This window comes from Periplaneta americana, chromosome 14 (assembly GCF_040183065.1).
Source record: "Periplaneta americana isolate PAMFEO1 chromosome 14, P.americana_PAMFEO1_priV1, whole genome shotgun sequence".
NCBI lineage: Eukaryota > Metazoa > Arthropoda > Insecta > Blattodea > Blattidae > Periplaneta > Periplaneta americana.
In genome coordinates this window covers 93,658,938-94,232,260 of record NC_091130.1, presented here as the reverse complement: position 1 = coordinate 94,232,260, position 573,323 = coordinate 93,658,938, and the positions used below count along the sequence as shown (strand labels likewise).

At 35.2% G+C, this 573,323-nt stretch overlaps 2 protein-coding genes, 2 long non-coding RNA genes and 1 other non-coding gene across 9 annotated transcripts; 1 reads left to right on the top strand and 4 right to left on the bottom strand.

The window, feature by feature from the left end:
- Positions 1-122,845: 122,845 nt before the first annotated feature.
- Positions 122,846-234,822, bottom strand: LOC138713583 (uncharacterized). Its single transcript, XM_069845771.1, has 13 exons — positions 234,554-234,822; positions 233,349-233,455; positions 217,514-217,591; positions 217,347-217,415; positions 208,561-208,638; positions 188,429-189,571; positions 175,839-176,039; positions 160,399-160,599; positions 157,800-157,991; positions 152,666-152,788; positions 145,655-145,715; positions 139,666-139,774; positions 122,846-123,002 (listed from the first exon to the last, which is right to left on the bottom strand). Exons 1-13 carry the CDS (start codon positions 234,572-234,574, stop codon positions 122,857-122,859), a joined length of 2,529 nt encoding a protein of 842 aa, XP_069701872.1. The 5' UTR covers positions 234,575-234,822; the 3' UTR covers positions 122,846-122,856.
- Positions 234,823-248,721: 13,899 nt separating this feature from the next.
- Positions 248,722-257,928, top strand: LOC138713582 (uncharacterized). Its single transcript, XR_011335929.1, has 3 exons — positions 248,722-248,953; positions 249,410-249,568; positions 257,769-257,928. It is a non-coding gene; the product is annotated as an uncharacterized lncRNA (long non-coding RNA).
- Ttd14 (TRPL translocation defect 14) lies at positions 254,192-569,230 on the bottom strand. 5 transcript variants are annotated; one of them, XR_011335927.1, is made up of 13 exons: positions 568,993-569,226; positions 568,817-568,884; positions 515,494-515,531; positions 515,150-515,187; positions 432,334-432,408; positions 387,735-387,863; positions 349,181-349,317; positions 337,282-337,422; positions 297,897-298,092; positions 286,668-286,875; positions 275,737-275,918; positions 256,787-256,904; positions 254,192-254,689 (listed from the first exon to the last, which is right to left on the bottom strand). XR_011335927.1 is itself a non-coding variant. In XM_069845769.1 (13 exons), exons 6-13 carry the CDS (start codon positions 432,404-432,406, stop codon positions 275,059-275,061), a joined length of 1,140 nt encoding a protein of 379 aa, XP_069701870.1. In that variant the 5' UTR covers positions 432,407-432,408; positions 515,150-515,187; positions 515,494-515,531; positions 567,758-567,940; positions 568,817-568,884; positions 568,993-569,230; the 3' UTR covers positions 263,247-275,058. The 5 variants fall into 5 exon arrangements, 4 of the variants coding, with proteins under 4 accessions (XP_069701870.1, XP_069701867.1, XP_069701869.1 ...); XM_069845769.1 differs by lacking the exons at positions 254,192-254,689; positions 256,787-256,904 and adding exons at positions 263,247-275,132; positions 567,758-567,940 and having other exon boundaries at positions 568,993-569,230; XM_069845766.1 differs by lacking the exons at positions 254,192-254,689; positions 256,787-256,904 and adding an exon at positions 263,247-275,132 and having other exon boundaries at positions 568,993-569,225.
- Positions 435,319-435,390, bottom strand: TRNAY-AUA (transfer RNA tyrosine (anticodon AUA)). Its single transcript has one exon. It is a non-coding gene; the product is annotated as a tRNA-Tyr (tRNA).
- LOC138713581 (uncharacterized) lies at positions 477,069-486,432 on the bottom strand. The gene is made up of 2 exons (XR_011335928.1): positions 484,020-486,432; positions 477,069-477,510 (listed from the first exon to the last, which is right to left on the bottom strand). It is a non-coding gene; the product is annotated as an uncharacterized lncRNA (long non-coding RNA).
- Positions 569,231-573,323: the final 4,093 nt, after the last annotated feature.

The window sequence follows — 573,323 nt, the reverse complement described above, 5'->3', positions numbered from 1 at the left end:
ACATAGATGTTGCAGCAGAGAGAGATGTGACTTCTTCAGATGAGGCTAGTGACGTAATGGACAGCGACTAAGGCTGAATTTCATTTAAAAATAAAAATTTTCTTAACCTTCTTCTTTCGGATTACTAAAAACCACATCAACTGTTGCCCTAGAAATTGAATGAAATATTCAACCAATCAGACCTATGTATTAAGAAGGATCTAAAAGTACATTTAAAATTGCAAGCCTCATCCAGATCTCAGATGTTCTTCAAACTGTCAGATAATATCCTGTGTAATTTGTACAAAATAAACAAAGAAGAAATATCAGTCTATATCACAGACACACTCATTGATAAAATTCCAGTTGTGAACGAAATTCCTCTATGGAAATGGGTAATTCCTGAACATAGCATGCAAATTCCAGGAAATCATTCCAAAATGATCCTCCATACATTCTTAAGATAGATGCCATGTAAATAATCTGCAGCACATATATCGATCACCTTCATATTTCGCGGGTGCTCGTGTAAAGGGGGTTAAGTCCGAAATTGGCTAAAATGAGATAAGTACAGATTTCAACTTCCCACGATTACTTCTACCTTGTGTTAAAGGGGTTATGTGATTCTTCCATCGATGACGGAGTTGTAGTGCTCCATATTTTGTGACAAAGGGATTATGTTCTGTGCCAAATGAGACAAGTTTACATATCTCATTTTGCAAGTCAGACGTTAATGTGTGAAGGGGATTAAATTCACTTGACTCTGTTCGTACCGCGGAATTTTATTTGCATGGGAGGTTGTGTTGACTTATCCCCTTTAACTGATTGACATGTCCACATAATGCACAGAGATATGATTGGCGACAGGAGAAAATTAAAACTGTAGTAAATGCTACAATATGTTTGCAATGTAGTTAGGTATTACCAAGGTTTTCTCCTCCTGTAAAGCGAATGTTGGACAATCCATGGCATTTCATCGGACTTACTACGCCAAACATCATGGCGTAATAAAAATTACATCGAAGTTAAATAATCTCGTAGTTGATGCCGCGTCCTTAAATAACCAATTAAAAAGTAATGAATATTGTTCTCTTTCAAGTAACAACTCCCATTTGTTAACCTTTCCACATTCAGGTAGCAGCCCTCCACCTGATGTACCCGAAGAATTTCTAGATTCGAATATTGATCCTGATTTTATACCACAAGACTGATATGGACATGTCTTCTAGTGACTCAGAAGAAGCTCCATCAGTACGTGGTAATATTTCACATGTGCCAGTAGTTTGTAATGACGAACGCATAGATGGAAATAAACAATCTGACGACTTGAGTGAGGAAACTGTAGTCCAGCTTGCCCGGATGAAACGAAAAGCTCCTAAAGAAATACTAGAAAAACAAGAGAAGATAGTAAGAGAAAAGGGAACACGGGTGTAGAATATGTTATAGAGAAATGGAAAATTGTTCCTTCGAGGGAATGCAAATCTTTGAGTGAATGTAGAATGAAGTGTTCGTCTCGTTTTAAGGACGATACAAGGAAGAAAATGTTCCGAGAGTACAGGGATTGCAGTTCTATGATAAAAGGGTCGAATATGTGTGTGGACTTGTACGATTCAAAGAACCAATCACTGCAAAGAGAAGACTCTATCTCCAAATAAACAAAAGTTTAGGTATGTGACTTATGATTAGGCCCACCACCTGCAAATAGATAATAAATTAGAGCCTATCTGCAAAACGTGTTCCTAAAAATTTAGGGGAGTCTAAAAAGTTCTTGGAAATGAATCTTCATAAAATGGGAGCCTCAATATCTGGAATAACTTCTCCTAACTACAGAGTACTACACCCTCCTTCAAATAAGTGGTCTGAGGGTGCTATTGCGAGAGTTTATCAGCATATTTACTCTGTTACAAAATATGAGAGTCATTACACAAGGAGGGATTCAGAGAAGAAATTTCTACCTTCCTACTATACATTGAAGAAACTGTGCGAGGAATATCAAGGACAACCAAAAATCAATCCTGTTGGTCATCCCAACTATGAAGAAATATTTCACCCACAGAATATCGCAATAAAAATACCAAATGAAGATATGCGTGCCAAGTGTGGCAAGTTTCAAATGCAGCTGGTGGTAGCTCCAGAAGATCAAAAGCTCATAATCAAAGATCCTCTGAGAATACATCAAGAAGATTCTATCAAAACGTACCTATCCAAAGCAGCTGACAAAGAGAAATCAAGAAAAGAGAGTCAAAACAAGGAAACTGTAGTTTTCAACCTGCAGCAATGCCTGTTGAGAGTCAAGTAAAAGGCAATTATGAACATATCATTTGACATTTCATGATTGTAACATAGGTTAGCCTCACTGTTTTATGTGGCACGAAGCTGTAGCCAGAAGAGGGTGCAAATCAAATTGCCTCATGTTTATACAAATATTTGTCTTCAAATGAAAGCAACAGATTAGAAAGGCCGTTCTCTATTCCGATAAAGCAGGAAGTCAAAATAAAAACGGATATGGTGGCTATGGTTTTTTGCACTCATAACAATGGAAACCAGCAAAATAAACCAGATTGACCACAAATTTCTGGTTCTGAGTCACACCCACTTGGGATGTGACTCAGACCACTCAGTTATTGAGGGAAAAAAGAAGACAAGTATGTTCCAAATATACCACTGTCATGGCTGGTATCAGCTAGATAGAATGTGCGGAAAGAACACACCATTCAAAGTGACAGAGATGCAACAATCGCATTTCTATGATTTTGTAGCCCTCCATGATACAGTGCTACAGGCAGGAAAGAAGAATTCTGAAGGTGAAAAATTTGTGTGGAAAGAGGTACGTTGGTTTCGTTATTAACACGGGAGGAACTACCTGGTGAAAAAAAAAAACAGATTTGAATGAAGAGACTCCTTTTAAGGAAGTGAGCTACTGCCTTAGAGGCCATGAAATCACTGAACCCATACGATTTCCATACATGATGGGCCTCCGAGCAAAAGTAAAGAGAAGAAAGAGGATTTCCAAGATCTTCTTTCTTACATCCTCAAGATATTTTGGGGATATTATCAAAATCTCAAAACACAAGATTTACCAGATGTCCTTCCGGATGAAGATGAAACACAAGAATCCTAAATGTTGTAACGTTAGTATTGTTGACATGTTCTACTTTATAATTAAATTGTTGTATTATTCTTAATCATCATTCATTCCATCAAAGAAAAAGAACACATTTTTCGTGAAAATATCAAAATGAACTATTGAAATATTTTCAGTAATTGTCAAATTAATTATTATTATTATTGGCACTTTTACTTAATATTTATATTGTTGTAGCATTCAGTCAGTTTAAATAATTCAAACATTGATCTCTCGTTATTCTATATTGCTAATTTTCTCAATAAAATGGTTGAACCAAATGGATTAAGTTACAGCTTTTTTGTGCTAAAGGGGTTATGTCGGTGATTACACAATAATATTAATTAATTACCTCGCACCATTTGATGAACACCATGAATGAATGTTTCATAAGCCAAGTAAACATATATTTGGACATTTACAGCCAGTCTTCGTGTAGAAATATTTATATCCTGATTTATGAGATAGGTTCAAACTTTGTTTTTGCTCTCCTGAAAAGTGAGTAATATTGACTTAACCCCCTTTACACGAGCACCCGCGATTTATACAGATGGATCTCTAAATCCTGATGATGGGACATCAGGAGCAGGGTATTATATTCCAAAATATCAAGAAAGTTACTTCATACCATGTTCATCCTCCTCCAGTCTTGACACTGAACAGCTAGCTATTGATGCTGCTCTTCAGTGTGTTACTCAAATTTCTGAAAAATCTATTTGAATACTTGCCAACTCCAAGGGCTATATTTAACATAATTAAATATGTACCAAACGTATACGCACATACAATTATTCCAATTCGGAACTAAGTAAAACTAAAAAAACTCCAAAAGTAAATAACATTTCAATGGATACCTAGTCATTGTGGTATACCTGGAAACGAGAAAGTCAATAACGTTGTGAAATAGGCAACATATTTGCAACCAAGACCTCTTCAAATGATATCTCTATCCAATGCCTTTGCCTCAGTAAAGTTTCATTTTATATACTTATGGATCAACAACTGGTTCTCTTCTGAAAAAGTAAAAATTTTACAGTCCGTTCAAAAGAAACCAAATGACCTGGAAATGTACAAAAGCTTGCCCAGACATGTTCAAACATTTTTAACAAGAGCCAGAACAGGTCACATTGTCACACAATTGTACCTATACTGATTTCACCTTTCTGATAATCCTACTTGTCTGTGGTGTAATAATCATGATGAAGATCTGGAACACATTCTTGTATACTGTCCATGCATAAACCATGAAATAAGTAAATTAAAATCATCAGTACCAGTTGCAGAAGACACAGCCCTGCAGTATCTATTGACTACACCCCAACTCTAGCTATGTACTAGCAACAGGCATCTATAATGAACACCGTTCAAAATACACCTCATTTCTCATGAAAAACAAAAACTGAATAGACTATAGTGGACTTTATGTTGTCAGCAAATGGCTGGATACATTAAGAAGATTGATTGAGTGATTCTTTCGGTTATACAGACATATTTTGTGTTATAATATGATAACCAGAAAGCTCAAATGCTGTTAAGACAGAAATATTTCAGTGTAATAAGCAATGTTCTTGTTCTTGTTTTAAATAATATACAAATACTGAAAACCGTTGCACTTATATTACTTCTCCACAGAAATATTTTCGTTGAAAAATAATACAAGTGACTTTAGGACCCTATTTTACCTAAACTGTTTTAGAATAGATAATTTCTATTTAGAAGTTAAAAAATATAGGTACCAACATATACAACTGTAAATTTGCAGCAACATAGTCCTGTAACAGATTTATTAATTTCCTTTTCAACTTCAAAGTCATTTATCTCAAAACTTACTAAATGTCACTTGTATCACTTTGCTTCTGAGTGCCTCATATATGCTACATTTTTATCAAATAATGATATAGGTAGCACAGTCTTATAATATAGTTCAAGGCGTTTCAATCATAATACTATAAAGGACTAACATCAGAGACTTATTAATAACTTTACATTTGGCAGAATGTGTCATCTACATTAAATTATGTTTTCTTATTTTATCTCATGTCTTTTTATTTAATTTATTAGTTCTTATGTTTTATTTTAAGTAATTCATATTAATTAACATAAAGATGTGACGATGTGAACATTTTTCTTATTTACGTGCAATGTATGTTGTGAACTTACTTTCTTTATACAGGATGTTTCCGAACTCTACAGACAAACTTCAAAACGATGTTCGGAGAAGGTATTTGAATATTTTGAGAGTTTTGAAACCAGGAATAAATGGCCATATGAGCTCCAATTTAGACATACAGGGTTCATTTTTTGGTAAACAAAACCTTGTCTGACAACTACATATTCGTTATCCCTCCCCCTCTTTGGTATTCTGGGTATGATAGCACATGTTCTGGTTCGTAGTTGAAGGTGTGATTCTATCTCTTGGCTGGTCAAATCACCAGATCTTATGTCAATGAACTTTTTTGGGGGGAAAATTTCAGTATACGGATTCCTCACTGACAATTATATCTTAAAATACTAAAAAGAGCAGGTTTGTCTGCGTTTGTCAAATGCGCATCATCATGCTTACAAAAAGGTTCTTTTCAGTGCCAATAATTTATTTTGTGTGCACAAGGTTGGAATTTTGAAGTAAAAGGGAAAGGAAGAAATCCGTGTTCTGAAATTTATCCTATTTTTTGTGGGGAAAGTGTAGTGTATACGACGCCTAGAAAATGAATTCGACCCAATTGTTCGTTTTATTGCCGCCTGTGATGAACTGTACACTACTACTGGAATGGTAGCGCTGGTATGTCAGTCAATGGTGAAAAATTCGACTTTTTATGGTGATATTCATTGACGAAATTTTGAACATATCCCGTGATTAATATGCCTAATTATAATTAAATGTATCCTACAATTACATTGTCTTTTTATCTTTCTACATGAACCAGAATGTGTGTTTTTCTATAACTTACAAACGAGGTTTTATTTTCCAAGTGTCCTCTACGTAAAACATACACATTCGTCCTCCAAACATCCACTTAAGGACTGTCGGTAGAGTCCGAAAACACCCTGCATTAGTGGAGTTAACTTATTTCTGTGTTTTCTTCCATGCCAAGTTTATAATTTTAAAATTACAATTAAAGAATTTTCAACACTCTTTAATAGTTTTTGTGACTTTACTTAATGGTTTATATAAATCAGATAGATCTGTCCACTTGTTTCGTTCCCAGATTTAAGTCTGAATGTAACGAAAAATATATTCTTACGGTTCTAGAAAAGATAAGTTGTTTTTTTTAATGATAGTAATATCTCCTGAAGATCCGATATTTGTGATTGTCACTTTTGAGATTAGTTTGTGTCACTCTATATAAAGAAATTAGAAACATCAACTTGTTGACTGAGACAATTAATGAGGTGCATAGCATTGAGAAAAAAATTCATTCACTCGCAAAGTAGAACCTATTAAACAGAAATTTAAACATGTATTTGAATGTAATTCTATTATGAATTTTATACTCTGTGTAAAGTTGCCAAGTTTTTAAGGGCAAGAAGACGTTTGTGAGATTGACAGTTTGTGTATCAATGACAATCCTTTGATAAATTATGCAGGACTAACTTCCTGTGACTTTAAACGGTCCTTCTACCGAGAAAACCATCAGCTTGTGATGGAAAACATGGAGAAAGTCTTCATTGTTCACTGCAACAGCGAGCTATTTGAACCCACCACCGTCTCAATATGATTAGTAATTGATAGGCCTACATACTTACAATTCTGTAATATTGAAACAAAATATTTTTACTGTTTCTATACATATTTTCCATTCCTTATACACATTTTACAATTTTACATAAGAAAGTAAAGCAATATATTCAAGTATTTCAGCACATAAAATCTGTACCCTAGTAATCATATTGTTTTCTGCTACCTTTCAATCTACCATTCAAATATGACGAGCGTTGAAGTGTAACTCCTTACATTGTACAATGCCTCTTTTAAACAAAATCATATCGATTGGATGATATAAATGAAGGAAAGTCATGACGATTCAGTACTTAGACCAAAGTTGGGCACTGCGTACACTAAGTGAATTTATTCGTGTTAATCGTTCTGAAGATTGTTTTCTTGTCTCTTTAGTCTAAACTCAGTGATAGACAGACATCGTTTGCAGTACTTAATAGAGCACTAAAACATAATTTAATCAATATATAAACAGTACTTATGCGAATCAGTTACAATATGGCTAGCACGAGTATTATAATACACCTGTGGGAAAGTAATTATATATTTTTGAAAGTATAAATTGGACACAGTGTTCAGTTTGTGTAAATATTATTACCACTGTTAGAAAATCCCATTCAGAACGACATTATGAAACATACTATATTAGATAGTATACCTCTGATTGAGGTATATCTATTGTCAGGCAGTAGGGTGGTTGCACCAATGAATGACCGGATCCAGTAAATGACCATCTTGTAAAAAATTTGTTTAAAATAAGAGCCAGGGCTGCAAAAACCATCTGAAACTACAAATTACAGAAGATCAACTATGTTTTGAAATATTCTCTCTCAGTGGTCACTCAGAATCACGTAACTGTGTATAAAATATGACAGTTTTCTTCAGGTGTGCATCAAATGTGCAATCCTGCTTGCACTCCTACTAAGGTAAGACTAATGACAACGATTCATATGGCAGCCTTTTAATGCAATTATTTGTTATTTTTCGTAGATATGAAGCAATGAATTAATTATATAGGTATTTAAATAATGATTTCAATAAAAAAGTTAATTCTAACAACAAAGCTGCATAAATAACGTGGGTGGTCATTCACTGAATCTGAATAATGGGTCTTCTCCAATAAATGACTACTTTGGTCATTTACTGGTGATATCGTCATATGAGTTTTTTTTTTTATTTCTGAGCACGAAATTCAAAATCTCTGACTGTTGTTTCATATGTATGTGGTAGTGAATGACCGAAAAACGAACTTGTATCAGTAAATGACCATGGTCCAAAGTTGAGTGGTCATTCACTGGAGGCTAGAGACATTTACTAGTTCATATTCAAATGAGTTTAAATTAACAATTAAAATCCTTTAAATTTATTTTTCTGCAAATCAGCCCAAAATGGCGCATGAAGGAAATGAAGAGAAGAAAAAATACGGACGTTTTCAATATAGCGAAGGAGATCTCTATGCAGCTGTAGAAGCAACACGTAGAAATCAAATCAGTACCAATACGGCTAGCAAAGAATATTACAATTCCAAAAGCTACTTTAATAAATAAATTACATGGAAAAGTACCATTGGAGCGAAAAATGGGTTCCACAGCTACATTAACGAAAGAAGAGGAAGGCCGGTTCGAAAATTGGATTACTGCTGAAGCCAAATTGGATTTTCCCATGCATCCCGACAAGTTAAAGATTCAGCTCAGAAGGTTATGAAAGACATTACACGAAATAACCCATTTAATGGTGGTCGCCCAGGGCAAAAATGGCTGGAATTTTTTCTAAAAAGACATCCTTTCATGACAATAAAGAATACAGAAGCTATATTGAGAGCTTTGGATATCATCCAGAGCACTCCTCTGGTTCCAAATAATCATATATTTGTAAATATTCAGAGAAATATTGCAATAGTAGAAGATACTTATGTCAATTTTTTGGTTCCTAATAATAGTGAATGTGTAGAAGTATTATTAATGATATGATTCTTGCAGAACTATCTGAGATTGGAAATGTTGAAAGTAATATGGAGATTAGAAATGGGATCCAAAGTATCAGTCCAAGCAATAATGTTTATGGAAGTTGTATTAATAAACTAAATGCTATAGGACCATCAAATAATGTGACACCAGAAAATGTCTGAAAAAGTAATTTGAATTGGCTAAAAATAGAAGAAAATAATGATAATGAAATGATATAAAAAGAACTCCCCCTGATGCTCCATTTGCTCTAAATTCTAAAGAGTGGAAAGAGTATCATGATAAAAGAAAAATAAAAGAAGAGAAGTAAAACGTGAAGAAACAAAGTAAAGAAGAAAGATAAGCAAAGACAAAAAGAGAAAGAAACTACAAAGAAGAGAACTCTGAGACAAAGAAAAAAGAAAAAAAAAACTATCTGAGAGCGAAACAGAAATTGACTCAGGTGTAATGTCACTTGTATCTGACACTGATTCAGAAAACATTGACTTTTTGAAAGTAAAGTATGGGCCTAGTTCTTAACCTAGTGCTATCACCACATTACAAGAAGTTATCTATCGCAAAAACTAGTACGTTATTGTAAAATATAAAGCAACATATTTTGCAGGGGTAGTGATGAAAACGGATAAAACAGAATCAGAAGTGAAAGTTGTGGAAAGATGTGCACTGGATACTTGAAAGTGGCCAAATGAAATTGACCAAATATAGTAGAAACATCGTAACATTATCGCAAAAATTACTACGCTTACAGTAGCATAACAATATATATTATTTATTCAGTGCTTGAAATAAATTTCTACATTAAAACTAGGACAAATTGAACAGCTTAATTTTGATATATTCAGCCTATCAAAAGCAATTATTTGTATACATTTTACTACATAATTCTTACAATGTAGCCTCTTGCGAGTAATTATAAATCAAATTTGTACTGGTAATGGAAAATCAAACCAGTAAAAAGGCCTAGTTATACATTTATATAAAATATTCTTGAATATTAAACAATTTCTCAAGAAATTTATATTTTTATTCTAGTTCTTTAATATTATTGGACCGAAAACCATAATAGTAACCATATAATATATAATACACAATGATATATCATTGCATATAGAGCCCCAAAACATAGTCTATTCCAATTATTCATCATTTTCCATTTGCAGTCATTCACTAGTGCTCATTTGGTCAACTACTAGAACAATATGGTCATTCACTATCATGACCATGATTTTTAAATCATAAAAATATGATGCCATAAATTTGATCAATATGAGAGAAAAATTAAAATGCGCTCATTAAATGAGTAGTGCGAGTCTTCAGGAATCAGCGAAGCCTCTTACTTATGTCGAATGACTATTTTATAAGTGGTTATATACAAATATTCTTATCAAGGTGCTTAATTGGTCATTCACTAGTGTAACTACCCTACATCTCACTTGACGGTATGTGTTAGAGGAAGAACAATTTGTTTGTATACATCTGCAGTCTGATTAGTGCAATATGTAGCTAGTAGACGATGCATGCAATGGAGAGGGAAAAGAACTGGTTACTCTACCCCATTATCTCCTGGCTTAGTTGTCTCATAAGTTATACCTTTTAGGTGTCATTGTGAGATTCAGACCTGTCTTCAGACAATTAACTAAACAACATTAGTCAGCACGAAGATGTATGAATGGATCGTGAAGTCCTTTCGAATGATCTTCGTTATGATTTACTTCGGACAGAGGTAAGTTATTTAATCCTGCTGCACACTATTCACACGTTATTAATAATTATAGATCTTTCTTATAGAAATATTAGTTTTTTTTATTTTAATTTCTCTTTCGAAGAAGCATTTCTTTATTTCGTGTTATGTTTAAATGTGCTGATATTTATAGGTCCACATCAGATATTATAAATTAAATAAAAATGACTGTAGTATAAATAACTTCATTGCTAAAACTCTTAAAGCGGCTAATTATATTTGTTTACAACACCGAAACAACTCACTAGTCCTTCACCCATCCTTACTTGTAATTGTACCGCTTCCTTTAAAAATGGGTTCTGCGTACATGAAGTAGGTATTAGTGTCGTGAATTTCAAACGCTATGTTCGATTCAAATTTGTCGAGCATGACAAGAACCGAAGTCTGCTTAGAAGAAGTGGATCTATCAAGCTCGCTCGAACTTGCTCCTTCAACCAACCAACCAACCAACCAACCAACCAACCAACCAACCAACCAACCAACCAACCAACCAACCAACTAACCAACCAACCAACCAACCAACCAACCAACATCTTGTTGCACTGAAAGTCTATATGAACGGAGATCAAGCTGACTTGCTTTTGACTCCTCCTTTAATTTATAATCACTTTGAAATTGTTCAGTCTAGTTCTTCAGTCCTGATGTTAATCCATGATGAATATATTAAAGATATGGCTAGTATAGCTTGGGTTTTATTCTTTATGCTTGATGATTAAACTTCTGTAGCAGAGGATTTGGATGATTTTTCAATGTTTGTATAAATTTTAACTTTAAATTTTCCGAAAACTCTTCAATTGATGCTATGTCCAAAACTTCATGTAACAATTTATTGGATGTTGTGTAATCAGCACCCCTTCAAGTTTGCTGGCATCTCTATCTCCCTCTCATATCGTCACGCTTTTAGCTGCATATGGATTTTAGAACAAGTCTTATGAAATTTTATTTAGATGTACGTAAGACGAGATAACACCGGTCAGCATGGGTTTTGCTGACAATAAACTAAACAGTGTATTTTGTCAAAATTTCCGCGCTGATTACGAATATGAAATTACTTTTTACTTATCACGTTTGAATTTTCCGCAAATATTAGAGCAAACCTGGGTAATTTCGCAGATTTAAGGTTTCAGTCCTCTAAAATATAATGAATAACGTACCGGTATTAAAATTTCCATTTTAGGAAAAGTCTTAATTATGATTATTTCTACACGATACACACTAATATTTACGTACGACAGAAATTAAAAACGTGTTGTAAATTACAATCGTTTCAACAGCTCGGTTAATTTCGCAGTACTACTCTGGTAATTTCGCACTAATATTTATAAAATAAATTTCTACATGTTTGGTGCAAAAATAACTTCAATTGTATTACCAAAACATATGCAATGATATATTTGTCTTACAAGAATTTTCTTTTACTCAGATTTATGTTCTCTGCAAAATGACACAAGTCCTTGCGGTAGGTTACAAGTACCTGACATTTTTCATGGAACCACTTTTGCACTGCAAACACTATATTCAGGCCTCTCCGTTTGCATTATTTTCGTACCGCCTAGAGCATGTAGCACGTATTTTCAACAAACAAAGATTGTGCATGTTTTTTTGTTTGGTTTTGGTACCATATTGAAACCTGTCTCATCCAGATTCCAAATACGGCTGGGCTTGTCCAGTCCCGAGTTATCTAGAGCCGGAACCCTCTCTAGAGCATTATAGATGTCATTGAGGTTTTCTCGTGTTGCAGCAGCAGCCCTGTTGTAGGAGAGGTTTTCAGGCTGGCACATGCACAAACCAAGACGTTTCTTGACAGAAATCCACCAGTCCCAACCAATCCTCTTATCCTCATTGCTGAAAGGATTCTTGCCATTTTCATATGCAAATCAAACTGCAAATTCTCGAACTTTAGTTGCAGTAAGCCCATAGCCAAATTCTTGCATCTCGACCATATAGAACACAATTCAGCTTATTTTTTCCTAGATAAGACAATAGGAATCCCTTTCTTCACGAATGGAATTTTGGAAGGGTCAAATGTGATGTTTAGACGGTCCTTCAGTGTATTGTAAACAATATTAAATTCCTCGCTGCTCTTGTAAACAGACGAGCCAAAATTCAAAATTTTACTGAGGGCTCCTTTCACATTACTTTCGTCATATTTCTGACTATATTTATCTCTAGCGGGAGACATCTGTAATAAATGATACTGTAAGTGTATTAAATTTGATTGTTATTCGTTTTCATTTAATTAAAACTGATTTTTGAGATTGAAACCCAGACCTTTATTATGGACTATTAATATTAGATATATACATTTTATCTCTTCAATAAATAAATAACTATTAATTTTATCTTCCTTTTTCAGTATTGTTTCTTGTACCCCTATTACTCAGCACTAAATGTAATTAATCACTATCAATCAATTTAGTAAAGAAAATTATCATTAAACAGCGATAATAATGCACCGTGTACTTAAAAGAATTAATTATAGCAGTTTATAGTCGTTATATTATCACTCAGATGAAGTGTAGAAACTTGTTTGTAGGGTCAAATGAAAGAGGAAGCAAGACAGTTTTAGTTGTATGCATGCACAGATAGCTTTCCTTAGTTTTGTTTCTTTGGGAGCAATAATAAAGATTGCGACTCCTCAAGAGAAAGCATTTTGTGTTTTGAAGTTTGAGAGTTGTAAATTGGTTATAACAGTTCAATCACGGCAATTTAATCGTGATCCTCCAAGATGGCATAACAATTTGGCAACTGGAATTACATCCCTGGATATGCTCCAAGAATGGCTCTTTCCTTAACTGTAGATTGGGATTACCTTGTACGAGATTGGTTGAATGATATCACTGACCACTGCATTGGTCGCCATGCACCTGATGACAGGGCTTATCTCCAGTGACCTCCAAGATCACCGGATCTCACCCCAGACATTTTTTCCATTGGGGTTTTGTAAAGGACCAAGTCTACGTGCCTCCATTCGAAAAGCTGTTGCTGCCATCACTCTAGACATGCTGATTAAAGTATGGGAGGAATTAGCCTATAGGTTAGATATGTATCATGTAACGAATGGGGCTCACATTGAACACTTATGACCTTATAATATAAACTAGAGATGTTACTCTTTCATTTAACATGAGTTTTGTTATTGTCATAGTTAAAGTATTATTAAACACCTTTAAAATCGCTATATTCTTTATGTACATCCTGTACTTTCATATTCAATAGGCCTACTTCCTTCCTTTCACTGCTGTAGTAACATCTACCGCCATTTTAACAACCAGAATTGAATAAAAAAAGCTTCACCGGTAAAAACACATTTCTCTGCAACCACTTGTTGGATATTTTTCACTTACCACTCAAAAAAATCTCCATCTTTAAAGAAAATAAGTACTGTTATGAAATACTTACATTTCTTCAATTATGAAAATAATTCAGACAAAACTTCCGCAACGTTTCACAAGCACCTCTTCTCACAGACTTTTGACTACAGAATGGTAAATTAGTTTTCAGTCCTGTTGAAGCTCGACAGAGCCGCTACTTACAGTGCAGACGGATCTAGGTAGTGCTGCCATGTACTAGGATTTTTACAGCATCAAATTTACTTGGTCAACTTCGGAATGTTAAATATAAAAACTACTGCGAAATTGTACGTGTTATGAAATTACCCGGGTTTGCCCTATATTTTCATTTCATGTATAAAATATAATTAATTTGTAAGTGTTTTTAAATTTTAGAACTTTGTATAACTTTTATAGGCACAAAATATTTTTCTTTAGTCTTTTAGTCATAACAGAAAGAATAACACCTTGAAAAGTTTCAATGACTCTCACCTGTATACCTGGGATGTGACTTCTTTTGTTGCATTTCTCCTTATTTTAGACTTATTGAAAACACTCAGTGACGGACGTTTGAGTTTCTGTTGTCTTTAAATATCACGTATAGATATCACAAAAAGTGCTAAATTACTGTTTGAGCCGGATTATATTGGGTATGCATATGCATTAATTTATAAGACCCAAAATATTTTGCTAGAAAAATAAATTTTTCGCGAGAAGTTGTGGGAATAGTATGACCCCTCCCTAAAAATAAATTTGGCTAATAGAATTCCAGTTTTTAGATAAGATTATTGTGGGACTTGTTTTAGTCATCCAATCATAAGTAGTACTTTGTTTATTTAGTTTACACCCTAAGCTCCTACAACCTACTTTCTTTCAGTTGTGTGTGCGACTCATGTTGTGAGCTTCGCTTATAGTTTATAGTTTGATTAGTGTTATTCTTTAATAATATCACATCGTGAGGGTATTAATGATCCAGACCCGTTCTGTTATATATGTGGTTTGTATACAGTGGCAAAGCAAAAAAAGAAAATAAGTGCTTTAAAAAAAACACGCGTACTTTGCGTATTTTGGTATTAAATTAAGTGACTATGACAACCCACGGGCTACACATAAAGTATGTACAAGGAATAAGGCATCCCCAAACCAACGCGAAATATTTGCAGCTGTGGCGTCGACGAATATTTCGCGTATACAGCGGCAACGAAATTCGCACGTTTTCCCCACACCAACGCGAAATATTCGAAGCGCTGGCGGAGTCCAGAATTTCGCGTATGCAGCGGTATAGCATGTCGTAGCTCCTATGATAGTTAATCAATCGCACTGTTATTTCTATGATTGGCAGGTCAATGGCTGAGGAAATCATAGAACAAGTATTGAATTCAAAATTGTTTTTAAAACGCGGGGGAAAAAATAATACTAACTTCGAAGTGATCCGTTCAAAATAGACATTTACACCTTCAAAAGTGGCTAGCGGCAAACTTTTTTATTTTCCACGTTAGATGGGGGTCAAAACGAATGAAATGTTGAGAAATAATGGACATTACTTTTAAAAGTTGCCGCTATTCGAAATCTTTTCTGGTTTTCAAGTTACGGCGAGTTAAAAAAAAATAATAATATTTTCACTTGTTGAAGAACTCAAGACAACCTCTTGTCTGTTAACACAGAAATCTTCGCTCTGATTTCAAATCCGCTTACAAAATACTTACATAGCTTAAATTGTTTTAATTATGTGTTTTGAAATGTAATAATAAATATTAAAACAAATCTAATTAAAATATAAATAATACAATTAAATATTAAAATAAATATAATCACAATATTAATATAAATGTAATTACAATATTAAAATAAATGTAACTGAAATACTAGAATACATTTAATCAAATTATTAAAAGAAAAGAATCAAAATGGCGAACGATGATACCTAGTATTTAAACAACCTTAGACGTAGTGCTTGCGGTTACAAACGTTGTCAAAGAATTTTTGGCTCTAGAGAAGAGGACACATAGAAAAAAGAAAGAAGTGTGGATGAGAAAGTAAAGTCCACGTAGAAAAAACCATAAGTGCATCAGAAACAAGAAGTTAAAGATCTCTGAAAAGATAAATTACCTATGAAACGAATATTCAGACAATCCCTTATAACATGAATTATCATCCCAGCACAAATAAATAATTGAAAATAGTGAAATGAAAATAAAAGATCCTTTATTGGTAATATATATTTTTTTATTCCTACTCAGAGAGATGACATTGGAAGATTTTCGGTCATTTAGCAATTTTCTAGGAATTGATGAGAGTACGTTCAACGAACTCCTAAATCATTTTAGTGCCGTGAAATCAATGCATTCGCATTTGGAAACAATTATTTTACTTTAATTGTCCGCATTTCTATTGTAATGTAATACGTCTAAATCCCTTCAATAACATATTTTTCATTTTTTTCATCATTAGATACAAAAAAAAAAACCATACTGACTTTTGTTAAACTTTTTAGCAAACGAATACTCCGTTCAATGTATAATGATTGGCTACATTCACTAAAATGCGTTCTCAATGCAGAAAGAATCATAAAATTCATACAGTATTTGCAGTTCTAAATTTGAGGAGCATTCAAAAAGAAACGAGCCGGAGGCCTAGGAACAGAAACCAGTACCTGTATGTCAGAAGTATTGACCCTGGCTGTTCAGGCACTTGTCCCTCTGCGACAAAAGGCGGTGAATGGCTGTCTCGTAAAATTCTCAGGGCTGCGTTGTAAACCAGTTCCGCTGGTATTGCTCAACGTCGTCGTCCGAGGTGAATCGTTTTCCCGTCAGAGCCTTTTTTAGGGGACCAAAAATGGCGTAATCGTAGGGAAAGAGGTCTGGACTGTATGGAGAGTGACCGAGAACCTCCCACTTGAATGTCTGCGATAGTGGCTTGATTGTGTTGGCCGTATGAAGCCTTGCATTGTCTTTTGCCATTAGAGCCTTTTTTAGAGGACCAAAAATGGCGTAATCGCAGGGAGAGAGGTCTGGACTGTATGGAGGATGACCGAGAACCTCCCACTTGAATTTCTGCAAGAGTGCCTTGATTGTGTTGGCCGTATGAGGCCTTGCATTGTCGTTTTTGCCCCTCACAGCCTTTTTTATGGGACCAAAAATGACGTAATCGCAGGGAAAGAGGTCTGGACTGTACGGAGGATGACCGAGAAGCTCCCACTTGAATTTCTGCAATAATGCCGTGATTGTGTTGGCCGTATGAAGCCTTGCATTGTCTTTTGCCATTAGAGCCTTTTTAGGGGACAAAAAAATGGCGTAATCGCAGGGAGAGAGGTGTGAACTGTATGGAGGGTGATCGAGAACCTCCCAATTTAATTTCTGCAATAGTGCCGTGATTGTGCGGGCCATATTAAGCTTTGCATTGTCGTGGAGCAGAATGATCCCTCGGGTGATCTTGTCTGGTCGTTTTGATTTCCTCGCTTGTCGAAGAGTGGTCAAGGTTTGCGAGTAACGCTGGGCATTCACTGTTGTCACGTGCTGCATGCAGGATGTCTTGTTGTCATCACTTCGAACCAGAATCGAAACGAAAAAGTCTGCAATGGAAGCATCCAGGGTCACCACCACCAAAAAAAAATCCGACGCCATCCACACAAGTGCAGGAAAGGTTATGTTGATGTTCTTCTTTGACCAAGACGGCCCCTTCTGATAGACTTCCTGCAGCACAAGACGACAGTGAATGCCCAACGTTACTCGCAAACCTTGATCACACTTCGCCAAGCGATCAAATCGAAACGAACAGGCAAGCTCACCTGTGGGGTCATTCTTCTTCACGACAATGCAAGGCCTCATACGGCCAACACAATCACGGCACTCTTGCAGAAATTCAAGTGGGAGGTTCTCTGTCAAACTTCATACAGTCCAAACCTCTCTCCCTGCGATTACGCCATTTCTGGTCCCCTAAAAAAAGGGCTGTGAGGGGCAAAAACGACAATGCAAGGCCTCATACGACCAACACAATCAAGGCACTATTGCAGAAATTCAAGTGGGAGGTTCTCGCTCACCGTACATACAGTCCAGAACTCTCTCCTTGCGATAACGCCATTTTTGGTCCCCTAAAAAAGTGTCTAATGGCAAAAGACAATGCAAAGCCTCATACGGCCAACATAATCATGGCACTATTGCAGACATTCAAGTGGGAGCTTCTCGGTCATCCTCCGTACAGGCCAGACCTCTTTCCCTGCGATTACGCCATTTTTGGTCCCATAAAAAAGGCTGTGAGGGGCAAAAACGACAATGCAAGGCCTCATACGGCCAACACAATTAAGGCACTCTTGCAGAAATTCAAGTGGGAGATTTTGGTCACCTTCCAAACAGTCCAGACATCACTCCCTGCGATTACGCCATTTTTAGTCCCCTAAAAAAGGCTCTAATGGCAAAAGACAATGCAATGCCTCATACGGCCAACACAATCACGGCACTATTTCAGAAATTCAAGTGGGAGGTTCTCGGTCCTCCTCCTTACAGTCCAGATGTCTCTCCCTGTGATTACGCCATTTTTGGTCCCCTAAAAAGGCTGTGAGTGGCAAACGACAATGCAAGGCCTCATACGGCCAACACAATCAAGGCACTATTGCAGAAATTCAAGTGGGAGATTCTCGTCATCCTCCATACAGTCCAGACCACTCTCCCTGCGATTACGCCATTTTTGGTCCTCTAAAAAGGCTCTGAGGGGCATACGATTCACTTCGGACGACGACGTCAAGCAATACTTGCGGAACTGGTTTACAACGCAGGCCCGGGAATTTTACGAGACAGCCATTCACCGCCTTGTGTCGCAGAGGGACAAGTGCCTCAACAGCCAGGACCAATACTTCTGACATACAGGTACTGGTTTCTGTTCCTAGGCCTCCGGCTCGTTTCTTTTTGAATGCTCCTTATATATTATCGTGCAAAAATAGTATACAATACATAAGGGAATTCGGGGGAATATGGGCACGTGAGGAATATGGGCAATATTAAGTTTTCATGTCAAAACTCTTGCAAAGAATTATGTTTCTTCGCTAATAACGGTTAGTATAAAGTGTGATTATCATAATGGTTGCTGTACGATGCGCGCTATGCAGTACTGTAGTAGTAGTAGTATTTATTTATTTAACCTGGTAGAGATAAGGCCGTCAGGCCTTCTCTGCCCCTCTACCAGGACATTCCAACTATAATATCAACAATAAAATTACAATTAGTATTAAATTTACAATTACAATTACAAATAATATTACAGTTAGTATTAAATTTACAATTACAATAAAATCAAAGTACGAAAAGATTACCTGAATAATTAAAGCTAGATAATTTATCATAGAGAAACAAAGAATATTTTATATTTACTGAATTACAAATTAAATCTAGAATAACAAAATTGTATAGTGATGAAATTACTGGATATTGAAATATTTTGTGATAGATTAAAGAAACTATTTACAAGTAATCAATTACTGACCAAGTGCCTAGTAAGTTTTCGTTTGAATTCAATTTTATTTCGACAGTCCCTGATGCTAGCAGGTAGCGAATTCCAGAGTCTTGGCAGGGCTATTGTGAAAGAAGATGAGTATGAGGAGGTGCGATGGGATGGTATTGTTAGTATTGTTTCATGACGAGAGCGTGTGTTCAGATTATGGTGGGAAGAAAGGTAAGTGAAGCGAGACGACAGGTACGAAGGAATAGAAGAGTTCAAGATTTCGAAGAGAAAGAGAAGTGAATGTAAATTTCTTTTCTTATCTAGTTTAAGCCAACCTATTGCTTCCAGGGATGGGGTAATATTATCATATTTACGAACATTGCTTACAAAACGTACACACAAATTATGAGCACGTTGAAGTTTCGTTTTGTTGTCGCTGGAGAGGTCAGTCAGTAAAATGTCCGCATAGTCGAAATAGGGAAATGCAAGTGTCTGCACAAGGGACTTTTTTAAGCAAGAGGGGAGATGAACATTTATCCTTTTTAGCACATGGATAATAGAATATATTTTTCTGCAGGTTTCTGTGATTTGCATGTCCCAGTTGAGATTATTATCCATGTGAATGCCAAGATTTTTTACTGAAGAACTGAAAGGGATATGCACTGCACTTACTTTAACAGGGGAAATGTCGAGGTGTTTTACAGCGTCGGTTTGCCGTTTGTGTCCTAATATAATTGCTTGTGTCTTTCCAGGATTTATTTTAAGACGGAGTTTCTTTGTCCATGTCACAATCGAGTCAATGTCTTCGTTCAATTTATCTATAGCGTCATTTACTCGGTCTAAGCGGGAAGAGATGTAGCATTGAAGGTCGTCAGCATACAAGTGATAGTTACAATGCCTTACAAGAGATGTAATATCATTGACATATATTATGAACAACAATGGTCCGAGTACCGACCCCTGTGGTATACCTGATGTTATGTCAAGCCAGGAGGAGCTTCGATTCCCGGATACAACACATTGTTGTCTTTCCCGTAAGTAGGATTCGAACCAACTCACAGCAGTCTCTGACAAATACATATTTCTCAATTTATGGGTGAGCAGGTCAAAATTTACAGAGTTGAAAGCTTTGCTAAGGTCAAGAAGTGTTAGTATTGTTACTTTATTAGAGTCGATTGCTTCACGAATGTCTTCGGTCACTTTAAGTAGAGCAGTGCTTGTGTTGTGTCCAGCTCTGAAACCTGACTGATACTCGTCGAATAGTTTGTGTTCGTTCATGTAGTTAGTAATTTGTCTGTGTACGATTCTTTCCAGTGCTTTTGAAATGGCTGGCAGGATACTGATTGGTCTATAGTCGTTCGGGTCGGTGGGAACTTTGACTTTTGGAAGAGGAAGAACGAAAGCTTGCTTCCATATTTTAGGGAAAGTTGAAGTGATTAAGGAACTATTGAATATATGTGCAATCGTAGGTATTACTATCTCTTGTATTTTCTGTATAAGTATTATGCTAATGTTGTCTGGCCCTTGGGCTTTTGTCTTGATGCGTCGGATGGCTTTCTTACGTCAATGGGAGTGACGTCGGTAAAATAGAATTTGTCTCGAGTTGGGGGAACTGAGTCAGGCAAACCTGTGTCTTGTTTCGTTGTGTCGTTCAAGCTCGGGTCCTTTACAAAGTGTTCGTTCAAGCGGTCAAGTGGGATGGGAATGTCTGCTTGTTCACTAGCCCTTCCAAGTCCAATAACCTTCAGATTTTTCCATAATTCGGAAGGGGTTGTGTTGGGTTCTATAAGTTTGTAGGAGTATTTCAGTTTAGCGTTTCTTATTAGTTGAGTCGTTCTATTTCTTAGGTGTTTATAGGAGTTAAAATATTCGTCGTTTTTGTTGCGGGTGTATTTTCTATAAGCTAAGTCGCGTTCGGACATCAGGCTACGTATTTCAGTCGTCATCCAAGGGGCTGGGTTTCTTCTGGTACGTTTGGTCTTTAATGGTGCGTGTTTGTCATAAAGTTGAAGTATTAACGTATTGAATAAGTCTACTTTCTCGTCTACAGTTCGTAATGTCCAGATCATGTGCCATGGAAGTTGTGCAGCGTCTTCTTTCAGTGCAATATCATCTATTCTTTTAATATCCCTGTAAGTAATTACTTTGGGAGCCGATTTAGGACACTGCAGATTAAATGATAAATAAATGATATCATGCCCTGATAGTCCTGGTGCAGGCAACTGTCCATGCGTCAGTATTTTGTCGGCATTGTTAGTAATTATCAAGTCCAGTAATGTGTCTGTACTTTCCGTATGATGTGTGGGAGCTAGGGGTAGGATTACCATATCAAGGCACTGAAAGAATGATTGAAGTCTTTTAGTCGTACTAGAGTGTGAGTCAAGTAAGTTTGAATTGAAGCGTTTAGTAAGGCGGTTTCGAAATCATCTACGTCATATATATGTGGGGGTTTATATACGACACACACTAGACATTTTGTGAATAAGGTACAAATTTCAATGAACATGAACTCGGGTTTGGCAGAGTACTGGCTTGGAGAATTATGAATAATTTTAGGTCGCAAATCGGATCTAATATAACCAGCCACCCCTCCGCTTCTCTTGCCCTCTCTGTCATTACGGCAAAGCGTATAGCCAGGAAGGTTTACGAGAGTGGAAGGAAGATTAGGATGTAACCAAGATTCGGAGATAAGAATAACGTGAATATCTAAAGGTGAGAAGATAGAAGAAAATTCGTCAAAATGACACAACAGACTTTGTGCATTCACGTGAACAACATTAAGTGACAAAGGAGAGAAAGAAAGCGCAGCCTTGAGTATGTCTGCGGTACAGGGCAGTGGGCAGGTAGGGTTGCTATTGTTCGTGTTAATAGAGGGCACCGGGCTCTGTACACTGACCTGAGGGACTGTCGGGTGAACATGCTGCTTTTGGTTCTCAATGGTACCAACCTAAATGCAGTTGAAGTTTTTAAATTATTTCCTAGCAATAATAACTTAAGATTACAGTGCTAAATGCTAAAGAAATAAGAAGAAAAAAAGTTAATTATTAAATTAATAAAGTTAATAATATAGTAAAAGTTATAGTAAATAAGTTAATATAAGTATAACACTAGACTAAATCAATTAGAATAATACTAAAGTAATTATAACACTAAATCAAAGGAAATACAGTAAATAAAATCAGAAATAATCTGTGAGTGCAGGCGAGTCGCATAACAGAACTAGTGAATGTCAGACGCACGATAAATCTGCCTCTTGACCTCTCCAGTTTTGACAAAGATGTTGCCATCAATTGTCCAGACACTAGTGACGCCATACTTGTCAATACATTGTCTTAACAGTTTGTGCCTGGCTTGAGTCAAGTCTTCTCTAATCGTAATTGGTTTACCTTTAAGTTTTTTCTTGTTCAGGAAGACTTCCCTTCTTTTCCTGTAACTCACGAACTTAACGATCACCGGTCGTGGGCGTTCTCCTCTCCTCCCCACACGATGGCTCCTGTCGATGTCGTGCACCTCCAATTCCACACCGATTTGGGCTGCGAAATCAACTGCTATCGCGTCAGTATCCTCACCTTCAGACTCTGGCACCCCGAAGATACGCAGACACTGACGGCGTTGATACTGCTCCAAGCAGTCGTGCTTTTCTTCCAACTTCGCTTCTAGAACAGAAATTTTCTCGTCCTTTTCTTTTAAGGCCGTTTCCAATTTCTCGATAAGAGCACTGTTTCTGTCGAGTGCGGCCTTTAACTCCGACACTATCGCGTCCCGCACCGAGTCCTTTATTAGGTTGGCAAGTTCACTCAACATGGCGGGATCCCTCCACGCTTCCTGTACACTGCGCCTAACACCATCGTCAGCAGCTGGAACCTCTTGCATTTGGTTTCTCCTTCCCATTTTCAGGCAAGCAGGAACTGAGTGCTAAATACACTGATTTGACCCAAAACTAGCGTACACAACTTACAAACACCTCCGAAAAAGTAAGCGAACTCACGAGCCGATACAAGCGTCACACTCTACAATCCGCCATGACAGTATCTCAATACTGTCTCGTATTGTTGTTAAAACAGCCATCTAAATCGTGAGTATTGACTTCCAAGTATACTAAAATTTCACAATTTTTATTTTAGATATGTTATATGCAGTAGATTACAGATGAACTTTAGAAAATAGTTTAAACCTAATAGTATACATACAAAATACACATCTTTAATTGCCGTTTTATTGCGTCAGAAGTTGTTTTGTGAATAGTTTACGGTAGTGCCAACTGTTCAAAGTAAACCCTACATGTCGGGGTAATGTTCTGGGGAATATGGGCAAGCATTACAGTTCATGAAAATGACTCTTCAATCTTGATGAAAATGGCCTACAAATGATTACAAGAGCGAAAGATGTCATTGCACCCAAAGCACACAAAGTGGTGCATTGCATTTACTCTAAAGAAAAGGGAAAAACTATTACCCTTGTGGCCTGCTTCAATGCAGCAGGGAACTACTTTTCTCCAAGTATCATTATAAATCGAGTGAGGACAATAATGACTGAAAGAAGAGCTGCCTGCTGCCAGTAAGTTGTACTCCAACAAGCAGTCTGCCTACATTAACGGAGATACGAGGTATAATCATTAAATTCCGAGACCTGTCCCATAAGCGGAAATAAAACTACCTCATTTAAATGTGGCTGCCATCACGTTCAAGGTAGTCATCTTGGGCAGCTATATACTAATCTCAGCGTGTCTGCCATTTTTGGAATGCCTCCTGGAAGTCGCGTTCTTGAAGCCTGTCAAGCACCTTCTGCGATTCGCGTTGGATCTCCTCCACAGTGCTAAAACGGTGACCCTTTAGCTTGAATTTCATCTTCGGAAACAAAACAAAAAAAGTCGCAGGTGGCCAAATCTGGTGAATACGGGGGTGAGGAACGACGGCTATCTCATTAAGAGTGCAAGACTGGAGTGTTGCGAGAGCTCTGTGAGCTGGAGCAGTGTCATCATGGAGCATCCATTTGTTCTTTGTCCAGAGCTATAGTCATTCATATTCAAAATGGACGTGAGGATCATTATGCACAATTTGTCGAATTTTTTCGACATTTTCGCCAGTGTTCCACGTGCGTGGTCGACCTGGCATCTCGTCGTCCTTCAGCGATGTTTTGCCATTTCTGAAGCACGAATGCCACTCGAAACAACTCGCCTGAATCACTGCTTCATTCCCGTAGGCTTGCTTCAACATTCCATGGGTTACGGTTGCCGATTTCCCAAAGAATTTGACGTTGGCTCTCTGCTTCAGTTCCAGTCCATCGCCTTTCGCAAGTGCGCGGATGCACGTGCTAACAAAACCTTGTGTAACACAGGTTTCAATGAAGAGAGCGCTTCGAAACTTCGTGTCACGTCTTTTCAAGGTCGTCTAGTGTCACTGCTGCGCACGCGTGTCAATCACATGATCCCTTCGCGCAAAGCAGACACAATCTCGGAATTTAATGATCACACCTCGTATATTTTTCTTAATAATTAAGAACTTCGTTGTTTATTTCAACATCAGTAAGCATGCACCTGCAATTTTGATAGTTTAAGCACGTGATTCATATAGTTGTAATCCTGACACTCTTAACTTTGCAGTAGAAAATGGATTATGCATGTTTTGTCTTCCTCCACACACCACAGCCTGGCTTCAATCAGCAGATAGTGGTCTGTTTGTTCCTCTGAAGAAAGCTTACAACAGTAGTGGTACAGTTTTCTTCAGGCAACATAGGAGACATTTTACGAAGGTCGAGTTTGCTTCCATTGTCAAAGAAGCATGGAACAGATGTGTCAGTGTATGTCTGCTGTAAATGCCTTCCGAGCTTCAGGCCCTTTTTCACTGCACATGAGTGTCATTCCTGATTATGCTTTACATTGGCACTGCAGCATCAGGTGACAAACCTACAATTCATACAATTCCTTCAACTGATTCAAATGTATTAGAATCTCCAAACGCCATTCATCGCCAAAGAGTCACATCATCTGCCAAAGGCGTTACGCAATAACCATCACAAATTGCATATACAATATATAATATAGTTAATACAGTTATATTTTCAAGTATTTTAAGTGTTTTTCACTTCTTTCAGTTGAATATGATTCACATCATTAATGCCCATTTTACCCCCACACTCGGAGGAATATGGGCAAAGCACATTAACTTGCATTTTCCAGTTTTACTTGTATACAATTAGGAGTAAGCAGTTAGGATTCTTATATAATATAGCTAAATAGTTAAGAAACATATCCCAGCTGTAAAATTATTTATTAGAAAAACCCGAGAGATATTGCACCCGAAATAGTACTAAGGTGCCCATATTCCCCCGACTTCCCTTATGTGTTAAGTGCGTAACAAAATCTCGAAAGCAGAAAAGACACTATTTCGTCTCGTCTTTTCTAACGTTTCTTTGATTCTGTTATAATGCGTCCTTCAAGCGAAGAAACACAAGAGATGATGCTAAGTCTGAAATCTGGGAGGAGTTTGTCCCACAAATAGTGATATTCGCATATGATTAATAAAATTATCCTGTTTATGTGTAAGTGTATTCTCTAAGTGTGCATGGGTAACAAAGACGACTTCATGAAACAGTATTTGCTAGGTGTCGATTTTTGCTATTTTTTTTTCGGCGATGTATGTAATGGAGGGGGAAAGGAACTGGCCACCCTACTCCATTATCTCCTGGCCTAGTTGCGTCATAAGTGGTGCCTTCTTGCTATCATTTGTGAGGTTCAGATCTGTCTTCGGACAGTTGACTAAACAACAATCCTATAATAATTTACTGTATTTAATATTTAAAAATTAATTGCAAGTTGGTTATTTTAACATTATGTATGTATGTATGTATTTATTTACACTGCAAGTGGGCAAGCACCCGGTGGCAGTGGTATATACAATATTAACAATACACAATAAAATGATAACCAATACACAATAAAATTTACAATACACAATACAATTTTACAACACATATACAATTTTACACACAATACAATAATAATACACTATACAATTTAACACAATAATAATAAAACATAAAATAAAATACCTAATTTTACAATACAACCTACATAATTATCTATAGGTCCTACATAAGTTTCAATAGTCTTTCACTTTACTCTCATCTCATTCCCTGTAGTGGCACTATGACGCATTTCACTGACACTTTAGCACACATTTCACTGACACTCTGTAACACATTTCACTGACACTATAGAACACATTTCATTGACGCTATAAATTATCACTGATCGGAACTGTTCACTGCACTGTAAAACCATAACTTCACTGACTCACCTCGCTTCACTGATACAACAGTTCAAATAAGTCAAATAATTACACCCTTATGCATACTTATAAACAGAACTACATTTAAACTAAACATTTCTAGTCTAAGGCCCTCTTACACGCTAGTTTTAAATAATTTACAATTCAAACCAAGGAAGTAAACTCGTCAGCCTAGTATATAATAATAATAATAATAATAATAATAATAATAATAATAATAATAATAATAATAATAATAATAATAAGTCCAACACAATTATTATTGAATAAGTTGTAGTGACACCAATCGCGAAAACTAATGTTAGGAAATACTGCGCGAATCCGTGAGGATTAATGAAAACAATTAATAGGTCTATTTATGTTTATTGAAACAACTCTTCTATGCTAGTTAATATAAAAGTTCCTAGAGTGTTTCATATGAATGAGATTAGTTTTGACAAAAAATTGCTATTCAATGTAGGCTTATATATTAAATTTGCTTTTAAAATCAAATCTTTCCTAATTTAAGAAAATTATTAACTTTGAACTATTAAACCTTAGTATCATGTTATATGACACAACGTTCATATAGGTAGATTCTCTAGAAATACATTCTGTACTAAGCAATGCTATGATATTCTGAACGACTGATAAAAGGCAACAAAGATGCGAATATGAAATTATTCCTTATAGACAGGCCGTATGTAGGCTTGAATTTTTCTCGTAAGATATGTTAAAGATATGAATAACTTAACACTGTCATTTAATTTCAATTGGATTGCATCTCATATTGCCCTTTTTCCTTACTTATTTGTAATCTTCTAGAATAAATCGTCTAAAACTGGATACTTCCTTACAATTTCTCACAGAACGCCATCATAAAATTAGCGGCGGCAGCGAAAAAAACCGCGCAGGTGGTGAATCTAAATTTCAACGCTGCAGATTCGCAGACGTCCGGCGATACTTTCGCGTCGGTGTGGGCACACTCATATACCGCAGTGTACACTGAGATAGTGGCAACTTTGCGAAGCGAAACATTCGCCACCGCTGCGAATATTTCGCGTCGGTGTGGGGAGGCCTTTAAGGTATTGGAAGAGTGGTAAGAAAAAAGCTTGTCGTGCGCCGTCCTCCGTTGACGTCCCTCTGCTGATGACTGTTGTCACAGGTGTAGAGAGGGGAAACGGGAGTGACGTGACAAGGGGAGCTGAAGTGTGTGGCGAAGGGTGATGTTACGATATAGGTGTTGTGCTTCGGTCTGCGTAGACGTTCTTCTGCTTGCTGTGATATCAGGTGATGAGAGGGGAAACGGGAGTGGACAGGTGGTGACGAACTTTGTGGGGGGGTTTATATGATGACGTAGGAAGAAAATACGTTGATACAGATATAGTTGTTTATTTGAAATAATCAGTGTCCTTCTCCTGTTCATGGACAAGGGAAACGGGAGTGTCTGAGAAAATCTGGAATATTGTCGTTTTTTGGCCCTGTGACTCTGGCCGAAGCAAACTTGAAGGCGTGCTGTTGTCATGACTTAGAATATTGGAGAGGGGTAACGGGAGTGCCTGGGGAGAAACGAAGACAAGACGAGGGAGAGAGAGTAGTGAGGGGCTGGTATGAAGTGAACGGGTTAGGAACGTAGCAAAGAGGAGAGAGGAGAAACGGGAGTGCTGGGAAAAGCTGAAAAGCGAGTTTGCTAGAAAGGGGGTGCGAATTCGGTGGGAAGGAGAACTGGGTGATGGGAAGTAGGGGTGGGGGAGGTGTAGGGGTTACTCTCTGCTAACGAGCTCCGCTGACAAATGGCCGGCGATGGGCGTCCACAGAGAGGGAAGTCAAAGATAGAAAACACAATGTTTTCTAAAAGGGTTCGAGCACGGTGAAGTAAAGACCTCTCTGCTAACGAGCTCCGCTGACAAATGGCCTGCGATGGGCGTCCACAGAGAGGGAAGTCAAGGATAGAAAACACAATGTTTTCTAAAAGGGTTCGAGCACGGTGAAGTAAAGACCTCTCTGCTAACGAGCTCCGCTGACAAATGGCCGGCGATGGGCGTCCACAGAGAGGGAAGTCAAGGATAAAAAACATAATGTTTTCTAAAAGGGTTCGAGCACGTGAAATCAAGACAATGTGATATACGGGGAGGGGGGGAGGTGGTCAAGAAGAGCGATACTAGGATAGATTGGTTAGGGCGATTAGAACGGGGAAGCGGAGACAGAGCCGGCAAGGCGTTTCTTTCCGGGGAAAGTGTCGGCAGTGAAAATCCGGTCCCACGAAGTACAGCACGCTGGATCGGAGAAAGAGATGTTGTCGGTGGCGGAGGGAGCATGCCGGCAATGAATGACCCTATGTTTTTTTTTTTTTTTTTTTTTTTTTACCTTGGGGATTTAGTGAAGTGAATTTTTAATGGCAGGCAGAGTAACTATCTCATGCTCCCATGTTTTAGATTGCTACCAGTGCACTTCATTAGAACCAGGTACCCAGCTTCGAAGCCGTTAGCCCTGTGAACTTACAATATATTTATGTTCCCCTATTATCATAATTCAGGGTTGGTATCTATGGCAATTGAGTCCGCCTTATATACACACTCAGGCTTCACGCCATTTCTCCCCCTCTTTGGCGTGGGTTTGAGCGTTATGACGCAATGACGTCAGAACGCCCTCGAAAACTTTGTGTCTTGTGGAAAGACACGCGCTTTATTGCCTATGTGGTCACTCGACTGCTAGGCGTCAGGATCTCACCTTCTTCTGCACGGAGAGTGCGTGCATACGGCTTTAACATGAGGGAGATGGCTGCTAGGAAACTGCGTTGACGATTTTCAACTAACTTGAAAATACGAGACCTAAAGAATCCGCACGGGCACGAAAGAAATGACATACACACAACAAGCTATGCCATTTGGAATCCCTATGGTATGGTGGTAACCAAGCAATTGAGTTTTGTTACTACCATTGCACATTAAACTAGCCTTATGAAGTAGTTTACTAAAACTTGAACAAAACAGCGGTTGTTTTAGGTATCTTTGTGATAAATTTCCTCCGTTTACTGATGAAAAACCAAAAGCTGGAATTTTTGTAGGTCTCCAAATATGCAAGTTAATGCTAGACAGTGAATTTCTAAATGTGGTGAGCGATCTGGAGAAAAACGCTTGGAATGGTTTCAAAATGGCAGTTCATAATTTCTTAGGAAATTATCAAGAAATTGTAAAAAATATGATGGAAAGTTTCAGAATTGTGGGCTACTCATTTCTTGCATGACCATTTGGATTATTTCCCTGAAAATCTAGGCGCTTTTAGTGAAGAATATGGCAAAAGGTTTCACCAGAACATAAAGCAAATGGAAACTAGATACCAAAGGAAATGGAATGCAAGTATGATGGCTAATTACTGCTGGATACTTAAGAGAGACTGTTCTTCAGAAACCACTTCCAGAAAGTCAAGAAAACGGAAATTTCAAGCAGAGTGAGCTACAAATATTGTCAAGGTAAGTTACACAAGAGTAAATATTATGCTACTAGCTTTATTATTCAGTTATTAGTTCCAATTTTATCACCAACTATCATTTATGCATGCTTAACAAATATAAACATGATATAGGCCTATTTATCTGTAAAATAAAACTTTATCACATTTTCATTTTTTGTGATTTGTGAAAAATTCTGACATGATTGGGCAATTTTGGAGATCAGTTTCGAATTCATAATGAAAAATCTGACAAGTATCACCTATCAGATCTGAGTAAGCAGAAAAAAGTTTCAAAATGCAGGACTGTGTAACTTTTATTACAAAATTATCATTAAAATCCATAGAAATATACGTATTTACATATAATATAAATAACATTTTGTTTTAAAAATATATTACAGTTTTTACTATACCAGTTACCGAAGAAAGTAGCCATAATTACATTTTTCATACAGTGCATTTCAAAAGTCACGCACATTTTCTACTACAGCTAAATGGAAATATTTTTCGAAAAACGCTCGGACAAGTCAAACAGTATATTTTAAAAGACACTTTTTCACAAAAGAAACCATTTTTATATATTTGTTGTGCGAGTTGTGACGTCATCGGAAGGACACTCTGTATTTCTCAGTATACCACCTGAAAGATTTTATTATTCTCCATGATTACACAAGCTATCAATTGTTTTATACAACAAACGTTTCAATAATATATAAATAGTTGGATTTCTTAGTGCTAGGGAAGCAGTTTATTTGTAGACATTGACAGAAAATAACGATGTTATTAAGTGAAAATGAAAGAATTGAGATTTTAACGATGATTGGATATCGTGAAAGGAAACTTACCGTACACAAGATGAAGTGTGTGCACTTTTCATGAAACACATCCAGATTGACCTCATATTTATTAACCTACTGTGAGTAGAATCAAAACAAATTCAATGAAAATGGATATGTGACAGATGTCTAAAGATTTGGTAGATCATCATCAACTACTGAAGAATTTTTAGCTAGACATTTCGATAACAGTAAAAGATAATTCACATTATTCAATTACTGAATTACAATCTGTTTGATATATCGATAACAACCATCTGGTGACTGCTGCGTCGTAATAAATATCAGCCTTATAAAGTGCAGCCCTTGCAGGAGACAATGGAAGATGACGGAGACAGACGATTGCAATTCTGCGAGGCAATGACCAATCTCTGCGATAGAGACTCAATTTTGTATCAAGCTTGCTTTTCTCTGACGAAATCTACATTTTTTTCTGAATGGAGAAATGAATAGACAAAATTGCAGGTACTGGTCACAAACTAATCCGCGCTGGATGGTAGAAACTCACACGAAATTTTCCCAGAAGGTAAATTTATGGGCAGGGATTTTAGGATGCAGAGTTGGGGCCCTTACTTTTTTGATGATGTACTTAATGGAGAGCGATATTTAGAATGTTTGCGTGAAGAGTTAACACCAACCCTTGCCGTTCTTCACCCAAATCTCCGGGTCCAGACTTACCTAATGATTCTATCTGGTACCAGCAAGATGGGGCTCCTCCTCATTATCTTGCTCTTGTACGGCAGTATCTGAATGAAGTGTTTCCTAATAGATGGATCGGAAGAAGAGGATTTGTAGAGTGGGCTGCAAAATCGCCTGATCTTTCCCTTCTTGATTACTTTCTATGCGGTATTTCTACGAAGCCTGCTAATTACGGCTGGGGATGGAGCGGTTCGGTTCGGAGCAGTTACTGTGACGTCATTACTCGTTTGATCCGAGTACAGTACAGAGTACAAATTTGTGGCGGCAGATTTAAAATTTAGATAGATTGAGTTGATTTTAGAACGTACTTTGAAAGTGAACCAAGCGTGTTTTAAAAGCGTTGTAGTAAAGCGCTTTCGCTTTGCCAATTGACGAGAAAAAAGTGCTTCTCTTCATTGCAACATGGCGGGTGCAAATTTTATTTGCGTGATTACAACTATTTGCGGAGTTATTTTATACCAAAGACCTATTTAACTTTCAGTGTTGTTATATATGACAGACGAAATAAAATTGATGAAATAATTTATCATACTAACAGCTAATAAATTAACATGTGAGGTAAACGTTAAACGCTGCAGTTAAGTAAAAAAAGAAGATAGAAAGAAACGGGCTCCATGAAGCGCTGCCTAAAACACTTAAAAATAACACACAGAATTATTTACTATTACGGAAAGTGGATAAAATAATCAATAAAACGTGGAATCTTAAACTGAAGAACATAATGTTTATTTATATTATAACATTAATAGCCTTCCATACAACCATGTTCTCTTTAGTAAGAGTCACATTATTGATAAATTAAAGTAATTAGGTAACATAATTCGTACAAATAAATACAAATAAAATGATGACTGATGAGGTAACACACATCCAATAAACACAAATAGAAGAAAAATATAATGCACTTCCTTTTTTAACATATTTTAATATTAATAAAACACTCTAATATGATGATGTTGATAATGATAATAATAATAATAATAATAATAATAATAATAATAATAATAATAATAATAATAGATTCATTTCCGCCCTCACATAAACCCGCTATCGGTCCCTATCCTGAGCAAGGTTAATCCAGTCTCTACAATTATATCCCACCTCCCTCAAATACATTTCAATATTATCCTCCCATCTACGTCTCGGCCTCCCCAAAGGTCTTATTCCCTCCGGCCTCTCAACTAACACTCTATATGCATTTCTGGATACGCCCATACGTGCTACATGCCCTGCCTATCTCAAACGTCTGGATTTAATGTTGCTAATTATGTCAGCTGAGGAATAAAATGCATGCAGTTCTGCGTTGTGTAAGTTTCTCCATTCTCCTATAACTTCATCCCTCTTAGTCTCAAATATTTTCCTAAGCATCTTATTCTCAAACATCCTTAACCTCTGTTCCTCTCTCAAAGTGAGAGTCCAAGTTTCACAACCATATAGAAGAACCGGTAATATAATTGTTTTATAGGCCTAAATTCTAATTTCAGCTTTTTCGAGAGCAGACTGGATAAAAGCTTCTCAACCGAATAATAAAAAGCATTTCCCATACTTATTCTGCGTTTAATTTTCTCCCGAGTGTCATTTATATTTGTTACTGTTGCTTCAAGATATTTGAATTTTTCCACCTCTTCAAAGGATAAATTTCCAACTTTTATATTTACATTTCATACAATATTCTCGTCACGAGACATAATCATATACTTTGTCTTTTCGGGATTTACTTTCACACCTGTCTCTTTACTTGCTTCATGTAAAATTCCTGTGTTTTCCCTAATAGTTTGTGGATTTTCTCCTAATACTCGTATAGTCACGTCATCCTCATAAATAAGGAGCTGATGTAACCCGTTCAATTCCATACTTTCTCTGTTTTTTTGGGGGGTTATTTTACGACGCTGTATCAACATCTAGGTTATTTAGCGTTTGAATGAAGTGAAGGTGATAATGCCGGTGAAATGAGTCCGGGGTCCAGCACCGAAAGTTACCCAGCATTTGCTCGTATTGGGTTGAGGAAAAACCCCGGAAAAATCTCAACCAGGTGACTTGCCCCGACCGGGATTGGAACCCGGGCCACCTGGTCTTTCTCTGTTATCCTGGATTTTAATATTATTATTATTATTATTATTATTATTATTATTATTATTATTATTATTATTATTATTATTATTATTAATATGTTCAGATTGTCAGTGTTTATTAAGCCCACTGACAGATCATATAATAGGATGAACTCCTCTTCAATACTAGAGGCCTTTCAGCCCGCCTTGGGGATAAGGAAATAATTTGTCCTGCAGCAGAAAATATTTAAATATAACAGTACCTACGTTGTTGTCTGCTAGAATTAAGTAAAACACGTGAACTCTGTTTGAACGTTTGAACTGACCGGTAACGGCTACGGGTACCGAGTTACTTCGGTGCTCCGCTGCCAAGCACATAAACCGATAGAACAGTGTAACTCAACAGTTCTACTCGCTCCGTCCCCAGCTCTACTGCTGATATTGATTGAATGTACGTAAGGCGACTGAAAATAACACTGTATTAATTTTAAAATATACGTCTCTCAAAATATTGTTGTTCATGTCCGAAAATGTGTTACTGCGAAATTCTAACTGTATAATCAAGTTACCAATGTAGTATGTTATGCGTTGTGGAAATAACGATCTCTTAATGTCTAAAAACAAAAACCGGTACACGTCTGTCAAAATATTAGTCGTTACGTTAAAAAATAACTTATTACGAGTTTATATTGTATCTAGCCTATATTCTGTGTATAAAATAAGAATTAATATAATATGTTCTGAATTTGTGAGATATAATTTCTAAAGTCATATTAAAAAAATAAGCGTACAGCGGTCAACGGGTAAAAAATCTTCCAATATAAATTAAATTATGTACTAATATATTGGTACGGCCGAAAGAGAAATATATATTGGCTCTCCATGACACCCCAACGAGTTCAGACTGGGAACAAGGGAATTCCCTGTTTATCGTCAGCTGTCTCTGAAATTCAAGTGAAAGCACACACAGACATAAAATTACGTGAAATGCACAACTTCAGATCAATGTACAAATCTTATAATTATTTTATCTCTGCCTCTGTGCAAGGTCACATTTGCGGGGGGAGAAAAGGTTGTAATGCTTTTTAATACGTTAATTCTCATGACTAAGATAAGCCACTTGAAATTTAACAATCACTGACCGGCAGAGATAAAATGTAAGATAATTTAACAGTCGATGACTGGCGAGATAAAATGTAAGATCTGTAATGCTAAGTGGGCCTATAGGGACCGAGGGGTGTATTTTTGTTTTGCTGAGGTTCAAAACAATGCTAATTCGTTTAATGTTTGTGTGACTGTAGCCTAAATATATGTTCGTTTAGTTTTACTTTATTTATAGTTAGATTTTTTATGATTTTATTTGTATTTCTGGTGATATGAAAGAGAAGGCCTGATGACATTAACTTCGCCAGAATAAATAAATAAACACATATATGTATACAGTATATATATAGATATAAATTAAAACACATTTGAAAGTAAGGCACGTGATGAAATGTTTTTATTTTTCGTTGTCTGATCTGCATTTGTTTTAAATTGAGTTAATCCTTTCAAGCATTTGGCTAAGAAGTTCATTAATTCATGTAAGTGATGCTATGTAAAGATTCATCTTTATGGACGAGGAAAGCTTATTAAAGACAATTCGTTTGGTTGTCTGTAGTTGAGTTTCTAAGATTTCAGAAAAGTCTAACAAGCAGTTTAATTTTAAAAAAATGCAAAAAGGACAACTCGAGCAACGCCGGGTACTTTCAGCTAGTATTTAAATAAATCACAGTTGCTCGGTAATAATAGATGTGTGACTACATGACTGATGAAAGTATTATAACATTAACAGATAATATAAAATAAATTGTGTAAATCCATAAAAGTAAAATTTTGGTTTTATTTTCATACTACACATCATTATAACTTATGCAACCTGTTAATAAATAAGAGAAATTAATTCATTTTCATTCATTGTAGCTTACAATATTTAACCTGAGAACAAATAAGATTATTTCATTTTCATATTATTTACACCATAATAAACTTAGAGTACCCTGCCTGTTAATAAATAAATAAAAAAAATCATTTTCATACTATACATAATTACAACTTACACTATTCACTCTGTTATTAATGAAATAAAGACTATCCAACCTGTTAAATAAATGTTTTCATTTTCATAATATTATGCATAATTATAACATACTTCCCAACCTGTTAAATAAATGTTTCCATTTTCATAATATTATACATAATTATTATAACATACTACCCAACCTATTAAATAAAATAAACTATTTCATTTTCATACTGTAACGTGTTGGGGTCCCACTGCCAAAAGTAAAGGTTCCTAAACTATGGATAATGGTCAGAAAACCTCGTTTGATAATAGATGAATAAATAAAAGGTATCCTAAACAATAACAATTTGTTAATATAAATATAAATTATTATTTTTTAAAGTAATACAGATTATTTGCCTTTAGGCTTACTTGCCCACCTTACGTCTTGTATCTTTTTCTTTCAGGCGTATAAAACACTGATAATTTTAATTTTATTTGTAGACCTGCATTAATATTACACCCTGTTCACTTCATTTTGAAGAGTGTTGGCTTATGTTAATGGATGCTGAAAGCAAGAAACTTCTGTGGAATGTTACACATACGTTATTTGGCTAGGATAACCAGATTCACATCAATGAAAAAGAGGACACAAAGCTTAAAAAAGGAGGACATTGATCGAAAAAAGAGGACAGAAATACTTATTTAGATTTAGGCTTAGGCCTATATTATACTTTACATTATGTCAATATCTATTTTGTTACAAAATATTTACAGTACAAATTTAGGCTTATATCATACTTAAAGTACGTTAGTATATCTATATTATTACAAAATAAGTATGAAAAAACTTAATAGTAATGATTTTATAGTTAGCTACATATGAAAGTCAAGGGAACTATAATTATTAAATTATTATTAAAATTTATTTAAATTTACATTCGCACCTCGATCTCTCGATTTTCTAGCTACCTGTGGGCAACGACCATAACAAGAAGGAGTAAAGAGAGTTATGATCGTTGGTAAAGAGTATATTCCGTCGATGCTGCTAGCACCGAGCCCCTACAGCCGAGGATGCGCAGAAGTTCAGAGTAGGGACAAATATTGAAGCTTGCGTCCGCCGCCATGCTTTGAGAGAAGCATCGGATAGCAGACGGCTGTACTATGCAATGTGGAATGTTTAATATATATGTTTGGTGTCATTATAAATTAATCTGAATGGTTAAATGAAAAAAAAAATCCTATTAACATTTAATGCGACCACGTTATGGACATAATCAAGCTTAGTTACCGTTAGTTTGGCACGAAATAAAAGAAGACTGGAACAATTTTATACCGTAACCAAAGACGTTGTGTAGTTAGTTATTTGACAATATATAGAACGAACAGAAATACAAATGCATATTGTAGTAACAGGTCAGATGAAACGGAAATTATTAGTATTAACTATTATTAACAGAACACTGCTAGATGTGTAAGGCATTACATTAGGTCTATATTGTAAACACAAGTTTGCTTTGATGTGGACAAGAAACGAACAATTATTATTTATCCGCTTCCATATCACATAATATACACCAGTAAAATAATAGTACATTATGCAACGAGCCAATAATGAAGGTAATTAAGAAGTGAGTATGGATATTTATGAAACGAGCGCAAGCGAGTTTCATAATTATCATACGAGCTTCTTAATTGCCATTATAGGCGAGTTTCATACGACTTTTTATGCTCGACCATACTTCTAACTTGATATTATTAATTTTAATTGTATCTGACCTTCAGAAATGTTCCGTATGTTGTGAGATGTGCGCAGACGCGAAAGTATTGATTTTTTCCGAGGAACAGATATCCACATTGACCTTGCTAGGCCATAAGAACCTACAGAGATAACATTGAAATTAAATTAGACATTGAAAAACGAGATGACAAATTGAATTTATTTGAATATTATTTACAATTAACGCTAATTATTATAGTAACAGAACATAACCTTCTGCGAAAGTATTGGATTTCCTGCCTCCGTGACTTTTCGCTAATTCTCTTTCGATTGCGTATCCGAGGATAATCGATACTTGCGGTTTTATAACGGTAGAAAGCTGACCTGTCATTGGCTGAACAGTTGTAACCTGAGTCGTCATTGGCTGAAAGACCTGACCTTTAATGAGTAGGTGTACTTTAATGACATGCATTAAAGGTCTGCTACCAGGTGTATAATTACTACGTTTCGGCATGGTCGAGCATAAAAACATATATCTAATGTTTTAGTTTGAAATATAAGTAGGGCCACCATGCATTAGCTTATTATCACAGCTGTAATATAAAATAAACGTCACATGCATGAATTAGTCATATAATAGAACTCAGGCCTAGTGTACATAACATCTTGCCTATTGATTCATTATTATTATTATTATTATTATTATTATTATTATTATTATTATTATTAAATCATACATGTAAGGTCAATTAAACAGTGTTCATGGGTTAGATAAGAAACATACAATATATATATATATATATATATATATATATATATATATATATATATCACAGTTGTATGAACACTTTAAAAATGATGATAATTAAAATTGATAAAATTCAGACATGTTTCGGAGGCTGCCCCTCCATTCTCAGGAGACTCTCCTTCAAGCCACGCTACATCTCGGTCGAATACCTGAACCAGCGTCGTGGTAATGTCACTGAGGATGGAGGGGCAGCCTCCGAAACATGTCTGAATTTTATCAATTAAATTATCATCATTTTTAAAGCGTTCATACAACTGTGATATATATTGTATGTTTCTTATTATTATTATTATTATTATTATTATTATTATTATTATTATTATTATTGACTCCATTAAATATTGTCTTATAACATTTTTATGTAAAGTCGTGTTGCTCTGGTAACTTTAAGTTGTGTGCTAACATCTGCTCTTTATGTAGTACTTTCTTTTAGTTGATTATTTAACGACCCTGTATCAACTACCGGTACTAGATTATTTAGCATCGATGGTATTGATGATAGCGAGATGGTATTTGGCGAAACGAGGCCAAGAATTCGCCATAGATTATCCTGACATTCGCCTTACTGTTGGGGATATCGGAAAAAAACCCAACCAGGTAATCAGCCCAAGTAGGAATCGAACCCCCACCCGAGCGCGACTCCGGATCGGCAGGCCTTAGCCCATTGAGCTACGCTAGTAGATCTTTATGTACTTCTATGTCAGTTTAACAAGTTTAAAATATGATTCTCGGGAGGAATCCGGGATCCATTTTCAAAAATATGTTCCTATAAGTGTAGAAAGATTGTACAAGTGTTCTATTGTTAGATCACATTGTTTTGACACGATGTAAGAATGAGTGGTAATGCTATTGAACTGTCAACATCTGTATAATCGTTCTTTCACTTAAGCGGCGTATTTCTATATTGTCAGATGACGGTATGGCAAAACTCCCATTATTCTTTCGTTAAAAAAAAATAAAAGAGATTTTGTTTACTACTGGTACGTACCATAAATAGAGTCTTTAGATTTATTACACCATATTTTCTTAATGATTTAACAACTAAGCCAGCAATGCATGCAATCATATTTTCACAATATTCAGTCATTGAGAATGATGTAAGAATGAGGGAATTGCAATCAATGTCTGCAATTGGAAGTTCTAAAGAGTCATATCGCCTCTGATTGTCAAAATACTGAGGAATATTATTACAGTGCATTAGGTGTTTGGAAAATACCATTGGGTATATAGGCAATTTTTAGCGAACATTCCTCCCTTAGTAATATAATTTAAATAAATTATTTAGGTATTTGAATAATTTCAAGGGAAAAATTGTTCCGGGGCCGGGTATCGATCCCGGGACCTCTGGTTGAACGTACCAGCGCTCTTACCAACTGAGCTACCCGGGAACTCCACCCGACACCGTCTCAACTTTTCCCTTTATATCCACACAACTCGCGTGGGCTGACGAAACGCCAGAGACCCACATCGAGTGCACACAAACTCTGTGTGACTTGGAATTGTGGTTTTCTGTTAACGTACACAGTGACATATATATTATGCAAATCTAGTCTTTCAGGTAAGGCTCCCTGTAAAGCAGATTTGAATAATTTCAAGGGAAAAATTTTTCCGGGGCCGGGTATCGATCCCGGGATCTCTGGTTGAACGTACCAGCGCTCTTTCCAACTGAGCTACCCTGGAACTCCACCCGACACCGTCTCAACCGGCCCCGGAACAATTTTTCCCTTGAAATTATTCAAATCTGCTTTACAGGGAGCCTTACCTGAAAGACTAGATTTGCACACTATTTACGTATTTTCTAACGTATATAAAATAACATAAGTAAAAATATTCCATGTATTCGGTCATAGGAAATAGAAATAAACTAATAAGTCTATGAGCAATATAAGGCGTTTGTATTTAAATCAATGCTTAGTTACAGTATATAGATTTACTTCTGTTAATCTATATTGCACGTTAGAAAATACGTAAATAAGTTTAGTTATATTACTTTGAAGGGAGATGTCCGCTAAAAAAAAAAAAACGCCTATATACCCAATGCTATTTTCTAAACTCTGAATGCTTATACTGCGTGTTCTGTTCAAAGCGTGCCATGGCTCACTGTATGCCGTGATGTAGCTAGCCGATGAGCCTAGAGAATTCAATCTTCCTTCATTTCCGCAGAGATGTATTACCTGTGTGCCAGAGAAGTTGCTTAGCAAGTACGGCGTTCATTCTGAAGAGTACATACCGATGTGTACGGTAACGCCGGTAGTGGCAGGAATGTGAACTGTTTGGAAACACGTACTGAGGTGAGTTTTTTCCTTACTATCGGGATATGGGAAGAGGGTTAAGACGATTACTTACGTATTTGTTGACATTAATTTCGACGGTCAACATGGACACAGAGCATTTGATTTGTGTTGTGGAATGTTGCCGTACGCAACCGTTGATAACAAATATCCTGCGTACGACTTGCCCGCGCAAAACACAGTTCGAAATAGACCCTACACATTCTCAAGTTCAGATTGAACGCCTTGATTAATAGGCAACTTCTCTGACATAAAGGCTGAAACTCGCTTCAAATCGCTGACTCACAAAAGTGACGTCATGACATACTTTGAAATGAACATCCAGTAGAAACAATAATTCCTGCTCCCCAAACATGGCGTCGCGCGAACCTGCGCGAGAGGTTTCAAATTTGTACACGACACCAGCGCCAATTGTGTGTCTAGATAGGGTATAACTACAATGTCTTTGGCTAGCACTTACAGGCGAATTACTTGAAAAAGGCGTCAACTCAGATAATTTCAAAATATCAGACATACAAGTTACGAAAAGGAGGACATTTCTTAATATTTAAAAAATCCGCCCGGACCCCGGACAAAGGTCTAAAAAGGAGGACATGTCTGGACAAAAAAGGATGTCTGGTCATCCTATATTTGGCATGCCATATCAGTGATCTCATCATTATAAACTGCATACACAACTCCTGCAGAGAAATGCTGAAAAAAAAGTGACGTGTAACTTCCGTACTATTGGCACATCTAAGCGTATCTTTCTCTCTTTCTAACGCACATGGGAAATGGTTGTTTTGTTGAAAGAAGTATATATATATATATATATATATATATATATATATATTAATTATATTTTTTTTAATTTTGCCGTCATAATGGTGAAATATTGTGCAGTTTACGGCTGTACCATAAGACTGAGTAACAAAGAAGTGACATATAGGCCTACTTTATTTTTCCAAACAAGCTTGGACATAGAGACCCAGAGAGCCTAGGCAGATAACAGAGTATGATTTATTTAACGTAATTTGAACTTAGAAAATAGACAAGCAGACTTAGAAATGAAGTAGACAAGTACCAATTATACTTTTTTATATTTATAATTACAAGATTACCTTCTGATTGAGGTTCTGATTGATATTTATATGTATCTATTAATAAACAGTAGTACATCACTTACAGTATATGTCAGAGGAAGAACAATTTGTTTGTATACGTCTGGTTAGTGAAATATGTTACTAGTCATCGATGAATGCAATGGTGGAGGAAATGAGATGGCAACCATATCAAATTATCTCCTAGCTTAGTTGCTTCATGAGTGATGCCTCATTGGTGTCACTGTCTTCGGACAGTTGACTAAACAACAATTTATAACAAGATTTATTGCCACGCGAAAGTTTGCCAGTAAATAGCACTATTATTATTATTATTATTATTATTATTATTATTATTATTACTATTATTATTATTACTATTATTATCATTCCTGGCCGGGATCACCTCGAAGTTAGAGCCCTAGGCAGCTGCCTAGTTTGCTTAGGCAGAAGTTCACCGCTGTTCCTATATAATGTTTATATATTTCATATTTAACTATTGATCTTTTGGTATGATGTAATATTTTGTGTGTATTGTTATTTTGATAAATTAATGTAATAAATTTTTCTTCTGGTGTTTATGTACTGTTATTTAGTATTTATTATGCTTATACTTGGCTTTCTTACTTTAGTGTATTTCTGTTAACAAGAGAATAAATTTTAAAGGAAACTCAGCTCTTATATCACATACAATTAAGTATAACAAGTTTTTATATTCTGAGGTCAAAGTATAGATACCGGTACCCATAAAAATCGGTAAATTTAGTTACATTATTAATTGGGTGTAAGGTAATTAAACTTGTGACAAAACCAAAAATTATACAATTTTAATGGCAAATAAATCTTTATAGTTCAAAATATATGTTTCGGTTTACTACCAGTGCTACATTACAGTATACGTTTAAAACTCTGTGAATATAATTGTGTACTTTTCTTATAATGTATTTAACTTTTATTTTAATTTAGTCTTTACTAATCCTAACCCGAATAAATATGGGAAATGCGTGTTATTATTCGGTTGAGAAGCTCTTATCATCCAGTCTGCTGTCCAAAAATCTGAAAGTTAGAATTTATAAAACAGTTATATTACCGGTTCTTCTGTATGGTTGTGAAACTTGGACTCTCACTCTGAGAGAGGAACATAGGTTCAGGGTGTTTGAGAATAAGGTGCTTAGGAAAATATTTGGGGCTAAACGGGATGAAGTTACAGGAGAATGGAGAAAGTTACACAACACAGAACTGCACGCATTGTATTCTTCACCTGACATAATTAGGAACATTAAATCCAGACGTTTGAGATGGGCAGGGCATGTAGCACGTATGGGCGAATCCAGAAATGCATATAGAGTGTTAGTTGGGAGACCGGAGGGAAAAAGACCTTTAGGGAGGCCGAGACGTAGATGGGAGGATAATATTAAAATGGATTTGAGGGAGGTGGGGTATGATGATAGAGACTGGATTAATCTTGCACAGGATAGGGACCGCTGGCGGGCTTATGTGAGGGCGGCAATGAACCTTCGGGTTCCTTAAAAGCCATTTGTAAGTAAGTAACCCATATTTATCCTGATCGAGAGTAATGCATATAAATATGTATGGCCTAGATAAAGCAAGAGATTTCTTTTATATACTGCATTTGTCTTTGGTTTTCATATTTTTACATTGGTACGGTATGTATTTTTTAAGTTAGAAAATGTAGAGCATATTATATACTTAATTTCATTTATGATGTTTACGTACAAGTTTAGAGAATTCAGAACACATAGGCCTATTAAATTGAAAGAGATAGTTCAAGATAACCCACAATATAAATAATTTCAATATGCAAACACGGACTTGGGAGGTAACATCAATGTAGCAACTGTGTTAGAAAGAGATAGAGATCCCCTCAACATCATTCTGTTCTGAATTTATCTGAAAACATAATGAGAGATTCCATGTGACATTGGTGTTGATTTTACAACTCCAATTAAAGTACATTTTATTTGTTAATTGAAATTAAAATTTCTTCATCAAACCTGTACATTCATTTGTTCGCACGTACCGGTACGTCATATTAGCAGTAAGTGCTTGTAAATGCATCGTATAAGTAGGATAAGTTAAAGATAGACCTATGTGTGGAAACTGGACATGTATTGCAAATTGCTGTAAACTTACCATAAAAAAGCCATAACGCCGCTTTTGTGACTTAAGGCTATGGTTCGGTGAAAATAACGAAAAAAGCAATTTAAAAAATGAAATTCTGTTATTATGTCTAAATAATAAAATAATGTTTCAGTTTTCTAAATCTGTTCTTATTTTTGTCCTACGGCAATTTAAAGCACCTCAGGACGAATTTATAGGGACCAGTGTGTGCGTGGAGTTGCACCTCTTTAAACTGTCACTCTGTCATTCTGACACTTTTTTAAATTCTAACTAGTTTTGCTTTTCATTCAATTCATATTTTACATTGTTATGTAGGAGAAAAATGTGTGTGGTAGATCTGTATAGGAAGGAACGATATCGATAGTATATATATATATATATATATATATATATATATATATATACTATATACTATATATATATATATATATATATATATATATATATATATATATATATATATATAGGCCTACATACTGTACTTTGATACTCATTTTCTCAATTTTTCAATTTTCAACATTTTTTTAACATTCAAAATGCTAATGAATGCAGTTTTTCTCCAATCTTAGTGAAATTTTGCACAGATGTCCACAAAAGCATGTGAAGTAAATTGTGTTTTCTTCTGCTATTGAAAGTATTCAAGTCACCGTGTGTTGAAGATGTGATAAGTTTTAAAAAATTTTAAAAATTAACAACTAAAAGGATAAATATTTTCTTCTCAAAAAGGAAATGGGAAATTATGAAAAGAATGTGTCATATTTTACATATATCTCTCAGGAATAAATTAGATATCAATTTGAAGAAAAATTACGTAAATTTTCAAAATTTGGGTAATTATAATTCAGTATTAAAAATACAACAAAAATTAATTATAAGCAAACTATTTGGAATATCAAAGTGAAAATTTGTGTGCTTCATGTCCAAATAGTAAAAATAAAAGTTTGAGATTAATTGGTGTAAAAATGTATAAGTTAGAAATTTCACAGTTCCGTTGCCTTAAATCAGTTTTGTGAACTCTCATAATAGTGTGATACACTTCACATCATATTTCTTTACTAACCTCCTTGCTATCATTGGAGCAAATGGTCCTTGTATCTTACGTCTTCCTTAATTAATTGTAACCAGCTGGGGGTTGTTATGGAGTAGAGTCCCAATTATCCGGATTATACTGGCCGAAGGCAATCCGAATAATATGGAGGGTGAGAACGCTATGTGGTTTTTGATCCTGTAATTTTAAAGGGACAAAGTTCGAATATTCTATTCATTTTATTTATTTATTTAACTAGCTAGCTAGTGAGTACAAATTAAATTTATAAAACAAAAATGTTTCTAGCCACCACCGTAAGAGCCAGGCTCGTGTACGGTGTGGTCTTAGTCAATAATATAACATAAAATTTACAAGGACAGTTTACTAAATACAATAAAAAACTTAATTCAAACCAATAAAAAACACACAAGAGCAAAAAAAAAAAGAAGAAAAAGAAAAAGAGAGAAAAAACACATTTAATATAAATTGACACTCAGACAGAAGCCAACAATAAAAATATGAATATAGTTGAAATAAATAAAAGGCTAAATACACACATTTGTTAGTATTATATATCATGAATAATTTTATAAATTTCTTTTTTAAAAACTTCAAATTTAAAATATTTCAAATTTGGAAAATGGTTTGTAATTTTATTATAAAGTCTTGGGCCGAAACTAGCACCATGTTTAATAGACTTTCGCTTATGGCGAGGTGACCTATATTGTAAAGAAATTCAATGATAAGAAATCTCTGGGTGTGTGGAATTTTGTACGTTTTCTGACTTGTGGAAATTTGCCTTTGTAAAAACAATTTCAAAATAACATTCCAAGAACACCGTAGGAAATGCATACCGGTTTATCTGTATTTTACCTGTTTCCGATAAGATATTGCAGAAACTGTCATTACTTTCCTTTCCAGTTTTAGACTCTGATCAGTGATCACCAGGGAAAGGGATTTGGAGTATTATAAAGAATGGTGAAACGTAGTATAGATATTCGTAGCTCAGTGACTGTCAAGCGAGCTGCGTCACGGCGCATGGAAGAGTACAGTCCACTTCATACAAACTTACACGCAAAGTCTGTAAATATATTGCAGAATAAACAAATGGAATAGTTTAATGACATATAGTGACCTACATACATAATCTGCATTTCTTTTTGAACTACATGTGCTTTTCTTCGCAACGCACAAGACACCAATAAACAACATTACAAATATACATAGTAAAATATGAACCTCTGCATCTTCGCGTGTCAGTGGACATATTGATGTTGATAGACAGTTGTCTTCTGTATGGAACTCGCCTCTGAATATGTAGATCCAAACGAAATGGCATTTTCAATTAATGCTATGTCTTGTTATGCCTTGTTATAATAAATTGTAAATATTATTTTCAAATTTTCAAAATACAACTTTGCTCTGTTGCAAGGAAGGAAATTTTGTAACATAGAAACACTCCGCTCTCCATCTGCAGAGACAATTAGAGAGTACTTGAAACAAGATACGTCAATTAAATTCACATGTTGAATGACGTCATTGGGAAACGTCTTTGTTAGTACATCTGAAATCCGACTAAGAATATCGTATCCATCATTTTTAATCAAAACTCTGTTCATTTTTTCACCAACACGTTTTCCTATTTCACCTTCTACTGCACTCAGTTTATTTACAATAGTCCTCATAATATTTATTTGCTCAACTAGTTCTACTCCTGACTTTCCTAATTGAATAATGGCATCCGGTAAATATCCAAAATTTCACTTAATATCCGTGTCTTCTTTCTCGATTGTTTCATCATTTAGCAGTTCCTGGCTTATTTGAATCGCAGCCGCGTCATCGGTATCGAAAGACTGGACCACTTTCTTCACAGATTGGAGGTGATGTGCGTAATAATTGCAAACTTCTAACCATGACCCCCATCTCGTAGGAACTGGACATGGGGGAAGCGACAATTTAGGGAATTGTTTCCTGAATTTTGATACTTGATCTGGAGGTTTTACAAATATAGTCTTTCAATACTGTATTGTTAGTTGGTTTCACTTTCGGCATTGTACCTGCACTTCACTACTCTGAACTGCAAATCTGCACGTTGAAGTTCTTATGCGACAACTGTCCCGTTCACCTGTTGTTGACGTGTAGAGACCTGCGAGTATGTCATGGAGGGGAGGACTTGGTATAAAGGGTTGTAAACAAATGACTGTGTAGATGCCAATACTAGCTTTTACTACTCCAAATTCCGTTCCCTAGTGATCACATATACAGAATAAACCGTAATTGATCCGAACAAATGTACCATTTAAAATTCGTTTTCACAACGAAAACTTACATCTTTTGGATCAAATATCGGCACATTTAAAGGACAAAACTAAAATTCAATCATTTATTATCCTAAAACACTGCTCTCTAAAACTGATTGAGCATATTGGGAATTACATTAACGGCTTCCCCAAAAAACGCCATGAAATATTTCAAATAAAACAATTTTTATCTCGAAAAGGAAGCAAAAACGAGCGAAACTGTATTAAATTTTTCGTTTGAAATATTTCAAAGAATAACCCCTGGAATTAATTACATTACTTACGGTTCACTCAGTACATCAGATAGACCATTCCTATGTTACGTATAGCAACATAAAAAAAGAGAACAAATGTCGAGAACGAATTTTCTGGTAACGATCACTAGTTGGAAATACTACTGCAAATTATTACTCCATGCAATTCCATCAGTGCTATAACGTGACTTCTTTTGCAGTCGCTACATGCCAGCATGGTGAAAATGATAAAAGTTGTTGTCTTGATAGTGCATTAGGCTGATCAGTCCGTGATTGTTATCTCTAATGAAGGCGTGCGCTGTAGCTTATAGTAGGAACCTTGTGGCGGGGCTAAGTGAGCTACCAAGCTAGAAGTGGAAGCGTAGCAAGTGAGAGAAGCTTTTCAGAGAACTTTCTTCTTCCCCTCACGCGTAAGTAGGTTTCATGAGATAACGAATGGTCTATACCATATTACGGTCTCCCGCCATCTTTTTGGTGGTCTTCCAAGAAATTGTTTCCTGTGAGGGTATAGTGGAGAAATGTTCTAGATATCCTGGTCCTTTCTATTCTGTTGACAAGCTGTAGCCAATTCGTCGTATAATGATTAAATTTGCCTGTTATTGCAGTAACTTTTAGTTTTACAATATCTGAATTTCTCTTCCTGTCTAGCGATGTGTAGCCTTAACTTCTTTTCAGGACCTTCAACTCGACTGAAATAAGTGGTTGGACATCCTGTTTCCTAATTGACCATGCTTCATTACTCCTTCATGAGTACCGATCTTCCCATAATTTTATAAGCTTTCATTCTGATGTCCTTTTAAAAGTTCGTAGGACTGAAAGCAGGACTGACTATTTGTAGTGCTCGGCTATAATTTTGTAGTTTAATTGAATATCTTTGTCTTTTATTATAATGTAGATTGTAGCTTAAATATTTTTATTTATTTAATCTAACTTGTTCCAATATTGTTTTTTCGATCTACAATTTTCTGCGAATTTGTGTCTTTATACTGAAAGGCCACAATTTTAGTTTTATCATTTATTTGTATATTAAATTGTTCTGCGTCAGTCTCCGTTGACGTCCCTCTGCTTGCTGTGGTCACGGATTGAGAGAGGGGAAACTGGAGTGACGGACAAGATGGACCGAAGCTTGTGGAGGGGGGGGGCTGATGTGATGACGTAATTTTCGTGCGCCCGTCTCCGTTAACGTTCTTTTACTTGCCGTGGTCATAAGTGGAGAGAGGGGAAACAGGAGTGACGAACAAGTTGTGTCGAAGCTTGTGGGGGGTGACGCTGCTACAATTGAGAAAGAAAATACTCGGGTACAGACATAGCTATTTATTTAAGCAATTAGCGTTGTTCACTAGTTCATGGGCAAGGGAAACGGGAGTGCCGTTGAGAAAATATAGAAAATTGAAATTGTTGGTCCTATGACTCTTATTGAAGGTAACTCGACGATGTACTGATGCCAGGACTAAAGATACAGTGTGTTCGTAGCTCGGCCGGACCGTTCCGCGGCACTACAGTATATAACACAACAATAAGAATTTATTACAGTTCAGAAATCGGTCTGATACAGACTTGATTACATTCTTGTTAGTTTTTACACGACTTGCATGAATGGTGGAAGTGTCTATAAAATTTCTCGTCAATTGACGACCTGTGCCTGTATAAAAGAGGAGTAACGGGAGTGCCTGGGGAGAAGTGAAGACAAGACAAAGGGAAGGGTAGCGATGGGACTATGCTATAGTCCCGTCGCTCCTCTTTTCAGCAACCAATCACGTTGCAGGTCGGCTACATTTAAACGTGTGCGTCTTGTGATTCGCTGCTGATGATGTTATGCATTTCTTAAGGCTCGATAAATAGTTAATATAATCGCCCGCCATTTTGGCTCTTTCGTTGGGCGTTCGCAGAAAGCACACGAGAACGTTATTCGCCGCTCAATTATTTGCTCAATTACAGTGTGTTTGATTTATTATCATAGGAGCTACGACATGATAATGTTTAACGGTGTGGCAATTAGATTCCTCGTCTGGTAGCTGGGCAACGAAAGAACAAAAATGGCAAACGATACTACCTACCTATACTTTATAGAGCCTTCCCTTCCTAAGGCATGAGCAAAGAGGAGGAGCCACGCCGGGAATAACAGCGTCGCGACTATAGTTTCCATGTTTTAAAGCGAACCCCTACCACGCCGTAGCGGAGAAGTGAGAAATGTGTTCCCAAATTGAAGCAGCAGAAAGCCGCCATTTGTTTGGAAGAAAACGCGCGGGATTTGGAAACCGTTATTTGAATACGTGTTGTATTGCGTATCCGGAAGCTAAATGTTTTTGTTTAAAGGAACAATACTTTCTTTGCGAGATACCTTTAATACCGTGTTTATGCTGTCAGCAGAGTTACTATGTTTTCTCCGGGGAAATCGGGATATCAAAAGCTAACCTAAGACATTAGACTTATCAACAATATAGCCTATCATAAGATTTATACCAGTTTTCTGCAAAGTAGTGTTCACGTGTATTTTAATATAATAGGCCTATTCACCTCCGTGAAAAACACTAAAATACGGAGGACACACAGTACAGTGAACACTATATAATTTTTTCTTTTACTAACCACGAATAGCCTATGTTTTAACAATTTGCTAATAAATTAATTTTGGAACCGGTACTGCAACAGTTTCACTATCTGACGATGAATCCATGTTTAAAAATAGTTCCCTAAACTATAAAACACAGCAATTTTATGTGTCTGTTATTAGTGTAAAATATTATATCAAAACGCTGTCTTTCTTGCTACTCAACGCACTTAAAATGCACAATGTTTACTAATTGCGAGAACAGAGACTAGGGACCGAAACGGAATAATCAACAATGCATTAGAACTAGAAGTTTATTTTGCGAGTTTAGTTGCCTTACGGCAATCAGCTGGGCTACCTCATAGACTTACTAATATCCGCGGGGTATCTCTATATTTACAATGTTACCATTGGAGTCAATATATAAATAAAAATATCGGATAATAGGAAATACAGACTAATTTGTTTAAATGTGTTCAAGGCTAATATCTGTCAAATCTGGATTTTTGTCAATCCCGACTCGCTTTAATCGAGACTCAACCAGGAAATTGGGAGAGCAGGTAGTCGTCGAGAACAGGTTGTCGCTCACTGGCACGAACCGACCGGAACGAAACGAACCGGAAATATTCTGCGAGAGACGTATGCATGTATTTTAAACGGTAAACGCTCACTTGTCCGAACGGAAGCAACCGGCTGCCGGTCCGGACGGACAGGGTTCTCGCGACACGACCCTAGCGGAATTTCCGATGACGATCGGCTGCATTCGTATGTCTTCGCTGGTCTTCGGAGAAAAGTGTGTTGGCTGTTCTCAGTACTTTCCCACTCAACATGTGCTGGTGCGTTGTCCAGACAGATTATTCTTAAAATGGGTGATGAAAAGTTAATTTTAACAGTGCTAATCGCGCTTCTGTGCTGATTGGCCTTCGAAATGTGATGTTTCCCTTCGTTATTTGAGATGCTAATAACAGATGAAATTTTAAACATTTTTCTTCGCTCATACGAAAGTACTAAAAAAAACCATTACTCGATCTTTACACAAATGTGGGCAAAGATGGTTAAATTAATCAAAACACTTTTTTATATTGTTATGACTAGAGCCCGGATTTTATGTAATTACATATTCCGTTCCTACATATGTAGCTATAAGGAAAGCTAAAAGTCCGCGAATCGTATTAAATTTAAATTTAAATTTAAATATACAGAATAAAGAATATAATTACAAACAAACAAGACAAATAGAAATAAAATAATACCATCAATATAAAAAGGAGATACAGTAGTATTAACAAAATTTGAGACCGAATGAGCAGCGCTCGTGTTCGATCGCAGTTAAGATATAATATTAATAGGCCTGTAAGAGAATATAAAATAAAATAGGAAATAAAATTAAAATTACAGTTACAGAAATTATATAATACAATATTAATATAAGAGAAATACAGAAAAAAAAATAAAAATAAATAAGTAAAATAAAATAGGAACTAAAATTTAAATTATAGCGGCAATGGAATTATATAATATAATATTAACACTAGAGAAGAATAATATCGCACGTGAAAAGTAGGACAATATGTGTGTATATATATATATATATATATATATATATATATATATATATATATATATATATATCAAAATTATAGAATACAAATATAATATAGGTTGATTAATTCATACACATAGGCTATAAATTTATTTAATCAAATTGAAGATATTAACACGTTTCCAATTTTCTTGTTATATGTTAGTGGGTTACATGTTAGAAGTTCTGGGTGTAATTTAGTTAAAGCATTGTACAACCGAGGGCCAAAATTAATGCTATGCTTTAGACCAGCAGATGTGAGACATTTAGGTTCTATTAATGTTGAATTAATATTTCGTCTTGTGTCATAATTATGTGTCTGTAATACAAACTTATTACGATTTTTATGATAAAATTTTAACAGCGTATACTTATAAATTTGTTCAATATTAAATACATTAAATTCAGAATAAATTAATTTAGTTGGATAATCGAAACGTTTCTTCAAACAAATTTTAATTATTCGTTCTTGTAGTAAATTTAACGAACTAAGATTAATGTTGGTACTTCCACCCCAAACAATTATACCATATTGAATGGTAGACTGAATAATGGCCAAATAAACATTTCGTAGAATTCTAATGGGTAAGTAGCATCGAAGATTAACGAAAGGGATCATTATTTCGAAGTTTTAAATGTTTTTACATATTTTGGTGCATAATAAATATTTTGGCATATATTATATATTTTAAAATATTTTGAAGGATATTGCATATTTTGAAAGAATATATACATTTTTTCACTAATTTTCTCTCTACGTAATGATTAAGTTATTTTTAAAATTGTTTATAAAGCTTATCCCTTCGTCTCTAGTGCATAAATATAATTTGATGATTGAAAATAATAACGTATTCTGTCAAAAAATGGACATCTCTTTGCAATGCTAATAGTTTGTATCCCTTGAGAAGTAACGGTAAAGTAGGTACAAATACCAATGCGAATGGTAGTAGTGAAGGAAAGAATGAATCAGTTGCTCTAAAAGAAAACAATAGTTTTTTCTGTTTTTTTTAAGAAACTTATTTTGACGTCAGGTAATACAAGTAGCAAGCCTACTGCCATTCGCATCCAAGTTAAAAGACTGGATTTCAATTGAAGATTCCTTTACTAAAATGGTAAAATCGTGCAGTCCAAAGTGTGTGACAAACGCATTGGGTGCTCCATGAAGTCACAATTAGAATAGCATTTAAAAATTGAACTTCATGTGAGAAATAAAAAACGTGCTCCGTCGAAAAGAAAAAGTTCTTCTTACACAAGTGGTGCTGAAACATTCGTCTTCTACAAGTGAATTTAATAAAAATTCGTGCATGGCAATGGTTGCTGCAAACATATACAGTGGTATAAACTTGGAGTTCCAAAGTTCCAAGCATTCCTACGCAAATACTGCAACTTCAATATTTCGCATGAATCAATACTCCGGGAAAAAAATATTTGAACTCCTGCTACACTGACACAATGGAAACATTAGAGATGGACTTGATGATTCCTACGTATGGGTTGCCGTTGACGAGACGATCAATAACCGTAGAAAATATGTAAAAATATTCAATTATTAATTGCGCCTCCAAACAATGAGGTTCAATCACATGTGCACCTGTAATTTTTTATTAGTGTGCACAAATACATCTAATAAAGCTTAGATTTTAAATTACCAACTTTTTTTTTTATTTATTACATATTTATCTACATACTTTTTTAGCTTCATATTTATGTAGTCTACATAGTTCTCATTTTCACATTACATAAAATCCGGGCTCTAGTTATGGACCCATATTTTCTTTTTTCTTTTCTTTTTTCCTTCCTCATCAGCTAAAGACTCAGTAAAATAAAATAATCTTCGGAACTACTATCCCACTCCATGTTTAAAACAGACTACCTGTCGACTGTACCGGAATATTCCGAGCAGTGAGCGTCAGAGCTTCCGCGGAAGACGGACTGCTGTAGATTTCCGTTCCGGTCGGTTCGTGCCAGTGAGCGTCAACCTTAAAGGTAGAATGGGTTGTGAACTAGCAATGTACCGGGCGAGGATCGGTACCTGTGCGGCGCGGGCGGTGAAGTGGATCCCGGCAGCTTCGGGCCAGGGGAGTGCGGAACCGACCCTGAGCAGTTTTGTGATCCTGATACTAGCCATGCTGTTGGTGATTGGAGGAGTGGAACTGAATCCAGGACCTGTGGAATCTGTGAAGTGCGGGGTATGCAGAAACAATTTGAGGACTGGCCTTCTGTGCATCACCTGTTCGACGTGGTTTCACTTCAGCTGCCAAAAACCAGCATATTGAGGAGAACTGGCGGTGTAAGGAATGTATGAGGAACCCAGCTGTTGAGACTACGGACACAGAAATTGAGTCGCTGAAGAAAGAGGTGGCGGAACTGAAAGAAAAGCTGCAACAGACGGAAGAACGACTGAAAGAGATGGAAGCAGAGAACAGGCGACTACGCGAGGAACGACACGGGGAGGCGAGCGAGGAGAAGCAGATATTGGTGATCGGTGATTCCATGGTGCGACATGTGGGACAGGAAAATAAGGACCTCGACGTGCTGTGCTACCCGGGGATACGAGTCGACGAAATGAAACTCAAATTGGAGCAACAGGAGAAAATGGACATAAAAACTGTAATATTACATGTGGGGACCAATGACCTGAGGCGACGATTTGAATACGTTATGGGAGATATGTACGACTTGGCAGTAAGGACGAAGGAGCTGTACCCCCAGGCAAAGATAATTATCAGCGGTATAGTGCGGCGACGAGATTATCATTGGACTCGAATTGGGCGACTCAATGAGGCATTCGACTGGGTGGCAGATAGAACGGGAGCAACATTCGTGGACCCAAATTCGTGGATCGGTGACGGGGACCTGGGACGTGACGGAGTCCATCTGAATCGAAGAGGAGCGACGGGACTAGGATCGCTGTTCTCGAAGGCGGCGGCAACGGAGAGGAGCAACAACCGGGAATGACGGCGGCAAATAGTATGTACGAGTACTATTACAACGGCGGAGGAAGCAGCGACGGCGGCGGCAACGGGAGAGACGGAGGCGGTAGCGGCGGCCACAGCGGAAACAACAGGGATCAGAAATATTATGTCATGTAATGGTAAGTCTTTAGTAGTGCTGCAGGTCAATTGTAGAGGTATTTATAATAAATCAGTTGAATTCTGGAACATAGTAGATTCGCATAATCCTGACGTCATAATAGGAACGGAATCATGGCTTTCCAGCGAAGTAACGGACTCAGAAGTATTTAGAAACGATTATGTAACATACAGACGAGACCGTGTAGGAACAGGGGGAGGAGTTTTTATATGTGTAAAAGAGTGCCTGCAGAGCGCTGAAAATTTTAAAGACTTGGATTTCGAAATGTTGCGTGTAGACATAGCGGATGATTATTCACGAAACATATTACACATCATCGGTTTATACAGGGCTCCGAAAGAAGGCATGAACGTACTATGTAAAATAAGAGCTATGTTGGAAAACAGACAAATCCGCGGACAATATGTTATCATTGCCGGAGACCTGAACTTGCCCCAGGTAAACTGGCAGGGCACAATAGAGGGAGGGATGAGTCAAGCCCAGTCATTAGTAAACTCACTCATCTGGAAACATAACTTAATACAAGTAACAGACAGGCCGACAAGAGGAGATTCCTTACTAGACATATTTCTTTTAAGACCCTCAGAAATAGTCGTAGGTATTGAAGTGATTCCAGGTAATATTATGGAATGCTAAGTACAAGCAAAGCGGAAAAAAGAACAAAAATATCTTGCAATATAACAAAGCGGACAGAGAAGGCTTCCAAAATTATCTTAGAGAAAAGTTATGGGTAGTAAAGGGCAGTAGTGTAGAAGAATACTGGGCGGAGTTCAAGCAGATTATATTAACAGGAATACAGAAATTTATCCCGGTTAAACGCTTATTAAACAATCCCGATCCGGAATATTATAATAAATACATACGGAAACTGAAAAGAAAACTAAGGAAATCCTACAGACAGCGCAAAGAAAGCTTTGCAAAACAAACAAAATTCACACAACTATCGAAGGAACTGCTTAATGCGAAGAAGATAGCGCAGGAAAATTACCTAAATAAACTTTTCAATTGTGAACAAAACGGGTGGGGGGAATTTTAGAAATATGTGAAGAGACGACGCAAGGAAAACTATTCGAGCTTCCCCCTAAAAAATGACCGCAATCAATTTATCGTACAGGACAGCGGAAAAGCAGAAAAATTAAATTACTATTATGCCACTGTTTTTGGGATGAGCACAATAATACCACACTTACTTCTGTGGAAAATACGGGTCAGTTTTCTATCAAGCCTAGGGACATAAGGAGAAGGGTCTCTAAATTGAAAGCTCATAAATCAATAGGACCTGATGGTATCGCCGGAGACGTACTAAAATTGGGAGGGGAAGCCATGATTCCCTATCTAGTGCGTATATTTGAAATATCAATTAACAATGGTACTGTCCCGCGAGATTGGAAAGATGCAATAGTGGTGCCAATTTATAAGTCAGGGTCTCGCTCAGATACAAAAAATTACAGACCGGTCAGCCTTACCTCTGTGGTTTGCAAACAGATGGAACACTTGATTTCAGCTTATCTAAGGCAGCATTGGGATGACTCAAATTGGTTACATAACTGTCAGCATGGATTTCGGGGGGGGGGAGGGGGCTATTCATGTGAGAATCAATTAGTAACTATGTCAGGATTTAGAAGACGGAATAGATTCCAGTAGCCAAGTAGATGCAGTGATTATTGACTTTTCACGCGCATTCGATGTAGTCCCACACGATATATTGTTGGTTAAACTACAATCAACGGGGATTGACTCAAGAGTACTCCAGTGGCTCAAGGAATTTTTAACTTGCACTCAGAGAGTACGGGTGGGGGAGGAATTATCGAACCCAATTGAAATTACTTCCGGAGTCCCACAGGGGAGTGTCTTGGGGCCGCTTCTATTCCTGGCTTTTGTAAATGATCTGCCAGTTAATATCTTGTCTAGGGTTCGCTTATTCGCGGATGATTGTATGGTATACAGGGAAATAAAAAGCCATGAAGATACTACTCTTCTCCAGAATGACCTCAATAGAATAAACGATTGGGCAATAGCCAACAAAATGAAAATAAATTCCCTAAAGAGCAAAGCCATCAGCTTTACAAGGAAAAGAAATAAAATAGTCGCATCGTATACGTTAGGGGGTGAAACCATTCCGGAAGTTAACAAATGTAAATACCTCGGAATAACATTTAGCAGCGATCTCGGCTGGGGGGAACACGTTACAGACACAGCGGGAAAGGCATGGAGAGCGTTACACTTTGTGATGAGGGTACTAAGAAAATAAATAAATCCAAAGAGATTGCATATAAATCACTAGTACGTCCAGTAATGGAATATGGTGCTGCATGTTGGGATCCTTACAGATTAGAACATATTAAGACACTGGAAAAGATTAAAAAACGGGCTCTCAAGTGTTGTCGGAAAAATTCACCATTAAAATGGGACACACTCACGGACAGGAGAATGCGAATTCGATTATGCGCACTGTTCAAAACATACAGAGGTGAGCCTGCCTGGAGAGAAATAAAAAAATAGGTTGCAGCCGCCAAATTACTCTTCAAGGAACGACCATTCATATAAATTGAGGGAAAGAAGGCAGAGGACGGACACTGGAAAGTTTTCTTTTCTCAATCGTACTATCAGGGACTGGAATGCTTTACCTGCAGACTTACTAAAGGCTTTACCAACAACCAAAAATGCATTTAAAAATAGGCTTAAGGACCTTACTAATAGACGGTAATTATACACAGTATGTAAAGGGTGTAAATGATATGTTGTTATTGAAGTATTGTATCAGTGAAGAATTATGTTGTGTCAGTGAAGTGTGTTGAGTAAGTGAAACGTGTTGCTGTCAGTAAAGCTTTATAGTTTATAGTGGCAGTGCAAAGTATTTGAACAGTGAAATGTTTTTGAAGTGTTAGTGAAATCAGGATAGAATCAGTGAAATGTGTCGTAGTTCCAGTGCAGTGAGTGAGTTGACAGCGAAATGAGTGTAGTGTTGAAAGGTACTTGTGCAGATATGAACATATCATACTCGTGGGTTTTAGTTCGAACATAGGTTTAAGGTACAAATTATATTTACTTTAAATGTTATTTTAACCGATCGTGCTTCATTTAATTTAGGATGTTCCCTGTTATTATTATTATTATTATTATTATTATTATTATTATTATTAATTATTGTTAGTATTAATTATTAGTATTATTATTAATTGTATTTTTTATTAATTGTGTTTATTATTGTCTTTGAGTGTAATTAGTTACCACTGCCACCGGGTATATACCCATTGCAGTGTGACTAAATACATACATACAATTGGGATACCCGGAAACTCTGGCTATCAGACATAGGTACTGTGGTCTAGAGATGGGGGAAATAATTTAAATACCGATATATTGATATTGCAATATATTGCAAACCTAATTTCGATAAACGATATATATTGCAGAAAATATATCGGTATATCGAAACAATTCGATATATCGCTATCCCGTAAGCAAATTAATAGATAGGCCTACTAATGCATTTACATTTGTGGACGTACATTTACTACAATAAACTTAAATTTTAATAGCCTATTCCTTATTAGAAGTGAAATTAACATAATAACAATCAAAAGATTAAATGTAAAATTGCAACGATAAACAATACATTTTCAATATCATAATTTTATTATTATGTAGTTCCTAACCTAAATCAAAATTATGGTGGAGGTAAGATGAGCTTAAATGATACAATGGGAAAGTGTTAAGTGAACTCTATATGGGTCAGAATTTGACAATGAAACATTCATTCATAGTGCTCTGCCCGAAGGCAGGTATTTCACTGCAAACAGAGCATTCTCCACTCTTTCCTACAGTATTTTCTGCCTTCCTCTTTGTCTCCTCATATGATCCATATATCTTAATGTCGTTTATCGTCTGATATCTTCTTCTGCCCCGAACTCTTCTCCCGTTACCATTCTTTCTATTACATCCTTCAGTAGGTAGTTTCTTCTCAGCGAATTCCTTTTCCTCCTCCTGATCAATTTCAGCATCATTTTTTCTTCATCCACTCTTTCCAACACAGCTTCGTTTCTTACTCTGTCTGTCCATTTCACACGTTCCAGCCTTCTCCATATCCACATTCCAAATGCTTCTATTTGCTTCTTAGTAATGTCCATGTTTCCGCCCCATACAATGCTACACTCCACACAAAGCACTTCACTAGTCTCTTCCTTAGTTCTTTCTCCAGAGGTCCGCAGAAGATGCTCCTTTTTCTATTAAAAGCTTCCTTTGCCATTGCTATTCTCCTTTTGATTTCTTGGCAGCAGTTCATGTTACTGCTTATAGTACATCCCGAGTATCTGAAGCTGTCCACTTGCTCTACTGCTTCATTTAGAATTCACAAGTCCACCTTCTTTACTTTTCTTCCTATGGAAATTATCTTCATTCCATATTGCTCACAGCTGTCATTGAGCTCCAGTAGCTTATCCTTTAGTATTATCTAACAACGCCATATTAGCAAATCTTAAACACTTTATTCTTCTTCCTCCTACTATCACTCCTCCCACGTTCTGAAAACAATTCTTCACTATATCCTCCAAGTAGATGTTGAACAGAGTACGTGATAAAGGGCATCCTCGTAGTACTCTTCTCCCTATTTCACTTGCTTCTGACATTTCTTCTCCTTTGACTCGTTTCATTTTGTAGGTTACTGAAAAACCTTCTCTCTTTCCAATCCACTCCAATTTTCTTTAGGATCCCCATCAGTTTTTTTCCAATCCACGATTCAATTATTCTAATTTTATATAGGATTCAATCCAGGATACAAATGTAATTCTCTTTTCTAGATAACAACGTAATCATTTTTAAATCTAAGTAAACACAATTGATTTGATACATACCTTCTATAGTAAGTTCTCATTGCAGGTTATTTTTACACTCCAACATTCAAAATCTCAATGGTGGTGGTGGTGATGATGATAATGATGATGGTGATTATGGGGATAACATTTTTATGTAGTACTAAAATATAGGCTATAATAAGAAAACAGTTTCAGTACTAGGTTGTGCATAGAAATCCTAGCTGTAAACAAATCTCAAACCAGTATTACATTCTTTGTTTCTCTTTCCATTTAAAAACACAGAAATAAAAGTTTTGAAGTCAAACGATTCCTTTTCAGAGTGGCAGTTGCTCCTGCCTTGGAGAAATTAATACTGAAACAGTAGTAGATAAAGCTCCCGTTTCAGCCTCACGTTCCCACACGGTGGATTTTGAATTTGGTACAGTTCTGCATATTAAATAGTTTGAATTCGAATTCTAGACCAGCCAATCAGAGAAAGGCATTGACTGGATTGGATATTTCAAGATTGCACAATTATGTAACTACCCACTTTCATTAACGCCATCTCTCAGGGAATTATCGGAGTTAACTAGTGTGGATTTTGTTGTTCATAATAATTCCATATAAACAAAAACAAATATAAAAAACCGATAAATTTATGAGAAAACCGATATATATTACGATATATTGAATCAAAATTTCGATATCGATATATCGTTCCCATCTCTACTGTGGTCAGACTTGCATCATTTTCATAGGAACTCTGAATGTGAACATTCATAACCACGGTTAATAAAAGAATTAATATGTCAACTTTTTAATTCAATCTGTAGGTTAAACTGCTGTACGAAGTCAATAAAGTAGTAGCAGTAGCAGCAGCAGCAGGAGTAGTAGTATTAGTAATAATAGCAGTAGCAGCAGCAATATCATAAGAAAATGTTTCATTAATCCGCAACTAAGACAAGAATTACTTTCAATCAGTTGTATTAAAAAATTAACTTTTCATAATTTATGCAGTTTCTGTATCTTTACGTTCGGCGAATAATTTTATTATTCATGTATGCACTGAAACAACAGCTGTTTGAAGACAATGAATGATATGGACAGTGACGAAGCTGAAGGATAATCTGTGAGCCTTAGAATAACCATTGGATTTTCAAGAAATAAGCGCATTTACATTTTCCTGTTTTCATTAGTATAGGTAAATGAAATCTCTCTAGTATTAAGCTCTCTAGTTACGGAAGGATTGACGCCAGCTCCTCGGCGCGGAACCAGAGTGATACTGTTTCAACCAGGCTCGCTACAGCAGATAGAGAAAGCATATGCGCATGCGCCAACCGAAGTGCTCGCATACGTCACTAATGCTAGACAGCTCTGTGAAGAGCCTAGACTCTGATCGTGTTGCCGACCTGGATGGCTGAAGCCGTAGGGCCACGGCATGTCTCTATCGCTTGGTCCGAAAGGTTATGGGTTCGAGTCCCGCCTTGGGCATGGGTGTTGTGTACGTACTGGTTTAAGAAAGCTGAAAAAAAGAAAAAGAGAAAAGAAAAGAGTACTAGAGAGGATCACGAAAAAAAAACGTGTTATTCAGCGTTACCAACCTCAATACGAGCGAGTCTGCTACAAACGTCCCGAAATTCAGCTACAAATACCAAAATGAAACCATACACATTCAGAAACACAATCCATGACCTATGCCATAGTTACAATGTTGGAAGGCGGATGTGTTGGATATGTCATTCATTAATTTAGGGCCAGTTCATTTTTGTTGCATAGGCGACTCCCAATAAAGACACTGTCAGGTGTCGGCGAATTCACGAATCCAGGAATTGACCGTTAAACATGGGCGCAATTCGCAGAACAGGAAAAGAAAACTGAAAATAATAAAGTTTTCCTTGCCATAAATAATGGTCGCAGCGTCCGGAATTCAGTCCTACCTTAAATTTTCTATTATGTTTTCGTAATTTTTGTGGGGAAGCGAGAAACTTCTTATGGCTATTATAGTGTGAGAAAATAAAATTTGATAGAAGAACGTGTTTACACATAAAATTGAGTATTCACAAATGGTCATTCGATCGAATTTCATTCGGCTACACTTTGCCATTCGACTACGACCATTCTGCTAAGAGCTACGTTTAGCCGAATTCGGCCACGGTTGGCAACGCTGCAATCTGTCAGTGTGTGAGAAATTATGGCATTAAAAAAAAGTATCGCAGATCTTTTTGGCCCCTGAAATTTTAAATGTTAAGCAAAGAAGCGAGTCACTATCCAACTTGTATGTCTCTCAACCAGCTGCAGCCCCATACAGACACCATCCTGCCAAACGCCGTGACAGTAGAAGTACACTCAGAACTCGTGTAAATAGACCTATAATGCCGATAAGTTAAGAAAACCAAATCTAATAAAACGTTACAGACTGTGTGTTTATTGTTATTGTTAGAAAATAATTTGTTATTATTATGATCTCCATCCTATCTAGCCTCTTATCATTTTGACTTCTATGTACATAGTTATCTTCCCCGTAGAAAATTAAATTATGATTTATTTAACGACGCTCGCAACTGCGGAAAATATTATTTGTTTACATTGACTATTTATACATTGTGTTGCAAATAAAGTGTACAAGTGTACAACAAATATCAGCATTTGCAATCATGAAGCAAAACTTGCTGTAACAAATGTAAAATATCTTAGAAATTGTTGAGGAGTGCATCAAAGATGCCAAGGCACTCAAGCAGGATCAGGATAATTTATGACATTACAAGTCCCAGCTTTTGAAATAATTGATACCATAGTGATACAGATGGAATCGAGATTTGATCTTATAAAAACTTTAATTTTGTTGAATTACTCGATGAAAAACAGTTCCCTGCTTATAGATCAGTGTTTCTGTCACTTAAGTTGAGTGCATTGGTAAAAAAAAAAGTATCCATACTTTGACAGTGAACAGCTTCAAAATGAACTAACGAACGTTTATTTTGACCAAACAAAGCATTTGCCTGCAGATTTGTTGCTGAAATATTTTTTGAACAATGGCCTATCTATCAAGAAACAGTGCGGCTCATAAGATTGATTCTCACCTTCCCTGTACCTACTGCGTCGAGTGAACGAAGTATGAGTGCACTGAAGAGAGTTAAGACATTTTTAAGGAACTCCATGTCAGATTCTAGACTGAGCAATTTGAGTACTCTGGCTATTGAGAAGGGTTTGTTAAAACAGTCTTTCCAGGGAAAGAAAGCATCATTGACATCTTTGCAGAGCGAAAACACACCGACTAGAATTTATCTACAAAAAATATAAGGTATGAACTTTAGAATACCCAGTTGCATGAATGTAGCTTCGCCACTGGATATGGAGTGAGTGAAGGACAATAACAACGTTAATAACGTAGTTTGAACTATCTTCGAAATGAGTTGAATAAACTAAATGATTCATTGTAGGGTAGAAATTTTCTCTGCGGATTGCACCTATCCACTTTCGGTTAAGGGAATCTTTACTCAGAGGAAACTTGAAGCATGAAGAGTCACATTGCAAGTACAATAGTTTGTCTTCTGTAACATAAAATGGAGAAAAAATCGTCGTAGAAATTAAGGATTAACTAACCAGTGAAATATAACATTCCTTCCTTCTTTATCTTTACATCCGTGTGCATTGCTGCAATTAAAAGCAGCACACGAAAGAACCATACTTATTCAGCTCTACCAAACAAATGGCCGCACGTCGGCTGTTCAATTTAAGACCATGACACTAGCGCCAGTGAGCGGTCTAGCGGTTATTTAGTAAGTCTATGTTTTAAAGCGACGAAACAGGAAGTAGTTCTATAGGCAAGGAGTGAGTGCGGACTGGAGGGAAAGCTTGTACAGCGTTGTCACATTGAGTGAGAACGTAACTCTTCACTAGCATTCACAATAGAAAAATTCGTCTGCTAGGAACAAACTGGCAATGCGATGCCAACCGAGCGCGATGCTATATTCTCTTGTTCACCGGGACAATGTTTCCAAACTTATGGCGCCAGGCCACGTGTGTTATATGCAGTTGCTTTCGTGTACTGTATCATTGCCGCTGTTATTGCGAGTGTGAAAGTGTTACAAACACTGTGATTGAAAGAAACATGGAATCTCCTGAGTGCTACAACATAAAAAGGAAGCAAAGAATATAACACGGTGGAAACAGAAATTATCTATGTGGCAACCGAGCCTCTACTGACAACAACATGTCACTTACTGTCTAGTCGCTTCATAACAAGAGGAGTATTCTACTTCTCTTGCTTCATAAGGTGGAAACTAGTGTGGTATGTAAAAAGAGGGAATGGAGTGGACGGGATGAAAACGTAGCAAATAGGAGAGAGGAGGAACGGGAGTGCCTGGGGAGAACTGAAGAGAGTTTGCTCGAAAGGGGTGCGAATTCAGTGAGTAGGAGAACAGGAAGACGGGAAACAGGGGTAGGGGAAGCTCTGCAAACAAATGACCCACGATTCGACGACCACTAGTAATGAACTCCGCTGACAAATGGCCGGCGATGGGCGTCCACAGAGAGGGAAGTCAAGGATAGAAAACCAAGTTTTCTAAGAGGAGCCAAGTACGGTGAAATAAGGACAAGGTGATAAACGGGGGGGGGAGGTAGTCAGGAAGAACGATTGTGTCTTCTAGCGAGTCCAGCTCTACCTTAGTTTTGGTCATGTGATCATCAGATTGCTAGACTAGTGATCCCACCCTCCTTCAAGCTGATAAAGCAGAAGGGTGATAATCCGGCCTCAACACGAGTGGAGACGGCTGTTGGTGAAATGCGTTGGCGTATTTTAACTTTTAACTCGAAAATAGAAATCTAAGGAGATCGCACGTGCTCAAAAGAAATGATATATACACAACAAAATTTTGTTGCTTTGACCAAGGATGTGTACACTGACGTTCAAAGATAATCTGACCTACGATTTTATGATCGTGTAAACAAACTTTCTAACCACAGATTAAGTCAGAATCGAAGATATAAAAATTGATAAACTTTGAAAAATTTCCGCTAGTTCTCAATAGATGACACTATTATTGGAACGTATAAAATATTAGATTGGTGCATAAGTTTATAGCGTTTTTGTTTCGCGTGTTCGTACTCCGGTTGCTATGGGTTTATTTATCGATTGTCACTTTTTATTTGAAGTTCAATTGTGCTTGAGTTTACATATTGAAGTTTTCATTTTTGCAGATAGTGAGTGGAGCCGTGGACGCTAGAAAATGGAGTGTCAAGTGGAGAAAGTGGAACATTTCCGACATGTTCTTCTTTTTTAGTTATCCTTCCGAAAGATCCAGGAAGGTGAGTTTATAAAATATAATATATACTTTATGACAATAATATATAAACCTTATGTATTTCGTATTTCAATAGTGGAAGGAAGGTGTTAATTTTTCTAAAGAACACGATATCAAAAGTACAATACATTTTATCGTCTGCTAGGGAAAAAGTCTGTGATGAGGCGATAGTAGCGATCCTGGTGGCAAGCAACTATCTATGGATGCATATTTCAACTGTCTATGTTTGCATATTTAGTACGTATTGAGCTTCGCAACTGTATATGCTAAACTGTGCCAATACACCGCAGTTGACGACCACTGCTCTAGATCGTCTATCTCTATACAGTACAATGTTTGGTCAGGACGAGTTTGTCTATATTGGGATGAATTCTATTACTACATAAACGTAAAACAGTTACGAGATTAAAACCATTTTCTTGCCGTGCTCTCTCCGATAGCATTGTCCCCATACACGGCGCAAATGTTTTTGGCCGCCTCCGCTGCTTTCGCCCCCCCCCCTAATTGAACAAATGCTGGGTAACTTTCGGTGCTGGATCCCGGACTCATATCACCGGCATTATCACCTTCATCTCATTCAGACACTAAATAACCTAAGATGTTGATAAAGCGTCGTAAAATAACCTACTAAAATAAAAAATAAAAAATACTATCGATTAGTAGACTCAGGTATCTTTGAATGTCAGTGTGCAACAGAATAGCCTTGTGCAAGCCTGGGCACTATGTTCCTGCATGGGCACTGTATACATGACCTCCTTTCTCCTTCCAACACAAATATTCTACCTGTTTGCGTGTAAGTATATACAATAAGCAGAGGTTGAACTCGGCACACTAACGTGTATCATTATGCATTAATGCGTTTAAACGGTCTTCATCAAACCCCGAAGGTTATTAGCAAAGCTCGGAACTTGGGGACTTGTGTGTCGTGCGCTGACCAAACATTGTACCGTATAGAGATAGACGATCTAGAGCAATGGTCGTCAACTGCGGTGTATTGGCACAGTTTAGTATATACAGTTGCGAAGCTCAATACGTACTAAATATGCAAACATAGACAGTTGAAATATGCATCCATAGATAGTTGCTAGCCACCAGGATCGCTACTATCGCCTCATCACAGACTTTTTCCCTAGCAGACGATAAAATGTATTGTACTTTTGATATCTTGTTCTTTAGAAAAATTAACACCTTCCTTCCACTATTGAAATACGAAATAGATAAGGTTTATATATTATTTTCATAAAGTATATATTATATTTTATGCTCGACCATGCCGAAATGTAGTAATTATACACCTGGTAGCAGACCTTTAATGCATGTCATTAAAGTACACCTACTCATTAAAGGTCAGGTCTTTCAGCCAATGACGACTCAGGTTACAACTGTTCAGCCAATGACAGGTCAGCTTTCTACCGTTATAAAACCGCAATTATCGATTATTCTCGGTATGCAATCGAAACAGAATTAGCGAAAAGTCACGGAGGCTGGAAATCCAATACTGTCGCAGAAGGTTATGTTCTGTTACTATAATAATTAGCGTTGATTGTAAATAATATTCAAATAAATTCAATTTGTCATCTCGTTTTTCAATGTCGAATTCAATAATCAAGGTTAAACCAAGTTTAACGGGATTACACAAGGTCAATGACATTATTGTTCCTCGGAAAAAATCAATACTTTCGCGTCTGCGCACATCTCACAATTCACAACCTAGAACAAGGTCACTTCGGATCTTGTCAGTTACAAATAAAATGTATACATCTGAATACCGGTAATTTGAAGTTAGAAATATGGTCGAGCATAAAAAGTCGTATGAAACTCGCCTATAATGGTAATTAAGAAGCTCGTATGAAAATTATGAAACTCGCTTGCGCTAATTTCATAAATATCCATACTCGATTCTTAATTACTATCATTATAGGCTCGTTGCATAATGTACTATTATAAACTCACCTTCCTGGATCTTTCGGAAGGATAACTCTGACCTCTTTTTCTTAGAATTTATAGTGCAACAAACGTTTCCTTGTCCCATATTATTACTCAAATTATTGTATTTTAGCCATTTACAGTTATTACAACCGATAACGAACATTTCACAGTTTACACAACTTTTCACAACAATGCGAAATACGGCACAGTCAATGCATTTTCGATCTAGACCAGGCCTTAATAATATATGTTCGGGTTTTCTATTTCAGTGTATGGAGCTCAGTGAATTATTATATTATAGCTTTATTGCGTATCATAGCTAAGTTTTATTTAGTGTAATGTGTCCATAAGTTCCTTTTACTTCTTGCTGCATAATATGTTGCAGAAATATTACAAAACTGTGTTATTTTAATGTGAAGAGAATTTTACATGTTAACATAATCTTTTCGCATCAACATTTTAAGTTTAGAATCGAAGCTATTTTGAGGTTTAATAAAAAAGAATTTATATTGTGATTTTAATATACCACATCTACAGTACCTTCCTTGACAAAGACAGACAATTTATCATACCACTCTTATGAAATTAGTGTACGTACGATTGTTACTTCGTCTCTTAGGTAGTAGATAAATACAATAATTCAATACTCAATTGTAGTATTAAAATACAGACAAATTGAATGTGCGGAGTATCATACATGACATTATCCTTAATTATAATGTATAATTGCGAATTTAGGAATACAAGATATAGTTATTATTATTATTTGTAGGCTATTTTACGACGCTTTATCAACATCTAGGTTATTTAGCGTCTGAATGAGATGAAGGTGATAATGCCGGTGAAATGAGTCCGGGGTCCAACACCGAAAGTTACCCAGCATTTGCTCATATTGGGTTGAGGGAAAACCCCGGAAAAACCTCAACCTGGTAACTTGCCCCGACCGGGAATCGAACCCGGGCCACCTGGTTTCACGGCCAGACGCGCTAACCGTTACTCCACAGGTGTGGACTATAAGATATAGTAAACATAACCTATAATATTTCCATATGAATGGCAGGGCATTGGAGACCACTAAAATTAGACAGAAAGGAGCAACTGGGACAGTAAACATAACCTATAATTTCAACATATCTAAATATTCGTGCGGTGCAACTGAACATTATTGAATCGTGCATAAATGAATGTACAATAATTTCGCAATATTTAATCGAAATAAAGGCAGGTAGGTCTACACACACGAACAACGTAATTTTCACATCAAAAATAATATTAGAGAAATATATGTTACTTTTTATGCAGTCCAATTAATTTATATGGTTGAAACGCCGCCCTTCGTGATCAGGTTAAGGGAGTCACACGGTCTGCCTTACGGCCTGCATTAGATCACGATGCCAGTGACACAGTCTATTGTTCCTAGTACACACAGCGCTCCAAGCGGCTAGCAACTATCGCGAGAAATGCAAAAAATCACCCCAAGCTTCGCGACTGTATATACTAGACTATGGTATTGGTGCGCGGGCAGAGTTCCAGGGCAAGTGCATTGCAGGAGCGAGCAGCACAGCAGTATAATACGCGCCGAGATCTTCTGAGTGACGGTGGCGGCTCGACGGTTTCATAAACTACAAACAAATCAGGTGTCGTGGCACTTTGCTGGATCGGTTTTTTTATTTTAGTACGTTATTTTACGACGCTTTATCAACACCTTATGTTATTTAGTGTATGAATGAGATGAAGGTGAAAATGTCGGTGAAATGAGTCCGGGGTCCAGCATCGAAAGTTACTCAGCATTTGCTCATAATGGGTTGAGGGAAAACCTCGGAAAAACCTCAACCAGGTAACATTCCTCGACCGAGAATCGAACCCGGGCCACCTGGTTTCGCGGCCAGACGCGTTAACCGTTACTCCACAGGTGTGGACTGGATCGGTTTCTTTAACTACGAGAAGAGATAGCTTTATTCATGGAACAACTGAATAAACCTATTCCGGAACTGAGAATAATGTAAAATGGACTTGTGACTTAGCATTTCTAACTGATTTAAAGGGGCATTTGAATGTTTTGAACTTCTCTCTTCAAGGTAAAAGTCAAATAGTCACTCAAATGTATGACAGAATCAAAGTCTTTACATTATCACTTTGAGAACGTTAGTTAAAGGATAAGAACCTCGAGCACTTCTCCAAACTAAGGACGGTTCACACTTCTGTAAGGACCACAGACTTGCAAGAATATGCGCAAATACTAGGAGAACTAAAACAGGAATTGCACTCAAGATTCCAGGATTTTGAAAGTCTTTAATGTAATTTATAAATATTCGCGAATCCATATTCCATGGAGGTTGATCGTGCTTCAATTGAATTGCAGTTGGAACTCTTGGCTCTACAATGTAATCGCGAATTGAAGAAGAAATTTGCAACCAAGAAACGTTCGTGTGACGTTTATAACAATCTTTCACATGCCCGAGTTCCACGATTGCACGAACATGCTGTTCGAATCTTGTGCTTATTTGGATCATCATACATTAACGAGCAGATTTTTTCTCTGATGAAAATTAACAAATCTCGACATAAAAATCAACTGCCAGATCACAATTTAAAAAGTGCACTGAGACTGTGCACCATTCAAACTGTGTTTCCAAACATTGAGACGTTTATGGGTGAAAAGAGGATAAAAAATTCCGAAAAATCGCTGCCATTGTTGAGTAAACTTCTATTCGTGTTACACAAATAGCAGCAATATTTATGTTTACTCTGTTCCCTTCATAAACAATTTATTATTTCTCATTTCAATTATTTAGCTCCTTTCAAATCTAAAATAGTACCATTCATTATGTTCATGGTTTAGTTAATGCATATTGGCAATCAGTGTTTAATTTACAAATACATACACGGTTTTTATTAATTTGAATACCGTATTAAGTATTTAATAACAATTGTGCTGCCGCTATTTAATACTTTATTCCGTTTCCATAAGTTAAATATTCGAATGCAATAATAAAGTTAATGTTCATTTATTCAAATCATGTCCGATGTCTTGCTCATTAAAATACAGAGACACCGCCACTGCACCTCTGGTGCGTTACCGCACACTCGGTTGTTCAGGGCAAGCGAGCGAGCTAGGGAGGTGCATAGTGCAAATCAGTTGATGACCACTGATCTAGAGCAGTGATCATATGAAGGCCTATATTACATATTTGACACGATTTGAAATGTATAATGTAATGGCGTGCCCCATTGGGAGTCATTACACACACACATATTTCGTATAATTTGCAGATATATTACTATTGATTAAAATTTTCGGATATTTTATTGGAATATTTAGCATTTTCAATCACAACATTCGGAATTGCAAATACAGATTACCTTTGTATAATGCATAATATATTTTCTCAATAAGTAATGTTTACTTGTGCATATTTAATCACGTAAACACTTGGCAGAAATTGTGACAAACTTCTACAATAAAGATCTAGAATATTTCATATTCACACAAGACATTGTAACAATCTTATTAAAATAAAAATTAAAACTTTCGATGTAGATATTCTTTCATTTCAAATACCAATATTCTTTAAGTTAAACATTTAGGAGGTAAGAGATGTAACTATAAAAATGCCACCTTGGCTTTAATCATTTGAAATATTTAGAAAATTAAAATAAAAGAAATAATTTTCATATCAATTCTAGACAAACATCATGACTGACATGTTAATCCTGTAACAATGAGGAATTTTCCATTAAGGCAAAGGCAACCCCACGACAGGCCAGAACGGCACAGAGGTTAAGCTCCCATCTTTGCAGACAATCGGCAAGATAATGGTAGTAGGGATGTCAGTTCTACATGCTCGCCGCCTTTATCCCCAAGGAAATACCCCTGGTATACCTTGTTTTATTTCAAGGAGTGCAGTTCGGTGGCTTATTTGAACACCGAACTGCACTCCTTGAAATAAATAAGGTATACTCATTGCTGTTAGAGGCTGAGTAGACCCCAGGGCCACAGTGTGGCTGGAAGGATTAGATTAACGGAAAAATCCATAACTCCATCGGGAATCGAACCCGCGAGCTTTCGGCGACGCCACCGCGCGTTCCCATTTTCCATGAAGCGTAGACATTACGCCTCCTCTGATCTTGTGAGATCGTAAAGATTCTGGGACTTTCATAGAATTATCAACGGAAGTAGAAATAATATTGCATATATTGTTATCGAATCTGCAGATACATGCATTCCAATGTTGAATCCAGGGCGGGGTACCGGGAGGGGTCCCCCCACCCGGCAATCATAGAGTCAACCCCTGGGCTCTGTTTATAGGGATATCTTATGCGAAGTTTTACCGCTAGATGGCAGGAGCGTTCCATGCGGCGCAACATGTTCTAGGGCTATGTTATGTTATATGCTACAGTTGATTACGTTTTCCCGCTTATTGGTTTTCTGTGCGTGTCAAAATTATATTTACAATTATTTTGTATAACCTAGTATAATTTAATATAATTCAAGGTCCACACTTGTGCAGTAACGGTCAGCGCGTCTGGCCGCAAAACCAGGTGGCCCGGGTTCGAATCCCGGTCGGGGCAAGTTACCTGGTTGAGGTTTTTTCCGGGGTTTTCCCTCAACCCAATACGAGCAAATGCTGGGTAACTTTCGGTGCTGGACCCCGGACTCATTTCACCTGCATTATCATCTTCATAATTTCATTCAGACGCTAAATAACCTAGATGTTGATACAGCGTCGTAAAATAACCCAATAAAATAAAAATATAATTCAATATTTTCTTACCTCATAATTTAATTTAATTTACAATAAATAATAACGTAAACCTGTATAATATTGAGCGATTCCCCGAGATGGGTGGGGAAATCTGCAGTATGCAGAATATAGATACGAGTATATTGAATGTTCATGAACCTAAACCAGAACTTTGAGAACGAGATTCACGAATAAAAAAATAGGAACTATGTCGAAGGTGAATATTGCCCTCTTTAATCATTAATATTTAAGAACCGTACGCTAAAAACAGGATATGCAGCCACCAATGTGGTTTTCTTTTTATAGGGAAGGGACTATCGATATTGAATTCCCTGTATTTTTTTTCTGTAGTTGCAGAAAGATCAAATGCATTTTTTAATAGGATGATATAATATGATCGCAGTAGTATCACGATTAGTCGTGCGATTTGTAGGTTAAGGATATACAGTTTTGAATACTATGAAGGATGATTTTGAAAATTTGAAGTTAAAACATGGTTTTAATAATTAGGGTACAGTACATTAAAACATTATTCACGAAATGGATTTCACTACGGATCGTCCTGGATAATAAACATCCTAGTTTATCGAGAGTTTACTGCAGGCGTGAACTTCGGAGACTCCTACAACTACTGCATATAATGTAAGCTAACATAGCTCGTTGTCGAGGTTGCATATGTTTTTATTAATTTTTCTTTTTCCTCTTCCAAAATGAAACTGTAGTCAACAATTCCTTACTTGAAGTACCGGTAGTTACTTTTATTTAATACTTTCGAGGCGCAATTTAATTACTTATATTTTTTAAAGTTTAAAGCATATATTCAGAATATTTTGGGACCTGATTGAAGACAAAAAGCTTTCCCTGGTTTTTACTTATAGGAACATAACAAAAATTTTCCATTTTTAGTTGTTTTTAAGAGTATTTAATATACTAATACACAACGTATATCCTCAATGTTTATATACCGAAAAACAAATGCACACGCAAAGCGCATCTCTCAAAGTACACGTGCACTATCTGTTGGTACTAGTTCAGGATATCCCTATTGTATTCCTATCAAAATCGAATGATGCCTGATGTCTCTAATCTAATTGGATTTTTTTTTTAATTTTGCACTAGATTTAGTTAGAAAATACTAATTAGTATGCCAATTCTGACTTTGCCGTGTCATTTTAAAAATGCGACAACAATCGAAATATTGGTTGTTATACGAGTAATTTGTAACCGCGATTCTCCGATCTCCGGACTCCTACCATTAACAGTTGAACTAGAGAAAGCTGAAAGATTTCTTGTGATATGTCAGATCCGGGGAAAAACGGAAGTGTATTTCGGACTTTTTCCGTAAGGGACGAAAATAGTCAAAATGATAAAAGTAATTCAGAAGAGAAAAGCAACAACGTGGCTGAAGACAGTGTGACTCTTGATGAAGTAAATTGGTTGTAAATTCAGAGGAGAAAAGTGATAATGTAAGTTGTGGAAACGTTTCTATTGGTGAAAAAGTGATTAATTAGACTGCAAAAGTGAATAAAAATGAATGTGAAAGTGACATATCGGAGAAAAGGAAAACGGTAAATGTGAAATACAATAATAAATGGGAGGCGAAATATGACTGACTTTATTATGACGGAAATTGAGGCTGCTTGTTCTGTAACCTGATAGATAACCTTGTATTTTATATTCTTCAATCTAACGTTGGGTACGAACATCTGAAACAACTTTATATTCGTTTGTGGTGCTTGCCAGCTTGTACAGCCACAGCTGAACGATTTTCAGCGCAATGAATCACGTTTGCACAAGACTCAGAAATCGAATAGGACAAGAGGCACTTAATGCGTGCATGAACATTTGTATTGTATTACACACCAATTTCATCGAGGATGTGATGGACTTGTATGCTAGGCAAAAATCTCAGCGGATAAAAATATTGTAAAGGTAAAATACAAGCTTCAAATTCATTACTTATTATTTGCGTGAATATTTGTGTAGTCATTGGAACTTTTTATTTCAGAGTCCTAAAATACTGCTTAAAAACCTTTCATAGTGAACAAAAGAGAGACATGCGAACGTCAACAATAATTTTTTATGATATAAAATTTTAAACTTACCGTACATAAAATAACTCTCCGCAATAAATGTTTTTACAATTGGACGGAGTTACGCAATAAGAGGCCAATCGAGATCCTAACCATTGAAATAAATCTAGTTTTTATTGAACATTTTATGCAAGAAGTATTGTAACATTCATCCTTTTTGCAAAAAATAGAACAAACAAAACTAAAAAAAAAGGCTAACCGATTTTAATAACAGACCAGCAGTTGATTTAATATTGCAAAGCAAAATAAATAAACGAATTTTGCTTACACTGTAAATAGCATAAAAATTCTGATATCACATTCTTGATTTTTTTCCGAGTTAAATAATTCAGCTAACAACAGATTTGTGCAAATAATCTCAACTTTGTCAAATTTTCGGTTGGTCAATTGTTGCGTAATTCCGTCCAATTGCTCTTCAAAATTTTAAATCTCTCCTGAGGAATATTTTCCCTTCCGAAGCAAAGTGGCTGGATTTAACACTACATATAGCCTAAGTTATTATTAGACAGTGGATGCGGGATGACTTATCGTTGAATGTAAGTGCACATTTACTATATGGTCCACACCTGTGGCGTAACGGTCAGAGCGTCTGGCTGCGAAACCAGGTGGCCCGGGTTCGAATCCCGGTCGGGGCAAGTTACCTGGTTGAGGGTTTTTCCGGGGTTTTCCCTCAACCCAATACGATCAAATGCTGAGTAACTTTCGGTGCTAGACCCCGGACTCATTTCACCGGCATTATCACCTTCATATCACTCAGACGCTAAATAACCTAGATGTTGATACAGCGTCGTAAAATAATAAAATAAAATTTACTATATGTTACATTTTTTTTTCATTCAGACCATTGGCTAAACAGGTTTTAAACGTAATCAGACGACGTCAACATGCTACTGTATCTCCGTACAGTCAGAAGGAAAAGAAAAATAACGTACTGTAGTACATACCTTGCAAGGTTCAGTCCTCGTCATCATTGATGCAATTACCAGCGTTGCAGTAAACGACGATATATTCTCGTAAGTTGTCGAAGCTGAATCGTCTTCGCCTATTGCTTAAACAGTTTTTGTATCGAGAGAAATTCTGAAGAAAACCTCTAAAATGGGGATCACTCAATTTCTTTAGAGAAATATTTGTACTGAGCATCATGTTGCACGTGTCGTTAGCCCCGCACAACTAAATGACGATGATGATGATGATGACGATGATGATGATGATGTAGATGGTTCTTCAGATTTCATTTCAACGCATTTCCTGTGCGATGTACTGTTGCAATGTTTCTCTATATGCTGAGTTGTTTTGGTTTTTATTTCAATTTTACATACATTACACGCGATATTGTCTTCGTTAGTACATAAAATGTCACTCTCATAATTCTTAATTGCATTTCGTATCTCTGAGCGAATTTAATGTTTTGCCATTATGAATGGATCAGCACAACATATGCAACGCGTACTAAATACTTGAACAGGATAACACAACTGCACACATTGCATTGCAATGTTACTATAAACATATCGGGGTTCATTCGTTTTGTACGCTGCTGTACTCGCCAGGTACACAAAAGACGGACGGCGCGGTACGTGCTATATACTCTGATACGAAACAACTTCACTTTTCCTTAAGTCATCCCGCATCCACTGTCTAGGCCTAGTTGTTATGTTAGGCTTGTGGTATGATACACAGTTAAAGCATACGTATGCATATATCTAGCATAAATAGTACTTTATGAGAATAATATATACAATATCAATTCTAGAAACACTTATTTTATCTGCAAATATTGTTGTTTAGTCAACTGTACGAAGACAGGTCTGAAACTCACAAGTGATACCAAGAAGGCACCACTTATGAGGCGACTAGGCCAGGAGATAATGGGGTAGGTTGGCCAGTTCCTTTCCCACTCCATTTGATACATCGCTGAGTAGCTACATATTACACTAGTCAGACTTCAGATGTAGGCCCTATACAAACAATTGTTCTTCCTCTGACACATATCGTCAAGTGAGATGTTCTGCCTGATTTTATATATATATATACAGAGACATCATTTTATTTTTACTAGCATTTCCAATATTAACCTGGCTATACATTTGCTACCCCTTCCACGACTGGCGTTCGATGATACTGGCGTAAAATACAAACAAATCACGTTACTAGGTATAGGAGGGGAGAAAAGTAGTTCATCCATTTACGTAAACTAGGAAATATCGCGATTTTGAGTTTGATCATTTTCATTGGGTTTTTGTTTAATCAAAATATAGTACAGTGTTAACAATAAGTGTTTTTACTCACGAACTGAGCTATTCATGCGGACGTATTCATTATGTAGTGTATATTGTACTGTCTACAGCACATTAGCGTACAATCTAGAGAATGAAGTTAAATTGAAAAATAATCATAATATGGATATTTAAACACATTTTTGAAAATGGTGGCCGTTCATTTCGACACAGGCTTCAGTTCTTTTGTGCATATTATCGCACTATAGACTATTGTACCTAATTCCAATTAGCAGTTTCGTCCTTCTTACTAGTAACTCATGTGGAAATAATTCTGCACCTAATCTATAAAAGATTACCTGACGTGCTGTAAATTCACTCTTCACTTCTGCCCGATCCGAAAAGATAAAAGTACTTAGACATGCTATCTATTTTCCATCCAAGTAGTTTCGTCGCAGGATCGTAGAAAGGAAGGAGGTCCTTTTATTTTAAGTTATTTTAAACAGTTGTATAATATTACGTAGACGCTCAATTACTGACAGAAATTAATGTTTTCAGAAAAGAGCTAAGACAGTCCAGCCATTAGCCTTTACAGAAGGGCGAACAGAAGTAGGTGGGGAAAATCGGGATGCGACGTAGGCAAACGGACGACAGTACCTGTACGAAAATATAATTCAATATTGAAAACTCTTTCGTCATTGAAAAACGCGAATATATTTATGGAACGTACTATACTGTTTAGTATCACCGTAAGGCACTTTGACTGCATACGCGGCCTTGGTTCTGTGTGGAGAACGGTTGGAAGTTTTCTAGTAGAAGGGGTGGGAGTGAAGTACATTAAAAAACTCAGGTACAATAAAAATTGAAGTAATATATATATATATATATATATATATATATATATATAGGCTACATATCAGCCAGAACCTCTATCAGGGGTTCTACACATATTAATTAATATGATATACAAATGTCTAAAGCAGATCTGCAGAACTGTAGCTCCTCTGAGCGACTGCTTATTACCCCTCCTTACCCCACCAACCTTTTCTACCAGTGCGGTCATACGTTCTAGTTACGCTTGGCTGCATCATCATTTATTCTCGCGGCGGCAGGTGTACAATACGCTATCAAGAATAAAATTACAAATGAACAGATAATGCAGCGTTGTCAGGCAGAGACTAAACGGAGCGGAGCTCTCCACTAGACTGGTTGCGTGCTCCGGTGTTTCCACAGACATAAGCAAGTTCACGCTCCGATCTAGCTCCACAACCAGTTTTGGAGCTTACAACTCTGGCACTACTGAGATAATGAAATCCTTAGGAACATACCTTCAGGAAATAAGAGAAAAATGAATGAGGGAAATAAATAAGTTAAAAGACATGTAAAATAAATTTTAAAATGTATGTGTGCATATAATGTATGAAGGTCTACCTATTTATATATAGTCCTATTACTAGTAAAGCCGATTAAATCCACTTTTTGTGTGAAATAAATTAAGTACAGTCCCCGACTTGTATTTCGTGCTCTGTATTCTACTAAAATGAAATGAATCCAAAAAGTTGCATACAAGCAACAAACCAATTACTTTATTTGAAGAATTTATTATGATTTTTCTTGCATTAATAAAGTTTTAATTCCTGTTTTTACAAAACTTGAATTACTGTTCTAAACTGGGTTTACTAGTAAATAGGACGATAAATAAATTGTACAGTTCCCTGAAAAAGGATGAGACGATTGAATATTCCTAAGTCTCAGATGTGAGACACTGCGCATGATCGGAGACCAGAGCACTGATACACAAGATAACGAATATTGAGTTACTTAAATTCAGACTATTTGGTTTGTTACTAGCATCGTTCCGAAATTCACTTCAAAAACTGCAAAAAATATGATAATATTACGTAAATGAAAGATAAATATATACATAAATCGTGTAGTTAAATCGACAATGGACCTTCATGACTAGATCGACACTCCACACAGAAAGGAAAGCTTTCATGTCGTTTCAATGGCTCAGACGGTAAGACTTCTGCGTGTTGTGTAGAAGAGTGCGAGTTCGATTCTTAGTCTACACAACGATTTTTTTTGTCTAAATAATGTTGAAATAGCTAAGTAACGTTGAAACAGAGTTTTACAAAGTCCTGAGATTAAGTGTTAATGATCGCAAACAATACAAAATTACAAGTTATAATATTATAAACGTTAATCTAATGAATGCATTTATACACACACATATACAATGTAAATGCATATATATTAAAAACTAACAATTAAAATGAAATTATAAAAATATATATAATAATAGACAAACCTTTCCAAAGGTTTAGAGTCCTTAGGCTATGTAATTTGTTGAGTAATTATTACAATATTTTATTAATGGCTTTCCCATATGTATAAGAAATGCACTCGCACAAAACAATTTTTGTTAAAAGTATGGCTTTAGATTATTTCATTCTCACACCTTCAGTTAATTTTAACTATTTTATCTACGTGTTTGCAATAGTGTTTAATTTAGTATGCATTCAATTTTATTCATGTTATGATTGAATGGAAAAGCACTGTTGCAGTTATTGACTAATTACATATATTAATACTAATTATTAAATGCATCTGTTAAGTAACCAATTGCAGTATCTTTTGCAAAATCTTGAATGTTTAAGTTGTCAATAATATTTCTGTACTATATACTATAATATGTTAAAAGAATTTGCAATAGATTTGGGATCCTCTACTTTATAATCATTGGTTTTAGTGAAAAAATATTTTCTTTCTTAGGATATCTACAAGTTTAAATTCAATAATATTCCGAATAGATTTAATTGCATTATCTGAATTTTGTACTTTTCTATTCAAATATACTCTAGTTCCCTCTTTCATAATTTTTGATAAATTACACTGTACTCCTTGCAGTATTTAAGAACATGAGGATCATTACATTGCAACTCATTACATTAGATTCTTCTTTTTAATACATGAGATTTTGAAGTCCCTGCGTTATCTACATGTTTTTACTTTTGAATTTTTTCACAACATTGAGTGGAGAAAATCCACTGAAGTGATTATGAAATTAAGTGAAAAATGCAATACATTAACTCTTAATATCAGTAGTACCAGTATCATATACGTTTTTCCAAGATTCATTTTGTAGACATAAATGTAAATAATCATTAGATACAACATTTACGATCCTTTCTTAGTTTTTAAATTAATATTTTGAAATTGTTCACTGACATCGGAAACACTTAGGATTTGTTTATCATGTTCAGATAAGCCATTGATTATAGGTTCTGTCGAATAGGAATTTAGTCTAATTCTGTGTACAAAACATTTATCAATGGCTGTGCTACTTCAGCTTAGATTTAATTTGATTAGTTTCGCAACAGTTGGACTTCCTGTTATATCCTGTTATTTAGATATTTAATTTAGGGCTGATTTATTAACTCTTACTATGCAAGATGCCTCTTATTTCAATAATTCTATATCACGTTAAATAGTCATTGTCTATACTAAAGTATTATCGTCATCCCTCATTTCTCATTGTAATGGCGAACCGACGTGACATGAGACAGCGAGTTATAGCTCTAGTTGAGGCTGGAATGAGGCTAGATCTGCTGGCCGTTTGGTCGGTGTTCCTGGAAGTAGGCCTACAGCCGCGAGGTGGGTTAGCGTTACCAAAATTTAGGGGAGGTCGAAAATCGCCCTATTCCTGGGCGTCCGCGGATTTCTTCATTGGAAGAGGATGCTCTCTTATTCGAGACAGTTCGACAGGACCCCTTTCTGACTGCTAACGAAATAAGAGCAGTATCTAACTTTCCCGGCTCTTCACAGAATGTGATCAGCAGGTTGAGGAACCGCGGTATTAGGAGCCGGAGGGCTGCACAAATGGAAATATTGGGGGAAGCACAAGCTGTCGACCGTCTTGCCTTCGCTACCAATCGAGTGGATTTCGATTGGAGAAATGTAATTTTCTCCGACGAAACAACCATCTCGAGTGATTACGAAGGTCCTGTCCGTGTCTATCGTGAGGATGGTCTCCGACATGACCAGCGCTATGTGCACCGACGTGAAAGATCGGGGCGCTTTAGCATATCATGTTGGGGTGGATGTCTTACGATGGACCTGGAGTTATAGAAGCATCTATGGCCGGTTTAATGCGGGAACTTACGAGCACATTCTGGAAAATATATTCCTTCCCTCCGCCCGAGAACGTTTTCCCGAAGGGACATTGCTCTTCCAGCAGGATAGCCATCCCGTGCACTATGCTGCAAGCATTCAAAGATGGTTTCAAAGGAGACCCGAGATCGAAATCATTAATTGGCCTCCGAAGTCACCTGATTTGAATGTCATCGAAAATTTATGGGTGGAATTGAAAAAGAGAAGGATAGTCCCTATGCCCACCGACGCTCTCGAAATCGAGACGGATTGTGGGATCAAGTTGTTGACACCTGGGAAGATCTCGCCGGGGATCAGAACTTATTTCACAATCTCGTGACATCCATGCCGGATCGACTTAGATCTGTAATAGAAGCTGATGGCATGTGGACAAGATTTTAAGTTAACAGGTCTCTTTTTGTTTCTTATGATTTTTGTCTGAGGAAGAATACTTTTAACTTCCAAGTAAGTTTTATTTTTTTTTTTTGACGAGGTTCAGCCAACTTGTAAAACCCAGAAACTGGGCATAAATTATTCCATATTTTTCGACAAATTAGACAGTCGAGGAACTCTAAACAAATTAATTACACCTCAATAAAAAAAAGTTTTACCCGGGATCGAACACGAGACGTTTCGGCTATACAGCGGAACCAACTCGCTACTATATGAGCTACCGAGACAAGACAGTGACAGCAGAAGTCCAGAATGTAGATCTCTTAGCAGGCATTTGCCATTCGGTACAGTGAAGCAATGATATTTTGTGACTCGAGCTATGTTGTGAAATCCTGGCCTTAAATGGCAGTCTTCTTCGTGATCCTTATTCTGGTCCTTGTCCTTGTTGTGGTCCTTGTAACAATTCTTGTACTATTTCTCATGTTATGCATCGTTACGTCGATATCGAGTGAACCGCGCTGTAGAACTTTAACTTCCGACGACCAAGAATCGTCTCATTCTTTTTAAGGGTAACTGTACGTTGATAAGTGAATGATAGCTATATGACCGGGTATCAATGCTGTCATTCAACATTGTAACGCATTCCAGCTATATATATATATATATATATATATATATATATATATATATATATATATATATATATATATAATACAAAATACGCGTACTGCAGTTTAAAGAGAACTGGAACTTGACAAAATCTAAACCCGTGAAAAAATACAGTGCTTCCGCAAACTCACTCCGCAGCGAGGAGACTGCGATGTATAAGCTAGGGGCTGCAGTTATGTTGCTAGGTGAGATTCACCGCTAGCGGCTGCAGTTATGTTGGGAGGTGGGATTCACTCCACTCAAAGGTCAGCACTGAACACATGTGAATGATTTTGCTGGCAACTTAAAACTTCCCGCTCGGAGATCGAGCGTCTCTCCTCGCTGCGGAGTGAGTTTGCGGACACATTGTACTACTTCCAAAGGAAATGGGAATATGATTATTTTGTTGTTAAAGAAGACGAAAGAATTGTTTGTTAGCTGTGTCCCATCTAATTTATTTCTACTCGTCATTTCAATATTAAACCACATTTCAACAAAGTCTATATTAAGAATTATGGAATGCACAAACTTTCGGGTAAGTTCATTATTACGAACTGTATATTGATTATTTATTTATATACTGTTAAATTAAGGACGTCATTCGTTGTGTTCATTTTGAATTGAAATTAATAGTGACTTTCAAGGTTCATTACTTAAATGCTATAAATTTATGTTTCCGTAGGTGATGATAGGAGGAAAGTTTTCGAAAATCTGAAGTAGGTCAGGTGGAAAGAAATCTCAAAGAAACTACCGACAGGAAATCTAGCATAATTGTAAACCTTGAAACGAGATAACTCATTATAAATATAATTAATTTATTACAATCCTTTTTGAAAATTACAGTGCCGCAACAGGCAGAGAATGTAAGCAACTCTACGCGGAAGTCGATCATCCCTAATAGAAGTGAAGTGAGGTTGACGTCATATTTCCCCTACTTACGGGTTCTGCAGGCCTGGTCTGAATTATTACAGAAATTAACTTAAAAAATTAACGAACTCTTTATAGTACCATTCTTTGCAAAATAATTGTGACAAGACAGGCATAAACAATGTGATGTAAAGCAAATGTTCTGCGTTTAAACACTTGGCAGAAGGTGTTCCACTGTTTGTATTGTTTCTTAGTACTCGTATACCACAGTCTAGACTGTGCGTATACTATACACACAGATGTTCTTTCTCGGTTATAATTCGAAGTCTTAGAAAATAGCTTCCGAACTTTCCATGCTCCAATAAAAGATGCGTTCTTGTGAAATCAAGTGATAATTTATTCTTGTCGAGTCGGTGAAATACAATTGCATGGTTAGGGATTCATACCTTATAATAATAATAATAATAATAATAATAATAATAATAATAATAATAATAATAATAGTCTAATAATAATAATAATAATAATAAAATATTAATAGTCTACTGCATATCATAATTGAAGAGTATGATTCGAAAGCGCGTTCAGTCCATTTTTTATCCACCGTTCTACGGTCTGAGCGAGTTTTCAAGTGACATGCACAATAACATAAAATTTTAGACAAGGCTTGGCGTTGTTTTGGAAGAAAAGACGCTTAGAATATGATAGAAATCTCACAGGCTGTGTGTATAAGTAATAAAAATGGACAAATAGACTGAGCCAGTTTAGGGATGAGACTCTTCAATTAATTTTTTAGAAACATGTGGATCTGCGAACATAAGGACAGCTTATTGCATGTATCTCTTCATTCTTTACAAAAATACATTAAAAGAAAAATCATTGCAGTCCCTTTTAAGTTTAATGCTATTTTCGTTTTTAATTTGAAATAACTTTCAATTTGTGTTCACGAAAAAAATGATGGGGTTTCAAAGCCATGTATTGCCTGTATTATACATTCATAATAAAACTCAATTATAAGTGTAACTATTCAAGTTTGTTGTACATCACTCAAAGTCGCTCAAAGTGCGTATCTTCAATCACCCGACACACATCTAAGCAATAGTAAAATCCCTGCCAGTTCTGATAGAGCACGTCCGATGTAGTGGTCTCCACAGCACGAGTGATAATCCAGGAGATTTTTTAAGGATACGTAAACTCTGCCTTTCACATGCCAACACAGGAAGAAAGCACATTGTGTTAACTCCGGGGAAAGTGGCGGCTATCGGACAAGCTGGTTATCTGCATCCGTAACACGTCCAATCTAGCGCTGTATAAGAACAGAATCATAATGGGAATGAGGAGGTCCATACAGTTGGAAGATGTAGTATCTGTAACACATCCAATCTAGAACTGTGTAAAAACACGATCATAATGGGACAGAGGAGGCCCATCCAGTTGGAAAATGTAGTTGTAATCAGTAGTTAATTGTGGAAATAACTGTTCTTCTAACATATCCTGGTAGATGGTACCTGTTATTGTTCCTTTACCAAAGAAGAATGGCCGTACACTTTCCCATGTAAGACTATACAAAAGATGTAGATCTTCAGGAAATTACGCTCGTACTCGATCACTTCATGTGCAAGTTCTGTCCCAAAGATACGGCTGTTATGCCTATCAACTTTTTCACTTAGACGGAATGTGCCTTCGTCACTGAAGATGACATGTTCGAGAAAACCATTTTCCTGAGAAAATACAGTTCTCTTTCTGTTGTCTTCTGTTTTCAGTAGCTTACTTGCACAAATCACAGAACAGTTTCATTATTTACAGATTAGGCAACACTTTTCGTAATGTCGTTTTTGGTACTTCCAACTCTCTACTGCCTTTGGCCAGTGACTTCTTCGGACTTCACTGAAAAGTCTCTCTCACTCTATCAACATTGATACTGGACAAGCTTGCATGGTCCATACTCTTGCCGTTTAACCCTTTGAGACACAGAACTCTTAATTAAAAATTTTGAGGTGAATATTGGTCAAATGAAATAAAATACATAAAATAGAGATGAAATTTGCAAACAATTTGCATTTTCATAAATTTATAAACAAATTAGGAGGTGGCACAATTTCACACATTAAAACAAACTAGATAGTGTGGCGGTTAAAAAAAGAATGACCCGTCTGACCGATCTGCACAAGTAGTGAGTCAACAAAAACTCTTCATAATTTGTTTATTCCGTAATTAGTTTATAGAGTATTATAGTACAGACCACGGAGGCAGTCAATCCGGGGATGTGCCACCTTATTTGAAATTTGACTACATACTGTATATGGCTGAGAAGAAACTGCCTACTGAAGGATGTACCGGAAGGAATGGTGAGCGGGAGAAGAGTTTGGGGTAGAAAAGATATTAGATGATAAACGGCATTAAGGTAGGTATATGGATCATAATAGGAAGGATTGGAGAAAGCTGGGTTTGCAGTGAAAGACGGTCTCTTGGGCAGAACACTATGAATATAATATACATAAGATTGAAAGTTGGCTGTAAAGGAATGAATGTAGCAGAATTCTACAAATACCCTGCTTCATGTCTCTTTTCGGAAATATCTAAATTTTCGGCCAATAACATTCGAAAATTTGGCTGCACTTACTATCCGTCCGAATTGTTATATCGCAGGATAGCCGAAAGGAAGTCACGTGACAGTTACTTACTTTACAGGGCCATTTTCTTTAAATTATTTTAAAAAGATGTATAATATTACGTAGATATCCAATTCCGAAAATCAAATTCTTTCAGGGAAGAACTAAGACTGGCCTAACAGTCCAAACTCTAGTCTTTGCCAACAGAAATGGATAAGAGAAACCGGGGTGCGACATAAACGGACGCCCAGCATCTTGTGATTATTTTTCGCTCTACTATGAAACAGAATAAGCCAACATTAAGAGTCAGTATGACATATACAGTGTGAGAGTTGGTGATGCTTCAACACTTCTTATTGGAAGCATTTATTAATAACAAAAAGGAAATTTGTTAATAGCTAAGATTCAGATTTAGCAAATTCTGTATTTCAGTGCAAAATGATGTAATTATATTGACAGCCAGCGGAGGCGAGCAATGACGGCCGGCGTAGGTGATCAATGACGGCTGGCGAAGGTGATCAATGACGGCTGGCGAAGGTGATCAATGACGGTCGGCGAATGCGATCAATGACGACCGGCGGAGGCTGCAATTTAAGTTTCCGTCAGATGCTGTTAAAGCATTACAAGTATCTAGTGCAGAGCTCGCTACTAAAATAGCACTGATTAGAAATATGGTTCACAATCTGAATCATGCTGAAGATATAATAAAGAAAACATATCTGCAATTACGAAAATTATGTTATCTTTCTTTAGTGATACTATATAAATAATATTCGAGATATTTATATTGTTATCGTTCTTTAGCGATATAAATAATATTCAAGTTATAATTTATTTTATATTCAGTTATCGTTATTTAGCGATATAAATAACATGAATTTAATATTAGGTTTGGAACAATACAGTTGCATTATACTGGTGTTAGTTTTTTTCTTTTTATATTGTTACATTATACTATCTTAAAACACAATAAAATGGAAAAGAGTGGCGAGGAATTGAAAGTGAGACGTTACATCTAAATTTCGACGTTCTTCCGACTGAGTTTGAGAGCACAAGTATAAAAACATTTGCGGAAAAATTGGCCCAATCCCCCTCCAAGATTTTCTAATGATTTGTAGAAGCTAGTCCAGGATGCGGGGGGCAAAGGCTAATTGGGATTTCCCGGTCTCTGATCGGGTCAAAAATCCTGATAGAACTAATATTTAACCCTTGCGGTGAATTTCGGTGAAGACCGGAGGGCCCAAATAGTCAAATCCACTTTCCTCATGTCCACGCTTGGGCACCCTGGGGTCTAATAAGATGCGAAAGAGACAGTGGTGTGCGGAAAACACGGGAAGTTACCACATTTATCCTTCCCAAGAAAAACTGCAAACATGAGCAAAGGAAACTTTTAATAGAAAAAGGACCATCTTCTGCGGACCTCTGGAAAAAGAACCAAGGAAGAGACTAGTGACGTGCTTTGTGTGGAGTGTGTATTTTATGGAAAGAAACATGGACATTACGACGAAACGAAGAGAAACGAATAGAAGCATTTGAAATGTGGATGTGGAGAAAAGCGGAGCGTGTGAAGTGGACAGACAGAATAAGAAATGAAGTTGTGTTGGAAAAAGTGGGTGAAGAAAGAATGATGCTGAATCTGATTAGAAAGAGAAATAGGAATTGGTTGGGTCACTGGTTGAGAAGAATAATGGACGACATTAAGATATGTGGATCATATGCGGAGACTAAGAGATGTCAGAAAATAGGAAAGATTGGAGAACGCTGGATTTGCAGTGAAAGACCTGCCCATGGGCAGAACACTTATGAATGTACTATGTCCAGGATGCCTGGAATGTCATATCTGAGAACAGTCGATATTTGCAAAGATTAGTCGATTCCATGCCCACTCGACAGCAAGATGTGTTCGAGGTATGGGGAAGATAGACTAAATATTGAATTGTGGCTCTTTGTTTTGCTTTTTTAACGCCTAATTGTTTGAATGTTCTAAGGCAGACGCCAGTAAATTTGTTTTGTTTATACCACTAAAGATATTTCTGTTGAAAATAAAATATTTTTTTCTTTCCATTTGCAGCCATAATGTCATAATAAATAATGATAAAGTCATGGCATAGTACATTCACCTTATATTAATTAATTACTAAAATAGTCATAAAAGAGACAGGAGCAATTATGTGTATTTTTTTTCTCTCTCTTAAAAACAAAAACAAAAAATATATATAAAAAGCACTAGTTTGTGTTCGAACACAGAAACTCACCAATACGAGGCCGGAACGCTATCATTACGCTATAAAGCAACACACAGAATACTTTCATTATAACTGTAGATATCAGGCAACATGGTCCAACAACATGTAACATCGCCTGTCTCAGAATTTTAGCGAAGATATCCAAAGGGAACTTTGCTTCTAGAGAACGGCCACTTTTTCTTTTGACAACTGTACAGTACATGTTTTTAAGAACATGAGAAACAATTGGATTAACCTAGAAAAAAACCCTTCTAAGATATTTTATGTCCCTTTTTGGGCCGATCTTGAATCCTGTAGCAACGAAGTTATTGATGTTAATAACTATGATTTCAACAGAACTACTCAAGCAAAATTTACAGACATTATAGAATTGTACAAAAGAGAGTCAAATTTACTAATAAAGGCAGCTTCGAAGTTAAGTCACAAGACTTTGTATCCAAACACTTTTGAACGTCAAAAAGTGTCTCTTTAGCTAATGTATTTCATGAAACTACAGTTTCAGCACTTCATAAATACGAATGTACAGGTAGAGCTTATTTTGTAAAAATCATATTAATGTGGAGGTATATCGTTAACACCAAGCGCCACCTAACTCATATTTTGAAACTCAATGAACTGCAACAATCATTCAGGACAAAAGGCTAATTTATTCAACTAATTTCCTCTCCTGGCTTACACGATGGAAAGAGCTTGCTGATGAAAACTCTCTATCAGGCTGTATAACATCTGATACTTACAATGCACTGTACCATTGTACCTTTGTTTCAAAGGTAATAACAGTTTATGCTCTTAGGGAGTTTAATGTATCTTATGTGTTACCAGGGAAATTTGAACGCACCCTCACAGGAAACAGAACAAGAGGCGCCAAGACCAAGAACGACCAGTTCTGAAGATGACCCATAAATAGGTCGAAACATGTAAACGAGGTAAGTTGAAATTTAACACAGGAAAGTCTTATCATATATATTCCGAAATTTGAAAGTGATAACTTGAAATTGAGATTTGAACAGTATAGGCAACTTGCTGGAGGCAATTACAATATATCAAATTCTCGAAGCTGAAAAAAAAAAAATGAAACATGTTCTTGGTCTTCGTTCCGCGAGATATGAGGCTGTTACCTTCTCAAAGAACTTCATAGAACTTAGTGAACGTAATGATAATGATACAGAGTGTAAAACTATTGCTGTACCACAACATGAAATGCTTCTTGAGATTCTAGAAGATAATTATCTTGTAAATATTCAGTTTGATGACTCTGGCTTTTTGTACATATGTGGTTACGTAAGTTTCAACTTGCTGCAAATGTAAATTGTACTTACTGTACTGAGCTTTTAGTTAATAATGGTGACTGCCAAGATGAGTATTTCCAAATACTGGACAGGGGTCTGCTTTCGGTGCCGTCTGACATAATTTTGTCTATAGGGGAGCATGTAGTGGGGATTGCACAAACTCTTGTATCAGTTAAGTATGAAAGCAGGTTTTTGACTGTGTGTGATCAGACAGATATTATTCGCCATTTAAGTGAAATTACAGTCCAGAATGACGTCGTAATATTCAATGTAATGAAAGAATCATGCCCCTGTGGCAGCGATCGTTTGAAGTTTGTGAAGAACACTAAAAACAATTAGCTATATAGTTCTAAGTAATTATTATAAGAAAAGAACTCAATCTGTTGAGACAAACAACAAAAGAAAACTTAATATTCTGTCTTAAATATCTCCGTCCAGGCGTTAGAACATGTTAAAGATTTAATATGTGAATTGTATTCATTGTATTTGTTCCGTTTAGGGATTTATCGACCCTTGAATGCCAATAAAATGCATTGTAAATGATTATGCATTATTGATTTTATTAGGTCTAAACATATTCTATAATTAGAACACAATCTGAAGAAATGCGATATTCAATATAATATTTCGGTATCATGAAATGTGATATTTAAATCGCTAAAGACTTCAGCTTCGTTCAGTCCATCGTGTTTAGGTAAGACTCTCTCTAATAAGGTGCGTACACACTTAGCGAACGAACAACTAACGAATGATGAAGCGAAACTTCGTTGTTCTTTTACTGTTTGGAGCAACGTACAAATCATCAGCAAATGGTCAGAAAACATTCACGTTCGCTGATTATCCGCAATTAATGGCAGACGAAAATATAATTATAGCATATGCAGCCGTTGTTATAATAGGCAGCTTAACAAAAAGAAAGTTAAAAACCAAAAGGCGATGGTGGCAGACGCCACTTTACGAAAGTCGCAATCAATATAGAGGCACTGACTTGCTTCATGATTTACGTCGAATGGAATCGGGACAGTTTTACAACTTCAGTGACATTTCAGAAACAGACTTCGAAATATTATCATGCAAAATTAGAGCCAAAAATTTCCAAGAAAGACACAGGCTGGCGAGAAGCAATACCTATTCAGGAAACGCTAGCATTACCACTTCGATATCTCGCTACAGGAGATTCGTATACAAGTTTAATGTATTTATTGAAAGTGTCGAAACAGCTAATTACCAGGATTATTCCAGAAGTATGTACAGCTATAATTGAGGAACTGGCGGATTTTATTAAGGTACGACTGCAAGACAGGGGAAAGTTTCAATATACGGATACCTCACTGACAATAATTATCATAAAATACTAAAAAGAGCAGATTTGTCTGTGTTTGTGGAATGCGCATCATGCTTACGAAAAGGCATTTTTCAGTGCGAATAATTTATTTTGTGTGCACAAGGTTGCAACTTTGTTTTTTTTTTTCTGGGCGTGAATTTGTCCAGAAGGGACGACATATGTTTATACGCGAACCAAGTTCCCCTTCATCACTTCCCATTCCAGACCTTTTTTTGGACTTCTGTCTTTCCCTCCGGAATGATGTCAGTAGGGACTCAATTTTCTTTCAGAATTCTGCTCCCACAATAAACAACAAATATGCATCCACTGAAAATAAATAAACAAAAATAATTTTCAAATTTTGCATGTGTTTGACTCGCCTACCTTGCAGCTGAACATCTTTGCAATAGCTTCCCAAACATCATATTTTCTTACTTTATTGTGGTAAATAGGATGCTTGTGATTCCATAAAGTTTCCTGCTCCCTATATGCATTAGTAAGATTTATAACAGCGTAATCCATGTTGAATCTTTCGTACACTACTTTTAACACTTGAATATAAATAATTGATTGAATGGCGATCTTACTCGTGTTGTGTAAGCATGTGCGGCTTACAACTGTTTCGGCGCTTCTTCACACCATCCTCAGAGCCTACTAGATCTCGGCGTCATCTCGAACTTCGCTGCCTGTTGTGTGGGTGCGTTCGATTGTTGAAAAGTGTTGAAATGTGGTGTCAAATAGTGTGTGTGTTCTGAAATTGATCTGTGTGTTGAGAATTTAATCAGGGTGTGTTTTAGTGTGTCTATATATTTCATATTGTTCTAATGTGTTGAGTTTTTGGTTTTTTGGTTGTGTGTGTAGGATTTCCATGCCTGTATTTATGTTATTGTATGTGTGGTTAGCATTAGTTATATGTTCGGCATATGTATTTGTATTGTGTCCTCTGGTTATTGCTTTAATGTATTCTTTGTATCGAGTTTGGAATGATCTGCCTGTCTGTCCAATGTAGAAACTGTCGCAACTATTGCATGTGAGTTTATATACGCCTGTGTGGTTGTATTTATTTGCTTGTGTTGTTTGTGTGTTGAGATGTCTTTGTAGTGAGTTTTCTGTTCTGCATGCTGTGTTGTATTTCTGTTTTCTGAATGAGGATGCGATCTTGTGTGTGTTTTTGTTTTCGTATGTAAGTGTGATGTATTTCTTGTGTTATTGTGTTTGTGTGTTTTGTGCTTGTTGAGTTTTTGTTTTGTCTTCCTTATGATGTTGTCTATTATGTTTGGGTTGTAACCATTTTCTTGTGCTACCTGTATGTATTTGATTGTGTTCAGCGCGCATCAAGACTATCATAGCCTCACACAACATCAGATTCAACCACATATGTTTCAACCAACAGATCACACCAAAATACGTACAAATACACAAAAAAACACCTCACACATAGCTCAAAAAACCAAAACCCAAGCACAGAAATTACACATACATAACAACATCAAACACCTACATTACATGAAAAACAAACATAACACAAACGCATACAAAACATATCTACATCTAGCACACATCACTCACCATACAGAACTAGAAGAAATAATAACACGCACCAACGAAATAATATCCAACATGAGCCACAAAATAAAGAAACGACACAATACAAAGATAGCAAAACTAAAAACACAACAAACAAAAACACACAAATCAGAACACAAATTCCACCCAAAAATACACAACACAACAAACATAACCTTCAACCGCAACGAAATCATTCTACTGGAAAAAGGATTAAAACATAACATACCACACAACAACACAGGACCAAAACAAAAAACACAATCATCAACACGGAAACAGCAATACAAAACACAAAAACAGAACACCAAGAATACATCAGACAAGATATCATAAGACACATAAACAAAATACACGAACCCAACACAAACAAAAGAGAACATATAACAATAAAAACACTAAAACCAAAATAACAACAACAACATAACCTCATTTTCACCAAAGCAGATAAAGGCAATTGTACAGTAATACTACACAAACAATACCTACACAACAAAATAGAAACATACTTTAAACAAAACAACATCACAGAACTTGAAAAAGATCCCACCACACAATAAGAAACACAATCAACAAAAGCAAACACATATTACCGCACATGAAACAACAACTCAAACCTATCAAACCAGCAGCACCTAAACTCAATGCACTACCAAAGATACATAAAGAAAACATACCAATCAGACCTCTAATCAACTACAAATAAGCACCAGCTCACAAACTAGCCACACACATGGACAAAATCATCAGAAACAACATAAAATTCAGAAAACAGACAACAATAAAAAACACTATAGACCTAGTCAACAAAACAAAACAACAACACATTCCACACAGTGCAACACTAGCATCTTTCGATATCACTAACTTATACACTAACATTCCGATACAAGACACATTACAGATACTAAAACAAATGCTCATAGACAACAACACACCACAAGAACACATTAAAGAAATCATCCAAATCACAGACATCATAACAAAGCAAAATTATTTCACACACAACAAAAAAATACTACACCCAAACAGAAGGATTGCCAATGGGATCACCCATTTCTAGCATAGGCTACTAGCAGAGATATTTTTACACAACATAGAACAAACATACATACTCAACAATGAACACAACAAATATGCAGACAACATACAAAGGAAACAAACGACAAATACACAAACTACACCAATACATAAGCAAAATACACCCAAAACTCCAATACACACTGGAACTCGAAAACAATAACTCCATAAATTTCCTAGACATCACCATAACAAAAGTTGACAACAAACACACCTCAAAATATACAGAAAACCAACCACCACCGTCACACACATACACAACACATTTAATCACCTCATACAACACAAACATGCTGCATTCAGGTCAATGGTACACAGATTACTCAACATACCCATGAGCCAACAATACTACAATGAAGAAGTGAACACAATCAAATACATAGTACAAGAAAATGGTTACAACCCAAACATAATAGACAACATCATAAGGAAGACAAAACAAAAACTCAACAAACACCAAACACAAGAACACAAGAAATACATCACACTAACATACGAAAACAAAAACACACACAGATCTCAACCTCATTCAGAAAACAGAAATACAACACAGCATACAGAACAGAAAACTCTCTACAAAGACATCTCAACACACAAACAACACAAACAAATAAATACAACCACACAGGCGTATACAAACTCACATGCAATAGTTGCGACAGTTTCTACATTGGACAGACAGGCAGATCATTCCAAACTCGATACAAAGAACACATTAAAGCAATAACCAGAGGACGCAATACATATACATATGCCGAACATATAACTAATGCTAACCACACATACAATAACATAAATACAGGCATGGAAATCCTACACATACAACCCAAAAACCAAAAACTCATCACACTAGAACAATATGAAATATACAGACACACTAAAACACACCCTGATGATCAGGTCCTGATCAAATTCTCAACACACAGATCAATTTCAGAACACACACTATTTGACACCACATTTCAACACTTTTCAACAATCGAACGCACCCACACAACAGGCAGCGAAGTTCGAGATGACGCCGAGATCTAGTAGGCTCTGAGGATGGTGTGAAGAAGCACCGAAACAGCTGTAAGCCGCACATGCTTACACAACACGAGTAAGATCGCCATTCAATCAATTATTTATAACAGCGTCTTCCGTCCACTCCAGTTTCGACACCCTATTGGTGAAATTGAACTAAGTGCTGCGTTCTGCTACGAACTACAAACTAGTGCCAAATCCCGTCCATAACAAATACCAACTTCCTTTGATGTACCGACAAGCGACGAATCACTTCCGAAGGCAAACCAAACGATCGGTTTGCCTTTGCTGCGACGTACACACGTTCCGATTTCAATCAGCGAATGCATTTGTTTGTCGTTCGTTCGCTAAGTGTGTACGCACCTTAAGAACAGCACGTCGGCCGACCGCGAAAGTGGCGTTGCCAAGTCTAAGGCTTCAGCACAGTCTAGTATATACAGTCACGAAGCTCAATACGTAGTAAATATGCAAACATTAGATAGTTGCTCACCACTAGGATCGCTAATATCGCCTCATTACAGGCAATGCAAAATAGTACCGTCACAGTCTATTGTTTCTAGCACCCTCAAAACTCAAGCTTCGTGACTGTATATAGTAGACTGTGGCTTCAGTCTTTACTACAGATAGCCTTGGTGTTACACTATCTTATTTAAGGTGAGTCACAAAGTTTATACATCTTTTAAATTCGAATTGAATTTGTATTTCAGCAAGACTACTGTTTTAATGTGAGTTAAGAGAAAAAAAATATACTAGAGCTGTGATACAGTGCGCGCAAGAAGCGGTGTAAGTAGCATCGATTTTCAAGTCATTATATTTCGTAAACTAGGAAAAAACGAAACGAATCATTATCACCACGTTTTTTAACGAACGAAAATTAGCTTAAATATGCATTTTCATTAAATTCAAGGTACACGACGTGAGACAATTCCCTTGTAAAATTTTCGCTTAGCTATAATTTTCTGAAATCCAGATCAGATGATACAAGGTCATAACATATAATAAGTAACTTGTTAAGTTTGAGCAAGGCAATGAACCTTGTGTTGTCTGTTAGGTAAAGTGAGACTTGGCGTAGGACTAACGCGATGGGTGCTTATTCTGGTTACATGTTTATCTTGAAGCCATAAATGCATAACACTAACAAAGATATTTGTTAAAATAAGAGTGTTTAGAAACAAACAGCGGCACACCCACTGGGAAACTATTCGGGCTCAAGCTTCCTAAATGATGATGATTATGATGATGATAGTAGTAGTAGTAGTAATAATAATAATAATAATAATAATAATAATAATAATAATAATAATAAAACAGAGAAAGAAAGAAAAAAAAGAAAGGCGAAAGGTTTTAATGCTTGACGAGTCTGTATCTACAAGTATTATTGTGGGAAATGTGTGATGTTTGAAACAGTTTATTTTTAATAGGCTTCTATGTGGATAGATTTTTAGATTTTGGAAAGCTCAAACTTTCGATAATGTTCGAAGTTATGTAAATTTTGTTTGGACAATATTTAGTAGCGGTAAACATTCCCAGCCAGCCAATCACATACAGTGACGCTGTCTGTGCTTCTGAGTCCATCTACGCTTTGCGTGCAGCTTTAGTGTTCGACTGAATATGAATAGCTTCCCATGGTTATATTTTTGGGTGTTCCACTGGAAACAAGTAAAAATAGTAAATATGAACTCAACAAAAATGTTAAAGACCAGTATGTCTCTTGTCCTCCTTTCTGTAAAGGAAAGAAATGACAATCTGTATTACAATTCAGGGGCGTATTTTGCGGACTACCGGGGCTATCGGCGGTAGCCCAAGGAAATTACAAAAGAAAAAGTTTATAATATAACATAATGTAATAATTTTGTATTATTAGTTTCACCATAGTAATTAAAATTAAAGTAATTGTTAGATTTATATGCGCTCTCTGCTCTCGAAAAGAAATAAGTTGTCAAGGCGGCATTGCTGGAGAAACCGCTTGCTACGTGAGGTAGCCTGTGGCCGTTCCGCGCACGCTGACCTGTCGCACAACTGCCCGTCCCCCGCTACCTTCTGTTTCCATCGTGCAGTGTAGGCCGGGCGAGTTGCAGCTCTCGTGATCGGTTTCTTCGCAGGCGCGAAGCAACAATACGCTTAGTACGCTAGCTCATGAATGTGATTGTGTTCTTGCAGTGCATTATTTTAAATCTGTGATTTGTTCGAGTGTCTAAGAGTTATATTAATTGTGAATTATTAAGTTTTTAATTTCCCAATTAAGTGATATTGTGAAAAATATGGCAGAACAAGTTTCTGGAGAGGTTTGTGTTGAAAATGACTGTGTAATAGAAGTTTATTAAAAGTGTCTTTTAACCGTCGTACATAACAACGAGAAAGTTGAAATTGTGAAAATGGAAAGACCAACTCCTGAGTTAAATTTGTCTATGAACGTAAAAGAAAAACAGCGTGAGTACACACGCCATTTCACTTCAACATCATATGGTAAGTGGAATTGGTTGTGTGGTACTTCTAAACTGTCTAAACTATTTTGCTGGCCATGTTTGTTATTTAGCCGCGAAACTAATGTGTGGTCAAAAGAGGGGTTTTCTAATATGACCTCCCTTCGAACGGCAGTCCTAGAATACGACAAATCAAAAGCTCATATTTGTAGTAGCATGAACTTTGCAAACTTTGGGAACACAAGAATTGATTTACAGCTAGATAAGCAAAAAGCTCTACACATCAACCAACACAATGCTCTTGTGAAAAAAAAAAATCGGGAGATTTTACTGCGTCTTATTAACGCAGTCTGCTTTCTAGGAAAACAAGAATTGGCTTTTCGGGGTCATAACGAGAGTGTGGAATCAGACAATATAGGAAATTATATTGAATATTTAAGTTCCTTAAGTGAATTTGACCATTTACTGGCCAATCATCTTGAGAGTTCAACAGTATTTCGTGGTACTTCTCCCGCAATTCAGAATGACTTAATATTTGCTATAAGTGGGGTTATGATAAAGAACATAAAACCTTTTGTGGCCATTGTTGTTGATGAAACAAGTGACTGCTCTAATCAGAGTCAATTGTGCACTGTTTTAAGATACGTCGACAGTACTGCCAATGTTCAAGAACGGTTTATAGGATCACAAATGTCAGTTCGGACAAAACTGCTGCTGCTTTGTTTCAGCATGTGGAAGGTGTTACAGCAGAATACAATGTCGGCAATAAGTTAATTGCACAGACATACGATGGTGCTTCAGTTATGGCGGGAAATATTAATGGCTTAAAAACAAAAGTTCAAGAAAAGTATCCTCAAGCACTATTTGTCCATTGTGACAGCCATGTTCTCAATTTAGTTTTGCAACAAACTACTTCATCCATTCCAGAATGCCGCATTTTTTCAAAACACTGTCGGGTTTAGCTGCATTTTTCTCATCATCTCCTAAAAGATCAGAAAACTCAAGGAATTTATGAACAAGAAACTCCCAAAAGTAGCACCAACTAGATTGAATTTTACATCTCGGCTTGTAAATACAGTAAAGGAATACAGAGAAAAACGGACTGCTTTCTTTAAAAATATCATTTGTAATGACTCTGAAGAAAACTGGGATGATGCTGCAATTGTGCAGGCTCAAGGATATTTGAATTTTTTCACACAGTTTCAGAATTATTTCTTCTTGAAGTCTATGCTAGAATGTTCGCACATACAGATGTGCTCTACAATATTCTTCAGACAAAAAGTCTAGACATAGCATACTACTTGCAAGAGGTATCAAAGTTAAAAAATACTATATTCGAGTTCAGACGTAGTGGGTTTCCGTCCATATGGAGTAATATGGAAAATGAAAATTCTTCAGCCAATACAATGGAACCACCATTAAAGCGAAGAAAAGGAGATGATGAATTGAAATACAGGCAGCTGTACTACAGCATACTAGATCGTATGCACATGGAAATTATTGACAGATTTTCTAATTATGGAAAGCTTCAGTTCACACATCTTCTAGATTCTCAAAAATTTTCTGCTTATAGAGAAAACTTCCCGAATGAGGCACTAAACAAATTATTTCAGTCCTATAACAGTCACTTTGATCAAGTACGTTTGAAAAATGAATTAAGTGTAATATATTCAGCAGAAGTCTTTGATTTTTCGAACAAACCTATCCATGAAATATTATCTGCCATATATGAAAACCAGCTGAACCAAGTTATTCCTGAAGTCCTTAAATTGGCAACATTAATTGTGACAATACCAGCTACGTCAGCATCGGTAGAAAGAACATTTTCTGCGTTGAAGAGAATAAAATCCTACTGTAGATCAACTCATACTCAAGAACGTTTATCCGGCTTGGCACTAATATCCATTGAAAAGTCATTTCTACAGAAACTTTGCAAGTGGCCCAACTGTAATTTCAATGACGAAGTCATCAACGTATTTTCGTCCCAATCAAGACGTCTGGAATTCACATAAATATGTAAGGAATTTTATTATAGGGATTTTAAAATATATTTTGTGTAATAATAGGGTCAGTGGTAGCCCAAACCCTTTAACCAGTATACACCACTGTTACAATTCAAGTCATTATATCATTTGTTTAAAGCCAGTCAAATAACACTAGTTAGGTGGGATGTCTTTGATGAGGTGTTAGGCCGGGTGCACACAGAATCAGACGCGGCGCGGCGCGACGCGACATTTTGTCTCGTGGTACTTGTCTCCCATTGATTTCTCATAATGTGGTGCACACAGAAACAGATGCGGAGCGACGGTCGCGAGCAGACACAAGGCGACACGAAGAGACAACATCGAATGACTGCTAGAAGTTCGTCGCGAGGAGACTGTCTGATAGCTGCAGTGTACTGCGCATGCGTTAGTAGTGGCTATGATTGCACGCTTTCATTACCTACATAAAATACTATTGTTGTGTAGTGCACATTATTCATAATGGAGCTCGATGCGGATAAATTAGTTGATTTAGTACAGGAAAGATACATTCTGTACAGTCTTTGAAACAATATCACGAGAATAATGTGGTTTCTGAAAATATGTGAAAAATTGCAAATGAGATGAAAGCACCAGGTGAATAATAATTTATAATAATAACACTGCGTAACAAATGTTAACATTTTTATTTTTTTCTACATAATTTGAGCCTCCTGAATACGAATATCACAATAAAAACAGTTGTTGGTTACCGGTATGGTTTTTGAGAAATTTTGGAATTTATATCTATTCAAAATATTGTTTTATATAATGACAATAAGGCAAAATATTCATTGTTCAGAAGATTACAGCTTTCTTTTTCTGCATTTTCTTTTACACTGGGCATCAGGTACATCACGAGCTAAAGTCCAACAATAGTCTGCTAGCATATTGGTACTCCATTGTCCTTGGTATCTTTTTTCCATAGTTGAAATTTCTTGATAGAAGCGCTCATCATGCTCATCACTGAAATCGCACAATTCTCAGGAAAAAAAGTCAAGATGTGAGTGAAGGAAGTGAAATTTCAGGGAAATTTACAACCCCTAGTTTAATACGCCAACATAAAATTTTTCACTAGTTCTTCATAGTTCTCTACTTCTACAGTTATCCAGAAAATTAATTCAACCTCCTTGAATGCAATCCAGATGGCTGTCTCTTTTCCTTCCAGCAAAGATTCGAAGTGATTGTCCATTATTTCTCTAATTTGTGGTCCATTGAGAACTCCCTCTTTTATTTTTGAATCACTAATAGCAGGAAATGTTAAGGAATGCGCGCTGATCCGAGTCCTCTTGGGGGAAGAAATTTTCTCATGAAATTTCGGCCAGTGTATGGGACCGGTGCCCACCTAGCATCGTGATGCACTTGGGGAGCTACGATAGGTAGCGAAAGCCGGTTGCGAAAGCCAGATATAACGACTGGGGAGATCATCGTACTAACTACACCATACCTCCATTCTAGTTGGATGATCGTCCACCTCTGTTTTTGCATGTGGACGTGAGGCTAGCAGCCGGCTGGTCGGTCTGGGCTCTTCACGGAGTGTAGCGCCACGGATTATTAATAGCAGGAAGTTTTCCTGGATATTTTAAAATACTTCAGTTTTATAATTTATCCCTTTAACAAAATTCTTCATTAACCCTAACTTATTGTGTAAAAGGTGTAAAATTACTTCGCTTTGAGGTACAAGGGATTGATGTATAATATTTTTCTCCTTTGGCTCTAGTGATTGTCGTTTTATTTTATAATGCTTATCTCGAGCGCCAGTCCACACCTGTGGAGTAACGGTCAGCGCGTCTGGCCGCGAAACCAGGTGGCTCGGGTTCGAATCCCGGTTGGGGCAAGTTACCTGGTTGAGGTTTTTTCCTGGGTTTTCCCTCAACCCAATACGAGAAAATCCTGGGTAACTTTCGGTGCTGGACCCCGGACTCATTTCACCGGCATTATCACCTTCATTTCATTCAGACATTAAATAACCTAGATGGTGAAAAAGCGTCGTAAAATAACCCAATAAAATAAAATAAAAATAAATTATCTGGAGCGCGACTGTCCAATTCGTACAGAAAGCAGCAAAATTTTGTGTAGCCTAATTGCATTCCAAAAAGCAATGCTACAACCTTCAAATACGCACATATAAACCATTCGTACTTTGAATATTATCATTAAACCACACTTTAAAGAAATAGCTACACGTCCTACACAGAATACTAACACCACAGAAATATCCTGGTAAACTGAAGCGTTTTCATACGGCGAACCTGTTTCTTCCCCTCCAAATGGAACCGAAAAGGCCAATAAAACAATTTCCGCTTCTAGAAGTGGTTTTGACATGGTGATATATTGCAAAATATAAACTACAGTAATGTAATTAAGCTCACCGTGAAAGAAATGCACATCTCAAGTAAAATCAGGTAAACTCAAGTGAATTTATGCCGCGAACCTGTTTCACTCCCTCGAAATAGACTCATAGAAGGGCAATAAAATAATTTCCCTTTCTACAAGTGCTTCTAACATGGTGCCCTACATATACTACATTTGTTTTCACATAATGGGTCTTCACATTTGTAAAACAAAATAGTTACACACGAAATACGGTGATTTTTAAATAAAATGCATAGAAAATTAATTATATTGTGCATCTCGAAAAACCGAAGTGATGGAACATTTTGATTGTTATTTTTTAATTCAGGAGGTCGAAATTAGTAAGAATTTGTTAGTTTTATATCTGGCGCAAAATGACTGTTGACCAGTGTAATTTGTAGTAAGCCTAATTCTCTGCTCTAAACTATCACTCATTATTGAATTAATATATTATTTTTCTTTATTGTGAGTTGTGAAGTAGTCATAACATAAAAAATGACGTTTGTGCAGTACATTTTAATTTTAAGACTCTTTCAATCGTATAGATTTTTAGGAGCTTGCGTCCTTAGGAAATAATAAGCAAATGCAATAGAATTTTTCATATAGACAGTCCTCTATTATTGATGCCATTTTCTAGCCTAGGCCAGTTTTCCAAACCCACACAGCCACCAAATCAGTTGTCGCGAGCAGACAGTTTTAAGCTGTCGCGAGGCGTTGTAAAGCAAAACGTAGCGTCGCGCCGCATCGCGTCGCGTCTGATTCTGTGTGCATCCGGCCTTAGGTGTCATATCCAGGTATAATCATCTCCTCTTGTGCTTTTGTAAAGACATAAAGTGGCAATCTGTAACATAATTTGTTTAAAGCCAGGTAAGTGACATTAATTACGTGAAATGTCTTTGTTTAGTTGTTTAGATTAGAGTCCTGCAAAGCCGGTTTTAATAGAAGAAACTTACATAGTGCTACTGAACGCCTGGCGTTATAGGCAGTATGCGAAGTACATCTGCTTGCGTAATGCCTCAGTATTCGGTTTAACGAGTATTCGAGTTGATTCAATCTCTCTGTGGGTGGACGGCTCTGGCGTATAAAATGAAGATCACAGTGAACCATCCAGATATTATAGCTGCGGATCATCAAGAGGAACAAACAGCATGCAGCGTGAAACTACAGATGTCGTAAAGCGTAAATTGCAGAAAAAAACTTTCGGTATCCACAAATTACCAACGTTCTAATTTTTGCTTACACTAGAAAACTGAATTATAATATTACAATAATGACACAGTAAACAGTAAACTCATCAATAGTAAAACTAAAACAAAAAAAAAACTGTATATCTTCTGAAACATATTACAACCAATGCTTTTATTATGTTTACTATGACAAGAGTTAGCAACTAATTTTCGAGCAATTGAACTCTCAATGAGTGTCAATCATCTGGCCACTGCAGAAAAGTCGAACCACACTGTACACGTGGTACAGTCATTAAGTTCTGACACTGACGCCTGAAGGGTAGGCACCCACAAGAATCTGGATGTCTCAGAAGATGCCGCGTGATACGGCGTACACTTAAACAGATCCACATCCTCCCTCAATATAGTCGCCGTTGGCCGCTATGCACGTCTGCCAACGTTGGTGTAGCTGCTGGAAGCACTGCTGAAAGATGTTGGCAGGAAGATGCCGAATGGCTTCTCTTGTGGCAGTCATGACCTTTTCGGCCGCATAAAAATTACGCCCACGTAGGATTGATTTCATGAGGGGAAAGAGAAAAAAATCGCATGGTGGGAGATCAGGTGAGCACGGAGGATGTGGCAAAACAGCGACCTGTTGCCTTGCAAGTTCCTCTTGGACAAGGATGGAGCGATGTGCAGGGGCGTTGTCGTGTAGCAACAGCCAATTCTTCCTATGCCAAAGCTCAGGACGCTTACGACGAATTGAATTGCGTAAACGGCCAAGAATCTCTTTGTAGAGGATCTTGTCTACAGTTGCACCTTGTGGGATGAATTCTATGTGAACAATTCCATTTGAATAAAAAAAACTGTTAAAGCATCACCTTGCCTTTTGACCTGTCTTGTTGCGGATTTTTCTGTCGTGGAAATAATGGCGTTTTCCAGGTGGCAGATTGTCGCTTCAGTTGCGGATCGTAAAGGAAACACCATGTTTCGTCTCCAGTTATGATCGGTTATAGCAGTTTCGCCTAATTTCTGACAGAACGTGACGTTTGCTCGTTGCTCAAACTGCAACATACTCGAGTTCCGACGCGCGCATTCAAATCACCGTCACAACAATGACCGTAGTTCTGCTTACACTATATGCACGTAACTGTATGATGCTGGGACGAGAGACTAACTGACAAGGTACCATATCACGGCGCCACCTATCCGTTCTAGTGCACCACACCGCCACTATGCCCTCAGTCTCAGAACTTAATGAATGTACCACGTATATTATATTATTAGTCCTCTTGAACCACAGCTATGACAAATATTATCTATGGCCCACTTTGACATGCTTGACCCAGGGAGATAGACCTGAGTTTGTTGACGTCTTACATCTGTATTACAAGAAGAAAAAGCAGTGTGCAAGTATACCGGGGACAGAACAACTAGAGCATATCTGCACAAACGGCGCTCAACGAGCGCGCGCGCTCTTTCGGAGCGGGAGAGCTGTGTTTTCCGCTCGCCGAATCGGAGAGGAAGATACGTCAGAATGACAAGACTTGCTATAGGTAGAGGAGAGGGAAACGACCACTCAGCTATCTAGTGGAGTGCAGCGCGTATTCTCAGTAACTGTTTCACATTGTTCTACTGCTACAGTACGGTATGGAGGAATCTAAAAGGCGGAAAAGTAATGATCAGGCAAATTCTTTCAAAGTTATATGGGAAAATGCTTATTTTTTCATAGCTGCTAGAGTAAATACTCAGTGATTCATCTGCCACAACATTTTGAAAGGTGAAACATAACATAATGCGTCATTACGAGTCCAGACATAAAGATACTAAAGATATTAATCTTCAACAATTTAAATATCTCTCTTCAGGGAAAAGGCCAGGTCAGTATTGATATGTTGAATAAATTACGGGATTTCAGTCGTAAACTTACACTTTTCGTAAGTCAGTTTCGGGAATATGGCTTACTTTCGAACGATAGAAACTGCTCGTGATGAAGCCATGTTAAACGATTATGTGCAAATATTAATTGAAATTCAAAATGAATTTAATTCTAGGTTCCAAGATCTTGTCTTAAGGTCCACACCTGTCGAGTAACGGTTAGTGCGTCTAGCCGCGAAACCAGGTGGCCCGGGTTCGATTCCCGGTCAGGTCAAGTTACCTGGTTGAGGTTTTTCCGGAGTTTTCCCTCAACTCAGTATGAGCAAACGCTGAGTAACTTTCGGTGTTAGACCCCGGACTCATTTCACCGGCATTATCACCTTCTTCTCATTCAGACGCTAAATAACATAAGTTGTTTATAAAGCGTCGTAAAATAACCTACTAAAAATCTTGTCTTAATTGGAAAGAAGTTTAAAGTTATCATAATAAATTCTTCAACATCAGTTGAAACAATGTCATATAAGTTACAGGTGGGCCTGGTTGGCGCAGTTGGTATAGCACTGGCCTTCTATACCCGAGGTTGCGGGTTCGATTCCGGGCCAGGTCGATTGCATTTAAATGTGCTCATATAACCTCGGCAGTTGCGAGCGTCGTTAAATAAAACATAACATTTAACAATTTACAGCTCGGATTTATTGATCTTCAATGTGGCCTAAGGGCTAAAGATAGTTTGAATAATACTACTAGCCTGGTTGAGTTTTACAAGACTAAACATTAGCAATAATATCCACGACTACACAGGCTGGCTGTGAAAATGATGATTGCTACGTTTGGCTCAACATTTATATTTGTGAGCAACTGTTTTCTATAATCAACTTTAATAAAGGCAGACATCGAACATCTGTAACTGATGTTTCATTACGATCAGTAGGCTACTGCTCCTTTCAGCTGCCAACAGCATAAAACCTCGTTTTCATGTACTGATAAATAAAAATATAACAAAATGATATTGTACATTTAAGTAGGTATAAAATTTCTATTATTTCTGTAAAATAAATATTTCTGTATTAATTAATAATAGTCCAAGATAGTTTTGCAAACACTGAACGGGAATTCATTTCATAAACACTCGTACTAGTACTTCCTTTTGTGTATATTTTGTACGAGATCACCCCTTCTTCCAGTCCACCCTATACTGAGCGCAGAAAATATCTGCATTCCGCTCATGAGCTGTGAGCCGGCTCGGAGAGCGCAAACTTTGTGCAGGCCTGAGACCGGTTACACACTATACCGAGAGATGTGTAATGTGAAATGTGCGCCGAGAAATGCGTCAGATCGAAAGCATTGTTTTAAATGGAACGTGACACACTACAACCTCGCGCGAGGTAAACACATTTCTCGCTCTGATCGCTAGCCCAGCAAATTTTTCAAGACACATTCGACCTCTGTCAACGATTACGATTACACACAGATATCGGGAAAACATTTTTCAGCTGTTTTAAATTCAGAAAACAGCAAAGTTGTTCTAATATGTCAGACCAGCCATTGAAATTTTTCGGTGTCGTACAAATAAGTATGATACACGAGACGATAACTATAATAATACTAAATTGAAGACGTCGTCGGAAAAAGAAATGTAACATCACATTATTAAAATATGTGATGTATGCAGGAAAAGAAATTTTAAAACATTTATTTATAACAAATTATTGAACTCAATAGCTGAATAAATGTTTATCCCTGTTTAGTGAAATGATTGTGATAGTAAATAAAGCATTAATAAAATATGCTCCTGAAATAATTTTCCTTTCTATTGAAACATGAATTTACAGTTTTGTTCGTTATGTCCAAATTCGGGGAAGGTTTTCAAATAAAAGAAGAAAATAAATATGGAAGAAGATAACCGATTCAATCAGACATTAATTAGGTTAGGTTTCTAATTTGCAATGCCAGTCAACATAATATTGGCTACGAATGAAATTATGACTTCATGATCACATAATACTTAACAATGAAAAGATATGATTTTATATTAGATATTACTGTATGTATTACTTGCTAGTCAACACGATAATTTATTAAGGATTCAGTTTTCTTCATCGTAGGCCTACTCGTGATGAAGGGGTTGCATTATTGGACTGAAGAAAATGCTGTTCCTGGGCATGAAAAAGTGAACAGTATCATTCCGTTTCGCGATAAAGTGAAATACAATTTCCTAAATGCCATTTAATATAGTGAGGGAATAATGGTATTTCTCCATAAAAATTACACCAAAGAAAGGCACAATTTTCTTTCGTTTCACTGGCTTCTGCGAGTTCTATAATATGATAAAAACATGGCTTTGGTTTGCAGCCACAAGTATTGTACTTTCAGGATAAAAAATCTTTTGATACTTGTGTATTCTAATGCGATTTTGTAGCCCACACTTATTAAAATTATACAAATTTGATTCTTCTGTATTTTAATGTATTGTTGCAGCCCCCCTCACTTGTTACAAATATAATACTCGTTAGGTCCAAGATGCAATACTATGAAAACTGGTCATTTCCCTAGTAATCCGTGCTGGAACTATTGCGTCTGATGTTGATAATTTTTCCAAATATTTTATATAATTGGGTGCAATGAAAAAAGCTCCAACACCTCCTCTATTATGACCACATTGTCATAGTTACTGAAGGCCGGGGGAAAAAATTGAAAACGTATAGTTCCAGAGCCACTTTCGCATCTAAGAGTCTGTCAAATACACTTATTGCAGTTTTATGCAATATAAATCTCTTTCTTTTCATGGTAACGGAGTAACAACCAAAATTTAACTTCTCAAAGAAAATAAACAAAAGTTATATTTCATTAATTTATATTTTGCACCACGAAATTATGTAAACTACTTACCTTTTTAGTATTATTAAACTGTTGGTTGTTGGTTTGATCCACTGCTATATTTTTATTAAGGAATTGGATGATTTATAAGGTTCAAACTATAAGCTACAACGTAATAAACATAGAAAAAACACATTTAGTTGTATATTAACATTTTATTCATATTATGCTAAGAATATGAATATATCATTTATCTGTACAATGAACTGCATTTACGATACTTTACCATTTGTATAGAGTCCGAGATTAGGAAGAGCTGTATCAAATTCTTTTTTGTTAGGGGAAAGAAAATTAATTGTTACCGGTAGGTACGTTTCCATCGCACTGTTTCTTTTGCTTTTTACCATTAACCTTTCATATGTTTCTTGAGAAGAGATACAAAAGTCTTTGAAATGGAACGTGGCATATCACAAAACTCGTATTCAAACAAGATTTTCTGTTTCACAGTTTCCAACACATCTTTCAAGTCACCCACTGATTTCACCACTCGCCATTTATACTGTTGCAATGTCTTATTCTCTTTTTGTACACAAAACTATCCTTTCCTTAACTTCCTTATTCTTCTTCGATAGAACCCGAATTTAATTTTCAGTATCAGCTTCCAATGACATAATGGAGGTCCCAACTTCGTCTACAACTGTCACAGTAGAGAGAGGGAGAGAAAGATTTCAGCAAACTTCCGTTTTAGTCTCCTTCTTTCCTGAAAACAATAATTCATATAACATAACGAGCCTACTTTATACACAGTAGTGAATAGATATACCAATATTACTATGGTTAACTATCAGTGTAAAGTTCATCTAATTAATCTTTGGTTCTTCAGGGTGCAAATATATACTTCACAGTCCCCTTTCTGAAACATATATGATAAGGTCGTGCGATCCATATCCTCCTCCCTGAAGTAACTGGAACAAATTGTGCTGCAACGACAACACGATGTGTCCTAATATCTTTAACCTCAGGATCCTTTGGAAAACTGTAAACACAAGTTAAATTTAAATATTAATAAACTACAGACGATAACAACTCCGGATATTTACGTATATAATGTCTTTAGTCTCTCATACATACCCACGATAGATTATTCCAGGTAAGTTCTTGGACTCTTTATTTCACTCTGTCATACAGCACACTGGATCGACATATTTAAATTTATCAAAATATTACTCAAAAAATTTAAAACAACACAACTAGGCCATGAAAATACAATGATAGATTAAATTAAGATGGCTACCGCGCGACACTGGCAACTATTTTCTATTCTGTACTCTTTGGTTCGATTACACATTTCTCGGCGCTGTGTGTGGACAAAGCTGTCTCGTCTCGCTCGCGCATTTCTCGGCACACATTTCACATTACACATCTCTCGGTATAGTGTGTAACCGGCCTGAACTAGAGGCTTCAGTGACGTCACTACAGAAGAGCTCACACACAGCAGAATTGTTCGTTGCACTATTAACTGAAAACGTTGACCACTTACTTTCACTGATCCAGCTGCGCTCTCACAATACAATAACTTCCTTTCAGAAAATGTTTTACAGCTGAATGGTACCATACCTGCTAGTGCGGGAGGAGGGGGTGGTCGGACCGCTTGAAAGTAACGGTCTGCAAGCTTCTAGAGTCTGTGTGATGTATCTTGTCTCACTGTGAAAAGAGAGAGAAAGGAGATATGTCTTACTTCGTCTGTATTGTTATGGGATTCTCTAGCAACACTTGTGAAACGAATTTTGGCCATTCCATGAATAAGTGTTTCCACCGAGCGTAACTTTAGTAAAACAGATTTATTAATAAATAAACACAAGAAGTCAATTCTGACTATGTAGTCTATGATAATAGGTCCTAATAATAATTAAAATAGTTCATATTAGCACGTGTGTACATAAAATAGTTCTTTGAATGCCACTTGTTTTCTCTGAAGTAGATCCTTTCTTTGCAGACTGATTTGTTTCTAAAACTGGCTATTCTTTTGTTATTCGTAGTTTATAAATGTGTAAATATACTTATTTTGTATAGAACAACAACCATTAGCAGCCAAAGTAACATTACTGTTTATCTTTTTAAATTGATTTCTTAATAAATAATATTGCAACTGCTTAGAATAATTAAAAAAACATGCAACTATTGTTTTAGAGGTAGGCCTATATATATTTTTTTTAGTTTAAAGTACAAACGTCATAATGGACTGTATGTACCGTAGTTTCCCCTAACTATGGTCCACATTTGTCACATTTTTCTTTGTATATTCAATACTATTCATCCAGATTAAGTGAAATTTTGGCTTCGGACTCTTGTAAGTGTATATTAAATAAATATTGACATATGTGTTTGAAATTATTTAATTACAAGTGTTAAAAAAATAATAAGCATTGGTACATAGTTGTATTCTGAGTTGCCCAACTATGGTCCACTCATATATTCATGCTTGAAAGCATGAATGGACTATAGCTGGAGTTGTAATTATTCGTAAATGAATACATTGAGTTTCTAATTTAAGGACAGAAACATAATCTAGCACAGAAATATTAAAAATAAATTAAAAGTACATGGATTCTCTTTATTAGTACACATTGCATAAATACACAATAAACAAGTGAAATCTGAAAGTCATTTTCCTGCAATAATGAACAACTACACTTACCGGCAAAAATACTGGGCCACCTAAAGTTTCTCAATTTTTTTAAAGAGGTAAGAATCAGAAAACCCATTATGAAATGAAGAAAACATTGCTTCCCAGAAAAAAAAACTTTTTTATTATCACTTGCGCTATTATTTTCAACGCCAAACAATGGATATAATTAAAAGATGTAAAAACTTACAAATTGTTTCAATTTTCTTCCAACTGTTCAACGATGTTGCTGGAGCAATTCTGGGCCTTTAGCTGGTTCTTCTGGAATTCAGCCCACATTCATCCAAACGTCTGCTTACAGTTCTCTCACTCACGTTAACTTGTCTTATTTTCTGGAAGGCTCTTCTGGTCCCAAGAACTGTAGCCACATAACGCTGACTATTTCCATCTTATATCAATGCAACCATTTTGCTGAATCGGTAGGACTTAGTGACATTTGTATACAATGAAGTACTCCAATAATGCCTCAAGAGAGCTTACCAGTCTGTAGACTTCTTCAGCATAGCTTGAAATGAGGCCGAGAAGTTTAGACACAATATTGCAAGAACGAATCTCCTTTTCAGTTCATTGTTGGCTATTACGTATTCAGTATTACATTGTTACGTATCACAAAATAAATGAATAACTAAATGAACCTCAGCACACATACAATTATTTAAAAAATCCTACAATTTTCAAAAAATTTAAATAAAATGTAGTTGGCCCGATTTTTTTGCCAGTGAGTGTATATTAAAGAACAAAAGTACGATATAAAAATAAACTAACACATTCTTAGCAAAATATTATGCAAATAAATTCACTGATAAATTTTATTTACCATACTGAGAACTATATTCAGTAGGCTTATTTCTATCCTTTGAATCTCCACTTCTCTTTTAATTCTGACATTGAAAATAGATCTCTCTTTTTCGAGACGCATATGGAGTCTTCAATTTGTTTTATTATGTTTTCCTTTCTATAGAATAAAATGTCTTCCATTTCTCGCCACCTCAGTAATTGTCGCTTCTTACTATGCATGAAACAACAGCTCCATTGTTCTTCACTTCCAAAACTTTCCCTGGCCACAATTCCTCTTCATAAGTAACTACCATATAACTATGTGCCTTTAGCATTATTTTAACAGATTTCGTCTTCTTTTCCACATCTGACTCACTGTTTGTAAATATGGAGAGTACACCGGAAACATCATAATCTGTATCCAATTCAATTTCATCGCTCTCATAGTCACTTACAGGGACGGTTGTGATCCTTCTACCCTGAAGTTTTCGTTTTACCGGACCATTATTAATGCTGGTACCATTGATGCTGGAACAGGCTGTTTCTTTATTTACTGGACTATAATGTTAAATGTGTTTTAGAATATACTGAGATACCGTATTTGCAGAAGTGAATAATCAAATTGTTCACATTTCATTAAAACAAATATTTCAAAATGAAATACAACTATGGTCCACGAAAAATTGTGGTACATAGTTGAGGACTGACTTCTAGCCTTGAGGTTAAACATTTTTCACGCAGAGTCCTTAACATATGCCAGTCTAATTATTACGTGAAAGTAAACACTATATTGCCAGGTTTAATTGTACAAACATCACATATCTATAATTTACCAGTTCTACAGAGGAGAGCTTAATAAAATAGACAAACACAAACTGAATGATTTCGTGTCTTCACACATTCAATAGAACGATGCACACTGACCTTGTTAAGCATCCATATCATTGCCACGTGTAATGGTAGATAGAAGCATCTATGGGGAACATAATTCCATCACAGTGGCGCCTTAAATGGCAAACACCGAACTCTTGGGGGACTAAGTAGTACATAATGCGTTTTGGACCATAGTTGGGTGCCTGGACCATAGTTATGGGAAATTACGGTACAGTACTTATTTCCTATTTTGTTTTATAATGAATTGTAATTATATTTTTGAATATGTTTACATTATGATATTTCACATTATACATTACGTCTATTTCCTTCGATGACACTGTGTCCATTATTCATTTATTTGTTACTAGTCAAATTACTGCAAGTTCGAAATACAAAAATAAATGTATTAAAGTGTCAAACTATTTGTATTCCAATTTGAAGCAAACATATTTTTGTAATTAAACAAAATAAATATCCTTCAATATTATTACTCTGTTTGTATACTGAGAAAATGTTAAAGAGTTATTGTATGATGAAATGCACCCGGTGTTATTTGGAGATCGTATTTTCTTCCTCCTTCCCATTTCTTTCTGTGTGAGATTTGTATTCTAAAGAATTCGCGATCTTACATGAACTTATGTAATATCGATTATTGGGTTATACAAATCGAACAAGATTCAGTCAATACATGACGAGAAAGAGTTACGACGTAATCAAATGATGAAGTTTTGACGTATACTGTTTAACACTGGTATAGAAAAACGCCAGCTATAAAGCGTTTATTGGTGAGAAAAATATACATGGCTTGTGCTGGGTAACTTTCGGTGCTGGACCCCGGACTCATTTCACCGGCATTATCACCTTCATCTCATTCAGACGCTAAATAACCTAAGCTGTTGATAAAGCGTCGTAAAATAACCTAATAAAATAAAATAAATACATGGCTTGTGTGCGTCTTGTTCTGTGTAAAACTATAACATTGTTTAAAATATATCTATAAGCAACTTTTATTAGTAAAACTCTAAGGGTGCTATTCATAGACGTTTCGCTAGCCCGCACTACGAGCGTGCTAAACTAGCCCCGGCTATCGACTGGTTACTTGTACGAGATCCATATCATATCATATCATATCATATCATATCATATCATATCATATCATATCATATCATATCATATCATATCGTATCATATCGCTAACACTGGTTTATGAATACGGAAAACGTTAGTTCGCTGATCATCCACCGGAAACCCGCGCTAAAGTTTAAAATATAAACGATACTTATAAAGTTACTGCAAGTTCAGAATAATAAAGAAAATATATGTGTTATAGTGTCGAATCAACTGTAAGAGTACTTGCAAACACTTTTTTTTTTTTCAATAAGACAACGTCAATTTCCTTCACTTGTTACTCCGGTTGTGTACTCGAAAAACGTCAGTTTCATGTAAGTGAGCCTGGTGTTCTGTCTACTCTGCAATACATCAGGCGTAACTGTTCGACAACAGAGTATCCGGTCCGATGTTCATTCTAGCCGGTTGTAGCTCCGACTGGTCGAATCTAAACCAGGGTAAGTGCTGTTTTGCAGATCTCTAGTATGTGTGTATGTATGTGTGTATGTATGTATGTATGTATGTATGTATGTATGTATGTATGTGTGTATGCGTGTATGCGTGTATTCGTGTATGCATGTGTGCATTTGTACATGTATGTTATGTTATGTTATGTTATGTTATGTTATGTTATGTTATGTTATGTTATGTTATGTTATGTTATGTACAGGGCGGAAGTGAAATAATCCTGCAGATTGAATGGGTTGATAGGGTACACTTAAAAAATAGAAAACCTATATAACGTTTTGTCATTAAATGCACGGTTAATTATCAATTAAGTTGGAAGCTTCACCTGTCTGCAACATCACTGCTAACACAGTCTTATTTGTTCTCGTAATACAGATGTAAAAGGACAATGACCTCAGATCTGTCTCCGTATGTAATCCACCTCGCGCCTCAGTCTCTGGCTACAACGTTGTAATCTGGTTGCATCATTCAGCAGCTTGAAATGAGTGGTTTTTAAATTAAATTTACACGAAAACCGTCCACGCTATTTAAATACACCAGAGGGATAAATGATTTTTATGATGTTTTCTATCGATATGGACAAAATCACGATTCTACTCTGAGTAATTATCGAATATGAGGGTGTTAAAACGTTTGGGAAAAAACTTTTTTTTTTTAGAAAACTATGAAGTTTCCACGCGATATGGTATTACATATTTTGTTATATATATATATATATATATATATATATATATATATATATATATATATATATATATATGCCCCATGGCTTAAGAACGCCCTATAGCATGATTTCCTGTGAGGTATATATATATATATATATATATATATATATATATATGCCCCATGGCTTAAGAACGCCCTGTAGCATGATTTCCTGTGAGGTATTAAATTTGAAACTGTCCAGGAAAAGTGTCAGCAGAATACATGGCCTTAAAAGCAGAAATGTAATACAATTCCAGTTTGTGAAAGTAAACAGATGCTTAGCCAGCGTTAAAGAGTTATTTCGCGCGTGCTATAAATCACTGCCTACGATAAAGTATTCTTATGCCACGAATCACTGCTGGACTAATCGCATTGGTCCAGTGGAACAAAGCATGCATTTTAATTGGTTAAATTAAATCACGCATTGTTCGAACTCTTTTCTTACGCGTAGTCTCATTAAAGCGACTTATCAATGTATTGCACTGAATCGAATTAATTGTAACAGATTTTGATTAAGACATCTATAAGCACGTACAATCAAAAGGGGTTTAAAGCTCATCCCACCTGGTGGATATCGTCGGTGGTACCCCATCCGGGAAACCGAAAAGAGAACATAAAAAGTGATTGTGAAAAGATTTGGGTAGACAGTGATACAGTCAGTGATAGTCAGGATCGAAGGAAGAAATAAGTCGATGGCAGGATTGCAATGGCGTCAGCTCCGACATGTAAGTAACTCGTTGTGTATACATTTTGTATATATTTAATAAATCAGGTATAGTTTCATTCACAACTAATTCAGTCTAGAACCAAAGTTCAGTAACCATGTAGTTTTCCTATAATATCCTGAGAGCTCCAGCTCTTTCAGTGAAATCGTTTCTTTTTCGTTATAAATATGTATAGGCTAATGGCGGTGTCATAAATCCTGATAAGTGTGAGTTGAAGTCGAAAGCAGTATCATCCGTTCAGCAAGTCAATCCGACCTAAGTTGATGACCAAAAGGCAAATGCCAGGTAATCTTTTGGCGAATCCTCGGACCTCACCTCATCATTGTAGAAAATTACTACATTGTAAAACTGTAAAAATTGTAAAATATTGTAAAAATTTGTAAAAATGTAATTGTAATATTGTAAAATTTTGACTTGTTCCACACCTTAAAGCTTCATTGCTCATGTAAGATCTATGGAAGATAATGAATGAATGAATCTCGTGACCAGAATATTGTACGAAATGGAAATGTCAAAATTGGAAATTTTTCCTTCGAAGAGGTGGAAAAATTCAAATAACTTGGAGCAACAATGACAAATATAATGACACTCGGGAGGAAATAATATGGGAAATGCGTGTTATTATTCGGTTAAGAAGCTTCTGTCATCTAGTCTGCTGTCAAAAAAGCTTAAAGTTAGAGTTTATAAAATAGTTATTCTGTATGGTTGGACTCTGTATGGTTAAGAATGTCTGAGAATAAGGTGGTTAGGAAAATATTTGGGGCTAAGAGGGATGAAATTACAGCAGAATGGAGAAAGTTACACAACACAGAACTGGACGCATTGTATTCTTCACCTGACATAATTACGAACATTAAATCCAGACAATTGAGATGGACAGAGCGTATAGCACATATGGGAGAATCCAGAAATGCATATAGAGTGTTAGTTGGGAGATGCTGAGACGTAGATGAGAGGATAATATTCAAATAGATTTGAGGAAGGAGGGATTTTATGGTAGAGGCTGGATTAATTTTGCTCAGGATAGGGACCGATGACGGGCTTATGTGAGGGCAAGAATGAACCTGCGGGTTCCTTAAAAGCCGTAAGTAAGTAAGTAAGTAAGTAAGTAAGTAAGTAAATAAGTAAGTAAGTGAGTAAGTAAGTAAGTGAGTGAGTAAGTAAGTAAATATATTTTGTACGTGAGCAGCATGCTCATTGTTCAGTATCTGTACTGCCCTATACGAATAAGTAGATGTAACACACGAAACGGAGCGGAAAGACGAATCAGAGCCCTATACCAAATACCTTATTACAGTGATGTCAACGAGAGCGCAAGCATGCCTCATTGCCCATATGCGCTGTTCAGAGCATATACAGCACACAGGTAGAAGTTACTGATAAACTCTAGGGTTGTGCATTACACATTGAGAAAGAAGTCGTTCAGTAAGTTTTAGGCTGACTGGACTCCTGAATTCTTATGAGTGAAAGAGGCGATAATGTTCTTTGTCTGATATATGGAAAGCATTTAGTTACGAAGAGGAGCAATGTGAAACGCCTGAAATTATTAATCGATGTACATAATGATGTATTGAAATTTTGTTGTTTTATTGACATTATACAGTAATAAATATACGTTTAGATGTACTGTAGAGGTTCTTCCTCGCTGCATTGGATTTAAGTTTACAGAATAAAGTACAAAAAGTATGGATGCTAATAGCGTAGACTTGTTATGAATTCTGTGTAAAAAAATGTGAAGATATGTCGTCCATAGATTTTCAGTTTGACAATGATCCTTACCATTGTGATGTCCTTTGGTTAAACCAAGGAAAAGTTCTCTCCAGATTCTTTGAATTGCGTGAACAGAGTCAAGTTGGAAGTTCGCTTTGCCTGGTAATATATCCAGGATACGAATATCGTCATCTTCCTAACAAGTATTAGGCTGAGTGGCCTGTTACGTTCTCAAACTAAAATTTTCAGTCCATCTCTTCTTCAGACGACCTAGAGATCTATTGCCATGCGGATGGTAATTAAACAGTGCTTTTGGAATTCTGCATCGATCCATTCGTTCGAGATGACCCTTCCACTGAAGTTGATACTTGCTGATGAACTGCATAATGGGTTCTACTTGAAGTTCTTGCATTATGTCTTCATTTTTTATGATCCCAGCGAGTATATCCAGCTGTTGCTCTCATAAACCTCATCTCACTTGCTGTTATTCTACTGACATCTTTATTCTTCACAGTCCACGCTTCACTACCATAGCTTAATACTGGCTGTGCTAAGGTTTTATACAAGCCTATTCTTATGTGTCTTTGTACTAGTGAAGGTTTCATGATTTTATTAATGATCCCCCATTGTTTTATTATATTTACAAATTTTTTCAGCAATATCTACTTCATCCTAAGGTGATAGTATATAGCCAAGGTAAGTGAAAGTATTTACTCTTTCTATTATTTTATTATTCAAACAGATTTTACTTGGTACAGAGAATTTCCCACAAAATGACATGATTTTTGTTTTTTCAATATTAATTTCCATGTTATATTTTTAACTGATCATATTTAAATTGTGTACTGAATATTGTAAATCATCTTCAGTTGATGCTATGAGAACCAGATCATCAGCGAAAAGTAAAGCATCAAGCTGCAAATTTCGATTAATTTGAATAAATCCATGGCGTGTCTGTCGCCAATCTTGAACGATTCTGTTTATATATATAATGAACAGAAGTGGTGAAAGACCACAGTCTTGTCGTACTCCACTATAAATGGGTCGCCATTGTGAAAATCTATTGTTGCTTCGAATTGCTATGATGGTTGTTTGTTGTATATATGTTATAAATATTTTGTATAATCTGTTAAGGTACTTGATCATCTGCCAAAATCTGAAGTAATTTATTCCGATTAACTTTATCAAAAGCCTTTTTAAAGTAATGAATGCCATATGTGTTTCTAGATTAAATTCTCTGTTTCTCAACCAGTAATTTCAATGCAAAATATCCATCACAACATTATCTTCCTCGACGAAAACCATTTTGTTCTTCACTGATAATATTGTCGTAATGCTCACTGATAATATTGTCGTAATGCTCATTGAGTTTATGTTGCAAAATATTTGCATAAATTTTATATCCTGTGTTCAGTAAACTTATTCTTCTATAATTATCCGTAATTTTAAAATCTTCTCTTTTAAGTATAGGGATTACAATAGATTTAGTCCAACTTTCTGGAATTCCGTGTCCTTCCCATATCAAATTTTAAAATCTCAAAAATCTTTGTCGAAATTTATGGCTAACATATTTGAATAATTCACTATTTATTAAATCTTCTCCTGGAGATTTGTTGTTTTTCAATTTAGCCAAGACCCTTTGTAGTTCATCCATAGAAATTAACTCCATTAAAGGATTAGGAGAAAATGGAAGCGTGACAGCTTGTGTTGATGTGGACCATAGTTGTTGAAAATACTATAACCAAGTGTCCTGTGAAATAACATTTATTCTTAGATTATCTTTAACTTCACAATTTAATTTCTTAAGAATTTTATAAGTCTGTGATTGAGGCCGAGTAATATCATTTTCTAAGTATGCCACAAAGTTTATCCAGTTTTGTCTATGTTTTTTTCGAACTTCTCTCTTTGCAATTGCCGTTTCTTACGATAATCAATTTGATACGAATATTTGGGGCGCAAATTATTTCTATATTTAGCAGTAAGCACGTATGTGAGAAATTTTCCTCACTTATGAACCTCACAAAACCAAGACTAATACCAAGATTATCAGAAGATAATAACCGTGCTTTGCTACGTCATGCTGCAGGAAACATAATTTCGCCGGACATAAGAAGGTTGGTGTCGGATCGAACAAGAAAAAACACTTCTGTATTAAACGAGAAGTCAGGAATTTAAATTTGTTTCTAGAAATGTGCTGTTCATGTAATAAGTACATTATTAAGTGTGTAACAGTTACATAGCAATTAATTAGATAGGCCTCATTATCTAAAACCTCTAAGATAAAAGATATACTATGTTTATTATTCGTTGCAAACCTATTATTTCATTTTTCCGTATGCACAATGTCCTGTAATTTCTTTCACTTTTGTATTGATAAGTTTAAAACAGGAAAACAGTGTTTTTATATTAGTTGGTTTATTAGATAATTATATAAAAATTAACTACATTCTAGCTATTATCTGAAACTAGGTAAGTTAAGGAGAAGCTATGTTTATTATTTATTGTAGCCTACTATTTTATAATTCCTTGCATTTATTAGAGAGGTACACTCTACAAAACATGTTCTGATTTGTTGTTGTCTTGTATGAATGTAACACGTTATCTATTATTTAAAAACAGTTTAATTCATCTTGCAGTGACAGGCCAATAGACTTCACTTTGCTCACCCCTTCTTATTCTTTCTGCTCCTTGCAGAATAGATTCATTGCAAGCAATGAGCACTTGATCGCACGAAGAACCGTCTACGTGCCCTTAACCTTGACATCGTTGCCTTAGTCGACCTGGTTGGAAAGTTGATATAGCGCTGGCCTTCTATGCCCAAGATTGCGGGTTCGATCCCGGCCAGGTCGATGGCATTTAAGTGTGCTTAAATGCGACAGGCTCATGTCAGTAGATTTACTGGCATGTAAAAGAACTCCTGCGAGACAAAATTCCAGCACATCCGGCGATGCTGATATAACCTCTGCAGATGTGAGCGTCGTTAAATAATACATAACACATAACTCGTTGCCTTATTATAACAACACCGGACAGCTCGCAGTTCGCAGGTGCTGCTACCTAAGCCACAGGGTGTGGTGAAACCGCGAAGCAAGCTGTAATCAACTAACTGAGGAGATTGATCCTGGACTTGTAAATACAGTTTTATTAATTCGAGCTCTGTAAAATTTCAGAGTGTGTGTATATATACTGTTTATAATTGTTACAATTACAGCATTACAAACTGCTTCAAATCGTATTTTAGATTTCCGAGAGATCATAAAACATGAGTCAACAAAATTCTTTAGTATACCTAATGCCTTCATCTTGTGTTGCTAGAAAAATAAAAATCGTTTTTTTTTTTTATTTAGGCCTAGTAAATGAATAGAAACTAAAATGTATTGAACATTTTTAAGATTTTATCATATAACTATAGGTTTCACTTAGATAAAATTAAATACTGTTCACAATGTATTCTGAAAATATTTAATGTATTAATTTAATTATTTTAATTTAATTTACCCGTAATCAATGTACATGTACATAAGTAGGCCTATCTGCACACTCAAATGATCAGAGATCATGTTCGGGGACGTTATAATATCTACAATATTTCAGAAGAAAGAAGGAAGAAAATTATAAAAAATGAAATAAATGAATAGGAAGAAAAGAAAAACGTAGTTACAGAAATACATAAATTGTAGTATATAAGAAAAATAAACATTATATATTAAAATGTATTCAATAATAAACATATATGAATATGTATACTTGAAATAAATGTGTTTATGGTTTAATAAAGTTTCTGTTTTTTTAATATAGGTCTGATATATGTGGATGCAATTTAATAATGGAACTGTAATTTTGAACTATAGATTCCTGCTGTTTAACTGTGTAACGTGACATAAAGCCTTACTGTAAAATGCCAGAATTAATTTTGTCTCACTAAAACAAAGAAAAAAATATCAACTTAAAAATTAAATAACTAAAATAATACGAAGTATGCAATATTTCTCATAATATGCAGATTCGATATAAAAAAATAATGTTATATTAAATAATATTCAACATTTAAGTGCCTCGTACAAATTAGTTCGAACTTTAAGAACAATACATCATGTGGTTTTGATATGTTTAATGCAAAGTTAATAAAAATGCTAATAATTTATATTGCTAAACCGCTTGTACATATATTTCATTTGTATTTTTTGCATGGCAAATTTCCTGACAAATTAAAAATTGCTATCATAAAACCAATTTTTAAATATGGTGATAAAATGAATATGAATAATTATAAACCTATATCTTTGCTTTATTGTTTTTCTAAATTATTTGAAAAATGCACTCAAAATAGAATTTTGATTGTTCTCATATAAATTACAATTGTTCAGTTATTAATGAAGTTAAGGAGGTTAAATACTTAGGTATAATTATTGGTAATCATTTAAACTGGAATAATCATATTCATTATATTTGTAATGAACTACGTAAAACATTATATTACTTTGTTGTTGTAAGAAATCTTTTTTCAATTAACTGTTTACGTATAATTATTTATTTAGCATTATTTCAATCTATATTTATGTATGGTACTATAAGTTGGGGTGGAACTTATAAATCCAACCTATATCCATTAATTTTACTACAGAAGAAAGTATTAAAAATTTGTTTAACAAACCAGAAAGATTACTCAACTTGAATGGTTGTTTAAACATTTCAAAGTTTTCAACATTAAACAAATTTATTATTTTATTTTATTAACTTATTTTTACAGAAATCTTAATAACTTTGAAAAGTATGTTGTTGTTGTTTTCTAATGCCAGGCGTTTGACAATAAAGTCATTTGACCTCTTGCACTCCAATATTTTTCAAAGATATTATCATGGCCAGCCACTGAAGCACAGATTTTGAGGTGTTCCGAATCCATTTCTTGGTTTGAGTTGCACAATGGACAGTTTAATAAATCTCTTCACAGAGTAATACGTAGATTTAGTAACAGGTCTGTAAGTAGCAGTGCTGCTCTTCTTTGCTAAAGCATCCGCATTCTCGTTTCCCAGGATTCCACAATGGGATGGTATCCATTGGAATACAATTCTTTTATTGAGTGATATTAATTGAGAGAGCATTTTAGTTATTTCTGCTGTATGAGATGAAGGTGTGTGTTCAGAGACTATTGACAGAATAGCTGCTTTGGAGTCTGACAATATAACTGCATTTTTAAATTTATTGATGTGGCATAGAAGATTCCTGAGACTTTCACTTATTGCAATGATTTCTCCATCAAAACTTGTTGTTCCATACCCAAGAGGTCTATAAAGTGAGAAGAGACAGCACGTAACACCTGCACCGGCACCTTGTTCTCTGGAGATCAAGGATCCGTCAGTGTATAAATGAAGCCAGTTTTGTGGAGGGTACCTAATATTAATTGTGTCATTTCAAAATTATGCCTGTTTACTAAGGAACTGTTAATGAAGCTGTTGGTACTTCAAGTATATACGCTACATAAATATAGAACTAAAAATACGAATTCTCTGCATTTGTCTGAACCTAACTGTAAAACCAATGCAGCTTTTTATCATAGCATGAGTCAAGGTCCCAGATTATTAAACAAATTTTATTTTAATATTATTTTAACCACGAATCCTCTCCAAATTAATAATAATAAAAAAATCATTGTATTGGATTTATAGTTTGCGTTTAAACATATTAAACACTTTTTAATCACAAAATGATCCAACAACTTCAAAAACTACAGAAAAGAATTCAATTGCAATGGATACCTGCACATTGCGGAATTTCTGGAAATGAAACTGCTGACTTTCTTGCCAAAAAAGGATCCACTTTAATTCAGAATACAAATACAAGCCTACCTTTTACATCCATCAAAAGACTAATTAAAAATAAATATAAAATCAAGCAAAACTATGTACCAAAGCCAAAGATAAAAAATGGAGCATTTTAATAAAAAAACCAGAAATTATTCCAGAAATCCCACGTAAATCTGCAGTAGCAAAATTCAGACTGCTTACAGAACACGATTATTTGGCCAAACACTTGAATAAAATAGGAATTTACACAAATCCAAATTGTCCTCTATGCAACAAAGAAGAAGAAATGACTGAAGATCAACTACAAACCTGTGAAGTTCTACCTGATGGATCCACCACAGACAAATATTGGAGAGCAAGAACGCTAATGGCTTCTTTGCCAAAGCCCGGCATTAGATAACAACAACACTTTTTAATCTGTATTCACTCTCAATTTTAATTTTATTTTTGTCTGTATTGGAATCCCCTCCTGAGCACGAGTCTTACTCATTTAGGAGTGGGCTAGTTCATCATCATCATCATCATCATCATCATCATCATCATCATCATCATCATCATCATCATCAGCCTTCAAGTATTAGACCCCAGTGGATCTGTTACAGTCCCTTGCCAGCTTTTCCCAGGTCTTCCTAAATTTCTTCGACCTCTTGGGACATACATCAAAATCTGCCTGGGCCATCTAGAGCAATCCAACCTCTTGACATGTGTCTGCCACTGAAGCCTGTATTGCTGCAGATAATGGACAATAGAGTCAATTTTTAATTCCTTCAGAATAACTACATTCCGATGATGGTCGAGAAGAGAGTATCCAGCAGTTTTTCACATGATTCTCATTTCGGCAGTTGTTAGCCGTCTTTCGTCGCATTTTCTTAGTATCCATGCTGCTAGTTTATCTTACATTGTATTAACTTGTATTCATTTCAAACTTGCAATAAAACGAACGAACGAACGAACAAACAAACAAACAGACAGACAGACAGACAAACAAATAAACAAAAATAAATAAATAAATGTCGACTTTATTTTGTAGTATATTTCCTCTAGAATACTTATTATCAAAAACGTTCAATAACGTAAAAAACTTTATGTAAGGAAAGTGAATATACGAGGTGCATCCAGAAAGTAAGTTTCCCGATTTTTTCCCCTTGAAAGTAAACGTAATTAGCCGAGTCAATTGCGCATGCGTAACAGATCTATGACGTATCAATCATATGCCAGCCGGAGAGGTCCCGCCTGGTGCCAGTAGCGTGGCAGCAGTGGTCCGAAATGGAAGCTCTTATTCCTTCTCCCGCCGCCTGCGAGGTTCGGTCGGTGATAAAGTTCTTTAATGCACAAAGCATTGCGCCAATTGAAATTCATCGGCAGCTCTGTCAGGTCTATGGGCCGAACATCATGAGTAAGCAGATGGTGTGTCGCTGGTGTAGGCAATTTTCCGAAGGTCGTCAAAGTTTCCATGATGAAGAGCGCAGTGGGTGACCGTCCCTCATCAATGATGATCGTGTTGAGCTGGTGCGGCAGTGCATCATGGAGAACCGTCGCTTCACGATTTCGGAGCTAAGCAGCCATTTTCCGCAGATATCGAGATCCTTGTTGCATGTTATTGTCACTCAGCACCTGCCGTTCAAAAAAATGTGTGCCAGGTGGGTGCCAAAAAACCTGACACCCGAACACAAAATGCAACGTTTAGGAGCAGCACTGACATTTCTGCAACAGTATCACGATGACGGCGACGAGTTCGACAGGATCATCATGGCAATGAGACTTTGATTTCGCACTTCACCCCGGAAACCAAGCAGCAGTCAATGCATTGGCAGCATAGTGGTTCTCCGGTCAGGACGAAATTCAAACAGATGCTGTCGGTATGGAAAGTGATGTGCACAGTGTTCCGGGACAGAAAGGGCATTCTGCTCATTGACTTCCTTCCAAGAGGTGAAATAGTGAACACTGACTGTTATTGTGAAAAACTGCGAAAATTGCGACGTGCCATTCAAAACAAGAGGTGTGGAATGCTTACTGCAGGTGTTGTGCTTCTCCATGACAATGCTCGTCCACATACGGCTCGGCGCACAATAGCTGTTTTGACGGAATTTGGCTGGGAGTTGTTTGATTATCCACCCTACAGTCCTGATCTTGCTCCCAGCGATTTTCACGTTTTCTTGCACCTCAAGAAATTCCTGTCCCCCGGTGAGCGTTTTGGCAACAACGAAGAGCTGAAGACGTCTGTCACACGCTGATTCCATTCACAGGCGGCAGAGTTCTACGACAGAGGGATACAAAAGTTGATCCCACGATACGACAAGTGTCTCAATTCTGATGGTGGCTATGTTGAAAAATAGCTGAAACATTGCTGTATCTGTTGCCAATAAATGTTTTCCTGAAAGTGTGTGTTATTTTTTTTTAAATAGGGAAACTTACTTTCTGGATGCGTCTCGTACAAACCTAAAAATGTTTCAGTAAAAGTCCGCCCTTTAATCCATAGGTTTCATTCATGTATTGACTCTTACAAGTTGCTAGCTAAGGCAGTGACAGGAATGATCCAAGAAACAAAAAAAGATATTCTAGTACCAAAAGATTTATTTGTAAATATACACAAAAGCATATCCATTTCTCTGTTGTGTAGAGCTGGTCACAGCTTCTTCTGTTACCTCAGTTACAACTTCATCATTGTAGTATCTCCATTTGCTGCTAACAGTATCATAAACATGTGCTGTATAATGGCCTGAAAATAAAGAAATAACTATTACTTGCTTAAAAATTTGTTAATACCTACATAACTTAGCCTAATTTCAAAACCTCGTAACTCGTTCACATCAGATGTCGTTTTTCACTTTTTGCGCGTTTTTGAAAATATATCCACTGAGGAAAAAGTTAAGTGGTTTCGTAACAACTCAATATTAACGTTAGTATTCTAAATTGAGTTTCACTGCTTTGTAAGTAGATAGATCTGTGGATATACTTTCAAAAACGTGAAAAAAAACTGAATATTTACATCTGAACGAGTTGCGAGGTTTTCGAATTAAGATAACGATATATACACATATATACACACACACACACACACACACACACATATATATATATATATATATACACACACATATATATATATATATATACATATACACATATATATACACACATACATACACACACACATATATATATATATATATATATATATATATATATATATATATATATATATATATATCCTCTAGAATACTTATATAATACTTGTATATAATCCCTTTGTCTGAAGAAGGGACCCGAAGACTTGCACTGCAGCCTCTAAAGAGTTTTTCACTGAAGCACAGCTTTCTTTGTGACTCGGTGGGTATGTTGTGTCATCTGTCGATTCAGCTGCATAGGCTCAGAGTCTGATGAAGTCCCACTAGTGCTCTTTCTTTCTCGAGAGTGAACTAGACATCCTCAGACATACTGTCTGTACATCAGTCACAATATTACATTACAGAGCGAGTTGGTTCAGACAGTAGTGTTTGAAACTCGCATTCGGGAGTTTCCAGGTTCAAACCCCATAGTTGGTCAATCTAACTGGGTTTTTTCTTGCTTTCCCTCGGTCACAAAGGCAAATGCCAGATTGGAAATTTACATACCATGATTCATCATAACCTCAATCATCAATATCATAAATAGTAATCAAAATCTAAAATCAACTACACACACAATAGAAACAGAAACTCAACAATAGTAACAACGGCCTACTGGTATATTGACAGATCCTAATCATGCGATATGACTATAGATGTTAAAGCGTGTTTAAATAAACAACAACAAAAATATATCGTGCTACACTGTTTTGGGTAGATACAAGTGAAATAATTATAATGAATATTAAAATGGAGAGTGATGGTGAAATGATTCTCAGGAACCTTGGTTTTGTCCACCATAAATATTACTCCGACATTACTAAGACTCGAACACAGGTCAGCAGTCATCATAAGCCAATGCTCTCTCAACTGCGCTACCAAGGCAGCATAGGATGTATATATGCATTATAAATAAGCTTACTGTAATTTTTTCATGCAATAATTTATGCGAATACATACAAAAACAATATTATTTCACATCTCATGAGAGAAACTTTAAACATTTATAAACATGTTCAATTTCATTCAGATAACATTGCTATTACTACAGCTGCTGCTATTATTACATCATTGCCAGGTGCTTAATCCATTTTCTTTTGCTTCTCTGATTATATGGCTTTCTGGTATCTTGTCATTTATGCTATCTAGTGTATCTTCCATGGCTGCCTCTTTAGCAAGCTTATCCGTCATTTCATTACCATGAAGTCCTATGCGTGCATGCATATATGTGTGTGTGTGTGTGTGTATGTGTGGGGGGGGGGGGGAGAAATAAGTCATTGAAGTATGTACCTACTGATGGAATGTTGAAATTAGACTTTTTTTTTCGGAGAGCATAGACCAGTTTTGTATCAAGAGAATACATCGAGCTTGAAAAAGAAGATCGTAAATTTTGTATAAAATTTGCAATCTCGTATTTATGCAAAATGAATTTCTCGTTTATGATTGTCATCAAAACAAAAGTGAGAAATCCCCTTGAAATTGAAAATGATACCGGTATCACTGTGTGTATCGAATGCTTAGTCCAGATTTGAGATGCTACTTTCTGAAGAAAAAACAGGCACATTTATTGCATTAAATATTCTTTGCTTTGTAACTATTTAAATAGGCCATTTTTTTATTTTTATGTCCAGCATTGCTTATGTTTCTAAATGAAAAACAAATGCATGTTAATAAGGCATCTTTCTTTATTTTGTAAATCAACTCGCAACCCCCACTTTGGGAACCACAGGTTTAGGAGGCGTCGCTATATACCTCTATACAAACAGTCTGATAGCATGCCAAAAACCATAACTCTCGCTATGATGAACACAAAGGAACAGAAGATAGGATATTTTCTTAAAAACCTAGAAAATGATTACCTGTAGATCACAATACTTTGTCTATATATCTGGAAAGTTCAGAAGGGAAGTTTCGATTGTTATCAAGTTTTTATTACGTCAATAATAACATTTTTTCTGTATAAACAAACACGACTTATTAACTCACTTTCCTACATACACACTATTTTTGTTCAGATATAGTTCTATCTTGTCACAAGGCTGTTGATAACGTATGAAAGAAATGTGGATTCAATGATGAGAATCACGTAAGCACGGATGTTTTCAGATCCTCATGATTGTTTTTACTTTCATCACTTTCTTTTATGGAGACATCCTTAAGTCTATGCCGCACATTTCTGCAAAACACAAAGTTAAACTGCTCTTCAAGGAAGAATCAATACAGATGTTAGATGTCAGAACATCCCAAAAATACTGGAAGATCTTGGTTCAGAACATACCCTGCAAGCCAAGGTGAGAGAGAGGCAGTGGCTACTTTCCATCTTAGCACTGGATACAAGATACTGGCAAAGCACCTCTACCACATCGGGATTATGCAAGCTCCAATCTACACACTGTGTCACATCAATGAAGATATGGACCGACAAGATCTCAAGATGTGTCCAAGCCTTCACTGCTTATCAGAAACCAATCGTTACTGGGAAGCAAGACAGAAGTTGGCTTTTCTCTAGTTGTGTTGTTTGTTGTTCAGTTAATGTTCATTAATAGATTAGGAGCCATTAGAATAAATAAATCTTTTATGGACTCAAAGAGGTAGGAGGATCATCATCATCATCATCATCATCATCAGCAGCAGCAGCAGCAGCTGCTGCTGCTGCTTCAAGGATTTGGACTATGTTGGTCTATTCCGACTCCATTAAAAAACTAGTCATTCCATCGTCATCTAGGGCATCCAATTTGTCTGCGTCCTTTAGGGCGATAGGTTTCTACGACTCTTGTATGCCCTCAGTGCGAAATTCTGTCACAGTGTTCACTATATAATGATAAAATTAGATTTATTGAATTTAAATACTATTATAGTCACAATCATGCCATGGTATGAAACAAAAATTTCACAACCTCGAGCGGGAATCGAACCTGCGACTTCCTGTTCTCCGGTCAGGCGCTCTACCACTGAGCTATCGAGTTCGTCTCATGCCAAAGGCTTGGAATTATCCTTTCATACTGGCGACTCTGTTATAGAGTACTGTCCATAGCGTCTGATCTAGTCAGCACTGCTTATGGGTTGAAAGAAACTTTACAAATGTAATCTTCATCTTACGATGTTTGGTGACGTATACACGTTTCATTAATATGTCACATCAACGGACGTGTAAACGTCACCAAACATCGTAAGATGAAGATTACATTTGTAAAATTAGATTTATTAAAAAAATTGGGTCACCATTTCAACATATTACAAACGCTGAAAACTGTAAACCTCAAACAACTTGTATATTAATTTCAAACGCCACATGGTCTTTTCTTCCCCTTTCCCCTTCCTCCCCAACCAAAAAATACGAACGACTGCACGCAACAAATCAACTTTCCAAATATGTCACCATTCAAATCACCTAATAGACTGAACTTCACTCAACATTATTATCCAATGCATGTCATGTCTTTAGACATGACACATCGACTGTCACACCCTCTTTGGCAGCAAGAAAATTAAAATAGGTTTCTGTAATACAGCGTGTATAAAAAATGGACCCAATTTCAAAGCCCTATATATCTACAATCACGAGTCGCCCATGAATGACATGCATCACTTGAAACGGAACGTCATAGAGTTTCTAATGACCTATGCTAGATGTCTCTCCCAATGCAACAATAGCCGAATGCAACAATAGCCCCTAAATTTACTGACTGCAGTTATAAATACAGAAATTTTCATTAAATTGAGACTAAATGCTTTTAATGAGTAAAAGTAAAGGTGTTCTGTCCTGTTTATGTAAGAAAGGTTTATGCCCCTTTCCTTTTCGAGGTAAACACAGTTAATGGGCATATCTACCTCGAAATGCTGGAAAACTGGCTTTTCCCACAACTTCATGAAGACTTCAATGACTTCATTTTCCAGCAAGACAGAGCACCATTACATTGGCACTGGCAAGTTTAACAGTTTCTAAATGACATACTATCTCAACATTGGATAGGTAGCATGTGACCAGAAGACTTAGCACTACACTCTTGGCCCCAAGTTCCTCAGACATTAGGCCTACTCTATGTGACTTCCTCTTGTGGGATTACGTCAAAGACTATATCAACTAACATGAATGATCTCAGAAATAGAATCATAGCAGTAGTGAATTCAGTGGAAGAAGGCATCTGAGAAGAGTTTGGAACGAATTCAGCTATCGCCACAATGTTGTTCGAGCAGCAGGTGAAGTACACATAGAGCAAAACTTAGTGACTCACTATACTATTTGCAATTTGTTATGTAATTGTTTATAATTTATTGCATTTCCAGATATAGGGCTTTGAAATTGGGTCCATTTTTTTATACACGATGTATTTTACATATAGTACATATTCAAAATTTATTGTCTGAACGATCTATTATTTCGTATATTTCGTAGTGAGAAAGTAAAAGGAAACAATCTTATTATTCAGATTATTAACAAATTTGGTATATTCAGAAAACACAAATTTCTGTTTAAACATAAAAAAATATATAAATAATTTTATTGTATATAAAACGAAAGTAAATCGATATTGTTAATTTGTGAAAAAGTGCTGCCAAATACAGAGCCATTATTATCAATGGTATCAGAAGACAGTGGTCGGCTGGCTGCGTCCTGCATGGTTTCCAGCTCACGCGTAACCATTTCTCCCACACAATCGACCTCCAGTAGCCATACGGCATTCAGTGCTCTTAGAAGTCGTGTTCTGGAACTCTCAATTCTTCAAGTGTACAACATTAGTGTATGAAGTTTAGTGATTATTGTGTATTTAGGCAATGACTAGCAACAAATTCTCATTGCGTGAACATGTGTATAAGTACAATACATATACATAAAAGGCAGAGGGGTCATGTGCGAAAACAAGACGAAAAACAATTAGATGATACGCTAAAAGACTAAAAGAAACAGGCTCAGTGAAGAATCGAAAATGAAGTATAAAACGTAGTGTTCTTATAGAAAAAAAATTAGATAAGATTGGTGAAAAATTAGAACATACCCCTCAAAAATATCTAAAGCAATTAGGATAGGAAACTGGAATATCTCAGTCCTCTGCAAGAAATGCAACAAAACTATTGAAACTGAAGCTATACAAAATTCCAGTAGTGCAAGCATTAAGTCAGACAAACCCTGATAGGAGAGCGCAATTTTGTAACTGGATGTTAGAAAAAGTGAATTCAGAGAAATTGATCCAAAATTAATTTTATTTCTGATGAAACATGGTTCCATTTAAATGGAAACGTGTGTTCTTAAAATAACCGATTTAGTGATTGAAATGTCCTTGCATGGTGAGAAGATAGGGGGCTGGTGTGCAATTAATGGAGGCTATAATTAACAGCAAAATGTATCTTTGACGAACTTACGTATGTGGAACGATTGTCAGTCTATTTCCAACAAGATACTGCCACTACTCATACAGCAGCCGTGCCAATGAGAGAATTGAGGCGTATTTTCGGTACGAGACTAATCAGTAATATAATTTGAGACCTCCACGAAGCCCAGATATAACACACTGTGACTTTTATTTATGGGGAACACTAAAAGGTAGGGTTTATAGGAAAAATCCTCATTCTATAGATGAACTAAAAGACTATATACGAGAAGAAATCACAGCTATCAATGCTGTGGAACTTCAGAGTGTTGTTCATTCGTTCGTCAGAAGATTTCAGTTGTATGTAGCAGCAAATGGGGGCCATATTCAGCAACGACTGTGAGTATGGTAAGTCCAAATTATTGAACATTAAATTTATTGTTAGTACTGTTATATAATGGAGAAGTGCTGAAGAAATGGGTACACGCTTGACAGAAATCATGCAGGGCACAGCGTTTTCTGGGACCATTGATAATAATGGCTCTGTATAACAATATTAATCATTTTTCGTATACGTGTTAATGAAGTGTAACAGGAGCACAAACAATTTCAAAAACTAAATAACATCGACAGTAATGCTGCAGTAGTTTGTGATGTTGTAATACCCCTAAAATGCAGGAATAGCAGAAATTGTGTCAGTGAAGGATAGGAAGCAAGCACAGTCAGATGATGGAATCTTTCGAAACAGTACCGGTACAGATAACCCGATATACTAATATCAATCGAGGAATTAAATGAGTGTGTAATGAGAGAATTTAATATTCTAAAAAAGAAATGCCTAGAATAATGAAGTAATACAAATGGAAAGTAGGATGGAACGAAAATTACATAGGTTGTTGTTGTTGTTTTCTAATGCCAGGCGTTTGACAATAAAGTCATTTGACCTCTTGCACTCCAATATTTTTCAAAGATATTATCATGACCAGCCACTGAAGCACAGATTTTGAGGTGTTCCGAATCCATTTCTTGGTTTGAGTTGCACAATGGACAGTTAGGGAACTGATATATTCCAATTCTATGCTGGTGTTTGGCCAAACAATCACGGCCTGTTGCCAATCTAAATGCAGCTACAGACGATTTTCGTGGTAAATCGGGAATTGACTGTGGATTTTGATGCAGAGAGTTCCATTTTTTCCCTTGGGATTGTGTTATCAAATTTTGTTTGTTGAAGTCTAAGTATGTAGATTTAATAAATATTTTCACAGAGTAATATGTAGATTTAGTAATAGGTCTGTAAGTAGCAGTGCTGCCCTTCTTTGCTAAAGCATCCGCATTCTCGTTTCCCAGGATTCCACAATGGGATGGTATCCATTGGAATACAATTCTTTTATTGAGTGATATTAATTGAGAGAGCATTTTAGTTATTTCTGCTGTTTCAGATGAAGGTGTGTGTTTAGAGACTATTCATAGAATAGCTGCTTTGGAGTCTGACAATATAACTGCATTTTTAAATTTACTGATGTGGCATAGAAGATTCCCGAGACTTTCACTTATTGCAATGATTTCTCCATCAAAACTTGTTGTTCCATACCCAAGAGATCTATAAAGTGAGAAGAGACAGCACGTAACACCTGCACCGGCACCTTGTTCTCTGGAGATCAAGGATCCGTCAGTGTATAAATGAAGCCAGTTTTGTGGAGGGTATCTAATATTAATTGTCTCTAAAGACAATTGTTTTAGTATTTCAGTGTTTACTTCTGATTTCAGTATTTCTTCTGTTAAATTTAGATTATATTCCATATTTAATAGAGTTAAAGGGTTCGGTTTAATTTGTAGGTTTTCTTTTAAATTCGGGATATTGATTTTCAGTTTTAATTCTTGAACAATGGATATGAAACTTTTTTGAGTTTTCAATCTACAGAGAGGACTGTATGAATGCCAATTGTTTCCTGGTAATCTAATAAGTTTTTCATATTGAATCAGTGCTTTTTCTTCTATTGTCATTTTGATGCTGTTAATATTAGTGAGGAATCTCATAGAATCTATTGGAGTTGTTTTGATTCCACCAGTAATGAGTCTGAGAGCTTGGTTTTGAAGATATTGTACGTCGTTTATGAAAGGTGAAGTAATTAAAATTTCTCCGCAGTATGTCAGCACTGGCTGTATAAACATTTTGTATGTAGTGTTCAAAGTATTCCTAGAGCATCCCCATTTCTTTCCTGCTAGTCTTTTTAGAAGGGAGAATCTTTTACGAGCTTTTTCAGAAATGTATTTCAAATGGTTGCTCCATGTTAACTTACTATCGAAAATAACTCCAAGATATTTGGATTCATAAGTCCTAGGAAGGCCATATATTGTGGGTCCCTATCACCACGGCATGGCGCGTCCTCAGGTTGCGGATAGAGGAGACGGCCTCCAGATATGGAGGGTAGCTGCGAATATATTGAATAAGCAGTCGTGGACAGCTGATAAGGGGTGGTCCTCCAGCTTGGGGGTTGGGCGAAGGGCTAACAACCCATCACCGTAAAAAACAGCTTGTTACGTATCCCTATAATAAGCCTCGGAATAGGACTGATTCTCTGGCACGACCACAGCAAAGGAATAAGGATTTGAGATTTGGCACTTGGAACGTAACTAGTCTTTATAGAACAGGAGGGGTAACATTAGTAGCAAAAGAACTAGCTAGATATAGAATAGACTTCGTGGGAGTACAAGAGGTTAGGTTAGATGGGAATGGCATATCACAAATAGGAGATTACTTGTTGTATTATGGGGAAGGAAACAATAATCACCAATTAGGAACAGGATTCTTTGTTCATAAACGAATAAAATCAGCAGTAAAAAGGTCGAATTTATCAGTGACAGGTTATCATATTTAGTACTTAAGGGTAGATGGTGCGACATCATAGTTATAAATGCTCACGTCCCTACAGAAGAGAAAGACGACCATATAAAGAATAGCTTCTATGAGGAATTGGAACATACTTTTGATCAGTTCCCTACATATCACATGAAAATTTTATTGGGGGATTTCAATGCTAAAGTAGGACGGGAGGATATTTTTAGACCAACTATTGGAAAAGAGAGCCTACACGCAATTAGTAGTGACAATGGAGTTAGATTAGTCAACTTTGCCACATCGAAAAATTTAATTGTCAAAAGTACAACATTCCCCCATAAGGATATACATAAATATACTTGGACTTCTCCAGATGGATTGACACACAACCAAATAGATCACATCTTGATAGATAAACGGAGACATACTAGTATAGTAGATATTCGAACTTTCAGGGGTGCAGACTGTAATTCTGACCATTATTTGGTGATTGGAGAATTAAGAGAAAGATTATCAGTAGCCAAGCGAGTAGAGCAACAAGTTAATATTACCAAATTCAATATTTTGAAATTAAAGGACGAGGAAGCTAAGCAAAATTATCAGGTCGAAATTTCGAATAGGTTTGCCACTTTAGAAAGTTCCGACGAAGTTGAGAAAGAATTAGATGTTAATAGCTTGTGGGAAAATATCAGAGATAGTATCAAAATTGCAGCTGAGCAGAGCATAGGTTATTATGAAACTAAGAAAAAGAAACCGTGGTTTGATGAAGATTGTTGCATGGTAGTAGAAAGAAGGAAACAGGAAAAATTGAAATTCTTACAGGATCCAGTTGAGGAGAAGAGAGATAATTATTTCAATGAAAGACGGGAAGCAAGTCGTACACTTAGGAATAAGAAGAGAGGTTACTTGAAGGAAAAACTGAATGAGGTAGAAACAAATAGTAAGAATAAAAACATTCGAGATTTATATAAGGGTATAAAGGAATTTAAGAAAGGATATCAGCCAAGGGTAAACGTGATCAAGGATGAGAATGGTGACTTACTTGCAGACTCTCCATCAATCCTAAACAGATGGAAAAACTATTTTGCGCAACTACTAAATGTACATAGGCCAAATAGAAATGATCGGGACGAAATTGAAATACAAACTGCTGAGCCATTTATACCCGAACCCACGCTTTCAGAAGTCGAAATTGCGATAGAAAATCTGAAAAAGTACAAGTCTCCAGGTATCGATCAAATTCCAGCAGAATTAATACAAGAGGGTGGGAGTGCATTATATAGCGAAATTTATAAACTTGTACTTGCAATTTGGGAAAAGGAAATTGTACCAGAACAATGGAAGGAGTCCATAATTGTACCTATTTTTAAAAAGGGGGACAAAACCAACTGTGGTAACTTTCGAGGAATATCACTTTTGTTGACGTCGTACAAAATTTTGTCCAATATTCTTTTGAGAAGATTAACTCCGTACGTAGATGAAATTATTGAGGATCATCAGTGCGGTTTTCGGCGTAATAGATCGTCTATTGATCAGATTTTTTGTATTCGACAGATAATGGAGAAAAAATGGGAGTATAAGGGTACAGTACATCAGTTATTCATAGATTTCAAAAAGGCTTATGACTCGGTTAAGAGGGAAGTATTATATGATATTCTTATTGAATTTGGTATTCCCAAGAAACTAGTTCGATTAATTAAAATGTGTCTCAGTGAAACATACAGCAGAGTCCGTATAGGTCAGTTTCTATCTGATGCTTTTCCAATTCACTGCGGGCTAAAGCAGGGAGATGCACTATCACCTTTACTTTTTAACTTCGCTCTAGAATATGCCATTAGGAAAGTTCAGGATAACAGGCAGGGTTTGGAATTGAACGGGTTACATCAGCTTCTTGTCTATGCGGATGACGTGAATATGTTAGGAAAAAATACACAAACGATTAGGGAAAACACGGAAATTTTACTTGAAGCAAGTAAAGCGGTCGGTTTGGAAGTAAATCCCGAAAAGACAAAGTATATGATTATGTCTCGTGACCAGAATATTGTACGAAATGGAAATATAAAAATTGGAGATATATCCTTCGAAGAGGTGGAAAAATTCAAATATCTTGGAGCAACAGTAACAAATATAAATGACACTCGGGAGGAAATTAAACGCAGAATAAATATGGGAAATGCATGTTATTATTCGGTTGAGAAGCTCTTATCATCCAGTCTGCTGTCCAAAAATCTGAAAGTTAGAATTTATAAAAGTTATATTACCGGTTCTTCTGTATGGTTGTGAAACTTGGACTCTCACTCTGAGAGAGGAACATAGGTTCAGGGTGTTTGAGAATAAGGTGCTAAGGAAAATATTTGGGGCTAAGCGGGATGAAGTTACAGGAGAATGGAGAAAGTTACACAACACAGAACTGCACACATTGTATTCTTCACCTGACATAATTAGGAACATTAAATCCAGACGTTTGAGATGGGCAGGGCATGTAGCACGTATGGGCGAATCCAGAAATGCATATAGAGTGTTAGTTGGGAGACCGGAGGGAAAAAGACCTTTAGGGAGGCCGAGACGTAGATGGGAGGATAATATTAAAATGGATTTGAGGGAGGTGGGGTATGATGATAGAGACTGGATTAATCTTGCACAGGATAGGGACTGCTGGCGGGCTTATGTGAGGGCGGCAATGAACCCTCGGGTTCCTTAAAAGCCATTTGTAAGTAAGTATGTAAGTAAGTCCTAGGAAGGTGTTGGCCATTGTATTGGATATTGAATTCTCTTTCTTTTTTACCAAGTGAAAATATTTGGTAGTTACTTTTGCTAAATTACATAGGTAAATAAGAGAATCGATCAATAATCTGTGGAAAGAGTGAAGGGGAACAGTATAAACAGAAGACAGAATAGACAAAGAGACTTGATATGAGAGTGAAATATGTGGGGTGAGATTAGGAAGTGTAAACAGTGAAGAGCAAATGTGCGGACATTGAACTACAGTAATTGAAAAATCAGGAATAATAGTGTAAATGACAATATTGTAACTAAAATGAAGCTGTGGTTAGTGATAAGCATAAAAATAGACATAGAAAGAGCGATAAAGTGGTACTGGGAGGAAGATTGAGGAGATAATGGGAAAATTTTACAATTTAGAAGTAGTAATTATAAATATTTGGTAAATTAAGGATGGTACTAGAGCAAACCGTTGAGAACCGATAGTGCTAAAACATATACATTTCTGAATAATATTTCTAATACACAGGAAAATACTAGCCAACCTATTATTCATAATAACAAAACACTAATAGATAGCAGAGATACAGCAAATGCATTTAATAAACACTACTCAAACTGTCACAGATTACATCCCAATATCAAAAAAACTGACAAATTTATCAGAAGAGAATTACATAAAAATAATAAAAACAGTATTACTAGTAATATCACAAAAACCTGAAATATTTCATCAAAATTTTACTTTAAAAGAATTAACTATAGCTATACAAAATTTAAAAACCAAGAAATCTCCTGGTGCTGACAACATTCATTCAGAATTTTTTAAACATCTGGGGGGAAAAGCTGAGTCTGTACTTTTATCCATACTCAATTTATTATGGCACACTTCAATTCCTGCAGCTTGGAAAAAAGCAATCATTGTACCAATTCACAAAAAAAGGGAAACCTGTTCATGATGTTAATAGTTATCGACCAATAGCACTATGAACCACAACAGCAAAAACTATGGAGTCAATGATCTCCAACAGATTAACTTGGTATTTAGAATCCCAAAATCTTTTATCACCAAGTCAAGCTGGCTTTCGACAACTACACTCTACTAATGAACAAGTCATATGCCTCGGCCAAGAAATAAAAGATAGTTTTAACAAGAAAGAAGATACCTTGGCAATATTTATTGACTTTCAATTAGCATATGACTCTGTTTTGAGAAGTAAATTATTACTAATACTCCAGGAATTAAGTATCTCCAGCAATATGTTCGGATAGATATCAGAATTCCTCAGTCAAAGATTCATTGCCACTAAATTCAGTAACTCACTTTCTAGTTACAGACAAACATATCGAGGTCTACCCCAGGGCGCTGTCATCAGCACAACTTTATTCAATATTTATATAAATGACTTACCCTCCCTATTAGAGGAATCAAACATGAAAACAGCACTATTTGCAGATGATATAGTTTTGTGGACTTCCGGACCTCACAGACATAGAGACAAAATTCTGCTCTTAAAGCTTTAAATCAACTACATGAATGGAACACATCATTTGATGACACTCAATTTAAGCAAATGTAACTACCAAATATTTTCACTTGATAAAAAAGAAAGAGAATTCAATATCCTTCCTAGGACTTATGAATCCAAATATCTTGGAGTTATTTTCGACAGTAAGTTAACATGGAGCAACCATTTGAAATATATTTCTGAAAAAGCTCGTAAAAGATTCTCCCTTCTGAAAAGACTAGCAGGAAAGAAATGGGGATGCTCTAGAAATAATTTGAACATTATATACAAAATGTTTATCAGCCAGTGCTGACATACTGCGGAGAAATTTTAATTACTTCACCTTTCATAAACGAAATAGAACATGTTCAAAACCAAGCTCTGAGGCTCATTATTGATGGAATCAAAACAACTCCAATAGATTCTATGAGATTCCTCACTAATATTAACAGCATCAAAATGACAATAGAAGAAAAAGTACTGATTCAATATGAAAAACTTGTCAGATTACCAGGAAACAATTGGCATTCATACAATCCTCTCTGTAGATTAAAAACTCAAAAAAGTTTTCATATACATGGTTCAAGAATTAAAACAGAAAATCAACATCCCGAATTTAGAAGAAACTTACAAATTAAATCAAACCCTTTAACTCTATTAAATATAGACTATAATCTAAACTTAACAGAAGAAATACTGAAATCAGAAGTAAAACAATTGTCTTTAAAGACAATTAATATTAGGTACCCTCCACAAAACTGGTTTCATTTATACACCGATGGATCCATGATTTCACTGGTCAACAGTCATTTTGCGCCAGACATAAAACTAACAAATTCTTACTAATTTCGACCTCCTGAATTAAAAAATGACAAGCAAAATGTTCCATCAGTTCGGGTTTTCAGGATGCACAATATAATTAATTTTCTATGCATTTTATTAAAAAAATCATCGTTTTTCGTTTGCAACTATTTTGTTTTACAAATGTTACGGCCCATTATGTGAAAACAACAGTAATATAAGTAGGCCAACATGTTAGAAGCACTTGAAGAAACTGAAATTATTTTATTCCTTTTTTACGAGTCTATTTGAAGGGGGTGAAACAGGTTCGCGATATGAATTCGCTTGAGTTTACCTGACTTTATTTGAGATGTGTATTTTTTTCAGTGTGAGCTTTAATAACATTACTGTAGTTTATATTTAGCAATAGACCACCCTGTCAAAACCATTTCTGGAAGTGGAAATTGTTTTGTTGCCCTTTTCAGTTCCATTTGGAGGGGGAGAAATAGGTTCGCCATATGAAATAGCTTCAGTTTACCAGGAGATTTCCGTGGTGTTAGTATTCTGTGTAAGACGTGTATTTCTTTAAAGTATCCTTTAATGATAATATTCAAAGTACGAATGGTTTGAAGGTTGTAGCATTGCTTCTTGGAATGCAATTAGGGTACACAAAATGTTGCTGCTTTCTGCGCGAATGGGACAGTCGCACTCGAGATAAGCATTATAAAATAAAAGTATGGCGAACACGTTAATCACTAAAGCCAGGAAGAAAAATATTATACATCAACCCCTTGTACCGCAAAGTAAAGTAATTTTACCCCCTTTACACTTTAAGTTAGGGTTAATGAAGAATTTTGTTAAAAGGATGAATCATGAAACTGAAGCATTGAAACATATCCAGGAAAAATTCCTGCTATTAGTGACTCAAAAATAAAAGAGAGAGTTTTCGATGGACCACAAATTAGAGAAATGATGAAGGACAATCACTCCGAATCTTTATTGGAAGGAAAATAGAGAACCGCCTGGATTGCATTCAAGGAGGTTGTATTAAATTTTCTGGGTAACTGTAGAGATGAGAACTATGAAGAACTAGTGGAAAATTTACTGTTGGTGTATGAAACTATGGGTTGTAATATGGCCCTGAAAATTCACTTCCTTCACTCCCATCTTGACTTTTTTCCCCTAGAATTGTGATGATTCAGTGATGAACATGGTGAGCGCTTTCATCAAGAAATTTCAATCACTGAAAAAAAGATACCAAGGACAGTGGAGTACAAATATGCTAGCAGATTATTGTTGGACTTTAGCTCGTGATGTACCTGATGCCCTCTATAATAGAACATGCAGAAAAAGAAAGCTATAATCTTCTAAACAGTGAATATTTAACCTTATTGCCATTATATAAAGCAGTATATTGAATAGATATAAATTCGACAATTTCTCAAAAACCATAACTGTTTTTTATTGTCACATTCGTTTTCAGGAGGTTCAGATTATATAGAAAACATTTATCACATGCCCAGCGCAAAAAAAAAGTTAAAATTTGTTATGCAGTGTTTCCAGGGAACAAGGGGCCAGTGCAGGTGTTACATGCTGTCTCTTCTCAATTTATATATCTCTTGGATATGGAACAACAAGTTTTGATGGAGAAATCATTGCAATATGTGAAAGTCTCAGGAATCTTCCATGCCACATCAATAAATTTAAGAATCCAGTTATATTGTCAGACTCCAAAGCAGCTATTCTATCAACGGTCTCAAACAGCAGAAATAACTAAAATGCTCTCTCAATTAATAACACTTAATAAAAGAATTATATTCCAATGGATACCATCCCGTTGTGGAATCCTGGGAAACGAGAATGTGGATGCTTTAGCAGAGAAGGGCAGCACTGCTACTTACAGACCTGTTACTAAATCTACGTATTCCTCTGAAAGAAGACTTATTAAATCTACATACTTAGACTTCAACAAACGAAATTTGATAACACAATCTCAAGGGAAAAAATGGAACTCTCTGCATCATAATCCACAGGTGATTCCCTATTTACCACGAAAATCGTCTGTAGCTGCATTTAGATTGGCCATGCCTGTTTGGCCAAACACCTGCATAGAATTGAAATATATCAGTCCCCTAACTACCCATTGTGCAACTCAAATCAAGAAATGGATTCGGAACACCTCAAAATCTGTGCTTCAGTGACTGACCATGACAATATCTTTGAAAAATATTGGAGTGCAAGAGGTCAAATGACTTTATTGTCAAATGCCTGGCATTAGAAAACAACAACAACAGTTGAGGTGGATAAAGTAGGATATAGCGAAGAGTATAACTTGTAGTGTTAACAGGTGTAATGAAACTAAAGGCACCTATGAAATAATGAATAGTAATAAGTATAAGAGTAAGCAAAAATAGAATGATAAAGGGGAAAAATATTGTGAAGTGATACCGAAATTGTACAATTTAAAGTAGTAGATTATTGATACTGCAAAAATAAAGGGTGGTTCTAGCAATAGAAAAAGTAAGATAGAAATAATAATTAAAGAAGGATAGAATGAGGTACCGGTAGTCAGGATTGTAGATAGCAATTAGAAAGGACTAATATTAGGATTACTTCCTAAATAGTGAGGAAGCTAAAAAGAAAGTAGAATAAGTACAGAATAGTAGGAGAGAACAAGCAATAGGAGGGTATATAGGTAGTGATGATATAGTAATTATAAGGTGTGTACTGCAAGTATCATTGTAAGAAATGGTAGTGGTGGCACCGTATATGAATATGTGAGGTCCACCATTACATGTAAAAAAGTGCTAGACGAAAATATATCATATGTCATATATCGTCAAATGAAACAGTAGAAATCCATGTAAGAATCATAACAAAAACTAATTATTTCGCAGCAGAAACTAATTTTACAGAGAATGTCACAGAGAACAATTTAGGCTATCTTTCGTTTTAGTACTTATTTTTTTCCTACTTTTAGAATTCTCCAGACATCTCCTACTATAATCCAATTATCAATGTACTGACTACCTGTTCTAGCACTCAGCAAGAGCTTTAGTTATCACTACTAGCCTAAATTTCTATGTAGTTACAAAGGTAATAGAATGGGAGCACACACCTGAGTTTAAGCTAACACCTTCATGTGAAATGATGGCTAAAAGTCTGTAATCTGTTGTATTATTTATAACATTATGATCATTCACTCCGTCATGCAATCTAGATTGAACCTGCAAAGAAATGATGGAACAGAAAGTTAGTTTGGAGCACGACAATTTTTCACAGTGATCAAATTAAATGTTTAGAACACAATGGATAATGAACAGCATGACAAAATAACCTACACGATTCAAACGTTTCGTAAAGCAGTCAGAGTTACATTTAAGACTGTTACCAAAATTCTTGTTTGTAAGATTATTTTTATCACAAAATTAATTTACATAACGAAACATAAATACTATCGGTGTAATTAGTTCCACTGCTACGAGGTATATACCCTTTTGCAGTGTGAATAAATACATACACACATTGCATGGATATGAATACAACAGTAATCATATTAACATGGTGGTAATGATAGCAAGACAATAGGTTTATAAAATAACAATGCTCAATAATTATTACGATTATACTTGATTATACAGTGCATACATTTTACATTTTATCTTTCCTCGCTCACATGTGTGCTGTGCACTGTGCATTGCTACATTTGCTCCACATCAGCAAGCGTGAAAAGATAAAATGTATGCACTATATAACACACACACACACACATATGAATATGTTTCAGATCTACACCAAAATATCTGGGTGTAAGTGAATACATATTTTCTGTTCCGATTTACTGCACAAAAAGAAAGAGAGAGAGAGAGATACATTTGTTGTCACTTAAATAACTGTAATTAAAATATATGGTACAAGTACCTAATTAATGTAGGCCTACACTTGGCTCTAAAAGCTGTGGAAATAACAGGTCTCTAATCTTTCGTTAGAAAGTTAAGATTTTACAGCTTCAATGGAATTTAACCTCTAAAGTCATTAGCTTTCACTTGTGATTGATCTACTGTATCCATTAATTTCAACTCATTTCAATGTACTGGGTGATCCAGAAGTCCATTAAAAAATTTTAGTAGGTAGCAGAAGGGGCACAACGATTTTTTTAAGGCAACATTGAGCCTGGAGAAGATTTCCTTCGCAGTAAGGCAACATAATTATGTTATTTCGACATGACATTCCACATGCCGTAAAGCGGGGTGACTTTGAATGCCGAGGTGACTTTGAACAGTAATTTAGCGCCCTTCTAAATTAAATACTGTACCCTATTGCGAAAAAACTGAACTAATTTATTGACAACTTAAACAGTTTTTTCGCAATTGGCTACAGCATTTAATTTAGAAAGGAGCTAAATTACTGTTCAAAGTCACCTCAGCGTTCAAAGTCACTTTACGGTGCCTAGTTCGTGAGGTCTTGCACAAGATTTTTCTACACAGGTGAACTGGGCGTGGCAAGCTTGTTGTTTAGCTATCAAGATCACCAGATCTATCCACCTTGAAATTTTGGGGCCATTTGAGTGCCATTAGTATATGCCACACTGCTGAATGACAAGGAGCAACTGAAGAACAGGATTGTGGCCACGATGGACACATTCGTGCTATTCCTGGGAACTTTGCAAGAGTCTGACAATGCTGACAATGAGTGGTTCGCCATTCTGATCTCTGTTCAGTGATGGTCACTTCGAGCACCATCTACAATAGTGTGTTACTGGAGGAGGGGGACCGAAATTCAAAACATAAGGGTGTACAAAAGTTGCCTTGTAGTTTTTCTTATAAGCAGTAAAAAGAGTCTCTAATTGAAGTGTCGGCTGGAACAACGTTATAAGCAGGGCTGGGCAAAATACTGACATCCAAGTATTTCAAATACAAATACAAAATACTTTTAAAAAATTAACCAAATTACATTTGTATTTCAAATACAGTACTCAAAATACATTTGTATTTCAAATACTCGATACAATATATAGGCCTAAAGAAATAAGAATATTACTGAAAATCTAAAATATCATACTAACATTAAAAGTATTTTTATCTCGAAGTTTTATATAAACACTGTAACTGAACATTCTTCCTTTACCCAGTCAGCAATGAAATTATGCTACATGTGAATAATTACTGCTTCCTTTCAAAAAACCAGTTTCTCAAGACAAGGATCCCCTTGCTGTGAATGAATAAATCCTGCAAAACAGAACAGTCTTTCTACAGGCGCAGAGGAACACAAACTTGTATTATACTTTATAAAAGCTTGTTTCACTGTTGGGTAATTCTCTGGAGTGCACAGGGTTGTCCCTTTGCCATTGAAGAATTTTATGAGCTCATACTCCACAGTAGACAAGTTCTTTTCTTTTTGCTTTTCAAAGTCTGTTGTACTTGAGTTGAAAACATAAAAATTGTTTTCATCGTCTGAACTGACCAAAGGTGTAGCAGAGAACTGCTCAGCTGATTTCACGCCCATATTCTGTATTCTCTTCTTATCATTTGATGAGGCAGTGTCAGGGAGCCATCTCATCTTCAATGATGGGTGAAAGGAAGCTGCCAAAATAGCTCAATTTGCTTCTGGGGTCAGATCAAACATCACTTCAAATCTTGAGGAAAGCGAACTTATTAGGATTGGAGTTACTTGGAATAGATGGCGTAGATTGCTAGATAACAGAATATGTAATCTATTTTTGAGGGAAATTAATGTGGACAAAAGCTGGTCGTAATAGCACGTCTTCTCATTTTGCATTAAATCAAGGGCTATGGCAGTGGGTTTCAGAACTGCACAATATTCTTCAAGGACTGAAACTCAACATCTTTGAAGGTTGGCAATCCCAGTTTTTCACATATATTGTTTATATCATGTTTGGATTGCAGTATTTGAGAGATTGAGTCATAAAGAGAATTCCATCGAGTTGGGCAAGGAAACTTTAATGAATATTTGAAGACATCTGATCTAATTTCTGAGGATTTGGGTCCCCTAGACGCATTCCATAATGCTGAACATTTAGCGAGTGTTGGGTGATGGATTCTTGATGCTGTTGGAGATTTTTTTATGGCATTAAGGAAATCAGTTGTGGCATGAAAACTAAGTGTATGGCTAGCACATCTGAAATGGGTAGGCAAATAAGACAAAAGGTCATTCTTCAAATCCAGATCCAAAACTTGAAGGACAAGAAGAAGAAAAAAGTATTTTGAGTATTTGAAATACAAAATACATCAATTTTATGTATTTAAATACAAAATACAAAATATTTTCGAAAATCCTTACAATTTACAAATTACAAATGTATTTCAAATACATGTATTTAAAATACTGCCCAGCCCTGGTTATAAGTTACATTTAGTAAAATTTACAGGAGCTGCAAAAATGTGTACACGTACAACGTTGTTCTTATAGGGTAGCAAACTTTTGAGTGGACAAATTTCACGTACTGCATTGATGGACAATTGCAAGCCAAAGAGTATAGCATGGTAACATGACATACAACATTATTACACGGAAACACGCCAAATGAAAATTTTGTAACTTACAACGTTGTTCCAGCCAATGCTTCAATTATATTTTTTACAGAGCCGCAGAAGGCCTAAAGATTAGCGTATGTATGAAGCATTGGTAGGAAACAATAACAGATCCAATACTTGATCTGCAAACAATGATATTTTCATAATTCTTCAGTGTATGGTCAATGGGCCTTAAGTCACCTTCTTTTTTTTTAATAAGCTATTAAAAAAACTTCGTTTTCAATTGTTATTACAGACTTCTGTCTGGATGTAATACAAGCCATAATACAGTAAAATGATCAGTTTGACTAAGTCTTATTTTCTATTATTTTGCCGGTATTAACGGTTATGTCAACATAAGCCCTTAGTATCACTACTATAACCGGAGAAATTTTATGTTTACCACTTAAGATTTTTATATCCCTGTACTGAAACTAAGAGGCGCCAAAACTGTATTAATGAAGAAGCTTGTAAGATTTATATTTCCACTATTGTTACATTCTAGAATATGAAAGAATAGGTTTAACAGCTTATTGAAAGGGTTGCAAGATGTTTTCTTGTAGAAAGAAAATAGTTCCTCTAGTACAAAACAAACTCACATTGAAAAGGTAAGTAAATGTTTTTAATAGCAGTATTTTTTGCAGATATTTATATTTTTAATATATAATAGCCATACTAACTCGCTCTTAGATTAGAGATTAGAATCAAATTAAAATCATGATTTTAGTGATTGATATTTATTTACTACATATAATTAGGTTATTTTTTGTCTGCTACAATTATTGTTGTCGCCGCCAGTCAAATTAGGGAAAATTGCCAGATAATATAATATTATAGGAAAACGGTAATTCTGCAGGCTGCCCACTGCACGATTTTCGAACTTTTTTTTTTTTTCACAAACGACGATTTTATGCTCCATCTTCGAAAGGTAATAGAAACAAATTTCGGAAACTCATAATTTCAATTGTTACCTAACATAACCTACTACAACCTAAACTAACCCTAACTAACCCAAGCAAAACTAAGCTAATCTAACCTAAGCTAACCTGGTAATTATAAGTATGTATATTATATTAAGGCTGTCTGTTTGCTTATCAAAGTAGAATATAGTGTTAATAATTATAGTACATTTTATTAAGTGATTAATGTGGCATTATGCTAAGCGTGACATTACTTTCTGTCGGAAGAATTGTATAACATCTCACTATGTAAGAAGCTTGTAGTCACGTCTTTGTATATTATTTTTGAACAATTTATATTTTAAGTAACTGATTAACTAGCGGACTTACTCGTGTTAATTATGTAAGTTTGTGCGGCTTACAGCTGTTTCGATGCTTCATCGCACCATCTGAATATAAGTAATTGATTAACTAGCGGACTTACTCGTGTTAATTATGTAAGCCGCACAAACTTACATAATTAACACGAGTAAGTCCACTAGTTAATCAATTACTTATATTCAAGTGTTAAAAGCAGTGTACGCAAGATTCAAAATGGATTATATTTTAACTTCAATTATATTGTACATTTTACATGACACTTATTAATTCTCAAACAAATTATGCATTTGCTTGGTCAATATTGTGTGTAGGCCTATTCATAAATTTGAAGACAGCATAATGCTAATAACCATGTCTCTGTACCATTGAACAATTTACTTCTTGATTTTATTTATATTGTACATTCCTGCATATTACTTTTGTTTCCATGTATTTAGCATGTTCCTTTGTACGCAACTATCGACCTGAAGATGGCATCTTAATGCCGAAAACGTTAATCACTTAATAAAATGTACTACCAGTATAGTAATTAACACTATATTATACTTTGATAAGCAAACAGATGGCTCAAATATAATATATACTTATAATTATTCCTGCTTGTCGGCCACTATTACTATCATTATGAAAATTGAAAAAATAACCTGGTAATATTATGTTAGCTTAGGTTAATTTAGTTTAGGTTAGGTCAGATTAGGTTAGCTTAGTTTCGCTTGAGTTAGTTACGGTTACAGTCGAAATTCTGTGTTCCTGAAATTTTTATCTATTACCTTTTGAAAACGGGACATAAAATCGTCTTTGTGGGGGGGGGGGGAGTTTGAAAATCGAGAAGTGGTCGTCCTCCAGAATTACTGAGGAAAACAGCTGATAAAAGATCAGAAAATAACCCAAGATTCTTACTGTCGGATCTTATGGACTACAATAAGGACAGCAATTGGAACAAAACATATACCCCAAGATCAAAAAGTGAAAGCAGCATGGAGGAATTAATATATAAGACAAGAAAAAAAAAACAGCTATTACTAATACTAAAGTCTCCCGTAATGGTTCAGATCTGCAACAAGAGTACATTTTGAAAAATATTCCTCCCAAACTGTAGTGGACACATCTCCTTCGAAAAATAAAGTTGGATTTTCTTTTACAAGCGCACATTCTCACTATGCATGTTTTTTCATTCCAGATTCCATCGTTTTCAAATTAAATTTGATTTTTCATTATTAAACCCCATCATGACTAAACATCACGAGTTGCCACGGAACTACAAACTTCTTTATCTTTAACTACTTTTCCTTACCTTGGAAATTTCATCATTGGTTAGTGAAGCATCACCATCGCTGTCTTCTGATTGAAATAATCTGATGAAAAAAAAAATAATAATAATTTGCGTTAAAACTTGAATATAGAATGTGTTAAAGAACTTGGTTAACTAATTTTTACTAGTCATGGCTCACTTAAAACTTATAAAGAGCAATAGTGCGTGTGTATGTGTTTTTTACGAGAGTTCAACCAATTACTTCAAGATCCAATGTCTTTTTCTTTTTTTTTTTTTTTTCATTGTTGGCTGCACTCTTTTAACACTTGATTAATCACTGATTAACGTTAAAACTTCTGTACTGTTTTGACGTGGTGTCGTGTTCATGATTGTGTCGAAAAGAGTACTGAATTTCAAAACACACACCTTTATCACACCCCACCACAACAGGAAACCAGAAAATAGCGCTGAACCTCACTAGGCTTCAGACAATGACGAACACCATGTCGAAACTATTCAGCCAGATAATTTTTATAATATTAACACAGTAAAAAAGTTAACGTTAATCAGTGAATGTCTTTGCTTGAATTTTGTGACTGGATATGAGAAAATTTCATTCATGAATAGTTATATTGAATTATTCTGTACTTTTTACTTTTAAACAGCGATTTATTTCATTCCTATTTCTTGTGTGCATCTCTTCAGAAGAAAATTATTTTTAATTTCGTTACAATAAACACCTTCAGTATGATTAGTGAAATATCCTACTAGTCAACAATATATGCAATGGAGGGGAAAGAAACTGGCCACCCTTCGCTATTACCTCTTGGCTTAGCTGCCTCATGAGTGTTTGGTCACATTTAACCTAAGTATCGTGAGGTAAACAGTGACTATAAGTCCAAGAGAGATACGAAAGGTGTGCCTTATCTTAAATACTTTAGTGTGTCTTGTGTATGTGCAGGTACAGTCGGTTGATACAATAAATTGTATGCAAGTGTAAACACTGCTTTCAGTAGGTCTAAAAATGTTTGACACAAAATATCATATAGCCTATAAAACGGGATATTATTGTAAGAAAAAAGCTTCAAGAAAATGATGTAACAAATACGAAACTTAAAATTAACAGGAAACTCTGTAACAACGAAATTATATATTATACTCAGTGGTCATGTTGAAAGGCACTGCTATACTATACAACCACATAATCTCAGTGTTTCGAATTAAACATTTTTCCTTCTCTTTATTAGGCAATGCTAGTATCTAGAAAAACTTCATCCAACCTCCAAGAAGTTACAAACTGAAAATATGAAATACCAGAGATATCTGCAGCATCATACTATAATTAGGTGGCAATGTTCCTACGGTAACATGATCTATGAATCTTCCAATTACATCTGTCGTTTCATCTGGCAAGAACCATATTTTCCTATCTGCCATAACGTCTCTTATGTGAGTTAAAACATTTTCATAGCAGGCGTAAAATGATGTTCACGCACTATTATTGCACAAGGAAGTTTTTTTAGTGTACTTTTCTATAAAAAAAAATCTTAAAATGATGGTTTTCGACTTCAAACAAGATATTAGCCAAGAACATCAAGTTACACTAATCATAATAGAACAGTGACTGAGCAGGAGCAACGAAATTTGATGTGGATGAAAGTAAGTTTTGAGTTTTCTTGAGAAATACTTCTACATTTTTATTGTTTGAGTTGGTGTTTCTGTACAAAACATCGTTTGTCTGCTCTGATTACAGAATAGCATAACTGATATTTAACCCATTCAAATCGAAGTATTCACTCCAAATTTTATTCTTCTATCAGCAGATAATCTCCAAACACTTAGGATTCCTTTCTTTCTTCATAGTCACTACCTTATTCTGTGAAATGCAATAGTGAATTAAATGTGAAGTGGGTGGGTGGAGAGTTGTTTATGAAGTAATAGTACCAGTATGATTAAATTTGTCATAGAGGAGCTTCAATCAGCCTAAGAATCGGTTAGCATTAGCATAAACGAAACTCACTAAGAATGCAATCAGCTGTCAAGATCTCTCTTACTTCACCACATTAATAAAAAACTGCAGTATGCTATGCGCTATACTCTGTTTCCAGTGGGTCTGTATTGTATTATATCTATTTACATTCCATAGTATCCGTATATCGCTTCACAGCTAGAATATGAAACATGTCAAAAAAATCTTAATAGTAGGCCTACGTAGGTGAATTTACGACATTCAACAACGCTCATGAATATTAATATCAATACTAACTCCTTGTGTTGTACTAATATATTGTAAAACCCTTCTGTATATATTTCAACTAGTCTATGACTATAATAATTATAGTCTTAATTATTAAGACCTTGTAAGTTTAGTACTTACTTACTTACTGGCTTTTAAGAAACCCAGAGGTTCATTGCCGCCCCCACATAAGCCCGCCATTGGTCCCTATCCTGAGCAAGATTAATCCAGTCTCTACCATCATATCCCACCTCCCTCAAATCCATATAGTTCTGAAAAAAGCAATGACTTTTAGTTTGTGTTGCATTTGTTATCCCTACTTTGCTGTATAGTTCTGAAAAAAGCAATGACTTTTAGTTTGTGTTGCTTTATTATCCCTACTTTGCTGCATAGTTCTGAAAAAAGCAAAGACTTTCAGTTTGTGTTGCTTTGTTATCCCTACTTTGCTGTATAGTTCTGAAAAAAGCAAAGACTTTTAGTTTGTGCTGCTTTGTTATCCCTACTTTGCTGAATAGTTCTGAAAAAATCAACGCTGGGAGAATGACTTTTAGTTTGTGTTGGATTTGTTATCCCTACTTTACTGCATAGTTCTGAAAAAAGCAATGATTTTTAGTTTGTGTTGCATTTGTTATCCCTACTTTGCTGCATACTGTAGCTCTGAAAAAAAACAACTCTGGAACAAATGACTTTTAGTTTTGTTGAATTTGTTAATCTTATTTTGTTGCATAATTCAGGAAGAAAGCAATATCTGAAAAAGCGTCAAAGGACGTTTTATCTTATTTGTACCTCTACATTACACCAACAAAGTATTTACATGTACTCATGCTGTTTAGCCTGTCAAGGTATTACATTATGTATTGCATCTTAACTCAGAAATTAAGGATTTTCAGAAAAAGTTCTATAGAATAGACCATTTTAATCTTATTTTTACCTCTACATTACACCCAGAAAGTATTTACAAGTACTTACGAAACACCTATATACTTCTGAACAAAGAATTTTTACGATGTTTTATGAATCGTGCATTGGGAGAAATATCCCAAAGACAATTTTTGACCAAGCATCCGAATTACACAACAGTACGTATATATATGAGGGGTTGAGAAGCCAAGGGATACAAGTGACATTTCTAAGAACATGAGTTAAGTGCATCCCAGACATGCTAAAGCATCTCAAATTTTAGTGGCAAAGAGCTATATCTTTAACCACATCACACACTAGAATTGAAATAAAAAATTTCACTGAATTTACGAAGGCTTAAGTAACTTACTTTCAACCACATTTTCTCAGATATACCCCTTGATTTCTGACCCCTTCATATCTACAATTTACAAATTCGTGGCAAAATTTCATGCAACGGCATCATTGATGAATTATAAGAAAACTAGAAAGTGGCATGCTCTCACTGAAGGAAAACTGATGAGAGAGATGTCCCATAACAAGTTAGTCTAAAAAAGCTAATAAGCTTACTAGTGAAACAATAAGGAATGTCGAAGTCAACTACATACAGAACTGTTAAAATTGAAGCAGCATAAGAGAACATGGCCCAACAACTGTCGTTACAAGTTGTATCTAACAGTTGAATTACTGAAAATGAAATTGTTACACCAGAACTAGTGCTTATGCTAACGAAGCCTCATTTCATTTTAGCAGCTACGTTAACAACTAAACAATTACTACTGGAGTTAAAAAAATCTACATGTCATAATAAGCTTCTATTATAATGATGTGAAATGCGAGGCTTGGCTTGGAATAATCAGTGGACTTCAAATAATTAGTGTTTCATGAGGAGAAACTTCTGAAAGTCATGTAAATGACATACTGACTTCATTCTTTAGTGAACCAATAAGACATGGGTGGGACTCCTATTTATGCAGAAAAACGCAACTAAGCACATTTAAAACATTTCAGTGAATGACAATAGAAAAATATTCGATGATTCTATAACTAATCGAGAATTCTGGTCTCCCCCAATTCACAGATTAGGTCTTTGAATTTCTATATATGGAGAGACCGAAAGATAATGTATGTTAAAAATCATTACAAGAACAATTTTAAGAGATGGAGGGCATACATCTAAGCTGATTACCTCTCCAAGTTTCCATTATAAGTTAAAAAATAATTTAGAATAATATGATCTTTATGTCTAAAAGACAGCCCAACAGTTTTATTGAGCATATCTCTTTACAGCACTAAGCTTAAAGCCACTGCACAATCCAGAGTAAGACTCCTCGTAACAAGGACAATCCATAGTAGAGGTGGGGTGTGACAGCATTTTGTCTCACAGCTCCGAACTGTGACAGCTCCAGTAAAATCGCTGTGGTAGATAATAGGGATTTTGTCATAGTATGATTTTTGTGTTCGGATGGTTCTTGGCAATTGAAAATGTTGTAACGTCCTGGCATTCACAGAATCATTCATTAAAGATAATAGCAAGCAATACATGCTACTCTCCAATGGTAATGTCATCATCAGTTGTAATGTAGAAGTTTCTTGTTGCTTTAAGTCCAAGCTTCCAGCTTGTCTGGGTTCTTCAAGTCTTCAATTCGTGGTCTTTTACAATATTGAGGAATATAACTGTTCTTTGCAAGGGAAATGTATGTCAGAACAAAACCGGATTGAATCTGAACATTACAATCAAAAGGCATAGTACAGCCCGTAATGTACTGAACACAAATCTTCATTTTGAGATTCAAAACATTATTTCTAACTGGTGACCAGTGATGTTTTCGGTCTTTTCTTTCACACATTCCATAACATTCGGTTATTTGAGATGTTATAGAAATCAGTAATATTGTTAAATTGTTCAATTCTTCTAAATTAATGGTCTTTAGCAATCTGGACTACATAAATTAGCAATATATTTAATCATAACATTTCAGTGTTTCCCATCTCGAGTCAACAGTTGTTTATGTTGAACTCTCTTCTGCGAATTGAATTGATATACCACTACCATGTCTTGAATGAACAATAGTGATTAGTGCCCTTGTTGATCTCTAGAGTGGGATGATAACTAATTAGATCTCAAGTTAATCTTCTGAATTGCAGTGGAACTAACATGTACGTACATCAGGCATTAGACCTATGAATTACGTATCAGTCTGTGACCTTGAAACTATAGCCACAGTCGGAACCAGTGACAAACCTATCACAGATCTGAAAATAACATCCCATCATTAAACTATAGTAAGGAACAAATATTCCGCAGCCACTTTGCCATCATTAATTTGATACGATGTGTGTCCCTTTACTGAGAGTTACTTGATTAGATACTACAAATCAGGCTCTATGCTTCAGATTACAATTAACAAAAATACTATGGAGGCTTATAATAAGAGCATAAATTTATAAACTAATCAAAGCGCAAAATAATTTTGAAGAAAGTATTGATCTGTTGTACAAAGCAAGGTAATATCTATTTTGGGATCACAAAAAAGAAAATAATTGCATCATGCATCACACAAGCTAACCACTGTGGCAATACTTTTCTTCATCAACTCATGCAGCAAGTACCAGAAAATTAAACTTATTGAAACTGGTTCATTTTTATAACCACAAATACGTACAAACAAATTTCACATGAATTACTGCTTTGCCAATATTCCTGTAAAGAATTCAAGGTACTTAAGCGAATTCATAATCGCCAACAACTTCATAAAACATTATCCAGGTTGAAAATCAGTCAAACAGACAATGGATGATCCATACAAATATAGAGTACTGGTATATGCATATTCTCCCGAGTCCTGAGACATTTGTTGTTCTATTATTAAAGTTCAATTAATTCTACACTTCAAAAAAAAGTCACTGACATAGAAAAAAATTCTGCAGGTTACAGTTAGGGAACAAATACAGGTACTATATTATTATACTACGGGTCTCTGCAAATACATCTTATATCATAAATATGTATGAAGTATGTTATAGTATATTATACTCTCAGGATTGAGGAGGGTATCACATTTCGCCCAGGACCTATTACATCTTCATAACCACTCTACCCCATTATCTCCTGGTCTAGTTGCCTCATAAGTGATGCCATGTTGGTATCATTTGTGAGGTTCAGATCTGTTGACTAAACAACAAGCATCATTCATGGACAAATTGACCCTCAGATACTGAATATGAACAAAATTAATTCAATAATTTAGATAAAGTCTCTGTACATATAATATGCACAAAAACATTTTTTCGGTATCGATACCAGGAATGCTGAAAACATGCACTCTTGTGAAAATCTTGAAATCGATTTTTGTGGCATTGTAATACCTTCTTTTCATATCAATTTATATAATGAAAAAGCCACCTTACATTGAGTCTGACAAGCTATGAGTAGTCTTGTTGGTCTCCAAATTATGGATGCAGGCAAATCACGCCTATGAGCCCACCCCTTTTTTTTAGACACGAGGAAGTCGTTTAAGTATATTATAAACAATATACTAAGAACTAATAGAGTTGTCTAACTCCACTTCCGGTTAAAATTGATTTATAAACCTATGGTTGTGTCTATAGTCTATTCAGATATCTTAGTATTCTCTGGAATCAACAATATTAGTATTTCATTTTGCCCCTTCAAGCCTAGTTTTCAGTTTGCTTCATTTCAGAAGAGATATTGCAAAGTAGATTGCAAATATAACCTAACTAGTAAAGTATTAAATAGAAATATTCATAAAAATCAAATGGCTTTACAGTGAATTATGAATTTTGTGCTGCATGTAGTAACAAGGTAGTACAGTACCGGTACATTACATTATTATCACACAACGTTACATAGCTAATGTAAACATGCTTCATGCAAGCTGATACCCAAAACTTACTTTTTTAAGTTTGTTGCATCTATACTTGTCACTTTAAGAGTTGGAGGTATCTTCATGCTGTCGCATTTTTTCTTAATAACACCATTTTCCATTATAAACCTGCTCAACTCTAAGATGAAAAATCTGAAAGAGAAAGAAACTTCATGAAAACTCGTAAAAGTATAAATTATAACAATCAGATTCTACTTTGTTTAGACCAGTGCTTTGATAACCGCCATCAATTCATTCCACAAAACTTTAACAGTTATCAAAAAGATGATAATGGAATCATAAATCAATGTTATGGAAGCAATTTGTTCCAAAAATGAAACTAACACAAAAACATCTTTGATTTATAACAAAGCCCATTTTTGTTACCATCAATGCATCGTTTTAATTTAATAAATTTAATTATCAAACTTCTTATATGGGTTTTAACAAGAAAGCTTAATAAATATTGCAAAATTCAACGAACATGAAATAGCACATTTCGAAGAGACACTTTGACATTGAAAATAATTCTATTGTTAAATCAAGGGCATTAGATACCTACCTACCTACAATGAGATTAAAAACGACACTTTCGACAGGTACAAACACCTTCACCTTCACGACAAGGACAGTGGACCTAAGAAATGAAATTTTCTCGCCTGTCACTAGATACCGGTACTTTAAATTGTACGAATGTTGAGGTAGCGTTATTCGTCCACGATGCAACTTAAATTGCTTACAATCTCTGGTTGCACAAGAAAAGTTGATTTGCTCAATGTGGGGTTACACAACCGTGTATCTTAAAATGACATATGCCACTCACACACGCGTGCAAATTTTAAGTTGCATGCAATTTCAAAAGTACAAGATGTGAAAAAGACTAGGCCTACTTTAAATCTTAAATTTTTCTCGATTTTTTTAATATAAAGACTTTGTTTGAACAAATCAAATAAAATGTAAACAAAACTAAAACGAATTACTATAGTTTCTGTTATGACATCATAGTGTTTATCTTCTACTTGTTAAAGAATTAGTATTTAAGGTGCATTTCAATTTGAGTTATACCAAATCAAAATATTTTTTCTAGAACTGTCACTGTCCCACAGTCTTTTATATAGTGTTGGTACAATAAACATAAATTGAAAACTGGTTTCAAACAAGCCAGTAACAATTGTAAAGAGTCAATGATTTAATTCTCTGTAATACTGAGCATTGGCAAGCAACCAACCTATTTAGTAAATAGCAAATGAAAGTAAAAAAAGACGTAACATCACTAAAAACACAATACTAGGCCTAAATTGGCATTTACTTATGAGATGCGTTTGAAAAGTTCGTGGCCTGACACATACTGGAGATGATATTGAAAATGTGTCAACAATTTCTCCATTGTTAGCGGCCATTTTACATTAGTTGAAGCACGAAACATCATAATTTTCTGTCACTACATTTATGTAGTTTCATTTTTAAGTTAGTGCGCCGAACAGATTGGCAAAAATGGAAAATATCCAGCTTCATGCTGTCATTAAATATTTCGTAAAAAAGAAAACGAATCCAACAGAACGTGAAATTTTTCAGTTTTACTTGGGAAAGGTAAATGTGGTTGCTTTCCACACACCATTCCATGGCGTTGTTAACAGAAGAGGAGATGGTACTAAAGGATATGCTACTGAAGCTATATGCCAGCTGTGAGCAGTAGGCCTATGGAATGAAGATAAATGCCAACAAGATGAAGACCATGGTCATGGGAAGAAAAGTGAAGAAGGTAAACTTGCGAATTCTAAATGAGGCAGTAGAGCAAGTTGACAGCTTCAAATACTTGGGGTGTACTATAAGAGAGATTACTTGAAGGAAAAACTCAATGAGGTAGAAACAAGTAGTAAGAATAAAAACATTAGAGATTTATAAGAGAGCATAAAGGAACTTCAGAATGCATATCAGGCAAGGGTAAATGTGGTCAAAGATGAGAATGGTGACTTGCTTGCAGATTCTCATTCAATCCTGAACAGATGGAAAAACTATTTTGGGCAACTACTAAATATACATAGGCCAAATACAAATGATCGAGACGAAATTCAAATATAAACTGCTGAGCCATTTATACTCGAACCCACACTTTCTGAAGTCGAAATTGCGATAACAAAGCTGAAAAAGTACAAGTCTCCAGGTATCTATCAAATTCCAGCAAAATTAATACAAGAGGGTGGAAGCGCATTATCTAGCGAAATTTATAAACTTGTACTTGCTATTTGGGAAAAGGAAATTGTACCAGAACAATGGAAGGAGTCCATAACTGTACTTATTTTTAAGAAGGGGGACAAGACTAACTGCGGTAACTTTCGAGGAATATCACTTTTGTTGACACCGTACAAAATTTTGTCCAATATTATTTTGAGAAGATTAACTCCGTACATAGATGAAATTACTGGGAATCATTAGTGTGGTTTTAGGCGTAATAGATTGACTTGATCAGATTTTTTGTATTCGACAGATATTGAAGAAAAAATGGGAGTATAAGGATACAGTACATAGGTTATTCATAGATTTTAAAAAGGCATATAACTCCGTTAAGAGATAAGTTTTATATAATATTCTTATTGAATTTGGTATTCCCAAAAAACTAGTTCGATTAATTGAAATGTGTCTCAGTGAAACGTACAGCAAAGTCAGTTTTGGTCAGTTTCTATCAGATGCTTTTACAATTCACTGCGGGCTAAAGCAAGGAGAAGCACTGTCACCTTTACCTTTCAACTTTGCTGTAGAATATGCCATTAGGAAAGTCCAAGATAACACAGAGGGTTTGGAATTGAATGGGTTACATCAGCTCTTTGTTTATGTGGGTGACATGACTATGTTTGGAGAAAATCCACAAACTATTAAGGAAAACACGAAAATTTTACTTGAAGCTAGTAAAGAGATAGGTTTGGAAGTAAATCCCGAAAGTATATGATTATGTCTCGCCACCAGAATATTGTACGAAATGGAAATATAAATTCAAATATCTTTGAGCAACAGTAACAAATATAAATGCTACTCGGGAGGAAATTAAATGCAGATGTATATATATATGGGAAATGCGTGTTATTATTCAGTTGAGAAGCTTTTATCATCCAGTGTACTCTCGAAAAAGCTGAAAGTTAGAATTTATAAAACAATTATATTACCGGTTCTTTTGTATGGTTGTGAAACTTGGACTCTCACTTTGAAAGAGGAACAGAGGTTAAGGGTGTTTGAGAATAAGGTTCTTAGGAAAATATTTGGGGCTAAGATGATGAAGTTACAGGAGAATGGAGAAAGTTACACAACACAGAACTGCAAGCATTTTATTCTTCACTTGACTTAATTAGGAACATTAAATCCAGACGTTTGTGATGGGCAGGGCATATAGCACATATGGGTGAATCCAGAAATGCATACAGAGTGTTAGTTGGGAGACCGGAAGGAATAAGACCTTTGGGGAGGCCGTAACATAGATGGGAGGATAATATTAATATGGATTTGAGGGAGACAGGTTATGATGGTAGAGACTGGATTAATCTTGCACAGGACAGGGACCGATGGTGGGCTTTTGTGAGGGCAGCAATGAACATCTGGGTTCCTTAAAAGCCATAAGTACTATAAGCAGTAACATGGGTTGCTGTCAAGAAGTCAAAAGGAGAATAGCGTTCGCAAAGGAAGCTTTTAATAGAAAAAGGAACATCTTCTGCAGATCTCTAGAGAAAGAACTAAGGAAAGACTAGTGAAGTGTTTTGTATGGGGCAGAAACATGGACATTACGACATAGTGAAGACAAGCGACTAGAAGCATTCGAAATGTGGATAAGGAGAAGAATGGAGAGTGTGAAGGGGACAGACAGACAGAATAAGAAATGAAGCTGTGTTGGAAAGAGTGGATGAAGAAAGAATGAAATGAAAGTGATCGGAAATAGAAAAAGGAATAGGTTGGGTCACTAGTTGAGAAGAAACTGCCTTCTGAAGGATGCACTGGAAAGAATGGTGAATGGGAGAACAGTTCGAGGCATAAGAAGATATCAGATAATGAACGACATTAAAATATATGGATCATATGAGGAGACATAGAGGAAGGCAGAAAATAGAAAAGACTGGAGAATGCTGGGTTTGCAGTGAAAGACCTGCCCTTGGGCAGAACACTATGAATGAATGAATGGCTAATACTGGGGGAATCCACTCCATCGTTTTCGACTGTGAAAAAATAGGCAGCACTATTTAAACATACGTACTGTAGTCGAGAGAGTGTGAAGACATCGTAGAAAAAATCCATGTTGAATGACTGTCGACTGAAAGTGCGGGAAATTAGCGAGGTTATCTGTATCTCAACTAAATGGGTGCGCCACATCTTAGTAAATGTCTTGGGCATGTCCAAGGTTTCTGCAAAATGAGTTCCGCGTTTTTTTAACACCGAAACAAAAGCATGTCCAATGTCAAATTTCGATGGATTGTCTGGTTCGATTCGTGAAAAATACGCCCGATTTTTTTAGACGGTTTGTGACCACTGACGAAACCTGGATCCACTACTACATACCAGATACAAAACAGCTGTCAGTCGAAACAATGGAAGCACAGTGATTCTCCACTTCCATAGAGAGCACAAGCTTTTCAATCGACTGGAAACGTCATGGCATCCATGTTCTGTAATAAAGGAAATAATCATGATTGACTATCTAGCAAAGGGGAGACCAATAACCGGAGAATATTATTAAAATCTCCTGCAGCAACTGAAGGGGGAAATTCGCAATAAGAGGCCAGGTATGGCCAAAAAGAAAGTGTTGTTTCATCATAACAATGCTCACATGTCTGCAATTGCGGTCGCTAAACTGTACGAACTACGTTTCGAATTGTTGCCGCACCCCCACCCCCACTCACCAGATCTCGCACCATCATACTTATTCCCCCCACCCCGCCCCACAAAGCTGAAAACTCACTTGCCTGGGAAGAAATATTCGTCAAATGACGAGGTTATGGCTTCAACAGAAGGCTTTCTTTTGCAGACCTCGAGGAAACTGTGTACAAGGAGGATATAGCAGCAATGCAGCACCAGTGGACCAAGTGTGTGAAATAAAGATTATTTCAGAGTAATCCTATTAGTTTAATTTCTTTTTCAGGCTATGAACTTTTCAAACAACTCTCGTATTTAACAATAATTCCACCTTGGAAGATGAGACAACATGGTCGTCACCTTACAGTGACGACTATCGCATTGCTCACACTCCAATGCTCTCACTTCCACCATCATTGTCTTCTCCAAGGCATCTTGAAGTGACGGCTGTCCACTATATGTCGAAGGAATGTTTAAAACCATGGTCAGATGTTCTGTCTCTTGCACGTCATATTTCATACACCTGAAAACAATCCAATTCTAATAGCACTGCAAACAGTCTACGCGAAAATCTGCAAGGCACTTGGAGCTCCCTGAGGTCATTTTCAGTATAAGTGAAATTCATATGAATATAGTTCAATTCCAAATACTGTAGTTACACAGTTGTTTCCCTTATCAAGAACTTAATCACTACAAGTCATGGAAGGTTGCCTAGATGGATTGTGTGTGTCAAACTACACTTTAAGTGGGAAAGTAGGCTACTTTAAATAAGCTAGGAGAACGAAGTCAGCTAGATACAAGCATACTGTCCATACAGTAATGAGTATTCTGTTGTGCTCAGTGAAATAAAATAAAAGTCCTCAAACTAACATACCGGTATGTAACTTCAAGGAAAGAGCTTTCATTGCTCTATAATGTGTGCAGGCACTAATGGTGGAATGAAATAATACTTTTGTAAGAATTTATTTCAATACTTTCCATATTTTTATTCATCACTCCTACTGATATGTACAGACCCAGAAACAAAATTTGGGCCATGCGCAGTATGTTATAACTGGAACTTGGAAAATTCAGGTGGCTCAAATTTTGTTTCTGGGTCTGTACATCTAATATCAGGCAGTACATCTCACTTGATATGTATCAGAGGAAGAACAATTGTTTGCATACATCTTAAGGCTGGTTAGTGAAATATGTTACTAGTCACCAATGGAGGGGAAAAGGAACTGGCCACCCTACTCCACTATCACATGGTTTAGTTGCCTCATGAATGATCCTTACTGGCATCACATTATGAGGCTCCAACCTGTTTTCAAACAGTTGACTAAACAATAACATTTAATACATTTGTTTGCTCTCGCCAACAGAATTCAGTATTTGTGTGGATGATATTCTAAACAACTGGGTGGAACTGAATAATGGAGAAATTCAAATTGCCAGAGCGAACAAAATGTCAACTATAATCAGCTCATAATATCAGATTCAGATGTTATATAGCAAGTTTACTTTCATGTGTAAATGAAAAAGACAGTAACAGTAAAATTTCAAAGATTTTAAGAGAATCAAGAATGAATTATAATATTTTCAAACCCAACAAAATAATAAGAGTACAAGAATATAAATATAGGTCCAACACTCTAGCCCTTCCGGTGCTGTTGTTATACAGTAGCACCTACTAGTAAAATTTGAACTACTGTATTATAGAAGAAGACAAAGTCGCACAGAAATCTGTATAAAGGGAATTTATGAAAAAAAAAAAAAAAAAAAAAAAAAAACAGCACAGAACAGTTATTAAAATTTAAAACCAGAAGACAAAATTTCGCAAAAACTTGAAAGTAACCACTATTTGGAGGGGGAAGCAACATACACATCGAATTGCACTGAATATGTAAACCCAATGTCCAGACGAAGTTCGGCAAAATTAATAATCAAATATAGCCTACTAAAAAGGAAGACGAGAGCAGGGCCGAACAATGAAGAAAGTGATGGATGAATTCTAGGGTCAAAACAGTCAATAACTGCCTATATTAATGGAAGGATGATGATGATGTAGATGATACATGTAAAAATCTTTCTTTCAAGATTCAAATTTGTTATAGTACTGTCATTGAGGTTTGGACCCATGATCACATGACCATTTTACGTACCTACTCAAAATGATATCAGATGTAAGTTTTGCAAGTTTAATTCCATTAAATACTATGAAGATCATAATTATGGGAAGTAATTATAAAAAGTACATTATGAATATATACCGGTACACATATTTTTCAATATTGTAGTACTCAAAAGTATTTCTGGTGTGTTCTTTTTAGTTATGTGTAAATCTTCAAGCATGACTGCCTGTTTATATATTGTACAGCCAATGTAACAGACAGACTTGGACAGAAAAAAACTGTTATTAAATGGACTTATAATTTAATATTACCAGTTCAAAAAATATATTCGACTGTTGTGTTTATACTAGGTGAGCGGATTATCTGTGAACATAAGCACAGCAGAACTCCAGCAGAAGGTTAGTCGAAATTTCAGGTAGAGACTAACTCTGTCTAATGGGACATATGAAGCTGTGAAGCGGTGAGGAAGCATATTCTACAAGAGTGGATATTAAGCGTACGTGTTTGCTGGTGATTGTACACAGTCTGCTGGGAAAGGGTGGTTGAAATGTAAAATAATAAGCCTAATTATTCTATTCCTCAACGACAGTGTGACAAACATAGACATAATTATATGCAACAAGTGTTCCTTAAAGAATTAAATCGTCTTTTAAATACATGCCTAAAAGTCTAATTGGAGTTTTTCTTGTTTTTTAATTTGGATCTATTCATAATACCAGTACCACTAAAAATAAAGTAACGATTATTGACATCCAGTTAGCAGTTTCGAAGAAGTCAGACAATTATAACAGAGAAAAGTTTCTTCAGTATACTTACTTCACACATGTGTGCACTTCAGCAAGTTTAAAAACTATGTTGTTTGTCACGGGATTTTTTATCCAACTATACTCGTCTGCAGCATCTTGATCAAATTCTTCACGTAAAGCAGAAATAAACAGAGTAAGAAATTCAACAGCATCTTGCTGCTTGTGTTTGGGAAAATCAGCATTCAAAATACCTAGAGACACGTAGAATATCCTGAAATAAAGTGAAAGCCTTTACTTCATTCAACTTAAAAGAAGATTAATTATCTGTGTTAGGCTGGTGTTGTAGTGCACATTGAAAACAACTTATTCTTGGTTTTATATAAGACGAAGAATGGTGACAATGGTGGTGGTGGTGGTGGTGGTGGTGGTGGTGGTGGTGGTGGTGGTGGTGGTGGTGGTGGTGGTGGTGGCGGCGGCGGTAGCGGCAGTGATAAGGGTGACATTTTCAAACATGGATTCATTGTTAAGAGCTTTTGCCTGAACCCAATCTATTATCTCACGAAGTTTGTCAGCAAACTTTCCCATACCCTGTAATTGTGTTACAATACCAAACAATATAAATAAAGACGAAATTAATAAATACAAAGAAATATCACAAGAATAAAACGTTTTGGGAAGTGAATGAAGTTTAAGTAGCCTAATATGGAGCATTCCACAATAAAGAAATAAGGTTATGAGATTTGGTACCGGTATTTGGAATGTTACAAGTCTACATAGAATAGGAGGGGTAACATCAGTAGCAAAAGAACTAGCTATATATAGAATAGACTTTGTGGGAGTATAGGAGGTTAGGTTAGATGGGAATGGCATATCACAAATAGGAGATTACTTGTTATATTATGGGAAAAGAAACAATAATCGCCAATTAGCAACAGGTTTCTTTGTTCACAAAAGAATAAAATCAGCAGTAAAAAAGGTCAATTTATCAGTGACAGGTTATCGCATTCAGTACTTAGGGATAGATGGTGTGATATCGTAGTTATAAATGCTCACGACCCATATAAAGGGTAGCTTCTATGAGGAATTGGAACACACTTTTGATCAGTTATCTAGATATCACATGAAAATTTTATTGCAGAATTTCAATGCTAAAGTAGGACAGGAGGATATTTTTAAACCGATTATTGGAAAAGAGAACCTACACATGACTAATAATGATAATGGCGTTAAGTTAGTCAACTTTGCCACATCAAAAAATTTAATTGTCAAAAGTACAACATTTCCCCATAAGAACATACATAAATATACTTATATTAATACAAAAATAGACAAATCATTATTTACAGTAAAATCTTAAAGAAATTAATATCTAATATACTTGGACTTCTCCAGATGGATTGACACACAACCAAATAGATCACATCTTGATAGATAAACATCTTGATAGTAGACATTCGAACCTTCAGAGGGGCAGACTGTAATTCTGACCATTATTTGGTCATTAGAGATTTGAGAGAAAGACTATTAGTAGCCAAGCAAGTAAAGCAACAAGTTAATATTAGGAGATTCAATATTCCGAAATGAAAGAACGAGAAAACTAAGCAACATTTGTTGTTTAGTCAACTGTCCGAAGACAGGTTTGAACCTCATAAGTAACACCAATAAGTCATCACTCATGAAGTAACTAGGCCAGGAGATAATGGGGTAGGGTGGCCAGTTCCTTTCCCCCTCCAATCCATACATTGTACATAGACCAAATACAAATGATCGGGGCGAAATTCAAATACAAACTACTGAGCCATTTATACCCGAACCCACACTTTCTGAATTCAAAATTGCGATAGAAAAGATGAAAAATTATAAGTCTCCAGATATCTATCAAATTCCAGCAGAATTAATACAAGAGGGTGGAAGTGCATTATCTAGGAAAATTTATAAACTTGTACTTACTATTTGGGAAAATGAAATTGTACCAGAACAATGGAAGGAGTCCATAATTGTACCTATCTTTAAAAAGGGGGACAAGACTAACTGTAGTAACTTTCGCGAGAATATCACTTTTGTTGACGTCGTACAAAATTTTGTCCAATATTCTTTTGAGAAGATTATTGACTTGAATTTAAGAGGGGAAGGGCCATAACAGCCCTAGCATCGCGACTTGAAAGGTCTATTGTGCATCCCTGTCAAAATATCCGATCAGTCAAATAGTTTGATGTACCTAATGAACTGGATCAAACTACAGACTGCGACAGTTGATAGCTCATCAAGGTTTGGAAAATGTTTTCAAAGATGAGAGCTCTTTGATGAGTAAGTGCATTGCATTTGCACAACAGATGAGGTACAGACTCATCTCCCTGTGAACAATGAGTACAGGTTGGGTTAATATTATGTCCTATCCTGTACAAGTTGTTCTTGAGGGCACAGTGTCCTGTAAGGAATCCAACTGTCCAGCAGAGCTGTTTTTTTGCCCAATTTTAACAGGTCACTTGACCTGTTTTTATTAAAATCTCTTATGAGGCACTTTGAGTGCTGAGAAGATTAACTCCATATGTAGATGAAATTATTGGGGATCATCAGTGTGGTTTTAGGCGTAATAGATCAACTACTGATCAGATTTTTTATATTCGACAGATATTGGAGAAAAAATGGGAGTATAAGGATACAGTACATCAGTTATTCATAGATTTCAAAAAGGCATATGACTCCGTTAAGAGAGAAGTTTTGTATAATATTCTTATTGAATTTGTTATTCCCAAGAAACTAGTTCGATTAATTAAAATGTGTCTCAGTGAAACGTACAGCAGAGTATGTATAGGCCAGTTTCTATCTGATGCTTTTCCAATTCACTGTGGGCGAAAGCAAGGAGATGCACTATCACCTTTACTTTTTAACTTTGCTCTAGAATATGCCATTAGGAAAGTTCAAGATAACACAGAGGGTTTGGAATTGAATAGGTTACATCAGCTCCTTGTTTATGCAGATGAGATGACTATGTTAAGAGAAAATCCACAAACTATTAGTAGCTAAACACGGAAATTTTACTCGAAGCAAGTAAAGAGATAGGTTTGGAAGTAGGGGAGAGTCGGGTAGTATCGGACATCGGGTAATATCGGACAGTGCGTTTCTTATATCTACCACCATATGGTAGTACCTGAATGACATGGTTACGTTTCTCTATGCGACATCACAGAAACGTAAGCATGTCAATCAGGTACTATCATCGTGTGGTAGATGAAAGAAACTCACTGTCCGATATTACCCGATGTCTGATACTACCCGACTCTCCCCTAAATCCCGAAAAGACAGGAGTATATGATTATATCTCCGTGACCAGAATATTGTACGAAATGGAAATATAAAAAAAAGGAAATTTATCCTTTAAAGAGGTGAAAAATTTCAAATATCTTGGCGGAACAGTAAGAAATGACACTCGGGAGGAAATTAAACGCAGAATAAATATAGGAAATATGTGTTAATATTCGGTTGAGAAGCTGCTCTAAAAAAAGCTGAAAGTTAGAATTTATAAAATAATTATTATATTACCGGTTCTTCTAGTATGGTTGTGAAACTAGGGTATACTACAGACACTACAACAGATGCTCAAAAACAACAACACACCACAAGAATACATTGAAGAAATCATCCACATGACGGATACCATAACAAAACAAAACTACTTCATATACCGTAAAGTGGGGTGACTTTGAACAGTAATTTAGCGCCTTTCTAAATTAAATGCTGTACCCAATTGCGATAAAACTGTTTAAGTTGTCAATAAACTAGTTCAGTTCTTTCGCAATAGGGTACAGCATTTAATTTAGAAAGGCGCTAAATTACTGTCCAAAGTCACCTCGGCGTTCAAAGTCACCCCACTTTACGGTACAATAATAATATTACACTCAAACCGAAGGCTTACTCATGGGATCACCTCATTTTCAGCATACTAGCAGAAATATTCCTACACAACATAGAACAGATACATGTATATATATATATATATATATATATATATATATATATATATATATATATATACTAAACAAAGACAACAAATATGCAGACAACATCATATATTGGCACAGATACGTAGACGACATACGGTACTAATACTATACAAAGGAAACAAAAGACAGATCCAAAACCTGCATCAACACATAAACAAAGTACACCCAACACTATTTGGAGTTAAGAGGGATGAAGTTACAGGAGAATAGAGAAAGTTTCATAATGCAGATCTCCATACATTTTATTCTTCACCTGACATAATTAGGAATATTAAATCCAGACGTTTGAGATGGGCAGGGCATGTAACACGTATGGGCGAATTCAGAAATGCATATAGTGTGTTAATCGGAAGACTGGAGAGAATAAGACCTTTGGAGAGGCCGAGTTGATGATGGGAGGATAATATTAAAATGGATTTGAGAGAGGTGGGATATGATGGTAGAGACTGAATTAATCTTACTCAGGATAGGGACCAATGGCGGGCTTATGTGAGGGTGTCAATGAACCTCCGGGTTCGTTAAAAGTCATAAGTAAGTAAATATGGAGCATTATCTCAGTGACAGGCACTATATCAAAGTTACTTGAAACATATCTGAAAATGTTGAATATTAATAGAAACTTGCCAGGATACAAAACAAAAATTCTCAGTGCGTATCATATTGTACATAAGTTCCTTAATTACTGCAGGAGTCTCGCTGTAAAACACAATATCTATACTGTACTGTTTATTATTGTATTTATTATTATTTTATTTCTCTAATGGAAAATTAACAAAAAATCATCAATTGTTCATCTGATTCATCATCTTGACGCTGGCCTCCCAATATTTTCTGGTCTCCAGTGTATGCAAAGAGCCAGGCAGTGCATTAAGTGGTCCCTGTCCATATCTTCATCCAGATTACAGAGCTTGCAGATGGTCGTTTGAAGTAATCCAAAGTGATACAGGTATTTGGCAAGAATGTCGTGTCCAGTTTGGAGCCGGAACTTCGCAACAGTCTTGGCCAGTCAGGTTGCTATGTAAGAAAGTCTTCCAGGGCTTGGTTATGTTGTTGGATTCTAAACTCATGAGGTATTGTTCTTTCATTTGCGTCTTTATGTAGAGTTTAGAAGAGTGGTATGATGTTTCTGATTTGAAGCAACTAGTGAGCATGGCAGCTTTCTTCGCTAATGCAGTATCATCATCATCATCATCATCATCATCATCATCATCATCATCATACTTGTGCTAAACTGTAATTGGCCTTTGTGCTGCTGTTAGCACGTTAATATTCTAAATAAATAAATTATTATTATTATTATTTACATATAAAATCATATTATAATCAAAATGTTAGGAATAATACAGTCAGTAACTCATTCTCTCTCTACGAGGCCCGATTCTCTTCTAATAGGCTACTATACTTAGTTCGAAACTCAAATAAGCATCTGTAGTCTGGAATTCTGTTACAACAGCTGATGCGGCTAAATTAGAAAGTATCCTAACAAAATTCGTATCCTTATGTTCATATAGATTTATGCCTAGTGACTCTGGGTACAGCTATGAGAAAAAATATGATTACTTTCATTGTCGAAGTTCATATTCCAGAATCCATAAACTCGATTATCTATTTTATTCAAGGTTCTTAAGGTGATACAACAACAGATTCTTCATAAACAATGTTAGCTTTCGCATTCCTGTGAAAGGTATGAGAGCTCACAAACATTTTAAAATAGAAATATTCTAAATCTTTTTTCCTGGTCTTCAGATACATTAAAAATGCCAACATGCACAGCAATGAATTCAATCCATTTAATGTACAGACTTGGTTTTTTAAATTATAGATTTATTTCTTTAAACGTCTAAATATTGACCAGTTATATCGTTGTTAAACATTAATGTTGTTATTATTATTGTTATGTTACTTTTGTATCTATCAACATTATATTTTTAGATCCATCAATATAATGTATAGATTTAGTTTTGTACAGCTACTTGTATAAAATTTGCCACTATTATCATTGCAATCATTGATTCCTCGCCTCACCTCACTTCAACCCTGTTTGGTCTGATTACGTGGTTGGGTTTTTTTCCGAGGTTCTCCCCAACCATAAGGCAAATGCCAGGTAATCTGTTGGCGAATCTTCGGCCTCATCTTACATTTCGCCATAAAATTGTAATCTTGTAAAATTTTGACTTGTTCCACATCTTGAAGCTCATTGCTAATGCTATGGAATACAATAAATGAAATGAAAAAATATATATTTGTGCGAGATCGTGCGTATTTCCTTGTTTTCCGCACAGAACCAATACGTGGTAAGTGTGAAATACCACATTCAGTATTCCCAACGTAACACACATAACAATTTCCCTCTTCTTACCACTTAAGCGTGACATTCATTTTACTGTTTTAGGCTTTTAACATTTTATTTTTAGAGACGTTTAACATAGTAATAATTATAAATTGGAAACTTACCACTGCAATTTCACCTAAATTGCAATGTTAATTATTGTTTATAAATATTTGCAAAAATTAAGTAAAGTCTACTACTCCACGAAACTTATTGCATTCCTGATACAAGTAACATTAAGGAAGCCATGAAAAAATCAACAAGATTCCAGATGCCGATGTTATTACTGCAATATGTTATATAAATAATATTGTTAAAATATTAAAATGAAAAATAAATCATTACATAACCTTACCGTTTGTTTTAAGTTCGCATTTATAAACTGGGGGAAAAAAAAGACAGACGTATATCATGGCCTGCTGGAGTATAGGAAACACAGAAAACATTTTATAGCAACAATGTTGAAGAAAGATATTTTGGTTTTCCGAAGTTGCCGTCATTAAACAGAAACCAACATGGAGATTTCATTGCAACTAATTAAAAATTCGTCTTTCAGGTATGTAATAAACGATCTTCGCACAAAATAATATACGATACACGAGCGGTATGTTTGTTTTCATGTTCTCGGAAATTAAAAAAGCTCAACTACGTTTCGCTTTTTCAATGTTTTCCTCGAACATGAAAACGTCAACATACCGTTCTTGTAACGTATATTACTATTATTGTTTTCATTTTTATTGTTGTATTATTATTATTGTATTTATTATGTTAAGACAATTATTGCCTAACAGATGTTGGCTAGCATATTAATATTAATAATACTACTTACTCACTTACTATTTACTGGCTTTTAAGATACCCGGAGGTTCATTGCCGCTCTCACATAAGCCCGCCATAGCCCCTATCCTGAGCAAGACCTATCTAGTCTCTATCATCATATCCCACCTCCCTCAAATCCACTTTAATATTATCCTCCCATCTACATCTCGGCCTCCCCAAAAGTCTTTTTCCTTCCGGCCTCCCAACTAACACTCTATATGCATTTCTGGATTCGCCCATACGTGCTACATGCCCTGCCCATCTTAAACGTCTGGATTTAATGTTCCTAATTATGTCTGGTGAAGAATACAATGCGTGCAATTCTGTGTTGTGTAACTTTCTCCATTCTCCTGTAACTTCATCCCTCTTAGCCCCAAATATTTTCCTAAGAACCTTATTCTCAAACACCCTTAACCTATGTTCCTCTCTCAAAGTGAGAGTCCAAGTTTCACAACCATAAAGAACAACCGGTAATATAACTGTTTTATAAATTTTAACTTTCAAATTTTTTGACAGCAGACTGGATGATAGAAGCTTCTCAACCGAATAATAACAGGCATTTCCGATATTTATTCTGTTTAATTTCCTCCCAAGTATAATTTATATTTGTTACTGTTATAATAATATTAATTACTTACTTACTTACAAATGGCTTTTAAGGAACCCGAAGGTTCATTGCCGCCCTCACATAAGCCCACCATCGGTCCCTATCCTGTGCAAGATTAATACAGTCTCTATCATCATACCCCACCTCCCTCAAATCCACTTTAATATTATCCTCCCATCTATGTCTCGGCCTCCCTAAAGGTCTTTTTCCCTCCGGTTTCCCAACTAACACTCTATATGCATTTCTGGATTCGCCCATACGTGCTACATGCCCTGCCCATCTCAAACGTCTAGATTTTAAGTTCCTAATTATGTCAGGTGAAGAATGCAATGTGTGCAGTTCTGTGTTGTGTAACTTTCTCCATTCTCCTGTAACTTCATCACGCTTAGCCCCAAATATTTTCCTAAGCACCTTATTCTCAAACACCCTCAGAGTGAGAGTCCAAGTTTCACAACCATACAGAAGAACGGTAATATAATTGTTTTATAAATTCTAACTTTCAGATTTTTGGACAGCAGACTGGATGATAAGAGCTTCTCAACCGAATAATAACACGCATTTCCCATATTTATTCTGCGTTTAATTTCCTCCCGAGTGTCATTTATATTTGTTACTGTTGCTCCAAGATATTTCAATTTTTCCACCTCTTCGAAGGATAAATCTCCAATTTTTATATTTCCATTTCGTACAATATTCTGATCACGAGACATAATCATATACTTTGTCTTTTCGGGATTTACTTCCAAATCGATCGCTTTACTTGCTTCAAGTAAAATTTCCGTGTTTTCCCTAATCGTTTGTGGATTTTCTCCTAGCATTTTCACGTCATCCGCATAGACAAGAAGCTGATGTAACCCATTCAATTCCAAACCCTGCCTGTTATCCTGAACTTTCCTAATGGCATATTCTAAAGCGAAGTTAAAAAGTAAAGGTGATAGTGCATCTCCCTGCTTTAGCCCGCAGTGAATTGGAAAAGCATCAGATAGAAACTGACCTATACGGACTCTACTGTATGTTTCACTGAGACACATTTTAATTAATCGAACTAGTTTCTTGGGAATACCAAATTCAATAAGAATATCATATAATACTTCCCTCTTAACCGAGTCATATGCCTTTTTGAAATCTATGAATAACTGATGTACTGTACCCTTATACTCCCATTTTTTCTCCATTATCTGTCGAATACAAAAAATCTCAACAATAGTCGATCTATTACGCCGAAAACCGCACTGATGATCCCCAATAATTTCATCTACGTACGGAGTTAATCTTCTCAAAAGAATATTGGACAACATTTTGTACGACGTCAACAAAAGTGATAGTCCTCGAAAGTTACCACAGTTGGTTTTGTCCCCCTTTTTAAAAGTAGGTACAATTATGGACTCCTTCCATTGTTCTGGTACAATTTCATTTTCCCAAATAGCAACTACAAGTTTATAAATTTCGCTATATAATGCACTTCCACCCTCTTGTATTAATTCTGCTGGAATTTGATTTATACCTGGAGACTTGTACTTTTTCAGATTTTCTATCGCAATTTCGACTTCTGAAAGCGTGGGTTCGGGTATAAATGGCTCAGCAGTTTGTATTTCAATTTCGTCCCGATCATTTCTATTTGGCCTATGTACATTTAGTAGTTGCGCAAAATAGTTTTTCCATCTGTTTAGGATTGATGGAGAGTCTGCAAGCAAGTCACCATTCTCATCCTTGATCACGTTTACCCTTGGCTGATATCCGTTCTTAAATTCCTTTATACCCTTATATAAATCTCGAATGTTTTTATTCTTACTATTTGTTTCTACCTCATTCAGTTTTTCCTTCAAGTAACCTCTCTTTTTATTCCTAAATGTACGACTTGCTTCCCGTCTTTCATTGAAATAATTATCTCTCTTCTCCTCAACTGGATCCTGTAAGAATTTCAATTTTGCCTGTTTCCTTCGTTCTACTACCATGCAACAATCTTCATCAGACCACGGTTTCTTTTCCTTAGTTTCATAATAAGTAATAACCTATGCTCTGCTCAGCTGCAATTTTGATACTATCTCTGATATTTTCCCACACGCTACTATCATCTAATTCTTTTTCAACTTCGTAGGAACTTTCTTAAGTGGCAAACCTATTCGAAATTTCGACCTGATAATTTTGCTTAGCTTCCTCGTCCTTTAATTTCAAAATATTGAATTTAGTAATATTAACTTGTTGCTCTACTCGCTTGGCTACTGATAATCTTTCTCTTAATTCTCCAATCACCAAATAATGGTCAGAATTACAGTCTGCATCCCTGAAAGTTCGAATGTCTACTATACTAGTATGTCTCCGTTTATCTATCAAGATGTGATCTATTTGGTTGTGTGTCAATCCATCTGGAGAAGTCCAAGTATATTTATGTATATCCTTATAGGGGAATGTTGTACTTTTGACAATTAAATTTTTCGATGTGGCAAAGTTGATTAATCTAACTCCACTGTCACTACTAATTGCGTGTAGGCTCTCTTTTCCAATAGTTGGTCTAAAAATATCCTCCCGTCCTACTTTAGCATTGAAATCCCCCAATAAAATCTTCATGTGATATGTAGGGAACTGATCAAAGGTATGTTCCAATTCCTCATAGAAGCTATCCTTTATATGGTCGTCTTTCTCTTCTGTACGGACGTGAGCATTTATAACTATGATGTCGCACCATCTACCCTTAAGTACTAAATATGATAACCTGTCACTGATAAATTCGACCTTTTTTACTGCTGATTTTATTCTTTTATGAACAAAGAATCCTGTTCCTAATTGGTGATTATTGTTTCCTTCCCCATAATACAACAAGTAATCTCCTATTTGTGATATGCCATTCCCATCTAACCTAACCTCTTGTACTCCCACGAAGTCTATTCTATATCTAGCTAGTTCTTTTGCTACTAATGTTACCCCTCCTGTTCTATAAAGACTAGTTACGTTCCAAGTGCCAAATCTCAAAACCTTATTCCTTTGCTGTGGTCGTGCCAGAGAATCAGTCCTATTCCGAGGCTTATTGTAGGGATTCGTAACAAGCTGTGTTTTACGGTGATGGGTTGTTAGCCCTTCGCCCAACCACCAAGCTGGAGGACCACCCCTTATCGGCTGTCCACGACTGCTTATTCAATATATTCGCAGCTACCCTCCATATCTGGAGGCCGTCTCCTCTATCCGCAACCTGAGGACGCGCCATGCCGTGGTGATAGGGACCCACCATACATGGATATTAATATTAATATTAAAAAATAAAATTATTAATAGAATAATAACAAGAAGAGCGAAGATGCTGATGCTGCTGCTGCTGATGATGGCGATGATGCAAATCAAGCTTTCAGGTATAACTCCCTGTAAAGTTGATTTGAATAATTTTGAGGGAAAAATTGTTCCGGGGCCGGGCATCGAACCCGGGACCTTTGGTTTAACGTACCAACGCTCTACCAACTGAGCTACCCGGAAACTCTACCAGACACCGATCCAATTTTTCTCTCTATATCCACAGACCTCAAAGTGGGCTGACAGCTGTCAAGCAACCAAAGTTGAGTTCACACTAACTCTGTGTGACTTAAATTGTGGCTTTCTGATGGCGATGATGATGATGATGATGCTGCTGATGATGATAATGACGACGACGACATACAGAGAATTCTAGTCAGGTATCTGCTGGTCCCACACATGGGCCAACTAACTCCTAGCATTCTTGGTCTGTTATATTTCCAGTCAAGGCTACAGTATGCATAATGTCAGTTTAATCAGTCATGTGTGTTTAGCTTACAATGCGTTAACATCAGCTCTTCACGTGTAGGTGTCTTTAATATTAATGTGCGAGATTGAACTCTCTTAATGTAAAAGTGTCTTTAATGTAATTGTATGTGAATGAAATTTAGTTTATTGAAATACCACTCCACAAGTTAACACTAAAACAGAGAAGTTTTGTGTATGACTCTTGTGTGAAAACAGAGTCTTGTAGAAAAGTGTGTAGGCAATTTGAAGAGAAATTCCCTGGTGTTCTGGTTCAGAGATACTGTAAGAAAACTTCTTAGATTTAGGGCAACATGACCGATGAATGACAGAATTTCTAGGCAAAAATGATGTGCTCTACAGGACAATAAATTATTAGAGCATTCTCCTAAGAAAACTCTACATTGTGTTTCACAGGAAGTAGGAGTTTAAAAAATTTCTGTATTTCGATACTGCAGAATATTGCTGATGGTCTTGTTGATCCGCATTCATTCACTAAAGGCACTGGAGCATAGAAAATCTCTGATTAATTCATGAAGTTCCCCTTCACGATGAAAGAATTGATGTATGTTGGTGAGCTGTAACAACAACTTGAATAATAGGGCCTATATTTTATGAAAATACAGTAAATGGATTGATGTGTTACGCAGAAATACACATTTTTTCAGTTGTTGACAAATGACGAGAGGCAATATGGGTATTTTCGATAAGATACTGCCACACCCCACACTGTTGGTGAGTCATAGACCAATAGGAGTAGTATTTCTGATGAGAATTTATAGAGGATTATGGCCTGTATATTCATTAGATCTTATCACGTGTGACAGAGTCCACAGAAATAATCCTCACACTACAGACGAATTGAAGAACAGAAATTAGAAGAATTTCAGAAGCAGAATTTCTGTGTGTCAATGATAATTTTATCAGAAGATGTCAGGAATGCAGGAATGCAGACAAAGATCACTTTGAAAAATTCTTGTAACACAGGTTAATACTTATTATAGAATAAAAATGAAATAAAATAAAACTATGTACATTCTGTTATTATTTATGTTGCACGAGTGTTAAATATATTGGAAGATAACAAACAGAGAATGCAGGGTATAATAGTACCAGGTAAACAGATTATAAGTGTCCCACACACGCGCGGTCAGTCAGTCCTAGTGTGTTAAGAAAGGTATGGCTAATAATAGGTCAAAATATTCTATTCCACAACGAATGTTTATTTACTATTCGTTTGTGCGTAAAAAATCAGCTCATGCTGTCAGGAGATTATTCCAAGAAAATTTCCCTGATGACTACGTTCCAAGTCATGCTGCAATTCATACATTAGTTAACAAATTTCGGGAAACGGGGAGTGTTTTAGATAAGAAGCGAATACAACAACGCACAGTGCTCACTGAAGAAGTTTTCGACGACATCGAATATTACCTAAAAAAATTCCCTTAGAAAATCTCTTCGGCATCTTGCTCAGCAAATAAGAATTTCTTACAACTCTGGAAAAATGGCCACAAAATGTTTGGAATATGAAAAAATGAATTGCAATATCTCCTTGGATAACATGGATGAGTACATGTCTCTTTAAATTATTCCTTTTTGTAATATTAACAGCCAATATCTTCAGTATTGAAGTTGTAGTATGTTCAAGTGCAGACTTGTGTTGTCATAAGGCCATGAGTACAGGCTGCACAGCCCATGTAGCCCGTGCGTAGCATAGAAAACTCATAATCTGTACACCTAGTAGTTTAAATAATAACAAATGAACAAAAGTTATGGTTATATTATAACTTGTGGCCAGTCAGAGTTGATCTCTGGTTGAGAAAGTCAATGATGCTAAATTTTGTAGACGGAGTAGGCTATATGATGGTTTGTTAATGAGGAGAGTTCAAGCTACTTTTTTCAAGGAAGGTTTGAAGTTTGGTTGCAATTTACTTTATGTTAGTAATGCCAGTATATTTTGATGTCGAATTTAAAGATCTAGAAAAGACTCAGCATTTGTTCTTGAATTAATCCCGTCTCATTTGCTATCACAGGTTGCAATGGATTCGGGGTCTGGACTATTTTTATATAGAAATAAAAAAATAATATTTGCACTAATGAAAGCATGGAAGCTAAATGATCTCAATAGATATTTGTATCACCCATAACCACAGCTGTTCAAAATGCTGCCTTTCCACATGTAGTTTTTTTTTACATCATTTTAAGAAGCCATCACCGACTCTCCAAAACTCTTGTGTAAAAATCTTTGCAATTTCGTCCTTATATTAGTTTTTAATTTCTTTGATGTGCGCTATAAAGCAAAATACGTTACGGAATTTTCTACGTTAACTCTCAATCCTGTTAAGTTGTTGTTCAATGGACACACGTATTTTCCTGTTTAGTATGGTGTCTTGTCAAACTTGCACCAAGTTTCTCTCATCTGTCTTGCAAATTTGTTGTAAGAGATGTGGAAAATGAGTATCTGGATACTTCGTAGAAAGCATTAGTTCTCTTGTAGATTCTGTTTTAATGCAGTGTACATTATGCAAAAACATTTTATAACATAATAAATTTCCAATTTAACATTAACTAACATAAAATGCATTAGATAGTAAATCCGAATTTAAACTGCAGCCCAATTATTTAAAGTAAACTGCAGTGTCACATTCTATTCTGTGATATGGAATCTTAAAATATCAGGTAGAGGAGTCGAAGGCAGCTCATAGTTCAAATGCTGAACCTTCACTAGTTCTTTAAGTCCACTGTACAAAGATAACAATAAGACCTATTCTTTATATTAAGATGTACATAAAATTAAAAAACGTATAAAATTGTTATGATATTTAAATAAATTAAGGAAGCTCGAGAAACTTTTGGTTTATATGGCACATAATGTGTCTTAAAATAGTGTTGATTTTATTTCTGTAGAGTTAAGTGTATGACGATAATTCAAGGGAAACATTTTGTACAAAATTAAAGAATCAGCTAAAAGGAAATCGTGGAAATATCTTGTTCAGTATTCGAACTGCATTCCAAAAGAACAAAAATATTCGGCTATAGTTGTGTTCGTTTTCTTACCGGACAAGATTCCCTTGAGACAAACTGCTCAAGATCAGCATCCTTCTTTTTCCAAACTGTGTTCTATACAGAAGGATGAAATTACGGACCAGAATCACCTGCGCATTCTGTGACATACTGGAAAAATACTGGACTGCAAGAAGACTAATAGATTCACTGTCAAAGCTCATCATAGGCAATGGCAACAACGTTTTCACTTTTAGTGATGATAATTTTAAAACTGCTCTCCAGGATCCAAGCAAGAGCACCTACTACATACTACAACTTATTGTTTTTGTCACAGGAGCAAGTCTCCCCTTCGAAGTAGAGCGTTTTATCGTTAACAATGTTCTTGAATACCTATATCGTATTTACAATAACAATATTATATAATATTATGTAGTATACCAATATACGAAACAATGATATTTATTTCTAAAGATTTAGTAGATTGATGTTTATTTATACTAGAGATTCGTAACATTTAAAGGTAGGCTACTATTAAACTATTCAAAATAAGCTATAAAATCCTATTAATAAGCTTACTCTATATTTGATGTTTCACTTTAACTGGTTTCAGTAACATCAACTTGAAAAGCGCAAAAGTAAGTTGTCTGGTAGTAGAGACAAACGAAAATATAATTTTTTTAGAGCATTGGTAGTTCATGTGGTTCATCTTTTCGAACAATACTGACAGACAGAAAAGCAAATAATACCAATTATAAATGTTGATACCAGAGTACATTGCTATGAAAACAAAAACAGATACGAAGGTTGACAGTTCATGACCTGTAATCTTTTACAACCACGTGCTCAGGAACAAACTCTGACTAGCCCACTTTAAATTATGTTCAGAAAACATTCAAACTACAAATGTAGGAAGTCGCAGGGACCAACTGGTTGAAAGAGAGGGAAAGAAATACTAAACTAGAAATACTCTACACTCCAAATTCCAAAGAATAACGTACTGCAATTTTATGTTTAGTTGTAGTCCACTTTGTATTATATTAACAACATCAATAAAGTTTTTCAAAAGTTTTGAGTACTTTCCATTTTTTTCTTCTTCTGTTTTATAACTTTTAACTTCCTCCACAAATCTCCTCATTCCTATAATGACTTGCAGTGTGGAATTCATCCAGCACTTATTTGTTCCTGCAGGATTTGGAAACCTGAAATTAAAGATTATCAACATTAAACTGGACAACAAAAATTGTTAAATATCTGAAACAACATGTTAGTTTACTACATCTGTTAATTTCGTTGGCAATGTTTCAATGAAAAACTAAGTTACAAGACTTTACTATGCATTGTGGCTACTGACATAAAGGTTTGGACATTCACTTCTCAATTGTCTCTAAATGACTACATAGTAGCTTTCATATCACAAATGACTTCACATTCAATACAGTATTCCATATAAATCATATGTTACGAATCAAATGATCTAAAACAACAACACTAGCAGAGAACAAAATCATAATGTGCAAATTCAATACAGCAATAAAGTTCATCAAATTGAAAAAGTGTGGAGCACAAATGGCTTTCCCGGGTAGTTAAAAAGTTTATATACATTGGATTAACTTAAAATGTTCATTTTGCATTTTCTCTTTTAAAACGGTTGACATGAAATACGCTCATTTAAAAACCTGTTACATACAATAAAGCGTGACAACTAAATGAACAAAACTGAAAACTTAAATTCTAAAATTTTGGAGCATCAGAATTTTTAGAGTAACACTGGCTACTTCAGATAGAAAACTATTTTTTTCTTAATATACAATCACGCACAGTATGTACCCTGGTTTTATTCTAAAGTAGTTTCTGATTGTGTCACTAAAAATTTGGAGCATATAATTGTGCTGCAATATAATTGTGTTCACAATAAAGTTCAGAAACAGTGAAACATGTAAAGTACTGGTATTATTAGATTGCCTATTTCGTGAATATAAAATATATTTCTCATGGGTGCATCTTTCATAAAGAAAATTTCATGTACATTTTCCCGCAGTGCAAGTTCCAAGGCATGTTTCAATTATACCGTACTGGTACTGAATAAATTCAAAACCATAGGTTCAGTTCTGAATGAAATATTACGAAAAAATTCAGCAATATTATTGCGTCAAAAACTTCAGAGAATTTTTAAATGTCTCACAACATCTCCTAGAAAATCCTTAAACAAAATGTGCACCGCAAACTGCTTCTCCTCAAAAAATGTAAAATGTATACCTTACAAAGTACAGCCTCTGACAAGAAAATTGGTCGCTGTTCAGAGACTAAGTCCCACCTCAGAATAGCTCGGGAATCATCGTGTACGCTGTGTTTACACACGTTTATTTTACATAGGCAGATTCAAAGCCAGGTCTTTGTAACGAGAAGAAAGAGTTCTATTGCTAAGCCATAAAAGCTTCGTAGAAAACATATCGTTTCGAGACATACAGATACGTTGCTGCTACGACTTGTTGTTAACCTCGAACCTCGTTGCTTAATATTTCCCCATGTGAATCTTGCATTAACCCAAACAGTACTTAGACAAATTCACAATACAGGAGAGCGACCATTTTCCGTGTCAAAGGGTGTACATATTTCAGTTACAGAAATGGATGCTGAAAATCAGTAGGAAAATCAAGGAGACAAAGAAATGTTATGAATAATGACACTCGCAACTGCTGAGGTTATATCAGCATCGCTGGTGTGCCGGAATTTTGTCCCGCAAGAGTTCTTTTACATGCCAGTAAATCTACATACTTAAATGCCATCGACCAGGCCCGGGATCGAACCCGCAACCTCGGGCATAGAAGGCCAGCGCTATACCAACTACGCCAACCAGCTCGACAGGAGAGAAAGAATAAAAAAATGAGCATATAAGGAAAATCATGGGAGGAGAGGAGAAGCCAGATATCATGCAGAAGAAAAGGCTACAGACGATGTTAAAATGATATCAGAGAAGAGAATATCACAATTAACAAAATTATGGAATGGGTCCCACAGACAGAAGAAAAAGGAGTTGTTCAAAGATGAATTGAATTGCGGTATAATCATCCATAACAGCAAGAAATTTGGAGTCAGATCAATGGATGAATGGATAGACAATAGGCATTTGGTTTCAAGAAGACAATGGTAGCTATTGTGACAAAGAATGTACAGCTGTCAAAAGAAAAAGTGGCCACTCTCCTGAAACAAAGTTCCCTTCGGGTATCTTCGCTACAATTCGGAGACACGCGATGTTACATGTTGTTGGACCACGTTGCCTGATATCTACAGTTATAATTGAAGTATTCTGTGTGTTATTCGATAGCGTAATGGTAGCGTTCAGGCCTCTTATTCATGAGGTCCTGCGTTCGACTACAACCTCGTGCTTTTTATGTTCTTTTTTGTTCTGTTTTTGAGAGAGACAAACTATACATAAAGGCTCCTTTCTCTTTTACGATTATTTTAGTAATTAACATCAGGTTCATTAATATATTATGCCATGACTTTATCATTATGATATTGTGGCTGCAAATGGAAAGAAAAAAGATTTTATTCTCAATAAAAATATCTTTCGTGGCATAAACAAAACAAATTTACTGGCGTCGGCCTTAAAACATTCAAACAATTAAGCGTTCAAAAAACAAAACAAAAAGCCACAATTCAATATTTAGTCTATCTTCCTCTTATCTCGATCATCTTGCAGTCGAGTGGGCATGGAATTGACTAGTCTTTGCAAATAGCGACTGTCCTTAGACACGATATTCCAGGCATTCTGAACATACATACATAAGTGTTCTGTCCATGGGCAGGTCTTTCATTGCAAACCCAGCAATCTCCAATCTTCCCTATTTTCTGCCTTCCTCTTAGTCTCCGCATATGATCCACATATCCTAATGTCGTCTATTATTCTTTTCAACCAGAGACCCAACCAATTCCTTTTTCTCTTTCTAATCAATTTCAGCATCATTCTTTCTTCACTCACTTTTTCAAACACAATTTTATTTCTTATTCTGTCTGTCCACTTCACACGCACCGTTCTTCTCCACATCCACATTTCAAATGCTTCAATTCGTTTCTCTTCATTTCATCGTAATGTCCATGTTCCTTCCCCATACAAAGCCACACTCCACACAAAGCACTTCACTAGTCTCTTCCTTAGTTCTTTTTCCATAGGCCCGCAGAAGATCCTTCTTCTTCTATTAAAAGCTTCCTTTGTTCATGTTTGCAGTTTTTCTTGTGAAGGATAGGCCTAAATGCGGTAACATCCCGTTGCTTTCCGCACACCACTACCTCTTTCGCATCTTATTAAATTCCAGGGGGCCCAAGCTTGGAGATGAGAAGAGTGGATTTGATTAATTGGGCCCTCTGGACTTCACCGAAAGTCACAGCAAGGGTTAAATATTAATTCTATCAGGATGTTTGACCCAATCAGAGATCGGGAAATCTCAATTAGCCTTTGCCCCCCGCATCCTGGACTAGCTTCTACGAATCATCAGAAAATCTTAGAGTGTGATTGGGCCAATTTTTCCGAAAATGTTTCCACACTTTTGCCCGTGTAGCTCAGTGGACGAACGTCGGAATTTAGATGTCAACGTCTCAGGTTCAATTCCTCATTACTCCTTTTCATTTTATTGTGGTTCAAGATAGTATAATGTAATAATACAAAAAGAAAAACTAATACCAGTATTATGTAACTGGATTTTTCCAAACCTAATATTAAATTTATGTTATTTATATCACTAAAGAACGATTACAATATAAATAACTTGAATATTATTTATACAGTATCACTAAAGAACGATAACAGAATATGAATGATAAATATCGGTTTGTTTAATTAATATAAGATATTATATAATACGTATTTAATTATCTAAATAAAATAACCTATTTTACAAGGAAAGATGGTTATTTGTGTTATAATAATTACTTACATAAAATACAGATTATTTATAACTTATTGCGAAAGAACAATAACAATATAAATAACTTGAATATTATTTTATAATGCTAATGAAGGAAAACAGAATATAAATGATAACTTGAATATTATTTATATCGCTAAAGAACGATAACAATATAAAAAACGTGAATATTATTCATATCGGAATTTCACAGATTTATTACAGATGTATTTAAGAAATTGTAGAAGAATAGTAATTAGTAACAGTGTCCTATTTATTCTTCTTGGAGCCAAATTTGTAACTTTTAAAAGTGTGGTTACTATGTTGAAGTATATGTGTTGCAACGGATGCTTGATTTGTTATGCATGTGAGTCAGTTATGGGATGCTTGATGTCGTCGCAATGTCGTAATTATAGTTTGATTGCGTTTGTGTGACTATTGTGTATTAATTTATGATGTATGGTACGGAAAGCTGCATATTTGTGTTATAGAAGTGTTACGTATGTGTGTTGTTAATGTTTTTGTATGTTTCAAATTGATAACTGATATTTGTTTTGCAATCGCAATGCCTAATTTACGGATTCTTTAGGTTTTGTTTACATTGCGTAAGCTAATTTAATTTTCTTTTCCATTTCTCTTTATGCTTATCTTTTTTGTGCATAAAACTATAGCCCTAACATACATATGTAAAATAGGGTTAACCCCCATTGGAGATACAATAATAATAATTATTATTCATAACGTTATAAAACAATAACAGAATACAAATGATGACTTGAATTTTATTCATATCTCTAAAGAACGATAACAAAATATAAATAACGTGATATCCATAAAGAACGATAACTGGATATAAATGATAATTTGAATATCATTTACATTGCTAAAGAACGATTAAAAAATAAAATGAAAACTTGAAGAAGGCCCGAACCCACAACCTTTGAATCATTAAACAAGCACTCTACCACTGGTCTACGAGGCGCAGATATGGAACACTTTCATAGTTCCGGAACTGCTTGTACAAGCACATGCATCGTGTAACATCGCCGCGACCCGAAGTGGACTTTGAAAATATTCGCTGTTCACGAGTGCGGCCACTTTTTTTTTTGACAACTGTACAGTGAGTTCCTCCCACTCCAACCTCTGTTGGCAGGTGATGAGTGGTTGTATGCCAGCATATAGAGAAGTCTGTACACACTTCCCTATGCAGACCGGCCTCACTCCACTCTTTATAAGGGCAAGTGGCATGAAGGTTCCAGACCAAAGTGGCAGTTGTCAGTAGCAAATGTTTTTTTTTTTTTGCTTATTTTTCAGTTCTCAATATATCTTCTGACGATGATTTCATATAATTATTGCTTTGACTACTGTTGTGAATACCAGAAGACGTAAGAGGAGGTATTGGGTACATCCATATCTGAGAGAGTGTGTAGGTATGCACAGCACTTACGTAGTCTCAAGACAACTAGAGATGCATTTAAAGAAATTTCAGAAGTTGTACAATGGACTTCAGTGTTTGATCTCACCGCTTCAATTTGTATCAAAATTACATTGCCTCACTCTATATTATTCTTGGTATTTGTGGAGGAAAATTATTGAGTCACATGGTTTCATGCCCTGCCCTGCTCAGCCTTCATGCTGTAATTTGGTGACATAGTATCATATAAACACTGATGATTCAATAACTTCAACAAAATTAATGTTGAAGGCATCACATTCTGGAAGAGGCATTTGTTGAGATACGTTAACAACAGATAAAACACCGCACACCAGCAGAAACTGAACTCGTCAGATCCTCTCTGCAGTCTGATTGAAACTTGGATCATTCACTGCACATGTGCGACTCAGGTGACAAATGGCACTCTCGAAAGAAAACAATCCAGTCCGATATGAGAGTGGCTTCAAAGAGACACATGGCAGATGTAACGAATCATGCCACTCCTGTATGAAAGATTTAATTTGTTTCTGATTTGTTCTTTTTCAAGTGACATGCCACTGCAGTGCGAAAAAAGGTCCCTGCTGCTTAGCTTCGTTGGAACATGCACTCTGCATTACAGTCATTAAGCCAACAGAATATTACTATCTAGGACTGGTCTGTATATGAACTCTCTGTATATATGGTTGGTTCCAAATGCACTATAATTTACTAGCAGGTCATGTAACAGAAGTTCAAACTCTAAGTCTAGAGATGCCACTACCAAAACCGCATAGTACAATTTGGTTTCTTCAGTCAGTCAATTAGTTTATATTATTTTCTTATGAGGTGTGAATTATTATTTGCATAGACTAGTTAATTCACAAAACAATCAGCACTGGCCAAATAGAAACCCAAGGCTAAGTCATTCTCTACTGACTATTTTTGCAGATTTGTACTTGAAGAATGTGCAGCATACAACAATATCCTGTTCAGTAAGTAGACATGAAGCTATTTCTCGTAACACAAATACTTTTATCTAACTGTATTTTATCTGCTGTCTCTCTCCGTAATACAGACCTGCTTGGCAGGTTGATGGCCTGAACCCCATGCAAACACTGACATTTCCCTCCATGAGAGCATGGTGCTCTTTCCAGCTGCAGTCAGTCGTGAGTGAGATTTCATCGGAGTAGGACAGTTTTGTTCTGCAGTTGTGAGTGAGATTTCATTGGAGAGAACAGAAGTGTTTTGCAATGGTAAGTATTCACTCTGTCGTATATTTATCTTGAAGACGTACATCAAGAACAAAAAGTTGTGTGGCAGAATAAGACAAGCATTTAGATGTAAATTTCTTGGCAATCCATGACATCTTCGGTTTCTTTTCTGGTCAGTCACAAAACCTGTTTTATTAACTTATCCACGAACTTTAATATTGCTTTTTGTGTTGGAGCTGGGCTACCAGGAAATTTATATCTAAATCAAGCTTTAAGATATTAAATATTGTATCAAAAATGCACAAACGAAAATGTTCATTTGTGCAAAATGTTACGGTGTTCTAGGAACTTTAAAAATTAATTACACATGTCATTTGTATGTACTAAATTTAACATCTTGCAAATACAAAAAATAACATTATTACGAGTACTGTCACTATCAGTTAGGACTACATGAGAATTCGTCTGTTCATTTTAACACATCGTAACTAGTATGCATCTTGAAAATCAAAGCCTTTACATCCTGGGCCTTCAATATTAATCATTGCTGCCAGTCTTCAGTATGATTATGGCAAGTGTGATAATAAAATTCCTGTTGTAATTGGTCATAGGGCTTGTCCTTTTTTAGGGTAAATAAAAAAAAGTCAAAATAATAATAATGACGATAATAATAATAATAATAATAATAATAATAATAATAATAATAATAATAATAATAATAAGCAGAATCATCAAATCTTAATGCAAACATCATTCAGTGTATTCCATCAGAATATCAAAAGTATAAGAAATAAAACTGATGAACTCCTTGCATTCAGCACGTTTTGCTATTAGATCTATGCAAGACATAGTAAATATCAATACCTTAAAAATAAGATTTCTGCATACTTCCACTCGGTAATGAGTTTTGGAATAATAATCTGGGGAAATTCCACAGATAGTAACAGTATATTCCTATTACAAAAAAGAGTAATTAGAATAACAGTCGGTGCCAAATCTAGGGAATCGTGTAGGACCATTTTAAAAAAACTACAAATAATGACCATGACTTGTCAGTATATTTTTTCATTAATAATCTTCCTAGTATGTAATCGTGGAAACTTTGTAACTACTGTAATTCAACAAAAAATGACTTTCATACTCCATCAACAAGTCTATTGTGCTGTCAAAAAGGATTGTGTTATATGGCAGTAAAAATTTTTAATAGCCCCCCTATGTATATAAAAAATGAAACTCAAAATGTAAGATTATTTAGAGACAAATTAAAGAAGTACCTAATTTCTCACGCCTTCTATTCTGTAGGTGAATTCATAACATTCAACAATGCTCCTGAATATTTCTGTGTTGTATTAAGTATTGATAGGAAATGATGCAGTAACTACCAGAAGAAACCTGAAATGAGTTGGGCAGGCCGCATCATGAGGCTAAACCCCAGCAGATTGACTCACAAGGCGAGTCTGGGACCCCAGTTCAAATTCTGACATCAGCTTTTAATACTTTTTTTTTAAACAATGATTACTCCATTGACATTTAATTCACATTACTATATTCTGCCGATTTTAATAATTCATGTATTTTCTTAATTTCATCCTCACCATAATTTCTATTATCAGTGACATTTTGGGGGAAAATAAGGTATTAAAAATTGCAACCTTATTTAATTCCCCCAGTCTCTCATTTATGTTGCCAATAAAATTTTATGGACTTTTAAATTGTTAATTTTACATCATTTCTTTGTATCAATGAGTCAATAACCACTTGATTATCAAATTCTAACAATTCACGACCATTAAATTCCTCAGGAATTCTTGACAAAAAATTTGTATAATATGGGCCAGATTTAAATTTCAACATCTCAAGCTACAATAAATATAAAATTAATTTAAAAATCAACAATTTGTGTAGCATTTTTGCACAAATGTATTAACTTCTTGTCGCATTATTTTAGATTAGCCGCAAAATGCGACAAATGCAACTGCAAGTTAAACACTGATCTAAATGCTTCTGCCACACAACTTTCTACATCTTGATGTACGTCTTCAAGATGAATATATGATGCTGCAGTGAATATCTCACCATTGCACAACACTACTGTACTCTCTAATGAAATCTCTCTTAGGACTGCACAACACAGCTATCTTACTCCGAAGCAATCTCACTCATGACTAACTGCAGGCAAGAAGAGCGTCGCAATTTCATGGAGGAGAATGCCAGCTATTGCTCGGGACTCAAGCCACCAACTGGCCAAGTAATATTTCGGGACTTTTAAAATGTCTGCACTGTATATTAATGTCCTTTTCACTCATTATTGGACTTCCCAGTACAATGTGTCTAAGTTAACCTTTTGGCTTTTATTGGTTCATTTCGGTGCACTGGAGGAAAAGTTTCTTAACTATGGTTGTTTTATGTCATTACTCGTCACAGATGATGTAGCTGGAGGAAATTATTAGTGAAATTTTATGTTCAGATATGCTACTAAGCAACCATAACAGTAACAGACCAAACTGTCTCCATATGTACGCAGATTATTTTTAGACAAATAAAAAGACACCAGAAGAAACACGATTATATTGTCTTAATTCTACCACATCACATTTTCTTCACAAGTACTTTCGAACCACGACTATCTAAGAACAGGAAAATAATAAGATGCGAGACAATAACAAGAAATTGTCGGAACCTCGAAAATAATACATTCAGTGGATCCCAGCACAATGCGGCATCAGAGGAAACAAAATAGTAGATACTCTAGTCAAGAAAACATCTACTGATATATGAAAAACCATATATCTGTTCTACCAGTCAGCATACATTATAATCAGACATCGGATTCTAGGGCAAATGCCTATTTTGTTTCTTTAGGAGAAAAGTAAAAATAATTATTAATATTTGTGTTTCATGGAAATTGAAAGGTATTCAAAGAGTTTTATAGTGCCCTAAAACGGTTATTAGAGCCTAATTTGTTAATATTCGCCTAAAAATGCCTAACTCACTGTAAAGTTTCGCATTTTACTCTTACTTTTTATAATTTATACATGCATTCACTGCGAAATTTAAGGCATTTAAAAAGTGGAAAGTTTGCTTCACACCGGCCATGAAACCATTGATAAAGGAAACAAAATGTTTTGAATCTCACGACACTCGCAATAGATTTCACCGAATTTAACATGTTTGGAGGCATAAATGCCGACAAAGAACCAACCTTAGTTTTGAAGCAGGCAACAATCACAACATGTGCTGCTACCGATTCAGAGATATACTATACTATAAAAATGACTGTTTTCGGTCTGAAACCGATTAGCTGTATTGCCCTTCAGAGTGTCATAAAATCACAATTTTTGGAGAAAGAGTGTTTTGAAATATTTATGAAAAGTCGTAAAACTGCGAATTAGTAGGGTAAACCGTTACAAAATATTTAAAAGAATGGCCCTCCTAGTGTTAACACTACCAGGAAATGCAACAATAAGTGGAACTTTGTATTTTTGTCCAATTGAATCTCAATAACAACGGTTCATTTGAATGCTCGTTAACAGTTGCTCTTTCCCTCACCTTATTTGTGTTGAGAAGTTTTGAGCGGTAGGACGTTTTCCTGTGAAGTTTAACGCGATAATGCCGAAAAATATAAGTGCAAAATCTACATTGATCCGGCAATGGCTAACAGAATATTCAGAATTCACTTATGATGGAAAAATAATATTCTGCAAGATTTGTAGCAAACAGGTATGTAACAATAGTTGAAATATATAAATTCTATTAATTTTAATGAGTAGGCCTATAATATTTATACATTGACTGAGCTATCCTGAGGTATAATTCTTTTTAAGACCACTACACTTTAACCTTTTAAATTCCGATAGTTAAAGTATTTGCAGGTCATTAAAATTTTGATTGTTCGAACCCACTAACTTTGTGATAGAAATAAGGCAACACAACAATTAGGATTTTATTTTAATTCAGTTTACTTTACATTTTTAGATTTCGCAAGAAAAGAAGTGCCACCTAAAGCAGCATGTGCAAGGAGCGGCTCATAAGGCTAAAGCTCAGCAGAAAAACCAACTGCAACAAACTTTACTAACACAGCCTACTTCATCCAATCTCAGCAGCAATTTCTATGCTGATTTAACCAGAGCGTTTGTTGCTGCTAACATTCCCTGGAATGCAATTGAAAATCCGGTTTTAAGACACTTTTTACAAAAATACTGCAAACAAAATATCCCATCTAAGTCGACCCTAAGAAAAAATTACTTAGACAGAATATACAATGAAACTTTAGCTTCCATTCGGGAGGATATAGGTGATTCTTACATATGGGTCTCTGTGGATGAAACCTCAGATCCTATGAATAGGTATATAGCAAATATGGTAGTAGGAAAACTTAGTCCTGATGGACCTTCGATTCCACACCTCGTATGTGTTAAGGAACTTTCGAAAGTGAATAGCCAAGCCATTGCTTATTTTGTAAATAAAGGCCTACGGTCTTTATACTCAGGTAATATAGACGATTCTAAAGTTCTGTTGTTTTGTACTGATGCTGCCTCATACATGGTTGCTGCAGCTCCACTTCTTAAAACATTTTATCCTAACCTCACGCATGTAACCTGTCTAGCACATGGCCTTCACAGGGTTTCTGAAACAATCCGGAATGAATTTCCTCTTGTCAATTCGTTTATTTCTAACACAAAAAAATGTTTTTGTAAAGCCCCATCCAGGATTTCAATATTCAGAGAGAACTTTCCAGATATCCCACTCCCACCTCAGCCAGTTGTTACACGATGGGGAACCTGGATTCAGTCAGTGGTGTATTATTCTAAGTATTTTAAAGAAGTGGTCACAGTTATTGATAAATTACCTGAAACTGATAGTGCAGCGTGTGTGAAAGCAGTGAAAGATTGTCTGAATGACTCACGAGTGAAAAACGATATTGCCTACATAACATCAAACTTTTCTTTCATACCTACAAGCATTGAACAATTAGAACGTGAAAAACAATCTCTTTGTAGCCAAATAGCAATAGTAAAGGAAGCTCAACTGAACATACATTCTGCTTTGGGCGAAACTGGGAAAAAAGTTAAAAATAAGTGGGACAACGTATTAAATAAGAATGTAGGATTTTCATTGTTGGAAAAAGTATCAAGAGTGATATCGGGGGAAAGTGTAAATGTTCCAGTAAGTATTGATGTTTCTATTGTACCTAATTTAAAATTTGCGCCTCTCACATCAGTTTCGGTTGAAAGAAGTTTTTCTGCTTTCAAAATGATTCTCAGTGACAAAAGGCAAAGGTTAACTGTGGAGAATTTAGAAAAAATTCTGGTGGTGTACTGTGCAGATAATTATAATAAAGTCTGAGCATGGAACTGAATTTCAATAACTTAAAATGAGTAATCTTGATATCAATACGGTAATCATCATTTCATTAGTTTCAATATATTAAATTTGTGCAGCTCTGTTTATAAATATAATATAGTATTCTTTTTTAATGTTTAAACATACTTTTTTGTGCGTATTTTAGTGTATAACTAAAAATTTCAGTGAAAGAAATAAGTATGATACCTTGATGTGCCTAAAATGCCTATTTTCATTAAAATAGAGCCTAATTTTACAAATTTTGAGCTTATTTTAGGCGCCTAAAACTGCAATTTTTAGTGCCTAAAAATCCGATGTCTAATTATAATCAGAAAAATACGCATGTCGCCATTAGAACACACTTTCATAACGAGGTAGGGACCAGAGGAAATTGATTTTATAAACCTTGGAACATACTAGAATTCAACGGGAAAAATGCTTACAGCTATTTTTAAATTGGAAGTTGAATACCGTTTCTTAGCTGCACATCTGCATATAATTTCAATACCAGTACTAATTTTCGTTACACAATCCGTAATGACTTATAAAACAACCGTGGTGAAGAAACATTTCTTCCAGAGAAATAAATTAAAAATTAACTTAGAAATGTTCTACTAGAAATCCCAAAAGTGAGTGACATTAAGTCAAGAGTTGTAGCTACCATTGTTGCTATATTAACATAATCAATGTCCGTACAATTATGTTTAAATACATACCCTCTGAAGGACGAAGAATTTGCACGTGACATAAGTACTGGTGAAAATGGCTCCTGCAATACAGTACTTATACTCGAAGTGTGTGACATTCTGTCAAACATATCATCGAAATCTTCTGGTTTGTTTTCAGATTCTGCGAATGGATGTGCATTATCATTTTCGTCTGCAAGTTCGAATGTATGCAAGGCTTTTTGTTTACTATTCAAAGGCAAACTTGTATTCGATCTTAAAGTACTGGTACTTAATAATATAATTTCTTCATTATTATTTTCCATTGTAAATTTTCTCAATTTCGAAGCTGTATTTAATGGCGTGATACCAATGGCTGTCCTTGATTTTATTGAACTTAAAGGTGTTTCTACCTTTTTATTTTCCACTGCACTATTCGATTTTGAGGTATTTGATAATGTAATTTCTTTATTATTATTTTCCATTGTAACTTTTCTGAATTTGGAAGGCATATTTGATGATAAACTACCAATAACTGTCCTTGATATTGTTGAACTTAATGTTGTTTCTGCCTTTTTATTTTCCACTGCTTTATTCGACCTTGAAGTATTTGGTAATGTAATTTCTTCATTACTATTTTCCATTGTGACTTTTCTCAATCTGGAAGGCATTGTTAATGGCAAACTACCGACTACTGTCCTTGATTTTATTGAACTTAATGATGTTTCTGCCTTTTTATTTTCCACTGCATTATTCGATCTTGAAGTATTTGATAATATAATTTCTTTATTATTATTTTTTATTGTAACTTTCCTTAATTTCGAAGATGTATTGAATGACGAGGTGCCAATAACTGTTCTCAATTTTACTGAAGTTAATGGTGTTTCTACTCTTTTATTTTCCACTACACTTTTCCTTACACTCGGAAATCTTTGTCTTTTATTTATGAGATAACTTTTTCTTTTCTGTTCAGAAGCATTCGAAAAGAACTTCCTTGATGCATTAGAAATTGTCATTTGCTGCCCATGCTCCTGTTTACGTTCAGAACTCGCACATGTCTTCTTGGAAACTAAATCACGATGGCGTGGTGGTTTCTCATAAGGAAACTCTTGCTGAGTCTGCCAGCTGTCACTATCAGATGATGCTTGTGAGGGAAAAAAGTCATACTCGTCCTTGGTACTTTTCTTCCAACTTCTGCAATAAAGTTAAAAAGCAAACATATTATACTTTTCTGAGACAACGTAACAAATTGATAGCATGAGCAATATTCCATCATATTAAAATTAAATTCTTTCTAGATAATGTATTCTTAAGTTTACTTAAAAGATATTACTCTGTATTCTGAAAATTAATAAAAAAAAGATCTATACAAGTTTATAAAAGAGAAATAGATACTTGTACGAGATGAACGAATAAACACAAAATCAACTTACTTACTTACAAATGGCTTTTAGAGAACTCAAATGCTCATTGCTGCTCTCACGTAAGTCTGCCATCGGTCCCTATCCTGAACAAGATCAATCCAGTTCCTACCATCATATCCAACCTTCAAATTCATTTTAATATTATCCTCCCATCTATGTCTCAGTTCCCCAAAGGTTTTTTTCCCCTCAGGCCTTCCAACTAACACACTATATGCACTTCCAGATTCATCCATATGTGCTACATACCCTGCCCATCTCAAATGTCAGGATTTAATGTTCCTAATTATGTTAGGTGAAACATACAGTGCTTGCAGTTCTGTGTTGTGTAACTTTCTCCAGTCTCCTGTAACTTCATCCCTCTTAGCCCCAAATATTTTCCTAAGCATCTTATTCTCTAACACTCTTAATCTCTGTTCCTCTTTCAAAATGAGAGTCCAAGTTTCACAACCATACAGAACAACTGGTAATATAACTGTTTTATAAATTCTAATTTTCAGTTTTTTGGAAGCAAACTGGATAACTAAAGTTTCTCAACCGAATAATAGCAGACTTTTCTCGTATTTATTCTGTGTTTAATTTCCTCTCAAGTGTCATTTATATTTGTTACTGTTAATTTTTCCACCTTTTCAAAGGATAAATTTCCAATTTGTACATTTCCATTTCGTACTATGTTCTGATCACGAGACATAATCATATACCGGTACTCTGTCTTCTCGGGATTTACTTCCAAATCTATCTCATTACTTGCTTCAAGTAAAATTCCTATGTTTACGCTAATAGTTTGTGGATTTTCTTCTAGCATATTCACGGCATCTGCATTAAGAAGCAGCTGATGTAACCCAATCAATTCCAAACCCTTTAGACGGACTCTGGCTACCATGAAAGAAGATATTTTACCATACCACGTGTACTATACAGCAATAAAATTACAGTAAACACCATGTTAAATAAAAACACATTAAATATTTCACAATCTCATGTGTGTATGTGTGCATAAAATGTAAGTAAATCTATGAAGCCTATGTATGTTGATAAAGGGATAATAGCTATATAACCGAAGGTCAATGCTGTCATTCAACATTGAAATGCACTGCAACCAAAAAAATAAAATTTAAAAATTCTAACAGATCTTTTTTTTTTAACAGATTTTTTTTTTTTTTTTTTTTTTTTTTTTTACTGTCTCAAAATTCTCCTTCCAGAGTTCTCTAGTCCCAAGAATCTACAACACAATAAGTGTTCCAGATCTTCAAGCTTGTTGATAATGCAATCCAAATATTTAAATCACAAAAGAGAGCTATCACAGCCATAGTTCAAGCACCTCAAACTACCAGCTGTAGGCCATTCTTAAAAAAATTACATATCCTGCCATTATATCCTGTATTTATATTTATGAAACTTCAAATTTTATCAAATATAATTTGTATAAAAAACCACGCACGCACACACGCATACACTCTCTCCCCCCTCCGCTCCCCCCCTCCCTCCCCAAGAAATAAAGACACCGTAATATTTTTATTGAAAGTTTTAAGACAACTCCATATAAAATAATTTCATTCATGCTGGTCTTGTTATGTGTAATAGCCTACCAAATTATCTTAAAGAAATATCTGCACATCAAAAATTTAAAAAGCCCTTTACAAGGGTTGCTTGATGTGGAAGGAGTGTCTATCGTCAATGAGCAGGTTTTTTGTGAGTGGAAGGTGCAGCTAATAGAGCACATACTAATGGTACAGTGAAAATTCATATTCCAGTCTGGTTTAAGAGCTTCTGTGCGAGTATACGTCCTAGTTTGTATAATGCTCATTTCGAGTATGCTCCATCATTCGGGTATTGACTGGGGAAGAATTTAGCATGAGTGATAAAGAAGAGCTTAACATCCAGCAATTTAGTTCAATTTGTTCCAATTACATCTCTATATGTTGGAAGGAGCTTTCAATGTAAAGAACATGCTGGCTAATAATCTTCTTTCTTTTCCTTCGAGAACCTACACATAGTCACTTTTCGACTTAGGGATTACATAACCTCCTAATGACAGAATATCTACAGTAAGCCTATTATCAGGCTGCAGATCTCACTTGACGACATGTGTCAGAGAAAGAACAATTTATTGTTTGTATACATCTGAACTCTTATTGTAAGATTAAGTACAATAATTCCCCATAAGGATATACATAAATATACTTGGACTTCTCCAAATGGATTGACACACAACCAAACAGATCACATCTTGATAGATAAACCAAGACATACTAGTATAGGAGACATTCGAACTTTCAGGGGGGCAGACTGTAATTCTGACCATTATTTGGTAATTGGAGAATTAAGAGAATGACTATCAGTAGCCAAGCGAGTAGAGCAACAGGTTAATATTAGTAGATTCAAAAAATATCCTGAAATTAAAGGACGAAAAAACTAAGCAACATTATCAAAATTTCAAATAGGTTTGCCACTTTAGAAAGCTCCGACGAAGTTGGGAAAGAGTTAGATGTCAATAATGTGTGGGAAAATATCAGAAATAATAACAAAATTGCAGCTGAGGACAGCATAGGTTATTAAGGTTCTTAGAAAAATATTTGGGGGTAAAAGGAATGAAGTTACAGGAGAATGGAGAAAGTTACACAACGTGGAACTGCATGTATTGTATTCTTCACCTGACTTAATTAGGAACATTAAATCCAAAGATTTGAGATGGGCAGGGCATGTAGCACATATGGGCGAATTCAGAAATGCATATAGAGTGTTAGTTGGGAGACCAGAGGGGAAAAAAGATCTTTGGGGAGGCCAAGATGTCGGCAGGATCGAAGCTGAAGGGTAATCTGTGAGCCTTAGAATACCCATTGGATTTTCAAGAAATAAGCGCATTTACTTTTTCCTGTTTAATCATTGTACCAATTCACAAAAAAGGGAAACCTGTTCATGATGTTAATAGTTATCGACCAATAGCACTATTAAGCATGATAGCAAAAACTATGGAGTCCATGATCTCCAACAGATTAACTTGGTATTTAGAATCCCAAAATCTTTTATCACCAAGACAAGCCGGCTTTCGACAACTACACTCTACCATCGAACAAGTCATACGCCTCGGCCAAGAAATAAAAAACAGTTTTAACAAGAAAGAAGATACCTTGGCAATATTTATTGACTTTCAGTTAGCATATGACTCTGTTTGGAGAAATAAATTATTACTAAAACTCCAGAAATTAGGTATCTCCAGCAATATGTTCAGATGGATATCAGAATTCCTTAGTCAAAGATTCATTGCCACTAAATTCAATAATTCACTTTCTAGTTACAGACAAACATATCGAGGTCTACCTCAGGGTGCTGTCCTCAGCACAACTTTATTCAATATTTATATAAATGACTTACCCTCCCTATTAGAGGAATCAAACATGAAAACAGCACTATTTGCAGATGATCTTACAGACATAGAGACAAAATTCAAAATTCTGCTCTTAAAGCTCTAAATCAACTACATGAATGGAATACATCAAATTTGATGACACTCAATTTAAGCAAAAGTGACTACCAAATATTTTCACTCGGTAAAAAAGAAAGAGAATTCAATATCCAATACAATGGCCAACACCTTCCTAGGACTTATGAATCCAAATATCTTGGAGTTGTTTTCGATAGTAAGTTAACATGGAGCAACCATTTGAAATACATTTCTGAAAAAGCTCGTAAAAGATTCTCCCTTCTAAAAAGACTAGCAGGAAAGAAATGGGGATGCTCTAGGAATACTTTGAACACTACATACAAAATGTTTATACAGCCAGTGCTGACATACTGCAGAGAAATTTTAATTACTTCACCTTTCATAAACGACATACAATATCTTCAAAACCAAGCTCTCAGACTCATTACTGGTGGAATCAAAACAACTCCAATAGATTCTATGAGGTTCCTCACTAATATTAAAAGTATCAAAATGACAATAGAAGAAAAAGCACTGATTCAATATGAAAAACTTATTAGATTACCAGGAAACAATTGGCATTCATACAGTCCTCTCTGTAGATTGAAAACTCAAAATAAGTTTCATATCCATTGTTCAAGAATTAAAACAGAAAATCAATATCCCGAATTTAAAAGAAAAACTTACAAATTAAACCAAACCCTTTAACTCTATTAAATATAGAATATAATCTAAATTTAACAGAAGAAATACTGAAATCAGAAGTAACACTGAAATACTGAAACAATTGTCTTTAGAGACAATTAATATTAGGTACCCTCCACAAAACTGGCTTCATTTATACATCGACAGATCCTTGATCTCCAAAGAACAAGGTGCTGGTGCAGGTGTTACGTGCTGTCTCTTCTCACTTTATAGATCACTTGGATATGGAACAACAAGTTTTGATGGTGAAATCATTGCAATAAGTGAATGTCTCAGGAATCTTCTATGCCACATCAATAAATTTAGGAATGCAGTTATATTGTCAGACTCCAAAGCAGCTATTCTATCAATCGTCTCTAAACACAAACCTTCATCTCAAACAGCAGAAATAACTAAAATGCTCTCTAAATTAATATCACTCAATAAAAGAATTGTATTCCAATGGATACCATCCCATTGTGGAATCCTGGGAAACGAGAATGCGGATGCTTTAGCAAAAAAGGGCAGCACTGCTACTTACAGACCTGTTACTAAATCTAAGTATTACTCTGTGAAGAGATTTATTAAATCTACATACTTAGACTTCAACAAACAAAATTTGATAACACAATCCCAAGGGTAAAAATGGAACTCTCTGCATCAAAATCCACAGTTAATTCCCGATTTACCATGAAAATCGTCTGTAGCTGCATTTAGATTGGCAACAGGCCATGATTGTTTGGCCAAACACCTGCATAGAATTGGAATATATCAGTCCCCTAACTGCCCATTGTGCAACTCAAACCAAGAAATGGATTCGGAACACCTCAAAATCTGTGCTTCATTGGCTGGTCATGATAATATCTTTGAAAAATATTGGAGTGCAAGAGGTCAAATGACTTTATTGTCAAACGCCGGGCATTAGAAAACAACAACAACTTTTTCCTGTTTTCATTGGTATAGGTAAATGAAATCTCTCTAGTTTTATGCTCTCTACACCACCTCATTCTAGTGCCGAGGTCATGGAAAGGGGGGGGGGGCTCTACCTCCATGCCCCCCCCCAAGTGCCTTCATGGCATGTTACGGGGATACCTTTACCTTTTTACCTTTCTTATGCTCTCTAGTAATGGAAGGATTGACGCCAGCTCTTCAGCGTGGAACCAGCGCTACTCACTGAATGATACTGTTTCAAACCAGGCTCGCTGCAGCAGATAGAGAAAGCATATGTGCATGCGCCAACTGGAGTGCTTGCATACGTCACTAATGCTAGACAGCTCTGTGAAGAGCCTAGACTCTGAATGTGTTGCCGACTTGGATGGCTCAAGCGGTAGGGGCACAGCATGTCTCTATCGCTTGGTCTGAAAGGTTGTGGGTTCGAGTCCAGCCTTGGGCATGGGTGTTGTGTACGCACTAGTTTAAGAAAGCTGAAAAACAGAAAAAGAAAAAAAGAAAAAGGTAATAGAAAGAGTCACGAAAAAAAAAAAAGTGTCATTCAGTGTTAGCAACCTCAATACTAGCGAGTCTGTTACAAATGTCCCAAAATTCAGCTACAAATACCAAAATGAAGCCACACAAATTCAGAAACAGACTCCATGACCTATACTGTAGTTACAATGTTCGAAGGCAGATGTGTTGGATATGTCATTCATTAATTTAGGGCCAGGTCATTTTTGTTGCATAGACGACTCCCACTAAAGACAGTCAGGTGTCGGCAAATTCACAAATCCAGGAATTGACAGTTAAACAATGGGCGCAATTCACACAACAGGAAAAGAAAACTGAAAATAGCAAAGTTTTCCTTGCCATAAATAATGGTCGCAGTGTCCGGAATTCAGTCCTACCTTAAATTTTCTATTATGTTTTCGTAATTTTTTTGAGGAAGCGAGAAACTTCTTATGTCTATTAGAGTGAGAAAACAAAATTTGATAGAAGAACGTGTTTACACATAAAATTCAGTATTCACAAATGGTCATTCGATCGAATCTCATTCAGCTACACTTTGCCATTCAACTACGACCATTCTGCTAAAAGCTATGTTTAGCCGAATTCGGCCACGGTTGGCAACGCTGCAATCTGTCAGTGTGTGAGAAATTATGGTATTAAAAAAAAAGTATCGCAGATCTTTTTGGCCCCTGAAATTTTAAATGTTAAGCAAAGAAGTGAGTCACTATCCAACTTGTATGTCTCCCAACCAGCTGCAGTCCCCTACAGATACCATCCTGCCAAACGCCGTGACAGTAGAAGTACACTCAGAACTCGTGTAAATAGACCTATTATGCCGATTACTTGCTTACTTACAAAAGGCTTTTAAGGAACCCGAAGGTTCATTGCCGCCCTCACATAAGCCCACCATCGGTCCCTATCCTGTGCAAGATTAATCCAGTCCCTATCATCATATCCCACCTCCCTCAATTCCATTTTAATACTATCCTTCCATCTACGTCTCGGCCTCCCTAAAGGTCTTTTTCCCTCCGGTCTCCCAACTAACACTCTATATGCATTTCTGGATTCGCCCATACGTGCTATTCGCCCTGCCCATCTCAAACGTCTGGATTTAATGTTCCTAATTATGTCAGGTGAAGAATACAATGCGTGCAGTTCTGCGTTGTGTAACTTTCTCCATTCTCCTGTAACTTCATCCTGCTTAGCCCCAAATATTTTCCTAAGCACCTTATTCTCAAACACCCTTAACCTATATTCCTCTCTCAGAGTGAAAGTCCAAGTTTCACAACCATACAGAAGAACCAGTAATATAACTGTTTTATAAATTCTAACTTTCAGATTTTTTGACAGCAGACTGAATGATAAGAGCTTCTCAACCGAATAATAACACGCATTTCCCATATTTATTCTGCGCTTAAATTCTTCCCGAGTGTCATTTATATTTGTTACTGTTGCTCCAAGATATTTCAATTTTTCCACCTCTTCGAAGGATAAATCTCCAATTTTTATATTTCCATTTCGTACAATATTCTGGTCACAAGACATAATCATATACTTTGTCTTTTCGGGATTTACTTCCAAACCGATCGCTTTACTTGCTTCAAGTAAAATTTGCGTGTTTTTCCCTAATCATTTGTGTATTTTCTCCTAACATATTCACGTCATCCGCATAGACAAGAAGCTGATGTAACCCATTCAATTCCATACCCTGCCTGTTATCCTGAACTTTCCTAATGGCATATTCTAAAGCGAAGTTAAAAAGTAAAGGTGATAGTGCATCTCCCTGCTTTAGCCCACAGTGAATTGGAAAAGCATCAGATAGAAACTGACCTATACAGACTCTGCTGTATGTTTCACTGAGACACATTTTAATTAATCGAACTAGTTTCTTGGGAATACCAAATTCAATAAGAATATCATATAATACTTCCCTCTTAACCGAGTCATATGCCTTTTTGAAATCTATGAATAACTGATGTACTGTACCCTTATACTCCCATTTTTTTCCATTATCTATCGAATACAAAAAATCTCATCAATAGTCGATCTATTACGCCGAAAACCGCACTGATGATCCCCAATAATTTCATCTACGTACGGACTTAGTCTTCTCAAAAGAATATTGGGCAAAATTTTGTTCGACGTCAACAAAAGTGATATTCCTCGAAAGTTACCACAGTTGGTTTTATCCCCCTCTTTAAAAATAGGTACAATTATGGACTTCTTCCATTGTTCTGGTACAATTTCCTTTTCCCAAATAGCAAGTACAAGTTTATTTCAATTTCGTCCCGATCGTTTCTATTTGGCCTATGTACATTTAGTAGTTGCGCAAAATAGTTTTTCCATCTGTTTAGGATTGATGGAGAGTCTGCAAGCAAGTCACCATTCTCATCCTTGATAACGTTTACCCTTGCCTGATATCCGTTCTTAAATTCCTTTATACCCTTATATAAATCTCGAATGTTTTTATTCTTACTATTTGTTTCTACCTCATTCAGTTTTTCCTTGAAGTAACCTCAGTTTTTCCTTGAAGTAACCTCTGTTATTATTCCTAAATGTACGACTTGCTTCCCGTCTTTCATTGAAATAATTATCTCTCTTCTCCTCAACTGGATCCTGTAAGAATTTCAATTTTGCCTGTTTCCTTCTTTCTACTACCATGCAACAATCTTCATCAAACCACGGTTTCTTTTTCTTAGTTTCATAATAACCTATGCTCTGCTCAGTTGCAATTTTGATACTATCTCTGATATTTTCCCACACGCTATTATCATCTAATTCTTTCTCAACTTCGTCGGAACTTTCTAAAGTGGCAAACCTATTCGAAATTTCGACCTGATAATTTTGCTTAGCTTCCTCGTCCCTTAATTTCAAAATATTGAATTTAGTAATATTAACTTGTTGCTCTACTCGCTTGGCTACTGATAATCTTTCTCTTAATTCTCCAATTACCAAATAATGATCAGAATTACAGTCTGCACCCCTGAAAGTTCGAATGTCTACTATACTAGTATGTCTCCGTTTATCTATCAAGATGTGGTCTATTTGGTTGTGTGTCAATCCATCTGGAGAAGTCCAAGTACATTTATGTATATCCTTATGGGGGAATGTTGTACTTTTGACAATTAAATTTTTCGATGTGGCAAAGTTGACTAATCTAACTCCATTGTCACTACTAGTTACGTATAGGCTCTCTTTTCCAATAGTTGGTCTAAAAATATCCTCCCGTCCTACTTTAGCATTGAAATCCCCCAATAAAATTTTCATGTGATATCTAGGTAACTGATCAAAGGTATGTTCCAATTCCTCATAGAAGCTATCCTTTATATGGTCGTCTTTCTCTTCTGTACGGACGTGAGCATTTATAACTATGATGTCGCACCATCTACCCTTAAGTACTAAATATGATAACCTGTCACTGATAAATTCGACCTTTTTTACTGCTGATTTTATTCTTTTATGAACAAAGAATCCTGTTCCTAATTGGTGATTATTGTTTCCTTCCCCATAATACAACAAGTAATCTATTTGTGATAAGCCATTCCCATCTAACCTAACCTCTTGTACTCCCACGAAGTCTATTCTATATCTAGCTAGTTCATTTGCTACTAATGTTACCCCTCCTGTTCTATAAAGACTAGTTACGTTCCAAGTGCCAAATCTCAAAACCTTATTCCTTTGCTGTGGTCGTGCCAGAGAATCAATCCTATTCCGAGGCTTATTGTAGGGATTCATAACAAGCTGTTTTTTTACGGTGATGGGTTGTTAGCCCTTCGCCCAACCCCCAAGCTGGAGGACCACCCCTTATCTGCTGTCCACGACTGCTTATTCAATATATTCGCAGCTACCCTCCATATCTGGAGGCCGTCTCCTCTATCCGCAACCTGAGGACGCGCCATGCCATGGTGATAGCCTATAATGCTGATAAGTTACGAAAACCAAATCTAATAAAACGTTACAGACTGTGCGTTTATTGTTATTGTTAGAAAATTTTGCCACTATACTATCACTACTGCTTTCATTGTAATTTGTTATTATTATGATCTCCATCCTATCTATCCTCTTATCATTGTGACTTCTATATTGTATATAGTTATCTTCCCCATAGAAAATTTAATTATGGTTTATTTAACGACGCTCGCAACTGCGGAAAATTTTATTTGTTTACATTGACCACTTATACAGTGTGCTGCAAATAAAGTGTACATCAAATATAAGCATTTGCAATCATGAAGTGAAACTTGCTGTAACAAATGTAAAATCTCTTAGAAATCAGGAAACTGTTGAGGAGTGCATCAAAGATGCCAAGGCACTCAGGCAGGATCAGGATAATTTGTGACACTACAAGTCCTAGCTTTTAAAATAATTGATACCATAATGATATAGATGGAATCGAGATTTGAAGATCTTAAAAACTTTAATTTTGTTGAATTACTCGATGAAAAACAGTTCCCTGCTTAAAGATCAGTGTTTCTGTCACTTACGTTGAGTGCATTGGTAAAAAAAAAAAAAAGTATCCATACTTTGACAGTGAACAGCTTCAAAATGAACTAACGAACGTTTATTCTGACCAAACAAAACATTTGCCTGCAGGTTTGTTGCTGAAATATTTTTTGAACAATGGCCTATCTATCAAGAAACAATGCGGCTCATAAGATTGATTCTCACCTTCCCTGTATCTAGTGCGTCGAGTGAACGATGTATGAGTGCACTGAAGAGAGTTAAGACATTTTTAAGGAACTCCATGTCAGATTCTAGACTAAGCAATTTGAGTACTCTGAGAAGGTTTGTTAAACAGTCTTTCCAGGGACATCTTCAAAGAACACATCATCGACATCTTTGCAGAGCAAAAAACATGCTGACTGGAATTTATCTACAAAAAAATATAAGGTATGAACTTTAGAATACCCAGTTGCATGAATGTAGCTTCGCCACTGGACATAGGTGGGAGGATAATATTAAAATGGATTTGAGGGAGGTGGGAAATGATAGAGACTGGATTAATCTTGCACAGGCTAGGGACCAATGGCAGGCTTATGTGAGGGTGGCAATGAACCTACAAGTTCCTTAAAAGCCATTTGTAAGTAAGAAAGTATACATCTGCAGTCTGATTAGTGTAACATGTAGCTAATCAGCGATGTACACAATGGAAGGGGGAAAGGAACTGGCCACCTTACCCCATTATCACCTGGCCTAGTTGCCTCATAATTGGTGCCTTGTTATCACTTATCTGTCTTTGGACAGTTGACTAAACAACAACAATAACAGAATGCAGTTATTCAATTACTTTGTTTGTATGGATAGCAAATGTAAATTGTTTTTACATACCGGTAATTGTGCGTAGATTACGTGGACAAACTAAATTTTTACTATTCAAATGAGTAAATGTATTTAATATCTTTGTTCTTTTTTCAGGTCTTACTGGTTTTTTTTTGTCATTTTATAGATAATCAAAATCCAGGCCCCATTGATAGCGAGATGGTATTTAGCGAGATAAGGCAGAGAATTCGCCATATGATTACCTGACATTCGCCTTACAATTTGGGAAAACTTCGGGGGGAAAAAACCAACCGAGTAATCAGACCAAGTGGGAATCGAACACTTGGCTGAGAGCAGGTCCAAATCAACACCTAAAATTTAAGAAAAGTGTGTCTACATCTTGTGAAGTCCAAAAATGTTGTCTGATGATAGTATTGATTGGAGCCATAATTCTGTATAAATAATTAGTTTTTGCTAATTAAAAAGTATTTGGAACTGATAGTAAACTGCCATGTTCTGTTGTTTCGTTTTAAACACACTTTAAGTCTGAAAATGGTATACCCATCAGACATCTCATCCTCTGATGCAAGCCATGTGTCCAATATACGGTATATTCACTTGACTAGTAGTTCTCATAGAGATAACTGATAGATTGAACAGGTAACGACTAAAGCTGAGAATAGAAATGAAGATTTAGAAATAGCATAAATTCTAAAACTAGTTCTTTGGAACGTTAGAGGACTATTGAATAAGAAAATGTATCTGGAATAGGAAATTGAGGGTATGAAAATAAGTAGATAGTACAGTAATTATTTCTGAAACAAAGAAAACATTAAAAGACTCAAATTACATCATTATACAATATGATTATAAACAGTGAAATTAGTGGAGTACCATAAAGTAAAAGAACAGTAGCAAGTGTAATAATACCTATTAAATATTGATAATAAATTTTATTACAAATTGTGGAATTTTCAGTTATGAATTCATAAACGAATGCAGTTGTCCTCGATGGTCTCATAGTCACCATGCTAGCTGTTGGGTTGGAGATTCATGGGTTCCAGCCAAAGGCGGCGGATTTTAAAGTGTAATAAAATCCTTAGCATGGCTGCATCCTGTTCGTAGATCTGTAGCACATAAAAGAACTCTGTCCCTGTCTGATATTGGGTTCCAAGCAAACTTTGTCGGCCATTTCTCGCTCACACTGAATTTCGACACTGAATAACCTCTGTAGTTCAAAGTGTTGTTAAAGTGCTTCTGCATCTAAAATATGAGCAAGGATATCAATAGGATACAGGCCAGAAGAGGAATGAACAGAGTTTTACCAAAACCTGCAAGCAGCAATAACTAAGAGGCCTTGTTCCGATTGTATATACTGCATAAGTTACTGTCATCTAAAATTAATTAAAAACACAGGCAATTAACATTATACATCTTGATTACACAACTTTTAACACTATATCACTCCGGAATATAACATTTCTTTCTTTCACGTGTTAAAACTAGGTTACCTTGTTGACTAGTTTCAGTCTGTTGTAAACTATCCTCAGAACTGGGTGGTCTTGGTTTTCGCCTTCTGATTGTGCTTCCTGTGGGAGTGTGTTTGACTCCACATTACACTACACAAACACACTCCCACAGAAAGAACAATCAGAAGGCGCGAAAACCAAGACCAACCAGGTCTGAGGATAGCCTACAACAGCCTGAAACTAGTCAACAAGGTAACCTAGTTTTAACACGTGAAAAAAATAAATTATATATTTCGAAATTAACATTAGTTTAATTCATAACACTTTATAGATTGTGTAAAGACATCTGACAGAGTCAGAAAATACAAATTATGGAAAATATTACATAAAGAAATTGTGCAAAACGTAGAACAATACAGAGTTTTTACATGAATAAAAATCATTATACAAATACAAATGACAGTCAGAAAGAAATTAAACGCAGAATAAATATGGGCAATACCTGTTATTATTCGGTTAAGAAGCTTTTGTCATCCAGTCTGCCCTCAAAAACCTGAATGTTAGAAGTTATATTACCGGTTGTTCTGTATGATTGTGAAACTTGGACTCTCAATTTGAGAGAGGAACAGAGATTAAGAGTGTTTGAGAATAAGGTGCTTAGGAAAATATAGGGGGCTAAGAGGGATGAAGTTACAGGAGAATGGAGAAAGTCACACAATTCAGAACTGCACGCATTGTATTCTTCACCTAACATAATTAGGAACATTAAATCTAGACGTTTGAGATGGGCAGGGCATGTAGCACGTATGGGGGAATCTAGAAATGCATATAGTGTGTTGGTTGGGAGGCGAGAGGGGAAAAGACCTTTGGGGAGGCCGAGACATAGATGGAAGGATAATATTAAAATGGATTTGAGGGAGGTGGGATATGATTGTAGAGATTGGATTAATCTTGATCAGGATAGGGACCGAGGGCGGGCTTATGTGAGGGTGGCAATGAACCTTCGGGTTCCTTAAAAGCCACAAGTAAGTAAGTATAAAAATCATTATAGATATAGCAAAAAAGACCACGTAAATATTACTATGGAGTCAGACTACAACATCCACTTCTTAATTTGTATATTAATGACTTTGTCCAAAATCACTAAATGGAATTGAAACATTTTATATTTAATGATTCCAAGACAATTTTATTTCCAGATGATCAGACCATATCACTTCCTTAGAAGATGACCTGTAATAAGTTATTTTAAATTACATGTAAGGTAATGCTCGCTAATCCGGTAACTAATTATGACTTCAGTGAAATCAGCTGAGGTGGTTATTATGTAAATCAAATTATATCCGGAATTAATATTGTAGTGAGAAGAAGTTAGTAAATCTAAGTACATAAGAATTTAACGTAAAATGGGCAGAAATGTTAGAAACTGATTTTACAGTATATCTATAATTAGTTACCGGTTTGGCAAACATTACCAACAAATAATCTGCGGATTTTCAAACCACCAATATCACGCTCTCTGTAGCCTGCATGTGGTAGTACATCGGCTGACAGTCAAATTACCACTTCTTGGTAAGGAAATAATCTACTCACCCAGTATATTTCTTTGACACTGCTCTTAGGTATTATTTGGATAAGTTAACAGATTAAATGGGCAGGCAATCAACGACCAATATCTCTTAACTGAAAATAGAATGAAACATTGTTGCTAAGTGCAAATGTATAAGTAAAATATGTTGATTTTATTATTTGATCAAAAAGGCGACATATATTTTTTCTAATAAAGAAATGATTGCTTTCTGGAATCAAAATACATACAAATAGGTGCAAACACTTTCACTAACACTTCATATGTTCAAAACAAAGGTTTCTGTTAGTAAATCAATGTCTCTATCATGTTCTAATGTCACTGTTCAAAATGCATTTTCTTTCTTGACAACTGATAAATTCGGACAACAGTTTTTTTAGTTGGTTATTTAACGACGCTGTATAAACTACTGTATTATGTAGCATCAATGGAACTGGTTATAGTGAGATGGTATTTGGCGAGATGAGGCTGAGAATTCCCCATAGATTACGTGACATTCGCCTTACAGTTGGGGAAAATCTCGGAAAAACCCAATCAGTCCAACCGGGAGTTGAACCCATGCCGGAGCGCAACTTCAGATCAGCAGGTAAGCATCTCAGCCGACTCAGCTGTGCCGGTGGCTGACAATAGTTAGACAAGACTTGGCAAATAATATTTTAGTCTCTCCCTCAGGTTTCCTGCTTTTAATTCAAATGAAATATGGTCATCTTAATAGGCTTATATATATTTTTTTTCCAAAGACAAAGAGGAAGGAAGGGACAGAAGAATAGACAGTATGCACAGTTACTACAGAGTACAAAATTGGTTAATTGATGAATGGATCAATGGATGATTGATTGAATGTAGTGAGAGAGAAAGAATTAATTAAATAATAGGCCTACATGATGATAATCGCGTTCTTGCAAGGAGTCTTGGAACTCCTGCATGGCTCAATGTGGTTTGCCTTTGCCATCCATCCACAAATAATGAGAAACAACTCCAATATTCGTTAAACTGAACACTGATACACTTCACGAGATGGAAGAGCTTTGTATACTGAGTAGAGCGCAAGATGTTCAATAGCAATATATAATTTATATTTTTCGTAATTGGTTGTGCACGACTCTAGTACTGAATTCAAAATCTTCATCTAATTTTAAAATTTCCCTAAAATACAACACACCCAGGAAGGCACAAACCTCCTCCAGAAGCAGTCTCAATTCAGGTCTATTATTCTTCGAAGTATATGATACAATTTATTTATCTTACAACCCTTTAATTAAAGTTGTGTATGCAGAAGTTTCGATAAAATGATAAAAATATAGCTCCAAGGCCATGAGAAAGTCCTGGGATCATGGATTTTTTTTTTTTTTTTTTTTTTTTTTGGAAGTTTCCAGTGCTTTCATTGAAATTTTTTTCAGTAACATAATGAAAAAAATTTACTTCTCTGATAAGGACCCTGATAAGGACCCTTGTTCGAGATTTTCGCCTTAATTTTAAGAAACTATGTCAGGATTTTCTCCTTTGCCCCGTAGAATCTCAGAATAAAGGACAGAGCATCTTTTTCACTTTTATGCTTTGCTCCTTGCTAAGTCAAACTCTCACAACATATTGGTAAGAGTCTCTATGATCTTCATAAATTTTAGAGTTCTTTCCACACTTGGTTAAAACAAAACATTTATTTTTTTCTGTTGTTTTCTTATTTGGATTCACGATTTAATTTATGTTAGTCTTTTGAATGCTAGTTCGAACTACAAATAAGAAAACATTGGTAACAAGAAAAAGAACTGAATTTTTATGAAACTCGTAAAACATAACGAGAAAATATGCTATGATTTTTTATTAGATTTTGTGAATATCCATCACTCAGAGCCATTTATCTAAATTGAGACATCACTGTTCATGTAATTTCAATTGCGTCTCTACCCTTAACTTACCTTAATCTTTAAGTTAAAGACTTTAGCTATCTGTTAATTCGGAATATGTATGATAAGAACTTTCTTGTGTTAAATATTATTAACGTACCTTGTTAACATGTTTCGACCTATTTTCGGTCATCTTCGGAACTGGTCGTTGTTGGTCTTGGTGCCTCGTTTCCTGTGTGGGTGCGTTCGTAGTGTAGAGTCAAAGATCACCCATTTCCAGCATACTAGCAGAAATATTTTTACACCACATAGAACAGACATACATACTAAACAAAGATAACAACAAACACGCAGATAACATCATATATTGGCATAGATACGTAGATGACATACTAATACTATACAAAGGAAACAAAAGACAGATCCAAAACATGCATCAACACATAAACAAAATACACCCAAAGCTACACTACACATTAGAAATTGAAAACAACAAATCCATACATTTTCTAGACATCACAATAACAAAAGTAGACAACAAACACACATTCAAAGTATACAGAAAACCTACAACAACACACATACACAACATATCCAACCACCCCACACAACACAAACAAGCTGCATTCCGAACAATGCTACACAGACTAATCAACATACCAATGAACCAACAGGATTACAACGAAGAGCTAAACACAATCAAATACATAGCACAAGAAAACGGATACAACCCCAACATAATAAACAACATAATACGTAAGACAAAACAAAACCACAAAAAAAGAAGAATACAACACAAACACAAGAACACAAAAAAATACATCAAACTAACATACGAAAACAAAAACACACATAAAATTGCAACCTCATTCAAGAAATTAAACTACAACATCGCATACAGAACAAATAACACTCTACAAAAACATCTCAACACACAAACAACACAAACAAACAAATACAACCATACAGGCGTATACAAATTCAAATGTAACACCTGCAACAACTTCTACATAGGACCGACAGGCAGATCATTTCAAACACATTACAAAGAACACATCATAGCCATAACAAAATTACAAAACACCTCAACATATGCAGAACACATCACAAATGCCAACCACACCTACAGAGACATCAACACAGACATGGAAATACTGCACATCCAACCAAAAAGCCAGAAACTCAACACACTAGAACAATATGAAATATACAGACACACGAAAACACACCCCAACGATATTCTCAACATACAACTTAATTTCAAAACACATACACTCTTTGACTCTACACTACGAACGCACCCACACAAGAAACAAGAGGCGCCAAGACCAACAACGACCAGTTCCGAAGATGACCGAAAATAGGTCGAAACATGTTAACAAGGTACGTTAATAATATTTAACACAAGAAAGTTCTTATCATACATATTCCGAAGTGATACAGTGTTAAAAGTTGTGTAATCAAGATGTATATATCTGTTAATGTTTCATTTTATTCTTTTTATATCTAGATCTCTCATTAAAGATATTTTGGATACTACTCATAGACATTCTTAGCGTAGGCTTCCGGTGGATGATCAGCAAACTAACGTTTTTCGTATTCATAAACCAGTGTTAGCGATATGATATAATATGAACCCTGTACAAGTAACCAGTCGACAGCCGGGGCTAGTTTAGCACGCTCATAGCACGGGCTAGCGAAATGTCTATGAATAGCGGAGTTACTTATTTAATTATATATGAGTCTTATTTCTGATATTGTATGTAGCATCCCAATAGAAGACAATGTTTCGGTTTTTAATACTGATATTGTTAAATTATAACTCCTTGATATGTTTTATGATCTATACAGAGTGGATGTGACATAACTGTGAAGATTAAAGAAGGCAATTGAATATATTAAAATAATAAAAAAAACCTATGCATAGTTAATTAGAAAATCAGGCTGAAAGTCTGCTAGTTTGGCAACAGCACATCACCAGCTCAGGCACAAAAGCACACACGCATTCGGTTTGAACAGCTGAGTTCTGTCCTTTAGTCACTCCAGTAGGTTTGCTAGACTTCCTAATGGCAGGAAATAATGATACCGGTACGTGCTTTTATTTAATTAGCAAGAAAACCATTCATTTTATTGAAAAAATTCAAAAGGATAAATTATTCCTTATCATTTTCTCTAATGATAAAGTAAAAATCAGAATTGTATGGATAGTGTACTTATCGAGTAAAACAATGTTAACATTCAGGGGAAAATTATTTTTTTTCTGAGAAAAGTATTCATTTGGGACTAATATGGTATTACAATTTTTTTGTACTCTATCCAAGGAATAAGCTGTTAAAATCTGCACAGTTATATTACTTTCGCTTTGTATATGCAATCATTTGCAATCTGTTGGTCCAACTTTCTTTGTTGTAACAATTTGTCATTGGCAACTAAAAATCAGTTCATTCTGATGTCGTCAATAACGAAGTCTATCTAAAATATTCAGTCGTTCAACAATAAAATGAATTACAGTGGATATTCTGGTCTGATTTCTGTATTAACTTAGTAAGGTACCTGGCATCAAATTTAATTGTAACTGCAGATTTGTGTATTTTGGTATGAACTCTTCATAAAATAATTACAAGATACTGTAATTGTGTTATCTTTTAAACAGTAGCGTTACAGACCAAAACAAATACCCAAACTTTCTTTACACCCTAGTTTTAATATGCTGTAGGCGTAAATATGCTCAAAAAGAAAATATCAACATATAATTAATTTTCGAACAACCACAATTCATAAACAAAGGCGCTCTGATGAGACAGACACATTCCTACAACATTTTAAAAATATTTTCATTGTTATCATTGCTCTAAAATTGTATGTATTTTTGCTCTGTCTGATATTGGTGTTTTCAATTTTTGACTTGACTGCTAAATGTGAACATGTTCTTGAGAAGTGTAACAGTTTATGCACTCCTTGCAAGACAGGTATTGCGAAATACTAGTTTCAGTATCTAAGGAGTTGAGAAGAGTGAAGGGTGTCACTACATAATTAGAATGTCAAAATTACCTTCGTCCAGGTGCAGAAATTTTTTCTGTTGTTGAATGCCACAAAGAAGCTTGCGAACCATAACTCTTCGTTGGGTTCCTGAATAAGAAATGAATTCCAAGATTACATATAAATACAGGGCCATTCAAATTTCATTTACGGCTCTAAACATAACAACTTCTGAATAAGAATCCATGTCGTCATATTCTACCTGAGGTACCAGTACTGTGAGCCCATAAATACTATTAGGGGAGAGTTGGGTAGTATCGGACATCGGGTAATATGGGACAGTGAGTTTCTTTCATTTACCACCAGATGATATTACCTGAATGACATGGTTACGTTTCTGTGCTGTCGCATAGAGAAACGTAATCATGTTATTCAGGTGCTACCATCTGGTGGTAGATGAAAGAAACGCACTTTCCGATATTACCTGATGTCCGATACTACCCAACTCTCCCCTACACCTAAACTACTTAGCGAACTCGACACAATAACCTCTGCAGTTGATGACATCGTTAAATAAACACTACCACTACAGCCACCATCCTTCCACTGCAACTGCCAAGTCCACAGTCATTACTATTTTGTGGACTCTAATGATTGCGCATACTTACTTACAAATGGCTTTTACAGAACCCGGAGGTTCATTGCCACCCTCACATAATCCTACCATCGGCCCCTATCCTGAACAAGATTAATTCAGTCCCTAGCAGTATATCCCAATTTCCTCAAATTCATTTTAATATTATCCTCCCATCTACCTCTCGACCTCCCCAAAGGTCTTTTTCCCTCAGGTTTTCCAACTAGCACTCTATACATATTTCTGGTTTCACCCATATGTGCTACATGCCGTGCCCAACTCAAATGTCTGGATTTAATGTTCCTAATTATGTCAGGTGAAGAATACAATGCGTGTAGTTCTGCATTGTGTAACTTTCTCCACTCTCCTGTAATTTCATCCCTCTTAGCCCCAAATATTTTCATAAGCACTTTATTCTCGAATACCCTTAACCTCTGTTCCTCTCTCACTAATGATTGTGCATAGCTGAAATAATTTAGAATATCCTTCTTGACTTGCATGTTCATAATTATTCTGCATAAGATTAAATTGTATTCACAACAATATCAAAGTAGAGTGTGTTTGCATTTGAAATTCATCACACTTTAAACACATTTGATGCTACTGGGTGAATGAATTATCTCCCGGCTGGAACAGAACAACATTGCTATTGGTAAGCATTTATGTAGCATACATAGATCTATCACTTGTAGTCTCAGCAAAGGTCTGTGAGTCTGAGTGAAACCCACGATGATACTAGTTGTAGTCTGTTTTAGCTTAAAATATCACACAGATATAGTACTGCACAACAACAATTTATGAACAATAACTATACGTTAATAAATTTGGCCTGTGAAGTTCAAAGATGATATAAAGAAAGAATGTTCCAAATCGTTCAATGTTCCATGACCTTGTGAATAAATTCCGGGAGAGAGAAAGTGTTCCAGACAAGAAATGCAAAAGGAGGCGTACTGTCCTCACTTACCAAAGGGAAGTGCGGATGATACTCAACATCACTTGGAAAATTAAAAAATATATATGTATTGTTCCATCATCTTTCACTGGAAACAGGTATGTCTTACAGTTCTACAAAACTACTGAGGTTAAAACCATACACACTTACAGTGGTGCAAAAACTACGATTCAGTGATCCTGTAATCAGAATCAGGCGTAGATTTTGTGTGTGGATTTTAAGTGGAATGCACAATGGCGAAATTGATCTTAATCTCTCTCTGTTTTCGCATGAGGATCAGTTTCATTTCCATGAATATGATGATGTTTACTAATGCTAAGTTCTTGCCAATAAAGATCTCCACTGCTTCCAATATTTCTCACACACAATTGGTTTAAAGGAAAGGGCTGGACATCACTGAAGATGATTCTGATTAATTTCTTTCTGAAGACTGCAAACCGGACAAAGTGGTGAAGAAAAAATTCCAATTTTATTCAATTGTTTTGACGAACAATCATGTCCTGTAAGTAATCGGAAGAATACAACTGCACTTTTCCTTGGATAGGCCTACTCAGGAATTATACTTTTGTTGTACACTGAGACATTCCCAGATTTCATTAGGTATTTGAAATTTCAAGGAAATGGTGTGAAATGTATCTTGATATTTTGAGTTGATTAATCTTTCAACTGTTGAAAATGATAAAGTTGGCATGAGGTTTTTGAAAGATTTTACTTCCCTTCTTAGCAAGACAGTCAGCAGCTTCTTTACCAGATAATCCACAATGTATCAGTACCCATAGCAAAAATCTATCTTTTGTTATGCTTCATCAGATGATGTACAATTTTCCAACAATCAGTTATATTTATTTTACTTTAAGGTGAGAGACTGGTTGTTATAACAGTAATAGCTGCTTCAGAATCATTAAATATAACAACTTGTTCAAAATAAGAGCTGCAGTACAACAGATTTTTAAGTGTCGAATAGATGGCTTCAACTTCTCAATAAAAATGTGTAGTTTCATAACCTACAGATTTATAAAATGAGAAAAGTGAACATGTAGCACCGGCACATGTTCCATTTTGGTTGGATAGTAGGGATTCACCCAAAACAACATGTATTGGAGCTCCGAAAAATTCAACTTCCTTCGTTTAGAGTCACCCATGATGTGAAAATAGGAGTGTGGTGCACTACGAGTGATGAGAAGATAATAGCTCCATTTCTTAACAAACTACTAATGCCCGAACACATGTGAATATAGTTTTGCGCCCCTTTTTTTGTGAGTTAAGGAGAGGAAGCGTACTTTTGCCACTTCTCCAACAGGATTTTGCAATATCACATGAAGCTGACTATTCTATGAACGAACTTCATACAATATCTGAGGGTAGAATTATCAGTAGGAATGTATGGCACCCTTGATCTCCCGACCTAACCCCCATGACCTTTATTTCTAGGGAACTTTGAAACAAAGTGTATACAAAAAATACAAATACCGGTAATCTATAGGTAAATGCCAGTATTCTGGTAGAATTGAAAAATAGCATCTTGAAAAACTTTGCCTCTATTTCCAAAAGAAACTATAGCGAGTGATGCGTCATCTGTTAAGCAGGTGCCACAAATGTTTGAACAAGATGGTTGATGTAGGCTACATAGGTGAGTAATGAAGTTTTATGTATAGCAGTATCTAGGGGTCTAAAAGGCCTCAAAATGACTCTGGTTGTTATGAATTTCCACTCAAAAGTTGTCCCCTTAGAAGCCATATACTTGGTCCCAAAGTTTTGACCGAATCTTTTAATCAAATCTAGGTCTATTTATAGAATTTTTCTGATGAATAAGATGCCGAATTTTTTTATCTTCAAAATAAGCATAAGAATATATATAGTCCACGTATTCTATAACGAAAGTTCTCATGATAGTAATACCCATATTTAGGATTCATTGTCATATACCTGCAACTATTCTTATTGTTATTTAAAAAGAAAACAGTGGTTTAAAAACAACAATGAAATTACATGTCACTGGACAAGATTCACAAGAACAACATTGTGAAAGCATTCAAAAGGTATGATGGCATCAGTAACACGTTACGCACAAGCAAAGATCACTTCCTGTGTGAAGACGATTCAACTACATACCGTACTTGTATTCTAATACTGAGTGCAATGATGAGAGAGGAAGTTCTTGACAATGGTAGTGACTTGGAAGAATTTTGAAGTTAAGTAAGTAACAAATGGAGTTTTCTTAATTATTTCTTAAAATTGCTCTATTTTAAGAGAGTGTCTTATTCAAAGGTAAATACAGTAAAGATTTCTAAGCAATGGAAATTTAAGAGTAGGCTTAGAAGTCAACATACAAAAAAAACTTTCGTCTCTTGTTCAATAAATTCTTAAAACCATTTACAACTTCTAAGGTACAGTATATATGCTGAATGGAGGAAAATAACCATGTGATGAGTAGGTACAATTTGAAGTAATTTAAATTTCGGCGAAGTTCAATGGTGAGAGCACTTAGTACGTAGAACCAAGGACCCGGGTTCGATCCTCAGTGCCAGAGCGAATTTTTCTCCTCTAACATTAATATTAATTTAAATTGGTGTAAATTATATTTGGGCCAATTCTAGATTAATCTACTTAGTGCTCCCCAAATGCTTATATCTCCTTTCCCCTCCCTTCTCTCTCTCTCTCTGTTTGCACGTGCATTTCAAACTTCTATTGCCACCTTTAGAAATGTATACTCGTCTAGGTAGAATCTAAATTGTGACAGTGGCTATTTTGTTCGGCTAATGCAAATTAGTCATTGGACAATTGGATGCTCAAAAACAGTTAAGGTTATGTGTGGTTGCTTTATTTTAGTTCAGGAAGTTTTCTCTTTCTTCCCACGTTCATTTCTCAACTTGTAATTTAATCAGTAATTTAGTATATTACAGTAATATTTTGATCTCCGTGAAAATCACTTTTACAATTACAAAAGATTTTCTTCACGTGTTTTAATCAGGGCTTGAGTATTTAGCTGCAAAATAAAAACAACCAGTATGCCCACCTGACACAAAAATACAACCAGTATACCCACCTAACACTTAAAAATTTTCCACATGGACAAGGGTGGTATAGCTCTGTTATCATTTTTATTTTATGAGAGTTGGGATCTTTTGCTGATCGTCTACCAGAGCAGAACTAGGATTTTAAGTAGAGCAGAGGAGAAAATTCATGCAGTGGGGATTCGATTAAATTATTAAGCAGTACGTCCGTAATATGTTCCACTAAACGAGCACTTCTAATTGGAATTACAATTTCGTTCACTGAGCAGAGGACCATATCACACTAAGCTGTGAATATTACTATCGTATTATCAGAAAATAAAAGAGAAAGAAAATCATTTGGTTTATTTTCAACATTTCTAACCCATTATGTTTCCAGAGTAGATTTACCACCATTTAGGTGCCCAAGGAATAAATAACAAGGTAAAGAAAAAACAATCTTTCTTACACGTAACTGTAATAAATTCTATTTTAAAATATTTAAATTAATATTGAATGTTGCAATACTTTTAGAGTTTAAGGAAAATGAGTAACCGTGCCACTTTAGGAAAGTTGGAAACTTTCAGTACTAGTACCTCCCCCAACTTATTTTATAAACTACGAATACTGAATACTAGAGAGACCAGCCCAATTACAGTACTGGTTTTAATGTAAGACCAGCAAGGTCAGCGCAAGTGAACATCAGTTAATAAGAATGTCACAGGCTGTTGGTAGTCCAGGGTGCTCAAGAGGAAGAGCTACAATATGGAGGAGCCTTGCAAGACCAAATGATGAAGTAGAAGAAGGTGACGAACATTTAATAAGAGGTAAAATGACAAATAGAAACTGTAACAGAAATAAAGTAAATTCAATCAAGGATATAGATACTGAACGAAACTACCTACTAAGAGATAGGCATCAACAAAGATTAAATTTTCCTAAAATTAGAAAAACTAATTATTAACTAAATAAGATAAGAAGACAGGTTTTGAAAATAAGATAGAATAACGTCAAGTTTTTAAAATAAAAAATTGAAAACAGAGAATTAATACAGTTATCAATGTATTCTGATAGCTGTATTAATTAGTAAATGTTCAAAAGATAACTGACTTTATAAATTGGTAAATTATTATATTTTTAATTCAATAAGAATGCATTTATAATAAATTTATTAGTCATCATAATAGCAATGAATCGAAAATGAGTGCATGCGATACAATGATGAAACTGAATTGAGGTTGATTATGTAAGCAACTTGTCAAACGATTCTGCTGACAAGAAAGTATTGCAAGAGTAAAGATTACCCTACATAGTGAATGTACCGATTCAGCTATTTCAGGCTGATGACTTTACAATATGTCGACATCTGTCACCTATTTGTATTTGAAATAATAAGTTATTACGTAAAATAAGACCTGAAAATTGAACATAAATATTCGATAAATAGAGCAACAGGAAAGACTGATGTACACTTGTTTATTGTAGAGTTTAAATGTAATATGTAAATAAGCTTTAAGGCCTTTTTTGTTTTAAATAAACGCGCTTGGTTGAAACTTGCACTAAAAACTAGACGTAAGGATAAGTTAAAGCCAACATAAATTGAAATAGATATAGGATGGAAAATGAGGTATTAAATGTATATTTATTGCTATAATTGCTATTCGTGTACCTATATGTTAATTGTAATTTATTAAGTTTATTGACTTTTTGTGAACCATTATTAATAAATATCCATATCCATACATTAATTCTATTTGTGTCACTAAATGTATGAAAGTTAGATAAAATTATCATTATGCAACTGTACAATCTATACAATAATTTTTTTACATACTATTTTTAGGGGAGACCGTTGTACCTTTGAACAATTTTGTTTATTTTGAACACAAATCATTTATATTTATTTATTTCAAGTTAAAAATACATACAATAGGACAAAAAGCATGTTCTTTATCAAACCATGTCTCTAATATGCATGTTAAACAGCACATTTTCAAATTTCAAAGAAAAACAAAAATTTGAAAATTTGTTCACAGGTACATGATGATCATGTACCATTGAACACACCCTCGTGTACCTTTGAACACATCGTTACTAAAGTGAATTTTTAAGGAAACTTAAGAAAAATTGTTTATCACATATCATAATACAAGTTTATATTAATGGAAAAGTTCTAGAAAGCATCAGTCTGTCTATTGTCATCGTAATCTAATTTGAAAAATGAAATGAAAAAATTAATAACATTTCCAGTGTCATATAATCACTTTAAATTAAATTCAGGGCTGTTCCAGATATCAACTTCAAAAATAAGTTGTCCATCCTTTCGTCAGGAAGTACCGTATTTCACTGGTTTTGGTAGTTTCATAACGACGTCTACTTCATTAACATCAAAAATGCCCTCACTGCCATAGATAAATTTATTTCCTTTATCCTTTTCAAATATTTCACCTGATATTCAGTATCCACATTATCAGATTCTAATATTTCTCCTACGTGATGATCAGGGATATTCTTTTCTTTAAAAACTGGACTAACACAAGGTCACCAACCTCGTAATTATAACTTTGAAATCCCCCTTTCGTTTTCAAATTCATTTACATCTTGCAAAATGTCAGCCACCATTTCATCATCTCCATCGTTGCTATTTTGTAAAACCATAACTCCTAAATTGTCATTTTCTGAATCACTCTGTAGAACCTTTTCGTAACTTTCTTACTTTTTTTTTTGGTTTGTTGACTTTGCTTTTGTTTTAAGTTGTTGTTGCTCACACCTCATTCTTATTTCTTCATTTCAGGACTATTTATCTTAATCCTTGTTCTTCATGGTTTTCTTCCTCTATTACTAGAACTTCTTGGGGCAGCTTTGGGGTAGGACCGAATTTCCACTGAAGAAATAGAGCTAGTTTGCCTATTTAATGCCTCTCCCACTGGTTTTGATGGATGTGTGAGGTATAATTCAACTTGCAATAACGAATTAGTCGTCTAGTGTGTTTATAGTGTTGACTAAACAGACAGAGTAGCTTCTGATGTGTTAGGCATACTTTCATTTGGCATTGCATTAACTGGGAGTGGACGGTCTGTTACAAAACATCCTCTGGTTTTGTTAAAAAGATTTTATTTTTGTGTCGCTTCATGAATAGACACATCCACTCCTTCTCAGCTATCTCATTAACATCCCACTGACATGCAGCCTTCTTTTTATTTGCAATTGTATGGCAATTCTCTAGCAGATTTCTTACTCAAGCCAAAATTCATTTTAGAACAGGTTTTTTAAATAACCAACCAATACTTCCTCCTCCTCTACAGAGAAAACTTTCTTTGTATCACAGCGAAAATTGTATGAAAGTGGTTGACCTCGAGTTTTTGTAATTTTTAACATGTTTATCAAGAGTCCCCAATTTAACTTTATGAACTTTGCAGGCTTTGCGCAATGATATTCGTCTGCTTGGTAATTGCAGCAATTACAGCATTCATTGTATCTGTATCAATATGATCCCTCGTTTTGCCAGTTTTACTTCTTGGCATTGTTGAAGTGGAATACACAATAATAAAAATAACTTAAAATTTGGTAAAAATTCAAGTGACGAATAATTACGCGTATTACTTTTTCAGCTAAGAACTTATCATGATAGGATGGTACAGTCTATATAATTATTTACTAAATCTTGTACCGGTACCTATGAACAGTATTCAGAGGTACATTACGTAATAGTGTTCAAAGGTACAAGACTATGCCTGCTTTAGAAAAAAGCATACTGCTAGGTTTAGGTTAGGTTCAACAAGAATACTTATTACAATATATTGCTCACAATATTGTAGACAACCAAGCTGTGATATCAAATATTTGAAGTTAAACAAAGCATGGACACAAATAAATAAAAACTGAGGCAACAAAATGTTCGTTTTCAGTGCTCAAAACATAAACTTGATGACGAAGACAAAATGGCTGTGAGGAAAAACCTCTAACTACAACACTAGTACACTCTGGAATTTACTTGACAAACTAGTATCAACGGCAACCACAGAATGGCATTGTTAGTACAAAAAAGTTCCAAGTGTTCAAAGGTACACTATGTCAAAGGTACAACAGTCTCCCTATACCACTAAATTTATTAGCTTATTACCATTCCTCCCCATTCATGTATAATTTCCACTTAAAATCTCACAAGCTTCAGAACTGCCTGTACTATGTCAAACTGAAATATTAATCTTCAAGAAGGTTTTAGAAGTACATTCCTTATAAGGAATTTTTTATTATCTATCAAATTTGATTCATTTACCTTTCCAAAGACATCTTGTCAGGCAAGGAACTTTCTTTCCTCCATGATGCTGTTGAGGACTTTGGATTACTGTAAAAATAAAATGAATTCACAACAGACAAATAAACTGGAATACTTGGTTATTATACATATTTAAACACATATTAAACACAAATGAGCTGTTTTACCTTTCTTGGAGGAAACTCTCAGCAAAATCATCTGAAACGTCCTCATCTGAAGGATATATTTCAGGTATGTGAGCAGATCTATTAGAATAAAATGAAACTACAATCAGTGTCTCGTGATATTAATTTCTAGGCGGTTTTGTTAAGATTGAGATTCCGATTTTCAGGGACAAATCCTAATATGAAACTTCCGTCCCAGAGTTTGTTTCAATACACTAATCTACTTTAAAACTCTTATAGATTAAATGTAGCCTATTTCATAACAACCAGATTATATACCAAACTTCTGTTTATTTTCCATCTATAAAATATTCATAGACCATGTTTTACATATTTTCTAAGTAGAATTTGATATTGCACATGATAGGCCTATATCAAAATGTAAAACTATGTGACACTGTAATGAGAACATGAAGAGACAATACTAGGGAAGAAACAAAACTGATGTTTTAAAAAGTGATAGAGCTGTCTTGCTTCCTATACTATAATGAAACACTACAATAAAAAATACAACAAAGCTCACTAACAGCAAAAATAAAATTCCTAACTTTTGCAAAGACCGCTCTAAACATTACAAATTTCTTATAGGGAATATAAAAGATGGTAAACCACCACCACCACATTCAGTTTTTACGGTAATATATAGAGTGGAAATGATCTAACTGCACAGACTGAAGGAGGCAATAAATTAAAATAAATAAAAAAACTTATTATGCGTTTTGCCTTTAAACAGAAGCTGAACAAAGCAGCTTGAGTACATATATCTCAGACCTCTACTAACATTCGTCATATCTCTGGAGCTAGAAGGTTGTCGCTGATTTGTTGTCCAAGATTGACACTATCGACATTCTGTCCAAGATTGATTTCTGTCATTCAGGCTCAAGATAACAACGAGAAACTTCAATTACTTCTTCAAAATGACTTCTCAGGATTTATTGGAGTGATCAGTCATTGTACTGTGACATGGGAAACATAACTTGCCCACATTATGTCCCCTCTCAGCTATGACCAGCAAGTTTCCAATGCCCTTCATAACATCATTCAGATGTGTGTGCATCAGAAAGCTTCTCAATAAAAGATATTTATGGCCTGGAATGAGAAAAGATTGTCATGTGGACCTACTCATGTATACCGTGCCAACGTCTGAAGATACAGATACACATCCAGCTTTCAATTAATTAGTCAATCAGTACTTCAAGCACATTGGACCTCTACCAATATCTCAGGAGAATATATCGTTAGCTTACTTTTAAAACCTCGTAACTGTATTTGAGGAAATTATACAAGAGAGCAAAATAACTCCTTATTCTTTTTAGATTCCAGCTAACAACTGTTATGTCTTTGTTATTTATAAAATATACATAGAAACATTTGCATACTAACGAGATGTTATCAACAGATGCACTTTGAAAATATACATAATTTTCGACATTCCAGAAAAACTGGATATACAGGGTTTTAGAAGTAAGCTGACGACATACAGCTTGATGTGTATTACTCACGTTGGCCAGAGGTTTTTAGAATTTCCAATGCTACAGCAGAAGCTGTGGCCCAAGATTGAATCATCCCTTGTCTGTAAATTCGCTTTTCTTCTGGGCGTAAAGCACCTCACTCTTAATTGAATGGTGCCATTAGACACTTTGAGACCTCACTGATGTCTCAGTAACCACAGAAGACCACTCAGATTCTGCCTCATGCTTTATTAGGACTATGATCATCCTTCAAGGAAGATCTAGGAACAACACCTGCAGAATTTCTGTATGGACAATCACTATGTCTTCTAGCAGACTTTTTTGGTGGGACACCTGCCAAGCATCCTCTAGATCAGTGGTCGTTAGCACTCGCTGAAATGTGCAACCGGTACGCAGTGCCGTCCCCCTGCTCTAGATCCTACATTTCTACACTTTGTGACCAGTCTGACTAAAGGATCACCCTATTATTTTAGATATAAATTATTTTTAACTTGAGTAGTACCAGTTAGGGTCTTGAAACTTAAAGAATTTGGCGGTATTTTTATTCAATTCTAACTTTAACAATCATTACAATTGTTAGATCACATCAAATTTCATTTATTAACCAAACATTTTTAATCGAAAACCTTAAATATTTGTACCCAAAGACCTAAAAACTTGGCTCATATGCTTTTGTTTGTCATGATGTCTTTCGTTGTCCTCTTCAACTTCTATACGATGGACCATATCCAGTTATTGAATGCAGAGACAAAACATTTAAACTTCGAGTTAATAGGAAGAATGTTCAGATCTCAATTAATAGACAAACCAGAACTCCTTGATGCTTCTACAGATGAGAGTAATTTGTTAAATCGACCACTGCACTCAGCAAAGAATACAATTTTATTGTAACACGTTCTGGACATAGAGTTACTTTTTTATCACATTTGTAGAGAAATTTTTTGTGCATATCTACAGGTATTATCGAACTATGTCTTTTATAAATTTAAATGTTGAAATGCATCAGTCACAATATGCAAAAAGAATATTTTATTTTATATATAATTACTTTATAAAATGTCACAAGATAGCAAAAATGAAGAAACAGCATGCTGCCTAATTTGCAAAAAATTATGTACATCCAATGCATGAATAAATATACATATCGTCTGTGAAGAAACAATACCGCATAACTGACTTTTTGACGATTTTTTGTTTTTTGGTGCGTTGGCATCCCTGACACTGCAAGCACCATTTGATAGCACGGGAAAGTGTAATTTCACCATGTAAATGTGAGAAAAAGGAGTTGAAACAATACCGCATAATTGAATTCCTGAAAATATTACTGGAATTCCGCGTAACTACACTACATGCAATACCGCCTAACTGCATTCAGGGTACATTTGTTGGAAATACTGCGTAACTGAATAAGAAAACTTCAACACGGAAGAATAAAATAATGCTGTAGGCTATTTTATGGACAAAGTGTGCGAGCTGTGTACCTCCAATTAGATAATTTCTTACAGTAATGTGTACAGTGGAAAATAGTTTAATATAACCAAACTGAATTAAAGGAGTTTTACATTTCTTTCAGTAACAAATTGAAATGTAATACACGCTCATTTAATATGGATGAGTTGATATGGGTCATCGAGGGAAAAGACTGAATTTAATATTTCTGAACAATGCTACGGGAACACGCACGTCAATCTGTGTGCCGCAAAGCATAGTTTTTCCCACCAATTCGAGCTGTATACAGTTATCTGACACATCAATACTTCTGTACCTATTAGATACTGAGTTTCGTTGTAATAAGTGTACACAATATTCTATGAAAACTGCAAGAAAGGGAGAGCCTAAGTTGGGTATAAAAGGCTGAAAACTGGAAAAGTAACGCATGACACACGCAGGGATGCAAGGAAACTAGGGGCATCATGTAATTCCAAAATGTGTTAGAAATCAAAATTCAGACAATTCAATGTATTTGGGAATGCTGAAAGACAAGAGATTTTATATATTTCTTGGAATAAAATGACCTGGGATCAGAGAAAACAATACGTGAATGGTCTTGTGGATGTAATCCCGACAAAACATCCTGGAAAGAGTACTAGTGAGTCAAGAAGAAAAGATACTTTGTTGTATCATTTCCATGTGGGCAATGAAAAGTTTCAAGTGTGCAAGAAACTGTTCTTGAATATTCTTGCAATAAGAGATTGGAGTATCAGGTATTGGTTAGAAAATTCAAAGCATGGAATGTCCTCTTGTTCTACTGTTTTCCACACTCATGCCAAAAAGGACAAAAAGGAAGAAGGTACACAATTTCTCTGGACATTTTTTGACAGTCTCCCTAAACTACCTTCCCATTATTGTCGACAGTCATCAAGCAAACTTTATTTAGAGCCTACAGTTCATTCCAAAATTCAGTACATTATTTGTATAAACAGAGATGTGCACATGAAAATACTGACCCTCTGAGCAGAGATATTTCAACCTGCTTTTCCAGGAAAGTAACATCAGCATTTATAGCCCGAAGAAAGATCAATGTGACATCTGATGTAGTTACAAAACCGGGAAAATAAGTGAAGCTGTATGGCTGCAACATGATGGAAAGAAGAAGGAACCTCGAAAAGAAAAAGAAAAGGATAAAGAGGATGCTGAAATGGAACTGGGCAATGTATCCACCATGGATCTCCAGGCAGTCAAAATAGTTCCATACATACAGGCAAGTTCTGTGTATTATAAGACTAAGTCATGTGTGCAAAACTTTACAATTTACAACTTGAAAAATCATGATGTCGTATGTTACTGGTTCAACGAAACGCAGGCAGAACTGGTGGCATTGGTTTTCGCCACTTGTGTAATAGATGCATTGACTGACTGCATAAAAGAAAATCCTCTGCCAGTAATTTTGTACTCTGATGGATGTACATACCAAAATAGAAATGCAGTCATGTTTAATGCCCTCCTTGGTCTAGCAATTTCTGTGTTGATTACCCAAAAATATCTAGAGAAGGGTCGCACTCAGATGGAGTGTGATTCAGTTCACAGTGCAATTGAATGCAAGTTAAAATGTTTCAATAACAAGAGAAGCAAGAAAGAAACCCACACCTTACTATGTTAAGCATTTAGATTATTCTTTCTTCAGAAATTATGCCGACAAAATATTTTGATTTATTATTCAATTCGCCCAGGAAGAGGAACTAATGAACCCACTGTAACTGATCTGAGGGCAATACAATATCGTCCTGATGGTACAATTTTTTTTTTTTTTTTTTTTTTTTCAAGTTTCGTTTCACTTTAGACTGGCAAGTAATGCCAAGGCATCCCAGAAAACAAAGTACTTAAGTGACTACAAGAAATTATATTCTCAACCACTGAGAATAAAAAAAGTCAAAGTGAAATCACTTGCAGCAACTAAAAATTGTTTTGCCAAAGTACTGTCATGCATTCTATGATAACATTGGTTATGTGTAATTTTGTTTATAAGCAAGGTGTATTTCCTTATGTCATAAATGACAATCTTAAAAGCAACACTATAATTCATTAACACGTCTCACAAAATAATAAACATAATTATAGTTACATCATATTGATCTTTTTCAAGGTGATTGTTTTACAGGAAACCTTTCCAAATATTGTTTAACAAGTACAATATTTTTCTGTAAAAAACTTAAGTAATATCACAAATAAAATCAAGAGTACCAAAACATTACTTACTTATTTTAATTATAACACTTCTTCACTTTAAAAATGTTCTATCATTGAAAATTAAGTGAAAACTAATTTAGTGCAATACCACTTAACTGACATAAATCTTCACAGCTAGCCTTCTAATACCACGTAACTAACATAAATAACTTAAAATTGGAATATAGTTTCATTTTCGGATACCGTACACATTTCTAGCGTTATTTACTAATGCCATGCCGAATTTCACATTACGGAAGTGATTAGTTTTTTTTTTTAATTACGTTTTTTGTTTGCCCTGTAAAATTTGCATTTTGTTACTTACGCGGTATTGTTTCTTCACCGACGATATGGGTAAAGCCCATCCAGAAGAGAGAAGAAAAAAACTGGTACACAGGTATACTATAGCATCTTCTCATTAATCAGATTTTAATAACGCAAGCAATATTTTACCCAACAAAAACATTACTGACACCTCAGCTACATATCAACAGTTTCCAAAAACTCTTTGAAACAACAAATCAAACTTCTGAAGTTAACAGCCACGATCCTGTTCAAGTTTTCCAACTGAATGAAGATGTAACATCTAATCCAGAAAGCACTCAAAATAATCCTACAAGTTTTCATCCAATGAAAGAGTGGGAAGAAAAGCTATGCCACATCCAGTCTGTAGGAACAAGTAAAGATTTTGAAGCTCTAATGGAAGATGTTAGGCATTTTTTTCACACAGCAAAGGACTAAATTGTCAGGACCCTAACACCCAGCTGTGAAGCATTATTAAGCTCGTAAAGTAAGTAAAATTAACAGTAAATATAATTATAAAACAACATCCAATCCACAAAGGAAATCTAAGAGACAGCGAACAGTGGCGAAGCATCCATAGATGTGCTGGAAGCGGCGCTTCCTCTTCTGCTTTGTAATACTGACTATTTTATTTTATGTTTTGTCCAATAACTAATTCTCTCATTGTGGAATTGTGTTTATTTCCGTTAAAGATGAATTTCGTTTGCGGAATGGAATCTAGTGTGAGACTGGTAAGTTAGCTGGCCACACTCCACTGGCTGCGTCTCCCTACATTTCCACTATTCGCCACTGCTAACCAACCTCACTTCTCCAATGCCTGTGTTTGCCTGCTTGGTGCCTTGGAAACACTACACAAAGCACAGGTCCCCATTCGCAGTGGCCAGTTCACGTGTTGGTGCTATGTAAAGTATTATTTTTCGTGGTTATTTAGATGTCTGCGTGTTGAAGTTAAGAACTTTGTATTAATATGATTTCACTGGTTCCATCCATATCGTAGTATTGACTGAAGTTCTTCTGAATTCATGTTGTGAGTGATCATAGTGTTGTTTGATATGGAGGCAGGAAGCTTAGATGTTGGCCGTGTGCTTCCAGCATGTAACAGTAACTCACTTCCCCCTCTCACTTCGCCTTCCACTCTCTGCTGTTCAGTTGACCATCTTATTGAGCAGAAGAGTTTCAGTTCATTATATTACCAAGATAAAATGAATATTATTCAAAGTGGTAGACCCTGGTAATCTTAAGCTAGAAATTCAACAAAAAGGATGTAAAGTGTTTACGCGCCACTTTAATATGAAAATGTACGATTCAACATCATAGTTATGTGGTTGTAGTAAATTACGAAAGTTATTTTGTTGGCCTTGTCTATTGTTTTTCATTGAGAAAAATGTTTGGTCTAAAGCAGGTTTTGATGACCTGACTAATTTTCATGAAACTCAAGAAAGGCATATACTTTCTCAAAGTCATATAAAAGCTCAAATCCAGATAAAACAGTTCAGAAAAGTACGAATAGAATGTAGCTTGAATGAACACTTACGTTTGTCAATTGAGGCCCATAATGAAAGTGTTAGAAAAACAGGAGATTAGTTATTCATTTTATTAAAGTTGCGTGTTTCTTGGGGAAACAAGAACTAGCTTTTCGCGGCCACGATGAGTCAGCAAACTCTACAAATAGGGGATATTATGTTGAATTATTACACGAAAGGGCAGAGATGGATCCCGAACTACAACCTCATTTAAATAATTCAACAGTAATTTCTGGATTGTCAAGTAATAGTCAAAATTACATCATATCGTCTATTTCAGAATACATGTATCAAGAAATTAAGAAAGATGGAAGTCAAGCCCCCTTTGTCATTGTTAACTGTCGACCGTAATTCAGTATGTGAACATTGACGGTAGTATTGAGGAAAGACTTCTAGGTTTTAGGAACATAAGGACTATTCTGCGAATGCCCTAGCTCAGCATGTTTTCAATACTTTGATCGATTTTGATTGCGAGAAAAAGTTAGTTACTCAGACTTACGATGGAGCAGTCGTTATGGCAGATCAACATAGCGGGCTTCAAGTTCAGGTGCATGAAAAAGTCCCCAAGCAATTTTTGTTCATTGCTACACCCATAGATTGAACTTGGTTCTATCACAAGCTGATAGTTACATCACAGAGTGTAAAATATTTTTCATCGCTCTCACAGGTTTCAGGACATTCTTTTCCAAATCTATAAAGAGGACAGAAGCACTAGATACTGAAATAAAACGATTCCCCAGTTTAGCTCCCACAATATGGAACTATAACAGCAGGCTGCTAGAAACAGTGTATGAATACAAAATGGAATTACGCGATTTATTTATGTCCATAAATGAAAATTCCGACAAATGGGATTCTGATATGATTATTTCAGCTGCAGGCCTGCTTTCAAAATTGCAAGATTTTGATTTCAACTTCCTTCTTGTAGTATTCGCTTCAATTTTCCCCCCACTCTGATGCACTCTTTCAAGTTCTTAAAAAGAAATTCTTGATATTAGTTTCTGATTAAAGAGTATTGATAACTTCACTGCTCATCTTACACGGCTCAGAGAAGATTTCGACTCTATATGGTGTAAAACTGAAATTGTCACCTCTCAGTTAGAAAGTGACTTGCTGCCCACAAACCGCACAAAGAGAGCTAGACTAGAAAATGTTTCAGGCGATGATAGGAAATCTTCATACAGAAGATTGTTTTTCGAAATAATTGATGTTATGAATGCTAACATTAACCACAGATTCAGTGACATTTCCAAGCTAAAATTCCTCCCTCTTTTAGAGGTCAGAAATTTTCACAATTTTCAAAAAAAGTTCTCGGAAGATGAACTTTCAAATCTAAAAGAGAGTTATGGTAACTTCTTTGACTTCCCTAAATTGGGAAGTGAGCTATCTGTACTGTATAAAGAACCACATATGCACAAAGAGAGTATATCGTTGAATTGTATAGGTACTTAATAAATTCTGATCTTACAGACGTACTCCCTGAGGTATACAGGCTTGCCCAACTCATTATAACGATCTCAGCATCTAGCGCTTCTGCTGAAAGATTTTTTTCAACACTGAAGCGCATAAGGGTGAATATTCTGAAATGGGTAAATGTATGTCCTGGCTGATTTAAGGAGTTTCTTGAAAATGTTAACTGATTACTTTTGCGTTTAATTAACTAACTCTCACATGTTTTAGTTGGAAACAAAGCACAAAAGGATTACTTTTAAAATTTATAATTAAAAAATAATGTTCAAACGTCAAAATGTAACTACGGTCCCTATGTTCCCAACTACATTTTACTCTGTTTTACTAAGTTTTTCTCGGAATGTTTCGATTTGATTTTATTTCCTCGGCCAAGATTATAAAAATAAATAGTTAAAATACTTATGAAAGACACGAATTGTTATTTGTTTAATTCTCAAAGGACACAACTTTAACGTAAAGTTTGTCCCCAGAAATTTCGTAACGCTGGTCCCTTGAAATAAAAGAGCTACACAAAAGACAATTTTGCTTCATGTGGTAAATTTTAACGGATGGTAATGATGAGAGGTCAACATGGCACCAGTTAAAACACTTTTCGTCCATTGTCGTAATTTATTTTATTGAAAAATACAAAAATCATCACTGATGACTGAATGTTATGTTTTCTATTGGTAACACCAGTCCCAGGTGGCATTAAATATAGTTTGTATATATTAAACTTTCGTAGTATATGCAAAACATTACAATGTTTGTCAACTAAAAAATCTAACCTCCATGATATTTTTAACGATTTATTTTGTCAGAACTATTGCGGAAATTATACTAATTTGTAACAACGATCCCTTTATTGTGGAACCGAGGTTTCATTTAACATACAATTATTAAATACAGGTGGATAAAGTAACTTCGAATATTATTTCATGTGATTGTTTATAGGAAAGAAAAAAAGTCTGATGATGAAAGTAGGCAATATAAAAGGGAGAAGATACATAGGCAGAGGGCAAATATGACTGAAGAGGAGTTGCAGAAAAAAAAGGGACTATGGCAAAGAATATAAAAAAAAAGAAAGAAAATAGCAGATATGACTATCGTGAAAAAAGAAATGTTCGAAGATAAGTGAAATCTGAAGTACAGAAGTTTAGAAGATACCTTAAACAATGGGCTATAAGGGAAAGATGACAACAATCCCTTGATTTTTTTTAAATTAGAAAATCTCACATAAAATTTTTTTTAAGCTCAACTGATACCAGAATCTTCAATAATAGGAGGAAATGTAACCAATGTGAGAAAAAAGTACACAATTTAATATAATATATTTTTTTTCCAGTTTTGTTATTCATATTTGCCCATTTCAGAATATTCACCCATAAAGACATATCTTTCAAGGTCAAGATAGATTGTCGTCACTTGCTCTTCTTAGCATAGAGAAGCCTTTGCTTGCAAAACTACGGAGAATACCGACATTTAAAGATGACGTCATAGATATCTTCACCAACAAAAGTCGGAGGATTGAACTCAACTTCAAAAAATATGGTAAAGATTTTCAGGTTTTATAAAAATGTTAACATAAATCAGAAAGCAATTAAATTTATGGCAAAAGTTGGAAAAGACCCTTCTAAAGACAAGCTTCCCCTACTCTTGGACCCACGCCTCGCCACTGACAGCGAATGAAAAACAGGCAAAAATATGAGTATGAATAAGCCCAGTATCAATTTTACAATGAAAGACGTAAAGTAACAAGAAAAGTTTTACATAATTTAAATCACAAAGTTACGTGCAAAATCTCGACGCGTCTGATAACTGAACATTTTGAGCATGTTTTTAGTATGATAAATAATAGCTCCCCTCTTTCTGATGAGGATGAAAATTCCATACAATTTTCTGAAGATATAGTGATTACCGAGGATAATATTCATAAAGAGTTATTTGGTATTAAAGTTGACACTCCCCTGAACCAGATACACGTTTTAAGGCATCTCAAAGCTAGGTACCAAATTTCTTACGCTACTTGCAAACACTATGCTTCATTTTAATCATGTTCCAAAATTCATGAAATTAGCGCGTAAATAAAGGAGGCAACGCAAATGATTTAAAACACTGGAGGCAATTACTATTTACTCTGCCATCTGAAGAGTCATTGAAAGAGCCCTTGACATTAAGCTTCGATCTTATATTGCATTAAATGCTCATCAAAGAGGTTTTATTATATAACTGGAACTCATATCAATGCATCCTTAATAAATGGCTATCTTCAATCATCTAAGCTTAACAAGAAGGACTGTTGTGTCGTGTTTCAAGACGTGTCAAAAGCCTTTGATTCTGTTGACCATGAACATATTATTAGAGCCCTTAAATCATCTGGCATTCCAGAACCTGTTCAGACTTATTAGTTCCAGTGGCGTAGCATGAAATTTTGAGCAGGGGAAGCTAACTCAAGTTGTCTTTCATGCAATATGAGAAAATGTATTACAAAAATACAGTCTTAAAATAAATAGTAGTCAATTTCAAGTCAGCAGTCGAAGATTGGTTGGAACATCGTAAGTAACACCAATAAGGCATGACCTCAAATGAGACGTAATAAAATACGATTTCACGGTTTACACATATCTCTAACAAATAGACACGTATACGTATAACATTAGCTCACTCCCTGTCATACTTAGAGAAATCACAATATTAGTATCATTACGTAAGTATGCGTCTGTCTTTTGGTTGTGTCCTTCATTGACAGCAAGGGAGTCGGTCATTTGTTTTTTAAATCACACTTTTGTTCGTAAGTCAGTCTTGATAATACAATTGTCCTAAAAAATTCAAGTAAATTAGTGTCAGGAACTGTTATTTCGCTCGTTATTTATTATATCAGCCACAATGCACACTAACACTTCAACTGAACACAACTGACGAATAGGGATAACTCGGAAACTACTTATTTTAAATGTTAAAGCTAGCTTCTTTTCAAGCCTTGCGACTAGGGTAGTTTAAAAGGGATGGAAAATCTGCGGGGTGGATTACACAGAAGAAACCGGTCTGCTTGGAAGCTGGTGTGTGCAGGCTTCTTGTTTGCTGCTGCATCACAAATAATCCTGAGCTGCCGCATCACAATATTTAACGCGTAAATATAAATTCTATTAAAATTAATAAATAATTTTCTCCATAAACTGCAGGTTTATTATGAAATTATTATTAACTGGGGAAGCTAAGCTTTTTAGCTTACATTGACGCTACGCCACTGATTAGTTCCTTAGTTCCTTATTAACTAATAATACAATTCAAATAGAAACTAACCACATAAAAACCAAACCGATAAGTGAAAATGAGGCGTTACTCAAGGATCTTCATTGTCTCCAATAATTTTCAATTTGGTACTGAATTTCATTCTAGAAAATTTAACAGATTATGAAATTAGCAAACAATATGGTTTTACACTTTCCAATGATCTTCAAAACCTAAGTGCTTTCGCATTTGCAAATGATTTGGCTCTCGTTGGAAAAGATGAAAAGTCCGCAACAGCTCCCATTGATTTGGCTGAAAGCAAATTAGATAAACTAGGTCTTGAAATTAACGCTATTAAAAGCAAGTGTATAATTCTCGAAAGAGGTACTTTAACTAAAACTAAAGAAGCTCTCATTTCACTTCATGGATCAGCTACATAGTACTGATGATAAATCTGAAACAATTAGATATCTGGGAGTTGATTTTCGCGACAAAATATACTTAGATAAAAGAAAATTGTAAAGAATTTAACACGTGATCTTAACAATCTTACACAAACTCCATTACTGAACCCTGATCAGAAACTGATGACTGTGAATGAATATAATGGGCTCTTCTATACTTTGCAATGTGCTGATAATTTCCTTAAAGATCTAGACAAAATAATTAGAAGTGCTGTCAAAGAAATTATATCTCTTCCTGATGACACACCTAATGACATGCTATATGCTTCTAAAAAAGTACTTGGCCTGAGACTTACTAAGGCAGAATGGGAAGTTAATATTCAGCACTTTAATATCTATACTCGACTCTCACAAGTCAGTGATGATCATCTTCTCCTTGACAGGAATCTTGAAAAGAAGAAGAAAACTGCTCTCAAGTGCCAGAATAACACTCGAACTACTGGAAGACATCTATGTGATGAATTGCGAAAGAGATGTTTGAATCCTGGTGTCAGTTACCTCATAAGGGGAAAGGTGTAATCATCTACAAAGAATATCCAAGAGCCAATTCATGGGTCAGTACTAAAAATAATTTGTCATCTTCGAAATATATTAATGCAATCAAGGAGTCCTGCAACCTTACTGCAGTGCGCTCTGTTCCTGGCAGAGTTTCAGTATGACCCGTTGCCATCAATCTGGCTGCAATGAGACAGAAACTCGCCATGTATTGGGTTTTTGTCGGAAAGGAGAGTTATTGCATAACAACAGGCATCATAGAGTCCGTGGAGCCAATACCTGTCTTCTTTGGAATAAGGGTTGGGAAGTTCATGAAAAGGTCCACTGTATTTCTGAAGATGACTCTCACAGAGGAGCAAATATAATAGCAATAAACAAGCAACAACAAAAGGCTATTATCATAGATCCAACTATATGCATGGAGAGAGATCTAAACCAAGCTCATCAGGTTGATCATGAGAAGAGGGCCATTTATGAGTCTTGTATTCTCTACCTTAGTGCCAGGTATAACATTCCTCTCTTCAATTGGTCAGTGACAGGCTTATTTTTTGGTGCTCAGGGTTCTTTATCAAAATTTACATATAATTTTTTTAAACAATTATCAATACTACCTTTTGAAATTCAAAAAATCATCTCCCAAATTCTTAAAGATTCCCTGCAGATTATACAATTTAATTTATACCACTCAGAAGGTCTTAATCAAGTATATGCTAATTTTAAATAAAATCTTTTATTTATCAGTCTTAAGCAAAGTTGCAGAGGAAGTCGGTTCGCTTTGTGCAAGTCAGGGGATAGTAACATGTAGTAAAGGCGTTGACCTGTGTTAAACCGGTGAATAAGAGCACATAATAGTGAAATGGAGGACAGTACAGTGAAACAAGACATAATGGAAATGAAGGAAAGCTTGTCAGAACTAAGAAAGAAGATGGAAAAAATTCAACTGGAAAACGAAATTCTGAAAAGCAAATGGGATCAATTTGAGGAGAAAAAAAACTTGTTATTTTTCGGGATAGAAGAAAAAGATAGAGAACAGAGTATCGATACATATGAGAAGATATTATGAGTATGTTGGGAATGTTTTGGTATGGACGTGAGTGATGGACAAGTACAGGATGCATTTAGAGTAGGAAAGAAGCAAATATAAAATTCAGAACAAGTTAGGCCAATATTAGTAAAATTTATGACTGTGGTTACGAAGGATAGGATTATGAAGAATAGAAGGATGCTAGGGAACACAACAGTCAGAATAGATAATGACTGGAGCTACAAAGTGAGAAGAAGAAGAAGAAGAAGAAGAGGAGTTTTAATTCCTTTTCTTAAAGCAGCACGAAAAAATGGACAATTCGCGAAACTTATCAAGGACAAAATTAAGATAAACAATTTGGTTTTTAGTGTAGAGGAGTGCTTAGTAACGTTAAAGAAACCAATTGTACACTCAGAAGAAAAGGAAAGAAACAGAAAAATTTTGAAAGATAAAATCAAGAATATCATATCTAAATGCGAGATTAGTGACACAAGTGTGCTGAATGTACGCGAGACAAATGCAAATGTGTCAAACTCAGCGAAAATTTCCGGAAAGCAGGCAGTAACGTCAACTGAAGAAGAATCAGGAGTGACGCAAAGCAAGCACAGCAGAACAAAACAAGGTGAAAAAACAGTATGACTTAAGGAAATGGTGTGGAGGGTTTAATAAAGCGTGAGATAAGAAAACTAAGACCTAAAAAGTAGCAATGTGGAAAAGTGAGTACTGAAAAGTGCAAATAGAGATGGAGAGTGAGGGGAAATGTGTCATGCAGGAGGGGGGTATAGTATTTTTGATATAATAATGGGTTAGGAGTAAAGTAGTGGAAGAATTGATGACAGACAAGAAAATACTAGAGGAAGAATTGCAATAATAAATTAAAAATAAGTAATGTCCTAAATGGCTTGTACGAAAGGCGCTGTAAAACAGTGAGATGGCACTGCATACTAATAATGTGAAGTGCCGCCTCACCATAAGGTATATTGCTTAAAGACAAATATATACATTCATTCATTCATACATTCATTCAAATAAAATCTTTTATTTATAAGTTTAATTTTAAGGTAATCTCTAAGATTTTATTTTTATAACAATATCTATATTTAATTCAATATATTTATTGCTATTAATTTCCAGATTAAGGACGGACGATTTATTTTTCTTTAAATCTCTCTCTCTACTGTATTGTTGGAACTGGGAATTTGTAATGAGCTCTATCAAGTAGGCCTAGCGGCCCTTGGCAGTGCCAAGACACTATCTTTTGAGGCTGAGTGGCACCAGGGCACTTTTATTATTATATTATCATCAAATTTTTCATTAATAAAAAGTCATAACAGGTAAAGGTATCCCCGTAACATGCCATGAAGGCACTTGGGGGGCATGGAGGTAGAGCCCCATGCTTTCGATGACCTCGGCACTAGAATGAGGTGGTGTGGTTGGCACCATGCTCTGACCGCCTTTTACCCCTGGGAAAGACCCGGTATTCAATTTTATAGGAGGCTGAGTGAATCTCGGGGCTGTTCTGAAAGTTTGGCAACGAGAAAAAATCCTGTCACCACCTGGGATCGAACCCCGGACCTTCCAGTCTGTAGCCAGCTGATCTACCAACCGAGCTACCCGGCCACCAATAAAAAGTCATACTGTATTTTATTCACATATAAACAATTTCATAGTGAGGTCTAGTTCATAAACTTAACAACCTCTATATCTAAATTCGAACCCATGTATTTTCGTCTGACATTCCATAAGCATTCCTGTAGAAATGATGACGATGACGACGACGATGGTGACGACAATGAAGACAACTAACTTACTACCAGTACTACCGAAATTCCAGAGCCAGGGCACTTCTGTTTAAAAATACATCACTGCTTTTAAGTGTCAATAAATTGATGAGATTTCTAAAGTATATACAGTAGGCTATACATACGAGTACATTGTTAGAGTCTAAGTTTAATGTATGAAATTTATGTAAATCTGGCTTAAGGCTTTATGTTTTCTACATAAAATACCTATAACAGTTTCCTACTTAATAATTACAGTTTTCATGAAGAATTTCATTTTCATCAGATTTCTTTTGCTTTCATAGCAAAAGTTCAGAGATAGATCGGTTAAGACAAAAAGGATTAAAAAGAATTTTGTTTGAGGTGGCACAAATACATATTTCGAACTTCAACTTCCTAATCAGTTAACTTAGGCCTAGACACTGCTTACATTCTACTTCCTCGAGAAACTTCTTTAAGATAGGAAGCCAGCAAACTGTCAAATATCTTGTTATTCTCCTTCTCACAGTTGCTGAGTTCCTTCCTTTTCATAAGATCCTGCAATTTAAAAAATATGCATTAGGCCTAATAAACATAATTTTAATGGAATTAGTAGTTCAAAGTTGGGTTGTTTCATTTTTCTGCAAAATAAAGTAGGCAGGCCTAATTACATAGTCTTGTTTATATACTTAGGTATATTACTTCACAATACAGTTACACAGAGTATATGCGTTTTAATCTTTCATTGTGACTGTGATAATAATTAGGCTTTTGGGTATTCTACCATGTCCCGAAACTTGACTGTTCCAACGTTTCAGAACTACATAGCCTATGTACAGGTTCCATCATTAGGACCAATAGGTAAGACCAAAGGGATCACCTACTCCATTGGGCTTGCTATGCTATGGCTAGTCCAGACAACTGAGTATGGCATATATTTGGTAATGTATGTGCCCTGGACCTCTACTATAAGATGATGGCCTGACCAATGCTTAGATCTACTACATAATTACGTACCTTATTTTCAATCAAGTTGTAACTTTTTAAGACCACACTTTTGAAAGAAAAATGTTTCGAACAAAATTTTCTATTACTCAAAGTATTAGAGCTGTCCCTCCCTCCCCCCCCCCCCCTGTGCCCCATGAATGGAACCCAATGGAATCCTGCCCATGACAATCTGAAAGATACCCCCCCCCCCCACCTCTAATGAGACTTTTAAAAAATTAACATTTAACTTATAGTTTTATTGGTCCATTTAAGAGAAACCAACTTGTAACAGTTTATGTGGATCACCCTGTGCATTGTGTATGTCTGTATGGCATTGCAATTTGATAAACTGATCTAACACTAAACATTAATATTTTGCAACATAATGTTAACTAAATTAGCTAACAAAATTGAAATTAATATTAAACTACAAAAGTAACCACCTATCATTAGCAGTTATTACTGTTATTGTATCTACGTTATATTTCACCAGTGCTCATAAAATTACTCAATTATTGTCTGATCTATCATTTTCATTCAGTTTATTCTTATACTGAAACGAGTTCTTATCTTTAGAATTTACGATAAAATAATTTAGGCGTTCTACGTTATTATTTTGTACTGTATCCACATAGCAAAACCAAAATGTATTTCGAAAAACAAACATACCAGTTCGTATCTCCTCAACATCTTGAAAAAAAAACAGAGTTGACGTATATATATATATATATATTACGAACATTAATCTTGAGTTGATTTATAATCGTTATAATAAAGGTAAAAAAATATATGAAATGTTGCCATCAACACGTAGCACAATCTGACACATGCAGACATGATCAGACAAATGACAAATTACCACTGCTCTAAAGATTACCACAACACAGTGGTCGAAACGTCAGCCACGAGCACCAAGACAATGCGGTATTTAAGCCCGGAAGTTTCTCCACTTCCCCATTTGCCAGCTGTACCGGTGCATTATTGGTTCGTTGGTTGGTTTTAATTTAGAGACGTCCTAATCAACCAATACCGTTTGTATAATAACGTCTTTGTTAATTCATATTAAGAAAACAAGGATTATGTAAGTAGGCCTAAATATAAATATGTCAATATTACTAATAATCCAATAATTATACAATTAATGGCAAATAGAAAGTATTGTTCCAGTGCAGACGACCGCACTTAATCGAAACGGACGTCGTAATCGGTAGGTATTTATAAGTACCAATATACAAATTTTCCCTACGTATGTCTTCATTTTAAGTAAGAGTCGTAAAAATACTTGGGACAATAAAAAAGAAACTCTACTGCATGTTGTAGCAGTACAGTCGTTAGTTAAAATAATTATGAATTAGAAATGAAAAACGGCAACATACCTATTAAATAAGATTAACATTTTTGTCGAATTACAGTTCGAAAGTGAGTCCATTATACGAAAAATTTTTTTCAGAAGTTTTCAGACCGATTAAAGTTCGCGGAATTTTTTGCAGGGACTATGTCATTAAAATTGAAATGAAATATTTTCTTAAAGATTGCTATTAAGATATAAATATTTAAGTTACAATCGGACTATTATTTTTTGGTCTAGAAATAGGTACCTACCCGAAGTTACATAGACTCTCAAGGAGCATCCACACGGTTCAATTTTCCATGCGTTTACGCATCTGGAGAGAACATTGAAAGAATCAAGTTGAAAACGAAAGTTCAATCACGTTCAATTAAGATGCATCCAGATTTTGTATCTACATGGTGCGCTGTTTTGAACGTCATCTTCACTACGTGTAAATATAGGCTATTATTTAATATTAAATATCAATCCTGCATGCATTGCTTAAAGTTGAAAGAAAAGTTGAACCATGTAGATGCACCTTAAGGACGCGGGAAAGTTTAGGAAATTATGTCATTTTAATATAATTTGAAGATTTTCTCGACGACTGCAAAAACTTATTTCGCGGAAATACCGTACACGTTTTCAGCATGCCTGACACCGAAAAATTATGTTCTTGTGCAGCATTTCTCGTAACTAATGGACGGATTCTGTTTACATTCAGTAGGTAGGCCCACAGGTAGGCTACTAGTGCGTACCAGTTAATTCAATCGGAAATGCACAGGAAATATGATTTCGGTAAAAAAAATAATAATGACGTCATTATTTCAAATCAAATACATTTAATACTTAATAGTGACTTAGTAGAACTAGATGGCAATGAAACAAAATATGCTTACATTGCTTAAAATAACCACAGTGCCCAGTACAGCGTCAATTGAAAACTTCAGATAAAAACTATAGAGCCTGAAGATACTGCACGATTTAATTTTCAAGATTAACGTAAACCTAGGGGACCCTGATTCGAATCCTGACGATGGCGGAGTCGTATTTGTGATTAACAAAGCCAAAATTCCTGAGGATTTTTAACAGAATTCTTCTGTTTCCATCATTCCACCATTATCCTCCATTTCCCCAAAATGGTGTGGCATGATGTAGTGTTGTGTTGCATACAGAAGGCATCCATATGAGACGTACAGTACGACTACGTTAACATTCAAGCGCCACGCGCAGAATGGTCGGAGGCGACCTGGGTTGGCGAGGAATGAAGGACAGAAGACCGTACAGTCAAGTTTACAGTACTGTCATGGGATAGCAGAAAGAGTGCAAGTGGCTCTGACGCAGTGTCTGAAGAGATTCTGATTGCAGACTTCCAGAAGGCATACCAAGTGTGGCAGAAGCGCTGGTAACTTTGTACTGGCGCAGAAGGATCTTATTTTAAAGACCTTTACCCCAATGTATATACCATATATCTGCAATAATTTTTTTTTTTTCGTAAATATAGTCCCGATACATTTTAGCAGGCGCGGCTCCTTAAGGTTGTAGCAAGTTTGCGCTACACCTAAAAAAATTTACGGATATTTTGGTTTAAAATACAAGTTAAATTATTGTGGTCTAAGTACACGATTGGTATGATCAGCTGTAGTAAGTTTCTCATCCAACTAAATCGTTTGTAGGAGCCTCATTGTTGACTTGCCAAAGTAAACGACCATACTTCTTATGGAGACTGGCTTGATCTTGGGTATCTCTTCGGGGCAAGGGAATGAGAGGGGTATTGTCCAGCGTGGATTTTAAGTTGTTGATAAACGAATAGGGAGGTAAACGAGCTTTGAAAATGGAAACAGATGGCAGTAGCTCACAGAGCTACTGATGAGTGACAATGGATGAGTCAGAGACAGAACATGCCCTACCTGCGACTGCAGTTAGGCGCGAAAACAAGTTTTTTTTAGGGTAGAGGGTGAGCTTGTATTTTATTGGTGTTTTCGCTTTCCATTTCACTACAGTTACTCGAGTCCAGTTGGTTGAGAGCACGTGGTGGCGCGTAAGAAGCTGTTTTAATAAATTGTGTTGTTTGTGTTATTCTAATATATTAAATAGATCCTAGTTAAGATGAATACAATTCAACCTTTAATAGAATATCCATTTTCATCGCGCAGTTTAGAAGAAAAGTGTGAGATTAAGCGTCTTGGTAGATCGACTCCGAACCTTAAATTTCGCAGTGCGTGAAAAACAAAACCAGGTCGTTTAACAGAAAATTCAGTTCTGACGCGTACGAGAAGTTCCAGTGGTTATGTGGCTGTTAAATAAGAAAAATCATTGTCCTGTTTTCCTTGTGTTTTATTCGGAGGAGAGTAGGAAAACACTTTTCAGCCTCTGAAGTCGTCATAGGGATTGTTAGTAAAATTTCTAGTAATTTTGTACACTCGCCGAAAGTTGAACATAAATTGTGGTCACTGAAAAATTCCATTAGAGAGAGACAGCCTGAAATGTTTCTGAACTTGTCAGTGCCATAAATAACCGAAAGTTCAGTGCGAATATTCATTTCATTTATGAACGGATACGCTCTAATGACACTACGAAGAGATTCTTCTGGGAAAACATTGTGGAAATAAATAGGTGAGTTTTTGCAAATTTTTACGACTGTAGCATGATAGGCCTAATATGTTTAGTAAGAAAGTAAACGAACAAAATTTTGAAGCACCAGCCGCCACTGCATTTTAGACAAGCTTCTATACAATTACCACAGTATCAATATTTTTTAAAATTAAAATAACACTATATGATAATATAGGCTAACATTGTTGATATGAAACATTTAATATATGCTAACATTGGTGATGTTAGGTTTACTGTTAGGTTTCGTAACAAGCTGTTTTTTTACGGTGATGGGTTGTTAGCCCTTCGCCCAACCACCAAGCTGGAGGACCACCCCTTATCGGCTGTCCACGATTGCTTATTCAATATATTCGCAGCTACCCTCCATATCTGGAGGCCGTCTCCTCTATCCGCAACCTGAGGACGCGCCATGCCGAGGGTGGAAGGGCATTATCTAGCGAAATTTATAAACTTGTACTTGCAATTTGGGAAAAGGAAATTGTACCAGAACAATGGAAGGAGTCCATAATCGTACCTATTTTTAAGAAGGGGGACAAGACTAACTGTAGTAACTTTCGAGGAATACCACTTTTGTTGACGTCGTACAAAATTTTGTCGAATATCCTTTTGAGAAGATTAACTCCATATGTTGATGAAATTATTGGGGATCATCAGTGTGTTTTAGGTGTAATAGATCGACTATTGATCAGATTTTTTGTATTCGACAGATATTGGAGAAAAAATGGGAGTATAAGGGTACAGTACATCAGTTATTCATAGATTTAAAAAAGGCGTATGACTCGGTTAAGAGAGAAGTTTTATATAATATTCTTATTGAATTTGGTATTCCCAAGAAACTAGTTCGATTAATTAAAATGTGTCTTAGTGAAACTTACAGCAGAGTCCGTATAGGCCAGTTTCTATCTGATGCTTTTCCAATTCACTGCGGGCTAAAGCAGGGAGACGCATTATCACCTTTACTTTTTAACTTCGCTCTAGAATATGCCATTAGGAAAGTTCAGGATAACAGACAGGGTTTGGAGTTGAATGGGTTACATCAGCTTCTTGTCTTCTGCGGACGACGTGAATATGCTAGGAGAAAATCCACAAACGATTAGGGAAAACGCGGAAATTCTAGTTGAAGCAAGTAAAGAGATAGGGTTGGAAGTACATCCCGAAAAGACTAAGTATATGATTATGTCTCGTGACCAGAATATTGTACGAAATGGAACTATAAAAATTGGAGATTTATCTTTCGAAGAGGTGGAAAAATTCAAATATCTTGGAGCAACAGTAACAAATATAAATGACACTCGGGAGGAAATTAAACGCAGAATAAATATGGGAAATGCGTGTTATTATTCGGTTGAGAAGCTTTTGTCATCTAGTCTTCTGTCAAAAAATCTGAAAGTTAGAATTTATAAAACAGTTATATTACCGGTTGTTCTGTATGGTTGTGAAACTTGGACTCTCACTTTGAGAGAGGAACAGAGATTAAGGGTGTTTGAGAATAAGGTTCTTAGGAAAATATTTGGGGTTAAGAGGGATGAAGTTAAAGGAGAATGGAGAAAGTTATACAACGCAGAGCTGCATGCATTGTATTCTTCACCTGACATAATTAGGAACATAAAATCCAGACGTTTGAGATAGGCAGGGCATGTAGCACATATGGCCGAATCCAGAAATGCATATAGAGTGTTAGTTGGGAGGCTGGAGGGCAAAAGACCTTTGGGGAAGCCGAGACGTAGATGAGAAGATAATATTAAAATGGATTTGAGGGAGGTGGGATATGATGGTAGAGACTGGATTAATCTTGCTCAGGATAGGGACCAATGGCGGGCTTATGTGAGGGCGGCAATGAACCTCCGGTTTCCTTAAAAGCCACTAAGTAAGAAAGTAAGTAAGTAACATTGGTGATGTGAAACATTTATGGCATCACACATGCATGGCATCTCAGAAGACTTTCTTCCCTTAAGCATCATCTTCTAGGAAATTACCTTAGTAAGTTTTGTTCAATATGAATACATGAACATGGGGATACAGTTAAGGAAAAAGGTCATTTTTATAGGAACATGTGCACAATAAATCTGGGGCTTCCTTCGATGCTCTGGATGATTTAACCTGGGCTAATAACACTGTACTGCATGTATAATCCCAGTTTTGCTATACGGCTGCCAAACTTGGACACTGTCCGAGAGACAACGTTCAAATATACAAACCAGTGGCTGATTGACTGAGGCAAGTGAGGCTGGGCCTCAGTCACTTGGCTTAACTGAAATCAAATTTTGTGTTTCTATATAATGTATTAGTTATTTGAATGAAGCATATATCGCTGTAGAAGCATTTGAAAACTTTGTGAAGTATATAGACCTGTTTTGCAGTAAAATTTGTTCCTGAGGCCAGGATCGCTCGTGCCGGGTCTGGCTTGTGATGTATATAGACCTGTTTTGCAGTAAAATTTGTTCCTGAGGCCAGAATCGCTCGTGCCGGGTCTGGCTTATGCATTTCATGTCCTTTCGCGGGCTTTTAGTTTGCGCTTAAAACATTGTAGCTGAGGCACAATTCGTCTGGCCTGGTCAGGTTTCACTTCTCCCATCCGTGGGCCGGCCTCAAGGGTAGAGTGGGGTGAGAATAGCAGTGGTGACTTGTCTTCCTAAATAGGCCATAAATAACAAAATTCCAGCTCTTTGGCAAGCAGAGACCCACTCTATTCTCTCCCCTTATGTCTTAGTTTATGACATAAGCGAGGGTGTTCTATTATTGTACTTCGTAGTACAGTATAAATCTGGGCCAATGTTATATATTTCGGGAAAATATAAACAGAAACAAATAAGAGAAATAATGCTGGTGCAGTTAATTCATTGTTAGAGTATCCTTTTTCGAGAAGAAATAATACTGAAATAAAGGAAGTTTTAAATAAAGAGAGAGACTACCAAGATACCTACGACATCGCTGACAATTTTTCTGACAGAAAATCTTAAAACGCGAGTTTCTATTGCATCCTGGTATGGGCCACATAAATGGTTAAGTGGTAATGTGATGCAAAATAAACTTCTCTTGGCCTTGTTTGTTGCTGTCAAAGGAAAAAAATAAAAAGAAAAGAAAGAAAGGGGAATTTCAATACATATGGGTTGCTTCATCACACTGAGACAATCACTGAAACTCAGAGCACAACAGCTTATTTGGTGAGTGAAATTATTATTTTTCATTAATAGTAATAATAATAACTACTACTACTACTACTACTACTAATAATAATAATAATAATAATAATACAGAAATAATGATATTAATAATATAATAACAATAATAATTAATATCATAAACATTTCCTATCGGAGGCACTTAAACTAGTTGCATCTGGCCTCACCAAGAATTTCGATCACCGGCCGCTACTGATACAAACATGCCAGAGGAAGATGCAAAGAAAAATACTGGGCACCACGCTATGAGACAGAATGACAAACGAAACACTACAAAGACTGACGAACACTACTGATGCAGCAGAACGAACCACGGCAATGAAGTGGACCTGGGGGGGACATGTGGCGAGATTACATCAGAGAAGATGGACCCATGCAGTCACGATGTGGGACCCCTAAGTCGGAAAGAGAGGACAGGGAAGACCACGGCTCAGATGGTCTGACATGTTTACCAGAGAGGTGGGAAACAATGGTCGAGGAAAGCAAAGAACAGAGTTTTGTGGAAAGAACTAGGGAAGGTCATTGCAAATAGATAATGTAATCAGTGTTAAGATATTGTAAATAGTGAAGTCAATATTAGTGAAAATGTAAGATAAGTTTTTTAAATAGTTAAGTCAGTGTTGAGAAAGTTTCGGGTAAATAGTGTAAATAGCAATCAGTGTTTGTCAAAGTGCCAGTGTCAGTATAATGTGTGTAGTGCAAGAAAAAAAATGAACAAAGAACAGAGTGCTGAAACTAGTTAAAGTTGAATAGGGTTATTAACCATGTCACAAAAATAATATACACGACAAACTCGCTTGGATTGGCTCACCAAGAGAGTACACTTGAGCCATCCCTGTCGAGGGGGTTCTAACCCCATCACAGGAGGCCTGTGCCCAACATGGGGCATCATGGCTAACATTCATTCGTTCAATAACACTGACTGGAAAAAATGTGTAGGACTTACCATTGATGAAGGTCGCTCTTATCACTTATGTCAGAGATGTAGCACCTAAAAATTAAGTGGACTCATTGCTTTATTCTCAGAAAAGATTTATCACTGATAACAATGCCAGAAAATCTAAAAATGACATTGGATGAAGTTACTGAAAGTGAGCACAGCTTTCATGATATAAAAATACAGTGGTGTAGCATGAATTTTGAGCAGGGGAAGCTAATTCAAGTTGTCTTTTAAAATAAATAGTAGTCAATGTCAAGTCAGCAGTCCGAAGATTGGTTGGAACCTCAGAAAGTAACACCAATAGCGCATCACCTCAAATGGTAGTAAAATATGATTCCATGGTTTACACATATCTCTAAGAAATGGACACATACAGTACGTATAATTTAAGATTAGCTCACTCCCTGTCATATTTAGAAAAACCACAATATTAACAGTCAATAGATAGTGTTAGTAAAATTACATCAATCAACGTTAAAAGTCACCGGCGTAGCTCTGTCGGCTAAGGCACTTGCCTGCCGATGCGGAGTTGCGTTCGGGCGTGGGTTCGATTCCCGCTTGGGCTGATTACCTGGTTTGGTTTCTTCCGAGGTTTTTCCCAAACGTAAGGCAAATGTCAGGTAATCTATGTCGAATCCTCGGCCTCATCTCGCCAAATACCATCTTGCTATCACCAATCCCATCGACCTTAAATAACCTCGTAGTTGATACAGCGTCGTTAAATAACCAAGTAAAAAAATCAACGTTAAAATCTTTATCAGAAGATTATTTTTGACTACAATAATTAGTCTCAGGAACTGTTATTTCACTCACTATTTATTATATCAGCCACAGTGCACACTAACACTTCAACTGAACACAACTCACGAAAGGCATAACTCGGAAGCTAATTCTTTCCAATGCTAAAGCTAGCTTCTTGCGAGCCTTGTGACCAGGGTAGTTTAGTTAGAAAGGGATGGAAAATCTGCGGTGTGTTACACAGAAGAATGTGTGAAAGAAACGAGTCTGTGGAGAGGATTGGAAGCTGGTGTGTGCAGGCTTCAGGTTTACTGCTGCATCACAAATCATCCTGAGCTGCCGCATCACATCATTTAAGGTGTACATATAAATTGTATTAAAATTAATAAATAATTTTGTTCATAAACTGCAGTTTATTATGGAGTTATTAACTGGGGAAGCTGAGCTTTTTAGCTTACATTGTCGCTACGCCACTGTAAAAATATATGATAGCTGTCTATGGGTAAAGTCCTCTCAAGATTTTTTGACCTTCGAGATGAGATATGCTTCTTGCTTCTAATTTATGAAAACATTGAGTATTCTAGGCTAAGTTATAAACTGTGACTTTTCCTGGTTACGCAAAGTAGCATACTTAGCAGACATATTTTCCTGGTTAACAAACTTAAAATGTATAGCCAATAATATAATTGAAGCAGCAACTAAGAAATTGCATTTGTAGACAAACACTTTTTTTCTTAAATTTATTTCTTCCTCAGAAAAGGATCCCTCTGGAGATAGATAACTGCACATCATTGAAAGCTCCTCCTCCTCCTTCTATAAGGGTGAATATTACATCTTTAGCACTTAAGCACAAATGGCCCATTGTGCATCCAATGAGCTGAAAATCAATCCAGGAGACTGCAATGTGACACCTGTCTTGAGATGCTACTGGGTTTAATTTCCTGAAATTCCTCAGGAGGCAATAAATGTTTCCTGAGATAATAATGCCTGATTTGGCTTAGACCTAGAAAAATCCAGCAAAATGTGAAGTAATGACTAAATTTCCATTCCACATTAATTTCCTAAAAGTTGGGTCATTGCTAAATCTCAATATGACATAGGTGCTTATTTAGATGACAATGACCAGTCATAAGTCCAGTTACCCATCTTAGAACTCTCCTTTTCAAGGCCAGGAGTTGAATCAGGTTTTGGTTCTCCAATAAGAAGTTTAGTCTGTCTCATTGCTGTTGCAGATCTCCAGGCTTCTAATAATCCTTTCATCAGATTCTTCTTTAGAGCTTGTCTGATTATACACTTAGAGATGCCAACATAAGGATCTGGGCCATAACATTGGATTGAACATTTGAAAGGTTTGGCAGCAACACACAGAGACTACTTTCCTGCTCTCGATTCTGACAACAGTTACATACAGAAGAATGTGGAGGTTAGCAATATAGTAAATCTCACCAAAGAGGGAAAAGATGATCTTGCTGAGTTAACATGCAACAATTCCTGGAAAAATGTTGCTGTTTCCCACGACATAATTGTGTCAGCAGATTAAGACTGATGGTAAGTCAAACAGAACCTAAATCCAAAGACATTTTAAGCACATTAAAACGTTTCATCATTCACAATGAGGAAGTTAACAATCTACACTGTAAAATGCTTGATTGGTCATAAATCTATCTAAATTGATAAGGATTATTTTATAACATAATATACATACCGGTACCATGTTAAATAATATTTACATTTTTTTAAAATTAAATAACATTTATAATAAATAGTACATTAAGGGTACACTCATTATTATCATTCCAATTTGCACTTAGTAGAAACACACAGCATACGAATAATATGCACAATTTTCTTTTCTTACTTTTAACATATTTTATTTTCAAAAAATAAATAACTAAAGTATAATGATTGGTATCAATCTGAATATAGCCTCCTTATGCAGAAATCTGGAGAGATCCAAAAAATAGGTGGAATATGAGTCCACATTATATTATAATTATTATTTACATTTTTATTTCCAACAAATAAACTGATGGTAATTCACTGGCTGCCAAAAAGTCATGTCTTCTTTGTTTGTGGGGAATCTGAGGGGACTTCTGTTTCATTTCATAACAGGTGTATATCCAGCTTTCATCACCCACATCACCTATAATGGTGTTAAGGTGGGGTCATCGGCAAGTTGCTGTTTGATGTCAGTGCATACATCAAGATGTTACTGGTTTTGGTCAGCAGTCAAGAGCCTGGGCACAAACTATGCTGCATTCCACCACAAGCTCAATTGTAGGTTACAATTTTGTGAAAGATTCTATGACTGATTCCCACTATTGCACTGATAACAGGTCCTTGCAGATAATCTGTTGAACTCTTTTGATACTGAGTGATAAAGAACAATTTGTTGGTCAACAGGATGCTTGTTGTCCATCAACTGATGTCATTCTCCTTTTAAACTAAAAAAACTAAAAGTTTGGGTACGGCCCATATGTGATATTTATTTGTCAATCAACTTTACAATTCACAGTTATGGTGGACCTTTACATTTCTGCTTTTTGATCCACCATCCCTTTAATATATACCCACATATCACCCTTTTATGTTAATATTATACTTATTTGCAGTGGCGTGTGGTGATAAATAATCCTGGTGGTGCACAAATATTTATTATGATTATGATTATCGTATTATTATTATTATTATTATTATTATTATTATTATTATTATTATTATTATTATTATAGGTACTAACGACGACATAACTACTAATATATGTTATATAGATGTAGATAGCAAAGTAAAGTGTTCAATTTCTATTGCAGCATACCGTAAATAATATTGTTTTCGCTATATTGCGTTTTATAACACAGTTCACACGTTCACAAGCATTCGATACGTGTGTCGTCTCATCAGCCTTAACTACTAAAAGTCAGTAGCTTTCTTTATTTCTTTGAAATCTCATCATGGCATACATCAAAATGGCTTGAAGGACTTCGTTCTGTATATTGTTTGATGTGCTCTTAAACATTGTTCCTCTTTCCAAATGTTCCTTAAGAGTGCGTCTAATTCAGAACTAAAATTGATCAGGCCAAGAAAAATACTAGCGTTTAAAGATGAGTTTCCCTCTTCGTGACCTCTTAAAGCAACAAAACCGCACGCACATATCTGTTCTTGGTAACTTTGTCATTGTGAAGTGCAACAAACCAATTGTGTCTGTATGTTTGTTTGACCCAACACTGCTAATTTAACATTATTGTTGAATGTGCAGCTGAAGAATCGTGTTTTTATTTCTTTCATTCATGTGCTTCAAATCAATCATACCTACAGAACGATAATCAAAATTATTTAGTTACTACGCACAGTCCTACATTCAAACAGAAGAATAAATACAATTCATAACACGTAGCCTACTTGTTTTTGTCAATGAATGTTCGCCGCCGAACAATAGGCAAGGAAAACAAAATACAGCGTCTTTTATATTGCAGCCACATATTGTATTTTTCGTAAGTCCGAATGTTGAATTTTCTTGTCACTTCTCTATTACTATTCTTCGTCACTTATAATTTTAATTCCTGTGTACGTCTACCCATCTTCTTTATTTTTATCTTTTCGTGTAAAGTTCTTACAGAAAATTACATATTTAAAAGATTTTGCACACTATTCATTGCAATATTTATGATAGAACGGGCCAAACAGCGACTGCAGAACACATCTGAAAGTGCTCCTAACCCCTCTTACGCACATTGTACTGGCTCCCTAACATGCTCCAAAGCCTGCCAGTGAAACTCTACTACTGCGCATGCTCGAACGGAACAGTGTGCCGCAAGTGTCGAGTGGTAAACCTAAGTCCCAGGCGTCAACAAGACCAGTACACGCGCAGCGTTATTTTTACATAGTACCGTATTATAATAAAGAATTATGTCGCTCACATAGTCTACTGCAGCTCATTGATATACAGTAAATTTAAAAACATGTGTTATTTGAAGAGGTGGTGCACTGCTCCTGTGCTCCTTAAGAGAAATCGCCACTGCTTATTTGTCAAGTATATCCTGGTTACTTCTTATTCTTCTGTTTTAACTGAATTGCTATCTATCCTTCCCTATCTATCTTCTTCTATTCTCTCTCAAGCCTAGACTGTCTCCCTTCCATTCCTTGCTTTCCTATTAAATATTGTACATTCCTTTCCTTAATAATTTGCATTATTTTTATTCTCTATTCTCACATCTACCTCCTCTTAATCATTCTGTTATGCCCCGCTAATTTAAGGGATAAATTACGGTGGTCAAACATAGCAACTGTCATGAATTTCATAGCAAGTTTTACGGACAGCGTATGTGCAAGTCCTTGATGAACAGTACGGGTTAGCAAGAAAGACGTGAGCATGTGGACTCGCATTGTCGAGCTAGTGGAGAGAGCAAAGTCAGCGTTTCCCAGCTTTATTTTCCACGCACTAGGACGCGTGCATGATTAGATTGTTCCATAGCCCTCTCTTGTTTTGTAACCCATATTGAAATCAGCTGATAGCAGGAAAACCCATGATTTTTCTGTATGTTAAATTAAGGCAAATCCAGCATTTGCATTGAGAGTAAGACTGGCATATACAAAGTACATCTCAGTAGTACTCTTGCTTTTTCTCGCGGCCCGGATAACGTCATGACGCAACCAAACTCATAAAAACCAAAGGCCTCCACGGGCAGCCCCTCCCTCTTTCGAGTGCTCACTTTGAACAGATCAGTCTGTTTTGTGGTCGCAAGTCAGAAGACGGTGAGAAGCATGTAAGTCAACCAACAGAAGCCGGGACCATGATGTCCACCATCATCAACACTACTTTCGTCTTGTGTACTGTAAGTTATAACATTTCATCTTATACCAATTGCTACTATTGTCGAGAAAGATATACTAAATTCTTCTAGTGTCGGATTATTATACCACATAGAATATAATAAGGAAATATCAGTGCTTGAAATTCAGTGAACTGTGTATACTTCAAAGTTCTACACTGAACACATTTATTTAAGACATAATGGATTTTTCCGAGGTTTTTGAATGGTACTACCTCACGAGATATTTTGATGGGCAATATTATTATCAGTATTCGGAAATCCAAGGCGAATGGCACCTGAGTCAACAAACGCCTTTGTAGGTAAATTCTTTAAATGAATTTGCATTGTTTCCGAAGTTTGTTCGACTAATTGCACCTTACATAACCAAGTTAACGCACTGAAGTTTCCATATTATTTCGCTGTTTAATCAACTGCATTCAAATATAATCAATGATTTATTTTACCATTTTGTTTTCATTTAAACTCAGGTAACTGAATAGGTATACCAAGTAGGTATATCCTAGATTCTCTTTTATTGGTTAAGTAAAGTAAAGTCAAGTAAAGTAACACGAAATATATATAACTTACTAGACCTGTTAAACATTTTGCAACTATTCATAACATAGCTAAATAGCTAAATGTGTAACTCATATATATAAGAAAGTTTTACAATACATTATAATATAACTAGTGAAGTGACTTATTTGATTTGATTTGATTAAGCTGATATTCTTCGAGCCTGATCCAACCTATGATCCTGTTCTTGAATATGCAGTACCTAGTTAAGATAATAGCTCGACCATTACTATCCTGAAATATCCTGACGTAAACAATAACAAACTGGTGTCAGAAATACCTTGACAAAAGTAATGCTCGGTAGGGCAGAACCACAACATAATATTGCAGGAATGGGTACAGGAAAAAATGAACTGCAATGGAAACGATAAGAAAGCTCATCGAAGTTTGAGAAAATAAATTCGTGAACACAAACTAAGTAAATCACACACATATAGTGAGGATCACGTAACAGTCGTTCCTAAAAGGCTAATTTGGCCGTCTCCTCAGTGTTGCCAATTAATACCAGATACCACAAAAGAGGGTAAAGTCACAATGTCATATACTGAAATATCAGAGAGAGAAAGGGAGAGGAGGGAGGGGTAGGGGAGAGGGATATATATATATATATATATATATATATATATAAAATCCGCTGATCAGTCGATAGTTAATAGATTAAATAAGGAAGACTGTTTAAAAAGAAATTACAATATACCTTTACAAACAATATGAAAATAGCATTTTATATCTCTTTGCTCAAATTTAGAGAGAGAGAGAGAGGCCAAAGTATCAGCTGTACATGAGGTCAGACGAAAAGCAGTAGTCTGTATAATATCTAGTGTGACTGAATATGATAATGACTCTGAAGAGGAACTCTGGTGTAAAGTGAAGTTTGCTGTAAGTATTAAATTTGTTTTATTCAATTAATATTGCCATTGTCATTATTCTGACATCTCTGAATAATATCTGTTTTCGAAAAGGGACTTTAAAATAAGAATTACCTATCATATAAAAAATGTAACAGGAAACTTATTTAAAGATTTTCTATATAAATACCAGAGTGGAAAAACATTGCGACTTTTTTTCCTAATACAATATTTTAACAGAAACACGTTTCACGTACTCTGTTTTATACTGTAGCGAAGTCTGTTGTTTGAAAATGGAAGTACAACCTTCAATATAGGCAATAGAATCTAGGAGGTTGTTGATAAAATGCATAAAGTGCTTTTTCTGTTCCTGTAAAACTTTAAATTTGATGCTTGCAAGTTTTTTCCACTCAGCTGTTCATATGTAATTCTTAGATAATAATGTAAATTTTATTTCAGCCAACTGTAATGAGTTTATTCTTCGCAGTTACCTGTGAAATACAAAAGAACTGATTTAACAAACCTGTTGACTGCAGTTGCTGAGAAGTCAGTCATATGGGAAGTGCCCCTAATTAAGCGTGCAATTACATATGTCAACCAAGAAACTCAACGGCTTTCTTTGAAGACTGAGGGAATAAATTTTCAGGTACTGTAAAAATTGTAGTGATGTTTATGAGATATGATTAGATTAGGAAATGTGTGTTTTTCAAATGACATACTGAGTTAAAGATAGAATTTACATTGTACTTTCCTTTAATAATCGTGTTTTACTGATTGTTGTGTGTCCGACTTCCTCCCCCTTCCAGCTATGCAGTAAAGAGCATTCAAATGCTTCTCTTTCTCTAGAGCTTTCATGAATTCTTGGGGTACAAGAGGCCTTATCGTTGTTTAGATGTCTTATTGTATAACATCACGAGACTGGAGATCAATCCATTCTTCTCGAAATATAACATCAAAGGTTCATACGTTTTATAACAGGCACTAAATTCTTCGAATTTATCATTATTTGTATTCATATACGATTTATTGTAGACACCTTGACACTTGTTTTATTCACTTATTTAATTTATTTTTTTTATATTGTAAATTCTTCGTTAACTTTCTTCTTTTATTCCTTTAATTGTCTTCACATCCTGGCATTGTTTTGTAGATCACTTGATGTCCGTCCTGCTTCAAGATCTATGTGATAGTGCTTTTTCATTGTTCTTCTTAGTGTATTTTTTTTTTGTTTTACATGAAACAACCACTATTCTTATATTGAATTCTCTTTCAGGAAAAGAATACAAGTAAAAATAAATAATATTTTAGATGCTGCAATGAAATAATACTAACAACATCAGACAACACATTTTGCACACACTTGACAAAATAGTACCGGTACTGAAATACAAATTTAAAATCTCAACTGAAAAACAAATGTAATAGTTTTCTGTAGCAATTATCTAGTTAGTAGTAATAAATTATGACATAGTGAAACAAGTAGCAAATTTAAATTCCTTGGAAAAAAGAAATACTTTAATTATTATGAGCATAATTTAAAAAAAGAATTGGCCCTCCAGGTTGGGGATTGACGAGATAGGCCAGCTTCCTATTCATTATAAAATAATGTTCCGCTAAAAAGCTCAAAGTGAGTATACAGTGGAACTCCACAAATAGACACTCACTCTCGTATACATCACGATACAAGGTAAGTCAACGCACCCTCCCCCATGCTGCACAGGACTAACCAGTTGAACCAGTGCAGTACTGTGCAGATACTCGTACACGTTGGCAGCATGGCAGGGAACAAAAAATGTGTACTTATGTTGCAGCAGAAGTTACAAATATTGGAACGGTTTGAAAAAGGTGAATCAATCAGAGCCATTGCTCAAGAATGTGACATTTCGGTCAGAACAGTGCATGGGATAAAACAAAATTCATCTCAATACCAGGCATTTTGTAGTGATTATAAGCAGCGTTGTTATCATCAGTTGATTGTAGGATGAAAACACAGCTTATTTTGTGTAATTTCCTAAATTTAACCAATAAGGATGATTTATGTTCTCTCTTGACGGGTATACACCATTTTCAAATAATTTAATACACAAACACAACTATTACATGAGATGCTCAATATGTTTTTGTAGCTTTATTCTCTTCAGCTCTAATCAACAATAACAATAATCCAGGTTGCCAGGCAACGATAGAAAACAAAAGATGCGAAAAAAATGAATGTGGTGTATAAACAATTGAATGCTCTTTCATATTTAAGTATAAACAATATAGGGGTGGCATTTGAAATTTCAAAGTGGGGGTGGCTGGGGGTGAAATCTAAAATACAATTAAGCTTCCTCCTCAATATCTAAATTTACGTGTTTTTTATTTAAATTGAATTCCATTTAATTAACTAGTTATTTAGAGTGCGAAGTTTTGAAATGAAAGCCCTGTATGTAGATACATTTAGAGAGTCTTTACTCCAGAAGTTTGTTTTGTTTCAGATGTATCATGTATATATTATACTTAATCACGGATTTGTTTTGTCATATATTTTGAATATCATCACGTTCCTTCAATAACTCCTATGTGACATATTTATCGATTTTCAGATTTTTGCCTCTATTAAAAACTGAAATAGTGATACAACAAATAATAAAATCTCCTATATGTAATTATATTTCTTTGTTTCGAAAACGTAAGAATTTACAATTCCATATATATGGCTTTCATAAGATGAATAAATGTATTTTTTCCACCTACTGAAAAATTGTATTTTTTGCACACACGAGTTATTGCAGGAACAATGATGATATACTACAATATATTATTTAAAGTTATGTATGTTAATTATTTATGTTTCGATCCGCACGCCATAAAAACATTGTACAGCCCTTATGTTTACCAATGTCCGCAGTACTCTGTAGAAAGACAGAGTTCGTACCTCATCTCACACACGGACCATTGCTGTGTCTATTTGTGGAGTTCCACTGTAATTACTTATGGAGCAGAAGTTTGGCCACTAAAGGAAAGAACAAAATTAAAATTACTTGCTACAGAGCATTAGAGCAGTTCGTTTAGCCAGAAGAGATAAAATTAGAAGTACAATCATCAAACAAAAAAATGAATATAGATAGTACAATTTTGGACTACATTAAAATGAAACAATTACAATGGTATGTCCACCTAAAACGTATGAAAGAGCAACAACTACAGAGAAGCATACTGGAATGGATAACTCAAGGAAAGCACAAGAGACAAAGACCAAAAACAACTTGGAGGGATGGTATATGGCAACGTTTCTCAAAATGTGGGTCACGACCCCCTGTAGGGTCGTGTAAAGAGCTGAGGGGGGTCGCGAGATGTTTTATAAAATACAACAAAAAATGCCTTATTAACACATTTATGTTGTATTCAGTAACAGAAACAAAATGAACATAAAAATAAAATAAAAAAAACGTTTCAATAGTTAAGTATAGCTAAAGTAAAAAATAATTAATGCTATAAATGTGTCTGTTTTTGAGAAAGTAGCTTCTCAAATCTTCACTCTGTATTCAATATGCACCCAATTGTATCATTTCCAATTTCAAGAAGATTTCTCGCTTTTGTTTTGATGGAAATCATAGATGGAAACTTATTGTGCATAAATACAAGTTTGCAAATCTATCAAAAAATTATACTTTAACTTTCCATCAATAAGCACATATTTTAATAAGTTTTTTTTTTTTTTTTTTTTTTTTCCAGCTAGTTGAATGCAACTGTTAGAAACGGATTCAGTATCTATCTATCACTGTCATGATTGTTTTGAGTTTCTTCCGGAAGATGTTAAAAAAACTGTTGTTTAAAATTGTGCAAAGTCAATTGTATGTCCACAAAAACTAACTAAGAATTTGTCATGTCATACAATACATAGATAAGTTTTCCGCGAGTTCTTTTCTTTAATGCACTGGAATGAATAAATGTTCTTTTTGTCGAGTAATGTCTACCAGAAAACAAGTTTCCTTATAAATCCGTCGATTTTATCTCTGGCTGTTATGCTAACATCTTGCCTTTGCAAACTATAATTTCAAGTGTTCTAAGTGTATCAGAAAAGAAGGCCAGTCTCAGAAGCTAAAAGAATTAAATAGTATATTACGATACAAGTTTGGGAAGTGCTTTTATAAAATCGAGGAAAAATCTGAAAAAAAAAACGAGCAGATTTTTAAAATTGCAAATACAATATATTTATATTTTGCATTGAAAATTTAGAGCAATATTATTCCAAAGTCTTCACAAAACTGCACTGTAATTGCAACTAAGTAACAATAAGTGCATTGTAATGGGTTTATTTCAGTATAGTTTTGTCATGAAGAATGGTTCCTCTAGCAGCAAGTTTCTGTGTGAGAATTCCAACAATAGCTGTAAATACAGCAAAAAATACGGTGGTGCAAAAAATAGATTTGCATATTGCAATTTCTCATCTTGTATGTATCGACACATTAAAAGTTGAGTGGTATCTCTGGTTTTGAGTAAAATTATCGTTGTTCACGATCTTACAGGCATTTGTATTTTTCAAATGGATTAACTATTAGTATGATAAAGGGGAGAGTGGGGTTGCAAATGTCTTACCCAAAAGTAGGTCGCACCTTTAAAAAGTTTGGGAACCACTGGTATAAAGTGTGCTATGCTAGAACTATATCTGGAGGAGGATCAGTGGAACAACAGAGAAGAATGAAGATAGGTTATCGAAATATGAGATTAACATTGTAACAACTGGTATATGTGAGTATATATAATTTTGAAAATAAACTCTCAGAATTCCAGTTCATCTGTGGAACAATAAAAGCATTATCTAAGAAAATACAAAAACAGACTTTATTAAAATGTTATAAAATGACAACTATACTAGTTCTACATTGCATCTGTGATAGCTGGGTATTGAGAAATAAAGGTTGAAAACAACTACAATCAGCAGAAAAGAAGTTGAAAGATGTATCTACATTGCTGGACTGAATATTAAAAAAATAAATAACTGGGGACTTTCAATAACTGTCCTTCAAAATCAAGTACAGAGCTACATAAAAGAATGGAATGATCACATCTTAAAGATGAACAAGACAAGAATCCCAAGAGCAATCTTGGACTACATAAAAAAAAAGGTCATCTCAACTGTTCTAAATCTGGACAGATATATTGTCTGTTCTGTGTACATGATGATGGTTATAAATAGAGCTGGGATTTTTATGTAGCATCACTTAGCAAAATATGTACGTAAATATGTAGTGAAAAAGAGTGAAATATGTAAAATGAGAAAAACGTGTAATATCACGTATTTAATACAAACTAATTATTTTGTTAGTTACAACACTCAAAACACGTTTATACATTAAATTTTGTAGCATAGTGAACAATAATGTATTTTTCTATGTTCTCTGGGGTCATTGAAAGACGTTTATCACTCAGAATGTTCTTATATGCAGAGAAAGATCTTTCTACGTCACATGATGTAGCTGGGGCAAATTTTAGGAGAGGAATTTTACCTGGAGAAATGTCCATGGGTGGATCAACATCATCTCCATTTAGAATTCGGCACACACTGTGAAATGTTGAATACGTGGGATTTCTTTTCAAAACTTTCTGCAATTTACTCAATACACTTGCAACATGCACAGCACTTAGTTTTTCAATAGCATCCTCTATGACACCAATATAATCTTGCAGAGTAAGTCCTGATGTTTATAGACGTTTTATGCTTTCTGGAAGCCAGCTGAAGTTGGCTCTGATGGAGGCAATTGAGGAGACCACTTTGGAGTCACTAAAAGCAGTAATAATAAATCTTGGTCAGTATTGCTTACTGAGAAAGAACATATACCTGATTCTCCTCAACATGATATAGTAGCAAAATTTCGAATGCTAACTGGCCATGACTGTTTAGCAGCACAGCTGTTTAAAATTGGAATTTTTGTTCACCAAAATGCATTCTCTGTAACTTAAAAGACTCTTTGATGAATCAAGAACATTTACGAAAATGTCCAGCTTTGACATAAAATCTTTTGGATTCAGACTCTAAATTATACTGGGAAGCTAGAAGGCGAATGGAGAAGTTCCAAGTGCCTGGGCAACAGATACCACCACCACTGCTGCTCCTACCACCGCTGCTGCTGCCGCCACCACCACTGCCACCACCACCACCACCACCGGGTTCGATTCCGGCCCAGGTTGATGGAATTTAAGTGTGTTTAAATGCGACAGGCTCATGTCATTAGATTTAGTGGCATGTAAAAGAACTACTACGGGACAAAATTCCAGCACACCAGTGTTGCTGATATAACCTTGGAAGTTGCAAGTGTCGTTAAATGAACCATAATTTAATTTAATTCAAAACAAACAGATTATTTAGTGCAGATAGAAGAATGAAACTAATCAACTAACCCAGTAACTAACATATATCTAACTCAAAACATAACCAGAAAGATGCACTAAAACTGGAGGGGAAAACGTGAAAAATGAAGAGAGAAACATGTAACATCACAAAATTGCTTGCACTCTTTCTCACAATGTCTAACATATTTCTTCGGAGCTATTCTGAGTCTTTCTTTGCAAGAGAATTAATTTTCTCGTTACTCTGTCTCCTGTAATGTGATGGAATGCATTGCAAATGAATGATCTTTTAAAGGCCATCTAGTTGTTTTATGGATTTGATGAGAAAGAAGCTCCACTGCAGCTATTTGTAAGCAAGTAGAAAAAGTAATTACCAGTAATAATACTTGCTATTTATTTTGAACACTTCAACTCATTTAGACTCACTACAGTTTCTCAATAATACAGCAAAACGTCTATATGTTTCGCACTTCTGCTTTTTTCACACTTATATGTTTCCTTATGAAATCCTGGCAAAATTCGTATACTTTCTATGTTAATATACTGTAGTTCGGTTATACATTTTTGTTTATGCGTTTTTTACACGATCATATTTTAAATCTCAAGAGATACGGAACTTGATTTATATGTTCTAAATCAATTTTGCTCAAAATTAGATTTGCTGTGAAAATGTAAGAATGTGAAAATACAGCAACCCACTTTGAAATTCATGAAAACTCGAAGCTGCCCATGCTTGCCTCCGCCAATCTCGTGTCTTTTGATGATGCTGTTACTGTTTTAGAAACAGTGAAACATTTCATAATGCACTATGACGTAGTCATTTCCAATTGGCTAATTCGTGATGTCAGAGTGCGTTTCCCCTCTTTGAGCAGAGGTGGTAGAGGGAAGGTAATGTTGTGTCTCCGCTATTTAAACATCTGCATCCCTTCCACTGCCACTCCTCTTACTTTGCTCTTTTACCTGCACTTCCCCTCCTAAGATGCTCGAGAGCAGAGACATGTGATGTCACAGAGCTAGCATAGAAATGCATGATGTTATGGAACAGTTATCACAATTTGAGGGCATGGATTATTCCCTGTGGGCAATGAGTCTAAAAACAATTAACTTTTTTATTGGTAAAATAATCATATGGGAAGAACAAGGTAAATAAATTTCGTAAAATTTTCTGGACTGCAGTTAGAAATGTAATATATCAGCCAGTTTTGGCTCTAATCAGCTAAAATTTTCTACAAATAACCTTACATTCTTCACTTACATTCTTCAAGAACATGTGTAATAATTTGAGTAGGCCTATAATAGACTCAAAGATGGCGTAGCTCTAAAATTATAAATTTGTCTTGTGAAAATTTTGCTAAATTGATTTAACTCGTTTTGCCCATATAGTCTTCAAATGCTATTTCAGTTGTTATTAAATATAATTTCATTTATAGTTTTTCTTACTTATGTGTTTTTTTTTCAAAACATTCCCTCCACCCCCATAAAAACGTATAAATGAAATCTGTATTGAGTTTTTGAAAAATGAGAAACTAACCATCTCCTTCTTCTTCTGGTTCTTCATACTCTTGATTTTCTGTATGTCTCTGTCTAGTGCGAGCCATTGTTGCATCATCATCATCATCACCATCACCATCACCACCACCACCACCACCCTGAAAAAAATTAGAACACATCTTTATGTTAATCACTCAGCAGGTATGATGTATTCATTCAACTGCTTCATTAACATTACAGCACTGTGATTTAGAAATATAAGAAGATGATATTCTTATAGACTCATTTTAGGAAAAGAAAGGTGTTTAAAAACTTGGTGTACTTAAAGAAATGAAACAGTACTAAATACTCTGGAAGGAATGCTTTGTGCGAACCATTATCTTTCAGGAAATGCTGACTAATGCAAGAAATCAAATATTAACTACTGGTCACAATATTAGCTATCAAATATTTTAAGTGAGTGATTTATGTGAACTTCTATTTACATCTCGTGCACTAGACATGATTGCATTAGATATGATATGATAACTAGAGTCTAAAGATCTATCCAAAAAGATCCAAAACTTTTCAAAAGCAAATTAACATGCCTACACAGCAGTGTCTAGCAAGTGGTACATTCTAGCAATGACTTTCATGAGCTGCTGTATTATGTACCATAATTTCCCACAACTATGGTCCACAATACAATCCTTCAAATTTTGCAACCAAAACATAGTACCTCGTTTATCAACATTTTTGCTGTACTGAAGTTTGAAGTTAAGTCACTGCATCATCTATGAATGGTCTACGATACTTCTACAATGATCTTTGAATGGTTGTATCGTGGATCATAGTTGTGAGAAATTACGGTAAATATCTTTCTTTGTTTTTATGCCAAGCCATTTTAGTGAGTGCAGATTTAACATATAGTGACTTTTCTGCTATTTAAAAATGTCTGAAGTAGGGTAGTGCGTGAATGTGATTTTTTTTTTCTGGCTGGTACTTGACTGTTCATCATTGCCAGTTGTGTAAACCATTTACAGAGAGAATCATTGCCCAGAGTGTGCTATAAGAGGCTGTTCTACACTACACCAGTGATGAGATGAGATGATGATTTGTTGGCATGCCACAAGAGGAACTGGAGCTCCCAGAGAATACTTCTCCATTACCTCGAACACAGGTTTGACCAACATAAGTTATAAATCAGTGGGTACACTGGGGATCGAACCCAGGTCCACAGGATTATAAGTCCAGCACTTTAGGCACTAGATCACCATGGTGGTGACTAAATGTGAAATGTTTAACTAAGTGTTTAGTGTTGCATCAATGAGTTGAAATCAGATGTATCAGTGCTACAAATGTTTCAAAGATGGCCAAATGTGGATAGAAGACAACCCATGGTTAGGACGACCTTCCTTGTTAAATAGCTGACGAGATACCGAAATCTAAATTCAAATTAGAGAGACTATCAAAGCAATTATTTAGTCACAGCCAGGACACTCTCTCAGGAAGGAAAGAGGTTGGCATCTCAAAAATGTTTTTTCATGAGATTTCAACAAAAAATTTGGAAATGCATTATGTTGCAACAAAATATGAGTAACATATTTTGAATAATAACAGCAGCAGAACTGTGCTATGCTGATGTCAGGCAACAATTTCTTATTGAAGGGGTTATATTTTACAAGGACAAGTTCAATGACATCCTAAGAAACATACTTCATGTTTGTTCTATGTTTCCAATTAACTCTTAACATGGATTACGATTTTCTTCAAATTTAAACTTCGAAATCTCATGGTAACATTAATAAGTTTATTCGAAACTATTAATAACTGTGACCGCCATTTTGTTACTGATATAGTAGATTAAGAAGTCTCAAATGTCTGGTCAGTGGCAAAGCGTGAACTAAATAAGGGGGTAGGGAGATATTTATTCTTTTATTTAACCGATTTTAATCATATTATTATGTATGGAATTTTTCTTTTCAATGTATACAGATGTGTTAAATATTATATTAATGGCTCCTGCTTCATGAAAGATTCCACCAAAGCCAGTAAATCAAGAGTAGCCAAGTAGTTCCCTTTATTACATGAACATTGACTGCTGGTGACTGGAACAGGAATCCTCTTTGTGTTAAAAGTGTATGATAGTGATCTTGGATTAGATTTAATACTTAGTGCTGTGTGAGAGAATGCTAATATAAATATGAGTGAAAACAAGCAAAAATTAATAAAAGCTTAAAGCTATTATATGCGATAGCTGATTATCACATCAGTAGAAATGCATATAACATCCGATAACTCATACATTCCTACCTGCCCTGTGCTTAAAATCAAAAGTCGGCGTCTACAGTTCCAAGGAAGTTCGGATCTCTCTCAAGTTCACGAAGTAGCCAATGACATGTCATGTGGTGAGAACGATAGGCAAGCAGAAGGCAGCGGACTTTAATGTAGTGACAGAGATGCAAGTTGTCATGGTGGAGACATTGAGTACAATGCATTGGTGGACCTCCAAGTGCCAACAATCTGTCGAATGCTAAGGCTGAAATCCTCAGCAAGCATGACCAAGATCCTCTCTTCCAACTGCGGAATGCTGCCAATTGGTGGTCATCCTCAATCTATAACAACAGGTAACACGACCATCCCTGTCTCCCGCATCTGTTGATAAATGTGTATGAGGGTGGCAAAGCTGTGGGTAGTGTTCAATGTACCAATGAGCAGCAACAACAGGACGTTTTTCGAAGCCAAATGCATGTTGCAAGATTCAGCTTTGCTGTAAGCCATAGATGTTTTGTCTTCAAGCACCGATACTCTACTGTAAGTTCTCCATGCACTATCACAGTTCAAAGTTATATCAGAATATGTATCTGTTTCGAATTGTGAAGCAATGTAAACACGTGATGTTCACAATATATATGTCAAGCAACTGCCAGCTGTGTGATCCAGCCACTGTCCGATCTTTAACTTTAATCCTGGCAAACCTGTATGCATGGTGACGAAACAGCAATTTAGAAGTGTGAAATGTTCCACGAAGACAATGTGGGAGTTACAGTCTGAACTTAAACTTGTGCATAAAGAAATAATATTTGTCCCATTTGATATTAGGGAAAAATTGCAATATAGAATATGGGTTCCTAGCCTCCTATGCATGCTTTGACGTGGTCTATTATGCCTTCGTCTTTGAAGATGACATTTGGTATTCAACCCATATAATTTCAGAAACTTATTTTTCATGTATATATATCATAAAAATAATTGGTCAGAGTGACCCCGAGCAAAACACTAATTGAAATACAAAATATCCTGGTTCTCCTTAAACTTTCTAGTTCATATGGGCCATTACTTGCCATAATGTTCTTGAATAAGATTTTTCATTTATATATGAGTCGTTCAGAGCAGAAGTGATGTAAGTAAAAAATGGGTAATAGAGTTAAAGTAAACATTCTGTAAAATACAGCGCAAAGTAGCAATTAATATTCAATTTATTTAAACTATTAGTAATCAGTGGATAGCAAGAAGGACATATTAATTGCACTGTATTTTACAGAAATGTTACTTTAAATCTCATTACCCAATTCTGACTTACACTACTTTTGCTCTGAACGGCTCATAAAATATCATAAAAATAACACTATAATATTAGCTGAGTGATTTGTGGCATCAGTAGTCACGTTGGGGTCAGAGTGACCTCCAAGCAAAAACACTATGCAGGCAATGAATACTACTGACACATTACACAAAAATTTACAAATATTTTTCATTTGAATGACCCTTTGCTAGCATTTTTTAGTACCTTTTGATAAAAATCAGTGCAAGTTTCATTATAACTGAAATACGTGAAGAATTCATGCTTTATCAAGTTAACTGACTTTATGTTTCTTTCATCTCTCCATTTGATATTCATTAGAGAAAAAATTCGGTAAAAACATTGGAGGGGAGAATACTAAGTATGGATTTAATTAGGACTAAGATATTGCTTAATTTTGTTGTACCTAACAAAACTACAACATATACCCACCTATCTGATACAGACATTGAAGTCATTTTCTCATTTGAACTTAAATCTATATCCCCAGAAAACAAACTAGAAATTACAATCAATTCTGAGTACAGATCATCTTTGTTTAAGTTATTTATAAGTTCTAATGCAGCGGTCATCAGTACAAAGCACCCTCGGGCTAGCATCTCTTACCCACGGATAAGAGAGACTGCACTATTGTGCATCTGTAGCTGCTGGAGGGTATGCTCTCTGCTTCTCCGCCTGCTGCACAACGGGGCATATCATTACCTGAATGCAAGAACTAGGTAACTCAATTTTTCCTATTTTGAGATATTACCTATTTACCTATTTATTGCACTAAGGAATATGTCTCGTTTTCTTTTACCTATTTTTCATACTGGAAAGTAGATGTCACTGGTATCGTTTGGTCAGTTACCTAGTTCTTGTGTTCAGGTGATGATATGATGTTGCACTGAATACCCTTTACCCATTTAAGTGAGTGCTGACAACCACTGTACTAATGATTCAGTCAATTATAATATTTTTAAATTCCAGTGAATCTTTCAGTGATATGCAGTCCATCATACTGAAAATGTTATTTTCACTGGTCAAACCATTTGTTTAAGTAGTTCACACATACTTGACACACATTTTTAAATTCTTTAATATACACTTTATCTTCATTAGGAAATAATTCCTCCAATTTACTTAAAGTTTGATTAACTCTATAGCCAAGAAAAACAGTCTCTTATCCGATGTTCTAACTGAGACTTTAGGTCCTTCATAACATAAAATACATCAGAAATTGCTAGCTCATTTTTTGTAAATTTAGGACAACTTTGTGAAATAATTCTACTACATGCAAAGAAAAATTAAGATGCAACTCTACAATCAATTTTTGTTTTTCTAAGTCTGCCTCTAACAAGTGCTTCTTAATGAAATTGGGGCAGTCATCTATGCTGGTAAAGTAAGATATTACAGCACTAAGATTTTGTAAGAGTCTCTCAATACAAGTCTTTAAAGATAAACACTGTGTAGTAACATGTCTAAGTAAATTGCTGTACTCCAAATCAACGAAATCAAAGAAGTCTTTTAGTTTGGGAAACCCTTTTTGCTGAATTAGAAAAATAATTGTAAACCTTAATAATTAACAATCCAACATCAAATGACGTAACATTCAAGCCGACTCTACAGCATTATTCACAACAGTTTGCTTTTATTAATTTGGGATTCTTTTGTTTTAAATGGAAATAATCTGAATTATTTTTCCCATAGTGAGCATTTGAATTGTCAGCTGTGAAGCTTGAAACTTGGCACAAATTCAGTTTGAAATCTGCAATTCGAGACACAATTTGTTCCAACATTTGCAACAGCAATTTCATTATCATCTTCATAAAAATCAATTAGTTTGTTGCACACTCCAAGTTTTTCATTGAAGTACTAACCACTACGAGAAAACATTTTTTGTTTTTCTTAATCGAAGCATCGAATCCTACCCCAAAAAAATAAGTTTTCACTTAGTGTTTCCTGTATATCACTTAAAACTGTTTGGTCCTAAGACACCATTTACCATTGATTCACACTTAGTTTTTCCACATGTCACTTTCTTTGCAATGGCTGAATATTGAAATAATTTGGACTGTAGTTTTACAATGCAGTCATTACTTGCAAAACTTAGGTTATGTTTCACAGTGTGGTAAGTTAATGCAAGTTCAGATGCTGTGACCTGAAATTATAGAGAGAATGTAAATAAATAAAATATATTATCAGTATTATTCATATAAATTATAAAATAATGCCTTTAAAACATTTCAAGTACCGTACTTACCATATCTGCTTCAGAAGAATTCACTTTCGTTAAAGATTTCATCAGTGATGTTTGCAGAGACTATTTTGTCTTTGTTTGTGACTTGTGCTGTTGAAGTGCTGCCTAACATCACAAATTCCACCATGGGAAATAAAGAGTTCTTCCCTGGCTTTTCCAATGCAAAGAACACATTTTGCCTTATATTGGTTTCCTTGAACTGGCTTCAAATCAGGATATTCCTGCTCCCATACCACATGATATTGTTGAAGTCTACTTTGTTTTTTTATTGCTTTTCACACCTTCACCATTTTCCTTTCCTTTGCTTGTTCTTGCTTCCATTTGAAAAAAAACTAACATGTAGTTACTAAAGAGCAGGGCATTTTAAAATTTGTGCGAAACTGAATATCTTATCCAATAAACCAAAAACGGAATATTTAGCATTCTGCTAACGTGGAACAAAATAAGAAAAAATCTGGATAAAATAGAATGTCTGGCAACCCTATGTAGAAATTTACTATGATATCAAGTTGTGCTTAAAATAGCACATGATATCTTGAGTGGTGTATTATACAATCACATCGCTCCCATCATCTGTACTCATGCAAAACACGCCTCTTGTTAGGTCTTTATAAATGCAGCTAAGAACAAATTATCACAAGGAGTAGCTCTGGCATAAAAGGGGAACTTGTGAACATTTCATAAATAATAACGTGCACATTAGTCAATTACTTACTTATATTTCCATTAACAAGAAATCAAAGTGCACAATTCTTGTAAGTACACTTCTATACAGAGATCATAAAGAAAGTTGCAATAATTTCATCCTCTGTCAGATTATAATGCTGCAGACTTAGTCTGGTATCCACTTAAAATATCACTGCTCTTCTACAAAAAATACTGCTGTTTTCATGAGGCACGCACTCAGAATATTGAATGCAGGTACAAATATGATTGCTATGTATTTCCAATTTTAAGAACTGTGAGCAAAGCACATTTATTAAATAATTTTTTTTTTCTTTTGCAAAATGAACCTCATCTTTGGAGAAATATTGGAAAAATACTCTTGATTTTTTTTTCCATATATTTGACAATGTATTGAAGAGTAACAAAATAGCAATTTTTACAAGTTTCGCTAAATTACATTAGATTCATACTGAGGTTCAAAGAAAGTGAAACACTTCAGTAATTTGCATACTGTACTGATAACTTATTACAGAAGTTGCAGGAAATAGTGACGTGCATTCCATAACCTCTCCTACTCAAATCCCAACTTCACTTTCCTATGGTGCAACCTGTTTTTAACAAATTGCAGTCTGGGGACCGAGTCACAGCAGTATATTTCTTCTTCTTCTTCTGATTTAAAGGTCTATACTTCAATTATAGCACTTAGGCACAACAGTGGTATAATTATTTCACCAACAGTGGAGAAATTACCATTTCAGCATGCTGACCTGCCATGGCATGCATAAGCATCCACTAAGTTATGAAGAGGGATATGGTCGGTAGAATTAAGCCCGGTTCAGGCAGTGCTTGTTTCCGTGATGGATTCTAAGGTGGCTAGCAAGCTGGGTGCCATGGTGGCTTCCGTGTTAGCTACGGTGATGGTTGTTGTTCTCATGGAGCTGGCTTTTTTCACAATTCAAATTGGAAAATCATCTGCTGTTTCATCTGTTGCCAACACTCATGGTCAAAAAGAAACTAAACTGTGAGTGGAAAACAACTACAGTCATACATTAACAATAGTAAATGTCGTAATAAGGTAATTAAGCCATAAGTGCAAAACAGCTAAAGTCCGATATTTAATTGCTGTTTCTTAGAAAGTAAAGAATATAGAAAAAACAGGTTTAATTGGAAAACAACGAACATGGCGACATGGTTTCAGTGGTGATACTATATCATCATCTTTGGTTCCAGCCTGCAAACCAACACGAAAAATAGCAAGGAACCTACCCTCGAAATCCAGCAAGCTAGCCACCAAAGCAGCCACCTTGGAATCCATCACGGAAACAAGCACCGTCTGAATCAGGCTTTATCTGGCATCCTCCCAGCAAGATCATATGAACCCACTAACCAATGGCAGGTGTGGTCCTCAAATAATTTTAGGGTTGCATGTAGGTGATATAACCACCGTAAGATAAAAATATGGTGCCTACATTAAAACGGTTATACTTGTTGCGACATCACTCTCTTATATTGGAGAACAAGAGAGTTAATGGCTTTAATGCCAAGAAACCAGCATCAGTTAACAACAACTTTAGACTGTTTTAATAGACACAAACAGGAAACTTAAAGTTATCGCAATAGATATCGCAAGAGAGATATCAAGAATAAAAGCATGCAGATTTTAAAATCTACTGTCGATTCTTTGTTCCCACATGTCTTTTACTTGCTTTTAAGACAACAAACAATGGATATTTTAACAGAAGATTTCAAGGTGTTTCACTTTTTTGAACCTCGGTTTATATGCTTAATTACTTTACTTCCATAATACTGATGGAAACAATTATATTATGTATCAACCATCACAACTACTTCATTAAGGATTTTACTATCACTCTATACGTTCACCAAGAAAAGTTCAATAACTTTCCCTTACTACATATTGCATTTCAACATTGTCCAAAGTGTATCCATCACTTTACAACCGAATGTACTTTTCTTCAGTATCAGAAAACAAAATTAATTTTAGCTTCATGAAACAAGTTGTTAATTCGAAAATTACTGAAGCCAATGCATTTATGCATATAAATAAACAGGTACAATATATATAAATTATTGGTAACCCACCTAACCACCACTCAAATTTTACGTGGAAGAATAATTTAAGTACCTAGCATTATACAATATAAATACATAAATATTGTAACACTGTTAAATCGAAAATTCCACAAATAATACCTGACTGAGGAAGTTTTATAACAATACTGAATTTCGTCTGCATACTGTACTGGTAACTTAATACAGAAGTCTGCAAATCATATGCTAAGATTATACACTTAAGCAATTAAATACACCAAATTTTTTAATTTTCCTAATAATAATTTTAAAGCTATAATTTAGCCTCATAGCCTATAATTAAAACAAAACTTATCTATCATGTTCAACAGCAAAATATACATCCATTATTAATGGAACATTGTAAGCCTCCCGATAATTCATAAAACACAGTTCACTGAAGATAGGAAACTTAAAACACACTTGTATCCTGGACTGTGATTTATACTTTTGGGAATATCAAAGTATCAATTAATACTTAAATGTTTTCAATTGGTTACATACCATATATTCTTTTACCAGAAAATTTCAGTTACAATTACTGTAACTACCGAAAGGAACTTTCTACAATTTCAATATGGCCAACTTTTATTTCAGTCAGCTGATGGCTTTACACAAAAGGTGTTCTTTTAAGTACCTGATTTTCTTTTGTTTTTTTTTTTTTTTTTTATCATTCTCACTCACTATTTTTCTGTTGTTGCCTTATTATCTAATCAACTTATAATGGTGACTATAGTTTAAGCGGTGAGTCGATTGTAGAACTATTTTAACTTATCTTAATGATTTTAAAATAATTAAGATGAATTCTTCAAATTTTATAAATTGCTCTCAATATTTATTAAAGGCAATCTCAATATTTGCAGCAAACTAACTGATACCTAGCGTAATATTTCAAATAATTTTCGTGAAGTTAATTATAATAATATATCTTACATATATATACACCAATTTCGAATATACTTAAATGAACAAGGGCTTATACCTCTTACATAATTTACAAAACGTATTCTTTCTGTCCATGATTTCCAAGCAAATGAATTTTAATTAACATTGATCTACAGTTTTATACTCAAAAACCGAAATCATTCAGGAGATGAATATTCATACTTAAAAAGGAAACTAATTGCACTTCAAGCTTGTTAGAATTAATATTTTTTCAGACCATTTCTAAAATAAACAGAACTGTAATAATGTTGTTTATTATAATGATAAATGAATTTAAGCCTCGACATAGACAGAAACAGAACTTAAAAATGGAAGTACTTCTCTATCATTTCATTACATTTTATACCTGAAGGATTTTATGGCAAAAAGTACACACTACTTTCTTGAAATAACTCGTTTCAAATTGATTCAGAAGTGAATGTATAATTTATTATTTCATGACCCTAGAGCTTTTTTCTTGAACTTAAACTGTTTTACAATTGATTTTTAAGATTTTAATCAATTATTTAGTAAGTAACAAAAATTAAGTACCGGTACATAAGACATCTACAAAATAAAGCTTTGTTGCCAATATGTAAATATTACTCCAAACAAAAGTAAATGTATCTAACTCCACATGCTCTTCACTGCAAGAATTATCTTACCCTAATAGCAGACATTCTACATAACCCAAAAATACCAAGTCCTGGATACAAGCCTTAAAACATATATTTAGTCTATAACATTATACAATGACGTAAAACCACCAATTGACTAGATAAGAACACATACAGTGTTCCTTTCTGTACAAGGTATCAAGTGGCAGCCACATGGATCTATTCAGAAGTATGTGATGAATGCACATTTATGTGTTCTACATTTGATCCCCTTCAAACATTTCAGCATTATTTACAAAACTTTCGTAATGTCTCTTATTCAACAAATAATTAACAATCACATACATAAAGCGAAATGAAATAAATACAAATAAAACATTCCTCTTGGAAAATGTTATAAATCACCTTTCTAAAACTTTTTACTTTAAAACATAACAAAATTTATTAAAGCATTTGTTAGCAATTTATTAAAAATCATTTCATCAAGTCATGATGAATATCAATATAGGACATAGTAATAGTCACTATAATACTGATAATGAAGGTGCACATGCCTTGATGAATTATGGACCTAAATTTTTACTTTCATAGTGAATATACAGGATGGGCGAAAAGTAATTCCTTAATGTAAAATGCTTATAATGTTCGTATATATTAATATTTTTCTTAATGAAACTTATACACAGTTTCTTTATAGAGGCAGAAAGTGATCCATCATGGCACATCACATGAAAGGGCTCAGGTGGCTGACTGTCATGAAGTCTGTCATTCCATTGTACTGGTGCAGAGATGGTGGCAGACAGAGCACAGTGATTCGAAAGAGCAGAAGAAGTGCCAAAATTCCTATAGCAAATATTTTTTTTTTGTAAATTCATGCAAATAATATTTTAAATGACTATTTCAATGCTTTTAGAGTTTATTAAGCAGAACTTGCTTATTTTTTTGCTCCATGTATAGCTATCAGCAAATGTATTACTGCCATATCAATTACTTATATATTTAGCTGGAAATTTTAAAGTTCAATAATACTTTAGCTCTATTAAATAAAATAAATATTTTAATACGTCAATAATGTTATTAAATATATTAGCATATCTTACAACTCATTCCACAGCACTGTTTTTGCCTTAGTTGTCGCCGCAAGTAGTGTTAATGTCAGTTCTGGAAGAAAAGTCTAGGGATATCTCATATGGCGGCTCTTTAAGAAGATGGACTACATCAGATAGAAGAGTTTTTTCAGGTTTTCTTGGCAGTTTTCCAAATGATGTGACAATTGAATCAGAAGTCAACATCAGTCTTAAAAAATGTTTTCGTTTTCAACCACCCTCGAGGTTTTTCTTAAATGGCGTTCACAGAAGAATTTAATATTCTTATTTCTGGTCTCTTGAGCTTCTTCTGACACTTCCCCAATGGGAGAAATGATAGAGGCCTATGCATTAGAATCTTATGTACAGATGAGGGCATAATATAATACTAAGGATATTTTTCTACTCCTTAAAGGTTCATTCATTCTGCTGTATCCACAATAAATAGTGATCAAAATGATATCAAAGCATCAGATCTTCATCAATACCAATGAGAACAGAAGCAAGTGAAGTGGATTCTGTTGGATTGGTAGTATCGAGATAATGAGGAACGCGGATTTTACCATATAATTACCTTCAGAGATGATGCATCTACTAAATCTGCTTGGTAAAATAACTGAACTGGTACTACACATGTTATAAAGATATGACTTACGCTGTAAGTTGGATCACTAAACCTTTGTTTATATGACGATTCTTCACTACTGCCATCGAATCCCCACTTTAACACTAACATAAAACCATATGGATTCATTGTATGTAATGATCCTATTGTAGTATCCTGTAGTTTTACCAGACGTGTTGTTATATGATCCAATAATTCCTGCAGCTTCACTTCTAAAGATATTTCATCGAAAGTCAATGACTTTTTGATGGGAAACAATGTTCTTAGATGCTAGTACCCGATGATAAGAGGGATACAAATCAACATTACTTTCTTTAGTTTCTTTCCAGATTAACTTATATTGTTTTCACTTTAACTTGCCTCGACAATAATTGTTATTAATTAATTATTACCGACATAGATTCATCTGAATATGGCCGCATTTTTTTATGTGAGAGTCAGTCCATGTCTGTTGGATTTTTCAGGTCTCGCAGGGGTTGCTACGACAACTTTATTTTAGAAGCTATCTCCTTCCCTTTTTCTAACTCTAAGTCTTGTTATTGTAGCAAAAGCTAATTCGATCACACTTTTTTTTCCTACGCATTGCTTCTGTTTTTAGTAATTTACCTCTACCACTGCTTTCATCAAAAGTCAGTTTATGGCGCCTTCATTTAACCTCTCAGAACCTGAAGATTCCTCTATGATTCTACCACTTAGAAACACTCAAACTCATTCAACCAACTTGCATAATTTAATGAAAATGCTTCACGTTTTCTGTTGCACTTTTCATCAAGTTTATCAAAAAATAATTTACAAAAATCATCACTTGTGTCCTTACTTCCTTTTCATCTTCAGGTGAAGAGTGGTTCTTAAACACTTTAATACATAATTAATTAATTGTATTCATTGTTCACTTTTACATTCATCAGATTTCTGTCGAAGAATTTCGTATGTATCTCTCCGAGATTTTCGACATTCCATTGTGAATGCACAAAAGTTTAAAATAAAGGAGATCACCCTAGTAACACTATGCACACTCGAAACTGCAACATATCCGCACTACTTGAATAACAATACAAACTAATGAAAATCTGAAGAGATTTATGCTGTGCAGTAGTGCCAATGTGGAGTGCTGATTGAGGAAGTGTGGTGCCTGCCTGGCTGGCCCATGCACTAAGGCAGGCTCTCACTAAAACATCAAGTACACTCACGACTGCATGTGACTGCTTAAGTTTTTCATTCATCACATTCTACACATTATAAGCTTTCTTTGGAAAGTAAACTCATAGCTATGTTCATCTGCAAATTTTTTGTAGCTCGAGAATTTATTCCATTATATTATTTTTTTTTTTTGTCGAATATGTAAGAATTAAACAAATGCTACATTTACCCATTTTTACTATTTCTTTGTGTCCCAGAAAGGTCATTATTAACATTAAAATGCATTAAGAATAAAACTACATTTGTTAAATATTTGGAAAAAAAAATATTGTTTTCATTAGTGTAAAAATAAGAATTTTAAAACATGCAAATTCAAGCTGCTCTTGCTGCTCTTACTGCTCTTTATTACATTAGAAATATTTCAGTATCGAATTTAGATGGTCCAATATGTTGTTAATCCAGTACCATAAGCAAAAATCGTCAGTAAAAGAGCTGAAAAAATGAATTTTGGCAGGGTTTTCTGAGTTTCGGATCACTGCGCTACTGGATCTCACGTTACATTGGATCCCAAGACAATCAAGAATTGCCACTAGAAACTTATGGACACAGGATCTGTGGTGAATATTCGCAGACATGGTTGTTCCTCGACATCCAGGACAGAGGCAACATTGCAAATGGTGAGAGATATGTTCACCAGAAGCTTGCAAAAGTCAACATGATAGGCCGCACGTGAAAGTGATCTAACCTGCTACACAATCCGAAATGTTTTGAATAACTAATTAAATTTTCCTCCATGGAAGCTGCATTACTGTCAAGATCTATTGGCGAAAGATTGCGACCATCGGATGGAGTATGGTGAGATCATACTTATTTGGTAAGAAGACTGGCCCCAGTTGTTCATCAACATCATTTGGAGTGAAGAAGCCATTCTTCATATGGGAGGGTTTACAGCTGTCACTACTGGGCATGAGAGGATCCAGGGACCACAATTGACAAGTTGCAAAGTCGTCCTAAGATTACCGTGTGGTGTGGCATTCCCATAACATACAACCAGGTTGTGGGTCCCTTTATTCTTCAAAACACCATGAATGCAGAATGATACCTAGCCATGCTGGAAAATTAAGTTTGGCCTACTGTCTCCACTGGGAATGACATCAATGACCTCATTTTCATGCAAGACGGTGCCCCCTCCCCATTTTGTACTCGACATCCGTGCCTAGTTTGATCGACATCTTCCAGGACATTGCTTGGGTTGTCGTCTGCATTAATGGCCAGCACTGAGTCTCAACCTCACTCCATATCACTTCTTCCTGTAGGGGTTGGGCAAAGGAAGAGGTTTACTGCATCAACTCAAGAACTTCCTCTGCGGTGGCTGAATGGTCAGACCTTCAGACTGTCAAGCAGGTAGCCTGGGTTCGATTCCCGGTCAGGTCTGGGATTTTTTTCACTGAAAAAAATCTATAGTAACACTTGTGGTGGACAAGGTCGCAGTTGGGGTTTTTCCCGGGGTTCTCCTGTTTTTCCCCAAATTAGTCATTTACATCATTCTGTCACTATTTCTCCATTTCATTATCATTCCATAGTGTTCTCCAAATGCCAGTCGGCAACGCATGGAAGGGGTTGCCCTAGGGACGAGTGGGGTTGCCTGTTCGAAACCTGGACTAGAGAACCTTAGTGTAGTCGGCCGGTGTGGGTTTGGGAATGCCTCACCAGAGGACTAGTGCAATAGATCTGAACAAGGTTGCAGTGCTGAGCCACAGTGCCCCCCTCCATTAAATTCAATTCAATTCAAAACTCAAGAACTTTGGATGAACTGGAGGATCACATTTGCAATGTCCTCACTAACGTATCACAACAGTTTCCTGTTGAAGTCAATCAAGGCTATTCCCAAGAGATTGGAAACACTGGTGAAAAATGCCATGTATATATGGAGTTTTAATTTTAATTGCAGATGATTTCTACCATTTCACACTCCACAACAGAACTTGTTTCATTACAATAGACAAATTATTAAGGAAGTTACTAGCAATTTCTAATAGGGAATTACTTTCTGCTCAATCTGTAGATCAATGAGAGCTTTAGTGAATGTCCACATATAATTTTCTTCTATTGGATATAATTTAATTTTGAATACATAAGTGCTGAGTTTTATGACATGTAAGAGAACTTTAGACATGTAATCAAGTATTAATAGGACAAATCATTAAGTTCACTTACATAACATTCTCAAATTTTTCATCGCAAAAACTACTTCAGCAATCACTTGCCTAATCAGCTTATATTATCACCACATATGCATTTACTAACACCTTCGTAATATTATTATAATTACATTAAAGTAATTAATGTAGGTATAATCAATGTAAGTCAATAACAAACATTCATTTATATCAACCAATAATACTGGAAATATTCGAAGAGGTTCATGATAAATAGGCCATTCTATGTATAAAAGTTCAATACTGTAATCTAAAAACAGAAAGTGAAAAAGGAAAAGAAGAAAAAAAATATTTAAATTCTTTCAGTTATATATAGAATGGTGCACATTTTCTCCATATACTGAAATGACTGACAAAACTTGATCTAAACTCAATAATGATATATGAAAATATCTTTATGCCTAAATGTCACAAACGTTCTGAAGCATTGTGCCTACAGGTCAAAATATATTTTAATATGAATAAAGAGAATAATTCCACGCAACAAATAGTGAGATACATAGAAACAAATTTGCTTATCTAATACAGAATTCGAGGATTAAAAGGAGTATTTTCGGACAGCATATCTTATTTAATGTTTAATTAAACAAAAGATTACCACTTCCATTTAAATTTAAAACCAGGATAGGATAGAAAGAGTAGATGAAGAAAGATTAATGCTGAAAATGATCGGAAGAGGAAAAGAAATTCGCTCGATCAATGGTTAAGAAGAAAATGCCCTGAAGGATGCACTAGAAGGAATGATGAATGGGAGAAAAGTTCGGACGCATAAGAAGATATCAGACAACATTAAGATATACACCGTGTCCAGGCTAGAGGTATCAAGAAATAACTGTTCACCATTTATTAACAGAAAGATATTTTATTATTATATGTTTGGCACCAGGATACAGAAACTACCAAAATTTTATTTTTATAACAACAATGCTAGAAATCTATACAACAAAGCAAGAAAATTGAAGAAAACAAAAAAAGATAAGATTTATCATTGCTATTTATGTCACGAATTGCTAACAGTCAACATTAATCATTCTAATTGAACGTAAAATATGCACACCACAGCAAAAAATGAAGTGTGTGCTTTGGCTTGCAGAATTTAAATCTGTTACCAGAATTCGACGCCGATTTCATCTAGAATTCAATGTGGATCCACCTACGTCGAAATCAATTTTGCAGTGGGATAGAATCTTAAAGAGATGGGATCCTTGATTCCACAAACAGGCAAACATCCCTAGAAAAAAATAACCAAAGAAATGACTGCATTCAACCGGAACCCAAGGAAGTCCATTAGCCAGGCTAGTCTTCAGTTACAGATTCCCAAATCAACTGTTCATGACATCCTTCATAAACGACTCAAACTACGTGCATACAAGCTCCCGCTACTTCACTGCATTCAACCGAATGATAGAAGATTAACACAAAATTTTGTAACTGAAATTCTGCAACGCATTGACGAAAATCCTTCATATCTTGATGAAGTGGTATTCAGTGATGACGCTACATTCCATAAAGTTAACCACCATAATTGCTGCTTATGGGGGTCTGAGAACCCTCATGCTGTAGTGGAATACCAAAGAGACACAGAAAAAGTTAATGTTTGGATGGGGTTAATGCACAAGGCAATTATTGGTTCATTCTTTTTCTTGGAGAAAACTGTGACTGGGCACAGTTACCTTGATATGCTAGAAAATTTCGCTGTGTCCCAAATCTCTCTTGAATTAACATTTCAACAAGACAGTGCTCCACCACATTATCACCAGTTTCCTTCAAAGAAATTTGCCTCGTTGTTGGATTGGAAGAGTCAGACCCAAAGCATGGCCATCAAGGTCTCCTGATCTAATTCTGTTGGATTTCTTCACCTGGGTTTCATCAAGGCCTTTGTGTATCAACAACATCCAATCCAAAATTTATTACAATTGAGACAACACATCAGGTTAACAACTGACCACATAATGCCTCAAATGATGAAAAATATATGGAGGGAATTGGAATATCATTTGGACATTTGCAGAGCAACAAGAGGTGCTGAAAATGAGATATAGTGTACTGGATGTAAAACTTGGATAGTTTTATATAACATCATCATCATCATCGTCATGGATTAGGCCATTCAGCCTGTTCCGGCGATGTCTCAGCAGGGTGTCCATCTCTTCCAGGGTCTTCCCATTTATATAACATTAAAACAAAATTTCAGTTAATTGTTCTCTTGGCAGGTTTTCCTTTTATTTCTTGATACCTCTAGCCCGGACATGGTGTATTGATCGTATGCTAAGACTAAGAAGAAGGCAGAAAATAGGGAAGATTGGAGGATGCTGCACTGAAAGACCTGGCCTCGGAAAGAAAACTATGAATGAATGGTATCATAGAGTTCTACATAAAGAAAATACAAAATAAATACAACATTTTTACTGTTTACCAGCATTCTTCAAAATATTGAATGGTCCAAACACTCACTTAAAAGCAGAAAAGTAACATTACTTCAATTAAGAGATATTAAATTAAATTACTACAGTAATATTGCATATACGGATTCTGGATTAATATTAGAGAATTGTGCAAATTGAAATGGGAGGAGACATACACCCAACAGCAATTTCTTTAACATGCCTTTATGAAATGTTTAATTCATTCCTTCTTTTATTGATGGGATGTTATAGACGAAATGTAAGACACTATAATTTCATGTAACAGATTATTAAATAATTAAATATACTTAATACATGTTGCTGTTAAGTGTACAATTCACTACACAGAATTACCCTAATAAATAAAACATTATTATATGCAGGAAAAGTGAAGGAACACATAAAACGAAGTTGAAATACTGTGATGAACACAGCATGTCATCAAGTTGAGGTAAAAAAAAAAAACGCTGACTCAAGATAGAATATGAGGTAATATGTCATTTAAAAGATTTGTAATGATAAGTCCTAAATGTTTATGTTTGGCCCAAGATTAAGTAGCTTTCTAAGTTAAATTTGGTATTGCTATGAAAGAATATATTCATGTCTTGGCTTCCTAAATAGAGAAGCAAATCTACTTACAACTAAATGAATTAAAGAACAAGAATATTCATATTCATAACACACTGATCCAAATGAAATATCCATTATTTTTATCCTTCAAACTAGATTTTAAGTAATTTTATATTCCATTAGTCACACATCCTTCCTTAACTCCATTTGTTTTAATAGTATTGGATACCTCTTCTTCAGGACCTGCAATAATTAAACTTGGTTGTAAATCTCACAGAATTCATACACTGCATTTCTTAGCTTTAAAAGAATGCTCATACAGTGGAGCTTCGAATATGGCCCTTCGACTATAGTCATTTCTACAAATCATCTTTTTTTTTTTTCAGATCATGGACTAGGACATTTCTGCTGGATGACTAAAATTTAAACATTCTGGAGCATACAGTCTTGCCAAATTGTATTGTTTTAAGCCCATTGTCTTCCTGATGTTGGCATCTAAGGACTTGCCAGCTGTTAATTTGAATGTCAAAGGTGGTAAACATGGCATTTTCTCGGAACTTGTGTTTTGGTATTCCTTGAAATTTACAGCATTTAATATACTTATAAAAATGTAATCTATTTAAAAATTTCTTATAAAATTAAAACCTAAAAAAAGATAAGTTTATAATTGGTTAGTTTTTATTTTTGGAATAAATATCCCTACAACATAAATTTAAATGATTCAGTCATTGTCGCGTCAATAACAATCACAGCTTTGAGGAACAAATTAACGATGATAATTTAAGTTCCTCTGCAGTGAACATACAATAACAATTGTAATAAATTAAACTTCAACATCTCAAGTTACCTTGTAAAGCATGGCAGAATTTCTTGGTGGTAGTCCATTCTTCACGAAGAGAAAGATTGAACATGGAGTACAATGGATTTCCAGTCACTTCTTTCACAATAGTAAGAAACTGTGGTAAACTTTTCTGGACACTGCTATCTTCTGAACTTGTATATGTCTCCAAAAGAATCAGTCCTTTACACCTGTAAAAATAAACAATATTTGTTTGATATCTTAAATGAAAGAATGCATACTATTTTCATTGATATTATTAATTTTAATATTTTCTCTTTTGTTCATTAAAACAACATGGGCATTGATAGATTAAGCACAGTCATGAATTTATTATTATTATTATTATTATTATTATTATTATTATGTTATTATCATTATTATTTCAAAAGATATTCATTTTATGCTTCTACTCTGTTACCTGAACAACGTAGAACATTTTATTGGCGATCGAACCCTGACTTTCTTACTAATGTGACAGATCACTAATTCAAAATTTCAGAAGGACTAAACTACAGCGATCTTATCTGAATCAATGGGTAAAAAAATTGATGCTATGTAAATCTCACACACACAATGCCTCATTATTAGGGACCGGATTTTTATGTAATATCAAGGTGGGAAATATGTACATATTTATGTAAGAAAAATAAGCTGAATATGTACCAAAATATGTAAAATCATGAAAATATTTGATATCAATATGTGGCAGGTATAGGATAGGTAAGACTGTCCAGTTGTGATTTCATAGAGCACCCGACTTTTCCACCGCACATTTGACACATTACTATTTTTCCATCTGTAGTGAAAGCTTCGTCCATCGCAATCCATGATTTTATTTTTGTTGTTAGGGTGGAAGATACAGGAGCCATTTTAGTTAGTTAAAAGCAGTAGATAAACTCACTTGCACTTTATACTGTAAGTACTAAAACTAGAGAACTGAGTGAAATGAATGGCACAATAGTACTGCAAGCACTGTTTCGCTTTACTGGATTAAGAGAAAATAAGAGCAGATGCATTTTAGCTGCTCCCTGTAAAAAAAAAGTACCTACTAAAACTTCAAACCATAGGTATTTACAAACTGTTGTTTGAAAAGTGACATTCCTGTCTCAGTCAGAAGAGTAGGATTATTCCCTTTGAGAACCATACTTTCTAATTGCTCGAAAAATCCCATTTCCATATAGGTCTGCTAAATTTAAAGTAAAGAGATCAAGCAATAACTTGAAAAGCTATTTATTTTAATCTTTCAACATCTTTCCAGTTTGTTCCTTTACTCCAGATCCTTTTCAAAAGACAGCTACTTTACTACGGCTCATGTCAGACTTGACACAGGTTTTCCATGGAAGGATTAGGAAGAGAGTGAGTAAGGTTGCAAATTGTATAGGAACGGCTTGTTAAGACATGTGCAGAACAATTGTATTCGAGACAAATCATGTTGCTTCGTCCACTCCACCGCATTAAGACAACGCTACTTTCCGAGTGAGTTTTACAATACAAGGTAGTTGTGAGAAGGTTGCCTTTTGTTCACTCATATTTACAGTGGGCGGTATGGAGTGAGTGCCTCTATTACTTCCTGGAACTAAGGACGTTATGTTTCGTCCCGAAATATATCTTTTCTTGGATAGGTAGGCTTTTTAAATCTGTGTATTTCAAATTGTAAACTTCCCCAACAGAAGTTCTTTTTTTTTTTTTTTTAGAGAAGCAAAAATGAATAAACTCCCTAAATATGTAGATTTATGTAATACCAAGCCATAATATGTAATGTGGGGTAAATATGTAAAAATATGTAGTATCAAATTTGAATATATTAATGGTAATTACAAGATTCGCAAAGATTTGTTATTTATATATGGTTAGGTTGAAAGGAATATAATATGTAATTACATAAAAATCTGGTCCCTACTCATTATACATTTCACGCAGTAAATAAGAGACTATCGAATTATACGCAATCACTGTTCAACACATATCTTTCTCTTTGAAAATTCACTAGTCTCCAATCACTTCAATACATTTATGCCAAAATGATCAATAATGCAAATATATATGAATCGTGTATTGATGAATCATGAATATACAGTAATGTGGCTTGATACTACAAGTTTTTTTTTTTTTGCAATGTCAGAGTTTGCCAGAAAAATATACATACATACATATACATAGTATTCTGCCCTAGGGCAGGTCTTTCATTGCAAACCCAGCATTCTCCAATATTTCCTATTTTCTGTCTTCCTCTTAGTTTCCGCATATGATCCATATATCTTAATGTTGTCTATCATCTGATAATTTCTTCTGCCCCAACTCTTCTCCCGTTTGCCACTCCTTCGAATGCATCCTTCAGCAGGCAGTTTCTTCTCAGCCAGGGACCCAATTCCTTTTTCTCTTCCTGATCAGTGTAATTTCATTTCATTTCATTTCATTTCAGCTGCTGTCACTCTACTAACATCCTTTCCTTTGGCTGGCCAGTTTTCACTTCCATACAATAAGATGGGCTCCAATACCATATAATGTACTTTCAACTTTATCTTCGCAGTAAGGTTATTTTTGTTACTGTAACTATCATCATCATCATTATCATTATTATTATTATTATTATTATTATTATTATTATTATATTGCAAAAGCATTCTTAAAATAAAATTATATTAAGTATGCGACATTCATTTCTGCATATACAGTGCATTGATAAGTAATAAGCTGCCTTTAATATTTCTGACTTCAAATAATGATATGTTACTTTGGCGCAATAGTGTGGTGAGTGTGTGTCAAAGCTCTGTAAACCTACTTATGTAATGGTGGTCAGGGTCAGCAGCATTATAAGAGCATATCAAAGCTTTGTAATCATATCACAGTCTTCATAATTTTTGGAGGCCATACTGTAGGTCCAATGATGTCACATCTAGAGTAATATGTATACATCTCATGTAATCAAAATGCTCTTTCTTTTAAATATAACTGATATAATTATACACTTAGAAATACCATAATAAACTAGGTACTTCACATAATTCAATGTACATGTAAGAATTAAATTATAACGTCAATATTGTTTGATACAAAAATCCAAAGCCACATAAATGAAATAACTGCCAACATCGTTCTCAACAATCAGCTGATTGCATTCCCCCCTTCACTGCAACCATCACGAAGGCAGTGTCTATCATCCCCACTAAGGCCCAGGGGTTTAGCCACAAAAACATTACAACAGGTTAGTGGTGACAGGGTTATATGCCACCTGTATCTCGTAAACATGAGGGAGGGGGTTAACTCGCTTTCAATTGCTCATGTAATACATACAACCAAGGTCAAGAGCAGCCTAGCTAACCTAGTGAAATGACGGACACAGCGTCATAGAATAAATTGCACATTTAATCGTAAATTATATAAACCAAATGTATTTTCCAGTAATGTGAACATAAATATATACAACATATGCATTAATATTAACAACGTGCACAGTAAATGAAAAGGTAATTGATTGTGACCATATTATACATTATGTGCATATGCTTTGTTACAATGAATTACAATACACATTTTGAACTTTTCAAATGAAAAAGATCTTCTATTCTCCTCCAGACATGATCTGTATTGGGAAAAACTTCTCTCTACGTCACATGACGTGACGGGGACAAATTTAAACCAAGAGGAGGTATTAGTGTTTCCTTTATGTGGGTTAACATTTTGGTCTCCTCTAGAACCTTCTTGTTCATCTCGAATGGTACAAAGAGTAGAAAATCCTACATTTTTCTGGAGAACGCATTTTAGTTTCTGTTGCACCTGTAGAAATATTCCATCTTTAGGTTAACTCTTGGCATAGATAATTCCTCTACGAGTCTGATCGCTTGTGCCATTTCCATATTCTGTCTCTCTAAATAAGTGATATATCTTGATAGGCTAGTTCCCCGAAATTATTTGCAATGAACTTGATATTACTTAGTATAATTCGTACTATTTCCTCGTGTGCAGTTTTGTTGCTTCTTTGAACGTCGAACTGCACTCGAGGAAACTGAACAGACTCTAGCTGTTCTGATACAATGCTTGTTTTATTGAAGCATTTTGTTCGTCTTCAAGGACATTTAGTATTGTAACAATCTGATGGTTGTATTTTGCATAGTACAGGACAGCATCCAACCAAGTACCCTATCTTGTCACAATAAGTTTGGGAGGTAAAGGGATGTTGGTTCTGTTCTCTAAAGGTTTTTAGTCTTGCACGCGATTTCAGAAATATTTTCTAGGTGAGAAATGAAAATGTCTACATCTGGAAAAAAGGATCTTACACTTTCAGCAACTCTATGCAGACAATGTGCAATGCACATCACATGCACCAATCTTGGGTACAGCTGCTGTATTTTCTTACCTGCCTTTTGCATATATGCAACCCCCTCCTTGGCCAACATTTCTTTGACAGCTCTAAAATATTCAATCTATCTTCTGAGAAATCACATATATAAAGTAAATTAATAGCACAACAATACGGAAAGATATTCATAAAATTGTACGCATTTACTAGGTATTTGTATATTTGATATACTTTGTCCTTCAGGGCAACTCCTATTTTAGGGGAAGCTTGTTTAAATAAAATAAAATAGCAAAAGACAATGGCTTCAATATGACAATTGATAGAATTATTTCGTGTTTAAAACAAAAGAAACACTTGAAAACCTTCACAAACTTGTCTAATATTAAAGAGAAAAAAGATATTACTTTTGTTTATTCTAAGAAATATACATACAATACTGCTTGTATTAAAAAAACTCAATTTCAATATTTCATATCGAACCAACAATTCCATCAATACATTTGGTAACAGTAATATCAACAAATTCAATTCATCAGGTAGCCTATATACAAATTAAGTTCATATGGTACATTTAACCAAAGGTTCCAGGTTCGATACCAGGCCCCGGAACAATTTTCCCTCAAAATTATACAAATTAAGTTGTCAATTTCCAGATTGCAATGCCACGAATGTAGTCAAACAGGTAGGTAGGTAGGTATAAAGAACACAGAAACATTTTCCATGATATTCCCCATTCAGCTTTTAGTGATCACGTATATATATATATATATATATATATATAAATATATATACACATACTAGCCGTACCCGTGTGCTCCGCTGCACCTGTTAGAAATAAATATAAAGTAATTACATAATTAAAATAGGACGTTTGATCAAGGGAACATTCGTGTTTGTTAGAAGGATAAATCGTTTAATATGTTACTTAATTGAAATTGTATTTAAATAATTAAATTGAGATCATTTTGGTCCAGAGAGCACTCATTTGGTGCAATGACAATTCCTTTAACATGTTTCTTATTTGTTATTACACGCAATAGTTTAATGAAGATTGACATATCATTTAGTTTTAATGTGTAAACTTTATACTACTTGCTATATGGTTCCATTGAATTATGGTAATAACTTAATTTTAACCCTTGTTTTCTACGTCTTCAGTAAATGGCGCTTGACCTACTATGATTCTGAAACCTTCAAATAACTTAAATAGTAATACAGCATAAACAGTGATATGTAATTATATTTCTTTTTTTCGAAAATGTAAGAATTCACAATCTCCTATGTACCAAAATATATAATACATTAATTAGAGCTTACCCTGAGCTAAGTACACTTAACACACATAGATTTAAGAAACAAATCAGATTAATTATTTAATTGTTTAAGCTAATTGAGTTAAAAATTGTTACTCTAATATTCATGTACTTCTGTATTTTCTGTTTGTATATAGACCCTGTTATTACATGCTGTATGTATTTTACCATTTATTAATGTTATTGCGCTCAATGAACTCTCGTAATTTTGTGATATATTTTGTATAACTGATCTGAACTGCGCCCGAGCACGAGCTTCTGCTCTTTCGGGCTGCAATGCCTAATGTAGCTCAAGTGTATAGAATTAATAAATATTATTATTATTATTATTATTATTATTATTATTATTATTGCCATGGAATGAATAAATGTGTTTTTTCTTCCAACTCAAAAATTTTATATTTTGCACATGGGAATTACTGCAGGAACAACAACACTACAATCTGAGGCGGTGGTGAAAACGTATTGTATTGTTATTTTAAGTCTATCAGACCTACCAAATTTTGCATAGAATAAAACTTATAGGAAATCGTTTTTAAAGAAACTTTTGTTATGTAACATTTTTCACAAAAAAAGCAATAATAAGCGAGATATTTCGATTTAATTCAGGTCCCATTAAATGAAGTATTTTGAATGCCATATAGCCCAAAATCTAAATTACAACGAACTTAATTTATATTTCAATTTTCATCGTAATCCGTTCAGCCATTATCGCGTGAAAAGGTAACAAACATCCAGACAGACAGACATATAAACGAAAATGTCAAAAAAGCGATTTTCGGTCTCAGGATGAATAATTATACATGTTAACACCAATTATTTTTGGAAAAGCGAAAATTACCAGAAAATTTTCGGTTACATACTTATTATTATATTATATAAAAAGTGCGTTGATAACGGATGTACTCCGATAAGAAAGTTTTTAATTTGTTGTGGGGGCTCTTGAATCTCAGAAGCAACAACTTTTACAACAGCGCAACATAATGTGCTTGGCTCATTACCCATTTTTTTTTGCATTGCATTTATTTAGTCTATTTTATGTATTTTAACACGATTCGATTGAGCATAGTTAAAATTTGAATTATAAAATAATGGATTGCTAAGCTAACGTACTATTACTGCATACTAAATCAATACACTCTCGTTGTTCGTTAATTCTCTGAGATTAAAATGAGTGTGTACATAAATATTATTTTAAGAAATACAGAAAACGAATGTACAAAAAAGCCTATCAAATTTTCTGTGCATAGGAAGCTATTTTAATCTTACCTGTCCTCGATTTACTAAGAAGTTACTGTAATAACATTATAGCAGTATGTCCATCTAGAGAAACTACACTTTCCAATGGTGAAATAATAATTAATTATACAAATCGGTTAATTTAGCTTCCGATATTACTTCATACAAACACAGAAACATTGTCTGTAGGCTAAGTTTAATAGCTTTCGATTGTTGCTGTCCAAGGCCCCTTTTTCGATTGTTGTTGTCCAAGGCCCCTTATAGACGAAGTCATTTGTTATTTCATTGCACCGTCTTAGATGGTGTTATTTTAATTTTAAAACTCATTTATTTCATTAAATATCAGTCCTATCAAAATTTTGTAAAGAATAAAACTTATCAGAAATCATTTTTAAAGAAACTTTTGTTATGTAACATTTTTCACAAAAATCAATAATAAGCGAGATATTTCGATTTATTTAATTCAGGTCCCCTTATAACCCCCCTTTTAAATAACGTATTTTGAATGCCATATAGCCTAAAATCTAAGTTACAACGAACTTAATTTATATTCCATTTTTCATATAAATCGGTTCAGCCATTATCGCATGAAAAGGTAACAAACATACAGACAGACATACAAACAAAAATGACAAAAATGCGATTTTCGGTTTCAGGGTGGTTAATTATATATGTTAGGACCAATTATTTTTGGAAAATCGAAAATTACCAGAAAAATTTCGGCTACAGATTTATTATTAGTATAGATATACCGGGCGTTTCAGACCACCCGTATCAGCCTTTTTTCTCGAAAACTATATGATACTGGTTGTTCAAAAAAAATTTTGATAACCAAAACCCATGTAAAGAATCGGTTGGTGGCAGTACCATTTCCCGTAACAAACCGGAAGTAGGTATACCTATGGTCAACTTTGAAATTTCAAATGAGAACATGGGTCATTGAAGGTGCCATTGGAAACTACTTTTAAAAAGAAACAACTTTTACTGAAACTTTTTTTTTCTAACTTTTATTGTTTATTCACAAAGCAACAAAAATTGTATTTCCTGAGAAATGTTGTATATTGTTTATGTACATACACTCTTCATAGTAAGTGTTCAAAATGTCCGCTATCCTGTGCAAAACAATGTTCTGATCTCCTCCTATCATTGCACAGAAAACTACAGCACAGCTGAGAGACACACATGGTGTGGCTTGTCTAATTCTTTGTTTCATGTCTTCTCTAGTTCTTGGACGCACCTGGTAGATCATGTCTTTAATTCTCCCCCACAAAAAGGATTGCTCATGACTTAGGATTGCATCATAATACAGTGTTTAGAATTCTCAAAGACAACAAATTTCATTCATACCATATTTATTTCCATCAGGAACTTGGGGGACATGACTTCCAGACTTGTGTTGATTTCTGCAACTGATTTCCAAACACGGACCATGATTTCGAGCTAAGAATTCTGTGGACTGATGAAGCAACTTTCAAAAGTAATGGTCCAGTGAATTTCTACAATTCCCATTACTGGTCTCTGGTTAATCCACACTGGCTACATGAAGTGGATTACCAGCAAGTGTGGAGCCTCAACACATGGTGTTGTCTCCTCGGACACAGAGTCATAGGACCATACCTTTTTGAGGACAACTTGAATGGTAGAACGCACGCTTCCTCCGAAACATTTTGCACCAGTTGCTTCATGATATTCCCCTTGCGCTTCAGTTAACGACGTGGCTTCAGCAGGGCAGCTGTCCGGCTCACTTTTCACGTAGAGCTCGATATGTTATTAACTGGTTATTCCTCTACGGTGAATTGGACGAGGACCAGTAGCTTGGCCTGCCCGATCTCCTAACTTCGCTCCAAATGACTTCTTCTTGTGGGGGAAAATTAATATCCAACAACTAGAGAAGACATGAATCAAAGAATTAGAGAAGCCTTTATGTCTCTCAGCTGTGCTGAAGGTCTCTGTGCAATCACGGGCGTTAGGAGGAGATCAGAACATTGTTTTGCACAGGGTGGCGGACATTTTGAATATTTACTATGAAGAGTGTACGTACATAAACAACATACAATATTTCTCAGAAAATACCATTTTTGTTGCTTTGTGAGTAAACAATAAAGTTAGAACAAAAAAGTGTCAGTAAAAGTTGTTTCTTTTTAAAAGTAGTTTCCAATGGCACCTTCAATAACCCATGTTCTCATTTGAAATTTCAAAATTGACCACAGGTACACCTACTTCCGGTTTGTTATGGGAAATGGTACTGCCACCAATCGATTCTTTACATAGGTTTCAGTTATCAAAATTTTTTATGAACAATCAGTATCTTATAGTTTTCGAGAAAAAAAGGCTGATACAGGCAGTCTGAAATACCTGGTATATATATATATATATATATATATATATAAAACTTGGTTATTTTAACGATGCTGTATCAACTACGAGCTTATTTAGCGTCGATGGGATTGGTGATAGCGAGATGGTATTTGGCGAGATGAGGCTGAGGATTCGTCGTAGATTACCTGCCTTACGGTTGGGGAAAACCTCGGAAAAAACCCAACCAGGTAATCAGCCCAAGCAGGAATCGAACCCGCTCCCGAACGCAACTCTGGATCGGCAGGCAAGCGTCTTAGCCAACAGAGCTATGCCAGTGGCCTTTACGTATATAAAATCAACATCATTTTACAGATATAAACTCTGATATGAAAATCTTGCACATAAACAAGAAAGGAAAGATGTTAAACATTTTAGAATCTATTGAAATATACACAAACCCTCACAATCTTAATGAAAAAGTCATTTAGGAAAAAAACATCCTATTTGATCTACATATTACTTCAGAATTTAAATAGAAAAAATAATGTAGTTACAGAATCAACATAATTCCTGACACAACTTATGCAATAGTCAGTCCACATCATGTCACACATGAAGATAAACATCTGAAATTGATCTGGTGAGTCAACCAATCAAGTTGTACTATTGCCCATTATTCGTCTTTTTTTATAAAAGATCTTATGTAATTTTCTTCATTTACGATAATTCAAAATATATTACAAGATGTAAAATTTCAAATTATTTTATTTTAGTTAGTTCGCCTCTCCAGTAAAAAAAAGCAAAAGTGGAGTTGTCCAACTTTGATACCAAGTTCCTCATATGTTCATACAACTGTTATGATTGTTTATTATATTTTAAGACCACATTTCACTATTTAGGCCATTGCTATAACAGATTTCTGGTGGTTGCGCCATAATACAATACAAGCAGGGAGAAAAGTAATATTCACTTTTCCTTTCTTTTTTTTTTTTTCTAACCTGCGCAAATGTAGTAGACCAAGCCAAAATAAATACATAAAATTATTGAATACAAAAGAGTGAGTAAAATGCGAAAAATTTTTTCTGCCCTTAATTTTCGCGCCCCTGGGCCTACTGTCCGTAGTCTAAATCCGTCCCTGTAAGTAGACCTAATATCACTGCAGACTTTACAGAATGATAAGCCTTCACTCTAGCAATGAGCTACAAGTAGAGCTAAGTATCCATTTTGCTATCTAATGTCTACCATAAAATATTTTCGTGTTCTCAGTTGAATGTAAAACAATATCACATCAGTGTTTAAGAAAAAAGGCGTGATATGCTTGAAAAACTACATCATTAACAAAGAGAGCAACAGCTTTCCACATCAGAGTCGGTAGTTCATACCACAGCATGACTGAATGGAGTTTTAGTGGATATGATGACAATGTTGGGAGATTACATTATTCTCTGTATATTCTACATTCCATTGCTACAATTCCATCACTTCCTCATTCATCATCATCATCATTATTCTGGTGCAATGTAAATCAATCTTCATGTGGAGCACTGTGGACAACATCTACAAGATGATAAAGTTATCTACAATATCAGTGCATTTCTCTTAAAGAGAGATACTCAGGTCAATGATAATTATGTCAAGTATCAGTGTTGACAGGTCTGATGAACAATCCAGTAAACAATTTATTATAAAGAGAGATTAGGTAAAATAAGGGTAACCATATGAGCCAGCTTTTCTGCTAAGTTACAAAACAGAAATCCAATAACTCACACTTCACTAACAACACTTACCTAGGATGACATGGTTCTCTATAGACGTCCAACTGAAAGTACTGGTTGTTTACAAGAAAGCAACGCCTTTTCTTGAAAATTGTAAAGTGTGAATCATCCCGCTGAGCAAGCATATTCATGTAGTCCCGATGAGTGAGCTGTGTTTTCACTTCAACCACCTGGTTGCGGATCTTTGGCTTGCGAATGGTATGTATGTAACTCCAGTGACCTGTGTAAACAAATTCCTCATGTAAATATTATAAAATATTTCATACTTAATTTACACTTATATAACCTTTGCAAAACCTTCACAGGCAATATGCATTTTTATGGACCAGATTTGACCGGTTTAATTAAATCTTGACCTAAATCAATTGACTTTAAAAAAAAAGCTCATAGATTTTTGTATTAATTATTCGTATGTTTTTTTCTTCAAGTCCGGCTATTATCTTATTTTCCAATCCTTTTACTGGACCAACAATAACTATTTGAATTTCAACATAATAACCAATGTCAGTTGCTTCTTTCTACTGATTCAAGAAGATATGAACAATAATATTTCTTCTTGTAAAGAGAGGGAGTCGGTCATGTCACTTTCTTGGGTATGGGCCAAAAATTAAGATTCAGATCCAGTTTGACAATGTTTTGAAATAATTAAAAGGATTTTAGAAAAGTGAAGTGCAAGAAATGTGTACATGGCATTTAAAGTAAAAGATCAAGTGGAAAGAATGAAGAAACATTTATCCAAGTGTTCCTTCACAATAAAGATGACTGTGGATGTGAAGTAGGACCAGGTAAGCAGTATGCACATCACTATCTTAGGTGAAAGTGTCAAAAGGGAAAATGCATGTGCAGTTACTGAACTTAATTTCAGTGTAAACCCTTATATCAAGATTGCCCAGAAATTAATGCACCACAATGTTAGACATATCAAATTTCAGCAATGTGTGTGTTTGTGTGTGTGTGTGTCTTTGTCTAATGGCTACCCACTTCACTTGTGTGATTCGAGTTCCGCATAGTGCGGATAGATGGCAGGACTGTAACCCATTTTCAATTTGTACATCAGTTTGGTGGGCCACGCTGTACATGATGTGTATCTATGAAGAGTTATGTCATGTACTAAGGTGAGTGTATGTGTAAGTGTTCGTGTAAGTGTAATGTAGGGAATGGGTGAGGAAGATGAGAAAGGGAGAAGGGGAAACCTGGTGCCGGCACATAGTCTACTCCTATCAAATAGCACCAAGCGGGCCGCCAGGCTTAATGTCCCCATCCAATGGACAAATCACTATCAACAGTGACATACGCCTTCTCTTCATATTGTGGAGAGACTTGGGATTTGACCCAGGCATATTGGTGCACAATTTAGCGATTAGAAGTTGTGCACCGCTATCTCTCCTAGTCCAGAGGTAGAAATTTTACATTAAAATTTCTGACCTCGCTGGGAATTGAATCTGGGCTGGCTAGTCTGAAGGCAGACACACTGCCACAGAGCTAACTCAGCAGACTATTTAAGCAATGTTATCTGGTGGAATAAGCTGTAACTCCTTTTATAAAAATAGGAAACTTATGTTCCTAACATTGTTGTGAGTTGAGAAAAAGAAATTGATGCATTACTAAATTGGCAATCTTGATATAAGGGATAACACTGAAATTGAGTCCAGTAACTGCACATTTATTTTCTCTTTTGACACGTTCCCCTCACACAGTGATATGCATATTACAAAAGCAGTGGTCGATATGAAGTACAAACTTTCAGCTGCAATGCTTTAAACTTAGGGAAAATACAAGATTTCAATAAAAAAATATAAAAATAACGAACTATCATTAAAATTAGCTAATAATACCCAAAATTCTATTTCAATTAATTACATCCATTCATTAATTACATTAAATTTTATTATTTTTACTTTTTCGTGAATTTGCGAACAGCAAAATTCCACTGTCTGTTTCTAGTCATGTTCCAACCCTAAAAGCAAGTAAGAAGGCTGCATGAGTGACTGAAAATAGTTGAGGAGATAAAGAAGAATCCTGGAGAAAAGGATGTTTTAGGTTAGCTCCAAGCACTCTAAACTCCATCTACGCAAAGCAGGACATAATACGAGAACAGAATGAAAAATCTAATGCCAGTAAGAAAAGGAAAACGTGTAGGAAATCTATGTTCGTCAAGTTGCAAAGTGTACTCTAAACGTGGTACCAGCAAACATGAGTATCGAATATTCCAGCTGATGGGACCATTCTTTGCAAAATGGCGAACAAGACTGCTGTGCAGCTGAACATCGAAAATTTCAGTGCAACCAATGGCTGGATAACCAGGTTCAAGAAGTGGCATAGCCTGGTTTACAAGAAATTAGCCAAAGAAACTGCTGCACAGACACATGGATGTAAACATCACCATTTTCGTTGGAGAGCTACAAACTATGCGACATTTTCAACACAGATGAAACAGAGCTCTTCTTCAATATGCTACCAGTTAGGACCTTTGCTTTCAAAGGGGAGTCTTGTCATGGCGAAAAAAACGATCTAAAAACCCCATAAAACAAATGTATTGTTTACCTCCATTTAAGGCCCAAAGCCACCCCTCTCTCCAACCACCAACCAGCCACTGAATATCCATTTTCTTGGAAATCTGGTTTTCAGGTGAAGCTGATTTGAATAATTTCAAGGAAAAATTGTTCCGGGGCCGGGTATCGATCCCGGGACCTCTGGTTGAACGTACCAGCACTCTTTCCAACTGAGCTACCCGGGAACTCCACCTGACACCGTCTCAACTTTTCCCTTTATATCCACACAACTCGCGTGGGCTGACGAAACGCCAGAGACCCACATCGAGTGCACACATTCTCTGCGTGACTTGGAATTGTGGTTTTCTGTTAACATACACAGTGACATATATATATATATATATATATATATTGCAAATCTAGTCTTTCAGGTAAGGCTCCCTGTAAAGCAGATTTGAATAATTTCAAGGAAAAATTGTTCCGGGGCCGGGTATCGATCCCGGGACCTCTGGTTGAATAATTTCAAATTATTATTCATATTATTCAAATCAGCTTCACAGGCAGCTATACCCTAAAACCAGATTTGCATAATACATGTTACTGTTTGTTAAGAGAAAACCACATTATTCAAGTCATACAGAGTTTGTGTGCATTCAATGTTGGGTCTTTGTCGGTTTGTCAGCCCACTTTGAGACATGTGGATATAAAGGGAAAAATTGAGTCGATGTCTTGTAGAGTTCCTGGGTAGCTCAGTCGGTAGAGCGTTGGCGCGCTCAGCCAAAGGTCCCGGGTTCGATACCTAGCCCCGGAACAATTTTTCCCTTGAACTTATTCAGCCATTTTCTTAATCATACTCCTTTAAGTGATCATATTTCAAAATTAAAGTACATTAGTATAATTTTACAGTGAAGTATTTAATGCATTAAATATATTCTGAGAACTTGGACAATAAGACTGTACTGAATCCTCAAAGATTAAAATTAAATTTGGCAATGTTCTTAACTATTCGTGTGTAATGTCTAATCCTTTAATCTTCTAAGCAATGTGGGTATTTCTAGCAAGAAAGAAGATGTTGTCAAGGGTTGTGTCTGCTACACACAGCCTTCAGGAGCTTACCACGAACTACCTTTACAGTACTTGCTCTCTTGTTTAACAGTTTAATTTCTTCTAGCATTGTGTAAAGTTGTGAAAATGAACATGAAATTAAAATCCTCACTCTATTGTTACCAGTATTAAAAGCTTTACAAGAAACTCGTCTTAAAATAAATGTTGACAAAACAAAATATATTGTGTTTACTCTAATTTAAATGTAAGTAACAACATCACAATTAATACAGTACAGATGAAAAAATAACGAGTTTAACTATTTAGAAACATTAATTACTGAACAACAGGAATTTTGCTCCCACTTAAAACAATATGTCCCTTATGGTTTGATGTGTGCCGAATCCGAAAATGCATATCTCTTCTTCGTATCTCTTTTAAGATATACTATGATTTCACTTTTCAATAAGTGCTCTCCCAGGAAACACCTGGCGTGGGTTGGGGGTATAAACCAAAACAAAAACTAATGCATTTTATGAGTTTATGACTTATTTCCGGTTTCTTATGGTTGTTGGCATGTTCTTTTGTACTTCTAATAAATAAACAGATATTGGTCCCTTCTATTAAGTAAATTTCATAACAGTTCAAATTGAGGTCTATGCAATGAACAAACAAGGGTGGTTTTCAGTATTTAAAGGAAAAATTGACCAGTTTGAGTGAAAGCAAATTAAAAGAGGGCATTTTCATTGGTCCACAAATTCACAAAGTAATAGCTGATCCTTTGTTTGAGGAAAAACTTTCCGTTACAAAAAGAATGGCATGGCATGCTTTCAAAGATGTTTGCTCAAATCTCCTTGGAAATTCTAGGGCAGAGAACTACATAGAACTTGTTGTGGAAACCATGTTAAGTGCATATGACAAAATGGAGTTTAATAAAATATGTCTCTCAAATTACACTTTTTACATTCTCATTTGGATTTCTTTCCTCCTAACTTTGGAGTGGTAAGCAATAAGCATGGGGAAAGATTTAATCAAGAAATATCTGAAATGGAAAGGCAATATAAAGGAAGATCATCATCCAGCATGCTTGCAGACTACTGTTGGTTCCTTCTAAAATACAGTGCTGGGTTTAGTTATAAACAGAAGTCATCCAGAAAATTATTTTAAATGTAAATTCAAATTTCTGGGTTTTTCTCGAAATATTTTTATTGTTGTTCTGTTTTAAATTATGTAACATCATTTTTGTATCCAGTACATATTTCTCAAGTATTATGAGGAATTTTGAATTCCTAATGTGTTGTAATTTTATCAGTAGCAGTGAAAAATTAAAAACAAATAAATTTTGTCATAAAAATTCAATTCATTTTCCCCGGAAAATAGTATGTGATGGGGCAATCTGGATTTTATATTCAGATTTAGGGCACACATATTAGTAATATTCACCTATTTTTAATTCAGAGTAAGACAAAAAGTAAACATTTGTTGTTCAGTGTATTTATGACAATAATGTAAAACAAGAAATTAATGCCAGTATACAGGAAGTAAATACATGTTATTATGCTTTATCCTGGGAGGGGTAAAAGTAGAAAGTAGAAGAATAAAGTGCATAAGATTTGCTGATGATATGGCATTGCTAGCAGCATGGGACGAAGATAAATGCAAACAAGACTAAGACCATGGTAGCTGCAAGAAAAATAAAGAAGGTAAACTTGCGAATTCTAAATGAGGCAGTAGAGCAAGTGGACAGCTTCAAATACTTGGGATGTACTATAAGCAGTAACATGAGTTGCAGCCAAGAAGTCAAATGGAGAATAACAATGGCAAAGGAAGCTTTTAATAGAAAAAGGACCATCTTCTGCGGACCTCTGAAAAAAAGAACCAAGGAAGAGACTAATGGAGTGTGGCATTGTATGGGGCAGAAACATGGACATTATGACGAAGTGAAGAGAAGCATTTGAAATGTGTATATAGAGAAGAATGGAGCATGTGAAATGAACAGACAGGATAAGAAACGAAGCTGTGTTGGAAAAGTGGGTGAAGAAAGAATGATGTTGAAACTGATCAGAAAGAGAAAAAAGAATTAATTAGGTCACTAGCTGAGGAGAAACTGCCTACTGAAGGATGCAATGGAAGGAATGGTGAATGGAAGAAGAGTTCAGGACAGAAAAAGATATCAAATGATAGATGAGATTAAGACAAATGGATCATATGCGGAGACTAAGAGGAAGGCAGAAAATAGGAAAGATTGGATAATGCTGGGTTTGCAGTGAAAGACCTACCCTTGGGCAGAACACGTATGTATGTATGTATGTATGTATGTATGTATGTATTTTTTTAGTTGGTTATTTTATGAAGCTGTATCAACATCTTAGGTTACTTAGCGTCTGAATGAGATGAAGGTGATACGAGGGGGATCCAGGAAATAACGACCGTTCGCGCATACCCGCCGCGCAGCTGACTCCCCTTCCTTATTTGAAGGTCAACTGGCTTCCTTAACATGTGTTCTCATAATGTTGTGAGTACTGGTTGCAACAAGTCGCCATTGTGCATTTTGTGTTACTTCAAAATGAACGACGTGATTGATAATCCCGCCAACTGTGAGGTGAGGAGTGTGATTCGATTTTTGAATGCCCGACATTTGAAACCTGCAGAAATTTACCGGCAATTGAAAGAAGTGTATGGTGATACTGTAATGAATGAAAGAAATGTGAGAAAATGATGCGAAATGTTCAACAATGGGAGAACAAATGTCCACGATGAAACTCGACCCGGACGCCCATCACTCATCACAGAAGACCTGAAAACTAAAGTGAACGACAGAATCTTGCAAGACAGGTGCACATCACTCGACGAATTGCATATTGCCTTTCCTGACATTTCTCGTTCTTTGCTTGGTGAAATTGTGTCGCAACATCTTGGCTACCACAAAATCTGTGCACGATGGGTTCCACAGCAACTGAGTGACCAACACAAAACTCAGAGAATGGCCTCAGCATTGACATTCTTGATGCGATATCACACAGATGGAGACGCCTTTCTTGATCAAATTGTGACTGGTGATGAGACCTGGGTGTCTCACAACAACCCAGAGACCAAGCGCCAATCACGTCAGCGGCATCATCCCTCATCACCCAAGAAACCGAGAAAATTCAAACAGACTCTCTCAACACAAAAAGTCATGGCTACTGTCTTTTGGGATCGCAAAGGTGTTCTTTTGCTGGATTTCATGCCAAAAGGCACTACGATCAATGCAAATCGTTATTGTGAGACTTTACAAAAACTACGGCGAGCCATCCAAAACAAGAGGCGAGGAATGCTTTCGAGAGGAGTTGTGCTTCTTCACGACAACGCCCACCCGCACACTGCTGCTTCAACTCGAGAATTGCTGGATCAATTCGGTTGGGAAATCTTTGATCATCCACCCTATAGTCCAGACCTTGCTCCTAGCGATTTTCACCTTTTCACTAAGCTGAAAGACTTTCTGGGTGGTACGCGTTTTGGAAGTGATGAAGAGTTGAAGAAGACAGTGAACACCTGGCTTAATGAACTGGCGGCAGAGGAGTATAACACGGGAATTCTAAAGCTAGTGAACAGATACGACAAATGTTTAAATGTAGGTGGTGATTATGTAGAGAAGTAAAGGAAGCTTCAGTTATGTAAGAGACTTTGTTTTTTCAAATAAATATATATATTTTTTTAATTATTACAACAAAACGGTCGTTATTTTCTGGATCCCCCTCATAATATTGGTGAAATGAGTCTGGGGTCCAGCACCGAAAGTTACCCAGCATTTGCTCAAATTGGGTTGAGGAAAAACCCCAACCAGGTAACTTACCCCAATCAGGATTCGAACCCGGGCCACCTGGTTTTGCGGCCAGACATGCTAACCATTACTCCATAGGTGTGGGCTGTATGTATGTATGTATGTATGTATGCATGTATGCATGCATGTATGCATGCTTTATCCGATATATTAAAAAGTACATTAATTACAAAAAAAAGTACAATTACATATATACAAGACTTCAATTATGCCTGTTCTAGTCTATGTTTGAGAGACATAAACACTAAAAAATCAGATGAGAATAAACTAAAAATTTTTGAGCGAAAAATTTTGAGAAAAATATTGGGAGCAGTTCGAGATACAGATATTTTAAATGGAGGAAACTACACAATAAAGAAATTTATGAATTTTATAATGATCCTGATATTGTGGCCAGTATCAAAGCAAGAAGACTGTGATGTATAACATGTGCTAAGAGCTCCAGAAGAAAGAAGAGTAAAAAGGGTGTTAACAAAAACTCCTTTATGGAAAAGACCATATTGGGAAGACCTAGGCTTTGATATTTGGACAATCTGAAGGAAAGCCTACAAATTTTAGAAATTTATGGTAAATGAAAAATTGTCAAGACAGGGTGCAGTGGTATTATATTGTAACCTCAGCAGCCAAGAACTTTTATAGCTTATAAAGCTTCATACTATATATCATATACCAAGCCATACAATATTATACACCCTACCCCATTATCCCCTGGCTTAGTTGTTTCGTGAGTGATGCCTTATTGGTATCACTTACTAGGTTCAAACATGTCTTCGGACAGTTGACTAAACAATCATATCATATCATATCATATCATATCATATCATATCATATCATATCATATCATATCACATCGTATCGTGTCATGTTGTATCATATATCATATCATATCATATCACATCATATCATGTCACGTTGTATCATATCATATCATATATCATATCATATCAATAAAAATGCATTCAGTGTAATGAGTAATCATTATTTTACTTCTCCATTTTATATCGTATTTATGCATATAATACTTTATCACAAGTTTGCGACTTCAATAGATATTATGAATGATTGATACCATTTCATAATGTATTGCAATTGATTGATATTATACATATAAAAATGAAAGAAAAATGGCATACAGCATAACTTAAAGTGCAAACAAAAATAAACATTAACAGGCATGCCCATTACGATATTACATTATTTAAGATAATTATTAAACATTAAATGCATCGATTATGTGGGTATTTGTCCCCTACATTTTGCAGGGAACAGTGGGATGCGTTCATAATGGTATCATTTTTAATGGTTTCACGGTATTATCATTTTCCCGTATTTATTATTTTTGTTTCCTGTCCCCCTAAGAAATTATGGATCAAGATTTCACTGTATATTACTGCTCAAACACAACTAAACACTAAATGGCAATTCTCACTGCAGCTAAACCTCAATTAGAAAATATAACACCAGCATAAGAGACAGAAGTGTAGTTATTATCTCATTTCTGATAGAACATGAAGACATTCTTAGACAGGGACAGATTGGAAATAGACAGAAAGGATGCTTTTTTTCTTTGCCGCAATTTCTAGAAAGGCTCTGACGTCCACCTAATAACCTGCCAATAAACAAAAGAGCTCTTATTGTTAACCAATCTGATAATATAAAATTTCATAATCTAAACCATGCCTGCCAGCAGTATGCAGACAAGGATTTTCACAGTTCACAATATTGTGTAGAATGCAATAAATGCAAGAAATTAGCATATTTCATAATATTTTGGTAAAATTTTTATATTCTGTATGGGTCGCCCAAGTTCCAGGGAATTCTGGAAAAGTAGTTTCTGCTAAATTGGATTTATTACTGAAAAAGAATCCACCATTTTCTACACTCTATAAAGTTAGTAAGGTGCTTGAGAGTAATATTCAGCATGTTTTGCTGTTAGATCTATGCAAAGGATAGTAAATATCAATACCTTAAGAACTACATACTTTGCATACTTCCACTCAGTAATGAGTTTTGGAATAATATTCTGGGGAAATTCCACAGATAGTAACAGTACATTCCTATTACAAAAAAGAGTAATTAGAATAATAGTAGGTGCCAAATCTAGGGAATTGTGTAGGACTATTTTAAAAAAACTACAAATAATGCCCATGGCTTGCCAGTATATTTTTTCATTAATAATCTTTCTCGTATGTAATTGTGAAAACTTTGTAAGTAATTCAACAGTTCATAGCATAAATACACGTAAAAAAAAATGACTTTCATACTGCATCGGCAAGTCTATTGTGCTATCAAAAAGGAGTGTGTTATAAGGCAGCAAAAATTTTTAATAGCCTCCATATCGATATAAAAAAAGAAATTCAAAACATAAGATCATTTAGGGCCAAATTACAGAAGTACCTAATTTCACATGCCTTCTATTCTGTAGATGAATTCATGACATTCAACAACGCTTCATGAAACTGATGCTAAAACTTTGTGTTGTACTAGTATATTGTAAACCTCATCTGTATATATTTCATCTAGACTGTGACTATAAATTAAGACTTTTAATACTACAGTCAGCTCTGGATATAGTGAACTCAGTTATAGTGAACATTCGGCTATAGTGAACCTAAATCATTGGTCCTGACCCGCATACATTACAAAGTAAATTAATATTTCCATTTATAGTGAATCCTCACTTCAATTATAGTGAACCTAAAACTATAACTTCCCCAAGAAAATGTAATTTTAAAATGGCCAAAATGCTAATTTAGGAAACTCTTTCTCCTATAAACTTCCAAGATATAAGAAACGTAAAAAATTATTAGTGTTCATATAACTGTAATATATACTTTTTTACGTTTCTTATCAAATCTATGAACAGGGTATAATTGGCCTAACATGTGTGGTTTATCTTTGAATATATTCCTAAAATATTGAGGGATAAAGGAAGGATTAGTTTTGACTTCTTTAAAAGAGGTTATCAGAGGAATAGGAAGAGAAAGTGTTTTCTTTTGTAAAAGGGAATAGAGTGATGACCAAAGAGTAAATACAAGAAGGATTACGGTATAATGATCCTCGACCCTTCCTCCTTCATCTTTATAAAAGTCAATCCAGGAAAATTACAAGGCCGAATACACAGTAGCATACCTCTAGTGGAAAGAGATGCGAAATCGGTCATCTACATGGACAGATTAGATTTAAGTTTCGAACAGTGAACATCAGGATGTCAAAGTGTAAAGTGTTTAAGTTGGGAGATACAGCGAACATTAGCACTGATATTGAACGTGGTCTGTCCCAAACGGGCATTAATACTGCATGTATGTATAGCAATGTCAGTAGTATAAAAACAGGTACTTCAGTTTTAGTGAACCTTGGATATAGTGAACGAAATATGCTGGTCCGCAGAGGTTCACTATAACCGGAGTTGACTGTATTAAGTTTCTGACTTGTTCCATATTCTATCTGTGAAGCAATGTATGAATACCATGGAATGTTAATAAATTCAATACAATACAATAATAATGAAATACCAGCAAATATTATATTAGCAAATGTAGCACAATACAACTATGCTCCCATTACATCATGTGACATGAAGCAATCTCTTTTATTGTACAAAAAATATTAACTTACAGAAGATGTAATTTTTTGCCAGAAAATACTGTTTTATTTTATTTGGTAACATACTAAACATAGACAAAACTATTAATTCCTAGAGGCTTATTTTGTTAATAATTATATAAACCTGCTCCAAATGGTTTAGGTACAAAGAAATATCAGCAATGAAATATTTATTTTATATTTTCATGATCTGCCAAAATAAGTTTTATACACTGGCAAAATTTTCTTAATTTAGTGCCAATCTTTACTAATTATAAAACATAAATCTTCACTCACCTTTCTGACCCCGTTTCCTAAGTCTTGCTTGCATTGTAGGGGTATTAGTCTGTAGGTAATTGTGTACCACATCAAAATCCTGGAATGGTGGAAAGACTGAATCAGGAGGTAAAGGCCCACGTACCAAATATTTCAGTTTCCGGGAATTAGTTAGCAAACGATCACCAGTATCAATACCAAGCTTTAGGCACACACTCTGAAAGAGAGAAATAAGAAAAGCTTTTATTTGAATGATGCCACTCAACTGTAACAAATAATAAAATTGTGATATGATAATTGCATATATTTCATAATATGTTACATTGAAAATGCCACATACTCCATTATTAATACTATTAATAGGCTACTGTTGATGACACTAATATATATTTTTTTAATCTCTATACCCATTTGCTTCAAGCATGTATCTTCTTTTTTTTTTTTTTTTTTTTTTTTTGCAGGCACAAGCAAATAATAGAATGTACTTCAGTTAAACATATAAAAAGATGAGCATTAATTTTATGGAACAAACTGTACAGGGCAGATATGCATAATAAACTTATGGCCATTTATACTGTTTGGAGTATTGTATTGTAAAATAGTGAAAGATTATAGGCAAGCTGTTACGGATGCTAGAAGTTTGGCAAATGATAATTACAGTATATTATAAATGCTAACAATAGATGCAAAGCCTCTTGGAAAATTGTTCGTAATGAAACCAGAAATACTGATAATGTTTGTGTGGTAAGTTTTTCTCCTGATGATTTTAATACATTTTGTATTGATACAGTGTTAGAGTTAAAACAAAACATGAATTTGCAGTCTTTTGCAAATTCAAAGACTTTGCTCAAACATAGTCCTAACATAGTGGCTAATTTTAATTGGTTCCATGTTTACCCTTCTGATGAGGCCTAAATGCATCTATGTCTTGTGATTTGTATGGTACTGTTTGTCGAATTATATTTTAAAGAAGATTGTTTATGAAATTTCAGTTCCAGTTTCTAGATTAATTAATAAGTGCTTAGAAAGTGGGATTTATCGAGATGTTTTAAAAGTAAGTGAAGTTATTCCTGTGCATAAAAAGAAAAAAAAGGACACTGTATAAAACTATAGACCTATTTCTTTGGTACCAGTGTTTTCTAAAATTTTCGAATCTATTATGAAAGATCAATTGGACAAATTTTTAGAAATACATGAAATTTTTTCTTGGTTTGGTTTCCGAAAAGGTAGGAATACAGTAATTGCCATTGATACTGTGGTTAGCAATATTATTTTGGCGTTTGAAAGTAAATCATTTGCATCTCTCACAATGTTAGATTTAAGAAAAGCCTCTGACTGTATTTCACATAATTTGTTATTAACTAAATTACAATATTATGGCATGGAGTTCCTTTGGATATATTTCATTCATATTTAACTGACAGAAAGCAATGTGCTTGTGTAAATGGTAAATTGTCTGATTTTTTAAATGTAAATTATGGGTGCCACAAGGTTCAATTCTCGCGCCCTTTTGCTTATTACAATGATAAATGATATTGTTTATAATGTACTATCTACTTTTCCAGTTCTATATGCAGATGATACGTTTCTTATAAATGTAAATCAAGATCTTGAGGTGTTAAATGCAGATTGCAAAGATATTATGGAAGCAAGTGAATATTGGTTTGCCAGTAATGAATTTGTTTTAAAGAAGAATAAAACTCAAGAAATGATGTATAGTCTTAGAGCAGTTCAAAATATTTTCTCATCTGTGAAATTACTTGAATTCAATTTAGATAAAAAATGACTATGGAATGAACATGCATCTTTTGTCTGTAATAAGTTGTCTCGAGACTTGTGAATTGTGTAAGTCAAGAAGTTATTATGAATATATATTTTGGTCTTTTTTCATTGTCATTTACTGTATGGTGTACACATCTGGGGTCATTCGTCTAGTGCCAGCAAGATTTTTATATTGCAGAATAGAGCTTTAGGTATCATAGCAAGAAAATCTCATTCTAAACACTGTAAAAGCTTATTTTATTATAAAATAGTAACTTTTCCTGGAATTTATATCTTTGCTTGCCTGATTTTTATAAGAGCATATGTGTATAAATATTGTAGAAGATCAACTATTCTTGATTATGGCACTAGGTCATGTGATGATTTGAGTTTTAAATATTGTCGCACTTCCAAAGCACTGAAAAGTTGGGAAACTATGGGAATAACATTTTTAATGCTGTACCTGTTAATGTCAAATGTGTTCCTCTTTCCCATTTTAAAAATGTTCTCTTAAAGTGGTTAACTGATAAGGCTTTTTACACTGTTGACGAGTTCTTTAATGTGGAGGTGAATGATCTTGTCTTTTAATTTATAATTAATTTTTCATATGTTATGTTTCCTTTTAAGGGGAGAGGATGGTATTTTTTTGGTGAAAAATGAGTAAATTAAAAAAAAAAAAAAAATTCTTTAAAATACTCTGTGATATGTGTGGAATGCATAGCATAACATTTTGTGGGTATTTGTGCCCTTATCAGATGTTGAGTCGCCATTTTTAAACTTCCTGCATTATGGATTTTTAAATCACCCGCCCACTTTCATTGTTGTTTCTGGTAAATTAAATTTTCAAAAAATTTTTTTTTCTTTAAAATACCCTTTGTGATATGTGTGGAATGCATTGCATAACATTTTGTGGGTATTTGTGCCCTAATAGGATATTGAGACGTCTTTTTTAAACTTCCTGCACTATGGATTTTTAAATCACATGCCCGCTTTAGGAAACTTTTCTCTGTAACAGAATTTTGTTAATTGATTTCATTTTAAAAATATGTCCGTTTGTTTGCAAGAAAGGAAATCAGAAAATTGTTATTAAATTTTAATTGTTTATTTTACAAACGTAGGGACTAATATCAAAATTCTGTTACAGACAGTTTGTAGAACATGCTTTTGCAAATACACTGCAAAAAACTGTTTGAATCTATCTTTAAAAACGGTTTAGATATATCGGTTTTAGTATAATCCTGCATTGGATTTTTTTTTTTTCAAATTTGCGCCCCCAAATAATTTTTTTTTTCAAAATATTTTTATTTGGTCGAGTTGCCACAGCTATGAGCTCTTCACATACAAAAAAATTAATATTTTACATCAAATATGAAAAAAGTTAAAAAAAAAATACCATCCTCTCCCCTTAATGAAGCCTATTGTAATTTTAATTATTTAATGGTCAATAAATATTATTATTATTATTATTATTATTATTATTATTATTATTATTATTATTATTAATATTATTATTTCATGAGCAATACTTAAAGAAGTATGGAGGAAAACCAATTATACACAAATGTAGCACTGAGCTGTGTTATGTGTTAAATAGCAAGTAAAAAATGCTGGTGTAGTGACATGTTTCTGCATCTGTGTCAAGGTGTCCGAGAAGCATGCAGTTCTAATTGCCAAATTTAAAAGCTTAGAAATTCAGACAATCATAATATCACTAGTGAGGAACAAAGAATCAAAGTGATGTTCCTTCTTAAATTATATAGAGTGTAGACCTTCCATAGTTATGATTTAGCTTTACTTACATTCATTCTCATTCCCATACAGTACCATATATCAAAAAGTACAGTGTATCACGCAAACATCACAATAACGTTTCCAACTGCTATAAATACGTAAAAAATCGTTAATAAAATACTTGAACACATACTTCATATTAAGAAAAATGCCAATGGTTTGGAAGAATCATTGCAGTTCTTCTCTTCTCTACTGCCACACAATTCAGAACCATCACTTAACCTCCTGAGACCTGAGACATTTGTTGTTTTAAAGTTCAATATAATTCTACACTTAAAAAAAAAAGTCACTGAAATGAGGGAAAAATGCTGAAAAAATTCTGCAGGGTACAGTTAGTGCACAAATGCAGGTATATTATACTATACTCTCTGGACTGAGGAGGATCTATCTTCGTAGTGTATCCAGCTATTTGCTGACAACACATGTTCCACTATGTTTCACTATGAATTTCCTCTTCTTACAAATGATAGGTAAAAAGCAAGATGCTGGTTGTATATTTCAGCAGCCACATTCCAAAGATGAGGTGTATTCAGTATATATATTGGAGAGAATTGTCCAAGGTTACAGGGATTGCAGATTTTAGATTAGTTCTATGCAGGGGCAGCTTTAGAGGTAGTGCTGTTGTGCCATGGCACTACCAGAATACAGAAGGAAAAGGAGAATTCATATTTTCCGCTCAGAACCTGAGAGAAACAAGTTACGCTTACACAAACTCTACAGTCAATATGATCTTTGCAGCGAAACACGTTGTAACCAGTGTTTGGAGGATGGATCTGTGCCAGGCACTACATCCCATAAGAAATAAAATGGGATGCGCGTGCAATCTTGATGTTCACTCGTCCTTTTCAGCATCTAAAACATGATCTAAAATGTGCCAGGCACAATTTGCTGCTGGCTTTTGCAATGCTTGTAAAACTGTATACATCCCCATTTTCTACGCCAATCCCTTACTACCTCTTGCTCTGTCTGTCCTTCCACTTTGTCGGAACAAGTTTCTTAGAGCGAAGACTGCAACAATAAGATAATAAAATCTCTCCCGGTTTCTTGAAAACTTGGCTTGAGAAAGTTTTCACTTTATTATTTCTACCAACAGTACCAATTGTAGTGTGAATGTGTTAAGTCGTGAGGTTGTCATCATAACAGTGGTCGTGTTATCGTAAGTGTACTGTGAAAAAATTAATTCGGTTGGCGCTTTATTGAAATCTCTGTTTTCAACATTAACATATGAAAACAAACTTCGTGTTAAAGAATTAGGCAGACCTACACCGCACTTAAATATTCATCAAAAGCAGCAAAGTGCTAAAGTTAACAGATCTCGCAAATACAACCCAGATATTTATTACAACTGGTTGTGTGGATGTGGTGTGAAATATGCGTTCTTCTGTTTCCCATGTGTTCTGTTTGGAGGTCAAAAGTGGGTGTGACAGATTTAGTACACTTATGGGGTAAAATAAAAACACATCATAAGTCAAAGGTTAATATGAATAACGTCTTCAGTTTGTTCTATGCTGGGTAAAGCAAACACTGAAAATCAGTTAAATTCACACTACAGACTCGCACTTGCAAAACACAATGAGCAAGTTGATGAAAACAGATGTGTTAAATTTAAAAATAAATTGTATACGATTTTGTGGGGCACTAGATTTAGCACTAAGAGGGCACGATGAATCTGAGGAGTTTTGTTTGCAAAATAGACAACTTCAACAAAAAAAATGATGGATTTATTTTCAAGTCAGAAGAATCGGCGAATGGGTTTTATCTATCGCGCATATTAACCTGGTCAACAAAAGTACTCAAGTTGTATAAATTTTGGTGAGTTTATTATTATTATTATTATTATTATTATTATTACTATAAATATGAGATTAACTGTAAATATTTTAACTGCTGCAGTTTATTTGCCAGACGTCAAGATCTTGATTATTTATTTTTTTGTAAAGTCATTAAGGGTGACATTGATTGTGAATCATTCATAAGCAATATCAGTCTTCGTATTCCCGCTAAGGGTTTAAGATTTCATAACATTTTTTATAATAGAAATTCAAAATCTCTCTCCCCGATCTGCAGATGTATAAAATATGCTAATTTGCATGGATTAAGCTTGGATCCATTTAATGTGTAGTATACACCTTTGAGTTTATCATGATATATCCTTACTTGTATCAAATATGAATGAGGTCTCGCCCACCTCATTATATTTTGCTCGACTAGTATGACTAGTCAGTTTGTTTTTTATACCATTAAGTACGAGAAAAACTCGTACCGGCACCGGGAATCGAACCCAGGATCTCTCAGCTGTGCGCGCTGAGTGCTCTCTAACCAACTGAGCTATGCCGGGACCCGATACTACGAGGGGAGTTCGGCCGGCGTCGTGAATCGGGTCCCGGCATAGCTCAGTTGGTTAGAGAGCACTCAGCGCGCACAGCTGAGAGGTCCTGGGTTCGATTCCCGGTGCCGGTACGAGTTTTTCTCGTACTTAATGGTATATCCTTACTTGTTATTATTGTTAGATATTGCTATTTATTTTGTTGCATTTGGTCAAAGATTAGTGATGACTATTATATTGATTGTCTTCCATCTCACTGCCATTTCTATCATTCATTCTCATCATCATTTGTTGTTTTGTTTTGTTTTGTTCTTTATCGTGCTAAACTGTAATTGGCCTTGTGCTGTTGTTTTGCACGTTAATATTCTAAATAAATAAAATAAATTATTATTATTATTATTATTATTAATATTATTATTATACCTAAAGTAACACATGATGACGTGCGTAAAGCAATTAAAAAACTGAAACCAACAAAAACAACTGGCACTGACGGTATTCCATATTTTATAATTAAAGGATGCTCTAATATATTTATTCCTCTTTTAGCCCACATATTTAATATTAATTTGAAAAATGGTGAATTTCCCTCACTATGGAAACAAGCTGCAATTATTCCTATATTTAAAAACGGAAAAAGAAATGATGTCAGAAACTACAGACCTATCTCGATCCTAAGTAACTTTTCAAACATTTTTGAAACCATTATTCACAGACATATATCGTTTTATGTGAAAAACAAGCTCAATTCTTCACAACATGGATTTACATGGATTTCCTCTTTTAGCCCACATATTTAATATTAGTTTGAAAAATGGTGAATTTCCCTCATTATGGAAACAAGCTGCAATTATTCCTATATTTAAAAACGGAAAAAGAAATGATGTCAGAAACTACAGACCTATCTCGATCCTAAATAACTTTTCAAAAATTTTTGAAACCATTATTCACAGACATATATCGTTTTATGTGAAAAACAAGCTCAATTCTTCACAACATGGATTTACATGGATTTCCTCTTTTAGCCCACATATTTAATATTAGTTTGAAAAATGGTGAATTTCCCTCACTATGGAAACAAGCTGCAATTATTCCTATATTTAAAAACGGAAAAAGAAATGATGTCAGAAACTACAGACCTATCTCGATCCTAAATAACTTTTCAAAAATTTTTGAAACCATTATTCACAGACATATATCGTTTTATGTGAAAAACAAGCTCAATTCTTCACAACATGGATTTACTAAAACTAAATCCACTGTCACTAACCTGGTCACATATCTAAATCAAATTGTACCAATAATTGAAACGCAGGGACAAACTGATTCAATATATTTTGATTTCAGCAAAGCTTTTGATGTAGTTCCGCACTATATCCTTCTTGATAAGTTAGGAAATATTGGCCTTTCTGTAAGCTACGTAAAGTGGTTCGAAAATTATTTAAGTAATAGAATTTCATGTGTAAGACTGTTTAATATACACTCTTATTCTTATAATATAAATTGCGGAGTCCCGCAGGGATCTACTTTAGGATCTCTCCTATTTATTATATTCATAGATGATATATGTAAAAGAATAAGTTCTGACTGTTTATTATTTGCAGACGATTTAAAAATTTTTCGTACAATCAAAAGTAGTACTGACTGTCAATCACTTCAATGTGACATTAATTCAGTCGCTAAATGGTCGGAAGAAAATGGTATGAAAATTAACGTATCCAAAACTAATGTAATAACCTTTTCTAGAAAAACTTCTTCACTGAAATTTAATTATTATCTAAATAATGTACTAATTAACAGAACGGATTGCGTAAAAGATTTGGGAATATTCTTTGACAGTAAATTGTATTTTCATAGTCACGTTGATTACATTTACAATCACGCAATCAGAATGCTAGGAATAATACGGTCAATAACTTATTCTTTTTCCACGCCCGATTCTCTTTTAATGCTATACTATACATTGGTGCGATCGAAACTCGAATATGCATCTGTAGTTTGGAACTCGATTACAACTACGGACTCGGCTAAATTAGAAAATATACAAAGAAAATTTATATCCTTATGTTCATTCAGATTTCTGCCCATTAATTCCGAGTATAGTTATGAGAGAAAATGTGAATATTTTAATTGTCAAAATCTATATGCTAGACGCCATGAGCTAGATTATCTGTTCTTTTGTAAAGTCCTCAAAGGTGATATATCCTGTGACTCTTTCTTAAACAATATTACCTTATGTATTCCAACAAAAGATATGAGAGCTCACAAACTTTTCTATATTAGAAATTCGAAATTCCTTTCACCAGTCTGCAGATGCATTAAAAATGCCAACATGCATGGCAGCGAATTCGATCCCTTCAATGTATAGACTTCGTTTGCTCTTGGCAACGACTTATCATTTATGTATTCTTTTAGGCATTATACTCAATTACCATTGTCTCATAGTATTCTTAGTTATCCATTCATCTTCATTATTGTAATTATATTTATGTGTAATAATTATTTTTGTTTTATGTTTTTGTTATATTTGTGCTGAACTGTAATTGGCCACTGGCTGTTGTACAGCACATTAAATAAATATAAATAAAATAAAAATAAAATAAAATAATAATAATAATAATAATAATAATAATAATAATAATAATAATAATAATTATTATTATTATTATTATTATTATTATTATCATTATTATCTGGATTGTTTGAAACTTGGTGAGGTGGAATATGATATTTTTATTTATAAGTGTGTTAAGTGTGTTAGTGCATCTAAAGCCGTGCATGGAGATAATACTCCTATCAAAGCTAGCAACAATTCTGATCATCTCACCATCGAGAGAACTTAATCTACCAGATCTTGAAACGAGGGAATCACTATCTGTTCAACTGGAGACTGTGAGGTTGAATAGTGTATCCATTTTAGATACATTATGCCTTGTTCTAGATCATGTCAAGATTACTGAAAAAGAAATGTTAGATTTAAAGAATGAAAATGCTGCCCTAAAAATCCAAATGGCAGAAATGGCTGCGATCTTGGATAGGAATTCCTATCTTCCCAAGGCTGTTGATTCTAAAGTGGGTCACCAGCAGGTTGTTGCGAATTCTGTTAAGAAATCGTATAGCAGTGTTGTGTCTGACACTGCTAGAATAGGGACTTCAGTGTCAGCAATTCCTGCAGTCTCAATTCCACTTTCTCAGCAACAAGTTCACATGTCTGGCAAAGAGGTTATTTCACCTACTGTACGATGTGATGAAGGCACTAGTAGAATGTCTAATACTGACCCTGAAGGTTTTCAGATTGTAACTAAAAAGAAGTTTAAGAAGAGTGAACCAAAAGTTGGTACTTGCACCAACACTAAATTAGAAATGGCCCCAGAGAGAATTAGGAGCAAAGCCTTATTTGTATTTAGATTTAGTTCAAATGTAAATAAGAACAATATTGAGGAATCACTCCTGAATCAACTGAAATTAAGGTCGCTTTCTGTTACTAAATTGAAAACTAAATTCCAGTCTTATTCTTCGTTTCACATCTCAGTGGATGAGAGGGAATTTGATTTAATAAATAATACTGATGTTTGGCCTGCTGGGTGTCTTATTGCACCCTTTTTTGGTAAATTGAAACCTGAGCAGCATTTTGCTCCTTCAGCAAATTCGGACTCTGCTGATTCAAGCGTTAATGCCTCTTAGTTTTATTTCTCTTAACTTTCAATGGGTAGTTCTAGTAATCAGCTTGAGATATTTTACCAAAATGTTCGCGGTCTTAATACCAAAGTTGATGAATTTTTTCAAAATGTAGTAAGTAATAATGATATCATTATCTGTCTCACTGAAACATGGTTATCAGAGTCAATTATTAATACAAATTTATTTCATAATAATTATACTGTGTTTCGTGCAGATAGAATGTTTGAAGACACTAACAAGAAAAGAGGTGGTGGTGTCCTAACAGCGATTAGCAACCAGTTACCTTTTTCAAGTAGGCGTTTTGACTTAGAAATTATTAGTGAATGTGTTTGGGTTGAAATTAAAATGGCTGATGGTTTTAATTTGTTAATTGGAAACCATTATTTCTCTCCTGATACAAATCACAATCATTTAAAATCTTATCTTAATTTTCTTGAAAAAAATCTTGATACTCATAATTTTAGAATAGTAATTCTCGGCGATTTCAATACCCCGAGTATGGACTGGTCAGCTGGTTTCAATCTTAATGATACTCATTATTACTCTAAAATTAAGTCTAAGGATTTATATTCCTCGACTTGCCTTCTTGGATTAAATCAAATTAACTCTACCATTACTAGTAAAAATCTTCTTGACTTGGTTTTTACTAATGTCAATAATACTACAGTTAAACTTACCGATCACTCTCTAGTTTTAGAGGATATTTATCATCCTTCTATCTCTATTCTTATTGAAGTAAATTTATCGTTTCCGAAACACTGTCATATCAGTTCATATTTAAATTATTCTCAAGCTAATTATCTGAATCTTTATTCTATTCTTTACAATTATGATTGGAACAGCATATATCAGACTACTGATGTAAATATTGCCGCAAATTCCTTGTCTCTAATTATAAACAATGCTGTATCTCTTTGTGTCCCTGTCACCTTTGTTAAAAAATCGCACTATCCTAAATGGTTTTCAAACGAATTATGTCAGCTTATTAAGAAAAAAAATAAAGCTAATAAAAATTACAAAAAATATAAAACTGATCATCATTATCAAATTTTCTCTAATTTTAGAAAACAAGTCAAAGCCATGATTAAATCCGATAAATTCAAATGGTTACAATCAATTGATGACAACCTAAAGCATGAACCAAATAAATTTTGGAAATATGTTGAAACGTTTCGAAAAACTAATAGCAATCCCACAGAATTAATAATAAATGGCGTCCACATCAAAGACCAAAAAGAAATTGCAAACGCATTTGCTAGTCAATTTAAATCTGTTCAACAAAATTGTAATTCTAATTTCATTACTTATGATTCTAATATCACTGACTGTTTGCCCCTGCCAAAAATTACATTCGATGATGTAACTACAGCCATTAAAAAGCTAAAGGTACGGATAGCATTCCTAACTTTATAATTAAGGGTTGCTCCAATATTCTCATACCCGTTTTAACTTTTTTATTCAATCTTAGTTTAAAAACAGGAATTTATCCTTCACTTTGGAAGGAAGCATCTATGATCCCAGTTTTTAAAAATGGTAATAAATACAGTGTTACTAATTATAGACCTATTTCTTTCCTGAACAATTTTTCTAAAATTTTTGAAAAAATAATACACAAACATATTTCATTTTATGTTAAAAATAAGATCAATTCAGCCCAACATGGATTTACTAGAGGGAAATCTACTACTACTAATTTAGTTTCCTATCTGAATCTCATAATGCCCACAGTCGAAACTCAAGGTCAAATTGACTCAATTTATTTTGATTTTAGCAAAGCATTTGATGTTGTTCCTCACAAAATTTTATTAAATAAATTAAGTAATTTTGGTCTCTCCAATCACTATGTTAATTGGTTTGAAAATTATTTAACAGACAATCTTGTGTTCGACTAGGTAATTCTCTCTCGGTTCCATTTAATAGTTTATGTGGCGTTCCTCAAGGGTCTACATTGGGACCTCTCTTATTTTTATTAATTATAAATGATATAAGTAAAAGAATAAGTTCTAGCTGTCTTTTATTTGCGGATGATCTCAAAATCTTTCGCAAAATTAATAGTTTGGCTGATTGTCAAATTCTACAAAATGACATTAATTCAATTTCGTGATGGTCTGTTGAAAATGGAATGAAAATTAATCAATCCAAAACTTTAGCCATTTCCTTCTTACGGAAAACTACTTCCCTAAAATTTAATTATTCTCTTAGTAATGTCATAATTGCTAAGAAAAATAGTATTAGAGATCTTGGTGTCATACTTGATTCTAAATTATATTTCCATGATCATGTGCAATATATTTATACCCATTCATTAAGAATGCTTGGTCTAATTAGATCTATAACTTATTCTTTTTCTACTCCGATATGTCTATTAATTTTATACTATACATTGGTTAGATCCAAGCTTGAATATGCATCTGTTGTATGGAACTCCATTACTTCCACTGACTCGGCTAAATTGGAGAATATTCAAATTAAATTTATTTCCTTGTGTTCTTATAGATTTTTACCAAATTCCAATGACTATAAATATGAGATTAACTGTAAATATTTTAACTGCTGCAGTTTATTTGCCAGACGTCAAGATCTTGATTATTTATTTTTTTGTAAAGTCATTAAGGGTGATATTGATTGTGAATCATTCATAAGCAATATCAGTCTTCGTATTCCCGCTAAGGGTTTAAGATTTCATAACATTTTGTATAATAGAAATTCAAAATCTCTCTCCCCGATCTGCAGATGTATAAAATATGCTAATTTGCATGGATTAAGCTTGGATCCATTTAATGTGTAGTATATACCTTTTGAGTTTATCATGATATATCCTTACTTGTTATTATTGTTAGATATTGCTATTTATTTTGTTGCATTTGGTCAAAGATTAGTGATGACTATTATATTGATTGTATTCCATCTCACTGCCATTTCTATCATTCATTCTTATCATCATTTGTTGTTTTGTTTTGTTCTTTATCGTGCTAAACTGTAATTGGCCTTGTGCTGTTGTTTTGCACGTTAATATTCTAAATAAATAAATAAATAAATAAATAAATGAATAAATAAATAAATGAATGAATGAATAAATAAATAAATAAATAAATAAATAAATAAAAATAAATTATTATTATTATTATTATTATTATTATTATTATTATTGTAATTGGCCTTGTGCTGTTGTTTTTGCACGTTAATATTCTAAATAAATAAATAAAAAATAAATTATTATTATTATTATTATTATTATTATTATTATTATTATTATTATTATTCATTATCTGTGCAGATAGAGACTGTCAGACTTAATAGTGTGTCTATTTTAGAAACTTTGAATTCTGTCCTTGAACATGTTAAGAATCTGGAAAGTGAAGTGGCGTATTTAAAATCTGAAAATGCTGCACTCAAACTTCAAGTGTCAGAAATTATAACTAGTAACTCAAACTCTTCTAAGTCTGGTGGTTACCGTGAACGACCTTCTGCAAAACTGTATAGCACAGCAGTTCAGCCAGCACAGAAGAAGATTTCTGCTGATCCTGCACGTCCTGCTGTAGTCGAACTTCCTGTTACGAGCAAAGCTGTGGATCATGTTTCTGCTGTAAGTACAGTTTCGAGTCCGGCTGTTACTGAGATCGTTGATTCCTTACTGACGGATTTCAAGTTGTCACTCACAAAAGGCGGAAACGCGAACCTAGGGTTGGGACGCGCAATGCCACAGGTATTGAGATGGCCCCCGAACGAGCGAAAATCAAATCTCTGTTTGTATCGAGATTTGGTCCTAACGTCAGCATAAGTAATATTAAGGATTCTCTGACCCAACAATCGACTCTGGCGAATCAAATAAATATCAATTTCCTAAAGGTTACAAAACTAAAAACAAAATTTCAAACATATTCTTCTTTCCACATATTAGTGGAGGAAAGAGATTTTGAAGCTATTAATAATCCGAATGTTTGGCCTGAGGGCTGCTTAATTGCACAGTTCTACGGGAAGCTTAAGCCTGAACAGCATTTTGATTTTGCTACGCCAGTGGTTTCCAATGATACTCAGGGCACTTCCTCCTAGTTATGTTCTTCTATTGTCATGTGTAGTTCTTATAATCACCTTGAGATTTATTACCAAAATGTACGAGGACTTAACACTAAAGTAGATGAAATTTTTCAAAATATAGTATCCAATAATGATGCAATCATCTGTCTCACAGAAACATGGTTATCTGATTCTGTTTTTAGTAGCAATCTATTTCCTCATTCGTATACTGTGTTTCGTGCTGACAGAGTGCGTGATGACACTAATAAATGTAAAGGTGGAGGCATCTTAATTGCGATAAGCAATCAGATTCCCATCATATGCAGGAGATATGACCTGGAAAAAATTAATGAATGTGTCTGGATTGAAATAAAAATTTCTGATGGTAGTAATTTATTAATTGGTAATCACTATTTCTCTCCTGACACTGATCCCAAAAATTTAAGAAATTATCTTACTTTTCTTGAGAATAATCTTGATTCACATAATTTTAGAATACTTATTCTCGGTGATTTTAATTCTCCTGGTATTGACTGGGCATCTGGTTGTAGCCTTCCTAACATCCATTATTACGCAAAAATTAAGTCTCTTGATCTATTTTCTTCTTCTTGCCTTTTTGGTTTAAATCAGATTAATTTTACTTTGAATAATAAAAATCTTCTTGACCTTGTTTTTACCAATGTTATTAATAGTTCTGTTTACCTAGCTAATCATTCTCTTGTTCGTCAAGACAATTATCACCCTTCTATTTGTGTTAATCTTGAAGTCAATTTATCTCTTCCTTTATATTCTTGTAATCATTCTTATTTTAATTTCTCTCAGGGTGATTATATGAAATTATACACAACTCTTTTTAATTATGATTGGACTAGTCTTTACGAGTCTATTGATGTCAATGAAGCCGTAGTTTCATTAACTCATGCAATAAATGACGCGATTGCTGATGCTGTACCTTTATCACGAGTAAAAAAATCTACTTATCCTAAGTGGTTTTCAAACTCGCTTCGTTTACTCATAAAGAAAAAAAATAAAGCTCACAAGAATTTTTAAAAATCCAAATCTGATTATATATTTTCTTCCCTTAGAAAACAAGTAAAAAATAAGATAAAATCTGATAAATTACTCTGGCTCCAATCTATTGATAGAAATTTGAAAAATGAGCCTAAGAAATTTTGGAAGTATGTAGAATCATTTCGTAAATCAAAATCCTTGCCTACTGAGTTAATTATTGATGGGGAGCACATCACTGATCAAACTGAGATCGCAAATGCTTTAGCTAATTTAAATCGGTACAAAAAAAAATCAATAATCTATTTGTTAATGATTCCATCACTACTGACTGCTTATGTTTACCGGTTATTGTGTGTGAAGATGTCTTGAATGTCATTAGGAGGCTTAAGCCCAATAAATCCATGGGAACTGATGGCATACCTAATTTCATTATTAAAGGTTGTTCTCAAATTCTAATTCCTCTATTAACTTTTATTTTTAATCTTAGCCTTAGAACGGGTATTTATCCTTCTTTATGGAAGGAAGCGTCTGTCATTCCGATATTTAAGAATGGCAATAAACATTCTGTTAATAATTACAGACCTATTTCAATACTAAATAACTTTTCAAAAATTTTTGAAAAAATTATTCACAAACATGTTTCATTTTATGTTAAATCTAAATTAAATCCTGCTCAACATGGCTTTATTAAAAACAAATCTATAACAACGAATTTGGTCAATTATCTCAATCTTATTATGCCTACAGTTGAATCCCAAGGCCAAATTGATGCCATTTATTTTGATTTCAGTAAAGCATTTGATGTTGTTCCTCATCAAATCTTAATAAGTAAATTAGATCAGTTTGGACTTTCCATTAATTATCTTAGCTGGTTTGAAAACTATTTAACCAACAGACAATCTTGTGTTCGGTTGGGAAACTCTCTCTCTGATCCTTTCACTATTCTTTGTGGTGTTCCACAGGGCTCCACCCTAGGTCCGTTATTATTCCTGCTTTTTATCGATGACTTTTGTAAGCCCATCTGTTCCCATTATCTTCTCTTTGCCGATGATTTAAAAATATTTAGAAAAATTAATAGTCTTGCTGATTGTCATTTACTTCAAAATGATATACACGCCATTCAACGTTGGTCAGATTATAACGGTATGAAAATTAATATTTCTAAAACATGCGTTATCTCTTTCTCTAGGAAGACAACTACATTGAAGTTCAACTATTCGCTATCGAATGCCGCCATAATCAGGAAGGACTGTATAAAGGATCTCGGTATATATCTTGATTCTAAATTGTACTTTCATGACCATGTTGATCACTTATTTAATCATTCACTAAGAATGCTTGGTCTCATTAGGTCTATTACTTATTCCTTTTCCTCTCCTGATACACTACTTACATTATATTATGCTTTAGTAAGGTCTAAATTAGAATATGCATCTGTTGCGTGGAACTCTATTACGTCTACTGATTCAGCTAAACTAGAAAATATCCAAAGAAAATTCATTTCTCTTTGTGCGTTCAGATTTGTACCCAACTCCTCTTCTTTAAATTATGAACTATCTAGTAAATATTTTAACTGTACCAGTCTGTATTCGAGACGTCAGGATATTGATTATACTTTCTTTAATAATGCTATTAATGGTGTAATTGATTGTGATTCTTTTATACATAACACCTACCTTAGAATTCCAGTGAAAGGTTTTCGTGGTCAAAGAATTTTCTTCACTAAATTATTTAAATCCCTTTCTCCAATAGCCAGATGTATTAAAAGTGCCAATTTGCAAGATCTGATTTGATTTTACTTATGCATGATATTCCTTACTTGTTATTTAATATCTTTTATTATTTGTTAGATATTGCCATTTATTTGTTGCATTTGGTGAATGGTTAATGTTGACCATTATATTGACTGTATTTCATCTCACTGCCATTTTCTGTCATTCATTCTCATAATCATTTTTCTGTTTTGTTTTTTATTTTGTGCTAAACTGTAATTGGCTTTGTGCTGTTGTTTTGCACATTAATATTCGAAATAAATAAATAAATAAATAAATAAATAAATAAATAAATAAATAAATAAATAAATAAATATATTATTATTATTATTATTATTATTATTATTATTATTATTATTATTATTATTATTATTATTATTATTATTATTATTAGAGACGAGAATTTCATGAACTATAAAATCCCAAAATATGCATGCATTCATGCACTATCAAACAATGAAATATGCATGATCAAGCGAAAAATACATTAAAATATGCACTTTTATTTTTGTTTCAAAATGTCTTATTTCACTTCACTTTTTTTGCACAGTTAAAAACCTACCAACATTTTTAAATTGATTTCAGTGAGGTTCCTGCACTTGTCAGTCAATATGTTTTTGTAGGCAGAGAATGACCTCTCCATATTGCAAGAAATTACGGGTTTAAACTTGACTGAACATATTTGTGACAGTGTCAGGTCAAATTCTTCATTCAAGTTTTCGCCACAAATAACCTTCTTCACTGAACAAAAGAATCCGCAGTCCGGGTTAGCATTTATGACCCTGTCCAATTTGTTTTTCGTAGCTACATCCACTTTCCCACGGGCATAACTGAGGGATCTATGAAATTCTTTGAAGATTCTTTCTTTTGTTGCATTCTTGCAATATGTGAAACAGATGTGACATGCTGGTCAACTTGAAATTTTTTAGTACATTTCATCTGAAATTATAATAGACCTTATGGTTACCTAGATACGATTTAAAAACGGACATCGTAATTTAATAATTATTTTAAACAAGTTTTGTAATTTTTTTACAAAGAACAATTGTCATATAAAATATTCGGAAACAGAACAGCATTGCTTAACTCTTTACTCCAACAGTCGCAAAATACGACATCCTCATATGACCTAATAAAATCTTTTCCTTTACAGTAATCCACTGTGCAAAGAGTACACTTTTGGAATCTTTAAGTTGGAAACATATTAGAACCACATTAACACGCGCAAACAGAATAAACAAGCACATTAACAACTTACGATATTCACACACTGCAAACACAGTTTAACAATGATTCCAATTTTAGAAGAATCTAAATTGCTAGGTCTACTAGTACTAGGAAAGGAAGAGAATTTACAATCTCCCTGAAAAAGGATGCTTTTGACCTAAATTATTTGTCGGCAATTTCCTTGAACCCTCTATATTTCCTCTCTACTTACTATTCTCAAAATATCCAACGTAATAAATTTATGACACGCAGTGTATAGAGAGTTGTCGGTAAAGTGTTGTAAAAGTGGACTTCGTCCAGGGAAAGGTCCTCTAACACCTTATTGTGAAAATCTTAACATTTTATTTAATTTTTCTGTTATTTAGTTTTTTTTCTTTTTCTTCTTCAATCCTGATTCCTGAAGCTAAAATATGGGTCATAAAATCGAGAAACTGAGATGTCCACACAAAACCATTAAAACATGCATTTAAACTGAATGTATTGTATATTATATGCATTATTAAGCTAAAAATTACCTAAATATGCATTATGCATGTTTTTATTCCTAAAAAGTCGAAAACATGCAAATATGCACGGGAAAAGTACACATATTTGGAACCGGAAAGTAGGCCTAATGAAATGGATAAGTACTAAGTTTGAGCTATGTCCTATGTTCCTATAAAAACATGCATTTGCATGGAATTCTCGTCTCTAATTATTATTATTATTATTATTATTATTATTATTATTATTATTGTTTATTTCTTGTCTTTGGTTTAGACCATAGGCGGATCCAGGGAGGAAATAGTAAGAAAAAGAGTTACCCTCCCCCTTAGGGTATCCTGGATCTACCACTGATTTTGGCACTAGGCATTAAATATGTATGAGCCGCCACTGGTTCTATGGATGTTTGTGACAGGGCAGTTTAAGAGGATATGTTCCAAATCTTCTTCGTTATTGTATGACTTGAGGCTTTCCCGGCGTATGATGTAGAATAACTCTTCTCGGGTTCTCAGCCAGGTGAGTCTCTAACTCACCTGGCTGAGAACCCGAGAAGAGTGCGTTATTGTTGCACCAGTAACAACTACTAGAGTCAACAGGATTAAAGCGGTGAAGATACTTCTGAGTGATAATATGGTCTGTCCTGGCTCTTGGTAAGAAAGTTTGTATGTGTCTGGGAATGTTGCGGAACATTTGTAAATCATTAGGTTTCTTTTGTATGTTTTGATGAACTTTGCCTTTATCAGAAGAAAGCCATAATTCGACCCATAAATTTGTTAAATGAGAATTAAGTGCAGAATATGCCCAGGATAAAGAAGTTGTTTGCATAGGTTTGGGCCCCAAAGATGTTGCCTGTTTGGCAATATTATCAACAATCTCATTTCCAGTAATGCCGCAATGACTAGGTATCCATTTGAATACTATTTCTTTTAGAAGATTTAGTTTATTTAATATTTTCTGCATAGAGATTGTAATTTGTGCATAGGAAGTTGAAGTATATTTCATGATATTTAGAATAGCTCCCATCGAGTCACTAAAAATGCATACAAGTATATCAGATAAGGAAGAGACATTTAAAAGAGCTGCCTCTATGGCCAGTAGTTCTGTTTCGAGACTAGAGGGAGATGAACATGATATATAATATTTTTCGTTATATTTTGGGATATAATACCCTGTGCCTGAAAGTCCATCATCAGGATTCCGTGACCCATCAGTATAGATATGAAGAAAATGTTCATATTTATTACAGATTAGTTCCATGGTACTAGATTTTAAAACATGTGGTGCATCATTCTTAGTATAATCGCCAGGGATACACATCCATTGTGGAGTTTCAATGACAACTAAATTTTGTTCTATCGTTAAACAAGTTACATTTAAAGGAACATCTTTCATTTGTATATTATAAAACTTGCTGAAGTTATGATCCGTTATTTGAAAAAACATACAACGTCTTGACGAAGACTGAAACTTAAGGTGAATTTTAAGAATTTTCTCACGTATATATAACCAAACAGGTTGGACATTACATTCAATTTCTATTGCACATGTTGAGGCAGTTTTAGGCACTCCCAAACACTGTTTTAATGCAGCATTTTGGAATGTAGTAATTTTCTTCAGGTGAGTCTTTGATTTACCCCCCAAACTTCACACCCATATAATAATTTGGATCTTATATAAGCTATATAAAACGTTCTCATTGTTATGATATCAGATCCCCATTTTTCATTTGCAATAATATTTAAAAGATTAAGTCTAGGCACACATCGTGTAATAATATGATTGATATGTGCGTGCCATAGGAGCTGCTTTTCATAAAAAATAATGCCGAGAACTTTTGGAGTTGGGTTATATGGGATTTGCATATTGTTGATGAAAATGGGAAGTTTATAGTTTTTCAGACTATATTTTCTTGTAAATACAATGTATTCGGTTTTTGAGTGTGATATAATTTCCATTTACTTGCTCAAGTGTTTATATTATTTATGGGTATTTGAATAGATTTTAAAGCTCTGTCTGGGTCTTTATTGGTAGCCCATATTGAGACATCATCAGCATAAATACATATTTTTACGTCAGGAGGAATGACATCAGGTAGGCTATGTAACATGATATTGAAGAGGGTTGGACTAAGTACAGATCCTTGCGGTATACTACTGGTGATCCTTTGAGAAGACGATAAATGATTGTTTACTGAGGTTTGGATTGTTCTTTCAGTAAGGAAAAAATGTAAGAATTTCAGTATTCTGCCTTTCAGTCCAATTTTCATGCATTGCAATTGTATGGATTTATGAGGAACAGTGTCAAAAGCATTTTCAAAGTCTATCATAATGCTATAGTAGTTTTACTATTAATGAATCCAGAATATATGTCTTGAGTCATATATAATAATGCTTCGGTTGTGCCACTTGATGGTCTAAAACCAAATTGAAATTGACTAAGTAGTTGGAAATTTTCGATATTCCAAGTTAGTCTTCATTGTATAATACGTTCTAATAATTTCGAAAGACAAGAGGTTATTGAGATTGGTTGGTATGCTTTGGGGTCCAATTTATCTTTACAAGGTTTCAGGATTGGGATTATTATTTCATTTTTCCAATTTTTAGGATAAAATTCTGTTTTCCAAATATCATTAAATAATTTAAGGATTTCTTCTCTGAAGCCAAGTGAAGTATTTATTAGCATACTATTGTGGATTTCATCTTCACCTATAGCAGAATTGTGTAAGTCTGAGAGGGCCGATTGTAGTTCATCAATAGTGATTGGAGAGTCAGCAATATCATTATGATGGAAAATAAGTTCGTAATTACATGTAAAATACTGCTCTTCTTTTGTCAGATATTTCAGCCAAGTAGAAACATTATTTTGTTTTGGTTGTTCGTTATTATGGAGCCATTATTATCTCGAAGCTGAGTGATAGGTTCATATCCTTTGCCTTCAATTGCCTTAAATCTTTTCCAAACAGTTGAAGATGGGGTGTTTGGATTTAAGGAACCAACAAATTGCTGCCAGCTAGTTCGTTTTACTTCTAGTAATGGTTTTCTTAATTGAGCTTTAGATAGATTATATTTTATTTTGTGTTCAATTTTTCTTGTTCACATCCATTTTCTACGGGTGGCCTGTTGCTGTTTTCGAAGGACAGTTAAGTTATTGTTCCACCATATATTCATAAGCTTGGATAAGTGTTGTTTGATTGTAGGAATAGATATCTTTGCTGCTTCTATAAGACAGTCTGTAATTTTTGAAGTTTTGGAATCAATGCATTTTGAGATGGTATACCATGATCAACAGAAGTGTCAAAAGATTCGGTTACTTTACAAAAGCTGGACCAGTCTGCTGATTTGATTTTCCATTTGGTTTCTGGGATTATGTTTTCTGTATATTGTTCGTGGAAAACGAAAATGTCATTGAAACACGAAAGTGATCACTTTTTTTTTTTATTATTATCCAATTTAATAAACCCTATTTCACCCTGAGGTATATTAGGGTTATAGTTGGTATCAAAATACATATTTTATAAGCAATAAACAATAATAAAATTATAATACAAAATTGTGGTCAAGGTTACAATTCACATGAATTATGTACAAGAATTATGTACAAGAATGCACCTTAATGAAAGAATGGGTCGTTTCATAAAGCCTCAAGGTATGTCTCTATATTTATATCTAATGGTTATAGGAAGAAATATATATATATATATATATATATATATATATATATATATAATAGCTATTAAACATGTTATTTTAGAAGCAATAAATAGCTATACTAAGAGATGGCTTAAAATTTACGAATTAAATACATTATTTAGTAACAACAACTGGCAATAATCAGGTATTGCAAGAAATGGCTCAAAATTAGAAATCAAATGCCTAATTAAAATAAAAATTAAAACCATTAGTACAATATTATAGTATGCGAAATTGAAGACTTACAGTTTCATTATAGTTGATTAGAACTAATACGATTTTTTTTTTCCCCCGGAATAATTTAACATTTTACAGTTTCACGAATATTCTATTCAAGAAGGACATGAAATACTTATATGATTTGGAGTTTGTAAGTATTGTGACAGCGACGTGTGATTCGAACTCACGACCAGCGTCCCGCAAGAAAGCAGATCGCGCGGAGCACGTAGGGACGGCGCGCAGCGGAGTAGTGGGGAAAGGGGCCTACACGCGAGGGGAGGCTGCGCGCGCAGCTGCTACTTAACGCAGTGAATGGGGAACGGAACTTCCCGACTCTTCCAGAAGTGCGTCGAAGTGGAGATATCCAGATAATTCTCTACACACCTGTAGAAAATTCTCGCAACTATGATTTTGCTATAAAAGAAGAAGCGCCAGCGAACTCGGCCAGTCATTCATGATTAGTTCAGTCAGTAAGCCAGTGAACAGAGCAAGCAAGCCAGCCTTGTGTACCGGAGTTCGGCTCGAGTGTGCGTCCGCATCTGCGTCAGCATCCGAAGGCCTGAGTTCGAGTGCAGTGGACCGCAGTTGGAGGGACCTGAGTTCGAGTGCAGTGGACCGCAGTTGGAGGGACCTGAGTTCGAGTACCGTGAACTGTCTCTGGAGGTATGTGGTTCGAGATACTGTGAACTCGAGTGACTGAGCTAGAAGAACTGTGAACTGAGAACTGATAGTTCTGATTTGTAAATAGTGCTTTGTAAATATTAGTTAAGATTAGCAGTTCATTGTTGTTCGTACTAGTCCAAGTAAATTGTCATTGTCATCAGTGGAGTGCTATAACGAATACTGTGTTGAGTGAAAATCCAATTGTTGACGAGAGCGTTTAAGGCGAATTGTAGAAAGGAATTATTGTTGTGAGGAATAAATTACATTTTGTTACTAATAAAAGTCACAGTATATTGGTTAACGGTTTGGTAAATGTATAATTTAAAGTGTTCAGTAACAACTCAAACTCGTATCTTTCACGGCAAAAGACTGGACTATCATATAATACATGTTTGACATCTTGAGATTCCTCCCCACAAATGCAAGTTGCATCGTCTTTAATATGGAATCTATTTAAGTATTCCCCGAATTTTCCATGCCCAGTCAAAAACTGTGTCAGTGCGAAATTTGGTGTTATTTCTTTACATTTATTATGATCATAGACCGTTGGAAAATATAGCTCTTTTGTAAGAATCCCCTTATCACTATTGACCCATCTTTCGTTCCATTCTTACATATAATGTTCTTTGGCTACTTTTTTGACATATGATATCGGACACAAATTGTACGACAGTGGCACATCAGAGTTGGCTGCCATCTTTGCCAATTCATCGGCTCTCTCATTTCCAACTATCCCAGTATGCCCTCTGACCCAATTTATACAAATATGAACGGTACTCTTCATTATTAAAGTTCTTATCTCTGAGGCTATAATGTTAGTGTTATATTTATCATTAATTGATATTACTGCTGACTGCGAGTCACTGTGAACGCAAGCGCTGTAACCAGACTGACTACACCATTTGATTGCTTCTCGCAAAGCTAATAGTTCCGCCTGAAACACTGAGCACTCTGAGGAGAGTCTGAAGATGGCTGAGGTGTGTTCGCTGTCGTTCCTGTAAGCAACAAAGGCACAGCCTACTTTGGCATTTTGATTCGACAGTTTATCCAAACGCGATCCATCTGTATAGATCAAACAGTCATGGGAATCTCCATCACAAATTTCTTTGAGACAGGGTATGTATAAAGATGGATGCCCTGCCTGGAGAGGATTTGCTAGTTCTTCTACACGGAGATATGTCAAAAACTGAGGGATTTTTCGGCCTTGTTTTATATTGCTGATGTTTGCTTTAAATTCACCAACCAAATATAATGGTTCAATATCTGCTATAACCTGAGAGGCTGCAGTAGACATTGTACGATATGCTCGGATGATTCGTAAGAGATATCCTCATTGAATCTGAGACAGTTTTTCTTGCGCCCATTTTTTCTGTAATATATGTTGAAATGCTGCCACACAGTACAGAACCATAGGTTCTACTGCTCCCCGATATATTATCTTTAGTACAAAGGAGTTAAGACCCCATGTGGGTCTAGTTGCAGCGGAGAGAGCAGAAAGAAGCTTGTTAGCTTTACCAGCAATGTGTTGAAGATGTGGACAGAAAGTCAGGCGCTTATCTAGGACTATGCCTAAGTACTTAAGTTCATCAACTAGTACAATGCTTGTGTTATCCATAGAGATACTTATCGGTTCTATTTTTCTTTTTCTTGTAGTTAGCATTGCTGATGTTTTGGACGCATTGAAGTTGAGTTTGTTTGTCTTGCCCCACATGTGGACGGCCGCTAGTGCTTCATTGGCTATGTCCTCTAAGTGTCTAAATGTGCTTGATTTTGCAAGTATTAGAGCATCGTCGGCGTAAGCGTGCAGCATGCATCCTTCAGGGAGTCGTTGTAGCAGATCATCATAAAGTATAATCCAGAAACCTGGACTGCATGCTGATCCTTGTGGACATCCTCTCGTCACATTCTTGATAATGGTCTCGTCGCTTATGATGAGCTGACTTCCGCGGTCTTCGAAATAGTTTTTAACTATTCTATATAAATTTCTAGGACATTTTTTAAGTTTTAGTTGATGGAGTATTTTTGGCCACCAGGCATTGTCAAACGCACCTTATATGTCCAAGGAGATTAATAGTCCAATTTCTTTGTTTGAGTGTACCTCCTGTATCCAGTCTACAACTTTACAAACTGCCAACTGTCGATTTCAGCGGCATGAATCCAAACTGAAGTTCACTGAGGGAACTGTTGCTTAGTAAGTGATACATAATGCGATCTATGACGAGTTTCTCTAGGCATTTTCCCAACACAGGCAGCAAGCTCATTGGTCGGAAAGAAGAGGTAGTAACTTTGTTGCTACTTTGAAATTTCGGTATTACCTTAACTACACCGAGTTTCCAGCAATCAGGGAAAACCCCGAGCTCCAAACATTTATTATACAGATTTAATAGAACTGAAGGATGTGAGAAATGTATTTCTTTGACAACATTTGCCGACAGTCCATCAAGTCCCGGAGCCTTAAGATCATTTTGCTTCAGAATTATGCGTTCCACTTCACGAGGTGTGAAGTATAAATCATCTAACGTATCTGGCTCAGCATCTGTTGTTGCACGAATTACTTTTTGGACATCATTATCTTCCGTGTCATCTGGAAAAAATTTGCTAGCCAGGGCGTTTGCAGTGTCTTTTGCATTTATAGTGGGTCCATTTTCCGTTTCCAGTGTTGTTAGCACTTTATTAAAATTTTGTGACTTCCGAGAGTGTTCATATACGACACCCCAGGGGTTTATTTGTGTAGAACAAAAGATTTTCCAACTGTTTGCTTTCACTTGCGACATCATCAATCTGTATTGAGATTTGACCTTGTTGTACATTTCTTCATACTTCACACGAAGAAGGTCACACTTAACTCGTTTATACCTTCAGTGACATGCGAGGACACATTTTCTCATTATTGTAAGTTCAGTGTTCCACCAGTAGTTCTTCAAAGGTTTCTGGTTTAGTTTTGGTAGATGGGCATCACAAAGTCGTGCTATAACATCCGTGAGTTTTTTAGTAACAATATTTAACTCAGAAGAATTATTAACATTTTGTAGCTCTGCTGATACTGGTTCGAGTTTTCGAGTAGCTGAATTTTTAAAATGCTCCCACAGTACTTTTTTGTTCTACACTTCCTTGTTAAATACATTCCCTCAATGTTGCCACATGTATTTAATGATGTGTTTATTTTAGTAACAATCAGACCGTGGTCTGAAAGGGATGCCTTGTCGCTCACTCTCCAGTCAGTAATATATGGTAACATTATAGAATTACATACACTCAGATCTATAAAACTAACAGAATTTCCGCGTCTATATGTTGGCGTATTGCCCTCATTAAGGATGATAAGGTTGCTGATAGAACAAAAGTCATAAAATTTTTTGCCGCGGTCGTCAGTAATTGGACTTGACCATGCTGTATGTTTTGCATTTATGTCCCCTATGGAAAGTGATCACTTAATAAATCTTCCTTGGCTTCCCAGCTTATGAAATTATCATACATATTTGAAGAGTGAAAGGCTAGGTCAATGGTGCTAGCACATCCTATGCTTGGACATTGATAAGTAGGTATTTTTCTGTCATTAAATAGAATAATGTCGTTATTGATCATCCATTTATGAATTACGTTGCCAAAGAAATTTGGGGGGGACCATTATTCCATAGTGAATGCCTGCTGTTGAAGTCACCTAATATGATGAACTTATGATCATCTGGTATTAGAGCATCTATATCCTCATATTTAAAGGGAGGAAAATTTGAGCCTGGAGGTATGTAGACGTTTAAAATCGATAATGCCATGTTATTTTTAACAGTACTTTTGTGTTGATATATTCAGTGCGTCCCTTAATTCCTTGGTTTGATTCAAGTACATGTATGGAGCTATGAATCATGGTAAGAACCCCTTCACCTCTCCTTTCTTCACAAAAGAGGTTATATAACTTATAATTATTAAATTTAAAGAATTTTAAAGTAATATCTATCAAAAAAGTTTCCTGAATACATATTACTGAAGGTTTGGTCTCTTGAATTTCTTGCTTCAGAAGTTCTATTTTATTGTTTAGGGATCTTGCATTCCATTGTAAGATAGTGAGATTTTCTTGTCCCTTTGAATTGTTATTAGCAATATTATCTTTACTAAAATTTCTTTTAATTCCTCGATTCCTATATGTATTACCCAAAGATATATGAAATTTATTCAATTTAGCTTGCTCTTGCATTTTATGAAAGATGGAGCTTGCTTCTTCTCTGTCTTTACACCATATTTCAATGCGTTTGAGGCTATATCTACCTCTTAGTCTCATTATGATATTTTTTGCTACTTTAAGTTTATTTCTACCTGATTGAACACTATGGTATTTGGTATTCCAAATCAGTACTTTGTTATAGTTTTTAGTTTCTCTCAGTGTAGTCCCTACCCGGAGATCCGATCGAGGGACTATTTTATCTCTGGAACATTTTACATTGAGATCAGTCATCATTGTTAGTGAAAAAGAGTGGGGCTGTAGTAGATGTTTTTACGGCTTTTGTAGGTACCTTTTGAGGAGGATAAGTCTCTTAAATTATTTGCATAAATTGCAATATTTCGTCCCTAATAATTTCTTTGTGGAAACCTTCTTCATGAAGTGCTCTGCATCCCTCAAACGTCACATTCAGTCTTCTTTCGTAACTTCATCAATTTGTTAATGTTGTATTGCGGTCATCAGCTTCTCCCTTAACTCTAGTCCATAATTCAATTGGATTGTACAGATCCAGAAACAAACTTTAGGCAGACTCTTGAACATCCTTACAGAGCGCGATTCCCAACATTCTCTCTCAGTATAATATTAGACCGAACTGTCAATCGAGACAAGATCGACATGCCGCATGGAAGAGAGGGTTTCCGTCTTGTAATAGGTCAGGCTGTTACGTTGTCTGCCTGTTATGCAAAGGAATATGGGTTTGGATCACATTGGTGGCAGGATTTTTTTACATGAATTTTTATTAAAACACTTGCGGCCGAAATTTCATTTTGTTTGTTTTCGTATGTTGAATAATTATTTCCCATGTCTTGTGGGATTTTATTTGGTCTGACCCTGCTGAGAACAATAAAAAAAAAAAGAAAAATTAATTGGAAGATCCAATTTGTCATCCAAATAAAAAAAATAAACATAATAAGGAACAAAACAAATTAAACAAAAATGGTGAACCTAATACCTCATCCACCATTCATCTACTTCTGCAACTGCTTTGATCCTACGAGGCATGGAATCGACGAGCTGGCAGAATTAGGTATTAGATTCACCACTTTTAATTATTTTTTTCTTCGTTATTACGATTTTTTTTTATTTGGACGACAAATTCGATATTCCAGGTATCTTACCAAAAAAATTCATGTAAAAAAAATTCTGCCACCAATGTAACCCGAACCCATACTCTTCTGCATGACATTCATACAACATAACAGCCTGAGATATTATGACAAAACAGAAACCCTCTCTCCCCCATATAGCATGTTAATCTCCTAGCCCAGGTTATGCAGGTTATATTTTACTGCTAGATTTACAAATGTTCATCTACTATTAGGAATACACTATTTTTCTTAGCATCTTTTAAAATGCCTTGTGGCTTGCGACAACAATCAAAGTAAAATGATTTTCAATAGCTGCCAAAGCAATCACATGTGTATCACTGCTTTGAAGCACTGAGCATGTGCAGTAACTTATAACTGGAACTTGAACAATTCAGGTGGCCAAATTTTGTTTCTGTGTCTGTACTGGTGCTGGCAATAATAAGTTTAAGTTATAAAATATCTCATTCATCATTTCATTATGAATTAAAACTGATATTCCTTTTCACGATTTTTGTGTAGCACTAGCAGTTCAACAGCTCAGGAATAGTGGCTGTTAGATTATAATGAATTTCATTATTTTTAATAATGCTATTATATCTCGCCCGCAAGTTTTTGTATGGGGAGTTCAGTGGAATGGTAGTCCAGTCTTTCCATAACTGCAGGTGGGACATTCTTACTAGGTTTTTTAACTTCAAATTTCTATGTAACTTCAAATAATAAAATATAACCCTTCACATTTGAATTATTCAAATTAATCATATTACCCTACACAATGCATACTGTTTAAAGCTCTTAATGTATTTGCAATCATATTTTTAGAATTGTTCTGGGTGGGACAAATGCTGAAAAAACATTTTTGTAATAAATGTTAAACCAAACATTTTCTGTTCTTCTGTTATTGGTAGAATTTTAATTTCGGCATTAATGAAGACATGGAGGTTTAAAACAATGATAAATCACTTTTTCATATTCCTTAAGATATTCATTCAACTAGCAAAGTAACTAAATAAATTTAATGCCAATGTTACAGGTGGGACATCAAGAATAGGAAAAAAAAAATGCAAAGTTAGATTCTGCATTTATTTTCCTCTTTGCATTTCAACAAAACTTACTTACACTTATGACCCCTATTATTAACAACTTTAAGTGTTGACAGTATTTTCTTACACAATTAACATCCTCAAATCATGTTTCTATATCAGTGTTATCTTCTGAGCAAATCAAGTATCTTCAACTTCTTTGTGGTATCTCACTCAACTCATGAGATTTCTTTCTTTACCGCACACATTTCTGCAACATATTTCTTCTTCTTCTTCTTCGTCTTCTTCTTCTTCTTCTTCTTCTTCTTCTTCTTCTTCTCCTTCTCCATATGCCCCACCTCCTGTTTTCTCCCTTGAAATGTATTTTACTCTCCTCTCTCTATCTCTCCGACTGTCATTTAATGATTTTTTTAATGTTAAAGAACAAGTAAAGAAATTGTTTTGCTTTACATTTTAATTGTACAAGAAGTTTGATTTAGAATACACCATGTAGCACTACTTGTCTCTCAATGAATCTTGGAGAGTGTATTTGCAGCACTTCTTGTTTTTCAACCATTATTTTATATAATTCTGGTTTCCAGTGCTGCAGAGGTGGACAATTTTTGTTTATGGACATTAAACAAAATACATTAGAAACAGCAGGAGATGATATAAGATCTGTACAGATCTCCGCGTACAAAACTTAGGCACCCATATGCCATATGGCTCCATACAGACAAAATTTTCTTTTCCCCATATGATTAATTAAAAAAATTGTAGGTTCCCATAAGATGTATGGCCCCGTATGGCCTCCATGACAGCACTGATTTTATCCCATACTGCCTGTTCTGCAGTCCCCCAGCACCATCCACTGCACCTTTCTCATGGAAAGTTGCAAAATAGTTCCATTTTACTGCTACACCACAATCTTCATCACAATATACCAGATTTGACATAATATACCTGTTCTTAAATCATGTCACGTACCCATCTAAAAAAACTTTTCAGCTTTGTTGCACTACAGTTTTTCTCCTTTAGAAAAGTAAGTAAGGTTCTCATGTTAAAACATGCAGCTTGTTTACCATGATTAAGATCATCATTTACTACATCTTATAATAAGAGAATGCTTAGCCCGATTTCTAAGCTTTATTAAACTACATAGAATTGCCAATAATGCTTTAATCGACTTACCAACACCATCCAATATCAGAACATGATGAAACTTCGGCTCACTATTAAGGCTATGCTTAATTATACATTTAAGTTTTCCACAACAATGAAACAAAAGAATCTCAATAATGTAACACTGACAAGGATTGTTGTAATTACAGAGAGGTTCCAAAGATTTTATTCTACTACACTACGACTATTGTAAATTTACTTCCTTTCAGCTGTGAAGAGTCACTTGTTGATGTGACCAATGACAGCATTGTCTTTCATCCTGGCTGCAACCATTGGTAGTTCTCGGCGAAATCCTGGCTTTAGTTTGGCTTGACTTTAAGAGGGCTTTATCCGGATGGGCCCGTACACTTAGATATGCTTTGGCCCATTGTGCGTCCTATATATGTAATGATTGTCCAAGTCCAACAGGTGGCCTTAGTGATATTCATGAATCCTATGCTGACAGGTGGGCCATCCTGCCTGAACCCTGTAGACGAGTAGCCTGATAAGTCCCAGGGGTCCAAAGCCCCAAACCCTTCCTATATTAGCATTGGAAACTAGAACTACCATATCTCCCAGACTTCACCCCAACCTATTTTTATTATTGCAGATGGTGGATGAAATTTGAGAGAGATGGAGATTGTTGGTGAAATGATAGAAGGAAAGGAAGTACCCTAATAAAACCCCTGCAATGTCTGCTTTGTTCATCACAAATTTCATTGCGACCTGGTCAGGAATCGAATCAGGGTGCTTGGATGGAAGACCAGGACTTATGCCAAAGATGTGGCCTCAGTGAAGTCCACCTGAACAACTATATCTTCGTCATAACCGCAACAACCAAACTCTCTTCAGAATATGAAGCCTGAGTTCTCTTCACAAATCAGTGAAATTTAAAATGTGGTAAATTTATGTTAGGCCCCTGACTTCATCCATGGCATCTTTAACTGTTCCATTAACTGTGGTTAGGGTCACTTTTCCTTCAGAATGAATCCACTTTCACCATACTAATCTTTCCTGAAGGGCATGTTCTTCTATAAACATGTTATAATGTTTATCATTTCTATTATATTAGCCACAATTGCTATTCACATAATTGTGGTCAGGCTTACTTACATGAAGTTTTAATAATATTTGAACCATGAACACAATGAAGGGTAAAATTGTTTCTTTGCATTATGTGTGGGACAACTTGCAACTCAAACAATTAAGCAAGTTAATAAGCATTATAACTAGGGATCGGAAGTTAAGGCACTAAAAATGATGTTTTAGGCTCCTAAAAAGGCACTAAAAATGGTATTTTAGGCTCCTAAAAAGGCACTAAAAATTGTATTCCAGGCACCTAAAAGGCACTAAAAATAAAAATTTAGGGAAAATTAACCCCTGAAAATTTATTCCACACACAATAATTAATTTGGGCTATTTCCTTACACGATGTTTTAATTATATGCCAGTATTCACTTTTTTGTTCATTATGTATACACAGCAAATTAACGTAACACTGCATGACCACTTAAAAAATTAGATAAGTGGTATTTGTCCTACAGAATGTTTAATTTAGTGTGCACTTATTTGTCTTCATGTTCATAATTTGAATGATAATACACAACAAGAAACTTTTCAAGATTAAAACACTCCCTCTTGTGATGTCTATTGGACAAAATCTGTTTATATGCCGAAAAGGATCTCTCAACATGCACTGAAGTGACTGAAACGTGCTTATACAATACCATCCTGGCTATATTAAACTCCTCAGGAAGCTCACCACCAGTCCCACTTAGAACTTTATACACAGAATTAATGGTTTCATATCCAGGATTTCTTGAAATAACACTTTTAGCTTCTCATATATTTGAGCAGCATACTTGCCAGGAGCTACACATAATCTGTTCTTTTTATTCAAAAACAGGGACATGGATTCATAAAATGACAGACTGCTGCATTCCAGTTGTTGAATGGTTTCTGCTACAAAAGTGAAATGCGCATCAATATAGGCTAAGTCTTCTTTAAGCCCTCTTTCTTGAAACACACACTGAGCTTCTTTGATTGACAGAGAAACATTCTCTGAAAATTCCTTAACAATTAGTGCTCTTTGTTCAAAGTTATTCACATAGTATTTTACTGCTCTCAACCATGTCTCCCACCTCGTAACAATAGGCTCAGGGGGTAGGGGAGTGTCAGGTAACTTCTCTCTAAATACAAAGATAATCCTAGACTGTGTGCTTGAAGCAGATACGTCACCTATGTTATGCAGGAGAAGGGTAGATAATAAAGTAAACCTTTATCTGAACTCAAGACAATGACTTGTCGGTATGAATGATGGGACTAGTTAGGTACAGGGTCTTAAAAATTCCATCACAATAGGGTGTCTGAAATCTTTGTATAGGCCTACTATAAGAACTATCAGTTTTTTTTTTTTCAGTTTCAAGCAAAAAAATTAATAATGAGTGCTGTTAACTAACTATATATGCCTATACAGAAAAGGGAAAAACAAACAAATAAAAACAAAAAAGGCACAAACTGTAAAAAAAAAAAGAAAAAAAAAAAAAAAGGCAAATATAGGCAATATAAAACTTCACTACAACATTTGACTTTTCGTGATTCGTATACATAAATTAACAGCCTTAAAATACGTACGTTCAAACAAAATAGGCATTTCCCTAAATTTCTGATCCCTAATTATAACATACCCCTTGGAAAAACAACTCTTCAACCAAAATTAAGCTCAAGATGTATAATTTCTCTCTACAACACGGAGGTAATTGACCTCTATGTACCACAAAAAATGTTGAAATTATGTGACAATTTTAGAAAAAAAATTGTTTACGACTTTGCCACATAAGCTATTAGTAATTGAAGAGCACGAGAACTCCACTCCTTACCTTTTTAAAAATCTCTCAGATAACCAATCAAATGAAAGAGCATGATGTGAACACTGTGTTTGTTATAATCCCACCCACTCAACCCAAATAAATGTTCCCCTTCTATAATGCAATTTTTGCAAAAACCAGACAGCCCCAGGACAAAATCTACTATAATCATAATCCTCATAAAATTTCTCTTTAGTATCATCAGTAATTCCTAATCCTTTTCTTTTACCCATTTCAAAAACATTAAACTCAGAGTAACTTTTCTTCTCAGCCAAGAATTTGGAAGAAAACAGAATTTTTACTTTCTCTTCTTTAGAAATGAGAGCACACTTCTGTTTCAAGTTTTCAATTAGTTCTGCATAATCTTCTGTCAAAGACTGTTGCTCATTTCCTTTGGTTCGAGGTATTTTCTCATCAAAATATGTGCAGCCAACACACAGAAAAAACTGGCAGTGATCACTCTCACAATCACCACCAAAATCACCACTCCTGCCATCATCACCACCGAAACATCCCTGTTGCTACAACCATAACCGCAGCAACTAAAACCATCACAGCCATTATCACTACCGCTAAAACCACTAGGGTCATTCCACGATTTCGCGACATTTTACATTTTTTCTTCTCCATCTTTCTGCATTGGTAACATGTTATGTATCATTTTAAAGCTAAATTATTGAAGATTCTGAATTTGACACACTGATTTATTTAAGATTGGCATTTTCATGTTAATTGGCAATGAGACACGTTAATTACGAAAGGAAGAAATAATAAAATTGTTATGTCATCTTATGCCATGAAAAGTTACCTGAACATTATATACTTATTGCAATTTGAAATTTATCATATAATATGGATATCACTGAGAGTACATTACAAACGCATATTTTCAACATTTATCGAGCATTTATAACCCATGTGTCGCTTTTGAAAGCAGCAGCAATTGATGTTACATTTGTCACAAAAAAAAATGGACTTTCTCAAATTTTCGAAAAAAGTAAAAATGAAATTGAGGACCGTTTTTGCAAAACTTGCTAACTGAAAAAACTAAATTTTACAGAGACAAAACACTATAGTAAGCAAGTTTTGCTGTATCTCTCACTTAGAGCAGAAAGTAAGTTTTGAAAAAACGATCACACTTTGACACACTACAATGAAGAGAAATAATCCAATTTTACTAAGACGCTTTGAACATCATGTAGAGGCCTGCCTTATGTTAATGAATCCATCAAAATCTCAATTTTGCAGTTAGCAAGTTTTGCAAAAATGGTCCTCAATTGAAAAAAGAAGTCTATAAAAGTTAGACTAATAACACAAAGAATAACTTCGTTAATAAAGCTTGTTTCAAAATTTCTTGTAAATTCTATTAAAAATGCCATGACCAATGTAACCTTAGATGCGTGACTAATGTAACCTTAACTCCGTGACCAATGTAACCTTAATTCCGTAATCAATGTAAGTTGTAGTCCTAGTGAACAAAAACTTGGTTTACTATTCAAAAGTTGTAATTATCTTGACATTTGAGTTGCATGGTTAATATTAATAATATTTATAGGGCTATTATTAAAATGTAATAATAATAACAGTAAATGTTAAGCATTATAATTAACTATACAATATAGGTCTAAATGTTACGTTGATATCCCTAAATTTGTACAAAATAAGCAAGATAGTAGGCCTAATTACAGCAATACGAATCATGTTAATTAAAAGAAAACCCTGTTTAAATGATTTACAAGATTCTACATTTAAGTCAGTGTAATTCTTTATAATTTCGTTAATAAAGGAAGCTGGATATCCATCCATATATCCACTTACCGACCAAAAGGTGACTTGATACACTAGGGGGTGACTTGATACGTTTTGTAGGTTGATGTATCAAGTCTCGCAGCATATAAAATGGGGTAATTAGATATGCTGGAGGGACTTTATACATTTTGTAGGTTGGTGTTTCGGTTCTGAAACATAAATTTACAAAACGTATCAAGTCCCCACAGCGTATCAAGTCACCCTGTTTTACGGTACCTATCTGCAAATATACCAAAAGTCTGAATTAACCACACCTAACCTGTCACTGATACTCGACCTTACAAAAACTCACTTTCTATTTATCTATGTATATACCAAAAAGCTTATATGCAAGACACGTGATCCCACCTCTCCACCAGCCATCACTTTCACAGAAACTTTCACTCCATATTCCAGTGCAAAATTGGCGTCACTGCTAAATTGTCTTTTGTTTACGGTACATATGACTTGATTAGATGCCAAGTATGTAAATACCTACAGTACTATATTTCTTTGGTAACACAATTGTAAAGAAATATCTTAGTATTAATATTATATTATTTTATATATTTAAATATAACTTACCAAATACATCTAATATGAGAGCTCACAAAAATCCCTAAAAATTTGGCATCAATTTCTACTTTTTCCATTTTATACCAGAGCATTTCTTTATTAATTGAATCGAACACTTTTTCTAAACCTATGAGATATCTTGATGAAATTTCAATAGGTGTTATGCATAGTTGTTATGCTATATGTCTTCAAACATTTTCTACCGTAGAGATATGATACAGACACATTATGACGTGATGCGAGAAAATGGTGGATTACTGGCAGCTTGCTCCCTGCTTGGTGTGCAATGTGTGGACTCTTAGAAGTGCAGCTCAGTCGCCATATGGCATTCACTGTAGTTACAAGTCGTGTTACAGAAGTCTTTATTCTTCAAGTGTACAAAGTTAGTGCATAAAGTTTAGTGATTATTGTGTATTTAGGTACCGGTAATGCTTACCAACAAATTCTAATTGTATGAACATGTTTATAGGTACAATACATACATAAAAGGCAGAAGGTCGTGAGTGAAAACAAGACGTAAATTTCGAATAGTTTTCAAACAGACCTATGCCTTCTGCCAAAACAATTAGAAGACTCGTTAGAAGATTTAAAAAAAAAGGCTCAGTGAACAATCGAAAATCAAACAGAAAACGTAGTGTTCTTACAGAAGAAAAATTAGATGAGATTGGTGAAAGACTTGGGATCATTTTCCGAAAACAAGATGTAAATTTCGAATAGTTTCCAAACAGACCTATGCCTTCTGCCAAAACAATTAGAAGACTCGTTAGAGGATTTAAAGAAACAGGCTCAGTGAACAATCGAAAATCAAACAGAAAATGTAGTGTTCTTACAAAAGAAGAATTAGATGAGATTGGTGAAAGACTGGGGGTCATTTTCGGCAATGACTGTGAGCATGGTAAGTCCAAATTAATTATTGAATATTTATTATTAGTACTGTTATGTATTGTAGAAGTGCCAGAGAAATGGTTACGTGCTTACCAGAAATCATGCTAGCAGTGGGCCACAAATCACTCACCGTTTTCTCGCATCACATCATAATAATGTCTCTCTACATTCTAATAGTGCCGTTTCAGAATGCACATAAAGTTAAATTAGTCACGTTCGTTAGTCACAACATCTATGTCTGAATATAATTTTTTCAGAAGTTTCCCCTGATAAATTTTGGAATCCTAACGCTTTAACATGAATTCCTTTTGTAGGTACAAAATACCTCACCAAAACTGATACCAACTTCAAACTCAAGTGATTTGACGAATCTACCATCACAGATACATATTTTGCCTCGTTAAAATCATTCAATACTTCGCAAAGTGCAAAAGTAGCAAATTCATTAACAATTATATTTTCGCACTTCATTCTTCCACAGGTAATTTTTTTTTTCAGAAACAATCTCCTTATAATGTTTGATATGCAGTCTATAGATTTAAACGAATGATTATGCTTTAAAGTATGAAAAGCTAACAGTTCTTGTGCAGAAAGTATTTTCCGCTCGTTTTCTGTTTATTTTGCCCACATCCAAGAGTTAGTTTATGACTTTCACTTTTTGTGGCAACAGCTTCTTTAAGTTTCTTTTTAGCAATATTCTGTGTGATATCTGAACGACACCATGTTCAATAGAAAAAATAGCTTTGCAATCATTTTACCACCATCATCACTTTCAACAAGAAATGGATATTCCTTTTTTAATGCATCTGTAAAACTACACTTACACTTCGGCATCTTAGCCAACACGTGGTTACCAACATGTGGTCTTAACACATTAAACTCGTACCTCGTTTTTTTTGTATACTGTATTACTGTAATTATAATATTTCACGTATTGAATGTTGATTTCTAGTGAATAACTTAAACCATTTGATTATTTATCAGTTTAAGCTCTGAGATATTGGTGTCCTCAGAGGCCACAAACCTTTAGAGATAACACAGTCCTTGATTATCGAATTGAATTCATTACGGTGACATTTGATGGAAACAGTATAGAGTTAATGTTTTATGTGATTATTAAATAAAATAGAAGATAAATGAATATTTTAACAACAATTTAGGGAAATGGGACACCATATAAAAAATGGGACATTTAGCATCCCGAGCATACTTTTCTCAGGACAGGGGACAAGAGGCTGAATAAAGAGACAGTCCCATTAAAAACAGGATGTCTGGTCACACTATTTTAGGTCCTCTATCCATTCCCCAAAGATTTCCCATTTATATTAATTAACATGCTGTATACAGGATGAAAGAAGGGGAAAAAGAACTTGTTTTTACTCAACAAAGACAAAAAGTTGTGAAATTAATTTTTAGAAGTGTCCATCTTATAATACTTTGTAAGCTGAAACATTTTATTTGCTTATTTTGTCTCCTCAAAGTGAAAGTTTTTCCTTAAGACACTAATTTTGTCAGTTGAGGTGAGGTATTGTTACTGTTTCCCTAACATGTTTTTATTGAGTGCTTTTAATATTTGGAATAATATGTCAACAAGAAAAGCGACTTTAGTAAATTAACTAGCAGCCTAAAGACATTGACAAATTCAGATTCTCCAGTTACAAAAAAAGATAAAAAAAAGTTTTTCTTTAAGATCGTAGAACTTTGAGAGTAAAGACACAGAAATAAAAATTTAGGCTACCTGAATTTTCGAAGTTCCAGTTACAGTATAACATACTACACATGCTCAGTAAGCACATGCTCGGTAACTGGAACAAATTTTGTTTCTGGATCTGTACATGACTAAATGATAATGAACTGAGCATGATTAGAATCCACTAGAGAACACAGATTTGAAAATAAGCTTGTTTTCGGTGCCTTTACCTTGATATAATTAACAATTTTTACCACTTGCTGCAATACATTTGCATACTGAGGAATAAATGATTTTGAAAAAAGTGCTTCTCTATGGAGTAAACAATATGTAAATATTATTTCAGGGTTCTTTTAAAACAAAAAATAAAAATAAGCTACACAAACACAAGCCATCTATAATACACAATAGAAACAGAAACTCAACAATACTCAATGCTTATTGATATACCCTAAGATCCTAGACATGTCATATGATCATAGATTTTAAAGCGTGTATAAACAAATGAACAACTAAATAAAAGATGAATGAATGAATGAATGAATGAACGAATAAATAAAAAAAACTCACACACTAACATGATCAACAATGGCTATCTGAAAATGAATGTATGGATATCATTTGTATTGATGAGCAACAGCAGTAGCAGAAGCAAACTATTCGGTATACTAAAGTGTTCTCTCTTACAATGAGGAATTGCATCATTCATTATTTCCTACATCTGTAATTTTTTCGTGGCATACCAATTGAAAATTACTGTTCTAGTACTTATTTCCTGTTAGGCCTTCCCAGATATCTCTTCCTTTTGGAATAGACTTCATAGGTGATAGATTTGGAAATTTTCCTAGATTTATATTTCATTCTGATAGTGACATTTAATCTAACAATAGATTGTATAATTTGAATCGTATATTAATTTAGCATTTGCAAAATTTGTATAACGGAGCCTCGTATGTTTATGGAGTATGAATGACGTCTGATGGATTGTTTAGGTGTAAAAACACAGAATAAATTATTCATTAATAACATTTTCATGTGCTATATTTTGTATAATGCTTAACTCCTTAATAGAAACAAAAGGAAGAAGAAAAACTATTACAAAACTCGAACAAATTTACCATTTCAAATGATTCCAACTAAATGTTGTTGTTACACCCCTATATCATGATTTGTAATGTAGAGTATATAAAAAAAAGAACATTTGATTTAGACCACAGTCTAGTACATACTGTCACGAAGATCAATACGTAGGGAATATGCATCCAATAACAGTTGAACTTTAGTTGCTAGCCACTAGGATCACTACTATCGCCTTATCACAGACAATGCGAAATAGTACCGGCACAGTCTATTGTTCCTAGTACTCTCAGTTACTAACCGCTTAGAGCACTGTATTACGAGAAATGCAAAAAATCACCTCAAACTTCGTGACTATATGATATTAGACTGTGTTTAAACTTTGCAGTAAATACTTACAGATATCATTCTACAAATCTTGGTCTCAAAGTCTGTTGAATTATCTACAACATCAAAGTAAGGATGCCCCACCCAGGCACCAGCAGCTTTTGCATCAAGTTCTCTCGCTAGTTCCATTCCTTCACTTCGACAAGCATGATCCTGGAATTAAGATTACAATAACATGATGCTTCACAAAGTTTCAACATAAAATCTACGCAATCTGATGGAAATCCAGTGACCCTGAAATTATTACTTATAATAACAACTTTCGTGTGTTAAAATGAAAACTAAGTACAGTGAAACTTTCCAATACCGGACACCGCGGGGGAAAAATTAAATGTGCATTATTGAGAAGTGTCCGCTATTTAGAAAATTGTTAGTATGTATACAGTACATTAAAATTTCTCATACATATTTAACACTATATTTTACGGTATAGTACAGTAGACAGTGAGATTGTGAGATTGTTTACAGTATTCATCCAGAGAGAAATCGTACCAGTAAATGTTCTGTAAATAAATAAACATCAGTCACTGTACCACTTCACCTTACACAAAGACATTTAGAATTGCATTCTCAGTGTATGATTTTAAAATAACATCCTTGTTTTTCAAAATTTCACTAACCTGAGTTTTTTCCACATTAAACTTTGTGGTCAACTCACGAACACTTAATTTCTCTTTCTCACTATGCTTTACAATATCCACTTTCTCTTTTGGTGACAAACGTTTATGTTTTTGAGACATTTTTACTGTGACTGTACTTCCGAACACTCAACTTGACAAACTAAGAAAGTACAGACCAGTGTTGCCAACAGTTGTTCGTATAATCCCGCTAGATGACTTTCGAAAACCCGCGATTTTCTAACAAATATCTCTAGATTTTAATGTATACTTATTGTTTAATAATAATAATAATAATAATAATAATAATAATAATAATAATAATAATAATAATAATAATAATGGTCATGATAGAGCATCCATCTGCCAATGTAACGACATCCGCCCACCAATCTAATGAATATTACACACTTTTATTATGCCCAGTGTAGCGCTAGAAAGCAATTTTGAACACTTTTATCACAGACACTTACTTACTTACAAATGGCTTTTAAGGAATCCGAAGGTTCATTGCCGCCCTCACATAAGCCCGCCATCGGTCCCTATCCTGTGCAAGATTAATTCAGTCTCTATCATCACACCCCACCTCCCTCAAATCCACTTTAATATTATCCTCCCATCTACGTCTCGGCCTCCCTAAAGGTCTTTTTCACTCCGGTCTCCCAACTAACACTCTATATGCATTTCTGGATTCGCCCATACGTGCTACATGCCCTGCCCATCTCAAACGTCTGGATTTTAAGTTCCTAATTATGTTAGGTGAAGAATACAATGTGTGCAGTTCTGTGTTGTGTAACTTTCTCCATTCTCCTGTAACTTCATCCCGCTTAGCCCCAAATATTTTCCTAAGCACCTTATTCTCAAACACCCTTAACCTATGTTCCTCTCTCAGAGTGTGAGTCCAAGTTTCACAACCATAAAGAACAACCGGTAATATAACTGTTTTATAAATTCTAACTTTCAGATTTTTGGACAGCAGACTGGATGATAAGAGCTTCTCAACCGAATAATAACAGGCATTTCCCATATTTATTCTGCGTTTAATTTCCTCCCGAGTGTCATTTATATTTGTTACTGTTGCTCCAAGATATTTGAATTTTTCCACCTCTTCGAAGGATAAATCTCCAATTTTTATATTTCCATTTCGTACAATATTCTGGTCACGAGACATAATCATATACTTTGTCTTTTCGGGATTTACTTCCAAACCTATCGCTTTACTTGCTTCAACTAGAATTTCCGTGTTTTCCCTAATCGTTTGTCGATTTTCTCCTAACATATTCACGTCATCTGCATAGACAAGAAGCTGATGTAACCCGTTCAATTCCAAACCCTGCCTGTTATCCTGAACTTTCCTAATGGCATATTCTAAAGCGAAGTTAAAAAGTAAAGGTGATAGTGCATCTCCCTGCTTTAGCCCGCAGTGAATTGGAAAAGCATCAGATAGAAACTGACCTATACGGACTCTGCTGTATGTTTCACTGAGACACATTTTAATTAATCGAACTAGTTTCTTGGGAATACCAAATTCAATAAGAATATCATATAATACTTCCCTCTTAACCGAGTCATAAGCCATTTTGAAATCTATGAATAACTGATGTACTGTACCCTTATACTCCCATTTTTTCTCCATTATCTGTCGAATACAAAAAATCTGATCAATAGTCGATCTATTACGCCGAAAACCGCACTGATGATCCCCAATAATTTCATCTATGTACGGAGTTAATCTTCTCAAAAGAATATTGGACAAAATTTTGTACGACGTCAACAAAAGTGATATTCCTCGAAAGTTACCACAATTGGTTTTGTCCCCCTTTTTAAAAATAGGTACAATTATGGACTCCTTCCATTGTTCTGGTACAATTTCCTTTTCCCAAATAGCAAGTACAAGTTTATAAATTTCGCTATATAATGCACTTCCACCCTCTTGTATTAATTCTGCTGGAATTTGATCAATACCTGGAGACTTGTAGTTTTTCAGATTTTCTATCGCAATTTCGACTTCACAACATATTTAAATTCTTATTGCACTATATATGTTACCATTAAAACCCGAAATCCGACAGAAACCAGTTTCAACTAATAAAAACTAGTTTTTTGAAAATATAGATAGATAGAAAGCGAATTTTCGTAAGATCTAGAATCAATGACAGGTCAGGTTTAGTGTGTATATGTTTTTTTTTTTTTTTTTTTTTTTTGGCAAACAAAACCCTAAACAAACCAAACCTAACCTGATATTGATTCTAGATCATAAGAAAACTCACTTTCTATCTATCTTTATTTGCTTAGACTAGTTGAAACTGGTTTTGACGAATTTCGGGTTTTAACAGTAACATATATAATATGGAATTATCACTACATTAACACATCCATTATTTCACAAAACACACACTGAACGAATTAAATGTAATTATGAAAGCCGCTTATAATGCTAATATGAATTTCATTTCAGAAACTTTAAAGATTAAAAACCGCTAGTATTCCCACTAAGCGGGATAATATAATTTTACCCGCGAGCCGGTTATCCAAAAAACCTAGATTTAGCGGGAAAACTGCTGAATTGGCAACACTGGTACGGACTGCTCACGTACAGTATCACAACTAGCAACTGTGCTGCTTACCTTCAGTAAAGTACAGAACGTTCAAATGCACGATAAGGATTGTTGCAAAGAATTTCGTTAGAATTCCGTTTAATTTACAACCGTCTTTTTCTTTTTTTCTTTGATGCTGTCCATTATTTGGAAGTTTTAATTGTTGTTGGGAGATACATTTGTGTCCGCGTCTGTTATTGAGAATGTCCGCTATTTGGAAGAATTTCATCATAAGGGCCAATGTTATTTTGCAGGGGAATTTTAAAATGTCCACTATTGAGAGGAGTCCGCTATTGGGAAGTGTCCATTAAGGGAAGTTTCACTGTAGTATATTACCTAGTTGACTAGTTGCGACTTCGTATCAGCCATCTTCTTTTAGTTTCTTTAGTCGTTTTGCGGCGGTGGGGGGGGTGCATTTGTGTTTGATAGTGTGGAGTCAAATAGGGTGTCTGTTCTGAATTTCAACACCTTATTTGATTCCACATTATCAAACACAAACACATCCCCCCAGCAAAACAACTAAGAAACAGTAAGAAGCAAGGACCACACCAGTTCTGAAGATGGCTGATACAAAGTCGAAACTAGTCAACTTGGTAATTTACAACTTAGTTTTCATTTTAACACATGAAAGTTGTTACTGTAACTATATTCCTAAGTGATATAAAGTGTTAAAAGTGTGTAATCATGATGTACTGAAATTATTATTCATTACTTGGAGCCATATTTAAGATTCAGGCATATGGCATGTAGACCTGTCAGAAAACTAGGTAGGTACCTCTCTGAAGCAGGAAACTTCCATCATTTTGTATTCATCTCTTAATACTATTACGGTCAGTTTACCATCCCCCCCCCCCAATCAGAAAATAGCCACATAAAACTACACTGTTTTAAATATAACGATTAGAAACTGGCACAATATGAAATTTATTTTGGCAAAATATGAAATAAATATTTCAATGCTAAAATATCATTTCTAAACCAATTGGAACAGGTTTACATTATTATGTACAAAATAAGCCTTTAGAGGTAATAGTTTTGTCTATATTTAATATGTTTTTAGAATCAACAAATCCTTACCTGAATGCAAGAACTAGGTAACTTAATTTGTTTATATTGAAGAGAGAGATGAAATTGTATATTACGATACAAGGTTGGGAAGTGCTTTTTACAAAATTGAGGAAAAGTTTGAAAAACAAGCAGAGCGAGTTTTTCAATTTTCGAGATTTTGTAATGCACTTCACAAATGTTTATTATACAAAATTTCTGGCACGATCACTTTTTAAAATTTCAAATACCTATGTACAATAATTATAATGTAATGGTAACTAAGTAACAATATGTGCACCGTAATGGGTCTATTTCAGTATACTTTTTTGTTATGGAAAATGATTTTCCTAGCAACAAGTTTCTATGTGGGAATTCTAATTTTCAAAGCTTAACAACAATAGCTGTAAATATAGCAAAAAAACATGATCGTGCAGAAAAAGTTATTACATCGGCAGGACTCAACAATGGTTATAGGGTAAGTGAGACTTTCCAATACTTTCTGGGAAAAGATTACCTGTAGAAGAGAATGGGGTACATTAGAACAGATTAAATTTCCCTCAACACACAATTTTTATTAAGTTGCCAATACTGACAGCAGAAGGCAGACATTCTGACATACTGGCTTCACTTTTCAACTTTCATTTAATTTACTGGGGTGAACTCTGTGGATGCACTAGTGTTGAAGTGCTTAGAAAGTATTATGTTATTCCGAATTTCGTAAGGATATTCTGACAACATGAACGTTTCAGAGATGAGTTTCATTATGTAATATTAGAACCTAATGAATTCACTTTTCGAAAATTACTGTACATTTTTAATATGTACTTACTACTTCTTGTTCCTTTTAATGAATGATCGTACTTGATAGGGTCATGTGAACAGTTCCTTGGGGAAACATTTGAACAGTGTTCAAAACTGCTCCACAACATTAATTTAACAACACTGTGAAAAACGTTTTCAAAATTTTATATAAGGAATTTTCCAAATAGAAATGATCGGGACGACATTCAAATACAAACTGCTGAGCCATTTATACCGGAACCCACACTTTCTGAAGTCGAAATTGCGATATAAAATCTGAAAAACTACAAGTCTCCAGGTATTGATCAAATTCCAGCAGAATTAATACAAGAGGGTGGAAGAGCATTATCTAGCGAAATTTATAAACTTCTACTTGCAATTTGGGAAAAGGAAACTGTACCAGAACAATGGAAAGAGTCCATAATCGTACCTATTTTTAAGAAGGGTTAAGACTAACTGTAGTAACTTTCGAGGAATATCACTTTTGTTGACGTCGTACAAAATTTTGTCGAATATCCTTTTGAGAAGATTAATTCCATATGTAGATGAAATTATTGGAGATCATCAGTGTGGTTTTAAGCGTAATAGATCGACTATTGATCAGCTTTTTTGTATCTGACAGATATTGGAGAAAAAATGGGAGTATAAGGGTACAGTACATCAGTTATTCATAGATTTCAAAAAGGCGTATGACTTGGTTAAGAGAGAAGTTTTATATAATATTCTTATTGAATTTGGTATTCCCAAGAAACTAGTTCGATTAATTAAAATGTGTCTCAGTGAAACTTACAGCAGAGTCCGTATAGGCCAGTTTCTATCTGATACTTTTCCAATTCACTGCGGGCTAAAGCAGGGAGATGCACTATCACCTTTACTTTTTAACTTCGCTCTAGAATATGCCATTAGAAAAGTTCAGGATAACACAGGGGGTTTGAAATTGAACGGGTTACATCAGCTTCTTGTCTATGCGGATGACGTGAATATGTTAGGATAAAATCGACAAACGATTAGGGAAAACGCGGAAATTCTAGTTGAAGCAAGTAAAGCGATAGGGTTGGAAGTAAATCCCGAAAAGACAAAGTATATGATTATGTCTCGTGACCAGAATATTGTACGAAATGGAAATATAAAAATTGGAGATTTATCCTTCGAAGAGGTGGAAAAATTCAAATATCTTGGAGCAACAGTAACAAATATAAATGACACTCGGGAGGAAATTAAACGCAGAATAAATATGGGAAATGCCTGTTATTATTCTGTTGAGAAGTTTTGTCATCTAGTCTTCTGTCAAAAAATCTGAAAGTTAGAATTTATAAAACAGTTATATTACCAATTGTTCTGTATGGTTGTGAAACTTGGACTCTCACTTTGAGAGAGGAACAGAGATTAAAGGTATTTGAGAATAAGGTTCTTAGGAAAATATTTGGGGCTAAGAGGGATGAAGTTACAGGAGAATGGAGAAAGTTACACAACGCAGAGCTGCACGCATTGTATACTTCACCTGACATAATTAGGAACATAAAATCCAGACGTTTGAGATGGGCAGGTCATGTAGCACGTATGGGCGAATCCAGAAATGCATATAGAGTGTTAGTTGGGAGGCCGGAGGGAAAAAGACCTTTGGGGAGGCCGAGACATAGGTGGGAAGATAATATTAAAATGGATATGAGGGAGGTGGGATATGATGGTAGAGACTGGATTAATCTTGCTCAGGATAGGGACCAATGGCGGGCTTATGTGAGGGCGGCAATGAACCTTCGGGTTCCTTAAAAGCCAGTAAGTAAGTAAGTAAGTAAGTAATTATATAAGGAATTTATTGATATTATATTTGCTTTTAAGGCATAAAATTGTTTGGACATACATAAAGAAAAGAACAAGCATGTATTATCCAATGAAGTTGCTCAGGCAGCAGCAAGGTCTGACAGTGAAGGAAAATTCTCATTAAGAGCTGCAGCTTCAAAGTATGACATGCCTCACACATTATTATTTTATCAAATGAAGAAGTTTAAGAAGGCAATGACATAGGTGGAAAATATGGTTCGCGATACACAAGCCAACAGCTGTTCAACTGAGGAGCACGAGTCCCAATTAGTTAATTATATTATTAAATGTCCTAAGATTAATTATGGCATGACTTGCACAAATATACGTCAATTAGCATATGAATATGCTCGTCATTTAGCTTGTAAGTACTGTAATGGGATAATAACGGAATTGCTGGAATTGGCTGACTTTTAGAGCTTCATGAAGCTACATGGAAATTTAGAATAGGAAAACGTGAGAACACCAGTCTGTCAAGAGCTACAACTACAATGTCAGGTTTATGTGAAATTCTACAAGATATAGCAGTGTAGAAAGAAATAACACCAAGGAAATTTTTTGCTGACGTAATATGCAACAAAGAAAACCGAAGTCTTCTATGTTGGACAAGTGGAATAGATAGATGGTCAATGTCAGGATTACGTGAAAGTTTCGATAAACATGAAACTTCACATATCCTAAAACTGAAGACTGCAGTAAGACAGAGAAAAGTAATATTGTCATGAAATTCATACAATCAGAAAATTCAGGGGGAAGCGCTCCCACTATGACAATAAATCACTTTGATGTGAACTTCAGTACTTTTAAAGAAAAAACAATGTAACCATAGCAGTGTTCTTTACATAATATTTTTGAGTGTTGATTATTCTTTAACAGATGATTTGGACATTGTTCAAAAGTGCACCATTCCCTGTTCAAAAGTACCTCATACATAGGGCAGTTTTGAACATGTTACAAGAGTTAGTTCCGACTTAATTTACGTTTGAGATATACAAGGCTTTCATTTCAAAACTTCCCAGTATAAATAAATAATTATTTAAATTGAATTCAATTTAAACAAAAAACACGTCAATTTAGATATTGAGGGGGAAGTCTGAAACCAGGCTTAATTGCATTTTAGATTTCACTCCCACTCCCCAGCCGCCCCCACTTTGAAATTTCAAATGGCACCCCTGTATTTTTATACTTAAATATGTAAGAGTATTCAATTGCTTATATACCTCATTCGTTTTCGCATATTTTGTTTTCTATCATCGCCTGGCAACCAGGATTGTTGTTATTGTTGATTACAGCTAAAGAGAATAAAGCTACGAAAACTTATTGAGCATTTCATGTAAGAGTTGTGTTTGTGTATTAAATTATTTTAAAATGGTGTATACCCTTCAAGAGATAACATAAATCATCCTTATTGATTAAATGTAGGAAATTACACAAAATAAGCTGTTTTTCATCCTAAAATCACTGATAATAACAAAAATACAGGTTGCCAGGCGACAATAGAAAACAAAAGATGCGAAAACGAATGAGGTGTACAAACAATTGCATGCTCTTTCATATTTAACTATAAAAATATAGGGGTACTATTTGAAATTTCAAAGTGAGGGTGGCTGGGGTGGAGGTGAAATCTAAAATGCAATTAAGCCTGGTTTCAGACTTCTCCCTCAATATCAAAATTGATGTGTTTTTTTTTTGTGTAAATTGAATTTAATTTAAATAATTAGTTATTTACACTGGAAAGTTTTGAAATGAAAGCCCTGTATGTATTTTCTGCAAATATAAAATTCTGAGGTGTTTATTAAGAAATGGTTTATAATTCTACATAATTAAATTAAAAAAACTGATAATAGATGTGAATAAGAAATATACATAGAAAAACTGTTCAAATGTGCCCCCTCTTCACCTACATCTTCTATCAGTTAATATTGTTTTGTTCGATGAAAACGAATGGAGTTTCAAAAAGAGGAGAAATTAAGTAGACAGCAAAAGTGATGGTTGACACACTTAATTAAAATATGATATTTTTTTTTTTTGCAAGTGTGAAAGAGATGCTTGTGAAGAGTGGGTCTAAATATAGGCTACATTGAAATATTGCAGTACCCGTATAACATTTGAACAGTGAAACAAAATGCTTATCTATCTTATGTAAAGAGCAGGTAAATCTTGGTTTGATGCTGAGTACTACAAACAGTGAAAGAAATGATCAAACTCTTGCACAAACCACGAACAAACATCTCCGAGGAAATCTAAATCTCTATGCAGAGAAAAGGAAAGCATGTAAAAACTGCTAAAGTCTAAGGAAACTAATAATTTCATATGAGAACAAGAAAAAGCTCAAGCTCAAGAGGCACTAATACATTTCTTTTGTGTCCTCAGAAGGAAGTCAACCAGCAGTCACGGAAATTCCATTGGACTCTTGGGAAAAACAATTCTCGTTCCTCAACAGATGTGACCTAACCACCGCATACCAAATTAAGGAGCCAGAGTCATACAACACAGAGATGATAAGCATAATGGAAATAAGAGCAGCCATACTCAAGGCAAAAGAAAAGAAAGCAACAGAGCCAGATGGAATTTGTAATGAAAATCTCAAGGACACAACAGATCAATTTACTTCCTTCTGGATTGATTATTTATGTAGCCCATAATATGTTAGTTTTGTGTTTTTATGTTACTATATTCATGTATAGAAATTTGTTCTTTTTATGTATTCGGATGTGATATCTTTATTTTGTTCTGCTTAGTTTTATGTTAGTGTGTTCATGTACATATCTGTTGTTTTTATTGTGATTCTGGTTAATTTTATCTTATTATATCCATGTACTGCAATGTGTTGTTTTTATAGCGATTCTTCTCAATTTTATGTTATTGTATTCATGTATTGCTCTGTTGTTTTATCGTGATTCTACTTACTTTTATGTTACTGTACTGTATTCATGTATTGCGTGTTTGTTTTTATCGTGATTCTATTTACTGTTATGTTATGTATTCATGTATTGCACTTTGTTGTTTTATTGTGATGTATTTTTATAGTGATTCTGCTTACTTTTATGTTATTGTATTCATGTATTACAATATGTTGTTTTTATCGTAATTCTACTTACGTTTATGGTATTGTATTCATGAATTGCAATGTGTTGTTTTTATCATGATTCTCCTTACTTTTATATTATTATATTCATGTATTACAATGTGTTGTTTTATCGTGTTTCTGCATACTTTTATGTTATTGTATTTATGTATTACACTGTGTTGTTCTACTACTTTATGTTGTTGTATTCGTGTATTGCAATGTGTTATTTTTATCGTAATTCTGCTTACTTTTATGTTACTATATACGAGGTGTGATCATTAAATTCCTAGACTGTATCTGCTTTGGGCGAAGAGATCACATGATTGACACGCGCACAGCAGTGATACTAGATGACCTTGAAGAGACGTGACACCAAGCTTCAAAGCACTATCTTCATTGAGACCTGTGTTACACAAGGTTTTGTTAGCACATACATCCACGCATTTGCGAAATCATGATAGACTCGAAACTGGAGAAGAGAGCCAACATCAAATTCTTCGGGCAATTGGCAACCAAAACTCATGGAATGTTGAAGCAAGCCTACGAGAATGAAACAGTGAGTCGGGCAAAGTGTTTTGAGTGGCATTCGCATTTCCTGGAGGACAACGAGAGGCCAGGTCGACCACACACGTGCAACACTGCCGAAAATGTCGAAATAATTTGACAAATTGTGCATAATGATCCTCACGTCCATTTTAACATGAACGACTACAACTCTGGACAGAGAAAAAATTAATGCTCCATGACGACAATGCGCCAGTTCACAGAGCTCTCGCAACACTCCCGTATTCACCAGATTTGGCCCCCTGCGACTTTTATTTGTTTCGAAAGATGACATTGAAGCTAAAGGGTTGCTGTTTTGGCATGGTGGGGGAGAACCAAGGCGAATCGTAAAAGGTGCTTGACAGGTTCAAGAATGTGACTTCCAGGAGGCATACCAAAAATGGCAGACACGTTGGGATCAGTGTAGAGCTGCCCAAGGGGACTACTTTGAAGGGGATGGCAGCCAAATTTAAATCAGGTAAATTTATTTCCATTTATGGGACAGGAATCGGAATTTAATGCTCACACCTCATACATGTATTGCAATGTATTGTTTTTATCGTGATTCTGCTAATTTTTATGTTACTGTATTCATGCATTGCAAAGTGTTATTTTTATCGTGAATTTTTCTTGGTTTTATGTTATTGTATTTATGTATTCCAATGTGTTGTATTTATCGTAATTCTGCATACTTTTATGTTATTGTGTTCATGTATTGCAATGTGTTAATTTTATCGTGATTTTCCTTAGTTTTATGTTATTATATTCATGTATTGCAACGTGTTATTTTCATCGTGATTCTCCTTACTTTACTTCGTTAATTAATTCATGTTTAATTTTATTTTATAACTGACGTTTCAATGTCTCATTTGTAGCTGCGACAGAATTCAAATGTCATATGTACTTTGTTTAAGTTCTATTATTAATATATCTGTGTGTAAATGAAATTTGTTCATTACTCCAACATCACACATACAAGCATTATTGTAAAGAATTTTTACTGCTTCAAGCCGAAAATTAATTAAGTTACTTTAATATATCATGACTATATACTGCTAGATAGTTTCAAAACTCTCAAAACTCCCATGTAGATCAACTAATCACAATACAGCATATCAAGAGTAAACTAGAACTGAATGGGAAATATGCATAGTTATGTCTGAATTAAGTTATTTTGAAATTTATCTAAAATGAGAAAAAAAGAGACAAAATGAAATGTTTAGCCAAATTGGTGAAATGGACAGGGGTATTTTAAAAACGGAATGCAAGAAGATCCTAATTCCTAAATTCGAAGAAGAAGAAGAAGAAGAAGAAGAAGAAGAAGAAGAAGCAGAAGAAGAAGAAGGAGAAAGAGAAAGATAATGTTACTGCAAGAAACAGATACACAAAGACAAAAAAGTAAGCCATTTTCTTACCTCTGTTGTATAGAAATCTTCGGCTCCATTTGCAGATGTTACCATGTGGATGATTTGATTGTAGCGATTATCTCTCAATTCTACTGAATTCCAACCATTAGCCCCCATCATCCGCTCCCACTTATCACGCGAGATAACTGTAAATATCAGAACAGAAAGAAATTTTATAAACTGACAAAAATTATTAAATTCGGCTTAAATGAAATACAAAACAAAATAACTGTCTGATACATCAAAGACAAGAGAAGAGAATATAAACATTATTTACTCTTTCATACAACTATGAATCTATTACATAGCAAAAGAAAATTAATAAATAATTTTAAGGTGACTGTCGAAAATTATTTTATAGAAGATACAATCTACTAGGATCTTCAGCAATACATTATTTCAGTTTCTTCCAGTGCATCCTTTAGTAGGCAGTTTCATTTCAGCCAGTGACCCAGCAAATTCCTTTTCCTCTTCCTGATCAGTTTCAGCATTATTCTTTCTTCACCCACTCTTTCCAACACAGCTTCATTTTTTATTCTGTCTGTCCATTTCACATGCTCCATTCTTCTCCATATCCACATTTCAAATGCTTCTAGTCGCTTCTCTACACTTCATCGTAATATCCACGTTTCTGCTCCATACAATGCCACACTCCACACGAAGCAGTTCGCTAGTCTCTTCCTTAGTTCTTGTTCCACAGGTCCGCAGAAGATGCTCCTTTTTCTATTAAAAGTTTCCTTGGCCATTGTTATCCTTCTTTTGACTTCCTGACAGCAGCTCATGTTACTGCTTATAGTATGAATATTAATTATTTTACAAGCCCTTACTCACTAGGGTGCCCAAACATCCAATGTCAGACTTATGTAGGAGAATATATGAAGTTTTACACATTCAACATCAAGCTAGTATGTGCTCCCAGCAATAATTGGCCGTTCCAATCCTATTGGCATCATCTCCCAACAGCACTGGATGCCAGTTAAATACATCATACATTTTACATCAGGAATACCATATGGGCGGCCTGTTGTTAGTATACTGTAAGGTAAGATGGGTTCATTTCACACACAAAATATTCATAATATAAATTCAGAATTTTCCTTCCTTCTGGGACACCAGCTGCTCAGAATGTTCTAATAAGGACATTAAAAAGAAATGGGAAGAAGTTTTACTCATATTTGGGAGAAATTAATAAGTACTTGCAAAGCAAAAAGTCAGTGAGTAAAAACTAGTAGGTAGTATGTGGGCTATTCAGAAATCAACTTCCGACTGTCGATTGTGGATTGCTAGATCATTGCAGGAAGATGGCTCTTTAGCAGTAGCCACGAGTAAAGATGTAATAATGCTCTCATGCATCGTGCACTCATTTCTGTTCAGTAATCTGTGAGAAACAGCTGTTGATAATGGACGCGATTATTACTCTTCCTGCAAGTTGCGAGGTCTGTTCAGTTATTCGATTTCTTCATGCAAAAGGAGTTAACGCTGCTGAGATTCACCACTGACTGTGTCGTGTTTATGGCAACATTACAAGTGATAGTGCTGTACGGGACTGGTGCAGAAAATTGAAGGATGGGGGTGAAGATTTGCACAATGAGGGAGGTCAAGGACGACATTCAATTGTACTGATGAACTCATTCAACAGATTGAACAAACTGTGCGTGAAAGACGTCATTTCACAATTCCTGACCTCTGAAAATTTCCCACAAGTTTCAAGAGCAAATCTCTATGAAATTGTTATGGCAAGGTTAGGTTTCCACAAATTTTGTGCAAGATGGTGCCCAAAAATCTCACTGATCAGCATAAAGCTCAGAGAATGACTCCAGCCTTAATGTTCCTTCAGCATTACCACATTGACAGTGATTAATTTCTGGATAGATTCGTGACAGGAGATGAGACATGGGTAAAGTTCGTGAATGCTGAGACCAAAGAACAGTCAAAGCAGTGGATGCACACCCAATCCCTGAACAAGCCAAAAAATTCAAACAAACATTCTCGAACTGAAAGATGATGGCTACAGTTTTCTGGGATCAAAAAAGAGTATTGTTGACAGAGTTTATGGTGCCTGAGACCACAATAAAAGCAGATGTTTATTGTGAAATGCTAAAGAAGCTTAAGAGAGCAATCCAAAACAAATGCCGTGGATTGCTCTCCAAGGGTGTCATTCTTCTCCATGATAATGTGCGGCCCCATACTGCTGCTCGCACAAAGGCTTTATTGGACAAGTACACATGGGAAACTTTCGAATATCCCCCTACAGTCCAGACTTGGCACCGAGCGACTACCACTTCTTTCCCAATGAAGAACTGGTTAGCAACTCAGCACTTCAATGACAATGTGGAGCTCATGGACAGAGTAAAAACCTGGCTGAGTACACAGGCGGCATCCTTTTATGAAGAAGGAATACACAAGCTAGTCTCAAGCTATGACAAGTGCTTGAATTTATATGGCGACTATGTTGAAAAATAGTGTCACTATCCAGGAACGTTTTCCAGGCAATAAATAGTTTGTAACATTGTTTGTGGTTTTTTTTTTTTTTTTTTTTGTAGGCAATGGAAAGTTGATTTCTGAATAGCCCTCGTAATATATTTTTATTTTCTTCCATTACAGTAGAACCATGCTAGTCCAAACTAATTGGGACCACAGTCTGTTCGGATTATCGAAATTTTCGATTAAGCAGAGAACAGTAATTCAAGCAGGGAAACCACGCCTTATCCCCACCCTTCACGTTTGTTTGTTCAATTTTGAGTTTATGAAGCATTGGAAGGACATTGCCACTTCGTTAAGATTATCTGCTCTTCGTCAGAAGGAGCTGACAGATTATCGTAATAGTATAGAAAACAAGAACTAATTCATTCATTAGCAATAAAGTAAGTTGTACTGTATATAATATATTTTGAGTTTCTATTAAACAGATTGAGTTTCAGTTCAAATACTCTTTTTTTTGTTTCCTTCCTCTGGTTTATTTATTTATTTTTTTTTTTTAATTGTCCAAAATTTTGAATTAGCATGGTTCACACTAGCGCGGGTTCTAATCACTAATGTATATGCATAGTTATTACCCATAAGCAGAAAATTAGACATAAAATTCTAAAAATAGTACTAATACTTATATAAGACAATGCAGTTCCAAAAACCAAAATAAATTTATCTCTGATAGTATGTGCAGACTTTCCTGCTGCTGTCATGTTGATCTAAGGTATGATCAAAGATATAACTATCAAAAGCATGCACAAAATTGCACTGTATAGCATACTTACATACTTATAAATGGCTTTTAAGGAACTCGCAGGTTCCTTGCCACTCTCACATAAGCCCACCATTGGTCCCTAACCTGTGCAAGATTAATCCAATCTCTATCATCATATCCCACCATCTCAAATCCATTTTAATATTATCCTCCCATCTACGCCTTGACCTTCCCAAAGGTCTTTTTCCTTTCGGTCTCGCAACTAACACTCTATATGCATTTCTGGATTCGTCCATCTGTGCTACATGCCCTGTCCATCTCAAACGTCTGAATTTAATATTCCTAATTATGTCAGGCGAAGAAAACAATGTGTACAATTCTGCGTTGTGTAAATTTCTCCATTCTCCTGTAACATCCCTCTTAGCCCCAAATATTTTCCTAAGAACCTTAATCTCAAACACACTTAATCTCTGTTCCTTTCTCAAAGTGAGAGTCCAAGTTTCACAACCATATAGAACAACTGGTAATATAACTGTTTTATAAATTCTAACTTTCAGTTTTTTTTGACAGCAGACTAATGACAAAAGTTTCTCAATCGAATAATAATACGCATTTCCCATATTTATTCTGCATTTAATTTCCTCCCAAGTGTCGTTTATATTTGTTACTGTTGTTCCAAGGTATTTGAATTTTTCAATCTCTTCTTAGGATAAATCTCCAATTTTCGTGCCAGAGAATTAGTCCATTCCGAGGCTTATTGTATGGATTTGTAACAAGCTGTTTTTTACGGTGATGGGTTGTTAGTCCTTTGTCCAACCCCCAAGCTAGAGGACCACCCCTTATCGGCTGTCCACGACTGCCTATTCAATATATTCGCAGCTACCCTCCATAGCTGGAGGCCATCCTCTATCCGCAACGTGAGGACGTGCCATTTTAACAATGTCTTGAGCCAAATGGGCGTTCTCATTAAGAGGCCAGTGGAAAATTCTGAATTTGCTTATTACAATTCCAAAATTGTATTCTATATAACGTGGAGCTCTTGACAGGTGGAAGTTAAATATTTGTTTACTGTAGGTTTGATTGTATCCACCACAACAACAATTCAAATTATTTTACACAACAAATGTTTTATCTTCTACTATTAATGGTTTCTTTCAGAAACTGAAGTCGGAAAACATAAAGAATTATTAACTCCTCGTACATTGCTGTTTCTTGAAATACTGCTCAGTCACTGCTCTATTCATAGATGGCCATATCTACTTATATCTCAAATTGTAACTTGCATCACAATGGCAAGTAATATTATTTAAAATTAATGTTTGTAGTTACAGTATAAGGGTCCACTCTGATAGGGTTGTATAATCAACAGCATCAATACAATGGGTGAATTTCCAAGTTTTTCGAAGTCTTCAGCAATTTGAAATCAACCCTTTTTTATTAAAGCTTTCACGCATTTGTCTTTCAATTCATCCCACAACATCTTATACCTTATCTTACTATGATTGAAATACTCGTAGTCCTAATGAATCTTTGTGAATGTACAACCACTTCCAAATACATGAAATATAGAGAATATCCCTTAAAATCACCAAGAAAGCAAATATAATTTGTTCAAAAGTTATTATTTTTACAAAAGAATGCAACTGCGAAAGACAAAAGTCTGTCGAAAATTTTTCCATCAGAAAGGAAAGAAGTACCATAGTTAAAATTGAACACACACACACACACCAACTACAAAGAAGGAACAGTAACCAATTCCAGCAATGAACCTGAAATTGAAATGTTCAACAAAAATATTCAAATAAGAAATAGAAGTGCAGAGAAAGATAGTGACAGAAATTTTTTGTTACCTTTGTTCATGACATTAAAGAATCTCAAATAGAATTTAAAAATGACAGTTAAAATTGAGAATGTACATAATTTAGAAGGCTAAATTGAAATCATCCCTTCTGATGCACACGTATCTTCGCCCCAGGGTCTTCCAGTTGAAAACATCTGGTTCATTTGCATACATATACCATACAAAATATAAAGATTACACTTCCCAACATGAAATTTATCTCCATAAAGTTGATACATGTTTTAGTCCAGTTTCAAGGGTAGATTTCGAAAATGCTGCTTAAAATGTCATACATCACAATACAATTTAGATATTGGGGCATTCCATGTCAAATCAACACAAAAAAGTGGACTTTTCAACCCGACCACCTCAGATTTTCATTAAATTTGGTGGGATGGTAAAGAACCTTAAGTTAAGTAATTATGTAAAATTTTAGCCCTCAATAATGCACGATATCCATACAGCAATTCTGTCAATACGAGAAAAAATGTAAAAATGTCGCATACTATGTCAATAAAAATAATTCATAACTTCTCTTCTAATTGAGGTAGAATCTTAAACTTGGGTTTATTTTAAAGCTAAGGGATCATACGTTTCAATAAAAATATGTTTGTATCAAAGTAATGAATTCTTTATTGAATGGTCACGTGAAACACATTTTAACATTAAATATCTATAAATGCGGGACATAAATTATTTCGCGAAAAATATCTGTTATAGAGGTAAGAGTATTCTCCCTTTGGTGTAAGTTTCATTTTGGAAACGTTTCAGGAATATCGGTAAAAAAATATATCAATGTATTGGTTTGTAGCATTTAAACCCGTCTTACACCAACAATGCATGCGCGCGAGTTCGTACTTGTCTGATAAACTGTGTCGTAGATCTGTCAGGCCGTCATGAGTGGCAGTTTATACAGTCTTCAATTTATACAAAACGTGCAATCTGTTTCAAGTGCAGTGTCGTTAGTTTTCGTAGTATGTGGTAGTTTTGTGCGATGTAATGGAGTCGCGTTTTAAGTTATAGGTCTATGTTTGCTGCAATCCCTTTGAGAAATCAAGGCATTGTAATTAGAGGAAAAATTTAAGAAGTGTTATATCGTGGATGCTTAATGTATTTCCTGATTTAAAACAGGAACAAAAGGTGTGTGCTATGTGTCGCAAAGAAATAAAAATATAATATAATGCTATTACGCAGAATCCTCATAATGACTCTAGTAATGAAGAATACGTCGACTCTACAGCAAATGTAAGTTCATTAAATACAAGTCTTTTTGACCAAGGCGTGTTCCTTATTAAACAAGAAAGGCTACAACAAGAGAAATATAAGAGACAGAAATTTGAAAATATTGCAAAAGACAAAGTCTTCGATATTAAAGATGGCGAGGAACCAGGACCTTTCTGATTCTGAAATTTTGTCTCAGTTGCAGGAAAATTTTCAAAATTCAGGTAAAAGTGAGAAAATCACCATTTTAACACTACTACCTAAAATCTGGAGCGTAAATAATATAAAAAAGAGTTTCTTTCAGCTTTCGAATACATAATTCGGAAAGCCAAAGTCCTGGCAAAGGGAAAGGGAATTTTGTGTTCACCAAATCCGAAACCTGGAAAACCCTTGCTCGCAGCTGTTGCCGGTAAAGTTAAAGAATTCTGTTGTTCTGACGAGATAAGCAGAATGATGCTTGGTAAGAAATATTTGTTGTGATTAAAGAATCAGGGAGTAAATTACATGAGCAGAAATTAATTATATGCAGTGTTTAAAAATTCTAACCCTGACCAAGAAACTGTATTCTAGCTGGAGTTAGTGGACTATACTGTCTGTGTTTGTGTCCTTATCGGAATGTAAAACTTATGCCGGAAGCAATTTATTAAAGTTTCAGGTCTACGTGGATTTCAAGAAATTTTTTCTTTATACTTTCCAACTTAACATTTCTTGGCTACTATGGTGTGCAATCCTCCTCATATAAATTGCTTGTTCAGGAAATGTACAGAATGTCCTGAACCATTCAAAATAAGAGAGGGTTTAGAGAAATGTTTCGTATAAAACTTCAGTGAATCAGTGACCTATAAGCAGTGGATGATGACTGACCGATCAACGCTTGAGACTATAATGAAACCCACAGACAAATTTTTCGACTGTCTCTTGGAGAAACTTGGTGATTTACTGACTCACTCATGTATATCATCTGGACAAAGTAAGTTTCTACGTGATATGAAATCATTTCTACAGCCATGCCTGCTTATTGTGTTATGCGACTTCGCTGAAAACTATTATTTCGTAATCCAAGATGAAATTCAGTCATATCACAGGACTAATGTGCAGACAACCATTCATACTTTCGTAATATATTATAACGAATCGTCATCCGATACAGTCTCTATTAAAAATCTGGTAATAATTTCACACTGCCCGAAATATGACACTACAGCTGTACATCTGTTTCAAAAATATCTAATGGAGTCATTAAAACAAACATCTGTAATTCACCAAAAAAATTATATATTTCTCCGATGGATTCTTTGCTCAGTATAAAAATAGGAAAAAATTTCCTGAACCTCACATTACATGGAGAAGATTTTGGATTTCCAACAGAATTGCATTATTTTTGCATATCGCATGGCAAAAGACCTACGACGTTGTAGGTGGGACACTTAAAAGGTTTGCGGCTTGTGCTAGTTTGCAGAGACCATCCGATAAACAAATAACTACACCTAGGGAATTGTACGACTGGACAAGGGGTCATCTCCCAAACATTAATACCGTTTATGCGGCTAAAAAAAGGCTATACTGAAGAGGAAAAAATGCTTGCTCTTCGATTTGCAAAATCCACCGCAGTGCCTGGAACACAAGTTTCATACAGTCCTGCTGTTTAGGATGGGTATTATACTTGCTAAGCAATTTTAAAATTCAGCTGAAACAACGCAGCATCCTGTCTGGAAAGATGATCAGGCTATTTCATCTCAGCAATGAAAAGTAAGCATTTCTTACAGAACTTCAGGTTTAACAAAATCCATGTGACAATAATTTATTTCAGGTAATAATTAAAAAAATTCGAATTATGTACTACATGTTAAATTACATAGTGCCATTCCAGAATATGATCAAATATAATTAAATACAACGAATGTGTGGGACATAATTATCGCGACTTATACGGTTAGCTTACGCTTGCTGTGACATAATAATTTTTATCTTTGTAACCTATGATGATTCCAAGTTGCAACTTATCAGTTCATTATATCACTAATTGAGGCGTACTATATATTTTTTTCCTTAAAATAGAACCCCTGCATTTTAAAATATGCATATATGAAAATTGTTTTACCATGATTTTTTAGTGTAATTGAATACATGCAGAAAACAATATAAGCAATAAAAACTATCACATATTAAGAATGTATCACCCAATTTTTGTAAATTTATCTGGAGACGTTGTTGAGATATGTAATTTTAATTGAAGCGGCGTGCTTACAAAAATATGATTTTTCTTCATGTTTGAAACGCCACTGACAGAAAACGAAAAGCACAGGACATATGAAACTCGGCAGTTTTAGTTAGCGCAGCAGGTAAAACAAACCCTCAAAATTTGAAAGAAATCTGAGTCGGTCGGGTTGAGCGCCTTGTTGATTTGATATGGAATGACCCTATTGGATTACTTATACAAAATTTAAAGCCTTGATCCGCAATTAAGGTTATGTTGTTGTTCTTGTTGTTTTCTAATCCCAGGTGTTTGACAACAAAGTCATTTGACCTCTTGCACTCCAATATTTTTCAAAGATATTATCATGGTCAGCCACTGAAGCACAGATTTTGAGGTGTTCCAAATCCATTTCTTGGCAATTAAGGTTATAAATCTGCCTTTTTTTCCACCAAGAGTCACTACAAAGTGGTAAGCCCTCGGAGGGACTGGTCTGGCATTTTTATTGGGTTGTAAAAAAAAATTTCCCGCCTAAAATGTGATGTAACTCATGTTATATTTATGCAGATGAGTGGTTCCATCAGACTACTTACTGAAAACAAGTTTTTAAACAAAAATACCGGAAATAAACGTTCCCTCCCTTCCCGGACAATGCAGTAAAGGTTGGTAGGGTGAGGTTAGCATATGCTGACATCACCTACCAGTTTTACTGCTCAGTCACATTGTGAATGTGCAGTATATTGTGAAGCTTGTTTCTTTTCTTCTTACAAGTAACTTACTTGAGTGCAAGGTCGCAAGTGCAATGTCTAGTAATGATCATTTGAAAGTGTCAGTATGAATAATGGTAACAGCAAAACATTAACTGTCAATGACTCACCATGTGCATTGGAGATCGACAGAAAATAAAAGTATAGGAGGTGCAGAAAGCAGCCATCTATGGAATGAATGTGTTACATTTCACAAATTGGACATCATTGGCATTCACAAAATGTTCAAAACAAAACTTCAACTTGCACCATGAGTAATGAATGAAAAATGACGTCCCACAGTATCTCAAACATTTGAGCCAGGTTATTGCTAGGCCACTGACATGAGACAAAATTGTAGGAGGCAGAGAACCTCCAACTTGTTGCAGTACAATAAATAACTTCCCTGTCAATTTATTATCCAGACATCGCCTTGGGTGGCACAGTCATAGTCTGTGTCCAAAGTCGCAGATTCAATCCCAGCCCAGGTCGATGGCATTTAAGTGTGCTTAAATATGACAGTCTCATGTCAGCAGATTTACTGGCATGTAAAAGAACTCCTGTGGGACAAAATTCCGGCACACTGGCGATGCTGATATAACCTTGGCAGTTGCGTCGTTAAATAAAACATAATTATAATTAAATCCAAACTAACAGTCAACATCATTTTATACAAATGTGCTTGGGCATTAATGTTCGTTGCTCATGCCACCACTCTCTTAGTACCTCTGACAGGGTGTATTTCTTCTTCAAATCCCGATTGGTCAGAGCTGAACTTGGAATAAGTTTGTTTAACTCATCTACAAATGCTCTGGCCAATTCTGCAGTTCACTGTTCATCGTCAAGTTGTCATTTTTTTTTAAATCTCGTTATCTTACGTCTTTCAATTTTATAGCTCTTTGAAGTTCTGCAACCAGCCATTACTTGCCTGGAAATCACTGTAACCTAAGTCACGCGCAATTTGATAACCATTATGTAATAAGTCACTATCATGCACATCATGCAAATTGGCTCGAGGAAACACTAGTTTTTATAATATGTTCGCCTTGTCTTCCTTTGAATATCTATAGTTTTTCTTATGCACCACAAGATCATATTGCTACGAACTTATTCGAAATCTGTTCATAATTGTTCTTTTGCTATGTGGTGGATGTTCATTCATGTATGTATTATTATGTTTTGTATCCATTTGCCGGATGATTGTCCTTTACCCTACTTTGCTGGAGGCGAGATTTGTAGCTCTGACATGAATGATGAACTACACAGCTGGATAAATGTTTCTATATCACATTCACTTAAGCACATATCGTTATCATTGCACTCCCTGTGTATATTGTCCTCACAGTCGAGAGTATATGACACTACACATTCCACTAACTCATCTTGCGAGAACACTAATATTTCATCTGTCATTTCTTTCTCACTCTCCGAAATTGCTTGCATCCCTTTCTGACGAAATGCCAACTTTAGAAATTGTTGTTATAGATACAATGCAATGCTTGCTTTGTTTAGGGTCGCCATTGCTCTGTTTTGATGTCAACAGTACTAGCAATATAACACTGTTGTGCTGTATGCTTCAACTCTGCAGTTAACTTTATCTCGTAACCACACACACTGCTCAAATTTGAATACCTCTAGTTTCACCCCCTCCTGCCAGTAGTAGACAATATCGTGCATGCGTGGTAGACAATGTATGGGGCTTCAAACACCATCAATACTATTGGTCGTTTGCAATCTCACATTCAAATAGGTTACTTCTTAGTGTATCTCTTTTTAGAAATAATTGAGAGTTACTGGGAATCTATTTCATACTTTTAAAAAGTAATTTGTCACAGCAAATTTATATAATGGTGCAATACAAAGGGATAGTTCACATCGAAAGTGCAAGAATCATCTGGATAATTTCTGTTATTTTTGTGGACGATTAACTCTCATAAATCAAAGGAACATGTGCACAAACAGGAAGACCATGGTCGCCTTATCAATGTTGCCTCTCTTGTATGGCTAATCTTAAGGTTGGCAGTATCTTTGGTGTGATTAGAACCAACAAACCATATTAATGATTGCTACTTCTGCGTGACAAATATAATATATAGCATATCTAGGAAAAGTGAACACGTTATACAGTAACCAGATATACCTTCTGTCATTTGACCCATTCTACACAGTGAGAAATTACCTGTAACAGTACCCGTGAAGACATGGAGTATTGAAAGTAATGATGAAGGAAACAAGTGATCCCAATCTGAGTTTTCCCCAAAGCCAGAGGCTTCTACTTCAGAAGATTCTATCAACAAAAAATTCTGGCAGTGAAAGTCATTTGATAGATTGACAAGACCTACATGATTTGGCACGTAGCTTAAACCTGTCAGAAGAAGAATCTGAACTTCTACAACAATGGAAATCACTTTCACTGGTACAAAAATGTCAGAGTTCAGAAATAGACATCAGATCTTTGCAAAATATTTTGCTATAGAGAAAAATGTATGTTTCTGTGTAAACGTTAATGGCTTAATGAGTAAACTAAGGGGCGTGCATAATTTAGACCAGTGTTTCTCAAACTTTTCTGAAGTGGGGACCACTTTTTTAAGTCAGAACAGTTCCACGGACCACCTTACTCTTGTTCCATTCAAAAGCAAATTTATCATTTATGTATCATATTTTAATACCAGTATACTTACATTTTAATGTAGAAATAATTAAAATTAATTTAATTCAATTAATTTTATATAAGTATTAACTAATTAAGTTAATGTTAATAGAAGAAAATTTCTTATATCGTCATTTGCGAAAACAGAAATAAAAAAAATTAATGCAGAAACATGCCCGATTTTCAACAAGTAAAGATGCAATTTTGCATGTTCTATTATTGGTGTACGACGTATAGTACGTGACCATTTGAATGTGCAGACTGGGTGTCAGCAAAACTATTAAGAAAGTCATAAATACATGAAAAGGTTCGGTACTTTGGTCCTGTTATAAATTCGGGTGGTCCCTAGCTGGTTAACAGGCACAGCACCAGATTTGCATGGAAAATATGGCGAGAAACACCATGTCCATAGTTCTTTAAATCCCTCTTTTGTTGCTGAGAGTAGAGTGGGAAGGCAATAGACAGGTAGGTTAAATAAATTTCATAAAATGTCAGTACTGGGAGAAAAAGTGAAAGGCGATTGCCATGTGTCATTTACAAACTCTGAGATTTTCAGCTATAGTGTGATACGCAATTTGAATGAATTTTATTTTTTCTTCTGTCTTTTTTGAAGGACCACAAGGGCAGACATCGAGGACCACAGGTGGTCCGCAGACCATAGTTTGAGAAACACTGATCTAGATGACTGGCTATTATTTATAGGTTAGCTACTTCATGGCAATGAATTGCCGTCTTTTCCGGTTTTCCATTCTGTCAGCTCTAAAGATTGTATGTATTTTAAAATACCAGGATCATGGTTTGAAGATATGTGATGATCTTAAAATGATCGGTTTGCAAGGGTTGATAAAATATTATTTTTTATATTTGTGGGATAGCCATGCTACAGAAAAACATTATGTGCTGTAACACTGGAACAAGCTGGAGGAATATGGTCCGTGACAAAGTAATATAAAAGAAACATCACTGGTTCCACATGATGAGATTCTTTTTCCCCCATTACACATACAGGGTAGAAGTGAAATAGCCTTGCAGATTTCCAGAGCGAACAGCTCATGTTGTATGTAATAAAAACCTATATCATAGTGGTGGAAAGTTCATAGTTTTTCAGAAAGTAATGTTTTTTTTCCCCCCCTATATGTTTAACAATCTCTTATTCGTTAACTACTGCGAGTAGGATCGTGATTTTTGTCCATATCGATAAGAAATCTAATAAAGAATAATATCCCTCTGGTGTATTTCAATAGCATGCACGATTTTCATGTAAATTTAATTTTAAAAACCCCTAAATTCAAACCACTGCACGAAGTGAACATGTGGCAATGTCTTGGCAACTTACATATGGAGACTCACTGAATTCGTTGACCTCTTACGTCTGTATACGAGCAGAGTGTTTTAGCGACGATGTTGCCAGATTGCTGAAACTTGAAACGTAATTTTCTAATTAACTGTGCATTTAATCACAAAACGTAATATAGGTCGGAATATGTATAATAAGAACTTTCTTGTGTTAAATATTAACGAACATGTTTCGACCTATTTTCGGTCATCTTCGGGACTGGTCGTTGTTGGTCTTGGCACCTCTTGTTTCCTGTGTGGGTGTGTTCGTAGTGTAGAGTCAAAGAGTGTATGTGTTTTGAAATTGAGTTGTGTGTTGAGAATATCGTTGGGGTGTGTTTTTGTGTGTCTACCCACACAGGAAACAAGAGGCGCCAAGACCAACAACGACCAGTTCCGAAGATGACCGAAAATAGGTCGAAACATGTTCGTTAATATTTAACACAAAGTTCTTATCATACATATTCTGAAGTGATACAGTGTTAAAAGTTGTGTAATCAAGATGTATAATATAGGCTTTCTAATTCATTTACATGTACCCTATCATCTCTTTCAATCTGCAAGGTTATTTCACTTTCACCTTGTATAACTTGGGCTGAAGAGGAATTTTTTTTTCGGGCCTCAAATATGGAAACTCATAGAAGGCAAAATATTTAAAAAAATATTTAGCGGCTTGGCAATCATTTAAAAAGGTTGTAAGTGGTTTTCTAGGAAAAACTAAAGAAGAACTACAAAACTTTGGTGTTAAATTTGTTGGAAAGCTATAAAAGCGTGGATTGTCAAATGTCTGAAAATCCATTTTCTTCATTCACATATTAACTTTCCCCAGAAAAATCTTGGTGATGTTAGTAATGAACAAGGGGAACGGTTTCATCAAGTCACTTTCATGATGGACAAGAGGTACCACTATCGTAAGGATTCTATAAAGATAGGAGATAACTGTTGAGTTCTTATGAAGGAGAGCAGGCAGGAGTACAAGAGAAAAGCACATATAACCAAACACTTTCAAGCAAAGTTATAGGTATGTTCCCTTCAAATATGGTTTAATAATAATGACTGAATTAAGATTGCAGTTTTAAAATAATCCTAACCCAGATATGAAGCACAAATACATATTTTTATCATAATTTAATATACATATTTATTTGCTATCATGCATGCGAATTTCTACTTACTTACAATTCTAAATGTGCTTATATATATTTAACCTAATAGGAGATTCTTATAGGCAGTGACGAAATCAGGGGGAGACCCGAGAGAGGAATGCAGGATGTCCCACCACCCAAAGATTTCAGACTATTTTTTAACAATATAATATTTCAAATTGATATGACTTTTCAGTTACTAAAAGCAATTGTGTTATGTAGATTTGTAGGCAGTTGTTTCCTTGAAGGTTAGTGGTCTGCCAGCCGAACTTGATTGACTGAAATTTAAAACATCTGAATTTTCATCTGGATTATTACAGTTAAGAAGTCAGGTGTGCTGTGTCCTCGTTGGCATAGTTTTCAGTGTTAGTTTTGTTTAGCAAATATAATAATTTTGTTTACTAAAATAGTTATAGCATGCACAGTAAATATAAATATTGCAGTGTATGATAGACAAACTTTTCTTAAAAAGAAAAGACGTATTGAGGAGTCAATGGAAAGTGCATCCATTGCATTTAATAAAAAAAATTCTCAATTGACTTTAAGTGAAAGTGAAATCTGTGAATCAGCGATTTCATTTGTGTTACCTTCATCTTGTGCTGTTAGTGGTGAGTCAGTGAATAAAACTGTTGGACATGATATCAAATATCAAACTCAATGGGAAGCTAAATATGATTGGTTATATTTCAGTTGTACTCAGGGTGGTGCATTTTGTGAACTGTATGATATGCATTTAAAAATGACTTTCGAAGTTCTTAAAAAAACAGGTGGGATATTCATATCAGTGTAGTCGGCTGGTTGGCGCAGTTGTATAGCTCTGGCCTTCTATGCTCGAGGTTGCGGGTTCGATCCCAGGCCAGGTTGATGGCATTTTAAGTGTGCTTAAATGCGACAGGCTCATGTCAGTAGATTTACTGGCATGTAAAAGAACTCCTGAGGGACAAAATTCCTGGCACACAGGCTACACTGATATAACTTTGGCAGTTGCAAGCGTCGTTAAATAAAACATAACATTTTTTTTTTCATATCAGTGCTCTTTTAAAACCCAAAAAAAGCTACTGGAAAAAGCATTCGTCTAATTTAATCGGCGAGTAAATAATCACTACTTGTAGGCCTAATAAATTTAGGCGCTTTAACTCTGCTTTATGTGAGAATTTTACACATATCTAGTTCATATTCACCATGTTTTACATAATAACATTAACATTTTTAAGTTAATGCCTATTTTAACATTTAGTAGTATTTAAAACAAATATAAATGAATGAAAGCTCTATTTCTTTAAATGAGTCAATTTTTCTATGTTCCCTATTACATAGACTGCTTCTGTTGTTGTTAAGTAAGATATTAATTATTGTTTCTTTTGATGTTGGTTTCACCTCCCAGGATAGTATAAATCCACCCCGGGGGAAAATGTCTGAATTCAACACTGCTAAGGAGATGTTCAAAATCAGCGTGATTTTTTCTTTAAGAATCAGTCATTTTATCGTGGAAGTATAAAAAAAAAAAAAAAATTTGGCTGGTGTTATTTATAAAATGGGAACAGCCAACCTATCTGGACTGAACATACCACAGTCAATTATTCCAGAGCCATCACTCACTAATGAATCATAAATCAACTTAAGTTTGCACAAAGCATAGATAATACTCCATTTTTAAGCCATTTACGAAAATTACAACATACATCTGAAAAATAGATGTGTATGTTACAATCGTAAATTGTAAACGTCATGATAATAACTTCAATAATTTAAATAGACAACATATTATATAACAGACAAAATAGTAAGGGTTCTTATGGACTGCAGTGTATTTACTTTACATTTTTCTTGTTTACTAGATAAACAGCAATTTATTTTATATTCAAACTTACGATAATAAATTTCTGAAATATTATGGAACAATAGATTTGGATACCTTATTTTCTTCACAATTAATTAATATTTTGTCCTTAGGTGCTTCATTTGCTGAATCCAGAAAGTGTGGCCTCTATTAATTCAGTAATATTGGCTGCAGATGATGTAGGATTCAAAGTGAACTTTCGTACCTACATAAGTGCACAGTCCAAGACACTTCCTGAAATTGAGGAACGTGGTCTCCAGCTGACTACTGCAGTGGATTTGTTGAACACTGTGACAACCTCTTTCAACAAATTACCAGGACCAATGGGAGAATTCTAACAGAGAAGATGAAGAAATCTAAGGAACGAAATCAAAGTCTGGAAACAGTTGAAAAGATTAGTGGAATTCTACAAGGTGAATTCCAGACTGTTCTGAATGACACAGTTAAAGAAATAGCAGCTTTTAAGTATTGTGCCCTAAACTCACGTGAAGTTGAAAGGACATTTTCTGTTTATAAAAACACACTTGCTGATAACCAAAAGAGATGTAGTTACCCTACATTTGAAAATTTGGAGGCATAAATTGTAATCTGTCATAATAAATAAGAATTAAATGTAATATAAATGTACATCCTCTCCAATATATGGACGAAACTTACTGTTATAAAATAATTTAGCCTGTGCATATTTTCAAGTTTTAATTAATATTTTCTTAATTTGTTGAGCATAATTATTTGCATCAGGATTGATCGATTTAAATCAAAGTGATTTTAATCATGATTTTCTTCGTGATTTTCATTAACTATATATTTTTTTAATCTTTGATTTAAATTACTTCTTGGTTTTTACATAGTTTCTATTTTAAACATATAAAAATTTTTCTGTGAGGTCAATGTTATGCCAATGGAACTTTTAAATGTTTTAATATCAGAGACCATTGTTGAGACATTGTCAGTTACAGATAACCTACTATAACTGCTGGCAGTTTGAGTTTGTAACTGAACCAGCAAAATTATCTCATGTTTGCTGTGCTTAAATCTGTACAGTTTTAGTTTTGTTTTGGTACAATGTCTAATGTAGGGACGAAAAAGATCCCATATGGAGAGATTTTATAGATTTTATATAGGTTCCAAAGCAAATTATGAAATGTGTGGATTATAAATGCAAGGTTTAGTAGCAAGAATGAAATCTCATCTTCTGAAATGCAGGAAGATTCAGGGAGATAAAAATTGTGATTCTGAGGAACAAGCACCATTTAATGAAAGTAAGTTTGAATAAGTAAATTAAAACTGATTTGATTAAAACAGATATTTGTTCTCTTCTCCAATATTAAGTAGGATATTAAAATATTATTTAATATGAAATTAGAATACTGAAATTTTTTTCCAGTAGTGTGTTCTTATCTGTTTTATTACAATTTACAAGTGATAAAGTAAAAGTAGGTATGTATATAGCAGATAGGCTGTTGGAAATTTACAAAGTAGGCCTAGTCATTTTCTTATAGGTGATCCAACTAGACCAAGTTCATCTGCTAGAACCAGTAATGAAATGTGCAAAACCATCAGCAACGAAACTGAGAAGATTTTCAGCTGGAGAAGAAATGGAGTCAGGTAATGTAATAAAACGTAAAAACATTAGTCCTACTCAAAGTCAACTCGGTTCCTTTTTGTCAAAACAACTGCTCAACAGAAAGATACACTGGACAAGTAGCTAATTTTTGTTATGCAACAGACACTTCATTTCGATGCATACAGCATCCAAAATATATCAAGTTAACACAAATGTTAAGGCCTAGTTAATGTCCTCCCTTACACAGTGATATTGCTGGACCTCTTCTTGAAGATATTTATAGGAGTGAACAAGATTAAGGTTTCCGAAATATGAATGAACAAACTGTTTGTATGAGTTTAGATGACTAGTCAAATAGCCTATTCATAATGAACCAGTGACCACAAAGGTTGCTTATGTGAACTTATACAACATAAATGATACAGCAGATCACCCACACATTTCAAATTATATGACTGAAATTGCTGTGGATTCTGTGAAAAGTTGTGAGAGAAAATGCTTCGTGACATGTTATGCATCTAGTAGCTGCTTTTCTGAAAGTTTCTTCTTGAAGCATACTTCTCCTTGTGATGTCGTCTAGATCTTCTGGATCAGAAGTGATTTCAGTGCTGATGTATTTAATGTAGGCCTGAATTATTCCTGATTTTTCTCACAACACTGAAGACTTTCCAAAGGACAGTCACTGAAAAGCACACTTAGTACTGCCAACACAACTTTACTTTATGTTTAATACTCACTTTTGTTTCTGAAATCTGCAATTTTGGTTCTATTGCACATACTTTAGAACCATTGGTTAAACGAGCGTTGAGCAGATTCCGCCGATTTTGGAACAGACACCGACGCAATTAGGTTAGGTTAGGTTAGGTTAGTTTAGGCTTTTATTATCCCGTCAAGATGAAGGTGAAAGCGATTGAGTGTGATTTTTTGTTTTCTATGTTGGCAGTTCAAGTACGTCGGTGTCTATTCCAAAATCGGCAGAATCCGCTCAACGCTCATTTCACCGAACCATTTACAATGTATGCAGGCACAGTATCACAATGATAAGCTTCAAATTCCACTTCAGGTCTGTCATGTCCACTTACTTTAATTACCAAATTTCGAAATCATGAGATGAATATGAAATATTTCTTCTGGGTGAAACAATTACAATTCCTACATGATCAAGAAATTCAGAATAAATTGGAAATTTCTTTACTAATTTTTTTTCGGAAAATCTCTCTCTCTCTCTCTCCCTCCCTCTCTCTCTCGTCACTGTGCTAACACATAAAAACGTTGCACTGTGAACTTAACCTGAGCTATGGCAATGATAACAATGACATATAATTAATGATGGCGAAATGAGTATAAGGTCCAACATCGAAAGTTATCCAGCAATTCCGCTTCAATTGGTTGAGGGGAAACCTCAGAAAAACCTAACCAGGTAACTTGTCCCAACCAGGATTTGAATCTGAGACCGCTTGTTTTACGGTCAGACATGCTGTTATTCCACAGAGATAGACTTGTCTGTTCTGTTCTTTTGACTGAGCTTTACTACGCTGTGCTCTGGCTTTATTGTGGTCTACACTGGTACTCTGCTTGTAAACACCAGCTATAGTACCTACATCGCAAGACTAACTTTAAGCAATACCTTTTCCTAACTCTACTTATGACTTTGAACACATTTTAATAAATTCCCACAATCCTCAAGGTCATTTGCGAGATATGGGAAACACATACTAAGCCATGAGATAGTGAAGACTGCTTCCTCTTTATATCAGTCATCTCAAGATGAGGGACTCCTACAGCAAACTCATGCAGCCCAGTCGAATATAGAGCCAGTATGCTCCATCTATGCTAGCTTATCTTCTCTCTCAAGGACATATTCCAAACATTTGAAAACAGTTGTAGGTCACTCAGTAGCTGTCCAGCAATAATGTGTGACAATAAAAGGAAGATTGACTTGCTAGAAGGCAAATTTAAATTTATGAAAGAAGTCTAGGCAAATTCCAACAAAACGAAAAGTGAAACTGTAAAAGGTTTATAATAAACATGTAGACCTATAATATAAAACAGTTAATAATTAAGGTATATCTTAAAGTCTGAGTTCAAGATTGAATAAAAAATTTCATAGTAAATGTAGGTTAGGTTATTTTATGATGATGTATCAACATCTCAGGTTTTGAATGGAATGAAAGTGATAATGCCGGAGAAATCAGTCAGGCCACCTGGTTTTGCGGCCAGACGCGCAAACCGTTACTCCACAGGTGTGGACTAGTAAATGTATATGAGTCTAGTGCAAGCGTGCCAAAACCCTGCACATTGTGCAGTTGTCTGTATGCTATTTCCACTTCCTATACCCCCCTCTGAAGGGAGTGAATTGGCTGTACAGTTCCTCCAGCAGCAGATCAGCTTTTGTTTCAGTAACTCAGTTTCAGTACGGGTGCTGATTGAGCTGTGAATGTGAATGTATTATGAAAAATAAAGTGAGGAGTTCACAGATATAATGAAGAAGAGGAACCACAAATCATATAACACAATTGTTATAATGTTTTCCTTAGCTAACAATAATTATTTTAAAATGAAAGACTTTCATCAGCCCATGTGGAGCTAATAGTGTTGTGACATTTTAGATCAGATTAGTAAAGTTCTCAAAATATGATATTCGCCAGTGCTTATATCTTAATCAGTACTCTCACGGCAAAACAAACATGACAATAGCATTGTTTTGCAGTCTATACTAACACAAATATCAAAGGTTAGACGGCTTGTAACTTCTATTTGATAAGCTGATAAGTGATGAGAATATTGAATGAGGAATACACGTGAGGCTCTTGAAGTTGTCAGGGAGTGAAGAAAGCAGCTATTTGCAAGGTGGAAAATTTTTTTGGAAAAATACATAATGGCAAATTTTCTATCTCACATTACTATATTATTTTAATATACTTATGTTAATAAATCTTTAAACTGACATAAAGAGAATGTTGTCACTTCATAACTTGCTGATACTCGCTCTCAATGTTTTCCAAATAAACTATATGCAAATTTAAATTTTAAGCTTAAATCAATTATTAATATTAATGTTAATTTTTATTGATATACAGCAAGGAAATGATTTCAGTGTAAAAACCTCACAATGTCCTACTGCATGTAATTGGGAGTAAAATATTTTCTTTAACATTTGTATATCAATGGTCCCAATAATGCTTGACGAACAATGAAAGAGTATTACTTTAAAATAATTAGTACTGGTACCTACTATGTAAAATGAAATACTGTGTTCGTTTTTTGTTGTTTCGAAATTAGTGCAATATTTATATTTTCTTCAAATACTGTATAAAAATCATATTAATAAATGATGCTTTACAAACCACTGCTTTGTGAAGTGTAACTAAGTAAGCCTAATGTTTCTTGTGTTATAATATACTTAATCACTCATCTAAAGTTTGTGTGACTGCAACCTCTGTATATTCTTGTATAGCTTTACTTTGTTTATAGTGTGATTTTTCTTTTTATTTCTATTATTGTATGTGTACTTCTGGGGGTGTGGAACTACACCAAAACAAACAAACAAACAAATAAATAATAAATAAGTACTGTAAATAAATAAATAAGCTTAAATATAGACACTGACAATAATTGTGTCTTTTTTCTTCTGCTAAGTGTGTTTATAATGTCCAAATGTCAATTTAATCCAACACTAGAAGCGCAGAATAGATTCTTGTACATCCCTCCAGCTAACTGGTAAGATCGAGTAAATGACGCAGTCTGCACAGACCAGCTATCCTGCGCACATGCAATGCACATTCAGTGTCTCATTTCTGGCAGCCTGGCCTACATGCACTGCACATTCAGTGTCTCATTTCTGGCAGCCTGGCCTAGCACATTTATATTAAACAATGAAATTTTAGTCACTTTCTATTCATTAAAACATATATGGACAATTTAAAAGATTTCTTAAGTGCTTACAGCTCTCTATGTTCTGTTAAAGTGATTCCTAGTCATACTTAATTACTTACTTACAAATGGCTTTTAAGGAACCCGCAGGTTCATTGTCACCCTCACATAAGCCCACCATCGGTCCCTATCCTGTGTAAGATTAACCCAGTCTCTACCATCATATCCCACCTCCCTCAAATCCATTTTAATATTATCCTCCCTGAAGGTCTTTTTCCCTCTTGTCTCCCAACGAACACTCTATATCAATTTCTGGATTCGCCCATATGTGCTACATGCCCTGCCCATCTCAAACGTCTGGATTTAATATTTCTAATTATGTCAGGTGAAGAATATAAAGCGTGCAGTTCTGCAGTGTGTAACTTTTTCCATTCTCCTGTAACTTCATCCCTCTTAGCCCCAAATATTTTCCTAAGAACCTTATTCTCAAACATCCTTAATCTCTGTTCCTTTCTCAAAGTGACAGTCCAAGTTTCACAACCATACAGAACAACCAGTAATATAACTGTTTTATAAATTCTAACTTTCAGATTTGTTGACAACAGACTAGATTCCTAGTCATTCGAAAATTATCTTATATTCAAACCTTATAGGCCTACATAGTTCTGAGTTGTAAGTAATTTAAATTCTTCCCCTTCAGTTACGACAATTTGCTTTTCCATAATATGTAATTTACCCTTTTCCATAATGTCATGATCGCAGGCGGCGGCAGCAGCAGCAAGAGCAGTAGTAGTAGTAGTAGTAGTAGTAGTAGCAGTAATAGTAGTAACAGTAGCAGGAGCAGTAGTAGTAGTAATAATAATCATCACCATCATCATTATTATCACCCAAAACATGTATTAGACCAGGTGGTCTGTTATGGTCTCACATCAATTGGGGGACCAATAGATCTTCTTCCATTGAGAGCATACTGCAGAATTTGTTTTGGAATACGTGTTCCATCCATCCTTTTGACATGATTTTCTCAGTTTTTCCTTTAATTGTTTACATAGTAATAATAATAATAATAATAATGTGATAGCAGCAGCAGCAGTAGTAAATATCATTATTTTGTGAATATCTGTGTATGTGCTCATGAAAAGGGACCACTTGGCGGGTATTAAGTTAATAGTGTTTTAATATTGAAGTATGTATTTGAAGTAGTAAGAATGGAAGAAGTTGGTTCCAAAGCATTCTAAGGGTCTAAAAGCAACAAGTACTTTCATTATCTAAAAAAGTCAATTTCACAGTACAGCTCATAAAGGATCTGTTATGTTTGAATGCAAATAACTACTAATCTACTGAGAAGTTACGCTGCATTTCATATTCACTATTATTTTTCCTTCACAAATGACTAGGTATTGAACATATGAAATACATAGTATAAGTTTTCCATTTGGAGACCTGTGTCCATAATACCTATTGCTATATGCACAAACTATATAAATTAATCAGTAGCCTACTTCTTACAGCAACCACAGGTGGGACGAGATCTTTTTTTCAGAGAAAATTTTCTTGGTGTTGGTGGTTTTCGTTCCTTGCCTTTTGTTGCCTTTGTGGGAGTTGTTTTCAAACCTGATGTGGTTGGTGGTTGAGTTGTTGGTCTTGGAACAGATGAAGGAGCAGGGCACAACACATCTTGCTTTTCTTGTGGTACAAAAGGTCTAATTTTTTTGAAGAGGTATATTTGTCGGTCCAAGGTAAGTCTGCTCATTCATTCATTCATTCATTCATTCATTCATTCATTTTATTCCATAGATCTTACATGAGCAATGAAGCTTTAAGATGTGGAAAAGTCAAAATTTTATAATATTACAACTGCAATTTTTACAAATTTTTACAGTTTTACAATTTAGTAATTTTTTACAATTTTGTGCAATTTTTTACAATATTTTGGCGAGATGTAGTGAGATGAGGTGAGGTCCAAGGATTCGCCAAAATATTACCCGGCATTTGCCTTTTGGTTGGGCAAAACCTCGGAAAAACCCAACCAGGTAATCAAATCAAAGGGGGATAATCAAATCAATGAGGTTGATGCCAAGGACTCGCCATAGACCATGAGGCTTCAGTCCCATGGCTGTGGAAAACCTCGGAAGAAACCAAAGACCAAAGGGGGATCCAACCCAAGCCCGAACACAGCTCCGGATCAGCAGCCCAGCGAGTCTGCCGACTGAGCTACATCGATGGCTCTACTAAAAGTATACAATACATAGCCAATCAGATTATTAAATTTAAAAACGCAAACGATCATTCATCAGTTGAGCTACAGTATATGTATAATACAAAACAAGTTAGTTAAATTTAAGGCATAAACAATTCAACCTGTTGTGATATACAGAAATTAATAATACATATCATGCAAACTACTTCAAATTACAAACACAAACAATTTATCAATAGAGCTATACAGATTACTATTCAATTTAAAGCATATACAATTCATCGGCCAAAACTATACAAATATATACAATACAAAGCAAGCAGATTAATTTAATTTACAAGCATACTTTCATTACGCTATACAAATTTGTGCAATTAATATCAAGTAGATTAATTCAATTTATAATCATAAACAATTCATCAGTTGAGCTATACAGACTACTATACAATTTACAGCATATACAATTCATCAATTGAGCTATACAGACTACCATTCAGTTTACAGTAGGCCTATATACAATTCATCAGTAGAGTTACACAGACTAGTAATCATTTTAAAAGCATACACAATTCATCAGCCAAACTATACAAACATATACAATCAAATTAGTTCAATTTACAAACTTATTTTCGTTAGGTTATACAAAATTGTACAATTCATATGAAGTAGATTAATTCAATTTATAAGCTTAAACAATTCAACAGTTTACCTATACAGTATACTATTCAATTTACAGCACATACAATTCATCAGTTATGCTAAACAAAAATATACAATGCATAGTAAACAGATTAAATCAATATAAAAACATATTTTAGTTGAGCTATATAAAATTGTACATGTCATTTAAGTAGAATAATTCAATTCACAAGCATAAACAATTCATCAGTTGTGTAGAAGGTATGAGTATGTAGAAATTTGGTTAATTCTTTTCTGAACCTTTTCTCGTGGTTCTTCAAATCTTTAAGATAATTAGGCAGTGCATTGAAGACTGTTATACATGAGTAGCAATCCCCTTTTTTAAAACAGCTTAGACTAACAGAGGGTAGATGAAGATCTAATTTATGTCTTGTATTAAAATGGTGAATGTCTTGATTAGTACTGAATTTATCTTGGTTCTTAATATACAGCATCATTAGGGAAAGAATGTATTCACAAGGTAAAGTCAAGATTTCTAAGTTTCGGAAAATATTTTTACATGATGTCCTTTTGTACACGCCGGCAGAGCCTTCTTCAGTTACAAGCCAGAGCCATACGTCGGCAACAATGTAATTAACTGTCAGCCAGAGGCTGACCATACAGTACACGTGTTTGTGCTAATGCCGATTTTCAATGTAAATTATGTTACAATATAAGTGTGTGTCGATGGAATTATGTTCGCGGTCGTACCAAACATTCATTATTGATGTATTATAAACTATGTGCGTGTTGGCAATAAAATCAAGACAATAAATGAAAAAAAAAATGGTTGCAGTCTTTGGAAATTTTTGCGGTTAGTGATGACAAAGTAAATATTAAATATTGTATTAACTACATTTTTATAGTCTTACTTGTGGTTTGTGATGTATCAGAATTCTAGCCAAATTGTTGGGTCTCGCCTGCTATATCAATAAAGTTACGCCGTTGATTTTCAAGTTCATTGTAAACAGTTGTTTTGTGATCCCATAAAATAAGTTGCAGTTTTGAAGATTCGGAATGCCTGCTATACGTCAGAACTATCTATAATTTGTAGATGCATACACTCACTTTGTTGGTTTTCAAGGTTTATTTATTAATATTATTCCTTTTGTAATAAAGTAGTTATAAACATGTTTCCTTTCACTTCGTATTTACAGGATTTACAGGATTTAAAGTTGAAGGTATTTTTCTTAATTTTTTCATAGATCTTTATACATGGCCTTGGCCTATTTAAAATTATATTTTTAAAAATTTATAACAAATAATTTAGGATAACAATATTGTTATGATGACTGGCGAGGTCCAAACTAACACTGGCTTCCTGGGTATCGGAAATATTTATTGAAAAGCACGACAGATTACATGGAATTGAAATGTAGGCCTATATGATATTCTAGACCTTTCACGTCAGAGGTGAAATAACATAAAGCGACAAAACATTGTCAATTTAATAGCCACATAATGGTTAATTGATTTGAATAGGATATTGCGAAAGTAAGTCGTTATTTTATTTATTTTTGGTAGAAGTAACATTTCTTTAAGTATTTATTTATTTTTCCTAGTGCCATCAATTGAAAACACGTATGATTTTAATTTTTTTGAAGTTATAAATGGCTGTAAGCAAATACTTAGGCGGTATTCTCAAATTCAAATAAAATACCATTTCGGATTCCATAATAAATTATGTACATCAATATGCTGAAACTTGATCATATGCACTTAGTTTTGTATCAAATAATGTCGAAAATTAAATGTGACAACGAAATCAAAGCACTTAAACGTCAAATGTCATGCCTTTATTTCGCCTCTGCCCGCCTCCACTCTGTGTTGACAAACCTCCCATGCTCCGGCTTGTAACTAACTGACACCGGCCATTATTCTTATAGCTTTCTTTTGTAAAACAAAAACGTGTTTAGCTTCAGACGAGTTACCCCAGAATATTAATTCATATTTCATTACAGAGTGAAAATATGCAAAGTATGACATTTTAAGTAACTCTATATCACCAATAGTAGATAAGGATCTTAATGCATAACAGGTAGAGCTCAATTTACGAGTAATACATTCTATATGCGTTTTCCAGTTCAAGTGATTATCCAATTCTAAACCAAGAAACTTTGTGCTTATCGATTCTTTGAGATGAGTTCCATTTAATCGAATACTGTAGGAAACCTGAGCACTATTGTGTGTACTAAATTTGACTGCACTGGTTTTATCAACATTAAGTGATAGTTTATTTGCATGGAACCATTCATTCATTAGATTCAGCACTGTATTAGAAGTGTTTATAAAATGATCGTATTGTTTGCTTGAAATAATTACACTTGTATCATCTGCAAATAAAATTACATGAGATAAATTGTTTATGGTCAAGTCTAAATCATTAATACAAACTATAAACAACAATGGACCTAAAATTGACCCCTGCAGAACACCATGTTTAATATTTCTATATTCTGAATAAGTAACTTTATGACTATTTGGTACATTTATTTCTACTTTCTGTTTTCTATTTGATAAGTACGATGTAAACCAACCCAACATCTCGTCTTTAATACCATAAAACTTCAATTTTTTTACTAATATACTATGGTCTACACAATCAAATGCTTTAGCCAAGTCACAAAAAATCCCACCTACATGCAGTTTCGAATTTACTGAATTTAGTATTTCATCCACCAAACTAAAAGCAGCATTCTCTGTCGATTTTTGTTTTCTAAATCCAAACTGTTCTAAAACTAATATATTGTTGGACTCCAGGTAATGATATAATCTATTATACATAACTTTCTCAAACACTTTTGAGAATGTTGTTAATAATGATATGGATCTATAATTAGCAATGGTACATTTATCTCCCTTTTTGTATATTGGTTTTACTATTGAATATTTGAGTCTTTCTGGAAAAATACCACATTGCATTGACAAATTGCATAGATAGCTTAATGGAGGGGATATTATTTCAGAACAAGCTTTCAGAACTTCACTTGGAATTTCATCATATCCAGAGGAATATTTTGTTTTTAGTTGTTTTATCACATGCATGATTTCTGCTGCGGTAGTGGGAATAAATTTGAGACCTAAAAACTCAGTGTTAAATGCATCAGTTAGGTAACCAAGTGCAGCATCTTCTGCACAATTTTGAATGTTTAAGTTCTGAATAATATTTATATAGAAGTTGTTAAAATGATTTGCAATTGATTTTGGGTTATCTATTTTACTATCATTGATTTTAATGCAAGTAATATTTTCATTCTTTGAATATCGATTAGTTTCATTTTTAATAATATCCCAAATAGTTTTAATCTTATTATCTGAATTTTGTATTTTTTCATTCAAATACATTTTCTTTGCATCTTTTATAACTTTTGTCAAAGTTTTACAGTACAGTAATTCTTGTAGTAATTAAGAATATGAGGATCATTACTATTCCTACTCATTAAATATAGATTCCTTTTTGTAACACATGATATTTTTAATCCCTGAGTTATCCACATGTTTTTACTTTTACATTTTTTCACCACCTTGACTGGAAAACATTCACTGAAATAATTCGTAAATGTAGTGCTGGCATAATAACTTCAGGAGGTTTTCTTAAGTCAGATGGCAAGTCACTATTAATAATGCTGTATGTTATTGCTTCTGAATTAATAGATTTTCTGTGTGCACCATACCAGGACAATCCTCTTTGAATTCAAATGATGGACTTGTGTCCAATTAGGTATATTTCTCATTCCTTCCTGTAGTTTAGTAGATCATTCTGCCAGTCGTAGGTTGGAACAACAATTGTTCCTGACTCTGTTCCAACTGCTATAGAGACAATGGAATTGGTAGATGGACAGTTTTTCTTGCGACATCCATATCATCATCAATGGTTGAACATGCATTCTTCCGAAATGTCCTTTCAAAGCAGGCAAAATAAAGATCTGGTTGGCACTTTGTGTATCCTAAGGAAGGAAAAAAACTTCTGCAGCTCTTATTCTTGTTTGTCATCACTCGCCACATGAAGTATCTCATTAAAGTGTTGCTTTTATTTTGGCCCATGCAGTTGTCTGCATGGAACTCAACATGTTCTTCACCCCGTGAACAATTTTGAAGGAAGTGATGTAACAGGGATACAACTGTATTTGCACTTTTTCCGACAATGCATGCTTCAGATACGACATACAGGGTGATTCACGAGGATTTACTGTCCCTTAAGAATTTATTTCCGAAGACATTGTAAGCAAAAAATGACATATAAATATTAATTTGTTCTAATCTCAATATTTTCAGAATTACACTAATTTGAAGTTGTTTGTAAAATACCATTATTTTTTAGTTTTAAGGGTAAAAGAATATTACAGATAAAGAACGAACTATTCAGGAGTATCATTTCTTTAATTACCGGTAGCTAATATTCTGAAGCTAAAAATGTGTTGTAAATTTCATAGTTGCTTCGTACAGAATTTTTTTTTTTATTGTTAACTACAAAATTATATTTTCTTACGCATTTATCACATCAATTGTTACAAATGACGCCACACTCTTGTAAATTCTTTAAGGCTGTACATTAGATGCATAATTAAACTGTAAAGAATCAAGTTCCTAAAGTTGTATGATTTGTAACAATTTTTGTGATAAGTACATAAGAATGTCATTTTTAGTTAAAAATTGAAAAACAAAATCTGTACATAGTAATTAACAACACACTTTTAGCTTCAGAACACTAGCCAACTAAAGAAATGACACTCCTGAATAGTTCATTCTCTATTTGTAATATTTTTTTACCATTAAAACTAAAGAAAAAAAAGTATTTTACTAACAACTTCAAATTAATGTAACTTTGAAAATATTGAGGTTAGGATAAATGTTTATATGACTTTTTTGCTCATAATATCTTCGGAAATAAGGTCCGTAATGATGGCAAATCCTCGTTCCTGTATACTATGAATTTATTTAATGGCTCACAAACAACACTGAACTTTGTACCCTGTAAGGAAGAATATTGTTACTACTTGCTGGGGATCATATGGTAGATGTATTTGCTGTGCAAAATCAAAGCTGTAATGCATTGTACCTTCACTGTGAGTATTAAAGCCATGAGGTCCCAAATTCATAGGAGAATCTAGTTTCTGCATGTTGTTTCGACACTTCTCAATTGTGTCTCTATAGGCAGCATGTTCCTTTTTAACATGACTTAGATGATCGGCCGACTGTTGAAGAAATTATTCCTTTTCGTCTTCATCCATTGTTGCAAGCTTACCGATAGCAGTTTGGTTTTGTTTGCATGTAGTGGAGAGGTCTGTTTTTGGCTTCTGTATTGAGTCATTCCACGTCAAATCGCACAAAATTATACAAATTTTGACCTTCATATTTCTGATTGCATTTATATTTTTTTTACCAACTCTATGGGTCTAATAAACCAACAAGTGTATTTTTATTTCCTCCTAAGTCCACGTGTTTTTAAAATATTACATGTTAAAATTCGTTAAAAATGTCGCACAATGCAACATTTAAAGCGTCGTATTTCTGACGATATTGATGTTAAAAATTTTTTGAAAAATGCATTTAAAAGCTTAAATGATGTCTTTTATTAAATATTTACCAATTAATTTTAATATAATTATTACAAATATTTGTTTATAATTCAATTTTTAAAAGTTATATATCAATGTGAAATAGCCCTATTAAAAATCTAAAAAAATTCTTACTAGGTGCACTGAAGTATTCTTAATAATTCCAGAAAAAATCAGAATGGGATCTCCAATAGTTTAATGGAAATTTAAGTACTTACGGCACAATGTGTAGCGGTCGGTGCAGCAGCAGTGGACGGGAAGCGCGCTGGGAGGTTTATCGGCACTGAATGATTGACTGAACGTTGCAACATTACACCCAGTACAGATCAAGTCACTCGAGGAAACGCTGCTAATTTAATTATTATGATATCTTCAAATATTTGTACATTATGCTTTTTAAATGTTTCTTTTCATTCACACTTTAAATTATCATTCGCCTATGTTCTTTCTCGAAAGAAAATTGTTTTACTAAATCTTCAGTTTTTGACAACGGAATGAAAGAATGTAATTTTAATGTACCAGTTATTGGTTTTAGATTATGATATCTGGCCTGCAAATTTTCAGTGTGGTTTTTGTGCTTATTCAATGGACAAAATATAAATGACACGTTAGACATTTTTTTTGTGACCAATCAAACAGTTTTTTTTTTCTTGTGTTGTTATAGGATCTTGTATAGGCTGGCTCTCGTGGCAAGTCTTTTAATAGTTTCTCCAATGTCATCACATGGATCTTTACCATGAGACGTTGCAAAGAAGTGTCATTCAGCACTAATTCTATAATCGTCTTCATGTAAGCAATTATTTAATTTTTTTTTTTTTTTTTTGTGAACTTGATCCATTGGAAAAGTAGATGATTTTTTTTCATATCGTTGAATTCTTGCTTTAAGAAATTGATTGCTTCGGATTGAAAAAAAGTGAAAGGAATCGGTGTCATGTTTCATGCTTTCTGAGATGACAATACTTTTGTGACGAATTTCTGTATCTCCTTTGAAATATACTATGAAAGGATGTATTGTGGCTTGGCATATGTTCCAATGCACACCTTGTATTGAATCTTGTATTACAAATGAATAATTTTCAGAAAAGTCTGCAATAACTATGCAATTTTCAGGTTGTACATTTCTTTGCATTCCGTCAAAAATAAAATATGGCTCACTTTTGAAGGGATGATGATGCATCTTCTACATGAAAAACTTTACATGCTAGGGAGCCTTTTACTTTTTGAAACTTTTCACGGGGTATCGTTTTTGTTGTAGCTTTCTTTTCTTGATAGGGAATTCTATTGACATCAAACTCTTGTTTAATTCCTCAATATTAGTGATTTCTAGCACTGTATCCATAGAACTTCTAGAAGAAGAACTGGGATAATCACTTTCTCTGTCCGCACTTTCATTTGATTCATGTTTATTAATATCACAAGAACTACCGGCTTCACATATAATTTCACCTGACCTATCCGGAAACTGATTGATTTTTATGGAACGAATCACATATTTGCACATTCAAAGACTCCTTTAAATTGAGCTTTATCAATTAGTCGCGACTTACGCGTCTTAGTGTACTTTTCTTTTTAAAAGCGCGATTAGGAAGGTAAATGGATTTAAACACTTGTTATATATTACGCGATCTTTACCATCACTCATGTTGTATAGAAGTCACGTCACTGCGTGAAATTCAAACCCAAACTGATTATTTTTCTCTTCCATATTTTGTCTCCTGCCATCTGTTTACTGCCATAAAGTTTACTGCCTTACCCAGCCTTGCTATCATCAAACACTTGGCTACATACAGCACTGTGAAAGGCTTCCCCTCTTAGCTGAGCTGACAATAATAAAATAACTTTAGATAAGATATTTAGTGTTCCTTAAGGTATTAATCGTTTGATGATTAGTATGGTGACATCAGATGCAATGGGGGATTTCGTAAAACTTTCCCCGGGCAGCCTTCTAGCCTATGGCTGCAAGCAGTTCATTAGCTGGGCATGCCTCCGGAAAATAAATTGTTACAAATGTATGGGTGCCGATCCCATATTTATAAATGCATTAGTTTACAGATAATACATCAGCGAACAAGTCTATATTTTTTCAGATTTTTAACTTGGCTATTTAATATAGTAATTTTGCTCTGAAAAAGAAATGATTAAAAAAATAGGCAAAATTTTAAATTTATTTGTGATAGGTCTAAAGTAATAAAAAGTGTTGTATTTAGTCTTTCAAATGCGCCAAACCGCAAATCTCAATTATATGTAGACACAGAGTTCCAAGTGAGTTTATGTAACAGTGCGTGCATAATTTGCGTAACTTCAAATAGTCATAACTACACAAATAATTAATAACTGTGAAAATAAAACAATACGGGTCTCCTTATTTGATGTCTGGAATTCATGAAAAAAAAAATTCGACCATTTCCGAGAAGGTTGTGTTTTATTGCTGTGCGATTTGACGTGGAATGACTCTATTGCGATATTACTCCAGAATGTTCGCCTAATAGAATTCCGTGATGATAAAGTTATGGGAACTTGGCCTGAAGAGTCACAATTTTCTTGATACAAAGTATGAGTATATATTTGTAGTCGTGCTAGTTGGAGTAACGTAAGATCAATCCTCTGTTTTGTAGGAATATGTCCAGGCAAGACAATTGCACTCACTTCACTGTAATTGTAAATGAAATTTATTGCATTCTGACAGTTTTTTATGGGGAATTTAATTGAAGTGAATTTATTATGGCAGACAGAGTAACTATCTCATGACCCCATGTTTTATTGCTACCTGTGCACTTCATTAGAACCAGGTACCCAGCCTCGAAGACGTTAGCCTTGTGAACTTACAATATGTTTATTTTCCCTTATTATCATATTATGGGTTTATCTAAGAAATTAGCAATTTCTTTGTTATAGTAGAAGAGAAAGAGTGGCCCATTTCTTTTAGAACTCATCCTGACTTCAAATGAACTTACTTTCATATGAGAGGTAAGGTCAACGTTTTTGTGCACTTTAGGTGCCACATTTTCTTCCAAAAACTGTTGCTTCAAATTTTTTAGTCTTTTAGGGCCACACGCAAATACAAATTGAAAAAAAAATATATTAATAAACCTCTTCTACTCTAAAGTGATAATGGGTGGAAAATTTCTTTTCTTTCCTCTTTACCGTTTGAATATCAAGGATATAGAGCATAATACTTCTTTCTACAGCAATAGGACTTCTTTCTTCATGAACCCCTCCTTCAGGATCGGATATCTCTGAAAAATTGTCTTCAGAATCGTTTTGATATGAAACACTCCCACAAAGCAAAGGAGTACTGAAATATTCTGTCACGACATCAGCTACTTCAGATGTGTCACTGTCCTCTGTCATGATGAAAAATAAATGTATGTGTCGTAAAAATAAATCACAGTAATTATACCACAATTATATAGGCTCCTAATTCTACTTGAACTTCTGAACTCAACACTACAGTAATGCACGGACTAATGGTTAAAACAAAAGTGGTTAGATTTCCAGACAAGCATCGAAATATGACTATAGAAGACAGAACCTCAAAGTAACATATTTAGCCTATGTTGTCTACATCCTTAAACATTAGCATGCAGCAGAACCATAAATTACTTAGTGAGAAGGAGATAAGATACGTTAATCATTATGCACCACCAAGTGGTCCCTTTTCTGTCTTTTTATATATGTGATTTTAGCATGATACAGTTGATGTAGAACTTTCATATTTATACAGCAGATTGTTTAGGATGTGGTCATAGTAAAGGCATAAAAAATAAAAATTCGCCAGTTTGCACCCTCCACTTGTTTTTTACGATTATTTCGGAAACTAGAAGCTGCCAAGTGGTCCCTTTTCATACTTACGGACACATTTTATAATGCATATGACAACACAAATAAAATTTATCGCTATTATGTGAGTGAATCATTGGTCATTGTGAAATTATTCCAATAAAGTAGCAAACTGGTGCTGCTGGGATCCATTAGAACAAACTTGCACGATATCATTACTTACTATTAAAAAAAAAAACTTAAAATGTAATAAAGAATATATGACTGAAAAATTTGATACATATAGTAAAACTTTTCAAAATATACAATGAATTAAAGAAGTTATTTTATTATGGATGACTAGATATGACTGATTGTCGCTATAAAAATTTATTAAGCATTGGTAACATGAAAAACAATGTATGCAAATAATAAAATCAAGCTACCAGTACAATCAAACAAAATCACTTCTCTAGTATTAAATGCTATAGCAATGGTTGCCATACTAGCCATGGTTGTTCTTTAGTCAACTGTCCGAAGACAGGTTTGAACCTCATAAGTGACATCAATAAGGCATCACTCAGGAGACAAGTAAACCAGAAGATATTGTGTGACCAGTTCCTTTCTACCTCCATTGCATATATCGCTGATTAGTAACACATTACATTAATCAGACTTCAGATTGTTCTTCCTCTGACACATATTGTCAAGTGAGATGTACAATTGGGTTCAAAAAGAATGGGCCGACTCTTGGTAATTTAAATGTAAAGTTTTTAAGTCAGGTTCACACAAGTAAACTCATAGCGTTCGAAGGCAATGCTGTGATGTTAGTTCCAGCTGATTCTTTGACAGTGATCCGTCTACAATGCTGCAAAGGCAACGAAGTGCTGTAGCGTAGGAGTAAGGTTTCTGATTTCGGGATCAGATGTTGCAAGTTCGCTTCCCGGCATGGTTGATTTTTTTATTGCATTATTTTATATTTTTAATGGCATGTATTAGTGGAATTTGTTAATAAACTTGGTTATGCAAGTCTTGCAAACATATTACAGCCCATCATTTGTGGGCTATTATTAGGCACGACCTGGCCTGTATACAAAATTAATAGTTGCTTTCTTGAAAATCAGAAGCACATCAAATATAAGTAAACAAAATTTATAGTCAGTTTCATGTGTTCACCATAGGACCTTTATAAGTAAACAAAATTTATAGTCAGTTTCATGTGTTCACCATAGGACCTTTATAATAATAATAATAATAATAATAATAATAATAATAATAATAATAATAATAATAATAAAGTTCCCAGACCCTTATACTTAGCAGAAATTAATAATTGTATGCGGTATTATTTATATAAGTATAGTCATGCTTCATGGGGGAAATTACAATTAAATATCTCAATAAACATAAGACTAAAATAATAAATGGAGAGAACACGTAGAATGAATAGAACTATCTGAAATACCATATAAACTGCTTCATTACAAACTAACTTGAAGTAGAAACATAGGATGCCCAAGAAAATGCTGATCAGACAAATATTAAACCACTTTGAAACTGGAACAATCGTGATTTAATCCGTGTCGTAAAATATGATGATGTTGATGATGATATTATTTCTATTTGCTTGTTGACAAATGTTCCAGACCAAGGCACATAATCGCTGCCCTGAGTGAAGACTGTCTCATTGTAATAGGATTCTCTTCCCTTGTCATAACACATTTGTAAGATGTGAGTGATCCTACATTATGTGAGTTGTGAAACTTTCATAGGTGTCACGGGTGTTTTTGGACGAAAATACAATTTATTTCTGGAGTTAATATTCAAAACACATATCAAAGTGAAATAATTTTAATATGTAGCAAAATAAAAAGATGAACTATTCCTCTCTAGATCCCACGCAAAATTTTACGGTTTAATTCCATATGTGGGCCTAATTAATTTTTGCAATATCATGACTGGTCCAAAAAACGGCTTCAAGAACCTAAACGGCTGTTAGTATCAGACATATGACTGATGAAGAATATGAAACATGAATATAATATGTTATAAATTCTTATAACATATAGCTATATGTTTTAGTATTTCTAATATTGTTTTATTATTTATAAAAATTGGCTTTCAAACATTGTCAATGCTCCCTGTGAAGAATATAGGTAAATAAAACATACAGGAAGCTAAACTCCAATATGAATTGAAGAATGGTAAACAGTATTACTTCAGTATTGCCATTATTAAAACAAACAGAACTAAATTAATGTTTACAATGGTAACATGTTTTAATGTTGTAGTTCAACATAGTTTTAAAAGCTATAAATCAGATATAAATGCAGACGGTTTAATAACAGACAATAGTGTTGCCAAATAGAAATGATCGGGAAAAAATTGAAATACAACTGCTGAGCCATTTATACCCGAAACCACACTTTATGAAGTCGAAATTGCGATAGAAAATCTGAAAAAGTACAAGTCTACAGATATGGATCAAATTCCAGCAGAATTAATACAAGAGGGTGGAAGCACATTATCTACCGAAATTCATAAGCTTGTACTTGCTATTTGGGAAAAGGAAATTGTACAGAAACAATGGAAGGAGTCCATAATTGTACCTATTTTTAAGAAGGGAGAAAAGACTAACTGTAGTAACTTTCGAAGAATATCACTTTTGTTGACATCACACAAAATTCTGTCCAATATTCTTTTGAGAAGATTAAGTCCATAATTATGTAGATGAAATTATTGGGGATCATCAGTGCCGTTTTAGGCATAATAGATCGACTATTGATCAGATTTTTTGTATTTGACAGATATTGGAGAAAAAATGGGAGTAAGGATACAGTACATCAGTTATTCATACATTTCAAAAAGGTATAGGACTTGTTTAAGAGAGGAATTTTATATAACATTCTTATTGAATTTGGTATTCCCAAGAAACTAGATCGATTAATTAATACTTACAGCAGAGACCATATACGCCAGCCTCTGTCTGATGCTTTTCCAATTCACTGCGGGCTAAAGCAAGGAGATGCACTATCACCTTTACTTTTTAACTTTGCTCTAGAATATGCCATTAGGAAAGTTCAGGATAACAGACAGGGTTTGAAATTGAATGAGTTATATCAGCTTCCTGTCTATGTGGATGACGTGAATATGTTAGGAGAAAATCCACTAATGATTACAGAAAACACAGAAATTTTACTAGAAGCAAGTAAAGCGATCGATTTGGAAGTAAATCCCGAAAAGACAAAATATATGATTATGTCTCGTGACCAGAATATTGTACGAAATGGAAATACAAAAGTTGGAGTTTAACCTTCGAAGAGGTGGAAAAATTCAAATATCTCAGAGCAACAGTAACAAATATACATAACACTCGGGAGGAAATTAAACGCAGAATATATATGGGAAATGCCTGTTATTATTTGGTTGAGAAGCTTTTGTCATCTAGTTTGCTGTCAAAACATCTTAAAGTTGGAATTTATAAAAAAATATATATTACCGGTTGTTCTGTATGGTTGTGAAACAAACTCTCACTTTGAGAGAGTAACAGAGATTGAGAGTGTTTGAGAATAAAGTTCTTAGGAAAATATTTGGGGCTAAGAGGGATGAAGTTACAGGAGAATGGAGAAAGTTACACAACGCAGAACAGCATGCATTGTATTCTTCACCTTACATAATTAGGAACATTAAACCCAGACATTTGAGATGGACAGGGCATGTAACACGTATGAGCGAATCCAAAAATGCATATAGATAGGCCTATTAGTTGGAAGGCCGGAGGGAAAAAGACCTTTGGGGAGTCCGAGACGTAGATGGGACGATAATATTAAAATGGATTTGAGGGAGGTGGGATATGATTGTAGAGAATGGATTAATCTTGCACAAGATAGGGATCAATGTCAGTTTATGTGAGGGAGGCAATGAACCTCCGGGTTCCTTAAAAGTCATTTGTAAGTAAGTAAGTGTTGTCCAGGGGATGGGTTGTGCTACTTACTAAACATTCAATCGACTTCCAGGCGATGTCGCCACTTGGTACCTGTGTAAATGATGTTTATAAAACTTATTATGGTAAATTTTTAATGTAAAAAATTAAGACAAACTGAGATTTGAACCTACTACAACCAATGCTATCTGGTTTAGACCCATGCTTCAGCCACCTACGCTCCAATGGCTCATACTTTAATCTGACGAATTACGTAGCTTTCTCGTTTGTCTTCATTTCGATAAATGTTGTATCCCGTTTAGATATATTTAGTATTTATCAATGTTATTGGTACAGTGCGTTCGTAGCTCAGCCAGACCATTCTGCAGCATTATATAACACAACAATAAGAATTTATTACAGTTCAGAAATCGGTCTGATACAGACTTGATTGCATGCTTGTTAGTTTTTACACGACTTGCATGAATGGTATAAGTGTCTATAAAATTTCTCGTCAAATGACGACCTGTGCCGCGGAATGGTCCGGCCGAGCTACGAACGCACTGTATTTCACTCTTCAGGGGTCCTGATGCAACTAGAATCAACCCTCCGTTTTATTTTATAACATATTTTAGAACAAAATAGAGCACATTTACACGATTTAATTGTATCATTTTGTGAACTCGAGCTTTAAGGAGATAGCCAAGTGCACTGTTCTGTTTCTGGAACTCAGACATTTGTAGCCGGCCCATTATTTTTTAACCTTATTGTACTGTCTGATAATAGTTGTACATAATCAGCCAGCACCTCAATCAGAGGTAATGGTTTATCATCTAAATGTTCATACTTACATGCAGATGCATCCATGGCTCCTCTATCACAGATGATAAGACAATTTCGTGAGCAAGATTCTCCAAGTGCAAAAAATGTGTTTTCAATTTGCAGCATGGTTTTGAGCAGATTCTCTTGAAACTTGAAAGCTGTGAAAGAAAATGAAAATTGTTAATAACTACTGTGATGAATATTATAATCGGTACTTAGCAACTTAGTTGCCATGTGTTTTGTTGAATGTTTATGTTAGCGTTTTTGTGTTGCAGAGATTTAGAATGTGAAAGCATAACCAAATAAAGTTAATTATATAATTAAATTACATACAATTGTGACATGGAGCAGTTCGTGGGATACTCAGATTCCATGAAACAGTTGTCAGATGCTGAGTGTGTTGGATATACAGAACTTGAGTGTGAGGGCTATCTTTTTGTTATTAGGTAACCATGCCAAGTATCTGTGTATTTCACTGTATTATTGTTGTTCTCAATTATAATTTATTCAAGTCCTTTATATAGAATTGAAGTAAAGCAATAGTATTCTAATAGGTTATGGGCCCAGCTCAACTTGCAAAAGGGTTTAAAACTTGTAAAGATACAGTGAATAAGAAGAGAAGAAAGAAGCACTGTCTCGTTTAAATATTAAGTGTAATGAAGAGGCCATGTCCAAATCTGGTCGTTGCCTTCGTAAGAAAACACAGTTAAATTCCTATGAGGCATGATGTAGATTACTTCACAAGGAAAAAGGGGTCGAAGTTTATGGCAACTGTCTCAAAACAAATAAGTGGGTGACTAACAGGAAAAATCTCTTGTCTTCTGAGTGGACAAATGCACTTAAAATATCTGCAATATATCAGCAGTTCGTTCTGATCCAGGGAGGAATCAGCAAACAACGCTTTGCTGTCAGCCTGGCTGTAAAGACATCGAGACCTTTGGCCATGTACTACAGTTTTGCCCAAAGGAAGAACTACAGTCAACTCTGGATATAGTGAACTCGCTTATGGTGAACATTCGGCTATAGTGAACCTAAATCGTCAGTCCCGACCCGTATACATTAAAAAGTACATTAATATTTCTGTTTATAGTGAATCCTCACTTCGGTTATAGTGAACCTTAAAAATTGAAGATACAAGAGTTGTATCCTGACAAATTCTTATTTGAAGTCAGACCTTTTATAAAATTGAAAAAATGTGTTCAAAACAACATTCTAAGTTTCTTACTCCTTTAGTCAAAGGATAAAGGTAGGAATAGTGATTCCTAGACAATGAACTGTACCATAAATCCAGGCAATGCCTGACGACCTTGCCTCACTCCACCATCAAAGGGTTGCCATTCTGTTCTCAGGCACTCTCCTCTACTGTTATTTCTAATCCTTCACCGTCAACAGGGTTGCCTTTGGTTCTCAGAAATATTTACATTATGAAGATAGCATCGAAACAATGGAAAATGAAATACCTTTCTTTTATTAAAAGGGGACGGACATTATGTCCAGAGCAAAAATGAAGGTAAGATTCCGATGGCTTTCAAACTCCATCAACCCCCTCCCAGTTTCCATTAAGTGACTCAGGAAATTCCAAGACTGAGTATGCAATCACACCATAACAGCGTTTGTCATTAAAGTGTTTTCCTTGGAAGATAAGGCGAATATTATAAGTGACACTGAACGTGGTCTTTCGTAAGCGGACGTAGGTCGACAGCATAGTTTAAGTAAATCAACTGTAATAGTATACAGTAATCCATTCCACAAAAATGAAATATTTTAATTACTGTATAGTATTTTATTTTCTTGTTCACAATTTCATTAATTCCTGTCATTTAAGGTTAGGGGAGAAACACTTCGGATTTAGTGAACCTCGGATATAGTGAACGAAATTTGTTGGTCCGCAGAGGTTCACTATAACCGGAGTTGACTGTACTTTGTAACACCCATCAACACCGTGTGCGTTCATCTATTTCTATACCCCTACAGAAAGCTAAATGCGAGGTGTACGAAGTTCATTGTGTTTCTATTGATGGCAGCCACCGATGAGTTGATATTGTAGCGATCGACAGGAAGAGAGAAAGAGACCTTATTTTGGATCCCACTGTGAGAATGGAATAACACATTTAACAGGCAACACAAGTCAGCGATGAAAAGGAGGCAATTTATTGTCCATGCATCCCTTACTTCAGTGAGAGTTAGAATATACCTGTACATACATAGGAGGTAAAGGGTCTTCTTTTTGGTGCTTGGGGAAGTTGTTTCAAATATACTAATAGTTATTTGAAATCTCTAGGTATAATGCAGCATGATATTGAAAGTATTTGTTTCCAAATTCTTAAGGACTCTATACTTATACTAAATATTAATTTGTATTCTACATAATGTTACTATTGCATCAAAATTGCATTATAGTTAGTAATGTTAGATTCCAAATCAGTACCAATTTCATATTAATTAGTTAAATTAAATTCTTGTATTGTATTGTATTGTAGTCTGGATCTGAATGGTCACCTGGTTTGTCAGGCAGATGTCTTCCTTTTCTTGTGAGAAGTTGTTATTATATTAATTGTAATTACTAAAGAGTGAAGATAAAGATATCAAATTACAAAGTTAAACAGCAATAACTACAGTACCTGGAAGTAAAAACTGAAACTGCTGCTAATTAAATAAAACTGCTGGGAGATAGTAAGTAAAGAAATTCCAATTCAAGAGAGAAGTATTATATGGGATATAGAAGATGATAAGGCAAGAACTTATATAGGATTACTGGTTGAATATAATCAGGTACAACACACAAAGAAAGCAAGAACAGCAAAAGAGGCATGGGATGCATAAGAGCTTATCATGAAAAATCAACTCTATTAAGGAAGGTAAACTTGTTAAAGAAGTTATGCAGAAACACACTCATTGAAAATGGTGATCTGGAGGCACATTTGAATGAAATGGATAATCTTGTAGAACAGTTGGTTAATATTGGCCAGAACACTGAAGATGAGATGTATGTAGTCTTCTATTTAAATGGTTTACCTGATAGTTAGGACACATTGATAACAGCATTTGAAACAAGACCAGAGAAAAATTTATCTCCATCATTGGTAAAGAATAAATTAATTGAAGAGTACAAAAAACGAAAAGAAAAAAAGAATAAGATGAGATGAAAGAAGAAAAGGTAATCAAAGTTGTGTTAGCAAAGGAAATTTCTGTTGAAACAAATTGTTATTTTTGTAGGTAAAATGGCCATATGAAGAGAGATTGTGAAAAATATCTGGCATGGAAAAAAAACAACAAAGTAAGTACAAAGATAAGCTAACATAAGAAGACGAAGATGGTACAGAAAAAGAAATAGTGCACAAATTTGCCTCAATGTAGGATTTAAACCTGTAAAAAGTGAGAGATGGTATTTTGATTCTGGGACATCAGCTAATATGTGCAATTCAACCAAATGGTTCACTGATATCAAAGATGATTTTGGAACTGTAACCACTGCAGATGGTAGAAGTCTTATTATCAAAGGGAGGGGTACCTGTATACTTCATGCAGCAACTCCAAGTAAGGCAAAAGTAATACAGTTAACTAATGTTTTGTTTGTTCCAAAACTTGATTCAAATCTCATATGTGGGAGCAATAACAGACAAGGGATAAATGATAAAATTTGATGACAGAAAGTGTAAAGTGTTAAAAGGAAATAAGTAATTGTATCAGGAAGTAAAACTGGTAAATTATATAGCTTAAACATTAAGGATATTGAGGAGAGAAGTTATAAATTGTCACATACGACTAATGAAAAATGTATTCATCACTGGCATGAAGTTCGAGGCCATTACATCTAGAGGATATAAAGATATTAACAGTCGCATACCAATGCCCATTATTACACCAACTAATACCAATGGTGGGGTCAGTAACTGACCCCACATATTTTATATTATTTCTGCAATTAAACTATATAAACTATATATTTTTGTAATCTTTATGGCTTAAGGAACTTTATATCAACTTTATTGAATGTATTTTACTTTACGAAAATTTTTTTTTGAACAGATACAAAAAAAAATCTTTCTGAGAGGAACAGGTATTTGGATACAATATTACTTGCTGTATTAAAGATTTATGCTTACAAAAACAATCACTCAAAATGACACTGCGAACAGGTTCTAATATTTTTTATTTTATTTTTGTAGGTTATTTTATGACGCTTTATCAACCTTTTAGATTATTTAGCGTCTGGTTGAGATGAAGGTGATAATACCGGTGAAATTTGTCCAGGGCCCATCATCGAAAGATATCCAGCATTTCCTCATTTTGGGTTTAGGGAAAACCCCTGAACAAACCTCAACCCGGTAACTTGCCCCGACCGGTAATCGAACCCGAGCCACCTGGTTTCGCGGCCAGACGTGCTAACCGTTACTCCACTGGTGTGGACAGGTTCTAGTAGGCATGGACTCTTCTTTCGTCATATGATCAGAACATATTTACTTATTACATGAAGTACATGTCTTCATGTATTTGCGGTCCTTACTTCTTGGGCATAAATAACAACCGCCTTTGTATGGAATATTTGTCACTGCATTATAAGTTACTTTTCTTTGTGGTTCTGAACGTACAGTTCCTCTGCTCACTGCACCTTGGTCTTGATTGAAATTATAACCAAATGTACATAAAGCATCTATATACTTTGTGTATAGGCCAACCGAATTTTCAGCAAGCTTCTTTATATTTATGAAGCAAAGTTGTCGACTCAGTTCTTTCAAAAAAATTTTCCTTCCAGAATCCTTTTTTTTTTTTGTACTGTTTAGCCCATTGATCATTAGTTTCACGAAACAATATGTATGCATTATATGCTGCAATGTCAGTGAGGTTGAACAGAACCGCCATTGGCCGTCGCCGCGTTCCTCGACAACAAGAGTATGTTCTTATGCACTTGTCAAGAACATCCACTCCTGCTTTAGTAGAATTGTAGAACAGAATTATATCTGGCTTATCGCCAGTCATCTTCATGTCACAATGTTGCATGCAAAGGACTGTCACAACTTTTCCTTTCTTTGGGACATTGCTGACCAAGGTGGTATCTTCAGTGAAGGCGAATCTAACTATTCCAGGTTGGGCATTTTTCAAAGAAACGGGGCGAAGCTCTGTCAGTAAATCTCTTCTGTCACTTCGCATGGTGCCAACTGTAGTTACTTTCTCCTTCAACAATTCCATTGCAAGGAACATGGTTATGAATTTCCTGTCCATTGTGATGTTTCTTCCTAATTATTCCAAGTTAGACATATGAACCAACCTTTCCACTACTTCAGGACCACTCTTATGATTTCTTTGCTGAGATTCAAACTATCCTGCATAAGGGTCTGCTGCGAGGCAGTAGTTTGTGTTGGAATCACAGAACAGGTTTACTTCTATCCCATATTTACCTGGTTTGGTTGGGATATATAACCTAAATGGGCAGCGCCCATGAAATGTTATTAGTTCTTCGTCAACAGTGACAGACTCGTTAGGGTTGTAAAACACAGGAAACTCTCTCACCACCATATTCCAAATACCTCTGATAGGAGAAAATTTATCTCTCTTCTGCCGATCTTCACGTGTAACTGAATTATCAAAACGCAGACATTTCATTAACAATCTAAATCTATGTTCCGAAAGTGTAGCTCTATACAGTGGAAAATTTTCTTCACTATATAGCTCACGAACACTGTTTTTATTTTGTCGATTCCCCCACAGTTTAGAAGAAGTCCAATAACACCTAAAATTTCCCCTTGGACAAAATCTTTCGAATTTCGAATAAATGCATCACCACATGATTGTCTGAATATTTCCAATCTCTGGTTCGTGTGGATCAAAATAATATTTAGAACATCATGATCAAAATACATATATAAATATTTCCAATCTCTGGTTCGTGTGGATCAAAATAATATTTAGAACATCATGATCAAAATACATACAGAATGCTTCCCTTGGAGTGTCAGGCTTCACTTCCTGCTTGGGTTCTCCCTGAGTTCTCATGATGTTAGCGGATTGATGTATTCTCTGATTTGTACTGGTTCATTTTTCCATATCATACCAGATGGAGATGTCATATTTCCAGGGAGTGGTCGATTTTTGCTTCTGGACATGGAGGCATTCGTACGGGCTGAACTTCTAAAATAATAAGTATTTACATGCATCACGTACCTAACCAGAAACCTATTACTTTCTGACCAGTAGTTTATTTACAAAAAGAAAAATAGTGTTATTATACAAAGGAGTGAAGCAAACATTAGGCCTACCTACTGTACTTGTTCCTCCATCATACTACTTTCTCTTGATATATTTTGACCTACAGGCTGCTGAATAACATTTTCAGTTTCACTAAAAGAATGGCCAAATATTGCCTCTTCAAATTCTGCCTCTGTCATACACTTCCTCTTAGCCATATTTACCGTCAAAGAAATAAATGCAACCTCCTAGTGGCAATTATTACTGAATCATAAATGGTAATAAGAAATCCAATGCGCATGTACCGACAACAATCGCTATAACTCAACAATGGATTGCCGCCAAAAGTTAATTTTCTGCTACAATGCGTATAACATAACAAAAAATGTCACAAAAGCATAGCATAAATTTTCCAGTAATAAAAGAGAAATCATAAAAGATATTCTCTGGGGTCAGTAGCTGACCCCCCCCCCCCCCCCATTGGTATGCGACTGTTAAGCAAAGAAAATCTAACCACTGGAATTAAAACTATTCCATGTAAATGTAAAGATTTATGTGAAATATGTTTGATTGGGAAAATAGCTAGGAAGTAATTTCCAGCACAATCAAGCAACAAAACTAAAAATGTTCTAGTCTTAATTCATAATGATACCTGTCGACCATTAGAAGTACCAAGTGCTGGAGGAAGAAGATATGTGTTAACTACTAGTGACGATTTTAGCAGACTTTTTGGTAAGAAAGAAAAATGACGCCAAGGAAAGAATTAAGGAATATGTTAAAGAAATGCAAACACAATTTCGAATGACAAGAAGATTCGTACAGGCAGAGGGGAGAAATATTTAAATGAAGAGTTAGTATTCTTCTACAAAGATAGGGGAATAATTATGGAAACTACTGTGCTTTATTCACCTCAAAAAAAAAAAAATAGTGTTACAGAGTGTAAGAATAGAACCTTGATAGAAATGACAAGATGCATGTTAAAGGATGCTAAACTAGATAAAGAATACTGGGGAGAACCCATCATGACTTTTAATTAGGCTACATACAGAACTGTCTTCCAATAAAGAATAAATGTAAGATACCTTATGAAATATGGTATGGAAGGAAACCAGATTTAAATGGTATTATCAAATTTAAAGCAAGTGTATATGTTCATATATCAAAGGAAAGAATGCAGAAGTTAGATGACAAAAGTCTAAAGGGAATCTGTGTAGGTTATGCTTCTGGCAGCAAAAGCTATAGGGTTCTCAACAAAGAAACTGCAAAAGTAATATTAAGTAGAGATGTAACCTGTCAGTGATGGGGAGTTGAAAAATATAACAGTAATACCACCTGAAAAAAAGTACTTATAGGGTATATCAAAAGGAAACAGCGAACATAGATTTGGAAGAAACTGTAACCACATTACAAGGTGTGATCATTAAATTCCGAGACAGTGTCTGCTGTAGGCGAAGGAATCACGTGATTGACACGTGCGCGCAGCAGTGATGCTAGACGACCTTGAAGAGACGCAACACAAAGTTTTAAAGCGCTATCTTCATTGAGTTCTGTGTTACACAAGATTTTATTAGCACATGCATCCGCACATTTGCAAAATTACAATGGACTCGATACTGGAGCAGACAGCCAGTGAGTTGGACGAGGTGTTCTGAGTGGCAATCTCATTTCAGAAATGGCAGAACATTGATGGAGGACAAGAAGTCAGGTCGACCACACATGTGCAACACTCCGAAATGTCCAAAAAATTGGACAAATTGTGCATAATGATCGACACATCAGCATCAGTAGGGTTACCAACTTTCCTATATTTCACAGGATCTCCCCATTTGCGCCTAATTTTTAAGAGACTCCCAACTCCGGTATTATACTTCTTTTCGAGCATTTTTCTCCCTTATTTTTGCATAATATAAAAATCTTTATTCTAAACATTTGATTTTGCCGTGAATGATGATGATTTATATGATGAATTTTGTTGTTCACATATGCATCAAAATGTGCAGCCTATGTATACTAAAAAGATAATGCTTGCCAGAAATGGCTTTCCCGCATTTTCTTCAAAAAAAGTTGGCAACTCTAACCATCAGAGAAATTGCTGACATTGTCAACATGTCATTTGGAGAGGTTCAAATGAGCCTCACGTCCATTTTGAACATGAATGACCATAACTCTGGACATAACAAATGGGTGCTCCATGACTACAATGCACCAGCTCACAAAGCTCTTGCAACATGCCAGTTTTGCACCCGTAACAAGATGGTCGTCATTTCTCACCTCCCATATTCACCAGATTTGACCCCTTGCGACTTTTTTTTTGTTTCCGAAGATGAAATTGAAGCTAAAGAGTCACCGTTTTGGGCCAGTGGAGGAGATCCAACACGAATCACGGAAGATACATGACAGGCTTCAAGAATGCAACTTCCAGGAGGCATTCCAAAAATGACAAACATGCTGGGGTCAGTATAGCTGTCCAAGGAGAATACTCTGAACGGGATGGTAGCCAAATTTAAAACAGGTAATTTCATTTCAATTTATAAGACACATCTCGGAATTTAATGATCACACCTCGTACATGTACAAGATGAGAGAATGTAAGAAGATCAAGTAGAACAAATAAAGAAGTGCCACCTGAGAGACTAATCAAAGTGATGAGTAAGGTAACAAACTAAAAATTTAGAAGATCCAAAAACAACATCAGAAGCAGTTCATGGAATAGATAAGGGTCAATGGGAAAATACAATGATTGCTAAATATAATCATTAGAACAGAATGGTACTAGGGAATTAACCAACCTTCCACCAGGAAAAAGAGCCTCGAGTTACAAGGGGGTGTTTAAATTGGAATGCAATCAACAAGACAGATAGTTAAATACAAGGCAAGCTGGTTTTGCTCTGGCAGCACCAGGGGAAGAAGTGACTTCACTAATGATTGCGTGCATGTCAATGAGAGCGATTTTTTTTTTAAATCCGAGCCGCTAAATAAGACTGTATAATAAATGTATTTCACAAAAGAGCCACAAATGTCTGGGGGTGCTGCAGCTCCGCAGCCCCTCTTCGAAAGCCGCCCCTGCTGGTGAGGCAAAATAAAGAAACCCATGTAAACCTTTAAGGCTGGTTCACAATAAACCGGGAACAGAAACTACAACGAGAACAAGAACGGAAATATTGTTAAAATAAATGTATTTCCGTTCTTGTTCTCGTTGTAGTTTCCGTTCCCGGTTTATTGTGAACCAGCCTTTACTGGCGCGTTAACTGGCGCCAGTATATCCATGCACATGTAAACCCACCATAAGCACAATATGCATGAATTACACCGATATGTTGTCACACCGATAAAAATTAACAGCAAATATTGAAGAGCAGTGAAATGTGAATACGATTTCTATATACACGCCACACATCAGTGATTTATATGGGAAAATCCAACAAATAAATTATGTACACGTACCATTAACAAATAAATCCTTACCTAACTGATCAGTAACATGTCAAAAGTTAACCTAATGTACCAAGAGGTTATATTGTAGATATTGAATCTGTTGATAATTTTTAAATGGAGAAATTGGAGTTATGTGATTACCCTAATCGTTTTAAAAATTGACGCCTTTTTATTGTATATAATATAATGGATAAATTTTTTAAGTCGTGCATTAACATTATAATATTCAGTCATAGAATAAAAAATTAACGAAACATAAGTATTCGGAAAAACATTGGAAAATAATTACAAAACAAAACAGTTGTTCAGACAGGATTTTACACAAGATAAAGTACCGGTACTGGTAATCAATGGTGTTATTTAAATCGTGTAATCACTATATCATTTATAATGAGGTGGTGAAACTAGCGCTGAAGTAGTTTAGTCTATTTCGGACGTGAAAATCGTTGCATTTATAAGGAATTTTTTTTTGTGAAGATGCAGTTGATCGGGTAAACTAGCGCTGAGGTAGTTTCGGTGATTTCGGAAGTGAAAATCGTTGCGCATGCGCAAACTCACGATGTAGAGGAGAAAATATCAGTCACAGAGTACTGAATACGGAGCAGATTTCGATAGCGATATTTTGTCACAGATATTTCGCGTCATCAGTCACAGGTTTATCTGTAACAAAAAAAATACCTGTGACAAAATATCGGCCATCTCTAATTGGAAGTGATTATAATCCATGTGTTAAGGAAATGACAAGTCACATAGAAATGGGTAAAGCAGGTAATTTAATGCACTATAACTCTATACATGAATTTAAATAATGTAATACGTAGGGTAAACCACCCAGTTATTGGCACCTTAAGGACATTGGATGAGGAAATCTTAAATTTCTATGAAAATACTCTTTACTGGAACTTAGAAAAACTCTCATAAATAGAGTAAAGATTGACAAATGCAATGGTAATATCAAACAACATTTTATTTCACAATTAATGCAACAGTGTCTTGTTAAGGAAATGACAAGTCACATAGAAATGGGTAAAGCAGGTAATTTAATGCACTATAACTCTATACATGAATTTAAATAATGTAATACGTAGGGTAAACCACCCAGTTATTGGCACCTTAAGGACATTGGATGAGGAAATCTTAAATTTCTATGAAAATACTCTTTACTGGAACTTAGAAAAACTCTCATAAATAGAGTAAAGATTGACAAATGCAATGGTAATATCAAACAACATTTTATTTCACAATTAATGCAACAATGTCTTGTTAAATATTTAGGATCAAATATGCCAGTTATTGGCACCCTTTTGCCAGTACTTGTCACCTTTTTTGCTAGTTATTGGCACCCTCTGTAAAAAGGTTGCATTTTAATTTATAAGTGTAATTTCTTAGATATATTCCTACTAAAGTGCATTATAATAATATGATATGTAATAATAATGAAATTATTGGAATTGTAAGGCTATTATTGAAATGAAGTTTCAGCTACTCTGGGTCAGATAAATACTCTCATTCCCAGAAACATTATTACTCTCTGTAACTGGCAATGAAATAGATCTTCTGAAATATGTTTTCTGTGATGATCCGGTATGTATCGACTATGATATAGTCTCTTGCATGTATTGTATTCATAGTCCTTTTTGGTTGAAGAAACAGCCCTTGTGCATTTGAAAAATATCCGAATAATTCGTTCCTCTTGCCTGCTTGTAGATGGCTGAGAGAATACTGTGTGTACGCTATGTGTTTTTGTGGTGCCCTTTCCTAATCTTTTGTTCACTTTTGAAATTTTTCGGTTTCTGCTGATTTTTTTCAAGCTTTTTCTTTTCTCTTTCCAGTTTACGATTCTCTTTTTGTTTCAAAGCATCTTCCTTTCGTTTCTCCTTCTGGTCATGCAGTTCTCTCCATTTCCCAGATGTTAGTACAAATGGTACTCTCTTTATCTTCTTCTTTCCCTTTCGTTTTAGTGTTTCCGGCTACAATAATATTTCACACATGTTTTCTTTAGTGATCATTGATTAACAGATTAATTTATAATCTCATTTTGTTTCTCCTCAATGCGGGAGGTAGAATTGAGCTGAGGAACAGTTGCATTTACACATTGTTGATCATGATTCATTTCGTCATTGACAAGGGTGGAAGTTCTGTTATCATAAGCTTGGTCCTCAGGACTATTTACTGTTAGAGGCTGGTTATCACACATGATAGAGCACAATAGAGCAGTGAACCATCCTCTTAGTTCTTCTTGACTCACGCATGCACTTGCCTCAGTGACACCTTCAGGAGTCCTGATGAAAACTACAGAGTGCCTCTTTAAGAAGGAGTTGTATCATTTGTTCCCGGGAGTATTGTCCTTAAAAGCATTTGGGCGATCGTTTTCTTGAAATTCCTTCACACAGATCTGAAGATCTTTATGCTTTGGAAATTCCTTATGGCACATTCGAAGATGCACCTAGGAAGACAGGAATGAATAGAAATATATTTTTGTAAATTTCCTTTTTAAAATTCTAAAAATTTAGCACGAAGAAAATAATGATCAGAAACTAAATCCGAATGCTGTAATTAAAAATTTTCACAAATCCACAATATCAAAGACCTCGATGACAATTTATATAGGCCAAATTGCATTGATAACTCACCTATCGAGAGTGATTTCCTCTTCACTGTTAAGAACAGGAATTCGATAACAAGATGTTTTCATAACGTGTTGATATATCGAAATTGAAAAGTATATCTAGGTACACCAAATCTTTTGGTTGCAGCTTTAAATGACAGCCCATGCTTTATAGCTCGCAGTGCTTCTTTTAAAGTCTCCTCACTGTACCTATGTCTTTTTGTGTGCTGCCATGTTGTCCAATGTGCGATTTTATTTTCACATTAGAAACTAGCAGTAGGCTATTACTCAGTCTATGAATATAAAAAATGTAGGTAAACATGGGTCTAACACCAGTTGTTGGCACAAAGTTTTCCAGTTATTGGCACCAGTGCCAATCATTGGATAGAGAAGTTGTTTTTTTAAAAATAGAGCTATTATTAGCATCCATAAGAAATTCAGGGCTAATTTGAGAATATTTGGTCTAAAAACAACGATTTCACTCATAACCCCAGTTATTGGCACTACATGCCAACAACTGGAAAATGCGAGTTTCGACACACCATTTATTGGCACCCCCTTCTCGAACGTAAAATTGCAAGTTACACAAACCATAGTATATCATACTTCTTAGGAGGCTAAACTTAAGTTATGCACCTATCCGGACAAATTTAAAAAAATATTACAGTAATAGTTATTAAGGTACAAAGAATTCTCTGCTCTTAACTTATCGCTAAGAAATCACAGGAATAGAAGAGATATTTCACAACACTTCCATCTGCAAGTGATATCCGCCAAACAATGAGAAAGATATTTTTAAATTAAATTGCAGAAGAACAATGAAGGAACTGGCTAACGAAATTCGTAAGACATAGGTGTGCAAATTATTGCATTTCCTTATTATCGAAGCTTTAATTAAGGGGTGCCAACTATTGGTGGGGTGCCAACAATAGGACAGTTTACCCTACTGTAATATAAACTAAACAATCATCAGTTGTGCAGTTTATTCCATATCTGTTCGCTTTGGCGACATTGCTGCACTTTATGTTTAATTAAATTAGCACTCGGAACATGTGACACTGACTAAAACACGGTTCACTTTACAAGATTTGGGAAAACTAAAATAAAAAGCACATTCATGATTTGTTAAGGCACAAATAGTTTCCTGTTATGCCTACAAACTCCCTTGGAATGGAGTTTTACAACCCCGAAGGAAAGGTCATTTTCCACTAAGGGCTGTGCATATACCTGCTAATGCAGCACATTATACTGCAGAAACGGTGTATGTAGTATTATCTAGCACATTGATGTTATTTTAAGATTGATTTCTACTAATGTATTTTACATTTTATGCTTTTTTTTTTTTACTGGGGACATACGTTCCCCGCGTTAAATACAATTTCTCTGTAAATCGGACAGCGCTATATTGGGCTTTTACTGTATTACATTTGTTCGTATCAAATTTCTGCACATTAAGTTTAAAAGATAAAACTAAGATTCTTCCAGTAATTTATTATAATACTCTGTGCTCTTAAATTGATTGACCATATTGAGATTTAAATCAATAGCCTTCTCAAAACACGTTATGAAATGTTTTATATAAAACAATTTTTATCTTCAAAGGAAACAAAAACGAGCAAAATTGTATTATATCTTTGTGTTTCAAATATCTCAAAGAATAATGTGTTGAAATTAATGGCATGACATTATTTATGGTTCACCCTGTGTGTGTGTGTGTGTGTGTGTGTGTGTGTGTGTGTGTGTGTGCCTGCGTGCGTGTGTGTGCGCGTTTTTTTTTTGTGTTGTGTTGTGTGGTGTGCGCGAATATAATAATTCAAATTTTTTTTCTTATATTTTTTTGTAACGTGGATTATTATTATTACTACTATTATTATTATTATTATTATTATTATTATTATTATTATTATTATAAAATAAGATATACAATTTCAAAATAATTATCATTAATTGATTATTACACGCAAACATGTATGTCTTGAACTTCAGGAAATTTACGAATATAATGTCTCAAATGGAATTGCAGTTAAAATTTATATCATAGCATACTCGTAAGTTTCTAGAGTGTTTTAATGTGTAGACTTTGTCTGTCATGTAAGTGAGTCGGGTCCTGGTCATGGTCAGGCTTGACATTTTTCATTGAAAAATCAATAGTGACAGTTGTTGTGGACAAGTTCCGTAATTGGGGTTTTCTTAGTCTTCTCCCATTTGCACACATTAAGCATCAGCATCATTCTGTTTCATCTCCAGTCTGTATCATTCCCCAACTGATGGCTGGTCTACGAATGAGTAGGGTTGCCTACTCGAAATTTAGAAACTTAATGAATCTTATTGTAGTCAGCTAGTCAGGGTTGGGAATGCGCCCAGCTGGAGATCAATATAAACGTTCTCTTAGAGGAACATATGCTAGAATTCGCCCTCCTCCTTCAGGAGAATTAATATCATAGAATAACTCACCAGTGAGTCCTTGCACATGCCATCACTATCTATCTTGGCTTGGCTTTTCGAGAGCTGTGCTTACTTTGGCCCACTGTGTGCCCTGTATATGTGATGATTGTCCAAGTCTGATAATGGCCTGGGTTAGTTCTTGTGTTGTGTCAGTAACATAGAAGTTATTAAAATTGATTTTATAAATAAATTAGCTGCAGTAGACTTAAACTGGACCTTTGGGGAGGCCGAGATGGGAGGATAATATTAAAATGGATTTGAGAGAGGTGGGATATGATGATAGAGACTGGATTAATCTTGCACAGGATAGGGACTGATGGCAGGCTTATGTGAGGGCAGCAATGAACCTGTGAGTTCCTTCAAAGCCATTTGTAAGACTTAAACTGACTACATAAGTTCTAACAAACTTAATTACCATTCAGTTCATACAATCGAAACTAATTTTGAAGCTATTGATGTTACTGACGTAACGTTTCATAGTGTTACCCATGTAACACTCTTTATTATTGACTTCAAATGTCAAGGTTTCGGACAATAAGCCTTCAAAATCATCTGCTGCAAGGGTTAGAAAATACAGGGAGAAGCTAAGTGACGAAAAAAAGAAATAAATAAAATAATGCAAAGCAACAAGCACTTTTAAGAAAGAAATGGTCTGGAGTGCAGAAGGAAAAAAAATGAAAAAAAAAAAAAAAGAAAGTAATTTACGAATGAAAAAGTACAGAGAGAAATTGAAGGCTGAAGGAATGGTATGAAATATTGGATATGATTCACCATCTAAGTCTTTTCCAACACCTCAGTCATTGGAGAAGACAATACATCAAGCCCAAAGATCGTTACCTACAGTAGCGTGCAAATTAATCAGAACAACGTAATTACTTATGCAAAAACACTCAAACGGGATAAAAAAAGGATCTAAGACATACCTCAGTAATTTATGTGGCCTCCCTTGTTCTTAATAACAGCTCTGAGACGATTTGGCATGGATTCCACTAATTTCCCACAAATATTCTTCATTTCTTCATCACAAAACCATACACCAATGAGAGCAGAAATCATCTTCTCCTTTGTAGAAAAATCCATTTTTTGCATTCTTCTTTTGCAAATTGACCACAAGTTCTCAATGGGGTTGATGTCAGGTGAGTTGCCTGGCCAGGGGAGTACCTGAATATTCTTCTTGTTGAAGAATTCTGTAGTTTTTCGAGACATATGGCATGGTGCCAGGTCTTGTTGGAACACATCTCTGCCATCCGGAAATGATTTTTGTAGCTGGGGTACGATTCTGGTTTCCAATAAGTGAATATATTTGTCAGAATTCATCATTCCCTTGATAGGTATTAATGCTCCAGGCCCTTCATGTGTAAAACAACCCCAAAACATTACTTTAGGGGGGTATTTGGGTGCTTGTTGGAGATGAGCTGCTGTTACTTTTTCGGATCCTTTCTGTACGTAAGAAACACGGTGGCCGTTTACCTCGAAATGAGACTCATCGGAAAAAAGTACATTCTTCCAGTCATTCACTGTCCAGTGTTGATGTAATTTTGCCCACATTAAGCGTTTTTTGCACATAACAGGGATTAGCAGTTGCTTCTTAATAGGCTTACAAGCCCTTCGTCCAGCTTCCAAAAGGCTACGCCGCACTGTTGTGACGTGAATATTTGCCCCAGTGGTAGCCATTAACTCGCGGGTTAAGTCGACAGCAGTTAGTCTAGGATTTAATTTACTTTTCCTGACAAACGATCATCTGCAGGTGAAGTCTTCCTTTTTCGGCCACAGTTTCCTTTTTTTCTGGGGTGTGATGGATCCAGTCTCCCTGTATCGTTTTATGATCGAATTAACAGTAGCCAAACCGATGTGACATTCTTCAGCAATTTGCCTCTGTGTCATAGAAGAATGCTCTGCTAATGTTATAATTTTAGACCGTTTTCGTGGAGTTGTATCCATTTGTGAAGACGACAGAATGTACACAGGATTGCAGTATTAAGTCTTCAACACAACTGAAATGCTTATAAGTACAAAACGACAGGCAAAATGTCACATATTATAAAAAAAATAATGACAGACCTTCAACAATGGAATTACACGTACTACAGATGTCAATTAAAGCAGTATGAGCAGCTGTGAGGCAAGAATAACAGAAAATGTAAAAATATGTCGTGTTCAGATTAATTTGCATGCTACTGTACCAACATCTCCAAGAAAAAAATATACAATTATGAAGAAACTTGCTGAAAAGTTTGGAGTTGTAGAAACAAGAGAAATTAAGCAGAAGGATTATTCAGCTGTTACACAATTTTACGAAGTGGTCTAATGTCGAGTGTATTCACAGGATACAAAGATTTTGTCGCTTTCATCAGTAAAGATGCAGAAAAAGAAAGAAAACAGAAGAGAGTGCTTATTATGACAGCAATGGAAGCATATAGAGTTTTTAAAAGTGAATATCTAGATCAGTGATCATCAACTTGGCCGATATGGGGCTCGGGCACTGAACACTGCTAGTGGGCAGGGCAAGCGGGCGTTACTTCACCCACTGCATTATGAACCCTATCTCCTGTTCAGTAGCATGGAATCAGATTTTAAGATTTTCATAGCCTATACTAGACGGCAGTTCGGAAGGCAGTCAGTTGCTATATGCGCTGTAGCATTTCTGGTATTTGACGTCACAAGCTTGTACAGTAGAACCATTCGGAATCAGTCTGTAACAAATACTTTCCGAGTTTGTTTGTTCATGTGTGAGTGTTTCAATATATTGAATAAGTAAAACTAACATTTACTCTGTATGTGTAAGATAAATAAATGGAAGAAGAGACTGTAAAATGACAAGTATTACACAGGCAGGCGCGAAAAATAGTGTTTAAGGTATATAATTATTTTTAAAATGTTGACGAGCAGAATGCTGCCGGCCATCATGATGCTTGCTGCAACGTTGCCAACGTGCAAGAAACGACTGCAGAAGCATGTGGTGTGGGATTGAGAATCGTGCAAAGAATATTTTTAGTGAAGGGAAGAGTTTTTGTTTGGTGTCATGCTTACAGTAATTAATGGCTAAGGTCATTATTGCCATTTGATAATTTAAATTCTCTCCTGCGCTATTTGTATTGCACATGCACGTAAAGTATGATGTGGCAATGTTGTACACTGCCTTGCTCTCTCTATCTGTCTCTCTCGACGCAAACGCTAGCAGACTACTACCTTCCGAATTGCCGTCGACTCTAGTGATTAGAAAAGTTGTTCTTTTTCTGAAACTGCCACAGGTGTTCCGATTCCAAAAAATATTAGATCCAACGAACAGTTTCATAACAACAGCAAACATCTGACACAATGTAATAATTACCAAAATATTTAATATTAATACTATTCAATGTTAATCTCTATTAAAGATTCATAATTTTATTTGTAATAAACACTAAGGTTAATAATTATTGGACTATGTTTATACAGTTATGTTACCCTAAACAAAATTTATAACACAATACAATATGGTGTATACATTTTTATAATTTTTTCTTAATTGGATACATTAAAACAATGACTTTGGAATTATAATAGGCACAATCTTATAACTTGGAATTTCATTTATTCTTGCTGCTCTATTAATAGCAAACAATGTAAATGAAGATGGTTGGCCAATCAGAGAGACTGTTTAATATTGAAAATTTATTGTAGTTAAAAATTCCGCACTCCCCTCCATTATACTCATCTGTGAAGAAGCTACTGTACATCCAAGCAGAACATTTTGGCTTGAATTATTGTTATTGTTATGGTCTCTGAGAAAATATCTGGAGTGTTCCAGATAAGATGGTTCGAAATGTTATATAGTACTCCAGTTCCCATGAGGAACAGTCTAGGAAAAACTCCTACTGTTATTTTGGAACAGAGTGTTCCGACCTGCTGTTCTTTCTTTGAAACTATTCTTTCGAAATTGTTTCGAAAGTATTATGATATTTTTCCCGATCTCTATCATAGGTCCATTCACTGTGGATGTGTGATAATGACCTGAACATGAAATAGCTTATAAAAAAGTAGGAAAAACATACTTCCGACATACTATCCATGTTAGGATCCACATATATATGCGAACAGTTGTTTTCATTAACGAAAAATAAGCAAATCTCACCACAGAAGTAACTAATTCATCTGACTACAATTTACAAAGTTTCCTCAGTTCATGCACTGCACAGATCATAGTGCACAATACTGAGCAATTAGTACGCAAGAAAGGAGTCCAAAAATCCCGTAAAACCAGCATTACAAAAGTTTCACTAATGATCCATTATAACGCATTTGTGTTTGTTTTATTTCAAATAATATGTAAATATCATTTAATGATACACAGAGTAAATTCACTGTAACCGAGTTCAGTAATATAAGTACAGACTTTCAGTTTTCATATTTTGTAACTTTTTCTATTACATATTTTGCAATGAAGCACATCTGTATAAAATGCATTAACCAATAATACGTTATAATGATGTTTTATAACATAGCAGTATGAAAGGAAAAAGTATAAATCTGAAAATAATGTAGTATTTAGTTTTATTCAGCTTTCATTGCAACTCTAACTTATCAGTCAATTATCTGTATAAAATGCATTAACCAATAATACGTTATAATGATGTTTTATAACATAGCAGTGTGAAAGGAAAAAGTATAAATCTGAAAATAATGTAGTATTTAGTTTTATTCAGCTTTCATTGCAACTCTAACTTATCAGTCAATTATTTTCATACACGTAAATACCTTATTAAGCATTCACATTACTTTAAGTTTAATTTGATTAATATAAGAAATAATTATCACAAAACAGAAATAGCCACTGCAAACCTCTGACAGTCCTTTTCGTCAGCGCTTGCCTGCTGAAGAGAAGAACAAGTGGAGCAGGCGGCAGGGCATCCTGAGGTGACGTCACAGTGCTTCGAGTTGATGATCACTGATTTAGATGTTCAATTAAAAAGTCTAAGTTTGCTAGTTTACGACCAAAATATGTATTTCCAGTTTCTGAAAAAGGTAAAAATGAGTGTTTGCTGTTGCCAGCATCATGAAAATGTAGACCTTCTTATTGACGGATTATGCAAGTGCATTGGAAAAAATATCCTTTCTACCAATAAATTAGTGGAAATGTCCATGTGTGGCTGCAATATCGAATGCTACTTGGAAAGGCTAATGTAGTAACACTGAACAGTTTGTTACGAATCTATTCCCAGACAGTACTGAATTAGAAAATCAAATTTGCAGTTTTCATCAGTGGACAGACACTGTCCGAAACCTTGATATTTGAAGTCAATAATAAAGAGTGTTACATGGGTAACACTATGAAACGTTACGTCAGTAACATCAATAGCTTCAAAATTAGTTTCGATTGTATGAACTGAATGGTAATTAAGTTTGTTAGAACTTATGTAGTCAGTTTAAGTCTTACTTACTTACAAATGGCTTTGAAGGAACTCAGAGGTTCATTGCTGCCCTCACATAAGCCTGCCATCAGTCCCTATCCTGTGCAAGATTAATCCAGTCTCTATCATCATATCCCACCTCTCTCAAAACCATTTTAATATTATCCTCCCATCTCGGCCTCCCCGAAGGTCCAGTTTAAGTCTACTGCAGCTAATTTATTTATAAAATCAATTTTAATAACTTCTATGTTACTGACACAACACAAGAACTAACCCAGGCCATTATCAGACTTGGACAATCATCACATATACAGAGCGCACAGTGGGCCAAAGTAAGCACAGCTCTCGAAAAGCCAAGCCAAGATAGATAGTGATGGCATGTGCAAGGACTCACTGGTGAGTTATTCTATGATATTAATTCTCCTGAAGGAGGAGGGCGAATTCTAGCATATGTTCCTCTAAGAGAACGTTTATATTGATCTCCAGCTGGGCGCATTCCCAACCCTGACTAGCTGACTACAATAAGATTCATTAAGTTTCTAAATTTCGAGTAGGCAACCCTACTCATTCGTAGACCAGCCATCAGTTGGGGAATGATACAGACTGGAGATGAAACAGAATGATGCTGATGCTTAATGTGTGCAAATGGGAGAAGACTAAGAAAACCCCAATTACGGAACTTGTCCACAACAACTGTCACTATTGATTTTTCAATGAAAAATGTCAAGCCTGACCATGACCAGGACCCGACTCACTTACATGACAGACAAAGTCTACACATTAAAACACTCTAGAAACTTACGAGTATGCTATGATATAAATTTTAACTGCAATTCCATTTGAGACATTATATTCGTAAATTTCCTGAAGTTCAAGACATACATGTTTGCGTGTAATAATCAATTAATGATAATTATTTTGAAATTGTATATCTTATTTTATAATAATAATAATAATAATAATAATAATAATAATAATAATAGTAGTAATAATAATAATCCACGTTACAAAAAAATATAAGAAAAAAAATTTGAATTATTATATTCGCGCACACCACACAACACAACACAAAAAAAAAACGCGCACACACACGCACGCAGGCACACACACACACACACACACACACACACACACAGGGTGAACCATAAATAATGTCATGCCATTAATTTCAACACATTATTCTTTGAGATATTTGAAACACAAAGATATAATACAATTTTGCTCGTTTTTGTTTCCTTTGAAGATAAAAATTGTTTTATATAAAACATTTCATAGCGTGTTTTGAGAAGGCTATTGATTTAAATCTCAATATGGTCAATCAATTTAAGAGCACAGAGTATTATAATAAATTACTGGAAGAATCTTAGTTTTATCTTTTAAATTTAATGTGCAGAAATTTGATACGAACAAATGTAATACAGTAAAAGCTCAATATAGCGCTGTCCAATTTACAGAGAAATTGTATTTAACGCGGGGAAAGTATGTCCCCAGTAAAAAAAAAAAAAACATAAAATATAAAATACATTAGTAGAAATCAATCTTAAAATAACATCAATGTGCTAGATAATACTACATACACCGTTTCTGCAGTATAATGTGCTGCATTAGCAGGTATATGCACAGCCCTTTGTGGAAAATGACCTTTCCTTCGGGGTTGTAAAACTCCATTCCAAGGGAGTTTGTAGGCATAACAGGAAACTATTTGTGCCTTAACCAATCATGAATGCACTTTTTATTTTAGTTTTCCCAAATCTTGTAAAGTGAACCGTGTTTTAGTCAGTGTCACATGTTCCGAGTGCTAATTTAATTAAACGTAAAGCAATGTCGCCAAAACGAAAAGATATGGAATAAACTGCACAACTAATGATTGTTTAGTTTTATATTACAGTACGTATTACATTATTTAAATTCATGTATAGAGTTATAGTGCATTAAATTACCTGCTTTACCCATTTCTATGTGACTTGTCATTTCCTTAACACATGGATTATAATCACTTCCAATTAGAGATGGCCGATATTTTGTCACAGGTATTTTTTTTGTTACAGATAAACCTGTGACTGATGACACGAAATATCTGTGACAAAATATCGCTATCGAAATCTGCTCCGTATTCAGTACTCTGTGACTGATATTTTCTCCTCTACGTCGTGAGTTTGCGCATGCGCAACGATTTTCACTTCCGAAATCACCGAAACTACCTCAGCGCTAGTTTACCTGATCAACTGCATCTTCACAAAAAAAAATTCCTTATAAATGCAACAATTTTCACGTCAGAAATAGTCTAAACTACTTCAGCGCTAGTTTCACCACCTCATTATAAATGATATAGTGATGACACGATTTAAATAACACCATTGATTACCAGTACCGGTACTTTATCTTGTGTAAAATCCTGTCTGAACAACTGTTTTGTTTTGTAATTATTTTCCAATGTTTTTCCGAATACTTATGTTTCGTTAATTTTTATTCTATGACTGAATATTATAATGTTAATGCACGACTTAAAAAATTTATCCATTATATTATATACAATAAAAAGGCGTCAATTTTTAAAACGATTAGGGTAATCACATAACTCCAATTTCTCCATTTAAAAATTATCAACAGATTCAATATCTACAATATAACCTCTTGGTACATTAGGTTAACTTTTGACATGTTACTGTTCAGTTAGGTAAGGATTTATTTGTTAATGGTACGTGTACATAATTTATTTGTTGGATTTTCCCATATAAATCACTGATGTGTGGCGTGTATATAGAAATCGTATTCACATTTCACTGCTCTTCAATATTTGCTGTTAATTTTTATCGGTGTGACAACATATCAGTGTAATTCATGCATATTGTGCTTATGGTGGGTTTACATGTGCATGGATATACTGGCGCCAGTTAACGCGCCAGTAAAGGCTGGTTCACAATAAACCGGGAACGGAAACTACAACGAGAACAAGAACGGAAATACATTTATTTTAACAATATTTCCGTTCTTGTTCTCGTTGTAGTTTCTGTTCCCAGTTTATTGTGAACCAGCCTTAAAGGTTTACATGGGTTTCTTTATTTTGCCTCACCAGCAGGGGCGGCTTTCGAAGGGGGGCTGCGGAGCTGCAGCACCCCCAGACATTTGTGGCTGTTGTCTCGTTTTATGTTGTGAAATACATTTATTATACAGTCTTGTTTAGCGGCTCGAATTAAAAAAAAAATTCGCTCTCATTGACATGCACGCAATCGTTAATGAAGCCACTTCCTCCCCTGGAGCTGCCAGTCTCGTCTCGGAAGCTTTGCGCATTAGTTTTACCCCTCCCCCTGCTAGCCCCTTGCTGTGAATCCAGAGTTTCCAGGCGCTGCAAAATTTGCAGCAGTTTGTCAGTAGCGCGCAGTTTTATTAAATACATGTTCTTTAATGTTGTGAGTATAACAAGTGTGACAATGTTTAATTCCGTACAATATTTACAGTCTATTCAGTTCAGTACCTTAACAATTCAGAAGAATTAATGTGAAATTAAGTGCTCATCAGTTGAATGTCATAATGGAAAGAGCCGCTAAACAAAATAGCCTAGTGAGCTCGCATATTTTTTGCTAATGTATCTAGTATCCCTGCTTTCTTCTCTCGATCTCCACACAGTCTATATTAAATTAATGTGTTTGAAAGACAATTCCATCAGCTGAGGCAACAAGATGGAGTTTTAAATAAGAATAGTAAATGTTGTTCATGAGAAGAAGGAGCCATTGCTAGAATGTTTTCAAACTATAATGGAATCTGAAACATCTAACAACATCACAATAAATGAGGCAAGGCCCAGGTGCGTACTCTTCAAGATCTTGAATTCAATTTCTGGCTCAGTTTTTTTTTTCATTTATTGAAGTATCATGTAGATATATTATACAACCAACTACAACATCGCCAGTTAGATATTTCTAAGGTTCAAATCTGCGTATAAAAAAATTAAATTATGGTTTATTTAACGACACTCGCAACAGCAGAGGTTATATCAGCGTCGCCGGTGTGGCGGAATTTTGTCCCGCAGGATTATTTTAAATGCCAGTAAATCTACTGACATGAGCCCGTCTCATTTAAACACACTTAAAGGCCATCGACCTGGGCCGGGATCGAACCCGCAACCAACTATGCTACCGAGACCGACTCTGCATATCAAGCTTTGTTAATGCCATGTAGACAATACAAAACAGTGCACAGTTGAGCAGCGAGATCTGTGAAAATGAAAACCCTAAAAAGCGTCGTAAGGTCGAAGGGATTCAGACAAGGGTTGCGGCACCAAGGAAGTATGTGACCTCATTTTCACACAAGCTAACACCCGATTCCAGTTCACAGATCATCTGATATTATCTTCTCTTCTGTGTCAAGAAAAATTTGAATGCTACAAAAGCTCATTTCCTGAAAATGACCTAAATGATGTGTGAAGCTTTTCCCAATGCTTGATAAAGACAAACTAAAAACAGAACTCACTGTGTTGTATCAGAGACAAGAATTCAGAAATATCAGTGACGCAGTTAAGCTCTTGCAGTTTCTTCTATCTGAGAACTTGCAGGTCTTATTTTCAGAAGTTGTGAAACTACTACGCATAGCTATCACCATACCAATGACAACTTCCGAACCAGAACGTTGCTTTTCGTGTTTGAAGAGAGTAAGATCCTATCTTAGAAATACGATGAGAGAAGAGAGATTGACCACATTAGCTATGTTTTCCATTGTAAAGTTTATGTTAAACGACATATCGGATTTTAATAAGATGATGATTCAAAAGTTTGCAACCTACAAGACAAGGCGCATGGAACTAATCTTTAAATAAAGTAAGTTGCTTGGTTTATTTGTGTATGCAGCCCCCCTTAATTGAGTACCCACGAGCCGTCATTGCTCACCAGCGCTATTTTCAAGTGAGGCTGCTACCTGAATGGTGCACGATGGCATAACATGTCACGTGAAGTTGAACTTGTTCATAGCTCTTGCCTAATAGTCGTAACTTTGTTGGTTGAGGAGATGATTTCTAACTTGGAATAAAGAAAAGACATAAAAGAAGATTGCATATTATGGGTGAAAAAATGTATTCAGAGGGAGAATTTAGATACATCTGCGAGAATTCTAAAAGAACTTTCAACAACAGATACCTACTAATGTTATAGATGACAGCAGACAATTTTGATAATCTACTTATAATAATAATAATAATAATAATAATAATAATAATAATAATAATAATCAGTGGCGACACAGCTCATGAAGCCGACCACCAGCCGACTGCTGGCCTCACGTTCACATGCCGAAGCAGAGGTGAACGATCATCCAACCACAATGGAGGTATCGTGTGGTTATCACGACAATCCCCCAGCAGTTATAGCTGGCTTTAGCAACCGGATTTCGCTACCTATCGTAACTCCCAAAGTGCATCACGATGCTAGGTGGGCACCAATCCCATACACTGGCCGAAATTTCATGAGAGAATTTCTTCCCCCATGAGGACCCGAACCAGTGCGCATTCCGTAAAGAGAGTTGTAAGCAGGATGCCTTAGACCACTATGCCACGGCGTGGGACAACTACAACATCTAGTAGTAATATTATATTCAAAAGTTTGCTACCGACATAAGAGATGCTTTACTTCGAAAATTGAAATTGGAAATTACGTTGGTACATTTAGCATCTGGAAATTATTTTGCTTCATTATAAAATTTTCGTTTCTACGCTGTATGTATACATATATCTGGTGGCGTGGAAGGGCCTTAACATCACCAGAATAAATAAATTTATTATTATTATTATTATTATTATTATTATTATTATTATTATTATTATTATTATTATTATTTGTATCCTGTTCCAACGTGTAAGTTACAATATCGAAGTTCTAGCCAGAAGTTCAGATATCATCTACACTGCACTAAGTAGAACAAGTGGACAGCTTAAAATACTTGGGGTGTACTATGAGTAGTGACATGAGCTGCTCCCAAGAAGTCAAAAGGCAAAGGAAGGTTTCGACAGACAATTGAGTATCTTCTGCTGACTTCAGGGAAGACACTAGTGAAGTGCCTCGTGTAGAGTGTGACATCGTATGGGGGCAGAAACATGGACATTACGATGAAGTGAAGAGAAACGACTGGAAACATTTGAAATGTGTATATGAAGAAGAATGGAGCGTGTGACGAAAGAATAATCCTGAAACTGATGAAGAAGAGAAAAATAATTTGGCTTTGTCACTGGCTAAGAAGAAACTGCGTACTGAAGGATGCACTGGAAGGAATGGTGAATGGGAGAGGAGTTCGAGGCAGAAGAAAATATCACGTGATAGACATCATTAAGATGTATGGATCATATGCGGAGATTAAGAGGAAGGCTGAAAATAGGGAAGACTGGAGATTGCTGGGTTTGCAGAGAAAGACCTACCCTTAGATAGAAAACTATGAATAAATGAATGAGTGTAGTATTTGCATAGGTAAATAGCACACACGTCAAAATCTCATTTTTCAGTAGATGGCACTTAGCCCCTTTTGAATTCCAGTCTGAAATTGTATATAAATTAAGATTAGTGTTGGTCCATTGAAACATTGTAGTGTGGTGATACTTCAAATTAGAAATAATTTAAAACATAAATAGTGAAGTTTCATCTAGACTGAAATATAAGTGCAGTGACATGTCGTATAGTTTAACGGCAAGTATGGTATAGTGAAGTGATAAAGTGTAGTGTTGGCCTATTGAAATATTATAGTGTGGTGATACTAAAGGGTAGAAATAACCTAAAACTAATATACGTAAGTACATTAAATTGAAAAGTGAGTGAAATTGAATTTGTAAATAAGGTACAGTATATACATAATGTGTGCTATGGCTGCTCTGTCTGGAAACTGTCGTAGTTGTAGAACGGATTGTTATGTAATAACTGTAATTTCTGCTTTCATTGGAAATGTATAGATATAGATCCTGATAATTTTGTTGACAATGGTAGTTGGGAATGTAGTGATTGTATGTATGATAGAAAGATGCACGATCAACTGGAGAGAATCAGAGCCCTAGAATTGGAATTAGATGAGGCAAAGTGTGAAATTAATAAATTGAGAGCTTTGAAGGATAGCATTAGTGTTTCGAATAAAGGGAGATCTGGCACTTGGATGAAACTGAAGAATTCCAAATCTAGGAGTAGACGTTTCTCTGCGGATGATGCTGCATCAATCAAACTGACCAACAAATTCAGTGCTCTTCAAGCAATGAATGTTGATCAGGAGAACTCAGACCCAGTATCGACACTAATAAAGGTCAGTCAGAAAACAGATAAGGTCAATGATTGTAAGAGTAAAGTATTGATTTTAGGAAGCAGCCATGCAAGAGGTGTTTCCTCACTTTTGAAGTCGAAACTGGGCGATGAGTTTGAAGTATCTAGTGTATGTAAACCTAATGCTCCTCTCAAGAATGTTGTTGAGGATATGATGAAATTGAGTTCAGATTTTTCTAAGAGGGATCATGTAGTTATAGTGGGTGGGCCAGGTAATAGTATTGAAAACGATTGTAACTATTCTATTGAGAAAGATGTCAACAACATAACTGAAATGAGCAGCCATACCAATGTGGGATTTCTCAGTCTTTTCAGCAGGTACAACAAGCCGTATCTTCGCAGGAGGGTGCGGAGTGTGAATATGCGGCTTGAGTGGGCTCTGATGAGACCTGGGGCATCACACATTGGTTTGATAGATGTAAGCTCTATAAGAAGGTATGAATATACGTCACATGGCCTGCATCTGAATGGTAGAGGCAAGGAGCACCTTTCGGTTCTTATTGCTAATAGCATCAGAGGCAGCCATGTTAAAAAGCAGAGTTGTAATATTCCTGTGTTAGTTAATGCTAGGGCTTCTCCTTTTTTAGGTTAAACCTCCCACCAGTAAGGTGTTTGAAACAAGTTCAACTAAATTGTAAATGCTCTGATGTTTCTAGTAATGAACACAGTAATTTCACTATTTTTCATCAAAATATTAGGGGATTAAAACAAAAAAACTGATGAATTGATCACTTCTTTAGCAACTCAAAATCATAAACCTCAGATATTATGTATAACTGAACATCATATGAAGCAACAGGAAATATTACAACTGTCTTTACATGGATATGTATTAGGTTCTCATTTCTGTAGACATGTCTTCCAAAAAGGGGGTGCCTGTATTTTTATCAGAGAGGATCTATTATTTAGTAAAATTGATATATCTGATTTTTGTCTTGAACAAGATATTGAAATCTGTGGAATACAAATTGGTTATGAGATATCAAGTTTAATTATCTTATGTGTTTATAGGGCGCCAATGGGAGATTATAAGAAATTTATAACTAACTTAGATTCATTATTGAAAAGACTTTATAAACCACATACCGAATTTGTAATCTGTGGTGACATAAACATAAATTATCCATCAGAAAGCTCACGTAAAAGAAAATTAAACTCACTTCTTGCAACTTATAATCTGAGTCACACAGTAAGTTTTCCAACCAGAATACAAGCTGGAAGTAGTACAGCCATTGATAATATATTTATAGATAAAAGTAGAATGAATTCCTATTCAACAATACCATTAGTCAATGGCCTGTCTGATCACGATGCACAAATTCTAAGTGTTTTCAATATGAGTGAAAAATTCCAAAGTATTAATTTAAAAATCAAAAAAAGGATTATAAATGCTGAATCTCTTCTTCATTTAAATACTTGTCTACAAAATGAATCTTGGGAAAATGTATATAGTGCCGATACCATTGATATTAATACTAAATTTAATGCATTTTCACTACATTTACGAATTATTTCAGTGAATGTTTTCCAGTCAAGGTGGTGAAAAAATGTAAAAGTAAAAACATGTGGATAACTCAGGGAATTAAAATATCATGTGTTACAAAAAGGAATCTATATTTAATGAGTAGGAATAGTGATGATCCTCATATTCTTAATTGCTACAAGAATTACTGTACTGTAAAACTTTGACAAAAGTTATAAAAGATGCAAAGAAAATGTATTTGAATGAAAAAATACAAAATTCAGATAATAAGATTAAAACTATTTGGGATATTATTAAAAATGAAACTAATCGATATTCAAAGAATGAAAATATTACTTGCATTAAAATCAATGATAGTAAAATAGATAACCCAAAATCAATTGCAAATCATTTTAACAACTTCTATATAAATATTCTTCAGAACTTAAACATTCAAGATTGTGCAGAAGATGCTGCACTTGGTTCCTAACTGATGCATTTAACACTGAGTTTTTAGGTCTCAAATTTATTCCCACTACCGCAGCAGAAATCATGTATGTGATAAAACAACTAAAAACAAAATATTTCTCTGGATGTGATGAAATTCCAAGTAAAGTTCTGAAAGCTTGTTCTGAAATATTATTCCCTCCATTAAGCTATCTATGCAATTTGTCAATGCAATGTGGTATTTTTCCAGAAAGACTCAAATATTCAATAGTAAAACCAATATACAAAAAGGGAGATAAATGTACCATTGCTAATTATAGACCCATATCATTATTAACAACATTCTCAAAAGTGTTTGAGAAAGTTATGTATAATAGATTACATCATTACCTGGAGTCCAACAATATATTAGTTTTAGAACAGTTTGGATTTAGAAAACAAAAATCGACAGAGAATGCTGCTTTTAGTTTGGTGGATGAAATACTAAATTCAGTAAATTCGAAACTGCATGTAGGTGGGATTTTTTGTGACTTGGCTAAAGCATTTGATTGTGTAGACCATAGTATATTAGTAAAAAAATTGAAGTTTTATGGTATTAAAGACGAGATGTTGGATTGGTTTACATCGTACTTATCAAATAGAAAACAGAAAGTAGAAATAAATGTACCAAATAGTCATAAAGTTACTTATTCAGAATATAGAAATATTAAACATGGTGTTCCGCAGGGGTCAATTTTAGGTCCATTGTTGTTTATAGTTTGTATTAATGATTTAGACTTGACCATAAACAATTTATCTCATGTAATTTTATTTGCAGATGATACAAGTGTAATTATTTCAAGCAAACAATACGATCATTTTACAAACACTTCTAATACAGTGCTGAATCTAATGAATGAATGGTTCCATGCAAATAAACTATCACTTAATGTTGATAAAACCAGTGCAGTCAAATTTAGTACACACAATAGTGCTCAGGTTTCCTACAGTATTCGATTAAATGGAACTCATCTCAAAGAATCGATAAGCACAAAGTTTCTTGGTTTAGAATTGGATAATCACTTAAACTGGAAAATGCATATAGAATGTATTACTTGTAAATTGAGCTCTGCCTGTTATGCATTAAGATCCTTATCTAATATTGGTGATATAAACTTACTTAAAATGTCATACTTTGCATATTTTCACTCTGTAACGAAATATGAATTAATATTCTGGGGTAACTCGCCTGAAGCTAAACACGTTTTTGTTTTACAAAAGAAAGCTATAAGAATAATGGCCGGTGTGCATAAAAGGACATCATGTAAAAATATTTTCCGAAACTTAGAAATCTTGACTTTACCTTGTGAATACATTCTTTCCCTAATGATGCTGTATATTAAGAACCAAGATAAATTCAGTACTAATCGAGACATTCATCATTTTAATACAAGACATAAATCAGATCTTCATCTACCCTCTGTTAGTCTAAGCTGATTTAAAAAAGGAGTTCGCTATTCATGTATAACAGTCTTCAATGTACTGCCTAATTATGTTAAAGATTTGAAGAACCACGAGAAAATGTTCAGAAAAGAATTAACCAAATTTCTACATACTCATACCTTCTACACAATTGATGAATTGTTTATGCTTGTGAATTGAATTATTCTACTTAAATGACATGTACAATTTTACATAGCTCAACTAAAATATGTTTTTATATTGACTTAATCTGTTTACTATGCATTGTATATTTTTGCCTAGCATTGAATGGTAGTCTGTATAGCTCAATTGATGAATTGTATATGCTGTAAATTGTATAGTAGTCTGTATAGCTTGTATAGCTCAATTAATGAATTGTATATGCTGTAAATTGTATAGTAGTCTGTATAGCTCAACTGATGAATTGTTTATGATTATAAATTGAATTAATCTACTTGATATTAATTGCATAAATTTGAATAGCTTAATGAAAGTATGCTACTTTGTATTGTATATATTTCTATAGTTTTGGCCGATGAATTGTATATGCTTTAAATTGAATAGTAATCTATATAGCTCTATTGATAAATTGTTTGTGTTTGTAATTTGAAGTAGTTTGCATGATATGTATTATCAATTTCTGTATATCACAACTGGTGGAATTGTTTATGCCTTAAATTTAATTAACTTGTTTTGTATTATACATATAGCTCAACTGATTAATGATCGTTTTCGTTTGTAAATTTAATAATCTGATTGGCTATGTATTGTATACTTTTAGTAGAGCCATCGATGTAGCTCAGTCAGCAGACTAGCTCGGCTGCTGATCCGGAGCTGCGTTCGGGCTTGGATTGGATTCCACCTTTGGTCTTCGGTTTCTTCCAAGGTTTTCCACAACCGTGGGACTGAAGCCGGATGGTCTATGGCGAGTCCTTGGCATCAACCTCTTTGATTTGATTACCCCCCTTTGATTTGATTACCTGGTTGGGGTTTTTCCGAGGTTTCCCCCAACCAAAAGGCAAATGCCGGGTAATATTTTGGCGAATCCTCGGACCTCATCTCATCTCACTACATCTCGCCAAAATGTAAAAAATTGCACAAAATTGTAAAAATTGTAGAAAATTACTAAATTGTAAAACTATAAAAATTTGTAAAAATTGTAATTGTAATATTGTAAAATTCTGACTTGTTCCACATCTTAAAGATTCATTGCTCATGTAAGATTTATGGAATAAAATAAATGAATGAATGAATGAATGAATTACGAAGTTCCCAAAATTTCTAAAGACTGTCTTTCTCTTAACTACTGAAGCTTTCCTGGCGACGTGATAATTCGAAATTTTCTCGGGCTTCCAGCCAGGTCATAAGTTGGTGATCCACTGACGTTTCGAGGATGTTCATCTTCCTCATCTTCAGGGTTAAGTGATATCTCAGGGTACCTAGCTCCTTAATTTATAGTGCCAGAGGGAGTCAGCCGAGGAGCTGTGCGCCGATTGGCTGTTATTAGTGCGGACCGTGGCGAGAACGTTGCCGACGTGTCGTCTTGCTTTGTGCTTTCCGGCTGAATGACCTTGGGTCTCACGGTGGGCTCGGCGGACGAGTTCTCCGCTGATGACGGCCCGTCGTCCGGGCAGTGAGAAATTTAATAGCCGGTGACCATGCCGCGCTTAGTTGGAGACCCGAGTCCCGGTTCAGGTTACCGCGTTCCACAGCTATGGCCAGGGTTTCTTTTACTCTTCTATCCCAATAGCCCGCACACTTTACCAGGACCTCGGTGTTATTGAAATTAGCCCTACGGCTTTTTTCAATGCAATGTTCAGCCAATCCGGATTTTTCGGGCTGCATTAATCTGATGTTTCTTTGATGTTCCGAAAGACACGTCGCTATTGTGCGTCCAGTCTGTCCAATGTAAGCCGCATCACATTCACACGGGATGCGGTAGATCCCTGGTACTCTGAGGCCTAGATCGTCTTTTACTGATCTGACCTTGTTCCTGATTTTTGGCGGAGGTTTGTGGATTGTTTTTATTCCATGCTTGTGGAGCAGTCTGCTTATCTTTCCCGACAACTTCCCTGTGAATGGTAGGCAGGCTGTGGCTGGTTTTTCCGCTTCTAGTGAGTCCGTGATGGGCTGCTGCTTGTGTCTTGCTCTATTCAAAGAGGCCGTGATGTCTTTAGCCAAATATCCATGGAATCCAGTGAATCCATGCACATGTAAACCCACCATTACTTATCGATATAAAATATCGGTGTAACAAAATCACCGAGGTCCTGGTAAAGTGTGCGGGCTATTGGGATAGAAGAGTAAAAGAAACCCTGGCCATAGTGGCGGAACGCGGTAACCTGAACCGGGACTCGGGTCTCCAACTAAGCACGGCATGGTCACCGGCTATTAAATTTCTCACCGCCCGGACGACGGACCGTCATCAGCGGAGAACTCGTCCGCCGAGCCCACCGTGAGACCCAAGGTCATTCAGCCGGAAAGCACAAAGCAAGACGACACGTCGGCAACGTTCTCGCCACGGTCCGCACTAATAACAGCCAATCGGCGCACAGCTCCTAGGCTGACTCCCTCTGGCACTATAAATTAAGGACTAGGTACCCTGAGATATCTCAGGCGTAAGACAAATGTCGGGATGAGCCCTATAAGAAATGGGCCACGGACCTATATGCCCTTCCCCATATATATTCCACCTTTCTTATAAATTATGTATGCCCTATTTCAGATAATATTAATAGTATATTAAACATACGAGGTCACTCAATAAGTCGCAAATTGAAAGGACAGGGACCTCTCAAATTGCAGTTTAGATTTCACGGCGCTTCTTCCGACGGCCTTCACCTGCTTTGTCATCGAACAACAGATGACGGCGTCTTGCCATCCTAACGGCACACACCAGCCAACTCCTCCTCGCCCCGTTCCGTGATCAATTGATCAGTCTCAGCCCCCCTCGCGTATGTGGTACCTAAGAGGTTACGTCCAATTTCGGCTTCCCCTTCAAAATTTTCTAGAGCTCCTTCAGGGGAGCAGCGTAACCCGGAGTGAGACTAGTGGCCAACAGGCTTGGAGCTCACATATTTAGTTTTGTACAGCCCCCAACCCCTTGCAAGGACGCGTTTTGCGTACCTTTTAAATTTTCCTCCCAATTCTCCTTCGATTTTTCGATTTTTTTTTTTTCCTGAGATATCACTTAACCCTGAAGATGAGGAAGATGAACATCCTCGAAACGTCGGTGGATCACCAACTTATGACCTGGCTGGAAGCCCGAGAAAATTTCAAATTGTCTTTCTCTTATTTGCACCACTTGGTACAAAATCCTACCAGGAACTGGAAACCATGTTTCTTTAGGTTTGTTATGTCATCTGAACCACTGTCAGATTTCATGCTTCTTGTTACTTTCCTTACCTCCAGAGTGTGCATATCTCGTATGAATTTTATTGTTGCTTTCACCTCGGCAATTCCAAATCCATCAATTTTCATTGTCCTTGCCATGTTTTGGTAAGTATCTATTCTGGCATCTCTATTTTTTATAAAGATAACAGTTCAGATCCCACAAACACTCGTATTTTTCATATACGTAAATAAACTTTGTGACTATTTCAGAATAAATTGCGCTTACTCATTCTTATAAATCAAATTTATAAAACTTTACGCAAAGACATCAGCGGACTATGTATTGTACAATACTGGCATGCCGATGAGAAACTTCATGTTTACACGTGCAAAAGAAATGTCCGCTTGTGCATGCGTCACCACTGGCACATTGAAAAGTTAGAATGCCACTAACTTTCCGAAACATTGCATGCAGTTTTTAAATTTGCACGTCAGTAAAGGTTTACACGTGAAAGTTTGTTTTACTTGCGCGCCAATAGCTATTGGCGCCAGTGAATCCATGCACATGTAAACCCACCATTACTTATCGATATAAAATATCGGTGTAACAAAATTACCGATAAAAGTCACAGATATTTAATTGTCACAGTCACAGTTGTCACAGATACTTGAAAATATCGTTTAAGCTCATCTCTACTTCCAATATATCATGCTTCAGCTATAATGCAGGGGTTAAGTATGTCCTCCAACAACCACATTATATCGGGCTTTTACTGTAATGTAAAATTCCTTTGCACAACCAGATCAGCCTTTGAAGCATTAACTCCGTTCTCACAGAGGGCAATTATTCTCTCCCAAACACTCACCTCTGCCATTGTGAAGTAAATTAAAGCTGAATGCTTTTATCAGGTGATTACAGTATTATTTTGTCCTCGAATACTACCCGTATAAAAGTGGAGGAAAGTAGTGATGTGGAGGAACATCCAGCTGCAATGTGCTGCCCTCTACATAAACGAGTGGCTGGATGAGAGGAATGGGAGAGTTTACTATATGCATTGGAAGTAATAAAATATAATGGTATGCTTACTCTTAGACCATCAGAAAAATAATGTGATATTGAATATTTCAATTTATTAAAGTACTGTTTCTTTGAAACATTAATTAAAATTATCAAATTCCACAGGCTTGCAGTACAATACGAATAATTATTACAACGTCTTTGGAATGAGTTAATTGATGTATAGAATTGAAGCAAAGTATAGTGGAAAGATAGATTAGATTAGATTTTATTAAGTCATGAGTATTATCTTAGATCACAGAACTTCTATGATCTAGGGTATTATATAAATACTACGTACATAGCCATTATAAAACAAAACAGAGTGAATAAGATTATATTAAAAACATAAGTTATTAACAGAGGACTCAAAGTATTCACTAATACCGTACTATAAAAGGGATGATTAATCATCCAACGTTTTAAAACATTCTTAAATGTATTATAGTTAACAGTGTATGCAGACTTACGTAATCTATTAAACATAGATATTGCCATGGACATAAATTGTTTTCTAGTTGTTTTCAGTCTAACATTAGATTCAATCGAGTGAAAATTGTATCTTGTATTATGATTATGATGATCAGATCTGTGATAATAATTTGCTAAATTATTAGTTATCTTCAGCAAAGAAGTAATATGTAACGATTAATAACAGTAAGAATAGCCTCATTTATGAATAATGGCTTACAATGTGCTTTGTAAGCAGAACCAGTTAAAATACGTAAGGCTTTTTTTTTTTTTTTTTTTTTTTTTTTTTTTTTTTTTTTTGTAAAAGGAGAATGTTAGATACACTAGAACTATTTCCCCATACAGTAATACCATAGGCTATTACACTATTGAAGAAGGCAAAATAAGCACTTCTTACACATGTTTTAGGCACCAGTGTTTTCAATTTCCTTAATAAATAAATAACTCTTGAGAGTTTAGTACAAACATAATTAATATGAGGGACACAAGATAATTTGGGATTCAGTACAATTCCCAAAAGTATAGCAGATGATTTATGTAATCTATTAAACATAGATACTGCCATGGATATAAATTGTGTTTAGTTGTTTCCAGTCTAACATTAGATTCAGTCAAGTGAAAATTGTATCTTGTAACATAAGTTATTAACAGAGGACTCAAAGTATTCACTAATACTATATGCTGTAAACAGTATTAATATACTATAACATTTAGGAACTCAAATTAATATGAAGCTACACGAAAAGAGTGTATTTGTAAAGTTAGGTTATTGCTACGAACTGGATTAATCTTGCTCAGGATAGGGACTGATGACAGGCTTGTCAGGGTGGCAATAAACTTCCGGGTTCCTTAAAAGCCATTTAAGTAAGTAGGCCTATATGTTTACAAATATAAAAAATAATATTGATCATGCTGGGACCCAAACTATCGATCCTGTACTTATGCCTTAACCTCCACCACTTCTCTTCGTTTCCTGCATCAGATGTTTCTATAACATGGTAGAATTCTCCTTACTCTTCTGCATATTTCAGGTTTATTTTTTCTAGAATTTTACGTCTGTATATTTGTACACTTATTTTAAATAATAACCCTTCAGGGAGTGCTTGCTACCTCCGATGTTTCGAAGTTGTAACATGTATATTATTTGGTTTGGTAGCTTGCGACCTATTTAGAGGTAAAGTATGGAAATATATTGCAACTTAGCAAAATGGCTTCTCCTCTCGTTTACTGGTTTGGTATTATGAATAACTGTAAAATACTGTGCAGAATTATATTTTCTCATTCTTAGAAGCCGGTATTATAATTTCTAGATTCTGTACTAAAGCATAGTTGTATAAGAATTCTAGAAGGTTCTGTGCTGGATTGATTACAATTATAGTCCTTGTTAGTTCTGATCATTTTCTCTTAATTATTATTCATTTAATTATTAATCATTATTGCATATTATGTTTATATTCAATTATATTTATTATTTAGTAACTTATATTCAGCTTTGGTTTGTCTTGTCATTTCCACAGTGCCATACTGATCAAATTCTCATTCCCTTTAACATCTGCTCATGTAGACATAATGGGACATCTCAGTGGGTACTAAAGTTTCATTATTGGTGAGTACCACAAGATATCTTGTCTTTTAAATAGCACAAGAGGTACTTGGATCAAATTTTGGTTAAATATTTTCAATGTTTTGGTAAATATTTTTGTATCCTTTACCATATAAAAAATTAACAATTTATAATTTTTCCATTTTGAATCTTGCGTACACCACTTTTAACACTTGAATATAATTAATTTATGAACTAGTGGACTTACTCGTGTTAAATATTTGACACGAGTAAGTCCACTAGTTCATAAATTAATTATAATTTTTAACACTAAAAAATCTGCTCTCTACTTACATTCGAGAAATTCTTTTGTTATTTTGTACCAATTGCTCAAAATGGTAATGAACTATTCATTCCATGCAGAAGTAGATATTTGGTCCAAAATTAAAAAAAATATTGTAGATAAGTACAGTATTTCTTATTATTTTCAAGTTCCTTAAACACTGAATTTAAGAATTTTCATACAGTAATGTAATATTTTGTATTTTAAGTTTGTTGTTTCTAATGGTAAAGGATATTCACGTACACAGCAGGAAATTTTTGTGTCGGATCCTGCTTGGTTGGCATGCTTGTATTTTCCCTCCAAGAAGGTGTTTGCTGTTCACAAGGCAGTGTTTGCAGTACCAAACTTTACACTAAAGGAAATTCAACAAATTTAATATATCCACATGAATTAATTTTCTATGAATGTAGCCATTTTGTGACTATGTACAAATCTGTCACACCCATAAATATATATATTAGGCTGGACATGATTTTCACACGTGAATGTAAAGTTAAGTTTGACACCTTTCAAATGTGAGCATAGTCTAATTGGATACAATTTCATTTAATAAAACAGAAATTTATATTAAAGTCTGTCAAACCTATAATGCCAATATACAGTAGAATCCCTCTTCATCAGCACCAAAGGTACCAGGCTAGTTCCAGATACGAGATTTTGTCGGATAATTGAATAAATATTTTAAAAAATTACTTGTTCGTATTTTATGATGCCAACAGTTGAAACTGTAGCCATATGAAGCTTATTTCTCAGTCATTTGATAACTAAATGAACATAAAAACTATATGGCTCTTCTTTATTAAAATACAACAAACAATGCAAATAACACACTACGGTAATATTTGAATTCACACGAACTTTCTAATGTGGCAACCAAAGCCCTGCATTTACTAATTTCGCGAGTGTGAGAAAGCTATTACACCGCTAGATGCTGCAAATGTACGAGACTTTATCACTCACCACTAAATTTAGACCGAGTGATGCTCGAGACAACCGAAACACACTTGTGAGAATTGCCCCAATAAACATGGATGGGGAAACTAGACACGTCGAGGCTAAGCCATGATTACAAATTAATCAAGACATTAGACCTCAAAAGTAATGTGTTGGAAAAATTTGTTACAGAAGGAACATGAATCATTAGTTAATTCCGTTGATCTCAGTTGTTATTCTTGTATTGTTTTTATTTTCGAACCAAAGACACAATTTAATACGGTATTAATTCTTGTATTATTTCTATTTTTGTTCCAAAGACATAATTTAATTTTGAAATTATATAAGTTTAATGTAGTGAACAGAATGAAAAATATACTACAATTAATTTTCATTGATATGGAAATGATACAGTACATCAGTTATTCATAGATTTCAAAAAGGCATATGACTCTGTTAAGAGAGAAGTTTTATACGATATTCTTATTGAATTTAGTACTCCCAAGAAACTAGTTCGATTAATTAAAATGAAAGTGAAACGTACAGCAGAGTCCATATAGGCCAGTTTCTGTCAGATGCTTTTCCAATTCACTGCGGGCTAAAGTAAGGAGATGCACCTTCACTTTTTAACTTTGCTCTAGAGTATACCATTAGTAAAGTCCAGGATAACAGAGATGGTTTGGAATTGAATGGGTTACATCAGCTGCTTGTCTATGCGAATGACATGAATATGTTAGGAGAAAATCCACAAACTATTAGGAAAAAAAACGGAAATTTTACTTGAAGCAAGTAAAGAGATAACTTTGGAAGTAAATTCCGAAAATACAAAGTACCTCTGAAGAAGTGGAAAAATTCAAGTATCTTGGAACAACAGTAACAAATATGAATGACACTCGGGAGGAAATTAAATGCAGAATAAATATGGGAAATGCTGTTATTATTCGGTCATCCAGTCTGCTCTCAAAAAAGATGAAAGTTAGAATTTATAAAACAGTTATATTACCGTTTGTTCTGTATGATTGTGAAACTTGGACTCTCACTTTGAGAGAGAAACAGAGGTTAAGGGTGTTTGAGAATAAGGTGCTTAGGAAAATATTTGGGACTAAGAGGGATGAAGTTACAGGAGAATGGAGAAAGTTACACAACACAAACTGCATGCATTGTATTCTTCACCTGACATAATTAGTAACATTAAATCCAGATGTTTGAGATGGACAGGGCATGTAGCACATATGGGCAAATCCAGAAATGCATATAGTGTTAGTTGGGAGGCCGGAAATAAAAATACCTTTGAGGAGGCCAAGACGTAGATGGGAGGATAATATTAAAATGGATTTGAGGGAGGTGGAATATGAATCTAGAGACTGGATTAATCTTGCTCAGGATAGGGACCAGTGGCGAACTTATGTGAGGGCAGCAATGAATCTCCGATTCCTTAAAAGCCATAAGCAAGTAACAGCATTTGAAATGTGAGAAGAAAGTCAAGTTGAGCACAAAATGAAGTAAATATAATGACAAGTCAGAACAAACATAAATATTAGATTATTCTACTGGCAGGGAAGAAACTACCTACTAAAGGATGCACTGGAAGGAATGGTAAACGGAAGAAGAGCTGGAGTAGAAGAAGGTATCATCGTAGACGACATTAAGATATAAGGTTCATATGAGGAAATGAAGAGGGAGACAGAAAATAGGAAAGATTGGAGAAAGCTGGGTTGCAGTAAAAGACCTGCCCTTGGACAGAACACTAAATGAATGAATGAATGAATCCTTAATTATCTCACAGAACACAGGCTGTAGCTAATTCATTACGTTTCGGTAAGGAATAGTGTAGGCTGTGTGTGCTTCCGAGTAAAAATTTAAACAATCCCCAATTGCTTCAAGCAAATATCCTGGTTTACAGCGCTCTTCGCTCGAAGAAAAAAAAAATGCCCTCGAATGTGGGATCTTCAAATGAATATGAGTGAGTGAAACATTTGCATTGCAGTACTTTGGTGGCAACTAATGTGGCTGATTTAAACTTTTTTTCCTCCAGTCAAAAGTGCTGTTGTTTTGGTATTGCCAGTTAATTGGGTACCGGTTACAAAGGAATTTACTGTACATGAATGTTTTTTTGTTACAGTATATATATGTAAAAAACAATTTTTTGTTTCAGCTAAACATGATAACAGTGATTTTAAAGTTAACAGATGAAGATAGATAACATCATTGAACATACAAATCTAGCTTTCAGGTAAAGCTCCCTGTGAAGCAGACTTGAATAATTTCAAGGGAAAAATTATTCCGGGACCAGATATCAATCCCGGGAACTTTGGTTGAACCCACCAACACTCTTACCCACTGAGCTACCCAGAAACTTCACCCGACACCATCTCAACTTTTCCCTTTATGTCCACATAACTCGAGTCGGCACTCGATGTGGGTTTCTGGTGTCTTGTCAGCACACTCGAGTTATGTGGACAAAGAAAAAAGTTGAGAAGGTGTTGGGTGAAGTTCCTGAGTAGCTCAGTGGATAAGAGCATTGGTGCGTTCAGAAAAAGGTTCTGGGATCGATACGCAGTTCCGGAATAATTTTTCCCTTGAAATTATACAAGTCTGCTTCACAGGGAGCTTTACCTGAAAGCTAGATTTGTATAATATATGTTACTGTAGGTACATTAACAGAAAACCACAATTTCAAGTCACGCAGAGTTTGTATGCACTCAATGTGGGTTTCAGGCATCTTGTCAGTCCACTCGAGTTATGTGGACATAAAGAGAAAAGTTGAGATGGTGTCGGGTGAAGTTCCTGGGTAGGTCAATGGATAAGAGTGTTGGTGCATTCAGCCAAAGGTCCCGGGATCAATATCCGGCCCCAGAACAATTTTTTTTTTTTAATTATACAAGCATTGAGCATGTTTGTAAGTGGAGAGAGCGGTTGAAAGATGATCCAGAAAAATGGAAGGAACACATGAATAAAGAACAGAGCAAGGAAAGGTGAAAAGGGTGAAAAATAAGGGTTTACTTCATAAAAACAAAAGGAAATTGAAATTAAAACATTTGAAGCACAGAGAAAAAAAAACAGGAAGATAGTTTGCCATCATCACCTCGAGGATCATACAAATGTCCACAAGCTGTATTGAACAACATAATATAAGGCTTTTCTATTTCGGTTTCAACAGAATCATAAACAAACTTTATTTACTTATTTTTTTTTTTATTTATTTATTTATTTTTGCTCTTCAGTGTGTTACTCAAATTTCTGAAAAATCTATTTGCATACTTACCGACTCCAAGGGGGCTGTATTTAATATAATTAAATATGTACCAAACCTCCAAACCTATATGCACATAGAATTATTCCAATTCAGAAACAACTGTGTAAACTAAAAGAACTCCAAAAGGAAATAACATTTCAATGGATACCTAGTCATTGTGGTATACCCGGAAACGAGAAAGTCGATAATATTGCAAAACAGGCAACATATTTGCAACCAAGGCCTCTTCAAGTGACATCTCTATCCAATGCTTTTGCTTCAGTAAAGTCTCATTTTACAAACCTATGGATCAACAATTGGCTCTCTTCTGACAAAGGAAAAATTTTACAGTCTGTATAAAAGAAACCGAATGACCTGGAAATGTACAAAAACTTGCCGAGACATGTTCAAACATTTTTAACAAGTGCCAGAACAGGTCACATTGTCACTCAATCTACACCGATTTCACATTTCTGATAATCCTACTTGTCTGTGGTGTAATAATCATGATGGAGATCTGGAACACATTCTTCTATACTGTCCATCCATAAACCACAAAAGTAGTAAATTAAAATCATCAGTACCAGTTGCAGAAGACACAGCCCTGCAGTATATATTTACTACACCCCACCTCTGGCTACTAGCAACAAGCATCTATAATGAACACCGATCAAAATACTCCTCATTTCTCGTGAAAAACAACAACTGAATAGACTACAGTGGACTATAGTGGACTTTATGTTGTCAGCAAAGAGCTGGATACATTAAGAAGATTGATTGATAAACAAACTTTCACCACAGCCTATTTTTAGGGTTGCAGGTGATAGATTTAATGAGGGGAAAATATAATTTAAGACTTTTATTTCGGTTTCAACAGAATCATAAACAAACAAACCTTCACCACAGCCTATTTTTAATATTCAGATGATAGATTAAATGAGGGGAAAGTATAATTTAAGGCTTTTTTATTTCGGTTTCAACAGAATCATACACAAACCTTCACCACGGCCTATTTTTAGTGTTGCAAGTGATAAATTAAATGAGGGGAAGGTATAATTTAAGGCTTTTTTATTTTGTTTTCAACAGAATCACAAACAAACAAACCTTCACCACAGCTTATTTTTAGTGTTGCAGTTTTTAAGGCTTTTTTTATTTCGGTTTCAACAAAATCATAAACAAACAAACCTTTACTGCAGCCTATTTTTAGTATTGCAGATGATAGATTAAATGAGGGGAAGGTATAATTTAAGGCTTTTTTATTTCGTTTTCAACAGAATCATAAACAAACAAACCTTCATCATAGCTTATTTTTAATGATGCAGGTGATAGATTAAATGAGGGGAATGTATAATTTAAGGCTTTTTTATTTCGTTTTCAACAAAATCATAAACAAACAAACAAACCTTTACCGCAGCCTATTTTTAGTGTTGCAGGTGATAGACTAAATGAGGGGAAGGTATAATTTAAGGCTTTTTTATTTCGGTTTCAACAGAATCATAAACAAAGAAACCTTTACTGCAGCCTATTTTTAGTATTGCAGATGATAGATTATATGAGAGGAAGGTGGAGAGCATTGGTGGAATGATAGAGGAAAATGAGAGTACATTTTTGGCGAACTTTTGTGCCTCTAGGAAGCACTGTGCATTGGAATAAATGTTTCAGTAATCAAAGAGATTAGTTCTTTAATGAAGTTTTTTCTATACCAAATCTTTCCTTGTTCAAATAATTTGCACAAGGATATATTTAAAACACTCTCTGAAGAGAAGTAATGTATGAATTCTATTACTAATTGGCTTGTTATTTTCTCTGTAACGATATCATTCATGAAAGAAATGCTAAATTCATCTAAGTGTGTGAATTATTCAGGAATCAGATCTGAACTTAAAATTAACATGAAGAGTTAATGAACACAAAGGTCTCATTTCGCCTTGTTTCCAAGTTGTATAAATGTTTGTGGACTAGCAACTCCTCGTCTTGCTTCCAAGTTGCATCAATGTTTGTGGACCAGCAACTATCTTAACAGGAAAGACTCAAAACGTTATACTATTATTCTTGTACCAATCCAACTGATAATTCATTCTTCCAAATAAACAGTTCTGGTTCCAATGTAATTGATCACCAAATAACATCCATTTTCAAAATAAAACATGTTCAACAATGAGTTTATATAGTTCCAGAAACAAATGGCTCAACTCTTGAAGCCCCTTACAGAGCACGATTCACACCACAACGATTTTACAACAATCAACATAAAATTAATTTTAATAATCGCCAAAGCAATCTCGTGTGTACCACTGCTTTGGAGCACTGAGCATGCGCAATGTGTTTAATCTGGAATTTAGAAAATTCAGGTGGGCCTTTTTTTAATGCAACTGTACCCACTGAAAGGTTTTCCTGTTTAGGAAATGGTTAGGGAATTTTTCTACAGATACCCAGTTTTTCCTAATTGCTATAATATATTTCACAAGTCAGTTGATAGAGCACATGTACTCCACGTCTGAATTTGGACAAACCTTATCAAGAGAACTAACAAAAACTAATTGAAGCACATTATGAGATTTTTCAAATGAATAACATGTCAGATATCAAACAATGTTTGTCCAAACAATATAAAGAGCTCAAATAATTATGCGAACTCTCTAAGATAGAAAAAATAGTTGGAACACAAGAACAAATAAGCAAAGCAAAATCAGATCAACGGTTATTGACAGGCATTTCTCTTATTACCTTCGGAGTAAAGTACTCTAATTTTGTTTGCTCTAGATGAGTGGGTATAAGTTCATGTCGCATTTTGTTAAGTATTCACACTTCATCCTTCCATAGGTTTGTAGTGCACAAATTGTTCTTTCGCTTCAAATTTACATAAACAATACACTGAGAGGTTAGTCAGATATGTTAGCAATGTTATATCTCTACTAGTACTATAGAGAGTTAGTTCTTCAGCAAGATCTTATGGCACAGGATTGGCAGGACATGGATTGCAGGCTAGGACTCACCCTCACTACTGTCTCCATGTCCGGTGCACTTGGCCACACATAGAAAGCAGGTGTGCGGGTGGACGAGAGCCATTTCTAGAACAATTAACAAAAAGAACACCACCAGGTATCCTGGTGTAAAATGCCTGCAATCTTTCCTTTCAAAATTGAAAACTCTCTTTCTTGTTTTGCTTAGCAAAAATTAACAGCTATGATTTTCATCTTCAACATTGCAACCAATGATACCCAATCCTTAGAAATGGACACGTTGACATTTAGAATTACAGTCAAATATTATTCCCTTTTAAAGAACACTATCTGCACCATTTACTATAGAACAATTCCTGTGTTATCATGCAGAATTTTCCATCACAATTACTGCTAATCTTTTATTTAAACTGTGTATTTAAATTTTGAAATATTAATTTAAGCTACACAATTTAATTTTTTAGTATTGCAGGAAAATACACATATTTTCTCAGAAGGCAATTCATGCTTATCTAATATGTAATTTTTTACAAAACAAATTCAAAAGACAAAAATAACTCTAATCTGATGATGCAGAGAATGTGTTGCTACACTGCTATTTTTCATAAAGCCTATTATAAGTCTTCAGTTTTAGTCTCTCCCTTCTTGAAAAATTGGCCCAAAAAATACATGCATTTTCAAAATATTATAAAATGTAATTACTTAATACAAAGTATCTGGGACGTTTTATAACACAACAACCAACAAATGTCATTTGCTACAAAAGATAGAGGAACTCGCCAAGTTTTTATGGTGATCAATAAATCTCCAATCTCCACATGTGCCATGTTCTGTGTTCACGTAAATTTGACTCATCTACTTACTGTAATCAGTAGGGCTATGAAAAGGGAGCAGTTAAAGCTAGTGATGGTACCGAGTCTAGCTGTGGCAGGTGGAATGGGGTGAATTTCCCCTACAACTTGACATAAGCAGCGGTACAGACTGTATGCTGCTTACGTCAAGTTGTTGGGGAAATTCACCCCATTCCACCCCCCACAGCTATACTCGGTACGATCACTAGCTTTAACTGCTCCCTTTTCATAGCCCTATTAATCAGTTATTATTCTTGTAGGTATGTGTAATATTATTCTGTTTTTTTTTTGACAACCCAGGATGCGGTGGGTGGAATGGGGTGAATTTCCCCTACAACTTGATGTAAGCAGCGGTACAGACTGTATGCTGCTTACGTCAAGTTGTAGGGAAAATTCACCCCATTCCACCCACCACAGCTATACTCGGTACCATCACTGGCTTTAACTGCTCCCGTAATATTATTGTTTTTTTTTTGACAACCCAGGATGCAGTGGGTGAAATGGGGTGAATTTCCCCTACAACTTGATGTAAGCAGCAGTACAGACTCTATGCTGCTTACGTCAAGTTGTAGGGAAAATTCACCCCATTCCACCCACCACAGCTATACTCGGTACCATCACTAGCTTTAACTGCTCCCGTAATATTATTGTTTTTTTTTTTTTGACAACCCAGGATGCAGTGGGTGAAATGGGGTGAATTTCCCCTACAACTTGATGTAAGCAGCGGTACAGACTGTATGCTGCTTACGTCAAGTTGTAGGGAAAATTCACCCCATTCCACCCACCACAGCTATACTTGGTACCATCACTAGCTTTAACTGCTCCCTTTTCATAGCCCTAGTAATCAGTTATTATTCTTGTACGTGTAATATTATTCTGTTTTTTTTTTTATAACCCAGGATGCCTGGTCAGACGAATTTTTGGAAATAAATTATGTAACTTAACAAATGAACATACCAACGCAAAAATTTCAGCAACAATGAATGGAATAACAGTGTTACTAACTTAAAACTTAACAATAATTGAATATCTAGTGGAAATCAGGAGCAATGGAATTACGATATTTGCCACCATAAAAACTTGCTGCTGAGTGCCTCTGTCTCTTGCAGCAGAGTTTGGATAAATTGATTAGTTACTGAATTATAAAACTTTCTTACTGGTAATGTTCATCCAAAAAATAGTGTATAGCGGTGACTCTGAGTAAGTATGATGTCTCATCAAATGAAAACTGTGTCCGTTTCAGCCAGATGTAGTCAGTTCGAATCAGTTTCTGGCAGATTTTTAAAGCACTTTTGTTTTCAAAAAAGTAACTGGTAGCAAATGGAGTGAAAGATGCATGTGAAATTGCATTTGGACAGAAAGTTTATTGTGAACGAAAAATCCATTCAAACTGAATTAATGAGAGAAGATTAAGTAATGTATGCTCATGGTTGGAATGCCTGCAGAAGCCCATAATGATCACAAAAAAGGGACAGAAAAGATAACGTTAGTTATTACTTTGTATGATTAACACACATGCAAATAGCAGAGTACTCCTGGAGACCTTGCAGCCAATTCAGTGGGAAATTTTACAGCAACCATAGTACAATTCAGGCTTTTCACATTGCGAATTTAATGTATTCCAACACTTCAAGAAAATTTTATTCATCATCTTTGCACATATTAGACCTGGCGATTTCCTGTCAGCTAGTTGGGAATTTAGCAGCTCTCGAGATAGAACATACTTTGTTCACATTAATGTGTACTACCATGCAACTGTATGAACGTAATCAATGTGAAATGTTACTAGTTATATTTTTAATTCTTGAAGCATACATAAACCATAATTTTTTTACATTCATCAGTTCTTAAAGCCCCATTTCTTAATTCATAATTCTTTTTCTATCTGTTTATGATCCAAACTTCGTTATCATACAAAAGCACTGGTTTGTCAAAGTTGTTGGAAGAGTGAATTTTTGTGTGTTTCTGGATCAAATGGTGCTTAAATAATTAATAATTCCCTGTGCTTTGTCATAATTTCGAAGTTTTACATGGAACATAATGACTGTATCCAGAATGGCCAGCTATCAATCGTGAAGATGACCAACTACTAAGGAGGTGGAAGAGGACGTATCCCAACAGCGACTTAGCTAGAAGATGAAGGATGGGTGGAGCAGAGAAAAATTCCCTCCGACACCGGGATTTGAACCCGGGTCTTCAGCTCTATATGCTGACGCTCTATCCACTGAGCCACACCAGATTCCCATTCCGATGCCGGATTGAATCCTCTCAGTTTAAGCTCCACCACCTCATAGGTTCCCTCTAGTTGTCAACCCTCATGCACTGCGTCAAAGATGTGACAGTGGCACAATGTCCAACACATTAATGTGCAGAGGTGCACTCATTGCAAGTAACTGAGTGGCCGGGATCCGACGGAATGAGTGCCGTCTTAAATCACTAGGTGATTATTTTAGCATATCATGTATTATTACGATGTACCGAAGTACATATGATATTTCCATGCAGAAATTCTGCGTCATCATATGATGAAGGATGGGTGGAGTGGAGAAAAATTCTCTCCAGCACTGGAATTTGAACCTGGGTCTTCAGCTCTACGTGCTGACGCTCTATCCACGAGCCACACAGGATTCCCATTCCGATGCCGGATTGAATCCTCTCAGTTCAAGCTCCACCACCTCTTAGGTTCCCTCTAGTGGCCAAGCCTCATGCACTGCGTCACAGATGTGACAGTGGCACAATGTCCAACACATTGCATGGAAATATCATATGTACCCACCCATACTTCGGTACATCGTAATAATATTAGCTAGAAGAGATAACTAGACTGGGATGGACGTGGTTCTATAACCATAGTAAAGGTAACAGTCTAAGGATGAGAACCAAATAAATATCCTCAAGTTTGGAGGCAGAGAGGTGGCAGCTCCCCACCAAACTTACCCTGCGTGGAACTCGTAATGCAACTAGGGTAAATTTATGTTAATGATAATCTTCAAGAGAATCAGAAAGATCACTTAAATACGACGAAAGCAAAATACAATGTTTAACAAACTGGTATAGCAGCCAAAATTAATATAGAAGCTTCGAACATAAGAGAATTAGCCCATAAAGAAGGACAATTGGTATAATTGGGCACTTGTCGAGTGCGGACATGATTGTGGTGCTGCTCCATCAGTCTTGTCCCGCTGCAAGCAATATGGCGTCTTCCAATCAATTCTGAAGAAGATGCAAGTCTAAAATGTCGTCAGGTTTTAAATATAGTAACTGTGAAAGTTTATTTCACAATAGTTGTGCAAAGGTATTCCCTAATATGAAAATTATTGACGAAAATTTAGTGCAGTGCTGCAAGAAGAAAGAAGGTGAACCTGTGTTACATGTCGACAATGACGAAGCATTTAATGAAACTTTATATTCTATCAGTGATAGTGATAATAAAATTAACATTCGTATTTTCAACTACATGTTAAAACAGAAGGATGAAATCATACGAGAACTACAAGAAAGAATAATAAAATTGCTAGGTCAACATGTGGATCTTATTACGAAACATACTGGATTGGAAACCAATTATGTCAAAACAAGATGGAAGCAACAATGAACGAAGATGGAAATAGTCAAGTGCAGTGACAACGGTATAATTGTCGGAAATAAATCTCTAAATGCAGTCGATTATTCTGTTACTAAACAAAAAAGGATTACTACAATTCAAGAAAGTTCTGTTAGTGCTCCCCAACCTTCTACACTTAAAGAAAAATGGACGACAGTTGTAAGTAAAAGTCGTAAACGAATGACAGTTATTGGGAAAAACTCTGACTCAAATCCAAGTAATAGCAAATTACAAGGTGTTCCTAAAATGGTTTCATTGTATGTCTATAGATTGCCACCCTCAACAAAATGTGAAGATGTGTTAAATTTTCTAAAGCCTAACTTTCCAGAAGTAAAATGTGAATCATTATCATCTAGAAATCCTGATATATATTCCTCATTCAAAGTAGATATCTACAATGACAATTTGGAACTAGCCATGGATTCAAACATATGGTCTAGTAATGTTTGTGGACGTCGGTTTTTTCGCCTGCGACAAAAAATTCTAGTGAATAAGTAACAGGGATCAACTCTGACAGCACAAGTACAAATTCCACGAATAGTATTTGGGTACTACATTGGAATATTCAGAGTATGCTGAACAAACTGGACTATATTATATCACTAGTTAATGAATTAGATGTAGATATATTGTGTCTTGTCGAACATTGGCTTAGCAAAGAAGAATTATCCTTAATTAAAATCCTATGGTGTTATACTGCTAATTATTATTGTAGGAGCCACGATCAGCATGGAAGTGCTGTAATTTATGTTAAAAATGAAATCTCAGCACGTTATGTTAATAACGTTATAAATTTAGCAACTACTTATAATTTTGAGATTTGTTGCACTTATATTCAAACTTACAATCTTGTGTTGCTTTATATCGTAGGCCTGATAGAAACAAAGCTAAATTCACTCTTTTTCTACACAAAATGTTTAATATGGTATACAATAATTTTAAACCTGACGCTAATATTGTTTTAGCAGCCGACCTTAATGTTGATTTCTGTGCCAACATACTGTATGTGCAATTGCAGAAATGGAAAAAAAAAAAAAATTAAAAATAGTTTGTCTCTAAGAGAATATATGTTATTCTATAGTGGAATACTTCAGAATAAAGAAGCAGCAGTTGGAGTAGAAATACTCTTTAAATAATAAATGGAAAGAAAATGTCCATAATTATAAATTTGTGTTGGAGAGAATAATTGATCTTAGAATATAAACTGCAAGAGGATATTTGATAACTACTCGTGTATACGCCCCAGAAGAAGGAAAGAGAGAAGAAAACATCAAATTGTATGAGCAATTGAAACTACATTTATGAACTATTAACCCTCCATCGGTCATGTCATGGTCTTTTTGACCGAGTAAAAATGTTTTCACATGCTGTTTTTCACTAAAGTTGAATATTCTTCCGCCATTCCATGGCTTTGTTGTGGAGGGTTGGCAGCTCTGTTTGCGATTAGTCCCCGTCAGTTAGTCATGAGCAGTGCATTGTTGTGGACAATTTTTGTTGACCACATGCGACTGATCACCATGAAACTTGTTTCAGTGAGTTTCACGAATGTCACACAACTTTTATAAGTAAGTTTCACGATGGGTTCCTGTGAAGAAGAGCGAATACTGAGACTTCTAGGCAGTCTTGAGAAAAAAGAAAGGGAAAGACGTAAAGCATTGCGCCGAGAACAAGAACACGTGAGCAGGAATTTATTCGACTGTGCAGAAGAAAATCATATAATAAGTGATAAGATGAAGTTGACCATGTTGAGGTAAATAACAACCACAACAGTGACAATGAAGAGTTTGGTAAGTCCACTGACGAAGACGATGCTCCTTCAGCTGCTGGTTTTTAAGTAAGGATAGTGCAACACAATGGTTTATTTACAATAACAGTCCAATAAAAGGCAAAGTTGTTCTTCAGTTCTCAACCTTCCCGAAAGTGATGCAATCGATACAAGCTCAGGAGAACAAAATAAACCAGAGGTATTGACATTTTATAATTTAACTAAAGGAGGCATATACACAGAAGATAAAATGAAAATACATATTCGGTGTCCAGGATAAGCAACCGCTGGCCTCTGATAATTTTGTTTTCACTACTAAACATAGCAGGTGTAACAGTTTGATAATCTTCAAATCAAGTACGCACAATGAGATGAAGCAGAGAATATTCCTCCTCTGAAGTCTTTGCACTGACTTCGTCAAAGACAGAGCTTCGATCCCAAGCTACCCTCGACATCTTAAAATGAGGATCAAGAGTGTTTTGACAGCTAGAGTGGAGGAGGTGTCAGAAGAAGCCACAGTAATGTTACCATGACGAAAATGAGATGCAGAAGGTGGAGCTCCCAGTCGCTATGGGTTGTGTAACTGGAGGAAAACAGGAAGACTAAGACTCTCAGTGTTTTTTGTCAGACCTATATCTGCTGGGAGCACAATACTAATTCCTGTGTCACCTATGGACTATTCCAGGCTCAAAGCGATCAAGACTAGAAGATTTTGAAAATCTGTACTCTGTCAACCTAAAGTAAAGTAAACCCTGAAAAGACAAAGTATATGATTATGTCTCGTGACTAGAATATTCTACGAAATGGAAATATAAAAATTGGAAATTTATCTTTCGAAGAGGTGGAAAAATTCAAATATCTTGGAGCAACAGTAACAAATATAAATGACACTCGGGAGGAAATTAACGCAGAATAAATATGGGAAATGAGTGTTATTATTCGGTTGAGAAGCGTTTGTCATCTAGTCTGCTGTCAAAAAATCTGAAAGTTAGAATTTATAAAACAGTTATATTACCGGTTGTTCTGTTTGGTTGTGAAACTTGGACTCTCACTTTGAGAGAAGAACAGTGATTAAGGGTGTTTGAGAATAAGGTTTTTAGGAAAATATTTGGGGCTAAAAGGGATGAAGTTACAGGAGAATAGAGAAAGTTACACAACGCAGAACTGCATGCATTGTATTCTTCACCTGACATAATTAGGAACATTAAATCCAGACATTTGAGATGGGCAGGGCATGTAGCATGTATGGACGAATCCAGAAATGCATATAGCGTGTTAGTTGGAAGACCGGAGGGAAAAAAACCTTTGGGGAGGCCGAGACGTTAATGAGAGTATAACATTAAAATGGATTTGAGGGAGGTGGGATATGATGATAGAGACTGGATTAATCTTGCACAGGATAGAGACCGATGGCGGGCTTATGTGAGGGCAGCAATGAACCTGCGGGTTCCTTAAAAGCCATTTGTAATTGTAATGTAATGTCCTCTGTCAACCAATGTAGACTGTGCACTTTTTTTTACTAACTGAAAAATGGTCTGCAATAACACTGGTCAACAGCCATTTCGTGCCAGACATAAAAATAACAAATTCTTACTAATTTCGACTTCCTGAATTCAAAAATAATAAGCAAAATGTTTCATCAGTTCGGGTTTTCGAGATGCACAGTATAATTCATTTTATATGCATTCTATTTAAAAAATCACCGTATATATATATATATATATATATATATATATATATATATATATATATATATATATATGCACAGTATAATTCATTTTATACGCATTCTATTTAAAAAACCATTGTATTTCGTGTGTAACTATTTTGTTTTACTAATGTGACTATCTATTATATGAAAACGATATTAGTATAAGTAGGCCACCATGTTAGAAGCACTTGTAGAAACAGAAATTATTTTACGATGAAAGAGTAATGGAATGGAGAAAAATTCTTTCTGGCGCCGGGATTTGAACCCGGGTTTTCAGCTCTATGTGCTGACGCTTTATCCACTAAGCCACAATATATATATAGGAAATTATTTTATTGCCCTTTTACAAGTCTACTTGGAGGGGGGAACAGGTTTGCAGTATGATTTTGCTTGAGTTTACCTGATTTTACTTGAGATGTGCATTTCTTTCACTGTGAGCTTTAATTACATTACTGTAGTTTATATTTTGAAATAGACCACATTCTCAAAATGACTTCTGGAAGCGGAAATTGTTTTATTGCCCTTTTCGGTTCCATTTGGAGGGGAAGAAACAGATTCTCTATATGAAATCGCTTCAGTTTACCAAGAGATATCTGTGTAAGAAGTGTATTTCTTTAAAGTTTGCTTTAATGATAATATTCAAATTACGATGGTTTGTATGTGCGGATTTGAAGGTTGCAACATTGTTTCTTGGAATCCAATTAAGCTACACAAAATGTTGCTGCTTTCTGCGCGAATGGGACAGTCGTGCTCGAGATAATCATTATAAAATAAAACGACAATCACTAGAGCAAGGGAAGGAAAATATTACACTTTGTACCTCAAAGTAAAGTAATTTTACCCCCTTCACACATTAAGTTAGGGTTAATAAAGAATGTTGTTAAAGGGATGAATCATGAAACTGAAGCATTTAAACATATTCAGAAAAAATTTCCTGCTATTAATGACTCGAAAATAAAAGAGGAAGTTTTCAATGGATCACAAATTAGAGAAATAATGAAGGCCAATCATCGAATCTTTGTTGGAAGGAAAAGAGAAAGCTGCCTGGATTGCATTCAAGGAGGGTGTATTAAATTTTCTGGGTAACCATAGAAGTGAGAACTATGAAGAACTAGTGACTGTTGGCATATGAAACTATGGGTTGTAACATGTCCTTAAAAATTCACTTCCTTCACTTCCATCTTGACTTTTTTTCCCGAGAATTGTGACGATTTCAGTGATGAGCATAAAAATTTCAACTATGGAAAAGAGATACCAAAGACAGTGGAGTACCAATATGCTAGCAGACTATTGTTGAACTTCATCTCGTGATTTACCTGATGTCCAGTATAAGAGAAAATGCAGAAAAAGAAAGCTGTAATCTTCTGAACAGTGAATATTTAACCTTATTGTCATTATATAAAGCAGTATTTTGAATAGATATAAATTCGAAATTTTTTTAAAAATCGTAACCAACAACTGTTTTTATTGTCATATTCGTATTCAGGAAGCTCAAATTATATAGAAAACATGACTCACATGCCCAGGAAAAAGAAAAGTTAAAATTTGTTATGCAGTGCAATTAAGAGTTTTTACAAAATATTTTCATTGTCAATGCAAAGTGTTGCTTTACCTTTTTTTTTTTTTTTTTTTTTTGCCTTTTTTATTTTTAGTAAAGAGTTAAAAATATCACATATAATTATTGCAAAACTCTACTATTATCAAAATATGTTCTTGTATACCCATATGTGCCCATCAGAAAAAGGATATATAAGAACTAATAAAACATTAATATAAAAAAGTTAATAGCAGCAGAGTATCCGGTTGAAATGACCATGTGCGTCCCAGTGTTCTACGGAACCGCATGACTGATGGCGGGTTAATAAATCAGATTAAACTGTCATATGTAGAAACTTTAATGCACGTGATGGAAATCACCCAAGTGAGAAAGTCATAGGAACTAATGCACAGTGATACAAAACTCTAAAAATCCTACCAAACTTCATTTTTTCAACTTTTTTACTGACGATTTTTGCTTATGGCATTTCATTAACATCACACTGGATCATCTAAATTCGATACTGAAAGATTTATAATTTAATAAATATGCCGGTAAAACAGACTGAATTTGAATGTTTGAAAAATTCAATTTTTACACTAATGAAAACTACTTTTTTTCAACATTTAATGCTTGTAGATTTATTTCTAATGCATTTTAAAGTCAAAAATGATCCTTCTGGAACACAAAGAAATAGTAAATAATGTAAATATAAATTTTGTTTAATTATTACATATTCGAAAATAAAATAATGTGACGAAATAAATTCTCCTTGAGCTATAAAAAATTTGAAACTGAAAGTAGCAATGAGCTTCTATTTCAAATAAATCTTATAGTGTGTAGAATGTAATAAAATGAGAAACTTTTTCAGTCATGAGTGTAGGTGATGTTTTTGTGACAGCCTGCACTAGCGCATGGGCCAGCCAGGGAGGCAGGCACCACTCTTCCTCAAACAGCTCCCCCACATTGGCACTACCGCACAGTATATATTTATTAGTTTGTATTCGTTACTGAAATAGTGCAGGTATGTTGCAGTTTCGAGTGTGCATATTGTTATTAGGGCAATCTCTTTTATTTCAAAATTTTGCATGTTCACAATGGAATGTTGAAGATCTCACAGAGAACTGTACAAAATTCTTCGACAAAAATCTTGTGAGGGTCAGTGCTGTAGTTGGGCCGGTATGGGCCAGTACGTTGTACCATCCAAAACAAAAACTCGCTGTTACTGTACCGGAAAATATATAGACTCGAAAACATATTAATTATGTTTAAATAGTCTTTAATATACTTTGAAATGGAGGATATTAGTTATTTGAAGAACATTTTGATTTTGATAACCTATCTGGCATAAAAGTAGCAGCTAGCATCTCGTATCCTTTGCTTAAACACTTCCATTCGTTGTTTTATCGAAAACCATGTTTGGCACTTCAGGAGTAATTGTGATTTATTAATTTCAACTTCTATACAGTAGTAGTATTTCTATAAATAATTAGTAGTAGTATTTCTATAAATAATTAACACTAACTTTATGGCATGGTGCCTCGAGAAATCTGCTACACTGATTCGCTAATTTCAAAATTTACGTAGATGCCTTCATACAACACTAATTTTATGATGTGGTGCCTCAAGAATCTGCTGCACTGATTCGCTAATTTTAAAACTCGCTCAAGTGTAATGCTAGCAGTTTGCTAGAGGAGAGAAGTATTGTTACTTTTTGAGCATTCATGAATCTTGAGTCCAGTTTCATATTATTATAGATTCTATTCCAATTTCAATTGAAGAATGTGAATGAGCATTACTGTAATGAACGATATATGCACTAAGAAAATGAATACTCTTCCAGTAAATGATTTTTCTAGGTTTTTGTTCCTAAAAAGTGTTGTTGGGTCATCAGTGTCAGTGTTTAATTTCTTGCCTTATATGCAATTGTGGCTGTGATGAAAAAGTAACCTTGGAAAAGAAGATCAGTACGAGTTCAAATAGTCTAGTCTGATCAAGGAGATTTCAATAGTATCCCCTAAAATTTGTTTCAAACTACAGCACTGGTGAGGGTACAAGTGAACAGCAAACATATTTAATTAGTTATGTATTAAAGTATTTAAGGATCACTTTTCAGATGAATATAAAAAGAAAATAAGAAATCTTGAGGTTCAGGAGAGATTAAACAAGTAAGCTGTAAATTGACTTTTGATGAAAGTAGTGATAGAGGTACGAATAAATTACGAAAAACAGAAGCAATGCCTCAAGAAAGAAATGTGACAGAGTTAGCTTTTGCTACAAAAATAAGACTTAGAAAAGAAGGGAAGAAGATAGTTTTTAAAATAATAAGTGAAATTGCCTTAGCAACCTCTACGAGAGCTGAAAAAATCAATCGGTCATTGACTGAATCTAAATCACTTGAAGAAATGCAGCCTTATTCAGATGAAGAAGCTGTATCATTGATTGCTGAGGCTAGTTTAAGTGAAAACAACATAAGTTAATCCGGAAAGAAACTAAAGGAAAAAATACTGATTTGTATCCCTCTTATCATCGGGTACTAGAAGCTAAAGAACATTGTTACCCACCAAAAGCGTCAATTATTTTCTATGAAACATCTGTAGAAGTAAAACTGTAGCAATTGTTGGACCATACAGCAACACATCTAGTAAAATACGGGATACTGCAAGAGACTAGATACAATGAATCCTGATTGTTTTATGTTAGTGTCAAAGTGGGGATTCGATGGCAGTAGGCCTAGTGGGCAATCATCATATAAACAAAGTTAAATAACCCGACTTACAGTGACAATCATGTCTTTATAATACAGTGTGTCTGACTTGAACATATAATAAAACAGAAATGTATTACTCGAAAACTAATTAAGATATTTCCATATGGGTTTTCCTACATAAACAGCAACTCAAAATGTTTGATGCGCATGGGTTTAAATGACATCATAATGTTTGTGCATACCTCAATTACGCCAGGAAATCAGACCTGACAAGCCATGCCAGAGAGAATCCTCAGTATTCATTTTACAAGAAATTGGAAGAAATGATGCATTCTTTGATGGACTCCGCTTTTCAGATGAGGTAATGTTCCATGTTTCCAGGAAAGTGCATAAGCACAATTGCAGTATTTGGGGCATGGAAAAACCCCATGTGGCACGTCCATACCAACACGATTCTCCCAAAGTGAATGTGTGCTGTGCACAGTCAGTCTGTCATGGCGGATAGCTGCTAGACACGTGTTATTACACTCCGACTTAGGTGATTATTAGCAGCGGTTTTAGAGTGCATTACTATTTGAAAGTGTTTAAAAGTGTCGTGGTATATAATTTTGTGTTATTTCGCATTCGATTTCTACGACAAAATGGGTGGAAATAGCAATAATAAGAAGTCATCTCCCAGCGAGTTCTCCGAAGAAGCTGTCCGACGCGTCATGGTGGAAGCGTTGAAAGATCCCGGCATGCTGCAGGTACTGACGCAGGCCATCAGGACCGCCATTGTGGAGGACTTGAAACAAACTATTGCTGAAAACAGTGCTGTGATAGAAAGCCTGAAAACAGCTCTAGAGGAGAAGGACAGGCACATTAGGCAGCTCCAGATGAAGGTGGACGATCTGGAGCAATATCAGAGACGACAGTGTTTACGGATTTTCGGTGTGAGTGAAAGTGAGTCTGAGAACACGGACACTATCGCCATTGACGTGGCTTCTAAAATAGGAGTAAAATTAACTGAAAGTGATATCGACAGAAGTCACCGAGTGGGGCGAAGAAACAGTGATAGGCCTCGGCCTATCATTGTCAAATTCGTCAGCTATAGAAAGAGGGCTGAGGTATTCAGAAACAAAAAACTGTTAAAGGGTAGTCTTGTTACCGTCCGTGAAGACCTAACTAAAGCCAGGCATAATCTGTTAAAAGAATGCATAACTAAATACAGCTTGAAAAACGTGTGGACACAAGACGGAGACATTATTGTCAAAGTAGGCGAGCACAAACACAGAATTAAATGCCCAGAAGACATGATCTGAACGAGTCGGCTGCGTAAAACTAGTAAGGCAACTAATTTTAATATACTGCAATATTCAATCTATATTAAATTTTACTCTATCAGTAACTTTACCTAATAATTAATTCTTTTTCATTCTTATTTTTATCATTTAGTACTGTAAGTCACTTTAACTTTTACTATATAATAACGTTATTTATTAATTAATTATTTTTCTTCTTCACATTCTTTATCATTTAGTACTGTAATTTTAAGTTATTATTGCTAGAAAATAATTTAAAAACTTGAATTGCATATAAGTTGGTACAATTGAGAACAAAAAGCAGCATGTTCACCCGACAGTCCCTGAGGTCAGTGTACAGAGACCGGTCCCCTCTATTAACACGAACAATAGCAATCCTACCTGCCCACTGCCCTGTACCGCAGACATAATCAAGGCTGCGCTTTCTTTCTCTCCTTTGTCACTTAATGTTGTTCACGTGAATGCTCAAAGTCTGTTGTGTCATTTTGACGAATTTTCTTCTATCTTCTCACCTTTAGACATTCACGTTATTCTTATCTCCGAATCTTGGTTACATCCTAATCTTCCTTCCACTCTCGTAAACCTTCCTGGCTATACGCTTTGCCGTAATGACAGAGAGGGCAAGAGAGGCGGAGGGGTGGCTGGTTATATTAGATCCGATTTGCGACCTAAAATTATTCATCATTCTCCAAGCCAGTACTCTGCCAAACCCGAGTTCATGTTCATTGAAATTTGCACCTTATTTACAAAATGTCTAGTGTGTGTCGTATATAAACCCCCACATATATATGACGTAGATGATTTCGAAACCACCTTACTAAACGTAACGCCGCAATATGAGAACGTTATAATCATGGGTGACTTCAATTCAAACTTACTTGACTTACATTCTAGTACGACTAAAAGACTTAAATCATTCTTTCAGTGCCTTGATATGGTAATCCTACCCCTAGCTCCCACACATCACACGGAAGGTACAGACACATTACTGGACTTGATAATTACTAACAATGCCGACAAAGTACTGACGCATGGACAGTTGCCTGCACCAGGACTATCAGGGCATGATATCATTTATCTATCGTTTAATCTGCAGTGTCCTAAATCGACTCCTAGAGTAATTACTTACAGGGATATCAAAAGAATAGATGATATTGCACTGAAAGAAGACGCTGCGCAACTTCCATGGCACATGATCTGGACATTACGAACTGTAGACGAGAAAGTAGACTTATTCAATACGTTAATACTTCAACTTTATGACAAACACGCACCATTAAAGACCAAACGTACCAGAAAGACCCCAGCCCCTTGGATGACGACTGAAATACGTAGCCTGATGTCCGAACGCGACTTAGCTTATAGAAAATACACCCGCAACAAAAACGACGAATATTTTAACTCCTATAAACACCTAAGAAATAGAACGACTCAACTAATAAGAAACGCTAAACTGAAATACTCCTACAAACTTATAGAACCCAACACAACCCCTTCCGAATTATGGAAAAATCTGAAGGTTATTGGACTTGGAAGGGCTAGTGAACAAGCAGACATTCCCATCCCACTTGACCGATTGAACGAACACTTTGTAAAGGACCCGACCTTAAACGACACAACGAAACAAGACACAGTTTTGCCTGACTCAGCTCCCCCAACTCGAGACAAATTCTATTTTACCGACGTCACTCCCATTGACGTAATGAAAGCCATCCGACGCATCAAGACAAAAGCCCAAGGGCCAGACAACATTAGCATATTACTCATACAGAAAATACAAGACATAGCAATACCTACAATTGCACACATATTCAATAGTTCCTTAATCACTTCAACTTTCCCTAAAATATGGAAGCAAGCTTTCGTTCTTCCTCTTCCAAAAGTCAAAGTTCCCACCGACCCGAACGACTATAGACCAATCAGTATCCTGCCAGCCATATCAAAAGCACTGGAAAGAATCGTACACAGACAAATTACTAACTACATGAACGAACACAAACTATTCGACAAGTATCAGTCAGGTTTCAGAGCTGGACACAACACAAGCACTGCTCTACTTAAAGTGACCGAAGACATTCGTGAAGCAATCGACTCTAATAAAGTAACAATACTAACACTTCTTGACCTTAGCAAAGCTTTCAACTCTGTAAATTTCGACCTGCTCACCCATAAATTGAGAAATCTGCATTTGTCAGAGACTGCTGTGAGTTGGTTCGAATCCTACTTACGGGAAAGACAACAATGTGTTGTATCCGGGAATCGAAGCTCTTCCTGGCTTAACATAACATCAGGTATACCACAGGGTTCGGTACTCGGACCATTGTTGTTCACAATATATGTCAGTGATATTACATCTCATGTAAGGCATTGTAACTATCACTTGTATGCTGACGACCTTCAATGCTACATCTCTTCCCGCTTAGATCGAATAAATGACGCTATAGATAAATTGAACGAAGACATTGACTCGATTGTGACATGGACAAAGAAATTCCATCTTAATATCAATCCTGGAAAGACACAAGCAATCATATTAGGACACAAACGGCAAACCGACGCTGTAAAGCACCTCGACATTTCCCCCGTTAAAGTAAGTACAGTGCATATCCCTTTCAGTTCTTCGGTAAAAAATCTTGGCATTCACATGGATAATAATCTCAACTGGGACATGCAAATCACAGAAACCTGCAGAAAAGTATATTCTATTATTCATGTGCTAAAAAGGATAAATGTTCATCTTCCCTCTTGCTTAAAAAAGTCCCTTGTGCAGACCCTTGTATTTCCCTATTTTGACTATGCTGACATTTTACTGACTGACCTTTCCAGCGACAACAAAATGAAACTTCAACGTGCTCATAATTTGTGTGTACGTTTTGTAAGCAATGTTCGTAAATATGATCATATTACCCCATCCCTGGAAGCAATAGGTTGGCTTAAACTAGATAAGAAAAGAAATTTACATTCACTTCTCTTTCTCTTCGAAATCTTGAACACTTCTATTCCTTCGTACCTGTCGTCTCGCTTCACTTACCTTTCTTCCCACCACAATCTGAACACACGCTCTCGCCATGAAACAATACTAACAATACCATCCCATCGCACCTCTTCATACTCATCCTCTTTCACAATAGCCCTGCCAAGACTCTGGAACTCGCTACCTGCTAGCATCAGGGACTGTCGAAATAAAATTCAATTCAAATGCAAACTTACTAGGCACTTGGTCAGTAATTGAGACTCGTTCAGACATGGTTTCTTGTAAATAGTTCTTTTAATCTACCACAAAATATCTCAATATCCGGTAATTTCATCACTATAGAATTTTGTTATTGTAGGTTTAATTTGTAATTTAGTAAATACAAAAATATTCTTTGTTCTTAACTTCTATGATAAAATGTCTAGCTTTCATTAATCAGGTATTCTTGTCGTACTTTAATTTTTATTGTAATTGTAATTGTAAATTTAATATTAATTGTAATCTTATTGTTCATGTTATAGTTGTAATCCCCTGGTAGAGGGGCAGAGAAGGCCTGACGGCCTTATCTCTACCAGGTTAAATAAATAAATCTAATCTAATCTAATCTAATCTAATCTAATCTAATCTAATGAAAGACAGAGTCTAGGACCATTCTTCTTTGCGGAAAAAACGATCAACACATGGGTCAAGATTGAGTATAGGTTGGACATCTGTCATGCCACTAATGGTGCTCATATTGAGGTGCTGTGAAAAAATATATATATATATATATATATATATATATATATATATTTTTTAAGAAAAGAACATTTTGAGTTCCTGTTTATGTATGAAAACCCATTTGGAAATATCTTAATCAATTTTCGAGTAATAAATTTCTGTTTTATTATACGTTCAAGCTGAACACACTGTATGTATAGTGCCAGTTCAGTTATTTTACCAAGTTGATGAGCCATTCCTAAGGTATTATGGTAAAATCCCTGTTCCTTGTCACCTCGATACTACATACCCACCAGATTCCACTTCACTTGCTTCTGTTGTCATTGGTGTTGATGAAAATAAAACACTTTGGTGTAATTCTGATCACTAATTATTGTGGATACAGCATAAATGAATCAACCTTCTATGAGTATGTCTTAACTACTGCAAAATTTTTTCTAGAAAAATATATACTACCATCTGCACATTAAGATTCTTCTTCATGAGGCCTCTGTCAATTCTGATACACTTCTGATTGAAAAAATGTCAGAAGAAGCTCAAAAGGCCAGAAATAAAGATATTAAATTCTTCTGTGAACACTATTCAAGAAAAACCTCAAGGGTTGTTACAAACGAAGACTTTTTTAAGACTGATGTTGACTTCTGATCCAATTATCACACCTCTTCAAAAACTGCCACGAAAACCTGAAAAATCTCTTCCACCTGATGTAGTTCACCTTCTTAAACAGCCGCCATTTGAGATTATCCTACATTTTTCTCCTAGAACTGATATTAACGCTACTTCTGATGGGGATGACAAAGAAGAAAACAGCGACATGGAATGAGTTTTAAGGCATGCTAATGTATTTAATAAAATCTTCAGTTATTAAAATATTTATTTTAATAGAGGTAAACTATTATATATCATTCGGTATCTCGTGAAACCTACCTGCATTTCAGGGGAAGAAGAAAATGGACTGAGAAGCTTCCCTCCCTTGCAGTGCTTCTACTTGTAGCGTACTTGTAGGAAGCGACCTCACTTACCCCCACCATAAGTTTCTTACTATATGCAATGACGCACACAAGCATTTTGTTTCACGAAATAACAAATGACCTACACTAAACTTTAAATTTCCAGCTAAATATATGCGTAATTGATATGGAAGTAAGGGTTACTGATAGCTATATATGATGCAAAAAACAAGTACTGTCGGCTTAATAAGCTCTAATTGCATTGAAATAGTTACAGTATTGTTTGCATGAATTAATAAAAAATATTTTCTTTAGGAATCTTACACGTTTTTATGCTCTTTCAGATCATTGTGTAATGGTGAGAATGTATTAAACCAGTGGTCATCAGCACTCGCTGAAATGAATAAAGAGTAAGCAGAGCTGTCCCGTGTGCCTTGTTGTGCAGCAGGAAGAGGTAGAGAGCATGCCCGCTGCACCATAGTGCAGTGTGTTCTCCGCAGGTAAGAGACGCTAGCCTCAGGGTGCTCTGTGCTGATGACCGCTGTATTAAACGAAAATGGAAACACTTTAAGAAATTTTGTAAATTTTAGTGAACTGAAAACACAAATACATTCTTCCAACACAAGAAGATTAATAAATATTCATGGGCAGCAAGAGGCATTAAATCTATTACAGACCATTTCCTCGCAAATGTACAAGTAGCCCCTCTAATAACACTAGTCTGTGATAAAATTACTGCCTCCTAAGTTTGAATGTTTTAGGGTATTTTTAGCATGCTAAAATCAAATTCAAAGCCAGAAAGTTCATATGACGTGCCTTTTTTTTTTTTTTTTTTTTTTTTTTTTTTTTTTTTTTTTTTTATAATATATTACGACAATTTTATAGTGCAATTATTTTAACATTAATACTTTAACATATGTAGTTTTAGTATGTTAGGATATGAAAACCAAATGTATTCAAAGTATTTTTAATGTGTTTATAGTAAAAACCGAGGAACCGGATGTTTCTTAGCTGATAGGCGGAGCAACCACATAAGGAAGTTAGAACGAAATAATGTGCAGCCTTGTCATTATCTTTATTTGTGGGAGATAGAAATGTCAGCCACTACTTGGTGAGAGACTTATCTTATCTTCGTAAGCACTTACTCATCCCATCTAGTTCCTCTCACATTTCATTAGTCTGTTTTTCATCTGCAAACGAAATGAAATAATGCAAATCTAGCTTTCAGGTAAAGCTCCATGTGAAACAGACTTATTATTCGAAACGAAATCAGTTTGAAGCTTTATTGTGGAGTAGAATTTTGAAAGATTTCAGTTCAGTAAGAAAGTATTTACCATGTCGCATCGAGGATGTACCGGTATATGAGTGATTCCATGAATACGTTAACTCGAGTGGTAAAAATTTAAACTATAGTGGGATTGTTTATTTATTAAATGTGTTCTTAAATGTCTCAAATTTCTTATTTAATAAGAAAATTTGGAAAAGTATGTCGTAATTGTACATACCATAAAAACTTGCGGAATTAAATACTGTATTGAAATCTTAGTGCACCCGGCACTTTATTTCACTGGGTAAATATTTCATTTCATACAATTAATTTTTCCCATGTCACACTTTGGTACTTAATCAACATAAAGGATGATACAGTGTAATTTTTACATACAAGTTAAGTCATTTATAATGACATGTACTTATACTTTGCAAGTCTGGTCAGTTCGTAACGCTCAACATGTAAATACTTTCGTAAACAGCATAATAAGCAATGGAATAAAAATTCCTTTCAGATTCAACATCTACATTATAGTATAAACAAAAACAATTTAACCATTGTTCTTTGAAATAAGTTTTTCTGCATACAAATGGCATGACAAAAAGTCAGTACATAACGGTGCGTCTTTCTCTGAAACTCCGAGACGTTGGTTAAGGTGAACGTGTGTGTAGTTGCTGTTAAGGCAAAGTCTATATCAGTGTACTAAACAAGATTTGTTTCTGTTATGACAAAATCATCAGCACAAAGACAACGCGAATTTAGGCAATGTATAAAGAAGCAGGACCGATATGAAGAATAGAAAGAAAAAGAGAAAGTCAGAATTAGGAAGAAAAGAGCTGCACTCAGAAAAACTAAATGTCGAAGAGAACAATTTAAAGCAAAGAACAGACAGCATAAACGAACTCAGAGGTTGAGAGATAAATTGAAAAGAACTGATCTTGCTGACATTGTGACGCCTAAAAAATGATTTAAAAGCAGATAGCATGATGGAAAATGTATAAAACGAGTTGAAGAACCACTGCCCAACTCTCTAACCAAACGAAAAGAACTCATTGCTAATTTTTTTTTTATTTTACTAGGTTATTTTACGACACTTTATCAACAGCTTAGGTTATTTAGCGTCTGAATGAGATGAAGGTGATAATGCCGGTGAAATGATTCCGGGGTCCAGCACCGAAAATTACCCAGCATTTGCTCATATTGGGTTGAGGGAAAACGCCAGAAAAAACCTCAACCAGGTAACTTGCTCCGACGGGAATCGAACCTGGGCCACCTTGTTTCGCGGCCAGACGTGCTAACCGTTACTCCACAGGTGTGGACTCATAGCTATAATTTAGCATGGAAAGAAGGCTTAATAATCAAGAAAACAGAAGGACATAAGTCAAAAATCAACTACCAGACAACATTCACACAGCAATTCTATGAGGATGATATATTATCATACCAAGCTCCTGGGAGAGAAGATTTCAAAAGAGTTCATATTAATGGTGAAAGGCAAGAGGTCCACAATAGATATTTATTGGTGTCAGTGAAAGAAGCACAAGCACTATTTCTAGAGAACAGTGATAATATGCGTGAGAGTTTTTCTAAATTTGTATAACTACATCCTGCTTATGTGCGTCTACAGAGTGACATTCTCCACAATCTTTGTACCTGCATAATAAACGAAAACATTAAATTTCTTCTCAAAGCCTTGCACAGGCAGCATATACCTGTTGAGTTTCGCAAGTTTATAGCTCAAGTGGTGTGTGATCAGGATAGAAGTGAATGTATGTAATTAGACTGTGAGAAATGCCTACTGATAAGCGAAATAGACATAACAGATTAACAGGCTAATTCATCTTGTGAGTGGAATCAGTGGACAATAAGTGACGGAATTGTCCAAATTGAGGTAAAAGAAGGTTCTGTTATTGATTGCATAGAACAATTGTGTGATCATCTTCCTCATTTCCTAAACCATGTGTATGTGAAAAGACAGCAATCATAAACATTTAAATATTCTCGAGAAAATTTTGATAATAATGAAGCCATAATACAAATTGACTTTTCTGAAAACTATACCTGCAGGGAACAAGACGAGATACAGGCTATCCCTTGGAACAATCGTCAGATCTCAATTTTTACAGCTGTTGCTTAGTTTAATAGGGAGTGTGATAGTGAAATTCAAAAACAGTCCTTTGCTCTTGTTTCTGATTACTGGCACATGATAAGTATGCTGTTGACATTTGTAAGAACAATTATTTCAGAAATGATTCAAATTCTTCCCAACCTAAAACAAGTCAAAATGTTTTCCGATGGGGCTGCAAGCCATTTCAAGCAGAAGTTTATCTTAAGCCATATGACGTAGTTGTTCGAAATATTTGGCTTTCCTGTAGAATGGCACTTCTTTGAACCATACCACGGGAAAGGGGCAATAGATGCTATTGGAGGACATGTAAAAAGGATAGCATGGTTGGCTGCAAAATCTGGAAATACAATATAAAATTCTACAGAATCTGTCCAAGTTTTGAGCAAGAAAAGCTAGTACATTAATATCCAGGAAATGTTTCAAGCTGATATAGAAGCTGCAAAAAAGTTTCTGTACCAAAGGTGGGCACACATTTCACCTATACCAAGAACTCAGAAAATTCATTATGTAAGAGTGTTAGATTTAAACATAATAGAGTATGCTGACCTTTCATGTGCTGAGTCAATAAGAAAGGTCCACAAACTTAACAGGTTAATGTAAAAAATTACGTGTGAGATTCGCTTGTATTTTATTTTTTGATGAGCTTCCTGCTTAATGGATTTCTGCAGTACATAATGGTGTAATGGACACGTGTTTTGTTTTATCTCAGTGACAGATAGACTGAAAGCCAAGCTGTAGCTTCATATTACTTAACCTTCAGATCAAGGCAGCATTGCCGAGTGCATTTCTATGACTGATAAGGTTGGATGTGTTACAAGTGTTACGACATCTGAAGTGCAACAGATTGAAGAGGAAAAATACCTGATTGTGAGTTGTGATTCCCATGGGCACAATTATCATCAAAATTTTCTATGCATTGGTTCTTCAAGTAATGATTTATAACTTCAATTCTATTATTATCTGATATTAGATGTATAACACTAAATTTAGTATAACACTAAATTTATAATCTACAATAATTTCTGGATTCCATTTCATGAATAGCATATTTAGATTTTAGATTTAGATTTATTTAATAATAACATATACATAAAAACATTACATTAAAATACCCCGAAAGAGGAAAGCTCGTGTTCAGGGACAGTTCTGTTACATAAATATACATACTTTGTAGACAAAATACTTAAGAAAAAAGGTCACATAAAGATGATAATAAAATTAGTAAATAATAATACTAGTAATAATTGAGTGAAAAAAGAGACGATGTTGAGATTGGTGGATTGACATTAAATTATTATTAGTAGTATAATTAGTACAGGCCATGTTGATATAGTAACCAAGATAAGATAGTAAAAATATACTTAGGATAGAAATAAACTTGTTTTACAATACATGGTACATAATATAATACAGGGAAATCTGTCATATAAATTTTTTAATTCTGGATTTGAAAATTTCATTGCTTAAAGTAGTCAATTCTGGATGAAATTTTATTATTTGTTAAAATATATTATACTAGGCATTTACAATAGCTATTACTTTATTTTTTAGGAACACAGCAAAATAATAATAACTACCCGTATAAAATTCAGAGATGTCAGTACATAACGATAATAGGTCAGTTCATAAAGCACTACTCTTTTCACCATAACTAATTTAATATTAAGTAGAAGTGAATTTGGTTTTTTGTACATGAAAGCTAAAACCTTCTTCTCCAATTGGATTATTTTAAAATAATTTTCGGGCTGAACTTTTAGAGAAATTGAGAAAAGAACATGATCAACTGTAAAACGAATTTACATTTATGTCAGTACATAACGAAAAATACTATATTCAATATAGAACACAAATTTTGTTTCCAATATGCATTTTCTAAATTAACATAATAGTTTATTTTTTAAACAATGTGGTCAAATTTAATTTATCACATGTATCATATATTTTAAACAAGATATTTTATAGAAAAATATATTCTCAATGTCAGTACCAGTATGTAACGCATGGAATCCATCATAAATAATCCAGATCATTTTTGTTATACAGAGTGTAATAGAACCTCACTGACAAACTGATAGAGATGTAGGCCATGCAGAGAGGATCATTTTTTGTTAAGAAACATATACTCCCAAACACATTTAAGAGTTATGCGCATTTATTAAGGTGTGCACGCAATGCATCATAATCAACCCATATGTTGTTCATCTGCATCGCAAGCCCTCACTCTGTCATAGCAGTACATACCTGTAGGTTTGGTTTGTTGTTGTGAGGATTCAATCAACATGGAGTACGAGTTGTGTGAACTCAAGAGATATGATTAAGTGTTACGGTGAGGCGAGGGGAAATGGAAGAGAGGCTTGTCGCATATACAAGCAGTGGTATCCTGGCAGGAGACATCCATACCATACTATCTTTGCTGCAATCCACCGACACATGCTTGGGAGAAATGGGAAATTTTCGTCCTCAGTCTGTTGGCGGTGGGGAGGGGGGGGCGCGTGATGTAAGGACACTGGAATTTGAGGACGCTGTGGTCGAGCTAGGTAGTGAAGAACCTTCAACCAGCACATCTGCTGTGGCTCATGCTGTGGGCGTTAAGTCACCAATCCATTTGGAGCGTATTGAGGGAGTACAACCTACACGTGTACCACCTTCAGAGGATGCAGGCAGTAGGACCACAAGATTTTGTACCTCGTATGCAATTTGTACAGTGGTTTCTGCATCAGAGTGTTAATGATGCTGCCTTCCCCACATAAGTGTTATTCTCAGATGAGGCCTATTTTATGCGTGATGGATACTTCAATAGTAGGAATAGTCACGTCTGGGATTACAATAACCCACATGCAATTGCTGTTCGCAATCACTAGCACAGGTTTTCCGTCAACATCTGGGCTGGATTGTTGGTACTCATCTGCTGGGACCTGTAATTCTGCCAGCAAGGATAACTGGGGCAGCTTATCTACAGTTCCTGCAGACCACACTTCTGGACCTGCTGAACTTGCTGTGTGCTGCAATCTCTGGTTCCAGCATGATGGAGCCCAGCACATTTGAGTGTCGACGCAAGAGCACAACTACCCTTCGACTATGGGGAACACCGGATTGGACAAGCAGGACCTGTTGTGCAGCCAGTGCATTCACCCGATTTAACACCCATTGATTTTTTCTTTGGGGATGTGTCGAGTATGGTCTACATAACTACAGTTGCCACCAGAGCTCAGCTGATTGACTGAATAAATGCTGCGTTTGACGTCAAACAGAATCCTGCCATGCTCGTCAGAGTTGGACAATCGTTGCTGCAATGGTATGATGCATGTAATAAGGCACACGGCCGACTGTTTGAACACCCATTGTGAGAACATGCCTTTCAATAAAATGATATTTCTGTACAATTGTTTGTATTCAATTCCAAACCTTGTGGGCGAGCACTTTCACCTGCGCATAACTCATAAACGAAGTGTTTGGGAGTATACATTCCTTAACAAAAAATGATCCTCTCTGCATGGCCTATCATCCCTATCAATTTGTCTGTGAGGTCCTGTTACACCCTATATATGTTGGAAATACATATTGCCTAAGCAGAGGCGTAATATTACAGATTTTGTGAAAAAGTCATATCATGCCTATTTTGGAATCAAACTTGAAGACCAAAGTAAAGCCTGGGCACCACACAAAGTATGTAGAGTATGCACTAAAAAACTTCGTCATTGGATCAACGGCAGAAGACCATCGCTATTCTGGAGTACCTATGGTTTGGAGAGAGTAGTCGAACCATAGTAATGACTGCTACTTCTGTTCGTGTGATGTGAAGGGGTACAATTTTAAAAATAAAAATCAAATCGTGTATCCAGTTGTTCAGTCAGCCATTTTACCTGCGCCCCAGGGGCCTGATGTACTGAGGGGAGCTGACGAGAAAGTCTCTGCGGGATGTATTTTAATTAGGTGCAGTGCAGGGAGGTATTGATGAATAGAGCAATGCTCTTCCTAGAACTGACCAGATATAAGTTATGACCTTTATAACACTAAACAGATGACATCACTGTCGCCACATGGTATTTAATTATACTGTGGCTAAAAATATCAGATAGTTTGAGACTAGCTCTGTGTCGGTGTGTTGTATAAGTTGAAACTATTAGTTAATATTTTAAAAGTTGATCAAATGTTTTCACATTGGTTAGTTAATGTAAAGTAGTTAGTAGTGTGTCATTATGTTATTTTCTGCAAGCAAGAGTGGTATTACGCTGGCTGTTGCAGGACTGGCATTACACCACATTTCTACCAGGGCTGATCTCGTGAGCTCCCCACAGTACCAATCCCTATGCAACCAGAATATCTTGAACAGTTTTCACCCAAGTTTGATGTAGAAGAGAGGGAAATTGTGACGAGTGACAGTGACTATCTACCAGAATCAGGTGCTGCAGAACGTTGGTGTTTTAACCAGAGTGAATTAAATGACTTAGTGAGGGATCTTACCCTCCCTAAAGAGACAGCTGAGTTGTTAGATTCTAGACTCTAAGAAGAAATCTGCTGTGCTCAGAAACATCATTCTATTGGTATTGACAACGCGAAATAGATTTTCAATCCTTTTTCTTCAAAGATGACCTTGTATATTGCAGTAATGTGAAAGAACTTATGCTAAAACTTGTACTTCCAAACTATGACCCAAGTGAATGGAGACTGTTCACTGATGCTTCCAAGCGAAGTTTAACGTACTTGGTTCAGTGTCCATTGCCTATTCAGTGATCCTCAAAGAATCATACAAAAATATTCAACTTCTGTTATTGCGACTGAACTACAGTGAACACAACTGGCAAGTCTGTGGTGATTTCAAAGTTCTTATTATGCTGCTAGGTCAACACTCTGGTTTCACTAAATTTCCATGTTTTCTTTGTCAGTGGGATAGCAGGGCACAAGTGGATCACAGGGCTATGAAAGACTAGCCATCTCGAGAAAATTTGGAAGTCAGTTCTAAGAATATTGTGCGCCAAAGCCTTGTCAGTCCTTCTAAAGTTGTGCTGTCACCTCTCCACATTAAGCTTGGCTTAATAAAACAGTTTGCAAAGGCTTTAAATAAGGAAGAAGACTGTTTCAAGTACATATGTGAGAAATTTCCACTACTATCTGAAGCAAAATTAAAAAAAGGTATATTTAATGATCCTGATATAAGAAAACTGATGTCTGATGCAGCATTTAAAAATATACGGATGAAAAGGAGAAAGCAGCATGGATATCTTTATGTGAAGTTGTTTCAAAATTTCTTGGTAACAACAAGGATCCTAATTACCAAAACACTGTGGCTAACATGCTTGAAGCATACAAGAAACTTGGTTGTAACATGAGTATCAAAATTCATTTTCTGTTTTTCACCTAGATTATTTCCCCGAAAATCTAGAATTTTTGAGCAAAGAGCAAGGTGAACGATTTCACAAGGATCTGCAGTAGTTCGAAAGGAAGTACCAGAGATGCTGGAGCATCAGTATGCTTGCCGATTATTGTTTGACATTAAAGGATGAAATACCTGAAGACAAACATAAAAGAAAGAGGAGCAGGAGGACTTTCTTAACTAAGAAGCAAGTAGTATAATTTTTTGTGTAATACATTGTGTTAATCTATACATTCAATAGTGAAGTAAACAAGACAAAATAAAGCAAAAAAACATTAGTGACATGTATGAACAACCATACACATAATTTCAGCAAGTTGTGTTCTTTAAATATTGTTTTTTCATTTGAAATAAAAAAGTGAAAGGAAAAAGTTTGTGATGAAATTCACATAATTATACTGGGTGAACAGTATAGAGCAGAACAGGTTTCACGGTTCTTAGCCAGCTGGTCGGCTGGCCAGCTATGCATGCAGAGGTGGGGGACTCAAGGCCGCACGAGGTTTCATTGTGAGTTGAACTCTTGCAAACGTGGCACGTGTTTGTTAGGTGATGCAATACAGTGCGTATTAAGTGAAATGGGTCAATTTGAGTACAGGTATTCTGTTCCCCAAGAAGTATTCATTTATGATTCATATGTCCATACAGAATCTGCGAGTGCCGTAAGGAGATTATTTCAAGAGAAATTTCCTGATGCTCAAGTTCCAGGTCGAACCCTAATCTAATTTTCTTTTCGAAAAGCTCGTAGTTCCACCTAAGTGGGTATATTAATACACAAAACAATCATTATTGGAATGCTGAAAAGCCTAACCACCTTCACCAGCAACCCCTGCATGATCAAAAAATAGGATTGTGGTGCACTATTGGGAGCAAGAGAATAACAGGCCCACTTTTTTTTTTCTTTTTTTGCAGAAACAAATTAATAGTGAGAGGTATGTGCAAAACATTTTGCGGCCATTTTTTGGCGAATTAACTGATAGGGAAAGAAGTGTCGCGACTTTCCAGCAGGACTCTGTGACGGCACATACAGCCAACTTCTCTTTACATTAAATCCATTAAGTGTTTGAAGATAGAGTTATCACTAACATCTGGCCCCTCATTCCCCCGATTTAGCCCTCTGCGATTTTTATCTCTGGGTGGCATTAAAAGTGAAAGTTTACAAAACAAATCCACACACTTTAGTGGAACTTAGAAATAACATTCGTCAAGAAATTGCTGCCATTTCTCAGAGGGAACTGCAGAGTGTAATGGCCAGTTTCCTTAACCATGTGCCAGAAATGCTTGAATAACGAAGGGAGGCACTTACAATATCACCTGACTTGATAATGTGAGTACTTTCATTTTTAAGTGTTTATTGTTTGTTTCTTTGTTAAAAATAACTTAAGCAACAAACCCCAGTGCATATTTACTGGCTTGATAATGTGAGTACTTTTATTTTTAAGTATTTATTTTTTGTTTCTTTGTTAGAAATAACTTATGTGACAAACCATAGTGTATATTTACTGCGGACTTCCTGTCACCTGTCTCCGCGCGCATAGCAAGCCCGTTGGCGGGCTAAGAGCCATGAAACCTGTTCTGCTTTATACTGTTCACCCAGTACTATACATTTAGAGTGATTTCGCAAAAATACCTCACGTGATAGAAGTAAACGGATTGAAAATTCGGATTCAACACATCGACATTATATAAAATTACATTATTTACTTCAGGCAACAAACACAAAGTTGAAATTTGCAGGCTAGTGTAATAGATCGTGCGTCTATAGAGGATATGATATATTCTCTGATCACTTTTTTGTTGTGGTAAAAGTAAGAATCCCAGTAAAATGATTACATAAGAAAAAGAATATAATCAACTTAGAAAATAAATACTATTTCAAAAGTCACATGTTCCAAGAAAATAGTATAAGGAGATTATATTGTAATAATTTAAAGAATTACATGGACCTTAGACTAATCAGTAGGAACATACAGCAGGAATGGAATAACCTTAAAGAGTTAATAATAAAGGAAGGAAATGATGTTTTAGGAAAAAGATGTCCTACAAAAACAGAAGAGGCCTTCCGATTTGGAATGAGGAAATACAAGGCCTAATTAATAACAAGGAAATAACATATTTCAAATATTTGCAAACCCAATCGTAGGGAAACAGAGTAGAATATAAACGAAAATGTGCTGCAGTTAAAAGGGAAGTATGAAGAATTAACCGAGAAAACTGGAACAAATATATAAGTAATATAGAATAAGACTTCTATGGTGCACAAAACATGGCATACAAAATACTAAAGCACCTTAATAAATCCGAAAAAGACGCAGTTAAATTTATTAACATAACGGAAAAGGAATGGCTTAAATATTACTAAGATTTATGGACAAACTCAAATACAAGTATTATAGAAGTTGATCAAGGTGATAAAGAGTTTGCAAATATGGATCCAATAGATTATGAATTAGAATGTGAGCTGGACTCTTTTAAAAATAAGAAAGTCCCAGGATGTGACGGGATAAACAAAGAAATGATTAAATATATACTTCAAGAAATAAAATTAATATGTGTTGGAACACATCCAAACTACCATGTGAATGGGGAAGAGGAGTGATATAACCAATCTTTAAAAAAGGAAACAGACAAGACTGAAACAGCTTCAGGAATATTAGTCTCTTGAATGAGGCATATAAAACATATGCAAAAATTACACTACTCTACAACATTTTTTGTGCCGACAAACAGAATGCTGATTATTACAAAGTCTGATGCGCTGATTACGAATATGTAATCAGATTTTTTCCATCACGTCAGGTTTCTGAGCACTGCAACAATGTTATATTTCATGGATAGCTATAAATACAGTGCTGGTGGGAAGTAACTAGGTATTATTAATTGGCTGTAGAATTTTTAATATCGATGGAACCATAATGAAAATTGTGTGTACATATAGATCATTAAATAGAGTATGAACTTTTGCTCGTCCATAGTATAGATGGTGGCCATGAGCGGCGGTTCGCGCAACAATAGCAAAGATGGTCGATCACCTATTTGTTCGCGTGAGAGCGCAGATTGCTGCTCGCTATGAAGTGTGGAATTCTGTTGTTTTCGTTCGAGATGATGCCATATGGAGAAAGAAAGGAATGCCATAATCCGTCCAGAGACAATAAAGAATTGGAAGCACAGATTCAGGGCATTATCATCAATGCCCCGCTCAACTTACTCCAGAAGACTGTGGATTCCATTACCGGCCGCTTGAGGAAATTGGTGGAAGCCACAGGTGCCTATGTTTAATTTTGATGTATGCATACGTACACATGAAATAAATTTCAATAATTTAATGTTGCAAATGTAGAATTTATACACATTTTTCAATACCTAGTATACATGTAGCGCTTCTTTGGTTTCTATCCATTATACCAAGTCCCTCTTCACTTGACACATCTGAATCATGGTTTGTTGATACTTGAAAGATAAGATAGACTTACAGGGTACCTGGTAATGAAAACAGAGACAGTCTGTACTTTGTTTAGTTCGAGTGTAGAGGTTTTGTTAGTAGTGTGAGCTGTTCTGTGTGAAATGAAATGAAGAAGCAAAGGCGTAGTTGTAAAAACTTTCCGAACCAATGGTATGGTGTGAACAAAAAAACCACTAAGATGATTGTTATTTCTGCTTAATCAATGTTACTGGATTTTCTTAAAAAAATAAGAGACTCATTCAGTATCCTAATCTCCCGTCAGCTATAAGACCAATACCCCACGGAGAAAATTTACCTGTTCCCATTCCACCTTCTACATAGCAAGAGGAATCGGAATCTGACATAACGTCATCTGATGATGTGCAGCCCTCTACATCAAGGGATGACGTCTACATTCCAGATGAAGAGAGAGAGGAAAAGCTGCATTTAATAACATAAATGGAACTCAATGATTGGTATACGTGGTTTGTACTTAACTAAACAGCTGACTGATTTTCTGGGATCTCATCTTCAGGAATGGAAGGTGCTGGATAAAGATGCTAATGTTTCAGTATTTAGAAACATAAATAAGGACCTATTACCATTTTTCTTAGTCACAGATTCTGGAGTTTGTGCATGCAGCGATGTAAATGGACTGATCAAAACTAGATATTACACATAATGCTGAAGAGTGGCGTTATTTATAGATGCTTCTAAAATTAGTCTGAAAGCCGTTTTGTTACACAATGGCAATAAACTTCCCTCCACATCTGTAGCATACAGTGCAGCAATGAAAGAAACATACAAAAACATGTGTCGTATTCTTGAAGCCATTAAAATATGAAAACCATTGTTGGCATATTTGCGGGATCTTAAAGTCTTCTACATGGAATGCAGAATGGATTCACTAAATATCCTTTTTCCTGTGCCTTTGGGACAGCTGAGATACTCAACATCACTATAGAGTCAAGGAATGGCCAAGAAGAGAAGATTTCACTCCTGGGAAACATAATGTAAAATTTAAACCTTTAGTTGACCCACAAAAAAATATATCTCCATCCTTTACACATTAAATTAGGGCTCATGAAGAACTTTATGTAAGGAATGGACACAACAGGCGAAGGTTTCAAATATCTACGAAGAATATAACCTGGTTTGAGTGATACAGAGTTAAAGAAGGAATATTCATTGGACCTCAGATTAAAAAAGTGATGGGTGACCAATTTTTTTTTTTAGAAAAAATTAACTCCAAACGAAAGTGCAGCTTGGGAGTCATTTAAAAGTGTTGTGAATGGGTTCCTCGGCAACAAGAAGGAAGAAAATAATGACGAACTAGTTCAGAATCTTTTTCAAAATTATAAGAATTTTGGATACAGGATGTCTGTCAAATTCACTTCCTGCATTCTCATATAGATATTTTTCCTACAAACTTGGGCGAAGTGCGTGACAAATAAAGGGACCACTTTCATCAAGACATTTTACAGATGGAACAGCGTTATAAAGGAGATGGGATCCATCTATGAAGAGTGATTACTGCTGGTTCATACAAAGAGAGGATACTACAACATATACAAAAAAGTGTTTTAAAGCGATGTCTGCCTTCCACTACGTAAATGTAAGTAGCCGTTTACATCATTACAACATAAAGGATACTTTATTTTTAGTACTAACACCACTATATTAGTGGAAGACAATGATTATACATTCTGCATTAGATATTAAAAATGTGGAACTGCTTAGATAGTATCCAACTTTTCAGATGTGTAATAAGGGTAATAACTGAAAATCTGAGGGTGGTGCTGAAAAATGGCTTCCATTTTTGGATTCAGCATGGCAAATATGTGGATAGTAACAATGTTTCATTTCGGCACAATTTTCAAAGTTAACATTTGTAGACTAGTGTTATTATTCGTAGAATCAACCCAATCAGAGAACACATTCTGAGAGAAGAACAATGCGATTACAGAAAGAGGTGTTCCTGCTCTGACAGCATATTTGTATTGCAACAACTAGAGAAAAAAAGGAGAGAATATAATCTTCCAACATTTATACTGTTTGTAGAATATGAGAATGCTTCTGATAGGGTAAACCGAAAGAAATATGGACTATAATGGAAATGGACGGGTACTCGAAACACATTTTATAATAGAAATAAATTGCGCACAATGTGCACTGATTTATATGTCATTTACAAGTTCACTGATGGAGCATATTCTTGCCGGACATCTCGTGATATGGTATCTGTCTCGAAACACATTTTTAGAAGTGATATGAAGCCTGTATTCAAATACAAGAATTAGTATTGACAAAGAAACAGTGGTTAGCAATATTACAGAAGAAGTGAACCAAGTGTTAGAAAAGAATGTCCCTGTCTTCAACATTGTTTAACATTTATATTAACCATGCTATTAGGAAATGGCAAGAAGTTTTAGTCGAGGATTTCAAAATCACTGATACAGTTTTAAACACCATTTCATTTGCTGAAGACCAGGCTGTTTAGTACATCAAAAGATAATCTCCAAAGAGCTGCATGTCAATTAGAAAAAAATAACTAAGAATATAACTTTAAAATACTCGTATCATGTAAAAAAAATAGCATTCCAAGGAAGAAGTCATCTCAGATACAAAATAGTTATAAAAAACAATATTGTGACAGCCGGAAGTCAATCACCCGTCCCACAGAGGGTGGGGCGCGCGTGAAAGGAAGGTGGAAGTAAAGCGACTGCGACTGAGGGGAGAAATCCAGATAAGTTTCGAGAAGCGCCATCCTCTCGCCATCTGTAGATTGTTCGCGAAATTGTAGTTTCTGGAAACTATGGTTTAGTGATAAATAGGAGACGCGAAGAAGGAGCCAGTCAGTAGTTGTTAATATTGGACAGCGAGCACAACTTGTGAGTCAGCAGCGCCCAGGAGTCTAGGGTTCGACATGCGAGTGAACTTGAGCAGCGTCCAGGCAGAAGCAACACAGTTGGAAGACTTCAGTTCGAGTGCAGTGGACTGTCCCCGGAAGTCCTGAGTTTGAGTGCAGTGGACTGTCTCTAGAAGAACGAGCAAAGGCAACGAACTGTGAACTGAGAACTGACAGTTTTGTTTTGTAAATAGTGCTTTATGAACATCAGTTGAGATTAGCAGTACATTGTTGTTCTCAATAATCCAAGTGAATTGTCATTGTCGTCTGTGGAGTGCAATAACGAATACTGTGTTGCTGTGTGGAGTGGAAAACCCATTGTTGACGGGAGTGTTTAAATTCAATTATAGAAAGTGATTATTGTTGTGACAATAAAAGTTACATTATTGCTTTAAATAAAAGTCACAATATTATTGTGTAAGTAAAATTCAATTATTTAGCCTTTAACATATAATACTGCCAAAAGGAAGACATAAATATAAAATTACAGAAATTTAAAAAAATGTGAGACACCAGCATAGCTCAGTCGGCTGAGGCGATTGCCTGATGATCTGGACTTGCACTCGGACGTGGGTTTGATTCCACTTGGGCTGATTACCTGGTTGGATTTTTTTTTCCAAGGTTCTCCCCAACCATAAGGCGATGTCAGGAAATCTAATGGCGAATTATCAGCCTCATCTTGCCAAATACCATCTCACTAACACCAATTCCATTGAGTTAAATAATCTAGTAGTGATACAGCGTTGTTGAATAAAAAAAAAAGAATGAAAGAAAGTGCGGAACCATAAGAGGAAACTTAAGAAACAAAAAGCGACAAGATACTCATGTTCTAAAGGGTTAAGGCAGTTACCATGATGATGTATGATAGTGAAAATTGGATTACGACCCAAACAGATAAGAGCAGCCCTGGGCACAATGGGGAAATGGAACAGAACTCTAAAACCCCATCCCATGTCCTTTCCACTTACACTGCCTTATAAACAAACACATAGTGGGCACTGTCCATCAGTGATTGATTTCAGGTGACCAGCGAGAGTTGAATGTTCGTAAAAGCTATGATGCAATTCACAACTGAACAACGCTTAACTGCCAGTCTACTCATCTCAGCTGGGGAAGGTAGAGTGGGAGTTACGGGGAAATCTGCAGCATCTCGAATGAGTTAATAGTGCCCAGGCCTGAATAACAGGAAGATAGAAGCATCAGAGATGAGATTTCTGAGATCAACTGTGGGCTATACTCTTATGGACAAGAAAAGAGAGATAAGAGAACAATTACATACAGTAAAACCTCCCTAAAACGAAATCGTTCAAGAATTTTTTTTTTCCATTTTCACAGGTTTTCGTTTTACAAAAGATTGAGTTTTGGCAAAACTGAGAATAGACTACTGCAATATGCTGACTGCAGAAAGAATACAATGAAGAAATAAATTGAAATAAAATGTACTACAGTACTTGCAAAGTGAATTTTATTTTTATAATCATTAACTTATGTAATTGCAGCCTCTCTCTCTCCCTCTCTCTGCGCCCTACTTTCTTGGCCCCCACATTTCTTTTAAAGTGCATTGCCGCGGCTTTTTTTTTTTAATTGCGTCCTGATCTATCGGTTGTGTAACTGAAGTTGTGTTTGGTGGAAAATAGACTAACTTCACGTTAGACAAATCAGGTAGCATTATCTAAAAACAGTATGACCTTACGACCTTGACGTTTCATTGCTCCAGTAAAAGAATGAAGCCACTCTTCCATGATAGAACTGGTCATCTAGGCTTTTTTATTAAATGGCAGTTTTACTTTATTCGTACTATTATTTAACACTGTATTGGCATATTAACACAAAACTCAGAATAAATAAACGGAAATGTGAAACTAAATTGACACTACACTGCAATTATTCACAGTTTTATTCTACTCTCACTGTCCATATCACTGTATTGACTTGTTAGTACAAAACTGAGAATAAATGAACGAAAATGCAAGAGGGTTGAAAGAAGTAACGGTACAGGATGTCAGTAACATGCCCGGGTCCTTGACAATAAGCACAGAATAGTCACATCGTTAGAGAAGCTTCACCCCCAATGCCTGACTGAGAATAGCTAAAGTCTTCCAGACCATTGCATGGACAGTCACAAAAAAAAAAAATATATATGCCATGCTTGGTACAGTATTATCGCTAAATTAAACATCGTTTGATAGAATTTAGCAACAGTTACGCTTAAAATGATCTGTTTGTCAGGTTTTTTTACCTAAATGGTGCCCAAAAATTATTCCATTTTTGCGTTAGGCAGTTTTCCGTCTTGAAGTATTATTTTACATAGGAAATCATTCTACTCCCAAATTTATTTTTCGTTTGTGCAGGTTTAATTTTTATAGAGGGTACGTTTTAGCAAGGTTTTACTGTATTTATAAACTGACTGATAAAATAGAAACACAAAGACAAAATTGGTACGAACATTTATTGAGAGTGACATATGATAGAATTTTCAAAATACCTCTTAACTACTCGTATACACCAATAGAATTTAGAAGACAAAAAAGACTAGTTACGAGATGTAAGGATCAATTCTCTTGAAGTCGGAAGAGGCCTAAGAGGCATAAGCCTTTTTGCAAATGATGATGGTGTATTTCTTCTCATAGTCAATGTAATAACCTAAAATTTACATAAATGCAGATAGCTGTAGAAAGTCTTCACTTTAAATAACATGAATTCCTTTATGATGAAATTAATGTTGCACACAAGTCCTTCAGCGAACAGTCAAAATACTTTCTTAAGGATGAACACTAAGAAATTGATGAAGCAAGGAGACTGAATGCACATGGAAATATCTTCTAACATCAAACATTCTTATCTCACTTTATCATATAAAAATTTTTCTCTTGTATTTCTAATTCAGATTTTCTTTTACCCAACGGCAGGTACATATCTAAGTTTGTGTTAATTCACTCAAGAGTGAGAGAGAGATGTATCATGACTGTTTATCTTTTTGCAACTGTACCATCACCCTTCGTGCATCATGGGAGTCAATCTACATTATTGCAACAATGATAGAATATTGATAGGTGAAATGGGAGTACACTGAAAAAATCAATCACCAAACATCATCATCTTTGTCCACCACAAATTCCAATTGGGACCCACCATGTTACCAGTGCGGAAAGCTGAAACTCTAGCCATTTGACTGATGATGCGTCCTAATTTAGAATTCTACTACATAACAGTTTGTATTTGTATGTATGTATGTATGTATTTATTAACACTATAATTGGGTATACACCCGGTGGCAGTGATATATAATATACAATAATTACAATTACATGAAATAAAATATAATAAACGTAAATGAAATAAAATAAAATAAACGTAAATCTATAAATAGTAGATGCAATAAACCTAGGACTATAAATAAAAACTATTCTATAATAACGCCTACGATAAGCAAAAGCAAATCTAACTTATAAGTACTTCTATTTCACCCAACTATTACCAATTTAAGTAATTACATATCACCTTAATTAATTACATACCAACTTAATTACGTATCATCTTAATTAATTAAATATCACTTAATTTATTTACAGATCAACTAAATTACATATCATCTTAATTAATTACATATCAACTTAATTAAGTATATATCAACTCAATTAATTACATGACACAACTTAAATAATTACACTGCACCTCCAATTATATTTTCAGTCTAATCTTCTCAACCTTTCCTTAAATGTATTGATTTTAAGAGGACCACCCTGAAAGATTGCCGCAGATAAGCTGTTCCAGACATTAAGTTGCATTTTTTTATTATTTTATACTGTTTACTAATTTAAATTGTAGAAGTTGACAGTTTATGTATATAATCATAACATGCACTTAAGTTTCTTATTCTTACAACTGGAAGTGCCAGACTACTTAAGAGTATTTCCATTATATCTACATTAGGGCTGCATGAAGTGACAGGTGAAAGGTGGAGAGTTTTTCCTCTATGTCTTCACATTCTTCATCCTTTTCTTTGACAGTCAGCAGTGAGGAATATTTCTCTCCAATTGTTTATTTCCCGCTCATGTTCTTTGTAATAATCTCTTTTCAGTCATGGACAGAATTATTTACTTAGATCAGAGGTTCTCACACTCTTTTCTTCAGACACTACTAATTCAGTGCACTGAAGGCTCTCAAATACTATCTACCAGAAGGAATGTAGAGTTTTATCATGAAATGAAGTATTTTCATATCTAAATTGATTAGGCTGAGAAGTTCAAAGGCTTTGACTGCAGAATATTTTTGGTAATTACTAGTGCTGTTGATCGATCAGAATATTTAATCGATTAACTATTTGAATTTAATCGATTAATTGATAGATTAATCAAGTTGAAAAAATGTTTTAATATATTGTAATACACAATTATTGTTAAATTTAACTTGTGTTCGGTGATAAGCATAAGTATTAAATGTTGTGTATCTGTATATACTGAATTGTATCGTTATATTACAAAACAACTATTTTAATTAATTTATTGTGTCAATTTCTCTGGGAATTTTTGAGACAAACATAAATAACAAAAAGTATGGAGACCCACCTAGTTAATACTGCTTCATCCATGATTTTAAACATGTGAGTGCATTAACATGCTCTGAATTAAGTGCTGCTCTACTTTAGTAACAATGTTTCCTGCGTCACTAAACACGAAAAAACTTTTTTTTTCTGTCAAGCATTTCTCCACAATCGTTCAATTTAAATTCAAACGTTTCACCGAGTTTACCTCTCAAATTCTCATATGACATAATGGAGTTTACACTTTTCACAATCCACAGAAAACTGATTTTCTTTCTTTATCAAACTAAACACACAAACTTCATATACAAACTCAGTACAGAAACTGCAACTTCTGCAAAAGTACAGCAGTCGAAACAGAAGACTGGCCCCTATTGTAATCGAATTACCAGATTTTAGAAAGAAAAGGAGGTAGTTATGGCATCACTTGCACACAGTGTAGACATGGATATTTTATAAGGGATGAGGGGAATGAATCCCAGAAAAGTATGTATTTCATATGCTAGAAAGATGAACTGACAACAAGATGGAAGTTTTCTTGGAAAACCATAAAACTTAATAAGGGTTTTGCATTGTGTTTCAACTTTCAATAGAGGTAAACTAGATCACTATCCTCATATTTCCATCTCTTTCTGAAGTGTTTGCGCAAAGATTTTCTCTACCTGGTTTACAGTTAGAAAATAACAGTACTATTGTGCTTTTAAGTAAGCAATTTCCAAGAGAGAAATACTGTCGAAATTTTTAGTATGAGTTTGTCGTAACAAAATAATAATTAATATCAACTACAACCGATTAATTTTAATCGACTCAATTATTCCATTAAATATTTTTGATCGATTAATCTTACAACAGAAATTGATTGATTAATCGATTAAATCCCACAACACTAGTAATTTCAGCCTATGCAGGCAACAATGAACTATTCTTACTGACACCAGACTTTATTTCAGCACCTATTTCACTGCACTTTTTAACTATTAAGCCAGCGACTGACTTGAGCCGAATTTTGTAACGTAACACAAGCATTCACTATTCATGCCAAGCTACTCAATGTTAGCTAGCATGCTGCACTAGACTGTCTGTTTTTTCGCGAACCCCTTGAATGTTACATTACACATTACAAATTGATACAGATCAGCAGGCCACACTTTGAGCAGCTTTATGTAGCTGGCACAGCTTGCATTGCACAACTGTCCTTCCACCACTCTGAAGTGAAGTCGTGCTGCAGCCAATGTTGGTTTAATTCCATTTTGTGTACGTAAATTCAATAATGGTGTATGACAAAGAGAAAATATTTTCATTTACAGAAAATTACATGAACGAATCCATTATGTGGGATCACCAGGGTCAATAACATTATGAAAACTTGAAAACATTATGTCTGGTAAAAACTATAGTACAGCTGTCCTGTCTCTGGCCCTGATGTTTTAAGAGGTAAGAGAAGTGAGGAGAGAGATCAGCATTGCAAACCTGTGGCATTTTTAAATTGTGAACAGACCCTCGAAATTCTACTTTGAATGAAAGTATTCTGCCAAATTTTAACAGTAAAACACTTGTCTTTAGTTCGATTTCATGTAATGATTTTAATATTACTATAGTTTGCTACTATAAGACTTGAGGTCTGGTATGTGCAGAAGAATTCAGTAGCAGTTTGCAATGCTGGGAGAGATGCTGGCATCAGAGGTGAAAGTTGTCTACTGGAAGCAACCATCTCATCTCTCCCAGCATTGCAAACTTAGACTGAATTCTTCAAAGCATACCAGAACTCAAGTCTTGTAGCAGCAAACTATCCTAATTAGAAACATTACATGAAACCAAACCAGAATGTTTTAAGGTTAAAATTTATATTTATATATGAGGTCTTGCCGTCCTCATTGAATAGAATGGCTATAAGTAGCCATACTGTAGATATATCTATTAAATTGAGAAAAATTCGTTCCAGCACCAGGAATCGAACCCGGGATCTCTCAGCTCTGCGCGGTGAGCGCTCTTTCCAACTGAGCCATGCCAGGACACAGTATGGCTACTTATAGTCATTGTATTCAATGAGGACAGCGAGACCTCATATATGAATATATATGTGTATCTTAAACATTAACAGTATTCATGAACTGTTGTCGAAAATGGCCAGAAAATCATTTAAATATGCACTCCTGCATACGTGACTTGTACATTTTAAAAATGCAGGTAATAGGCTATTGATGATATGAATGAGAAGAATTCGGCCGGCACCATGAATCGTGTCCTGGATTGGCTCAGTTGGAAAAAGTGCTCAGCGTGCAGAGCTGAGAGGTCCCGGGTTCGATTCCTGGAGCCGGAACGAATTTTTCTCAATTTAATAGATATATTTAGCAGAATAGTTTCATTCACAGTAGAATCTCGAGGTTCTGTTCACAACTTCAAAACGCCACAGGTTGGCAATGCTAGTCTCTCTCCTTCTAACTCCTCTTAAGCTGTGGTTTCCAAGAACCACAAATCCAATGCACCGTGCATGAAATTCTGTTGACGCTTACAGTATATAGCATCGACTGGTTTTTATAACACTGTGTCATTGTGTCGTTTTAGAGTCAAGATGGCTGACAACATGATCTATCAGTTATTTGCTTTTCAGGACATGAGGCCTTAACTTTGTCAGCTAAAATAAATAATTATTATATTTTTTTATTATTTTTATTATTATAAATTACAGCACCTTATTATTTTTAATCCTGTTATTTACTATAGAAACAGCAGCAATAAGTACATTTTATTGTGAATAAGAAATATGTTTCTGTTAATTATGTCAAAATAAAGTTGAGTAATCATTCAATAATCTTGCATAAAAGGTATCCAGATATCTGATTTAACACAAAAATTAATGAAGAAACAATGCGACACAAATTCAAATTGAGGTGGTTGTCAACGTCTGAAGACAGGTATGGTCCCTAAAAGTGACAGCAACAAGGCATCACTCATGAGGCAACTAGGCCAGGAGATAATGGGGTAGGGTGTCCAGTTCCTTTCCCCCTGATTAGTTACATATTAAACTAATCAGGCTTCAAATGTATAAATTGAGATTAATACTATATATTTTATTTTAAATTAATCATCACTATTTCTGACTACATGAGGAAATACATACATTTAGTTTTGTACTAAATTAAACAGTCAGGATAACTATCAAAACATGTAATAAAAAACGACGTATTAAGTTACAGTAAACATACTAGATTTTCGCAACCTGTCAGCAATCATCTGCCACACATCCTCTTTTACTGCGATGTTTTTTTTTTTTTTTTTTTAATTATTATTCAATAAATTGTATAATATGGGATGATTCTATATTAAATCCACCAATTTTTCATCCATATCATTGGTGAACTCATATACCATTTTTCTAACAATCCTGCCATCAGATGCCGTAACAGTTTCCAATTATTCAAGTAATCCATGACCCAATCTTGTGCAGCCTGAGTGTGCGCACCAGCATGACATATTACAAACCATCACAATGTATTGTCCATAAGAGATATCTTTGCGTGGAAACAAAATTCTGTCCCCGAATTATCTTATGGGATGTGTGTGGCTCTTGGAAACCATTGCTTTATCTCGCAAAATGTCAGGGCCACAGACAGGACAGCTGTACTATAGTTGACATGAAAGTCACAGAAGAGGAATGTAAAAGAACACAATCCCATAACAATAAAATCAGCACTCACGACTTCTGTGTCTGACATCTCAACAAGAATGAACAAAATATTGGAGCACATCTGAACCAAGCATTCAAAGTGAGCTGACATCACTTCATAATGCAACATCTGCTTGCATAAAGTATTAAAATACTCAGGTCCAGTCAGTCACCGTCTTTATACATACACCATGAGTCCACAATCCTACATATCTATCCCACTAAAGTCCGTTCTCTTTCATAAAATCGCCCAGCTTCTTTAAGGGAACCCGTATGTTAAAATTGAACAAAACATCGATTTTTAGATTTTTACTTAATATTATTCCTTATTCAATTCTGAACAGATTGATATATACAATATTAGCGGTAGGACCTTTTTCAATGACTTTTTATGACTAAATGTCTGAGTGTGCGTGGGTATTTAAATGCACGCTAGCGTCACGCTGGCACTTCTGTAGTTCGTTCGACCACAGGTTCGACTGCAGTCTGTTTCTATCATTATTTTCTCCTTGAATTCATGTAAGAAGAAGAAGAAGAAAACATGTACAAGACGAAAATTGTGTTGGCTACTCTGTTCTGCAATAGTGAAGACTGTATGGAAATGTTTGAAAACATTAGTTCCAGGAGAGGGTTGGCAACAAAAATAAATTTACATTGCAGTAATTGTGAAAGTGTAAAGGCCATAATGACATCTGCAATGAACAGAAATAGGCTGTACAATGTAAGTACAAGACTTGTGTATGGTATGCGAAGCATTGGTAAGGGCAGACAGGCTGCACAAACTTTTTGTGCTATTATGAATCTTACTTCTACACCTGCAATGTTTGACAGAGAAGTTTTCTTCATAAAAGAATTCCTCTCTGAAATTGCAGAAGCCTCAATGAGACAAGCTGCAATGGAAACTGTGGAGTTGAATGGTGACAATAGAGACATATGTGGGGCTTTCGATGGCAGTTGGCAAAAGTGAGAGCATATGTCACTCAATGGTGTTGTCACTGCAACATCATTACTCACTGGCAAGGTGTTGGCAGTGGAAATATTGACAAAATATTCTCAGATATGTTGACAGGGAAAGGCAACTGTACATAAATGTACAAAAAATTATAAAGTTTATATTGGAGGACTGGAGGTGCAAGGTGCATTGAACATTTTTAGACAGTCTGAGGATTCTCTGAATATTCGGTATGTGCAATATCTTGGTGATAGCGACAGCAAGGTTTTCAAAAAGGTACAAGAAGACAAGCCCTGTGGGGAAGGCGTAGAAATTGAAAAACTTGAATGCATAGGCCACGTCCACAAGAGAATGGGAGCACGACTGGGGAGACTAAAGAAGGAACTAAAGTGGATAAAACTGGATGATGGCAAGATACTCGCTGGAGCGGGTCATTTGACGAATAAAAAAATTGATCTCTTTCAGACCTACTATGGCTTAGCCATTAGAAGGAACACAGGGAATGTGGAAGAAATGAGGAAGAGTGTATGGGTTACATACTTCCATAAAATTTCAACCAACGAGAAACCATACTATCAACTCTGTCCCAAAGGTCTGGATTTGTGGTGCGGTTATAATAAGGCACAAGCTCAAAATGTAGTATATGATCACAAACATTCCCTACCAGAAGCTGTCATGTTGAAGGTAAAGCCAATATTCAGAGATCTTGCTGACAAGAAGCTGGTAGAGAAATGTACATCCGGCTGCACCCAAAACCCCAATGAAAGTTGAGATGGGAGAGATTGCCAAAGACAGTGTTTGTGGGCCTGAATGTCCTCAAGACTGGTGTCCTGGATGCTGTTATCACTTTCAATGATGGCAGTAGCAGCAGAAAGAAAGTTCTGGAGTTGATGGACATAAAACCAGGATTCAGTATGGAACATGAGCTATATGCCATCGAAGTCCGAAGAGTAAAAGAAGGTGAGAAAGTGGTGCAAACCCAATCAAAAGAGCATAGGACTGCAAAGGGGAACCAGAAAAGAAGACGAGAAGAAGAAGAAAAGGAAAAGGAAGATGATTACAATCCAGGGATGCATTGAAACTACAGTAACTGTAAGTTTGAACTTTATCCACCGTTTTCTCAAAACTACATTTTTTATAATTTAGGTACACTTTTCTAAAAAACTATTGCAGCTATCAGTCTGAAGTTTGGAACAGTGCTTTATTATTGTATTAGTAATTGTTTGCTACCACAATTACTGTTCTAACATTGTTAGTTCCATTATCAGTGACACAGGATTGATTGTTTTTCTATGTAAATTAATTATAAAAAATGAAATTGATTTAAATAATGTAAGAAATAAGTCAGCAGTCTAGCAGAGGTGGCAAATTATAGCCCAAAGCGTTATTACTAGGCCTCCAAAGTTTCAAGTCTCTAGCCTTAATATATTCTTTGAAAAGTGTACCTATCAAATTGATTATGTATAATTAATTAGCATAATTTAGATCTGAATTATTCCAAAACTACTACGTCGTTTTATATGCAATTTTAAATTATGTTTTCTCCTACTTTGAAGAACGAGTGTTCAAAATTTTATCTCATTATATGTAAAAACAGCCTAGTTACTTACAAATACGTAAATGCATGAAAATCTAAAATTTTAACATACGGGTTCCCTTAACATTCCCTTTGAAGTTGTTCTCATAGCCAAATGTTTACAAAACAAAATTTCTTCAATTATTATTTTGGCATCTACGTACTACACAAAACATATTAATTGCGCCATGTTTGTTATGTCAGTGATTTCACCTATTTGAAGAGTGCAATACATAATTTTTTTTTTTTTTTTGTAATTAACACTGCACTATTTGAAATTCACAGTACGTAACTAGCTGTCATATATTTCACCCAGTACACAACACTTGACACAATGATAATGAGAGTCCTTTCCCATTTGCCTAAGGTTTTCCCTTTTTGTACTAAGTAAAACGACTTTGTACAGTTCTTCAAGATGTGTATCATTATTAGAGATGACAGATTTTAGTAACTTAAAATAAAAAATTTGCCAATTTAAAAATCAAATTTCGCATCTTATAGCACTTTTAACGTCAGAAACCAATGTCTCATCCATAGTCACATATTGTTCAAGAAATTTTTTTTATGTTTGCTCTAAAATTAATTATATGCTGCTCATAGATCACTGACTGCGCTTTGTTGTTCTTGCGTCGGCATTAACATTCGAGGTATTTACCTTGCAGTTATTTATTTCATGCCTAATTTGTTTACCAAAATATTGTGCACTCTATCATATGAGATGATCTTGGAGCACTAAATCATATATATATATGAGGGTCATCACTACATGTAGAAGGATGTAACAGCTGTTAACAATAAATATTCATGTTCATATTTATTATACATATATAGGCACACATACATACATAAAGATAATTTAATTCATACTTTTTACAATATAAAAATACAACCTCATGCTTCTACAATCCTCACAGTTACACTGAGATATAAAATTAACACTGCGGAAAAGATGACCCATGATTTATAAAAATAACATAATATGTCCTATATGTTCTCTAGAACAAACAACTTTCACTTTCATTGATACGACTGTCTTCCTGTTAACTACGGCCTCAGGGACTCGGATATGGACCCATATGGGAATAGTCGACTGCTTATTTTCATTTTCACTTTAATTTTTATTGATACAATCGTCTTCAGCTGTTATCTGAGACCTCAACCCCAGCATGCTGAAGCCTGGCTTGTTGTGGATGCATTCGGAGATAGCTGCATTTCCAATTATCTTATCACCTGAAAATAATTATTTCAGATAAAATACATACAAAAGAAATTATTCGTAAAACTAACAATTCTTTAATGTTCCCCATCTCATATCACATATAATTACACATGAAGGACCATATTTAGGGGTTGGCAAACTGGGCACTTGCCCAGGGCATCAAATTTCTGGAAACTCAAACAAAAACTTCAGAGAACTGGAATGTATCTCGGTATAGAATTTAAATTTCAAAATTTAAATGTACCAACTGCCCGCTCGGAAATTTTTATCATTGCTAACTTGCGTGGTAACATTTTTTTTTTTTCCCAATGGCAATATTTTGGCATAGTCGCTCGCATTCACTGGATGATGTTATAGCCATGAAGCATGTAATATGTTTCCTGTCCTTTTTCTCTTGTGAATCGCAGAGCAAACACAATGGATTAGTCCAGATTCTTATTCGGTGCAGGTGTTTTGCTAGATAATAGTGGCCTATTGTAAGATGGACAGATGCAACTGCTGCTCTTATTGGCCAATCTGGAATTCCATTGTTTTTCCCATACGTATAAAGCCAAATTATTCTGACAAATTTTGTTCAATAGAAGTTTTATGCTGTGGTATGATGCATCAGTGTATAAAATTTGTGCAACCTTGGTTCCTTTTTTTCCCGAAGTGCCTGCAAACTCGTTTCCTTGGATTTCATAATGTCCAGGGAGCCATTATAGAACAATACTTTCATTATTGAATTTTAGTTTTCTTAATTAATTGCTCTTTGCAATCAGGACTTCAGTAGGGGACTTGATTGAAGCTAATGCGCTTATGTCAGCCTTGGAATCTGACAGTATTACAGCATTTGTGAAACCTTCAAAATGTAGATTGAGCTAAGTAAGTGCCAGGCGAATTGCTTCAATTTCTCCATCAAATGCTGTTCTTTGCTGCTCTGCTAGCTAATAGAAGGAGATTGCAATAAACTCCTGCTCCTGCATTCTCATAGCCTTCTATTTGTGAGCTGTCAGTGTATATATGGAGCCAATACTCTCAAGGATATCAGATATTAAGAGTTCCTATTGTTAGTAATTTCAAAAGATCCTAAGCATGTCGTCTTTAACTATATCTTCTACTAGTTCTGTATTAACTGCAATGTCTTCTATGTCCATTGGATGTTGAGGTATAGGGAAAGTTTGTATCCTAGATGGCAAGCTGATATTGGATCTGAGACTCCATACTACGTGTGCAAAACAATTTTCTGTCTTCAGATTGCTAGTTTTGTTCTCATATCTGTTCAAATAATCATTTCCTGGAATCTTGAGAAGTTTTTTATGAAGAAGTAATGCATGGTAACATTGATCAGATTATTGTGTTTGTGTAGAAAGTTTGTTTTGGTTTTGTATTAATATTCTTTGTGGAGGCAATACTTTTAAGTAGCAGGCCTACTGATATACCTTTGTCCTTCTTCTTCTCCTGCCAGACAAGGTTTAGCCTTTTAGACTTGTTCTGAGGCTAAAAACTGGTTGGTCCATCTCCTTCGTGGTCGGCCCCTGTCTCTTTATCCCTTTGGTCTATAATGTATGATGTTATATCTCCTCTATCTCTCCTAGTCACATTGCATACGGATCTCATAAATATCATTGGGCAGCCTCAAGTTGTCGTCTGTCTTGTGATCGCAGTGTCCACGTTTCGCTGGCATATTTAATAGATGGTTTTGATATTATATTGTACCTAATCTTTGCTTTCTCTCTTTGCTCATACTTATGCCGAAGTTCATTTTAATACAGCCATTCAATTTATTGTAATTATTTATATTCTCTTCTAAATCCATGTTCATTTCTATTGCCGAAATTTTACAACCCAGATACTTAAAATTCGAAACCTGTTCAATAATCTCACTGTCGATGACTATTTTTACTCTCCTTTGTTGTCGTCATAACATTGCCATGCCTTTGTTTTATTGCAGGACATTATTATATTATATGTTTTCATTACTTTGAGGGAGGTGGAATATGAATGTAGAGACTGGATTAATCTTGCTCAGGATAGGGACCAATGGCGGGCTTATGTGAGGGTGGCAATGAACCTCCAGGTTCCTTAAAAGCCGTAAGCAAGTGTGTTTTCATTACTTACTTACTTACTGGCTTTTAAGAAACCCGGAGGTTCATTGCTGCCCTCACATAAGCCCGCCATAGGTCCCTATCCTGAGCAAGATTAATCCAGTCTCTACCATCATATCCCACCTCCCTCAAATCCATTTTAATATTATCTTCCCACCTACATCTCGGCCTCCCCAAAGATCTTTTTTCCTCCGGCCTCCCAACTAACACTCTATATGCATTTCTGGATTCGCCCATACTGCTACATGTCCTGCCCATCTCAAATGTCTGGATTTTATGTTCCTAATTATGTCAGGTGAAGAATACAATGCGTGCAGCTCTGGGTTGTGTAACTTTCTCCATTCTCCTGTAACTTCATCCCTCTTAGTCCCAAATATTTTCCTAAGAACCTTATTCTCAAACACCCTTAATCTCTGTTCCTCTCTCAAAGTGAAAGTCCAAGTTTCACAACCATACAGAACAACCGGTAATATAACTGTTTTAGAAATTCTAACTTTCAGATTTTTTGACAGAAGACTAGATGACAAAAGCTTCTCAACCAAATAATAACACGCATTTCATTACTTCATTTAATTTTGTTGTTGCAAATTGTAAATCAACTTCTGTTTCCGCTAATAATACTTGATCATCTGCAAATAGTGCAGTGTTGATTTCTTTTTTATTTGTCAATTTGATACCTTTTGGAACAAAACTTCTCCAAATGTTCAATGCTTTATTTACGAGGGGGGACCCAAAAATAAACTTTTTTCTTTTTTGCATTTTTATTGAACTCTACATTCACAGTACTTTAGTCCCCTTCAAAGTATTGTCCATGTGCATTAATGCACTTGTCCCAACACTTTTGCCACTGTTGAAAACAGTGCTGGAACTCTTGAGGCAGGATACTGTTCAAAGCTGTTAGAGTGTTTTCTTTGACATCATCCACATCACTCAATCACTTTCCTTTCAGACATTTCTTCATCCGTAGAAACAAAAAAAAAGTCCAACGGAACCAGATCGGGTGAGTAGGGTGGATGAGGCACAAGCACCATGCTGTTGTTTGTCAAAAACTGTCGGACTGTCAGAGCTGTGTGGGCTGGAACATTGTCGTGGTGAAGCAACAAGTTCCCATTTCTCCACATTTTGGGCCGTTTTCGCCGCACACTCTCTCATAATCTTCGTAACACATCCAAATATAAATGTTGGTTCACTGTTTGTCCTGGCGGAATGGCCATTCACATAAAAAAAAACAAATGAACACTATTTTCATATTGGATCGCACTTGACATGCTTTCTTGGGTCGTGGTGAATTTGTAGTTTTCCACTGGCTCGATGCTTGCTTTGATTCTGGATCGTACCCATAGCACCAAGACTCATCCCCAGTCACAATTCTTTTAAGAAAATTTGGATTGTTCTGCACTTCACTCTTCAAGTCACGGCAAACTCTCACGCGGTTTTCTCTTTGGTCATCTGTCAGCAAGTGAGGAACAAATTTTGCAGACACCTGTCTCATGTGCAAATCTTCTGTTAAAATTTGCTGGACCGTGCTCCATGACAAGTTTGTCTGCTCAAAAACTTCGTCAATGGTCTTTCGACGACCTACATCAATTGCATGTTTAATTTTGGCAATGTTTTTGTCATTTCTTCTTGTTGAAGGATGCCCTGGGTGTGGCATGTCTTCACTTGACATGTTGCCAGATTTGAAACGGGAAAAACCACTCATAGACCTGTGATTGCCCCAAAGCATCATCATTAATGGCTTGCCGAAGCATCCCAACTGTCTCAGCTGCAGTTTTCCCTAACATAAAGCAAAATTTCACACACACTCTTTATTCCTTGTGGTCGGCCATCTCACTAATCGCCAAACGGTTGAAACAGAAATGCAAACAACACAGCACCACAGACAAACCACTTAACTCAGAATGACGCCAGCTCACTAACGGTCGCGGGATACCCCAAACTAACACCACCTAACAGCAGAATTCGTAACTACAAAGCATGCGCACGCAACAGATCGGTTCCGGTTACTTTTGGGTCCACCCTCGTATATAAATATTGAACAATAAGGGTGACAGTCCACAACCTTGACTTAGGCCTTTACTTGTTTTCAGTACTGTAGTTTGTTCGATCCTTCTTTCCAATTACTTATAGAGATTATAGGGATTTGATAGCATTAATTAAATTATTAGGTATATTATAGGATTCCAATGCATCTCATAATTTTCTTCGATCAACTCTGTTATATGCTTTCTGATAATCTAGAAACAAAAGGTACGTAGGTAGGTTGAATTCTCTTCTTTTTTCTATTAATTGTTTTATTGTGAATACTGCATCTATGCATGGTCTCCTCTTCCTGTAGCCACATTGTTTTCCATTCAGAATTCTCTCTGCTATAGGGTGTAGTTTCTTTTTCAAAATTGTAGCATATAATTTATAAGCTGTTACAATAGTGAAATTCCTCTGTAATTTGCACATTTCGCCTTATTTCCACTCTTATGAATGTTGATTATTTTTGGAATATTCCATTCTTCTAGTATCTTCTCTTGATTCCATATTTCATTAATAGTCGAGTTTTAAATTTGTGGCTTCCATACTTCCGCAACTCCATATTTAATTCATCCACTCAAGGAGTTTTACGATTTTTTGCTTCTCTTAAGGCTTCTTCTATCTATGTCATTGTAATTTGGTTTTGTTCATCTAATGTTCGTGTTGTTTGTATTTCTTCTTCTGTACCTCCTAGCAATTCTTGATAGTGTTCTATCCATTGTTTTTCTTTAATTATGCTTATTTTTGCTCTATTATTTTCTTCTTTAAGTTCTTAAAAATTTTGAAACCAAATTGCTTTTCTCCTGTTATATCTCTCTCTAACCTACACCTCTTTACTTATATACTACCTTATAAAATAATTAGATTCTTTGCTCAATGTCTGCTAATAGTATTTATCTTGTTGCACTGACTTTCTGTGTTTGGATCCCAACAGCCTGCTGCTCTATGTGAGGAAAACAGAGACTTAGTGGGGCTCAGTATCGACCTCTAGCTAAAGAAAAAAGAATTATTGAAGAAAGTTCAATACCTACAAATATTCATGAAACCTGTTAATAACAGAACTGAATAAGAGACTTCAGTAAGCCATTTAAGTTTCTATAACCTGAAGCAGCTGAGTTTATCTTAGATCCAAGATGAGTTATCTAAGCTTCAGCAAGATTACAGTTCGGACATTGAGGAATCAGCATTTGTAGTTGAGTGTCATCATCATCATCATCATCATCCTTGCATGTATGGGGCCTAGTGGCCCGTTATGGTCTCTTGCCAATGCTTGAACGGTCTGCCCAAGGATCTCTTGCCCACAGAATGGTAATTTAAAATTTGGTGTGGAGTGTAGTTGAGTGTATGCATTTTAAAAGCTTCCATTCAGACCAAATTAATGAAAATGTCCCACATCCCCTTCCATAGTTATGTAAGGTAATAAATTACAAAAATCTTGAGGCTGTCTATCCAAATTAATACAAAGCACTACAGATTCATATGAGTACTCCAGCATTCGTTATTTGTTCGAAGGCAGATAAAGCACTATTTAAGAACATCAGAACCAACAGATCACTTGTCCCCTTGCTGTCCTTGCTATTGAGACTGACCTCACAGTGAAACTGAACTCTGAATAAATGATAAAGCTGTTTGTCAATGAGAGAGCAAGGAGAATTCTTCTTGTGATATCAATTAGCATTCTGGGTCCTGAAGAAACCCATTCGTAAGCTCTTGAAAATTAGAATGACAGTAAAGTAAGTAATATTTTCAGAACAAATTGTGTTTTAAGAGGGGACAACTGCACCGTCTGATATGTATATCTATTATCAGGCAGTATGTCTCACTTGACAATAGAATGTCAGAGGTAGAACAATTGTTTGTATGCATTTAAAGTCTGATTAGTGTAATATATAGCTAACTGACAATGTACGCAATGGAGGAAGAAAGAAACTGGTCATCCTACCCCATTATCTCCTGGCCTAGTTGGCTCATAAGTGGTACCTTATTGGTATCACTTGTGAGGTTCAGACCTGTTTTTGGATAGTTGACTAAACAACAACTACACCGTAATAAAATTAGGGTTGTAATACATGTAGGGACAAAAAAGAATTATGCATCAACAAGATGTATTTAAAAAAAAATAAAGCACAATAGCACATACATGAAAGTACAGTCAACTCAATTTTGTGAAACGTGACATACTTCACTGTCATTCTGATCTCATTTATATAATCATTTACGTTTATAATTTCAGTTATGCAAAAAACTGCATTTCAGACAAGTGCAAGAAGTCAAAATTAAAATAAATCCTATGTAGGCCTATCTTTTATTTGGAGGAGGCGACAATTTTATTTTTGTGCAGGAGCATAAGGACCCCTAAATACAGCCCTGTACACAAGAAATTAGAAGATATTTTTATTATTACATACCTTATGGGTTAAAATGAAGAGCTTTCCATGGTTTCCTGATCTGAAGACAGACTTTGAGTGAGCTTTAACGTCAGAAAATAAATTCTCAATGGTATGTAAACATTATATTTAGGCCTACTTATTATTTATTTTGTTGACCAAAGAGTATAACACATTGTTCAAATGATAACATTTCTTAACCCTCCGATGGTAATAGGGGTTGCACACAACCCCAGCAAGATATTTTTTTGTTGACTGTCCAAAGATTCAGAATATTCATTACCCTGGTGACATTCCCATTATTTCAAGTTATAGGTGGATTTAATTGTTCCTCGGGCTTGTTCACCACCCCTGTTACCTTCCACAGTAGCAAATATTTCCTCCTCCATTTCTTTGAATTGTACCATCATACATAGTCTGTGTCATGCTGTACTCTTCTGGAAGTCAGTTTCTTACTGTCTTTTGAGTAAAGAGCATTATTATTTGTATTCACTGTGTCAGGTTTCAACCGCATATAGTGAAGTTATGAATGTTTTCTCTATTTCTTGAATTGTCATCTGGTATGAATGTTAAAGGTTGTGAATAGTGCATGTGATGATGATGATGATGATGAAGTTATGAATTTTTTCTCTATTTCTTGAATTGTCATCTGGTATGAATGTTAAAGGTTGTGAATAGTGCATGTGATGATGATGATGATGATGATGATGATGATGATGTATGTACAATGTACATGACATCGATCAGAAAAAACAAAGTATTGTCCTCACAGTTTGCTATCGATGACAGAAAATGTCTTGTGTCATTTATGTCTAAAAGGGGTAAATGTAACACTTCTCTCAATAATGCACAGTGCTCCAAATGTAACTGAGAAAACAAAGAAACTAGACATGATTGAATTTTATAATGTTGTGAAAGGTATGGCTGGAATGTTCGACAAAATGTTACATGATTATACTGTACCATATCAAGCTACACGTGCTGTTGACCAGTCTATATGTTCTTTTGAATTCTCAATCTAGCTACAGTAGCGTGCAAATTAATTCGAACACGACATATTTTTTACATTTTCTGTCATTGTTGGCCTCACAGCTGCTCATACCACTTTAATTGACATCTGTAGTACGTGTAATTCCATTGTTGAAGGTCTGTCATTATTTTTTTTATAATATGTGACATTTTGCCTGTCGTTTTGTACTTATAAGCATTTCAGTTGTGTTGAAGACTTAATACTGCAATCCTGTGTACATTCTGTCGTCTTCACAAATGGATACAACTCCACGAAAACGGTCTAAAATTATAACATTAGCAGAGCATTCTTCTATGACACAAAGGCAAATTGCTGCAGAATGTCACATCGGTTTCGTTACTGTTAATTCGATCATAAAACGATACAGGGAGACTGGATCCATCACACCCCAGAAAAAAGGAAACTGTGGCTGGAAAAGGAAGACTTTACCTGCAGATGATCGTTTAATTGTCAGGAAAAGTAAAATTAAATCCTAGACTAACTGCTGTCGACTTAACCCGCGAGTTAATGGCTACCACTGGGGCGAATATTCACGTCACAACAGTGCGGCGTAGGCTTTTGGAAGCTGGACGAAGGGCTCATAAGCCTATTAAGAAGCAAATGCTAACCCCTGTTATGTGCAAAAAACGCTTAATGTGGGCAAAATTACATCAACACTGGACAGTGAATGACTGGAAGAATGTACTTTTTTCCGATGAGTCTCATTTCGAGGTAAACGGCCACCGTGTTTCTTACGTACAGAAAGGATCCGAAAAAGTAACAGCAGCTCATCTCCAACAAGCACCCAAATACCCCCCTAAAGTAATGTTTTGGGGTTGTTTTACACATGAAGGGCCTGGAGCATTAATACCTATCAAGGGAATGATGAATTCTGACAAATATATTCACTTATTGGAAACCAGAATCGTACCCCAGCTGCAAAAACCATTTCCGGATGACAGAGGTGTGTTCCAACAAGACCTGGCACCATGCCATATGTCTCGAAAAACTACAGAATTCTTCAACAAGAAGAATATTTAGGTACTCCCCTGGCCAGGCAACTCACCTGACATCAACCCCATTGAGAACTTGTGGTCAATTTGCAAAAGAAGAATGCAAAAAATGGATTGTTCTAAAAAGGAGAAGATGATTTCTGCCCTCATAGGTGTATGGTTTTGCGATGAAGAAATGAAGAATATTTGTGGGAAATTAGTAGAATCCATGCCAAATCGTCTCAGAGCTGTTATTAGGAACAAGGGAGGCCACATAGATTACTGAGGTATGTTTTAGATCCTTTTTTTATCCCGTTTGAGTGTTTTTGCATAAGTAATTACGTTGTTCAGATTAATTTGCACGCTATTGTACTCTAAATACATTGGTCCTATATAGGTCAACAAAGTACCAAAATACCAAATAGAGTTTTTTAAGAACCTGGCTTTCCAACTTGTATCTCCTCACATGAAATGATGGCTAGACAAGAATTTGCCCATGACATCTTTGAGAATATTATTTCATTCCTAGGGATGAAATGAGGCAGGAATCTCGAAGAGATCAAACTCCGATTCACCAAGCTAAAAAAAAATATTCTAGATGTTATTTGTGTTATCGAGAAGGGCAGAAAAGTGAAGACAGAATGTTCTAAGTGTGGCAGACCAGTTTGTAGAGATCACAGGAAGGACATTGTATCGAATGTTTTTCAGCACCTCCAAAGTATGTGATTTCTCACCCTTATATCATAACTGTACAATTTTTACGTCTAATGAAGCCTATTAATTACTTTTATTACAGGACGAAAAAGTTAAGTTACGAAGCGATGAGAGTGATAGCCCAGCTTGTAGTAATCACGGGAAGGATATATGTATAGATTGTTCTTTGGCACCTTAAAACTATATCATTGTGTATCCTTTTATGATAAATGTGTTATTTCTTTTTGTGTATAGGAAAGTCTTGATTTAAGAATATAGGCCTATCTATAGTATTTGTTTATCTACATGTTAAATGTCTGGGGTGGCATGCAACTTCTGTTACCAATGAATCCTGTACTATTCATGTTACCAGCGGAGGGTTAAAACAGTGCCTGAGAAAATCACTTTCAAGGCTTCAGTCCTCATCTTGAATGTAAAATCACTTTTCTCTTCCTCAAAACATCTTACATTGATGGAACAACTTAAAAATAAAAAAAACAGAAAGCTACAACAATCATGTTGGAACATGCTTTAATGAATGCAATGATGCCACTTTCTGTATTAATCTTTTCCAATGCATGTAATTATGCATTTAATATTTCAGTAAGTTATATGCACTACCAATGATTTTGTAAATAATATACACACAAACCATCAACTCGCAAATACTTATTTTCAAACTCTCTAATAAATATGCACAGGAGTGAGCTAATTAATATTCATAACATACACTGCATGCATCTAGGCGCATGTCGGCAATACTATTCTATTAATCTATGTTGGTAAAGATAGCATGCATACCTCTAGCATTATGTCGAGACTCCGTGTTCAGATACTGTTATAATGCATCAATGTGCACTGATGTTGAATGAAGATCGCCTAGATTCAAGAGCAAGGACGAACTTCGAGAATGTTTCACTTAGTAGAAATCTTACATTGAAAAGTGTGATTCGTGAATGTTTTGAATATATGAAGTTCTTTACTTGAACAAAAACCAATACCTTTTGGTCAAGTAATTTGAACACAGTTATCTCCAATGTAAAAGCCCAGCATTATGCTAGTAGAGTAAAACAGTGACGATGCAGTGGAGTAGTGTTTACGAAATTGTGTGTAAAGTGATGATATTTCTTAACTTCACAATTGGCAGTGTCGGGTGATTCCCATCCACTTTTTTTCAGCACCATCATTCAGTAAATAATGAGCTCAAAGGCACACTGTTGAAAACACGTTTAAATTCTTAATGTACAGTAACTTTCATCATTCCTAGAAATATAAAAAAAAAAAAATCCAATGATATTACAAACATAATGTCCTATCATGATTTAACCTGTAAACAAGAGTGATCTAAAAAAATACAACTGAATAGCAGAGCCTCAAAGTTACTGACTTGCGTCTTAGTCAGACAATTCATGTCCCTGTAAGATTAGTCAGGTCTGCAAGAGAGTATTAATAATGAAAGCTTTTATTCCTGGATATTTCAGTTAAAGGTATGCATCACTTTTTGAGGTAATAATTGAGATAGGGAAATCAAAAACTCCCTAATTCCAATAAACCAAACTTTACAGGAGAGAGAAAAAACTTATCATCTGTCTTACTGACTTTAAATATTATTATTTACCTATTAATATTGTGTAAAATTACATTCTTTATCAATTAAATACTTCAAAACTTAAATTTTTGCATTATATTACGCTACAATTTGAAATAAACACTGCTGGAGTTAGGGGTTTTCTGACTTCCACAGTGTATGAATTAAGAAAAGTGAATAAATATGAGCCATATGAAGAAAAAAGATAAGCATATCATAATTCCCTTATGAAACATTGGAATATACGAGAAAATGAAAGTTTATTATTAAGATTAACATTGCTACTTTTTTTTTTTTAATTTCAAATATATGACACAGAAGATCACAAATTACCATAAAGCACATCAAAATACACAAATAAAACCACAAACAATATTAAAATGTTAACACAGTCTGATTGATGTTACAAATTTGTTTTTTCTCTCACTCTCATGTTCTTCCTGTGCTTGATAATACATCCTACTTTCCTCGGAAATAAACCATTAAATTTTACAAGTCCTTTTGCTTTCTTCTTTCAACAGCAATGCTGAATTGTGCTTTAGTTGTCTGGGGAATGATGGATCTGTATTGGGTTTCTGGAAATTAAATCGACTCCATATTGTGCTTTTCATAGTCTTATTTACATGAATTTTATAGATTTTTGTGAGATTCTGAATACCATATCACTTTACTCAGCTGATTGAGCGATAGTGTTGCCACCTACCGCAAAATTAAGCTTGGAATGCAGAAACTCTCTTATTCCATGGAGTAAGTGAAGTTCTGACTTCCACGAGTTTTAAAACAGCTCCAAGAATCCAGATGAATGTCGAAATTAGTGTATTCTTGCCTTCCACACATACGGGACAAATTAAAAAGCATCTTCCAGCCCATAACTCAATTTTGTAAAAAATTGGAGTTAGTGGGTTTTTGATCTCCCTGTTTCAATTACTATAACTACACTGAGAACTGTCTCTCCATGCTATCAAACTAATATTCTTTATGAATAAAATATCTAATTATTGTTTTTTCGAAAACTTTAAAAAGACTTAAAAAACATAACCAAAAATATCCATAAAGATAAATACCGTATATTACAAAGAAATTTGCGACCTAGAAGGGCCTTTTAACCGCAATGTACTCCTCTTGCCCCTTTTCTTCTTATATTCTTCTTCACTTCCAAGGTGATTACTTACTTATTATTAATATTAAAGAAGAAAAATTCGCTCTGGCACCAGGGATCGAACCAGGGGTCCATGGTTCTACATACCAAGCGCTCTAACCATTGAGCTATGCTGAACTGAGCGCACTCCTTGTATAATGGGAATTGACTTAATATGAAAATGTCAACATACATGTCAAACTTGGAGTCAGGCCACAAAGGGAAAAACACTGGAGGAGGGGGATTCGATCAGTGCTGTGGATTGAACTTCGGAGTAGCTCAATGGTTAGAGTGCTTGGTACATAGAATAAAGAACCCGGGTTCGATCCCCAGTATCAGAGCGAATTTTTCTCCTCTAATTTTAACTGTTACCGTAACAGACTATTCTGTAGGACCAAAAAATTCATCTTTACGTAGATTACTTACTTATGACTTTTAAGGAACCCGGAGGTTCATTGCCACCCTCACATAAGCCTGCCATCGGCCCCTATCCTGTGCAAGATTAATCTAGTCTCTATCATCATATCCCACCTCCCTCAAATCCATTTTAATATTATCCTTCCATCTATGTCTCGGCCTCCCCTAAGGTCTTCTTCCCTCTGGCCTCCCAATAAACAAAAAACAATAACCTAGTGTCACAAAAGAAAGATATAAGATTAATACTATGTTAAATTGACATAAAATGGCAATAAACTCCACTTCAAAGTAAATAAGATATGTATTTATTTAAGTATATTAAAGTAAACGAAATCACTAAATTTAATTTATATTAACATGTCGAAATCACAGTGTAAATACTAGAATAAAGTTAAATTTATCATATTAAGTCTGTAGGCTGAACAATCAGGATTATCAAGTTTTCATCATCATCATCATCATCATCATCATCATCAACATCATCAACATCAACAACTCTTCAAGGATTAGGAGAGCTCTCCTGTTCCAGCCTCATGTTTAGTGCCATCTTCTTGCAGGTCTTCCTACATCTCTACAGCCAGAAGATTGATATCTATATGTTTGTAGGAGAATGAGGATATTATTCATTCTCAAGAGGTGACTTTTCTACTTTTCCCTGTATGTCACAATTTTTTCATTCAACAAAAATATATTATTTAAATCTTTTCGTATATCTTCATTTCTAATTTGATTTAAACTAGTACATCCTTTTAGTGTTCAAAGGTATCATTTCTACTGTCTGTATATGATTCTAAGCTGTATTCCTTGCTGTCCATCCTTTTAGTGTTCAAAGGTATCATTTCTACTGTCTGTATATGATTCTAAGCTGTATTCCTTGCAGTCCATGTTTCAGAACCATATAATAAAACCAGAACAGCCAATGTTTTAAAGAATTTTGGATTTGTTGTCCTTCAAGTTCTCTTTTTAATGTATTTGTTATTACTCCGCAAATGTGTTGAAATTTATTTCTTATTCTTGTTATTTTTATATGTTACATTATAACCCAGAAAATTAAAATGTCCAACTTGCTCTCTACTTTATTGGTTAAAACTATCTTTGATTATATTGTTTTTCTCTAAACGCCATAATCTTCGATTTTTCAGTTGAAATGTTAAAATAATTATAATCTTTGGATGATTTTTGAAATTTACACATACTTAATTTGTGATTTATTCTCACTGTCTTGAATTAACATGATGTTTTCATAATGCATATTTTATTTATTATTATAAAATTCTGTACACTCATTTTTTTTTTTCTCTTTAAGTGAAACTAGAATGTTGCAAATGAAAGCTGTATATGGATGGTGACCAGTATAGCATTATTCAAATTAGTCTGGATTTTATGAGTTTTCAGGCTTTCACAGTAACTGTGATTGGATTTATTTTATTGGGTTATTTTACGACGCTGTATCAACATCTTAGGTTATTTAGCGTCTGAATGAAATGAAGGTGATAATGCCGGTGAAATGAGTCCGGGGTCCAGCACCGAAAGTTACCCAGCATCTGTGATTGGAATTAGGCTTTTATAACAAATGATTTGTGTAACTATGTAAAGGTAAAATTAGAACAACTGTACTATATTCATGCTACTGTAAATGAAACAAGGAAAACTTAAGATCTGTCTTCCAGACACTTTGAAAACAATGTGATAGAAAACATGACAGCACAAAGCTTAAACACTAAAAATGATCCAATTCTGAATTAATTTCCATGAAGTATTACAAGATTATTACCTCCATAAAAAGACAAGAACATAATTCTTTTCTGCTAGTGTAAAACAAGACAGATTAGTAGGATCCCAAACCAAAACAATTACAAAGAAGAATTGTGCTTTATCAATCAACTTTCGTTAAGGAATGAAAGTAAAAGGGATGTAAGGACCCTTAGAAGTCCGACAGAGCTCCTGAAAGAACAATTTATTAAAAGCAACAAAGACGAGGGGGGATAGAAAAGCACAACACCAGTAAAAGAAAAAGTATCTGTTGAAGACAGTGAGGCAAGTGGGGAAAAAATCAGAGGCAGTATGCTACTCCAAGATTTTCCCCTGGCATACCTCCATTTAAAAAAGGCATACCCCCTTCCTTACAACATACACATACATAATTTACATAATAAATTGTTTCGTGCAGCCAGTAACACAAATTTTTTTAAGCGTACGCAACACATTAAATTTCTTAATAAAATAATTTCAAGTTACTTCAGTTATTTACAAGATTGTTTTGGAATGTCCATTGAGAGAGACTTATCATGTAAAATTATGTTAAAGCTTCAAAGTGCCTTATTTAATGATGTATAAAAAGTACAACAACAACAAAAAATGACAGTCATTAAATTGGTAACAATGACCACCATAAGCTACAGACTACAGCCTTTTATACTTGCCATGCTACCGTGTAAGCATTCCAGAGGTTGACTTACCAAAGGTTGAGGTTTAGATTTACAAAACAAACAGACCGTACTCTTTGCTGTGAAGAAATGTATAAACAAATTTTTACGGATCACAGTTTTCCAGTGACAGTAGGCCTATGTCATTTTTCACTAACAGTATGTTTTCTGGCCATAGAAACCAGTGGCAGTATTCCATCGTCTTACTTCTCTGGTTGAAAATGATAAAGTCTTATTCTGTTGTTGACGATGATGATGATGATAATGAGGAGGAGGAGGAGAAAGGGGAAGAGTAGCGGGAGAAGAAGCACGATGAGAATATTGTGATAATGATACAGCCAATTATGTACATAGAATCAATAAGTAATGTCATTAATTTCAGGGGTTACTCTTTGATATATTTCAAACAAAAAAGTTTAATACAATTTTGTTCGTTTTTGCTTCATTTTCGAGATAAAAAATGTTCATATGAAACATTTCATAGCGTGTTTTGGGAAAGCCGTTGATTGAATTCCCAATATGCTCAGTCAATTTAAGAGAGCAGAGTAATATGAAAATAAATTATTGAAATAATTTCAGTTTCGTCCTTTGAATGTGCAGAAATTTAATTCGAACAAATGTAAAATTATAAAATTCCTTTGCAGAACGAAAAGTACCATTTGTTCGGATCAAATTTCTGTACATTTGAAAGACAAAACTGAAATTACTTCAAGCATTTATCATCATAATACACTGCTCTCTTAAATTGACTGAACATATTGGGGATTCAATCAATGGCTTTCTCAAAAGAAGCTATGAAATGATTCATATAAATAATAATTTTTATCTCCAGAAGGAAGCAGAAACGAGCAAAACTGTATTAAACTTTTTTGTATGAAATATCTCAAAGTATAGTCCCCTGAAATTAACGACATTACTTAAGGTTCATCTGTAGATGTATGTAGGCTTATAAAATGTACATGCACACAAGTTCACACGAATTTATATGCATGCCTGTGTACACATACACATACACACTTGTGTGTACGGGATGCGTTTGAGTATCTAGTAATAAGAAAGTAATGAATAGCATTTTGTGTTATAATATCACATTAAAAATGTTACTGGTATATTATTTTAATTAATTTCCTGTGATGTATTACATTTGTTCTTAAATGTAAAATATAGTATACTGGGATATTGTACCACTGAATTTTTGCGAAGTCATACTTTTATTTGCCATCGTAACTGTCTGAACTCTCTACCAACAATAACTATAGTCGATTAAGGATGGTAAACACCTAATCACCACAGTCAATTAACAGTGACTTCTATTCTCAGGCACTATCTAAATTGGACCAATACGTGGCGGATCACAGTCAACACAGACAAAACACAGATATGCGTCTTCCACCCAAAACTCTGAAATCGGGTCCTCCAGAACAATCCAATCACAATAGCCAACTCTCAGCTTCCACTCCAGCGAAATCTCACATTTCTAGGAATCCCTTCACCTCCAAACTCTCCTGGACCGAAGTAGCTAAAGAAACCTGGAGGAAATATAATGCAGCCACCAGAGCAATAAGCTACCTAAGTGGCATCAATCGACCTGGCTGTGTAACCGAAACACTCCTCCACTTATACAAAGCATTGGTTCGATCCCCATGCATACATCCCTCCATTTTCCTCACACAAGCCCCTCCAATGACCCAATCAAAATTCGAAGCCCGCGAAAGAAGAATTCTCCACAAATCTTCCAACTGCACAGATGCATCAGAAACAACACAGTTTACACTACGACAAAAACAAAGCCACTCTTCACACATATAAACAGGAAATACACACATTCGGCAGTAAATCGCGTATATACACAACACATCTTCGCAAATTCACCGAACACAAACAACAGAACAACACTGGAGAAACTCCTCTACAATTACCACTGGCCCCAACCACCAAACTAAAACACACAAACAAAACCGCAAACATGTGTTGGAAATTGAATACTGTCTGAGGGACACATGACAGCAACAGAGAGGCAGATCAATAAAATAACTCTACCCCATGAAAGTCTCCATAACCATTCAGACGCTTCTGCCACCAGAAGGGAAAACTTAAAAATCTCAACAAAAAATATGTATGTACGTAAATATGTATGTATGTATGTATGTATGCATGCATGCATGCACAGTGTTCTGCCCAAGAGCAGGTCTTTAACTGCAAACCCAGCATTTTTCATTCTTCCCAAATTCTTTCTTTCCTCTTAATCTCCCCATAATAATACATTAACGTTGTCTATCAGGTGATATCTTTTACCCCGAACTCTTCTCCTGTTCACCATTCCTGATATGTACCATATGTATATTATATTAATACTAACTAGTTCCCTACAAATATAGCAAATTAACAAATTAGGCCTACACAAAATAAAATGAATCAGTCACTGCACTCACACACCTACTGGCACTTATGCCAGAAATAGTTTCATATGTGTAAATATATTTATATTGCTATTTATGTACAATGGCTGGAGACGGCGTCCTGCGCGTATAAGACCCTAAATCGGCCTGTGGCTCAAAGCCAGAAATGTCAATAAACAAAAACAACTTCTACTACATACCCAAATGAGCATAATGGATTAAAGGTAACTTCTGTTGGGTACCTAAATAACCACAATCGATTAATCATTGCATATCTAATGATCATGATCACTTTAGGGTGACTTCTGTTGTATACCTAATGATCATAGTCGATTTAGGGTGACTTCTGTTGCATACCTGAATGACCATACTCTGTGGCCACAGAGACCCTAAATTCCAGAAGACAGTGAACACTGGAAATATGAACATAGGTTTACATAATTTTTTAACGTACTTAAAAAAGAAAAAGAAAAATAAAGAAAGAAGAAATATCAACCCATATCACAGTCACACTCATTGCTAAAACTCCAGTTGTGAACGAAATTCCTCCATGGAAATGGGTGATTCCAGAACATAGCATACAAATTCCAGGAAATCATTCCAAAAATGATTCTCCATACATATATAAACACACACACACATACATATGCTATTTAAAACTGATCATTCTGAGTTTGAACAAGAGTCAGAATTTACTTATCTTGACAGCAAGATCAAAAGTAAAAACTAAATGGAGACTGAAATACATATTCTAAAGAATATCTAAGGTCAATAATAGCTTTTTAGTCTCAACAAAATTTTTGAATACAAAACGGTATCTAAAATAACTAAATTAAGATCTTATAAAACCACTGTTCAAACTGCTTTATGTTATATGTGATATATTATATGTTCGAAAATGAAATACTTCGAAAAATATTTAGTCCTATAGTACAAAACAGACAATGAAGAATCTGGAAAAAAAGAACGGAAAATTAGACGTATTTTTAATGAACATGATATCACAAGTACAGTCAAAGTAGACAGCTGAATTGGGAGTGGACCAGATAGAGAACAAACTTCACTGTTGGGTCATTCCATGCCAAACAAACCAATCAGTGAACTTGATCTTTTCAGATTTTTATATATATAGAAAAATTATATCTTGTTGGGTTTCGACTTATTTCAGTTTTGAAATTTGCAAAAAAAAAAAAAAAAAAAAAAAACTAACATTTTCGATCTTGAATAACTTTTCTCTAAATCCTACATCTGCAAGGTCTGCAAATATAACAATGTAACAACAAGGGTGATCCCTACAGTGACTTTCTAAACAGGTTATTCATTCTCTCTGCACTCAGTGACTATGCTTATGAAGCTTGACTCCCAATGCTATAGCACAAAATTATAAACATCCTCCTAGTAAGTTCGTAAGTGTAGAATAGTTTTATACAGAAACTTAATGCAGCAATAACTGCAAGAAAAAAGTTAATGCAGCAATAATTGCAACAAAAAAAAAAAATGCATTTGCCCGTCAAAATAGGGACTGTGTTAAGTACAGCTTTCAGCATGGATTTTAAATTTGAAGGGGCATGGTATGTGGAATTTAAATTCCGTTGTCAAAATACTTATAACATGAAAAACTCACAATTTATGATACATGGTATCGAATTGTATAATAAAAAAGGACATTTTTTAAAAACATTCACTAAAAAACAGTACTCATTTAAGCGATTAAAGAGGCCATCAGATTTATATCATTTTTATTAATTACTGTAACATATTCATACAACTCATCCAAGCCAGTCCATGCTCCTTACTGTTAAACCTTACCCCATGAGACAGGAATAGCACATCACAATAATATGTAGCAATGTATAAATGAGGGAAAAAAATATGCAGTCACAGGTGTTACAAAATTTGGGAACCAATTTGTTAGGTGAAGAACTTCAAGTAAGAAACGGGCCGTGCCTTTGAACAAATTCATCTTCTAGCACTAAAGGCCTGCTCTAGAGCATGTAATTTGTGATAATCAGACAGAGGGGTTTTAGTAACTAAACAGAGCAATCGTATTACCGCACGGAGTATAGGTGATGTCAGGTACTGTTACGGACACTCCCTTCAACAACCAGTTTCGTTGCAACTGTTCCAATTATTAAGGCAAGTGGAGAACTGCCAATATGCCTAAAATGAAGAAGAGTCATACATCAACGTCATCAGCACAATTAGCATCGTTTGTGGTGGAATTTGGCAGGGAACACTTCAGCAAAAATGGCGAAACCATCAGATGTAAGGTGTATCACATGAGGTGTGGTTATAAAATATCTGGACTGATTTTTTTGCGAGCGTTGCTTAAATCTGGCAATACTGAGAATTGCAGGGTGTTAACCTGTGATCTCTCCTCTATACACTACGCAAGTTGTATCACATGCGACTTGTTAGTTCGGCTGTAGCAGTGGAAAGAAGAAGAGCATATATCTGCCAAACGTCGAAATCATGTTAAGCACTGTAACTGAACAATGAGTGAACATCAAATTCTTACAAAACTAGGAAAATCTGCTATGGAAACGTACAATTCGTTGAGGGAAGTGTACAGGGAATACTGCCTATCCCATACTCAAGTTTTCGAATGGACAAAAGATTTAAAGAGGGAAGGGAAGATCTCCAAGATGATCCATGCTCCAGCCGCCTTTGCACATCGAAGATTGCATCCAACATTAAAAAAGTCGCTGCACTTGTTCGAAAAGATCGTCGCCTGAGCATTCGGACAATTGGTGAACTGTCAAATTTTCAAATTGTCAGGCAAATTTTACACGAAAATCTTCACATGAGGAAAGTCTGTGCAAAGGTTGTCCCAAAACTTCTTACTCAGGAACAAAAGGATTCCAGAATGAACATTTGTGCCAACAACCTTGACAACACTGAAAATGACTCCAGACTCTTGGAACGCGTCATTACTTGTGACGAAACTTGGGTGTCTCAGTATGATCCAGAAACGAAATGTCAATTCATGGATTGGAAGAGTCCCGCTTCTCCAAGACAAAAGAAGGTACAGATGAGCAAGTCCAAGTTCAAACCTATGATGATCGTGTTTTTCGATATCAGAGGGGTCATTCACATTCACTGGGTACCTGAAGGACAGACCGTTAACCAGGTGTACTACAAAGAGGTTCTGAAAACCCTATGTGAACGAGTAAGAAGAAACAGATCTGAATTGTGGAGAAACAACTCCTGGATTCTCCATCAAGACAATGCGCCTGCCCACAATGCACTGTCTGTCAAGAGGTTTTTGGCAAAGAACAAGTTCCCTGTGTTAGATCATACTCACCGACCTAGCCCCATGTGACTTATTTCTCTTCCCCAAGGTCAAGTCTGCATTAAAAGGAACTCGTTTCAAGTCTGTAAATGCAGTGAAGACAAAAACGACGCCGCTCTTGCACAGCATATCATAAGAGGACTTGCAGCACTGCTTTCAAGAGTGGAAGATCCTCATGGAGCAGTGCAGGGATCGAGGAGGGGAATACAGTGAAGGAGACAACATTTCCGTGGAGTAAATTTTTCGGTAAGTAATTTTTAAAGCATCAGTCTGGATACTTTATAGCCACACCTCGTAGAGCTCAAAGGACGTATGAAACATAATATTAAACAACACTGTAATTCAACGAAACACAAGGAACATGTGACATTAGAAAGAAACAATAAGGAAAATGGACCTCCAACCTCCTCAGCCCCAAACTATAGATCAGAATTTTTCAAGGATCTGTGTGATATGCTAATAAGTGCAAATATTCCTTTTAAAAAGGTGCAGCACCCATGTTTCGTAGCTTTCATAAGCAAATATACTATCAGAAAAATCCTTTTGGAAACATAATTACGCAAAGAATACTTACCAACAGCCTATGACAAATGCCTAAATATTATAAGAGATGCAGTAGCAAACAAACAGATTTTCCTATCCATAGACGAAACTAAAAAAACCCTCTTATGTCAGTCGATAATGTTGTTGTAGGTACCCTAATGCCTGATGCTCCAGGTAAAACATTTCTCTTAACCTCCGAAGAGATGGAAGAGGTTAATCATTCTACAATTTATTTGCTTGTTTAATTATTCCTTGTCTCTGTTGTGGTCTGCTGCTATTAAGCAGTGGCAGTTCCTCCATGGAACAGAGGGAACAGGCTGTTACCTTCCTCCCTGCCCCCTTAACTGAGACTGTGAGATATACTTCATTCTAAAGGATAGGCCTACTTGCAGTTTTCAAAAACTGAAAACAACTATCGTTAGCAGGTTTATTGCAGTGAAGTGAAAACGACTTGAGCCCTTCTTGTCTGCTGTGCATGATGATGTGAGTGGGAGTCTCAAGCAATGTTTTCTCCGAAGCAGGCTAGAGAGGACACAAACTTATTCGAGTATCGTAGGAAGCTGTAGAAGTTACCTCTTCCCTCGCAGAGTATTGAGAGGTGTGGAATATACTGTTTCATCAAGCTAGTTTATTTATATAGTGATAATTCGGAAAACAATTAAGTTTGAAGAGTTTTTTGTGTGAAATTATACAATAATTCTTAAAAAATCCGTCTGATTTACGCTTTCACAGCCTGAGTTAAATCTGACGGAATAATGACAATGGAACAGGTGGCTTCTGACTGTTCCAACTTCAACAAGATAGAGCGCGAGCACCCTGATGTGAACCAAGACAGTGAGTGTTGTGTTATCGATCAGCTGAAGTTGAGAGTGTTTAGTTCGATCAATTTTGCTGAGAAAAGCACGGTTATTGTGAATGGCAAACCTACTCCTCTCCTTACATAACTTAAAACTAAAACAAAATCTTATACAAGACATTTTCAAAGTATTTACTATAATTCTGCGAAATGGTTAACTGGGTTCTTGTCAATCGGTAAATTGTTGGTTTGATTGAGGTTTATTTATTTTTAGTTAACGGTATTATCACAGTCTAGTATATACAGTCACGAAGCTTAATACTTACTAAATATGCAAACGTAAACAGTTGAAATATGCATCCATAGATAGTTGCTTACCACCAGGATCGCTACTATCGCCTCATCACAGACTCTTTCCCTAGCAGACCATAAAATGTATTGTACTTTCGATATCGTGTTCTTTTGAAAAAAATAACACCTTCCTTCCACTATTTAAATATGAAATACATAAGGTTTATATATTATTTTCATAAAATATATATTATATTCTATAAACTCACCTTCCTTGATCTTTCAGAAGGATAACTCTAACCTATTTTTCTTACAATTTATAGTACTACGAACGTCTCCTTGTCCCATATTATTATTAAAATTATTGTATTTTAGCCATTTACAGTTATTACAACCGATAACCAACTTTCCACAAAAATGCGAAATACGGCACAGTCAATGCTTTTTCGATCTAGACCAGGCCGTAATGTTTGTTCGGATTTTCTATTTCAGTGTATGGAGCTCAGTGAAATATTAACTTTATTGCTTATCATTGCTAAGCTTTATTTAGTGTAATATGTTACAAGTTCCGTTTACTTCTTGTTGCATAATATGTTGCAGAAATAATTATAAAACTGTGTTATTTTAATGTGAAGAGAGTTTTACATGTTAACATAATCTGTTCGCGTTAACATTTCAAGTTTAGAATGGAAGCTATTTTAAGGTTTAATAAAAAATAATTTATATTGTGATTTCAATTTAGCACATCTATCTTCCTTAATTTTAGACAAAACATTTACCATACCACTCCTATGAAATTAGTGTACGTAGAATTGTGTTACCGGTACTTCGTCTCTTAAGTAGTAGATAAATACAATAATTCAGTACTCAATTGTAGCCTAGTATTAAAATACAGACAAATTGAATGTCCGAGGTATCATACATGACATTATGCTTAATTATAATGTATGATTGCGAATTTAGGAATATAATTTAAATATAGTAAACATAACCTATAATTTTCATATGAATGGCAAGGCATTGGAGATCACTAAATTTAGACAGAAAGGGGCAACTGGTACAGTAAACATAACCTATAATTTCAACATATCTAAATATCCATGCGGTGCAATTGAAAATTATTGAATCGTGCATATATGAATGTACAAGGATTTCGCAATATTTAATCGAAATAAAGGCAGGTATTACACATACGAACAACGTAATTTTCACACCATAAATAATATTACATCTTAACTCGCAATTAAATTATGTCTGAAGTGTCTCATAATCATTGTTTTAAATTTTATTAATGGAATTACACTACACTTTAGAGAAACATATGTTACTGTTTATGCATTCCAACTAATTTATATGGTTGAAACACCGCCCTTCGTGATCGGGTTAAGCGAGTTACAGCCTGTATTAGATCATGATGGCTGTGGCACAGTCTATAGTTCCTAGTACTCACAGCGCTCCAAGCGGCTAGCAACTATCGCAAGATTTGCAAAAAATCACCCCAAGCTTCGTGACTGTACAGTAGACTGTGGTATTATTATATTTAGGCCTAATAATAATAACAATAATATAATATCATTAATTTCTTTTATACCGGTATTAACATATTCTTTTTCTGATTAAGTTTAAATGAAGTAAAAAAAAAAAGAAATTGGTAATGTTGCTAAATTATAATACAGATTATTATTATATACTTACTTACAATTGGCTTTTAAGGAACCCACAAGTTCATTGCTGCCCTCACATAAGCCCTCCATTGGCCCCTATCCTGTGCAAGATTAATCCAGTCTCTATCATCATATCCCACCTCCCTCAAATCCATTTTAATATTATCCTCCCATCTACATCTCAGCCTCCCCAAAGGTCTTTTTCCCTCCGGCCTCCTAACTAACACTCTATATGCATTAACTGATTATTATTATTATTATTATTATTATTATTATTATTATTATTATTATTATTATTATTATTATTATTATTAGTGTTGTTTCTGACCTGTTCCCCCATCGAGAAATAGCACTGCACGCCACTGGTATTAAGAAAGAAAATTTTCTGCTACTGGTTACGGATGGGGCACCATATATGAAGAAGGCTGCCACAGGAATACAGAAATCATATCCACATTTAATACATTTAACTTGTCTGGCACATGGTCTTCACTGAGTTGTGGAACAAATTAGAGCCTGTTTTCCGAATACTGATACTTTGATAGCTAACGTGAAGGATATTTTGCAAGACACCCTCAAGAATCAAACTATTTAAGGAGATGTCATCTGGAATTCCCTTGCTTCCACAACCAATTGTAACTCTGTGGGGGACATGACTACAGGCTGCAATACACTATAGTCAATATTATGACAAAATTGTTAACATAATTAATGGTGTTGATGAGGAGAAAAATGTCACTATATGTGCAGTGAAGGAAATAATTTCACCAATTTTATTCGAAGATCTTTCATATATTCAGAATCACTTAGTAATATTCCAACTACAATAACATATTTACAATCACCTACACTCAAAATGCCAGACGGTCTTCAGGCAATAGAACAGATTTCAGAAACATTGAGTCAAGTACAAGCGGGAACTGTTATAGAAAGGATGACAAATAAATTTAAAAGTAGTTTAGAGAAGAATATTGGGTATGTCCCAAGCATTTACAAAATACATTATTGTACATTGTAATACCTGTACTCACAATGTAAAAGAAAAGCCGATGTAACTCAGATTCTGTACATTAATACCTTCAATAAATAATGGGGTAACTTTATTGCACACTACAAATACCTAATCATACATTGCTTTCTTCCTTCCAATATTCCTTAATCCTGGTCTACTTGCTTTCGAAGCAGGGTGTACTGCATTCAACTGTACATCATATCATAGGTATTTGTTTGCAGAGAACACTGCAAGGTCACAGGCGCATCCACCTTCCCTTGCCACCATGCATCTGTGCATTCCTAACTTCATGGTACACTTACTAAAACCCCTCTGCCTGGTGATAATAGTATACGAAAACATTCTCTTTATTGTTAATGTTATATGCCATGAATGTTATATACAATTTTTTACGAATGTTACATGTGACACACAAATCTTTTCTTCTCTCTGTTTCAAAACATTTTGGTGCTGTTTGGTTGTAAAATGAAACTCAGTACAGAAATTACATTCAGTAGCACAAAGCTGTATTTATTACCAACTCTTGAAAACTTATTTAAATGATTTTGTATACAAATTTTCAGCTAATTTCATGTCGCAAAATCGAACTTTCATCAGCTAACTACTACATCTAGGAAAAGATACAATTAGAATGTCGATCATACAAAAATATGGCTTGTATTAAAGAAATTAAATTATCACCAACAAACGTAATGTGTTTGTAGATCAAAGTTCTAGTTCAAATACATAATTAGCCATACTTCTAAGCTTCTTAAATGTTGTAGGTTTCAGAAAACTCATGACATGCTGAATTCTGATGTCCCTTCCATCTTCTTCATATACCGTAAAATGGGGTGAATAGAAACACTTTTTAACTTTAAAGTATCCTGGGTAGTGTAAAACAAATGATAAATCAATTCTTTTTGCAGCAATTTATAGGTAAGAACCTAGTATTTATTTGGTAAAAAATTCATGTTCTAAATATTTGACATCTGGAAATTAAAACGAAAAAATACCTCTGTTTCTTTTTACCCACAAGTGGGGTGAATAGAAACACGTATATATAATACTGTTATGTTTCTATTCTACATGACTTGAGGTGGATAGAACCATTCTACTTTTTATGTTAACACTACAAATGAAGAAAAATACAAATAATTAAAGTTTCATGTTTTGAAGTACACAATTATTGTTAACAATAACTTTAAATACACACATGATTAATCATAAATTATGCCAGTTCAGTTTGAATTTTAGGAGACCGCTGACATACTGTTCTGGGTTCTCCAGTTTTTCTTTCACTTGACTGTATTTGCAGTCACACTCATCTGGGACATCTGAATAACGGTATGTGTATATATGTGTATATATATATATATATATATATATATATATATATATATATATATATATATATATATATATATATATTTCTTCATATAGGTACAATAAAAGTTTCTGAGCTGCTTCCGTACTTCTTAAGGAAAATCACACACAGGTCTCCCAAGTTGTTGACACTTGTCAGCAACATTGCAATGTATTTGAGTGTGATCTTTCTTCACCGGTGATTTTTATTTCAACAAATGCATCAATCATAAAGATTGTCAGTAGGCTTTTCATTTGTTTTCATCAATGGTCACTTTCAGTGTCTTCATCATCATCATCATCGTCGTCGTCATCATTATCGTCATCATCATCATCATCATCATCACCACCAAATCTGGAACTAGAAGATTCATCCTTACTGTCAGTGAACACATAACTGTATGCCCATCAGGAAACACATCTTGCACTGCTTGCATTGTAGACTTTGTGTTATAGTGAAATTTTCTTATTCCTGACACTTCCCTGGCTTTCTTCCATCTCTTTCCAAAATGTTGCCCTTTCTTGGATGTAAATTTGTTTTATATATAAAATATTTGTAGTCTTGCAATGCTATTTTGCCATGAGGTTTAGCAGAAGAAATGGATACACACTGATCTTTAACAGCAGTCCAAACCATTATTTTTATCTGTCCACCACACGTTTGCCACTGCCTACAGCAAAGTAGTTTTATTCCACAGATTCAACTTTTAGGTCATGTATATTGAAAGTTGCATATATATTTTTAAACTGTGAAGAAATTGCCGGAAAAAAATATATAAATTTTGGATTCTAGAGTCAGTGTTCCTTTGTAAACTGAATATGATGGCCTGTAAGAAAGTCCATTCTAACTGCTTAGAATGAATCACTATTGCATAGGAAAATGTGGAACCTTCAAGCTACAAGCAACAAGTAAAAATAGTGACTTGTGCATGATGCCAGTGAGAAGACTGAACTTCTCTTGTGAAATTAAGCTATAGTTTTCTGCATAATCGACTTGCATAATGCATCACCAGTCTTCTGAGTTTCCTCCTCCTCTTTAGTACATAGCTTGTTCATTTTCACAAATATATGGACTTCAAACTTCTGGAGTCTATTTAACACACTATGTTCTTTATACTAGAATTAAATTCAACAATTATAACTGATCACTGGCAGTCTTCCCATTTCTTTCATTTTGTTTGGTGGGAAATATCACAGTCAACTTGCAAAAGGACATCATAATGACATGCAGTACATTTATTTAGCATGCACTTCTCTACATCAGATCTACAGCACAAGTTTACAGTAAGTCTTGGGGGTGTTGACAGAACCAGAAATATTACAGAACTTTGAAACTGAGTTTGAAATTAATTTCATAGAAATTATGGAAGCTATGATGTCATCCTGCCTAAGTTATTTTCTACTACCGATGTGTGAACATGACTTAAGTTAGTACGAGAACGAGGATTTGCATGAAAATGCATGTTTTTATTGATATGCCATATTTAAGTATTCATATATTTTTGCATTTCGAATGAAGAATAATAAAATATGACCAATTTTATGTTGCATATTTCAACAGTTTTGGCGAAAAATGAATATTTTAATTTAATATTGCTTGCCTCTTTTTTTCACATTTTCCACACATTTTTACGAACAAACATCAATTTTTTTTTATTTTATTGGGTTATTTTACGACGCTGTATCAACATCTAGGTTATTTTGCGTCTGAATGAAATGACGGTGATAATGCCGGTGAAATGAGTCTGGGGTCCAGCACCGAAAGTTACCCAGCATTTGCTCGTATTGGGTTGAGGGAAAACCCCAGAAAAAAACTCAACCAGGTAACTTACCCTGACCGGGAAACAAACATTCAAAAGTTCCTCGAAGTGAAAGGGATGTTTGTCACAATCACAGCTGATAAATTCGTGACTCAATATGGACTGCTAAGCATTCCAATATCTTTGGTTTTTGAAGTGCTTGGTTTGAGGCAGCTTCCAAGCAGAAAAAAAACAGCTTATTCACAGTTTAGCAACAGCTCGTAAGTTCCAATGAATATCTACACCAGTGGCATGCGCAACCTATTGCATTAGGGTAGGCTCTTCATGTTTGCATGCTACATAGGTATACAACTTACAATATCTCGAACATATTGATAATTTGATATAATTTTAGTGAGTTCTGACATCAAACCAGAGCAGCAGCCAGAAGGAGGGTAAGAAAACAGAAACTTCCGGAAACTAATGATAAAATAAATTGGTAATTAAATAAATCATACCTTATTTACTTAAAGGTGAACTCCATTCTGCGTTCCTTTTTAGAAAATTCCTCAATGACATCGCTGTGGAATGTAGGGGATTTTCAGATTTCTTTCAGCTTTTTCTTCTCAATGGACATCAAGGCTAAACTGCTTAATCTTTCTTGCCCTTGAGTTGATCTTTGAAGTGATTTAATCCGCTTAAGGGCAGAAAATGACCTCTCAGCAGATGCAGATGTGCTTGGTATGGTCAAAACCAGTAGGGTCAATTTGTACAATTCGACAAATTCTGTGTGGAGTTGTTTTGATTTTAAATGTGTCACCAGTTCATGAGGGTATTTTCCACGAAACTCTTCCATTGAATATAGGACTGTCAATTCATTTTTTAGACGAACTATATCAAACACTGCACTGTGCTTTATATTCAGCGCATCCAGGGCGGAATTAGGAAAATTTAATTTATAAGACTGAAATTTGTTTGGATCAAGCAATGAAATAAATTCCAACTGAGGGAGATTTCCAAACCTATCTGTAATATGGTTTGTCACATTGTCTATTTTTTCAAAAAATATTCTCCTGTATTTTATGACATCATTTTCCAGGCATTTTCTTTTTCGCGGCACTTCTTCACATTCGATTCATTACAAACATCACTCCATAATGCATCAAATCTGTATCTCTCATGTAGAACAATACGTTTTGTTTCATTAACCTTTTCTACACAATACAGAATATCCAAATGCTTCGTTTGAAGAATGTTGTACAGAATGTCAATGTATGCATAGATCTTTGATAACACATTTAGAAGAAATTTGGTCTCAAACTCTGAAAGGAAAGACAAATATCCATGCGCAAGAGCAACAGTTTCACTTTCCCAGTCTGATGAGTTGATGAGTATATTTTTAAAAAAGTCCACCAGCAATTTACGGTTCTCCTTTACAATATTGACTATTCTGGAAGAGAAATTTCATCTTGTGGGTGCATTTCTTGGAATTATTCTGTTGGAATATTCAGTAAGAGCATGCGCGCGTTTTGTAGACTTGGAGAAGAAGCTACTTAGTCCATTCAATGTCTGAAAAAAAGATCCGGCACTCCTTAATACTCATAGCTGACTGAGATAAGACTAGATTTAGGACATGACTGAAACAATGAACAAATAGAGCTCTAGGATAAATATCTTGAACTGTGGTTTTAAGTCCATTTATTTCTCCAGCCATCTCTGCCGCACAGTCATATGTTTGACCAACTAATTTGTCTCTAATATCATAAGATCCCACTATGTCCATTACATGATTAAATAAACCATTACAGGATCTATCTGCACTCACATCAACGAAGGAAATAAACGTTTTTTGAACTTGTGCTGTCTGGTCATGGACATACCTGAGAGTGGTGGATAGTTGTGATTTGTTGCTTACATCGGATGTTTCATCTAAAATAACTGCAACATGTTGGGCCATGGAAATGTCATTCTTAATAGATTCCATCAACACGCCACTGATAGCAGCTATCAGGTCATTTTGAATTCTGTTGATGTGCCCTTAAATGTTGTAGACGACTCTACATGTTCTCGAAGAGTAGTGTCGTAGCTGCTCAACAAATGTAAACATTCTATATAGTTGCCTTTGTTAAGTGAATCTTCACTTTCGCCATGCCCTCTGAACGGCAGTACTTGCATGGCTAAGAAGCACGTTGTGTCGATTAGGCTTTTCATTATTTCTCTGTTCTTCTTCACCATTTCATTGTGACGCGCCACATCCGATTTCAATTGTTGATCAAGTTGGGTGTCAATACGAACACTTCCAAAACAAGAAAGCTGAACAACCGAACGCAAATGACATTGCGATCGTTCGTGTTTGACAATGGCATTGCTGAGATTATTTAAATTATTATAACCCTCTTTGTTCCACACACTTTGTTCGTTACAAATTAACGGTTAGCACGTCTAGCCGCGAAACCAGGTGGCCTGGGTTCGATTCCCGGTCGGGGCAAGTTACCTGGTTGAGGGTTTTCCCTCAACCCAATATGAGCAAATGCTGGGTAACTTTCGGTGTTGGACCCCGGACTCATTTCACCGGCATTATCACCTTCATCTCATTCAGACGCTAAATAACCTAAGCTGTTGATAAAGCGTCGTAAAATAACCTACTAAAAAAATCGTTACAAATTAATAAGCATGGCCAGCAAAATAATGACTGCATCCTGTTAGCTAATTAGTTTTCACATACTGGTTCACATTGAAATAACGTAAATATTCTCTACTCTTTTCTTTATGTAAAAACTTAAAGTTCGGAAGCGCCGGCACTGGTCTTCCCCCCACAGTTACAATTTCAACTTTTTCGTTCAATGATCTACAACCGAAAGTCCTTTTAAAAATCTGTTCAATTATACAGTGATCTTCTGCCATATTACAACAATATCGCACTAGTTTTACCTCACTTTGTTTAAATAAACTCTATAACACACTCACTTTACCAATAGAAGTTCAAATAAACACTATAATACAGTAATTTCATCACCAAAAGCGCTTTCATTAGCGCCTACCAGCCTAACGTACTACGGCAATGGGCAAGACACGTAAATCAGGGCGCATGCGCCAGATGTTCTAATGTACTGATTATGAAGGGAAACACTACGCTCACTGCAGGGCCAGGGAGGCTCAGCAAGCCGAGCTGCCCAACTCTCCAGTGACGAAAGATGACGCGAGAGCGAGCACACAGCGGACAATAATTGAAATGTGATGTACAGTACCAACCAAAAGGAAATGAAAATAGGATACCAAGCCAAAATTTGCTGAAATTAGTTAAGGACTCTGCAGACTTTCTTAAATTAACAGTATTACTTTTAAATACAAATTTAATAAATTTCTTCCTGTCTGTCTGGGTAGGCGCAGCAGACCTAGCCTACCCAGAATGCACGCCACTGATCTACACAGAGTAGGGCACTAGTTCACTTGGTCTGCAGAGATCATGAAACTTCTGTTAGTGTTACATGTTCTTGCCTAAGGCCACTGAAAAACTGGAAGTCTGGGTCTACCTTTCCTTGACAACTTAGCAGTAGTTGAAGATGCAGAAGAGAGGCTGACAAGAGCATGGAGAAATTCTCTTAAAAATTCATCTCTATGTGTCAGAAAAACAGTGGCACATTTGCAGAAAGTGGCATATGTGTTGAAGGGGCAGATGAATTCTGGACTAAATACTGGAGATCTTACAAGAATCCCTCTTTTCAAGTTTGTCCCAGTTACATCCTGTGACACTGAACGTTCATTTTCAGCACACAGGCTTGTATTAACTAGAAAAAGGCATTCTTTCACAAAAGAAAACCTGGAAAAAAACACTTACAGCTTATTGCCGTTTAAACTACGGCAAAAGCAGTTGCATTAGCATAAGTGAAATTATTTGATATCAGAATTTTTCTTTAAATAAATGCATAATTACAAGTTACCTGAATCTCTCATTAAGGCTATGGTCAGACGAGCTGTATTTTTAGCTGATTATCAGCAACAAATGACTGTCACAAAATGTGTGGCCAGATCAGCTGTAAATACTGCTCAGTTTGTGCGTTAAAAATAGCAAAACCTGTCATACTAGCAACAGTTGTAGTCCAGTTCTTTTGCAATTTTCTTCCGTGATGGATCATGCTAACTATCAAGCCAATGTCACCTTATGTTTGTTGCTAGTTCGATGTAGATTCCATAGGTAAAGATTATGGTGGATTCATCCTATCATTAGTGAAAGATCGTCTTACAGAAAATTTGTACTCATTCATGAGGAACTGAAATTTTATCCAGACAAATTCTATGAATATTATACAGTACACAGCACATACAACTTACCAGCATTATAACCAGCTGTAACATGCGCATTTAGTGGGGAGATTTAACAGCTCACTTGCAATAGCAAACAAATTGGTAGTGAATGGCAATGATTTAGGCCTGTAGTCTCGCACAAATAATGCGTCAGTAAGAGGTAATAAGAAAATGCTATGTTGATCTCACCTTTTATCAAAACATATGTAGAAAATAATGTCTATCTTTCTGGAAGCAAGAATCACATCACTGTACTAGATTCTTAAAAAAAATCTTCTGCAATTCTCTATTTACCATGAAACTGCATCATGTAATGGATTCCCTCACAATTCTTGAATACAGTGTCACCACTACACTTTATAGAATTTAGATAGTTCATCTGATCCTAATTTAATACTCTTCTAATATTATTCGTCTTATCATCTAATAAATAAAGTTATTCTCTACTACAACGTACTTCCTATCATCCATCCTTTGTGAATTATTATCTTTAGATCTTAACCTCGTTTATCATCTCTTTTTCCCTTTCTTGACTTACTTACAAATGGCTTTTAAGGTACCTGCAGGTTCATTGCTGCCCTCACATAAGTCTGCCATCGGTCCCTATCCTGCGCAAGATTAATCCAGCCTCTATCATCATATCCCACCTCCCTTAAATCCATTTTAATATTATCCTCCCATCTACGTCTCGGCCTCTCCAAAGGTCTTTTTCCCTCCGGTCTCCAACTAACACTCTATATGCATTTCTGGATTTGCCCATATGTGCTACATGTCCTGCCCATCTCAAACGTCTGGATTTAATGTTTCTAAATATGACAGGTGAAGAATACAATGCGTGCAGTTCTGCATTATGTAACTTTCTCCATTCTCCTGTAGTTTCATCCCTTTCAGCCCCAAATATTTTCCTAAGAACCTTATTCTCAAACACCCTTAATCTCTGTTACTCTCTCAAAGTGAGAGTCCAAGTTTCACAACCATACAGAACTGGTAATATAAACGTCTTATAAATTCTAACTTTCAAATTTTTTGACAGCAGACTAGATGATAAAAGCTTCTCAACCAAATAATAACACACATTTCCCATATTAATTTCCTTCCACAATCAAGAGACTACAATGGGTCGGGCATGTGTTGTGGGCGGATGATAGAACTATTAAGAAAATGTTTAGCACTAATCCAGAAGGAATAAGGAAAATTGGAAGACCAAGGTTGAGATGGGAAGATGAATGAGAAAGGACATACAAATACTGGGAATAAGGAACTGGAGAAGACAACTCAGTTGAGAGAGGAATTGAGAAAGCTTCTACAGAAGGCCAGGGTTCACACAGAGCTGTCGTGCCATTGTTGATTGATTGATTAATTTCCTTCCAAGTGCCATTTATATTTGTTACTGTTGCTCCAAGATATTTGAATTTTTCCACTTCCATTTCGTAGCTCCCTTTCTTGACTACTATTAAATACTTTTCTACATTACCCTCTTTTAAAATTAATCCCTGCTACAATCTACCATTCCCAGTCTTCAGTCATTGATAACTTTCTTTACTATTATACCCACCTTTTCTGTTTATCTTCAACCCTTTTATCGCTGCTACTATTCACTGATTATTACTTTACACTTTTTTCCTCTACCTTCCCATACCTTCCCAGATTTGAGTCATTCCACGTCAAATCGCACAAATTTAACCTCGAATTGACTTTCATGTCTCTGATTTAGATAAAACAAATTTTGCACATTCTATGGATTGAAAAAATAAATACATGTTTTATTACTGTTGGCTACATCGATTATTGTAGTAGATATGTGTTATCAAAGATTCTGAAATAGTTTGCGCATCATTATTGTTAAACGTGATTATCTCCACTAATGATCATCACAGAGACTTGCTCTTTGTCTCAATTTGAAGGTGACAGTACATACTTTGTTCATCACATAATAATATAAAAATATAAGTTTGTTAACTTTGTTTTAAGAAACATTTAAACACATAAAAATATGTTTTAATGGCAGCGGCTTACTTTAAAATTACAGAAAAAAATCCTTAAATACCTTGAAATTATTTTAACCACCCTTAAAAAAATCAGAATGCTACTCTGAGCCGTTGAAGAATAATTAAATGATTCACCAAGCTGCGCGTCTTGAGTTCGTGGGCTGCGTAAGTACTGTTGCAAGATGATGTGCAAGTGCAGCTCTGGATGAGAGTCGTGTGACCACTTTACACTGTTCTACAGTCAGAATATCACTCTTTCACGTAATTTATGTAATATAGTATTGTATTTAAATATTGTTTTTGTACAATATACAATTGTAAGAATGATAACTACAGTTTACACACACTGCACTTTCAAAACTAATCACTTACAACCAATTCTATTTAATGTCCACCACTTTACTCTCACTTTGAAGTGAATAGTTCTTTATTATGGCCTGAGATTGTGTCAGTGGAACAAAAGAATGAAGTTGTAAGATACCTCGTACCACTTTTGCTTGTTGGTACCTTGAGTAGAAAATATGGCTATGTTATTTGTATTCGCTAATGGTAAAAATTTAAAAGGTATATTATACATAATATTATTAATTCCATCAAGCGTTAATTTAACATTTTCAAGATGAACATAGACACAAACTGACTGCGTGCCACTTGTTCCAGGGAGTACACATTCCTTTGGTCTGAATTTGAAAATTTTTGAAAACCCTATTTTGATACACTGATTTTGATTTTGAAACACTGGTAAGTTTTCTTAAGATTACATAGTATTAATCTTTTCTGCCTGTGAACTCTCTTTCCATCTTCTTTAACTGAAAGACAATTATTTTTGCCAGCCATAACCCTCCTCACATCATCAGAATTATAAAACTGAACAACCTTCTCTACTATAAATGTTCTCTATCCATCCATCTATCCATCCCCCCCACCCACCCCCCATCTGTCTGTCTGTCTGTCTGTCTGTCTATCTATCTATCTATCTATCTATCTAGCTATCTATCTATCTACCTATCTACCTACCTATCTATCTATGAGTTCACTATTTTGGACAACTGAGTTATCAAATGTGTCTTAAGTGTAGCCAAGTTATTAATTCTCTGTTAAATAATGGGCTACTGATTTTTGGTAGTCTTATATGCCTTGAAGTAATGCCTTTGACAACTGAGAAGATAGATCATTATTTGCAACTTGGGTCTTTGTTATATCACATTTTTAAATTTGGCTTTAAGATGTTTGTATTAATCGGACTTCATCATTTACAACAATCAATCTTTCAAGTTTTCTTTCAGTCAGATCAAAATTGGCAGATTTTAGCTCTGACGTTACGAATTTTTGTATGCGAGTTAAAGTAGCTTTCAATATTTATCTTTTCTTTACTAATTCACTTCTCCGCATTTCATCCATTTCGACTTCCACATATAACAATTATTGAAAAGCCTTTGCTTTATTGTAGGACCAGAGAAACTGTAGGCTGTGCTGATTTGCATATATTACATGTATCACGAAGGCCTTGCTTTCTAGTTGGCTATGGTGGCTGTGAAATATCTATCCATTCAAGTCTTGAACTACATGATGAATGATGAATGACACAGACATAGACATGGGCATATCAACATGGAAAACCTTGGATTTATTCTAGCAGGTGGTGAACTCTGGTGTCATTTGTCGAGAGAATGTTTTATTTTAAATAACAACTCTTTATGAAAGTGCACTCATAAAGATAAGTTACAGAGCTAATTTAATTATTGTTCAATACCTTGAGATGATGAATGACGTTTGGCTCTTGAAGTTGCTGTGAATTCCAGCCAAGTACAGAGGACTAAATAAATATAATCACCGTACAATAGTATCCATTTTACAAAAAAAAAAAAATTATGAACAATAAAATAAATTTACCTCCAAATATCGAACATCTACACCATGTAACATCCGTGACATTGGATTTCCCGTAAATTAACAAAAAATTATAATTATATGAAGACAGAAAGGAGGAAGCCAATGATAAAAATGATGATAAGCATGTCTGACCATGAAACCAGTGGGCCCAGGTTGGGGCAAGTTACCTGGTTGAGGATTTTTGCAAGGTTTTACCTCAACCCATCAAGAGCAAATGCTGAGTAACTTTCGGTGCTGGATCCTGGACTCATTTCACTGGCATTATCACCTTCATCTCATCAGACACTAAATAACCATAGCAGTTGATAATCGTAAAATAACTAATAAAAAATGATAGCATAACCTAGATTTCGGGGAAGATGTTACCATAACTTCCTCAAGAAGTTTTTTTTTTTTTTTTTTTTTTTTTGCAGATCTTACATTGGGAATATCATATTCGTTTTATTTTAATAGCATTATAGCTCATTTACTTACCGAAAATTATTAAATTTAGACACGGTAGTAACATACAGATCTACATTCATTTCAATACAGGTTGTTGAAATGGAGACTATCAGCTGATTCTTCAAATTAAGGGTTACCAACTTTAATTCTTAATTTTGCCATTTCAACTGACCAGCTGGGATGATCATGATAAACTTTTAAAAACTCTCAATATTATTTTTAATATAAAATAATCACTTAGGATGACAAGATTCTTTGCTCAAACAAATTGCATCAGAGAAATACAAGTTCAAACAAATTGCATCACAGAAGTACAAACGAATAGGAAATTGGTTAAACTTACTTATAACCTGTACAGTTAACATCTAATTAACGATTATTAACAATACTGCATCAATTTTATTGCAGGCTACATTAAGACTACCAATTTACCTTAACACATTCACGGCCAAAGTCGACTTATGTCGATTTTGGTTCGAACGTGTAAAATTGCCAGCGTCAACCATAGTCGATTTAACACCACTGCTAAACATATGTCAAGTTTAAAATCCCCGGTTCAGTTAAAAGGCTAGTCCTTTAAATGCCCGGCAGTGAATGTGTTAATATATATGATATTGAAAATAAGTATCACATCATGTGTTATCATGCCTTGCTTTCTTGTGGAAAATCCTGCTTTTTCAAATAAAATGTCCTGTTTTTCATTTTTTTCATCTGATAACCCTATCCCAGACCTCTTGTCATAGTAGAAATGCAAGAAATAGATGGTATAAAAACACCCCATTATGACATAATATGTAACTGAGTAGCCTACTGAAGTTACGTATTCATGAAGGTGGTAGGGAAAGGAATGAGACATAGGCGAAGAAGACCTGCATGAAGGAGAGACAAGGGAGGAGCTTCTGCAGAGAATATAGCATAGTCCATATGTGTATATAAATATACAGCTAACTAAGAAACGATTTCTATGTTAAAAGTATTTGTGGCCGCTAAGTAAAACCACGTGTTTTCAGAAAAGCCACTGAAACAAAAATTAAAAAAAAAAAAAAAAAAATAGTGTACTTCCTTTAGTGTAGCTTTCATAAAGAATACTTGTACTTAAATCAGTACCGACACAATAAAAACTGTATTTTCCATCACTAAACGTGCAAGTAACTGTCAATTCCTTTATAAACACTTACCTTCTTCTGCTGAGAGATCTGAGAACTTGATACCTCCACTGAAATTAAAGAACACAAAATTGATCATACTAACAAATATTGAGACTTGTTTATAAAAGTCTGCAGTGGGTATTTCTTATATGAAAGAATTGTTTAATCTTAATTGTTGCTATTTTACTTGCAATTAATTTTTGATTCCTCTAGCCTGCCAAAATATTTATTAAGACATAAGAGTCTTGTTATAAATAAATGCTGATCCTCCTTAGATATCACAAAATATATAATACAAATACACAACATTAGGCCTATACATATAACATGAAAATACATGTAAACTACAAAAATGTAATTAAAATAACACCTACCTCAACAACACAGTTGCTGTTTCTGGGACCCGAAATACCTGCAAAAGGGATTGCTCGGTATTCTAATGTGTTAACTTAATGGTAACATAAAATATAGTTTGAACTCATGGCACTGTGACATGTGTTTATAATTTGTTTACCTGCTCCTTAATTCTTATTTCTACCAACAGGCATGCAAGATGAGTCTTTTTATTCACGTTAGGAGAGCACAAAATGTCCACCATTGTCAAATGCATGAATTTGTATTTTTGGTCCAGGGAAATACTTCTCTTTTACAAACACTTGTCTCTTTTTTTGACAAAAATATTCCCTAAACAAAAAATACAATACAAATGGAGTAAAAATTAGTATTACAGTACATTGCTAACATGTCAATAACATGTCACACACAATATATTGTGACAGCGACGTGAGATTCGAACTCACGACCAGCGTCCCGCAAGAAAGCAGATCGCACAGGCTCCACGGAACATTGAGTGACGTCGCGCGGTGGAGAGAAGAGAGAGGGTGTATTACGTAACGCGATGAGTTTGCGCGCGCATCTGGTGCTGGTAGAGAGGAGAGGGCTCTGGATTTCTCTGGAATGCCATCTCTAGAGACGCGTGGAACCTTCGATGTTACGTCACTGTGGTTATAAATTACGGTCGCGAAGGAACGACAGCAGTTTCAGAGTTTTCAGTTATTCAGTCAGTGAGAAAGCCAGAGCAAGCAAGCCAGCCGGAGTTCGACTCGAGTGTGCGTCCGCATCTGCGTCAGCATCCGAAGGCCTGAGTTCGAGTGCAGTGGACCGCAGTTGGAGGGACCTGAGTTCGAGTGCAGTGGACCGCAGTTGGAGGGACCCGAGTTCGAGTACAGTGAACTGTCTCTGAAGGTCTGAGGTTCGAGATACCGTGAACTCGAGTGACTGAGATAGAAGAACTGTGAACTGAGAACTGGTAGTTCTGATTTGTAAATAGTGCTTTGTAAATATTAGTTAAGATTAACAGTTCATTGTTGTGCGTAATAGTCCAAGTCAATTGTCATTGTCGTCGGTGGAGTGCTATAACGAATACTGTGTGAGTGAAGATCCAATTGTTGACGAGAGCGTTTAAGGTGTATTGTAGAAAGGAATTATTGTTGTGACGAATAAATTACATTGTTGTTACAAATAAAACTCACAATATGATCGATTAATTAACACTTAAATCAACACCATACCAAGACAAATAATTATATAAAAAAATTTCGTTCTTTTGGCTCTGGTGGAACTTCTTGCGATCCTAACGGTGGAAAAGAGAAATGCATCAAAACGTTTCTTGCGCACTTAGTGGCAGAAAAGAGAAACATTGAAATGCATAACAAGGATTAAAGTGCCATGTATTCAAACATTACCATACACTATTTTCCATTTCAACTATCCAACAACAGGAAATATATTATATATAAAAAGGTTACAGAACAAGTGGACAATCCTTGTGATACACCTGCACAGACTATGTTCACAACTAGTGACTGGACCATAACGAGCCATGTCAAACAAAAGAGAAGCAATGTATCGCTATGGTAGTAAAATTTATGACTATAAGCTATTCTATAAAAATTGACTGCAGTGGTAAAGTGCGAGGTTTAGCAAGCATAGTCAAATATCTTATTACAATAATACTAGTCATCTAGCAGTTCTGAGTGCTAACGGCACTATCTAGGCGAAAACTGTGATGAAATCCATTGATGAAGCTGTAATTAACTGTAATGTAGATTACTGCTCCTCTTGCAGTACAGTTTTATTAATTAGTGAGAAGTTAAAATGTCATGATTGATATGTGCTATTTATAACTGCTACAATTGAAGATCTGAATTGACAAACATTCCACGCCCAATGAAATAAATTGTTCAGGAAAAATTACATAAGTTTGCAATATAAGAGTATTGAAATAAACATATTTTGTATGATTAAAAAACACAGGCTTATAGTCAGGCTTCGAATATTCTTTTTTACAGGATGGTAGCTTATGCAAAACACAACATATATATGTCAGGCAAAAAGCCAAATTCAGTCAATTTTGGCATTCACGACATTACAAACTGCTCCAAATCGTATTTTCGATCTCCAAGGAATCATGAAACATTAGTCACAAAAATTATTTAGTAGGCTTGCTTTCGGCTTTGTGTTGCTAGAACAATAAAATACTAGTTTTGTTTTAATATAATAAATGAATAGAAGTGAAAAAGTATTGAAAATTTCAAGGTTTTATCAAATGAAGTTTCATTGTTGTTCACATGTCCTTACCAATTGAGGGATGCTCTGCCATAACAAGGTATGTACACATACTTCGATTTAGTCGCCACAATTAATGTATCAAAACAACAAATTCAGTACCGAGATTTTGACGAATAATATATGAAACTTATACATATAAACTATCAATAATACTAATTCAAAAACGCAGATTTGCAAAGGCCTTTCTTTGTTAATGAAAACAATGTTACTTTTACTTCCTGCCAAACACCCACTTCTTACACATACCTTGCAGAACACCCCTCAAGTATTACAAGCATCAGATTACTGCAAATTTTATCTGCAATGGCTACATAAACGTAAATGATAGGATTTGGATACAATGTTTAAAAAGCTTGGTACCGAACACCTGAATAAAAACTATCAGTGTGTTCAGATCATATTCCCAAAACAAATTTTAAAAACCCAAACTTACCAAGTCAGGGGTAAATGTGATACAGTATTATAAATAATGATTATTTCATTAATGCACTTGAAAGTTCCTGTGTCACAATTTTATGAAATTATTTTATTTTCTCCTTCGGTATCAGTTTGATGAAATATGCCAAGTCAACATTTCTTTAAAGAATGACAAGTCCTTGTAGGTGTAGTCCCAAAAAAAATTGTGTACTGAAACAGATTTCTCAACAGTGTGATGACTCTGAAAGAACTGATACAGAAAGTGAGTATAGAAACAGACTCCAATAGCCTATTTTATTAATATTAACTACACACACCGAGTAATTTTAGTAGTACAGTTACTATTCCATTTAAATATTTTGATACCGAGTGAGTATGCGCAGACGGTAGCATTTGTGATTCGTATTCAGGAGGTCCCGGGTTCAAACTCCATGGCCAGCCAATCTGACTTGGATTTTTCATGGTTTCCCTCTGTCACAAAGGCAAATGCTGAATTGGAAATTTACATACCATGATTCATCACCACCTCAATCATCTATATCATAAAAATTAATCAAAATCTAAAATCAGTTACTTGAACACAAGCCACTTACAACACACAATAGGAACAGGAACTAAACGATAGCCTACTGGTATACACACAAATCCCAACATGCGATATAACCACAGATGTTTAAAGCATGTATAAATAAACTTAAAAAAAAAAAATGACCTGTAATCCATATATTCGAGCCACAGTACTTGAAAAACTCAAAATTTTCTTATGCTCGTGTCATTTTCTAGGGATGCCCAAAGTTGCGGGCCATCAAAATTTAAGGGATGTCTAAAACAAAATTCCATGGGAACATCATTCAATAGTTTAAAAAAAATGCTTGGATATAGTAAGGGTGTTGCTAACTAAAGACACACTTAAATATTACAGCAAATTTCACTTACCCTAATTTTTGTATAAATGTTATAAGCTAATATAGGCATATGTTTGATATTGGGGGCACAAGGCATTTCCTGCCCTCCTCATCCTGCCAACCCCAGAATTTCCTGTTATAATGTAATTTTATATACAGGATACAACAATCATATATGTGTCAGGGGAAGAACAATTGCTGCTAGGGTTGCCATCTGTCCCGTACTGTATGGGAGTTTCATCTTTCGAAACTAGTCAGCCAGGTATTTTTAATTATATAATATTAACACAGTAACGAAGTTATTGATAATCAGTGATTATACAAGTGTTAAAAGAGCGTACCAAACAATGAAGAAAAATTTTGCGTCACTTATTGTAAGGCACTGTCCCATAAAGTATCAGCAGTTGTCATTTTTCAAAGTTTCGTCATCTAAAAACATTCACACTTGGCTGAAACTAGTGCATTCTAGTGCAGCTATAATCTTTGTGTTAACATTATCCCTTCTGTTTGACCAATTGAGTTATGTCAATATGACAGGCTGTCAGGATTCTAGCGCTAGTTTCACCTGTTTCGACCGGAAGAAGTATTTAGTGGCATCTAGCAGTAATCTGCAACTCAGTCACAGAGAAAAAGAAAGTAAGTCGTGTATGTGAAAGTTGCTATTTTCAGTGTTGAGTTATCTCTATTAATCATTGACATCAAATGATAAAATATCAGATTCTGACAAAAATATTCTTCAGACAACTCCAAAAAAATAAAAAAATAAATAAACGATTACTAAGCATGTTGTGAATAGTCATACATGTGGGTTAAACTCGTTATTGGAAATTGCTATAAGGCTAACTGCATTATTTGTGCGCATGAAGTTTCTGTATCTCAACTAGGAGAGTCAGATCTGAAACAGGATGCCAGAACTGTAGGCCATCAAACTAATGTAGGCCTAAGGACACAGTCTAAACGAAAAATTTAACTTCATGCTTTTCTAGCCATACAACTTTGCTCTGGAAATTTATTATTTTTACAAATGGCATCAAATTTCTGAAGAAACATGTTTGTTTACCAGCTATAAGATCCCTATGTAGGAGCTTACTAGAGCCTGGATTTCCATGCACTAACAAATCTTGAAACATGCATGCATTCGTGCACTATAATATGACAAAACATGCATAATGAAGCGAAAAAACTGTAAAAATGTGTAGCATCAAAATTGATTTCTACATATGTTACATTTATATTTTATTTTGAAACAATGTAGTCTACTAAAACTAATTTCTAAACATGTTCTTCACTTAAGCTCATGTGTTTATCTCTAGCATGTTCTTGAACACAGAAAATGATCTTTCTACGTCACAAAAAGTGATAATTGCAAACTTAAGTGAGGAAATTTGAGACAAAGTGAGATCGAATTGTAAGTCTTTTGCATTTCCACATGACCATGATCCATCGAAAATCGAACCCACGACATTCTAACTTTGCAGCATTATGTCAGGTAGGAGCCACAAAATCATATTGGTGGTACCTTTCTTTTATTTTTTTTTTCTAAATAGACAAATAAAGTAGAAATACCAGATCCTATGAAGCAATATTCATAAAATGCACGATTACGCAAGTTAACATAATATAGGGCTATGCACTAAAGCCATAAAAAAGTACATATTATAACTTACTATATGAAAGTCTAAATATTTCCTATTAAATCTAAAATCTTCATAATATGCATTATGCATGAATCTACTCCCAAAGAAAGCTAAAACATGCAAACATGCATAGAAAAAATACGCTTATTTGGATCGATAAACCATAAAATGAATATTTGCAAAGTTTGAGAAGTGTAACAAGCTTATATAAAAACCTGCATTTGCATGGAAATCCAGGCTCTAGTGACTACAAAATCTTTCGATCAAACCAGAAATAAATTACATCCTGAAAATGATGAAACTGATATCAAATCTAATGCCATTAGCAGACATGTGGTTTCCATGACATTTGACGAGATGTCACTGAAAACTTAGCTGATTTATTTGAAGGAATTCCACACTTAGGCAATGTTGGTGCAATCACTGACAAACCATGTAAATGAAAATTAAAACAAAAAACTTGCCAACCAAGCATTGTTGGTAATGATACGAGGAACTAAGAAAACCTACAAGCAGGCTACAATTATTTTTTCACAAAAGATGATATGGATGGAGAAACACTTAAAAATATCATGGTTGACACTTTAAGGAAAATTAGGGCAAATGATATCATTCCTAAGGCTTCAGTCAAGGGTCATATAATTTAAAACTACACTATTCATCAAAAAGCCTTTCACTGAATTAGATGGCAAACAAGTGTAGGACTTTTTAGATGCACCACATCTCCTAACATCTGTTCGCAATAACTTCAAAGTGTATGGTATCCAGTATAAGGGAGAAAGTATGTCATGGGATTATGTTAAACAGTTTTATATAATTGACAAAATATGAATCCATGGTTAGCACCAAAACTGAAATAAAAATACGTAATTTTGCCACCATTTTCACCAATGCGTGTTTGTCTGGCAGCTCAAGTTACAAGCCATTCCATAAGCCAAAGAATCATGACACATGTATCCTTAAACTCTATATCCTCTGCAGCATTACCTACAGCCATACTTCTAGAGAAGATTGATACATTTAATTCCAACAAGCTGAATGGTCCCAAGATGTTTCGTAAGGCATTCAAACAGAATTCTCCCCAGTGGAAATTTTTAGAAAAAATAAAATATTTTAAGGAACTAATGTTCTTAAACAAAAACAGAAGCTTGCCACCTGTATAAAAGGCTGGTTCTTGAATATCAGTGGACTAAGACAAATACGGAAAAATACAATTTCTACTTTCTCATTACTCAACAACTCTCTCAAGAATGTGTCGAAAACCTCTTTTCTATTCTTAGGTCAAAGGATGTGAATAATGTTATCCCAAATAGATATTAATAATCGTAATCAGTTCGATCTTTCAGGAGTTAAAGATAGTGTACCATTGTATAAAAAAAAAAACAAGCTCGGCTGTCATAACCTAAGTCCCCTTCAGAAGACGTCGTTTGATTCCGTTAGAGCAGGCATGCCAGAAATCAGACTTTAAATGTACAGTTTTGTGTGCGAATCGCCGGTCTGTACAGACTGCATCATTCGAGCATTGCTCTTACCCTTTCTTAGCTGGAGGGGTGTACAATAATTTATTCTGCAATTCTAGGGTTTGATTAAATAGGCATTTGAACATTATAAACACACTTAGCAGAAGGAAAAAACATGGTTATTATCAGTGTCTATACTTGACAATTGTAATACAAGAATCTTTAGGCTTACTCAATTATACTTCACAAAGTAGTTGTTTGTAAAGCATAATTTATTAATATGATTTTTATATAACACTTGAAGAAAAAATATTGCAGTAATTTCGAAACAACAAAAAACGAACAAGTATTTCATTTTACGTAGTAGGTACTAATTATTTTAAAGTAATAAATCCTACTCTTTTATTGTTCGTCGAGCATTATTATTTATTGGGACTACTGGCACACAAATGTTGAAAATATTATACTCCCAATTAATTACATGCAGTAGGACATTTTGAAGTTTTTACACTGAAATAATTTCCTTGCTGCATGTCAATATAAATTAATATTAATAAATGATATAAATTAAGCTTAGAATTTAAATTCACATATAGTTTATTTGGAAAACGTTGAGAGCATGTACTGACAAGTTGGAAGTGTTACTGAAAGAAATTAAACGTGTAGTTCACAAGCTGTGAAGCGACGATAGTCTATTTATGTCAGGTTTAAAGGTTTATTAATGTAAGTATATTACATAATATAGTGACGTGAGATGGAAAATTTGCCATTATATATTTTTCCAGAAAATTTTTCCGCCTTGCAAATAGTTGCTTTCTTCACTCCTTACAACCTCAAGAGCCTCATATGTACTCCTCACTATATTCTCATCACTTACCAGCTTATGAAATGAGAGTCATAAGTCGTCTAACCATTGATTGTTAGTACAGACTCCAAAACAACGACATTGTCAAGTTCGTTTTGCCGTGAGAGTACTGATTAAGAAATAAGCGCTGGCAATATCATATTTTGAGAACTTTACTAATCTGATCTAAACTGTCACAAGACTATTACCTCGACATGGGCTAATGAAAGCCTTTCATTTTTAAATAATTATTGTTGGCTGAGGAAAACATTATAACAATTATGTTATATGATTCGTAATTTCTCTTCTTTGTTATCTCTGAACTCCTCACTTTATTTATCATAACTCATTCACAGACACATCCAAATCAATACCCGTACTGAAACTGCGTTACTGAAAGAAAAGCTGATATGCTGGTTGCAGGTCTGTATAGCCCTGTCGCATTTCCCTCCAAGGCAATTCACTCCCTCCAGGTACGGGAATAGAAAGTGCACATCGCACAGAGACTACTGCACAATGTGCAGGGTTTTGGCATGCCTGCGTTAGAGCTTAGGTTTACACACAAGCGAATTTATTATGCAAGACTTCGCTCTGTTTTTCCATTATTTTGTTTCTTTGTGTGTTGATTTTTCTAACTGTTTATAGATCAAGTGTTATAATTAATACATAACAAAGATATATTCAAGTGGTAAATTAAGTGCCAAATAAACATCATTTCCCTATTCATGTGAACCAGACTCCACCCAAAGTGGATTTCGATATAAATTTATGCTAGAGGAGACTGGTCATTTTTATGTCTAAGGCTGTACATATTCAAAATTTAGATCCTGCATAGGCCTACAGCCACCATTATGTAGCAGGATGGGTCTGTAGTACACTGACACATGACGACTGTAAGAAACAACTTGTGCTGAATGAAGAAACATTCAGTTTACAGGCCATTCATATTTTCATGAAAAGGTACAACAATGCTGAAATGCTATATCCAATTAAGGATGCTAAAATCTTACAGAAAAATATGCTGGATATTTAATCACGTCATAAAGTGAAACAGAAAATGGTATGTTTAGTTGATAAACTAGTCGAGGATCATTCATGCTTATAGATGTGATATTTGAACTTCAAAACCATTATCTATTTACTTATGGCTTTTAAGGAACCCGGAGGTTCATTGCCATTGCCCACCATCGGTCCCTATCCTGAGCAAGATTAATCCAATCTCTACAATCATATCCCACCTCCCTCAAATCCATTTTAATATTATCCTCCCATCTACGTCTCGGCCTCCCCAAAGGTCTTTTTCCCCCTCTGTCCTCCCAACTAACACTTTGTATGTATTTCTGGATTTGCCCATACATGCTATATGCCCTGCTCATCTCAAATGTCTGGATTTAATATTCCTAATTATGTCAGGTGAAGAATAAAATGCATGCAGTTCTGCACTGTGTACCTTTCTCCATTCTTCTGTAACTTCATCCCTCTTAGCCCCAAATATTTTCCTAAGCACATTATTTTCAAACATCCCTTAACCTCTACTCCTCTCTCAAAGTGACAGTCCAAGTTTCACAACCATACAGAATAACTGGTAATATAATTGTTTTATAAATTGTAACTTTCAAATTTTTAATGATAAAAGCTTCTCAACCGAATAATAACAGACATTTCCCATATTTATTCTGCTTTTAATTTCCTCCTGAGTATAATTTATATTTGTTACTGTTGCTCCAAGATATTTGAATTTTTCCACCTCTTCAAAGAATAAATTTCCAATTTTTATATTTCCATTTCGTACAATATTCTGGTCACGAGACAATCATACACTTTGTCTTTACAGGATTCACTTCCAAACCTATCTCCTTACTTACTTGCTGTTGCCAATGCTTATGGAACTTGGATTTCCTCCATTCTCCTACGGGCATCCCAGTAGTAATTTGTAAGCTGAGATGCTGTATCAGCATTAATCTTCGTAATCGCTGGACACTACAGTAAGTGATCTTTATTCATGATGGAATTCACGTCCAAGCAGAGAGTACAGTGTGGCATAGGGAATGTACTGATCCTATGCAGGTGTGAGGCCAAGCAGTCATGATCAGTAGTGAGGCGAAACAGTACCACAGATTTCTTTCGAGGTAGATCAGAAATGATAGATTTGTCCTTCAACAGTATGCTCCAGGATTTGTTCTCCTTATCTTCAGAATGTCTTGTCCTGCAGGATTGATAGACTTTGTGTTTGATCCAGATTTTAGCATTCTGGAAGGATAATTTAGGATTAGTTGTATGTTTAATGGTTGTTCCTTTTCTTGCAAGGTCACCTGCTTCATTTCCTGCAATTTGGCAATGTGCTGGTATCCATTGGATTACAATTTCCTTATGTAATGCTTGAATTAATTTTGCAAGGGTGTGTAATTCTCTTATTTTAGCATTTTCAGGGTGCAGTGATCTTTTTTGCCTTGGAATTCGTGAGTATCACAACTTTTGTGAATTTGTTAATGTGGCTCATGAGTTGTTGAAGGGCAGTGTTAATTGCATGCAATTCTCCATCATAGTGCATTGCTAATGGACCCAGTGTGATATAGAAACTGAAGATATCACTGTAGATTCCTGCCCCAGCATTTGCATTTTTGTCTAGGAGAGATCCATCTGTGTAAATATATAACCACTTAGGGGTGGGATATCGCATATGTATGGTTTCAAGTGCTAGTTGTTTCAGTATTGGAGGGGTAATGTTGCATTTGACAGTAATATGTTCTACTAGCTCTTCTTGACGTCTAATTTCCGGCAGTGAGAGTGGTTGTGTTGGTTGTGTAAGTAGCTCAACTTTATCTCAGGTAGGACTATTATACTTAGTTTGTAATTTCTTGATTTCTTGGATAAAACCAGACTGAGTTTTAAGTTTGCATTCTACATTTTTATAAGTTCTTCAATAATCATTGTTAGGGAGTTGGCGTAATTTCTCAAAATGGGTGAGACTTTGTTTCTCAATTTGTAGCTGAAGGGGAATATTGTTTGTTACTATTTGCATAGCTGCAATTGGATTAGACCATATTATGCCTGTTATTAATCTCAAGGCTTGATTCTGTACTCTAAGTCTGTCAGATTTGTCTGATTTGCAGTTATAAGGGCTTCACTTCCATATAGAAGAACTGGCTTGATGTATGTCCTGTATGTAGTGTTTAAGGTACTTATTGATGATCCCCATTTACTTCCTGCCAGCCTCTTTAATACAGTTAATCTCTGTTCAGCCTTCTCCACAATGCATTTAATGTGTTCCCACCAAGTAAGTTTGGAGTAAAGAGTTTCACCCAAATAGGTGTAGGAGTCAGTATCTTCAATTATCATATCACCGACTTTCAGGCTCACTTCCGGTTTAGTGTGGCACAGAGTAAATATTTGATACTTTGTTTTGGACATGTTAATTATCATTTCGTTTCTTGAACACCATTCTGATAATTTAACTAGAGTCTGATTCATTTGTTGTGATAAACTCTTATGGCTTTTATGTGATGCTGATTCCAAATTATAAGATCATCAGGGAACAATGCACAATTAATATTATGTACTTCAGTTAATTCTGATGGTAAGTCATTTACAATATATTAAAAAGAGAAGGGCTTGAAATTGATCCTTGTGCCACCCCTCAGTGTGTTTGACAATATTTGGATATATGGTTATTAATAGAGACGAGAATTACATGTACTATAAAATCCCAAAATATGCATACATTCATGCACTATCAAACTATGAAATATGCACCGATCAAGCAAAAAATACATTAAAATATGCACTTTAATTTTTGTCCCAAATGTTATTTTCACTTAACCTATTTTTGCACAGTTAACAACCTAACAACATTTCTAAATTGGTTTCTGTGAGGTTCTGCACTTGTAAGTCAATATGTTTTTGTAAATAGAGAATGACCTCTCTACATCACAAGAAGTTATGGGTTTAAACTTGAATGAACATATTTGTGACAGTGTCAGGTCAAATTCTTCATTCAAGTTTTCGTCACAAATAACTTTCACTCAACAAAAGAATCCGTCATCCGGGTTAGCATTAATGATCCTGTTCAATTTGTTTCTCGCAGTTATAACCACTTTCCCATGGGCATAACTGAGGGATCTATGGAATTCTTTGCAGATATTTTTCCTTTTTTGTATTCTTACAATTTGGGAAGTAGATGCTACATGCTGGTTGACTTGAAATTTTTTAGTACATTTCATCTGAAATTATACTAGACCTTATGGTTACCTAGATATGATTTAAAAACGGACATCATAATTTAATTAATTATTTTAAAGAAGTTTTGTAATTTTTTACAAAGAACAACTGCCATATAAAATATTCGAAAACAGAATAGCACTGCTTAACTCTTTACTGCAACAACCGCAAAATACGACATCCCGATCTGATCTAAAAACTCCTTCCCTTTAATCCACTGTGCAAAGAGTACACTTTTGGACTCTTTAATTGGAAGTATATTAGAACCACACTAACACATGCAAACAGAATAAACAAACACATTAACCACTTACGAGGTTCACACATTGCAAACACAGTTTAGCGAATGATTCCAATTTTAGAAGAATATAAATTGTTACTACTGTAGTACTGGAAAAGGGAGAAAATTTACAACCTCTCTGAAAGAGAGTGCTTTTTGATTTAAATTATTTGTCGGCATTTTCCTTGAACTCCCTATATTTCCTCTCTACTATTCTCAAAATATCCAACGTAATAAATCCATTTATGACATGCAGTGTATAGATGATCCTCGGGTAAGTGTTGCAAAGGTGAACTTCCATCCAGGAAAAGGTCCTCTAACATCTTATTGTGAAAATCGTAACATTTTACTTCATTTTTCCGTTATTTAGCTTTTTTCTTCTTCATTCCTGATTCCTGAAGCTAAAACAAGGGACATAAAAATCGATAAACCGAGGTGCCCACTCAATACCATTAAAACATGCATTTAAACTGAATATAATGTATATTATATCGTCGTTGTTCCTACAATAACTCCTATGTGACATATTTATCTATTTTCAGATTTTTGCCTATTAAATAACTTAAATAGTGATACAGCAAATAATAAAATCTCCTAGATATAATTATATTTCTTTGTTTCGAAAATGTAAGAATTTACAGTCCCCTATGTAAGGCTGCCAAAGGATGAATAAATGTGTTTTTTCCTCCTGCTGAAAAATTGTATAATTTGCACATAGGAGTTATTGCAGGAACAACAACAATATGCATTATCATTATCATCATCATCATCTTCACTTCATGGTTTAGGCTTAGTGCCTGTTCCGCCTTCACATTTTATTCAGTTCTACCTCTTCCTAGGACGTCCGACACCTCTTTTGCCTTTAGGTTGGTATTGTTGTATTGTTGTTATGCATTATTAAGCTAAAAATTGCTTAAATATGCATTATGCATGTTTTTATTCCCAAAAAGGCCAAAACATGCAAATATGCATGGAAAAACTACACATATTTGGAACTGTAAAGTAATGAAATGGGTAAGTACTAAGTTTGAGCTATGTTCTATGTTCCTATAAAAATATGCATTTGCATGGAATTCTCGTCTCTAGTTATCAAATTTTGTCACAGAAAATCTTTGCATTAGAAAGTTGTCATTCCATTTTAACATACTGTTATGTATGCCTAAATCTACCATCTTTTTTAGTAGTTTTAACCTAAGTACATTGTCATAGGCGCTGTTAAAATCAACTTAGACAGTAAATACTGTATGTTTCCTTTCCAAACAGTCCTTAATTCCTTGAGTTACCCAGGTCACCTGTTGAGAGGTTGACTGGTATTTCCTGAAGTCAGCTTGCTCCTGCACTAATAAATTTTGAGTTTCGAGATACGATGTTAGCAGGTTACAAACCATTCTTTCCATTACTTTAGCCAAAATGCTAGTGAGGGAGATTGGATGGCAGTTTCCCAAATCGTTAGGTGCTTTATTTGCCTTTAGGAGTGGAACAATCATGCCCTTCCTCCAAAGTGCTGGCACTGACGTCTTCCAAATGAGAATGAACATATCTAAACAGGTCCTAAGGGCAATTGGACCCAGATGTTTGATCATTTCGCCTGACATTCTGTCTGGTTCTGGATTCTCTTTCACTTTTAGTTGCGAAATGGCCTGTTTAAGTTCTTTGAGGTTGAATTCGTCTTCAAAAATATCTCTAGCAGAGGTTTTGAAATTGTCCTTGATATTTCTACTATTGTGGTTACTTGGTTCCACCACCATATTAAAAGTCTTGTTGAAGGCGTTTGCTATTTGTTCATCATCTGTAAGTGTCTCCCCCTTATATATAATTAGTTGTTTCCAGTGTTCGTGCACTTATTGTTGAGTGTATTAAAAAATTTTGAACTTTCACACTATCTTTCCTATAGTCCAAATTCTCTAAGAACTGTTCAAATGCCTGTTTCTTTGCCATAACTTGTGCTTTTTAAAATTTGCTGTGGTTTTCCATATTGATGAATATCAATAACATTTTGAGTGGTCTCTGCTTTTAATCTTGCTTCATCCCGCTATTTTTTTAGGATGCTGAGTTCCTTATTCCAGAAAAGTTTATATTTGGGTACTTTTCCTCTGGGGATATAATGCCTTGCTGCTGATAGTACTGCTTGGTAAAAGCGTTGTACTGTTTTATCAGCCGAGCCATTGTCAGATATCTCAAAAAGTAAAAATTTTGTTTCCAATTCTTCTCTAAATTTTTCCCATTTAGCCCTCTTATAATTCCGTACTATTTGAGCTTTCGCCATATTACGTTGTGGTGTCTTTTTTATAGCAATTGTTGTTAAAATTGGTCTATGACCACAACATGGGTCATCTATAACAGCTCTGCTTGAAGCTTCCAAAATATCTGTTAACAACAACTTCAACTTGCTTCAAGTAAAATTCCTGTGTTTTCCCTAATAGTTTGTGCATTTTCTCCTAACATAGTCATGTCATCCGCTTAAACAAGGAGCTAATGTAACCCTTTCAATTCTAAACCCTCTCTGTTATCCTGGACTTTCCTAATGGCATATTCTAGAGCAAAGTTAAAAAGTAAAGGTGATAGTGCATCTCCTTGCTTTAGTCTGCAGTGAATTGGAAAAGCATCTGACACAAACTGGCCTATACGGATTCCGCTGTACGTTTCACTGAGACACATTTTTTATTTACTCAAACTAGTTTCTTGGGAATACCAAATTCAATAAAATATTATATAAAACTTCTCTCTCAACCAAGTCATACGCCTTTTTGAAATCTATGAATAACTGATGTACTGTACCCTTATACTCCCATTTTTCTCCAATATCTGTCAAATAGAAAAAATCTGATCCATAGTCAATCTATTACTGATGATCCCCAATAATTTCATCTACATATGAAGTTAATCTTCTCAAAAGAATATTGGACAAAATTTTGTTCGATGTCAATAAAAGTGATATTCCTCGAAAGTTACTACAGTTAGTCTCGTCCCCCTTTTTAAAGATAGGTACAATTATGGACTCCTTCCATTGTTATGGTACAATTTCCTTTTTCCAAATAGTAAGTACAAGCTTATAAATTTCGCTAGATATGCACTTCCACCCTACTGTATTAATTTTGCTGGAATTTGATTGATCTAATTAATTATATAACAGCAAGATTAAAAGTACACACAGTAAAATTGGACATCAGAATCCTGAAAGCACCGTTAAATGTTTAAATCATTTAATATTTCATCAAAATCCCAAATTCTGTGTAATAAAATATTCCTTATGGGTGTGACATTTAAAGTACCTGAGATAGTGATCCTAGAAAATTTATTGTTCAATAAGTCTGCAAATTGAAATGTTTTCTAATCAGACACTTGGTGATGAAGCCATTATTATTTTGTCCTCTTGCACTTCAATATTTTTCGTAGATGACTGTCTCCTTCTGGAGGGATGGGTATCTGGTGAAGTGCTCCCAATTCATTCCTTCATTCAGCCCATACAAAGGACACAGGTGACTACAGGATTCCTATTTGGTGTAGGTGTTTTGCCATGCAGACATGGTCTGAAATTAATCTGAAGCCTGCTACTGCTGATTTCCTGCATGCATCCAGTATTACGTGATAGGGTTGTGACATATCTCTTCCCATTTCTTCTCTTTGAAAGTCTCTACTTTGTATGTTTAGTCTTTTTGTTTGTATAGTAGCTATATGAATCTTTTGATGGAATTAAAGGGTAGTTTTTCTGTGAGCCTATGGGTGGATGTGAGCCTATGGCTAGTGTGTTTGCTGCCTTATTTCCCAGTATTCCGCAATGAGCAGGTATCCATTGTAGGACTACTCTTTTATTCAGTCTTGCAAATTGTGACAACATTTTGGTGCATTCTATGATTTTGGCAGATTTTATTGGTGTATCTTCTGCTACTGGAAGGATTGCTGCTTGGGAATCAGATACAGTAGAGTCTTGATTAGCAGACTCCAATATTCCATATCATTTCGTCACTGTTCGTAGTAGATTCGCAGCAAGAAAACATCTATCAGCAGGCAAGTAAACATTAATGACATGTTATTTTCTTAAATACTGTACAGTGGCGTAGCCTGGTTTTCAGACTGGGGTATGTAACCCAGTTAATATAGTTTGAAAATGGAATTTCCCATATCTGTATCCAGCATAGCGTATATACCGAATACAATTGTATCATGTAATATAAACACTGCACAAACACACGTTTGAGATGGGCAGGACATGTAGCACGTATGGGTGGATCCAGAAATGCATATAGAGTGTTAGTTGGGAGGCCGGAGGGAAAAAAACCTTTGAGGAGGCCGAGACGTAGGTGGGAAGATAATATTAAAATGGATTTGAGGGAGGTGGGATATGATGGTAGGGACTGGATTAATCTTGCTCAGGATAGGGACCAATGGCGGGCTTATGTGAGGGCGGCAATGAACCTCAGGGTTCCTTAAAAGCCAGTAAGTAAGTAAGTAAGTAACTAAGTAAGTATAAACGCTGCATATATCTTCCTTGCTAATACAAATTTACAAGTATATTACGTACCTAGTAAAACATCGACAAATAATAGACACACTGAAAAGTGTTTTAATAAACTTAGTTTAGGATTATGGAATAAAAATAAAATTAATAAACTCACGTTTACTATCCTTGGAGTTTTTTTTACTTGGTTATATAACGACGCTGTATCAAGTACGAGGTTATTTAGCGTTGATGAAGTTGGTGATAGTGAAATGATATTTGGCAAGATGAGGCCGAGGATTCGCCGTAGATTACCTGACATTTACCTTACGGTTGGGGAAAACCTCGGAAAATCCCAACCAGGTAATTAGCGCAAGCGGGAATCGAACCCACGCCCGATTGCAACTCTGGATCGGCAAGCAAGCACCTTAGCCGACCGAGTTACGCCGGTGGCTCTCCTTGGAGTTTCCCCAACATTTTTAATCGTTTTTTTTTTCAAATATTATATGGTTACAAAAATAGTTATGTTTCTTGGCTGCCTTATAAATATTATTTAATTCTTCATAGCCATTGGTATTTCAAACGGACTTTTCATTAGAAAAGAGAAGACAAGACCAGCAAAACAATTTGTTTAAAGTCTTACAACCACACAGCCACGACTCACTTTCATAAATCTTTACATTAAAATGTCTTACACACTTTTTTATGTTCGTAGTGATATTCAGTACCGGTTTTGAAGGGCCTGCTTTAATTACGTCTTCTTTTTCACAGAACGTTAAAGTCTGGAAGCTCCTTACCTTCAATTTGTCGATTATACAACAATTTGTTTCCATATTTGATGCATTGCGACAATGAACACGAAACAATTTCCCTTTCACTCACTGCGTGACCTCTTGGATGTATATTGTCAGCGTACATATCTTGAGCCCATAAGCCGGTAACACAAAGATCTTAACCTAAATAATTTATTTCAACACTAAACAATTAAGCTTTCAAAACAGTCTTCAGTGTTCACAAATGAAAAGAGTAACATTTTGGAACAAATAACTAACTCATCATTCTTTATAAGTTACTGGAAATAATATTATAACACAAGCATGACTATACGACAATATGTATTGCAACGCTAAACATTCCCGGGGTCACGAGCAGTGTTGCCAACACATAAATTATATTCCCGTCAGTAAAACACATGGAAATCCGTCAGAATCCGTCAAAATTAAAAAAGGACCCACTCAATATACCTACTTATATATAAATAAAAAATCAAATTTTAACACAACTTACCAACCTTGATTAAAGTAATAATTCATCCACATCATCTGCCTCTAGTTCTGCAGTTGATGTGCTGGGTTGGCCTACGCTGCGGTACGCTGCCATTGTGCCAATTTGGTTGAGAACGTCGTCTGGTAGAGTATAGTCATGACAGCATTTTTTACACGCTTAAGTCCAGCACGCACAGTTAGGATCGAATTCACATATTGGTTTTAAGTCTATTTCTAAGGGAAGTTTTCACATTTTTTAGCATACTAAATGCTCTCTCCATGTCAGCATTCGATCACGGTAAAACCAAAATCATCATGGCAAAGTCTGAGATTTCTTGAAATGGATTTTGAGAACTTGCATCCTTATATGACGCGATCTCATGCCAAAATTCAATTGTGTTGGTAACATTTTGCCATTGAACAGTGGTTAATTTAGACCATTGAAAATCAATTTTTTTTATTACATTTCCAGTTAACCCTAATTCTTTGGCTAATGGGATTATACTCTCTTTAACTACTCTCAAACACTGTTCTGGTGCAATTAAAGACACTTTTTGGGAAACCTGTACATTCCTTGGCAATCGCCGTTGGAGTTCGTCTGCTAAGCAAAACAGAAAATTTTCGCAACTATTGCAAAACACTTTTTCATTATCAGGGCTGATTTTATTGTCCTTTTTCAAATCAGTTAATAAAATTTCTACTTCATGGCCAAGATAAATATTAGGGGACTTGTATTTTCTAACTTCCACGGTTAGCAGATCTCCCCTATAACCAGGCACAACAATTCGTCTAGTAGAATTACATCTTTAAGAAGCTTCGAAGGATCTGCTGTACTTGACTGGAATGACTTATTGACTTTCTGACATTCTTCTAGATATGGTTTAAGAAATAAAAGATAGAGTTTATTGATGACGTCACAGTACATACCATATAAGAGTTCAGCTGCGTAGCACTTATTTTGAAGTCTAGATGTCTCAAAATGTGTCTGTAATTCAAGCCACTGATTTAGTATGTGATTGACAGCAACTTCAATCGATAGCCACCTTGTATTTGACTGCTGTACAATTTTAAGGGAGTTGGCTCCATTATTTATTGCTTGGAATAAAAACCTATATGTGATCTGTCGAGAAGATGACTTTGAAAACCAAGAATAAGTTTCAGATATTAAAAATTCAACATTTCTTGGCAACATTTCTGCAGCAGAAGACACAGCTAACTGAACTGAGTGACAAACACATGGAATCAATTATACGAGATTACTGACTTCCTGCTTCAGTTTCTGATAGATCCCATTGTTAATGCCTACCATTACTGACGCATTGTCGGTCCCCACGCCTCTCATTTGTTTAATGTCTAACCCGTAGTCTGAAAGTAATGACTTTATTGCACTCACAATACAATCTGCATTTCCCTGTTCTAGTTCAACAATTCCAAGAAAAGTGGATACAATTGTACGTTGTTTCGAATAATATACAATGCACACAGCCAGTAGTTTTATGACAGAAATATCTGCCGATTCGTCAATAAGAAGACTAAAGTGGCCACTATCAATATCGCTCTGTAGTTCTGATTTAAAATGTTGGAAAAGAATATTCCTAATCAAACCACTACACTTTGTGTGGTGAAGTCGTAAAAGAGAAGCATGGTCAGCACCTTTAAAAAATCTCTTGGTAAGATCAGAAAGATGATCAACAGACCTTATTGAGCAATGGTTAATTACAAAAAGCGAAAGAGCAGCCTCAGCAGCTGCACATTCGTATATATGTTTGACTGGTATAAATTGCAATTTTGACTGGCGCGAAGTTGAAAATGGTTCTGATGCTTTTAAATGTTTCTTAATTCTTCCATGATCGAGTAAATCTGACAATCGCACATTCAGACTGCACTGACAATACTTGCACCGCGCAATACTAGGGTCTCCAGGCACCTCCAACAGCCAATCCTTCACTCTTTCATCACTTAACCACTCTTTTCTAAATCTTCTAGTATAGCTCTTATCTTTCTTTTCTGGCATGTTAAATCTGTCAATAAAACATTTACAAAGCAGTACAGACACTAATAATCGTTTCACTTTAAAAAAATACAATGTACGTAACGCGATATAGAAACAAACGTACACTTACGGGGCACACTACATTCCACTAAACAGAACGCACACAGAATAATTACTTACACTTAGTGATGCCATCAGCTCCATCTCAAGATTCTGGACACGTGAGTCACCGATTCGTTTTAATAGAATATGTTTGTTTAATTTTTTAAACCAAAGCCAAGCTATGTGTCCACTTGCTGCAGGCTTGATAAAGACAGCTTCTGTTGGGAGCAAGGTCTTATCTGGGATACACTTTTGTTATGCCGACCTTCCACCTCACATTCCAATAAACGGTAGTAATCGTGTCTTCAAGTTGGAGGAAAGTTGCATTAGCGTTCATACTCGGCGTAACCGTCAACCTCTGACTTGATTACGAGGAAATTTGAAACAGAAGATTCCTTAACATGGTATGGTACGGACAGGGCTATTCAAAGAAAAAGTAAGATTCCCCAAAAATTAAAAAATTGAAAATGACAGCAGCTAAAAAAAGTAAAAAACCGCCGATGTAAATTGTAATTTCCGCCAGGAAATCCGTCACCCATCAAAGCCATTTTGAAATTCCGTCAGTTTTGACGGAATTCCCGTCCAGTTGGCAACACTGGTCACGAGCATGCTCACTGCACGAGTTTCCTCGGGCTGACGACAGATGTCGTTGAGACATTGCGAAGTGTTTTTAAACATCAAACTGGCCGTGCCCATAGAGTTACAGTATAATTCTTACTAATGGTCGCGCCTTCTGTTCAAGGTTATTAAAACATAGTGCGAATTCAAAATCAAACATTCTGGGAAAACGTGATCTGTCCGAAAACGATTATATGTTACAATATTACAATACATAATTCAGAGTCACCTTGAAGGAAATTGCAGGGTATGTAACACATCTTCCACATCCATGGATGCTACGCCCCTGATACTGTACTGTAAATGTTTATAAGTACTGTGAGTCTACTATGTTCCCATCGTTCATTAACGTTTTGTTCTACATTTTTATTAAGTAAAATATTTTACTATAAACTTGTTTTATTACCTACATATTTCTTTGTTATTCTGAATTATCTGACATTTTCCAGTATGTGATTCCTTCCAGGTGCAGTTTAGGTCAGATAATCACTAACCTACTGTAGTATTACAGTGAAATGCCACTATTCTGAATGCTGCAATTACGAATTTTTCAGAATAACAAAATAATTTTTAGTCCCAGCCATTTTACTATTAATTTACATGTTAAAATGTTCAGTTTAAAGAACGCAAAGTAACGAACTATTCAGTTTAACGTAATAATTCATCCTGCTATAAAAAGAAATGTTATTTTAACGAAATTAGTCCTAATAAGCAGTTAAAAATTACTTAAAATAAATAAAATAAATAAGTTATCACTAGACATTGTCACCCTTGGTTTCAGTGAGTTTTCTGAATGCACTTCTGTAGACGCGATTGTTGTGTTTGAACTTATATTTAAATGGAACGGTTTAATGAAATCGAACTTTTGAAGGTAGTGATCAATTCAGAACCCAATCTCGTAGATTGTAATATTCGAGAAATAGGTTTGACAAGATAACTGTAATGTGACAACACCTAACCTATATAACCCTGCTCAATGTAAAACTTAACTTTTGGTCCTAACAAGGTCATGATGAGTAATAAAATGCTGTAAAATATGCTAGAATAATTATTCACTTGTTAATTCCCACCCCATATCCTTCTCCTCAAGTGGGACTAATAGCGGAGGGGGTAATTCTTATGGTACCAATTCTTATTGAAGTTGCAATATAATATGGATATACAGTATAACCTAACCCAGATAAAGTATCTGTTATTCTATAACATGGGACACAATTTGTAGGCAGATTCAATCAATTTTCGATTTAACGAAATTTTACTATAACGAAAATACAGTAACCCCCAAATTCGTTATACTGGCATTTCAATGTACTGTGTTCTGGAATTTATTCATTCAATATAGTCAGTTTTGGAGTACTGCAGATATAGCTTCTAGTTTATCAAAATGTGTTGTTTCATATCATAATGGTTTATAAAAGGAAAACAGTTTGCTTGTGACCCCTGCTCCAGCACCTTTCTGGTTTCACATCAGGGATCCATCCATAAATATATGTTGTTGTTGTTTTGGTTTCTAATGCCAGGCGTTTGACAATAAAGTCATTTGACCTCTTGCACTCAATATTTTTCAAAGATATTATCATGGTCAGCCACTGAAGCACAGATTTTGAGATGTTCCGAATCCATTTCTTGGTTTGAGTTGCACAATGGGCAGTTAGGGGACTGATATGTTCAAATTCTATGCAGGTGTTTGGCTAAACAGTCATGGCCTGTTGCCAATCTAAATGCAATTACAGACGATTTTCGTGATAAATCGGGAATTAACTGTGGATTAAGATGCAGATAGTTATATTTTTTCCCTTGACATTGTATTATCAAATTTTGTTTGTTGAAGTCTAAGTATATAGATTTTATAAATCTTTTCACAGAGTAATACGTAGACTTAGTAACAGGTCTGTAAATAGCAGTGCTGCCCTTCTTTGCTAAAGCATCCGCATTCTCGTTTCCCAGGATTCCACAATGGGATTGTATCCATTGGAATACAATTCTTTTATTGAGTGATATTGAGAGAGCATTTTAATTATTTCTGTTGTTTGAGATGAAGGTGTGTGTTTAGAGACTATTGATAGAATAGCTGCTTTGAAGTATGACAATATAACTACATTCTTAAATTTATTGATGTGGCATAGAAGATTTCTGAGACTTTCGCTTATTGCAATGATTTCTCCATCAAAATTTGTTGTTCCATATCCAAGAGATCTATAAAGTGAGAAGAGACAGCACGTAACACCTGCACCGGCACCTTGTTCTCTGGAGATCAAGGATCCGTCGGTGTATAAATGAAGCCAGTTTTGTGGAGGGTACCTAATATTAATTGTCTCTAAAGACAATTGTTTCATTATTTCAGTGTTCATTTCTGATTTCAGTATTTCTTCTGTTAAATTTAGATTATACTCTATTTTTAATAGAGTTAAAGGGTTTGGTTTAATTTGTAAGTTTTCTTTTAAATTCGGGATATTGATTTTCTGTTTTAATTCTTGAACAATGGATATGAAACTTTTTTGAGTTTTCAATCTACAGAGAGGACTGTATGAATGGCAATTGTTTCCTCGTAATCTGATAAGTTTTTCATATTGAATCAGTGCTTTTTCTTTTATTGTCATTTTGATGCTGTTAATATTAGTAAGGAATCTTATAGAATCTATTGAAGTTGTTTTGATTCCACCAGTAACGAGCCAGAGAGCTTGGTTTTGAACATGTGCTATTTCGTTTATGAAAGGTGAAGTAATTAAAATTTCTCCGCAGTATGTCAGCACTGGCTGTATAAACATTTTGTATGTAGTGTTCAATGTATTTCTAGAGCATCCCCATTTCTTTCCTGCTAGTCCTTTTAGAAGGGAGAATCTTTTACGAGCTTTTTCAGAAATGTATTTCAAATGGTTGCTCCATGTTAACTTACTATCGAAAATAACTCCAAGATATTTGGATTCATAAGTCCCAGGAAGATGTTGGTCATTGTATTGGACATTGAATTCTCCTTCTTTTTTACCAAGTGAAAATATTTGGTAGTTACTTTTGCTTAAATTGAGTGCCATTAAATTTGATGTATTCCATTCATGTAGTTGATTCAGAGCTTTAAGAGCAGAATTTTTAATTTTGTCTCTATGTCTGTAAGATCCGGAAGTCCAAAAACTATATTATCTGCAAATAGTGCTGTTTTCATGTTTGATTCCTCTAATAGGGAGGGTAAGTCATTTATATAAATATTGAATAAAGTTGTACTGAGGACAGCACCCTGAGATAAATATATGTACCCAGTCCTGCCTGGGGTGTCTTGTATGGATTGTTTGTAGTGCCACAGCTTTAATTTGGTCCTAAGTTCCAGCACCACTTTTTTTTTTCTTCTGGCAGGGTGAAATAATGTTCTGTAGATACTGAGAGCAGTGAGTTATGGGTAGGTACTAGGTTTTCTTTTTGTTTGATTGTTATTTCAGTGCTCTGACATTTGTGAAGAAGCTGGTAGTGTTCTTCAGACTGGGTGTTGGCTTAAGTTGGCTCCAACTACCATGTGTTAAATCTGATTACCTTTCGTACTATATTAGGGCTCTTTTTTCTACTTTCATCTTCATGCTGGGAGTATTACAGAGTGTTTCTATTGGGTTTGTCTTCACTGGAGCAGTAATCAATCTTAGAGCTTGGTTTTGTATGTGATCCAGTTTTTTATGGTTTGCAGTAACTAGAATTTCACTGCAGTATATGGTAATGGGTTTCATGTACATTCTGTAGGTGGTTTTTAATGTGTTCTGTGAACAACTCCATCTTTTCCCGGCCAGTCTTTTCAGGAGTGCTAGTCTTTTGAGTGTTTTTCCAGTGGTGCTTGTTTGTTCCTAGTGAATTTAGTCCCAAGCATTTAGCTTCATATGTTCTGCATAGAGGTATGTTGTCGTATTGCATAGTGATGTGCGATTCTTTGTGTCCACGGGAGATTTGATAGTTGGTTTTGGTACTGTTTATTGCTATCAAGTTTGCAGTAATCACTTAAGGCACAAGTAGTACTAGACATTGTTTTTTTCTATTTATGGAGGCTCACATTACAAGGTCATCAGCAAATAGCGTAGTTTTCATTTTATATTCCTCAATGGTCTCAGGTAAATCATTAATGTAAACATTAACCCTTTGCAGAACAAATTAATTTTTTATGTTTTTTCATTTCATGGATCATAACAAAGCTTCGATCAATTTTTTTCAACATTTTAACTCTGCACATAATATCAAAACACAGATGGCACCTCTATGTATACTCAAGAAGTGATTCCTTTGTGGAATATCTGTGCCATAAAATTTAGAAAGAAAAAAAACTATGGTTCTTCTGAACAACCACTATGCTGGAAAGGACAAGGTGGTGCTAAGTACAGCACTTTCTGGGAACCCACAGTGGGTTTGCTTGTATTTGGATAGTGCTTTGTTGTATTTGGTGACGATAAGTTTCTGTGCAATAAAATCAGAAATCCATCTGTACATGTTATCTTGTACTCTTAGGTTCTGGAGTTTTTCATGTAGTTTACTCCTCCATATAGTCATATGCTATTTGCAAATTGATGAAAAAAAAAAACATATTCTGTCTTATTGAAGCTATCTTTAATGTCTTGGCTAAGGCAGATGATTTACTCATTAGTTAAGTGTGTTCTGAATTATACTTGTCTTGATGTTATGAGGTTTTGAGACTCTAGGTGTCAATTTAGTCTTTTGGAGATCATTACTTAAAGTATTTTTTGCTATGACTTGTGAAAGCAATGGGTTTATAATTGTTGATATTGTTTACAGGTTTTTCTTTCTCCAGAATTGAGATTATAACTGCTTTTTCTCAATCAGCAGGCACTTTTCATTTCCATGTCATGTTATATAATGTTAAAAGCTGCAATCTTCATTTTCTGCCAACATGTTTAATGAATTCTGGATGAATTTGATCAGGGCCAGGAGATTTTTCAAGTGGTAGATGGCTTTGTTCAATCTTTTATGGCGAAGTTGTTCTTGAATACTAGGTTTTGAGTTGTCTTTAGTTTCTAATTTAATTTTATATTTTTCTTCATGACTTTTTCAGTTTTCTTAGCATGAGAGGGGTTTAGCATCAGTTTGAATAATGTTTGTTGAATGTGAATGTCCTCATCTTTTGGTTAGAATTTTGTTACGTGAGAATGATATGTTTAAAGGTTATTTCATGTTAACGCTGTTGAGGAATTTGTATACTGTTGCTGTCTGTTCTACTGTCCATTTCTGTTACAAAGTTGTTGAGTTTTGCTGTTTTTCTTCTCCAGTCTTGGGGGTCCGATACTCTTTGTGGTTTCTGCTGTAATTGAGGGGTTGGGTGCAAGAAAGGCACTTATCTCAAATGCAAGTTTTGAGAAAATTGATGTTGAAAATTCAAACCGTAATAATGTTATCTATGCACACCTTTACATTTTGGGTACTCCTGAGCTCTATGATCACAGTATTGAACTAAAACTTGGTGATCATATGCATAACAGATCAGAAAACACAATAAAGCGTTTTACTCAAAAAGGGCACATCCTCTAAAATGCCCTTCTTCCACCCAGCCAAACAATTCTTCTTTGGTTGCTTTCCTTTTTAGGGTATTCAATTTCTTGGATCAGAATGGTTTGTAATTTATTTTTTGTTTTCCCCTTGGAATGTGTTTCTTTGAAATTTCTGTAATTGCTTTGATAAAACTTTTCTTTAATCTGTCGATTTTATATCTGGATCCAATGGTGTGCAGAATTTACTATCTAATTCAGATGTAAAATATTTCCAGTTTGTCTTTCAGAAACTCCAGGCGGGTTTTGAGTGGTGTGTGTGGTTGTCCTTTCTAGTTTTATAAGGGCAATGACTGCAATGTGACCAGATCCGTCTTCTATAACCTTTTTGTAGTTTGTTGTTATATGTATGAGGTTACTAGTAGGAGATCAGGATTAGTGCTTGTACCAGAGTGGTCTATGAAGATTTGTGAGTTTTCTTCTTTGTCCACTATCTCTAAAATTGTAGAGTTGATGAGGTCTGTGCTTGTGACGTAATCCCACTGTTTTTATAATAATGACTGTTTTGTCTTTACTTCAATTAGATCAATATTTGGTATACTGCTGGGGGAACTGTAGGCACTGTAGACTTTAATGTGCTCAACATTTTTCATACATTTGCTTTAATTAACTCTAGGCTGTTAGCAGTATTCATTTCTTTTAGGATTTGGAATGTTGCCTTTCATTTACCTTTCATTCAAGTTAAAATTCCACTGCTGATTTGTCGTCCTTTGGGAAACAGGTGTAAGGTGAAGCCTTTATTGTTGACATAGTTGCGTTGTTCATATGTACTAAGGTAAGCTTCTTGAATTACGAATGTCAGTATCATAGTTGAGCAGGATCTTGTTCAGTTCAGTTCTATTTGCCAGCATGAATTTTTTTTAGTAGGTTATTTTACGACACTTTATCAACATCTCAGGTTATTTAGTGTCTGAATGATACGAAGGTGATAATGCCGGTGAAATGAGTCAGGGGTCCAGCACCGAAAGTTACCCAGCATTTGCTCATATTAGATTGAGGAAAAACCTCGGAAAAAACCTCAACCAGATAACTTGCCCCGACCGGGAATCGAACACGGACCATCTGATTTCGCGGCCAGACGTGCTAACCGTTACTCCACAGGTGTGGACGCCAGCATGAATTCTTCAGCATTCCATTGCAGTATTCGAAGGTTGTCTGTTTTCCCTGAAGTAGTCCCCACCTACAGAACCAATTGGGAGACTATTATGCCTCCAGAATGTTTTACTTTAGGATTCTTCATACTTCTTGGCGAAGTGTAAACATTTTGATACAGATACCATATTTTTACAATTTGGCGGCAGTTACGTCATTTGCACTCAATCCTCAATATGAATGGAGAGCCGCATCTGTCTTTGATCAGCATGTCTACCAGACCCAGCAGAGTGGTCAAATGACCCGCACATCAACCACCTGGGGAACGTCTCTCTGCACTGTGACATTCCAGTAAGAGGTGAATTGAAACTTAAAAATATAATTTTATTTTTTATTGAAAGAATAGAGAATTCAATAATTGCCATAATAAGCAGACACAAAAACAATTTTTCTTTAATGTTACAGCCATTTCCATAATGAATGTGATATTTCTTATGGGTGTGACAGAGTGTATCCAATGAAACTATATAATGTACTTCTAATTTAAAATATTTGTTGGTACAGAACACGAATACACTCAATATTTTCCTCTGTGTTATATGTATACATACATAAGTATTCTGCCTTTCACTGCAAACCCAGCATTCTCCAATCTTTCCTATTTTCTGCCTTCCTCTTAGTTGTATGTATGCTCACTTTAATTTCAGTATGGATCACTGACATACATCGCAAAAACAGCTGGTTCAGGAAGTATTGTGTGCCCACAATTTGTTCAAACATGACATATATAGTTATTACGAATTTACACTGTTACTAGATATTATAACTCAAATTTTTTGGGTAGGTTAAGCCTCAAAAGAGCTTTGCCACTGGTGGCATATCAGAAGACGGAAGCATATATGATGGACGCAACTCATGAAATTTTGTGGATTTTCATTTCAGGATATTCAACCTGAAAAAGATATAATGCTTCAGTAACTGTCATTATCATAAAGCATCTCTGAACTAATTTCTTTTTCGCAGTGACAGAATCTTTAATAGATTTCAATCTTCCTCCCAGATGTTACCCTGCTGATTTCTTCATTATTATAAAGTTCTTCACCTTTATGTTCTATATCTTCTGTTAAAGCATTCTATGGATTTTTTTCTTCAATTCCCTTGCTTCTCTGACATTATAGAGATACTCGACACTGCTTCATATATCAGAGTTTTTACTATTGCATTTATCTCGCTTGGAAGAACATTCTTAGTTCTTTTCACTGCCTTTCCAAGACTTTAGGGAGATTTATATGATCCTAAACATGCGGACAAATTCTGTTTACCCTTCACTGCTGTTTCCTTCTTCCTTTTCCTGAATTTCCATTGTCTCTCATTATTTTTATCTCGTTTTAATTTTAATTTTCGCTTACTAGAAAGTAATTTAATACCTTTTCTGCCTTCTCTCTCTGTCATGCTCTCGCTTTCTCTCTAAATAATCCTTGTACTTTTCTAGATCTTTTCAAAGATTTTCTCTCCACTTTCTTCACATAAATCTGTGAATTCACAAATGTCACTCCACAAATCTACCTTTATAGAAACAATACTCCCATTAAACTTTATATTTATTTTCTAATTATTCATTCTCTATCTGTAGTTTTCTTAAATGTTCATCAGTGAATTATTATGCTTAAAATAGTAAGGTTTATATAAACTAACTCTCATTTCATTCACATGATAATAATAATTGGGTTTTGTGAGGATAACAAAAATGCCTCACTATAGTCCTACAGGTGTGACTATTTTTTTAATATCTCCCCTAATTACAAAGTTAAATTGTCAGAGCTTCTTTTACTATTCCAACAATAACATTAGTCCTACTTCTGGGAAGGATTTTGTTAAATTTATAAGTTAGTCTCTTATGAATACTATTTGTAATTTTTTCGTACAGGTGTGATAGTGTGACATACATTCATATTACATAGTTCAAAATAATAACAGAACTCACCTGAGCTGTAAATTAATACAGATCTGAAAGAAATAAAGGTCACTTTTAAGATGGAGAATTCGGCAATGCTCCTTTTCTCTGCTTTTATACAGAAGAAAACTTCCCGCAGTTGAGAGTAGCAAACCTTGCCAATCAGTAACAAGAGAAGTCAGGGGTGTGCTACATACTCGTGTATAGCTATTTGACAGGATATTCCTACAACACATTAGCATTCTTTCTTAACCTCCCTCAGCCTAGGCCAGCTTGTAACCTAGTTTTTTTAAACACATCATTTACAATTATTTTTCATTCAAGATTATTAAAACTGTGATTGATGCCCTAGTGTTGGTGTGCTTAAAAATTACTTTCTATTTAATAGGTGGTAGAGGACATTCTATATACCCTGATACCAAGGAAGTTGTGTGCTGTGTTTATATTTACTTTCAAAGTGAATATGACAATGCAAGAAATGAAGGACAATTTCCGTTAGTCATGTTTTAAGAGAACACAAAACAAAAAGTGCTGATTGTTATCTTATTCATTTTAATTTTTTTTATTTGTGTTTGAATATATTTCTTGTTCCATCGTTTACATAGGGTGCAAATTACTTTTAAGCAATGGGTGTATTTAAATTTGTGGTAGGCCTATATAGTTACATGAAAGAAAATTAATCAGGAGAAAAGCTAAAAGCCCTTCCAAAAAATGTAATCGTGACTCTCCTGTTACAACATTGGAAACATTTGTTTAATCAGGAAGCTTTAAGATGGAGAGTACTTGCTTTATATAAAATAGTTATTCATGTAACAAGTGGATAATCTTGATATGGCATGAGTGAATGTTTGTCGCACTCACTATCATTCGTGCGACAATTTTCACAAGTGTCATAATAAGATTATCCACGAGTTGGATACAACACTTTATGGCATCTTAGCATTATAAAGTGAAGGAAATAAATTATGAAAGAAATTCGGGATCCATAGCTAATACAGTCTTCATATGTTCGTATTGATTAGTTGTGCCTGGCATTGATATTGAATAAAGAGAAATGGATGACCTTGCATGTTATGTTACAAATGTTCTTTTATTTTGTTAATATAGTTTCTCTGAACCACAGAACTGTTTTATGTGATATTACAAAAATGATACAAAACAGTTGAAGTTTGGAAATAAATGATATGTTACCTTCTGTCCTGCATTTCATTTCTTGTTACGTCGTGTGTAGAAGAGGTAAGCAAGATAGTGAGCATTCTGGTATTATGTTATAGTGAATATGTTGTGCCCAAGGATTATGATAAGCCATCATAACTTTGTTATGACCATAAGCAATATATTTTCACTTTATTTTAAAGTAATAAAATCGTACTTATTAAAGCATTCTGACATGCTCTGACATTACGACAGAGATCGCTTCCTGTTTCGACAGATTACAGCTTAGCCAACTCAGCACAGTCCAGTCCTTGAACAAGGTAGAAATGCGTACGCTTGCTTTTTACTCGTAGCACGAAGTCAGTCTTAGCAATAGCTGACATATAACGAAAGATACATATTTTATGCAGCGTCATTCGCGAGACATTTTAATTGGCGATGATTCCGCAACTCTGGATTTCCATTGGTCAAGTCAAAAACAGAGATTCAGTCGTGAGAGTTCCTTAAATCTGTATTGTTCTAAGTGACGAACGGAAACGCCGATCTGAAATAATGGCTAAGAATCAGAAGCGTGGTGTTTAGTGAATGCAATACCGTCTTTTTAGAAGATTCGCGGGTAAAATAGCGTCACTCTGTTACGTCACAAAGGACACGGTTCGAGAATTTATAAATGGACATGAAACGTCCAAAACGCGGTCATTAGTTATTGGTCAAGACAGCAGTCATGCAGTAGCAATCGTAACTTCCTGACGTCCAGGAAGAATTTCAGAAAATGGCATCAACTGTGAACAGCATCAGGGTTCGCCCTACTATCTAATGAAAGTAAAATCATCAGTTAAATTTTTAGACTTTTCATTTAACTAGTTCACCTTGGTACTTTAGAATTAACAGAAATTTTCATACTTTCTAAATCGTTCAATCTCAATATTTAATAATCTGTCTGTAGTAAATTGATATTTCATTAATAAACTTAGTAATAGTGAATTTCTACACTTGTGATTATTTCGAAAGCCTGAGATCACATTCTAAGTAGGAATCCCTCCTATCCATAAGCAAGTACAGTTTATAAATCATATTAGAGAGTTTGGAAGAAGAAGAATAATAATAATAATAATAATAATAATAATAATAATAATAATGATTTATTTTAGCTGGCAGAGTTAAGGCCGTAAGGCCTTCTCTTCCACTCAACCAGCAAAAAGTATACATACATATGTATCAACTTACCAAGAATTCAACAATTTGATTTAGATAAGAGCTACATGTATACAAGAGTTATTTACGAATTAAACAACAAAATACTATGAACTATTAATTAAACACTGAAATACAAACTATGTAGCAGAATTAAGCTAAAATACATAGAATGTTAATATATTTCAAATAATGTTAGATAATAGAAAGAGATTATTATGAGACAATTTTGAAAATACAGCACTATCAGGATGCATGTCTAAAGGAAGGAGTAACAATGATAGTTTAAGTCAGTATGATTGGAGTGAAATGCTAAGAAGGTTATCATTTAAGCTGTTTTTAAAAGTGTTTATTGTCTTGCAACCCCTAATACTTTGTGACAGGGAATTCCATTGTCGCGAGGTGGATACTGTAAAAGATGATGAATAACGAGATGTTCTATGAAGAGGTATACTTAACGCGCCACAGATAAGTGATCTGGTATTAACGTCGTGGTTAGAGTATAGATAAGAGAAACGAGACGAGAGGTAATTTGGTGTTGAAGTGTGCAGAATTCGAAAGAGCAATGCCAAGGAGTGTAAAGTTCTATGTTCTTTAAGTCGGAGCCACGAAAGACTTGCGAAGGACGGTGATATGTGATCGTATCATCGGATGTTGCATACGTATCTGACGCACATATTCTGAACTCGCTGTAACTTGACTGACAGTTCAGAACTTAGGTCACATAACAAAACATCACAATAATCGAAATGCGGCATTACTAGGGTTTGTACTAGGGTAAGTTTTAGTTGCTGGGGCAAGAAGTTTCTTAAGCAACTCAAACAGTGAGTGGAGGAACAGATTTTTTTTATCGTTTCTTTAACTTGAAAATTCCAATTTAGATTATTATCGAAAAAGAAGCCAAGATTTTTTACGACAGATGAATAAGGGAGTAGCGTGTTGTTAAGGGTAACAACTGAAAGATTACTGTTATTAAGAGAGTTAACTAAACGCTTATGGCCAATAATTATAGCTTGAATCTTACTTGGATTAAGTGCGAGTCCGAAATTGGCCGCCCAAGTGGAGACAGTGGCTAGGTCACAATTCAACTTGTCAATTGATTCATTGATCGTATTGAGTCTGGAATGTATGTAAAGTTGTAGGTCGTCGGCATAGAGGTGATATCGGCAATACTGTAAGTTCTTTGATACGTCATTAATGTAGATATAGAAGAGTAGTGGTCCTAATATGGAGCCCTGCGGCACTCCTGCCTTTGTGCATCGCCATTGGGAGAACTGATTACCAAGTGAAACACACTGTTGGCGGTCACGTAGGTAGGAGGTCGATATCAACAGAACTAAAGGCATTGCTGAAATCGAGAAGAGTTAGTGCTGTTACTTCACCCCTATCCATAGCTTCACGGATGTCCTCAGTCACTTTAACTAGGGCTGTAGTAGTGCTGTACCCAGGCCTAAAACCCGACTGATAGTCATCAAGGAGTTTGTGTTCATCGAGATAGTTCGTAAGTTGTCTATGTACAATATGTTCTAATGCTTTTGAAAGAGTGGGAAGAATTGATATCGGTCTATATTGGTTTACTGTGGAAGGTGTGTTAGATTTTGGTAAAGGTTTCACTAAAGCCTTTTTCCAGAGTGAGGGGTAGGACCCAGTCATAATAGATGCATTGAATATATGAGTGACGGTCGGCAGGATCACATCTATTATTTTATACAGGAGAGTGATATTTATATTGTCTATAACTTGGGCTTGAGATTTCATACGTCGCAGCATCTTCATTACGTCAGTCGGGTTTAATGTATTTAAAGAAGAATTTATCCCACGCAGGTTGGGGGTTAGAACTGAGAAATTCAAGAGTCTCTTGTTTATGTAGTGGTTCAGGTGGAGCAGTGACGAAATGTTCATTTAGACTATTGAGTGACAAGTTGATGTTATCTACCCAAGGCTTTGCTTTTGTTAGACCCAGGATATTAAGGTTATGCCACAATTCTTTCGCACTGACCGAAGGTAGAATAAGGGAATGTGCATGGCGTAATTTAGCATTTCTTACTGCTTGATTACATTTCTTAAAACTTTGTAATTATTAAAATCTAATTCGTCTTTACTTCGTCTGTATTTACGATAAGCAGTGTCTCTGTCTATCATTAGTAATTTTATGGCATCGCACATCCAAGCCGTCTGGTTTTCAAGGGTGTGTGTTTATCATATAACTGAAATACTAAGTCGTAAAATTTTTCGATTTTGTCGTCAATGTCTTGTAAACTCTACACTTCAGTCCAAGGTAAGCTAAGTGCGTCATTGATTAATTCATCATGCTCAATATGCTTCAAGTCACGGTATGAAATGCAGTGCCTGATTTGTATGTGTTATCTTGATACAGATTATAACTCGCGATCATCTCAAAGACAAGCCATCCCCCACCCCTTTTGTCGTGACAAGTGGCACGACAAAATACTGGTGTCAGATATGATAGAGCTCAACAATAAATTTTGGTGTCAGATATGGTATAATAAATACTGGTGTCAGATGTGGTACAACAAAAATTGGTGTCAGAAATGGGCATAACAAATACATCATTGCTTTTATTGGCATGCATGCTATAATAAGCTGATTATGCACTATATCGGATGTGGTAACAATCTATATATATACAATTTGAACTGGTAATGGAAATTACGGGAAAACGGTTGAACGGATTTTAATAAATGGCCCCTCACTTTGAAGCTTGGAACCCAAAGTTTTTCGGAAAAGTAGTAGTTTTCAGTGAAATGTCAATTTTCCTACATAATTTTCCTATTTTCCAAAATCCATCTGTTGTCAGTTTTGAGAACTAATTTTATCGAATCACGGCCGACTTGATTGAATTTCAGAACAAAACACAAACTACAATAAACAATAGGCTATTACACGAAGGCCATGACCTGCAGGATTGCCGACATATTTAGAGCTCAATTCAATTTGTTATTAAAAACTGATTCTGCAGTGTATAATTTTCTGAGTACAGCTGTGTATTGGATATTCAAATCTACGAAACTTGAGGTGGTTTGATGACATTATTACCATTAGAAATTAAATATTATTATAGTTAATATCATGATGCATCTATTTTTCATTAATTGTACATAATATTGATGCTATATTGATGACATGAAAGTGAAACGTTTTGAGGTTATGTAAGTAAATGTAGAGAATATCTTAATTTAGATCTTCATTTCTATAATTTACTGAGTGGCTGCTATATATAACTACAAAACTTAAGTAAGATAATAATATTGTTATTAAAAATCAAATATTTTTGTACTTATTAGCCCAGTGGGGTTGGGTCTTTTTCATATACTTAATGGCGATGTAGTGTAGATATTGATATGTGTCATTGTCTTCAGTATTGGCTCGACAGAGCGCAAAAATTACAGTTCCTAAGGAAAGATCAAAAGGTATTACTTACTGATAAAATAAGAGGCCTAGAAAATTTTGTAGTCTCCAGATCATTTCAGCAAGATCTCTTAGTAGGATAAAATGATTTTACGCTCTACATTTCAAGTTCTACATGCAGCAGCTATATGAAAATGCTATTGTTCGAAAGCTTAGCAAACCTGACATTTTTTTAACTTTTGCTTACAATCCACAATGACCTGAAATAGCTACTGCTATCATCCTGACATTGATACTTGCGTTTTCGCGTTGAAACTCAAAAACTGAAGTTGGATAGGTTCAAGATAAAGTATTTGGCCTAAAAAAATCCATTCAGAGGGAGTATGTTTCATTATTATGGAAGCAAATAACTATTAAAAAGACAAGTATTCTTCATTGAAAATAAATCTGAAAAATTTTTATTTGAACGTCTAACGAACTGAGTTTGCAGCAGCATGTGCTGCACAAGCCAGTAGTCTGTTTATAATGCTAGGATGACAAAAAAAGACTTGATGCCCAATTTAGATAATATTTTGCTAAAGCTCACAAAATATGAAACACTATAAATTAAAATTTCACGTTTCTCACTGTGAAAAGCAAGTCTACTTAAAGCTACTGGATTCCAGTACAGCATGAACGAGGACAGTAAGAAATATTTAATGGAATGTGACAACATTGTTGCTCGACGCAGCAAATTTTAAGAATGAGAAAAATGAGAGAATTTTAGTGTAGTTCTGTATTTTGAGTTCATTTATCTCTTCAGTTGAATTTACTTTTGTCAACTTAGTTCCGAAACATCCTATATAGTACATACATACACCTGCCTCAAAGTGGAGGTAACCAGACCATTTGAAATTTCAGTGGGAAGCTTCCCTCTATATGAAAAGCACAGTATAGTGAATTGGAGGGAAAAATAAAGTGATGTCAACTTGCCAATTTTGCCTACAGAATTAGTCTTCTGTCTGCCCAATGTTTATTGCTGTAAACTGAAAATACAGTGGAATAATGCATAACAATTCTATAGGAATTAACTATGTAACTAATAACATCCCAAGCAACAAAAATAAGTTCTAAAAACTTTTTTCAAATCTGGTTTAAATCTGAATTTGTGTATTAATAGTTATAGCAAGAGAATCAATTTTTCGTTATAATTATTATAGAAATTTTTTTTTAGTTGTAATTATTTTAACTATTATACTTTATTTTACTTTTGGGAGATTGAGAATATTTTCATTTTATTTATTTTTTTAAGGTAGACTCATTCCAACCCTTTTTTTAGGCTCACTTTAGCATGGAATGATTCTTCAACTGAAAATGTGTAATGAAAAACTTTTACATATATGTAAATAGGTTTCACAATGTTATGATTAATTGCTTTGCAAAAAGTACAAATGATGTTTGTGGAAGACATGATGGCCTTAAAGGCAAAAGCAGTAATGCATAGCATATGCAAATAATTGATATGTTCGTATGCTTGTCACCATTGGTCATATGACTACAGGTTCCATTCAATTAAAATTAAATACCCTACTTTTCACAAGGGATTCTGAAAATATTTAAATTTTTAATTTGATTTTCTTAATTTAATTTAATCACGTATTATAGCTCTATTGGTATAAGTCTAAATGTAAAAATATATCTACACACTCAAATGAGTACAGCATCTACAATATTTAATGTATGTATTTATTCACACTGCAGTGGGTATATACCCGGTGGCAGTGGTAACTAATTACACTCAATAATGACAATAATAAACTTATTAATTAAAAATACCATTAATAATAATACTAATAATTAATACTAACAATAATTAATAATAATAACAACAACAACAACAACAGGGAATATACTAAATTAAATGAAACAATCACTTAAAATAACATTTGAAATAAATCTAATTTGTATCTTAAAACTAAGATCGAACTAAAACCCACGAGTATGATATGTTCATATCTGCACAAGTACCTTTCAAATTACACTCATTTCGCTGTCAACTCACTCACTGCAATTGAACTACGACACATATCACTGATTCTATCCTGATTTCACTAACACTTCAAAAACATTTCACTGTTCAAATATTATGCACTGCCACTATAAACTATAAAGCTTCACTGACAGGAACACGTTTCACTTACACAGCACACTTCACTGACACGACATACTTCTTCACTGATACAACACACTTCACTGACACAACATAATTCTTCACTGATACAACACTTCAATAACAACATATCATTTACACCCTTTATATACTGTGTATAATTACCGTCTATTAGTAAGGTCCTTAAGCCTATTTTTAAATACATAATAATAACTACTGACCACAGATTATCACATTAGTGATAAAAGCAACAAATCGATGATTAAAAAGGAAGTTATTTTTCTTTCCAAATATGTCTGTAACAATAGTGAAAATGGCATCCAATCTTCATACAAGCTGAACGCTTGAACTGGAAAAAAAAGCATTCCAAAGATTACACTGGTCAACAAAATTTAAACTTTTGTCTGTTAAATGGGAAACAATGGGTGATTCTAAGTGACTTTTTTGTGCTGATTTCAAATTTTTTTACAGAACTTTTCCATCACGCAGGGTTTTAGAGTAATCACATGAAAAACATTTTTCGTATCTATACATTATAGTATTACGATATCTTAGCTGAAATTACATTTATTGTCCTAAAATGTATGTGAAGCATATTTTCGGCTGTACTTTGCTTGAGGAACATCTCTCTTCAGTATCAAACAATAGTCTGCCAATATACTTGGACATCATTTACCCTGATAGCACCTTTCCGTTTCCACAATGTCCTGGTGGAAACGCTTCCCGTGTTCGTCGGTCACAGTCCTAGGTTTTCAGGAAAGAAATCGAAATGGGATGCAGAAAGTGTATTTTTTAAGACATATTACATCCCATGATCGTGTAGTTCACAATCATCTCACTGACAAGTTCTCTATAGTTCTCAGACCTGAAGTTTCCTAAAACGTTCGTGACAACATTTTTGAAATGCACCCACGGAGCTGTTTCTTGCATATTTAACTGGTTTTCAAATTGCGTATCTTTCATCAGTTCCCTTATTTGAGGTCAACAAATATTCCTTTTTTAGTTTAGCTTCACTGATTCTTGGGAACTTATTTTTCAGGAAGAGAAATAAACTGCCATCACGATCCATTGCTTTCACAAAATTCTTAATCAAGCCTAATTTGATATGCAGTGGAGGCAATAAGATTTTTTCAGAACTTACAAGTGGTTGGTTAAGAACATTATCTTGTCCTGGATTAAAGTAATTCTCTCTTTGGCCAGTTCTTTTTTACATAATGATTACTTTTATCTCTCCTATCCAACTTGTACAAGTAGCAGCAAAATTTAGTATAGCCAAGCTATAACCCAAGTGAGATAGCTATTACTTTCAAATTCCCACATATCTGCCAAGAAAAATTGATACACTTGATAGTGGTTAGTAAGAGCTTCATATTCTCATAATTTTCCTTTATACCAACTGCAAGGGCTAAAGGAATGGATGGATATTTGTTTCCATTATGTAGTAACGCTCCTTTCAAATTTGTTTTCGAGGAGTCTATGAACAAATGCCAATCTTCAGGTCTATGCTCAATACCCATTGACTTGAACAAATTCTCAACATCATTGCAGAAAACTAGGTCCTCCTCTTTAGAAATGCTCAAATTTCTTTTGGCGTTGGTGAAAGAAACTTACTTTGGTGTTACCTGCAGCACCTTCCAGCCTTTCAATCTTGAGGCCAGTAATTCTGCCTTGCTTTTACTTAAACCAAGATCCCGAACCAAATCATTTAAATCCTCCTTGTTAGAAAGTGAGGTTCATTTATAGTATAATCTTCCACAAAATCTGGATCATTTTTTGTAATTCAGTCTGAACATAAGGAACACTTTGAATTACTTCAGTCAATGTTATGTCATCTGGTGGAGTTGGTATGGGAAGTTCTGGCCTATGCAGCACCAGCTGAATTGCAGAAACTAAATATTGATATTTAACAGTGTCTGGACTTCGAATTTATTCCAAATATATTTGTCAAGCAGAAGTAGCAGTCTAATGATCCTTAGGTTCACGCCATATCATAGGGACTGCAAAAGGCATATGACGGGATCCTTTTAACCAGTCAGTTAAAAGTGTTACACATTTCGCACAACAGATTTCCCGGGTCCATGTCAACAATTTGCATACTGTTACAATAATATTTGTCTACCCATGGACAAGACATGGACAAGTATTTAAGGAATCAACCTGGACAAATACCCAATGTCCCATCCCTACCTTCCCGTGGTGCAGCTGTTAGTAAGCATAATTTTACAAGCTGAACTAAAGGGAGGGGTTACTCATCAATTAGCACTGGTCAGCTTGAGTTAATGACTGAATTTGGTATAATTTTCCTCTATCCAATACCTAATTCCCTCTTTACCCTTTCCTATCCAGTCCTCTGACTGAACTCTTACTTTCTTCGACCCCGACGGCATCAGAGCATTCGAGGCCTAGAGGTTCATTTCCCTTTCCTTCCTCCTCTTTCTACTTTTCTGTTCCTAGTGCTGACCTGCTATGGCACTAAAATCGTCCTCCAGTGGCTTAAGGAGGGAAAGCTGGTGATCAACAAGATCTCCCAGCTAGGTCCAATGGACCCGTCGACCAACAGCAGGTGTGGTCCTCCAGACATTCTGGGGGTTGTGTGTGAATGAAGTAGCCACCAAAACGTTAAAATATGGTGTTCACTTAAATCGGCTACAACTTGCCATTTTCACTCCAATATGAAATGGGTACCATTAAGGTAAAATTATCCGGAGGTAAAATAGTCCCCCAATTGGATCTCCGGGCGGGGACTACTTTAATGGTACAGAATCAACTAAACATCTTACAATGGAATGCTGGTGGTATAACATCAGCCAAGAAGACTGAACTGGCCAATATACTCTCAGATAATAATATAGATATCTTCCTTATTCAAGAAGCAAACCTTAATGCTGACCAATTAAAATATTTTAATTTTAAAGGTTTTAATATGAAACTGTTACCTAAAGGTAGACAGATCAGTAGTGGAATTCTCGCAGGTACATCAAAGAAATTAATTATAAATTTTCCAATCATAAAAGAAATGGATAATCAAGACAAATTAGAACTAATAAAAATTGAAGTATGGAAAAATCAACAACATTTCAAAATCTATAGTGCCTATAACCCACCTAATAATCCCCTTGATCTAACTTTGTTTGATATACAACCTAAAACTATCATAATTGGTGACTTTAACGCCCATTCCCAACTTTGGGGCTACAATAATGTAAACCAACCTGGAAAAATGATCATGGACCTCCTAAATACTACAACCACAGAACTTGTCTACAGAAAAGAAGATCCCCCTACTTTCATTCATTATTCTGGTTCTGGTACAAATCCAGACGTATTACTAGTAACATCAGATATCCATCACGAAACCAAGAAAAAAATAATTGAAGACCCTGGATCTGGCCATAGAGTCATCATTGCTTCTATCCATCTCCACCAAAACCGAAGAAAAGAACCCTACAATAACAAAACAACATGGAACTTTAAGAAAGCAAATTGGAAACTATTTACAACAGAACTCGACAAACACCTCAAGGTCAACACACCACTAATGGAAAAATACAAACTCAGATAGACTGAACAAATATTTCTGTGAATCTCTTCTTAAAATTGTAAAAAAGCACATTCCACGAGGCAAACCAAAACAATACACCCCATTCTGGACAGAAAACCTGAATTTATTGAAACAAGATAGAGATAAAGCAAGAACCAAAGCAGAACATAGCAAAACACCAGAAGATACTCAAGATCGGAGGAAGAAGACTCCCATTCTTAAAAAAGCAATCATAACAGCAAAATGGAACAGTTTTAATAAATTTATTGAAAATATTAATTACAGAACCAATAGCGCTAAAACATATATGAAGAATATTTTCAATACACAGGAAAATATTAGCCAACCTATTATTCATAATAACAAAACACTAACAGATAGTAGAGATATAGCAAATGCATTTAATAAACACTACTCAAACTCTCACAGATTACATCCCAATATCAAAAAAACTGACAAATTTGTCAAAAGAGAATTACATAAAAATAATAAAAACAATATTACTAGTACAAAACCTGAAATACTTCATCAAAATTTTACTTCCAAAGAATTAACTCTAGCTATACAAAATTTAAAAACCAAAAAATCTCCTGGCCCCAACAACATTCATTCCGAATTTTTTAAACATCAGGGGGAAAAAGCCAAGTCTGTACTTTTATCCATTTTCAATTTATCACCTCAATTCCTGCAGCTTGGAAAACAAAGCAATCATTGTACCAATTCACAAAAAAGGGAAACCTGCTCATGATGTTAATAGTTATCGACCAATAGCACTATTAAGCCTGATAGCAAAAACCATGGAGTCCATGATCTCCAACAGATTAACTTGGTATTTAGAATCCCAAAATCTTTTATCACCAAGACAAGCCAGCTTTCGACAACTACACTCTACCAATGAATAAGTCATACACCTCGGCCAAGAAATAAAAGACAGTTTTAACAAGAAAGAAGTTACCTTGGCAATATTTATTGACTTTCAGTTAGCATATGACTCTGTTTGGAGAAATAAATTATTACTAAAACTCCAGGAATTAGGTATCTCCAGCAATATGTTCAGATGGATATCAGAATTTCTTAGTCAAATATTCATTGCCACTAAATTCAATAACTCACTTTCTAGTTACAGACAAACATATCGAGGTCTACCTCAGGGCGCTGCCCTCAGCACAACTTTATTCGATATTTATATAAATGACTTACCCTCCCTATTAGAGGAATCAAACATGAAAACAGCACTATTTGCAGATGATATAGTTTTGTGGACTTCCGGATCTTACAGACATAGAGACAAAATTCAAAATTCAGTTCTTAAAGCTCTAAATCAACTACATGAATGGAATACATCAAATTTAATTACACTCAATTTAAGCAAAAGTAACTACCAAATATTTTCACTCGGTAAAAAAGAAAGAGAATTCAATATCCAATATAATGGCCAACACCTTCCTAGGACTTACGAATCCAAATATCTTGGAGTTATTTTCGATAGTAAGTTAACATGGAGCAACCATTTGAAATACATTTCTGAAAAAGCTCGTAAAAGATTCTCCCTTCTAAAAGGACTAGCAGGAAAGAAATGGGGATGCTCTACGAATACTTTGAACACTACATACAAAATTTTTATACAGCCAGTGCTGACATACTGCGGAGAAATTTTAATTACTTCACCTTTCATAAACGACATAGAATATGTTCAAACCCAAGCTCTCAGACTCATTACTGGTGGAATCAAAACAACTTCAATAGATTCTATGAGATTCCTCACTAATATTAACAGCATCAAAATGACAATAAAAGAAAAAGCACTGATTCAATATGAAAAACTTATCAGATTACCAGGAAACAATTGGCATTCATACAGTCCTCTCTGTAGATTGAAAACTCAAAAAAGTTTCATATCCATTGTTCAAGAATTAAAACAGAAAATCAATATCCCGAATTTAAAAGAAAACTTACAAATTAAACCAAACCCTTTAACTCTATTAAATATAGAATATATTCTAAATTTAACAGAAGAAATACTGAAACAATTGTCTTTAGAGACAATTAATATTAGGTACCCTCCACAAAACTGGCTTCATTTATACACCGACGGATCCTTGATCTCCAGAGAACAAGGTGCCGGTGCAGGTGTTATGTGCTGTCTCTTCTCACTTTATAGATCTCTTGGGTATGGAACAACAAGTTTTGATGGAGAAATCATTGCAATAAGTGAAAGTCTCAGGAATCTTCTACGCCACATCAATAAATTTAGGAATACAGTTATATTGTCAGACTCCAAAGCAACTATTCTATTAATAGTCTCTAAACATACACCTTCATCTCAAACAGCAGAAATAACTAAAATGCTCTCTCAATTAATATCACTCAATAAAAGAATTGTATTCCAATGGATACCATCCCATTGTGGAATCCTGGGAAACGAGAATGCGGATGCTTTAGCAAAGAAGGGCAGCACTGCTATTTACAGACCTGTTACTAAATCTACGTATTACTCTGTGAAAAGATTTATTAAATCTACATACTTAGACTTCAACAAACAAAATTTGATAACACAATCCCAAGGGAAATAATGGAACTCCCTGCATCAAAATCCACAGTTAATTCCCGATTTACCACGAAAATCGTCTGTAACTGCATTTAGATTGGCAACAGGCCATGATTGTTTGGCCAAACACCTACATAGAATTTGAACATATCAGTCCCCTAACTGCCCATTGTGCAACTCAAACCAAGAAATGGATTCGGAACACCTCAAAATCTGTGCTTCAGTGGCTGGTCATGATAATATCTTTGAAAAATATTGGAGTGCAAGAGGTCAAATGACTTTATTGTCAAACGCCTTGAATTAGAAAACAACAACAACATTAGTACCTGATGTTTCAAACAATAGTCCTACATCTATTATTATTTGTATTTGTGGCCGTAATGTCACGCCACTCCGCTAGATATCAACACTGCGAGATTTCGCACTCCCATCAGTGCTGCTAGCACACAAATGACCAGTATTATTATAGTAATATATATGGCACACCGTCGATTTTAGAATGCACTAAGAGGAAAAGATCGTCTCAAATAGGTTATATTATGACAATCTATCACAGAAATGCAGAATAAATATGACGTGGTCCAGGAAATGTATTGTTGAAATCGACAAAAGCAAATGTGGAAAACAAAAATATTACAATAGAGGGAAAATGGGCCTCACATTCACTTGTATTAATTTTGCGTGAAGCACTTGTCACTAATCTAGGCTACCTCCTTATCAAACTCTATACAATTTAACCAATGACAGAGGAACTATTTGTCACTACTGTCTCCCCATCAAAACCCTCCCTAACTTTGTCATTAACAATAGGAATAATTCTCACTAATCAGTTTCCTCTTCAAATACTACATAAACTTGTCAGTAACAATGGAGCTGATTATCACTAATCTGTTTCCTCATCAATCCCTACCTAACCTTGTCACTAACAATGGGACTAATTATCACTAATGTCTCCTCATCAAACCCCACCTAATTCCAACTAAAGTGTCTCCTCATCAAATCCTGCCTAACTTTGCCACTAGCAATGTGACTAATTCTCACTTATCTGTCTCCTCATGAAACCCAACCTAACCTTGGCACTAACAATGGGGCTAATTATTCTCAATCTGTCTCCTCATCAAACCCTACCTAATCTTGTCACTAACAATGGGGCTAATTGGAGGACGGTCTCAAGGTAAAAGATAAGTCATTTTTATCCACTTTACAGGAGTGTCCCAAACTAAACCAATCATTTAAAAAAGGAATAAAGAAATACTTCCAGCCCTCAAACTTGGACAAATTATTTTATTGAATATATTTTTAAGTTATGGCAGATTTTTCCATTAACAAAATTATTAAGAGCTTAAGCTGACTTATTCCCTTATGCCCAACTGGATACACATAAGGTAAAAGGTAACAAGTCACTACTATGATCTTAAACCAGGCTGAAATCTGAAGTAATTTTCTTAAAATACACTTCTACATTCACATTTAGAAAGATTATCTTCAAATAAAAATTACTGGATCCTATTCTCGATATGATTATTACATATTTTATAAGATTATTAAGAACTTTGAACTTGCTGAATATTATGTACGAGGGTGGATCGGAAAGTAACACACAATAAATTTAAGAAAAAAGTTTAATAGGTAAACAAAAACAGAAATTACACAGATAAATTCGCATCTTTTAGCTACTTTTCTACATAGGAGCCAAGTTTCTGAATACATTTCCCCCAATGTGGTACCAGTTTCAATATATCCTGTTCATAGAAGTCAGTTCGGTTGGAGTATAGCCATTTGTGGACAGCTGATTGCACTTCTGCATCGGTTGCAAAGTGATGGCCAGCCAGGAATTGCGTCATGGGACCAAACAGATGAAAGTCCAACAGTGCAAGGTTGGATTGTATGGTGGATGCTGGAGCACCTCCCAACCAAATATTTGATTTTCTCATGAACAGAAACCGCAACATGGGGGCTAGCATTGTCATGAAGAAGTTTGACAACCTCAGCATTGTTACAGCATTTGTCACAAAGGGCACGATGCAACTTTACCGACATAAACTGCAGCATTCACAGTGGTCCCATATTTAGCAAAGTCCACCAACAAAACACCATGCATATCCCAGAACACTGTCACAAGCACTTTCTCAGCAGATTGCGTCACTTTTAATTTTCTCTTTACTAGGGAAGCAGCATGTTTCCACTCCATAGAGGCCTGCTTTGTTTTGGGCGTGTAGTGGTACACCCAGGACTCAACACCAGTGACAATTCCTTTCAGAAAGTCATGTCCTTCTGCAGCGTAACGTCTAAGTGGTCCAAAGCATGTCATCATTCACTGGCTCTTGTGGTCATCTGTCAGCTTCTTAGGCACCCAGCAGGCACTAACTTTATGAAATTTCAATGTATCATGCACGACATCCTACACCACCTAGTATGAAATGTTGAACTGTTGAGATAAGATTCGCAGTTTGATCCGCTGGTCGTTCAAAATTGTTGCCTCAATGCCTGTGACATTCCGCTGGGTTTCAGTTGTTACCGGTCATCCAGAACGTGGCAAATCACAAAGGTTCTCATGGCTGCCTGTGAAGAATGTGCACCACCTGGAGATGTTGCTACGGTCCATACAGTCTTCCCCGTACACGCCACACATGTCCCTGTGACTTTCACTCAGGTTATATACTTTAGCCCACGAAAATCACACAAGTTGACGACAGTAACATGCGCGCCATCTTTGTTGCATAGTTCACGCTTCTCTCGCTAGAGCTGCACATGCAAAACAAATTGTGTCTGTAGTGAAAATTTCAAACTATATCTCGGTGAAATGTCAACATCCCAGTCGCAATACCAACGCAGAAAAAAATGATTGTGCATTACTTTCCGATCCACCCTTGTACTTCCATTCAAAGACAGTTTCACTTAAATTTTATCCTCCTTTCCATTTTTATCTTGATACGATGTTAATTTATTCAGCAGCTTAGGTGAGATGGCTGATAACAACACCTTAAGCTTCATAATAATTGATAAAGTACCATAAGTCATTGGTTCTTATGAAAAAATTATGGTTTATTTAACGACGCTCGCAACTGCAGAAGTTATATCAGCGTCACTGGTGTGCCAGAATTTTTTTTCACAGGAGTTCTTTTACATGCAAGTAAATCTACTGACATGAGCCTATCGCATTTAAACACACTTAAATGCCATCGATCTGGGCTGGGATCAAACCCGCAACCTCGAGCACAAAAGGCCAGTGCTATATCAACTACACTACCAAGGCCGACAGTTCTAATGAATCATTCATTATAAGGTGAAGTTAATTTAACTCCTAAGGAAAAATGGTTTTTTAATAAATTATAATCATTTTAATCTTAAAACTCTCATGGAAATTATAAATCCTTTTTTATTAAGAAAAAAAAAACAACTTTTAACATTATTATCCTTCATGTCAAAGAATTTTTATCACTGCATCAGCATACTAGACTTTAATACCTACACAAAAATATTCATGATAGTTATTGCAAACAATACAAAAACTAGAAAATTTTAATACCAATTAAGTGGATTATTTAAGTTTATTGTAACAGTTTGAACAACGAATTCAATTTTTTTCTTTTTTTACTTTGTTTAATCACCGTCTTTAGAATGAATGGAAGGATAATGCACATTTTTTCCCCGAGTTAGGCACATTTCTATGAAAGTCATGAAATATTAACACAATATGTTAATATATAAAATTGAATGTGGGTATGTATATATGTATGTATGTGTGTGTATGTTCTCTATACAAATCTACACACTTTGACCAATATGTGCCAAAGATTGCACAGTTAACCTTCATAACCGGGAGAAGAACATAGGCTACATTAAAATTGTGCAAATGGAAGTTAAATTAATTAAAAAATAAAAATAAATAGATCAAATATTCATGTATAGGCTAATATTAAAATGCAAAATCTTCTACAGTCAATTGTTCTTTATTATTGTCTGTTGTATTCAACATCGACTTTCACGAGGCCATGGAAATTATAACACGAAATTAAGTTACATTGTTGATACATCATGAAGGCTAAAATCTAGAAGACAATTAATACAGTAAGTATATTTACGCAGTCCAGGACCGTATTATGAATTTCTCGATGGATTTGTACATAGTGAGCAGGCTGTGTTTATCCAACTGAATTTTTTGGAACCACAAGTATTGCTATTACATAACTGAATACTTAATATTGAATCACCAATAGTACTATTGCGAAAAATATTGACCCACCAAAATTATGTAATGGGGCGAGAATCGGTGAGAAAAACTCATGAAAGATGTAATAGAAGTGACAACATTAACTATCAAAATGAAAGGAGACAATGTTTTTATCACATGTATTCCTATGATACTCACTAAAATGTCTTCCGATTTTAAACAACTGCAATTTCAATGCGACTAGCATTTGTAATGCCCATTTATTAAAATGAAGCTCAAGGACAGTCGCTCAAAGTTGCTGACATTAACTTAAAAACTGCGTGATTTTCACATCCTCAACTATATTTTATACAAAGGAGTGAAAAAAAAAAAACATGTTACACATATCAAAAAGCACTTCAATGATACTTTTGTCATGTTGCTAATGTAGTATGTGACTGTACATAAGCCCACTGAAAATAACACTAAGTTATATTAATTCCAAGATATACGTATTGTTATTCATGTCTGAAAATTTATTACAGCGAAATTCCATCTTATAACCACGTTACCAATGTAGTATGTTATGCGTTGTGGAAAGAACAATCTCTTAATTTCTAAAATACTGGCATACATCTCTCAGAATATTAGTCTTTATGTTAAAAAATGACTTATTGCAAGTTTATATTGTATCTGTATTATGTGCATAAAAATAATATAATATGTTCTGAATTTGTGAGATACAATTTCTCAAGTCACAATTAAAAAAACTGGGTATTATTTAAGTGGGCGTACAGCGATCAAGGGATAAAAAAATCTTACAATATAAATTAAATTATATACGTATATAATGATTCTTTGATACGACCGATACAGAGAGAAATTCTGGCTCACGATGACACCCCAATGGGTTCAGACTGGGAACAAGGGAATTCCCTGTTCATTGTTAGCCGTCTCTGAAATTTAAGTTAAAGCATACATAGACATGAAGTAAAGTGAAATCTATGTCAGCACAGCATAGATCAATGTACAGATCTTATCTCTGCTTCTGTGCAACGTCACATTTACGGTGAGGAGGAAAGGAGACGGCAAAAAGGCACCAGTAATGATTTTTAACATGCTGACTCCCACGACTAAGATAAGCCATTTGAAATTGAACAGTCACTGACCGGCAGAGATAAAATATAAGATCTGTAGAACACTGAGTTAAAGTTAAGTGGCCCGAGGGGTGCGTTTTTGTTTTGCTGAACTTCAAGGCAATGTTAGAGGTGTGCTTCAGACAAGAAAAATTGGACGAGAGCTGTAGGAGAGGCCAGGGTACTTCATGGAGAATGAAAATCTAAGCAATACTAACTCACTTAAAGTTTGTCTGGCTGTAGCTTGTATATATTTTCGTTTGGTTTTATTTTATTTATAGTTTAATTTTTCTATTATTTTATTTGTATTTCTGGTGATGTGAAAGAGAAGATCTGACGGCCTTAACTACGGCAAAATTAATAAATAAACACACACACATGTATATATATATATATATATATATATATATATATATATATATATATTATATACACACACATACACATACAAATTTAAAAACATTTGAACATATGGCACATGATGAAATGTTTTCTTTTGCTGCCTGACCTAGAGTTGTTTTAAATTGAGTTAATCCTTTCAGGCATTTGGCTAAGAAGTTCATTAATTCATGTAAATGATACTATGTAAAGATTTCAACTTTATGGACGAGGAAATCTTAGTAAAGACAATTCGTTTTGGTTGTCTATCATTGAGTTTCTGAGATTTCCGAAAAGTCTAACAACCAGTTGAAAAAAAAAAAAGACAACCTGGGCAACGCTGGGCACTTTCAGCTAGTAGGGCTATAAAGGAATCAAATTTTCCTTTTTCTCTTGAGCCGCTGTGCAAGACTTCCTTTGCTGTCGTAATAGATCCAGAAAGCAAACTTCTTATTTATTTCCTATTGATGTTTTGTAGAAGTTGCATTGGTTCATTGTAAATATCGGTAACCACAAAAATTTTTGTCCATTGTCGTTTTTTCACTTTCATCTCAGTTTTCATTACTGTGGAATAATTTAGAAATCCTCTTGTCATTTCAATGATTTGAAAGGGATTCTTCTACGCAGCCAATCTTACTAATTGTGCCCAGTCATGAGAGTGAGTGATGGGTAGGCCATGTGTTATCTTTTTTTTTTTTTTTTTCATGATCAGAATCTCACTTCATTCTGCTGTCATCATATGATGGTGGTAAAGATTTTTACTGCCCTCATTTGTATATTTATGCCTTTCATATAATTGCAGAGAATTAAAAAAATAATGAGCATTCTTGGTTTTGAATTTACTATTTTATTGGGAGGATATTTTTTGCCTCGCTAATCTGTAGTTACTGTGTTTTCTGGGGAGTTTTGCTTTTGTTGACAAAGATTCTACAAAAATTTTGCCCTCTTGTTCACCAGTCGACTTCTTCTCTTTTTCTGATGTATTCCGTCTAGTCTTACAGACTTTTGGGGGAGGGAAAACTATTAGTCCTGACAGATAAGATGATCTTGTATCATGAGAATCCATTCTGAATAACCCTTAAATACACTTCTCTGCTTTTTCTCACAAATCTCTTTACAGTTCAGACAACTAGAAGTTAACTTAGTGGAGGATCTTGCCCTAATCTATTTATTCTCCACTTTCAGTTACATAAATATTTCCTATGTTCCAACAGTTTTTCCCTCTTCTGTCTCACTTACTTACTCCTACAAATATACCTCAGCAATAAGAAATGAATGACCATTTTAAAGATTAGTTATGCTGTTCATAATTATGTCAGTTTAGACAACAGAAGAATGATGAGGAAAAATATCAGGATAGTAAAAATAAAATTATGAGACAGTAAATGTATAAAATATTATTAAAAACAATTCATAGGGATAAGTCATAACATATGCTTTGTATATTACAAAATAAAACTCCTCAAGGTAAAAGAAAACAAGTCATTTTATTCCTTTTTACTCTGGTAATATCACATCAACAGCTGATCATATCTTTTTTCATAGGCTTCTTTCCAATCTCTTAATAAGCTTATAACTTTTCTGTTATTCCCATTTACCCACAGATGTACCTTTCAGAATACTACAAAATTTTGGCATAAACCAAAAAATGAAAAAAGTGACTTCTTACCTTCCACCCCAAGACCGTCCAATTATCACTAATCTGTCTCCTCATCAAACCCCTACTTAACCTTGTGACTAACAATGGAGCTAATTCTCATTAATTTGTCTGCTTCTCAAACTCTACCTGATCTTGCCAATAACAATGGGGTTAATTCTCACTAATCTGTTTCCTCATCAAACTGTAACTAACCTTATCGCTGACAGTGCACCTAATTAACAATCTATGCCCTCATCAAACCCTACCTAACCTTATCACTTATCACTGACAATGTGCCTAATTGATAATAGGATCAATTCACATCAAACAGTCCAGGAATAGATTAATTGCTAACTCGACCATTTAATAAAATGTTCACTTTTTAATAGTGATGACCCCTATCTGTACTTTTTTCTTTCTTCTCAGAGGAAGGCTTATTGTGCAACCTCCTTATTTGGGATGATTTTGAAGTTCTTAGGACTGCTCTTCAAGCTGATGATTTTCTACTTGGTGCCATCTTATCGATTCGGATGTGGCATCCAGTTCTGAAAGAGTCCGTGTGAACAGCAATGCCTCTCTGTCTTCACTGTTAGTATGCCGCCTCTTCAGATAGATTATATCTGTTCGCAATTCACGTGCTTGCGTTCAGTTGCATCCTTCTGAACAGTAGGCCACGCCACCGTAGACTCCGCGATTCACCAAGACACAATCTATCTGAGGAAGCTACACTCTCTGGTCTGCAGTAGTCCATTCTTGAAGACCCTACAGATCTCTAGGATTAGTGTAGCTCCCTCAGACAGATGGCACCTGTAGGCGAATCCCAGAACCAGTCTCCCACGATCCTCCAGTCGACCTATAACTACCGAAATGTTATAGGAAATTATGCTAAAAAAAGGCGAAATGTGTCAGAGGTCCAACACCGAAAGTTACCAGCAATTCTGCTTCAAATGGTTGAAGGAAAACCTCGGAAAAATTCCAACCATGTAACTTGTTCCAACATGTATTTGAGCCAAGGCCCGCTCATCAGGCAGGCCAACCGTTACTCCACAATAAATTGTGGACTTCTGTCTAATTATAGATAGAGGTCATTATTTAAAAATATATTTTTAAGAAACCTACCAATGTCGGACTACTCCGTTTGGATTGACCCAATAATCTATCTCCTTGTCAAACCCTATGTAACCTTGTAGCTAACAGTGGCACTACTTCACAGTAAGACTGAGGACAAGGGAGGGTGAGAAAAGAAACAACATTTCTGCTGGTAAGAAAGGCACAGTTAGACCAAACATCATGTCCATATATTGACAACACTGAGTACTTGTTTATCATCATAATAGCACAGTTGAAAGCTTCCACACCCATGCACCAGTTCAGCGAAAGTTTATTTCGTTGAGTCAGTACTGTAGCCCGTCTTATGTCCGAATTTAGATTCCCTTTAATAAATACCTAGCATTACTCGTAAACTATAACAATGGTTCATAGAACACGCAACAGTATAAACTACTGTATATCTTCGAGCTCACTATACACCACACATGGGACTGACCGATTCATGTTGTATTACTTCACAATGAAATGAAACTGAGAGATGGCACTACTTTACAAAAATACCTCTGGTAAAATAAGAAATCTGGGGCAGGATGAGTAGGTTTATAGCTCTCACAGTCGTCACAACTTACTTTTTTAGAGTGGTGTGCTACAATTTTGAAATTATTTTCAATTATTTAAATACTTTTTTAATTTTCCATGTGATGTGCGCAGCGGGATCGATGATTTATCCAATATAAAAATATAGCTGTATGGTAATTGTGGAGATACACTCCACCATCGATTTTCGAATTTATTTTTCGATAATTATGGAGATACACTTCACCATCGATTTTCGAACATTTTTTCTGGGAACTTCCAATTTCTACCTTCTTCAGAAGACTTTAGGGTGAAGTTTTATTAATGTACTGCCAGCAAAGGAAATTAAAAACAAACACTGAAAATACCTTAGTTTTGTAGTGTGGAGTAGTAGAAACTCGATGTGATCACTGGGAGAGCTGTGGTCCCACCCAAGCCGCCCTAAACACGTTCCTTATATAGGAAAATTGTCGTACTTGAAGGAAGAAGGCGGCCAAATTCCGTCGTTGTGACGTTGAGGTGGAGTGGGAGAATGATTGCAGTGCTGCCAACTGTGGTAACCATTCATATTATCTTACACACCTAACAAAACCTAATTTAATCTAACCTAACCTAACGTGCTACAAACCTATTGTAACATTCCTAACGTTTAGCACACCTGTTGTAACATTCCTCACAGTTTCATTTCGTTTGCCGATATTGGCATCCCTGCTATGCCTATAGCCTGCCTTCTGCTGGAACTCAAAGTCATCTAGTGGAAGTGAAGTGAAACTGCGACTCTGTTAATTACGTTTCCGAAGTCGTTTGTGTTATTTGCAAGAATTATTTTGTCATTGTAGTGATAATTGCATTTATATTGTACAATAAAAATAGAAATGTGTCGTGGCTGTGATAAAAGTGTTCCAAATTGATTTCCATCGCCACAATTCCAGTGATAAACGTGTGAATATTCGTTAGGAGTCCGTTGGAAGTGGCAGTAGAGTATTAAAACCTGACCGAATTGAATTTAGAATTTAAAAAGTAACAAGATGACTACCCTAACTTAAATTTCGATTTCGGCATCATTCTTTCTTACCTTAATAGTTGGGTGCACTGATGCGTAAGTCGAAATTTAGGTCAGGTTAGGTAATCTCGCTACTTTTTTCTAAATTCTTTGGAAAAAGGGGGTAAAAATTTGAAGTTTTCAGAAAAATAAATTCGAAAATCGATAGTGAAGTGGATCTCCAAAATTAGCCTACCATATTATTATACAGGTTCCCATTTTACCTGAATATTTGCTATTTAACTTGCTGAAAAATCTTAACTGCCTTCCAAGTTTGCACACAAAATCTATCCTTTCTTATGTGAACAGTAAAACAAAAAACAAATGTTCTCAGACCTCCATTCAACATGTGCAAAAAAAGATATGCGTATGAACAAGAACTAACCTTCCAACCAAGATTTTCGAAAAAAGTACACAATCGTGACTGTCCAGTAGTTTTACCACCACAAGGACCTGCAATTAAAAACAGTAGTATATCATTTATTACCATCACTACTTAAAATGATATTTGCTGTTACTTAAATCTCACAATACAGATAATTTTCAGCCCCAACAAATTACCTCCAGTAAGAACGATTTTATAAACCCTTTTATCTTTTTTTTCCATGATGTGTAGTGAAGGTAACAGTTTAAATGGTCATATTCGAACACTTGGCTAGATCATTATATTACTACATTCACATAACCCTCACCACATAAGCTATTTACATCACTCGCAGAACGAACCCCTACAACGCACGCATACGCACGCAAGCGCGCGCACTACATTAGCGAACAGGACGGAACCGGACACCTTACTCCTAAAACGTCATGCAACAGATTGCGCGATTTTCGAAATTACCAATAGAGAGCAGCACAATACCTGCTGCCTGGATACGTGTATGACCTGTGCGTGACAAAGACGTTATATAGTATACTGGACTCACACAGAGCGCTGGTGTGCTGTCCAAAATAGAGCTCTATATAGACCGGTCTATGCATTTCTGGATTCGCTCATACGTGTTACATGCCCTGCCCATCTCAAACGTCTGGATTTAATGTTCCTAATTATGTCAGGTGAAGAATACAATGCGTGCAGGTCTGCGTTGTGTAACTTTCTCCATTCTCCTGTAACTTCATCCCTCTTAGCCCCAAATATGTTCCTAAGAACACAATTATTACATTGCTAAATATTCACCAAAATTATTCTAGAATTTCATTTAGGTTTGAACCTATTTCATGAGTGATAAAATTTTGAAACATTGGTACCAGTAATGTTTCAGCAAGGCCTTGGAAAATTTATCGGTTTAAAAGAATTTCTAACACCAAACTAGTAATGTAAATGTAATGAAGTGTCATTAATTAGAATCCATAAGATTTTGACTTCACTTCAATATTATGGTAGTTAGTGATAAAAAATGTTAGTTGTAGATTCCACATCATTTTGCTGCATGCTCATGACTGCCCTTAAACAGTGTGGAGAAATGTTGCAACTTGCTTTGTCTTTGATTTTGAACTATGGCTACCATATTAATAGTTTTCGTTGTTCTCTGTTATGACCAGTTGCCTAAAGTGTGGTTATATGAGAGTAAATTAATTTGAATAGAGAGAGAAGAAATTTGCTGCTTTAGGTTATGGCCCTTGTTGGCTATTTTTAGATCTACCCTTGATTGGCATATACTTACAGTATAACCCAACTTCACAATTTATGCTCTTCATGTTTAATGTTTCAGGACTCCTGGAAGATAGGTCGATATACACATCTGCTTTTGTCACTAAGGTTGATACCCTGTTCGATAGTTTCAATGGTGTCACAGTATATCCTCAACATGGTAAGGATCTGCGCTGTAGACTTAGCAGTACCAGCAAACATTTAGGATATTGGAAAAAGGCTGCTCCTATGGTCAGAAACTGGGAATTTTTCAACGAGGAAACCAAACGCCGCATCTCTCCACCACCTTCTCAAGATGGCTGGATCACTAGCATAAATGGTATCCAGCATGTTTGGAAGAGGGTGAGTGAGAAGGAGAAGTTTGAGTATCTCGAGACTCGAAGTCTGAATCAGGATCCTCTAGAAAACACATTTGGGGCTATTCGCTTGCACTGCGGTGCCAATGATAACCCAACTGTGGGACAGTTTGTAAATGCCCTAGAGACTGTTATCATCAATGGACTTGCATTTAGAGGCCTTCATGGCAGTAATTGTGAGCAGGATGATGATAGCACTCTTTTGGACAATTTAAACTCCTTTCTGAGTGAACCTGATGCTTCAGTCCCTGATCCATCTAGAAGTCAGGACATTGAGACAGCCACCTTCGAAATTCCTGATTATGTCATTCACAATATACAGCAGGAGGTAGATGCTGCTGTAGAGAATAATAATGTGGGAATTTTTCCGGTGTCGTATGTCAGTGGCTTCATTGCCAAGAAGCTCCTTGGTTGGGAATGTGATGCATGCAAGCATTGTCTTGTATCTGAGGAGTTGTTACCATGTCATACATCCATATTTTTTAAAGAACACAGAGCTGGACAACAGTCTCTCGTCTACCCTTCTGTTAAGCTGGTAAAGACTGTTGGATTTTGTGCAGTTCTTTTAAAGAATTGGATGAAAGATCATGCTTACTCAGATAGGATTGAAAGATGTATCACATCTGTTATCAGGGAGGCTACTGACTTTGAATGGATCAGGACCACTGGTTGTTCTCTTCACTAAGAACAAATAGTCAATGGCATTGTGACAGGAGTCACAAAAAATATCTATTCGTTGGTTGTGCAAGAAAACAAACCAGTCTATGGCTAAAGTAGGGCAGATGTCGAAGAAAAAAGTCCAGAATCTGCAGCATAGGTAGATATGAAAGTAATACCACTTCATTTGTCATGTCAGGAGTTGCCTAAACTTTACATGAACAGCATGCCCATTAACCGTGTAATCAGCTGCAGGTCCTTAGTGCCAAAGCTAGGTTTCCTCAGGGTTGTTCGATTTCCTTGTCATCATTCCACTATTGCTTATCATCGTTAGTTAATTGGATGTAAGTGAATGTGAAGATTAGTTTGTGGATAAGTTCTGATTAACCTGTGCAGTTGAGTCTGTGAGAAACTAAAGTCAACAATGAATTGAGTCATAAGAGATGGCCATAAGTAATAGTTGTGTGAGTATAAACGCAAATGCTTGATGGCACCAGTGTTACAACAATCAACATAGGGCCTAGGAATCCGTTGTGGTGTGAATGAAGGTTTACACTTACTTCGGCCCTAAGAGGCATGGTCACTGGTCCTGCACGAGTGAAGGTTCGTGCTAACTTCGGGCGCCAGGTGGCCTTTGGCCCAACATGGGAACCTTGCTGCCAATCTTTCTCTACCACTCCACCACCAATATCTTTCGACTATGCTGTATGGCCATCCATATGATATCTTATACATTTGGGCAAAAAGAGCAGTGTTGCTTCTCTGAGAGAAGTCTTCAAAGATTGAATTTACAACTTTTGCTTTATAGTATCACGTCCACACCGTACTCCTTAGTTTGGCAAAACTTGAAAGTTTAGATAAGTGGTATTATTTTCGTACAGGCCTTCATTCCAGTTGAGATCAGTTCGCACAGCTCTGAATTGTGTTAGAATTGAATAGTCGCCCAGAATTAGGTTGTAATCAGGACATATGAAATTCTTAAAAATATGAAGAAAACCCCATTGTACTGTACATACTTTTAATTTTTGAAAGCAAGGTTGACAATCAGACATGATATCTGTGCTGATTTTAATACGAGTACAAGCATTACACATAGCACATCATTAATAACCATTATTCACGAAAAAGTCAACTTATGAGAAATGAGGGTTACAACGTTATTCTGGGTGACTATTTAATTTACTGACATACTGTTAGCAGTATTTTTTGTATGAATCTTGGTATGGGACATTTACTTTCTGCCTGTAAGTTAAATAACTTACCTCAAAACTTATTTGTATGTTGAGAATCACATATATTTAACTTTATTAAAAACCCATTGAATGATTAAATATGTAAATAGATTTGATACCTTTCTTTATATGTTTTAAAAAAATAGCGCACTAGATTTTACAATTTCATTAAACAGCACTTCTATGCTGTTACTGCTGTATATATAGTATCTGTGTTACTTCACTGCTTTTACTGTAGAACTTCTGTTATGTATAATTTTCATCATATTTCTATTTTTCTTCATTTAATCTACATATATTTTGTGAAGTAATAAGTATAACAGTATGTGTATGTATTTTGTCTTAATTGTACAACATGCCATATCATTTTCCTTAATATAAGGGTGGATTGGATAGTAACTCACAATAATTAAAGAAAAAAGTTTAATAGGTAAACGAAAATAAAAAATGCACAAATGAACTCACATCTTTCAGCTACTTTTCTACATAAGCGCCAATTTTCTCAACATATTTCTCCCATCGTGGTACCAGTTTCAGTATACTCTGTTCATATAAGTCCATTATGTTGGAGTATAGCCATCTGCGGACAGTTAATTGCACTTCTGCATCGGTTGCAAAGCGATGTCCAGCCAGGAATTTCTTCATGGGACGAAACAGATGAAAGTCCGAAGGTACAAAGCCTGAACTGTATGGTGGATGCTGGAGCATCTCCCAACCAAATATGTTGATTTTCTCAAGAACAGAAGCCACAACATGGGGGCAAGCATTGTCATGAAGTTTTACATCGTCAGCATTAATATTACAGCGTTTGCCATGAAGGGAATGACGCTACTTTACAGCATTTGTATGTAGCCAGCATTCACAGTGGTCCTGTGTTTAGCAACACCATGCATATCCCAGAACATTGTCACAAGCACTTTCTTAGCAGATTGCATACTTTGAATTTTTTCATTACTGGGGAAGCAGCATGTTTCCACTCCATAGAGGCCTGCTTTG

Bases quoted from the DNA above. Each gene is read 5' to 3' on its own strand.
- LOC138713583 (XM_069845771.1), bottom strand. From the start codon at position 234,574: ATGTTGAGGAGATACGAACTG. The intron at 189,572-208,560 runs GTAATTTTGACA...ACTTTATTGCAG, and splicing joins ATTTCTGCACCTGGACGAAG to AAGTTGGAAGAAAAGTACCA. The intron at 160,600-175,838 runs GTACGTTATTCT...ACTTTATTTCAG, and splicing joins CAACTAAACATAAAATTGCA to GATATTCTACGTGTCTCTAG.
- Ttd14 (XM_069845766.1), bottom strand. From the start codon at position 569,038: ATGGAAAAAAAAGATAAAAGGGTTTATAAAATCGTTCTTACTGGAG. The intron at 337,423-349,180 runs GTAAGAAAATGG...TCTTAATTCCAG, and splicing joins AAGATTTCTATACAACAGAG to GATCATGCTTGTCGAAGTGA. The intron at 275,919-286,667 runs GTAAGTGTTGTT...TTATTTTTACAG, and splicing joins AGAGAACCATGTCATCCTAG to GTGTAAAGGACTGATTCTTT.